This window comes from Muscardinus avellanarius, assembly GCF_963383645.1.
Source record: "Muscardinus avellanarius genome assembly, chromosome: 13".
Taxonomy (NCBI): domain Eukaryota; kingdom Metazoa; phylum Chordata; class Mammalia; order Rodentia; family Gliridae; genus Muscardinus; species Muscardinus avellanarius.
Window position 1 is genome coordinate 90697485 of NC_137799.1, and position 576716 is coordinate 91274200.

Genomic DNA, 576716 nt, shown 5'->3' on the forward strand with positions numbered 1-576716 from the left:
ATGCAGATCCAGACCATAGCATTTTGTCCTCTAGCATTAAATTTATGAAGGGATCCTACCTATCTTGCAGAGATTCCTAAAGTCAGCAATATTGCCCTGGCTAGAGGGAGAATGGGGTGTGAGGGTGTGGTAGTAGCCTCAGGTTCAGGGAGGTATTGAATACAAATAAGAAGCCAGTGGGAGTGCTCAGAGAGCACTGAGTAATCTTTTTTTTTTTTCTAAACAAAGGGTGGTAAGCTAATAAGTTTGGGAATTTACCGATAGAGCAATGTAGCAAAAAGAACTTAGAGATGTGTTTTGTTTGGCTCCATTGAAAATCTTTTAACTTTTTTCATTTTTTCATATTTTATTTTATTTATATGTGGAACATACTGAAAATGGTATACATTTAGATTGTGCTTGGTGCCCTCTCCCTCCCACCCCCGTTCCCCTTTCTCCTCTCCCAACAATGAGTGTCCAGGTTAACCATAATATATTCATACTTTTACACATATTAGGGTATAGCTTCTCCATTAATCAACCTCAGGCTTCTTCCTCTCCTCTCCTTCCATTCTAGCTTTGGTGAGGTTTCCCCTCCATTATCTGGAGTCCCTCTGGCATCCCCAATACTTCCTAGTTTGGGCATATTAGAGAAAACATATGTCCCTTCTCTTTCTGTGCTTGGCTGATCTCACTTAACATAATGTTCTCCAGATCTTTCCACCTTCTTGAGAATGTTGTTTATTCTTCTTTATAGCTGAATAGAATTCCATTGTGTGTATTTCACATAATTTTGCATATCCATTCATCGGTACAATCACAATTCACCAATAAAATGGAGACCTAGACTGGTTCCATATTTTGGCTATTACAAATTATGGTGCCATGAACATAGGTATGCCAATGTTACTGTAGTTCTCTGATTTCAACTTTGCTGAGAATTGGTTTGGCTATTCTGGGTCTTTATTTCTCCATATAAAATTCATAACTGATTTTTCTAGGTCTATGAAGAATATTGTTGGTATTTTAATGGAAATTGCATTAAATCTATAGATCACTTTTGGCAGAATGGCCATTTTGATAATATTTGTTCTGCCTATCCATGAGCAAGGGAGATCTTTCCATCTGCCACAGTCTTCTTGAATTTCTTTCTTTAATGTTTTGTAGTTTTCTCTGTAGAGATATTTTACATTTTTGTCTAGGTTTATTCCTAAGTATTTTATTGGTTTTGAGGTTATAGTAAATGGAATCATTTTATTTCTTTCGTTGTGGATTCATTGTTGGCATAAAGAAAAGCAATTGATTTCTTTAGGTTGATTTTGTATCCTGCAACTTTGCTGAATTGGTTACTCAGCTCCAGAAGACTTTTGGTTGAGTTCATTGGGTCTTCTTGATAAAGAATCATGTCCTCTACAAATAAGAATATTTTAAAATCCTTTCTCCCTATTTGAATTCCTTTGATTTCCTTCTTTTGTCTTATTGCTCTCGAGGACTGTATTGAAAAGGAGAGGTGATAATGGGCATCCTTGTCTTGTGCCTGATTTTAAAGGGAATTCTTGCAGTTTTTTCCATTCAATATGATGTTGGCTTTGGGTTTATTGTATATTGCCTTAATGATGTTGAAATACGTTCCTTCTATTCCAATTTTCTGCAGTGCTTTTAACATAAATGGTGTTAGATTTTATCAAATGCTTTTTCAGCATCTATTGATATAATCATGTGGTTTTTGTTCTTAGTTTTATTTATGTGGTGAATAATGTGTATTGATTTGTGTATGTTGAACCAGCCTTGCTTTTCTGGGATGAAACCAACTTGGTCATGATGTACAATTCTCTTGATATGGTTTTGAATATGTATAGCTAGTATTTTGTTTTGACTTTTTGCATCTATGTTAATCAAGGATATTGGTCTGTAATTTTCCTTTCTTGAGGTATCTTTATTTGGTTTGGGGATTAATGTGATACTGGCCACGTAGAAGGAATTTGGGAGAATTCCATTTCTTTCAATTTCCCAGAACATGTTGTGAAGTACTGGTATTAGTTCTTCACTGAAGGTTTTGTAGAATTCAGCTGAAAACCTATCAGGAGCTGGGCTGTCCTTTTATGGCAGAATTTTGATTGCTGTTTCTATTTCTTTTCTTGCTATTGGTTGGTTTAGGCTTGCTACGTCCACCTGGTTCAATTTAGGTAGGTTATATGTGCTTAGAAGTCTATCGATTTCTTCCATGTTTTCCAGTCTGTTGGAGTATAAATTCTCAAAATAGTTTCTGATAATCCTTTGAATTTCCCCACTCTCTATGGTGATGTCTTCTTTTTCATTTCTGATTTTAATAATTTGAGTTGATTCTCTCTTTCTTTTGATTAGGTTGGCCAGGGGTTTGTCAATCCTATTAATCTTTTCAAAGAACCAGCTTTTGTTTTGTTGATTCTTTGAATTGTTTTTTTTTTGTTCTCTATTTTATTGATTTCTTCTTTGATTTTAATAATTTCCTATCTTCTGTTGGCTTTGGGATTAGACTGTTGCAGCCTTTCTAGGCCCTTGAGTTGTGTCATTAGGTTGTTTACTCGTCAACTTTCTGTTCTTATGTGGGCACTCAATGCTCTGAACTTTCTTTTTAACACTACCTTCAAAGTGTCTCATAGATTTTGGTAAGTTGTTTCTCTATTTCACTTATTTCCTGAAATTTCTTTATTTCTCCCCTAATTTCTGCTCTTACCCATTCATCATTCAATAGTGTATCATTCAATCTTTATTTATTTATTTATTTATTTATTTATTTACTTATTTATTTTGGTGGTACTGGGGTTTCTGGAAGCCCTTCTACCTCCGGGCTACACTCCCAGACCTATTTTTATACATTTTTTTTTACTTGGAAACAGGGTGTCTTAAGCCAGTGCACGTGGCTGGCTTTGAACCTGTGCGATCCTCCTGTCTCCGCCTCCCAAGCGCGGGGATTATAAGTGTGCGCCACCATACCCGGCCAATCTCCATGAATTTAAATAGTTTCTTTTTAGCCGGGTGTGGTGGCACATGCTTGTAATCTCTGTGCTAGGGAGGTGGAGACAGGAGGATTGCACAGGTTTGAAGCCAGCCGCGCTGACTTAAGAGACTCTGTTTCCAAATAAAAATATAAAATAGGTCTGGGAGTGTAGCCCGGAGGTAGAAGGCCTTCCAGGAACCCCAGTACCATAAAGAGAGAGAGAGAGAGAGAGAGAGAGAGAGAGAGAGAGAGAGAGAGAGAGAGAGAGAGATCCTGTTTCCAAATAAAAATATAAAATAGGTCTGGGAGTGTAGCCCGGAGGTAGAAGGCCTTCCAGGAACCCCAGTACCATAAAGAGAGAGAGAGAGAGAGAGAGAGAGAGAGAGAGAGAGAGAGAGAGAGAGAGAGAGAGATCCTGTTTCCAAATAAAAATATAAAATAGGTCTGGGAGTGTAGCCCGGAGGTAGAAGGCCTTCCAGGAACCCCAGTACCATAAAAAAAAAAAAGAGAGAGAGACCTTTTTTCCAAATAAAAATATAAAAAATAGGTCTGGGAGTATAGCCCAGAGGTAGAAGGGCTTCCAGGAACCCCAGTACCACAAAAATAAAGAAATAAAATAAATAAACAAACAAATAAATAAATAAAGTAAACAAATTAAATAGTTTCTTTTTGGTTACCTGTTGTTGATTTCTACTTTCATTCCATTATGGTCTGAAAATATGCAGGGAATTATATTATATCCTTTGAATTTGCTGGTGCTTGCTTTGTGGGCGCACATGATTACTGCTGGGTCTGGGGTGTACACTGGGCACACAGGGTTACCGCCGGTTCCAGGGACACACACTGTGCATACACGGTTACTACTGGGTCCTGCGGCACACACTGGGCATGTGCTGAGTTCCACAGCTCCTCTGGGCACATTCAGATACCTGGCTGCCTTGGTCTGGAGGACTCACTGTGCTACTGCAGGTGCCGCCTTTGGTGAGCACATGGGCTTCTGGCTCAGGTGCCACTCGCAGCTTAAGTTGTTAGAGCTCTATGTCCATTTTCAAACTCTTGGGTTATTTTGCTGCATTGGTGTCAGTCAGGGCCGGGAATCATGGTTTCGGGCTGCGTCTGCAGCAGGTCCATCGTGTGCTTGAGCTTTTTTTTTTTTTTTATTTATAGTGGATCTTGTAGTTCAGAGTTACTGGATTCCTTCTGCCGAGGTTGCTGGATCTGTTTTGGTTCACGAAATATATTTAGTTTGTTAAGATGCTGCCATCTCAGTAGTTGGACTTTATTTATTTCAGCCCCTGAAAAGTGCTGTGTCCCGCAGTCGCCATTTTGAATCCTACCTGAAAATTGTTTTAAAATAGAATTGACCATTGCCAGGTGTGGTGGCGCACGCTTGTAATCCCAGTGCTTGGAGGCTGAGACAGGAGGATTGCACAGGTTCGAAGTTCAGCCTCAGCTACTTAGTGAGGCTCTCAGCAACTTAATGAGACCCTGTTTCCAAATAAAATACAAAATAGGTCTGGGAGGATAGCCCGGAGGTAAAAAGTCCTTGGGTTCCACCCCCATTACCACCAAAAAAAAAAAAAAAAAAAAAAAGAATAGAATTGACTATTAAAATTAGAGGACTGCATGCAAGAGCTCTGGATTTTTAACTTTTATTACATGATAAAAATCAGGTAGAATTGAGTTGAGGTTCCTCAATATTTACAAATGGTTAGTGTTTTACTGACATCAAGGTAAAGTATGAGTTGCTATTTGTCACTGCTGTATCATTAAGGGCAAATGCTAGCTGCTATAACAAATAAACTCTGAGATCACAGTGATCCAGTGTCTAATAATTAGGCGTATATATTACTTACTTATATAACAGTCAGACAGGATGATCTTTGGAAAGTGGATAGCCTTCCTCCACCCAATCCTTCAGGGATAAGGTTCTTTCTATCTCTTGGCACAGCTGTTTGTGCCCTGGAGTCCTACAAAGGCAGCTGGTGGATGGGAAAAAGAGAGTAGAAAAGGGTCAACTTTTTAACTGCCATGGCTTGGAAGTACCACACATTACTTTTGTTCACATTCTATTGAAAAAAAAAAAAAACAAAACTAATTGATGGTCCTACTTAGTTTCAAGGGAGCTAGAAAAAAGTTTCCAGGCAGCCATTTTCTGGTAACTACTATAATAGGAAAAGGGGCCTGGATTTTAGTGGGCAATTCGTCACTTCTGCTACAATAATCTTTTCTCTGCTACTTTTTTCGTAGTTTATGGTTCACCCATGATTTTTCTTACACTGGCTGATCTCATTGAAACTAGTCAGTTCTTCTAAGCCCTTATTTCTGTGTCCCCTGGGCTGCACTTAGCGCATTGCTTTAGAATGCAACTTAATGAACATAAAGGGTCCTGGTTGGGATGCTCTGATAAATTTATACTGGTTCCTTGTCACTATGTTTGTATATTCCCTACTTCAATTTTTCTATCTGCTTCCTCCTAGTTAGATACTGTTAGATATTTTAGTTTCTGATTTCCTTTTCAAAGCTTCACAAAACAAAACACTCAAGCACCTTGTTAGGCTCATGGATTCTGTGGATCAGGAATCTGGCCAAGTGTATCAGAGAGGGCTTCACTCTGCTCCTGGGTGGCTGTGAACTCAGCCAGGGGCCTAAAATTTTAAAAATTTAAAAATTTAAAATTTTTAGGGGGACCTAAAATGGCCAGAAGATGGAATGGTCTGAAGGCTTCTTCAAGTACACAGTGAAGGCTGGGCAGTTGAGCTGTCAATTAGGATGCGCCAATGGCCTCCTACTTTGGTTTGATCTTCTTCACAGCAACCATAGGATAGTCTGACTTCTCACATGGTGGCTCAGAACTCCTAGAACAGGGATGTTAGTAAACAGTGCAGAAGCTCCATAACCTTTTAGCACCTAGCACCAGAAGTTGTATGGTGTCATTTGAGTTGTATGCTATTGATCAAAACAGGTGTCAGCCTATCTTGACCCAAGAGGAGAGGTTCTAGATATCACCTCTTTTTAAGTTTAAATTTTATTATTATTTTTTATGGTACTGGGGTTGAACTCAGGGACATTCTGCCTCTGCCATTTTACTTTTTGTTTTGAAACATGTAGTTTTTTGGCTGACCTTGAATCTGTAATCGTCCTGTTTCAGCCTCTCAAATACTGAAATTACAGTCATGTGCCACCACACCTGGTTGACACCGCCTATTGATGGGAAAAATTTCAAAAGCCTTAGGGCCCTATTTTAAAGAGTATATAGACTATCAAATTAATTGGCATTATTGTGTACAAAGCAAAAATCGGGCCATTCAGCTAAAGGAGTAAAATTTTATCCAAAGCTCAAAATACTTTTAACTTGTACTTTCTTTAATCATCTCTCACCAGCCTAAGGAATTAAACTGAAGAAGGAAGATTCTAACTGCTCAAAAGTGTGAAATACACAACATATCCCAGGTAATCCTTTTTTAAAAATTTTTTGCAGTCCTGGGGATTAAACCAGGGGATATTCTACCTCCGAGCTACACCCAGCCCTATTTTCTTATTCTTTATTTTGAAACAGGGTCTTACTAAGTTGCGGAGGGCCTCACTAAGTTGTTGAGGGTGGGTGTGAACCCACGATCCTCCTGTCTCAGTCTCCCAAGTATTGAGATTATAAGCGTGCAGCACCATGCTGGGCTCCAGGTCATCCCTTTAAAAGTTTAGATTTCTTCTTTGATTTTTAATGCATTAGACTTTGAGGCAATATGGAGCCCCCTGGAGTCAGACATGTGGCTTACGCTCATAAGAGATTCCAAAAATGTGTCCAGGCTTCCACCCGACTGAAAACCAATCAGTGCATCTCAAATAAGATTTGTAAAACAAAATTACGGGATACTCTTGGGTTTATGCCAGGAAAGTCTTTTCTGGGGTTCACAGAATTCTGGGTATCTACAATCTTGGATAAGAACATATATCATGGTATTTATTTTCTAATATCTAAGTGAAATACAGAGTCTCTCTCTCTCTCTCTCTCTCTCTCTCTCTCTCTCTCTCTCTCTCTCTCTCTCTTACTGGGGGTTGAACCCAGAGGTATTCTACTCATAGATACCAGCCCTTTAAAAAAATTTTTTTTGGTTTGGAAATAGGGTGTCATTAGGTTGTTGAGAGTCTCACTATGTTGCTGAGTCTGATTTCAAACCTGCAATCATCCTGTTTCAGCCTCCCAGGTATTGAGATTACTGACATGCACCACTATGCCTGGCTATATAATTTGTGTGTGTGTATGTGTGTGGTACTGGGGATTGAACCCAGAAGCATTCTACCTCTAAGCTATATCCCCAGCCCTATTTTTTAGTTTTATTTTGAAACGGGGTCTTGCTTGGTTGATGAGAGTCTCACAACTTGCTGAGGCTGGCCTGGAACCTGCAATCCCTCAGTCTCAGCCTCCCAAGTACTGGAATTACGGACCTGTGCTGCCCCATTTAGCTTGTATTACTCTTTATAGTTGTTGACTACCCAAAACACGGAAGGAGGTGAGTTGTTTTCATTATTTGATAACGTTTTGCAAAACTGGATAGGTAAAGAGTGAACTAGTAGCTCTGTACAAGATGGTGCAGTTTGCTTTTCCTGGGCTTCCCAGGGATTCTGTGGTTAAGAATTTGGGTGAGGCTCAGGGAGGGGCACAGTGAGTCTCTGCACAGACACAGGAGTGAGTGGTGTCAGCGCTGGCGAGACTTTTCATCTGGAAGTTTAAGGGTCCTGCTTTGTGGACAGGGTCAGGTAGTGGAAAGACAATTCTTACAAAACTATCATTTGTGTCGGGAGGAGTAGGTGATACAGGCACGGTGCCCAGAGGATGCAAAAGGAACTCAGTGTTGGCTAGTCATCTTATGTCTGTTCCTCAGTCACCTGATTACCAGCTTGGGGAGTTTAATTCTTGACCTAGTGAGTATGCACACAGTTAACACATACTACATACGCAATAAGCCTCCACTACAACAGGGGCCTCCTGTTTTGTTTTTATTTTTTATTTTTTTGGTGGTACTGGGGTTCCTGGAAGCCCTTCTACCTCCGGGCTATACTCCCAGACCTATTTTTTTTTAATGTTTTTATTTGGAAACAGGGTTTCTTAAGCCAGTGCGGCTGGCTTGGAAGCTGCACGATCCTCCTGTCTCTGCCTCCTAAGCACTGGCATTGCATGCGTGCGCCACCACACCTGGCTCTGTTTTTTTTTTTTTTTTACATATAATGAAAATAATGCATTATATTATAAAATTCAAACCACACGAGATTTCAGCTAAAAAATAATGGCTTCCTTGATCTTTCTCCTTTTAAAAGACTCTTCTGATCATTTTTAAAAAATGCTTCTTATACTACATTTAGCTTCACAATTTGAATAAAATGCTTATACCTCTATTTCCTGACCTAGTAACTTTAGATAAGATCTCATGGTCCTCCAATAAAAATGCTTTTATCTAAAGTAACCCAAATTACCTAACAACATAATTGAATTGCTCTTCCTTTTTTTTTTTTTCCGGTACTGGATATTGAACCCAGGTTCAATACAGCACAAAGAGTGAATACAGCACAATAAAATATTTTGAGAAAGACTATGTTTACATAATTTTTGTTATATATATTGTTATAGTTGTTTTATTAGTTTTTATTGTTATACTCTGAGCCCAATATATAAATTAAACGTTATATAGAAGAAACCTGGTTTAGGAAGGATTTAGTGTTCTCCATAGCTTCAGGCCTCTACTAGGCATCTTGGAATACATTCTCTGGGGATAAGGGGTTAACTATTAAGTAGAGCAGAGCACACAGGCAGCCCATTCTAGTCTGTGATATGACTACTGTATTGTTCTGTCTTGTTAAGCACAAAATCAGATTCTCTTGTCTTATGCTTTATAAACCTCCTATGGCCTAATATTCCTAGTAGTAAACACTATATGGTAATAGTTAAAATAAAATGTAAATTAATCTCCCCACTTTTCCCAGAAGCACTGCTCATCCCCCAAAGAACCACTATTAGCAGCTCAGTGGGTTATTTTTCCACTCATTTTTCTATAACTTAACTTGATTGGCTCATATATTCTGTATTTTTCCAATTGACTTGCCTTTAGACTTTAATATCTTCCCATACCAGTATATAAAAATCTACTGTTTTTAAAATAGCTGTATAAAATTTCTTTGAATGGATATACCATAATATACTTAATCACTTCCCTAATTGGGGTTGTTTCCACTTTTTATTATACAACAGTCAGCAGCTTCTTATTCATACTCTTTGGGCATAGGTATGCTTTTCTCTAGGATAAGTTGATGGCAATGAAATTATTGCAGATGTAGGCACATTTAAAATTGTGATAACTCTTGCCAAACTACTTCCCATCCTATGTGCAAAAGGCTTCAAATTGTATACTTTCACACTGAATGAAAATGTTTGTTTCTTTATATCACTTTCAGTCTTGGAGTCATTAATATTTTGGCCAGGCTAATGGACAAAAATTAATGTCTCGTTCATATGCATTTATTTTATTGCTAATAAAGTTTATCATCTTTTTATTGACATTTCACCATCTGTTGACATTTGTAATTCTGAAAATTGCCTCTTCATAGATTTTGCTCATTTAAGGATTGGGATTTAGGCTTCTCATAAATTTGCAGGAAAATTAGATATTTTGGATAATAATCCTTCATCTAGTACATTGTGCATTCTTTCCTCCAACACATTGCTTATCTTTCAGTTTTATTTGTGGTGTTCTTTTTCATATGGAATTTAAAATTTCACGTCCTCAAATCTGTCAGTCTAGCACAGGATATTTCAGTTAGCATTTCAAACCCAGCATATCTAAAGATGTATTTCCCGTTGTCCCTCCAACTACCTTCTATTTTTGACCATTCACCCATTCCTTTATCCAATGAATTTTGTAATGCCTAGAGGACCCTTGAGTTTTGTTTTTAATTACAAGGGCGATTGGCAAACTTGATGGCCAATGATTCTGTAATTTTCAAAACAAGCAATAGAAGTCTAAAGAGATAGTTTTAAATACAGAATCATTCTCTCCACTTAGCAGCAGAAAACAATAGATTGTTAAGGCCATGTCTCTGTGAGTTTCTGCCCTGAAAATCATTACAAATAACTCCATGTGTTGGGTTGTCAAGCTTTATTTGGTCCTCTTCCCAATGCTAATCTCCAAAACAGAGCACTTTTTGACTCACAGAAACTCCCTGTGGGGAGAATAGTGTAACCTTTTAAATGTACCCCAGGGCAGATGTGCCCTTACTGTAGTGAAGATGGTTGCTGAATTCTCCCCATGCTGGAGTGAGATTTGGGAAACTGACTTAGGAGAAGCTATCAATTTGAAAAATGAGTTGTTTTTCCTTCCTTTTTGAGATCCCTAAAAATGCGTTCTTACTCTTCTATGACTCCTCCATTGGTCCTGTAAAGGAAGACGCATGTTGCTTTATGTTTCTTCTCTGCTTCTCCCAGAATTCCAGGGCTCTTTGGGGGGCCTCACACTAACTGCCTTTCACTGGGCACTTTATGACATGGAGCCTGGGTTGACTCAAACCTGTGAATTTCCCTCCATGAAAACTTAGGATGTCATAGAGTTCCCCAGCTGATTTCATAAATCTGGTGTCACATTGTAAATCAAACAGCTGCGGAGTGGTCTGGACATCTGCTTGGTCCTGTTACTCTCCTTATGTAGAAAGAAAATGAGCTCTAAAGAGGTCAGCAAGATGTGTAGATTGCTAGTAAGTGCCTGTGTTATTCTTCCCAAGCGCACCCCCCAAATTCTTTAACCTTGCCTACATACTTGTCGTAGCTAATGCTGCCTACAGGAAAAGGTGTTGGGAAAGCAACTAAATAAGGAATAAGTAATATCCTGGAGTTTACTGGGGTCTCTATTCCTCTTTAGCATTTAAAGATGTTGGGAGCAGAGACAGAAAATAGCTAATGGGTGCAAGAGAAGAACTGGTATCAATAACTACCAGTTGGGCATGAGAGGCCATTTTCTTTGTTAATGACTACCTGTTTCTCTTAGGCTAGGAAATTCTGGGTTGACAAACGCCCATCCATTTCCTGGCCCTAGCCAAATTTTAGTAACTTATCACCAGGGTTTATTTCTGGTGCATGTGGGTCAGAGTGGACTTCTAGGTAATTAATTGATGCCCGTGCTGGAAAAAGGGGACAAATTGCCAGAGTGTTGGCCTTAACACATACTGGCTGGTTCCATAATTGACATATTTCACTTTTTAAAAATTTCCAATGGCCATAACTAGCCATATGGCCCCATTCACTACAAGTGAGTTCAGAAACATGGAAGAGAATATTTGATAAGTAGGAAAAACTCTGACACCCTGAGCTGTATTTGAGGCAGGCACAGTGAACACTGGAGTCTTCCTTGTAGTACTAGTTCTTAATTGTTGACTTAGAAACTGTTCCTTTCTCACTTCCCCTTCTATTACCAACATCCAAAAGAATGTGCTAAAATGAAACCTTAAAAAAAGGTAAAAAGGCAATATGACTTAAAAGGGGACTACGTAAAAGAAGAATTATGGGCTATCTATAGCTAATATAGGTAGTATAGTATAGGATTCTTAATTGATGTTCCCAACCAAGTTTATCCCCAGCCTCCTACAGATTCTAGTGCAGACCGCTTCGTCAGAGGCTCAAACACACCCTCACTATACTCCCCTTCTGACTACACAGGAAATCTTTAGGGAGACTAGCTAAATATATAGATTCCTACATTCCACCATCTACTCAAGCCCGAGTCTCCTCAGGTAGGATTGTGTTTGAAGAGCACCAGAGGATTACAAGGAAATATGACACCTGAGAGAAATAAAGGATACTTTCATTGACTGTCCAGGAATATTTGCACATTTCAAAAGGGCAGCTGAAAGAAGGAAGAGTTTCACACAAAGGAAGGATTTACTAAAAGTTGAAATTGAAACACTTAATGGGTCTAAATATGTTTGCTTACTCAGGTATTTGGTTATGTAAAGTTGACATGTTCATGTCTATATATACATATACATATTATATATATTTCTAACATATGTGTGTATATACATATTCTCTCTCTCCATACATATATACACATATATACATATATATATATATATATATTTTTTTTTTTTTTTTTGGTGGTACTGGGGTTCCTGGAAGCCCTTCTACCTTAGGGCTACACTCCCCAACCTATTTTATATTTTTAGTTGGAAACAGGGTCTTTAAGCCAGCGTGGCTGGCTTCGAACCTGCGCGATCCATATATATATATTCTAACACACGCATATGTTCAAATATGGTTTTTGTTGGTTTTTTAAGTCTCTTTCAGACATTTTAGAGTATCCTAATATTGTATGTGCTGGATCTCCCTCATGGGGGATACTTTCCTATTATGGCTTTTCATTTTTAGTAGTGAGTCATCTTCAGTGGTTTTTTTTTCCCCCATGAGAGTTTCTGGTCTCTTGAATGTCGAAGCATTCATACAGAGAAGCTTTTGCTTGGTTGTACTAGGTATCCAATGAGTGAATAGAAATGATTTTTCTAGCCTTTTGGCATCATGGTACCATGCAAAGAATTCCCAATTTACACATTATAGTCAGTCCTCTGCTTCCCGTTATGGTCAGTCCTCTGGTTCCATCAGTTTTGCATCTGTGAATTCAATCAACTGTGCATAAAAATATTTAGAAAAGTTGTGTCCATCTTGAACATGTACAGACATTTTTATTTCCACTATTTCCTTAACAGTATTTACATAATGCCTATTTACATAACTTATATCATATTAGATACTATAAGTAACCCAGGGATGATTTGAAGTATAGGGGAAGATATATGTAGGTTATATGCAAACGCCATGCCATTTTATACAAGGGATTGAGCACCCAGGTTTTGGTATCTAAGGGGAATCCTGGAACCAACCCCCCTACGGAACTGAGGGATGGCTGTACAGACATGCAGTTTTATTTCTGTTTTGGGTAGAGATATATTTCCTTGACATGTGTTAGGTCCAACTAGAGCATATTCTTCTAGTCTACCATTTTTGAGGCCAATAGCCTTTCCAGAGTTTGGCTGGAGGCCACATAACTTGTTCCTTTAGGGGTATCAACATTTCTCGGTCTGATCTGATATCTCCAATCTCTTTTTTCTAATATCCATGGCATCATCTCTGAGTTCTAACTCTGTAGCTTTTATTATTTTTTATTTTTTATTTTTTTGGTGGTACTGGGGATGGAAACCCTTCTACCTCTGGGCTACACTCACAGACCTATTTTTATATATATATTTTTTAATTTGGAAACAGGGTCTCTTAAGCCAGCAAGGCTGGCTTTGAACCTGCACGATCCTCCTGTTTCTGCCTCCCAAGAGCGGGGATGACAAGTGTGCCCCACCACGCCTGGCTGTAGCTTTTAATTTTACCTTTTACTTCCTGGTGCCGGGGGGGGAGCTGCAAGCCTTTATTTTGAATTCATCTTTGAATGTTTTAAAAATGGTTATGTCTTATCCACAATGCATTCAGAGCAGCTGAGAGAGAAGCATATATACTCTGGCTCTTCAGTCTACCATTTTCTCTGCAGTTTTAAAAAGGTGATTAGGAGGCAGTTTCTTTGCTTTGAGTTGTGTTCCTCTGCTTTGTACCACCACTGCTGTTTGGTTTGGCGAATTCCCTTTGCTCTTGAACAATCCTTGATGTTAAAAAAAAAAAAGGTCCTATTTCAAGCAGAAAACCAATCATTAATCATGCTGTCCCTGGACCTAACTTCACTTTCCCCATACCTTCTTATCACACTGGATGGTCATCAGCAACAGACAGCTTTGTCTTCTGCCCATAGGCGTTTGAGGCCAGCAATCAGATCTCATTAATCTTTTTATCTGCTGTGCTGGCACCATGCCTAGTGCATAGGATAGGACAGAAATCGTTCTCAATATTGGCTGTCACTGCCATTGGTGACAATGTCAGTGATGTGTGCTGCCACACCAAGGAGAACCTCACAAAATTCTGGTCCTGATATGTATGGCTAGAATGTCTTTGGTTTATTGGATTTTTAAGTGCTATTAATGGCTATTAACTAGCCTGTGTAGATTAACACCTGCTCCCTGCCTGGATGCACACACAGCCATTAGTGGCAGAGTGATCTCCCTGAGGGATCAAAATTAGAGAAAAATTGGGGGTGGGGCTTGCCTCCCTTTTCTCAGTGACAGCCTGGGGTCCCCAAGTACATGCTCAGAGGCCATCTGCTACAAGCTCTGGTTGCCCACCTGCCTCCCCTCCTCCTTGTCTTCTGTCTTTCTCCATCCTCTTTTATCATTAACTGAGAGAAGCAACCCTTACTTAACACACTAGTTAATAGCCATTTATAGCACTTAAATCATTCTGTGGTTAGCAGACCAGCCCGGAGAGGTCCTATCTGAGCAGTGGCTGGGGGATCAGCCGGCTTAAACTCTCCCCCAAGTTCTTAGCCTGGCTGACCCTATGTGGCAGAGGAAGAAGGAAAGCTTTTGTTGTTTTTCTGTGGGTGCCCACTTCTTATCAGCTGCCTTTTGCCAGGACATTTGGCATTCTGCTCAGAGGATCCTGGGGGTCCTCCCTCGTGACATGTGCTGACTATACGTGGATCACCCCTTGCATTACAGCAGGGTGTTAGGAGGCTCTTGGAAAGGCTAGCAAGGTAGACTCCATTTCTTTTTCCCCAAAAGGAGAGGCTATGGTGATGAAGATCAAGAGGATGGTAGGGGAAGGATGGATGCTCTGGGATGAATGTCCTCTTTGCTTTTTGAAAATAAACAGGGTGTCAAGTGTGGTGATGCACACCTGTAATCCCATTACTTGAAAGGCTAAGATGGGGGTATCTCAGGTTCTAGGCCAGCTATGACAACTTATCAAGACCCTCAGCTGTTTCAAAATAAAAAAAATAAGGGCTGGGTGTTTACCTTGGAAGTATAATGCCCCTGGGTTTAATACCCAGTACCAAAAAAATGAAGTGGAAGGAGGAGGAGGAGGAGGAGGAGGAGGAGGAGGAGGAGGAGGAGGAGGAGAAAGGAAGGAAGAAAGAAAGAAAGAAGAAAGAAAGAAAGAAAGAAAGAAGAAAGAAAGAAAGAAAGAAAGAAGAAAGAAAGAAAGAAAGAAAGAAAGAAAGAAAGAAAGAAAGAAAGAAAGAAGAGAAAACAAGAGAAACAGGTCTCTCCTCTAGATAATCCAGCTATGCGAAGCAAAACTACAGGAGCTTCTATGAGTAAATTAAAGTCTATGGACATGTTAGGAACAGGATATTTGCACAGTACAGCTGTATGGGAGGATTTGCAACTATTTGCACTGATAGTAAGGAATCTTATCAGCAGCCTTCAGGACCAGGTGATAAGACTGGACTTCACACCTTTTCATAGGTGTGATAGTATCTCTAGTGATGTGGCTCAGAAAAAACTCCTGCTTTGAAGCTGATATTTGGAAACAATATTTCTAATTTTTTGATGCTGAGTCTTGAAATGGTTTCCTAACTTGTAGTGTACTAGGACTATTAAAGAACTGTGCTTGGGAGAAATTATTGGCACATATGTGCTTCATTGTGGCTTTTTGTGTGTCACAAAAAAGACAGGGTATAAAGATAATAGATGTTTCATCATTTGCGGTGTATTTGGGGAACACCACATGTATTAACAGCACTAGCAACGTGCTGGATCCTTGCCAAGCTCTTCACATATGTTAGCACAGCTAATTCGACAGCCCCGTGAGGCAAATGCTAGCAGAAATTCATTCCAATCTTTAAATGAGGAAACTAAGTCATGGAGATTAATTTGTCCAAGGTTAAAAGGTGAGGTTGTACACAGTATACGGCAGTACTGGGACTGGAACCAGGGAGTGCTGTGGGAGTCCAGAGCCCAAGCTCTTAATTGTTACCTCAGGCCATCTGTTGACATTGAACACACACACACACATACACACACACACACACACACACGCACACACACGTACACATTGCACACACACACACACATGCACACACACACACACACTGCTGAGGAAACCTAAAAACATCAAGTTAACCATTCTTAGATATTTACTGCAGATCACTGTTTTTAATAGTTAATGACAGCAACTTGTATATGGATTTTGAGTAGTTAAGAATATTAAGAATAAGCCGGGTGTGGTGGCGCATGCTTGTAATCCCCGCGCTTGGGAGGCTGAGACAGGAGGATCACGCAGGTTCGAAGCCAGCCTCAGCTACTTAGTGAGGCTCTCAGCAACTTAGTGACACCCTGTTTCCAAATAAAAAATATTTTAAAAAATGGTTCTGGGAGTATATCCTGGAGGTAGAAAGCCTCTGGGTCCACCCCTAGTACCACCAAAAAAAAAAAAAAAAATATATATATATATATATATTAAGAATTATCCTCATTCTCTAAATTTAGGGTTGACACCACCTGTATGACTTAAAGTTTACAATTCTTGATATACATTATTTTTAATATTGGGATAATTTTTCCAGTGTTATTAAGAATGTCAAGTAGCTGGGCAAGTTGTCGCATACTTGTAATCTCAATACTTGGGAGGATGAAACAGGAGGATAGCAGCTTTGTGGCCAGCCTCAGCTATTTAGTGAGACCCTCTGCCACTCAGTGAGCCCTTATTTCAAAATAAAGAATAAAAAATAGGGCTGGTGGTATAAATTGGAGGTAGATGTCCTTGGGTTCAATCCCCAGTACTGGAAAAAAAAAAATAGAATGTCCAGTAAGCCAGGTGTGATGGCCCATACCTGTAACATCAGTATTTTTGAGGCTTGCAGTTTTGAGGCTACCCTCAGTAAGTTATAATGAAACTTATTTTTATTTTCAAAAAATAATAAAAATTAAAAGGGCTGGTAGTATATCTCAGAGGTAGAATACCCCTGGGTTCAATCCCAAGACTCCCAAACACCCCTCCATCTGTCAAGAAAGAGGAACATATCAAATGGCTGTATTTGGCTTAGGTAAGAAGCTGAGTATTATTTGCTCTGTGCCTGTGCCCGTTTCCCCACCAAATGCTGTCCTCTGTTGCGTGTGTGGTGCTGCTTCCCCACCTTCCAGTTCCATTTTCTTCTCCTTATATTGGCCTCATTTTCAGATTTCACATGAGGGCAAACTTCTCCATTCCATTACTTTTTTTTTTGTACTCTTTTTGGCGCATCACACCATTGCAAGGGACTTGAAAGCTGCTTCTCCTTAGGGTCATATAATCTATCTATTATGGTTTGGAGCTGGAATGTCCCACAATGGCTCGTAGTTGATGATGGTAGCGACATATCTGCATGCAGCAGTAGGTTGACTTTCCCACGGCTCCTCCCCACTCCCCAACCCTATCACTGTTCAGATTTAAATCCAACTGGAAAACTAAGGCTGTGGACTAGTGGGATTACATTGGATTTGATCTGATTGGCTTGGACGGAGTCCCGTGTCATTCCTTAAACCAACCGCCAGGGCCTGAAACAACTGGCTTCTCTTATTGGCCAGGTATAAGCCTTGTCCTGGATCCAGGGACAGAGCCATTATTTCTTGAAAGAGGGTATGGGAAGAATGGGGGAGGGATGTTTCCTTTGATGCAGAATCAGGATGCTTGCCCTTATTGGAGATCCATTTTAGGGGCCAGCCCAAGACAGAAACTCAATAAATGCTAGTGTCAGGCCTATTCTGGTATTCAGACTCATAGAATGCCTTTCAGTTACATACTTCTTCTCAGACTTATACACACTAGAATGGCACCTAAGAACTTTGTTTTCACAAGGTAATAGATATCATTCTTAGAATTGCAGGAAAGGACAGTCTTACCTTGCTTTTTATTCAATACTTCCTTCCACTCCTACTCTTTTTATTCCCCTAGTGATCTTAAAAGCTTTTCACATCCTTTCTTCTGATACAAAGGCCAGAGATAGAGTATAGATAATGGTTGTACCATATCTTATCAGGCAGTCTTCCAGCAAACCATCACCAAAGCCCCAGCATTAGAGAACAGGATGCAATGCAGCATTTGGAGGGGGTTTTTTATAGCAAGAAGAATTAGAACCAGGAAGCTACTTTCCCCCCTTTATTCTTACTATAAATAGTCAAGATTATCATTTGACGTTACCCATTTTTAATTCATTCAAGACGTGTTTATTAAAGCATCTACAATTTCCCTAGGGCTATCTAGGTACATGGACTTGAAAGCTGCTTCTCCTTAGGTTCATATAGTCTACCTATTATGGTTTGGAGCTGGAATGTCCCACAATGACTCGTGTGTTGAATGCTTGGTTCTCTGTGTAGCAATGTCCAGAAGTGGCACTTTCAGGGATGTCATTACATCCCTGAACAAGGGATCTGACCTTATCAGTGGATTATCAATTTGATAGCAGGTGGTAGAGATGTATTGAGGGGTATTGAGAGGTGGTTGAAATAGTAAGACATGAGATCTAGTTGAAGTAGTGGGTACTTGGCTTTGGGAGCTCTATTTTATACCCAGCCCTCCTCTCCTCACCTCCTGCTTCCTGGCTGCAATGAGCTGAGCAGCTTTCCTGACCATGGACTGAAATCTCTGAAACTGTGATTCCTCCTTTAAACTGTTTCTCTCACGTATTTTGGTCACATGAATGAAAAGTCGACTAACACACTATTCCCTTTATCTCTTCTCACCACCAGAAAACCTCATGTCTCAGCTGGGTCTTAACCAATCTGGAAGTCTTTCCACCAAATCTGTCTGTGCCTTCCTCATTGTACTTCCGAGGTCCCGCATTTTCAAGGGGGAGGCTGCAGGGTCTTCCTTTGAGTTAGGACGAGAGGCCAAGCTAGTTTTTTTTTTTTTATCTTTTGAAATTCTTCATGAGAATATTGTCAAAGAATGGGACATACACAGATATTAGAATCACGGAATCAGGTATAAACTTTAGCTCTGCCACTAACACTGAAGGCATGTGATTTTGGAAAAGCTGGTTATAATAAGTTCTTCATTGGACTTTCTAGAATGTAGTAAGGATTCAATGAGATACTGAAAGTAAAGTGTTTGGCACAGTCCCCCTGCACATTTATTTCCATCTTCCTTCCTCTTCCTCGCTTCCTTTTAGGTTTCCTCTTTTCTTCTCTTCTAACCCCACAATGAGAGTGACTGGTGATGGTCAAAGTATTTTCAGGTCCATGAGAGATCTAATTATTAGCCTATTTGCTTTATCAAGCTACACAATAATGAAAATAAATATTTATTTTTGTTTCCAAACCAATAAATGGCTTAACTTGGCACGCACCAAAAAATACTAGGAAGCCATATGTGATGGTTCCTTTCATGTGTCAACTTGGTTAATTTTCTAAATGCTAATATAGTTTTTCTATGAAAGTATTTAGTAGTGGTCTTTAAGTCAGACGTTAGGTAAAAAGAAAAAGGTCCATGAATGTGTGTGGGTATCATCCAGTCAGTTGAAGAGCTTTAAGGTTAAAACCAAGGTTTCTCTGAGGAAGAAGAAATTCCACCTGTGGACTATGTAGTGAGTTTCAGCATTATTTTCCAGCTTGCTAAGTCAGATTTTCCTGGTCAACTCACAATCATATAAACCAATTTCTCCCTTGCTCCTTACACACACACACACACACACACACACACACACACACACACACAAGTGAGTGTGTGTGTGCATATTTGTATAAAGTATATATAACTTTGTCTCCTCTTGGTTCAGTTTCTCTGGTAGAATCATAACTGATAAACTATAAAATGTCAAAGTGTAATCTCTAGTTAAAATGATGTTGACCATGCTGTCAGTTAGAATTTAAGTCAAAATAGAGGCAGAAGTCCATTTTCCTTTAGTATGTAAGTAATTTATACGATTGCACTGATGGAGTATTCATCTTAATAACACATTTTCACAGTAATGGCGCCACTTTTTGTGGGTCCCTGAAAAACAAAGTGTCACTGTATTTATACTGGAAATATACACTTGACAATACTTGAAACATAGCACCTTTCTACTGAGGAATTTAAACTCTTTCACACGCATTATCTCATGTGATGGTCATGAGGTAGGTGGCAAACATAATCAGTCCTACTTTATAGACTGAAATTGGGACACCACGAATGTGACTCGGCTCAAGAGCTATACAGAAACCCACTAGCAGATTAGCAACAACAACAACAGAAGGCTTTTGGCTAGTGTTCAGCCAATTCCAGTTGTGGTTCCCAAAAATATAGCACAAGAATCATGTGGGGGTCTTTAAGATGCAGATTCCCGGGCCCTGCCCTACACATACTGAAAGAGTTTGCCATGTCTGTGAGCTCCTAGGGTGGATCTTAGCAAATTGAAGCCTGAGAACCATCTCCTCAGGTTTAGATTTTCACCTGGTTTATACCTTAACTGTTTGGCTTCATGGCTTATATAAATCAAAAAATTACAAATAGAATAACTTTTTTTTTCTGAGTCAATTAGGAAAGATAAAAACTAAAAGAAAAATACTAGTTTATATTTTAAAAAATAGACTTTCAAATGCTTTTTATTATTTACAAAGAGCCATTTAAAGAAAGTGAAGATCTCTCTGAGTCACTGATGAGTAAATTCTGTACACTTCCTGGTCTCCATGTATTGGTATTTGTGCACTGCTTTGCCTTTAACGCTCCATCCTTGCCAGAGGACAGAGATGACATGTTCATATATAAACTTTTCTCTCCTGCTGCCTCCCAGGGGTTATCTGATTTTTTTAACCAAACAAATGCACATGATAGCTGTAAGCTAAGAGCATTTTTTGCTAGAGTAGCCCTGGAAGAAAATGCACAATAGCTCTTTATGCTGTCTCTAAGACCCAGGGAATGTCCAACAGTGAATTCACCTTGGCAAAATCATCCAATACACTGGCCAAACACATGAATTGGCAGTGACGCCAACACTGATTGAACCTGTAGCTTTAGTGTTCTTACCATTTGTCGATAGTTTCTTCCCTCAAAGTAAGGAGGTTTCTGTACAATGGTTCTTCATGGCAACAAAAGCTTACTTTCCTAGAAAAAGAGGAAAGGTTATATTTGAACATATTATATCCTCCATAGACTCTAGAACATTACTGTACACATTATCCATGTTGCTAGGAGGCTTTTATAGAAGTCAAAGCCCTCCAGATCTATAGGGGAGGAGCCATCTCTGTGGCTGGTGACTGGATCTATTCTATAGGTAGGTAATCATCGCCTTGCCCTCCAGATCTATAGGGGAGGAGCCATCTCTGTGGCTGGTGACTGGATCTATTCTATATGTAGGTAATCATCGCCTCTGCCCTCTGTATTGAATGCCACCCCTTCCCCAGCCCTTGGTTGGTATGCCTTTAAGATCATAAGGCAAATGAGGGAAAGAGGCTTGATAGAACATGGGGAATTCTCACCAATACAGGTGAAACCACACTTAGCAGTGAATGACTCATTAACCCTTGATATGTAATGGTACAAAATTATAAAAGTGGGCTCAATCATCAGAATTTTATTTTATACCCTTTCTCACCAAAGACCAAAATATACCATGTAAGTAAAATGAAATTTGAGTTTATGCTTTCAGAAGCATTTCAGTATGTAAACCCAAATTAAACAGTTGTGAAAGCTCTGTTGTAATAACAAAAAACTGAGAATGTGCATGCCCATTTGTGCAGAAATGTTTAAATTATGGACCATTCATACAATGGGACTCTATGTAGCTGATAATCTAATGAGATGTCTTTATGTATGTGCATATATAATAATACCTAGTATATGTTTAAGCAAAATGGAAAAAATGACAAATGGATTCTGTTTTCTACAACAATAACAATCAGACATTAACATAAACATATGAAGACAATTTGGAAAAACATACACCTCATGGTTACGAGGTTTGGGATCACAGGATATAGTCATTATTTTACTAGTCATTATGAATTCCTGTTATGTTTAGATTTCTCACAAAACACATAATTACATTCTTTTTAAAATTTTTCTTTTTTTTTTTTTTTTTACTTTTATTGGTGCATTGTAATTGTATAACGTAGTGAGATTCTAAGTGATACAGATAAATATACAAGCAGGCCTTGGTGTGTTTCCTGCTATCCACCCCTCCTCACACATAATTATTTCATCTATCATTTCTTCCTTTTCCTCTCCCTACCTCTCTCTCTATTCCTTTCTCAACCACCTAAAGTTCCCTTTGTTTCTTATTTTTCTCTAGCTTTTACATATGAGAGAAAACATTAAATCCTTGAATTTCTGAGATTGGCTGATCTCAACTTAGCATAATATTTTCTAATTCCATCCATTTTCCTGGAAATGAAATAATTTATTGTTTTTATGACTGAGTAAAATTCTATTGTGTATATATACCCCAGTTTGGTTATCCATTCATCTGATGACAGATATCTAGGTTGGTTCCACAACTGCTTTCTCAGAGCAAATTTTAAATGTTTAAAAAACGAAATGCTTAAAAAATGCTTTGGGGGGATTTTTCTGATAGAGCTAGGCTAGTCACAACACAAGTCTGATGAGGTTTGGATGAAAGATGTTCTCCTAGTTTGAGTTCTCATGGAAGCAAGGCTGGGACAGAGTTAGGGGTGCAGAAAGCTTATAGGGCTGTAACACCTGTGGACTAAAGGGGAAAAAGTAGGTCATACACTGGCAGGAACCTGCCAGCACCTGGGAAACCTTGGAGCCACAATGCCCAGTAAACAGGCTCCCCTCTGAGTTCTATCCTGAGCCCTTGTGTCCCTGGCTTGCTCAGTCCTTGTCTGGGGATCTCCCCAGAGAAGCAGGACCTGTGCAGGAAAGTTGAGGTGAGCCCCGAGTCAACACTAATGTGCTGTCAGCCCTGGGCTCCTCCATCCCACGGATAAGTCCTTTCTTGCATGGGAATCTGAGCTGAGCATGTCCACCTCTGCCACAGTGCCTTCACCACTCCCCACCCACAAGTGCAAGCATTTGTTTGTTTAAGACAAAGATGGTTTGAAGTGAACCCCCCAGGTTTTTCTAAGCCACTCTTTCTTCTATCCACAACACTTTTTTTTTTTTTTAGCATTTTACTTTCACTTCAAGTATAGGATGAAAATGTTTAAGAAGGGACATCATCCAGGTGCAGTGTTGCAACACCTATACTACTCCTTGGGAGACAGAGTTAGGGAGATCACAGGTTTTCAGTCAGCAGTGCATGGTAACTTGGAGAGATTCTACTTTAAAATAAAAAATAAAATAGGGTTAGGGGTGTAACTCAGAGGTAGAGCACCTCAGTCACACACACACACACACACACACACACACACACACACACACACGAAGTGACATGTGTCCAACTTAGAAAGGATAAAGGTATTAGACTATATAGGTATAGATCAGTTTACTTTTGTGAGCCTCTACAAATGATGTCTTAGAAGGTTGGGGGGAAAACATGAATGCCAAATACTTAACATAAATCCCTTTCCATTTATCCATTTTACCTCCCCACAACAGCCCTTGGAAGAAGTATTAGTACTCCATTTTGTAGATGATTAAATGAAGGTACAGGGTAGTTGGTTTATATTTTCTAAGTCACTCTGTAAGTGGTAGATTCAGGGTTCAAATCTATGGAATCTGACTTCAGAGTCCGTATTTTTATTTTTTATTTTTATTTTTTTGGTGGTACCTTCTACCTCCGGGCTATACTCCCAGACCTATTTTTATATTTTTATTTGGAAACAGGGTCTCTTAAACCAGAGTGGCTGGCTTCGAACCAGCGCGATCCTCCTGTCTCCAGTCTCCACCTCCCAAGCGCGGGGATTACCAGCGTGCGCCACCACCACGCTCCGCAAGAGTCCGTATTTTTAAAAACACAGTAAAATGGCTCCTTAATGGACTAAGTATGTTGACTGCAAGGTGTGGGTGACAGCATGAGTAGAGGAAAGAATACTGAGTAATTAGGTAAGAAGCATCTACGAAGGCGGGCAAAGACAGGAGGAGACCGAGGAGCAGGCTGGGGAGCACTCCGGATAAGGATTTGAAAAGTCACTCAGACCTCATTGAGGTAGACAAGGCAGCCATGATGGAGGTGGGGCTTGCTTGTTGAGGTAGGATCCCTGAGGTATGGGCCAGGAAAATGTTTTCCTGGCTGGATGCTGCAGCTTCCAGCTTCTCTTTCTCCTTCTACCAAGTGCTAATACAAGCTCTCATCCTATCTCTCAGCTCCTTACCATGACGCCCTACAGGCCTGCAGTTCCAGCTATGGCTCCCGCTTGGAAGATGGTATAACATGGACTGAAATCTCCAAAACTGTGAGCAAATTAATTCCTCTTCCTCCAAGTTTTGCATGTGAGGTGTTAGTGTCACAGCTGTGCAAATGGTGACTGAAACCAGGCCTCATCTGTGGATGGAATTGGGGCAGACTCAACATAAACTTAACCTTTGATAGCTTTCTAGGTAAGATTCTTCCCATGAATGGAAAGAATTTCAATTATCTGCCTCCAAAGGAAGCCTCTTCCCCTTGGAATATAAAAGGATGGTTATCATTTTGGAAGTTGCTGAGAAACCTCTCTTTCTGCCTGCTCCTGTATCCTGAGGAGTCCCTTGAACTCATAGCCAAGTCTGTGAGGTCATGTATTGTTTCCACACCTCTCCCCATTTCCCTTGGTCTTTGTTCTCTGGGTAAAAGAAATGTATAGGCTGCTAACTATTTTTTTTTTCAAAGGTGTGTCTTTTGTTTCCATTCCTGAGTGTTGTGGCAATAATTCTGTTTCAAAGAAAACTATTCAGGGTCTTATAATTGAAAATTTTGACATCCAGACTCTACATAGCATTGTTACTCCAGTTCTGAATAGTGTTCAGTAATATGGTCACTTATCTAGAAATAATTAAAAATTCAATGTACATGAGCACCTGAAAAGTCCTCCAAAGGTAAATGTCAGGAAGAGCGGTTTCCATGACAACATCTCTTTGTCTTCATTGATCTCTTGCTCCCATTTCCTAGTAGATAGACATCTGCTTTGAATAGTAACCTTCTTTAATAATTTAGGCAGACTTTGGAAAATGTGTTGGTCATCCTTCATAAGGAATTTTCCTGAATTGGAATTTTCCTGAATTCTGATGTGATGCTAAGTGTTACCTATCTGAGATAATCAAACTGCTTTTTTGCTGGAAAGCAAAATATCTCCCTCTTTTAGCTTTTCTCAAAGTTTTAAAGAGTAGGAGCTTATTTGCTGAAATGTTTATTTGATTCGGAGACAAGTGGATTTACAGTGTCAGAGCAGGCTCCACACAACAGAATATTTTCCCTTCTCACCATTTAGCCTATCAACTCATGACCTAACCTCTCATTAAAGTAATAGTAATAGTAGTAGTAGTAGTAGTAGTAGTAATAATAATAATAATAACAATAATAATAATAATAATAATAATAATAAATCTCATGGATTTCATTGAGTTTGGGTCAATATGTTAGGAAATTGATCAAATTTTTAGGGAGTTATAGATTTTTTGGTTGATTTCTTTTTCCTGTGGTACTGGGGATGGAATCCAGGGGCATTTTACCTCTGAGCTACACCTCCAGACACATTTTATTTTATTGTTTAATTTTGAAACAGTCTAACTAAGTTGCAGAAGACCTGGTTAAGTTGCTGAGGCTGGCCTTGAACCTGCAACCCTAATGTCTCAGCCTCCCAAGTAGTGGGATTACAGGTATGTGCCACCACACCTGCTTCATTTGGATGACCTTGATTTTAATATGAAACAGAAAGCAAGGAATAAGTTACATCATAATAACAAATCTCACACTGACTGCACCAGAAAAACAATTGCAGTATTAATGTATTGTAATTTTTCTGCCTGAATGGTGGTGTGAGATACAACCCAAAGCAATAAATATATGACAATAAGAAGAAGAAAAGAAAAGGAATGATCATTTGAATTTTGCCTTTGGTTCTGTTTATGTGATGAATCACATGGATTGATTTTTGTATGCTGAACCAGCCTTGCATCCCTAGGATGAAGCCTACCTGATCATAGTATATGATTTTCTTGATGTGGTTTTGAATGTGTGTTATATTCCCTCCCAATATCCTCCCCCTCCCTCCTTCTCCTGTTTGGCTTAGTGACTGACTTTGATATGTTTGTTAATGTACATCATGAACATTAGAGAATTTCCCTTTAACCCCCTCCCATTGATTGCCATTGATGACTGCCGTCTAGTTGGAGTTAGGTGAAGTTTCAGGTTAGTTTTGATTTGATTGTATGTTTATGTGGTTTCTCTGGATCTTCTTATAGTTGATTTCTAGTTTCATTTCATTATGGTATGAAAAGACACAGGGAAGTATGTAACATTTTTTGAATTTGCTAGTGCTCACTTTGTGGCCCAGGATGTGATCTATTCTGGAGAAGGTTCTGTGAACAGCTGAGAAAAATGTGGACTCTCATGTAGTTGGGTGGATTATTCTATAAGTGTCTAATGGGTCCATTTGGTTGATGGTATTCATTAGATCTGAGGCATATTTATTGACCTTTTGTTTAGAAGATTGTTCTAATGGTGTGAGAGGGTTGTTGAAGTCTCCAAGTATTGTTGTATTGGGATTTATGTCTGACTTAATGTCACAAAGTGTTTGTTTTATTAAAGTAGCTGCACCTATATTTGGTGCATAAATATTGACTATTGTTATTTCATCTTGCTGAATTGTTCCTTTTACTAGTAAAAATGACCTGCTTTGTCTCTTCTAATAAGCTTGGGCTTGAAATCTAACTTGTCTGATATCAGAGTTGCTACTCCTGCTTGTCTTCAAGTTCCATTGGCATGGATTACCTTGCTCCAGCCCTTAACCTTAAGTTTGTTACTATCTTTACATGATAAAGGCAATCTATGATAGGCCCACAGCCAACATCATACTAAATGGGGATAAACTAAGAATTTCCTCTAAAAATGGGAACAAGACAAGGATGTCCATTATCACCACTTCTCTTCAATATAGTACTTGAGACTCTAGCCAGAGCAATAAGGCAAGAAAAGGAAATCAAAGGAGTATAAATAGGAAAAGAAGAACTCAAACTTTCACTATTTGCAACAAACTCAACCAAAAGTCTTTTAAAACTGATCAACAAATTTAGCCAAGTGTGTAGATACAAAATCAATATTAAAAAATTGAAAGCTTTTTTGTACACCAACCATAAATCCACTGAAAAAGAAATCCAGAAAACACTTCCACTCAGGATATCCCACAAAAAATACTTAGGAATAAACTTAACCAAGAAGGTAAAAGACCTCTATATAAAACATTGAAAAAAAAATCAAAGAAGATCTTAGAAGATGGAAAGATCTTCCATGTTCATAGAAAGGCAGAATAAATATCATCAAAATGGCCATACTTCCAAAAGTGATCTACAGATTCAATGCAATACCCATTAAATTACCAAGGTCATTCCTCACAGACATAGAAAAATCAGTCCTTAAATTCATTTGGAACAACAAAGAACCCAGAATTGCCAAAGTAGTTCTCAGCAACAAAAATCTTGTAGGAAGAATCACAATACATGACTTTAAACTATACTACAAAGGCATAGTAATACAAATAGCATGGCACTGGCACAAAAACAGATATGTAGAGTAATGAAGCAGATCAGAAGTCTCAGAAACAAATCTACACATTTAAATAGAGCCAATTGGTTTTTTACAAAAGGCCAAAAACATACACTGAAAAAAAGATAGCCTGTTCAACAAATGATGTTGGCAAAACTGGTTAACTATATGCATAAAAATGGAAATAAATCTCACTTTCTCACCCTGCACAAGAATCAATTCAAAATGAATCAAATACTTAGAAATTAGACCAGAGACCTTGAGGCTCCTTGTAGAGGCATAGGTCCAATGCTTCAACACATAGGCACAGGTAAAAACCTTATCAATAAGACTCCAAAGGCACAAGAAACTAAAAGGTGAATCAATACGTGGGATTGTATTAAACTGAAGAGCTTCTGCATAGCAAAGGAGACTATCAAGAACCTCAACATAGAGTCAACAGAAAGGAAGATTTTTGCCAACTACTCCTTCCGTAGAGAACTAATATCTAGAATGTACAGAGAACTCAAGAAACTCAGCACTAAGAAAACAAATAACCCAATCAAAAATGGGCAAATAAATAGATACTTCATGAAAGAAGAAATTCAATAAATGCATGAAAAAATGCTCAATATCATTGGCAATCAGAGAGATGCAAATCAAAACTACCCTGAGGTTTCACCTAACTCCAACTAAAATGGCAATCATTCAAAACACAACAATAACAAATGCTGGGGAATATGCAGAGAAGTGGGAACTCTAAAATATTGTTGGTGGGACTGAACATTATTGCAACCACTTTGGAAAACTGTATGAGGGATCCTCAAAAGAATAGGAACAAACTTACCATATTACCCAGCAATACCACTTCTGGGTATCTACCCAAAAGAATGGAAACCAAACTGCCAAACAAATGCATGCATATCTATGTTCATAGCTGCACAATTCACCATAGCCAAACTATGGAACCAGCCAAGATGTCCATCAAAAGATGAATGGATTACAAAACTATGTACACAATGGAATTTTACTTAGCCATAATCAGCCATAAAGAAAAACACAATTATGTCATTTACAGGGAAATGGTTGGAACTGAAGAACATTATTCTAAGTGAGATTAGTCAGTCACAATAAATATGAAATAGAATGCTCTCCCTAATATGTGAAAGCTAGGGAGGAAATGGGTCATAGGAGAAACTCTAGACAAAGAAGGGGGCACTGTAGATGAGCAAATTAGGCAACCTGAAGGGATGGGAGGGGGAAGAGAGAAATTCTCTAATGTTCATGATGTACATTTACAAACATATGAGTCAGTCACTAAGCCGAACATGAGAAGGAGGGAGGGGGAAGGAATGGGGCATGAATTAGGTAAGGGCTAATTGGGTGATGTGTGTAGGTATGTCTCCACCGTCTTGTATCCCATTAATATGTATGAACTACAATGCACCAATAATAAATTTTAAAAAAGAAGAGAAAAAAAGAAGAGAGTAGAGGAGGAAAAGTAAGAGGGAAAGGAAGAGCTATAAAAGGAAGAATAAAAGATTTTCATTGTCCTATGAAAAATAATTTTATAACCATAGAACAAAATTCCTATAATGTGAACCCCAGTGAAGAAAATTTTCTTTGAACTGGCATGATACGTCTTTACACAGGCATCTCAAATAGAAAAATGTGCCTCAAAGGAATTTTGAAATGTATTGAAGCCGAGTGTGTTGGTAAATGTTTTTAATTCCAGTACTTGGGAGACTGAGACAGGAGGATCACAGGTTCACCTCTAGCCTAAGCTTCTTAGTAAGGCCCCCCACAACTTAGATCTTGTTTCAAAATAAAGAATAAAAAGTAGGGCTAGGGTGTAGCTTGGAGGTAGAATGCTCCTGGGTTTCCCATTCCTAGTACCACAAAAAAGAAGAAGAAATGTATTGAATATTTTACATTGGTCTGGAAAACTGAAGTGGTCATTTATACGTTATGCCTGACTGCAAAAGTTCAATTGCTTTGCAGTTTATTTCTGGGAAAGAAAGTAAGAAAAAGAAGAAAGTGTGACAGAAGAGTTTCTGCCTTGCTTGTGAATGTTGGACTAGACCTGTTCAGGGGGAGGCTGCTGACAGCACAGTTCACTGCTCTTCTTTCTCACCCTTTCCTGAGTGTCCTTTTTTCAGACAGAATAGCTGTTAGCTTGTTTCCTACAGAGTAACAGTAGAAGAAATAATATAGGGAGAAATTTCATGAAAATATGGAATATAAAAATTTAATTTGAATTAAAACCTGAAGGATAAAAATTTAACCTAAAACCTGAGCTAAGAGTGATAATTTACATTGATATGATTTTTTTAGATTATAAAAATGTACATTTTTTATGGATGATATGGAACAAAGGAAGAAAAGAGGTAGGGGAAATATTTTCTACTATTTAGGCACCTCTATTTATATGTTAGTCTATTATATTTTGTCTCTTGGGAATGGTTTATGTGTTTACTTATTTGTTTGACATAATATTGGCCATCATATATGTGTTTATAGTCTATATATATATTTTTTGTTAATGAGGTTTGAACCCAGATGCATTCTACTCCTGAGATACATCCCCAGCCCAGTTTATTTTTTATTTTGAAACAGTCTTACTAAGTTATCTAGGGCCTCACTAAATTGCAGAGGCTGACTTTGAACCTTTGATCCTCAGCCTCCCAAGCGCTGCGATTATAGGTGTGCACCAACACGCCCGGTTTATATTCTACATTTTAACCTTTACTCTATAGGAAAGATTTGTCAGCTGACAAGGACATCAGGTTGCTGTATTTTAGACTTTGATAACATAATTTTAAGTTGTCTCATAACAATATATCATGTGGCTGTGGTACATTTTGATCATCTAGCTTCCAATTTTGAAATTGAAGTCACTGCCAGTTTTCAAAAACTATGATTTGAAAAGAGAAGAGAAACCAGTCAGTAGTAGACAGAGATCAGGAGAGGGAGGGGAGGTAGGAGGGGTGGCATGGGAAATGAAACAGGCCAAATAACGTGTGAATATATCACGACGAATGTCACTATTATTTATAAGTATAATGCACCAATAAATTAAAAATTATAGGTGGACCCTATCTTACCATAAGGCTATTAAAGATGTAACCAAGTAAGTAGGGCTACCTTGAAGAAATTTCTCTTTTTTATGGTACTAGGGATTGGAGCCAGAGGCATTTTACCTCCTAGCTATACCCCCAGCCCATTAATTTTTAAAAAAAATTAAAACAGGGTCTTTCCAGTTGCTGAGAATCTGGTTAAGTTGCTGAGTTTGGTCTCAAACCTGTGATCTTTCTAGACAGTGAAAATACTATAGCTTCTGGTTACTCGATATCATATAAACACAGTAGTGGGCTACAAAGATACAAAGATAAAAAAGAATGAGTAAGACATTTTTGTCCTTGAATTCCAATAGTGTACATTTAAGCCAAAAATCATAATGCTGGAAATTAGAGCCAGAAGCGAAGCATGAACACTATGCGTAACACAACTCCTTGAAGAATGAGGAATGATTTATGCACAGTCATTGAGTAAGGAAGGAAATTCTTTGATACAGTGGAAGAAGCTGGGAAGATAGAAAGATGAATAGGCACTGGGGATTTATAACAAAGCATCTTTATGGAATGCCACAAACAAAAGATGATAGTAGCTAAGAGATAGGAGAAATAATTTCCATTGGAACATCATAAGGTTACCAAGTTAGAAATCTCACTGAGCTGATGCTCTAAGGATCCAGACTTGATAACTGGTAGCAGGAAGAGGAAGGAAAACAGAAGAGAAGAAAGGGCATACCACGTGGGCAGGACAGGCAGGGGCAAAGCTGGTGGGGGAGATCTGTGCTTGGGAAATTAGAAGTGTGCTTTGGCTAGAGTTTATGTGAGGGCAGTATGCATAGAAGTAAAGAACGCTATGGAGATGTTATTACTGGATCTTGGCAAGCCTAGAAGCCAGGTTTGGAAATGAGAAGCCAAGAATGACTTTAAATAGGTGAGCAGTAGACAAGAGAATCAGCAGAGAGATGGGAAGGAAAAAAGCCCAGCAAGTAAGTTAGCTCTTTGGGTGAGCTACTCTTGAAGTGATGAAGACTTAAAGTAATGACCTGATCCAGAAGTAAAGAGATAATTTCAAGAGCTATTTCAAATAATCAGTCAATAGGGATTGACAACTACTTAGATGTGTGTGTGTGTGGGGGGGAAATATCCAAGATTTTGAGCTTAGACATCTTTTTTTTTTTTTTTCTGGTACTGCAGATTGAACCCAGGGGCATTCTACCTCTAAACTATACCCCCATCCCTATTTTCTATTCTTTATTTTGAAACAGGGTCTCGCTAAGTTGCAGAGGGCCTCACTAAATAACTGAGGCTGGCTTGGGACCTGTGATCTTCCTGTCTCAGCCTCCCAAGAACTTGGACTGTAAGAGTGAGCCGCCACACCTGACAGTGCTTAGGTATCTTCAGTGAGTAGAGTATGATTGGGCAGAAAGTCAGCTTTCTGGAAAAGGTAAGTTTAGTTTGGCTGTGTTGGATTTGAGGTATAGATGAGACATTCATGTTCCACATAGGTCGGGGGAAAGCAAAATCTGGAGCTTAGAATGTCTTAAAAGTGCCTTATCAAAATTTCCCTGTTATATTTAGTTCATGGAACATTAATAAGGAAATAACAAATAAGGAAATAGCAAATTTTAAAAGAGTTAAATTAGAAAATAACAAATTTTAATAAGGAAACAACAAATTAATAAGGAAATAACAAACTTAATAAGGAAATAAATTAAAAAAAGAGTTTCAGATGGAGTCTTTATTGAACTTTTGATTGGCTACTAAATTCAGCATAAGGAGCTAATATCCAGAACACACAAACAACTCAATGCAGTAGCAAAATCTCACAATCTGATTTTAAAAATGGGCACTAGACCTAAGCAGATATTTCTCAAAAGAAGACATATAAAAGTGCTTCACATTAATAATTATCAGAGAAACACAAGCTCGAACCACCACGACATTTCATCTCACTCTAGCTAATGTGGCTATTATAAAAAAGATAAAAAAATAACAACTACTGGAAAGGATGTGGAGAAAAGGGAACCTGTATATGCTGTTGATGAACTGTAAGTTGTACAGCCATTATGGGGAAAAACATAGTGGTTCCTAAAATAATTAAATTATCATATGATCCAACGATCCTAATCCTGGGCAAATATACAAAGGAATAAAGTTGACCAGTAGAAGAGACATCTGCATGCACACGTTCACTGCAGCACTGTTCCCATTCACAGGCCATTCCACAGACTGACCAATGGATGTAGAAAACCTGGTCTACATATACAAAAGATAATTTCAAGAGCTATTTCAAATAATCAGTCAATAGGGATTGACAACTACTTAGATGTTGGGGGGGGAGGGGGAAATATCAAAGATTTTGAGCTTAGACATCTTTTTTTTTTTCTGGTACTGCAGATTGGACCCAGGGTCATTCCACCTCTAAACTATACTCCCATCCCTATTTTCTATTCTTTATTTTGAAACAGGGTCTCGCTAAGTTGCAGAGGGCCTCACTAAATAGCTGAGGCTGGCTTGGGACCTGTGATCTTCCTGTCTCAGCCTCCCAAGAACTGGGATTGTAAGAGTGAGCCGCCACACCTGACTGAGCTTAGGTATCTCCAGTAAGTAGAGGTATGATGCAGACACAGGAATGCACAGAATCCTGTCATTTGTGGCAACATGGATGGAACAAGAGGACATTCTCTTAAATGAAATAAATCAGGCTCAGAATATAAACATCTTATAGTCTCAACCACAGGTAGAATGTAGAAAGATGATGTGACGGAAATTGAAAATAAAATAGTGGTCATCAGGGGCTGAGGGAGAGGAGGAAGGGAGAGATGGGGAAGCATGGTCAGTGAGTGCTAAAGTATAGTTAAATAGGAATAAGTTAAGGAATAAGTTCTGGTGCTCTGTTTCCCAGTAGGGTAACTTTAAATGACTATAATGCACTGCATGTTTCAAAGAAATAACTAGAATAAAGATTTTTTGGAATGTTTTCATCACAAAGAAATCACAAATGTTTGAGGAGATAGATATGTTTACCCTGATTTGAACATTGTGTTATGATTTGAACACTGTTATTATGTATGCATGTGTTAAAAAAAACCCTCATAGTATACCATATATACATACAATTTTTATATGTCAATTAAGACACAAAATGAAAATCAATTGAAAGAACAAATTTAAAAAAATCTATAGATGTAAACTAGGAATTGGAGATCCTTCTACTCTTCCAAAAAGAAAATTCTGTTTAAAGTTTGTTCACTTATACGTTTATTTGAACCCTTTAGTAATGATTTTATCTCATAATGTATAAAAGTCGCTGAATGTTAACAAATCAAGTCTTAAGAGATAATTGTTTAGAAAATCACCCTGGGCACACATAATCTCATCTCAAGCCATCATGACGACTCCAGTGATGGAGGGAATCAGAACCAGAAGGGTTTGGTGGATTTGCAGATTACTGTCCAAGTGCTCAGCCCTTAAAGTTTCCAGTTGAACAAACATCCTCTGTAGAAGACCATTTTAAATATTCTATAATTTACACCTTGGCCTACTTTTGTTCTGATTTTAAGTGTTATGATCAAGGGCAATTCCACAGCCACCAGAGATGAAAAAAAATCTAGACTTTGTGTTTATATCTAGAGATCAAGGAGTCATAGTGGTTCCAGGAATCACTGTTAAAATTGAGAAATGAGTAGTTGTTTCAAAAGCTGAGATTTTCACTTGAAAACGATGCTGTGGAAAAGTCACTGCGATTTTAAATACTTGAATTTTTGTTTGCTTTTCAGATGATGGATATTTTTTATTTCTATCCAAATTCCTGACTTGTGAACTACTTTAAAATAATGTGACAATAAGGCAACCTATGTATATAATAAGTATTTAATATTTTATATATGATATATCAAATAGATATGACATAGAGACTGCTAAGAAAATAATCATGCCGATTTTTAAAATATTTTATATTCCAGGAAATTGAAATATAAACATTTAAACATCTACTGGAATATTTTTTCTGACATTTTGTTAGGAATTGTTGAAAACAGGAAGCTGGCTGTTAGAGTTAAAGATGGTGATGAGGCTGGCATATTGGGAATAGATATTTGGGCACTGGAGCTGTGGGCTAATTAAAGAAACGAAAACAACAACCACTGATGCAATCAAATCATTTTCTTGCTGGGAGCAGTCAGTGAGCAAAAAGGAGAGTAGATAGAAGCAAACAGAAGGTTCTAGAATGTTCTGGTGTATTCTGCATAAAGTCATCATGGATGGATATTGAGATAGCATTTAACACATATAATGTATTTATAAGATGATGAACTAAGATTACTGATCAAGAGGTAGATGTAAGTTCCCCCTTTTAGTAAATATCAATATTATGTCCGTCTGGGCAAGTATAATAGCCTTATATATGACACCGGAACCATTTCGTTTAGTGTGAGATGTTAAAGATTACTACTCCGCACGATTTCATAGTCTTTAATACCTTCACACTCTAGGTGACTTGTTTATTAACAACATACTGGATTCTCAAACCAATCAAACAGAATTTAGCCTTATCCCTCAAAACATTCAGTTTCTTAGAAATTTTTAGACTCGTAACTCAACCCTTGATCCAGTCATTTGATTGTATGTCATGAAATCTTGGTACAAGTGAAGGTTGAGATCATAGTGATGGAATAATATCATGCCCTGGTATTTGCTGTAGGTAAATTCGTTTTAAAGAAAGTCCTTTTCAGGAAGCACCTAACATGTTATATGCAATTTGAAAAACTGACTTTAGAAATTTATAAATTTTGATTCCAATTTTAAAAATACAGTGTTTAGGTCTTAAGGTCTTAAGCCCTATCGTGTTACTAACAGTTTAAGTATATTAAAGAATATATAAATGCTATTTTGTCACCTGTAACATTATAGAGTGTGCGTATGTGTGTGTATGTGTGTTACTAGGGTTTGAATCTGGGGGTGTCTGACCTCTGAGATTCATCCTCAGGCCTATTTTATTTTTTATTTTGAAACAGATGTCACTAAGTTGCTAAGGCTGGTCTTGAACCTGTGATCCACCTGTTTCAGCCTCCCAGCTACTGGAATTACAGCCATGCGCCACCATGCCACACACAGGCCTCATGATGGAAGTTCTAATGACCCTTCCCCTCTCTGTTCATAGAAAGAGTTGAGCTTAATAGAAACATCAAAAATGAAAGACAAATTAGATGGGGTTTGAGATGAATGGAGGGTCCAGAGCAGGTGAAAATCCCTTTTCTTTTAAAAATAATTATACTGGTGCATTGTAATTAGACAACATAGTGAGAGCCAAAGCAATACTTTTATACATGCACACATCACTTGGTGTGTTTCCTCCTGCATCCCACCCAGCTCCTCCTGCTCCCTCCCCATCCATGTTAGTGAAGTTGGTAATGTTGCCTTCATTTATGGACATAACATTATATGAGCCATCTCCTTCCTCAAGCCTCCTTTCCCCTTCCTCTCCTATTTCCCCATCTGCGGTCACTACTCTATTAGCCTCTCTCCTCTTTAATCCAAATACCTTTTCTTTCCTCTTTTCTTTCTAGTTTCTACGTATAAGAGAAAATGTACAGCTCTTTACATCTTTAGCAATCAAAGAAATGTGAACCAAAAATCAATTTTAAAAATGGATTAAATATTTGTGTGTGATGGCTCAAAAATGAGACGGGGCATTTTAATGACAAGGATTTCCGTGCAGTGTAGCACTGCACAGAAAGAGAGCAAAGGCTTCAGAATAGAAGGATTAAATTTTGGCTTCACCTTTCATTGCCTCTGTGATTTTTGACCAAGTTACTTCGAAGCCTCAGTTTGCAAAAGGAAACCTGAAAGATCTATTGGATAGGCCTCATGTGATGGTTGAAGGCTTGGCGTGAGCATCGGCTGAATGCTTTCTGTTATTTTACTGGTTTCATCCAGCATTGTTTCTGAGTGTCTGATGTGCACATTTCACTGAGCTTCTCCCCTTTGTTCATGCTTGAATTTCTGTGATCACAGCACTAAGCAAATGCCTTTGGATGTCCTTCTGAGTCTCAGAATGACCAGTTTCTCTAGTATAGAGTAAATAACTCTGTTAATGGTACTATTAGAGAGTCACTCGTTACCCAAAACCTTGGTTGTTTTATTCACTGTTGCTAAAATCTTCCTAATGTGTGTTAAGTCTCCTTCTGGCTCGACTTAACCTCCAGAGGAGCAAACACGAACAAACCTTGCATACGAGTTATCACTGTTCACTGTTGGATTCTGTAGGCACTGGAAATGGGGCAACGTGACCCAAGAACAAAAGTTGGCAGCTGATTTTGTGGCTACATCTCTGATAAAAGCTCGGATTTTGTTATTTTTCTCTTCTACCTAAAAAGGAACACTGAAAATGGTGACTATTTGGCTTCAATAAAGCTCTTTTGAACACGTTTTAGCGGCTTAGTTTGAAGAAGTAGCTTACACTTATTTCCAAGTTGCTTACTAATCTAGAACAAGACAGATTTCTATCTCAGAGATAAGATACATGGTGACACCATTAATAGACAGGCTGGCTCCAGAAAGCCTGTGCCAGAGATGGGTGGAGACAGTAACTGTTTATGAAAAATATTGCAGATAATCACAGGAGGATTTGCGGGGAGGTGCAGAAAAGAGGAACATTTTGGCAATGCTGGGTAGAAATAAGCGTGGATTGGAAAAAAGATCTGTTAACCATTTAGAGGGGTTTACTTCATATTTGAGGTATATTTATGCCGACTAGCTATTTAGAACCCATTGAGAGGCCAAATTTAGTCCAGGAAAGGGTGTGACCAAGAAAAAGATATGTTGCTAGGTCTTTTCTTCCTGTGACTTGACTGAATTTCTTGTTTGTAAGTTATGACAGTTTTTAAAGTGCTGTTTAAAAATTTGCTTAGAAAACTGTAAGTTCTGGAAGCTAAAGACAATCTATCCTCTAACTCATCTCTAGCTTCTTATAGAGGGGAGCAGTTGTGGGAGAGTTTTACTTTTTTTTTTTTTTTTGGTTCTCTTTGGTGAATTATTTCACCTTTAAAAAATGGAAGGGGAGAATTGAGGTCTGAATAATTTACAGTGAATAGCTATTCTATTACTCACAGTGAATAATTAACAGGACTATATCCATGGAACAAGAAAAGTAACTGGCTAAACATAAGAAATGACACCTCAAGAGCTGTGAGAGAAACCTTCAGTCTTCTAGAAACTTCAGGATCCTTCTGAGTGGCAGCAAGTTACCGTTTTCTAGTGCATCCTGAAAACAGACCTTCCACACAGAACCTTCTGTGTCCCACGCCCCACTTACTTTAATCCCATTTGCCTATCCAGTGTCCTCCGCAGTTGTTTAAGGGCTAAAACCCACTTTCATGAGAAGGTGAGCATGGCAGATATGTGTTAGATGCTCAGAAAACCCATGTCTTTTTTTCCAGGTCCTCACAAGCTATGTGGCCAGTACTAAAAGACATGGCCTTTGCCGCTCCAGGCATGGTGAAGAAAGCATTCCATGAATAAATTCCCTTTCCTCCCCACTCTCTGCAGTTAGATGATGCCAGAGAAAATTTGTGTTGAAGATAAAGACAGACATAGCATGGAAGAAACTGGATCTCTGAGTCACTGTGGGAGGAGGCTTATCCAATCAGGAATATGTGCTTTGTACTTTGTATCGTGAGAAGTGAACTTTTATTGTGGTAGGTCACTTGGAATTTGGGGTTGTTTCCTAATGCAGTTAGTTTATTCTGGCAAATATATTGAGCCACGCACGCCATTATTTTTTTGAACATTCATAATTCGTCAGTTCATCTTTAAGGCAGGTGAGTCATAGTTCACTTAACGTGAGGGATAGTTCTGAAACTCTGGGATTGTTAGAAATGACAAAGTCCCTTTTGTTCCTGGGCTGTTTGATTTCATTTTGTCTGAGGCTATTGGATTAGTCAGTAATTGTGAAAGTCACCTTATGAGGTTGCTTAAGCGCAAGCCATTTTAGAGGGAAGGAGATGAGCTAGCTAAGGTTTCCAGTTCAAGTACAGTGTTTTGTGCTTTGTCGCAATGCTGAAGTTTGTGAATTATAAAAAAATTTACAATAATTACAGACTCAGAGGAAATGGCAAATCAGCGTACAGGGAATTTTCATGGATTCTTTACCCTGGCTTCCATAGTGCTGCTGTCATTAAAGAACAATGTGAAAACCAGGAAAATGATATTGGTACAATCTGCGTAGTGATTTGGATTTTACCAATTAAGCATGCATTATTTGTGTCAATGTAGTTGTCTACAGTTTTATGTGTGTATTGCTTCCTGTAACAATTTTTATATATTTTTATTGGTGCATTGCAATTATGCATCATGATGAGGTTTAGAGTGATAGAAACATACATATACACACAGAAGGTGGTGCGTTCCCTCCAGAATTCCACCCTTTGTCCTCCCTATCCCAGAACATATTATTAAGATTGGTTAGTAATAACTTCACATGTGTACATAGCATTATTTGAACTGTTTCTTCAAATATCTTTGTCGCCTCCCCAAATCTCGTTCCACTATTCTATCGGTATTTCTCCTCATTTATCTGAAATCCCCTTTGCTTTCCAGTTTCTCTTTAACCTCCACCTTTGGCAGAAAACCTACAACCCTTGACTTTTTGAGACTAGATAATCTCGCCTAGCACAGTATTCGTTAGTTCTATCCATTTTCCTTTCAATGGCAGAATTTTGTTCTTCTCTATGGCTTAGTGAAATCCCATGTGTGCATAGAAGAGGGTATAGGCCCTGTAACTCTTAATCAAGATACAAAGCGTTGTCATCACCAGAAGACTTTCTCATGCTGTCTTCAGAGCCACACCTGCACGCTAACATTTTCTCTCCATCAGTATCTAACTCTTGGCAGCAAACGTCCCCTCTCCATTCCCATAATTTTGTGATGTTGGAATCAGCTAGTGTTTGACCTCTTGAGATTGACTTTTATCATTCAGCGTAAATCCTTTGAAATTTGAATTAGTCACAGTTCTTCAGAGAATCAGAATGAATATATAGGGAGATACAGAAAGAGATTTCTTGTGAAGGATTAGCTCACATTTTAATGGCTTCCGAGAAACCCCACAGTCTTCTGTCTATGAGCCCGAAGCCCAGGAAAGCTGGTGGTGTAGTCTAGTTCACACTTGGATCAGAGCAGTGGACAGTGAAAGTCCCAGTGATAATATGAAAGCCTCCAGATCAGGAGCACCAATGCCTAAGAGTTATTGTAAGTGAAAATGTTTTATGAATCTATTTTTTGTATAGTTTCTTGCCAGTGTACAAAAATGATATTAATTGCATGTTGATTTTGTACCCTGCTATATATTAAATTTGTTTTTAGTTTTAACTCTTTTTTGGAGTCTTTAAGAGTTTTCTTTATAGAAGTTTATATTAATAGGACACATTTACTTCCTTTCCAATTTGAATACCTTTTGTATATTTTTTGCCTAATTACTCTGAGTAGCACTTCCAGTATTATGGTGAGTAGAAGTGTCAAGAGTGGGCATCTTTATCTTGTTTCTGATCTAAGAGGAAAAGCTTTCATCTCTCACTGTAGAGTATGATGTTGGCTGTGAACTTTCATATATGATCTTTATTGTGTTGCTACATTTCTTCTATAGTAATTTATTGAGAGATTTTAATAATGAAAGAATGTTGAATTTTGTTAAATGCTTTTTTTTCACATGTATTGAGAGTCCAAAGTAGTTATTACTTCTCACTTCCTAGGTCCACTCAGCATAATGTCATTGACCAATGTGATATCTTATTGAAGGGAAAGCAATCAAAACTGTGGGATACAAAAGTCAGTGTACAAATGCCAGTAGTACTTTTATATACATCAAATGAACTGAGTATAAAAAGGAAATAAAACAGTCCTATTCACAACACACACACCTCAGAAATCAATTTATTAGATAAATGGGACTGTATCAAACTAAGAATCCTCTGCACAGAAAAAAGAAACAGTCAACAGAGTGAAGAGGAACCTTGAAGAATAGGAGGAAATAGTGGCAAACGATCCATCTGACAAAGAATACATATCCAGAATATGTAAAAACTCACATAACTCAATGGTAAAAACAACCCCAAGTAACCCAACTTAAAAATGGAGAAAAGACATGATTAAACATTTCTTAAAATAAGACATATGAACCAGCAATAGATAAATAAAAATGTTCAGTGATACTAATTGTCAGGGAAATGCAACTCAAAATCACAATATTATCTCATCCTAGTTAGTAAAGAAATTTTAAAGGAAAAAAAGAAAACCACACACGTACACACACGTACACAAACCAAAACCCAATAAATACCAGTAAGGATGCGGGGAAAGACAAACTCTTATATGCCATTCGTGGTGATGTAAATTTGTACAGCCATTATGGAAAGCAGTATGGAGGTTCCTCAGGAATGAAAATAGAACTAACTTTGACTTAGCGATTTTAAAACTGGGTTACACAGCCAAAGGGAATATACCTCTTCATTCAGAGAGAGACCTGCACATTCATCGTTACTACAGCGCTATTCATAATAACCAAAATACAGAATAAACTGAGATGGCCATTGATAGATGAACGGTTAAAAAAATAAAGTGGAATATATATATATATATATATATATATATATATATATATATATATATATACAATGAAATATTGTTCGGCCGTAAAAAGGATGAGACTCTGATGTGTATCACAACATATATGGATATGGAGGACACTATGTTAAGTGAGATAAACCTGGCACTGAAAGAAAAATGTCGCTTGTTCTCACTCATTTTTGGAAGCTAAAAATGTTAATTACAAAAAATAGGGAGTTTAGGATAGAGGTCACTAGAGAAGAAAAGGGGTAACGGGGAGGGAGGATAGAGAGAAGTTGGATAATGGGTACCAAAATACAGTTAGATGGAGGAATTAGCTCTATTCTTCTATGATGCAGTAGGATGACTAGTTTACAATAATTTTATTATACATTTCAAAATATTTGAGAAGATGGAAATGCCAATTACCCTGATTTGTTCACTATATATCCTATACATGTATTGAATTATAATATTGTACCCTGTAAGCAAGCACAGATATTATATGACACTTAAAAATGTAAAAAAAAATCATTGCAAACTAAATTATGACATAAGGCAGTAAAAGTGTATTGCTGGCATTGCCAGTTGAAAGAAAACTGCTTCTGGTGGGCTTTGTGGACAGGGTTGGAGTAAAGGGCATTCATTAGACTAATAGCTGCACATTCAGTACCAGAGGATTTATTGTAGTTAGGTATAGACTGGCCCCTTGAAGAACTTATGAACTGGTGTTTGGAGCTGATTGAGTTATGATGGTTGTAATCCCAGCAGTGGATAAACCCATTGTAATGGATGTATCTAGGTGGAGGCCTAGGCTGGTAGGGTGTGGCTGGGGATGGTGGGTCCCTGGGATTATATATGACTCCTCCACCCCCTCTTGCTTCTGGCCTCCATGATGTGAGGAGCCCAGCCCATGTGCTCTCCCTTTGCCCACCTCCTGCTGCCAAGCTCTGAGATCCGCTGTCCCCAGCCTCACATGGACTGAACCCCAGCAGCTCCAAGGAAAGTTGTGAGCTAATAAATCTTTCTTCCTTTAAGTTATGTCATCAAGTCTTTAGATTATGGCTGTGGGAATGCAGATGATTACTGGATACATCCATTTGCTTCAACTGTGAAATCACATCTGGTACCACGGCTGCAATTAGAGTCACCACCCGGTTAAGCTTATGATAATTTATGGTCATGCTCCGAGATTCAGCTGTCTTCTGTGCGGGCCACGTGCAGTTGAATGGGGATAGGATGGGTATTACTCTATCTGCATCTTCCGACTCCTTGGTGGTGGCACTAATCCTGGGAGATGCTCTTGGAATGTGGCATTGCTCTTGATTTGCTATTTTCCTAGGTGGAAGCAGCTCTAATGGCTTCTACTTGGCTTCTCCTCACGCTACAGTCAGGGGGTCAGCTTAGGGATTCTTCATTTCTACTTATATCTCTTCTAGTTTTGCATTCTAGAACTGGGGAAATAGCCAAAGGAAAGATTCAGGGGCCTGAACTCACTGTGAGATGGGCTTGAGCTAGGCCCATCCACTGCCTGATCTCTTTAAGTCCCTAGTCTGACCGTGGCTCACAGTGACATTTGGGTTGCCTGGAATTAGTTCCTGGTCATTTTCCAACATCCCGGAAGTGTACTATTCTGAGACTATGGCATAAGGAGAATCATATTGTAGTGGACCTTCTGAGATTGACTTTTGTCACTCATATTAATCCCCTTGAGATCCATCTGGGTTGGTAAATGTTTTTAATGGTTCATCTTTTTATATTGCTGAGTAGCATTCCATGGCATGGATATACCACAATTGTTTACTTTTTCACCCACTGAACAAATTAGAACTGTTCTTAATTTTGAGTTATTAACATTAAAGCTTCTATTAACATGCAGGTGCAGGTTTTTGTGTGAACATAGGCTTTAATTTTTCTGTAAAATAAATTCCCCAAATTGTAATGATTGCATTTTTACTTTTAGAGAAAACTGACAAACTCTATTATTCCAAAGTGACTGTCCTCAACAATGTATGAATGATCGATTTTTTCTGCATCCTTGTTAGCATTTGATATTAGCAGTATTTTTTATTTTCATCATTCTTAGAAATGTGCATTGATATCTCTATTGTGAGTTTAATTTTTTAATTGTTAATAATATTGAATTTTTTTGTGTTTGTTTTATATTTATATTTCCCTAAATTGAAATAACTGTTTGTGTTCAAACCCTTTTTCTAACTGTATTTTTTAAAATATGAGGTTTGAGTCTACATATAAGTTTTTTTTGGACTATGCTTTGTGAAAAGACATTTGTCTACACAGTAATTTGTTTCTTCACCCTTTTTTTTTTTTTTTTACCCAGTGGCATTCTCCTTTTGAGCTACCTCCTCACTCCTATTTTTTATTCTTTACTTTGAAACAGGGTCTTGCTGGGTTGTTTAGAATCCCACTAAATTGCATAGGCTGGCCTCAAATCTGCGCTCCTCCTGTCTCAGCCTCCCAAGTACTGGGATTACAGGTGTGTACCACCACACCCAGCTGATTTTTGTATTTTTCACCACCTTAAATTTTTCTTTTTGGATTGTGCTTCTTTCTTTCAATTGTTCCTGCCTTTCTCCTTTGCTCTTTCTTTCTCTGTTTCTCTATTTAAGCTCAATTTTAGCTTAGATTGAAAGTGTCACTGGAAGTGGCCTTCACTGGGTTTTCCTGGGTCCTGCGGGGTCTTGATCCCATAGGATTTGTGGATAATGTGAATCTCTGGAAGACAGTGCGTTGCTTGTGAGTGATTGGTTTTCAACCTAGAGCTGGTATTAGGTGCAAAGAATACTCATTTGGTACTGCCTTTGCATAAGTGCGTACTCTTTAGAGTTGGGCCACCGAGCCCAGTTATTAAATTGTAAAGATGGTATTTGAACTATAATTATTCTACATTATACTTGGAGTCACTGAAAAAAAAAGTTTGGCTTCCAGCGAAGGGATGACTCAAGACACTGTGGAGAGGGAAGGCCAAGAAAGAGCCATGCCAAAGGATGGGAAATGTGAGAAGCTTCTGGGGAAACCTAGGTCAGACATCAGACCTGAACTCCGAGGCTTCTCCCCGAGCCCAGGAGCCCCACGCCACATTTGATTTTAGAAGCAACAGTGAGGGCAATGATAACCGTCTTGAGCACAAGATGGCAGTCTTACATCTGCTTCCTTCCTTGGGGCTGTCTGGAGAAAAGTGATAGGAAACAGAGTGGAAACAAAGCTGCTTGTGTTGCTGAGAAATACTGAAAAATAAACAGTAATCAAGGAGAGTGATTAGTGAAGAGACGGGATTAAAAATAAATGCAAGTGATTTTGTGTTTGGTTTTGCTTTATTTTAAAAATTGGCTCCACTCATTATCTTGATTCTTGTGCTGAACACATGCAGGCTTGGGACTCACGTGTGTATGTAGGCTGAGGTCTAGAACAAAGACCTAGGAAAGAGAGGTGTGCAGAAGGAAGAAGACACTGTATGTCCTAGGGGAGAGGCAGACAGAGGGCCCAGGCACTACACTGGGAGAGTTGGGGAGAGGCAGACAGAGGGCCCAGGCACTACACTGGGAGAGTTGGGGAGAGGCAGACAGAGGGCCCAGGCACTACACTGGGAGAGTTGGGGAGAGGCAGACAGAGGGCCCAGGCACTACACTGGGAGAGTTGGGGAGAGGCAGACAGAGGGTCCAGGCACTACACTGGGAGAGTTGTGGGTCTGGCTCTGAGGGTGACCTCATTACAATGTTCTTACAAAGATCAGAAAATGGGAAAATTCCTTTTCTATGTAGAGATTGACACCAAACTCTAGCTGTGCGTAAACAGGGCTTCACTCTCAGGTGGACATTAAATAGAAACGTTAAAGAGGTGGGTCAAGCTCTCTCTTTTTCCTTCCCTCACTTATTGAAAACTACACTGCAACATCTTTGTTTTGCTTTTATATTTTGTTTTTGCAAAGAAAATCATATCCCTGGACCAAAGGAAGAGTAAAGGCTAACTTAACAAAAACTTTGTGGGGTTCTCTATTGAGCTACCCAATGTGGCCCAGGTGGTATGGAGGTAACCTGGTTCCTAAACCAGCTTTATAATTGTGTCAAAATATCAATGCAGAAGCAGCTGGCAAGCTGCCACTTCCAAGGTAAGATGAAATTATTCTGTGCCTGGCTGCTTTGCACGGTGACCATCTATAGGATGGTTCCTTTTATAGGCAGAGAGGTAGCTTCTCTGATGGTCATTGTTCCTTATACTGGAAAGGATTGGCCTCTTTCAGGTTCGCAGAACTGCTAGTAAGCCGCCATTGCATGACTTTCTCTGCTTAAAAATTAAATTATTTAAGGCAATGCAACCACTTGGGAAGCAACATACTTCACGTGAACAAAGTTTCAGGCCTTCAAAGACAATATCTAATTAGTAATCTAAGAGCCCTGTGACATAGCAATGTGATGACAGTACCCCCAGCTGTTAAATGTGGAATTAGACACACAGAACGACAGGTTGATCACGTAAGACAGGACTATGCTTTCGCTTCATAAGTAATCTTGTGATTTACTACCTTTCTTTTAATATAATGTGTTTGGTCATTTAAAGAACAGAGAGTTCAAAGGACAACAGAATCAGAACTAAAGGCGATGGCCGATAATGGCTTTGAGGTCACAAGGACACTGGGAGCAGTTATCATAATGTTTCTTCCCAATCCCCAAAGTTCTACCTGGCACATTTTTTACAAGTTTAATTTGAAGATAACTGATTTTATTTTTTCGTTTTGTTTTGGGGATCTGATAATATACTTCGATGGTTGGTAGAAATATACTAAAAATATAGAATTGGTTTTATTTACCCTTGGAGGTTGAATTATAATCTGAGGACAGATTTTACTCTTCTATTTATCTTACACGTAAATCTAAAAGGAAATATGAAGCAGGAGGACTTCTTCCATTTCGAGGACCTTCTCCTTAATGCACAAGAAACTTTGTCCCATGTATGGATATATTCCATGTGGTAGAGAAGATTTATTGAAACTTTTAAAGAGCAAAGGGGAAGATCAAATCTGTAGTTTCTATACTTAAAAAAAAGCCTTGCAGGATCTCTGGGGCATCCAGACAGCTAAGAGGTATTTTATTACCAGGCATGGGATCAGCCAATTGACAATTAAGGTCCTTATAAAAAAGAGAAAGAGAAACCTGCGGTGAAGGCACATGCCTGTAATCCCAGTACCTGGGAGGCTTAGGCAGGAGGAAGACAGGTTTATGGCCAACCTCAGCTACTTAGTGAGGCCCTCTGCAACTTAGTGAGACCCTGTTTCAAAATATAAAATAAAAAATAGGGCTGGAGGTTTAGCTCAAAGGTAGAATGTCCCTGGGTTCAATCTCTAGTACCACAAAAGGGGGTGGGGGGAGAGAGAGAGAGAGAGAAAGAGAGAGAACAATGACATAGGTAAAAAACAATAAAATCTCAAGAAGAATGTAGAATTCATTCTGTAGAACAATTAATTTTCTGTTTTATCTTTGCTGAGACAATTTTAGAATTGCAATTTTCATGTGGTCCTTGTCCCCATAAGGCCTTCTATTCATCATATTTAGAAGAGTTTTAAGTTCAGCTAAAGCCCAGGGATAACTAGAGTCCCCCAGGACACAGACAGAGGAAGAACAGAAGATCCACATGTGAAAATACTTGGAAAAGCTTCAAGGTCTGTCAGATGAAGGTTTTGGCAGGAATCATCAAACATCGTCCAGACGGGCTGAGGTGGCTTGGCCAAGGGTGGACACCAATCAGTACAAAAGAAGTAGCAAGAAAGCAGTGGCTGCATCTTCTTCAAGTCTAGTCGGGGGCAAGAAGCCAGCATCCACAGTTGGTGCTAATTTTCCTGAGAGGACAAAGAGAAGGTGCAGGCATGGCTGTCCCTTGGGAAGAATGTGTTCCTCCCACATAGCATTTGTCTCTAGCCTCCTTCCATTTACTCGTGCCGTCCTCCTGGCCATTTCTCTTGGATAACTCAAGTGTATCTCTAAGACTCACAGCTTCAGGCTCATTACCTCCAGGAAACTTTGCCTGAATCCCTGATGGAGCTCTGGGCTCCCCCTTTGTCTCTTGAATTCTCTCAAACATGCCTTCAGTATTATACCATGCAAATTATCTACTTTTTTAATGTGTCTTCCCATACAACTTCAAGTTCTTAGAAGACAGAAATCATATTTTAGTCTTGTTTATATTGCAAGTGTTTAACAATGTGTGTCAGTGGACTTGAAGAGAACTGCAGCTCTGAGACCTAAGCCTCCACATACTTCCCTGAAAGTCAGGGTCTGCGATTGGTGTTAGTAGCTTTCCAATGGCTAGTGGATGCTGATGGTTAGAAGGTAGTCTTGGAGTATCTTCAGTAAGTTCTAAGACCATTTAAAACATTCCCCTCACAAGTAAAAAAAAAAATCAAAATGTGTCTTATTGTTGGTATAATTATAGAAGTTATCTTTTTGATGTGGAACAATAAGTTTGTTGATGAAAGGTTAATTAGTTATGTAAACAGTTAAGGATCTGCATAGACGAATGTAAGAGAAATGGAGAAGGTTCTATAGCCATTGTACACTAGGGGTAGTTATGCCTTCATATCTTCCTCCTAAGTCCTAGAATGTCAGAGCTAAAAAGGAGCATTGAGGTTATGTAGCTCATTGCTTTACCTATTTTCATATAAAATATGATCCAGAAGTTAGTGGCTTAAAATAACAAAATATTGCCACAATAGTCACTGAGGGTTGATGAAAGCAAGGCCCATGTTTCAAGTGCAACTGTGCTCATTATTTTTTTCTAGTAGAGAAGAACGCTTTAGTTAGAGCCACCACTAGAAAGAATAAATCAAACTCGTTGTGTTCTCTACAGATTTTTATTTTTTAGAATAATGGTCAAAATTAGGAACTGTCCTTAGAAATGAAAATTAAGGCAGAGAAAGTTGTCACTCACAATGTTATTAATGTCACTATTAATAACATTGTACATCAAAGCATGTGTCTAGACTCCTCTTGAGAGAGCAGTGTGGCAGAATGACCTCTGAGTCTTTCCCCAAGGACAGAGAGAGAAGGGGTCATCTCTGAATTGTCACTAAATTGTTTTAACCTAAAGAAGATGTAGTCAGAAAAAAATCAAGACAGCGTCTTACTGGATTTGAGGTTCTAGTTGGGAAACTGTGGTAAACACTGCTAATTGCCTCCCTGCCCTTATGTCCACTCTCTCTTCTGTTCTTGAGAAATAGAACTTTAGATTTCAAATTTCCCAGAACACTTGGTTATACCCAGTTACTAATTATATTTGCTTTTACTTCCTCTGAACAAAAATTGTGGCCACTTGACTAAGTTTTTACCAGAGAACTGTATGTGAAAGTATACATCTTTCTTATTCTTCCCTTAGGAGGAAGTTACTGGCCCTTTGTTTCCTCTTCTTTTCTTTCTGCAGGCTGGAAAGTCAATGGTGACAGTGTAGAAGACAGACACTTAAACATGATGGAAGAGCCGGGCATGGTGGCGCATGCTTGTGATCCCAGCATTCGGGAGGCTGAGACCGGAGGATCTGGGTTCGTGGACAGCCTCAGCTATTTAGTGAGGCGCTTTGCAACTCAGTGAGAATAAATAAAGAATAAAAAATAGGGCTGGGGTGTAGCTTGATGGTAGAATGCCCCTGGGTTCCATCCCCAGTACTCCAAAACAAAATTGGCAGAGTAACAAGATAAAGGAGGCTGGGACTATGGGCAGTGCCTCAGAGCAGAGCCATAGATTGTTCGTGGAAGATGTATCCACTATGAACTGTCACATGAGAAATTTTATACTTTTTGAGCTACTAAATCTGGGGGGGGGGCTATTGTTACCTCAACTATTATGGAAATGGAAGGTCTTAGGTCTATAGTCTTCCAGCACAGGGGTTCCATATTTCTTCCAGGAGCCCTTTGGCCACTGAAATCTACTCACTGATATGGCTGTGCTCCTGGATATTGAAACTATCTAAATATGGCACGCAGAGAAGACTGTTGATATCATTGAATAGATTTAAAATATTTTTGAGCCTGCCGAGGGGTTAGGCCGGTGCTGGCCAGCGAGGCTAGCATCGGAGCCTGCCGTGAGGCAAGGCCGGTGCTGGGGCCTCCGAGGCCGGGATAAGAGCCCGCTGAGGGGTTAGGCTGGTGCCGGGGCCAGTGGCCGGCATTGGAGCCTTCCGTGAGGCAAGGCCGCTACGGAGGCCTCCAAGGCCAGGATCTGAGCCTGCCGAGGGGTTAGGCCGGTGCTGGGGCCAGCGAAGCTGGCATTGGAGCCTGCCGTGAGGCAAGGCTGCTACTGAGGCCTCCGAGGCCGGAGCGGAGCCTGCCGAGGTGTTAGACCGGGGCTGGGGCCAACGAGGCCTTCATCGGAGCCTGCCGTGAGGCAAGGCCGGTGCTGGGGCCTCCGAGGCCGGGATCGGAGCCTGCCAAGGGATTAGGCCAATGCTGGGGCCAACGGCTGGCATCAGAGCCTGCCGTGAGGCAAGGTCGCTACTGGGCCCTCCGAGGCTGGGATTGGAGCCTGCCGAGGGTTTAGGCCGGTGCTGGGACCAGCGAGGCTGGGATTGGAGAGTGCCGTGAGGCTAGGCCAGTGCTGGGGCCTCTGAGGGCGGGATCGGAGCCTGCCAAGGGGTTAGGCCGGTGCTGGGGCCAATGGATGGCATCGGAGCCTGCTGTGAGGCAAGGCCACTACTGAGGCCTCTAAGGCCGGAATCGGAGCCAGCTGAGGGGTTAGGCTGGTGTCGGGGCCAGTGAAACCACAATCGGAGCCAACCATGAGGCAAGGCCGCTGCTTGAGCCAGCGATGTCTGGATCAGTCCACCGGGTAGCCAGGTCACTACGGGGCTGTCAAGAGTGGGATCGGTACTTGCAACGCGGCATGCACGGAGAAATATCGCAGAAAATATAAATCAGATGCTTCCCCTAATCAGCAATAACTAGGAGGAAAGGGGCAACAGGAAGAGGTTGAGCTATAGAAAGGACCCTATAGTGAAGCAACTAATGTGACCAATCAGAGGGTATGTAATAGTGGAGGACAGAGCCTCTTTAAAACGCAGGAGGTTCATAAACATATGTATCAAAGTTAATCACCAAACCAGCATGGGATTGAGCGGGGGGTGGGGGGGGTGGGATGGGGGCTGGATGAGGGCTGATTGGATGATGTGTGCTTATATATCCTCTCAAGTCTTGTACTCCAATGTGATTGATATATGACTACAATGCACCAATTAAAAAATAAATAAATAAAAATAAAATATTTTTGAGGAAAGACCCTTTAATAGGATTACTCCAAGAAAGATATTGATTTGAGAGGGAAAGTGAGTCCTAAAATATAAAATTCTCACCACATAGCCACAAAAAAAGAAAAAAATGAGGCTCTGCTTAAGTACACTATGGATTTTGGTATGGAAGAAGATAAGAAGTAGAGTATATAGGCAAGATTCGGTACAACAGAGCAGGAAAACGTATGAAAATGACAGCAGAAGAACTGAAATCCAGAATGCGCTAAGGTTGTAAAAGAAAAACAAAGCAAACAATCCTTCAAAACAGAACAATAAAGAAGGACTATTTGAACCAGGCTTAGAGTTAGAAGAAAGGTATTGAAGAGACAACAGAATGAGGAAACAAGCCCAGGATTTAAGGGCAGATGGTGAGAAAGTAACAGATCACAGAGAAAAAGCAGCAGCGTTCACTTTTTATTCAGTGTTCCTCTCCAGAAGGGCAAATGACCTTCCCACAGGAAATAGTAGAGATAACGTGGCTACCAAGATGTTGACAGCATCATTCGGTGAGACCATGGAAGAGATGCCATGACTTTTTTAAGTGGTTACAGAGACGACAAAGGTCATTACTGGGCTTTCTTAGGTGCCTAAAGAGTGAGTGCTGGTAACATTTAGGGAAAGATGCACATGGAGGAAAAGAAAAGAAGAGAAAAATGGTCCCAAAAAAGGTAACGTGGGCTTCAGAATGTGGCTAAGTTACTGTTAATTCAGTTTCTTCAGACCACTTCCCATGTACCTACTCTGCTTTTCTCTTTCTGAGCTATCCTGCCCAATCTTTCCCCATCAGTGGAAAGAGTAATGGGTAAAAATGGGTCCAGTGGATTATGGTTGGGTTTTACATACCTACACTAAGAAGGAAAATTTTCTATCCAAGACAACCTAGAGCATCAAATGCTGAAAGGATAGAGTGGAGAGGAATCATTGGGAGAAGCTGACATTTAAATATCTGAGAAACACACCCTTGTACAAAAGTCAACTCAAGATGGATCACTGCCCTTGAAATTAGGCCAGAAACTTTGCAATTACTAAAATATAACATAGGACCAACTTTCTAGCACTGGTAGAGACTTCCTCAATAAGACACCTGAAGCTCAGAAAATAAAATGGAGAATTAATAAATGGGTTGGCATCAAATTATAAAACCGAACAACAAAGGAAATCATCAAGAGTCTGAAGGGAGAGCCTACAAAATGGAAGAAAATCTCCCCTGATAGAGGACTAATATCTAGAATATATAATAAACCCAAAACATTTACCACCAAAACAAAAACAAATACTGCAGTTAAAAATGGACAATTGAATGGAATAGAAGCTTATCTAAAGAAGAAATACAAATGGCCAACAAGTAAATGAAGGGAAATGCAGATAAAAATTACACTGAGATTCTACCTAACTCTGGTTAGAAATCATCAAGAATGAAGACAATAATAAGTTCTGGCAAGGATGTGGGGAAAGTCAGAATAAAGTAATGATACATATATATTCATGTATAGTTCACATGAATTCATAATAGTTAAATTATGAAACCAAACTAGGTGTCAGCCAGCAGATGAGTAGATAAAGAAAATACGGTATATATTCAAGATGAAATTTTACTTGTCATAGAAAAGAACACGGCTAAGTCATTTGCAGGAAAATGGATGGAACTAGAGATTGCTATGCTGAGATCAGTTGGTTTCAGAAAATGAAGAGTCGTATGTTTGCTCTTATCCGTGGAAGCTACAGAGAAAATAGGAAATAAAAAAGGACTTTAAATAAATGAGGAGAGAGACCAGTAGAATAGTGAAAGGGGATTTGGACAGGGAGATAGGGAGGACCAAGGGAGAATTGAGGAAGGAAAGAGTTCAAATAATATTTTGTCCAGATATGAAGGTATCCCTACCAACCTCACTAACGTGCACAAGAAGGCGGGGAGAGGGAAGAGGGGTGGGAAGTGGAGGCAAATACGTCAAATGGTCACACATCCATATTTGTCACTTTGTGATATATATAAGTATGTTTATGTCACTTTTTTTTTTTTTGGCGGTACTGAGGTTCCTGGAAGCCCTTCTACCTCCGGGCTACACTCCCAGAACTATTTTATAGTTTTTATTTGGAAACAGCCAGCGAGGTCTCTTAAGCTGGCTTCGAAGCAGCGCGATCCTCCTGTCTCTGCCTCCCAAGCGCAGGAATTACAAGTGTGGGCCATCACGCCCGGCTTCTTTATGTCACTTTGAATCCCACTCTGATATATAATTACAATGCACCAATAAAATTATAGACATAAATAAATACTCAAGAAAGTGTATAAGAATCAAAAGGGACTCAAAGAAGAAATGAAGATACAGGTAAAAAAGCTGAAACATGGGTGTAAGTTTGACATTAGGTTAGAACGAAAGAAGATCCGCTGTTGTCAATGCAGAGATGCTTAGCAGGTCTGTAGGTGGTCTGTCTGAAAACAGAGTTAATAAATGGGTTGGCATCAAATGAAAAACATAGTAAATGTGGTTATTATGTTGATGGAAGACTCAAGATTGTAAAAGATCATAAAGAAGACTCAAAAAACTCAGCAACCAGGATTATTGATTTAAATATAACAACAACGGCCAGGCGTGGTGGCGCACGCTTGTAATCCCCGCGCTTGGGAGGTGGAGACAGGAGGATCACGCAGGTTCGAAGCCAGCCTCATTGGCTTAAGAGACCCTGTTACCATATAAAAATATAAAATAGGTCTGGGAGTATAGCCCGGAAGTAGAAGGGTTTCCAAGAACCCCAGTACCACACATACAAAAATGGTAGCAACAATGCCATTTTCAGGAACAGTAAATAATGAATTGTAACTTTAAATAAATAAATAAACAAATAAATAAATAAATAAATATTTCCAGATTAAAAAGTAAAAACAGATAAATATTGAATAATATTTTATTTAACCTAACATACGCAAAATATTACCATTCCAACGCATAATCAATAATGAAGTAGTTTACACCTTTTTGTGTTAGATTTCTACAGTAAACATATATTTTATACTTGTAAAGCATCTCAAGTTGGACTGGCATCATTTTAAGCACTTTCTGGCTATAGGTGCTATCCGCTATTGTATTAGACAGCACAAGTCTAGAAGGACAATGTTCAAAAAGTGTGGACCTTGAGGATGGAAACCGTAATGGTATTTTATTACCAGTTGAAAAGAAAAATTAGGTAAAGGACCTGGAGGTGTTTATAAAGGATGTGAATACTGCACGTGAATGTTGAAAGGTCTGGAATATGAAGACAGAATTCTACTCCCTCTTCTCTTTTGCTGCTAAGATGTTATAACTGGGATGAACCGATGAACACGACTAAGGCCAAAGATCCAGGCTTACCATAAAATGGAACTTCCTAGCAATTAAAGATGTAAACAGATGGGATGAACTTTATTTTAACCAGTATGTATTGATCTCCATGCAAGATACTCCGTTGGATGTCAAGGTTACCATGACAAATAGGTATATCTCGGCGCTCGAATTGCTGATGATAGTTTTAAGACTAACTTGGACACAGTCTTTACAGTGCTTATTTGTGGTATTTTGATTAAGGAGAGTTGCTGGAAGTTTCTAAGCAGAGAATGTAAGTTGTGTCCTCTTAAACAGGGAATTCTTACTAGTGGCTCAGACATCGTGTTCTGCCTATGGATTTGAAACTTGTTTTTGAGTCACGGTAAGTATTTATCTATCTGTCCATATAACACAATCTAGCACAACCCACAATGACTGAAAAGTTTCATGAAACAATATTACCTTGACATGTGTGATGTACTTTCATGTTTTCTATGCTAGTTTTTTTTTTTATTAGAAATATTCGGATCACAACCCACTAAATTGACCCAGTAATGTGTCACTGCCACAGTTGGAAGAACATTTGATTACTTACCTGTAGAGGTCTGGCATGGTTGAACAATTAAGGACTTTTAAACGTTGTCCTTTTCATGGAGTATAGTTGTCAGTTGGATTAGGAGTGGGAATGCTTGACTGCTCCAAGAAATCTAGGCTGGGTAGCGCATAAAAAGCACACTTTGTTAATTGAGGAATAAGTAAACTCCTTTGTAAGAAAATAAGTTCTTTTGTGACAAAACAATAGTTATGATGACTCTTTTTTTTTTTTTTTGGTGGTACTGGGGTTCCTGGAAGCCCTTCTATCTCCGGGCTACACTCCCAGACCTATTTTTACATTTTTATTTGGAAACAGGGTCTCCTAAGCCAGCACGCACGGCTAGCTTCGAACCTGCGCGATCCTCCTGTCTCTGCCTCCCAAGCGCGGGGATTACAAGCGTGCGCCACCACGCCCGGCTTATGATGACTCTTAATAAACTAGTGACATGGACTCAGGTGTGGGTATTGATAAGGGCTTTAGAAAAAGAATCCAGAGTTGACCATGAAACCTAGGCAGATGAAGAGTTCACACTCAGATTTCAGATTTTCACTTATATGTGACCCTAATTTTCTGGGGCTTTGTCGCATTTTTCCACCTACTCTTCTTTGTAGGTGTTCATAAAAGTTCCAGAAGTACTGTTAACAAAGTGACCAAGAGTTAAAAGTGGAAGGTTTGGCTACAGAGAAGAAAGAAAGGGGGACAAGACCTCAGGTGTAGCTACCGTTCGGTTTGGCACGACAGAGCAGTGGGCAGTCCCCGGAGCATCTGGGCAGAGGTGGGGGACAGAGGGACCTTCCATCAGAGCTGGAGGGTTTAGAGCGGAGAACAGCTACGAACCCTCCAAACAAGAGAAGAGGCGGTTGAGGCGACAGTGAGCGGGTGTGGGGCTAATCAAATCAGCCTCTGGTTCCATTTCACCTGTGTTGAGAGTCCTCCATCCCTATTCCTGGACCTGAAATTCCTTTGGATTATGTCTTCTCCCCAGTGTCCTGGAGTAAAACATACGCTTGGGAAAGTGAAACGTCTCATGATGAACATTATCACACCATAATAACATTTATATACAGGAGGTTTAGGGAAGAAAGGGGGCAGAGAAATGAAGAATATAACCGTTGAAATAATACCATGTGTCTATATAAAATTACTAATTCCAATCTCAAAGACATGGACGAGAAAGGAGAGGGAGGAGGGAGGACTCCAAGAGCTGTGTATTTCCGATCCCTAGACATCTCAGTATGATGTAGAATCACGATACACCAAATAAAATTACATAATAAGAGAAAAAATAAATAAATAACAATATTATACCCATGCTTTTAAATTCAGTTCTTTCCACAAAAGGGAGGGAGTCTAGAAACGAGATAACAGGGCGTCCAAAGGGGAAAGAGACAACACACAGAAGGAACAGAGACAGATCTGGGGCAAGGAGGTTGCTGTTCCCAAAGAATCACAGGTTTTCCAGTATGTTTATCTTCCTCTTCTAGCAACGTCTCTGGACCCTCTAGGTCACCAGCGCTGTGATTGGCATAAAATAGGTCTCTGCCTTTCTCCATAGGCACACGTAGATAAAGCACACTCAGGGGTATTGGCTTTCTTTAGAGGATCATATTGCATATTGTTATTAAGTTGCATGAATGTATTGCGGAGCTATGTGTTCGCCTTTTGACACTGTAGTGAAATGCCTGAGATGATTAACTTATAAAATAAAATTGATTTGTAAAATATACAGGTATCTCGAAAACTGGATAATCCACTTAGTAGTCTGTGTAGCTTGTTTGTAGGTGCCATTGAGTTTTCTATAGCGGTCACGTTTTCCTTTTATACAATTTTATTCTTCTTTTCCAAGCTTGACGCTTTTCATTTTTCTTTTTGGCTTATTGTACTGACAAAATTTCTAGTACATTGCTGAAAAAAAAGTGATAAAAGTGATAGTGGAGCCAGGTGTGGTGGGCACGCTTGTAATCTCAGTACTTGGGAGACAAGTGGATCACAGGTTCGTGGCCAGCCTCAGCTACTTGTGAGGCCCTCTGCAACTTAGTGAGATGCTATTTCAAATAAAATAATACAACATAGGGCTGGGGGTGTAACTTGAAGGTAGAAGCTCCTGATTTCAATCTCCAGTACTGCAAAAAAAAAAAAAAAGAAAGAAACAAAGAAAGAAAGAAAAGAGAAAGTGGCTCCTCATATTCTTTATAACTTGGGGAAATTATCTGTTATTTACTCTGAGTATTAACTATTCTGTAGCTTAGAATTTTCTTCTTTTTTTTTTATAGATGGCGTTTGCTGATTGAGGATACTCCCTTCTGTTCCTAGTTTGCAGAAAGTTTTCAGAAATAGGTATTGGATTTGGCCAAATAACTTTTCTGTGTCCTTTGACAGAACTGTCTAATCTTAGGTTTTGATTTTATAATTATGAAACTTGCATTGAATGAGTTTTGAAAATTTAACCAGAATTACATTCCTGGATAAACCCCAGTTGGTCAACCCCACTTTGGATATGTGACATATTATTGGATTTAACTTAATGAAATATTGTTCAGAATTGTAGCATTTATACGCATAGGAAATAATGGCCTGCTGATTTCTTATGTCTTTATGTTATTTTGACAAGGAAATGCTGACTTCATAGAATGTGTTGGAAAGTTTCTGACCATTTCATTTTTCTGGAAGAATCTGGGTAGAATTGATGTGGTTTTCCTTTAATTGTTTTATAGAATTCATGAGCGGAGCTATTTGGGTCTACAGTATTCTTTGCAGGAAGCTTTTATCTATAAATTCAATTTCTACATTAGATCCAGAACTCTGGGCGATCTCTCTCTCCTATAGTGAGCCTTTCTAGCCTTTATCTCTCACGCAATACATCCATTTAAATTGTCCAACGTATTTGCATGAAGCTCTTAATAATAGACCCATATTATCGTGTTAATACTTATAAATCGTTTAGTGTTTGTCATTTGTCCCATTCCTGTTCTTGGTAATTTGTGTCTTTTCTCTTTCAATCCCCATCAGTGTGACTAGATGTTTATCAATTTTATTGATCTTTCTGAAGAACCATCTCTTGGTTTCCTATCATTTCCTATTACTTTTCTGCTGGTCTGTTTTATTTCCTCTCTTCTGCTTACTTTGTGCTTAATTTACCCATCTTTTCCAGGTTTCCTAAGATGGGAGCCGAGGTAACTGGTTAGAGACCTTTGTTATTTTCTAATATAGGCATGTCGTACTATAAAATTTCCCCTAAGCACTGGCGTAGTGGCATCCCACACATTTTGATTCACAGCGTTCTCAAATTCCTTTTTGATTTTTTCTTTGACCCCATTCCTGTGGGTCTTCCCAGCACTTCCCTCCCTGGCTTCCGGCAGTGTTCCCTATGGTCGGAGTGCATCAGCACGGTGCTGACCACTTGGAGGGAACGTCTGCAGGTCTCTGGGCTTCCCTTTCGGTGCCATACTCTTCTCCCTGACACTCTGTCCTGGGAGTCGCTCTCCTGATTTCCCTTGACCGTCAGCTTAGGGAGCTGGACTCTGCCTCTGTCCCCCTCGGAGCATGGCCTCTGCTGCCTTATGTCCACCTATGTCTTAGGAACCTCTTTTCATATATTTTGTTTGTGTTAGTTGTTTGAGTGAGAGGGTGAATCTGTTCCTTATTACTGCATCTTGGAAGCAGAAGTTGGCAGTATTTTGTTACTTTTTACAACCCAGTATTGGATGTAAAAATCAATTTATTGGGTTATTACAAGCATTAAAAATGAATGGCATAGAAGAGGAAATATTACTGTATTTCTTGTACTAAGGGTAAATATTTTTTGAGAAACATTTTTGAGAAACTTTTTTTTTGGTTATATGCATTTGTGAATGTGTGCGCTGGATTGGGATGTAAAAGGCATTTCCTACTATCTCATGGTTTTAGTATTTTGAGGAACACTGTTGTAGGTACGTCAAAGGCCAGGACAGGCAGGGGCTCGCACCATTACTCTCCATCCCCGCATCGAAGGGATCTGGTGAAAATGAGCTATTTCATGTTATCCACCTGAAAAATGTTCATTATCACCTGGTCTGGGAATCCCTTAAAACTGAGGTAGATGGACAGTCCCCTCTGTTAAAAAGTAGGTATTCTCCGTGTGTTCTATGGATGGCAGTGTTCAAAGAGGCCTTCCCTGGCCCAGTGCTGGAACAGATCTTGCTACTAAAGGCCGCAGAAAGTTAGGGTTTTTTTTTTTTTTTTTGGTGGTACTGGGTTTCCTGGAAGCCCTTCTACCTCTGGGCTACACTCCCAGACCTATTTTTACATTTTTATTTGGAAACAGGGTCTCCTAAGCCAGAGCGATCCTCCTGTCTCTGCCTCCCAAGTGCGGGAATTACAAGCGTGCGCCACCACGCCTGGCTCCAGACCTATTTTATATTTTTCTTTGGAAACAGGGTCTTCTTAAGCCAGAGCCGCTGCCTTCGAACCTGCGCGATCCTCCTGTCTCTGCCTCCCAAACGCGGGGAGTATAAGCGTGCGCCACCACGCCCGGCTGAAAGTTAGGTTTTAAGAAGTCCTGCGAGAACTCATGGAATCAGCAAGATTCAGGATTGTAGAGATGACTGTATACCATTATGATGTATGAATACATTGCACCAATAAAAAAAAAAAAGAATTGTAGAGATGAGAAGGAATGTGTCCAGGAGCAATTATCCAGAGGGACTAGCAGGGTGAAGGGTTAAGAAAGATTTCAATTTTAGTTTATTTTGTTTATTTCTTACACACCCATACACAACATGCATTTTCACACCTACTATATCCTTGAATGAAGTTTCCATGCTACCGAAAGAAATACAAACAGCAATAAATAGGATAAATAAGTGGCCTGATAAAAAGACAATCTACTATGGATAAAAATGTACAGCAGTGGGAAGGCCCGATCTAATTTTAGGTGGGAGATATTCAGTGGGATATATTTACAAGCTAAATGTGATAGCAGTATGTATCTGTTCTAATACAAATCTACAAATTTCCAGATAGAATTAGAATCTTCTGGTCTACAAAGCACTCCCCACCTGCTAGTGCGCTGCACTGACATTTTGCAGCCACTAGGGCAAAAGTCGCCTTTTCTGAGAAAAATGAGGTGGGGAAGGGGTAGAGAGAGGGGGGTAGTGATGCACACACCTCCTGCAGGGGCTTCTTCACTTCAAAACACTGGCAAGTCAGCGGAGTTTCACCGCGTGACCTGGACCAAGGCATTTTGGGCACCGGCTTCTCTTCCTGGGCGCATCCTCCCCAGCAGAGGATGCAGGAGGCGTGAACTTCAGGCTGACCCACAGGGCTGAGACCTGCTGGCCTTTTTATTTTTTATTTTTTTCCTTTCTGGGGCTTGCAGAGAGATTTCTGAGTGCTGTCGGAGGATTCTTGTGGTTACAGTCAGCGCCCAGAGTCTGTACAAAAGCCTCACTAGATGTCTTCCTTCTCCCCGATACTTAAGGCGTCGCGAGGATTGGAGCATTGGCCCTCACCGTTGGTGTCTCCATCCTTGCCATCCCCAGCCTCTGCGGGCACCAGGGTGGCCACCCTTAGGTTGTGAAGCAGACCCCAGCCCACCCCTCTCTCGGCCGCCGAGCAGCGCCCGCCTTCTCCCCCGCGTGGGGCGCCGCTGGTTGCGCATCTGGCGCCCGCGCGCGCCCCCGGCTGGGGGCCGGCGCCGGGCCTGGCGGTGGGCTGGGCTCCCGAGCTGCCGGGCGCTCTCTGCCCGCGCGGGGGCACCAGAGCCCTCGGAAGTGTCAGGCACTGCGGCGCAATTTCCCAGCTCTCTTTTAAATGACTGCGGAAAAACAGACTCTCCGAGCCCCAAATGGCAAGAAGGATTCTCAGCCCCGGCTCGCGAAAGCCCCGCGGCCATCACTTAACTGCGCCCCTAGAGCAGTTACGGCCGGTCACCCTCCCGATCGCCTCCCTTCGCCCCCAGTGAGACCCCGAGGCGCAGCCCAGGGCGCGCGGTGCCCGGGCAGCGCGGCGCAGGGCCCGCGTTGGCGCACACCCGCGCACACGCGAGCACGCGCGAGGCACGGCCGGGAGCAGGGGCTCGGCGGCCCCCGCGGGTGGGCATCGCGGGAGCGGAGCTGCGGCCGCGCCATGGCTGGTCCTGCCAGGCTCAAGGATGAGGGGAAGGGACGCGGCGCCGCAGCTCGGGCAGGCCGGGGACGCCGCCGCCCCGCGCGCTCCCTGCCCCTCACATGTCGCCTATTTCTCGGGCGTGTGATGGCAGAAAACGGCAGGAGAGAGACCCGCTCCTGGAGCGAGAGTGTGTTTGGGGACCCCTTGCCCTCGGCAAACGCATCGCAGGAAGACCCCCCCCCCGAGCCACCGAGCCCCAAATAGGTGGCCGGGAACTGGGGGTCGTGGTCCTTGCTTCCCAGCGCAGCACGCGCTTTGGTGTTTACAGCGTTTATTTATGGGGGGAGGGTTGGCTCGTCGCCCTTTTCGGGCAGGGTGGGGAAGGAGAGCGCGGCGGGGAGGGAGAGCGGAGGGAGGGTGCCTATAATAAGAATTAGCGCATTTTCCCGAGCTGAACCCAGCCGGGTTTCCATTTTTACAAGGGAGACGGCAATTGTGGGAGAGACCGCGGCGAGCTCGCGGGACCCGGGGGCGTCCGCGGAGGCGCGGTCCAGCTCCGAGCGCACACACGCACGCACGCACGCGCGTGTCTGGGGCCAGTGTGTGCGCGCGCGTGTGAACTCCCACGTGCCGCGGCTGTGCTCCCGGCCGTGGCCCGGCTCCGCGGCCGCCCCCTCCCGCCCGCCCCAGGCCCCCTCCCCGCGCGGGTGCTTTTGTCTGGAGGGCGCTCTGCGCGCGCGTGCGAGCGTGTGTGTTTTTGGATTTCAGACTAATTTTCTGGAGTTTCTGCCCCTGCCCTGCGTCAGCCCCCACGTCACTTCGCCAGCAGTAGCAGAGGCGGCGGCGGCGGCGGCTCCGGGAATCGGGCTGGATCGGGAGCCGGGGCTCCTTCGCCGGCCGCGCTCCCTGCGCTCGGTGCCCGCGGCAGCCGGAGCCGGAGCCGGAGCGGGCGCCGCCGGCGGGAGGCGCGGAGCCGGTGAGCAGCGCCCGGCGGGCGGCGGGGGCCGGGCCCGGGGGCGCCCTGCGCGGCCGCCGGCTCCCCAGGTGGGACGTGCCGCGCCACCTGCCCGGCGGCGGCGGCGGCGGCGGATTCTGCAGCATCATGGGGGGCCGGTCGCCGAGCCGTCGCGCGCGCCTCGGTGAAGGGTCCTTACCCGGCCTGGGCCATGGCATCCCGGCTCGGGGGCCCTTCCTGCACCTCGCCGGCCTGGCACGCGGGCCGGGCACCCTGGGGGCCCCCGCGGCGCCGGCGCCCCGGTGGGGCCAGGTGGCTCCCGGGCCGGAGCCTCCGGGCTGGGGCAGGCGGGGGTGCGGCGGGCGCCGAGGCAGCGAGTCCCCGTGCGCGCGCGGAGTCCGGGGTCCTGCGCGCAGGCTCACGCGTGTCTGTCTGTCCTCAGCCCCGAGGTGTGCACCGGATCCCCGCGCGCGTCCGGCGAGGAGTCTGCGCCCAGCGGGTCCCCGGAGCGCCGCGGCCGGTGCCATGCAGCGGCGGCCACGGAGGAGCGCGGAGCGGCGGCAGCGCCCCCTGTGAAGCGGCCCGCGATGCCCCGGCCGCTGTGAGCAGCGCCAGCCGCCGACTGCGTTCAGCCCGGGCGCGCTCAGCGGCTGGGCGCCCTGGACTCCGCGCCCGCGGCGGGCGGCGAGCCGCGCAGAGCGGAGAGCTGGGCGCAGGCCTCCCCGCGCGGGAGGAGGAGGCCGGCTGGTGCTGGTGCAGCGCACTCGGGCTGGCACTGGCGGCCAGGAATGTCGTCCTGGACGAGGTGGCATGGACCCGCCATGGCGCGGCCCTGGGGCTTCTGCTGGCTGCTCGTGGGCTTCTGCAGGGCCGCGCTCGCTTGCCCCGCGTCCTGCAAGTGTAGCGCCTCTCGGATTTGGTGCAACGACCCTTCTCCTGGCATCGTGGCCTTTCCAAGGTTGGAGCCTAACAGCGTGGACCCCGAGAACATCACCGAAATGTGAGTTTCTGGTCCTGCTTTCTCTCCTCCATCCCGGGGCTCCCGCCTGGCCTCCGGGCAGCAGGTCCTGGATGGGAACGCCGCCCCACGTGCGGGAGAAGTCAGGCAGCAGAGATGCGGGGATGGGCCATCTGTCAATTACCTGTCTGTTTCCCTGCCAGCGCAGGGAGCAATCATGAAGAAGTGAGGCTTTAAGTTTATTGTCAGTAACATAAGCACATGTATATTTTTCTTTGGGGAAGGAATTTCTTATGTATTTTATATTTCAGAGACTGTTGGGTGTGCAATAACTAAATATAACTTAGTTTCGGACATTTTCGGTTCGTAAAATGCTGTGTGTACGTTGTGTTAGGAAAAGTTCTAGTGACATTTACTAGAAAGGGGGTTAAAATAATTAGCTAGCAGAAAATCTGTGGAAGGAAGTAGGGGTCTCTCTGTCACCGCCTTTCTGTGAGGGTTGGCGTTAACCAGCTACCCTTTTCATTTCCTACATCAGTTTTGCCTGGGAGATTGCCTCCAGAGATGGCCTTGAGGCTGATCTGTAAGAGGAGAAGTTCTGAGTGTTGAAATGCACTCGCTCAGGAGAGAAAATGTGATCACGGGAAGCCTAAAAGCCTGGGCTGATTGAATTTGGACTTGACTTCCCAGAGATATAATTTTGAGACCATTTGGATTATAAATCTTAGTTGCCTACTGAATCATTTCCCGGGACCGGGCTGGATGTGTGGTACTCTGAGGAAGGCTGGTTTTAGCCTTGGACCTGTCTGTGTCCCTGGAAAGGCTGTAGCTTCTCCTGGCTTGCTTTCTGCTCTCCCCTTCGGGTGCCTTGTGACAAATACATTACCAGGCAAGAATTCACCAGCCCTGGCCATAGCATTCCTGGGGCACCCCGGTTGGAGGAGTTCTCATTTTACCATCCTAGGGACTTTGCCATTCCGCACACCTCATGAACATGTGGTTCCGTTCATCTGTGCGGAGGATTGTAAGGGAAAGTTTCTTTCGGTTTTCTTTACAGTTTCATACTGAGATAGGCAGCCCTGAAGTAGGGCTTGGGCTGTGGCCTTCCGGTTGGTGAGTGCGCATGCGCTCCTCCCTCCCCCAGAACACGCACAACCATGTTTCTGCCAACGTAGTTGATCGAGATAACCTGTTTTATAATGTAAGTAAGAGACCTTCCTAGGCTCTGTTGCCTGTTCTGCTGGTGATGCTCATGTCGTGAGGTGCGGACAGAAGGAAAGGGCAACAGAGCAGAGGGAATGTGGAGGCCTGGGAGAGCTCAGCTCAGATAGGCTGGGAGCAGCCAGCCTGGGGCTGCATCCAGGGTGCCAGCCTCTCAGGCTTTTTGGCGAGGAAGGGGGAGGGCGCTTAGGGCTCCAGCTGTGCGGCCTTGGGCTGGGCTGGTCCAGGCCTCTCACCAGGCTGGTCCTGTGGCCCCTTTCAGCATCCGTGTCTTTTCTCAGGAGGTGAGGTGTTAGTAGTCAGATGCAGGAGGCCCTGTGGAATTGAGACCCCTTCAGACTGTTTAAAGACCATGAGGAGTGCACTCATACCCTTACATATATGTTTCTATTTTCCTTTGTGATTCTTTTTAAAGTCTCCTAGACTAGGATAGTCCTATGATGGAAGAAATAAGATATGGCTGATGTTTTTCACCTTAGTATGTTTAAAGCCATCAGCAGAGGAGAAAGGAAATAAAACTATCTTTAAATTTTAAAAATTATTATTTCAAACCTTTGAGGTCTTAGCTGCCTGATGTATACATGAAGTCAACAGATTTTGGCCGAGCTCTCTGGTGTCTGTTCTCACGATTGCGATGGCTTCTTTTATGTCTGATGGCAGATTCCTCCCTTCAGGATTTTTAAAATGGATCCTTAAAATATTTACTGAAGCGTTTGCCACAGTTATTCATTGTATCTTGGCACTCCCAATTTCTACTCTGATGTTTTCCCCCTTCTGATTTGAAAACCCATTGGGATTGGAGGAGTCCAGAGGTGCAGGCCTTGAGTGTTCAGGATGGGGAATTAGTTAGGATCATGATTCAGGCTGGAGACGTGAGGCCCAGGAAGGGTATGTCTGTCCACGCTTGCTATGGCCACGTCCTGCCAGACCGCACCTCGGTGTCTTTATTTGAACATGTATCACACTGCTTGTTTGGAAAACACTTCATGTGATTATTTTGAATTCTGCCTTTTTGATCTCAAAATGACATCAGGGGAGGAGCTTGTTTCACTCTCTGCCTTATAGGAAACCATCTGTGCTCTTTATCTTACATATTAATATTTGCTTAAGCAGCTCTGAAATTCTTGGCCAGTGGATACCAGCTACAGTTGGAACCAAGTTAATACATTTTAAAACTTTGCTGTTAGATCCAGTGGTATTCCTAAAACAACCTAGCTTAAAGTTCTGGCCCATTGGTATATAGCTGAAGTTACATATTTCTCTTTTTAAGAACAAGAATAATATAAGAATAATATAAAGAAACAATTTACCATAGAATTTGAAAGTAGTTGCTGGGCGTGGTGGCGCACAGTTGTAATCCCTGCGCTTGGGAGGCGGAGACAGGAGGATCACACAGGTTCGAAGCTAGCTGCGCTGGTTTAAGAGACCCTGTTTCCACATAAAAAAGTATAAAAAATAGGTCTGGGAGTGTAGCCCGTGGGAGTGTAACCCGGAGGGAGAAGGACTTCCAGGAACCCCAGTACCACCAAAAAAAAAAAAAAGTAGCGTATCTTTCAGTATTTATACACTAAAACACTGTGCCTTTAGGTTTCAGAGGTGATCAATGGCAGGACACTTTAATACGATATGCATGGATTAATTTAAAGGTAGGAGCCAGGCCCTGGAGGCACACACTTGTAATCCCAGTACTTAGAAGGCTGAAACAGGAGGACTGCTGGTTCTCTGCCAGCCTCAGCTATTTAGTGAAGCTCTCTGCAACTTAGTGAGACTCTGTTTCAAAATTAAGAATAAAAAAATAGGGCTGGGGGTGTAGCTCAGAGGTAGAATGCCCCTGGGTTCAACCCCTAGTTCTGCTAAAAAAAAAAAAAAAAAAAAAAAAATTAAAGGTAGGGTTTTTTGTTGTTGTTTTGTTTTTGCATGGATATTTCAAGCCAAGCTGACAGTAGTTGTCCAAATCTGTTTTATTAAACACAGCATCTGTCTTATATTCTTTATCCACCAAGATGACGTGGTTAGATTTTTTTCTGCCTATAGATATGTATCAAGCTTGCCCAACCATCACATTGGTAAGTGGCAGCTCCTGTTACTTAGAAATGGTTATAACACAGCAGTGCTAACTCAGATGCAAACAGAATACTAATGTCACATGTAAGTGGCATACAAGAGTGAAGCCTGTTGTTGGAATTATGTAACTGGACATTGACGTCCCCCTTATATCACGGATTCAAGTTCATTACAAAGGACAAGTTGTCTCACCAAAGTGATGTAAGGGTTGGTTAAAATAAGTTGTGGATTTTTTTTTTTACCTTAGTTAAAATACATAACATAAAATTTGCTGTCTTAACCACTCTTTCAGTGCAGAGTTCAGGAGTGTTAAGTGTATCCACATTGCTATGGCAGGACATGCATTTTTATATTGCACTTTTTTTTGTGAAGACCAAGTTTTGGTGCACTTCTTGGGTGGTGTTTTCTGATTTGGGGGGTAATATTTGGAAACAAGTCCACAATTTTTTCTCCTAGCACAACATCAATAGAACTTGTGCTTCTATTGCCAGAGCATCTACGGGCAATTTATTGTTGGCCTGTTAAGCAGCATAAGGTTACACCATTAATACATCGATTCTGGCCCTTCCCCCTTAACAAGCTTTGCCATTGCAATTAATCGTACTTACAAACAAAACCTTGGCATTCACAAGGATTCAGTGAAAGACATCAGTTTTATTACTGATATTCGCTTCTCATCTCCTCCATTGGGAGTTCTAGATCTTTGCTTCTTCTGCACTTAAGAACCATGCATTTACATTTTGAGTGTGGTTACATAAGCCACACTGGACTTGTTAATAAATAAGGCAGTCTAATTTACATCATTCATTATTTAATACAACTCGCAGGCTGAGGCTGAAAACATGCCGCTTTCAGAGTGGGGGTATTTACGGGCTTCAGCTCAACACAAGCGTTGGACTCTCTACTTTCGTGCCTTCAGTCTCTGCTCCATGGAGATGTTTGTCACACCAGGCAAAACAATGGAAAAGCACCGTGACCTTTCCGACCCTACTCTCTCCCACCTCCCCCTTCCATCACCCATCACTGACTATCCAGGAAAATGTGTTTGATTTTTTTTTTTCTTCCCTGAAAAGTGATATTTCCTTATGGGAATTCAGAGCACCGGTGTTAAGAGCAGAGCCTGGGTTCTATGTTATTACAAGAAAGAAATGGCATTTGAGATGGTCACTGCTCCCTCGTGCAGAGTTTAGGTCTGTGTGAGATCCTTTGCTGTTTTTACCCCATAAAACCTCTTTTTGTGTCTGTTACAATATTCCCTTGTAAAGACGTTTTCTAAGCTGAAGAGTTGGCTGAACAGCTGAGAGTTGAGGTCTCTTTCTCCCTAGGAACGTCCTGTATGATCTCTTTGACTATATCTAGGTCGTAGAAGTATAAAACCTAGAGTTTTTGTTTAGCTATGGGAAGGGATTGAAGGGAATTGAATTTCTCTTCCTTTTTTATTTTTTTAGCAAATGTCCCTGGTTTTAACTCATTGCTCATCTTGCCTGTTAGGAAAAGAAACATTATCAAACTATTATTGAATATCATATGCCAGCATTTTGCTTCAGGCTAACTGACTTTACCCCTTCTCTTGAAAGCTTCTTGTGTGTTCAAAGAGTATCAGGTAGAATGTGGCATTGAATTTGCTGGCCCTTGGAGCAATGCCAAGATTTAGTCACTCTTGATAGCTACAGATCAATAGGAGGATTTGGGGGAGAGATATTTAAGCATGGAACATTTTTGACTTGCATGATATGTATGTCAGCGAGAGAAAGAAAAAAAAAAACCCCTGAACCTTGGCTTATTAATAGTTGATTGATCATTTTCATAATCTACTTGGTCAAGCTATTTTAAAACACAAATCTTATCCTCCAGTCCCACATGGTAGAGATCTGAGCCCTACAGTGACCTGATAATTTTAGCTCTACATTTGATTGTTGATTGATCTCCATTAAAGGTAAAGATCCCACATTATCAGGGTGCTTCTCACCACTAACTTTGCTTTCTGGAGTGTCCCAGAGACTGGGAAGTCATAAATATTGATCTGAGTAGATGGATGAGTAAATGATTCTGAAGTTATAAAAACCCTCCAAGAAAAGTAATGCACAGATACTAGGCTCCTTCTGCATACGCATATATAAAGAACATCACGGAAAACTGGAGTCAGAAGACTTGGGAGACGGCCCCAAAGTCACCAGTGCCTTGTTACCTGGTCTTGTAGTCAGCCCCTAATGCCTCTGGACCTTGACTTGTCAGATGTAAGCTGAGGGCCTTGGATTTGGTGCTCTGACAGCTTTTCCCTGGCTCCAGAGTTCCATAAAGCTCTAGCTGGGGGTAGTGAGCTGTGAAGGAAGGATGTGGTACATCGTGCTCAGAGTCAGGCAGTGTGAACCTGAAGGCATCTGTGTCAGAGTGTTGGGTGGGAATGTTTTCAAAGTCTCTTCTGAACTTTCCCAAACTGTGTGTGTGTGTGTGTGTGTGTGTGTGTGTGTGTGTGTGTGTGTTTTAAAGCAGGAGCTGTTAACAAGACTGGTGGCCTGTTAGTATTGGGCTAATGAGATCCAGGTCATAGGGTCAGTGTTCAAAAGGGACACTTTGAATCAGGACTACAGAGAGAGAAGGGGCTTTAGAAATGATCAGCTCAAATCTCTCCTTGCACAAACTGAGGGCAGTGTTGAGTTGCCTGAGGCCATGACTAATAAAGTCCCGGGACTAGACACTCTTTCTCTGAGCAACCAGATGAAGGCGCTGGCCTGTGCTTCGGTGCCTCTCTCTCTTCTTGGCCTTCCGGGTAAGGGTTTAACTCCAGCCCACCATTTGAAGTGTCAGCAACAGGAAGACAAATCTTCCTGTATGGGAGACAAATTCAATAAAAAGTACACGAGCTACCGAGCCCCAGGCAATGACCTTATCTTTGCATGTTTATTTATTTTTTTACTGTGTTGTTTTCCTAAAACACTTTCCCAAGGTTCCTCTTCTATAAGTAATCCATACACAAAATTTGGGCTGCAAAGCAGAGCCCTCTTGAGCTGGCAGCTGGGAGGGATGCTAACGTTGGGCCTGCTGGGCTGCCTTGGCGGGCTGGCCCTGGATGGGGGACAGAAGACAGAGCGAGGGAAGAAGATGGCTGCCCCTGGAGTGCTTCCCTTCTAGGAGTGGCTATGTAAGTGTGGGCATCCATAGCCCTCAGATAGAGCCCATTAGCTTTCGTAAAAAACCTGTGGCCACGGAGTCCTTATTCTTCCCTGACTTTGCTTTTGTCCCTGGCTCCCCTCGTGCCCAAGAGTGACAATGAACTTGACTGTCGAGCCAGCGAGCACTCTGCAGGATTGCTGGCCCACACCTGCGGTTCATTCAGTACCATGTGGTGTGGCTTTATGGGTAAGAACGCACTTGTGGGACCTCGCTCTGGGTTCACGTGGGCTTCTCCCCGGGGACTGAAAGGCACCCGTAGAGGCATTTGCTGACTGAGGTTTAAAACCTCACTCTGAAGGAGGTGGGGTGGCCTTGACAGACTCTGAGGGACTGTGAGGTTAATAATTAGCTTGCTGGGATCTCTGATCAAGCAGAGTATAATTAGGGATAGTGCCCTAGCTATGTTTTACTGAGGGTTCTGTTAGTACGAGGCTAATTGGTTGACCCAATTTGGGGATTTAAATAAATGTTCACAGATTAGACATCATGGTTGGGGGAAGGAGGTGCACTGGAGCTTCCTCTCATACTTTTTCTTTCCATCCTCTCCCCACTCACTTCCATCCACCTCCATTGGACTGTTGCACCCGTAAGAGATGCACAATTTGGGCACCTTTAGTAAGATTGCATCTTCTCATATGGAATTGAAGCTATTAACCACACACTATTTAGGGTTCTTTTTTTAATTGAAAATAAGAACTAATTACATTTTAGCACCTCATTCCTTCTCTTAATTTTCATATCCCAAGAACTGTCCAAACACGTACACACACACACACACACTTACACACACGTCACACATACATTCGGAACAATATTTGCGTGTGTCCCATGTGTCTATGAATATATAAATATATACAATAACATTTTACTCGGTGTGATCCTTTCCATCAACTATCATCTGATAGTTGAGAAGGTATCTTCTTAAACTATTCTTAATTTGTAATAGTTCTGGAGTTACTTTGGCCAGGAGTTGTATGAAAACGTTAGTATGTCAGTCTTGTTAGCCAACCTGGTTGGTCAGAGACCCAAATCTTCTGATTCTTTGATCAGTTTTAAACAAAAGTGAAAACTACAGTCTAAACCAAAATCTCTTGGAACTGGGGATTTAAACCTCTGAAATGTAGTACAAATTATTAGTTTTTAAAATTTTTTAAACAGGGTCTCGTCAAGTTGTTGAGGCTGACCTTGAACCTGCGATCCTCCTATCTCAGCCTTCCAAGTACTGGGATTACAAAGTGTGTGCCACCGCACCTGGCTTATAGTGAAATTTAAAAAGATAGGCCCTTCTGAACTCTAAACTCTAGCCAGAATAGTTTCCACTTCACGCCCTTCAGACCCTTCTTTCCAAATGGTAGAGGGGCCGGTGCCTGGCTCTCCAGCTCAGGCTCACAGTAGGACAGGTTGCTTTCTCTTCTTGGACTTGCCTTTCTCCTCTGTGTAAGCTGTGCACAGGGGTTGGACATGTTGGGTGAGAGAGACTGACATGATGGTTTCCTAATTCCCTGGCATGATAGGCTTAAAAAACCCAAAATACACAAGTACCTCTCAAAAACAAACTCACCCATAAGCATAAGCAGCACACTTTTTTTTTTTTTCGGTGTATATGTTACTTAGGACTGAGCCCAGGGGCATTCTATATCTGAGCTATACCCTCAGCCATATATATATATATATATTTTAAATTTCAAACAGGGTCTTATTAGAGTGAGAGTCTTCAATACTTGCTTAGTCTGTCCTTGAACTTGTGATTTTTCTATCTTAGCCTCCCAAGAATTGGAATTACAAGCATGTGCCACCACACCTGGCTGAGCACACTCTTTAATTTGTCATGAGACTGGATTAGCTACCAGGAGAGTAGGCTCTTATACGGGGGCAGGCCTCCCTTCTGTCTCCCTCTCACACATGCACCCCTATTTGGACACACCTACCTCCCCTTGGCATTACCACCAGGAAGCCCCCACTGGAAGACAAGCAGATGCCTGCACTGTGCTCCTGGCCCTGTAGAACAGTGAGCAAAGCAAACCTTTCTTTATAAAGTATCCAGCCTCGGGTCTTTTATTATAGCACTAGAAAATGGACTAAGCCATGCTTTATATCCACATTCCTGCTGTGTCAGGACCTGGGCTCCTGGCGAGCACTTGGCCCCAGCAGTATCCTTGGGTTGAATCTGGTTGGGACCAGTGTTTCCAAATCTTGGGTTGTGTGCTCTATTTAGGTGGATGACCTGTGGGTAAACTACCACTGCTTCTGCCGAACCTGGGTTGGATGGAATTTACGCAGACAGAGAGCCAACAGGTTCAGGAACCTGGAGTGACTGGGTGGGGAGACACGCCTGCTCCCTTTTCTGTTCTGGAAATCATCCTGCCTCAGCAGAGCCTGCTCCAGTGCTCCTGGTGGCTAGGCAGAGAATTCTGGCCTGGGGTTTGTTCCAAGTCCAGCTCTATAGTTCCCCTTCCTGCCCTTGTGAGTGGTAGCACTTTTGTTGTGTCCCACTAATAGAAATAAATTTTTATTTTTCCCTGGAAATAGTATTTTTTGTATTGGGGATTAAAACTGGGGCATTATACCTCCAAGCTATACCCGCAGCCCTTTTTTATTTTGAAACAAGGTCTCGCTGGGTTGTTGAGAGTCTCACTAAGTTGTCGAAGCTGGTCTGGACTCTGTCATCCTTCTCCACCTCCCAGGTACTGGTATTACAGGTGTGCTCCCCACGTGGCTCTGGAGATGGTTTTGTTATCATTGACTATCTACCTATACTTTAAGTGACTGCATCAGCCAATCCAGATGCTCAGGCAGAGTCAGAACACCCGCCACGGGTGCCTTTTAGCAGTTTTCAGCCCATGCCTGGTCTGCTGCTGTGACTGAAGCTCTGGGGAGTTTCTAACCCACCTGCCTCTCTGGTCCACCTTCAGGGAAAACTATAGCAAAGATGTCAGAGAGACCAAATCCTGCCGCTCTGCCCGCCATAGATTCTTTTCATCCTGGCTGGAAGACTTTGCCTCTTGCTTCTGGATTGTCATATGTGGCGGAGGCCATCTAACTCGAAGTTTACAAATATTAAGTTAGTACAAACGTTATGAGGATGCTGGGATGCTCAGACCTATAGAGTGCCCCGCTGAGGTGAGGAGGCCCTCAGGAGCCCGTGTGTGGGGGGTGAATTCACACCTGAAGAGGGAGGGCGTTGAAGAGTAGACTGGATGAGGGCATCTCCAGCCCTTATCTTCTGCAGTGGCCGTGACTTGACTGACTTTTATTATCGTCCCTCTGACTGGTCACTTTTGGTGTTTATGTGGCCACACCCACTCCAGTTGGGTTGCAGCAGGCAGCGGACCTTTCCCTTTGATTGAGATGGGGCCAGAAGTGGTTTAGCTCCTGCTGATCACCCCACCTCCATTCCAGACCTCACCTCTTACACTTTTCTCTATCAGCAACTTTTCTCCTCTCATCCATATCATCAATGTTTTTCCTCTATCATTTGACAGCAAAAACTGACCTTTAAGCAGGACCAGGTCTCCCTCATCTCAAAAAAACCTTCCTTTTGGGCTGTTCCACCAAGCCAGGCCTCGGAAGGCCGATCTGGGTCCTCCCTCACCTCCTCGTCCAGTCTCACTCAGATGCTTCTCCAAACTCACTCGGCCCATCCCCAAGGGCCTCCTTAGGCTTGCTCCTCTGTCCTCACTCCCTTGGGGCTTTGCTTCATGGCTTCCCTCTGCTCTACTCCTCTGTTAAAAGCTGACATCCTTTGAGTTTCTCTCCGGCAGCTGCTTCCATTCCCGGACTTTCCTGGGCTGCGCCGCCCCTTCCACGACTTCGTATGATAGCCTCACCCATATTCTCACAAGCTTTCAGGGATGATCTGGGGACACATATACCCAGCTGTCTACTGAGCCCCTGCCCCACTTGGATACTTGCTGGTGTGCGTGGGGCTTGAGCGTATGCACTGGACACGTACGAGCTAAACTCCTTACCATGGCCCCAAGCCAGTCCCCCTGCAGCATTTCCTATCTTAATAGATGGCACCAGGGTCTGCTCAGTAGCACAGGACAGAAATTTGCTTCCTTCCTCTCATTTTATATACTTTTATTTGTGCATTGTAATTACACGTCATATTGAAGTTCTGTGTGATTGATACGTACACACACACAACACCTGGTGTGTTTCTGAAAGCCATCCAGCTCCCTCCCCCTTCCTGTTCATAATATTGAAATGACCCAGCTCTATCTTTACAAAGGAAGGAAAGACAAGAATATTATAGTGATACAGGCATATACATTTTTAAAAATTCATTTTTGTGCTATTTAGGATTGAGCCTAGAGACAATCTACCTGCAAGCTACACCCCAGCCCTATTTTATTTTATTTTTAAAACAGGGTCTCGCTAGGTTGATGAGAGTCTCACTACTTGGTGTGTCTATCCTCAAACCTGTAGTCCTGTCTCAGCCTCCTGAGTACTGGGATTACAGAAGCGCACCACCCCACCCGGCTCATATCTATGTTTACAACCGTACAATTTACAATAGCTAAACCATGGAGCCAGCCTAGGTGTCCATCAACAGGTGAGTGGGTTATGAAATCTGTGGTGTGTGCACACAGTGAGATTTACTCAGCCATCAAGGAGAACACAGTTGCCATTTACAGGAAAAATGGATGGAAATCGAGAATATTACAGTAAGTGAGATCGGCCAGTCCCAGAAAATGAGGGGTTGTATGTTTTCTCTTGTATGTGGAAGCCAGAGAGATAAAGGGACTTTAGGTAAATGAGGAGAGATCATTGCAGAATCGAGGACGGGAGTTTGGGGAGAAAGATGTTGAGGGCAACACGGAGTTCTGATGACGCGATCAGTTCACAGTCCTACGTCCTCATGATGCGACCCCCTCTCATCCACCACGACATCATTTACTTATCACATTTTGCCAGCTCATTCTCATACGCGTTTCTTAAATGTGTCCACTTCTTTTTATCTCTGCTCCCCATTTGCTTTCTCTCTCCCGCTCTTTCTTCAAATATCAGCCTGGGTTTTCTCTGTCTCAGGCACTGTGCTCAGTACTTGGAATATGGTCAAAGGGTAGACCAGATGTCTCTCACCAAGCTCACAGTGTGGGAGGGGAACAGACGTCAAGTCAATGTGGACATGAACATAATCTATGGCACCATCACCTTTTGCCTGGAACGCTGCTGTGGCATCCAGTGGCCATCCCTGCCTCTCTACCCCCAAGCCAGGCCGTGACCAGCACTGTCTTAAGAGTGCTGATTCTGCTGGGCATAGTGGTGCATGCCTGAAATTCCAGTACTGCGAGGCCAAGACAGAAGGATAGAAGCTTCCAGGTGATTCTTAGCAACTTAGCGAAACCTTCAGCAACTTAGTGAGACTCTTCCCAAATAATATAAATAAATAAATACATAAAATAAGGCTGGGGTTGTAGCTCAGAAGTAGAATGCCCTGGGTTCAGTCTCCAGTATATATATAAAAAAGCTGATCTTATCATAGATGTCACTGCTTATAACTGCCTCGGGGCTCTCCATGTCTCTTAATGTACAAAGTTGTTTTTTGCACTGTTTTAAAATAAAACCAGATTGTCATTATATTGCAGTATAAAGAGGCATATCATTATTACTTGGACCAGAACACTCAGATCAGCATAGGAGTCTCTTTCTACACCAGCAGATCTATAAAGGAGAACAAATTAAAACTGGAAGCTTGCTTGGTGATCTTGGAATTAGAGCAAGGGCATTTAATTCTGCATTTAAAATGTTCAGTGGCATTAAGCTAAGCTTGCTGGAGGCATCCATCTCCGTAATGGGAGCACCCTCACAAAGGCAATGTGGGACTTGAAGTACTTTGGCCCAGACCTGTGTCCCTTGGATGGACAATCCTTCCTCTTTTCTTTATTCCCTGCCCAGCACCAATTCTGATGGACACATTCTTTCTTTGGCAAGGTTAGTTCCTTTAGCCAAGACTTCTCAAGCCTGAGGCCATTCCCATTCTTTAGAGTAAATTTTGCACATCTCTTCTCTGAATTGCATGAATTTTGTTGTGTCAAATTTTATTAATAATGAACTGGTTTTTGTGTGTGTGTGTGTGTGTGTGTGTGTGTGTGTGTTACTGTGGGTAGGACCCAGGGGCCTTCTACCTCAAGGCTACACCCTCAGAAATGTTTTATATTTTATTTGAAAACGGGGTGTCACTAAGTTGCTGAGAGCCTCAGTAAAGTTGCTGAGGCTGGCTTCGAACCTTCATTAATCCTGTCTCAGCCTCCCAGCTACTGGGATTACAAGCATATGCCACCATCCCCGGCTTAATAATGAACTTTTAAAAGAGTGACGTCTGAACACGAGGAGAGTACACACAGCCCAAAGGAGCGTCTCATAAAGAGTTAATTTCCCTCCCACCACATATTGAGGCCCTTCCATCCCTCAACCCCCTCCTTTCTCCAGGAGCAGTTGCGGGTTTTAGTTGGTCTTCTTCCAGAAATAGCCCACTTACATGCATCATTGTATATAGCTATTTCTTAAATACACAAATAAAAACAAGCTAAATCTACTCTGCTGTATCCTGGTAGTTTTTCACCGAATGTCATATCTAAACAATGTTTCTAGGTGAGCAAATGTTCACCAACCTTACTTTTTTTCACAGCCCTACAGTAATCTAATGCAACCCGTACTTTATTTAACTAGTCTCCTACTGAACATACTGGCCTGGAAGTTCTCCGGTAGACATATGATTTTTATAGGAAAAGTGCCCATCACTGTAAGGATACTTGGGAGACATTTGTGATGTTGATAAATATTGTCAAGTCGTCTTGCAAAGAGGTCCAGGCATTTTGTTTCCCGACCCAAAAAGCAGGAGAGTGCCTGCTTCTCTAAAACTAAGCCAATCCTACTCACGATCTACACTTTTTACCTTTGTCAGTTGGATTTCTGAGAAACAACTTATCAGATGTTTTGCAGTTTTGTAATTATGATTCAGATAAAAAATATTTTATATGTTTGTAAGTGATTTGGATTTCTTTCCTTCTCAGTAAACTATATTGTAATATCCCTTAGCCATTTTCTTTTACTGTAGGTTTATGGTGGTTTTAAAAATTAGATTAAAAATATCTTTTAAGAGTAGGGACATTTGGCCTTTGCCTATCATTTTCAATGTCTTGTGATATCAGTTATTGGTATGAAGCAAGTTACCTACATTTTCTTCTACTACTTTTACTATTTCATGTTTTTGCACTCTATTTCATCTGGATTTTTGAAACATCAGAGGTGATATAGCAACTGTTTCATTGTGTTTATCACGGTAGCCAATCATCCAGTTTGGTGTCTCAGCATATTGTAATTTCCTCCTTCTCCTCCCACTGGCACTCAGGATCAAAACCAAGGCCTCAGTCATGCTAGAAAGTGCTCTATACTAAACCACACCCCCAGTCAGAACTCAGACTTCACACGTGCAAAGCCGGTGCTTTACCATGAACCACATTCCTGGACCCCAGCCCTTAAAAATAAATATTAGTTTTGATAATGAGTCTTGCTAAGGTCTCAGACTGGTCTCAAATTTGTAATCCTTCTGCCTCAGCCTCCCGAGTCCCTGGATAACAGATATGCACCTCTGCACCTGGCTGCTGGCACATGGCTGGTCAACACCACTGATTACTTCACGTGACTTTGCCTGGCTAACTTGTTTGTATCAGTAGACCACCTTTGTATTTGAGCCTGTTTGGGGATGTCATCTCATTTTTTAGTTTTCCTGTTTACATGCCAGTATTGTACTTTTAATCTCCTAAAGTTTCATGTGGTTACGTTTTTCTACTTGAAGTATGGGTCTAATCATCAGCTCTTTCTTTAAGAATTTCAGGACTATTCTTGCATGATAATGTTCCCATAGGAATTTAAGGAACTGCTTGCCTAGTCCCCCCACATTATATTGATGTTTTAAATTAAGGTAGCATTACCAGAGGATCCAGACTTCTTAGCAAATCTGACAGGGCTTATGATCTCAAATTCAAAGCCATGGCTCTAGCCTTTTGGTGTCCTGACACAGCCACCGAGAGCTGCAGCTCCGAGCAGTGCTCACCGAGGCCTCGCACCCGCAGTCCTCCCAGCCCGGAGCCTCTTCCGTGCTTTCTGACTCTGGCTAGCTCCGATCTACTTCAGGCCTCAGCTCCCCTGTTGCCTTTTCTGCCTCTCGCATCTGGGCTCTGCTCCCTCCACTGTGTTCTTATGACAGCCGGGTGTTCTTCAATATCAGAGCAGGTCGCTGAGAATCCCAAGTGCACGCTGGTGTGCCTTGTGCACTCACCATTAGGATATAAACTGTCTGCAAGCTGGGGCCCTGTGATCTTGTGACTCCTCTTCTCCAGCATGTAGCCCAGTCTCTTTTCTCTGTTCTCTTCTCTACATGTGCAGGGTGCACATGTATGAGCACTCTCCCTACACGACTTCCATGGCCCTGCATGAGTCAGCCCTATGGAATTCCACGAAGAGTCGTGATAAATTGGTCTCTGGACCACCAATATGTAAATCTCTAGACATGACTGTCCTAAAGGCATCTGGTTAGGATGTTTATTTTTATAAATAACCTTTATAGAAATAAAATGCACATTGTTAGTTCATGCACAGAAAGAAATTGATTAATGGTGGAAAGAAAAAAGAGGCAGAGCCTTGATGAGGCGGGCTGATTATGAATCCAACAGGAAGGAGGGACGGAGGAGAGATGAAGGAGGAGGGCACATGGATGAAGACAGATGCGCAACAGGCCAGCGAGACAACAGAGATAAATCCGGGGAAAAAGAACCATCCCAGGGACATGTGATCTGTCACAAACAAATAGGTCTAATGAGAAAGATGGGTGCCTCTTCTGTCCCGTAATAGCTAATAATGGACAGCCTCGTGGATCAATTGCAGTTTTCCCTGCGATTGTGTTCATGGTGTTTCACATAAAAGCGATGCTGGAGTGAGATTTCAGCTGTGATTTACCCTTCTCGTAGTATGGATGGTAGAGGCTGTTCATTTTTCTCAAAAAAAACTGCAAACATCAGGAGAATAAAGAGATCGCATGCCGGGGCCAGTTTAATGGGCCGACTGATATATACGCTTTTGTGCCTTTGCAATCAAAACGCGTTGGGCGCATCCTATGAACATTTCCCCGGCTTCACGGTAATTAACACTATCAGGCATCTGAGCAATTCTGATAGTTGTTTGCAAAGCTGATCATAAAACAACTGATAGACATATGAGATTGGAAGGCTTTTAAAAATAGAGCCGGGGAGTCTATAGGTGAACAGATTGTGTTGAATAATCCAAAAAGATAATTCTCCCTTGAGATAAATAACATCCATTTATTTGTGTTTACGTGCTACAACATGTTCATAATATGCATACACATGAAAACGATTTAGGATCCACAAGTACTTTGAAAGTTAAGCGTTTAGACGGGAACGGGCATTATGGAGCGGACATGCCGTGTTTAACTCTGATGAGGAAAGTCTTGTTTTGGGTTGAGTCATGGGTTTGTGGTAAGCCGAGGTGACCCTCTGGGATTTAAGTTTTTAACCTTCTCACTTATCCATTCAGGGAGTTTTAGTTTCACCAAAAGAATACATTTTTCTGGAGCTGAACTTCTGGAGCCTGGAGGGTCTTAGCAAGCGTGTCCTTTCCCCAACCTCCCCTCAGGGCCTCTCGCTGCCCTCCAGTCAGCGCATCACATATATACGTGCTCAGTTCAGAGAGTCATGGCGACAAAGCCATCTTCCAGATAGCTAAAATGGAAAACAGGAATCACTGCTTCTATGTGCTCATGTTGATTGGTTGAGTCATTCATTCATTTATTTAGTCAGGAAACAGATGTTTTTGTTTTTGTGGTACTGGGGATTGAACCCAGGGACATTCTACCTCTGAACGACACCCCCAACCCTGTTTTTTAATTCTTTATTTTAAAACAGGATCTCACTATGTTGTGGAGGGCCTAAGTAGCTGAGGCTGGCTGCAAGCCCAGATCCTCTTGTCTCAGCCTCCTAAGTACTGGAATTACAAGTGTGCACCACCACGCCCAGCAGCAACAGACATGTTTTGAGCCTGTCTTCCCACCTGACACTTTTCTGTGTTCTGGGGTAGCAAGACTTAGGTCAGCTCTCATAATCTGTACCTTCCACGAGGTTGTTTCAAGGGGACAGAGAGGCCCAGGTGGATCACAATTCAAAGGACCCACAATTCAAAGGACCGCCCATTCAGGCATGCTGACAGTTCAGAGCGTACCTCTGCACACCAGCACCACCATGGGCAGCAAGCTTGGGCCTCACCTTGCTCCATGCCATTATGCCCATGGATGTGTGTGCACACCATGGTGTGGTTCACCCACAGGAGGATGGGCACAGAGAAAAGTCACGCACAGCCCCTGGGAGAAAACTCAGGGTCTTTGGGTAGAGAACTCTGGGAGCCCGGGTATCTGATCCAGAAGGGAGGGTGTGAGCTCCAGAAAGGAGCAGTCTGTCAGTTCTGCGATTCCTTCCTTGCCTCCCGTGGAGGGTCTTGCTGGGGGAGACAGACTGATGCCTTCACCCTGCCCCATCCCAGAGCCGAGGGCTAAGGGTCCCATGGACCGGTCCGGTCTGACTTCTGCCCTCTCAGTCTGGCCTCTGCGCCATTGTGGTTTTGAGCCATGATGATGCTCTGGAACTGGCTGAATCCAGGCTGCACATCCTGAGAGCATGTAGCAGCGTCTCCAGGCTCTCTAGATGGCTCCCCACTGAGGCGCCACTCTTCTCCCCAGAGGACTTGAAGCATGGTGGTCTGTGTTCCCAACATGGACAGCATGCGCTGGGTTCCTCCCCAGCGAGCTTGTGATAGCATCGTAGACAGATCCGGGCAAAGCCTAGATGTGCCCCAGCATATGATGGGATTCTGAGCATCCTCAGCCCGCCTTCACCTTGCCCTCTTCTCCACACAGACCTCATTATTGTTCCTGAAAGGTCTAAATGCAGTGCTTCTGCAGGCAGCTCATTATAGCTGCATACATTTTTTTTTCCTACTATAGCTAATCCCTGGAGGATCCTGGGATTGTGAAAACTATGTCTATACATCTTCCTCCCCTTCTTTTCTGAACTGAAAAGTAGTTGACAGGCATAGGTGGATTAAGAAATTCACTTTCCATATTTGTTGGGAGTCCGCCTAGAGGTGTGATCCCCGCGGTCAGACACGATCACAGGGTGGGTTAAGGGTTTCCCTAGGAAGTGGGGTTCCACTTCCGACTGGTCTAATTCCTCAAGTTTTCTCTATGTGTCTTGGTTTCTCACCTGGATCAGGAGGTACTGAGCCTTTCTCTTTGTATTTGTGTTTACGGACGTGAGCCGCTGATAACACTGCCCGGTGGGTACTTCGCAGTCTACCCTCAAGTATATTTTGAGGGAGGGCAGAGTTTGTAAGGCTGGGGAGAGCTGTTCAGCGCTAATGGTGCCATGGGCCAGAGGAAGATGCAGGGGGAAAGCTCCTTTTCTGCGCTGCCACGTGTACCCGAGGTGCTTAGTTTGTTGAGTGCTGACCTTTCCCGCGCTGAGCGATCATGAGTCAGCTTGAGCCAGCCTTACTCAGGTCAGAGGGTTTGTCCCGCAGTTTTGGTGTGTTCAATCGTTCTGGTCAGTTCCGTTTATCAGGTTGTTTAGCAGAGGTTCTTCTGGACCTTGGAGGTCATCAGTTTGTGATGGTTTCTCTTTCAATTGTGTTTCTTACACTTTAAGGCTTTTAGAAATATTTTTTTTCTTTTAAAAATTGTGGTAAAATGCACACAGCTTGAAATTTGTCACTTTTGCCATTTTTAATGCGCAGTTCAGTGGCCGTGTAACCACAGCTGCTATTCGGCCCCAGAACGCTTTCCATCCTGTAAAACTGAACCTGCACCCACGTCCTGGGACCTGCACCCCCTCCCCAGCAGCCATTTGGCCACTTTCTTTATGAATGTAGCTACCCTAGAGACCTCAGAAAGGTGTGTCTAATATATCCCTTGAATCAAAGGTTTCTGTAAGAGTTTTGTTTAGGATTTTTAGATGCATTCTCTCTTCCTTTCTGCAAAATAACTTATCTTTATTGTGGCCTTACAAACCACTAAGGCTTGCTATTCCTTCCCCCTGGCATTTTCGTAGTTTAACTCGAAAGGAAAGTAATCTCTAGCCTTTGATGAAAGTGACCTGAAGGTTCACACGGGAAGTAAAGATAAAATTGGAAGTCTCCCTTCTATTGTATTCTTTCCTTACACCCCCAGCTTGTAAATGTTGGCTGAAAACCCATGCCCAAATCAAAATAGACCTTTGCGGAGATCCTAAACTTTTACCACTGAATCATTCTTCTTTCTCAAGGTTACGCATGATGGTTTTTTTTCCTTCTGTGCCATGCTCCATCTATCCTGCAGCTGGAGCAGAAATACTATTTCCAAAACTTCTCTTTGTATGGAACGATTTGGCCTGACTGGAGGCCAAGAGTTTTCAAAACAGTATTCTGTTGTGATCTATGCTGACTTGAACGCTTCTCAGAATTCTTACCTCCCGGGCTAATCATTGGCAGTTCTTCCTAAGACTCATAAATAGAACGCTGGTTTGCTTGAGATAACGGGAAGGGGGAGAGATATGTATTTTTTAAAAGTTAATTTATGTGTTGGATTGGGGTTTCAAGAAGGTTTCATTTTTCTCATGAGCACTCATTCATTTTGGAATGTCAAGAGAAAATCATAGATGAAATTTTCTGTCTCTCTCTTCCTCTCAATTTTTGGTACTGGGGATTGAATCCAGGGGTGTTCTACCTCTGAGTTATATCCCCAACCCTTTTTAATTTCGAAACAGGGTCTCCGTAAGTTGCTGAGGCTGACTGCAAACCTACCGTCCTTCTGTCTCAGCCTCTCTGGTACTGGGACACCAGTGTGCCGCCGTGTCCGGCACTAACCCATTTCTAAAAAACAACCATGAGGTCCTTCTGTCATATTAGCCTCTTGTACATAATGGCCACTTAATTTTTTGAATAATATTAGAAGTGTGACAATCCATTTGTCACCAGCATTTGAATAACTAATAATAATCACTTTATGCCACAAGGTTAATAGGGTAAAAGTGAGAGGGAATAAGGACTAGAAAAAGCGATCAGAACTCCAGCTACCCCTCACGGTTGATGGAGTCGTTGTCACTGAGCCCAACATTTGTCCTCAGCTTCCTGGCAGTGAGAGAGAAGCTCATTATTAGGAAGGAGAATGCCTACTGATTCCGCAGGAACCCAGCTTCGTCTGGCACTCTGCACTGAAAGGAATTTTGTTTGCAGTGCACAGCTTTCATGAAAAAACCCGCAGAAGTAGATTCCATGTTCTTCTCCTTGAGAAAGCCAGTGAGAGCTGGGGAGTGACAAGGACATCGGTTCTGCAGGGATTCTGACATGGCCCCAGAACCTAAGCTCCCAGTGCCGTGATTAGATATGAGCAGGACCCCGGACCCGAGACTCCCGGCCCACATTCCCCCCGCTGAGCTGGGCTCCATGGAAGCTGGATGGCACATGAGCTGAGGTTTCCCTCTGACCAGAGCCTGGAAAATTTTAGTCCCGGTAGCTGGTTTAAGCCCAGATCCATTTTCTTTGTAAACCAGACAAGCAGATGGTGGGGCTGACATCTTTTTACAAAGAGCAAGCAGCCGGGCCTGCGTGCTCATCCAGGTGGAAGCCACCCTGCCTGAGTTGGAAGATGAGCTGCAGAGGTACCAGCCGGCAGATCCAGGCGTGCGGGAAGCAGCTCTGCGGCCACCCCGAGCCTGGGCAAGTGAGTGAGACCCCGGAGTTCCACTCCTCAAGCAGCAAAGATGCTTTTGGCCTAGAAGCCAGGAGCAGGTGTGGCCAGGCGGCTTCCCTGGCCATAGGGAAAACTGCAGGCTCCTGCGGTGCCTCCAGGCCTGCGAGGCAGGGTTCCTTCATGCGCCTGCCAGGGTGGATTAGTTGCAGAGTTCACCCCAAGTCACTGAATGAGCTCACTTAGGATTCTGGTGGTTTTGTGTATGTGTGTGTGTGTGTGGGGGGGGTCTGGGAATGAAACCCAGGGGCATTCTACCTCCAAGCAATACCCCCGGCCCTATTTTATATTCTTTATTTTGAAACAAGGTCTCACTAAGTTGCAGAGGGCCTCACTAAGTAGCTGAGGCTGGCCGTGAACCTGTGATCTTCCTGTCTTCAGTCTCCCAAGTACTGGGATTACAGGCGTGTTCACCACGCCCAGGGTCTTCTGGTGGCTTCTTATTGATGGATATTAGTTGATGCCTACGTCAAATGAATATAAAAAGAAATTGAAGTCACTTTCTGGGCAGTACTTCAGTACTGGGAACATTTGTGTTCTATGTCTCTTCATGGTTTAATATGGTAAAACCTCGTCACACTGTATGTATAGGTGCAGTTCTTCCCATCTGCTGTAGTAGATTTTTGTGACCTATCTCAAGACCCGAGATCAGCTGGGTGCAGAGGCTCATGCCTGTTGTCCCAGTACTTGGGAAATAGACGGGGATTGTAGGTTTGAGGCCAGTGTACAGTAACTTATTAAGACCCTGTTTCAGAGGTAGAATGTCCTAGCTTCAATTGCCAGTACCACCAAGAAAAAAAAAAAAAAAAGATCTGAGACCTAAAGAAACATAATGACATTTAGTAAACTATTTGGAACCCTCCTATCTCTCCACCCCAATTTTTTTGTCACCAAAAATACAACTTTTTCTCCTCCTGGGATTGTACTTATTATCGTATTAAGTATCAAAGTGCACTTGGCTAAGCCTGGGTCCATTTTCAACAGCAAAGAAGTTTCTAAAGGTTCTAGAACAATAAAAGACATCTTTTTTTGAAGTGAGGTCTTTTTCTTGTAGTTTCAGTGTCCTTTATTTGATGAGACTCGTGTTAGAAATCTCTCTCTCTCTTCTCAATTTAGGAGAATGGTTGGAGCTTGAAGTCTCAGAAGACTTGACAAGCAAGAATTAAATCTGGTACCATAAAATTTTTCCATCAGGCAGTTAGATACAAGGTCACTCAGGATGTGACCCATTGGAACTGTGCTTCAAGCCCCTGGGGGTCATGCTACTGAGCTACCATTGATGGTGGCCCGGAGAAAATGTTGCTTTAGTTTAATAGGTATCCTTCCCTTCCCTCCCTCCCTCCCTCTCTCCCTTCCTTCCTTCCTTCCTTCCTTCCTTCCTTCCTTCCTTCCTTCTTTTAAGATAATGTAGAAATTCAGACTTTTAAAATGTTAAATTTTCCAATTTTAAACTGTTAGTGACTAATAAAACACTCAAAAGAAAATAAATAAAACAGCTTGTGTTAACCAGATCCAGACCACAAGTTGCTTTCTCTGACTTCCAGCCAACCCGTGGATAAGATTTATCCAGGGCCTTCTTTGTAGGCTGGTGTTCAATCTTAAATCTGAATGGGAGGTAATACTAATCAGTCATGGAAATTGATGTGTTTTCTGCAGTTCTTTAGTATTTTTATAACTATTTTTTCTGCTCATGAATTCTATTATTCCTTGTTGGAAATCTTGTTTGTTAGAGAAGCTAAAGATAAGGCTATCTAAATTCTCAGAGGAAAATTCAGAGTGTAACTTTTTTCTTTATAGTGTTTTGTGAGTTTTTCTTATAATTTTGTATTAAAGAGGCCTGAGACATTATGTAATCCAAATTTCCTATCCCACAGAAGTGGGCACTGAAGGCCCAGTGAGATTCAGCTGACAGTCTAGGTAGTAACCAGGTGGGCCTTGAACTTCATCCCCTGCTCATTTTAAATAATAATTAGCATCAATCAAGGCCTTAATATTTGGATTATTTTTCTCATTTTCCCAACAACTGCAAGAGGCAGTTACTCTCATTATCCCATTTTACAGACGCCCTGATTGAAGCCTAAGCCCTACAACCAGTAAGAGGTGAAGCTAGTTGCACATACTTATCCCTCCTACTGTGCTGCTTATTATTTTCCAGGGACTGGAATCCTTAAATTCTCAGGGCACTTGGGTTCTAGGCAGCTGCATTGCTCAGAGCTTGGCGTTGTGTAAGAGTCTGAAGACGGCTTCTTATCTCCAGTTACAGCTCCATGTGGCTAGAATACAGGAGATAATCCTTAAAAGTGGCCTCGCTCCTTTCTATTAATGACTGCTTTTAGGCTACGCTTATTTGTGGAGATTCATTATGTAGAAACTCTAGAATTCGTTATTGAGGCTGCCGGATACACAAGCCCACACTCCTAGCAATTTCGTAGAGTGGCCATGAGCTCAGACTTCAGATAGGAGCAAATCTGGATCCGATCTTGTTTTGGCAGCTGTGTGACCTTGGGGAGGTGATCTGGCACAGGGAGCCTCAGTTCCCTCTTCTGAGAAATGGAAGCAATTGTAGCACTCTCCTGCCGGTATGTTGTGTTATGACACCATCCTTGGGTGGCCCGTGCCTACCACCCAGTTCGTACTCCAAGAGAAGGCGGTCACTGTCCTACTTCTAAGTTCATGGCCCAGGGAGCCTGGCGTGCTGATGCTTGACAGCATACACTAGTAGGCACTTGAATTCACATTTCAAACAAGATTGCTTGGTATTCTTTACCTGTGTGTCCCCACACTCTCAGGAAGGAAGCCATAGTTAGAGAGAATCATAGATGGACTTTCGGAACTCTCAGCTTTTCTTGCTGGAAAACTGAAGCTGTCTAACTTTGGACCCAGGGAACAAGGGCATTTTTAAAGAGATACTCTATTTCCTCTGAAGGCAGTTTTATGGCGGAGAGCATCCTATCAGAGTTGAAGTGCAGTGGTTTAAGCTTGGGGAGGTCTCACAGTCAGGGCATTTGAGTGGGATTTACTTCTATCAACTCTCTATTTGGTGGTAGGAGTGGGGACTGGCTGGGATACAGGGAGCAATTCCATTTTGAAGAGTCACCACTGGAAATATTCACTGATGTTTCCATTTTGTTTTGTTTTTGTTTGCTTGCTTGTTTGGTTTTGTCAGCATTGAGAATACAATTTAAGTTTTTTTTTTTTTTACAACACAAGAGTTATTTTTTTTAACCATCTATTGAAATTCTTATCGGAACCTCTGTTTACCTGGAAGGTTGTTCCCCCCCCCCATTTCACTTTGATGTATTGCTGAAGCACAGTTCAGGTAATAAGTCTAAGCTAAAGAGAAATTTTACTTTTGAGTATTACCTCTGTTAAACTAATATACACGAAGAAATGGGGCATTACAAACCACTCTTTTTTGCGTGGGAAGATTACCTAGAGGAATTATTTGATAGCTTGTTAAAGCAAATGTGAACTTTTAAAAAATGTATTGAGGACCCTTTCCAGGAAGCCAGTAGTTAAAAAATGTTTCTGTGAATTTTTTCTAAAATTACTTCCTTTCTTTTCCAAAGAGCCATCTTTTTGTTAAGCCCAAGGAGAGGAAATTCTTTACCCTCATGGAAATGTCTTAGTAAAAGTCTTGAATGTCACATTGAGACCAGAGAAGCTTTGGGGACAATATAGAACAAGATACAAGTGGTATGGACTTTGCTTATATTTGCATTCTTTATCTGTCAACCCCCTTGATCGCAATGGATTTCCCAAAGGATTGAGAAGGCCTTTGATGACCTTCTCAATCCTTCATATGCATATATATTTATATACGAATCATTTATATACACACACATACACACTTTTTGTGTTTGCGTATGTGTGTATATATATGTGTGTGATTTTTTTAAAAATGATATTTTAGCCGGGCATGGTGGCACACGCTTGTAATCTCAGTGCTTGGGAGGTTGAGACAGGAGGATCGCACAGGTTCAAAGCCAGCCTCAGCTACTGAGTGAGGCTTTCAGCAATTTAGTGAGACCCTGTTTCCAAATAAAATATAAAATAGTTCTGGGAATCCGGGCATGGTGGCGCACGCTTGTAATCCCAGCATTCGGGAGACTGAGACTGGAGGATGGCGGTTCGAGGACAGCCTCACTTACTTAAGCCCTCTGCAACTTAGTGAGACTCTGTTTCAAAATAAAGAATAAAAAATAGGGCAGCGGGTGTAGCTCAGAGGTCGAATGCCTCTGGGTTCCATCCACAGTCCTGCAAAACAAACAAACAAACAAACAAACAAATAAATAAATAAAATAAAATAGGTCTGGGAGTATAGACCGGAGGTAGAAGGCCATTGGATTTCATCCCCAGGACCACACACACAAAAAAAATTATATTTTGTTCTTTCTATTATGCCCTTGTGGCAAAGGTGCTTGATCTCTGCCAGGAATTTTTTCTTCTCCTTCCTTCCTTCCTTCCTTCCTTCCTTCCTTCCTTCCTTCCTTCCTTCCTGTGGTACTGGGGATTGAATCAGGGGCCTTCTACCTCTGAGCTGCACCTGCAGTCCTTTTTATTTTTTGTGTTGAAACAGGGTCTCACTCAGTTGCAGCAGGCCTCACTGAGTTGCTGAGGCTGGCCTTGAACCTGCAATCCTCCTTTCTCAGCCTCTCAAATACTGTTATTATAGGTGTGCATCATACCTCCCTGCAGAATCTTTTCTTTTTTAAAATATATTTTTGGTGCATTATAATTATACATCATAACAAATTTCAAAGTGATGTGAACATACATACACGTACCTCCTCTTTTTTGGCTTAGCAAATACTGTGGCAATGACCCCTGGAAGCCATTTCTGATCTTACATTCCCAAGGCTGGTGCATTCTGTGGCCAATGAATGTTCACCTGTCAAGAGTAATTAGTTTTTATCATTAAGAAACAAATAAGAGGCCAGCTTGAATCTGCTGTATGCCTGTCATCTAAAGTCACTTTTCGGTTGCACAAGTTTGGATTTCAAAATTGGCTATCTCCCTCGGTCATTTCTTCCTTGTTTCCTACACGAATACGTGAAGTTGTGTTTTCTGGTCACGGCCTTCAGTCAGTGTTATGATATTTCTTGCGTGCACGTGTGTGCATAGATGTTTGTTTTTTTCCAGTGGGATTCTAGAAACTAGAGGATCTGTATCTCTATTTGTGTGTAAGCATTCCATGGGCTCTGGGTCTGGGCTGGAAACTAGAGATAAATTGGGACCAGTTGTACCCCTCCGTTTGAGAAGTTAACAGACCAGTTGGGGTGTTGGATAACATTTTATTAAAAAACAACGCTGTGGGAAGAAAGAGTGCATCCCTTCTCTCTATCACAGACGTAAGAAGTGCTCTGAGTCCTAAAAAGAGGCTTGCCAACTGTTGGAATAAAATGTTCTGATTGGCCGACATGTTCAGATGTTACCTACCAATCTTGTAAGCAATATTTCAGGTCATGTAGAGTCTCGGGACATACTAGCTGAGCGCATTGAGACACCCTTAGCCTGTGGGGTCCAGCTGCAAGGGCAGTAGATCATAGTCTTGGGGTATAGTAAAAGCAGTCCTCTTACTATGATCCTAGCTGGAGTCCTCCATATGGCCTTGAGAAAGGAGAGATCAGTACAGAGGGCCTCGAAGCCAACAGTGATTGCTCACAGAGTACTGATGGATGGGAGAAGGGCCAGCGGTCCTTGGGAATCTAGCAGGTGCGTGCAATACCTAAGGAGTGTCAAATTTAAAAAAGATCCCAACCCACCAAGCTTTCTTGTCATGATTTAAAGCCTGCTAACTTGCCTAATAGAATGAAATCAACCTCTACAAGTTAGTAGGGCAGACACTTAGCTTTCTGTGAAGAATAAATCTTTGGTGACCTGTGAGATTTGTGTGAGGCAATGCAGGAAGGAGGGGGCCATTCTGAAAACCGCTGGGGCCTGAGCTTCTAGAAGCTTGGGCCTGGGTCACAGGAGCCAGGGGTTGTCATGGAGAGAAAGCTCCTGAGGAAGCCCTGGCCAAATGCAGGCCTTTCTTGCTGTTTCCTAGGAGACTGAAATCTTTCTGGAGACTTGTGTATTAAGCAGAGGCCTCGGCTCCATTTCAGCATGGCAGGCGTGCTAGGATGGCTTTCTGGGGGAAAGCCTGCTGCCTGAGGGATGGCTGAACTGGGAGAGGCAGAAGGCTGGGTGCTGCCAGCATCCCCTGGGGGCGTTGGGAGCCACCAGTAGGGGGCAGTGCAGCATGCACCTTCCTCTTGCTTCTGCCTTGAGGCTCTGGGGCTGGGGCTGGATGCTCTTCTCTCTCTTCCCTTGTAGAGGAGTCACAGACTCAGGAACTTGAACTCAGGAGTGTTTGTCTGTGGATGGCTTTCCGGAAGCCATTTCACTTGTATGGCTGTGTCCATTTCTCTTTACATTTTCTCCTCCCTCCTCTTCCTTTCTCCTTCTCTCTCCTTTCCTCCTCCTCCTCCTCCTCCTCCTCCTACCTTTTCTCTTTTTTCTTCATAAATTCAAAATATGCAAAAGTGCATATTTAAATGATGCAGTGAGTTTGTGTACTTTCTTATATCCAGAAATGTTGCTTTAACATTTTGCCTTTTCTCTTGCAAATCTTTTCTCTTTTAATAAAAAGTCAGGTTAACAACTTAACAAAGCTGATTGTTAAAGGTTTAAGTTTGTTTTTAATCCCAGACCTGTTCTCCTTTCCTGAGATGACCTTTTTTGTAATCTTCTTTTAATCCTTTATGTGGACTTGACTGTGAATTTTGTGTGGTTTTTGGGTTTTGTGTGTTTTTAAACGTTCGCATAAATTTTTTATGGTATAAGTGTAGGTTGGTATGCAATTTTCCTTCTCTTCTAACATGGAGACTCTTTCTGCTCAAATAAATAGATTTGATTCTATTTAATCTATTTGATGCTGGCAGCACCCCATGTCTTCCTGCTCAAATAAATAGATTTGATTCTATTTAATTAATTTAAATCTATTTAATTTAAAAAATAAGGTATTGAACATACCTTATTTTTAAAAATTTTCTCTTTTTGTTGGACTGATACTTGAATTAGTTTTGGATTTTGACTAGTCCACCGACTGTCTTACAGTGAATATCCTTGCATCTGTCCTCTTGTGTTCATATGTGAGAATTTTTTTATCCATTTATTGTTGCATTGTAATTATCCATTATAGTGAGGTTCTAAGTCACACCAACAAAGGTGCACACAGGTGTTGGTGTGTTTCCTTCAGGTCCCGCCCCACTATCCACCCCTCTACGTGCATAGCAGTGAGCTCGGTGGAGATACCGTCATACACCGGCAAGCACAGTTGACCATGTGTGAGTTCCCCCTTCACCCCGCCTCCCTCCCCAGCCCCTTCCACTCTCCTACTCTTTTCTCTCCTCACTTGGCTGAAGTCATTTTTGCTTCCTATTTTATTGTTGCTGTTGTACCTTCCACATATGGGAGACCTTTGACTTTCTGAGACTGGCTGGTCTCGCTTAGCATAATATTTTCTAGTTCTATCCATTTTCCTGCCAATGACGTTTCTGTTCTTTATGACTGAGTAAAATTCCATTGTGTATATATACACCACATTTTCATTATCCGTTCATCTGTTGATGGACACCAAGGTTGGGTCCATAATTTGGCTATTATAAATTGGGCTGCTATAAACATATATGCGCGTACCACTCCAGCCTTCTAGCTCGAATTCTTTTGGAAAGAATGTGTGAGAATTTCTCTCTGGGGATACCGAGGAGTGAAATCTCCGGGCCACGGAGGGTGCCAGCAAAGTGCTCTTCAAAGTGGCTGTCCACATCTCCCGTCCCTTCACCAATGGAAGAGAAACATCCTGCCTTGCGTTTCCAGATTCATTGATGGGGTGTGTCCATACAGGGCCTAAGGAGATGCAGCCTCCCTCGGCCTGAGCGGCCTACAGCCTAAGGCAGAACTTTAAGTAAAGTGATTCAGCAGAAAATGGGCTAAAACACTTCCGGGAAGATGGTGACCGAGAAAAGCGGGGCTTAAGAGCCCCGCTAACAACAAATCTCCATTACCACAAAATCAGCGCCTTTCATAGCCAGAAAACACCATCACCAGTGAAACAAAAAATCACCAGGCTCCAGAGAGAAAGCGGACAGAGAACAGAGCCACAGAGGAGATACACCGGCCTCACGCCCGAGGAAACGGCAGACGCGGCAGCAGCACCATACTGCCGGCGGCACTGGCGAATTCACGGGACGGCTACAGCAAGCCGAGGAGAGCCACTGCAGAACAGCCAGGCAGGATTTCTCCGCGCAGAGAGCATCTAAAGCTCCCAGTGGCCAAGCTCAGCACACACTGCAGGGATTCAGAGTGGAAATCAAAACCAAGAAGAAAAACACCAGCCCCACAGCCGAGGGTGTAGCAGCGGCGCCATATTGCCATCGGCGGCAGCAGCACCGAATTCAGCGAGGCCAGTACAGCTACATCTGCGTACTCAAGAACAGTGAGTCAAATTGCGGGCCACAGAGGAGAAATCCCAGTACTGTACTCCCTGGGTTTTGACCCAGCGGGGGAGGGGCAGTGGCAGAGATATCACACCATAGGAGAATGTGCAACCTGGCATCCCCCACAGTCTAAAGCAGCCTCTATCGACTCTCTGGGTCTGAGGCTCTGTGATAAAACCCAGTAAAGGAGTAGTGGGGTCTGAGATACTACTGACTCGAGCTCCAGAACACCTTAAGTGAAGTCATAGTGACCCAAGGGAAGAACCCAGAGAAGGCACAAACATCCGAAATCATGGGAAAGAGGAATAATACTGGAGCAATAAATGCCCACAACCCCACAACATCAGAACTCGATAAAACTGAAAATCAGAGATTTCTAGAAGATCAAATCAGGAAAATAACTGTAGAAATAATAGAGGTGCTTCGAAAAGAACTCAGAGAGAGCCAAAAAGAGATAAAGGATGCAATTAATGAAGTAAAGGCCTCAATTCAAAGCACAAACAACCGATTAGACCACATAGAGAACAGAATCTCGCTCTTAGAAGATGAGCAATCCAAAAATGAACGCATAGTTTCTAATCTAGAAAAAAATATCCAACAGCAGGAATCTGACATTGAAGAAATATGGGCCCATTTTAAGAGAGCTAACCTAAGAATAATTGGAATAGAGGAGGGAAAAGAAAGTGAAACCAAAGGGATCAACAATCTCTTCAAGGAAGTAATAGCAGAAAATTTTCCAGACATAGAGCAAGAGGTCGATACACAGGTCCAAGAAACTTATAGAACTCCCTTTAGACAGGATCGGAGAAGAGGATCCCCACGCCACATAATTGTCAAAATGACCAATGTGGAAGCCAAGCAGAGAATCTTAAAGGCAACAAAAGCAAAGGGCCAAGTGACATTCAGAGGCAAACCAATTAGAATCACTCCAGACTTCCCAAACCAAGTTATAAGAGCCAGAAGGGCTTGGAGTAACATATTCCAAACTCTGAAAGAAAACAACTTCCAGCCAAAAATTTCCTACCCAGCAAAACTTTCTATCAAATTAGATGGAGAAATAAGAAGCTTCCATGACAAACAGAAACTGAAGGAATTTATGTCTTCAAAACCAGCACTAGAGAAAATACTCAAAGAGATTAACTACAAAGAAGAAATAGGTAACACACTCCAGAACTAGAGAAACAAGATTTTCCATCCAACAGACAACTAAGATTGGTTATCTGTGGAGATTCATTATTTATTTTAGTCTTTTACCTATCTCTAAATGGTATTGTTTGCCTTTATTGTTGTTAATTTTTAGGATTTCTAGTTGGAATATTAATATACCTTCAGATATAGCAATTGAAAATATTTTATCCCATTCTATTAGTAACTGTTAACTCTGTTTACATTGTCTTTGGATATACAATATTTTTTTATTTTTTAGGGAGTTTGTATACTCTTCTGTTGCCTGTGCCATTGAAATCATAACCAAGAAATCACTGCCAATTTCAATGTTGTGAGGTTTTATGACCCAGATTTTCTCCTAAAAGTTTATAGTCTTAAGATTTATATTTAGGTCTATTATCTATTTTGAGTTAATATTTGTATATGGGATTAGGTAAGGGTCCAATTTTATTCTTTTCCATGTAATTATTATTTTTTAACAATATTTAGTTAAAAGATTAATATTTCCACCACCAAATGTTCGTGGAAACCTTGTCAAAAATAACTTGACAATATAGGGAAGAATTTAGCTCTAGGCTTTTATTTAACTCCAATGGTTTATATATCTGCCTTTAGAATAGTACTACACTGTTTCAATTATTGTAGCTTTATATGGTTTGAAATCAGAAAATATATATCTTCTAGCTTTGTTCTTTTTCAAGATCGTTTTGGGTACCTAGAGTCCATATTCCATATTAGGATAGATTTTTTTCTGAAAAATAAATATATTAATATATGATAGTTTCACCTAAAAAATAGAAAAAAAATATTCTCTGGTAAGAAAGAAAGCAAAAAGAAATATTGAAATGTTATCTTTCAGTCATCAAAAGCTTGGTATCAGACAAATGAAACTGTTATGTGAGATTATCATTTTTAATTTTAGATAAATTGCCATAATACTAGATGTCAACTACTAAGCCAAGCATGGGAGGGAGGGATAGGGAGAGAATGGGGTGGGGATTGGGTGGGGGCTAACTGGGAAAAGTGTGCATGTATGTCTACAAAAGTATGTATCCTACTATGATGTATGAATACAGTGCACCAATAAAAAAAAAAAAAAGAAAAAGAAAATGGGCTAAAGATGGCGCCTGGAGGAAGCTACGAAGGCGTGTTTCCCCCATTCCTTATGGGTGGGGAGACTGAGCGGTTTTTCCCTTTCTACCTTAAAAGGAGCTTTCTGCACACATGAATGGCTCATGTATTGGCCTGGGATTGGCTGTAAACTACGTGCTAGTGATCTTTATCCCGGATAGGCTAGGCTATTTCTCATGGGAATTCCCCTCATGGCTTGGTGCTATATATATGATTGCTTGGAGAGAAATAAATGAGATCTTGCTTGACATATCGCCCGGCTCCGTGTGGTGATGGGGCCGTCGGTACTCATCATCTCTCCAAGCCCCGTCGCTGTTGGGCTGGATTCCCAACAATTCAGGAATTTTTTTCCTCCCCAGTAGAAGAGTATTCTATATGACAATTTCCCACAAATTTACATGGTTCTGTTTTTTGTTTTGCTTTTGGTGGTACTAAAAATTGAACCTAGGGTTACTCTACCACTGATGTACATCCCTAGCCCTTTTTCTTTTTATTTTGAAACAAGGTCTCCCTAAGTTGCTGAGGCTGACCTCGAACCCGTGATCCTCCTGTCTCAGTCTTCCAAGTACCGAAACTACACGTGTGCTCACAGCTTCTAGCTCATATGTATTTTTTAATGTTTTTTTTTTTTTGGCAAAATCTTCCATCTGGTTGTAGAACCATTGTGCTTTTCTTAATGTCTAGCTTCTTTTCATCTTATGAATATTGTAAGTTTATCACTGACTGAATTTATCTTCTTCTTTGCTTGCGTGTTGAGGACCACAAAGTTAAGAATTAAAATGTTGGCCCTTTTGTAATAAGTGTATGCATTTTAAACCTAACCCTGACCCCACTGATATCTCCACACTTGCATTTTTGCTTCTATGTATCTTTGCTAGCTCATTGTATTTTAATACAACTGAGAAGTTTATCAATTAATTTTGTACAATGGTTGTCAAGAAGGTACCTGTGGAGTGTCAGGTACTTGTCAAAAGCATGGGGGATATTGAGATAATCAGGTGAAGAGAGATGCAGAGCTCCCAGGTGACTTCAGAGCAAGGGCAGCCACCATGCTAACTCACTGGGCCAAGGGGACAAGTGTATCCAGACGCCCCGATGGTGACCCCAAAGGAAACCTTGCCCGCGTTTCTACCTTTTTTGCTTTATTTTGTGTGAAATGAGTGTTACAATTACTTAGGGCTCTCTGGAATACAGTGCAAAGTGTGAGAGAATTTAGAAGACTGAGGTCACTGTGGTCCCTACTGAAATACTAGTGCAATGAAAAGTCTTGGAAAAATGTCTCTAACGTGTGATGATTTTGAAACGTTTCATGAAAACTTGATGTTGAAAGTCAAGCCCTCAGTTCAAGTCTTGAAATATTCCCTTCTGTGTCTGGTGGAAGGAGAGAAGGAACTTGCCTGTTACTTATTTTATTGACTTCCTTCTTACACACTTAGGAAGTTCGAGGATCTAAGTGTCAGGGAGAAGCAAGAGCTTTGAGAGGGAGGTGCCCTTCTATCTTGCAGGCTGAATTTTATATAACAAGGGGCAATGTTTGCGTGGGTCCTTGAAAACCTTTTTCTCCTTGGTGTGATTTGTACTCTTAGAGAATTTACCTGTTTTAATTTTTTTTAATTCTTGCCTTACATCTTGTTATAATCCTCCAGTCCCCTCATTTGGTAGAAGGGGCCTGTAGATGTTGTGTATTCTCTCTCACTGTTGATGTATTTTTTCATTTTAGCTCACTGTTAACAGCAGGGCTACATATTTATTTTCAATGTCTTAGTTAAAATATGTCATAAATCCTAAATATTTTTAAAAAGAAAAGAGAAAATTTATTTTACTATAGCTTTCTGTATTTCCTGTGTAACTTCCAGTATTATCTGTATTTTTGGCTGGCCATCCATCCATCCATCCTTCCATCCATCCATCCATCCATCCATCCATCCATCTTTCCTTCCTTCCTTTGAGTTCCTGCCATATGCAAAGGACTGAGCTAGGTGCTATGGTGAATATTAAAAATTATAAAGCACCTCTATCTTCAAAGAGATTATGGCCTAAGAAAAGCGAATAGGAATACATACTTAAATAACTGTAGTACAAAGTAAAGTACAGGAAATTATTGGATCTTAGCTTTAATAGGTTGTATAATTTTACATTTGTACTCTAAAGAACTTTATCGACGGCAAGTGGCAGAAATCCAGCTCTTAGGTTAGTGACATCTAGATTTAGATGGATCCAGAGACTCGAGTGGTATTTTCAGGATTTTGTCTATGCACTTCTTTAACTGTCTTTCCTATGTGCTGATTTGATTTGATTTTCTGCCATTCAGCATTTCAAAAGGTGTTAAAATTATTTAGGGCTCTCTGGAATGCAGTGAAAATTGTGAGATAGTTGACAAGAGTGAGGTGGCTGTGGTCCTTGTTGAAAACTCCCTTAGGAAAAACCTCCGGCTGCATCATTCTTCAGCCATGATCCCAGAGAATGAGGGGTACTCTCTCCCAGCATTCACTGGTTTAGCCCCAGGGGAGATTCTCACTGTTGACCTGAGGTCACATGCACACACGTACCCGCGCACACCTCTCTGACCACCCAGAGTCATAGTCCACGCTTATGTTTGAGTATTTGAGGTGTGGGGAGGAGAGGTAAGCTCTCCCAGAGAATTCTCTAGGACCAAGCAGGGCTTGTGAACTATGGTTCCTCAAAGGAAAAATGGGTATTGGTGCTGACAAAGGCAGAAAGAGTGGGTGCTGGGCCAGGAAAAGAGAGAGGGATAGAGGGGAGAGAAAGTGCATTTCAGTGTCTTTGGAGGTAAGAGGAGGAAGTAATTGTGTTCTTGGAGTATGAAGAAAGATGTGACTTTTTCTGCATTTTGATGATACTTATAATGGCATCCCTGTGGCTGCCATCATAAGAGGAGGGATCCCAGTTGAGAGATAGTAGATTACTTTCCAAGAGTTTTTCACCTCTTTGAATAGAGTATGGTAATACTGAAACTGTTAGACGAAAGAGTGATAAAAGATGTGATGGAAGAAGGGGTCATTGACCATGAAACCTGGCCAATCATAGTTTCTTATCCATCATATCATACTCCATTTTTCTCTTCTTGCTCTCTTAAGAAAAATAAAAGGGCAGCCAGGTGTGACAGCACATGCCTGTAATCCCAGTACTTGGGAGGCTGAGATGGAAGGATCACAGGTTTGAGGACAGCCTAACTTGAGGCCCCCAGCAACTCAGTGAGACCCTGTTTTAAAATAAGATATAAATTAGGACTGGGGTGTAGCTCAGAGATAGAATGTTCCTGCATTCAATACCCAGTACTGAGGAAAAAAAAAAAAGAAAAAGAAAATAAGAAGAAGACAGTGATGACGACAAGGAAGAATGATAGGGTGAGGGTGGTGCAGAGGGTCCCCTTGGCTCCTTGATGAGGTTGGATGGAAGTCTCCGCCGGCCACACTGTTGCCTACATTCTGAATAACCAACATCTCCTCTCTGCTTTGTTGCAGTTTCATTGCAAACCAGAAAAGACTAGAAATCATCAACGAAGACGACGTGGAAGCGTACTTGGGGCTGAGAAACCTGTGAGTACTCGTCGCTGTGTGCATTAGCTCAGGGATTTTCCTTGTGCTCTGCTGCGGTCAGGCAAGCCTTTGCTGGTGAGTTCTAATACGTGTGCAATTATGTATTTTTCATAGGACAATTGTGGATTCCGGATTAAAATTTGTGGCTTACAAAGCGTTTCTGAAAAACAGCAACCTGCAACACGTGTAAGTAGATATTGATTCCTTCTCTTCCCAGGACCCAATTTATTCAGTATTTCCCCCCTTCTGTTTATGTTCCTTCTTTTCAGACTCTAAACCTCCATTTTGTAAAGTTAGTATAGCTGTGATAATGACTTGGAAACATTAGCTTTGATTGTGTCTGATTTCTGAATGGTTTCAGAGGGGTACTTAGAACAGCCTCTTTATCCCCTTTAATGAATTTCTGGGCCGTTTCCATCTTGGACAGAGCAATAGGCCAACAGCAAGGAGTCTCATGTGAAAACTGTGTCCTTGTACAGAGTCCTTGATTCTTTTCCTTAGAATCAAGACGTGCACCCCGGAAGACATCAAGCTAGTGGGACTGAAAGGCGGTGACTAGGCTTTGGCCTATTTTTAGGGAACTAAAAAAAAAAAATCATTAAGACTCCTCTTCCAGCCCTGTAGGTTCTCTTTTGAACCTTCATTTTCTCAACCCTATGTGTCATGGATTGATGGAAGCGGAAAAAAGTCAACCATGGGGTATGCGAAAGGTTCAGACAGTGACGAACAGCAGGAAACCGTTCTCCCAAGTCATGTTGACACTTTTGTCCACTGAAGTCAAATGCAACTATGGAAAATCGGATAAACACTGTTTGCTGCTAAATCCTCCAGATGATGGTGTTTAAGGCAGGAAGGTGTGGGCTTCCTGAGAGGCTTCACCATTAAACAGGTCACCCAAGTGAAGAATGTCTACACATCCCTATGCTCAGACTGGTGTCCCCCAGCCTGCTGCATTCTCAGTGGGAGCATCTAGGGGAGCCTATGGACACTGGCTCTTTTTGGCTGACCAGGGCCTCTTTGCAATGGTGTCTTACATGTCTTATAGTCTCCAGCTACCCGTAAGGCTCTTACCTGTGTTATCTCACTCAATTTTTTTTACTGACTTACAAAGAGGTTCTTTTTTGTTCCAACTTCCTGGGCAGAATCAGTCTGAGGAAGTTCTCACATTTGCCCAGGTGGACGAGTTATTACTTGAGGGCTAACCCATCTCCATGTTGTTATGATAAGAGTACAGGAAATAAAATTAGTGCCACCCATGTAATGAGAGAATCGGCCCTTCTTATAACATTTGTTCTCTTTCTTTTCTTGGGGAGAACATTTTCCTGACTGATTTCCAGGTCAGTTATAGAAATTCTCCCAGAACAGATTGCTCGGATACTCAGTGGAGATTTGTTATCACGGAAAATCTTAGTTTCATCAAGCCAATGTCCTGGCTTCATATTTTATAGATGGCATTAATGATGAAGTCCCTTCAAAAATACAGTCTGAAGAGTTAGGATATAAAACATTCTGCAAAAACATGATAAAACTCTAAGGAACTTTATTAACACATTTCATTTGAACGCTTTTTTGGCATCAGCTCTGTAGTTGGTCTGCCTGTACAAATCTGATGTCTGCGTAGGCTTTGATAGCATAAACAAGAGAGAAGCTGGATGAAAGAGAAAGGCAGGATGCTCTAATGCAATCACTTCAAGGTTATTAATGACCTTAGTGGTTTAGTTCTGTATTTTCATTAGAGCTGACCTTAGACCCGAATTATCCAACAACCACATTTACTGGCTGTTTAATCACATCACTTTTCTTGATGTTGTGATTTGAACAGTGGGCTCTGGTTAATTGTTGTTTTATTAATAGGCCATGTGTACTGTTTTCACGTTAGAGTAGAATAATTTGGACAATGCTTTAGGTACAGTACATCGCTTACATAAAGCCAAATGTCTGACCTTGTTCCCCAAGGTTGGGGGGTCACTCAGGAACTTAGCTAGACCCTGTTTCAAATTAAAAAATCAAACAGGATTAGGGTATAGCTCAGAGGTAGAATGCCTCTGGGACCAATAGTTGGGAAGCTAGGCACTGATCAAACTCCAAAAACCCTGTTGTTATTTTTAGCCATTTTCAGGTAGTGAGAGGGAGTGAAGAAATGGAAGCTTGTGATATTCACATGATGAAAGAGGTTCTTATTCCCCCAGATATGAAATTAAATCCCAACGTGAAATTAAATTCCCAATACAAAATTAAATCTCCAATACAAAATTAAATCAAGTAGCTTGTTTTTGAGTGAGGCAGGGAGGGAGGAAGGAATCAGGTCGAGTGTTTGCTTTTCTGGACCTTGGTCTCAACTTCTGCTGATGGCTGAGGACTCTGGGCACTGGCTTGTTGTTCTGTGGTTTCTCACAGGTGAATCGCACCCTCACCTCAGTTACCAACATGGTGGGGTGTGAGAGAGTCAATAAGGAAATGTGTCTTAAAAGCTGTTTCTACCTTTGGGGAATACTGATTATTTTTTTAAGTGTCCCCAACAATGTGAAAATGTGTACATGACCAGTCTACTTCACACTGTGTTTTAGGGAAATCGAAATGGGATCTCCTCTCCATTTCCCACTCCTACCCCCACTCTGTCCACAGTAGCATCACGTGGCGACTGCTCAGAGCCCCAGTGACTGCTCACTGCGTGCGTTTCTTGGTGCCTTTGATTTCTGCCCAGCCCCTAAGAACCCAGGGACTGTGAGAAAAGCCAGTATTTGTATTTTCCAAGGAGCTTTGCAGAGGTGCTAATTAGCTCCTTAGCGCAAAGTTCTACAATCAAACAGTAAGAGGATTGTTGATTCTTTTCCCCTTCCTCCTTCCTCCTTTTGGCTTTTGGCCCCAATAATAAGTACGGTTCATAAAACTCATCTTGTTCTTTGGCCCTAACCCGGCTCTGCACTGTGCTGCTGGCAGCGGGACAGAGGCAGCTGCTCCCAACGTGGGAGGCTTGCTAGTCGGCGGGGACAACCTGCACAAGTTCATCTTTTCATTTCTTCCTTCTTTCTTTCTTTCTTTTTTTATTTGTGGAGGGGAGGATCCTGTTCTTTCTCTCATCAGAGGATGGGGATTTCTGATTCAGAAGAAAACATATTCATGTCTTATGGACTGTGGGAAAGGCAGGCAGATCGACTTTGCAATGTAATACACTCCAACAAAACCCATTCTTAATTCATTTTCCAAAAGAAAAGATTTATGTGGGCACATTTTACAACTTCCCAGTGGATTGTATTTTCATGTGGGTGAGCTTTCTACACTCAGTGTGAAGAGAGAGGACGCGAGTTTAGCAGCAAGGAAGGTATCCTAGTGTAGGTAGGGGTTGGGATGAGTGGAAATCTCCGTGGCAATTCCAACAGGAGCGGACACACGCTTCTGAATAATGAGAGAGCCAAGTGGCACACTCGTTATTCACCAGCCCACCAGCTTTAGTGCCTGGGCTCTGATCCCTTCCTGAAAAGGCTGCTTGGACACACCGGGGTCCTTCTAAGGATGATTTCACCAGGCTGACACAACAGACTGGCCTCAGGTAAGGGGCCAGGACCACTGTCCCCTCAGATCTTACATTGTCTCCAATGCTCAGGCCAGCACTTGCTTTTCTCAGCAAGGAGAAGGCTGGTCTCAAAGACTCCTGGGCTTCCTCGGGTGGGTGCAGGCCTTGGCTGTTTTTGTGAAAGCTCATGTTTGTTTTACAATCAAGTACTCATTAAACACATGTCTAGAGGCCTAAGTGTCAAACACACTTTAAATAAATTCAAGGAGTAAACTGATTCACGATGTGAATCAACTGCTGGGACTGTGGCTTGGAATTCTTCTTTGGCACTGATCATTAGAGACTCCCATCCATGGGGTCTACAGGTGTGGAACACGCTAAGAAATTCAGTATTATGTTTTAGCCACGAATATGCCGTCTTGTCATTGTCTGGTTGGCCCTGATCTCAACATGGTATGTTGCTGTACTAGTTTGATTTAAAGTCTGATGTGTTCCTTGTTTTCTGATTTTTTGCCGTTCTCATCATGGGCTTGTTCACTCATCTAGGCGATATGTCGTATGTCTCAGCAGAATTTATCATTCAGTATGTGTGTTCTTTCCTAGTGACAGCTTATATCTGGCTAAATTCTATTAGAGCTCTCTGCCATGTGACCTCAAAATATCATGATGCTGTTCAGATTTTTGTACTGGGGATTGAACTCAGGGGCATTCTACCTTCGAGGTATACCCCCAGACCTTTCATACTTTCTACTTTGAAAAATAATCTAAGTTGCTGAGGGCCTCTTAAGTTGCTAAGGCTGGACTTGAACCTTTGATCCTCCTGTCTCAGCTTCCCAAGTGCTGGGATTATAGGCAGGTGCCACTGCACCTGGCTGATGTTTAGTTTTAAAGAATTGTGTTTCCCTCGTGAGCTTATAGTTTTAAACTTTATTTTATTCTCTATGTCTTCCTATTGTTTAAGAAGTCGGGATATCTATATAGTATATAAGTCGACTCTGAGTCAGCAAATGAAAAATAAGTTTTGAGGTAGAAAAAACAGAGATTTCAAATAGGCAATAAACTTATTTCTCCTTTCCCAATAAGCAAAAGGTACAGGAGAAGCAGGGAGAAAACCAAAGCTTTTTCTCCAGGTGGAAGAGGTGATTGGGTCTAAATAAGGCTTGTACTAGGACCAAATAAAATTATATTTTGAAAACAAAAACATTTATTTGTATACATTTTTCCTAGGATTTAATATTTAAATTCACACTTAGTGTTTTTGATTTCTTTCAGCAATTTCACCCGAAATAAACTGACGAGTTTGTCCAGGAAACATTTCCGTCATCTCGACTTGTCTGAGCTGTAAGTAATGATTTTGTATGGCATTTGGGGGAAAGTTTTCAAAGAAAGGGATAATTAAGTATTTTTTTAAGTGAGTGAAGTTGCAAGTCTGTTTATATAAAAATTGTTGAAAAATGATTTTACAAGCTTTGGCCTCTTGTTCTTTTATTTCCTTATGAAAACATAATTCAGTAATGAAAATGGAAATCTTAGTGGTAATATATCATTATGATGAGCTTCAATGTTGTTTTTGCATAAGTATTTTCCAGTGGAAGTGAAAAGATCAAGGTGTCTTGCATTGAATGGCTATATATATCTCATGGTATATTTGGGTCCTGTTAGAGCCACGCTCTAAAGTCAAAAAACGCATCCAAGAGGAAACGACAGTCCAGGCGTGGTGGCCCATGCCTGTAATCCCAGTACCTGGGAGGCTGAGACAGGAGGATCTCAGGTTTGAGGCCAGCCACAGAAACTTAGCAACACTCTCAGAAACATGGTGAGACCCTGTTTCAAAACAAAACAAAACAATAACGACAACAACAAAAGGGCTGGAGTTGTAGCTCAAAAATGTCCCTGGCTTCAGTTTAATCCCCAGTAAAACACACACACACACACACACACACACACACACACACACACACGAAATGACAGTGGGAGCCCCCATCCATTAGTGCCAGCATGGCTGCACCCCTCCGTGCCCAGCCATCACTGTGAGATGTCCTTCAAGCCTGTCTCCGTATTTAATATTTATCCTAACATCCTAATTTCCTCTGCTGTAAAGTGATAGGAAAAACATTGAAACGTGTGGATGACTAAAAGCCAGCAGTTCCAAGTGTGCTCAGGGCTCGGCTTTATCACGGTGGAGCAAACGCCACTTCCGTGGTGAGGTGGGCACAGGCCTTGGGATGCAGTGTGCGCCTGGGAGGACGTGGCCTTTGGAGGGCAGGAGCTGGCTTTTGCTTACACTGTGCATTGCTTGAATCGCGGAGTCTTTTTATAAAACTCCATCCCTCCTCACAAGGAAATTGTGCAGATCAGAAGATGTGCTAGTGGAGAGATAACCCGTTAATTGACACGAACGTCGGCTCTATGGTGAGAGTCTTGGCAGTTGGCGATTATTTGAAAGAAACTGAATTCAGGGTGTTCGTTTTCAAAAACATATTCTTAACTGATGCATAATAATTATACATATTTATTGGGTATGGTATGCTATGTATACAATAAATAATGGCTGAATCAGAGTAATAAGCGCATTCATCGCCTCACACACTTGTCATTTCTTTGTGTCCAGAACATTTGAAATCCTTGCTTGAAGCTGTTTTGAAATACATATTACTGTTGACCAAATTGCCCTGCGGTGACACTAGAACTTATTCCTTCTATCTGACAGTAGTTATGTATCCAGTCACCAACCTGTCTTTACCACCCTTCGCCACCACCCTTTCAGCCTCTGGAAACAAACCTTCCTCCCTCCCTCTTTCCCTCCCTCCCTCCTTCCTTTCTTTCTTCACTGTACTAGGGATGGAACCCATGGCATTCTACCTCCAAGCCACATCCCCAGCCCTGTTTTATTTTTATTTTGAAACAGGATCGCACTAAGTTGCTGAGACTGGCTTTGATACTTTGATTCTCCTGTCTCAGCCTCCCAAGTGCTGGGATTACAGGCGTGCACCACTGCACCCAAATCGACACTCATTTTCTACACAGAATACAGATGAGGCAAACAAAAGGAAAATGTCAGTCAGGCACTCGGTAAAAATGTTGGCTACTGCAGCATAACAATTTCTGGATGGATTTACAATTAGAGTTTTGCATTCAAATTTCTGTCTCAGTATTCTCCCTGCAGCGTGTTTAATCGCTTCACTCGACAAGTGCTATTTGTGTACGTAGCTAGCAGAATGACTAGGCCACGGGCTATCTGGGGAAAAGTTTCTGTGTCAGATACTTTGTTCTCCAGTGGCAGAGGTAGAGGCATCAACAAATCCTTGGAAAGCCCTCTAAAGATCACTGCGAGAGAACTTTCAGAGTGTGCCGAAGGAAGATTTTTCATGTACTCAGAACTCTAGGAGGGCACCGTGGATCGCTGAGGTTTACCTGCTCGTGGGTCTCCTCTACATTGCATTTCCCCTCTTGTAGCATCAAATCCTGTTTAGGTGTTGGAGGGATATTTGGAAATATCAAGCAGACACAAATTAAACCAGTCTACCACGACCACATCTTCCCCAAAGAAACTCCCAGAAAAGTCTCCAGGGATCCCTGAGTTTCTTAGAACCCAACTAGAAAACCACAGGAGCTAACGATGTTGCAAAGCCCCGGCCTCACGGAAATCTTAAGTATTGTGGTTAAAGCCAGGCAGAGTTTATGTAACGATTTTAAATGGCCTCATTTAAAGGCTCATTACCATAAATGGAATTCATCTTAAATGGGCCACTGAGTATTATAAATAAGAATTTAAAGATTTTTTTCCCCTGTGGTTTATATTTTCCTCTCGGCCACTTCCTCTTTCAACTCTAGCAGACCACAAGGGTCCAGCCGGCGTGGCTGAGGTCCGAACGGTGGCGGCCTGCCCTTTGCAGACCCTCTCACAGTAGCCCAAGAAACTCAGGCTGGAGCTCAGTTGCCTTGCCTTCGGACTCCCTGACCTGTGCGTGTGTTTGTGCACACGCATGTGTGTGCACACTGGTGTGCGTGCAAACACGGAGGATACCAATAGCTTTTAGCTTCTCTCTCACTCAGCTTTCTTGTATGAATGGAATGGACTCCGGTTCCACAATGCAGAAAGTTAGGAGGGCCAACCTCCTGGAGGTATATACCTCAGTCTTAAATTTCTACTCATAATCCCATTTTTTTTTGTGGAGGGGTGGTACTGGGGGTGGAACCCAGAAGCTTTCTACCTCCGGGCTATACTCCCAGACCTTTTTTATATTTTATTTGGAAACAGGGTCTCACTAAGTTGCTGAGAGCCTCACTCAGTAGCTGAGGCTGGCTTCGAACCCGTGTGATCCTCCTGTCTCAGCCTCCCAAGCGTGGGGATTACAAGCGTGCGCCACCACGCCCGGCTTCATAATCCCATTTTAAATTGAGATAAAATTATTCTGCTCACCACTGAAGCTTGTCAACAAACTTCAAATGGCAATATTGAAATATCTGTAGTCTAATCAGAAATAAGTATATTAGGGCTCCTGAAAACTTACTCTTAGTATATTTATTTGAGTTCTACTTTTTTTGTTGTTGTTGTTACAAGGAATTGAGCCTAAGTGGGTTCTACCACCGAGCTACACCCCAGACCTTTTTATTTGAATTTTGAAACAGGATCTCACTAAAGTTACCACACAGTGGTTTCAAACCTGCGATCCTCCTGTCTCAGCCTCCCAAGTACTAAGGTTGCAGGTGTGTGTCATCACGCCGGGCTACTTAAGCTCCTCCTAATGACTATGGGAGAGCCATAGTCAGTTTGTTATTGTACCTGATCTTCCCTGTGTGATGAGGGATGCTTTCCTTCCTAGTTTTAGCTGTTTCTGTCCGTATCTTGTTTTCCCCATTAATCTGCAAGGTTCGACATCACTTTGCATTCTGTAGCCTCACTGTGTCGCTTGAACTTAATAGCAGCTTAGTAATTATTAGATAAATGAATGAATAATAAGTACTGTCATGCTAGGAAAGTCAGTATGACTTCCTAAGGTTGCTGGCTAGAAAAGAATTCATAATATTTTAACATTTCATCAACACTAGTGTAGCTAAGACTTAAAAAGAAGCCTGATCGGGTTTCATTTTTATTCCATGTAGGATCCTGGTGGGCAATCCATTTACATGCTCCTGTGACATTATGTGGATCAAGACTCTCCAAGAGACTAAATCCAGCCCAGAAACTCAGGATCTGTACTGCCTAAATGAAAGCAGCAAGAATATTCCCCTGGCAAACCTGCAGATACCCAATTGTGGTAATTTATTTTTAAATCAATGACTTCTAGTTGCTATTAATTATTCTCATTGCTTTGGTGTGGTGGAGTCTGGGAGATTACCACTACCCAGATTTTATATAGTGTGCTATTGGTGTCTCCAGTGAATCAGACAAGAGTTGTGTGCAGAGTGGAGAAGTCAGCTGGGAGCAACTCTACTGGATATGCTTTGCAAGTAGAATATTGATTCCAAGTGGCTGGCTTTAACGTGCACAGAGAAACAAGCACATGGTTGATTCCTTTGATTTTTCACTTGTTTATCCAGCCGTCTATCCATCCATCCATTCATCCATCCATCCATCCATCCACCCATCCATCCATCCACATATACACACAAAAATCTGCTAAGAGTGTGACCTTTTCCTGGTCACATATACACATGACTGGCACCCCAGCCTCAGGAGGGAAAGAGCTCAGGATGACGGGGATGTGCGGTGGCACAGGTAGTGTGACCCTATCCAGGTGTCTGTGGCTCTGGATGCAGTGCCCTCTGTCTGCCCTTATGCCTGCCTGCTGGCCCCCACCTTTGGATCAGGATCTCCTTTATCCTTGCCCTCATCTCTTTGCTCAGCATTTTCACCTCCAGAATGTAAAAGGGCACTGTCTGGCCTTGTGAGAGCTGCTGTGTTACCAGGAAGGAAAATTAGTGTTCTGGTTAGGATTTTGCTCTTCTGTGACACACCTTCCTGGTGCCTGCATAGGCCTATAATTCCTCCACTGAAATTTTAATCAATAAGCAATTCAGTTTGATCTGGCCAGGTGGCTGGCAACAGGGCGGGGAGCCTGTGTCATCTGGCTCTTGTGCACAGGATCTGCACACTACCCACACTCAGCCCCTGCTCTGTTTTCCAAAGAGCCTATTTGAGGTCCATTTTTATTTAAGAAAAATATAGCTGCTACTTTCTCCTAATGCGAATGTAATCAAAATAAAGGCCAGTGTTGTTTCTTACCCCAAGAGCCTTGGAGGCTAGCACGTGCCTCCCTCGATGCTCTGTCACACGCAGAGCCCTTGATCTCAAGTGGGGGAGTCGATCTTAGTGCCCTTTTCAACTTCCTTTGCTCCCCTCTGTTTTTCTAGTTAACACTTTAAAATAAACCCAACTTTGATAAGAAAGCAACTGTCCTCTGCTCTGGTATAAATTTGCACCGCTGAGAGAAATTGCCTAGAGGGACAAGAAGTTTATTGTTGAGTCATTGGCCTGTGGCTAGCTCCCAATGGCCATGGCTGCGGAGACCACACTGGTCCAGTAATGCAGAGGAGAAGGGCGCAGGCATCAGCTCCTGCTCGGAGCCCACACATGGCCTCTTAATACATGTTGACTTTGTCCTTGCCTGAAACCAATTCTCCGTCCATGGCCATTGTGATATGGGTAGAAGAAGTGTAGGGAGGAAACTGATACCCATTTTCTTAACTCGTTAAAGTTCAATAATTGTTACATTTTTTTCCTTACAAATTTTCTCCATAAATTTTGGGTATGAAACAGAGATTTTCAATCTACTGTCAGGAGGGCAGAGGTTGGATTGATCAGTAAGTATCGAATGGTTCAATTCACAAAAATATTCAGAAGTTATCTCAATGTCAATGATGCTTTTTAAAAAGCCACATTAGAAGAACGTGTCAGGGGAATTAACATTTTCTACCACTTTGGCATTTTTAAATTGCCTTGTTCTTTCCCTTCTAGCTTTTTTCTTTCAAAGTGATTTTACTTATTTATAATTGTACAAAAATGATATATTTTGTTGTGAAAGTGGTTTCCTATGTTACAAGTGAAGCCTGTGTCTTCCTTGCTCATGACCATTTCAGATCAGTAGTCAGAGATCTATTGTGTTCTTTATAACCACTGTGTGGTACTCATGGTAGAATATATACATACACACACACACACACACACACACACACACACACACATATACATATATATACATATATATACACACATCATATTACATATATCATGTAATGTGTAATAATACTATTATGTAATATATTATATATTACTGTATATAACACATTATAACATATTTTGCAAATGTGAGAATATGTGAAAATTTTGTTTTAAGCTAGGAAGGAAGAGAGAACAGCAGAGCTCCAAGCAGGGTCCCTAGAGAGGATATCATAATATATCCTAATTCCATTGAATTTCCCAGATTTGAGGGCATTTTGGTTATTTTCTATTTTTTGTTACTATTATGTTTTCACAAGGATCATTATTCAGATTCTTTCTACGTAAAGTTTTTTTAGATTACATACTAAGAAGCAGGACTTTTATTTTTTATCAGAGATTCCCAAACTTACTGGCTTATCACTTTTTCTTTAGAAAATAAAATTATTCGGCATCCCCTGGGTTCTTCCCCACCCTCTTTTTGTTTTATTCAGCACCCCCCATTCCATTGCACTGGAGTCTACTGAGGCTATTACTGCCCTCTGGGACATTCCAGCATCCCCCTGGGGGATCGGTATCCTAGACCTTGGGAATCTGGGTTTATATTGTTTGTAATTAAAAATTGGCTGCATCCATTGATAACCACCGTACCAAGTTACACCTTTATATCAGCACACATTTTAGTTTTGTCTTTCTAAAACATGCTGTCATTTTTGCTTTTTCATTTGTGTTTCTTGATTGCTACTGTGTGCCTTCTGTGTTCATTGAGCTGAGTTCGTGCTCAGGGAATTGCCTCTTCATATCCCTTGCGTATTTTCGTATAGTGTTCTTCCTTGTCTTTATTTTCAGTGTTAATATTCTTTCTTTTTTCTTATTTGAAAGTTATAAATGACATTACTCGTTAAAAATACATACAAGCCCCAAATCTGTACAAGACATATTTAAAAATATATTTTCTGTATGTGTCTAGAGAGATAATGCCCCAAAGAAAGGCAGAGCGACACTGACTTTGGGGTCCTGCTTCCCTCTGTCCATCACCCAGCTCGTTCTCATCTGGGGTTTCGTTATTAGATCGTCGCCTGATCCTCCTGAAGATTCCCTATTTCTTTGTGGATCATTGATTTTTGGGTCCCGTGACTTCCTCTCAGAATTTTTCCTTTTGTTGGCTTATTTCTTTTAATATTTCTTTCATTGAAATTGAAAAAATAAAAACTCCCAGGTTTTGCCTGGTGGGAAATCAGCCTGCATTTTTTTCTCCTCCGTCGAATCACCTGAGTAAAAATTGTAGGCTCAAAGCTCTTAGAACTTTGCAGATATCGTGCCATGTCCTTTCTGCACGTAGTGTCGCTGAGGTTAGTCAATGCTTGCACCTTGCTAGGTCACACATGCCTTTTTTTTTTCCCCTCTTGAAGCACCCAGGATTTTCTCCTTATTCATGTTATAATCTCACCACGGTGTAATATAATGTTGTTTGCTTGTTTAGTTAAATTCTGCTTGGCATGAAGGGTGCCCTTGGGATATGAAGGTTCATGGCTTCAGTTCTGTAATTTTTTTACATATTTGCTTTGCGTATTCTTTCCATTTGCCTTCTCTCAGTGAATTCTGGCCGGATGAATATTTACACCCCTGGCTCATCCTCTGTCCTTCTCGGCCTTTCTTTAATAATTTCTGTTTGCTTGTCCTTTTGCGCTTGCATTATGAGAGGACTGGTTTGTTCTCTACTTGACTCTTAGCTGTTTCTCCCACTTCTGGGTTTTTCCTTTCAGCCACTGATTTTCACTTTTTACAGTTGCTGGTGATTTTTTTTTTTAATGGCTGGGTCTCACCTTTATCTCTGCTTGTCCCCACCAGCACTTAGTATAACTAACAGGTTTTTCCTGCCAAGTTCCCACACTGCTTGTGCCCTCTGGAGGAAGCCATTGGTGTAGTTGAATGCCACACCCAAGGTGGAGCCTAGGGCTGCACCTGGGGAAGGGAATTTCTCCTCTTCTTCCCTCCCTCCCTTCCTTCCTTGAGATTGAACCCAAGTGCATTCTACTTCTGAGCTGTACCCCCAGCCATATTTCAGTTTTTATTTTGAAATAGGGTCTTGCTACATTGCTGAGGGGGGCCTCACTAAGTGGCCAAGGCTGGCCTGGAACCTGCATCTTCCTGTCTCAGCCTGGCCTGCCCTGCAGTTGTCCCCTCTAGTTTTGGCTGCACCAGAGCCTCAGTATTTTGTGCAGTGCAGACTCATGTTCACGTGGGACTCTCCTGCTTTTCCTTAGTCCCGATCTCCTGCTTTCTCTGCTGTAGGGTGCCACGTATTTTCTCGTCCATCAATAGTATGCTTTTCCAGTTACAACATGGTTCTGTATTTTAGAAAATATTTTATACATTTTTTTTTTAGAGATTTGGAAGGAGAAGGAGAAAGCTTCAGTGTAGAATTTAGTCATGAATAAATTTTCTTCATGATTGTTTCCCAATTTTGGTTGTTCAAAGACGGGTTAGATGGTTGAACAGAAAATCACACTAGAATGTTGGATTTAAAACTTTCTCTGAGACTCCATGTTGAAGAGATCAGAGGATGGCATTCGAAAATCTTTAAATGAGATAATGAGATATCTTATTTTGTTTAAATTTGGTTCATGGTCACATGGCTTTTTCTTTTAGTTTTTTTTTTTTTTTTTTTGAAGCACATGCGTTGTATTTACAACCTTTGCCCCAGAGTCACGGAGTCCATCTTTTTTTCCACATTTGTTTTTTGCATGAAACATTTAGATGACTCCGATTGGCTGAGAGTATGTTCTTGTGTGTTTCCTCACTGTAACCAATGCTTTACCAGTGGTAGTCATTGTATTTAGTTGCAATTGATACTGCTTCATTTGAATAAAAGAAACAGCTATTGGGATTTTCTTCCTTTGTAAGAGGGCTTTCTGTTCACTATTTCCCCTTTCACACTTCACTATGGAGGTGTAAATCCTCTACATTTTGTATGCATGCACCGATGCCCTGAATGGGGCCTGATGTAATGACTAAACATAATTGGTGTTTGAACCATATTTGCCAAAGATGATAAATGCATGGATCATATTATATTAATGACCACGTTGATTGAACCAAGTTTTTCAGAATGATGCGAATGTTTCACTTAGTTAAAAATAAATATATTATTCCAGAGCTGGGCGTGGTGGCACAGGCTTGTAATCCCAGCATTTGGAAGGCTGAGACAGGAGGATCACGGTTTGCGGACAGCCTTAGCTATTTAGTGAAGCTTTCCACAACTCAGTGAGACCCTGTTTCAAAATTAAGAATAAATAATAGGGCGGGGGTGTAGCTCAGAGGTAGAATGCCCCTGGGTTCCATTCCCAGTACCGCAAAAAAAAAAAAATAAAAAATAAAAAAAAATAAATAAAATAAAATAAAAAAATATATTTTTCTATCCAAATTATCCCATATTTTAGCATTTTGTACTTTCCTTTGACATTTTTGTTCTCATCGCATTTTGAGAAAGCCTTGTTTCATAAGTCCTTAGAGATGAAGGGAACGTGGTGTGCGCGGCCAGGACTTGACTGCGTTGGGAATGCCTGTCGCAGTCAAAATACCTCACGATATTTTTTAACAGTCCTCACCTGTTGTGAACGATTGTAAATTTATTTGTCCTATGAAACTAGTTGCGGTCTGTTTCTCTACCAGACCTTTTTAAGCCTTAAAAAAAGGTCTTTATTGATTGCAAGACAAAAGAAAAACCACGTTCATATGCAGTTTCTCCACTAATTGGAATAGGACACGCTAGGAGCAAAGGACCAAAGTGCTCCCAGTGCCGAGGAGCAGTCCTCCTGCAGCTGTGCTGAGTCAGCGTCCCCTCTGCCTGCTACTTCTTTTAGCGGTTTTACTGAACTTACTGTCAGCTAGTACTTTTTAAATTTTTCTGCTCAATCCCTGTACACTCGGTTGGTCTTCGGCAGTTAGTCTTGCAGTATCAGCTTTTCAATCAGCTTCCCTGGCTGAATGGGATTATTAAGGGGCAGTGAACTTTCTACTTTAGCTTTTGAAATACCATCGTTACAATTGAAACCTTATCTGGAAGAGAGGTTCTTCAGGAAGTGTTAATAGTGGATGAAATGCTCTAAGTAGATGGTGAACACATTGACGAAAGGTAGTGTTCCTGTGGGTCATATGAACTCAGTCCCTCAACTCATTTCACTAGTAACTAGTTACCATCGAGAATGATAGCCCCACAGTGGATAGAAGGGGCGATTCATTTGATGGTTGAAGAACTGTGCAGTCACTACATAAAACAACCTTAATGGTCCCACGGCCTGCAATCAGACCTACTTTTCGTTTCTTGGTTATTTATAGTGGCAGTTACAATCGTCCACCCTTTCAACCTTTAGACTTTTTAGTGAAAAGACTCCTTAAGACATATCAACAAAAGATGATCTCGAATATCAGTCTGCAGGTACCTGGGAAGAGAGGCCTTGTTCCTTGCATTAAATTGATATGAACGATTTGTTTGTAAGATTTACTTTTCCGCTGGGCACAGTGGGGCGCGCCTGTAAGCCCAGTACTTGGGAGGCTGAGACAGGAGGATTGCAGGTACGAGGCCAACCTCAGTAATTTAGTGAGATCCTGTTTGCAAATACAAAATAAAAAGTTCTGGGGGCAGTAGCTCAGAGGGAGAATACCCCAGGGTTCAATCCATAGTACAGAAAAATAAAGTTGAGATTTGCTGTTGGGTTTGGCCACAGTTTGTAGGGCACTGTCTGGCGTTTCTGTACATACTTCTTTTTTTTTTTTTTTTCCTTAAATCAGGAAAATAGGCTGGTAGTAATTCTCCTTTGTTAGCAATCACAGATGAGAAGGAAATGTTATTCTGCTGCTGTATGTAGAAGTTAGGCTGGCATAGCATCTTAACCGCATTGATTTTTTTATTTAGTTTTTTCTTTCTGATGAACATAAAGTCTACTTTAGGGTACTCTTTGCCTTACATTTGATGGGAGATAAGTTTTACCTCCTAAAATATAGCAAACACACAGTGGATCATTCCTTTTCTTTATCTTTCTAGAATGCCAAGTGAAGCTGCTTTTTCCAAATCAGTCAGCTGCTGTTTAAACCTTTGTGTTTAGAAGTTATATGGTAGCTGTCACTGTTATGACATGGCTCACATAAGCTTAGAAGCGCAATTTTCAATTTGAGCTTGCAAAGTCATTTTGCTAATTTTCTGTCATTTTCGCAACCAGGTGTAAAGCAGTCTCTTCTAAATAGGTCAGATGCATTCTGGCTTCATTCCTGGTTGTGGGATATATCTGTTATGGAGACAAAGAAATTGGAAGATATGCCACAAAGACAGACGGGTAGAGGGAGAAAGTACAGACTTTTAATATTCTGCCCAGAGAGAATCGACAAAGAGGTCAAGTGTTTATTTATTTTAAATTATTTATATATGCACAGATAGAAGTGGGAGGAGAGAAGGGAGAGCAGAAAAAATAGTAATTTACTTGAATATTTTTATGGAGTGAGCAGAGTCCAGAGTTACTGAAACAAGTCAAAGAACACAATCTAGGCTTTTTAATGACTACAGAAAGATAAAACCCCAACTCGACCCCTTTAGTTAATAATCCCAGATGACTAGAGATTTAATTCAATTATTATTATTATTATTATTTTTGGTGGTACTGGGGTTCCTGGAAGCCCTTCTACCTCCGGGCTACACTCCCAGACCTATTTTTACATTTTTATTTGGAAACAGGGTCTCCTAAGCCAGTGCGCGCAGCTGGCTTCGAACCTGCGCGATCCTCCTGTCTCTGCCTCCCAAGTGCGGGGATTACAAGTGTGCGCCACCACGCCCGGCTAATCTAATTATTTAAAAACAAGAACATCCAACCCAGGCGTGGTGGCGCACGTTTGTAATCCCAGCATTCAGGAGGCTGAGACAGGAGGATCGCGGTTCACAGACAGCCTCAGCTACTACTTATTGAGGTCCTCTGCAACTCAGTGAGACCCTGTTTCAAAATAAAGAATGAAAAATAGGACTGGGGGTGTAGCTCGGAGGTAGAATGCCCCTGGGTTCCATCCCCAGTACTGCAAAGAAAAAGAAAGAAAGAAAGAAAGAAAGAAAGAAAGAAAGAAAGAAAGAAAGAAAGAAAGAAAGAAAGAAAGAAAATAAAAAGAAAATAAGAAGGAGAACATCCAGATGGTACACATCTGTAATCCCAGTATTTGGGAGGCTGAGACTGAAAAGACAGATTCAAGGCCAGGCTCAGCAATTTACTGAGACTCTCAGCATCCTAGGAAGATCCTGTTTGGAAATAAAGAAGTAAAAAGGGCTGGGAGTCTAGAAACCCCTGGGTTCATTTTCTAGTATCCCCAAATTATAAACTTAAGCAAACATATCAACCACTAAGCCACACATGGGAAGGAGGGATGGGGAGGGACTGGGGTGAGAATTGGGTAAGGGCTAATTGTGTGGTGTGTGCATGTATGTCTTCACCATCTTTTATCCCATTAAGATGCATAACTACAATGTACCGATAAAAAAATTAAAAAAATAATTAAATTAAAAAACAAAAAATAAAAATAAGAGGGAGGGCATGCATACTTTGAACCAAAGCATCTGGTCCATGTGCTCAGCTCTTAGGGGTGGGAGCAGAGGCATGGAAAACGCCAGCCAGGAGGCAGCCACAGAAGTGTTGTTTAGGGCCAGGGCCAGGCACATATGGGCAGGCCAGCACAGACACACTCACCAGTTTGTGATGTTGGTAAGCTTTAACTTCTTCACCTACTCAGTAGGATCTTTAGGATGACTTATAAGATAATACATGGAAAATATTTAAGATAGAGTCTAGCATATATTATTACATACCCAATAGATATGAGCTCTTAATGTTGTGGCAACCATCAGAATGGGTAGTTAGCTTTACATGTATTTTGGATCTATATTTAAATATGTGCAGGTATTTTGTTAAGTTGCTTCAAAGGGAAATAACAATGCCTGGACAAGATATCACAACCCAAACGAATTCAATGTGCTCAAATCAGCTGGAGCTGCTAATATGCTGACGTCCATCCTGAACATCCAGGCTCCTAAGGGACGCGCTTTCCTCTCCCTCCCCCTCCTCCCTTCCCCTCCTCTTTTTCTGTCTCCTCCCCCTTCCTTCTTCCCTTCCCTTTCCTCCCTCTCTCCTTCCCTTCCTTCCTGGATTTTTTTTTCTCCAGGAGTATCTCCAGGAATTAAATTTCCTCAGAACATACTTTAGGGAAAGTTTGCTGGACCAGATAATTAGGCCCCCGTTAGTGTTAAGAATAAAAGGTGTAAAAACAGAAGCCTAGTAACCGATTGTCCAACACTCATTGTCTAAATTCTTGCTACTCAAACTGTGATCTGTGGCATGCGGAATGTGTTAGAAATACAAACTCTCTGGCTCCAGCCCAGACCTATTGGAGAAGAAACTACATTTTTAACAGGATATCCTGGTGATTCATACGCACAATTAAAATTTGGGAAGCACTTGAAGCCTACTTGCTTGGAAGCCTAATACTTTTCTGCTAAGGTCTACAGATGAGTAGGTCCTTATCTACATCAAGACAGCTGGCAGGGAGGTATCTGTCTGCCTGGGAAGCTGGTCATCTCTTATGTCCAGGGAGGTTTCCCATTGTGCCAGGAAGATGCTGTGATGCTTAGAACCAGGAGCCCATTATGGTAGCGCTGGCAGCTGTTGGAAGCATTGCTGGCTTTGCTCTGTGCTCGTGTTGATTTCAAATCTTATTAAGCAAGGAAGTAGTGCCTGGCAAGTGGTTTATCCCGCCTTGGCTATTCATGTTTCCCAATTCTTTTTTATTGTGCTAATTAAACCTCAAGTGATATTTCAAGTACAGATTGTTTTTTCCACGACTGAATCTTCGGCCAGCATATTAATGCTGTAGCATTAACGTGAGTCAGATGCTTACTCATTTGTGGAAGACTTTACATTTTAAAGATCTAGACTTGGCCGAATTCGCACAGATTCCTTTGGAAACTGCTCTGACAGGGTGCTACAATCTCTCTATAAATAAAGAAGACTCGTTCTTTCTTCATAAAATAGACACATAATTATTTTGTACATTAAACAAATTTCCTAGGAAATGGATGTGCAGTGGTCAGGCTTCAAATGAATGCATGCGTTCCGTAGTGGTGAAGACCCCGGGCTTTGGGTTCAAGTTTCAGCTTTAAATGTACTTAGGCAAAAAATAAACAAATAAATAAATAAATGTACTTAGGCAACTTCGGGAGATGTATTTGACTTTTTCAAAATTTATGTACTTCACTCAGTGAGTAAGTCAAACTGCTTAGCTTCAAGACTGGTTGCAAGGATTCAATAAAACAGTAAGTCCTAGACAAGAGAATCTGGTTTGCTGAATGCCCAGTAAATGCTAATGTTACTACTACTGTTAAGTATTTTTAGTGCTGTTAATCATATCAACTAAGCTTGAAGAGTAATACTGTGTTCATTTTAAGGGGAAAAATTGATTATGAAAGCATTTCCTACTGCTATCAATTATTTAAAATTTTCTCAAAATTTCTGAAATATTCGATGTTTTTATAAAAAGGGCAGGAAATGTCTTTTATGTGGTACTGGGGACTGAACTCAGGGACATTCTACCTTCGATCTACATCCCCAGACCCATTTTATTTTTTATTTTGGAATAAGGTCTCTCTGAGTTGCTGAGTGCTGTGCTAAGTTACTGAGGCTGGCCTCAAACCTGTGATTCTTCTGTCTCAGCTCCCCAAGTGCTGGAATTGCAGGCATGTGCCACCATGCCTGGCTAAGATGTGTCTTTAAACTCCATTGGTGGTATCTGGGGAGTAGAGGGGGTGAGACCTTGAAAAAAAGCTTGGGCCCATGGTCTCTCCAGAGTCAGTAGAGAAATCTGTAAGTCCAAAGAAAATGGGAAAGAGTCAAGTAAAAAAAAAAAAAAATGCAAAGATTATAGGCCAGAGAGCAGAAGAATGGGTCCTAAGTGACTTAAAGCCAGTGAGTGCTGGCTACCAAGTTGGCAAGGGAGAAAGCATAGGAGAATCTTGATTTGCATTGTAGAATTACTCAAGCCTCAGGGAGCAAGACAGATCATTGGCTAAAGGTTAAGAAACAGTTGAAGATACTCTGTTAGGTTCAGGTGGCTACACCCTTTCTTCTTCAGAAAACTGGTTGTTTAATTCTCTGAAGAGAATGAAATAAAGATTCTGAGGAATTCTAGGTAGAAAACAGAAAGGGCCCATAGAGAAAATAATAGATTTAAATATTGATTTTCGATATTATAAGCCTTCTTTCTCATCCGAAGTTACTTACTCTTTCTCGTTGGAAGTAATTCTTCCAGTGAACTAAATAATTAGATAGCATATCTTTCAAAATAGTTTAATGATATTGAAATCAGGTTGTATCCAGAAAAGAGGCCAAAAATATTGCATAGAGTGAAGCTGACGGTTAATAAACAGCGCATTGTGGAGGATGTTTGAGCAGCCAAGGATCAGTAAGTATTTGAAAAAACTAAAATACAATTGAAAAACCCCAAACAGAAGAAACAAACAAAGAATTTGCAAGAAACAAAGTTGGAATGGGCAGAAGAAAAATTCAAAAGAAATTATCATAAATATCTCAGAGGTCAAGCTGGGTGTGGTGGCCCAGCTTCGGCAACTTAGTAAAACCCTGAGAAACCTAGAGAGATCCTGTTTCAAAACAAACAACAATAATAAGTAAGTAAGTAAATAAATAAATAAATAAATAAATAAATAAATAAATAAAAAGGGCTAGGATGTAACTCAGAGGTAGAATGCCCTGGGTTCAGCTGCAAGCCCAAAGGGGGAAAAAAATTAGAGATCAGAGGAACTATTGCATACATGAAAAACAAACAAGCAAACAAACAAATAAACCTGTGAAAAAGTAGAATTTTCAGGAAAGAAAAAAATCCCTGGAAACTAAAAGGCCTATCTGAAGAACTCACCCTCCAAATACAAGAAATAAACACAAAGAGGCAAAACAGGAAATAAAGGATTCAGAATTAGATGGGCTATTTGGAAGAACCAACATCCAAATAATAGGAGTCTTAAGTGATGAGAAACTGTGACATTTAAAAATCTTTCCTAAAGCCGGGTGTGGTGGCGCACGCTTATAATCCTTGCGCTTGGGAGGCTGAGACAGGAGGACAGCACAGGTTTGAAGCCAGCCTCAGTTACTTAGGGAGGCTCTCAGCAACTTAGTGAGACCCTGTTTCAAAAATAATGAATACAAAATAGGGCTGGGGGATGTAGCTTGGAGATAGAATAACCCTGGATTCTATCCCCAGTACTGAAAAAATAAAATAAAATAAAAATAAGCTTTATTTTCTCATCTAGATGATGTCACCTCATAGCACGGGGAAAGATGAGAAGACAGGGCTACACTGAGTCTGGTGTGGGCATATTGGGAAGGCTAGTATTTTGTGTGAAAGCTCCTCCTGTTCTATAGCAGGTGACCAGTAGATAACATGAAAATAGAAAAACCAAGAAGCTGCCGGGCGTGATGGCGCATGCTTGTAATCCCCGTGCTTGGGAGGCGGAGACAGGAGGATCGCGCAGGTTCGAAGCCAGCCGCGCTGGCTTAGGTGACCCTGTTTCCAAATAAAATAATAAAATAGGTCTGGGAGTGTAGCCTGGAGATAGACGGGCTTCCAGGAATCCCAGTTCCACCAAAAAAAAAAAAAAAAAAAAAAGAAAAAAGAAAAAAGAAAAAGAAAAATAAAGAAAAAAAAAAGTAAAACCAAGAAGCAGCATCATAATGATAGTTAATGAGGTGGAGATCAGCACCAAAGGAAGACATTCAAAGAGATGTAATGGGTGCCTCCAAGAATAGAAAATAGTATCATCTGGTGAGGTGGGACTACTATTCTGCATATAGTCATCTGAATGTTTTTTTGTAAGAAGCATTATAGTCTAGACTCTTCAAAAACTACCTATGGTTTGATTCTTGAAAAATAAAAAATATGTTTTAAAGAAGTAACCCACATCATATCATTCAGTTCAACGATACTTGATGTGCTTCTGAATAAATTGGAAAGATTGTCACAGAAGTTGTGAATAAATGCACTGAGAGAGAGAGAAAAAAGTTCCTTGTCCTTGTCCACACCATTACTTTGGGCCCGATTTAGGGTCTGCGGTTCATTTCTATTTATTGTACTCTCTTTTGTCCATTGTCTGTGCTTCTGGCCCTGTTTAGCTCTGAGTATGGGCCTTCTTTTGAAACTCTGGGAAAGATATGACATGACTCTCTGCTGAATACTTACCGGAAGGAGGAGTTCCAAAGAGGTCTCACTGGCTCCTGAAAGCCAGATCTAGTTGGACTATCCCTTCTCAGTAGTGGAGATCCTATGAGATCTGAACTGTACCAACGTCGTTGTATCCTGATTTCAGTAATAAGAACATGACTTTGCCAGTAAGGACTGCATCATGAAGAATGGTTGATGCATAGCGGTAGAGATGGTGGATCAGATTATCGCCCAGTGGGTGGGGTCATTGCAGTTTAACAGCTGTCCAAGGTGAATTGACCTTCTGAACACCAGGTTGCTTCTGAGTTAATAATCTGTGACAGTCCTGTGTGACCTGGTTATGAGTGAATACAGTCCCAGGAAATTTCTGATATCAAGGAATGGATTGGTTTGACTGGCAGAACCTGTCATATTGTCACTTCCTCCAAGACCTGTATTCATGTAAAAAAATGCTATTTTTTCTGTGTAGTTTAAAATAGTGCATGTACTTAGTAGGTGTGATACTTTGATGCTGTGATAACAACACTGATTAAAAACACACCTAACACCTACCTTTTGAAATACAAGAGTATAAAATAATGTTGCACCAAAATGTTAAAATTTATGAAGTTCAGAATTTCATCTGATAGCAAATACATTTTTAGGGTTTTTTTAAAGTTATTTTCATTATAGCAAGAGTTTATATATTTTATCATATTATAACTAGAATGACCAATTATACTTATAATATTTAACATTGATTATATAGCCTCAAGAAATTCTACTGCTGGGATAATTCAAGATTCATCTTTAAAAAATTCTTTGAAACTACATTTTCTAGCCTTACCTTTTTATTTATTTTTTGCTGCTACATTGTAGTCATACATTTTTAATGGAGTACAAGATGTGGAGGCATACATGCACACATCACTCATTTAGCCCTTCCCCAACTCCCACCCCATTTTTTCCCCTCTCTCCTTTTCATCTTTGACTCGGTGATTGATATGTTTGTGAATGTACAACATGTACATTAAGGAATTTCTTTTTTCACCCTCTCATCCCCCTCAGTTAGGTCTCCTTATGTGCTCATCTGTGGTTTATCCTTCTTCATCTAGAGTCCCTCCTATGACCCATTTTCTCCCGAGCTTCCACATATTAGGCAGAGCATCTGATTCCTTACTTTTTGTGACTGACTAATCTCTCTTAGAATAATGTTTTTCAGTTCCATCCATTTCCCTGCAAATGACATAATTTGGTTCTTTTTTATGGCTCAGTAAAATTCCATTGTGTACATATCCCATAGTTTTGTAATCCATTTATCTGTTGATGGACATCTTGTGTGGGTCCATAGTTTGGCAATTGTGAATTATGTGGCTATAAACATAGATATGCATGCATTAGTTTTGTAGTTTGGTTTCCAGTCTTTTGGGTAGATATCCAGGAGTGGTAATTGCTGGATAATGTGGTAGGTTCATTCCCGTTCTTTTTAGGATCCGCCATACTGTTTTCCAAAATGGTTGCACAAATTTGCAATCTCATCAACAATGTATTAGGGTTCCTACTTCTCCACATCCTCACCAGCATTTGTTGTTTGTGTTTTTAATGATTGTCACTCTGATTGGGGGTAGGGGAAATCTCAGAGTATTTACCCTTTGCAATTCTATATCTCATTGTGGATTAGATTTATAACAATATTGATTAGTGTACAAAACAAATTTATGCAAAAAATATGAATGCATCTTACCCTTTTGGGGGTTGGACCCAGATAGTTTTTTTTAATCTCTGAGCTATACCTCCTATTCTGTTTTATTTTTTATTTGGAAATAGGGTCTTACTAATTTGCTAAGACTGGCTTTGAACCTATATCCTTCTGTCTGCCTCCCAAGTACTGAGATTACAGGCATGCACCACCACAGCCAGCATCCTATTGTATTTTTTACTAAAAAAAAAAAAAGGGAAATAGTGGAAATGGGGAAAGTAAATGAGATAAATTGTTGTCCCCCAGGTACAGTGCTTACTTATGTGCCCCCTAAAAAGGATTAGTAATTGAAAAACAAAAAAGAACAGGAAGAAACATAGTTCTACAAACTAGTGTTTTTTTTTTTTTTTTTTTTTTTTGCGGGTCTGGTGATGGAACCCAGGGGCATTCGACCTCCGAGCTACACCCCCTGCCCTATTTTTTATTCTTTATTTTGAAACCGGGTCTCACTGAGTTGCAGAGGACCTCACTAAGTAGCTGAGGCTGTCCGCGAACCACGATCCTCCGGGTCTCAGTCTCCCGAATGCTGGGATTATAAGCGTGGACCACCACGCTCAACTTACGAGTGGTTTGTTAAAAAGGGTTTTCTATAATAATATTTTCAAGAAATGCGATAATTCATTTTCAAATCTTGTTACTCCACATATTTTTGTCCAAATTACATTTATAAGGCTTATCAACTCAACATTTTGCAGTCTTAGAAAGTCAATGATGTATTTTAAACTGTACAGAGTTCTCAGTTTATTGCTATTATTATCCTTACTTTATTTTTGCAGAACTAGAAATTGAAGCCAGAAGCATTTTACCTCTGAGCTACATCCCCAGACCTATTTTTAATTATATTTTATTTATTGATTTTTTTTGTGGTACTAGGGATTGAAGCCAGGGACATTCTACCTCCGGTACCCCCCTAGCCCTAATTTTTACTCTTTATTTTGAAACAGGCTTCCACCAAGTAGCTGAGGCTGGCCCTGAACCTGTGGTCCTCCTGTCTCAGCCTCTCGAATACTGGGATTACAAGAGTGTGCCACCGTGTCTGACTATTGCTATTATTTTGATACTGAATTTAACTGCTCGTGTATGTTTCTGTTTGTTTTTCTTGTTCTTCAGGATTGCCGTCCGCAAACTTGGCTGCACCTAACCTCACAGTGGAGGAAGGAAAGTCCATCACATTGTCTTGTATTGTGGCAGGGGATCCACTTCCTAATTTGTACTGGGATGTTGGAAATCTGGTTTCCAAACATATGGTAAGGTTTGGATTTTGCCACCTTCTGACCACGAGAATGTTTTGAAATCTGAGATTGTATTAAATCTAGTAATGATGAGCTAATATTTTATAGCCTACATGGAGACATTTATAATAAATTGTTGATGTCCATTTACTCGCCATTTTTTCTTAAAAAGCAAAGGTGAAGCAGACTTGCATTTTAGTTATATTGATTGGGGATCTTTGATCTTTATATTCCTAGTGAGATCATTATGAGCACGGAGTGTCCCTGTCCTTGGGTTATTTTCCTCAGGAAGATAGGAATTCAGGAATTAGGGCAACTTCATGCATTCAACAATTGAAACCCAGAGAAATAGGATAAATCGAATAAGTTTTCTTCACCTTATCCCAATTTGGGCAGAAAACCTTTTCGTGTGTGTGTGTGTGTGTGTGTGTGTGTGTGTGTGTGTTGTTTTTATTTTATTTAATTTTCTTCTAGTTAGGGGCAGATGTTGTCATTTTGAGACCCATCCTAATCAATATTGTTTTTGTCTGTTAACTCATTTGTAGAATGAAACAAGCCACAGCAGACAGGGCTCCTTAAGGATAACTAACATTTCATCCGATGACAGTGGAAAGCAAATCTCCTGTGTGGCAGAAAATCTTGTAGGAGAAGATCAAGATACCGTCAACCTCACTGTGCATTGTACGTAAGCAGACCAGCATGTGTTTTTAATAGCAAATGATTGTGGCCGTTCCTGCGTGTGTTTCGGGGGCGCTCTGGGTGCTTCTTAAGTTTCTTTAAGAAGTCTGTGGCGGTGTTTCCTTCATACCTAGCTGAGGGATGCTGTCGGCCTCTTTCCCATGTTCTGCCTTCCGTATCTGGCTTGGGCATCGTCTTTCATGGAGCCTTTTCAGTCTCGAGCTTCTTGCCTCAAATCTCCCATTGTCTTCTTCTCATAGCACATACTTGGAGCAGATTAACTTCTTGGTAATATTTTAGTTTAAATTCTGATGTGCTAGTTTCTCAAAACTTATTCCTCAATGAAAGCCACATGAAGCTTTAAAGTAGGGAGACTTAAGCCATTTGCTGGCTGTTCACAAACATGTAATCATATCACTGATAAGATAAACCCTCATAGGTTTGACATCAGTTTTCTGGGAGGAAGGTGGGAAGAGTCCTGTCTAATACTGTAAATTAATATAATCTGCAAAAACTTTTATGATTATTGTTTTAGATTTGTGCAGAAGGAAGCTAAGGTACAAGATAGCAGTGCTTCTTAGACATATACCTTCTTCTCTAGAATCATATCTCCTGTAAAACATACCTAAAATGTCTAGATTGTGGCACTCAGTATGAATGTGTATTCAGAGAGAATCACATAGACACTGACCCATCATTGCAAATTCTGAACTGCAAAGTATAAATGAATGAGGATTTACTTTGTGCAGATGAGGGCTTGGAAGAGAAAAAACATGTTTATACATGTGTGTGAGTATGTATTCACATGTGTGGACACATGGCCATAGTTGGTATCAGTGTACTGGCTCACAGTCACTCGTAACACACACTCAGTGTGTCATCATCGTAGTAATGAAGTTCCAACCACAATCCTTTGACACTCTCAGTACCACCACCATGCCCACAGAGGGTGGGATGTACAGTTCCTCATCATTTTGACCTAGTCAGAATCCTGAAGTCAATAGTATCCCCAAATATATGTAACCAGCTTGCAATTTTATGTTCTTAAACCAGCACCTCACCAAAAACTCATTTGAGCTTGGTGGAAAGAATAAGTGGGCCCTGGGCACAGGGGTGAGGGTTGGTGGGGGAGGTGAGTGTGCCCTTACTTAGTGGATATAAACCCAATTGTGTTTAAATTGAATTTTTATAGAGGGATTCATATATGAAAAGTTATTTTGTGGTGGTGCACGCTTGTAATCCCAGCATTTAGGAAGCTGAAACAAGAAGATTGGGGTTTGCAGACAGCCTCAACTACTTAGTAAGGCCCTTTGCAATTCAATGACACCTTGTTTCAAAATAAAAAATAAAAAAAAGTAGGGGTAGGGGTGTAGCTCGAAGGTAGAATGCCTCTGGGTTCTACTCCCAGTACTACAAAAAAGGAAAAAAAATTGTTATTTTGTTTTCCAAAAACTATTATTTTATGTGCTGAGGATTAAACCCAGGGGCATTCTGCCTCTGAGCTACATTATTAGCCCTGTTTTATTTTTTATTTTGAAACAGGGTCTAAGTAGCCAAGGATGGCCATGAACCTGTGATCCAAGTACTGGGATTACAAGTGTGTGCCACCATGCCTGGCCTTCCAAAGACTATTTTAAGAAGGCTGTGAGAAATATGTGTTAAAGCAAACAATTAAATTTTGCAAATTTGAATTTTTATAATTTTTCATTTTTTAAAGTAAGGGACCCTGTTGCAATCCACATTGGCACAGTTCAGTAACTCCACAATGTACTCAGTTGAGGGAAATTTTACGTGAACTGGAAAATCCTTCTGTAGATTATGAAAGTGAACTGAACTTTTTCTTTTCAGCTTTACTTCATGGGTGGTATTATGGGAGGATTTACCTTAAAGCAAATGGGTAATGTCAGATTATCTGCCTTTTGTTTAAAGATCCTTGGACTTGAGTTCTTTCTCAGTTTAGGTGAATAAGTGATTATTATATTCTGAAGACTTGATCTTATCTGTCAAAGGCTAGATAAAGAGTAGGAGGAGTTGGTGATAAAGACTTTCTGTATTTTTTAATGTTTTTATTGATACATCATAGTTGTATGTTGTAGTGAGATTCAAAGTACTATGAGAACATAACATATCCACACTACACCTCCGAGTGCATAAAACTGATATAATTATTTCAGTGGCTGCATTCAGAGTATTTGTGTCTTAGTAGGCTGTGATAACTAATTTCCCCCCCTTTTGTGAGATGACATGTACAGTTAAGAAATGACCTTCATAAAGGCTACTGGATTAGCATAAGGAGATGTGAATTCTTGTCCAAAATCTACTTCCCCCAGTAACCTTGACCAATTTATTTAATCCCATTTGTTGGATTTTGGTTTCTTCATTTAAAAACAATGCTATTAGATTACAAAGTTTGTTTCCAGTCCTTGAATTATTAAAATCTAACCAGATTAAGATGGACAATGATGAACTATTTTAAAATACTTTAACTCAGCTTAATACTTAAATAAGTATTCTGTTTGCAGATACTATTTGATAATGTTCATTTCCTCAAAGCATAATATGCTATGTGCCTAAAGTGGAAATAATCTCTAGTCTGTTTTTTAGGCCTGAATTAGAGCTCAGACACTGAAAGGCTCAAAATTTTGCCATCTAAAATCTTAGCAAAAATGGATTATTCTCTAATTTGATGCTTTGAAAAAGGAACTTCTATTGACAAGCAGTGAAAAATTATCAAGTCTTTGCATTATAATAATCAATCAGCACCAATGGTAACATTCGTTGCTTTGATCTGTTTGATTTGGCTTAGAAAAGCTTTGTGAGATTAGGGCTTCATATAAAATATCCGAAGTAATTTTTGTTGTCATTCGGGTTATTTAGGGAAAGTACTACAAAATAGTGTCCCTCGTTATGTTTGGTGATGAATCTACATGATTTCAAAGCATTTGTATCAAAGAAGATACCAAATGAGCTCTTCCCACTCAAGATCTCTCCGATCTGTTGGGAGTTGGTTCTCATGTGCTCTGACTGTCTTTGGGAAATGACTGTGATGTACAGGTTTTAAGTGGAGCAGTGCAAGAAGTGTCTCTGAAGCTCCTCTGTAGGGAGTTTTAAATCAGCCTTGATGAGAATACACAGTAGTGATGGATTCTGGGGGTAATGGTGATGTTTTTATGAAACCAAAAAATGATTGTGTTTTCTTACTGAAACACAGAAAGCTGGAGATGTGGAGAATGTTGAACTTTCTGATGCTATTAACTCTCTCTTTTTCAATTTAGTTGCACCAACTATCACATTTCTCGAATCTCCAACCTCAGACCACCACTGGTGCATTCCATTCACTGTGAAAGGAAACCCCAAACCAGCGCTTCAGTGGTTCCATAATGGGGCGATACTGAATGAATCCAAATACATCTGTACTAAAATACACGTAACCAATCATACGGAATACCACGGCTGCCTGCAGCTGGACAATCCGACTCACATGAACAACGGGGACTACACTCTGATAGCCAAGAATGAGTACGGGAAGGATGAGAGACAGATTTCTGCTCACTTCATGGGCCGTCCTGGACTTGAATATGGTAAGTAACTGAAGCTTTGGCATGTGGGGGTGTAATAAGGTGTATCACTCAACTTTTGATAGAACCTTCGTACAGTGAAACTATCTATAAACTTAGTGGTTTAAAACTGCCACTGTTTAGTCCTGGGCATGGGTCTGCAAGTCAGTTGGACTGGCTTTCTTCTACCTGTATAAATTCTCAGGTGCAGATGAGGAAATCGTAGCTACCCAGGTGAGGTGCTTCTTGTGGCAATGCAGAGTCTTAATTGGGCAGGTGGAAATGTGCAGGGCTATGTTTGGGGCTGGCACACTGCCTTTTTAGCCTGTGTTACATGGCATCGGCCAATGCCATTAATGGAGTCAAAGCCAAGTCAAGGGGCAGAGACTCTAAAAGGTGATGGGAAAATAACTTTGAAAAGCAATCTGATATATAGAGGATGACCAATGAGTGTGTTTGGGAAGTTCGTGAGAAAAGAGTTATTATTATTAGTGTTTTTGTTGCTTTAAGTTTTTAATGGGACTTCACACCTACAATAGCAAAACCATGAGCAGATGAACTGTGTTTGGTTAGGCTCAGGACGTGTTTATCCATTTGGAATGTAGAACCCTGCATTCTCATCCATGGATCAGAACTCAATATCCTGGCCTGTTTTACTTACCTGGGCTGAGTTTTATTGGGCTCTGAATTGTCCTCTCGGGAGTGGAACGGCACCTATCTGACCAGTGGTTTGGGTTGAGGGATGGATTGTTAGCATCAGCGGTTCTCTCTGTGCCCAGCAAAGGCGTTTCAGTGTGAGCCCCAGAGATGGTGGGACAATGGCCATTACCTGCTCCAGATACTGCTCTTCAGCTTTTCTTGACACGTGCTTGATCTTGTTGTCCAAGTGCTTGCCACCATTGTGTGGGGGGTGAGGTCTGCACTTGCATGCTAGAAGCTATACATGGATAGAACTCTTCACCATAACTGCTGTTAGAATCACACCAAGAGGGAAGAGAAAGTAGGAAGATGGAGATTGGAAATCAAGGGGCTGTTTGGGTACCCGATCTCTCTGTGGCTCATGGGGTGGTACCATGGACAAAGTTGATCAATGGAAAGTCATCTCTACCAAATAGTAAAAAAGAATGCAATCATTTTTATTACAGAAGGACTTCTGTTTACTCTGCTATTTACTACACATCTTTTTTAAATGCACAGGCTTCCTCAGTGTGTCCAAGTGTGATGTGAATTATGTAAGCTTGATTTACAAACAGCCCCTGCAGGAGCTCATAAAGCAAGAGATGTTTGGATGCAACACCCAGACACCCCCAGTACTTGGAGTCATTCCTATTAAATCTTCTTCCTTGTTGCGAGTCTAGCTGTCTGACTGTGTTTGCTGTGGTAAATCTCCAGTGTCTGTGTTTCTTCTTGCATGCGTGTGGGGTCAACAGCTTTGGGATTCTTTCTGGACACTCCAATTTGGGACAAGAGCTTTTTGTTGGTTTTTAAGCTTTTTATTTGTGAGCAATTTTAGGTTTAAGAGAAGTGACAAAGATAGTACAGAGAATTTCCAGAGACACCGGCCCCCGTACACACATCCAGTTTTCCCCATTGCTAACATCTTCCACCACAGAGACATGTTTGTCAGAATGAAGACACCGCCACTGGTCCATTCCTAGTTACTAAACTTCAGCCTTCATTTGAGTTTCACCAACACTTTTTGAAAATGTTGGGGGTGAAACTTGATTTGAGGTGAAGTTCTGGAGCTTAAAAGCTATCAGAAGCAGGTCTGTATTTTTTGATATCTGCGCAGCGGAAAGCCAGAAGCTTCCATTTTTGATGGGGATTTGATGTATTTTCTCCTGAACATTCCTCTGTGGCACTAATATTTGGAAGAGCAGAACTCCTCTCATCCCTATTGCCTCATCTTTATCCTTTGTTTCTGTTAGTTTTAACTGCGCTAGTGATGGGAAATAATTGTTTTTTGGCATCTGAAATACTTGAAATCTCTCAAATTACTTTGTGAACAAGAAATAGTTATTTAGAAAAAGGAAAAATTAAGATAAATTTCATAAAGTCACTCTCTTTTTTCCTCTTATTGTTCACTTACTCAGTTTTATTAGGTCCTTAAAATAAAAATGTCTGCTTTTAGGAAAGACTGTTTCTTTTCTCTCTACTTAACTATTTATTCAAGGACCAGTTATCAAGACGTAATAAATGAGAGTGGAGATGACGGAGACTTGGCCTAGGGTGATGTTGGATATAGATGGCCCTCGTGGGCCATAAACCAGGGTGACCAATTATAGATTGACTTCACTTGGCTTGTGGCATGTAATTTTTGTGGGGTTTTATGAGATTCATAGCCAAAGCATTCAGATGATGACCTTTCTTAGAATTGCTTCCTTTCCCTCTTAACCCCTTTACAACTAAAGAAAAATAAACAAAGAACACACACACACGCACACACACACACACACACACACACACACACACACACACACTCATTCTCCTAATGGCACATTCCACGGCAAGGGCAAGAGGTCAAGCGCAGCCTTCTACCCCATCAGTATTTCTTCCATCCTCATTTAGTAATTGATGAGGAAGTTTTGTTCCCACAAACCTGTTTGATAAGAAGCTTCCTCTACCTTTATCCCCAGTATTTTTTTATGACATTCCTTTTTTTTTGTAATTTATCTCTGCATTGTACTTAGACCTTGTGCTAAAAGCATACATGCTCATAGCCCTTTGATATTTCTCTCCACACCCACCCGTTCCTCATGCCCTCCTGCCTCCACACTCTGGTCAGTGAGATGGTCATAATACAGTCACATGTTCCCATAGTAGTATTTGAACTGTTGCCCTCCCGGCCCTCCCACTTGTCCGCCCTTTCTCTCACCCCTCACTCCTTTCAACTGCTCTATAGATCTGTCTTTGCATTATTTAAAGTCCCTCATGTTTCCTATTTTCATTCTAGCTTCCAGAATGGAGAGAAAACATATCCTCTTGACTTCCTGAGACTGACTAATTTCTCTTAGCACTTACATTTCTTTTTCTTTTTCTTTTCTTTGTGAGGGGCATACTAGGGATTGAACCCAGGGGCAATCTACCTCTGAGCTACACACATACACACACACACACACACACACACACACACACACACACATCATTCTTTATTTAGAAACAGGGTCTTAATAAGTTGCAGAGGGCCCCACTAAGTTGCTGAGGCTGGCTATGAATCTGTAATCCTCCCATCTCACCCTCCCAAGTACTGGGATTACAAGCGTGGATCACTATGCCTGGCTCTACACAAGCAATTTTTTTAATGACATCACAAGTTTTCTGTCTTGCAAGGACACAGATAGCCTCACTCACCATGAAACCAGTTGCCTTTTCACACAGAGACAGAAAAATTAACATGGCAGCCCTGGCATCCATGAGAACATGTGCTCCTCTTAGGTTAGAACTGAGACTCCCAGTGCTGACCATTTTGCTTAGGCATGCAAACTGACAAGAGGATGAGGAGTATTCAAAGAAATCAAAGATGATTAAACACAAATAAATGAAGAGTGCCTTCAACAAAAATTGATGAACCTGGAGGAAGATGGATGTCGCAGACTCTATCGGATGCTGCTTGCCCCACAGTCCGCCACAGATGTAGCTGCTTCAGGCAGCTACTGAAAAATTGTCTTCTTGCGCGAAAATGATGCAGAGTCAGATACCAAAATTTAGAGAAAATTATATCTAATAATTGTAATAATATGTAGGGTGGTTGGGGAGGAGTTAGAGGACAATTCTCCTGAATCTTCCACAATCAGTATTGATTTTATAGAAATTTTAAACAAGGCATCATAAAAGTTAATCAAACACAGAAACTAGCAGTTGTCACAGAACAAGATAGGAAAGGTTCCTGAAAGTCATGTGACAAGCTTAGAGGAAGGAAGGAGGGGTTAAACATTAGTAGGTGGAGAAGACATCAGAGACTACACCAGTCTCTTAGAATTTGTCCACTTGGGGACAAATCCAACCCAGCCAATACTATGTATTCATCTTGGGCCGGTCCAAGATGTTAATCTCAGTGTGTGGTTCTAAGATAGCTCTCAACAGATGGACTGATTGGATTAATGACAGTCAAATTGTCTTCACTGCTGGGCACAGTATGGACGGCAGGTGCTGTAGTCCACCTGGCAGCAGGTTGAGACAGCTGGACCCATAGCCAACATCGGCCCAGCATCGGCTCAGGGCTGCCAATCACAGAACATGAGGCTGTGAGACAGGCATTAAAGGGAGAGGCCTGGAAAACAAGGGTCCCCAAAGAAAGTCTTTTAAAGATGCTGGAAGCGTGCAGACTCCAGTTGTGAGGACCCACCCATGGTGCTACTGTGGAAGAGTAGGGTTGTCTGGTCTTTAGGTGTCTGCAGGATCCAAGGCCTTCCATATCTGTTAGTTACTAAAACCCTGGCTAGTCACTGAGAGAGAGAAAGAGGACATTTCCAGAGTTCAGACACTGCATCAAAACTTTGGATCCTACTCTGAAGAGTGGAACTGAGGTCTGGTTAGTTTGGGGGAGTGTTTAAAGCATAAAATGCAATTTTCAGCTTCTACATGACATCTAGGCTATGGATAAACACTGTAGTATTTATCCTCCTAGCACACCGGAGAGTACCTCTTGTAATAATCACATTAGTTTTATTTTATATTTGCTTTTCATTGTCTCTATAAAACTGATTCACTTCCTTGGCTCCCAGCATAGTGGCTTCCTACCCCTGTTGTATATTAGAATTGGCTGAGACTTTTTGTTATTATTTTGCTTTATTTCACGTTTGTTCATATCCCTGAGGCCGACCTTTAGCAATTCTGACTCAGTGGTTCCCAGATTTGACTTTGGCAGTTTTTATTCTTGAAGATACTCAACAAGTAACCAAGGATGAAGGTTGCTACTCTGGAGAATTCTAAGCCACATGAGATTTTTCTGCTCATGACTGAGTAGTAGATTATCCTTTGGTTATTTTAGGCTGTAGATGGAATCTCCGGTAAGAAATAGTATGTCCCATCAGAGCTAGAAATCAAAACTCTGATTTCATGGCCAGTTTCTTCTTCTCTAAGTTCAGGCTGGAAGAATGGGGTGGGGGGCTGGAGTCGGATGTGGTTTCAGTCCCTCTGCTGCCCAGGTGGGGGTAGAGGGAGGGATGACAGAGAAGTCTGTTTGCTGGTGTCTTTGTGCTCTGTGGACCTGGGGATATTCAATGCTGTGACTTGACTTTTTTCCCTGTAAACCTTTGTGGTTCTTGAAGAGTCTTCTCTCTGTATTTTCCATGGCATGAGCAAAGAGACTGTCTAAGAAGTGGACCCAGGTCCGGCTGGCAGAAGTAGCTCCTTCCTTTGGGAAGGGACTTTGTGCTGCTGGGGTCCCTTTGCCACTCCAGGTGGCCCTGTTGGCAGGACTTGGTGACTTCCCACCCAGGCTTTCTCCCATATGGTCCATGGGGGTACTCAAGATCTGTTTTCTTGACACCTCTGGGTGTTCAGACCAAATCAAATGCTAACTGCATTCCATGTGTATGGGCTGCCTTAGCCTTCCCTGGCAGGAGTTAGACCTGGGCTTCTCTGAACTTCCACCTGCAGAGAACATAGATACATAGATACAGATCTTGAATTGGTCTGTGAAAGCCCTCTGGTTGGGGGAAGCATGACAACACTTCAAATAAATTTCTTTACAATTTTATTCTTATTATTTCCTCCTGGGGGCCATTTAAAGGTAAATTTTCTTCTTCTTCTTCTTCTTCTTCTTCTTCTTCTTCTTCTTCTTCTTCTTCTTCTTCTTCTTCTTCTTCTTCTTCTTCTTCTTCTTCTCCTTTTCCTTCTCCTTCTCCTTCTCCTTCTCCTTCTCCTTCCCCTTCTTCTTCTCCTTCTTCTTTATTTTTTTTTTTTGGTGGTACTGGGGTTCCTGGAAGCCCTTCTACCTCTAGGCTACACTCCCACAGGCTACACTCCCAGACCTATTTTTTTAACTTTTTTATGTGGAAACAGGGTCTCTTAAGCCAGCGAGGCTGGCTCCGAACCAGTGCGATCCTCCTGTCTCCATCTCCCAAGCATGGGGATTATAAGCGTGCACCACCACGTCCAGCAAATCAATATTCTGAAGGCTGTATGTGTTAGCTTTTCGTCACTGTGACCAAAATACCTGACAAGAACAACTAGGAGAAGGAAAGATTTGTTATGGCTCATGGGTTCAGTTCACAATGGGCTGCTCCAAGGCAGAAATATCATGGCAGAGGGCATGGCAGAGGAAATATTCTAAGATAATGGCAACCAGTAAAGAGAGAGAGGAGAGAGGAGAGAGGAGAGAGGAGAGAGGAGAGAGGAGAGAGAGAGAGAGAGAGAGAGAGAGAGAGAGAGAGAGAGAGAAGGAAAGAGAGAGGGTCTTGGGAGAGAGATAGCAAGGCTAGAATCCTCAGTCACTCCACCAGTGACCTACTTCCTTTGGCCATGCCCCACCTGCCTGTGGTTTTTCAACATCTATCAGTAAATTCATATGCATTATTAATCCATCAAGTGGATTATCATTGATGAGGTCATAGCTGTCGTACTCCAGTCTTTTCACCTCTGAACGTTGCTGTATTGCCCAACACATGAGCTCTGGGGGACATTCTTGACCCAAACCATAGCAAAATGGCTCCAATTCTTTGTGCATTCTGCTTCTGAGAGCCACAGCCACTTTGATGTCAGTTACTGAGGCAGGAAGGGTCTGCTTTTCCATCTTACTGTACTGGAACCTGGGGATTTTGAACAGTGTATTAGCTCTCTTTGGAGGTCTGAGAAACAGGATACTTGGCTTCTGTCTATAATAAGTAAAGTTCAAGGCAACTTGGGTCCTACATCTTAGGAGGTGGCAAGAGTGAGGTATAGGACTGGGGGAATAAAACACAGTCCCTCCTTCCAGTAAAGGGAAGCACTCCAACCACCCAGAAAGTTATAAGAGGTCGAGAGACACTGGGTCCTTCACTCCTGACCCTGCTTCTCTTGTGGTTGCCTTTTTCCTGGCTGGAAGAGATCAGCTTTGAATTCTCAGGGATGTTCCTGCCCCAGTATTAGGCAGGACCCAGATGAATATGTGTAGGAATTGTAAGCAAGGAGCATGAAGGGACTCCCTTTGCATTCTTTCTTTTTTGTGGAAACCACTGCGCAGAGAATATTAAGTGGAATAGGAGGGATCTCTAAGAGTTCTACTTTTAATTACATAAGCTGATGTCACTTGCTGCCAATTCCAGTCACTTACTCAGACCTGAGGTTGAACTTGGTGTCTTAGGTGTAGTTAGCCTTTGCTTTCTTCTAAGGGAAACTTTGGCATGGTGGGAAGGATTTGGGTTCTGGATGCAAATCTGATTCCATTTCAGATCTGAGCCATCCTCCATGACCTATGTGGCTTTGAGCAATTTGCTCAATACCTTAGAGTGTGGTTTTCTTGTGCTATAAAATGTAAGGTTCTAGCACCTACTTGGAAGGTCACTGTGTAGTTGAGCACAGCACCTGACCCACGACAGGCAGGCACTGGCCTTCCCCAGGTAGGCACTGAGGCTGTAGTAAAGAAGCTTCATTTTCTCACCTCCCTTTGCCCCATTAGGGAGACAGCTTTCGCCCAGAAGTACTTTTATTACAACACTGGCTTTGTTCTTTACACAGAAGTGTGGGCTTGCCAAGACTTTGCCATTTAATTCTTTGAGCATTCTAGGCTTGGTATTTTAAGGAGAAAACCAACTCAAAGTTTAGTCTTTAGAAGGAGTGGATGAGCAGAATCTCTTTTTGGTATCTGGGCTCTTTCTCCTCCTGATGTCCCTATGGAACATGGTCTAGAGGTATGTCACTGGGGGCAAATCAGTCTCCTCCTACAAGGAACAATATTTTCAGCTGTGGCTGCAGATAACCCATACTCAGTGTTTGGGTATCTAGCTATTGCTTTATTGAATAATTTTTACTCTTTATGCCTCCTGGGATTTTTTGATTCCAGTAAAACTTCTCAGCAAGCTGTAAACCAGAGCTGTGCAGACTTTAATTTATATGCAGAACTCCTAGGGACCCTGTTCAAATACTGTGAGTCAGTGACTCTGGAAAAAGGCCTAAGATGCTACATGTCTAGGGAGCTTCCTGGTGCTCTTGGTCCACGGACCACACTTTGAGTAGGGAGGACGGCTCCCTGATGCCCTGAAGGACATTGGGGGAGTGACTGGAGGGGCTGCTCAAGCATTCGTCAAGATTATTTCACTGACTTTCAAATAATGATAAAATTAGTATAATAATAAAATAGTTATCAAATAATGATAAAAATGTGGACTAGATGGTACATAGGGATGCCCTCTAGTTGGGTTTGGCAAAGAGAAGTATGAATTCAATACATGGCCTATGGAATCATAGGAGAGTGTATAAAAAGTAGAGACAGTGATTGTAAACACACACGCGCGCGCGCGCGCACACACACACACACACACACACACACACACACACACACACACACAGAGCAGGGGTCATCTAAGGATTCTCCAAAGATTCTGATGTATCCTATTTAGCTTACAGGCCAAAAATAAAGACTTGCCTAAGATGAAATTGATCCTTCTTGTGAATGCCATTGGAATTCAAGCCTATGTGTAGAAAAGTCCCTTCGTGAGCAGGCAAATGGGCGTGGAGACTGAGTGGAGATTAGAAGGGCAGAAATTAACGGCAGAGTGATCATTTTACACTTTCGTTGCAGGAAGAAACCTGAGGCCTTCACTATCATCTTCTGATCAGAGAGCAAAAATTCCCAGAGTTTTGAGGGTCAGGTATTTTTTAAGTGTGAGCTTGCTGATTGGGCGTAGATTGTCCTTCCAAAGCCGTGCCCCCAGGGATTTGATACTTGAGGCCTGTAGTGAGCCCAGTGGCACTGGGTAATACAGCACCCTTGTTGTGAGGCTGACCATTTGTTCTTCAGGCTGTGTGTGAAGACCATCTCTGGCCACTCATTCAGGAAGCACATCATAGCTTGGGGACACTCGTTCACACAGGCAGTGGGAATGAGTGACTTATACCTCCTAACTCGGGTGCTATTGTCTCCTATGCGAAATGCATGTCAGGAACACACTATAAATATTGGAAACGTTTTTCCCAAAGCTTCTTCTGTGCCATTTTATCAAAAGTTTCATGATGTGTGGATGAATTAGAGCTCTCTGCATCTCTCTAAGAATGCCCCCAAACTGGTAGATTTATATTAATAAATTAATTAATTTAGTACTAAAGATGGAACCCAGGGACATCCTATCTTGGAGCTAAACCCCTCACCCTTCTAATTTTATTTTTTTTAATTTTTGAAACTGGGTCTCAGTGTGTTGCCCAGGAATTGGGAATCTCCTGTCTCAGCCTCCTGAGTGCTGAGATTACAGGCGTGGGTTTATGATCCTCCTGTTTCAGCCTCCCAAGGACTGGGATTACAGGCATGGACCACCATGCCTGATACAGATTTAGATTTGGTCTTACTTAGACCATAGAGCATAGAAACAAGATATTCTACTCAATATACACACCAAGATGTTATACCAGACATGGTGGCACATACCTGTAACCCCAGTACTTGGGAGTTGGAGACAGGGGGATCATGGGTTTCAGGCCAGCCTCAGCAACTTAGTGAGACCCTTAGCAACTTAGCAAGACTCTGTTTCAAAACAGCAACAACAACAAAAACAATAAAAGATGGGGGTATAGCTCAGAGGTAGAATGCCCCTGTATTTAATTCCTAATACTAGGGGGGAAAAAAAAGCAAAGAAAAGGAAAATAAAATTTAAGTCTGTAAATATCTTCTTCCATCACCATACTTATTTCTTAGACTGGTTTTTGGAACCTTTGTGTGTGTTTGTGTTACTGGAAATTGAACCTAGAGGCATTCTACCTCTGAGCTTACACCCCCAGCCCTACTTTTTATTTTATATATTTTGTGTGTGTGTGGTACTGAAGATGAAACCCAGGGGCATCCTACCTCTGAGATACAGCCCTGTCCTATTGTTTTTATTCTTTATTTTGAAACAGGATCTCACTGAGTTGCAAAGGGCCTCACTAAGTAGTAGCTGAGGCTATCTGCGAACCATGATCCTCCTGTCTCAGACTCCTGAATGCTGGGATTACAAGCATGTGCCACCACACCCGGCTTACTTTTTAATCTTCATTTTGAAACAGAGTCTGAATAAGTTGCTGAGGGCCTCAAAGTAGCTGAGGCTGGCCGCAAACTTGTGATCCTCCCGTCTTAGCCTCCCAAGTACTGAGATCACAAGTGTGTGCCAGCACACCCAACTGGGCCCTAATTCTTGTTCTGGGAGTTAAAGGGTAGAAAGTTCTACTTACTTCTCTTCCTTAAATAATGGAGAAATGTATGGTTTGTCCTTAGACACATAATAATCATGATAATTAAGACTTATACTTAAATAGCTCTTTCTATCTCAAGAGGACTTCTCTTAATTAATTATACTTCCAGAGCTCCTGAGGAGTTGCCAAAGCTCATGTTATTATCCTCGCCTGTCCTATGGAAGATTTCTTTGTGATAGAAAAAGGTGATGAGATTCTCTGCACTGCATAGGAGACCAGTGTTTCAGGCAGAAGCGAAACCCAGACATCTGAATCCCCCATGTTTTTGAGCCCTGAGTTCATCCTACTGTTCAGAAAGCGAAGACAGGCTGGCCATCAAAGGCTGACCACTGTGCAGTAGGAAGTGCCCTCGTCCAACAGGGACAGCTCGTCTGAAGAGAAAAGACACTTTTGCTGTTGCTCTACCATGTGGAATTCTTTGAAATATTTTTCAAGATCACACTAAACAGAGACTGTAAACAGAATTGGAAGAAAGTCTTTTCCTTTTTTATTTTTCCCTTTTTAAGGGCCTTAGAAGGCAACTAAAGGCTTAAAGAAGAAACAGATGTGCATTGCTGGCCACTGTTATTTTTATCTTCCTGGCAGAATGCAAAATGACTGGTACAGGCAGGTGACCTCTCTCTTCACCATTGATATTTTTAGCCTCTGAGAGGTGTTTCCTCCAACTGGACACTCTCATTGATAACAAGTCCTAATGACTTACTCAGGAAGATTTGCAGAGTCCTGAGGTTTGCTCATGAGCTCTAATTGAGATTGGAAGCTAGAGCTGAAAAGATTCTCACATTTAGTTATTTAACATGGAATTAAGAGGATGGTGCAGTGTTAGGGTTTGACACTGTTGAGAAAAGATCGAAAGGGGTTTTATCTTTCATGTTGGGGGGCCGCAGTGCCCTGAGGACTCTTCTGTTGAAGGTGCACACACCACCTTTCATTCCGGAGCCTTGGCCATGGTGCATCCAGGCCTATGACGGGGTCAAATCGTCCTTTGCATTTGGGGCGTCCTGTGCTGCACTGTGGACCTGTTACTATCACCCCCTAATTTCTGACAACATTCCTCAGGTCAATAACAAAGATAAAGTGCCTGTGGCACCTCACGATGCTTGTCAGACACTTTGCAAATTATAATTTGGTCATCAGAGGAGCTGACCTTGGCACTTGGTCTTCACCTTCTTTGAGTTGTGAAACAGCTGAAGTGTTTACTTGAGTGAGTGGTGGAGGGATAAACAGCCTGCCATTTTTTTGAAACACCAGTGGGTTGGATGGAGTGTCCAGACTTCCATGTTTTATTCCAGAGCTTCCCAACATGAAGCTTTAGGACTCGATGCTGCCTGTTACAGCCTGATTCTGATATTTCTTATTTGATGAGCATTACTAGGGTAGTATTCAAGGAAACAGAATAGCTGTCCTTTTCCTCTTTTCTTCCTGTTTTATCTTCTTCTTTCTTCTCCCTACCCCCTTTTCCTCCTCTTCCTCTTCCTCCTCCTCCTCCTCCTCCTCTTCCTTCTCCCCTCCTCCTCTTCCTCCTTCTCCTCCTCCTCCTCCTCCTCCTCCTCCTCCTCCTCCCCTCCTCCTCTTCCTTCTTCTCCTCCTCCTCCTGTACTACTACTACCACCACCATCTGGGACCACAGAACCCAGGGGCCCGCTACCACTGAACTACATCCCCAGCTCTTTTTAACTTTTGTTTGTTTTTGAGACAGTCTCACCAAGTTGCTCAGCCTGGCCTTCAACTTTTCAATCCTCCTGCCTCAGCCTCCCAAGCAGGTGGAAGTACAGTATACACCACTGTCCCAGCATGATGCTTTTCAGATAGTCCTTGCATAGCTTGACTCCACGGGATGCTACTTATTTGCTATTCATTCATTCATTCATTCATTCATTCATTCATTCATTCAATTTGTTGGATTCCCCCCTCATATCCAGCGTTTGTCTTGCCTCATTTACTCTGAATATCCCCAACAAAGGTCCCTAACTTTTGCATATCATGGCATGTGATATTTGAACTAAGTGAAAGCAATCAGTTAGAGAGTAGACTTAAAAGTGGCTGGATATTTTACAAAACTGGCCATCATCAGAAGTCTAAAAAGGAAGTGGTAATTTTTTCACATCTGCATTTACCACTGTGATGTGACCTTTGTGTTTTATGAGCTGCAGAACTGTGCATCCTCTCATGTGCCGGGCTTCATAAACCTCTGTCCACCGAGTGAGTAGGTTCTCATTACATGGAATGCAGTGAACTAAACCCATTACTGTTCCTCCTACATTGTCTTCCTACAGGTTTCATAATTTCGCACTGAACTTGCTTAATACTGGCAACAAAACTAAAGTGATAGTCCTTGTCATACATTAAGGAAAATGAAGCCAGGAAAGAAATGGTGCTTTTGAGAAAGTTCTGATGTGGCCTGGTCACTACACTGGTGACCTTGGGAGGAAAGGCCTGCACTGAGAGGAATCCCAAGTTTGGAGAATGAGCTGTTTTCCAGACTATGGGCTTTCCTATTTATTTGTGATCATACCCCAGATCCTGTTTTCCTCTAGTCCACATCTACTGCATTGACTTGTTTGATGTTTCTGGATCTTCCCAGGGGCTTATGTGGGTGGTGTGTTTGGGTGTCCCCTTCTGTCATGCAGCATATTAAGCCTTTTTGTCATTCATAATCACTGAGGCCATTTAAAAAGCGTGGCTGAGATAAAACTGGATCCGAGTCCTCACTTATTTTAAATTTTATAGAATTGTATATCTAAAAGAAATGGTGACTGCATCTACCCCTCACATGTGAGAGCAAATCAGGGTGACCATCTCCTGCCAATCTTAGAATGGAAGTCCCACGTCCAGGAGAAGCTCCCAGTCCTGGACAAATCAAACGAACGTGGCCAGGACCACCCTGGTTTTAAAATGTAAAGTCCAGGTGATCAGGGTTGGCTGGTCACCCTCGTATGGATTAAGGCTTGCATGCTTATATCTAAAGATGTAAACCAGCTGATGATTGTATAATAAGATAGCTTCGAATCCTCCTACCTGACGAATATATGTATATAATGATCTGGAACGATGGGTTCAGAGTTGGAATTCTCAGACTCTTGGAGTCTTGTGCAGGAATATAATGGCGACTCCAGCGGTTTAATCGGAGGCTTTACAGCTGTGTGTGTGGACAGCCCAGCTCCCCTGTTCTGGCCCTGCTCTCCGCACTTCCTTGGCTTACAGGGTGTTCTGCATGATGCTGGTGTGACCATATTGGATTGACTGATGGAGGGAAAAAGCAGAGCCAGCTTAGGGGGAGTGAAGAGAATTCCAGGTACCTGGTGCCTGCAGTGAGGCATGGCTGCTGGAGGGCATGCACCCTCGTAGACACAGACTGTGTGCTGAGGGGCAGAGTGAGATCCTCTATAGTAATGGGCAAGTCAGCAGAGTGAAGCATGACTGGCTCTCGTGGGGCTACAGAACCTTTGCTTCAGCAGGGGCAGCAAGTCCCTGTGGCGATGGGGACACCATTTGGTCTAGGGCCATAGCCAAGGGAAAGGACTTTGGTGGATTGGTGGGCACCCTGCGAATGATGTCAGGATGGCCCACCTGTGCTGTCTTGTGCATCTACTCATCAGATAACCCATCGACCTGCATGGTGGCCTGAAAGTTCCTTTACAGGGTTCATATCAGCTACAAATTCATTCCTTCCTTCCTTCCTTCCTTCCTTCCTTCCTCCCTCCCTCCCTCCCTCCCTCCCTCTCTTCCTCCCTCCCTTCCTTCCTTCCCTCCCTCCCCTCCTTTCTTTTCTTTCCTTCCTTCCTTCCTTCTTTCCTTCCTTCCTTCCTTCCTTCCTTCCTTCTTTCCTTCCTTCCTTCCTTCCTTCTTCCCTCCCTCCCTCCCCTCCTTCTTTCTCTCTCTCTTTCTTTCTCTCTCTTTCTCTCTTTCTCTCTCTCTTTCTTTCTCTCCCTTTCTTTCTTTCTTTCTTTCTTTTTTCTTTCTTTCTTTCTTCTTTCTTTCTTTCCTGTCTTTCATACTGGGAATTGCAGTTATGGTGGATGTTCTATCTCTGAGATACACCTCTCTCCCTATTTTTATATTTTTATTTTGAAAGAGATTCTTCCTAAGTTTCTGATGATTTCACCAGGTTGCTGAGCCTGTTCTCAAACCTGCAATCCTCCTGTCTCAGCTCCAAGTACTGAGATTACAGGTGTGGGTTCCACACCTGGCTACAGTTTTAATAGCTACAAACAATGTAGTTTTGATTTGCATTTCTCTAGTGAATTTTGACATAGTACAACACAAAGCTACTTTGAAATGCTATTGGGATAATACCACTCCTCCCAGTAGAATTCAAATGTGTGGGAACCAATGTCCTGGCGTGACCTGACGGGGTGCAGTCACGGGGGCAGCCCAGGGTGTGCACTGCACAATTTCAGATGGTGCAATTTGCATGGACTACACAAGCGTTGCCCTCGAGTTGTGCAAAGCGTGCACTGCACAGAAATGGAAGTGCATAGATATCCGTCGATTTCCCCCCCCCCTGGTAAAATGGATATCATTCTAGTCAAAATGTATTAAAATTCTAATCTGAACACTGGGGCCACTTTTCCTTGGTTCTTCATGTAGACTAACCTTGATTATTCACTGGGGATTTCATGAGCAGAAAATTGGCTCATTTCCCTTTATTTTAATGGCATTTTTCTGCTAAGCCTTCTGAAACAAAATGAAAACCAAGTGAGCTTTATGTTCTGCAAGTTTTACTGTTTTGAGATTCACTTAAATGTTATAACAAAATTTAATTTCATTTCTGAGTTGGCATTCATGGAGAGGCCCAGTTAGCTGTGGTCAGAAATAGCAGGTGCTTTGTTCATCGACTCTTGTTGATACTGAGTTTAACATTTTAAAAATGTTTTTGGCAGCTGGGTGTGGTGGTGATGCCTGTAATCTTAGTATTTGGGAGGCTGAGACAAGAGGATTGCAGGGTTGAAGCCAGCCTCAACAACTTAGTGAAGCTCTCAGCAACTTAGCAAGACCCTGTTTCCAAACAAAAAATAAAATAGGTCTAGGATGTAGCCCAGAGATAGAAGGCCTCTGGGTTCCAAGCTCAGCAACCCCCCCCCACACACACACATTGTTTCTAGCAAGTTCCATGGGAATACTTTAAAGAGGAATATTGTAATCATCCTGGTGACTGCAGAGCCATCCACACTTTAGATTGATATGTTTTTACATTTCTCTCTGATATAACATTTATTTATAACCTCCTATACATTTATGTATAAGAGAGAATGTACTTTCAGTAGTGAAAGGCCATTTTTTTTTTCTGTGCTGTGTTAGGACAAGAAGGTTGTTTTTTCATACTTGTAATTCCTCTGAAGCCTAGGAGAATAACAAAATTGTGCTTTAAATATCATTTTTCATGGTGTAATAATATGTTCATGAATGTAAGTGACACTACTACGTATAACTTGACAAGTAACCCCCAAGCCATCACAAAATAACAAGAGGGCTATGGGAATTACCTGTCTCTGTAATAAAAACATCAACATTGCAATTAACCTGGTCAGCTGCATAATAGAAACAGTCTAAAGTTCCCAGGGATCTGGGAAGTTTTCTGGGAGTGATTCGTGATTTGGCATTATCATTTTCTCTTTTGGAGGGATGGTGATTGAAGGACCATGGAAGGGGGATCCTGAAACAAGAAACAAACCTAGAGTTTCAGGATGGATGTGACTTATAAAATATTGTATTCAATAATAAAACTTTCCATACATATTTAGCATATTTGAGTTGGCATAGGTTAGTAATTCTTTTTACTCCATAATGCATACTTAACAAATGTTTGCTGTGTTTGTTTTGTAGATGCAAGCCCAGATTATACGGATGGCCTGTATGACGGTAGCTATCATGATTTCTTCACTTGGTATTTTTTTCAAAATGTATGCTTATAATGAAATAAACCAACTAAAGAAGACCTCGAAGCTCAGTTAAATACACACTTTAAGCATTACACGGGCCAAAATTACATCTTCAGAAATCATTCGATATTGATGGCCATTCTCCCCTGATATTTTTCAGTGCCTGTAAATAGCTCATTCTCTCTTATGCTGTGTTCTTGGAAACAGCAAATCCATTCTGCTGTAACAGACACTTTGTTTCCATAATTGGGAACTAATTACCTGTTTAAAAGCCATGGCTCCCAAGAAAAGGGAGTCATATCAGTTTCGCACCATGACAGTAAACCCAATTCAAAATTGTTTCTTGTATATTGAGGAAGTTTGGCTCTGAAACAGGAACTTCAAAGCGAGGGATTGCTTTAGGGACGGTTCTGCCTGCAACTCAACTGTGTTACCAGGGACCCAAGTTTTTACGTCCTCACACCCCTGGTCCAGATGCCAGGTTCGCTGAAAGCTGATTCCCCCTAGAAGTTGAAGATGCAGAGAAACCTTTGCCTTTCACGTGGCCAGAGGAAAGAGGAGAGTCTCCGATGGTGTCCTAGAAGAAAGAACCTTCCACTTCCTACCTGGCTCAAGATCCATCGAGCCTCTGTGCATTTTTGTTCTCACTGATAAGAGAGATGGGTGAACTCAACATTTTTTTTTTTTTTTTGGTACTGGGGATTGAACCCAGAGACATTCCATTTCCAAGCTATACCCCCCCACACCTTTTATACTTTGAAACAGGTCCTCACTAAGTTCCTGAGGGCCTCGCCAAGTTTCTGAGGCTGACATCAAGCCTGTGATCCTCTTTCTCAGCCTCACGTGTACTAGGATTACAGGCATGCACCACCAAAGGCTGGCATGGCTCAAACTTTGACAAACTAGACCACCCTGCAGTTTCGGTCTGCCTCCCTGGAGGTGGACAGGTTAAAACCTTAAACAGCATAGAGCACTTACAGGGCTGTGAAAGGGAGAATCCAAGAGTCCATGATAGTAGCTGTTGACTCAGCATCTCATCCCTACTATGCTCACTGAGTAGGTAATCCAAGGATATTTTGCTAGGTGTGAAAGTGATGGAAAGCTACCATTAACAGAGACCAAACCACCTTTGTGATCAGGAGGCCACTATGCTTGGAGAAGGGACAGGCCACGTTTAAACATCTGGCTTAAAATTTTGAATGATTTAAAATTTAATTGGTAAAAAGTTACATGTATGTGTTTCTTCTAAAAAAATTCTGTTCTTTAATTTTATATTTAAACATGCACATAATATTTAGTTTCCTTCTAGAAAGTCCTTCTCCGTTTGTATGCTTATTCTGTGTGTATTTACCTGAGCTAATTTTAATGAGGGATTATGTTGTCTTTACCTTCTTATCTATGTTGAGCTATATTTCCTCTAAGCTGTGGGTTGGTTGATATGGAATATGTAATTAGCATATTTTTTCTTTTATTTTGCCTGATATGATTTAAAGAAAGAATATCTCAAATTGTGCCAAAAAGGATTATGCTTGAATCATGATTTCACATTTTGAGATTATCTTTGGAATTTATTTCTGTTCAGTTACTTCAAGACTTTAAAAATATCATCTTTCCATTGACATCAGCTCTTGCTTTGAGTCTTTGGGCCAAAATGTTATGATATTAAATTATAGATACAAAATTTAATGGCTTAAATTTTAGATGAGTGGCTATCATATGAAGTGAAGGAAAACAAATTCTATTTGTTCATGTTTGAAATCAGTAAATTTTAAGATACTCAAAATGAAAGTAGCAAGAATGTGACTTTTGGCATTATGAGGAAAACAGAAAGCAGAGGACATGTGCTTTTCCTATGACTTTTTATTCATATTCGAAGGGACATTCTGCTAATAAAAGTGTAATTTAAATTGTTTTCCCTGAGTTCATCTAAAAACGTATAACTGGAGTGCAAGTCATGAGGTAGCTAGTTGAGAGAAACTGAAGCCAAGCGCCTATTAAGAATTAAACTACAGACATTTATAAACACCATCATCTGCAGTAGGTTTATCAGGCACTTTCTGTGATAGTTTGCATATGACATTTTTTTAATAAAAACTTGAATTACCTACAAAAAATTCAGTCATTTGTTTCCAGCCTGATCCATGTAGTCAGAAATTGACACAGAAGATGGCGATGGCTTTGGAGGCTTGGTGAAATGAGCACATACCCTTACAATTCTAAGGACTGAGCTGGTTCATCTCTTAATAATCCTGAAATTGAAATATTGGTGATTCAGAGCTCTTTCAAAAAGTCTCTTTGTGGGCCCAACTTCTGTGTTGATGGTTGTATCATGTTCCATCTTAAGCAATTGCTTTACTCAAATAAGATGCACCTGCCAGAAACCAGGGCTGCTCATCTGACATCTGGGTTGATGTCTAGATTTCGTCCCTTTCTTTCCCAGAGGGCTTAGAAGAGTCATTTCCCACTCCTCACCTGGTGGTCAGGCTAAGTCTCTGAAGATTCTTTCACATCTCCAAAACTATGACTCTTAGATGATTATTTCCCCTTCACATTTGTTTTAAAGATGCTGTCAATAAAGGAATGTATGTGCAAAAGGAAAGCCTAAACCAGGTTTAGAATTTGCCCAAGAAAAGAGTGATGTAAAGATCTGGGATGAGTAACACGCTCATCCTGCATCCCGAATCTACAGTAGTTAGAAGGCAGGAGCAGGGGCGCGGTCCTCCACAGCCAGGCTGTTGGTGGTTTGGAGTGTCTGTGACTTGCCTTCCTTTGTTCTGGACCTTTCTGTGGCCTCATCTGTGTTGGCAGCCTAATGACAACTCCATGTTCCTTCTCTTTCCCCTTTCTCCAATATAAGATTGGACGCCACCGAATGACATCGGGGACAACATGAACAGAAGTTCCGAAATCCCTCCCACAAACGACCCCAGCAAAACTGATCAGGAGCGCCTCTCGGTGAGTGGGCTAACTAGAGGTTTTCTTGTCCAGTCTGAGCATTTGGGAGGTTCATATTTCACAGGAATGCAGCTGCTTCCATAGGACCTTGTTCTTGTTCAGGATGTAAACAGGACACTAAAAGTTGGGAGAGAAGCCGGGTGTGGTGGCCACACGCCTGTGATACTAGTACTTGGGAGGGTGAGACGGGAGGATGGCAGTTTGAGGACAGTCTTAGCAATGTAGTGAGACCCTGTTTCAAAATACAAAATTAACAAAGAATTGGAGGTGTATTTCAGAGGAAGAATACCCCTGAGTTAAATTCCCAATACCAAAAAGAAGAAAAAAAAAAAGATCTTAACCACAACTGCAAAGCACAAACTCATTAGGTAAGCTGGAAGGCAGTGGTTTCTGTTAGAAAAAATTGATCCACAAATTAGCCTTGTAGGGATTGTGCTAGGCTGGTGAGGCAGCTAAGTCAGAACTCAGGCGTGTACCAGGGAGTTGTCTGGGAGAGCCTTACCTCACTAGCGCACCAGAGAAGATGATCACAACTTTGCTCCACCTTGGCCAGGTGACTGGCATCACTCCTTTCTGTGCTTTGTGACTTATTTAATGCTGTCCCCATTTCTCATCAGAGACTGCCACCGTGCAAGGATTAGCCATGTGTTTATTTACCTGCCTTCCTTGTCAAGCACACATTTTGATGAGATGATAGCACAAATAAATAACATTTTATATCTGGATTGACCAGTTTAAATTCCAAGATTGGAGCTGGGCATAGTGGTACATGTCTGTAATCCCAGTACTTGGGAGGTTGAGACAGGAGGATTGCAGGTTTATGTCCGGCCTCGGCAACTTATCATGGCCGTCTGCAATATAGTGAGACTGTTTTAAAATAAAATATGAAATAGGGCTGGTAGTGTAGCTATGAGGTAGAATACCCCTAGGTTCAACCCCCAGTACCACAAAAACACAGAAAATAAAGTTGTGAGGTGTGAGTTTGGGCTATTTATTGAAATTTTTTCTAAATTTTAGTTTTATTGCTATCATCATTATTATCAACATCATTATTATTAGAACTGACAATAACATATTATCTATTATAGTAGACTTTGTTCTGAGCCTATTATCTACATTAATTATTTGAGGATTTACAACAACCTGTGAGAGAATTATTACATTTCCCATTTTACACATGAGGATTATGAGATACAGACAGGATAAGTAATTCTAAAGTTATGCCTCTAATAAGTAGTAAATGTAAATTTTATACTCAGGAAGAACCCTTGTTCTTAAAATTATCCACTCTCTGTGCCTCTTGCTCTGGGGCGGGTATATCAGGATAAGCTATGCTGCTGTAACAGAAATCCCCAAATCTATGGCTTAAAGCCACAAAGGATCCTTTCATACTTTACTAAAGGTAGTGAAGCCTTGTCCTGATTCTAGGACTGGGTTTATAAGGTGATGCTTTTTAGAGAGTTTGCGTTTAGTAAGGCAGGAAGAAAAAGAGCTGTAGAGCAGTGTAGGGTAGAGCTTCTCGACCCTGACGCTAACGATGCGTTTGGGCATGAGTAACTCTTCGTCTGGAGACGCTGACCTGGCCACTGCAGGGCATTTAGCAGCATCCTTGGCTTCTTCCCATTAGATGCTAGGGCACTTGCTGCCCTCCATCCTGTTGCGACAACCCAGAATTTCCAAATGTCCCCCAGGTGGCAACATTATTCCTGTTGAGAACCACTGTCCTAGAATAAGTTCTCTGACCAACAGTGAATTTCTCTACCCTGCAGTGACTCGAGTGTCAACTAGTCATGCACACCCACCTCACCGCAGCAAGTTAGGAAGTGCGTTTTATGGAGGGCACAGGGGTGGATGCTGGGGATATTGGGTGAGCAGTCTAATGACTGCCACGGGGGGGGCACTATTTGAGGATTATGCATATTTAATGAAGCAATGAAGTTTAAGTGTGTAAGTCATTGTGGACAAGTAAGACAGTTCAGAGCAGAAGCTGGCAAAACGTCTAAATCCAGATGCCCATCCAGTTTTGTAAATAAAGCTTTATTGGAGCATGGGTATGTCCATTTGTTTCCAAATCTTCTATCTTCTACACCAACAGAGCAGAGTAGTTGTGATGGAGACTGTGGCAGACAGAGCCTACACATTTACTATCTGACCTATTGCTGCAAAAGATTGCCAACTCCTTCAGAATTCTGTTTTTAGAAACAAGACCTCAGGCTGAACCAAACTGAAAGGCACCGCACAGTGCTGCTCACATCTCTGTGTCTAGAGTGTTAAGATGTACTTGGAGTGGTGTGGTGATCATAAGAACTCCAGGTACAGTGGTAGCAGTCAAAACCGAATTTCCACTTGTAACTGTCATCCCCAACTCAGAGTTGTGGCAGGCTTCTACATTCTCTATTTATGTAATCCATATCTTGCTGTTCCATATTTATACCTTTATTGGTGTCTTATAATTATACGTCATAGTGAGGATCAAAGTGAAATGACCATATATGTACCCAGCACTTGGTGGGATTTCCTCAGGATCCTGCCCCTCTCGGCCCCCTACCATCCATGTAAGTGAGATTGGGGTGATACCTTTTTAAACTTAAAACAACTCACCCTTTTATTCCAACCTATACCATCTATGTGGAAAAATTCACTCATCAGAAGCACAGTTTCAGGAGCTTTCACAAGCAGGACACACCCACAAGTGCCCTCCCAGGGTCTCCAACTCCCAAGAGCAACAATACTGACCTAAAAATATTTTTATTGCGGAAAACTTTCAAGCATGCCAAAAAACTAGAGAGAATAGCAGAACTAACTCCACTGTGACCTTCACCAGCCTCAAGAGTTATTGGTATTTTGCCATTATGGTTCATGAACTCTCTCACATTTTCCTTCTTTCTGGATGGATGGAGATGATAGATGATAGATAGATAGATAGATAGATAGATAGATAATACATGATAGATAGATAGATAGATAGATAGATCTATAGACAGAGATACAACTCTTTCTATGCCACATTCAGCAGAGACCCATTTTTATAAGCTTTGCCTTACATTTTCTCATTTGTAGACATGATCACAGGACCCTTGTATTTTCTCACAGGGTGTGAGGATTAAGTGCATTGATATACCTAAAGCTGTGATCAGAGCAAATAGGAAGCACTGAACAGAGACTGTCATCATCATTATCATGAAGTTGTAGGAAACTAATTAATTAGCAAGTTTGTTCCTGATCTCTTCCTCTCCCTAGGTCTACGCTGTGGTAGTGATTGCATCTGTGGTGGGGTTTTGTCTGGTGGTGATGCTGTTTCTGCTTAAGCTGGCAAGACACTCCAAGTTTGGCATGAAAGGTAAGAAGGGTTGTGTTTATTTTACTTCTAATATGGAATCATTTTTGGCTTATGACTAATGCTAATTACCTCTAAAGAAGGAAGTGGCTAGTTTTATGATGAGTAGATTTTAAGGCTGAAAAGTAATAGCAACAAGTATATGATACTACGAATCAGAGACAGAGAAAATAATGTTGATTAATCAGCACTGCCAACTTTCCCATGAGGACAGTTTTCCCAGAAGACGTGGGACTGGCTTCTTGAGTATCAGGTGGTGAATAATGAGATAGGCTTATAAACAGTGCTGGATGTTTCCTTTCGTGAGACACAGTGACAACAGAATGGTTCGGGGAAGTGTACTTTGTGCAGTTTGATAAGCAGATCTGCAGTGGTATGCTTTTGGTCTTTTTATTGCGTTTCCTGATTCTCATTTATTGAAATTTAAGCAAGTCCTTTGGAATTAAAATAAGAACAATATTGGTGGTGGTACACTGAAGCTTGTGCATGAATGGCTTTTTTTTAAGTGGAAAAATCTGAGTGTTGTACTTAAAAATTAGTGGCTATATTGCTTAGGAATAGATAGTCTCCTTTAGAGATTAGAAAATTAATTTTGGGGGGGTGAGTGTGCATTTACATCTATTCTAGTTAAATAGAAAGTGAAGAGTTTTAATGATTTAAAAGTGTTTGCTCTGGAGTGTAAACTTATACGTTGGCTAATAAGCTATTGTCCTATTTTGTGTGGTCTCATAGCTAGACACTCTTTATAAGGGTCTGAGTGGGAAGGCTGTGAAGAGGTTTAGGGCCATCTGGCTGTGTTGGAGAGCGAGTCTGGTCTATTTGGAATTACTACCACTGTTGCCTGAGAGCTGCCAGCACACGACGGGCTGTGGGGCAGATACTAACCACCTTCCCTTCTCTTGCTTTGTCTAAAACTAAGATCCTTAAATCAGAAGTGAATAGGAGGAGTAGTGGTAACTTGTGCCATGAAATAAGAATGACCATGAAAACCCCAAACCTTCTCCGGACTCCCCTTTTACCTGCTGACCGTTGACATTTCTTTAGGAAGAGAAAAGATCCTTTATTTTCTAATTATCAGTGAGGCTTGGGAGAGAGACTACACCATGGTGATTTGAATCCTTTGGGCAACCCTGGGTCTCTAACAACTGGGCACCAGAAACTCTTGCAGGATTTGTGGAAACCTGTATCTCTTGGCTTTACCTAGAGTTTCTGACTTGGGAAGGTCTGGATGGATCTGAGAGCTGGCATTTCTAGCAGCTTCTAGGGGATGTCGGTACTGCTATAGCTCACGACTTCCCTGAGTGCCCTTTTTCTGTGTCACAGGCTCAGGCCTCTCGCCGAGCTCGGCGCAGTGTGCAGCAGGCCTGTGCCCCCAGCTCACCCACTGCTTCCCCGACCCTGGGGGCCCCGTGTCTCAGCTGCCCCCTGGGCTGGACTTGCCTCTGTTCTCTTTGTGATACCTACCCACCAGCCATCTCTGCTTCTTTTCTGCAGCAGGTGCTTTCTTTCCTAAGGGGCACTTGGACTTCACGTCCCTGAGCATAGATTTTGCTGGAGAGAATCAAGTTCTAGCAGAACAGAATTTTCTTTTTGAAGGGTTTCGTGTATGATCTTTCATTCCATGGGCTGCAGAGAGAGTATATATCCAGGTCCTTCTGGGAGCTCATTAAGAGTTTGGGAATCCTTGGAGCAAGATTGCACAGCCTCTCCCCACACTGATTTTAGGAATACAACTGAGGGAACCTCTGACTTCTTCTAGTGCAGCTATGGAAAAGAAGAAAGACATTTTGTTTCAGAAAAGTGTATTTTATATTGAAAACCTGTTGTTAAGACTGAGACAGTGTTTTATTTGGATAATTTTGAGTGATTATCAGTCAAGGCACCTACATTTTCTGAGCATAACTGGAGGGTATCCTTAATGAGTTGGAAGAAAGAGCTTGCTTGTTTAATCTTAACACAGAGCCAATCAGTGACTTCCTCTGGGCACTGACTACTATATTATATATTTTTCTCCCTTACTCCTAAACATAAATAAAATCATTTTCAGAAATTTTGTCTAAGACTCATGTTCCTGTCTAGGATGGCTTATTATGCTCTTCTTAGCCACACATCACTCTGTGGCATGAAATGAACAACCAGGGCCTGATTTGAGATTCTGGTTTTACAAATCGTATGCTGAGTTGATAATCTTCGGGGATCTAGAAATTAAGATGTGGCCCATGCATTGAGTATAAATGAAACTGCATAGAAAGTGGTCTTTAAAAATTAATGTGACTTAATGTACTTTAAATGCTATTAGAGCAAGGAAAATGCATGTCTTAAAAAGGGCAGAATATGTAAAAACACTATTATACTTCCTGAAATAACTAGGCAATATGTTAGTCATGACTTCTGAGTAACAACAGAATAAATTGCCTAGCCTTGGCCAGAAGGACAAACACAGTGAAAGGCCAGTGGCCAGTGTGCAGATGAGCTGTTCCACATGTTCTTGCTCTTAGAAGCATCTTGGGGGAGGTTCTGGCCCCGCCATTATTCCCATAGAACAGGCTGCCACAGAGGATGGCTGCCACCCCCCTTAGGTACTCACAGCTTTTGACCCATTCCTAGCTGTATTGGTCTGTTTTCCATTGCTATACCAAAATACCTGAAGGGGGATGATTTATAAAATAAAGATGTATCTAGCTCACGAGTTCAGAGGCTGAAAGGCTAAACAGCATGGTGTTGTCAAAGGAGAAGGGTTAATACTATGAAGGTACAGAAGAATTCCCAGTAGAGGAGAGAAGGGAGCACAGATCAGGGCCTCTGGGGTCTTTGGCTTCTATGGCAGAAAAGAATTTTGGCAAGGGCTAATCAGAGACATACACAGGTATTTATTTAGGAAAGCAATAAATACACATTCAAGGGAGAATGCGGGACATCTTCAGAGTGAGAGAAAGACACATTTGTGGATCCATGGCTCTTCTTTTAGAGGAAACTTCGTGAGGGGGAGGTAGAAGGAGTTTCCTGAGGATGACATCAGTTTAGTAACTGGTATTTATGAGATGACGGAGGGTGTTCTGGTTATCTTTGGGGTCCTGGCTGGGCTTCCACCATCTTAACTGGTATCTCTTTTTTTTGCTTCTGGTACTGGGGGTAGAACCCAGGGCTTTTCTGCCTTTGGGCTATACTCCCAGAACTATTTTATATATATATATATATTTAAATTTGGAAACAAGGTCTCACTAAGTTACTGAGAGCCTCACTAAGTAGCTGAGGCTGGCTTCGAACCTGCACGATCCTCCTGTCTTAGCCTCCAAGTACTGGAATTACAAGCGTGCACCACCATGCCTGGTTAACTGGTTTCTCTTTTACTTAAACTATTTAGGGAGGCTAACAGCATCCAAGGAGATGGAGGAGAGTCAACAGTGCTCAGGGTGACTGGCAAATTTCTCAGACATCTGGGGCTAACTGGTCTGGTTGGAGCAGGGGGATGACAGGCTAGGCTGAAGAGGAAGGGTGTTGGGGAATTAAAGTTACATTTCCCTGTTCTTCCTGTATGTCTCCTATCAACATATCTCCTTTATTTCTTTTATGTTGCCTCAGTGCCAGCTCTGGTGAGGGCCCTAATGGCTGTATGACACCTTGGTGAGAGCCTGTGAGAAAGGGAGCGTTCACAGGGTTAAACAGAAGCCAAGGAACAGAGAGGGCTGGCCTTACCCTGTAAACCAGCGCTCTCCCAGCTAGCTCTGCAAGGCCAGCAGCACCCAGATGACCCAGCCCCCTTCCGCTGGGTGCCACCCTGCTGCCCTGGGGACCAACGTCCCAACGTATGGAACACTTGGGGAACAAATCGCCTCTGACCCATATAGTACTAGCATCGCGTGCCTTGTCTTGAGTGTGGACTGTTTCAGCCTATGGGTGAAGTCTTGAGATTATGGATGGGCCCAGGGTAACACAGACCAAAAACCTCCTAAGGTCACACTAAAGCTAGATGCAGGGTAGTTCAAGCTTCAGGTACTTTCTAAGAACTCAGACTTTCTTGATGAGATGGCTTCTGTGGGAAGGTGGTTGCTGTATTTCAAAACAGCAATTGGAATCTGGATCGGAAGATATAGCCAATGAACTGCGATGCTCTCTTTGGAGATTGGTCCCCAGATTGTAAGCTTCTGTCTGGAATTATTTTTTCCTGTCGATTCATCATAAACAAGATATTGATGCTGATGGTGCTGTCCAGCCCGGGTAGCAAAGACTATGAGCTCCCTGGAGACGGCATTATTATTTCTCTCTTCATCTTTATTTACCCAGTGCCTTGCCCAGAGTTGGCACTCTGTAAATATTAAGTGACAGAATGATTAGAGGCAAATTTTAGCTTCAGCCGTTTTAGTCTGCTAACTGGAAAATAGTTAATATTTGGAGGATGGCCAACCTAAGTGGTTGTAGGGATGCTCTGGAATGTCTCTCAGTTTTTAAAATGGATAACACACCACTTGGTTCTTGGTTTCAGGTGTTGAATCCAAGGGCTTCTACCTCTGAGCTACACCCTTAGTCCTTTTTAATCTTCTTCTTTTTTAAGTTTTGAAGCAGGGTCTCTTTAGGTTTCTAAGGGTGTCACTAAATTTCTGAGGCTAGCCTTGAACCTGCCATCCCCTGTCTTAGCCTCCCAAGTACTGGGGTTACAGGTGTGTACTCTCACACCCGGCTGCCCCATCCTCTTTATTTTCTATGACTCAAAATAGTGAATGGTCACAAGAGGCCGTTTTGTCTAGGTCTTATCTAAGGGTATGTAGGTTTTTAGCCACTATTTTAAATAATAGTGCTATTTAAGTTTGGAAGGCTCACTTTAGCTTTCTGTTTTGCATATGAATATCCTCAGTTTCTATATTTCTACCTTTGGAGATATAATTTTGGAAGATGTATCTTGGTCCAGTTCTGAAACAAGATGGCAGTTATCTCGCTGTGACCCAAGATTTATCTTTTGCTTTAGTTTATTCTAGTGTTTTAAACTTCTTGTTGCTAGTGTCCAATAGGCTACTGGCCTTGTTTCAATAAAGATGTCAATTCAATAAATAGAACTGATCTCTATCCATCTTCCCTTTACAGCGTCCTGTTGATTTTGAACTGTATTACCATAATTGTCTAAGCCCCAAATAAAGCCTCTTTTGTCAGTGCGATATGTACAGAGATTATTCATCTTTGTATTTAACATGGATGCATGACATATATAGCAAATCTATCTAAATCTATGCACGTATCAATACTTCTATTAAGCAAGCGCATAATTTCATCCCTTTCTTTTCAGGCCGTAGCTCTGGTTTATTTCGATTTTACTTTCCAATCCAGTGATAAAAGGTTTGAAGAATTTTCAAGAATTTCATTGCCAAAGAATAGGCAACCCAGCCTTGGAGGCTTCCACTTGTGTTGCAACCGAGCCTTGTGTTTAGCTCTCGAATTGCCTGCTGGCTCCCTCTTCACTGGAGATGTCGAATGCATATGAAGGGGAAATGGAGGCATCCAGGGCCCTAAGAGCTGCCAAGTCTTCAGAGAGTGCTCAGTGCTGGGAGCCCTGCCGGGGACACTGATGGTGTACAGAGTTGGAAAACATTCAAGGGGGCCGGCAGGAGGAGGGGCTTGCTGTTTAGCACGCCGGTACAGAAAAGTTTTGGCTATCAGCTTTGTGTTATTTGCATTTCCTCCAAGTACTGAAGCAATCCTTTATCTTTCTGGAGTAAAGTATCTATGTGGCCCTAAGAAATCCCTGTAGAAGAAACTAGAAGGAAAGGCTTTTCTCTTACTGTCCTTACAGCCTGCCCAGATTTCCTGTGCAGCCTCCTACCCTTGCACATAAAACTCCCTGTACACGTCCATTCCTGCTGTTTGAGCTTTAGAGGTTACCACTTAATAAATACTGAAAGTCCATACTGCCTAAGGATGAGGGTCCAGGTTTTCCAAAGTCCAGGCTCCAAGTCCACTATTTCTGCTCTTAAAAATGATCTGGATGCCTTTCAACAGCCACCAAAAATCTGGTTATTTAAAAATAGTCCTAAACATAGTGGGGCCAAAGCGAAGGAGGTCGAAGGCTAAAGCCTTTTATATGAGCTGAAAACAGCTCTGGAAAGTTTAGGAGGTTGAGTGTAACAGCTCTTTGGATCAGCTTTTAAAAGAGGGAAAAATGTGACTTTTTCCCAGTAGTTTTTATATAGTATTTATTTTTTATATAGTATTTATTTTTCTGGCTTTCGCCAGAAGTACCGTGTTAGAAACATCTGTAATGACAAACGGCTTTCCTATCCCCCCACTTATTTTATAGATAACAATCACATTGAAAAGTTATAACACTAGCAAATGCATTCTGATTTTTCAAATTTCATGCAGTTTAGAAATACATGACGTTAAAAATAGAAGTTCTCTATCGACCTCTTTCCCCACTACTATTTCTACTTCTGGATTTAACTTTCTTTAACCATCCAGAATGAGTATATTATGTAAATGATCAAATCTATAGCTTCATTTATTATGTAGATCATCAAACATGTAGCTTAATTTATTTTATTCCATCAGGAACTTTTATAATACCAGTCTTATTCCGCATCTTCTTCTAAGGTAACAGTTTGCCTTAGAGATCTTTCTGTATTTGTACTCTGGGAATCTACTATCTTCTATTCAGTGGAATTTCCAATCATCCTGGCTTATGTCTCTTATGAACTGTTTGACTTTGAGCAAATATCGTCTCCTGTCTCAGTGTTTCTTTCGGAAACATATCAATTTGTTTGTGAGATTTCCTCTAACTGCAACAAAATGCCTGAAATAATCAACTTAAAGGGAGATAAGGTCTCTTTTGGCCAACAGTTTTAGAGGTTTCAGACCCTAATTGGTTGATCCCATTACTTTGGGTAGTGCTGGCTCATCATGCCAGGAGCGTGTGGTAGAGCAAAAATATTCACCTTATGGCCATAGGGTGAGAGAAAAATCAAGAGTAAGGGAGTGAGGCCCATCATTCCCTTCAAGGGCATGCTCCCAATTACCTAACTTCCTTCCACAGGCCCCGTCTCTTAAAGTGTCTATCACCTTCCATTAGCGGCAAACTGGGAACTAATTCTCTCACACATGGGCCTTTGAGGGAGTCTCTAGATTGAAAGTCTAGCAGGCAACCTCTTAGGGTTGTTAGGAAGACAAGCTGAGTTGATGTCTGTGAAGCACTTTCAAGCATTCTTAGCATTTAGTAATTACTATATAAAAACTACTGTTATTATTATTATTATTATTAATGATGAATTGTGATGTATTTGGCACATTTGAACATTTAGCTTTTTACCAAGTTTTCAGAAAAACGTCCCAATATGGAGATAGTTACTTGAAATGAATGGCTGAGAGGAAAAGTGTGTATATCTTAAATGTGGATAGATTGTCTCGTACAAATGCTTTTCTGGTGTATTCTTCCAGTAACAGTATATGAAGGTACTGTTTTGTTTATTATTCTCATTGATAATGGACATTATCAATCTTTTATAATTTGCCAGTTTTAGTTAAAACCAGGTGTGGTAGTTTCAAAGCCAGGTGTGGTGGTGTGGTACACTCTTGTAATCCCAGTACTTGGGAGACTGAGACAGGAGGATCACAGGTTCAAGGCCAGCTCTGGAAACTTAGCAAGGCCATCTCCAACTTGAAAATAAGAAATAAAATGGGTTGAGGCTATAGCTTAGAGGTAGAATGTCCTTGGGTTCAATCAACAACACTACACGTGCGCGCACACACACACACACACACACACACACACACACACGATGACAATGCTTGCTTATTAACAAAGCTGAATATTTTCATCATGTGAAGAATAAGAAAAATGTTACTTTAATTATTGATTTATAGATGTAAAATACTTTCATGTTAGTTTTTGTTGGTTATATATTGTTCATATTTTCTTCTAGCCTTTGACTTTTGAATAGTGTCTGTGGCAGACAAAAATATAAAACTTTTTATGGAGGCAAATCTTTCCCTCTTTTTCACTGAGATATTTTCTGCTCTAAGGCTATAAACACACTTTTTAAAAGTTTTTTTTCACTTGTTTTGTTTATTCTGTGTGTTTTAAAAACTTAGCTCTTTTATCCTTTGTGATAAATATAATGAGGAACCTTAAGGAAAATTTAGTGTGATATTTTCAGAGAGAACAACAGGATTATTGTAACTTTCTGGAATCAGAAAGCCACTAACACAACAAAAAATATTTTAAAAGACCTCACAATTACCTCATTTTTGGAAAGTAAGTGAGGAGCTTTGTTAGCTCTTTCTCCCACTATGGGAAGATGAACCTTACAAAACAGTATCCAAGAAAATAAATTCTCACATGAAATTTTTATTTTGCTGCCTCCATGAAGCTTGAAATTAAACTCAATGTGTATCTTAAGACTAACTCTTAGTAGAGAACAAAAGTTGTCCATACTAATCGGTCGTTGGAAATTGCAGAAAAGATGTTCCGTTGGAAGAGTTGAGTAATTTAACAAACTGAAAATATATTTAAGGAAAAGAATTAGTCCAAATTTTTCTTTCCTGTTGTTTGGAGGTATTATTTAGAGCTTTCCCCATATTGTGAGGAAAAAACCTACTTTTCAAAGTCTCAGACTTCTTTTAATGCCAACATTTGGATAATGTCCATTTCAGAGCAAAATATATATTTTTGTAACATCTTGAAAAAGTACGTAGAATGTTTAAGAATTGGCCAGCACAGGGCCAGACAGGAAGCAAAATTATCATCTTTACTTCATTTATTCATTGTAAGGAAACTTAATTCTTCAGACATTTTTTAAATTTTAATTTTGTAATTGACATACAATAATTGTATATGTTTATGGAGTATAGTACAACATTTTAATACATTAATACAGTGTATAACGATCGTATCGAGATGATTGGCATGTCTGTTGCCTCAAATATTTACCATGTGTGTGGTGTGCATGTGTGTGTTTGGAATGTTTTAAAATCCTACTAGATATGTTGAAATATGTGAAATTATCAATGCCAATCTCAATATTGTGTATGGAAAACACATACACATTTATTGGTGCATGATTACAACGCACCAATAAAAGTATATTTAAAAATTAAAATACATGATTAACTGCTGTCAACCACAGTTACCTTCCTCTTTCCATCTTCTCTTTCTCTACCCTTCCTAGCCTCTGATGAACACTATTCTGTTCTTTGATTCTACAATATTAATTTATTTAGCTTCTACATGTATGTAAGAGCATGTGGTATTTGGCTATTCGTGTGCCTGACTTACTACATTTAACACAATGTCTTCCAGGACCCTAATTTTTAACTGCCTGTGTTACCTGATCTGTTCCCATAAGCCTATTGTGATTCTAGGGAGAGGTTGTATTTGTCTGTAATATAGAAAGCTCATGAAATATTGTTCAGGGACTTTCCACACTACTAGTTACACTACCAGGTAAAAAGTTTTGACCAAATAGATTTTAAACATAAAAGTGAGAAAAGAAATCTCTCTTCTTGGGCTTTACTTAGATTCTGTGAATTCACTTTTACTTCCTCATATGGATCATAGCCTACTTTAAAAAGGGCTTTCAAAATCTGAAAATTAACCAGGCATGGTGGCACAGGCCTGTAATCTCAGTACTTGGGAGGCTGAGACAGGAGGATCGTGGGTTCACGGCCATCCTCAGCAATGGAGTGTGACTCTTCAGCAAACTAGGAAGACCTGTTTGAAAACAGAGAGAAAAGGGCTTGGGGCGTAACTAAGAGGTAGAAGGCTGAGTTCAATCCCCAGTAAAACACACACACACACACACACACACACACACACACACACACACACTTTTTTAAAAAATCTAAAACTTTACTGTTTTTCTTCCTTCTCCACATCCTCTTTTACCTTTCTTTCTACCATTTTTTCTTGCTTTTCTGTGCTTCTTAATCTTAATATTCTTTCCTGTCTTATGTTTTTTTCCCCCTCATTTTTAGCTCATTCTCCTTTTGGTGGACAAGCTTTTCAGAATTTATGAAGAAGAAAGATAATAAGTTGGCTTAAATTCTAACATATGCTTTGACTTTATCTTACTTTATTTTGGACAAGAATACTGAATACTATGGGAGTAAGTTTAGCTGCGAATCAGCACAGTCGTCTCGTGGTAGTTGGGGAGATCGCCTGTTGGATCGATGCACATCCTTTGTGTTTGTACGCTGTTAACTCTTAAATTGTCAACCTTAGGAACACATAGGGTTACAATATTGTGAACTTATGAGTCAGATTACCTTGCATTCAAATCCTGAGCTTTCTGCATACTAACTATAATTTGGGGCATATTTTAAAAATCTAAATCTGCAGGTCGTGGTGGCACAGGCTTGTAATCCCTGCACTTGAGAGGCAGAGACAGGAGGATGGCGCAGGTTCCAAGCCAGCCTGGCTGGCTTAAGAGACCCCGTTTCCAATAAAAATATAAAAAATAGGTGTTTGGGAGTGTAGCCCAGAGGTAGAAGGGTTTCCAGGAACCCCAGTACCACCAAAAAAAAAAAATCTAAATCTTAATTTCACTTTTGTAAAATGAAGGATAATATTCTTCTTTCTAGTGACTGTATGAATTAAATTAGTGCTTAATTTAGTGCTTGGCTCTTTGCACTAATTTCATAAGAAATTATTATTTCTTTGTATTAGATTATTTCTTAATATTATGTTGTTGCAATATATCAGTAAGGAAAAGGATATGAGAGATTCCTGTCTGGTGTTATACTGACTCTGAATTGCAGTGTGTACAAGAGCTTTAAGGCTTATTGATAGAACTTATTAAAATTATAGTCACAGAGTATCTTTATGGATAACATTGAATATTCTTGGATATAGTTTCAAACTTGTGATCATTTTGATATTACCTTTATGTTATTATCAGTATAGTCATGTGTAATGTATATAAATTACTGAAACATACATTTAAGCCCTTTGGTTTTTAAAGACATTATGAATAAATTCTTAATTCTTTTGTCCTTTGAACAATTCATTTGCTTAAATTATTTTTTGAGGTACTGGGGATGGAACTCAGGGACATTCTACCTCTGAGCTACACCCCCAGCCTATTTTTTATTCTTTATTTTGAAGCAAGTTCTCACCAAGTTGCAGAGGGCCTCACTAAGTAGCTGAGGATCACAAACTGAGATCCTCCTGTCTCAGCCTCCCAAGTACTGGATGTCACCACATCCGGCTTTGTTTTGGGTTTTATGAGAAACCTGTTTTGTTGGCTAATTTGCATGTATGCTTTAGCAGTTTCTTTTGATAGGGATCTTAAATATCCATCAGTTTGAATCTAGAAACATGAGATCATAGAAAGTTCTAATAGGATTTCCTTTTGCATAGAGGAGGTTATAACTTCTGAAATTATTTCTTGTATGCAAAAGCAGACTTTCAAGTTGATGTTTTTACAGCCTGCTAGAGAGGAAAAGAGGGATTCTGGAGAAATTAAATTCTTCCTTATGCAACAGATCACCATCCGTGTGATTGTAACCACTGGCCAAGAGGCTGCATTTCCTGTGGGAGAAACTGGGCTTGGACAGGAGAATGGCAGTGGAAGACCCGTGCTTTTATAAAGGCATCTGCAAAAGTAGAAACACATTGGCTTCCTCCTAGATCATCTGGAAGCATTAGTGGTCGGAGGAAAGAGAGGAAGAGAGGGATGGTGCTCCAGTGACCTGATCTCATTTGAACTCTGTAAGCCTTTAGCAAGATGCCAGGAATGAAAGTAACCTCAGCCCCAGCTGATGGTGGTTCAAAGGAGGAAGGGAGGAAGGTGGGGAGGGAGGGAAGGAGGGATGAAGGAAAAGAGGGAGGGAGGGAGGAAGGAAGACTTGAGTTCAGGGCCAGAGTGGGTGGGGGGAGAGAATGCGGAGAATGGCACAAAGTTTCTATTTGCAGTTATGCTTATCGACCTCTGTAGTCGTGGCAAGGCGGAGTAGAGTCCACCACCCAGCCAAGCCTTTCTCATACTTACTTCCTGGGTCGTCTGTAAAAGAAAATTTTATAAAGACCAGAAACAACATTGCAAGCGTCATCTGAGGGTCCTCTCCAGCTTCAGTATCTACAGTCCTATCATAAAACCGTTCGGTATAATCACAGCTGGACCCATCTGATGATATTATTTTGGTGTGTAATGATACCGTCTTTATTAGTATTACTTTGGCATGCAATGACAGAATCTGCTTTTCCCTCCACTGTGGAATCTCTATCTCTTCACATATGAAATTCCCATTCTCTATGGAGGACGCTATTCCTGGATAGTTTTCAACTTGTGTTCATCTTCAGAAGCTCTCCAGAAGGCCCGAAGTTATCAGTAGGAGCCACTTCTCATTTAATTGACAATGTTCCCAGTGACTCTGTTTAGTGTTAACTTGCATGACCTATGAGTCCTGGCAGCAGCACCATTGACATCCCAGTCTGAAGGCAAAGCGGGGCAGCCCCGCCTTTGCTAGCTGGAACGCCATGGGTTTCTGGGGGGAGTCCAATAGCGGGGCAGTTTTCTGACTTGTTAGTCTGACGTTCCAGAATGGCTTTGTCATTTTGTTTGAAGTAAATCCTTGGGATTTTAGATCTCTGCATATGGAAATGCCATGCATTCCATAGCCCCAAATAAACAATTTCTAAATGATTTGCATGCAGCCTTTCCTCTTTGAGTGTGGGCAATTGCAGGATGATTTTATTTTATTTTTTAAATTTATTTTTATTGGTGCATTATAATCATACATCACATTGGGATATAAGACTTGAGAGGATATACAAGCACACATCATCCAATTAGCCCTCATCCAGTCCCCATCCCATTTTCTCCCCCTCCCTCGATCCCATGCTTGTTTGGTGATTAACTTTGATACATATGTTTATGTACCTCCTTGCAGGGTGATTTTAGAGGTGCACATATATGCATATCCCATAGTGATTTATCTTCACACTATCTTGTGCCTCCTGTGATACTGCGGCAGCGGGTGGGGAAATCAGTACTATGTCTAGGATGGGATTGTGAATGTATCTCAGGCAAAAGGCCAGAGGAAATGTGGCTTTATTTTCTATCATTTTAAAAAAATGTCTATTGTTAGCCTTTTTTTTTTTTTTTTTGCACTGGATAGCAGAAAATTAATCTCCTCCCATTCCAGGCAAGCACAGGCAATTGAAGGTAGTATGGGAAGGCCAACATTTTTCTGGCTACTCAGGGTCTGTCTCTCACTTTGCTTTCCATTTCCTCTGGTGGCATTTTTGTTTCTAACAGTGGTGGAGTGTGCACTTCAGAGTGACGGAGGGCCACGGTGGCATTTCTGCTGCTAGTGATTGCCTTCTTCCCACTCTCCATGGCCACCAGCACATGCAAGTCAAGGTGGACTACCTTATGTCCCCTTCTCACGCCTCTGGGAGGATGTCCTTGTGCAGCTTTGGGGACAGAGGAAATGTTAGAGGCCAGACCCAGCCCTCTCTGTAAACACACTGTGACGCTCTCCCCACTTCAATGCTCTCTTGCCTTTCAGGCTTGGGATTACTTTGACTTTTTGACCATGTTTTCAGGTCTTCCCAGAAAGCTGGACTTGGGATTCTTCTTTTGAATCTCTCGCCTTTTCCTGAGGCTCCGTGTCTTCCATATTTGAGCACAACCTTAAGGACACCACTCTTCCTGCCTGAGTCTGACTTTTTATCTCCCCTCTGATTTTCTTTCTTTTTTTTTTTTTTCCTGTGGGGACAGAAGGAATATGAAAAGTGGTTTTGCCTGAATTCTTCTTCTTTTGAATGATCCTCGTCACACATGTGGATCTCTTTTTTTTTCTCACACTTTTGATTATAACATTTTCAGCATGAATAAAACTGGAAAGGATCTTAACAATGAGCAGCCATATACCCAGCACCTAGACTCAACCTACGGCTAGCAGCATTTTGTTGTTGGAGATTAGTTCACCGCATGCCCTTCACTCTGCATTTTTCCAGGATATTATTTTCCCTAAAACAAAAATATCTCCTAAAAGGACACCATACCATTATCATTATAGTGAAGAAAATTTTTAAAATTCGGTAATATTACTTTATCTTCAAATTTTTCCAGTTATTCAAAAAGGCCTTTGATAGCTACTTATGTTTCAGAACAATATTAACTCAAAGTTTGGGTGACATCAACTTTGTAAAGAGACCAGATAGTTCTCCTGTAAAATGTCCCTCATTCTGGCCTTGTCTTCTTGTGATATTTATTGTTTAAGTTGTCATTTATCTCCTGTATTTCTGGAAAACTAGAGTTCACTTTTAAAACCTTGATCAGATTCAAATAAAATGGTTTGGAAAGAAGAGCATAAAAAAAAAAGGTGCACTTCATATTGGATCCCATTTGGAGGCCCCTAGGATCAGGTTGAGACATTACCAATGCAATTGGGCCACATTTTTCCTTTTTTGGTACTGGGAACTGAACACAGGGACATTCTATTTTCTGGCTACATTTATTTTTTATTTTGAAACAGAGTCTTGCTAAGTTGCTCAGGATGCTTAGCATGTCACTGAGGCTGTCCTTGAATTTGTGATCCTCCTGTCTTAGCCTCCCAAGTACTGGGATTACAGGTGTGTGCTACCACACTTGGCACAAGTGGGCTCCTTTTTTTTTTTTTTTTTTTGGTGGTACTGGGGTTCCTGGAAGCCCTTCTACCTCCAGGCTACACTCCCAGACCTATTTTTTTATATATTTTTATTTGGAAACAGGGTCTCTTAAGCCAGCGTGGCTGGCTTCGAACCTGTGCGATCCTCCTGTCTCTGCCTCCCAAGCGCGGGGACCACAAGTGTGCGCCCCCACGCCCGGCTAAGTGGGCTACTTTTTAAAGATGATGACCATCAGATCTTTTCTTGGTTAGTGCAAGTTTCTCTTTGGGATTGCTAGGACACTTTATAAGGTGATATTTGACATCCAGTAAATCTTCTTCTTTCAAAACTTGAACATAATGGACTTAACATCAGGTTGGATCCTTTCTATAGGTTAAATTCTAAGGGTTGGAGGATGTCGTTTATCTAATATAATCATTCCTTCTTCATATTGATTTTCTTCTGCTAGAAAAGAAGGGCATTCTAACACTGACCAAGGATTTCAATCCTGTCATTTGCATTCTGTTTTGATAACCCTTCCTTGAGGAAACTGGTGCGTGGTCTCTAGCTGTCTCCATTGGAAGAAAGCTGGGGAACAGGAAAGAGTTGTAGTTACAGTGTTACATGATCTTATTTTATCAAAACATTATAATATACCTAAATGCTCCCAGGATTCCCACTGCATGTTGTGGTTGGTAGAATTAAAGATGGCAGGATCTATTAGAAAGCTAAGGAATTGATGCAAGGTCTTTATTTCATAAATGAGAAAACTGGGGCCTAGAAATCATAGGCAGCATGCTTAAAGTTGCCTGGATTTGTGGGTAGGGCAAAACTCATGACAGTGTGTGGAAAGTGCTTACTTAAGTGTGGGCAACACTGATGTCAATAACAATGGCTGGGGTATAGCTCAGAGGCGGAGTGCCCACGGGTTCAATCTCCAGTACCAAAAAGGATAAAAGGTGGTGGTGGGAATAAAACCCAAGCCTAGAGTTATGTCTTAATTTGATCTTAGACTCTTTTTCATAGCCAGTCTGTTTTTATGTTTTTCGTTTTAATCCAATCCCATTTACTCTAAGACTTGGGCTGTTACATTATATTGTTAATTTCATGGCTGATAAAATTTGAGTGAAATTCCCCGTTTTTGAGATCTCAGTTTCTTTATTTTTTTATTTTTATTTTTATATTTTGCGGGTCTGGGGATGGAACCCAGGGGCATTCAACTTCCAAGCTACACCCCCAGGACTATTTTTTATTCTTTATTTTGAAACCGGGTCTCACTGAGTTGCAGAGGGCCTCACTAAGTAGCTGAGGCTGTCCACGAATCACGATCCTCCAGGTCTCAGCCTCCCAAATGCTGGGATTACAAGCGTGCGCCACCACGCCTGGCTCTCGGTTTCTATTGAGAGAAAGGTGGCCACTGAAAACTCATATGAAGTCTTTTCAAAATGAGCAACGGAATGGTGGGAATTCTTCTAGTTGTTTTCATCTAGTTTAAAGGTTAAGTAGAAAGCCTGGTCTTTTCATGGTGTTTCTTTTGGATGGAAAGATCAGGCTAAAAGTAAGGGTTTAAGGCTGGAAAGATTTTAAGGCCATGCACATCCAGAGAGGAAAACAATTGCTAATAGCATGCTGGCGTCTTGGTCTGAATTGATCTTTCTAGAATCACCATTGGTGGTGGTGATGGGGGGAGGTTTCCAATTATCCTATGACCAGATCTCTTTAAATATCTTTTTCTGTCTCTATGCTTAACCATCATTTGGGGCTGGGGTTGGGGCTGGCATTCCGTGGTAGAGTATCTGCGTAGCATGCTTCAGGTGCTGGGTTCAATTCCCAACACTGCTCCCCTAAAAAAAAAAAAAAGAAGAAGGAAAAAAATCAATGTGTGTGTAACCACCTTATCTTCTTTATAAAATATTTGATTGACTGTCACCTTTGGGGATGTTCTATACTATTCCCCCCTATTTCCTTATACTACTAATCTCTCTCTTCTGGTCCTGGGTGGTATAGAACAGCATCCTCTGCACCCCCCCCCCATAAGACCAGGGAATTTGTTCTTCCCAAGACTTCATTACTACATGATCAAAGTTCATCACGTAGAACTTTCCTCTTTATGAACTGGATGGAAACATGCATTTATTCTAGTGTGTTTTCTTACCCATCACCTAGTATATTTATAGATAAATAAATTCAAGGAAACTAACTCAGATATTGACAGCAATATATCTTTATCTCTATGTAGATATAGATAACATATTTGAAAAGACACATCTTTCATGTATAGTCCTGTGTACTAAAAATCTAAATATAGAAAACAATGGCCACAGTCCTGGATAGTCCCATATATTTGCATGGGTTCTTGAAAAGAAATAATATTAGTTTGGTTTGGTTTCCTAGTTCTCTTTCTATCTCATATCTTATACTGCATATTATAATAAGTCTTAACAATTCCAAAGGTTTTTACCTATAAAATAATGCATGAGGAAACAGCAAAGATTATAATCAGAGTCTAAATTTTCAGAATTCAAATATAGCGTAGTTACATACAAGTGCCAAGTCTAAGTATCTTTGTCCTGTCCTATCATTTTGGCACTGATTTTAGCAAGTGCTTCACTTTGAAACTCTGGGTCAATGTAGAACTTTGTAACTGTAGTGGTCAGTGGGCATTTTGTTTGAGGAGGACATTCAGGCATTCTTTGGCCTAAGTCCTTCCTCCTTCATAGATATTTTCCACTCATCTCCTGAGCTCCTGCAGAGTTCTTAGAGTCCCCGAAATGCGAATATCCCTTGAACATTGTGGCAGCCATTGTGACTACTTACCATTTATTTATTTAAAATTGGAACTCATATCTATGTGCAAAAACTTGAGGTGCCCATTCATCATCAGTGTCAGCTCTCTGTTAGGCCTCTCAGAAAATTTTCATAACTTTAAAAATGTACCTGGTTATATAATAGTTGTAGATATCAAAGAAAACCAAAGTTGGATAGTAGGTAAAGCATTAAAAACAGATTTTATTGCAATAAGAGAAAAGAAACGTCAGTATAGAATAACAGGGGTCAATTCTGAATAGAGAATGAACAAGTGGAAATCATATTCAGGGCGCAGTGTGGAGTCAGTGAATGGAAAATTCTTAAGAGGAAGGGCCAAGGGAAAGGGGGATTCTTGGTGAAGGCAGGCCAGGGTGATCAGACATTTCCCGGGCCGAGAGGGGGAATCTGACTAGATATGAAGGTGATTATGTATGGAGAATATGGGAACTGTGCCAAACAGAATTCTCATGGAAATTATACACCGCAGATGAACATGGAGGGCTAAAAGTCCTGCCTGTAAAAGATCTCAAGGGAGCCTGAGTGCAGTTTGATTAATTGGAAATCTTTGTCATGGGGAATACGCCACCATTCCAGTTCTGGTCTTCCAGATGGGTTAACATTGACTCCTTTAAATTATAGATTTCCAAATTAAAGACATTATTGAAAAAAATTTAAAGTGTTGCGTGAAACCATTCAGGATCCTAACAAATTAATTGCATGTGTTACTTTTTAAAATTCTGATATTTTATGTTTTGTAGTTATTTATAATAGTATACCATTTAGTTCTCAGGTGACCCCATGGCCCAGTCCACTACCCAATTTACTGTCTCCATAGTCTCTGAATGATCACCTGAAGTATTAAAATAAGCATTCCCTTCTACAGATAAGGATATAGACATAATAAATTATGTTTTTATAATCACAAGAATGTACTTGAATAAAGCAGAGTCTTGAATTTCTAGACTGCGGATCCGCATTAACCAGATGCATAGATGCTAGAACTCGAATAGCATCCCAGCGTCTCTGAGCGGTATGGCTGGCTCCATGAACATGCATACGTGAAAGACCAAAGGGCTTACTGCTGCCAGTTTTCCCCTTGGAATCGGAGGAGCTGGCCATGGCCCTTTCCAATCACTTCAGTCTGAGCAGGGCGTGTGCCCTCTGTTAGCAGATGGTACGACTTTCTCCCGCTGAAAACTACAACCAAAATAAGTCGAAGAGCTTTTTTTTTCTCTTTTTTATGCCTGAAGGCAAATTTTTAAATTGACTTTTTAGACTCCTAGGAGATACTGACTTCAAACAGGGGGGGGAAATGAACTGATTTACAGTCAGATGTTCACCACTGGGACACGAGCAGACCCCATGGACCTAAAGGAGGCATCGACGTAGACACAGACACAGACATGTTTCCGTGACGTTCGCTGATCCATGTTGCAGATGTTGTCAGCACTGCTCGCTCAGCTGCCCTCACCCGCCCGCCACTCTGGTGCGCTCCCTCTGGCTTCTGTCTACATTTGCTCCTACAGGTTAGCACAGGGCCAGCCTGGAGCTGGTGGAGCTCCTACCCCACCCCACAGTACAGGTGTGCTTACACACACACAACCCCTTTTCTTGACGCCTCGCCAGTCTTCTGCCAATGAGCGTGAAGGAGAAACTTCACTCCCTTTGGGGGCTGGTCAGCCTCCTGTTATAATTTATAGGCTGTCTGCAGCATCTTTGGGCAATTTACACACTGTCTCTCCCTGCAGATAGGCTGAGGCTGAATCTTCACCCTAGTTGCAGCCTTTCTTGGCTGCTTCTCCCTCCCCCTGCCCCTTCCTCCCCTGAGAGGCCTTCCTTAAAAACATTGCTTTGCCATGGACACTCCTCTTGGGTTCTACTTTGGAGGCCCAGACCTAGGACAGTACCAGAGCTTTAAAGGATTAAATGTGTCGTTTGATGCTTTTTAATAAAAATTAGGGCTAGGGGTGTAGCTCGGGGGTAGAATGTCCCTGGGTTCCATTCCTAACACTCAAAAAACAACAACAACAAAAAAAGCCAAGCTTGGTGGGCCGATTATAATTTCATTACTTGGGGGGCTGAGAAAACAGGATCTGGGTTTGCAGCCAGCCTCAGTTACTTAGTGAGGCCCTTCACAACTTAGTGAGACCCTGTTTCAAAATAAAGAATAAAAAATAGGGCTCGGGGTATAACTCAAAGGTAGAATGTCCCTGGGTTCCATTCCCAGTACCACATACACACACACAAAAAGATAAAAAGATAAATAAATAAATAAATAAATAAATAAATAAATAAGCCGGTTGTGGTGGCACACGCTTGTAATCCCAGCATTTGGGAGGCTGAGACCGGAGGACTGCAAATTGTGGACAGCCTCAACTATTTAGTGAGGCCTTCTGCAACTTAGTGAAACCCTGTTTCAAGTTAAAGAATAAAAAATAGGGCAAGGAATGTAGCTCAGAGGTCGAATGCCCCTGGGTTCCATCCCTAGACTCGCAAAATGAATGAATGAATGAATGAATGAATGAATGAATGAATGAATAAAGTTGCCAGTTCAGTGGAACAGGCTTGTAATCCAGTCCCTGGGAGGCTGAGATAGGAGGGTTGCAGGTTTGAGGCCTGTAACCCAGTTTCAAAAAAAATTTTTTTTTAAATGGATAGAGGTAGAGTTCGGAGGTTGAATGCCCCTAGGTTCAATCTCAAGTAACAAGAAGTGACACAAAATAAAAATCTAAAACTTGCGATATAAATTAGAATTACCATCTAGTGGGGGGGCACTAATGTGCTGGATCCTTGACTAATTTTTCTAATAATCTTGCTTTTTAAGGATAAATGAACTGAAGCTCATGAAAATGTGTTGCTGTGCCCAAGCCACAGAGCTTGTAGTTGGTAGAACCTCAGATGAGTCCACATCAGTTGGCTTTAGCGCTCTCAACTTTCTTGGAGTATTACAAAAATCTAATTTTAGAACTATCAAAAAGGCATTTCAGCCAGGCGTGGTGGCACACGCTTGTAATCCCAGCTTGTGGGAGGCTGAGACAGGGGGATTGTGGTTCTGGGACAGCCTCAGCTACTTAGTTAGGCCCTCTGCAACTCAGTGAGACCCTGTTTCAAAATAAAGAATAAAAAATAGGGCTGGGGGTGTAGCTTGATGGTAGAATGCCCCTGGGTTCCATCCTCAGTAACACACACACACACACACACACACACACACACACACACACAGGCATTTCAGCATCAAAGTTTATGACTTACTAAAACTGGGGGAAACTATCTCTTTACCAAACATAAAATACATTATAGAATATCAAATGTAATTTCCCACAATCAGGGTGATTGAAAATAATTTCTCATAAGTGTATCACTTTGTTGTAAACAGAGAAATCTCTGTCCAATTTTTGACAGAATCTGAGTGTTCCATAGACACAAAATTACTGGGAAAGCGACAGCAGGATGGACACTGGACATCAGGAAGGAGGCCGGGGCCGGGAGTGGAAGAGCCTCTCGCCGTCTTCCCATGAGGTGGCCACGCTCAGTCCTGGTCTGTTCTGCATCGTCCTGCTGTTAGGAAAATGATTTCCTCGGCCCCTACAGGACCACGGTGTCCTTCCAGCCCTATCTCATAGGCGTTTCCAGTCAGTTCCATAAAGAAGTCCTTAGAGAAATAATGAAAAGATAGTGGCCATCCATCAGACTTCCACCCAGGCTCTGTACCAGGTCCTGATTGGTACAAGGGTGGAATTCAGCGAGAATATCTTCAAGCCCTAGTATGGAGATGTCATCAGCATCTATCACAGACCATAAGCTATTCTCTCTCTTTGGAGAGAAAGAGATCTCTTCCTTGATCTCTTTGGTTATTTCTTACTTACCTGTTCTAAGATAACTCAGGCATCGCCTCCTCCAGGAATCCTTTTCTGATCCCCACAAGATAGGCCAAGTTCCTTTTTAGTAGATTTGTATTACTGTAAGCAATCTTCTAGAAATAATTTATTACCTATTGGGCCAAAAGCATAAGTTTGCCTGTTAATCTTTCCACAAGCCTAAAAGTACCTAGAGATCAATGATTCTGTTTTGTCACCCATCTGTCCCCAGTACTTGGCATGGCGCAAGGCAGAGGGTTAAGCTCAGTAAACGTTTTGTGGACTGAACTGTGAAGCCACAGAAGATTTCCTTTCATTTTGGTAAATGTGATTTGTTCCTGTGAAGTGCTTCAAAAACATGCAGGTGGCTGGAGTAGAAGAACTGGGGGGTAGTGGAGACTGGTCACGTCTGGGGTCAGAGAGTCTGGAGGAGAGGAGTGAACACATGCACTGGGCGGGGAGAGGCCTGGCAACAGACATCATGTGGAAACCGCTGGGATCTAGTGGACGAGGGCACAGCCATGATGGAGAGCTGGGAAGGGAACAGCCTCCTGAAATGACAAAGAGTCCAATGAGGGAATTTGCCTGTCCACCTTCCTCCCTCCTCCTCCTCCTCCTCCTCCTCCTCCTCCTCCTCCTCCTCCTCCTCCTCCTCCACAGGAGCCACGATAGAGTATCAGGAACATGGACTAAGCTCCATGCTCTGCTGTCTTCTGTCTCTGTGACTTAATTTCTCTGACTTTCATTTTTTTATCTGTGAAATGGGCATATCAGCACAGACTTCAGAGATGACTTCTCAGGACAACCTAAAGGCTAATAAGATAGTAGCCAGCACATATTAGAGTTTAATAAGGCTCATCTCGTAGGGGTAGGGTTCAGGCAATAGAAAGTTTGTAGCCGTGGATATACATTAATATATATGTTCCTGCAGTGAGCATGTTACTGAAAGTGTGCCAGACATGGAGAATCAATGTGTATATCATTACATATATGTTGTGCCTCTTAAAGTTTATAGTTTATAAAGTAGGACTGATAGCTTTGCTGATGGTACAGTGGTAGGTACAAAACGGGGAAATGAGTTACCATTGTAGAGAAGCCAGGAAATCCTTCCCAGAAGAATCTCCCTCAACTGGGTTTTTAAAGCATGAATAGGAGTTTACCACATAGGTGAGGTGGAGAAGGAAGCAGCTACCGCCAAACATGGAGGTTTATGTTGGGGTAATTTGGTTATCAATGGAGTATAAGATGCAAGGGGGAAGTGACAGAAGATGAGGATGGGGAGAGAGAGAAGGGCCAGGGTAGAAGGGCCTTCCCACCATGCTGGAAAGTTGGGAATATAATCCTCGTACATAGATAAGCTGCTGAATTAGAAATTAATACAGAGAACTTGTGTGGAGAGGGTTAGAATATCTGAGGTGGAGAGTGATCCTATGTTGATTTCTTTTTTTAAGATTTAAATGAGTTTATTAAAAAGATTGAAATACAGAAGACCGTTACAGCCCCCATGCCATTCAGGAGTGAATTCATCTGTTCATTTCTTTTTAACTTTTTAGATTTCATCCTCAGTTTGCTACTAAAGTTGGAGATGATTAATAAGGCTGTCCATCTGAGTAATAATAACATCGCTAGTTTTTAAAAATATGGTTCCATGACCTTGATGTTGTTTTAATGAACTGTAAATCCTTGCACACTCATGCTTGTTAAATAGCTAATGTGGAATCCGTTCGTCCCTTCAGGAAATATTCATGGAGCGCTTGCTTTAGGCCAGTCTGAGCGCTCTAGGCCACCGTGCTAGAGACCCAGAGGACAGACAGAGTCCTAGCATTTGCAACCCCCTGTACTGCGGCGTGTGAGGACGGGAAGAGGGGAGGAGGTCCAGGAGCCTCTGTTAAGGACGAGGTCTCCCACTTGGCTCCATGAGGAGAGCCAGAACACAGGTCCTTACTTAGAACCATGAAACCTCATCGCTTCTCCATTACTCACTGTAAGCATCTTAGGTCCATTTGATAACAGACTCTCCTCCCCCTCCATGAAACGGCAGAGTAAAAACTACATCTACCACCACCACCTATTGGGTATATTCACAGTCACTTGTAGGGAATGAAAGTCCGCACCCTGTCAATATTCCTTAGCTGGGACTTGATCAGAGGGTTTATGTTATCTGTTTTCTCTTCTAGAAACCAGGGCATTGAATTTGAGAATGACAGCATACCTTAGCTCAAAACAAAAACAAAAACAAAAACATGTAGCTCTCTCCTTTTTCTTGAGTACCTCCTCTGCGAGGTTGTTTAGTGCTGAGAGCTTGGGGCATGGACCTCTCCACTCCTCAGCACGCCTCTGTGAGATGGGCATCGTCATTGCTATTTTTTTAGCCGGGGACACTGAGACCCTGGAGAGTGTGCCGCTCACCCAAGGTCACGCTCCTTCTAGGTGGCCAAACTCAAATCGGCCCTCTCCGCTGTGTGTTTCTGCTGCCAGCTCTGCCCTGGCTTTATTTCTTCCTTTGTTTATTCTCCCATTACCTTTGCTTTTCTTTTCTTTTTTGGTGGTGCTAGAGATTAAACCCAGGGTCATTTTACCTCTGATCTATTTTGCTCATTCTATTCCAGCCCTGTGTTATTTGTTGTTTTCAAGCAGGGCTTCACTAAACTGCTGAGGTTGGTCTCAAACCTGCAGTCATCGAGTTCAGCCTCTGATGTATTGGGGTTGCAGGCATGGGCCACTGCATCTGGCTCCTATGAACTTTTCTATCTTAATATTTCTTTTTTTGTTGTTGCTGTACTGGAGATGGAACCCAGGGGCATTCTGCCTCCGAGCTATACCCTCAGCCCTATTTTTTATTCTTTATTTTGAAACAGGGTCTCACTGAGTTGCAAAGAGCCTCACTGAGTAGCTGAGGCTGGCCGGGATGGCCGCAAACCACGATCCTCCCGTCTCAGCCTCTCGAATGCTGGGATTACAAGCATGCGCCAAGACGTCTGGCTTTAATATTTCTTTTCTCCCTCTCATTTACTGGGCAAATGTCAATTGCTGGGACTGGCCACAAGCAAGCACAGACAGGCTGGTGGAAGGGAGACACAGGTGCGTGTGGATGGGCCTGGACACATGTTGAACTCTGACACATAGATAAATAAACCTAACTCTCTCTTGAGAGCGAGTGGCTTTGTTTGCAAAAAATGTCGCTGTTGCAGACACACCTCAGGGGGTGTGGGCTCACATCACTTCTAAATCTGAACAGGCACAGGGGGATCTCTGTGCCTTGCGCCACGTGTGTTTTTCCCGCTCACTCCTATCAGGGCACCATGCGGTAGATGTCCTTGATCTTTTCTGTACATGAAGAAACTAAGAGCTCAGAAAGATTATGTGACTTGCTTCAGGCCACAAGGCTTTTCTCAGTGAACCAGATTGTGGATAAGACAATTTGACTCCAGCATCCAATATCTTAGCTTTTTCTCAAAGCAAATTCCTCAAAACACCCAGGGTGGGGAGGGGCCGGGCTCTGTGTTCCAGTCTGGAACAGGCAGCGTTTCAAGGGCCTCCTCGAGAGCCCCATCTTGCATGGGCTTGTTAACAGCGCACAGGAGCCTCCTGAGGACCTAACACTCAGGGGTTCCCAAGCATATTTGCCCACAGAAATCTCTTTGAGGAAAAAAAAAAACACAGGTGGGATTCGAACCCACCTTGCTGTCTCTTCATCTGTCTTTTTTTGTAGAGAAGCAATGAAGAAAGGGGGTAGGAAGAGAAAGAAAGGGGAGGAGGGGGCAGGAGACCATGAAGAGCAGAGGACTAAAGGCTCTATTCAGATATTTCTCAGTAAGACTCTCTCATACCCTTTCCACCCTTCTTTGACTCCTGAGCCTTCTCTCTCCTGTGATTTTCTGTTTTATACTTTATTTGGTGCGTTTTAATCATACATCGTAGTGAGATTCAGAGTGATATGCACACAGCCCTTGCTGCGCTCCCCTCTGCACCCACCCAGCCCCCTGTGCTTGTTGGTGAGGTGGGAGTGATGCCATCCCGCGTGGACATAACCTTATTTGAATCGTTTTCTTCCTTGGTCCTCTTTGTCTCTCCGCACCGCCCTCCCCCAGTCCCCTTCCACTGTTTTACTGGTCTTTCTGTACATTATTTAAAGACGCTTCTGTTTTCTATTTTCTCTCAAGCTTTCATATATGAGAGAAAATCTATGACCCTTGACTTAGCGAGACTGGCTGATCTCCCACAGCTTAATATTTTCTAGTCCCATCCATTTCCCTGCAAATGGCATAATTTTGTTCTTTATGGCCTAGGAGAATTCCATTGTGTGTATATGCCACGTTCTCCATCCATTCATCTGCTGATGGACACCTAGATTGGTTTGTAATTTCATTATTAATATGGATATACATGTATCACTGTAATATTCTAACTAATCCTTTTGGAAAGATACCAAGGAATGGTATAACCAGGTCATATGGTGGTCCCATTCCGAATTTTTTTTTTTTTTTGCAGTACTGGGGATGGAATTGAGGAGTATTCTACCCCTGAGCTACCCCAAAGCCCTATTTTTTATTCTTTATTTTGAAACAGGGTCTCACTAAATTGCAGAGGGCCTCACTAAGTAGCTGGGGCTGTCCGAGAACCATGATCCTCTGGTGTCAGCCTCCTGAATGCTGGGATCACAAGCATGAGCTGCCATGCCTGGTCCATTCCTATATTCTGAGGAACCTCTGTACTTACCTCCACAATGGTTACACTAATTTACAATCCCACCAACAGTGTATAAGAGTTCCTATTACCCACATCCTCACCAGCATTTATCATTGTATTCTTGATGATTGCCATTCTTACTAGAGAGAGAGAAAATCTCAGTGTAGTTTTGATGTGTATCTCCTGTGATTTTTGAATTGGTGCACAAACATTTTCTCAGGCTCATAAGATGAAATGGCAGGGTTAGTTTCTTTGGGCCCATGGTGGTCTTAGAAATGGTCGGCGAGGCTGAGAGAGGCAGCCCGTGCAGGTAGCCGATCCACGGCACCATGACCTGAGGGCAGGAAAGTGGCCCAGGACCTGCCTCTGCGAAGCACCTGCTCCTTCCTCTCGCTGCCCAGAGAGGACCGAATGTGCTTCCTGCAGTTCTCACAGAAGGGAGGAGGCAGTGTGGGGTAACAGCTCCAGCCCCTCTACTTTTTGCCTGGTGTCTTCCCCCAGCACATTTTTATAGCCGTATGACCACCTATTATTTTCTTTTGTCCAGATATGCCTAGCCCATATGCATTAGCTTAGACAGAAATATCATTCTTGGCAATGTACATCATAGTGATTTTAATTTTCCCCGTGTATTGCCTGCTACAGTCCACAGACTCTAGGCATAACCTAAGCAGGGTTTCTCTTACCTGTTTCCTTTGCTCCTGGTTCTTTGAATGGGGTGTACATATTTTAGAATAAAAAATTCACAACGAATGCTGTAATGATATTTTCCTTATGCAGATGGTTCCTCACTTAAGACAGTCTGAATTAGGATTTTTCCTCTTTATGGTGGTACAAAGTTGATATGCATTCAACAGGAATCATAGTTGGAGTTTTGAATTTGGATATTTTCCTGGGCTGGTGATGTGCAGTCTGGCCTTCTCTCATGATGCTGGGAAGCAGCAACGAGGCAGCTTCCAGTCAGTCTAAGATGGTGAGGGAAACAGCAGATCCCCCATGGTATACTGTGTTACTCTCCTATGGTGGTCAGCAGCTTAGGCGCAGTAAATGCATTTCCAGCCTGCAAAGGATGGGGTTAATGGGATGTAACCCCATTGTAAGTTAAGGAGCACTGGTACGATTAAATGCATTTGTAATCAAATACTTGGGAGTCCCTTTAGTATTTTTTTCCTAGACCAATAAAGGCACTCTGTGACTTATATGAACTTTCTGAGTGGCTAGAGATATTTTTAGTAAAACTTTTAGAGTTTATGCAAATTCCAGAGTTCATATGCATACATTTTATATTTAGTTGCTATTAGATCCTTGCTATCAAAGTGTGGTCCTTAGATGAGCATCACTGACATCAGTTAGTAACCTACTAAAAATACAGAACCTGGGGTCTCATCCCAGGACTCCCTAATCCCAATCTGCATTTTGGTGAAATTCCCAGCAATTTATATGTTCTTGAAAGTTTGAGAAGCACTGTTCTAGAGAATAATTCAGGCTGTTTTTCATATTATTACTTTCAATTTTGCTTAGTTTCACATGCCTATCTTCCACAGAGTGCACCATCTTAGAAGCTGATTGTGGGATGTCTTATACACAGTTGCCCAGGAGAGCTATAAAGCACCTCTGAGGCCCACAGTTGGTCTTTAATAGATAAATAGGTATGTAGGTAGGTAGGTGTAGATGTAGTATAGATGTAGATTGGTTTTTCAAAAACTTCATAGATAACAGGTGTCAATAACTCTGAAAGGTCTGAGATCGTACCCTACTTGCAAGCCAAGAAGATAATCTGCCATAGTTGATGGCAGAAGACACCGGATTCTTGGGTCAGAGGTGAAGGACTTTGCTACTCATTGCAAGCATGCGGCTTGAGCAAAATCTTTGTGTCAAAACTCTTGGCCCCAAATCCCTCAGCATGATGCAGGGGACTCAGATGGAAGCCTGCAAATACTCTGGTTTGTGTTTTACACAAACAACATCTATGCCTGCTTTTCCTCCCAGAAACACCATATCTTCTAATGCTATTCCATATACAAACATCCTTGAAAATAATCTAGAGCAAAGAGCAGTGAGTGTCTACTGTTTGTCAGTTATATAGGAATGCTAGGGACCCATGAAAAACGGACTCTCTGTAATAGGTATTAGAATATCTTTATCAGTAGGTTATAGGGCCAACATATATATTTAAAATATATGGGTTATATTTCCTGATATCTGGATTGTTCTAGGGGTGGTTTCTATCATGTTAGAAAGACTCCAGGAGGAAAATAACTTCCAGTGTGGGCATTTGTCTGAGCCCCTACACGAAGAAAGAAGCACGGGAAGCTGAGCACCATAAATGGAGAGGTCACTTGTGGATCTTCTTAAGTAATAGCACTCAAGTGCTGATCCTGCTCCTATCCTTAGGCTTGAGAGATGGAGACAAAACTCAGAGAGTACTGAAGAGACTCTACGAGGTGTTTAAAGGATTGGCAGATGGTAGGAGGAGGAAAGGCAGAAGTAGATTGGGACTAATAATAACTTTCTACTATTTGTTGTCCATAACTGGATTGTTTGGCAAAGTAGCTTATTTTCCTTTGCTCTGAGTGTCCAAGTAGAGGTAAAGCTTCCAGGACTATTCTAGAAGAGATTTCTTCTCTGACTTCTAGAGTTTTTTCAACTCTCAAAGAGTAAGAGAATTTGTAGAAGGGCAGTTTCGTAAATCATGTAACAGTACCATGTTGAGAAAATGGTTAGCAACTAGAGCTCAAGGGGCAGAAAGGGCTGTAATATTATATATATATCTGCAGATTTCTGGGGTATAAATATTCCTGCTATGACTGGTTTTAAGCTACCAACATGAAGTCAGTCTGTTTAAAAAGTCCTGAAAATTTAGCACGCCAGTAAGGACTGACCCCAGCAAGTCACTGCAAAACAGTCATACTTTGCAAGTTTCTAACAGTGAAGGTAGTTTGTGAAAAAGATTTGCTTGCAGAAACTTCTGTTTTCAAGATCTTTTAAGGTATTCTATACTTTTTGGCCTGGGGACTTTATAGCTAGTTGTACCTGAAGGCAGAGCGATAGCCTCCTTAAATAATCTTTTGAGTTTCATGTCAATAGTGCAATTTGAATATTTTCTAAAGTGTCTCCTTATATTGTCAATATAACCATCCTGGCAATTTGTTCTCTTTAAATCAATTTGCCAACTACTAGCTCGGCATATTTCTCGGCTATGGAATGTCCTGTAGGTGTGCTCTGTCGCTGATATTTTTAGAAGAGTGGGAGGCGGTTCAGTCTTCCATCGACCACTGAGGATTCTTTATAATGGGCGATCCGTAGCATCATAGAGAATCGTACCTTCATTAGCGGCACAGCTGCAGGAGGAGTCGGCCCAGGAGTGGGCGCGGCGAATCCCCTCTGCACTGACGAGGCTTTACGTCCCTTTAGGAGACCTACCTCGGAATTCCCCTTGGGCTCAGTTTGACTACAGAGTTTTCTGAAGTCCCACTCTGGTCTGCTCTATTGCGGTGTTGACAAAAACTTTAAAATATGTTTTATTTCGAGTCTCACAACCAAAATTTCAATGAAAGAAACCAGACAAAAAGCGTATTTGCCATATGATTCCATTCATTTAAATTGAATATAATCAGGAAAAAATTTGTGTGTGGTTGTAAAGTCCAGGTAGGAGCAGTCTTTATAGAAGAGAGACGCCCCTCATGGCTGGCAGGGGCGTCATGTTCTATTAAACCTGGATGTTCTATTTCTTTTATATATATACTTTTATTTGTGCACTGCAATTAGACAGCTCAGTGAGGTTCAGTGTGATACAAACATCCACGCACACAGCTCTTGGGGCGTTCCCTCCGCATCCCAACCTGCTCCCCTCTTCCTCCCTCCTCATACGCACGGTGAGGTTGGCAGTGCTACCTTCATACATGGACGTAACGTGACCTGAACGGTTTCCTCCCTCAGTCCTCCTTGGTCCCCACTGCACCTCCCTCTCCCGGTCCCCTTCGCCCATTCTACTGGTCTTTCTCCACATTATTTAAAGTCCCATGTGTTTCATCTTTTCTTTCTAGCCTCCATATATGATAGAAAACATGTGATCTTTGACTTTTCTGAGCCTGGCTGATCTCCTGTAACTTAATGTTTTCTAGTTCCACCCATTTTTCTGCAAATGACCTGATTTTGTTCTTCTTTATAGCTGAGGAGAATTCCATTGTGTGCATGTATATATGTCGCAGTTCCTTTATCCACTTATCTAGCCACAGACACCGAGTTGCTCCCATACTTTGGCTGTTGTGCATTGGGCCGCTCCAAACACGGAGATGCACGCATCGCCATAGTATTCTGACTTTAATTCCTTTGGAGAGGTGCCCAGGAACGTTTTCTCAGAGAATGTGAGAGTGAGCCCAGGGGCTGCAGTTTCAGTGACGCTCACAATGAGTAAGTCGCCGTCTGGCCTCAACTGCCCAGCTCACCAGGTGGGCTTTGCCTCCCCAGGCATCCTCCAACGCCCGGTCTCCATGCCTCTGCTTCTCTCCCCTCCAGATGGTCCAGGGATGAGTTGGAAGGAGCGAACTCACCGATTGCCTCAGCCCGCCTCGGGGGAGCGCTCTTTTCTTGGCCTCTGGTGGTCGCTCGCAGCCTGTCTCTTCTCCCTCCAGCTTTCACCAGGAGGGACCTTGACTCTAATGCAGATTCGAGTGCCTTCTTTCCTTTCCCTTGGGTAACATCGATTGGGAGGCTTCAATTACTTATTTATCAGGTTTATAAAATGCTCGTCTTGCCAAGGTCTCTGGGCACATGGACAAGAGTAAAAATATTAACGAGTTATAATAATAACAGTTACAAGCCCTCCAAACCTAGATGTGCGTTCTGAAGGCTCTACATCGATTCCTTTGGAAGCCTGGTGACGTTGATGTAGAGTTTCCATTACAACCTGATTTTTTTCTTTTTATAAACACATATCCGGGGGTGGAGTGAGGGGAGGGTTTTCTCCTGTTTAAAGCAAATGCATTAAGGAACAAAGAGACAGAACACATAGATTTGCTCTTTAAGCTAAGGACAAATTTAAAAGACAACTTGTGGGTTTGTGGCAGAGCTCAGTTTCTACCCGGGCTCTTGGACCCATCTTCCAGTTTCTTGGTGAAGACTAAATAGAAGTGAATCTTGAAAAAGGCTTTGTATTGTCTGTTCCCAATTTTTGTCTAGACACACAGAGACAAATTTGTTTCAAAATTTTCTCATAGCTGGGCATGGTGGCACACGTCTATAATCTCAGTATTTGGGAGGCTGGGACTAGAGGATCACAGGTTCGAGGACAGCCTCTGCAAGTAGTATGACTCTCATCAAACTAGTGAGACCTCATTTCAGAAATAAAAATGAGCCGGACATGGTGGCACACGCAATCTAGCATTTGGGAGGCTGAGACAGGAGGATCGCTGTTTGCAGACAGCCTCAGCTTCTACTTAGCGAGGCCCTGTGCAACTCAGTGGGACCATGCTTCAAAATAAAGAATAAACAATAGGGCTGAGTGTGTAGCTCAGAGGTAGAATGCCCTTGAGTTCCATCCCCAGTACCACAAAAAAGAAAAATAATAAAAATAAAAATGTAAGGCTGTGGGTGTAGCACGGGGGTAGAATGCCCCTGGGTTCAATCACTGAATTTATTTATTTTTTTTTAAAAAAAGCTCTTTTGTTCAGTCTGGGGCAGGATCTCAGGATCTTCTAAGGAAGATGTACTGTACTCTGCCCTGTGGTGGCCGCCTCTTCTTTTTTCCCATTATGGGATGGACACAGTCAGGGTGACTTGTGTCAGTGGCCCATAATATCACTTCTCGACTATTGAAGACCATAAAGTGAGATGTTTCATGAGACAGGGAAAGAGTACGTATTTGAAGAACTTTTCTCAAGAGCATTGGAGTTGATCTCCTCTCTGGAGAAGCTTCCTTCTCTTTCCGTCTGCTCTGATAAGAGAAATGCTGGAAATGCCCTGAAGAAACCAGGATACTTACCACCACCAATACAACTGGTGGTAGCCCGCTCCACTGGCAGGGCGGGGGCATTCCTGGCAGCGCTTTTGTGATTAGAAAAGAAGGCATTATAGACAGGACCCCATGCTAGTGTTTCTTTTTAAAAATCTAGTTATAACTTAAAATGCTAGCTGTTAGGGAAACTCTTGGCCTAAGTTTTTGTTAGAGTCCCACTAGTATAAGAGAAGAAAAGAAAAAGGAGGAGGAGAAGGAGGAGGAGGAAGAGGAAGAGGAAGAGGAGGAGGAAGAGGAAGAGGAAGAGGAGGAGGAGGAGGAAGAGGAGGAGGAAGATGAAGAGGAGGAGGAGGAGGAAGATGAAGAGGAGGAGGAGGAGGAAGATGAAGAGGAGGAGGAGGATGAGGAGAAGGAGGAGGAGGAGGAGGAAGAGGAGGAGGAGGAGGAGGAGGAGGAGGAGGAGGAGGCAGCTTGAGCTTTTCCCTTAAAAAAAAAAGTTGTCAAACTACCGCAGATGGGTCAATATGGCTCATTCTTTGTTTCTGCAAGCACAGTTTTGTCAGGACACAGTCCCTCTCGTTTGTCTATGGGCTGTATGCCTTACTTTCTGGACCTCTGTAGAAAAGTTTTCCTGGTCCCTGCCTTAAAAGAGCAAGCAAGCAGCATTCCAAGGAAACACAGAATGGCCATGCAGATCTCTACTTCTCTGTTAGTGGTTGCAGAGATGGAGAACTTGCTTGGTTCAGCTTCTGGCTCTTTTATTTTATTTTTATTTTTATTTTTTGGTGCTGGGTATTGAGCCCAGGGAATTTTACCTCCTAACTATACCCCCAGCCCTTTTAATTTTGGTTTTGTTTTGCTTTTGTTGTAATGGGGACATTATACCTCTGAGCTACATCCCCCGCCCTATTTTATTTTGAATCAGAGTCTCACAAGTTGCAGAGGGCCTCGTTTTGGGTTGCTGAGGCTAGCCTTGAACCTGCAATCATCCTGTCTCCACCTCCCAAGTCCTGGGATTACAGGTGTGCAATACCACACTCTACTAGCCCTAAGTTCTCACTAAGTTACTGAGACTGGCCTCAAACCTGAAATCCTCCTGCCCCAGACTTCCAAGTACTGGGATCATAGGTGTATGTCGCTATACCCAGCTAGCTTCTCTCTTTTAGTTAGGTCAGTCTCCAAAACATCTTAGGTCGATGCATAAGCAGAGAGGAAGGAACAGATATGTCTAGCATTAGAAAATTCAAGGTTCAGTTACCTGTGAAATTTTAATAATCTGTGATTCCACTCGCAATTTATACACTAAATTGGGAACTGTGTTAAAAGAGAGACATCTTGGGAGCGAGCTACCCTGCCATCAGGGTGGGGTGCTGATCTCCACTGCTCAATGGTCCTTATTGGTCTATTGATTTTTAGCCGAGACCTAGTTAGTAAATGGTTATACATACAAACAGAGCCTATTATCCTTACATCTTTTCTCTTCTATTTTCTACTTTAAGAAATGAGAATTTTTCTGGCTTGACTGGGCCCAGTGGTAATTTCAGTGATGTGGCAGACTTTGTGTGATATGTTCTTGGAAAGTAAACAACAAAAAGAGATGTAGCTCTGAGGCCGAGTCCCTCAGGAATTCTGTATCCGAGTCTTTTTGTTGTTGTTTGTTTAAACATTATTTTTTATGAAAGACTTTGTTATAGCGTTATTTTATAAAGAATCATAATTCATTGTGTGCACACGTAAATGTGCAGTCTCTGTGTGTTTCTTTTGTCTTTTCTTATTCTCTTCATCACTTTTCCCAAAGAAGGCCAGTCCTGCTTCTCTCTTCTAGTGTCCAAACCTTATATGTGCAACATAACTGTGTAGTCTCTCAGAAGAAAGGGCTACAATCTTTGAGGAACAGGCATTTTTTTTCAAAGAATGATCTCTGTTTTTATGGAAGTCTTAGTGCTCTTTTTTGGTATTAGGGATTGAACCCAGGGACATTCTACCTTTGGGCTGCAATCCCAGTCCTTTTAATATTTTATTTCAAAACAGGGTCTTGCTAAATTGCTGATCTTTTCATCAAGTTGCTTGAAGTCCTAGTACTTTTGAAAGGAGGAAGGCCCTTAAGAGAACACCAGTGATACCTCCTGACCTAACACCCATAAAGTTAATCCCTAATTATAGCCATAAGCATTCTTTGTGGATACTTCTTTTTTCTTCCTCTCCTCCTCCTCCTCCTCCTCTTCCTCCTCCTCCTCCTCTTCCTCTTCTTCCTCCTCCTTCCTTCCTTCCTTTCCTCCTCCTCCTCCTCCTCCTCCTCCTCCTCCTCCTCCTCCTCCTCCTCCTCCTCCTCCTTCCTTTCTTTTCAGAATGGAGATGGAACCCAGGGCCATTGTTGTACCATACCACTGAGCTACACCCCCTGCCCTATTTTTTAATCTTTTTAAATTTTTTGAAATAGAGTCTCATTGAGTTGTGAAGGGCCTTGCGAAGTAGCTGAGGCCATCCATGAACCGCGATCCTCCAGTCTCAGCCTCCCGAATGCTGGAATTACAAGCATGCACCACCACACCTGGCTTTTTTATCTTTTGAAACAGAGTCTCACTGAGTTGTGAAGGGCCTCGCTAAGTAGCTGAGGCTGTCCACGAACCCCAATCCTCAGGTCTGGGATTACAAGCATGCTCCACCACACCCGGCTTGTGGATACCTCTGAAGAGTAGCTCATTCTCTAATGTACCGTACCACTTAGAACATCAAATAAATGCAAATAAAAGGCACATTTCCAGATTAATAAACAAAATGTGTATTTTTGTCATTTCAGTGACATTCTTTCTCCCATACCTTGAACTTAGGCAAAGAATTAAAATGTTTCTTTTCAATGAGTTGAATGCCCCCTGGTGGAAACAGGCAAATATTTGTGCTGGTTGGGGGGGGGGGCTACAAAAGCTAGAGCAAATATAACAAATAAAATGATGAGACAATGTGAGGATCTCATTGATGGGGCTTAAGGGAGTGTCTTTATTTTCTAAGCGCATACTCTATTTAAATGGAGCGAGTAGAAGATAACACAAGTTGTGAGGGTCAAAAGAGCAACAAGGAGCTAACTCTGCTTTATTACAGCAGTTCCTCCAGCTTCTTTCCCATCAACTTGGGAATTTCCTGGCTAGTAAAGTCATTTATAGCAAGGCTATTTGTAATGATTTTTTTAATGGAGGACTTTTAGATAATGCCTTGGAGGGTTTTTGAGAACTAAATAGTTGAATACGAGAGAACTGCTTAAAGGATTGCGAGGTGGCCTCGTAGGAAACCAGCAAGGGGAGGGAGGAGCAGGTTCTGGGACTGACGCTTCACCAAATGACACCTTGATGCCGTTTGTCTCATTAGCTGGCGCACGGTTCATCTTTGATTTAACAGGGGAGGGGTACCAAGCCAGGCGCGTGGGCTTGCCGGCACCCTCGTTTTCCTAGGAAGTTTTATTTGGGACATTTCTGAACATGGCTGAGGACCTGATCTCAGAAAGCCGTTTCTGAGAAAGCAGAGAGAGGGCGAAGCAGGAGCTGCACGTGTGGCTGCGGCGCTCGGTGGGAGCCGATGGTGAGGGAAGCGGGGCTGTTGTCGGCGTCTCCGACCCTCTCTCGAGTCACATCGAGTCTTGCTGTGGTTTTTTGTGTCTGCATTCTTCCCACTTGGATGGATCTGAAAAAAAAAAATCAAGGACCATTCTGTATTAAAGATGATGTTCTGCATACTTAATGAGCTGAATCACCCTTCCAGTTTGGGTATGGCTCATTTCCACTAAGCGGTGGCTGTGGATGACAAATGCCATGCGCTTGTCAGATCACTAAACGCCACATTTTCCCAGGCAGTGACGTCCATTTACCTCAGCACTGCTAAGGGACTGTATAGTTCAGACCAAAGTTATCTTTGCAACATGCAAATCCTCTTAACTTCCTGTGAATAGGGTAGGAGTTGAGTCCTTAAGACATTCTTCAATAATTAAGACAAGTGTCTTTGATAAAATTAACACTCAATCTTGTATCGGCCATCAATTTATGTCTTAAAGTGGCTACATTATGGGGCTTAACTTCCCTGGGCATCAGACATTTCATCAGATATGAAAGGCCAAGGGAAACCATTGAAGACTGCTGAAGATTCTGGTAGATTTTCAAGAACTCACTCCTGAAGTAAAAAGTTCAAGGCTGATGCTGTAGACATTTTCCTACGTCCTTCACCCACCGATATGAGAGACTCCTGAAGTCTAACGTGGCAAGTACAGCTGGTCACATTTCCTCTCCTAGATGTGACACTGGGTAGCTGAAGCAGGGACACTTTAGTCTGTCCAGGGACTGACCTCCCCTCTTGATAGTAGTCTAAATCACAGTATGTTTTTGTCGAAATGGTCACAGGCCCTAACCAGCATCACCCAGTGTTGTCACGTAGCAGTACTTATTTAGCGTGGCTCTGCATAATTCTCAATCATTCATCTGAGTCAAATTCACAACCAGAGCTTGACTATTATACTAGCATTCCTTTCTCCATGTATTTCTAAACATTATATTGTATTAGGCCTTGATTTAGATGTTCCCAACACCCAGAAGCATATGCTCTAGTGAGAAAATATGGAATCAGTGAACACTTTGCAGAGAACCTTAAAATGGTCCTCAGAGATAAGCACTGAAGGAGACTGTCCAGTGTGAGAGTTTGGGAGAAAGAAGAGGAAAGGATTCCAGGCAAGAATTTCATGCCAGAGACACAAAAGTGTGAGCAAATTTGTGGCATCATTTGCAAAATTGGGGTTTGATTGGAAAAAAAGGACAGAAGGACATTGGGGGCTGATCTGGAGGAAAGCCAGGGAGTCAACAGTGGAGGCTCTCAGGTCCAGTGTGAACGGAGCTGATCATCCTATGTGTGTGTTGTAGAAACAGCCCTTGGCAGCAGCGCACAGGGTAGGCTGGAGGGTTGGGGAGATCGACTGCTGGTGGAAATGCCAGCAGGTTTGACCAGATTTAAATCCTTCATTTTATATGGTAGGATTAAAATTTTGTTCCACACTTTAAGGACAAGTGAGTGAGTTCTGCTGATGTTGTGAGCAAAGGCACCATGGTTGAAGGAAGCTGTGTGGTTTCCTGTGAGAGAAAGGCACAGGCAGAGTCAGGTGGGTCTGAGTTCAAATCCTGGTGCCCTTGGTTAAGAGCTGTGTGGCCCCAGGGAGTTTCCTCCTCTATGGGACAAAGTGCTAATACTTGGTCACGGTGTTGTGGAAGCAGTGGGAGTTTGTGCCTGAGACATGCTTAGAGTTTGATAGCTGCTCTTTGAAAATATGTGTAGATTGGGATATGTATGAAGAGTGAGAAAGACAGAGAGGGGGGAAAGAGAGAGAAGAGAAAGAGAGAGAGGAGAGAGAGAGAGAGAGAGAGAGAGAGAGAGAGAGAGAGAGAGAGAGAGAACCTTCATTCAAACATATATTTTCTGCATGCCTACTTAAAACCATGTATATTTTGGCTATTACTAATTGTGCTGCTATGAACATGGGTATGCATATGTTACTGTAATTCTCTGATTTCAAAGCCTTTGGAAAGATACCCAGGAGTGGTATAGCCAGATCCTACGGTGGATCCATCCCAGGTTTCTAAGGAATCTCCACACAGATCTCCATAGTGGCTGAACTCATTTGCACTCCCACCAACAGTGTAAAAGAGTTCCTCTTTCCCCACATCCTCACCAGCATTTGTTGTTATTTGATTTCTTTATGCTTGCCTCTCTGATTGGGGTTAGATGGAATCTCAGCGTAGTTTTAGTTTACATCTCCCTAATGGCTAATGATGCAAAATTATGGAAAATACACACAATGGAATTCTACTCAGCTATGAAGAAGAACAAAATCATGGCACAGAAAGAGAAGGGACATATGTTTTCTCTAATTTTCCCAAAGTAGGGACTATTAGGAATACCAGAGGGACTGCAGGTAATGGAGGGGAAACCTCAGCAAAGCTAGAATGGAAGGGTGGGAGAGGAAGAAGGCTGAGGTTGTTTAATGGAGGAGCTACATCTGAATATGTGTAAAGGTATGAATATAGCATGGTTAACCTGGCCACTCATTGTTGGGGGTGAGCGCTAGTGAGGAGAGGGCAGCAAGCACAGTCTGAACGTATGTCATTTTCAATATGATTCACATAAAAATAAAAATAAATAAATAAAACCCCATGTATATACTGATGCATATTCATAAAATGCTTCTTCAGTGGTGCTCCTATGCAAATGCCAACTAAGAATTCTGCTCCTTTTAGCGACATCTCCTGAGGGGGTGAAGGCAGAGGCTGTTTAATAATTAATATTCATCAACTAACTGGTGCCCACCTCTGATGACAAAAGTATCTAATATCCAATATAAATCAGAACACTAGAAAACCATTCTATGAGTTATTAGCATTTTCATTTAGATCGATAGAGAAAAATAAGCCCTTGGGAGTTTATATATATCTATAGTGAATATTTTTTTCCTTCTCACGACTTAGTTTCCTTGCGAACTGGAACATTTATAAAATGATTTTGGTGAGCCCATTTAGGCAGTAGGATCCATTTTCCTTAGGAGGTTGGAGAAATGCAGAGAGTAACCAGAAAGTCATAAATCCTATTTAATTCAAGTTCGTGCATTTCATGAGAGAAGGCCCCTTCTTTATCCTCTCATTGAATTTCCCCGGAGACCTATAAACAGATGATGTTAGCGGCAATTTAAAAATGCAAATCATATCACAGAAGGTCTATAAAGGATTATCCCCCATTTCCCGCAACCCCCCTTAAACAACAGGAATAGTAAATCCCAAACCAACATTATGCCGCATAGGGCAAACCCAACCATTCTTTGAAATAAGTCAGCTGTTTTATCAGTACAGTTATCATTATCATGCACACTGGTTAGGAAACTGAGGACCTGTATTCAAAATCTGCTGAGTATATTTACAGAGTCATAAGATGTTGGTGCAGATCCTGTTCTGTGTGTGCTTGGAGAGAGAAGCGTGATTATGAGGCTAAGTGGCAGCCTTTGTAGCCTGCGGAAGAGCCAACAGAACTCATTTTCCATGGATGGCTGTGGTGGCTCAGAGAAAAAGACAGCTCACGCTGTCAAGTTGCCTTCACAGACAAATTAGTTTCAAGTTGAGCCTTCGAAATACTGGCCATGGAACCTTCTAGTTAAAGAAGTTCCTAATTACATGGTGTATGGCGTAAGATTTTTAATTGTGTATTGTGTCTTTTCTTTTTCTTGTGAGACGTTTATTCGTCATTCAATAACTTAAGCCACATTAAAAATGTTCTTGGAAGGCATGGAGTTGTCGGGCTGTTCTTGAAACATCAATTTGGAGAGTCAGGAATAGCCATTCACCGCAGACAAAGGATGAACTGAAATCTCTTTCATTCCCAGCCAAGTCTGTGACTTGCACACAGTGCCATGCTAGCAGCGCCTCTCCCCAGGCAGTGTGCACCAGGATTTATTGCAACGTTAGTGTGAAAAGAACTGAAAATTCTTTTAGAAACATGACCTGGGAATCCCAGACATCGCGCATGCCTTTGCTCAAAACCACAGCGGGCTCAGCCACAGCTTGAGCCTCCGGTTCCTTCCCTGGACCCTGTCCGCCCTCTCTCACCCAAGTCTCACATTTCTAGGGTCCCCTGGGATGTATCGAGTGGACAAAATCGATGTGCTCCCTACATCAGCCACCACAGCGATCATAATTTATCAATGGAACGTGTATTTTGTTCCAAGTGTTTTGTGTGTATTATCTCAACGCCCTCAAGAAACTCACGAGTTAGGTAAAGTCTTTTAATCTTTGTGCTGCAAAGACAGAATAGTATAGATTGCGTAAAATATAAATAATGGATTTGATTTGGCTCCTGGCTCTGGAGGTCGGGAAGTCTGAGATGGCGGCTGCATGTAGTGCAGGCCCCGTGTAGCACCCTAACATGGCAGAAGTCATCCCGTGTTGAGAGCAAGGGAGCTTGTCAGCTTGGGTCTCTAGCCCTCCTCTGGAGGCCTCACCACCGGTGCGGGCCCCGCCATCCTGGCCTCATCTAACTCAAATGACCTCCCGAAGGCCTCATCTCCCAAAACCCAAATCAGAAGAATAGGGGAACTACTTTTCCAACACACAGACTTTTGAGTGAAGGAACTTGACGGGGTCGCACCTGTATATGTGATAAGTGGCAGCAGCAGGAGGGATTCTGGGAAGACTTCAGCTACAAGTTTTCGGTGATCTTTGGGAAAATCATTTCTTTTAATTTTCCTTCTCTCTTTCTTTTGCTACTTGGATCCATCTGTCTCTACTTCTGGTTTCATTTTTTTTTTCTCTCAAAATAGGATACGCTGTTTCCTTTTCATCTTCGTAAACTAATCTTTTAATATTTTTAGCCTAACGATGCTTAACCAGAACAAACAGAAACTCTATGGAAAGAGAGGTGTTATCTCAAAAACGAAAAAGGAACAAGAGAGAAAGTCTTGTCTCTGAGAAAGACATTCTGTTGCACGTGTTTGAGTTATGGGCTTCTAGCTCCCAGCGCTCATCATACATATATGATTGAAAACACACCCTTTGCTTTAAGAAGCTGTGGGAATGTAAGTGGGAAAGGGGCGGTTTTACCACAAGAATCACGAGCAAGTGTTCTTAAAAATCATATCTAGAACCAACTGTCCATTTTCATCATAAGAGTTGATTTCTCATTGTCCTTGAAACAAGAGAGACGAAACAATAGTACTTCTATGTTTGTTAGAAGCAGGAAATTACAATATCCAAGACAGTGCATATTAAATATGACCAGCTGCCAAATAATCTCATATGTGATAATATAGACCCCTGAACGAGGTCCGTTTGGGAGACTGCAGACCCCAAGAATGTGGGTCCTAGGACTAGTTAGTCCCTGGCTTTTCAACCATCTGCAAAATGAGGATTCTGGGAAGTGATTTCTCAGGTGTTTGGGACACTGGGTCATGGTGAAATGATGCTGCCCAAGTTGTATTGACTGTGTGGATGGGCATGTCTGTGTGTATATTTCTTCCTTATTTCATCTTCTCAACTGCAAGGAGTTAGGAAAACACTACATCTTCAATTCCAGTGGCTGCCTTAAGAGCTCTGGGACCTCTAGTGAATTTATTAACCACTCAAAGACTTTTGTTTGTTTTTTACAAAAATAGTGATAATGGTAGCTTCTACCTTATAGAGTTGTGGTAGAGGATCAAATAAGAGAAAATCTGTAGATTCCTTAGTACCACTGGCTGCTCAGTACACGGAGAGGCTAGAATTCTAGCCCACTAGCAGAGACTCCAGCCGTGGGGCCAGACTTCTGAGGTGTGAATGCTTGCTGCAGAGCACTTCCCAACCGTGTGACCTTGGCTGTGTCGCTTGCCTTTCCTGGCCTCAGTCTCCTCACCTCTGAAATGGGAAAGTCACAATAACTATTTACAGGACTCGTATGAGGATCAACTGATTAATGAATGTAAAACACGTACACAAGAGCTTGGCATATGGGCACCACCATATGTTAGAAACCATTACTGTACATCAGAACATTCAACAAATACATTTTGATTACTATTCTTATTTTAATATTTTAATATCACAATTATTATTTAGCTTATAGACCTAAAATAAGTAATTTATGGAGACCAGTAATAACAGACTGAATGGTGCAAACATGAGGATGGAGTTTTTGAAAGTTAGGAAAGTGAGAATGAAATATAAAAATGTAAATTTTGCAGATGCAGGTTAAATTCATTGAGCCAGTCTGTTGTTTTTCCATGTGGGATGGAGTCTCTGTTCTGTATGCTGGGGGTATGAAGAGGACACAGTCACCTTGAGAAGTACCCTTCGTATTGATAAAAGTGAGTGGTAGAGAGCGAGGTGGCGTGGCGTGGCCCAGTGCCTGTTCCAGGGGCTCACATGGGGGCTCCTCTAGCCCAGCGACACAGGGCTGGTTACAAGTGGAAGAGGCCACTTGAGCATGGCTGCTTAAGGTCAGAGCGACCAGGTGGGAGGTGTGGCTGGGGACTCTGTGCAGAGGTTTGAGCATGCTGGAGGAGGTCCAGGTAGAGCGTTTTGCAGGACCAGTGTCTACCATGATGGACAGAGGATGCATGTAGAGGAAGGACAGATGGCAGAGTGGGTGAGGGCTGGCCTGGGGAGGATCATCAGGGCATCAGCTACCATGAGGTGGTGCATGGCTCAGCCCCTCCCAGGCCAGGTGGCTGTCTCTCAGGTGACAACCAGGGAATTGGAACACAGTCCGGAGATCAGATCAGAAAGCTACCTGCCTAGAGGAGAGAGCCTGGAGTCTGAACGGGGGGCTAGAGACAGGGGAACAGAGGCTTTTGGAGACAACCATGACCCTGGCAGAGGAGGTGAAGAAATTGCCAGACTGCAGATGGTTTTGAAAGGTTTTAATACAGTGTCAGGAAATCAAGGAAGCTGAGATTGTAGAGCCTGAGTGCTCCCAGAGCCAAAGGCTGCAGCGTGGTCTGCTGGATAAGAGATGGAGCAAAAGCCATTTGCAAATGGCTTTGGGAGGTCTTTGTGATAAGAGTATATCAGAGAAAAGGCAGAGAGGAGAGGTCAGACCCAAGCTGAAGAAGTGTTAGGTTTCAGTGAGGCAGGAAGCGAGGGGTCCACCTCACCAGAAATGGTGATATGAAGAGGAACACAGAGCAGTGTCTCCAGGGTGCGGCCTGGGGAGATATTCCCAAGCAGACCATTTCCAACCTGAGCAGACGGGGAAGTGGCTGAGTTGTTGGGGAACAGCCAGAGATCTCAGTGGGGTACATCAAATTAATGGTATCTGTGCCGGGTCTTGATAGCCTGAGCTGAGCACCACCCGTTGTCCTAAAGAGCAAGGAGGCAGCTGCCTGGCAGACTCAGCTCTCAGGGCATTCCCCAGCACCCACCCAATGAAGATGCGGAGTTGCAGGGTTTGGTCCAGAGATAGAAAAAAAAAGGGGGGGGTGCTAGATTTGGTCACATGCCACCATGCCACCTACTGGAGCTTCCTTGGAAAACTGAGGCCAGGGGTGAACCATGGGCTTTTCAAGGTCAATCTGGAGCTAGTGAAGACTTTAATCTGGGAGGAGTGGAGTTTCCTGGTTCTGCAACATTTCTCTGTATGCATCCCTGTCTTCCTACCTCTTTTCCCTCAGCCCCTGCCAGCAGCCCTGGCTGCCCCTCTGGTCACAGAGACTGCCAGCCACACCCATCTCAACCCTTAGCTTTCTTACCTCTTTCTGCCTTCCTACCCACACATCTTTCCCTTTTCCTCCTCAGGGCGGCGCTAGGTGTTTAGTAACTCAAATGCCTAAAGGCTCTGGTGGCAATGTGTCTAGTGACTGGGACACTCCATCCTTCCCGGGTAGTACTCTAGCATGTTATGAAAACCTCTTCTTGTCACCGTTGCATTCAAATGGTCCACTGGTCGTCCTGTCCTCATTCCAAGATCCCTGGTGTTGGTGATGAGGAGAGAGGATTTAAGACAGGGTATTTTTAATAGAGGTTTCTCTCCTCAGCTCATAGACAGAACCTAAGTGGTTCACATGCCAATCTCAATATTCTATCAGAGAAACTTTCACTCATAGGAATGAAGTCAAATGAACTTGTAGTTAGAAACAATCAACGTGACTAAAATAGTTTCTTTGTTATCACCTTTGTAATGTACTTCCAAGATATTTTTGTCATCAACCCATAGAAGAGGGGAAAACTATACACCTTTCCAAGGCAATTATTCAGTCAATTGTGGATGAAGTTTTCTCTGGATATCCCAAGCAGTTTGTATAGGACAAAGAACATTGAGCCTCCCTGAATTTTTTGACAGGGAACATTGTGCTGTTTCCCACCAAGATATAAGGGTACAGATTCCTGGCTTGAGCGAGGGCCGAGATTGTTGAATGGGGGAACATAAAAGGAATCTATTAATGATTTAGGAGACTGCTTACTTTCCTTACCTCTGAAACAAAGAAACAGAGCTTGATCAATACGCTCAAGGTCACCCTTGGCATTTGCTGTGTCAGCTGGTCTGTTTTGGAGTTTGAAAACCATCCCTGCATCCAGCCTCATAGGTCTGATTACATGTGGTTGCAGGGAGATGTGGCTTTGAGTGTGAAGCCGATTGGATATTGAAGGAGGAGGTGTATCTGTATGTTTTGAGGAGCTGGAAGGAAATCTACAGCAAAGTGTTAGAGTGTCTGAAGACTAATTTAGCCTAAAATAGAATCCAGGGAATGGAGAGAAGACCCCCCTTCACCCCGTGATTGCCATCTACGTCAATAAGGTCATTATTATTATAAAACTGAATTCCAGCTGTAATGTGGATCATAATGAACATTCATCAATGTGAGTCTGCTTTAATTACCTCCATGGCCTATTTTAGTTATTTCTTTCATTCCAAACATGGCATATGCCCCTGAGGACTTGTCTAATAATGTCACATCAGATTCTGTTAGTTTATTTTTGTGTTTGTTGGCAAAGTTGAGTGTTTGAGAATAAAGACTCTAGAATTCACCAATACCATAGACCTGTAAGGGTTTTTTTTTTCTTTCTATCTCTTACACTGGCCGTAATGAGTGTAATATTCTCTTGGTACTTTATGAAAGGGATGATCGGTCACACCATACAGCATTCAAAACGGTGACCCAGAGATGAAAGGGGTCCTGTCCTGTGGTGCCAACTCTTTCTTTTAGTCATTAGAACACTTAGAGCAGATTATCTAAATCAGCTTTGGTAATTAACTGCCTCTGCCTTCGTATTATATTTGTTTGTATCTCAATCAACCCAAACTGAAAGATGAAAAGAAGGAGGCGGAGGAGGAGGAGAAGGAGGAGAGAAGGAAGAGGAAGAGAAAGAAGAAGGAGGAGGAGGAGAAGAAAAGAAAACTGACTACTTTCTTTGCAGGATCCATAGCGGGACTTGGTTTCACACAGAGCCAAAGGCTGTCAGGGCCCACAGTGACAATTGTAATCTCCAGAGACTTCTCCCAGATGTAGGCACTCGAGGACCAGACACTCTGAGAGGTTCCAGAGAACACATGTGGTTTCCAGCCAAAATACCAACCCAAATACTTTAAAATATTTTCTTTACCTTGGTATTTCCTCTCTCTATATTGCCCATAGAGTGATGTTTCACTATTTATTTAGAGAAAATGCAAGTAGATTGCACTCTCTGATTCTCAATCCTATGAGGCAGGGTGTTGGCATTAGAATCTCATAATTTAGTGAGAAAGGCTGTTCTTAAAATGATCTCTGGATCTGAAAGACGTTGTCTACAACTCAACTCAAGCTCGAAAGATGTCTAGACTTCTTCAGCAGATGTAGCCACTGGGAGCGTGGGGCAACAACAAAGACGGTTTAGTTTCGTATGGGAATTTGTTTCTGTTAAGCTTGTCAAGGAGCAGACAGGCATTTGAGGGGAAGTCTCTTTATCCTCTGATTCCCCAGCCTAGGGAGAGAAAGTATTTCTACTTGCAATTCCCATCACAGAATGCAAAAGAGAAAATCTGACTGTTCTTTGATCCAATGTTGCTGAATTACCCTCCTAGTTTTGAGTGTGAACCACTGCAGCGATTCCACTGTGGAAATGTTCTGAGCAGACTTAATTACAGCTGTTTAATGAGGCAGATCCCAGTTTTCAGTGGATCATGACCCTTCATACATTAAAAGGAGAAGGACAGCCCACAATTTCATTCAACTGACATTTGGTTACTATGCTTCAAACAAGTTTTGGATATACTAAGCTGATACTAAAATGGACTCTGTCCTGTTCATAAAATGGTGGTGGTAAAATTAAAAGCATCTCTGTTTCCATTTACTAACTTCTAGGTGCTAGTTTCAGTTCGTTAAGGGAAATTTTAGTAAAATATATTGTTAAATTTCTCTGGAGGTTGCTGAGTGAAAAAAGTCCTGGTCTTCACTATTACTCAAATTCAGATTAAAAGTCCCATCTCTGCCACCTGCTATTGTTCTCAGACAATAGTGGCAACAGCAATATTAATGATGCATACTGTTTACAGAGCCATTATGTGTTTATGCCATAGGAAATCCTCATTCTTCTAGGCTAAGACAGTGGTTAAATGTAGGCATTTCATCTACTTTAGCCTAATACATATGCTGACACATTGCATTAAGAGCTTTAGAGATATTATCTCACTTGATCCTTTCAACGCAGTTTTAAGGAGGGTATAATTATCACCATTTTAGCAAATGAGAACATCAAGCTTTACACAGCCTAAGAAAGTTGCCCAGTGTCACCAATTAGTAAAATGAATATCTAAACTCTGAGCTCTTTTATGACCCCAATGTTCTATAGCCTTGCTGTAAAATAGGAATTATTATATACCCCCCCCCCCAATACACACACACTCCAGGCTCCTCCTCTGTAGCCAGGAAGAGCAGAAGCTTCCTGAGAATCGAGATGACAAATGTCGCATGCTTCCCCTGGTGTCCAGTGCGTAGTGGACACTCAGGGACGGGTACCTGTCACCACTACCAGTATTGTCATCGCCACCAGGGTCTAGCAAACATTTAGAAAACTACAGCAAACATTTAGAAAACTACTTGTAAATAAACTCTCATGCACTGCAGGCCAGGCCTGCGGGGGTGCCCAGGACCCAAGAGGCTGGCTACCAAGTGCCACTCACTGGCTGCTGCCATCCCTCTGCCCCTCGCTCCAGGGTAGATGGCCCCATGCCAGGCAGTGCCAGATCCTACCGATGACTACGCCACATGCTGTGCTACTCACAAGGCTGGGAAGTTGCAGATTTGATTGCGCCCCCCATAAAAGAAGCACAGAGCTGAGAAGGGGTGAGACATGGTTTATCCCAGCTGCAGCGGGCTAAAATAGGAGGCTGAGCCTCCAGTACCCAGCGGTGGCCGACTGTCTACACGAGAACTCCACATGCAGACCTCCCCATGAACCTCCGCTTATGCACTTGCCTATCTGCACATCCTGGGTCCTCATGACCGCGCATCCACATGCTGGACTGTCTCAGCTTATATACGAAATCAGAACAAACGTGGCAATTAGCAGGGCAGAGAGTTTCATAAGACAATATGGCGTCCTCAAGCAGTTTTTGTACAACAGTGGCTTTTGCCAGAAGGCGGCCAGGAATCCTAACTCACTTCACGTTTGGACTGCCCCCACGCACCACCCCAGCGGGGTTTGTAGACTGCTTACTTCCGGTTGTGTGCAGCGTACATGCAGCAAGATCATGTGGGAATGTGGTGCGTGCGTGTGTGTGTGTGCATGTGTGTGTGTATGTGTGTGTGTGTGTGTGTGTGTGTGTGTGTGTGTGTGTGTGAGTGATATTGGTGATAGACCCTCATCTCTGTTCAGACTGTAGAGGCTGGAGCCCAACACTCACACATGCATTTTTCCCACTTTGCTATTTTCAAAACAAAAGATAAATTGGTAGAAAATACCATATTGAGAGCAGAGGTGTCTGTGACAAATTGGCTTAATTAAAAACAACCCCCCAGTCACCCAGATGGGGGCAGGGGGAGGGAATCAATTCAGTCATAGAGTCCTAAGCAGAGGAGTCTATTGACTGCTGTAGGCTTGGCCTTAATTGCAGAGTATGAGTCATAACCAAAGTAGTACTCTGTCTGTACTACTCACTGAGAGCCTGTGCTCTTTTTTTGTGTGTATGTGATGCTGGGATGGAACCCAGGGGCATTCTACCTCTGAGCTACACCCCCAGCCCTATTTCTTATTCTTTACTTTGAAATAGGAACTCACTAAGTTGCAGAGGGCCTCACTGAGTAACTGAGGATGGCCGCGAACCCGGCCATCTTAGCCTCCCAAGTAGATTACAAGCGTGTGCGACCAAGCCTGGCTTTTCATAGGGTAGAGGTGGGTGGTGAGCGCAGCCTGCAGGGATCCTTCCCACCTGTGTTCAAGAGATACCTGCCTGCTTGGAGCCATTGATCTTCCCTATGAATTAGCTTCCCTAGCTGAAAGCACGGATGGTAACTGTGTGGAGTGTAGTTTTGATTTTCTTCCTGAAGAGATTTTAATGTGCAGACTGCATGAAAGCATATCCCACTCAGACTGAGATGTTTTAGGGAAACATGGAAGAAAACATTTCCGTTTTGTTCTACTTCAGAGAGAGGGAAGAATGATTAACCTTAACTCCCGGCTCGCAGAGATGATGCTAGAACAGGAGTACACATCTAAGTTGTAGATCTGAGTTGTAAATAAAGTTTTATTGAATACATCCATGTCCATTTGCTTCCTGTCTATGGAAGCAGCAGGATGGAGTGGTTGAGGTAAAGCCTGTGTCAAATGCACAGGGATCCTTCTTACCTGATGTGCTGACGTCATCATGCAAAAAGGAATACTTTAGACAACTCGGTTGACTCTGTATGAATTCAAGCCACTTTCTTGTTATATCTAGGGCTGCAAGTTAGTTAGGGAGGTTTGGGGTTCCGGATATTGATGTGTGTATATCTATCAGGAGGCTAAAAGTATCTGTATCTAGGAATATTTGAGCCTTCACTTATGGGTACAAACCACATGTTCAGAGAGAGGGAAACATTTTATCTATGAACATATCGATTATAAGTAGCCGAGCATGGTGGCACACGCTTGTAATCCAAGAATCTGGGAGGCTGAGACAGGAGGATTGCGGTTCAAGGAAAGCCTCAGTTCCTTAGCGAGGCCCTGTGCAATTCAGTGATACCCTGTTTTAAAATAAAGAATAAAAAATAGAGCTGGGGGCGTAGCTCGGGTTCCATCCCCAGTACTGGAAAAAAAAAAAAAAATAGAAGGAGATTAGGGAGAAGCCGACTAGAAATGGCTGAGTCATTGCTTCAAAATGGGAGCATCTTGTCCATTGCCGTTGGTCCTTTTGCTTATGTGGACAGGGACAAAGGTTGCTGTTGCCCTCTATTTTCCCTTCTGGGAGGGAAAGAGAGAAATAGAAATAAGAGATAGATGAGAAAGACGGGGCGTGTAGGTTAAAAAGTCAATTCAGATATGTGAACATAGAAAAATAATGTCCTCAGTATAAGGTAGCAACCTGGAGTTGGATAGAGCTGGGTTTCACTGGCTGTTTGAGAATGGGGATATTACTCATCTCGTCCAAAGTATTCTCATCTCCAATGTGGAGATAAAATACGCTTTAAGTGAGCATATGATATAGAGAAAAACACAATCTTATCAAATCTGTGATTGGGGAAAATATTAAAACTCCTCTCCAGTCCAGGATATAGAAACCTTTACAGTCTTTATTTTCCTGCTTGTGAATTATATTTCTCTCCTGAGATCTCAGCTCTGCCCATGGCAGAGTGCTTTATGTAGCTGCTTTCCGGTAAGCTTGGTCAAAACTGTGCACTCTGGAGACTGGAGGCCCAGGCCAGGCCAGGCACCTGCCCTCCCTGAGGCAGGACGGGAGGGCCTGCCAGGTGGCTGCCGTCCCTGATGCCTGCTGCAACGGAGGCCGTTGTGCCACCTGCCTGCCATTTGGTGAGCGCCTCTACCCTGGTGGCCTGCACTGCTGACACCATCAGGCCCAGCCCCAGCCCCAGGACCAGGCCACCGGGCCATTCTGCGCCCCTTTGTCTCCATGGCTCGTATTTGCACCCGGGGACTGTCCCAGACACCTGTATGCCCTTGTAGGACACATGGGCACGTGTGGATGCTCTTGCTCATCACTCCAGGATCCTGGGAGCCCCAGAAGGCCCTGTGATGTCCCCCGACATGCAAATGCAGGTTGACAGAGCGGTCCTCCTGTCCCTGGCACTGAGGAGACGGCACAGGCCGCCACGCTTCCTAGAGCTCTTGATGGGAGGGAGGTGACCGGGCCCTCAACTCTCAGGTCCTCAGGTGTCGAGAGGGCTGTGTTGGGCTCACTCAACCCCGAGTTTGGCCTGAGGGTTTGGGCCGGCCACCATGTCTTCTCCTTGGTGACCCAGTTAATGGCCCAGTTAATGTGGTGACTTTTCTCTGCTTCGTGCTCTTCTTCTTAGCCCCCCAAAGCTTTTTTTTTTTTTAAATCTCCTTGTACAACTGAGTGCAGCTCCCCTCTCTCAGCCACTTCTGCGACCCTTCAGGGGAGGCTCGGTGCTGCCCGCGGATCCCGGGGGCACAGAGATAGTTGCATTTAGTGGCTTTTTGCCCTCCCCACCCAGGAAAATATCACTGTAACATGGACCACTGCAAGAGTTCCAGGTGCCACGTGATGTCACCACAGTGTCACTTGGAAGCTGGTTACTTTTAGTAGTAGCTAAAGCTCTTTTTTAATAGATTAGATAGATAGATAGATAGATAGATAGATAGATAGATAGATAGATGGATAGACATGGCTGCATTGCAATTATCCATCATAGTGAGATTCAAAGTGAAGCATGAACACAGCTTTTCCCCCTGAACCCTGCCCTGCTCTCCTTTCCCCAGACACGTTAGTAAAATTGGTAACAAAATGGTCCTGTCTGGAGCAACCTTATTTGAAGTGTTCCCTTCCTCCAGCTTCGTTTTTCTCTCCTTCAGTCGCCTTCGCTAGTCTATTGGTTTCTTCATCGTCACGTCCCATTTGTTTTCTATCTTCTACTTCTGAGAGAGAACACACACCCTTTGACTTTCTGATTTCACTTAGCACGCTATTCTCTAGTTCTCTTTCCCTGTAAATGACATACTTTTGTTTTTCTTTATGGCTGAATAAAACCCCATTGTGTTTATATGCCACATTCCCTTTATCCATGCGTCTGTTGATGGGCAGCTGGGCTGGTGCCATAACTAGGCTGTTAGATTGTGCCGTTATTATGAACATGGGTATACATGCATCACCATAATTCTTTTGGAAAGATGCCCAGGAGTGGAATAACTGGTCATAGGGTAGCTCCATTTTTTATCTTTCCATAGTGGTTATACTAATTTACAATCCCACCAACAGTATATAAGAGTTCCTATTTCCCCACACCCTCACCAGCATTTACTATTTTTGTATTCTTGAAGATTGCCACTCCAATGGGAGTTAGATGGAGTCTCGGGGTAGTTTTCTTTTGCATTTTCCTCATTACTAATAATGCTGAACAATTTTCATAGATTTTTTAGCTATTTATTTTATTTTATTTTATTGGTGGTACTGAGGTTCCTGGAAGCCCTTCTAACTCGGGGCTACACTCCCAGGCTATTTTATGTTTTTATTTGGAAACAGAGTCTCTTAAGCCAGCGCAGCTGGCTTCGAACCTGCATAATCCTCCTGTCTCCACCTCCCAAGTCCGGGGATTACAAGCGTGCGCCACCACGCCCGGCAAGATTTGTCAGCTATTTGCATATCTTCTTTTGAGAAATGTCTATTGCATTCCCTTCAATATCCCATTTTTAATTTTTTTTTATAGTAGCTAGTTCTTTAGTTCATAGTCAATCATTCTTGTTCATGCGCTCTTTTTCTCTCTCTTAGGAAAATAAGCCCAAGTTTTCATGAATTATGATTTTAGGCTTACATTAGCTGCAACAACAAACAAAACAACCACTTGAATGGAACTTTTTTTTTTCACACTGGAATCCACGAGGGTGGCTTATTGGTGCCAGCAGGGACACTCTGGCTTTTGCACCTTCTGTTCTGCTATCTTAATAGGCAGGCCCCCTGCTCATGTTAGGACTTAGTGGTTTCAAGGAGGTTAACTTGCTCCAGACCTCACATCTACACTCCAACCAGAAAAAGGAAGGATAATGAGGCTTCTCTTTAAATTCAAGAAGAGAAGACTTTTCTTCCTGGACTTCTAGCTGTATCTCAATGGCCAGGAGTATGTCAGTGCCCACCTTTAACTTCAAGGAATGCTGGGAAATCAACTACATTGGCTCTTCTTCCTCAAGGGTAGAAGAAAGCAAAGGAAAATGGGATTGTGAATGAATTTTGAATGGCCAACCTATAATGTTTGCCAAGGATCAGATAGGGATCGTCAGAGAGCAATACAACTATTTTGAAAGATATTAACTTATAATGTCATACGATTAGAATTTAGTAAGTCTGCCTAGAAGTCCAAGAGCACTTGCTGATTAATACCACTCATCTAGTGAGTTCATTGTCTGTGAAGAGAGGAGTTTTCAAATCAATTGATAATTGGAAGTAAGATGAAATGGTGCAATTGTATTTTGTCATGTTAGGAAACAAACTTTTTCAGCACTTAAGAAGAAATCTCATGAAAACAATTGATGAATTACATAATTTTAAATTCTTTGTTTCTTTTGGGTAAGGCTGAATTACCCCCTACTTGCCAAAATGTGCTAGAAATGTTTTATTGGCTTAATTTTGATTCCTTTATGTATATGAAGATAATAAAACTCCATTTCTTTAAACGCATTTTATAACTTAATGTTTTCATAAATTCACACTGGCTTTTTTTCAAGTGTAGAATAAATTAGATTCTATCGCATATTGATCACCTTCTAAGTATTTTGAAATAGCATAAATGCTCACTTAAGGGAGAGCTGAAGGTGGGTAAAGACAAAGGACCAAGGCATCAGGCCTGTGGGCAGATTTCTCCAGGTCAGTAAAGTACAAGCCCACAGGCCAAATTCAAGCTGCCGTCCATTTTTTATACATTTCAGTTCTATTGAGCACGCCAGGCTGTTCCTTACATGTAATCTATGGCTATTTCCATGCTAGGATGGCAGTGGTATTTATGGCAGACTGGATGGCCTTGCAGAGGTGAAAATTCTTTATTCTCTTCCCCTTATATCCCCTTATAGTAAGTGTGCCAACCTCTTCATTACCAATCATAGGTGATTGCATACGAGCTGGACGCAGTGGCCGGGTTCCTCTTCCTTTCCCTGTGGAAAATACCTTAATGTTTCAGTAAAAAAATTTTAAAATCCTTTTAAAATAAATAAATTAAAACATGTGAATAATTTAGTAGTACTGTGTTAAGGACTCCTGGCTGGATAGAAGCAGTCTTAGGTTGTCCCAAATGCTGTACCAAAATGTACAGAGTGGCTTCTAAATGGCAGACATGTACTTTCCGTAGGAAACTAGGAGGTTTAAGATAAAAGTATCTGCAGATTCAGCGCCAGTTGAGGGCTGGCTTCCTGATCATAGATGGTGCCTTCTCCTGCCCTCACTTGCTAGAAGGAGTAAATGAGGTCCCTCCGGCCTCTTTGATAAGGACATTAGTCCCATTCATGAGAGATCCACTTTAATGACCTGTAACCAAATACCCTACCTATGAATACCATCACCTGGGAGACCAGGTTTCAATATATGGATTTTGAGGGGACATAAATGATCATCTCATAGTATTAGACCATAGTTTACTTCCCATCAGAACAACTGTTTCAACTTCTACCTGGAACTCAACCTGTCATGAATAATACTCTGACATCTATTCCGGCACAAAATCTGTAGCTAGCACAGCCGTGGGGGTCCTGAGTCTCACCCTCGTTGGCCCTATGGCCTTGAGCAAGTTACTCCAGCTCTCAGAAACTTATCTCCCTCAACTGGTTAGAGAGAATGGGCTATAGGGTCTCTACATTTCCTTTTTTACCAAAGTTCTCTGATTCAGCCATTCTTTTGCTGTACCATCTTAGCCCTGAATTGTCTTTTTCATTTGGTACACATATTGATCAGTGTTCAAACAAACTAGCCCCATACCATTAATCATTTGCAAGTCTTTATGAACATAAAACATTAGCTATTCAGGTACCAAAGCCAAGACTCAAGAGTCTGCAGATAATGAAAATGGTTAATATTTGCTAATCATTCATTGTATGCTAGAAACTCTTCTGCACACAGTGTGCTCATGAACACATTTAATCTGCATAGGAGTCCAAATTTAATATTATTAATATCATAATTATCTTCATCTTACACATGAGGAAACAAAGCACCCTGTCCAGGATTACATTTTCTAGCTTCAGAATCATAGTCTATTTTTAACAAAATACCCGAGACCAGATACCTTACGGAGTAAAGATTTCTTTAGCTCATGATGCTGGAGGCCAGGAAGGCCAAGAGCTTGGCATCTGATAAAGGCCTACTGATGCATTATATCATGGTGAAAGGCATTGCATGATGAGACAGAGCAAGCACGCCAGCTCGAGTCTCTCTTCTTCTAGAGCCACTAATGCCACTACTTTGGAGCCGCGGAAGCCTGTGCTCTTCACCACTCCCTCCTCATCCTTTCTCTTAGAGTCAGACTTCTACACAGTAGCTGTTCTCCATCTTCACAGCCACCAAGAGGGGAAGGACACAAGGATGGGAGGTGTGGGTTGTCATTCCTAGAAACGAAGGATACTGCTGAAAATGATAACAAGACTTCTCTCAATTTACTAAGACTCTGGGCCACAAAGATTCTTCTAGGAGGTTCATTTCCTCAGCCGCCTCCTCTCCCAAGTCAGATAGAGAAATGCTTTTAGGATGATAGTTGTGGCAGTACAAATTGGAAACTGGGTCATGTTTGTGAAGCCATGCTCCTTTGCCAGTACCATTTTCGGATTCTTTCTGAGAATTAAAAAACAAACAAGCAAACAAATGATGTGGAACAATCTGGGGCAGATGGTTATTTCAGCTCTAGGTGAGTTTTTGTCATTAGATTCTGGGAAATGGAAACTATTGCTTTAGATAATCATCTGTTATTTTAGCAAACTGCCAGCTAGGAACCGTTGTAGCTATGATGGTTTGGAATGCGGATCTTTTCCCCCTAGGGATTATTACATACACCATTTCTATTTGAATTCTGTGAAACTTTAGAATGTCCAAAATAAAGGGACATTTTGATTCTACAGTTCTTTGCTGTGAGAATGCTCTTAGGCATAGAGGAATCTGTACTCCATGCCACGCTATGGAGAATAGGAAATCTAATGGTTTGGTTGGGGTTGGAGAGGTGAGCTGAAATTATGCTTATAGAACAAGTGAGCCGTCTCCTCAAGGTTTAGCTTCCCCTGGAAAATAGGGCAATAAACAGCTAAACCATGGTGTTCATTACCAGTGTAAGTCCCTAATTAATTTATTTTATGTTAATTAAGTTTATAATTATATAGTAAAACATTTACTTTCTCCCTCAAGAAATTGACTGAATCTTCTGAAGGGGCTTTGTGACTGTAATTTAGGTGCAATTAGCCAGTTAAATTTAGTTAGGGTTTGGTTCATTTAGCTGCTGCTGGAAGATGCTAGATAGGCAGAAATAAGCACTATTTTGGAAGCAAGTCTGGATAGAGATGCCACGTTCTTGGAGATGCGCTCCTCATCTTTGGGCAGGTACTTCAGGCGTCTAGGACACATGGTAAGGAAGACCTGTCAAGATGTAGTTTCATGGTTATCATTTGTATCTTTTTCTCCATTGTAGAAATGTAGAGTTCTCTGCAATGGGAAAAAGACAAAATCCTTTTTGCAAAATATTTCTTTGTGGTCCTGGAATTGGGAATGAAGCCATAGAATGGTCCTTAGATATTTTCCACCATGGATGTGAAACCCCTGGCCTTCACCAGCATTCACATGCAGAATGATCTCGTAGCCAGTGGTCGCCATTTGGGCATGCAAAACCGTCTCACTGACACTGGAGAAAGGTTATGTGGCCATCCCGAGTTTCCCCATCGGTGGCTTTGCACAGCTTCCCCCACAGTGACCCCAGCGATGCCAACTCTGTTTGGGCCTCCCTTTCCAGAAGGGTGAAGTTGAAACTTTTAAGCAATGTTTCCTTCTTTGACGTTTTACTTCCTTGCTCATGACACAGAATCTATTTAGGCCTATGGTTTAAAATACAGTTGGAAGGAATTATTTGTAATGGCTGCTGAGCAGACTGTGGGCAGGGCTGAGATTCCAGTTCCTGACTGGGAATGGGAAGCCACCAGCACTGAATAAAAACGATTCTAGTAGGAAGCCAGAGAATATGCTGGTATCACCCCGGCGGCTGGTGGAGGAAGGCTTCACCCACTTTAAAGTGTTCTTGCTTCTAAAGCATTGATTTCTTGGTGGCTCAATAGAGGTCCTTTCTTTAGAAAGGAAAGTCAATATTTTTTCTGTCCAAAATGCTAAGCTGAATTACATGAGATAATATTAAAAGATATTTGGGTGTCACGTCCTCATGGTAGTTTTTTACTGTGTGGTTAATGAGTGAGATATATAATTAAGCAAAATAGGATCACTTTCCCCTTCCACCTGTGCTTTCAGCCATCAAATGGAAGCACCACCCTTCTTTACACTTCATAATAGGCAGAATAATTCCTCCTTCCCAAAAGAAGTATGTGAGATATCACTCGGATGTAATTGAAAAGGTGTAACTAACTAAATTTTATAAGTCATCTTATTTCTCTGCCTTATATTGTTTTCAGATATGGTATATCTTCACTTCTGAGTGAAAATTACCTTTGATTGTTTTTTTGTCCCTAGTTCTCTTATAATAGAATAAAAACAAAAACAAATAAAAACCAGTAAGACAGATGGGGGGGGCACCAATAAATAAAGTATATCTTAAAGTACACTTTGAAAGAGAAAACCAACTCAATAAATTAAAATGGTGTTATCAGCATATACTCCAGTACTTTCAGTCCACAGGAGAAAATAGAGGGAGACATACATAGAGGGAAGTAAGAGAGAAAGAGAAGGGGAAGAGGAGGAAAGGAGATGGGGTGAGGGCAGGGAGAAAGAATGGGATTTAGATTCTCGAGCACCCAGAAAAACAAAAGAGAAAAACATTTGGTTACACTGTCCTGGAACAAGCAAGCATTTGCCATGGCCTATTCCGATCATGTGAGCTTTCAGAATATAGGTTTTATTTGGTTTAAAGTTATGTTGTACGTTTGTCAGATTCCTTGAAATCTCAAGGTCAAAGTCATGTGTAACTTGTGGGCTAGCAGTTTATCATCCTCAACATTTCTTTGTAAATTATATGTTCATGATTAGGTATGGGCCTCTATTTGGCAAAAGAGGTCATTACAATTGTATTTATTAAAATCAATAGGGTTTGGAGTTTTTAGTGCCTGGTGGTTTTTCTAAATATTAATAGCTACAATGCTATCAGCTACCCTGTGTTGAGACATTTGCATATGACACGAATAGTAGTAAGTACTAGTATTAGTTTTAGTCGTCAAAACATAGATTTTTCCCATTATTTACTCTCAAGTTGGCTAATGGAGGTTCAGAGCCGTCCTCCGAATTGGCCAGCATTACAGAGCCCAGGAAGGAAAGAGGCAGGATCCACATGCCAGTCGGTCTGGTTTTAGGCTATTTTTTGCTGTCAAGCAGATACCAGGTAGTTTTCTTTCAAGAATCACTGAAGGAATGAATGCTTTAACGTGCAATCGCCAAGGAAGATAAATACGCGGGGTGACTACTTATTAAAACTCAAATTCTAATAGTAGCTATAAGTAAAGCTCTTGGGTCTTGTCTACAAATGATGGATGGCAAATGGCCATAATTGTGAGGAATGAAAGAAAACGCATTTATAATCCAGTCCTTCTCGCTGCACACATGTAATTAGACACTGTCCTTTCATCTATGTGACATTTAAAAATTGTTACTGCTTTCACATAAGGCCAGTGCATTTGTCCGTCACATTTTTCAGGACAACCCAAGTGTCATGTACATGGCAATTTCTGTTTAAGACTCTGTGCGCACACAGGGTTACAAGGTAAACAGCGTCTCCCTTTTAATCATGCCGACTTACCAAACAGCTGGGTGTAAGTTTCAGAAAACATTCCTGAAAAGAAAGCCAGATGTTTGGGATACATTAAATGCTCATTAAAAAAAAAGTGTTCAAAATGTACTGTTCTCCCCCCATGTCTTGGATATAGTTGATTTGGGATGTGCTTGACATAATTCTTAACTAAGCTCTTATATTTGATAGGCCAAGGCTGCCATCCATATACTTCATTTAAAAAGAAAATAAACTGTGAAATCTGGTGTGTGTGTGTGTACAAATGCATGATCTTTAAAATACAGAGTTTTCTCCATCTGTAAATTGCGCCTGAAGACTGGTGCCTGAAGTCCTCTCTGATGAGGGAGAGTCCTCCCTGTCTTTCAGAGCGGGATGATGCCCCGTGAATCCACGGGGGCCGGCACACATGCAGACACTCCGAGAGGCTGTGGAGTGATATTAGAGACAGTGGGTGGGGTCACAGAGCACAATGGGCTCCTTCCAAAATGAGCTCTTTGAGCAAATAAAAGGTCACAGACAGCAGAGGCTCCTGGAACTGCGGGTTAATTTAAGTCAAGTCGGGAGCGTTGGCTGCTTCAGTCTAAATGCTTATAAGGCTGTGACCCTGGGATTAGCTTTCTGCTTTTTAAGTTTCCTGCTGAAAGTCTGTGCCCGGGGAAAGTAAGCTGTCTGGTAATGAGGCTTTTTGAAATGACTCACCTGCTATGCATAGGGAGTGCACATAGCAATGCTTGGTGTCAGGAGCCCGAGAGTTCCACCTGACGCAGAAACACTTGCAGAGCACGGATCTTGTTCTCGGTGGCATGAATGCATGGGCACACAGCCTGATGCCCAGTTCGGGGGCATGCCCTTCTAAATCTTGCTGGGGAAGGATCGCTGAGACTAAAGTCAGAGATGTCCTTCCAGTGTCCATTGCAGCTTTGCGATTTCTATGTAGGGACAAGTGTCAAGTGGCGTCCCCATAGACAGACAGAGAGCAGGATGGTCACCATTCCAATCAACCTAGGGTGTCTACGGAGGGACACACAAGTCCAGGAGACTCCAACAAATGTCCCATGCTCATTTCAGATGCCCTGGGGAAGAGGAACTTTTCAATTCTTGGTCTAGCTAGGGAATGGCTGAGGTGATGGGGGTCCTGCCAGTGTTGCTAAGTGGAACTGACACCAGAGGAAAAAAAGATCATTGCTTTAGTTTGGATCTGGATTGTTCCCAAAGGCTCATGTGTTGAGGTCTCGGTCCCCAGGGCAGCACTCTGGAGAAGTCATTGGAAGTAACTGGAAGTGAGGGCTCCGACTTCATCAGTGGGTTGAGCCATGATGGATTCATAATTGAATGGATTATTGGAAGAGAGTGGACACTCCAGGGGGTGGGACCTACTTGAAGGGAGTGGATCCCTGGGGACGTGTTCTTGGGAACTATGTCTTGTTCTCTCTCTTCCTCTCTCTCTCTCCCTCCCTCCTTCCCTTCCTCCTTTCCTGACTCATGATCTTCAGATGCTCTGAGAGGTTGTGGAGTGATACTAAAGAGAGTGTGATGGGACAACAGAGCATCATGGGCTCCTCTCCAAATGAGCTCTTTGAGCAAATACAAAGGTCACTGACAGCAGAGGCTTGTCCCCATGAGATGAGCGGCTTTGCCCTGACACACCCTCCCCACCAGGATGTTCTGCCTCACCATGGCCCAGAAACAGTAGAGCCCAATGGCCATGGACTGAAACCTCTGAGACTGAGCCAAAATAAACCTTTTTTTCCCTCTAAGTTGACATTCTCAGGAATTTTGTTACAGTGGTGGAATGCTAACACATGCATGTTTGGGTGAAGGATCTCCTTTCCCCATAAGCTTCTGTCTCTGAATTTGAGCATATCCATTTCTCTGGATAACAGGCTCAGAAAAGGGTTTTGAAGCCCAGAAGCATCCTGCTGTCTGGGCACCCTTCCCTCCACACTCTCAGGAAATGCCTCCAACACCATGGAAGCAGGTCTGAGGCCCACCTTGGTCTGGGGTCCTTGGCAGTGGTGGCTAACGCCCTTGCTTGTGGGGTTGAGCACCAGAAGGCTCTGTGGCAGCAGTGTGTGGGGAGAAGGAGACCACACAAACCAGTCTCCTCCACGATCCTTAGTTCAGTTCTCAGAAGAAGGACTTTGACAGTCCAGCTCATAGGAGGGCAGTCTACCTTCCAAGATGTCTTTGGCCAGAAGATCAAAGACCTTACTCTGTATCCTGCTCTCCTCGGACAATTTGGGTAGTTTGTGTTTATTATAGTCAGTGCATGAGGATTATCAGTCCCCATTGTCATTGTCTTTGCATTCTGGAGTCCTCGGTTCTCGGCTAAGTCTTCATCATCTTCTCTTAGCTCACTATCTGGAGGTAAGATTTTAAGGCATCTTTCTATTCAAGTAAGGGTACACCCTCTCCTTGCTTCACTGAAACCACTGATGGATCTGACTTCGGGGCTTTGCAACACTAGGCAGGGACAGTGTCTACATAAAGCTCCCCTAGCTGTTACATTTTTAGCAAGAATCATAAATGCTACAGGTATTTCGAATTTGCTTTCTGAAGCATTGCTTGGAGTACCTACCTAATGAAAAGTGTTGATCCATGATTGATTTTATTTTTACCTGTTCTCTTCCTTCTGGGATCAGTTCCAGTTTGCACCAGAATTGATATTTTCTTTTTGGGACCTCATTATCTCTTTTTACTATTCATTAATCCTGGCCACTCTCTCTTCACGCTCAAGGTCTCTGAAGTGCATCAATAGCAACTGCTTTTGCCTTTACACATCCTCCTCCCTTTCTTCTCGCCATCTCTCGATTTTCTTCTTTACCATAGTAATCATCACCCCCAGAAAGACACTGTCTGCTTTGTGTTCAGCTCCTATCATTTGCACATTTTATACATTATTTTCATTTCTAGAAATTTATTATCAAATCCATTTCAGTCTGCGGCCCATGAGTTTAGCAACTTGCATTGTATATGTTTGAGGTTTTACGTAGGTGTGGGTTGACTGGGTAATAGGGTTTATATCATTCACCTCCTGTTTTGTCGCTGTGAGCTCTAGAACTCAGATTTCATATGCCATGAAAATCACTGGCTAGAGCATGTTGGTAAAAATAAACATAGTCCCAAATCTCTGGTGGCAGGAACAAGTTCATATAGTCAGCCTCCTCTATCCCCGCATTCCAAGTCTGTGGATTCGATCAACTGTGGACCAATAATATTCAGGAGAAATTTGCATCTATACAGAACATGTACAGACTTTTTCTAGTCATATTTTGTAAACAATACTATATAACAATTATTAACATAGCATTTGCTTTGTATTGGGTATTATAAGTAATTTAGAAATGATTTAAAGTATACAGAAAGATACACATAGGTCATGTGCAAATACCATGTTATTTAATATGAAGCACTTGAACATCTGAGGATTCTGGTATCTGAAGAAGCTCCTAGAGCCAGCCTCTCTTGACTATCAAGGGATAACTACACATACTTATTGAAATAAGCCAGGAGTCTGGATGTACACCACAGAGCAACAGATTGATTTGGGTGTCTTGGCCTGCTGTCTGTGAGGCCTTCTGAGTGTGACTGTCCCTCAGACCATGAACTCCATCTTTTCTTTTTCCCTACTCCACCAAACCATTTTTCGGGATTCTGCAAATCGGAGCTGGCATCTGCCCGTGGGTGTGCTGCCCACCCCATGTGCTGTCTGGTCGAGCGCTTGGGTACCTGTCGTCAGGCCCGGCTAACTGGAGCACATCTTCCTTGAATCCCTGAACATAAGTTGTGCAATAACTTTGGCTTTCCGTACACCTCCCGGTTTTGCCAGGAACTTTGTGTTTTCTACTTCAGTTCCCAGCTCGTCACTAAATTTCATTTGGTAAAATCAGACCAGAGTTCTTCCTTTAAAAGTCTTGCTGACCATCCTCAGCCGTGTGATTTTTAATTTTTTATCTTCAGCTAATACATAGGCAACCATTTCTTTCCTGGCTTCCCTCCCACACCCACTGTAATTTTGATCAGTGTAAGAATTAAGATCAACCAAGTCTAGCACCCCTTCCTCGGGAGCTTAGAATTCTCCAGGCGCTCACTAGGAGACCACCAGTCTATCGACATAGCCTTCCACGTACTTAAGAGCAAAACGTGATTTTGCACCTGCAGTTTTGGAGTGACTGCACTACCCCTACTAGCTGTGAGAAGCGGCAGGTTCTACTTACTTCTCCTCCATCTCAGCCCAGTTGCCGAGCGCACCAGCGTTCTCCAGTGAAGCTCCGAGTGTGGCCACTCGGCGGCGAAGCTCAGAGCGCCTTCGGTCTCTGGGACGTGCGAGGCAGTGTTGGGCAGATGGACAGGTGTGCTCACTCTGCCCTCCTGGGGGATGCAGGCAAGTCAAAAATAAATAAATCAAGTTTTAAAAGGGTCTGAAAGAAGGCTCTCATTCCATGGGTGGAAGTGAATGCCGTACAGGTTACAGGAGGATGTACTAAGTGCTCACCGGAAGTGGCCTGCGTGCGGACCTTAAGGTCAGCCAAGGGCCCAGAACGTGAGCTCGCTTGGTTGAAAGAGGTGTCAGGAGAAGATGCGCGTCTCAGTCTGCATCCTCGCCGCCGTGAGCTAAAGGCCTGGCACATGCATAGAGGAGGAAAGGTTTGTTGGGCTCGTGTTTCACAAGTTTCTGTCCCTAGGGCCGGCTCCGAGGTATAAATGGCAGCAGAGGCAGCAGAGAAGGTGGGGGGAGGACCGCTGCTCCCACATCACTGAGGGAGGAAACAGAGAGAGCAAGGGAGGGGCAGGGACATAGAGCATCCCAAGGCCACAGCGCCTGGGACCTAACTCCTCCAGCCGCACCCGGGCCTAGGTTACCACCCAGGACGTTCCCATCCCATCCACCATGGGTTGGCCGAGTCACCTATAAAACAGAAAAAAAAAAAAAAAGCAACCACAGTAAGGGTTCGTTATGGCCACGACCAACAGATACTAAGTGCTCTACAAATGTCAAATTAGGACATTTGATGTTTACGCCGAGCTTCCGGAATACAGCAGAATTGTACCTGGCTCCGATCTAACTTTGTGATGGAAAAAGCTGTTGAGCCCACTGTGTTCTAGACACTTATTTTTGTTATAAGCACACCGGGGTTTATTATTTGATGTGACTTAGTCCATGTTTTTCAGAAGGCTCGGGCAGCGTCCCTTTGCCTTCCAGAGAAGGGAAATGGCTGCCTTGAGGTCCCAGCCACCACACTGCCCCTTAAGCGGCACCAGGCCTTGCAGAAACCCAAGTTGACAGTTTTCTACTTGAACTCTCCCAATGACGAATGTGATCAGATTGGCTTTTTTAGATAGCAGCTGTATCTTTCCTGCGTTCCTTTTGCTTCCCTGGGACTCAGCAGTTTTCCTTTTTGCTCCAGATAAATTGCTGTTAATTTAAATGTGCTTCGGATCCTTGCCATTTTATGCCTGATTGCTTCTGAGTAATAGGAGGAAAATGTGTGCACGTTTGAATGTAAATAAATCTAAATAGATTGTGAGCCAATGGTGCAAAAGCCGAGCGCCTCGCTGACCTTCAAACCCCCTCCTGAGTCCTTCCCTTTGAAGAGGCCATTGAGTGGATCCTAAATCAGCAAAGGGGGCGGGATGTGCGGGCACATACGTTCTTCTTCCTTCTGGCTTTCCACTTGGCATCTTATTTCTCAGGCAGCCCCTACTTTATCTCCTTCCCATTAGCTCTGCTAAGTCTGCACCGTGCTAACAAGTTTCTCCAAAGTTTTTTTTTTTGATAAAGGGAACATATCTCACCGTAGCTACCATGTACCATCGGAATGCTGCGAATATTTCAGAATGTCACGTTGTCAAAATATCTATATTTCAGGCTCATAAGCTAGACAGCTCGTTTGGCTGCTAAACCCACAAGATGTTCAGCCATTTGTTGTGGTCTAAAAACTTTCCCCCTTACTAGCAGAAAATAATCATCTATTGTTTTATATCACGTTCTCTCTTGAGTTTTTAATAACACGAGAAGACAGAAGTCATGGAACCCTAATAGGCACATTAGACTCTGAATTTTACTATTACTGGTTTAGAAATATGAAGCATCTGATATGTTTCCTTATAAAAGAGTCAACTCTTTAAGTCAAACTAATTTTTCAGTACGTAGTAGGATTTCTGTAGCCTGTCGGCAGTCCTGAAGGTCAAGGGTATCCACAGGAGACGGGCTTGCCTCGTGGGTGGGGAAGGGATGGCTCTCTGAATACACACCTTACACGTCGCTCACATTGGTAACAGATGGGCTTCACTCACCGGGAAGGTATCCTGTGTGCTTTTGTTACGTGTTGCTTCACTTATTTTCATGTTATGAGTGAGAAGCTGAGTTCTGTTCTATGGGGAAGGATGTATCACAAAAGAATAGCTTAAGAGGAGCACTTGACTCTTTTCCAGTACTGGGGATTGAACCCAGGGCTCCACACATGTGAGGCAAGCACCCTTCCACCAAGCTACTTCCTGGACCTGTGTGTGTGTGTGTGTGTGTGTGTGTGTGTGTGTGTACTGAGGATTGAACCCAAGGGTACTCTCCCACTGAACTACATTCCTAGCTCTTTTTATTTTTATTTAGAAACAGGGTCTAGATTCTCCTGTCTCAGCCTTCTGAGTACTGGGATTACAGGTGTGCACCACTGCTCCTAGCAAATATTTTTTCTCTTTCTTTATTAAGATATATTATTATTGGTGCACTGTGGTTGAATATAATATAGTTCTGAGTTACGAAAAAAAAAACACATGCATACCGAGTCTGGCTAATTGGCCAAGATTGGCCTTGAATTTGGGATTTTCATGCCTCACCCTACTGAGTAGCTGGGATTACAGGCATGGGCCACAGTGCCCAGCTCCTTAAATGGGGGCAAATGCAGGGGCAGTGTGAATGCATGGCAGTCCAATAGAGCTGACCTCTAGAAAAGTGAAACTGATTCACAGCCAGGAACATTTAGGAGTCTGGAGTGACTTGGGGGAGGAAAATGACAAAGGAAGGTCGGCCCCCTGCTGCACACACTCTGGGGTCAGTAAAATTCTTGGGGACCCTGTGCCATAAACACCTGGGAAACAAGGCTTTGTACTAGCAGCTTAATCCGTCTGTTATTTCATGAAAAATCCAGTGTCCTTCCAAATTGAATGTGCAGGGGAGCTACTTCGTTGAATCAACAAACCTTTTTATTTGGGGATAATGTCTTCTCTGTGGATCACCTAGTTTCTCCAGTTTTTATTGGCAACCTTGATATCCTTACATTAATCCTATTGTTTCCATGGGAAGGAATTTGAGACCCACCCTCTTAAGACCTCAAGGAGTTCAGCTTGTCAATTTGGCATGCTGGCCCTTACCTGCCGTGGTGCACTCTGAAACCAGCTCCACTTCTGTTTGCCTGGAGGCAGAACTTTTAAAAAGAGATGAGAGCCAGATAAGAAGGAAAATTCACCAGCACCATGAGCACTTCCTAAACTCGCAGGGCTTGTAGGTGTTTAACTCTATCAGGGATCTTGGCGTCTGTACTGTGCTCTTTTTCTGAGACTTAGGAGGGCAGGAGAGAGGAGTGCCTTGGAAATTAAGTTCCATAGAGACTCCGAGCATCGTTGTAATGATGATACAGACTGGTGGTGGTAATTACAGCTCTGGAGACAGATGACACCAGCACTTGGCAGACCATACACCAGGTTGAAGAAGATTGAGAATCTGGAGGGTTGAGTACAGAGGAGCCTTCCAAGGCTGAGCTTGAAAATGTCTTGGGGGTTCCCGGTCGATGCCATCTCTTTTGTCACTTGGGAATCTGATGAAGATTCATGCATATCACACACAGAAGTGTATGCACTAGAACCTTCTCTGCTCCTGCTGGGTTTTCATAGGCAGATTTGGAGAGAGTGTGTTCTGCTTGGCTGCCTCCTGCGCTGTGGCGTGGCTGGGTGGCTACAGAATAAGACTTTCTGGGCCAGACTCAGAGCTCTGTCACCCAGTAGTTCTAGGGCATGACAAGCCGCCTTGCTCTGGACCTCAGTTCTCTCTCCTGGAAGGAGGGGATGGTAGCAGAACCTGTCTCACAGGGGTTATTGTGAGACAGTATTGGCACGGTACTGAGAAGAGAGCTGGGCACAAAAGAGATTGTTACCTATCAGGTAAATCATGTACTCGCCTCTCTCCATCTGGGAGACAGTGGAATATCTGAGGTCCAGAAACTCCATATTCTCTTTTTTTTATATATTATCTGTTAAGTGTTTATTGCTTGGTCCATGTTCAATATATGCTCTCAAAATTAACTAATGGCATAATATATAGAAATATATTATTATGCACATATAGTTATAAGTCTTATATTGTGTATGTAATATATTTATGTCATATACAATATGCCACAAGTTGTATGCTATATATGCTATGTAATAGTATAGCTATATATGTGTCATATATATTATATGGTACTTACCTAAGTTTAGGCAATATTAGAATTTCTGAAAAAAAATTCTAGATCTTTGTGTTTTCCAGTATTTCATCAATTAAAGTCAGCTAGTTCTCTAGTCCAGTTGCTGAGTAACTGATTAGTTTGTTTGTTTGTTTATTTATTTATTTATTTATTTATTTATTTATTGTAGTAATGGGGATGGAACCCAGGGGCATTCTACTTCCGAATTCTACGCCCCCAAGCCCTATTTTTTTAGTCTTCTTTATTTTTGAAACAAGTTCTCACTGAGTTGCAGAAGGTCTCATGAAGTCTTTGAGACTGGTCACGAACCTTTGAGACTGGTGCACGTTTATTTATTTATTGCAGTAATGGGGATGGAACCCAGGGGCATTCTACTTCCGAATTCTACGCCCCCAAGCCCTATTTTTTTAGTCTTCTTTATTTTTGAAACAAGTTCTCACTGAGTTGCAGAAGGTCTCATGAAGTCTTTGAGACTGGTCACGAACCTTTGAGACTGGTGCACGTTTATTTATTTATTGCAGTAATGGGGATGGAACCCAGGGGCATTCTACTTCCGAATTCTACGCCCCCAGCCCTATTTTTTTAGTCTTCTTTATTTTTGAAACAAGGTCTCACTGAGTTGCAGAAGGTCTCATGAAGTCTTTGAGACTGGTCACGAACCTGTGATCCTTCTGTCTTCACCTCCCATATGATAAGCGTATGCAACTATGCCCAGCCTGATCAGTTCTTTTAGAAATATCTTAATGAATTTAGGCAGGGACAGAAGACATAGGTATTTGTTGTGGCATTTAATCCCCTCCAAATAAACAAATATATGGAAATCTTCAGGGATCATCTGTACTGTAATACCGATTTTTCCTCCGTAAAGCTGCTACCATCTGATGTAGTCGTGGGTGGAGCTGTATCCAGAAATCCTTTGCACTGCTCCTGTTTCCCACAGCACAGGAAATCGGTTTTAAGTTTAGAATGAAATTGCTCAAAAATGAGATGCACGTTTTCTCCCAATTTCTGTTCTGTTATTGTATATTGCTTTGTGTTTTAAAGTGTGTATTCCATGTTGTCTTACTTTTTTGAATTTATTTATCGTGTTCTTTTAAAAGTGATCGTACTTGTATGCTGATTTCCATTGATTTTTTCTTTTGAGCATGACATGTTTTATTTTGTGTTTCTTTTAGGTTTTGTTTTGTTTCATAAGATCCCACTGGATGGGTAGCTGAAATAAAGGAAAAGACAGAGAAAGGGGCTGTGGTGCGTGTTGGTTGATGCTGTCCTGTCCGCTGGACTCGGGGGCTGCTGGTGGCTTATCCCGGGAAGTCTGCTTACCTTGGGGTTTTCGCGTAGGAATGGGCAGTACATGGAGACGTGCTGTACCACGCCTGCTTGTGTTGTGAGCTGTGCTGGGGGAACACCGAGGCAGAGGCTGCTCTCAGGCGGCTACGCAGCCACTCAAGAAAACATCTCAAAGTAATCCTTCCCTTCTGTCCTTATAGTAGCTCTCATGCAGGATCCAAGTGAAATTCCATTGGAGTGTTCTCTTCTGAAAAGTGTGCTATTTGTCCCTACTGGAAATATATCCATTTTAATTGCTTCTGTTTATTAAAGGTAAATTTGCAAATTAAAAAAAAAATATATATATATATAAAAGTTAGTGACTGATACAGGTGCACACTAAGACGTCTAATCTACTTTTAACACATAGATTCTCATCGTGTGTTGCTGTTCTCCGTCAGTACTCAATTCCATACATTTGACTTTTCCATCGACAGCAAAAAGAGTTAAGGGCATGTACACCATCGCTTTGGGGTCTTTGTGGTATTGTTGAAAGAGTCTTTTCTTCGCTGGCAATAAAGATCCAGACTTTTCACTTGGGTCTTGGAATGGCACAACGCTAAGGATCGCTTTCAAGTTCATCAGCCCACAAGAAACGAAGAAGAAAAAGAAGAAGAAAGGACAGCAGCGGCAGAAGCAGCTGGTCAGAACTACAGATTTAGGTTAGGCTTAGTCAGTTTCAAGATAAACAAGAGTGGAATATCTGCATAGGTGAAATGAAAGCCTTGCCCCTTTTCATTTGCCCTGCTCGTGAACCACCTGCTTTTAGAAGTCTGCCTAGTGGGAAGGCCACAGCATTTCCTGCTGTTTGCATTACAGAACTGCAGCTTTTCTATTTTGAAAAGGCCTGCAAGCAAAATGGTCGGCCTGCTGTGAACAGGAGAGGATATTCTAAGAAGGGGAGTGCCCCTGCAACACACTGCCTTACTGCTGGGAAGCCCAGCAGCCGAGAGGCAGCAGGTCGGTCACTAATGAATATGTGTTTTATCCTGTCCTTTGCTGCACTAAGGCTGCAGATTGCGACACCCCCCATGGGCAGCTGCTCCCTTCACTTTGCCAGGGCAGCGGCCTTCTCTGTCCACACCAGGCCAGGCGTATCCTTGTATCCTTGTCTCTCTCCTCCTCACTCCTTTCTTTGGGGAGCACTTCATGGCCGGGCCAGGAGTATTTCCTTTCAAAACACAATGAGCCCTGTGCACATGGACACCGTGACTGAACTGGAAGCTTATTAACCTTACACATTTTTTAAGTAGTTGCTCGAGTTCAGTTTTAAGGATTTATAGGTTTTTCTGCCATTCCTCCATGTTTGGAAACTCTGACTCCTGTGTAACCAAGGCCTTCATCTCAATAAACCCAAACCCTTTTAGCCACCTCTTGGTATAAAAAGAATATCTATGATGAATATTTTATACTATGTCGTTTACATTAGCCACTGAGCAGGTTATTGCTTGGTGCAGACACTTCCCAGTGTCCCATGGATTGAAGCTCTTGTGTTGGCTGTTCCACGCCTACACCTGGAAGAGGGAAAGTCTCTCCAAAGCTGTTTCCCACAAGTTTTTTATCCACATCCATTTGAGGGTAAGGATGGTGAGCCCTCTGTGTAGGGAGGTCTGAATATCCTCTAAATTCCTATTTTCTTGCTCTCCACTAAGTGACAGTTTCTGTCACTACAGAGATTTCCATCTTCCCCAAAGGTGTTGATTTACAGAGGGGGCAGCTAATAGCAGAAAGCCTGACCCCTGAAAGGAAAAATGAAATTCAAACTGTGAGCCAGGCAGGGGCTCAGGATGGCAGGGGTTCTTAAATACCCATCATCTGGTACAAAGAGAAAGTTTTATCTCTTATGTTATTCCTTGGAGCCATAAAAAAGGCAATAGATTATTTAAGGATGATTTTTATAAGCTGTCCAGACCCAAAAGGAAAAAAGAAAGAATATTTTTAGTCAATAGGTAGAAGGATTGCCGAGTAGATTTTGGTTTTATAACAGAGAGAAGTGGACAGATAAGGCAATTTAAAATATCAAAGATGAGCTGACATCTCCTAAGGAGAAAAATGAGAACAGCAGGTGATGGGAAGATTGTTTCATATGGTTCTTGCCTTCTTTGCTTTGCTTTTTCTAATCCCTGAAGACTACAATCAGTAACACAGCTTCTCTAGTCTGCCCTCCCTCCTTTCATCCTTTGCTTTTTATGTCCTCCAGAAGAAAGTTGCTTTTTAGAGCTTCCTAATGGCCTGCATTGTGTGTCTGTAGCATGAGAAAGGGAGAGGCGGCATCTCTGCTGAAATCAGGCCCGTCTCTCCAGTGAGGACCTGGCACCTCAGTGCACAAAGTGGTCCGAGTGGCCAGAGTCTGCCCAGCCAGCCACGCCTGTAGGAGCCAGGGCCTGGTTTCCATATCTTGGGCTTCTTAAGAGAAACATGAAACCTGGATTTTTTTTTTTTTATGTGAAAGAGCCCTATTTTTATTTTTAAAACATTATGTAGGCTAACAAAACATGTCTGTGGGCTGCCACTGGATTACTTCTGTCTTAAAGCACAATCGCGCTCTACCTCTGTATCCTCTGTTCCCCTTGTCAACTTACTCCTCTGGCTTTCTGACCCCACTACCAACTGGGCTTTAGCAACCCAGCGTCAGCAGCATGCATCCTACCTTGGCCCCTCTCCTGACTCCCACCCCGCTGGTTCTCTCTCCTTGCTGGGAATTCTTAGTTCTGTCCTGCCACTCTCGGATGGCTCCTATCTGATTAAGTCCTTCCTCCAGTTTTGTCTATGTGAATTTCTTTTTCACTAGCATCCACATCTCCTGGACCATTCGGGTACCACGGGTTCAGATTGGTACACCCATATCCATGGGGTCCACAATGGCCACCCATGGTGTCCTTAATGACCCAGGGCAGCTCTAGGTAACTGGCAGTCCTGGTCCTATATGATGTATAGCCACTGCTAACCGGGGTCCCCCTGAGACCCTCTTAGGCAGCTGAGATAAACTAAGAAACGCCCAAATCATCACAGGAGACAGCAATTCTAACTGATGACAACCAAAATCCAAACAGTACAAGGCCAAGGGTCATCTCTCAGCTGGATAAAATGAGCCCTGAAATATGTCAGAAAGAATCAGAGGAGAGGTTTCTGCTCCCGGCCTCCCACCTACTTTTGTCCTACCAAATTTCCCTCCTAAAAGACCTAGGTGCGGTGACACATGCCTGTGTTCCCAGTACTTGGGAGTCTGAGAGAGGTGGATTGCAGGTTCAAGGCCAGGCTCATCAACTTAGCTAGACCCTGTTTCAAAATAAATAAAAAGGGCTGGCGATACAGCCTGGCAATAGAATGCCCCAAGATTCAACTCTTAGTACCAAAAAGGAAAGAAATAAATCACAAGGTCAAGTACTGAGCCTCAGCTGGACACTGCAACACACAAACAGGGGTCTCCTCTCTCTCTCTTCTAGTAGTTCTGAAGTAGACTCCAAATGTGAGGCTGGAAACAGACAGAGATCACCCTTATTCAGTGGTTTGCAGAGTTGGTAAGTTATGGGTACCAGGCAGGGGTTCAATTTTATGTAGATGTGAGAGAGAATAGGAAAAGAGGCACTTGTGCTCTCTCTCTCTCTCTCTCTCTCTCGCTCCCTCGCTCCCTCGCTCCCTCGCTCCCTCCCTCTCTCTCCTCTTCTCTCTCCTCTTCTCTTCAAATCCCTTTTTTCCTCCTCCCTCTAAGACATTCTACATGGACCCCAGGACAAACTAAACATTTTTTCCCTCTGGCTTTGCAAGTTGCTTTGCATGATTATAATATACTCAACTCCCCCCACCCTGATGAAAATGGAATGAAAACACTTACTGGCACCTGTACTAACTCCGCCCTCACTGTTTCGGAGGGTGGGTGACTCACACCTCCACTTGCTCTGCTGTCTGCTGTCTGCTGTCTAGATGTCCGCCCTTGGTTTTGATCTAATTCCATCACACTACAATAGAAACCCATCTCATACTGTTTTGTCTAGACTCTAGTTTCAGAGCAGGAGTTGGACGGGAAAAACATGATTCCCTACGATATAGGTCTCAGGGGTTTGTTGCTTGCAGCCGTGTGGGCTGTGCATGTGTGGAGCCTCCTGGGGTGTGTAACTGCAGATATTTCAATGAAGCTTGTATAGAAGTGGCTATTTAGTGCATTCTGTTTTGTGCATAACCCAAGGCACTTGTGGACCTTGTCAAGTTCATCGAAGGGCACCCCGGAAGGGTAAGGACCCTCTTGAATTCAACTGGCTGTGGGGTGCTACCAGACTGAACTAGGTTGGCCCAACTCCCAGCCCAAAAAGTAACATACAGGAGAACTGTCAGAGAAGGCAGCTTCCTCCTGAGGACAGCCCACTTCCTGCTTTGAGTCTTCAGGGACATAGGAGCCTCCCAGGCATCTGACTTTATCAGTCACTGAAGGTCTCCCTTGGGCAGGGGTCACTAGTGAACATCCAGGCCCAAGCCTCGCCCCGCAACTCACTAGCTACCTTCAGAGTCTTTCTTCTCGTGTAGGGGGTGGGGAAGAGAAACAAAGAAAAGAGCCAGGATATTTTCACCACCTTTATTTGAGACAGTCTCCATGTGAATTGATCATAAGCAAATGTAAGTAGCCAGAGATCCCCAAGAAAGACAAATCCTAGAGTCCCCTGTGTCCTGGTCAGGTCCATTTGTTATAATCCAGAAGCAGCCCATATTTCATTCTTATGCCTTTTTTTCCCCCCTATAAGGTTCCAGGTTTTTAAGTCCTATTTTCTACATTTCCTGTAAATAATGGATAATCATTTTTTAAAATTTATTTTTAAGTGCTGTTTTAACAATGTGGATAGACTATAAATGTACTTGCTGAATTCATTCATTTTTTTAACAAGCCAATAAAGTTTTATAATTCATCTCCATGTGTCTCTCATTGTCTGGAGATCCTGTATCTTTCCCCACTCTTCCTCAAATACATACCATCACCCCTATGTCGTTGGTGCCACTTGAGACCAAAGGTGTTAGAGGGAAAAGTATGGGAAATGTTAGCGAGACTTTGAGGGGTCCCAAACCCACTCTAGGCTAAAATTTTTTATCAATGTGAATTATATATTTACAGCTTACTGATTCTTGAACTAGAAATGTTTTGATTAGCTAAAAGGTTTTTAGGGGTAAAATTTTTCCCCCAAAACAACAACAACAAAATAAAAGCTTAAAGGAATTTTTTATAAAACTCTAAACATGTAGGAATACTAAATATTTTAAAAACCTGGAATAACCCAGGTTTTAGCAAGAAGGAACACTCTGGGCTCTGTCCCTCTATGTTAAGTGACTTTGGGGGTCCAGTAAGCATAATGACTTGTATGTTTATGAGAGAGAGAGAGAGAGAGAGAGAGAGAGAGAGAGAGAGAGAGAGAGAGAGAGAGAGAGAGAGAGAGAGAGAGAGAGAGAGAGAGAGAGAGAGAGGAGGAGGAGGAGGAAGGAAGACAGTAGCTATAGAGATAAGACATGGTGGGGTCACACTTGGTCATACTTGTTCACATGGGCTCACACTCCATGTCCCTTTTGTCCCCCCACCCTGTCCCATCAAACTTTCCCTTCCTCATTTTCACATTGACGGTAAGACAGAAAAGTTGGACTTGTAGAGCCCCATCCCTGGCTCATTTGAGCCTCTGCCACCTTCGGAGGGAGGGGTTTTGCTCCAAATTGAATAACTTACAGATTGGAAAAAAGGCTCTGATGTGACCTGATGCTGCAGGAAGCCAAGCACACGCCCCTCTCACAGCAGCCTGGTGTTCAGTGTTGGTGACTTGTGTTTTTCTCTACATGCCTTTCTAAACTTGCTGAATCGAGACCAGGTTTCACCTGACCTTCGGGAGTTGAATGGTCATTAGAGGTGTCCGGCGTCGATCGTAGACGATGCAGGTTTGAAGCTCAGCTATGCTCACACACAGTGTGACTTTGGAAAAGTCATGAGATGTTACTAGTCACGGCACCCACCCCCTGGGCCCTGATAGGGTTCAATGAGACGGCTCGGGTGAGGCCCTTAGCGCATTTCCCAGCACGTGGAAGTACTTGGTTGCTAGGAATGCTTTGAGGGAGACTTGGTGCTCATTATCGTTGGGCGTGCCCCGCTGAGTGCTCCAGAATCACACTTACTTGCACTGATTAGTCGTATGCTGATTGTGTGAGTGCAAACACTGGAGACCAAATGGAAAGACGCCCCTGGCTGGCTTGTTCTGAGTGAGCCTGCACTGGAAACGCCACCTTGAGTCTTTCTCCAGAAAGATCTCTCCACCCTGGCTATTCTTGAACATTTATTCTACCTGAAATTTGATTTTGATCCCAAGATCGGATTTGTTTGGGCCTGTATATAAGAGTTCAGTGACTTTGAATGATGCTCTGGAATTTGAACATTTTGAAAGAAATCGCTTTGAACAAATTGTCCCAAAGCCATTTTCTTATTCTTGCTTCATTAAGTCAGAGCTATTGATTACTTACCACAGAATCTTCATCAACTTTAATTTTGGAGTTAGCTATTTAAAAATCTCTGGCTAAGAATATAAATAAAGAACAAATTGGCCAAGTGATTATCTGAAAGCAAGAATTTGTTTCAAGTTCCCTCAAGCCACAGGAACAAGTGTTTACAAGCAATGAGTTACAGGTGACTAGATTATTCTTTCCTGCTTTCTGCAGTTGTTTCTGGCACTTTTGCTAGTAGACCACGCCTGATGGGCCTCTTTGAAACTACTTCACAATTGAAGCAATAAAATTTTATTCCTTTGCAAATACTTTTTAATCTGGGAATTTTTCCGTATCATCAAACCATTTTAAGTAAGTGGCATTGACATTTTATCAGCACTTAATTTAAGGTACTTTGCTATCACTACCACCTTTTCTAAGCATGTTAAAATGAGATCTGGGCTGGGACAGTTCAGTGATAGAACACTTTCCCAGCCCTGGGTTCCATCCCTAGCACTGAAAAAAATAAAAAATAAATAAAAGTCAAAAGAAGCAGCTGGGCGTGGTGGTGCACGCTTGTAATCCCAGCATTTGGGATGTTGAGACAGGAGGATCACGGATTGCAGACAGCCTCAGCTACTTAGTGAGGTCTTTTGCAACTCAGTGAGACCCTGATTCAAAATAAAGAATAAAAAAAGAGGGTTGGGGGTGTAGCCTGAAGGTAGAATGCCCCTGGGTTCCACTCCCAGTACTAAAAAAAAAAAAAAAAAAAAAAAGCAAACAGAGAAACTGACAATTAACCACAGCGTCTAAGAAGATAGTGATAGTTAAGGGACATGACATCTTACTGTGTCCCAAGATAGTGATAGTTAAGGGACATGACATCTTACTATCTCCCAAGCCCTATTTTGCATGCTTTATGATTCCCCCAATAATCGCACAGATGCAAATACTGTCCACATTTAAAGATTAAAAAACCGAGGAACAGAGCTAGCCAGGGACTTGCCCCAGGTTACCTGGCTACCTAGTACCAACACCAAGATTGAATTCAGGCAGTCTGGCTCCAAAACTGGGGCTCTTCCTCTCTCCCCTGACCCGGATGCTGAGCCCAGCGGCAGGCCTCAGGACAGTATGGCAGGAGGTGGCCACTCTCAGGGTCAGGAACACCCCTGGTGACGAGGCCTTCTGGCACTGACAGTCCAGCCAAAGTTATTCTCATGGTGGCGTGAAACCACAAGGCAGCTGGGGAGGCGCCTGCTCCCCTGGTCCCAGTATGCTCTCAGATAGTTGTGCCACCAAGAAATCCTTTGCAGATCTTGACTTGCAAGTATGTGGCATGGTAGAGAAATTGGCTCCTGTTTGGCATTTTACCCTTCGAAAACAGGTTGCACCATGTATGCCTTCAGTGCTAATTAGCTCCTGAAAACCCAGAGCAGGTTTGATTGGAGAGATGAATTTGCTGGTTTTGACTGTCCTCCAGTGAACTTTCCATCACTCTTGATTTTTGGTACTTCCCAGTCCTTTGGGGTAGTCCTTACTGTCCAACGAGGAATCTCAAGGGAAACCAGCTTAGCGCAGGTGGAGAGGGCATGGAGGGAAGGGATGCTTGAGGACACATCCTTGGACAGGATCCAGACGGCAGCTAAAGTGACAGAGGATGCCTGGCTGCTCCTTGCAGAGCGCCTCTGAGCTGCTGGATCACGTAGCCCATTCCTGTCCCTGTATGTCCTGTCTGTCAGCCACCAATTGAGAGAGAGACTGCCAAGGGCATATGCTAATTTTCCAGCCACTTGGTCAAGTCCATCTCACATGCTACAAGACCTCAGGGCCTGTGTTTTCTGACTTAAAAATCTCTGGCTGACCATAAACTAGTGAAGAGTAAGTCCTCTCCCTCTCCCTCCCAATATTTTTATTTTGTTTCCAAGGAAAGGAGGAGAAACATTTTTTATGTTTATTTTCTACACTTTCATCTCTTTTCAATAATTCTCATGATACTGTCATGGTCTTACTGGATCGTTAAATAAAAATGTAGGTCACGCCATTGGCTTGGAAGGATTGTAATTCAGCCTCAGGTAAGTTAAAGCAACTTCACCTCAAGCCCCTTGGGTCAGGGTGGGAAGTAGAGTTGCCGACACTATTTCACCCTTTGGGGGGGAGTTCTAGGTTTTTCCATAAACTCAAAGGCAGCTTCTGAAGAAACTCCCTGGGCTGGGCTTGTTTTTCTGCTTGCATTTTCTCCAGGTTCCTAGACTTGGAAAAGATGGGTTGCTTCTCTATACCCTTTCTTCGATTGCTGTTGTACCCAGTGCCATGTTTCATTCCATGCAGCAGTGCACTGCCTTCTCAGGGTGTCTGATTAGCAGGGTGGGCCAGCAGGTTTGGGTGGAAGGGGGTGGTCAGGGTCCATCTGGCACCTTCTGTGTGTGGGGTGGGGCACCAGCTCCAGCAGGGATCAGCCGTTGGAATCTGGAGTTCTGCCGGACAGCTCCTTCTTCATGGCACCAGTAACACCATTTTCCCCATCTGTCCCTTCCCCCTCGGAGGTGGTAAAGGCTTCCCACTGCTGTCACGCACAGGGCCCCATAATTCCTGTTGGTCCCTTTAACTCTCTCTCACCTCTGGAAGCAGTGCCTACAACGTGTCTCTTCATTTACACCAGCTGGAGGAGTTCTTTTTCCTTGACAAAACCCTGACAGAGACATATGCTAACTCCTTAAACCTATTATCTCGTTTTATCTTGTGTTGCATCTATTCAAAGTGCAGCAAATATTTATTAGGGTAGATTATATGTCAGACAGGGAGCTGGGCTCTGGGGGAGATCCCAGTTAACCAAGCAGATGCCATCTCTGGCCTTGTGGGCTGTCGTCCAATGGAACAGCTATAATGTTGTTACCCTAATTTACACTTAAATAAACAACAGTTTGGAAGGTTAAGTAAAATGTCCAAGAATATACAGATTCCTGCTTCTGGCCCTGTTTCTCTGAGGTCAATGATTTTCCTTTGCCCCGCGTGGGTTTCTACAGCCACAGGTTCTGAGACAGCCAGAAGACGTCTGCTCGCCATTTCAGTGCTTATAAGTTTTCTTGACCTTTAAAAATCTGGTATAAAGTTATCCTACCCTTTTAACTATTTTATTTTTTTCCATTTTTGATTTATTTTACTTGCCCTTTAATTTCTACTGAACACAAATACTGCTTAAGTGCTTTGTCCCTTTAATTTTTTGCACGTTAATATTTTAAAATTGCTGGGCGTGGTGGCGCACGCTTGTAATCCCTGCACTTGGGAGGTGGAGACAGGAGGATCGCGCAGGTTCGAAGCCAGCCTCTCTGGCTTAGGAGACCCTGTTTCCAAATAAAAATATAAAAATGGGTCTGGGAGTATATCCCGGAGGTAGAAGGGTTTCCAGGAATCCCAGTGCCACCAAAAAAAAATTAAAATTGGTTTGTTAATATGACGAGAAAGGGAGAGAGAGAGAGAGAGAGAGAGAGAGAGAGAGAGAGAGACTGATTAAATACCAGTAACAGCGCAGTAATTCACCCATGCTCACACACACACACACACACACACACACTCATTCACACATGTAATTTTGCACACTTTCACACTTGTTTGCCCAGATGGGAGTTCAATCCCCAGGCATGTATCATTTATGCCATTATCCCCTCCCCCAGTGCAGACTGTTCAGAATGCTCCCAGGCCCTTTTGGAAAACTTTCCATGGTAAGTGTTTTGCTTTTTGTTTTTACTCTCTTATAAATAGCAAGAAGTTTTGCTGAGAAGAAATGATTACAAATCCCAAAAGGTTGGTGTTCTGTTCTGAGCTCCAAGATGTAAGGATTGAGTGGATTTCAAACTTGGCAAAATCTCTGACTTGGCAAATACTTCCATCCTTATTTATGACAGCTTGGAAACTTCATTTTCCAGGGTTTATAAATGATGCTGCTGATTTTGACTCCCTTTTCTATTTTGCTGTGAATTATGAAATAACCAGCCTGAAGATTTTCTTTTAATGTTAGCTCTCTTAACAGAGAGAGAGAGAGAGAGAGAGAGAGAGAGAGAGAGAGAGAGAGAGAGAAGAGGAGAGATAGGATAAGAGTATTACTGTTATTGTGTTGTTTTCCTGTTACTGTGTTGTTCTTTTTTTTTTTCCTGATTGGGAGGTGTATCTCACATATTTTATACAGAAAGTATATGTTACTTTTTCTGCCTTTCAAAAAAGAAGAAAATCTGGAAATGTTGAGGTTTGGGGTATGGAGAGTGATAATCTTGTGATTGTCATGCAGTCACAAAGGATTTCTTGGCCAGAAGTAAGTCCAATTCCCCAAATGGCAATTTATTTTTTTATTTTTATTTTATTTACTTATTTATTTTGGTGGTACTGGGGTTCCTGGAAGCCCTTCTCCCTCCGGGCTACACTCCCAGACCTTTTATTTTTATTATTTATTTGGAAACAGGGTCTCTTAAGCCAACGAGGCTGACTACGAACCTGCACGATCCTCCTGTCTCCGCCTCCCAAGCGTGGGGATTAAAGCGTGTGCCGCCATACCCAGCCCAAATGGCAATTTAATAGTGGGATTCCAGAACAAGAAAGGTTAAAAACAGAAAGTCACCGAGAGTTTTTCCTAGTGGTGTTCGTAAGTGTTGCACCTGTTCTGCTCCTCTGTGCTCCTCTGTATTCTTAGTAGAAAAGTATCCAAATGGAGGGACAACTAAGAAGTTGTCTTATTCCTCTCCTCCCCCCATCATTCTTTTCCATTTTCTCTTTCTCTTAATTTTATACTCCCAGTCAACCTTTATTTATTTATTTATTCATTTTATTTTTGTGGGTTTTTTTTGTTTGTTTTGTTTTTTGGTGGTACTAGAGATGGAACACTTCTACCTTTGGGCTACACTCCCAGACCTATTTATATTTTTATTTGGAAACAGGGCCTCTTAAGCCAGCGTGGCTGCCTTCAAACCTGCACGATCCTCCTGTCTCTGCCTCCCAAGCGCGAGGATTACAAGCGTGCGCCACCACGCCCAGCAAACTTTATGTTTTCTTCATGAGAGCTTTTCAATTCTTTTCTTTGAATTTGTACAATCACACAGAAATTGGGAGTCTCCGTTTATGAGATAGAATAGACAGATTTTTGCTGAATATAAATAAAAACAATTTTCAAGTGCGGAATGTGTCCTTTCAGAAGCAGATTCCTAAGATGGAATTAATCTGCAAAGACTTTTATCAAGAGAAACTGTTGGGTGAGGGAAAATAAGGACAAAGCTGAAGAAGGCTGTGAGAACACGGAACTGAAATGCATGAAAGGGGGAAGGAGGTTAGGGCCGGCACCCCGGACTGCCATTCACGCTAAGATAGTTTTCAAAGAGCCACTGGGGAGTCTGAGTAAAATTGCCCATCAGAAGAGATCCTTGCCTCCCAAAGTGGTCCTGCCATAGTACCTCTCTCAGTAACACACTGGAGCAGCCCACGGGGAGCTCAGCCTCTGAGAAGATGAGGGGGTAGATTTCAGAGCACAGCAGTCAGGGCCCTTGGTCAATTATGTTCGCTGTGGCTGAAGGTCCTTAGGGTACATTCTAATGGCTCCCTATGATCCGTCCTATTTCTGTCAGCATTTTCATTGCTGTAATCCAAAACAACTGACCATATAAATTAAGAGGAAGAAAAATTTATTTGCTCACAGTTTGGGAGATTTCTAAGGCTTAGCTCATGCTGGGTCTGCAGAGCTCAGGGCATGGCAGTCAGAAGTGGAGAGAGGGAGAGAGAAAAAGCCCTTGCTCTCACATCATGGAGGCCAGAAGCAAGAGAGGCAGGCAAGGGGATTCGAAGTCACAAGCACAGTTCCTAACGCCACACCCTAGGGACCCCGCTTCTCCAGCCACACCCCCCCTGCCTAGGTTACCACCCAGCAAATCCACTACAATGAATATTTCCATTGATGAGATTGCAACCCTCATAACTTAATTATATTAACTCTGAACATTAACATATGAGCTCTTCAGGGGAGAGATTCTACATCTAGACATAACACTGTCTTATCTGAGCTCCATCGAATAGATGAGCTGGCAGAGTCTAATCCTCATTCTCTGTAAAGCATGCTCATTTATCTGCGTAGCACCCTGCACACCCCTGGTAAGATAGCTGGGTACCAGTGCTCAAGGAACCTCTGCTTCCTTAATGACCTACTGCCTGTTCCAGCAGTTAAAAGGGCTTCAACTCTAATCATTCCTGGGGGGGGAAAAGTACACAAAATGGCAAGTTAAGGTTTTGAATTATTTAAAATGTCACTTTTTTGAGCTGTAGCCATTCTTTGGTTTATGGTAACATACAACAAAATTTGAAACTAAACCTCTTTTTATTTTTGTCACCTACACACTAAAACCACGAGTGATTCCATTTCATTTCATCTCGTGTTCCCCGTCAAATGAATTTCCCATCATGGCAGCTCTCATTATCGATTCATATTCTTTCAGAAGAGTGTTTATGGAAGCGCACATCAATACCTTGCCAGGCATGAGGAAAGAGCTGGAGTGAAACGGAGCGATACATCCTCTTACACAATTTTTCTCCCCTGTGCTCCAGCAGCCCTCAATTTGGATTGCTTTCAAGAGGAATGATGCCTAATTCAGATCCGACAAACTTTATTGAATACTTTCTATGTGCTGGACCGCAGGTTGCAGGCTCGAATGACTTCAGAGATTGGACATGTCATGAGCACGAGGAGTTGGTTCGTAAAGACTGGCTCCATGCGTGGGGCAGAGCTATGCCTTGGCCAGGACCATGTTACTGAAGAAATGCAGGCTCTGGGGAGCCCACTGTTTTGATTTTTGAAAAACAAGGGCAGACCTGGGGTTTTGTGTGAAATTTCTCAGTTTTTAAATGTTGGCAAGGTCCACAACATTTTTTCTAGTCTCTGTGAGCCATGCCAAATTTTGCCTGTTGTGACCCTTTTGCTGGACCTTCTGTGGGTAGAAGATTTCAGGCATGGTTCCTTCCCAACAGCCTTAAGCTGAGGCCTTTCTTAGGTCAGGCTTTCTGGAAGCAGACCCAGGATGGGGATTCAGAGGCCAGTGATTTATTATGGGTGTGCCTATGGGAGGAATGGGGGAAGCAGAACAGAGAAGGGAGAGCTAAGCAGGAGTGTGGTTTGAAAAGCACTCAGGGGAGAGGCTTCAGCCTGACACTCAGGGGCCCCTGGAGTGCCGGCTGCTCTTCTGAATTTCCCACTGTGAGATCAGGGAGCTGGGTTTCCATTTTCAATGCTCCTGTCAATCATTGGCTGCAGGTCACTGCAAGCAAACAGGAGCTCCAACAACTCCAGGGCCGTCCCCAGAAGAGATGCACAGGCCAAGGGCAGAGAGCTGGACAGCAGGAATATGCAACTGAAGGGGCCCACGGTCTATGGCCAGAAGGTTGTGGTTTTCCTAAATTTGCAGGGTTATGGTATAGCTCTAGCATGTCCTCTGAAGAGCTCAGTTACTGGCACTACAAAAGTGTTTGGAGGTAGAATAATTGAGTCATGTTCTAATATGATCAGTGAATAAATCCACTGATTAATTAACTTGAATGGACTTACTGGGTGGTAGTGTAGACAGGTGAGACACTGCTGGAGGAGGTGGCTCCAAGGGGTGTGGTCTTGGGGGCTATATGTGTCCACGTCCCTCTTCCTCTCTCTGCTCTGGCCTCTGTGATGTGAGAGCAGGATTTGCCTGTGCATGTGCAACATAGGGTCGGGCCCTATGGACTGAAACTTCTGGAACTGTGAGCCGCAAAAAAACGTCTCTCTGTCTAAGTTTTGTGTGCCAGCTATTTGGATTAGTGAGGGTGCTGACCGAAAAGCACAGGTAATACGAATTGCAGGTGTAGCTAAAATCAGTGCCCTGGCCTCTGGATGCCTCATCCAGCACTTGCTAATGTTTGCCCCTTTGTGATGAAATTGACTTGCAGAATTCAGCATTCTTGGACCCAGGATGCTTGGTATGTTGGCCACAAACAACCTTTTCTTTTTCTCTGGGCCATAAGAAAGGATGACATGGTTATCTGGAGATGGTAGGGGAATCCCTGTAGGAATTAGAAAAGGGCTTTGGAGCCAGCAACACCCTAGACGATCAGCTCTGAAGGGGCTCCTGAGGGAGCCTGCTGTGGCTCCCACTTCTAAGTTGTTTTTCTCTGAGTTTGGAGACTTCTTTCTGAGATTCAGGCAGGGTTTCTGGGTTCCCTCTACCCCAGTGTTGAATACTGTGCTTATGAGACATGATTGTCCTGGTGCTAGTGAGGGACATAGACTAATGGCTTATTAATGCAAGACTAATCTTGCATCCGAGCATTCCAGAATGCTAATTTTTTGAAGAGTTTAAATCTCGTCAGTATTTAATTTAAAGATTGACTCTCTACATGTCACTCCTTGAAGAAGTGGGGGGAAAAGGCAGACATCTTGCAATGTGGATATCTCTGGACTTGGCGGGTCTCTGAGGCACAAAAGATCAGAGTCTAAGTGAATTTATCACATCTTTCTGGATGGCGTTTGCCCTGTGCCCTCTGATGTGGTTAGCTCATCCATTCATCCCTCAGGATGAGCCAAGACAGCTTCTTCTCCCTCGCCTCTTGAATGCTGTCCTGAAACAAGTTGATTTTTCCTCCCCAGTATCCCTCAAACCTGCCCCATTCTCTACCCCCCTTCTTGGTCTTCCTCCAGGCTCTCTGGACTTCAGAAGGGTCTTCTCATCTCCTTGATATGTTTTTCCTCACAGAGTTCCCCATCGTCTTTCCGAGACACAGACTTGAGTATTCACAACCGTTGACAACTCACACAGCTAAGTACAGCAAACCCAACCTCAAGAGGACACTCCAAAGCAGGACATGTCACTCCGCCATCGCGCGCCTCAAACCACGCCTCGGTCCACTCCCCAGGCGCCCGCTCAGCAGCCTATACCAAACACGTGACCTTGGGCTCGGGCCTTAGCGCTCCAAATCTGATGTCTCCTCCATAAAATGAGATGGCGGACACCCCACCTTTGTGGGGTTGTGGGGTCGTTGCTGAGTGCTAGCAGTGATGATAATGGTCAGTTCTTAGCAACTGACTGATGGCTAACGATCACCCTCGCCATTGTTGCTATCCACCTTTAAAGGCCCAGTTGGGTCCTCGCGTCCCTGCCTCCCAGCAGCGGCCACAGAATTCTCCACGGAGTATGAAGCCTTCTTCCCTCTTCTGCATGGCTCCTGGGCTGCATTTGAACACCTCAGCTCCTCTGCTTCTGCATTCATCTCAGTGGCCACAGCACTGGCCCATCCTTTAAGGGGTTCTCCGTGTGCTTCCAAAGAAGCAGATGAAGTATTTGTGATCCTCACTGGAGTCCATCTGCTGAGATGTGAGAATGTCGTTCATGGGTGGAAGTGGAGGCTTGACAGAGATAAGGAAATTCTGAGGTTAGAGGTAAGCATGATCCATGGAGTTTTAGGATCCTGAATGAAGCTGAATGTTTCCCATGAACAGCCCGAGCAAGGCTTTCTGGTAGACTTTGCTGGCACGTAGACCAGGAATAGATTCATGGATTCCTTCCCTAGACCCGCAGTGACAAATCAGGATGGACCTAATCACTTTAAACAGCAGAAATTTCTTCTCTTACAGCTGGAGAGGCCAGAAGTTTGAGTGTGAAGAGTTGGTGGGCTTGGTTCTTGCTGGAAGGCTGAGGGTTTCCCTGAGTTTCTGGTAGCTGCTGGAGACTGCTGGCAGTCCCTGTCTTGTGAACATGGCTCCCCACTCTCTGCCTCTGTCTTCACATCCCCTTTAACTCTGTGACCCCTTGCCCTTGCCTCCTCTTTTAAGAATAATTGCCATAGTATAGGGACCACTCAAATCGTGTCTTAAAATTTTTAGTCCTCCTCCTCCTCCTCCTCCTCCTCCTCCTCCTCCTCCTCCTCCTCCTCCTCCTCCTTCTTCTTCTTCTTCTTCTTCTTCTTCTTTTTATCTTTTGGTAGTACTGGGGTTCCTGGAAGCCCTTCTACCTCTGGGCTAGACTCCCAAACCTATTTTTATACTTTAAAAAAAAAATTGGAAACAGGGTCTCTTAAGCCAGCGAGGCTGCCTTCGAACCTGCACGATCCTCCTGTCTCCGCCTCCAAAGCGCAGGGATTACAAGTGTGCGCCAGCACGCCCGGCCTCTCACTTTTTTTACAACTAAGATCACGGCCACAAGTCCCAGGGTTAAGATGGGGAATATTTTGGAGGCCGCTACTCAGTCCCCTGCACTTGAGACTCAAGCTTAGTTGAGGGGTTGGAGGCACAAAGGATTGCACCTGGTGCTGGCACCAAGAGACAGTTGAGTCATGTGGCCCAGGCGGCAGACTTACTCTTTAACCTGTCTCGGTTTGTTGTTCTTTAAAATATGGATACTGATTTCTACCCCATGGATTGTGAAGATAAAATGTATGTATCTAGATCCACCACATATTGTCTATAGCAATTCTGTGTTTGTTGAATGAATAAACAAATGTGTGCCCAGAAGCCTGCCAGAAGTGCTAGCTTTGCTGTCGGTACTGCAAGGGCCGTGGCAAGCCCTTTTTATGTAGCTTGTTGCCTACAGGGCAAATAATAATGTTGAGAAACTTTAAAGGAAGCTCGTTTTCTTAGACTATCCTTAAAAGCCCGAAAAGGATATTATAGCACTATCTTTCTCTTCAGTGGTCTACGTATGTGGCCACGGGATTCTGTGAGGGTTTCATACCAAGAGGCAACATAGAGTGTCCCAACCAAAGAAAACCTCTTAGCACAGAGCAAAGCAGGCCAACCTTATGCCTTCAGGGACCAGCCAGGTAACAGCCAGGGGAGGGGCTGTATCATGTAAAGGGGGCAGTCGCTGCTCACCCACCATTCATTCATCCACCCATTCATTCAACCCTGCACCGTCGCAAGGACACAGGGTTGACAAGAGTAGGTCCTGTCTTCACGAAGCGTGTATTTTCTGAGCTCAGTTCCAGCTTCAGTTGCTTGGTGGGAATCCAGGCCTATTGCTGTAGAATCATCTGCTTTTTAAAGAGAAACAGCCAGAGTTTTATCTCCTGATTTTTAAATGTTGGCAGACAATGTACAATTTTTTAAAAGAATATCGAAGGTCAGACAAAACTTGTGTGTTAACTCAATTTGGCCTGCACACTGCCAATCTGTGGCCCTTGGGGTGGAATCTCATGACCTTTACCTTGAGAAACATTTTTCCGATACCTGGTTTTAAGCCAGCTCTCATTTTGCCCTGATCTCACTGGAAGCTGCTAATGGTCCCTGCTGTCCAGGTCTTCCTGGGTCTAATGATTCTCAGGTCTCCATCCTTGTCTTTTCAGATGAGCTAACCTCAGTCTACTGGTTTTTCCTTCCAATTCCACCCCCCAAGCCTTTGATTACTTTTTCCTTTTCTCTGGAGCTCCCAGCAAGGCTCTCAGCACTGAGCTCCTCCCCTCCGCCTGTCTTGTCTGGAGACAGTCTGACCCAAACTCTCACCTGGACTGCTAATGGATTAAAGCCCGCTTTCTGCCTCTGCCACCCCAATTTTCACAGCCACTGAGCTGCAGTGACTCCCAGCCTAAGGTGTGATATTAATTTCTCTCCAAGGGACATGGTTTTAATAGATTTTTTAATTAGCATTTTGTAAAATTGGAGCTGTCATGCTTTATGGTGGACGGATATAAATGTCTATAATTATATTTTGGGTACTACATCTGGGGAATAGTCTAGAAATGTTTGTTTTAACCCCTTCCTAAAACCTTCTGATTTATGGGTGGGCCTCTCTACACGCACTTTGAGCAGGCCCTGTTGTCATGACAACATAGAACATCATTTGTCAAAGAGGTATAACTTCATTCTTTGTCAAGGCTAAGAATTTATCTTTTAGGACTTACTCTTATGACAGAGAAATTTTGCATTTCCATAGATACGCCACTTTTCCTTAATTCCACGTGTCTTTAGGGAGATTCAGGCTTCAGGTGAAGGTGTTTTAGAGAATAAGGTATGTTCCCAGTTTTCACTCCTCACAGATGAATTCTTCTGTCCATTCCAAAGAGAATTCAAGTGGACTCATTAGTACCAAAAAAAAGTACCATATGTACTTAGATACATATTTTTGTTTCTTTTCGAAAATAGAAATGAACTTATTATTGGCTGATTTGGGGGGGGGACTAATAAAGTTCAAAGCAAGGGCAGAATTAAAATGCCTATAAACCCCTCCTAAATGTTGAAGAAGAATGAACTATGTGGTTATTATATTTACCTCTGTGACCTGTGATTCGTAGATTGTTCAAAGGCGGCAGCTTCCTAGATTTGCCAACAGAAGGAGGACTATTTTAAAGGATTGTCTGTTTCTTTTTCAAAGAGAGGTCAGAAGTTGTGTCTTTATATGGAATGTTCTAACTTGAAAATATTGAAACTAGGAATGGTGGCGCACACCTGTAATCTCAGCACCTGGGAGGCAAGAGACAGGAGGATCATAAGTTTGAACAACTTAGCAAGACCCTGTTTCCAAATAAGAAATAAAAAGGGCTGAAGGTGTATGTAGCTTAGGGGTAGAATGACCCATGTTCAGTCTCTGGTACAAAAACAAATAAAACATAAAATATTAACAGATCATATGAAGAGTTTGTTTTTACATAAGGCCAACAGTCAAACAACACACAGACGAGAGCAGGTTTGGCTCTGTGGACTCCCAGACATGGTTTCTGCCCTTGGGGATACTGCTCACCAGTTTGGGGTGTCTTTGTGGCTCTACATGGGATGGGTGAATCACGTTTCTTACTCCCCAGCTCTTCTCAGTAGCTGGCTTGCTAAATGTTCTTTTTGCTGGCCTCACCAGAGGTAGCAATCCGCCCCTCTGCATGCTGGGTAGCTGTCTGGCTGGGGGCTGTGTGAGGGAAGTCGCAGCGGGGCACGCCTCAGACCACAGGCCCCTCCCTGACAGTCAGGATAGCTGGCAGGGCCATGGATGCCTTCTGGCTCTGCGCAGGGATTTATGGGGCTCACTTTTTGTCTTTGATGGATGAGGTAGCTTAATCCTCTTCACTAAGCCCCTTATTTTTCCTTTGTATTGGAAACTTGTGGATGGTTGCTGCCTTTCTAAAAGACATAGGAAGGATAGCTTTCCCCTTACTGGATTTCAGAATGTTCTTTTTCTCATCAAGTTTTAATTTTAAGAATTTATTATTATCATCATCATTTTTTATTGTGTGGTACATAAGGCTGAACTCTACCTTTGAACTATACCGCAGGCCTTTTTATTGTTTTTATTTTCAAACAGGATCTTGCTAAGTTGCTGAATCTGCGACTGTTCTGTCTTAGCCTCCCAAGTGCTGGGATTACAAATGTGTGCCACGGCATCTGGCTTTCTCGTCTATCGGTGGGAGACACTAGTAATTCTTGGGACTATACCATTATAAACATCTGGGACAAAGCTGCCCTGTGGCTGCCAGTGCTCCAGAATGGTAGTGGTCTAGGGAACACCCAGTCCTCCTCATGCTGGACGCCCATCACCGGGCTGGCAGTTAGTTGCGCCGTATGGCACTCCTGCAGAACTGTTCTGGATGTTGAAACGTTGGCCTGGCAAGAGTATCACCCTCAGGGCCTTGTGCTGCTCTCCACCTTCCCGCCCTTTCCCATGATGCCTTGCAAGCTCTCTTGGCACACGTCTTCCCAGAATCCTTCCCAGTTCTTTTGACAGGAAGGTCCATGCCTATAATCCAATACTTGGGAGACTGAAAGGAGGATTGTAAGCTTCAGCCTAGCCTCAGAAATGTAGCAAGATCCTGTTTCAAAACAAAAAATAAAAAGGGATAAGGTTGTAGCTCCATGATAGAACACCCCTGGATTCAATCTCTAGTACCACAAAAACATTTTCGTGGCTCTACAATATTTTGACCTGTAGAAAAAAAAAACATAGGTATTTAATAATTTGTATTTCACATTTAAATAATTTCTAATTTTATTATTAAAATTAACAACACAATGATCATCTTTATGTATAAATCTTTGTCCACATTTCTAATATTTTCCCCTTAAGACTGACTTCCAGACATAAAATTTCTAAGTCATGAGGTTCTCATTTTTTGCAGCCTCTTATAACAGTAACAGATTACTTTTCAAAAATAATAATAAATCGACCAATTTATATTCATTTAAAAATGCCCATCTTGGCCCCCCAGTTAGTATTGTTTTAACTCTTTTCCCAAATCCTTGCTGATATTTAGGGGTGTGTGTGTGTGTGTGTGTGTGTGTGTGTGTTCACTGGGGAAAAGGCAGGAGCAGGGTGCCTGGTCTTTTCAGGCCACGTTGGGTTGGAGGTTCCGAGGGAGGCACTCCGCATGCCCAGGCAGTAATCAAGTGCGTTGCACGTGCCAGCACCTTTCCTCTCCCCGGCTCTACTGTGAGGTAGACCCAACTCTTTCTCATTTTCCAGAGAAGGAAGCTGAAGCCCAAGGAGGCTAAGTGACAGGGAGCCAGGAAGTGTCACAGCAGAATTCAAGTAGGGCCTTCGGCCTCTCGGCCGCTCTTGGGGTTAACCACTCCTAAGGAAGAGGCTTTGGGGTTGAGGCCACAGGATGGAGAACAGAAAGTGTGGCCGCACATGCGATCGATCGCCCGTGTAAGTGAACTCAAGAGCTCCTCATAGCTCCCGTTGCGATGCGAAGTAGGTGTAGGTCTCTGACTCAAGGCAAGATATATTAGTTCAAAGAGAAAGGTTGTTCACCTTAAGAGAACATAGAATTTTAATTACTCTTCATGTTAAAAACCAATGAACTCCAAGAAAAGCCAAAAGTTGCATTTGTTACTGTGTTCAGAAAACAGTTGTTTTAGAAATATAAAGACTTGTTAAGCTGGGAGTGGTGGTGCATACCTATAATCCCAGTACTTGGGAGGCTGAGACAGGAGGATCACAGGTTTGAGGACAGCCTCAGCACTGTAGCGAGACTAAAAGCAACTGAGTGAAACCTTGTTTCAAAACAAAACAAAAAATAAATAAATAAGCCGGTCCTGGTGGTCCTGGTGGCGTACCCTTGTAATCCCAGCATTTGGGAGGCTGAGACCAGAGGATCGCGGTTTGCGGACAGCCTCAGCTACTTAATGTGGCCCTCTGCAACTCAGTGAGACCCAGTTTCAAAATAAAGAATAAAAAAAAAATAGGGCAGGGGGTGTAGCTCAGAGGTCGAATGCCCTTGGGTTCCATCCCCAGACCCACAAAAATAATAATAAATAAATAAATAAATAAATAAATAAATAAATATGGAAAGGGCTGGCAGTGTAACTCTGAGGCAGAAGGTCGGTGGGTTCAATCTCTAGTACCAAAAAGAAAGAAAGGAAAAAGGAAGGCAGGAAGGCAGGAAGGCAAAAATTGTGCTAAGATTTTCCCTTTACCCAAACCTTCAGAGGTTGGAATTCCACGAACTTTAATATTCTTGAATTTTTGTCACCTGTTTCTCTCCACTTTGCTGACGGTGGTTCTCCCTGATTCTTGATCCGGAAAGGCTTGTGATGCTATATTAACAATCACTACTGAGTTCAATGTAGAAGCATCTAACACCCACACAGGGAGGTGCAGAGATGCCACATACCTCCAAGAGTTTACATTCCCACGGGGAATTTTGAGCTTATAAGGGCAACATAACATAAGGTGTAGAGAAAGATAAATATCTCTAAAGATGTTTCAAGGACCAAGGGGAGTTTTGTGAGCAGGGACGATACTCCTGGCTGTGAAGATCGAGAGAAGGATTCCTGGTGAAGCTGAGATGCTGGTCACAGAAGGATGGATAGATGGATACAAGAAAATGTGGAAGAGGGACGACCTGGTGGCAGGGACAGGATGGGGCTGTGTGAGAGCAGAGGTGTGATAGGACATTGCTCGTAGCTGCACTCAGTCCATGGCTCCAGCCAGTCTTTAACCAGAGCAGAAAACTCCAAATAATCAGTTATCAGGGTGAACGGGCTTCAGACACACAAAAGGGCTTGCCTTGTCTATTATTTCACTGCTTTAAAATGTCTTGATAAGGCCGGGCGTGGTGGCGCACGCTTGTAATCCCAGGTTGTAATGACAGGTTCGAAGCCAGCCACACGTGCTGGCTTAGGAGACCCTGTTTCCAAATAAAAATGTAAAAATAGGTCTGGGAGTGTAGCCCGGAGGTAGAAGGGCTTCCAGGAACCCCGGTACCACCAAAAACAAAAACGTCTTGATAAGATAAGAGCTTTATTGTAGCACCCCTAAAATGATGGGAAAAGGATTCAGGGAGAATTAGCCTAAGTTTTGGTTTTCTTATTCAATTTCTTATTCAACTAATAACACCCACGATCATCTCAGAACTAGAATGGAGCTAGGGCCTGCAATAGAACCACCTACTTACAGGGGCATCTTCTTGGGCTTCACTTGGTGGGTGTGGGTGGCAGGTTAGGAGGGATGGAGGAACTTGCCTATTTAAGGGTTCCTGCAGGGTTCTAATGCACACTGAAGTGTGACCATCATCGTCTGTGCAGTGGTCTTCAGCTCAAACTGAATGTTGAAATTGTCTAGATAGATTTAAAAAAATACTTATCCCTGGCACCCATACGAGAAAGCTGCATTCGAGTATCTGGGTGTGGGGTCTTGGTACAGAATCTTTTAAAAACACCCATGTGATTCTAAGGGGCAGCTTGGCTCTGGGAATAACTGGCTTTAGATATGACTAACCTAGTACTTTTAATGCTTTAGATGAGAAGAAAGGAAAAAAGAAAGGAGGGGAGGGAGGAAAGTGAACGGAACACTTCTGTAGATATTAAAGTGGACGTTCAACTCATTCATATGCTTGTATTTTGGGGCTATGTGTATGTGGTATACACACATGCATGTGTACACACACACACACACACACACACACACACACACACACAATTTGAGGCTTTATATAAAGTGACATTCCCAGATAAATCAAATCATATAACTTACATCTTTAGTTCTTACCTGGAGTACTGTAGCCGGGCGTGGTGGCGCACGCTTGTACTCCCCGCGCTTGGGAGGCAGAGACAGGAGGATCGCGCTGGTTCGAAGCCAGCATTCCCTGGCTTAAGATACCCTGTTTCCAAATAAAAATATAAAAAATAGGTCTGGGAGTGTAGCCTGGAGGTAGAAGGGTTTCCAGGAACCCCAGTACCACCACCAAAAAAAAAAAAAAAAAAAAAATTCACCTGTACAGATTATATTTGAAGTTCATTAAATAAAAAATTGGGGGGGGGGGGATAAAGGACCTTGGCATTCTGTTTTCCCTGCTCCCTGGTTCATTCTAGTGGCAGCGGAGCTGGGGACAGCAAGACAGTGCCAGAATCAGAAGGGCACAGAGGTGCCTGGGGGCTTAGTGCAGCTCATAATTACCACGGCCACTGGGTGCTTTACTGTCACCTACTGACAGGTCTATCTGAGCTGGGAGAGCTCATTTTGTGAACCTAAGTACAAAGGCAGGACTTATCAAGAATCCACCCATCGGGTTTCCAGATTTAACAAGTAAATGCAGGACTGCCAGCTAAACTTAAATTTCAGGTAAATAAATATATGTTTAGCATAATTATAGCTCATGCGATATTTGGGACATTCTCACATACGATTGTTACTTCTGTCTGAAATTCAAATTTGACTGAGAGTCCTAGATTTCTTCTACCTATAAAGGAGGTTAAATTAAGTAGAAAGTAACTTAAATAGCACGTTTCCAGCTCTACAGCCGCTAACGGGTCTGCAGGCTTACTGTGCCCTGGAGCCTGTCCCAAGCTCCCAAATGTTAGCGCGTCTTCCTTGGGCCTCTGTTGCAGAGGAAGAAAGAACCTTATATCCTCCCCCACGACAACTACTCCATGGCAGACTTTTTCCCCTTGACGATCAAGGTCAACTCTCAGCCCAGCGCTTCTTGGAAGCCTTGGGTTGTCCGACTCACTTTCCATTTCTAATCCAAGGGATGCATTGCAAGTCGAGCCAGTCTAACAGTTGACTTCATCTTTCCTGGCTCAGGTTATTAGCTCTGCCCACGTGTTGAGCCTTCTGGGACTTAGAAAGCCCATCAATTACAGGCAGTAAAGGCAAGTACAGCCTTCTGCACAAACCATTCCTTCCCATATCCAGGGCCACTTCCATGGGCCTGAAACCTGTGCTTAAAAACCTGATGGCTTCGTTTAATGTTCTACTGTCCAGATTTGAAAATCCCTCGTATTTTGTGAAGAATAGGTTTGCATTCCATTTAGCATTGGGTACTGAAAATGATGTGCCTGGTCCAACTCATACTGCAAAACAAGGCAAAATAGACCAGGACCTTCGTGCCCATAATGTGTTTGGCATTCTGTGGAATGGGTCTGGCCTTGGTCTTCTCTCTTGGGTAAGTGGTTTTCCTTTGGCAGGAAAACCCAAGACAACTACTTACTCATTCCTCCCATTTCAGGGATGCCTGTCTTAACAAAGGCTTCCATAAGCCAAACCCAGGCATTTTATCTGAGAGCCCGAATTAACTTACATAACTCTTTAAGTGCAGCTATTTTTTAAAGTGGCATTTAGTAGCTGTCCCCATTCATCAATCAGCAATTATTGAGCACCTGGCCCTGCGCGAGTCACCTTTCCTCTCTTGCCCTGTAATCATTATCAATCATCATTGCATACATATCCAGTGTTCATCTGTGCATGACCCTGCGCTGCAATACGGTGTGTGCTCAGCCATATTCTGCCAGCGAAACTAGCCCTGACTCTGAAAGGCAGTCATTGTTGCCTTTGGGATAGATTGTGTCTCCACATCAAAGAAGGGAGTGTCCATCAGGTGCTAGAGCCGCGGGTGAGTTCTACTGGCATCTGCCCCTAGGAGATTCAGACAGAGATAATAATCCAGAGATGGCCCCTTGGGTTGGCAGAAAATCAAAGCTGCCCCTTCCAGCTTTGTTACAGTCACTGTTGTAAAATCATACAGTCGGCCCTCAAAATTACTGCTGCGGATAGCTGTGCAGGGAATGGTGGGACAGGGCTGACCCGGGGAAACTACCAGCTGGAAATTATTCTGAAATCAAAAGTAGTCTGAAAATTAAACGTGTGAAAGCAATGTCAGGCATCGCTCTTCTTATTTATGGACCCCAGAGCTTGCTTGAGGCCATTTCAGCGTCTCCCCTGCAACACCAGTGAATCCTAATCTAATATAAACACAACAAAACAATTCACAAGATGAAACAGCTCCAGAACCATAAGGCGGCTCTCTCGGTTGAAGTGTAACGCAGGATCCAGTGGCACGGCCCAGGCCTTGTGCCAAGGTAGCGCCCACTGCATCCCCGGCCCTTCTTTGAACAGGCATCTTAGGGAAACAGAGCTCCTTATCATTGGAGCAGATGCTATGGTTCTGTTCTTTGCCAAGATATCTTGAGTCAGCCTGCCAGTGGAGGTAAAATGTGCTGGCTATTTTGAGCATTTTTATTAATGAGGCAGTTACTTTTCAGATATCGATATATGAGGTAGACAATCCCCTCCAGGTATACGGAAATGCAAGTCAAGGTCAGACTTCCTTGGGGTCTGCCTTGTTTATGTGTCCCAGTTTGTTAGAAAATGATGGCCTATGTCGATGCTTTTATCTGAAAGAAGTAGCCCTACAGGGAACAGAAATAATCTTGGATGGAGGAGGATGCTCTTGAATTGAACTAAATTGAGTGGAATGATTATCAAGAACCCACCAGGTACTTGGAGCATGTGTGTTGTAGGGAGGAAATCAATGCCCTCAAAGGACTTGCGTTCTAATTGAGAGAACAAATGTATTACCTAGGAGACACACTAGAATGTGATGTCATTCTTCTCTAGCACAATCAGGATCATACTTTCTTATCCCAAACTGCTGGAACCAGATAGCTGGGTCTGGGGGATTTGGAGACTAGAAATAGACTATGTGGCTTATATACTTATGTATATAAGTATAAAGTTTATGTGGAAATAAACTGTTCCCTTCAGCAGGGGCCTGGGGATTTTTTTTGTTTGTTCTCCTGCTCCTTGATATTTCTGCAGTGAAACTGAAGGCTGATCATGTTAACTGGAATAAGTAGTCTAATAACCTCACTGAACTCCAAGTCAGATTTCACTGCCTAGTGATTTTAATTTAGGATTTTCTTATGCTTCAGATTTCAAAGTACAGATAGTGGGTGAGGAACCACAGTGGGGTTTGATTTAGTATCATCTCACCTAAGATTGTATTGGAATGTCCTGTAACAAAAATTCCATGAGGACAGTATTATTTCCAAATAACCAGAACAATGCCTGGCCCAGAGTAGGCATTCGATAAATATTTGGTAAGCCAATAAAGCAACGATGAGAAATGGTAAGCATCCAGGAGCGTCCTTCGGAGCCTGTTAGCTAGGTGTTGCTCTTTCTACTGCTATTCTGATTTTAGAGATCACAAAAACTGTTTCTGAGAGAAGTTAAATGAACATTGAAGGCAATAGAGCTGAGATGGAGACGAAGGGGCCTGGCTGTGGTAGCTCTAAGCCCATTTGGATGTCAGGCTTCCTGGAGTCAAACCCTTCTCTGTACCTCCATTTCTTCGTGTGTAAAATTGGGATACTACTAAGACTTGCCTTAGAGCGTTGTTCACAGATGCCAGCAAAGTGCTGCACCTAGTCCTCCCTCAGGGAATATGAGCTAAGTCCGAGGCTTTGGGGGAAGCAAAGAATTTCATCTGAAGGGATCAGAAGAATTTTAGATATACAAAGATAAAACTTTAGATAACCTAGTATACAACCAGTAATAAAAGAATAATTCTGCAATAGTATGAGAGGTACTAAGAATCCAGTGACCAATTCTAAGTCAGTCTCTCTCTCTCTCTCTCTCTCTCTCTCTCTCTCTCTCTCTCTCTCACACACACACACACACACACACACACACACACATCCATTTGGTTGTTGCTATTTGAATTGGGTATTGATAAAAAATAAATCACTTTTCTTGTATTGTAGCACTAAGAATAGTAGACTGCCTCCTTTATATGGTAAAGATGCTTCATCTTATACCAATGGTCGCTGTCATACTTAGTTGTTAAATTAGAGAAATTTTCTCATTAAAATCTGAAGCAATACCTAGGTATGATAAAGCTTGCTCATTATCACAGCATTTGGGAGATTGAAACAGAATTCCAGGTTCAAGACCAGCCTCAGCAACTTAGTCAGACCCTGTTTTAAAATAAAAAATAAAATAGGGCTGGTGGTGTATCTCAGATGTAGAATGTCCTTGAGCTCAGTCCCCAGTACCAAAAATATAAATAAATAAATTTTAAAAATCCGAAGGAACACAAGAATGACTACATCATTGCTATTATATGATCATGTTCTAGAAAGTTCCATAAAATGGATACCATAATAGGATAACTTGAATATGAGCTTAGCTTTTCTATGGAATTGGCAAAGACATTAGTATTTGTAGATATGATGATTGTTTCTTGCAAACTTAATAAATCTAAAGGCTTTATAATTTAGCTGAATATAAAACAATACACATTTTTCTAGCTCACTCATGTGTTGGTAATGTTGGACAATATAATGAAAAATACTACTCAGATTAAGAAAACACAATAATAATAACAATGACTACCACACATCTGGAAGAATATAGAGCCACAGACGGAGAGAAGGGGCTGCTTACAGAGCTGTTATTCTTCACATAAGATATATTAGCAACAACAACAGCAAAAATCTTAAATGTTCAACAGAGTCAAGTGACTAATTAATTCAATGATGCTGGAATTGCAAAAAAAAAAAAAAAACAACCAAAAAAACAAAAAAACCCAAAAAGATCCCCAATGGAATATCAAGTAAAGCATGTTCAATATTAAACTACATCTATTATACATATTCCATACGCGTGATATTTCCAAACTGATTTTTACATAGTAAAGTGTTATATAACTGATAATTATGTTATAATTATTATATGTTAATAATTATGGGATATGAGGTTATAGGTGATGCTTTTTCTTTTTAATATTTTCTGTATTTTTAAAAGCTTTCTACACAACAGAGGCACACTAAGAATAACTGAAATCCTGTACAGAAACCTTGCCCATTGCTCTCATGATGCCTGTCTATAATATTTGAATTCAGCTTCTGGAGTAGAGGAAATGCCAAGATGTAGAGGAAGGCCTGCAGAGCTGAAAGCATCCATTTCATTAATTCTTTGAAAAATAAATGACCTCACTTCCTCTGTGACATTGGTGATGAAAACACACATCTGTCCTGATTTGGAAATCTGCTGTATATTATTTCTTGCTCTCCACTTGTGGTTTGGTGGTCAACCTAATGGGTATTTTTGTCAGGTGATTCTTGTGTCTGGAACACTGAGGTTTTTCTCATCTGCTTATCTAATAGTTTCTCACCAAAAGAGCCAAAATATGCTTTTTAAAAACCTGAAACAATACAAACCACAGAAGAGCATCAGTTTTGACCCTGACTTTTAACTGGCCCGTATGGTAGCCCATTTGCCTTGGTAAACACAATATTGACCAAGTGCGGCAAGACCCTCTGTGTCTTCACAAACCAATCACATAATAGTTGTGCATTAAATGTTTTGAGAGACGGTAGACATGAGAATTGAAACCGAGACTTCAAACTCGGGGACCCACAGTCTCCTTTCACTGTGACCCCCCCATTCCCCCTAGTGGGTTTCAGCACATTTTATTTCATTTTTATGTGGTACTGGGAATGAAACCCAGGGGCATTCTACCTCTGAGCTATACCCTCAGCCCTATTTTATTCTTTTATTTTGACACATGGTCTCACTAAGTGGCAGAGGGCCTCACTAAGTTGCTGAGACTGGCCATGAACCTGCGATCCTCCCGTTTCCGCCTCCCAAGTACTGGGATTACAAATGTCTGCCACCAGGCCTGGCTTGGGTTTCAACACATTTTGGTTCTCATCTGAAGACCAAATCTCCTGAGGGGTCATTCCTACTTTATAAGGCCCAGAGCAGGGACCCTTTTCTTGCGATGGTAGGAATGCAGCGCTTGCTCTGTGCTGAGCCCCATGTTGAAGTGGCTGGGGGTTCCTATGGGTGATGTGGAGCTGAACTGAGAGCCTCTGGCAGGCCTGGGGACGCTGCCAGCTCCTCAAGTGTGCCTGTGAAATGCAGACAAATTGCTGCTCTTTATTAGAGATATGGATGACGGACCTTGGGAGGCTCTGAAACTATAGGGTTTTGGGTTTCTTGGCTACTTTCTCTTCAGCTCACCTTGCAGAAATAAGATGTTATTAAGGGTGTGTTTCTCTGCCAAAAATCTTCCCTTCCTCCTTCTAACCCTCATTTTCTCTCTCCCTCCCTTCCTTTTTAAAGTCCTTAGAAATAAAATAAGATCTCCTTATTGATTTTTTTCTTTTTCTTTCTTTTTATTTTTTGCTGGTTAGAAAAAATTCCTAGCCCGGTGTTGTGGCTTGTAATCCCAGCATTCAGGAGGCTAAGACTGGAGGATCGCGGTTCGAGGACAGCCTCAGCTACTTAGTGAGGCCCTCCGCAAGTCAGTGAGACCCTGTTTCAAAATAAAGAATAAAATATAGGTCGGGGGGCGGACTATTTGATACCAACAGTCCATTGGCTTTCTCAGACCACAGACATTGATGCTTTTCAAAAATGTTATTTTTTTACCCCACTCTCATTTAGTCTGCCTTGAATTCTGTAATCACGGGTTATAATCACTTTCTTAGAAAAAATCAGTGTGTCCAGAGAAGGGAGCCACATCACTGTGTCCCACCACTTGCTTCTGGCCGCACCTCTGCCTTCTTTGTGGTACTGTTTTTGCCTGGGAAAGCCCTGCAGGACATCTCCCAGGGATTGCCTCCTCCCTCCCCTGCAGATCACCTTTCCTTCTGTTCTGGATGGTTCCCATCAGTGGCAAACACCTAGGTCATATTCCTCCTAAGCAGATTCCTTCTGACCTCACAAAGTTCCTGTCCCACCCTCTTTCCTCCTCGCTTCCTACAGCTGTCTGCAGCAAAGGGTGACTTATCCTTTCTTCAACTCCTCCCCTTCCCCTTTCTCTTTAGTTTATTCTGATCAGGCTTTCATTCCAAAGCATCACCAGAGCATTACTTTTAAGCCATACACCCATGGTCGCTCCCAGTTCTCACCCTCTTCAGCTGTAGGAAGCATCTGATCAACCATTTAGCCTCTGGCTTCTGTCGACACTCCTTCACCTGGCTTCTGGGCTGTTCCTTTCTCTCTTCGCCTCCTTCTTCGGTGTCTGAGCCTCTCCTCTCCTAGCTGCATTCTATCTTTGGGGCATTTTAGTTAGTCTTATGGATGCATAAGTCTATGTCCAGACATCTAGTCTCTGGCAGAGACCTCTCTTCTCAGTTCCAGATGCTCTAAAACTACACGTGAATGCCAAGTGGACATCTTGCATTCAGCATGGCCAAGACAGAGCCCTGAGCTGTCCCAGGGTCTGATACATTTCAATAAATGGAGAGTTAGGCTGCAAATCTCGAGTCCTACAGACGCTCTCTTCACTCCTTCACCGGACCCTTCATCATCTCTGCCTTCGAAATGTATCTGGAACCAACCGCTTTGCAGCACTCCACAGCTGCTGGCCTGGTCCAAGCTTCCCTCCTTCACTCCTAGATTATCCGTCCACATTGGCCAAGCCCTCTCTGGGTGTAAACCCTCCCTGCAGCCTTGTACTTATAGTTATTTCTTTCTAGAATGTTCTCATCTTCTTTAGGGCATTGTTCAAATATTATCTTCTCTGGACGCCTTCTCCGACTATGGGGTTCAAAGTGCCATCCTTGTACCTACAGGGCCATGGTCCTGTCTCTCTTCTTTCCCTACTTCCCTTCAAACATTTGCCACCACCCGACAGGCTACTGATTTCCTATGTTGTTGTTGTTGGTTGTCTGTGTCCCCCACCAAACACAAGCTTCAATGATGACAGGGATTTTCCCATTTTCCTCACTTGTCCTAAAATATTTCATTGTGATAAATATATGTTGGATAAATGAATTAAAGGATGAATGTCCCAGGTTGAACCTGGGACTATATGATGAGAACCATTCTGCTCGCTGAGAAAATGTTATGGCTCAGATGTTTCTATATGTGCAGATATGTTGCATCTCATAGACAAAACATTCAAGCATCAGGCAGGGTTATTTATCCTTTTTCCAGAAATCTGATGACACAACCAATGTGGGTGACTCTGGAATCCCTCCTAATTCCCTGTTTTCACTTACAGCCAGGCTTGCATGCCAAGGCAGCTCTTAAGCCCAGGAAATGACTACTAATCTTGGTCTGGGAGCTGGGCATACTTTGGGGTGCCACTCTGTTCCATGTGAAGAGGCCCCAGATCCCTTCAGCAGCAATTACTGTTTAACCTGTCCTCTCCTGATCCCAGTCTTAGCCCCTCTGCAAATCATGCTCCCCACAACCGCCGAGATTATCTCACAAAACAGATGTTCACATTAGCAGAGGTTGAGTGCTGTGTAAGAATGCCACCCTAGCTCTGGGTGGCCCAATGAGATCAGCTCTGAGACCAGAGGAAGGCCTTGGCCAATGCTGTAGATCCACAGTAGGATTTTACCGCCATGCTGGGCCAATCAATATCTGACTGAGTTCCTGGGGCTTGGGTCTCTGATTCGGCTCTTTCTGTCCCTGCTTAGCCACCAGCAATGCTCTTCCCTGGTCACACACGGACTCTCCAGGGATGACCTGCATGGCCATGGGAACCTCCACTCTCACTGAGTCCCCATCTTCAGTGAAGGTTGGGATTTCTTCGGCATGAAAATCGGAACCTCACTGCATTCACAGATCAGTCACACTACGTTGCGATACTGTTGCTCAGAGTAGTCACACTATGTCCCTATACTGTTGATTAGTTCTTTGGGCTGAGTTGGGGAAATCTACACCAAGGTGAAGAGTTCTAGACCCACTTCTGCAGGAATTTAATGATGCAGCAAAGGCTTAAGAGATTATGAACATCCAGTCTTTCAGAAGTTTGTGAAATGCCAGAAACGTCTGCATGGGGAGAGGAACAAGGGAGGTATGTTCTTGGAAGACCCCCCTCGTCCTTTCCCACAGTCCACTAATTGGTGTCATCCAAGAGCAAGAACAACTTGTTTCCTTTGTTTTATCTACTCTCCGTGACAATCTGAATGCCACTGAATTCTTCTGCCCCTGGGTTCCTTCTCATAGAAATGGGGTATTGTGATGGAATCTACTTGGTGATATTATGGTAAGGTCCTAATAATAAGATGCTTGATGCATAGAAAGAAGTTGGGGGATGCTCGTCCTTCCTCTAGTACTGCACGCAGTGTGTTTCAATCTCAGCGCTTTAATGAATTGCTTCCCTGGCTCTACAGTGGATAATTAGGTCTGCAGGTGCTCAGGAAGCCTTTTGAGTAGATAAGAAATGACAGCTGCATTTCTAGACCTCTTTGAGTAGCCTCCTCTCCTACTGCAGGATTCATCCATTCCCTAGAAGATCCTCTGGGCTGCAGACCTTTCTAGTCTCTGGCTTAAAGGTGGCTTCTGTTGCCCTTCACTCCCCAGAACTCAACTGATAGACTGGGCAGCTGCCCAGTTGAATAGTGCTTAGTATTAATGGATGTGATGGTTTCATTCTCTCTGCCAGAGACAACTGAATTTTCCCCAGAGCAGGAAGGAGAACAGAGAAGCTCTAGTTCTCTGAAGGCAGAGCTAGATTTCAAAGGTATGGCCCTCCAGTGGCTGGCTATGTGCAGCCTGGTCTTGACCAGAGTGGACCCACCCCAGGGAGCATGAGCCAGAGTAAGGGGAGAAGGCTGTAAGCTACGCACTGTGTACAAGTAAACAGTTGAAAGGCTAGTGGCTTCTCGTGGCGTATATATTAGAATTAAGGATGTAGAGAAGGCGATCATTGTAATGCCCATACTAGGCTAGGGCTGTATCTGTGATCTGCAGAGATCTCAGATGAAAGAGCATAGAGGTTAGACGGGTATAAAGTGGTCAGGGGAGACCTCCAGAAAGAAGTGACCCTCGAGGAACAAAGGATGAATGGATAAACTAGGAAAATGATTGACATCGGCAATACAGAGACAGGGCACAGCCACTGCTCATCAGCACCACAGTTGCTGGGGATAGATGGAGGCTGACAGAGCAAGTGGAGGCCAAGACCTAGGTGAGGGGTTGGGGCTCTGAGGCCACGATGTGGAGCCACAGATCTACTGTAGGTAAGGATGAGGGGAAGAAGAGGATTCCAATAGCATTTTAGAAAGTTCTTTCCAGTTGCAGCTGGAAGATGGTCCAGAGGGAGGTAGAGGTAAGAGGGAGGCAGGGCGTAGAATAGGTCCCAGCAGCAGAGGAGTGTGAGCTGGAGATGCCTGGCCCAAAGTAGCGGCTTCTTCCTTTTCAGTCAGCATCACCTCATGAGTGGGTCACTGTTTGAAATAAAATGATGGTCTCTAAGTTCATAAACATGTTATGGACTTCTCCCATATTCAATATCTGTCAGAGAAAGGACGGAAGGAGAGAGGGGACAAACGAACCCCTAGTTCACCTTTCATGTTTCCTGATGTTTCTGGGGAAGTCATTTACACGCTTGGTCTTTCTCTGCCTGTTCGCTACAAACACCTGACATTTCTAAGCTGTTGCGGTCAGATGCTATCAAGAACAGAACACAAATGACTGTGGCATTATTTGTTTCTGCTCATTGCAGAAAGGAAAAATCTCCTCAATGTGGTTCTCATCAATTCTTGATTTGCAGAATCCCAAGGAAAAATCATAAATATGAGGAGAAGAAGTGATATCATTTCAGACAATTCCCAATGTAACTGCTGGCTTTATTCTTGCTAACTTCCAAATCTGAGATGCTTGGTTTCCCAGAACCAAGCTTCCAAGCCCCCAGATTCTTGCTGAACAGCGGTTTAGTTGTCTGGGTCAGCAGTTACACCTGATATGAACACTTACTTCTTTGAAAGTACAGCTTCTCATGTTGTCATAATTTCAGAGATGATCTAAGAAATCAGCCCTCATGAACATCTTCCTCTCCATGGGATTGATAGAATAGTTTCTCCCAGAAAAAGCTGTATTTCTAAATCACTCAAAAAGAAACAAGTAAAAATTTAATTTTAAGCCAAACATGTTTCTCCCATTGCAGTCAGTTCACTCTTCATGTTTCTTTATTTCCCCCACCAGCACCCTTCACTCTAGTGTGTTAAGGAAGGAAGGAGTATTTTATTGCCAAAGTCTTCACAACATGGAAGCCTACAAGCAGTTATAAAGATGGGGCTTCAATGATCTATATTAAAAATGATAAATCATTTTTTCCAGCCTTCTATAACATTTCATTTTCTCTGGATCTTTACCTCCTTCTGACTCATGTACCTGGGCTGATTAATGCCCCATCTCCCCTGTTACACTTTAATCCAGTGCTGTGTTTCATTTGCCTGTCAATAGTGATAGCCAATAAATTAATCATTCGGCCACACAAGCCCAGGCCTGTGAGCACACAGCCTGCTGCTGCTGGCATAAAACTGCCCATCAAAAGGCAGGCAGCTCTGAGCCTTCATTTATCTAGTACCCTCAAGACTCACATCGTTCCCAGCAATTGGAGCTGCAAACGCTCATTTCTTCCTAGGCCTGGGCTGGGAAAGCGAGAGAAGGCTAATTAATGCATTCACGGGATCCTACTGAATCAGCAAGCCCCTTAAAGGCACAACAGACACAAACAGGCAGCTGCATCTCATTGGGATTCAAAACAACAACAAAAGAGCTAGTTAAATATTTGAATAGCTGAAGTATATGTCTATTCATCCCCATGGAAATCACTAAAATAGGCTGTCCTTCCATCTCCAGAGGAGTCAAAGTCACTGAAATCCCAATGCCTCTCATCCCATCAAACATGCCTTTGAAGGGCAGGACGTTGACATCTCCATAACAGGGCCGATTCAACATTAGTGGTAATAAAACTTGGGCGCATGAAAAGTCTCTAGAATATGGTACCCATTCACTCTGGCCTCTGGGGATGCAGAAGTAATTCTCTGGAAATAAGACTGCTGTTGCCCCATCTTTGTGTTAGTTTGGTATCATACAGTTGCAAATGGTTTGAACAAGAGCAAGCATTTATTGTTTCACACATATATATCATCAAGTGGTAAATACCAAGCTTGGAACGTGATTGGACCTAAGGTCCAAACACGGGACCTGGAGCTGTCTTTTGGCTCTCTTCTATTGGGTTGGCTCAGTTCGGAGCAAACTTTCCTCTCATGGTTGCAGAAAAGATGACTTCCATCCACTGAGAGTCCTGCATCCTCTAGTTGCCCATCTGGCAGAAAAGAGAGCACCCCTTACACCAACCTTGGTGCACACATTCCAGGCTTTGTTGTAATCAGGCCAACTTTAGTCATAGGCCGGATCAAAACAAAGTTCTTGCATTACTGCAGGCGGGGAATGGACTTAGGCTGATTTGTTATTTATGCTTGAGCCACTGGTTCCACTTTGAATCACACTGGCTGCTTGGCTATAGGGTGGATAACCAAATGAAAGTGATTATTAGTGGAGGAGGAGGAGGAGGAGGAGGAGGAGGAGGAGGAGGAGGAGGAGGAGGAGGAGGAGAAATAAGAGGAAGAGGAGGAAAATGAGGAGGAGGAAGAAAGAAGGTAGAAAAGGAGGAAGAGAAGGAAGAAGAGGAGGAAGAGGATGAGGAAGAAAGAATAAGGAAGAGGAGAAGAAAGAGGAGGAGGAAGAGAAGAAGGAAGAGGAGGAGGAGGAAGAGGAAGAGGAGGAAAAAGAGAAGGAAGAAGAGGAAGAGGAGGAGGAGGAAGAGGAGAAGGAGAAAGAAGGAGGAGGAGACAGAGGAGGAGGCAGAGGAGGAGGAGGGGGAAGAGGAAGACGTGGCTACAAGTGGCAAGCAAAACAACAATGAATACATTTAAAAAAAAAAACAAACTTTACTAGTCTGTTTAAGCTGTCACAACAAACTACTATAGGCGACTGGCTTAAACCACAGACATCTGAGGCCCTCTTTCTGATTTGCAAGCTCCGACGTTCTTTTTATAAGGATAACAGCCCTAATGGATTAGGATCTCATCACAAAGCCCCTATTTACCTCACTTCCTTCCTTAAAGGCTTCACCAGGCTTAGGGCTTCAACATATGAATTTTGTGTGTACAGAATTCAGTCCATAATTCAAACAAAAGTGATAATCCCTAGCTATGCGACTCTTATTTAATTCAGTTTGTATGAGATTTTATCTACTGGGAGGCTAGTTGTTTTCATGGTATCTGAAAATAAGTGTTATGAGGTAGCTTCTAATGTTCGTAGTGAAGAATACCTAGTTATCCATTCAATCATGTGGCATCTACTTAATGATAAATTTAGGGACTAAGAAGTTTACTGGAGATGGACATTTAGTTATGATGCGAGGACTGTGAAAATATAGACAGTTGGTAGACAAGCGGCTTCATGGCTTTTGGAACTCATCTGCGGTTCTACCTTTAAATGAGAAGTTAGGATCCGTGTAAGAGAGCCAGAGATCTGAGATGTAAAATGACACCCCTGACATCTAGAAGAGTTGTGATGGGGCGCAGCGTCATTGCCCATATCTTCTATCAGAGCTGGTTAAGAGTAGTCTTTGATTATTAAAAACTCAAAATTTTCCTCAAATAATAAATTTGCATAGTTGGTAGATTCCACCCCATCATTCCAAAGATGATTCCTGAAGAGCAGTGCTAAAAATGTGGCAAACAGAGGCAGTAAGTTTGGAGTAAAGGCCTGGCCTTCTAAGGGAATCCCCTTAGAAGTGTTTGATTTTCATTATGAATTGCAATGGATTTTAAAAGATTTCTTGCATCGCCTAACTATAAACAATTATTTGTAACCTATTTATACACACAAGTACATATGCTTTAGAGAGTATACATGAGGACAAGTGCTTTCTTTTTCTATTTTTTCTGTCCTTTTCTCTTTCTTTCTTTCTTTCTCTTTTCTTTTCTTTTCTTTTTTTTTTTGTGGCACTGGTGATAGAACCCAGGGCCATTCTACCTCTGAGCTACACCCCCAGCCCTATTTTTTAGTCTGTTTAAATTTTAAAACAGGGTCTCATTGAGTTGCAAAGGGCCTTGCTAAGTAGCTGAGGCTGTCTGCGAACTCCTATCCTCCAGTCTCAGCCTCCAAAATGCTGGGATTATGAGCGTGAGCCACCACACCTGGCTACAAGTGCTTTCTCAAGCATATATGTTAAAATGTTTTGCAAGATACATGCTCTATATTTTTATAGATGGGAAAGCCTTTTAATAAGATCCGTTTGGAACTTCACTATTGCAGAAACAACTAAAACAGAAAAATTGATTTCTCTTCTGGCTATATAATATGGATCATCAAGAAAGTTCTATGCATTTTAGACATTCGGAAACCCAGAACCTTACAATGCTGCTGTCTGAACATGAGTCTTCATGGTTCGCTGGGGCAGAATGTAGAAGTGTAAAACTCACAACTGACTATTAAATTTTCTGCCGAGGAGTGACATATCATTTCTGCTCATTTTCAGAGGCAAAAGCAAGGAAGGTGGACTGGTGGGTGGGGAGGGGAGGGGTTCAGTTCTTTGCTGGACCAGGAAGAACAGATGAGCAGACCAATAAATATCTAACCCAACCCAGGCCCCTGTTATGTCAAGTTTGGATTTTAATTGAAGAAGTAGTCAAAGATGAAGAGTCAGAACTCACCTATTTATTCATCGTTATTCAATCAGCTCTTTATGGAGCACTGAAATTTAACCAAGCACTGTATTCGACACTAGAAGTCCTATGGGAAGATAAGATAGAAATATTTGTTGCTCATAAGAAGTTTACAGTTTGGGGGAAAGTTATAACAAGTGGGTAATTAAAATTCAAAGTGAGGCCAACTCTGACAGGGAAAGAACCGGGTATCTTGGAAATATTGAGACTAATAGACGACAGTGATGAGCGTTCCTGCTGTTGTCTGTCCTGTGCTTTACAGCTTGGCCACTACTATTTTGTGGGCATCTGATGCCTTATTTTTAAAACCTTTCGATCAGACTTTGTGACATTTATTGGTACCTACAATGTGGATGGTACCCTTGACACCATGAAAACTGTTATGAAGTCCACAGAAGAGGGCACAAAAGTGAATAAGACACATTTCTTAAAACATAGATTCCTCTAATAGAAGGAATAAGATTGCAGAAATAATTAATACAATGGACAATGTAGCATATTTATTCCAAAAGACAAGTAGCCAAAAGTCAGTGGAAATGTTTTTAATTTCAGAATGCTTCATGACAGAATATCTTTTAAAGTAAATTATGTTAAACAAATGGGTTTAATGATCAAAGATGAAGTTTGAGGAATCCATTTTAGGTAGAAAAAACATTAGTTATAGAAACACTGGATTTGGAAGCTCTGAGTAGGCAGGGAATGTGATCATCGATTAGTTTTCCCTCTCATTACGTACCCAGGATTCAGCATACTGTCTGGTATCTATCAGATAGTCAATGAGTAGTTTTTGAGGGAATTAATGAATAAATAGGAAAATTCAAGGCAAGTTTATTTAAAGAATGCAAATTGGAATCGGGGGTGTCATAGGTGGCAAACTTGGGGTCAGGCCATGTGAGCAGCCATGATTTCGAGTGCTCTTGACATTTCCGGATTTTTGCCCTTTACAAAGCTTCAAAGACGCATCCACTCACAAGACCTACAGCAGCTCCGCCAGGGGGCAGGGAAGTAATTATACCTCCCATTAAGGAGAGGAGAGGCTGCCCTGCCGAGGCCAACCCAGCCTTTGTGGCGAGTCTATCAGAAAATGGTAAATCTAAGACTTTCACTGAGGTATGGAGTCCAAACCCTTTCTCTTGTTTTTACATTTCATTGGTTTTCTGTTTGGGGGGTGAAAAGCCTCTTTTGCTATTTGGAAGCAGCAGAAATGACTATCAGATGATGTCTATTTCTTGAGAAGTGTAAGATAAACTGAGACATAGAGGGCCCGGCAGGTCAGCATTTCTTTTTAACAGGGACAAAAGGTTTTCGGATAAATTCCATCCCCACTAGCCTCTAACTGAGGCTGGATTTCCTCAATCTTGTTATTACTGACAGGTTGGGCCCTAAAGTCTTTACTATAGGGGACTCTTCTGGGCATTGTTGGCAGCGTGGCAGCTCCCTGGCCCCCACCCATTAGCTCATAGTACACACCCTCGACTTCACCCCACCCTGCAGCAAACCCATGGCTCCAGACCTTGCCAATTTCCCCTTGGAGACAAAATCACCCCTGTTTGAGAAATATTGACTTAGGCAGTCAATTTTGATTAGTTTCCAGAAAAGCAGTGGGCCTTGAAAGAACACATTGGGCACTTAGTAAGAAAACATTAAGTTCAAAATGCAGTTTTGTGTGATGGGTTTGGGTTTCTTCCACTAGCAGCAGCATTCAGCCACCTCTAGTGATTCCAAGCAGAATGGCCCCCAGTTCAGTTGTTTGGCCAGCAGTGCATTTTAAACAATGGGTTCTCATTGTGTTCTATTTATGGTTATTTTATTCAATTATTTTTATTCAGCACCCAGCTTTATAAGTGTGTATAATCCTATTATGTTCTATTCCATTATGGGAGCTTCCAAGTAGAAGAGCACACAGTAATAAAATTAAATAAACATCTTGGCTATTGTGTTAGCCTCACACATTTCCTGACTTGGCTGGATTTAAGACAGTATCGGGTGGACAGGGGGATGGGAAGAGAAACCAGATCACTGAAAAGAAGAGGAAGATATGGGGGGGGGGTGTGACATGAAGCAGGTCACTGCGTCCCTAGGCTAGGGGGAAGAATTTGGATATGGTTGAAAGGAAAAATATTTTGTAGTGAGAATCAGAGCTGGAAAACTAACCACCCTGCTTCTTCCAACAAAATTCCACAATACCATTAAAAAACAAACCGGCAAAGTAATCCTGCAAGGTCTTGGCTTCAGCTACAGCAAATGTTGGTCAAGAGGAACCAGAAAAAATAAATTTCTGTGTTATATAAACAATACAAATAAAGTAATACAATACAAATAGGAATATGACCAAAAATAAATAGCAGGTGTCCCAAAGACATCTCCAGATACGTTTAATGGGCAACAGGTTTATGCCATGAACAGCAAAGAGCGTGGCCTTTCCTTGCTTGGACTCTCTCAGTGACTGGGCACCGCGGACAGGTCTGAGCAAGTCCTCCAGGTCTGAGTCATTGTTTAGGTTCGCCATGGAAACCAAAGCCCAAGGGAATCTGACATAAAGCATTTGCCAGACTCTGTGGACTTGTCACACTCTTGTAAGGCCGCTAGCATCACTTCTAAGTCTCAGAATCAGCCAATTTCCTTTCCAAAGACTTGCTCTGAGTACTAACCAGCAGTGCTCCGCAGAGAGAGGGGCATTTGGAGCAGGCATCCGGCAGGCAGTGATCCATCCAGCATCAAGACAGAGTTAACAGGGAAATTTTCTGTGTGTGCATCCACACATCACCTGCCTTCCCTCAGGGAGCTCGTGACAGCTGAGAAAATGTTTACAGAGCATTTTGAGCCCTCATTGGGGTACACAGTAGAAAGGAAAAGCTTTGATATGATGTTCTCACTTCTGTCAACTTTTGTTACTAACCAGAGGTTGACCCTGCTTTGCTCTAAGTCCCAAGCTTGGAAAGTAATTAGTAAAGATCTCGGTTCCATTTTTACCCACCCACGGAAGACCATGCCTGCTTTTGTTGAAGAAAGTTTCCCAGAATTTACAATAGGTTTTAAAGACCCAACAGTATATGCAGATTATTGTGAGCAACCAAGAGGTCATCCCCCTGATTTGGGGGCGCTATTCCAGATGTTCAAATCGAAAGAGAAATAGTTGACATTTCTCTCTCCAAATTAATGTTTGAAATCTGGGACCAGGATATCTTGATATGTTTAAAGCAAGTCTAGCTTCACTCTTTTCTACCCGAGGCTTCTGAGCTTTAAGTCTTTGGGATTTAAGACTTTTATTATGATTTTTAAAAAGATATCAATAGAAGCTGATTAATTTTCCTAATTAACGTAGCATCTAATGTCTAGTAAGTTTTCTGTCATATAGCAAGTATTCAGCAAGTATATGCAAGTACCATTTTTTAAGAATTGCTTTCACAGAGAACAGGCCTTTTCTCTTAAAAGAAAGAAATAATAACCCCAAAGTATCTGAGTATTATTTAGCTGGAGAAAAATCTAGGTCAGTTGAGTGAATGCTTTTCCTTAAATTGCACATGATCTCACATTCCCAAAATACCAGGCTCAGGACAGCTATATAAGGCAATGTGTCCGTATATTCTCAGTCATAGGCACCTAATCTTCAGTTCTATTGACTGGCAGAGCTTGAATTGGCCTTAAGTGTAATTTTTCAAACTCTGTCTTTATGAAGGAGGAAACAGAGTCTGCAAGGGGGTAGATGACTCACTCAAGGTCATGCTGTTCATTTCTTGTGTGGAGAGAGTTCCATCTTCAGACAGCTACCCCAGGGTCTCTATTCTGCACTATTCTCAGGACCCTGGATCCAAAGTATTGCTCACCTTTAAATACTGTCATCCCCCAGTAGCCACTGGGAATTGGCCCTAGGACCACACAGGTGTACGGAAATTCTTGGCTGCACAAGTCCTTCATGTAAAATAGCATGGGATTTGCACATCACCTGTGCACATCCTCCCATATGCTTGAGGTCGTCTCTAGATTACTACATACTTGACTGCAATACAGATGCTATGTAGATAATTGCTACACCATGTTGTCCAGGGACCAACACAAGAAAAATGTCTGTCTCCAGGGAGGTTCCATTGGAGAGCCACAGATGTATCAGGAGGGTAGCAAGCATGTATGCAAAATATCATAGTTTTATGTTGAGTGTATAATTTACATATTGGCATTTTCATTGTATTTCTTTTTGGTCCTAAGGATTGAACCTAGGGACATTCTACCTCTGAGCTACATCCTTAGGCTGTTTACTTTTTTATTTTGAAACAGGCTCTTTTAAAGTTGCTGAGGTTTGCTCAAAATTGTGATCTTCCTAGCTCAGCCTCCCAAGTACTGGAATTATGGGCATGGACCACCATGCCCAGCTTCATTGCATTGTTTTTTTGGCACCGTGTGTTGAACTATTCTACCTCCATGCTACACTCCCAGCCATTTATTTTTTATTTATTTTTATTTTGAGACAGGGTTTTGCAAAGTTGCTGAGCTAAATTGCTGAGGCTAGTCTCAAACCTGGAATCATCCTGTCTCAGCCTCCCAAGTACTGGGATTACAGGCATGTGCCACCATGTCCAGCTTCCTTGCACTTTTTACACTTTATATTGATATGATTCTAAAAAGCTGTTCTTCTTATTCATTCCAAATGTATTTTTGAGAGTCTTTCCTAAGCACTGGCAATAGCAGTGAACTGTACACACAGGATCTCGCAACAAATGCTGTGGGTGTCCCACCCACATTCTCTCAGCTCACACCACCCCCTACAGTAGGTTGAGCATTCCATGCTCATACATTGTAAGATATCTTGCAGATGAAACGAAGTCTAAACACAAAATGTATTTGTTTCCTATATACCTTATACACATAGCTAGGAGATTTTGTACTTAATATCCTTTGGTGTGCCCACATTTTCACTCTAATTTTTTGGCATGACATCAGGTATGCCATTCCTTCCCTATGTCATGTGAGCACTTAAAAAGTTTCATATTTTGGAGATGTCAAAGTTCCTATTTTTGGATTAAGGATGCTCAAGTTGTACTTGCTCACAGTGTCCCCCGCAGACCCTCGTACTCGGCATAAGCCCTCAGCCAATGCCAGATGGTAGTTGGAGACGTGACCCAGCTTCCTCACATCTGGGATGGGGCACGCTGAGGGGCATGCTGTATTATCACTCCCCGTTCTCCAGGGCTTTGGGCTTCAGTTGTTCACAGCATGAGCCACTGGAGAATGCATGCCCTCCCTGTCTCACTTATGTACACGTCTTCTCTTTCATCCTGGGATTCCACTTAATAAACCACTTTCCTTTGAATCCTTGGGGGAGCCAAAGACTTCCTGGAGCTCAAATTCAAGTAAAGGACAATCAACACTAACTCAAATAAGTGAGATGTTCTGAGAAGGATGAGTGTGATTAGTGAGGGGAGAGGGGCTCAAAGAGACCTTGATGAGTGGAGAGGTTGAGTGAGCTGTTCAACCTGAAACCTGAAGGAGGAGAATGGACATGACAGCGCTGTAGAAGATGGTTCAGGAAAGAGGCGAGGAAAATGTATGGTAATCGGGAACAAGAAAGAAATCACTGGGGCTGCTTCAGAGAAGCCAGGCAGTGGGAGGGGGGCGGTCGGTTCAGCAAGTCATGCAGGACCCCATAGTGATTATCAGTTTATACAAAAATGCAACTGGAAACCTCTAAAGGATTTTAAGAGGGAAATGCAATAATCAGATTTATACTTGAACATGATTACTCTGTGGGAAAAAGACAGGAGGAGGGAGGCAAGAATTGAAGACGGGGAGGACAAGTCAGAAGCAACTGGGAGAGTCTAGGTGAGAGAGGGTGGGTGTTTCTTAGCACCCACGTTCACACTGTTGACAGGGAATAGAACTAAACAGAATATAAACACGACTACTTATGCACTTAAATCTCTGTCTCTACAAGCACTTTTATGAATTGTCATTGTTCCTAGCATTTTGGAGTGAAGAATCTTTTGAAAAATCTGATGACATCTGTGTACTTTATCTCCAGGAAAAAAAAAAAAAGTACTTTTATGAGTTGGGTGTGGTGGAGCACACTTGTAATACCAGTATTCGGGAAGCTTAGATGGAGGAACGCAGGTTTGTGGCCACCCTCAGCTATTTAGTGAGGACCTCTGAGACTTAGTGAGATCCTGTTTCAAAATGAAGAATAAGAAAATAGGGCTGGGGATGTAGCTCGAAGGTAGGACACCCCTGGGTTTAATCCCCTGTACCCCCCCCCCACACACACACAATGCTCATGTGGGTAGAAACACAATTTTAAATTTGTGATTGAGTGGGAGGGGGGCTCAAGAAGTCATGAAGTCAATTAATAAAAACTCAAGGATATATATATATATATATATATATATATATATATATATATATATATATTCCTTATCTACATATATTAGCTAGGCCAGGTTCCCTAACACAGTAAATAAGTCCTGAAGTGGATAATGGTCGATGGAGGAAAATTGGGCAAAAAATGTCTCGGCATCATTGGCCTTCTGAAATAGTAACTCTGAGATCAGTTCTACTCTGTCCACATCACATACCATACTGGGAGAATTTATTGTTGCTTGAAATAGCCATATTTCATCTTCAAGTCAAATCTTCCAAGTTTGTCCAGGTGTGTCCTCATTCTGGCCAGGTGAAGGGCACGAGCAGGGGTAGCACACTGGGAAGTCGCGATGGGCCAGGCCTGGAGTGGTACCTCTTGCTCTACTCACCCTCTATTGGCTAGAATTGAGGTGTATGGCTGCAAATACATCCAAGGGAGACTGAGGAATGTAGTCCAGCTGTGGGCCAGGAACAAAAGAAACAAAGATTTCAGGGAAGTAGCTGGCAGTTTACCCACCATTTCTATACTTGTCTTTATTATGTGGGGACCCCTTAATGTTATTTTTTTTAAAGACCAGTGGAATTAAGCCACATTGAAAGCAAAGGGAGGAAGCCAGGTGAAGCCTGTCAGAGGAAGTCCCTTTCATGTTGTAATTTCCAGAAGCACATTAATTCAAAGCGAGCCCTCTACTGGGGCTGGAGAGACAGGATTTTCATTTACCAAGGGTTATGTCTTTAAGTAAAAAATTAAGATTACACTGAAGTAGAAACCTGGCCCCAAACCACACTGTTCTATGCCCCAAGAAACTGTAATTAATTTGAAGCTATTATTCACTCTGATTATTGCCAGTGAAGTGATCTTTTGCCTTCTTTCTCCACCACTCTAACGAGCCATCCTCCCAGTTCTCTGAAGTAACGATCAGCCCAAGCACCACTTGGAGTGTCTGCTCTGGATTCAGCCCTGGTCCACACTCCCCTGCTGTCCTCTAGGGAGCAGAAGTGGCTGTGAGAAGTTGGAGCACTTCTGTTAGCACACCTTATTCTCACATTTGCTTCCATCATGATGCTAGAGACATTTTGTGGGGGATGGAGGGGATTCATCTTACCTCATCAGATACTGAGGGCACAGCAAGTTTTAATTGCTTCAGCATTAAAAGGAACAAAGCTCTCTCTCTCTCTCTCTCTCTCTCTCTCTCTCTCTCTCTCTCTCTCTAACACACACACACACACACACACACACACACACACACACACACACACACATTGTAAAGTGATGTTTCTGAAACTTAAAAAAATATAAATTCCAGAACTGCATTCTCTTGAGATGAGAACCCTTGGAAATATCATGTTTAATGATTGTGTGATTCCGCAACTCCAGGGACGGTCAGGTTTCTTCCATTTTGCCCATTTCTGGCCGCTTCCTCTGATTCTCTTGCTTGCATCATAAATATTCCTTTTCAACTCCCTGAACTCTAACTGTTTCCTTTGAGAGACATTTGAAAAGTAATCTCTTTTGCTATTTATTGTATTTAGCTTCATTTCCATCTTAGAGTTGTGTGTGTGTGTGTGTGTGTGTGTGTGTGTGTGTGTATATATATATTTCATCTACATTCCTCGTCTCTGATCAGGAAAAATGTTGTTTTTTGTGGAATGGGATGAATTTAATTGAGCAACTTTAAAATTTAGAGCACTTGTTGGTCTAAATTCCAAAAAGGAAGGGACTCTTTAAGCTCACTGCAACTATATTTGTTTCTGAAGGAGCCCTTTTTTTTTTTTTGCTGTGAATAAAGTGTCTCTTATTAAACAGAAAATAAAAGAAAGTTTGGCAGGACTCTACTCCCCTGGGGAAGACATCAGAAGAAATTGTGTGTGTGTGTGTGTGTGTGTGTGTGTGTGTCCTTGTGTGAAATTTTTGCTGATGAAATTTAGCATTAAGGTGTTAAGACGACTGCTCTGATCTATCAAGAAAGAGCTGCTGAATGCCTGGCAGCTTCTAGGAGAGAAGTATCCGTTTGACCTTTCTATATCCAATCTGCTAAATTTTCCAAATGCTCTGAGATAGAGTTCAGAAAATTGTATTCTCTTCTACATATAATTATGCTACCTCTAAAGAGAACTTAAAAATACTTCAACAATTTATGAAAAATTTTTATCAAAAGTTTTTCTCAGTCAGGTGCTTCTTTATGTTTGTAAAATAGGGTATTGTATTTCCAAAATAAGAAATTGAATCCAGGCATGGTGGCGCACGCTTGTAATCACAGCGTTCTGGAGGCTGAGACAATTACAGTTCACAGACAGCCTCAGCTACTACTTAGTGAGACCCTTTGCAACTCAGTGAGACCCTGTTTCAAAAATAAATAATAGGGCTAGTGGCATGACTGGAAGGTAGAATGTCCCTGGGTTCCATCCCTAGTACCAAAAAAAAAAAAAAAAAAAAAGAAATTGGAATCCACTTTCACCCTCCAATTCACCCTTGTACTCTAGAATTTGGATAAATACATTTGGGGCTCTAAGTTTGTGGCCTGAGCTCCAGCCCATAATGCTAAACTTACGTGTCTCTGTGTTCACCAGCTTTCCATCACTATAACAAAATGCCAGAGCAAATTAGCTTATAAAAAAAAGATGGCACATTAAGGCAGAAGTACCCGGCAGAGAAATTCAGCTCACCACATACCAGAGAGGGAGGCGGGCTAGGTCCCTTAATCATTCCAAGGGCCCAGCCCTAGTGACCTAAAGACCTCCTACTAGGCCCCACTGCTTACGGGTTCTACCACCTTCCAGTAGCACCTAGGGGTACAGGGCCTTTGAGAAACATTTAGAGTCCAAACTCTAGCAGTCCCCTCATATTTTCTCCACGTATACATCTTGAGATTTATGTTTCAAACCAGTGCTCTTAGTTTGATTCCTAAACCTGTTTTTCTTTAAGTTCCTTGGGGTCTCTACGGCCAGGATCACCACTGCCTCCCCTGACACCACCAGACTTTGCTCCTGATTCTGCCTCAACTTGCAGTGAATCCAGCGCTATGATCTTCCTCCCCATGCCTGCCAGAGGGCTCTTCTTCACTGCCCATGTCCCCAAAACCTGCATTTCTCTTAAAACCTTGTAACCAATGTCTTGACCTTTTTTTTTCTTTTTTTTTTCTCCTGTAATCCTCATTCTACCCTGAAGCCAAAATAATGTTTCTAAAACAAATCTTTATTTTCTGGCCTGAGATTTGGAAGATTTTTGTTTTGTTTGAGCCTCATCACAATAAAAAATTTGCTTTTGTTACTGAGGATTGGTACTGAATGAACCCAGAGCCATTGTACCTCTGAGCTACACACCCAGTCGTTTTTATCTTTTATTTTAAAACAAGGTCTCACTAAGTTGGCCAAGCTGGCTTTGAATCTGTGATCCTCCTGTTTCAGCCTCCCAAGTACTGGAGTTACAGAGCTGGGCCACCACACCCAGCACCACGATTTTTGCTCTAAAATCCAAACTCTTGACCTGACTCTTGCTATTTTTCTGTTTTTCCCCCCTTATAGTGACATCACCCCCTTGACCCATTACTATATTCCACATTAGTCGTAATTATCCTACTCATAGTGAATACACATGTTCCTCAACTTACAATGAAGTTATGTCCAGATAAGCCCACTGTCAATTGAACTTAATATTCCTAAGCTACTGAACATCCCAGCCTAGCCCAGCCTAACCTCAAAAACAATTCTTATGTTAGCCTACAGTTGGGAAAAATCATAAAACACAAAGCCTGTTTTATACTAAAGTGTTCAATGTCTCATTTAAGTTATTGAGGACATGATGGGATGTGAAAACAGGAAGTGAAATATCCAGAAAGTGCCGGCTGCACGGTAGAGCACCATTCGTATATATTCTCATGCTGGCTGGGCTGACCAGGAGCTGCGCACGGCTCACCGCCTTTGCCCTGCATCTCTACTGAGCGTCTCACAGCACAGGTCTACCCTGGGAAAAGATTCAACTTCAAAACTTAAAGCACAGTGTCTCCTGAGTGTGTCTCCCCTTCATATCACTGTCAAGTCAAAAACTGAGATTGACCCATCATCATGACAAAAGACCTGTGTACTCTTTCGTCTGCTATTTCCCCATCCTTGGTTAATTCTAATCTGTTCTCCAGACGTCAGAGGACTCTCTCTGAGCCCCGCCTCTCCTCTAGGATAGAATAGATGCTCTGAGCGCCCACACACCCTGGACCCACACGCGGGATGGCTCGTCCTCCCCTGGAGGCCCCGGAGGCAGGCTCCGCAGCTCACCTCTTTCTGATTTCTCTGCTCTGCCTGTTGAAAAAACAAATGAGGATGAGGAACCATTTATGGTATTTTTTCATATGTAAAACTGAACTCTAATTGTGGTGTTTGGGGCTACTTTGGAGCTTTGGAAAGGCAAGCAAGAAAGACTGAGGAAAAACAACTGGGTCTGTCCTCAGAAGACTGGGTGTCTGCTCAGTCCCTACAAGCTGGGAACTTGTCAAGTGTGTGCACCGCCCTGTGTTTCAGTTCCTGGTCAAAAAGCACAGGCTGACTTATTATCCAAACAAGGTGTGGCTAAGGACCAAGGGAGACTTGTCTGGGGCGGGTGGGGCACTGAGTGGATGGGTGGCTGCCTAAGAGAGAGGAGTCTCAGACTTTTCTCATCTGCGGTTGTCTTTATCCCACTGGGGCAAAACGCCAGCCTGGGCAACGTGGAGTGTGAGGGTTCCATGGGGCACAGATGGGAGGAGAGGGCTTGCCAGGCCTCTGCTCAGTTAGGTGGACCCTAACTGGACAGGAGGAGGAGATGATTCACCTTTAGCTTTCTCTTTGGGCGGGACTCAAAAATATAGTTTCTCTTAAGAACTGCTGGTGACAGTGAGACCTGCTGCAACATGAAAGCCACGTTTACAATCTCCATCCCTTTCAACAAGCAATTCCACTTCTAGGATTTATCCTATTGGAAGAATGTTTGAGAAGGGGAGGCACTTTAGCTGTGTAGGATGTTTACTGCAGTTGTGTTTATTTTAGTGGATGATTGAAAAATAATCTGAAATATGCCACCACTGAGGGATTGCTATTGGACTTTGGTGGATTCTCTGTAAAATGGAAATGTAACTAAAAAAAAATGTACCTAAATTCCAAGTGTGGTGGTGTACACTTGCGATCTCAGTATTTAAGAGGTTGAAACATCAAGATTATAGCTTTGAGGCCGGCCTCAGCAACTTAGTGAGATGCTATTTCAAAAATTACCCCTGGGCTTAATCACCAGTACAAAAAGTATTTTCTTAAAAAAGTTCCATTGATTTAAAAAAAAAAAATAAGGTAAATTAGGCAAATACAAAAAACAAAAGTTACCAGTGGGAAACGTACCCTGTTTTGAATGGGGTTCATCATTACGTCTTCAGGCAGGACACTGCCTGGCTAGACTCAGCTGCGGTCAAGGAAGCTCACTGGCTTCTGTGCAAAGGGTCTTTATTTGGTTTTGGATGGAGGCCAGGCCTTCATCTGGTCTTCTAAAACCTGGAAGGAAGCTTGAAGAGGAACATCAATCAGTCAGAAGCACAATTCCACTTTGAGATTGGAGGGCTGAAGTTGTAGGATACCCGGAAAGCAAAGTCTAAACTTAGCCTCAAAAGAAAAACAGTAACAATAATTACTACAGTGACTTAGCAAGATGTCTTGAGTGTGCAAGCGGTTGTTTCACTTAAATTGGTCCTTCTCCTAGCTAGCCTATTATCCTGGCTGCCTGTAAAACTCAGCGCAGAGCCTAAGTGCTCTGCAGAGTCACTGATTTGGGCTCCGTTCTCTTTATCTGCTTTATATCCAGGGACTTCCCTGTTGTGCAAATTTCACTTTGAACCCAGTGGAAATTACCTAGAAGGGGACTTTTGGGCCCACAGAATAGATATTTCACTGGCCTTTACTGCCTGGAGCCCCTCCCAGTATGTGGGGGACTTTTCTTACGTGGGCCTAGAGGAGTCTGCTGTGTACGCTGCCCACCGTCACACGGCAAACCAATAGCGGGAATACACACAGAATTCAGACCCCTTTTTCCCTCCTGCAAACTCATCCAGCTCATGTGTCAGCTGTCCCATGGATCTCTCCTTCCTTCTCTGCTGCCTGTCTGAGCTGCAAAAAGAATCTGTTAGATGAGCAAATAAGGTGACCTATCTGTGGGGATGGGAGGGGGATGAGGGAAATTCTCTAAAGCATATGATGTACTTTAGCAAACATATCAAAATCATTCACTAAGCCAAGCATGAGAAGGAGGGAAGGGGAAGGAATGGAGCGGGAACTGGGTAAGGGCTAATCGGGTGATGTGTGCATGTATGCCTCCACCATCTTTTATCCCATTGGAATGTATGACTACAAGCCGGGCTAGGTGGCGCACGTTGTAATCCCAGTACTTGGGAGGCTGAGACAGGAGAATCGCACAGTTTCGAAGCTGCCTCAGCTACTTAGTGAGGCTCTCAGCAACTTAGTGAGACCCTGTTTCCAAATAAAATACAAAATTGGTCTGGGAGTATAGTCCAGAGGTAAAAAGCCCCTGTGTTCCACCCCAGTACCACCGGAAAAAAAATGTATGACTACAATGCACCAATAAAAATAAAAAGATAATTTTATTTCACACTATTTTTCCACATTGCTGTGGTTCAGAGCCATCCGTTATGCACTTGTCAAATACATTGTGTGTCTTCACCCACAGCTTCCCTGTTGGGTGATTTAATACTAGGCAACAGTCTCCACTTAGGGGGAAGAAAGAAAGTGAAGAGGAAAGAAACCAGCTCAGTGCTGAAGCTGAGTTTGGGCCATTTGTTTTCTGGAAGGCAGGCTGCTGTCTCTTATCTGATTTGAACTTCTAGGTTCTCAGGATGAGAAATAAATTTTTTCCCAAGTCTCTGGAGGGTGGGCTTTCAGGAGTTTGGGAGAAAGTCTTGACGTGTCGGTCCCTAGTGGGCTTTCATGTTGGTTTGTTTTAATTCTGGGTGGGGAGGGTTCTAGAGGTATCTGGCTCAGGACAGTGCTGACCGCCTCCGGTTTATACTTCTCTTTCGAAGTTTATTTTATGTCTTGTTGTGGTTTTCAGATTTCTCATGGTTTGGATTGGGGAAAGTAAAATCAAGACAAGGTGTTGGTAAGTAGTTATTCCTTCTTTGGATAAGTCACAAGTCTGTGCTGTTTAATTCAGATGAAATGACTTGGACACCTTTATATTCATTGGCCCTTGACTCATTTTCTGTGCTTCTGGTTTCTGCATTGTTGGAGAAGGAGGTCTAGAGTTTTTCTAGAACAGACATGACTTTTGCTAAGTGAGTCCAATGAGTGGTTTTTGTGTTGTGGGGCGGTGTCCCCTGCCATCCTAGTTCTATGTAGGGATGCATTTGTAAAGGGCACACACGCGACACAAGTCCACAACTCCACACAGCACAGAGTTGGCTGAAAAAACCCAGCATCCGTGTTTGGCTCTAAACCCTTTCCATTGGCCAAGATATAAGAGAATTCTGAATCGACAAATCAGCTGTTCATTTATGACCATTTCTCTTTCCAAAACAGACTTTAAAGTCCAGACGCTGTGATTTGTGCTTGATTGCATTCTATTCTGTGCATTCAGACCGCGTGCTGACAATGGAGGACAGGGTCTGTAGCGGATAGCGTGAATACAGATGATGCAGATCATCATTAGGACTGAAGTCAGGTGTGATCTCCCGGGACCTCCAAACTGCTCCGTGTTTTCTATGGGTACAGAGACAATGAATGGAAATTGCATCCATGGCATAAAAGATAGACTGTTTGATACGATTCATGTGGCTTTCCAAGATCAGACAATCGTGGACAAAGTCTGTTGATTTGGTATTATTTTGGTAGCAAGGTTGGTTATAGGTAACATTGCAAAGCTGGGAAAGTGTACAGGTATGAGGGAGCCACCCAGTTTTGAGCCATCCACCCTATACTTTGTGCTCATCCTGTCCATATTAGGAAGGCTGTTTTATTTTCCTTTCTCAATCTGACATTGGATCTCATTCTGTTAAACACCCGCAATCAGTGTCTGTCCACTGACACACGAATGACCAGTGGGCTGAGCTCAGTTTGAGGCAAACTTGGCCAGACGGGGTCTGAAAGGGGGCGGAGATTGCACTGAGCCTCACTAACCCCATGAATTCCAAGGCAAAAAAGCTTCTAGAAAGCCAGCAAGGGGAAATAGAGATGGTACAGCCTTGGAACCTCAAGCTTTACCATCTCAGGACCTCTAGGCAGCACCCCGTGGCAGAATTGAGACCCAGCCAGGCACACTGGTCCCTTGAAGACACTGGAGGATGATCCTGCCTGGGCAGTCTATAAAGCTGCCCTTTGTAGGGCGTTGTGTCCCGTGTGTTGTGTGTGTGGAGAAAGCGGGTAATAAATTCTCACAGCAGTGCTGTGGCACAGTGACTTCCTTGCTGGCCACATGAACAGCTTTTCAAGCTAATCCACACTGCAGAAGAGTGTGCAGAAAGCCTCAGGAAGAAGGCTTCGTGCCTTTTAGATCATGTCAGAGAGTATTCATTAAAATGCCCAAGCTCCAGGCAATCTGGGGTTGTTATATTTTTTTAATTTTTCAGTATTGGACATTGAATCCAGGGGTATTCAACCTTCAAGCCACAGCCCCCAGTCCTATTTTTTTCTGCCGTATTTTTTATTCTTTATTTTGAAACAGGGTCCCACTAAGTTGTGGAGGGCCTCACTAAGTAGCTGAGGCTGGCCGCGAACCACAACCCCAGGGTCTCAGCCTCCTGAATGCTGGGATTATAAGCATGCGCCACCACTCCCAGCTTTGTTTATTTTAAAACAGTGTCTCACTAAGTTGCTCAGGGCCTGGCTAAATTGCTGAGGGCGGCCTTGAACCTTCAGCATCCTCTGGTCTTAGCCTCTCCAGTACTGGGAGTATAGGCATGAGCCACCACGCCTGGTTTCTATTGTTCTTCAGGCATGGTGAAGCCAACAGTTTGAGAGACTATGGCCACTGAAAAGATAGTTCCCAAGCAGGGTCACACCACACCACAGGGTGTTCACGGGGAAACCTTGGGGTCCCTCAGGAGGCAGAGGGAGAAAACAGGAGTAAAAGCCCTTATTGTGGCTTCCATGGGAAAGAAGGGATGAGGCAGAGAAAGTAGATTTAGGATTGGCTAGTTGGAGCAATTTCAGCACTCTGGGGCGGAAGGCCTGTCCTGAGTTTCGTGGTACCCACCTGGCCCTGGGCTGATGAGGGCAGCTAGGCAGCAGCCTGGACCGTAAGGGCCAGGTGAGGGAGGTGACGGGGTGTAGACTCTGCGTTTGTTGGTTTATATGTGAGATGTGTGCACTTGCAAGCAAAGTATTTAATATCTCCAGTAAGTGGCTAACCCTGGGGCAGACACTTTCTCCAGTGTAAGCAGGACCCCAGCTAGCAAAGTATAGAATACAAAAAATAAAAAGGCATAGTTAATACATTTGCTGGGAGTGAACACTCCTCCCCTCACCTTGAGGGCACTGCTGATATTGAAAGAAAAAAACACTGTCCCTGCTGACCTTTCCCTATTTGTATCACTGGAAATGAAGTCTAAATTAGGCTTAGAAATGTCTCAACAGTCAAATGTGTAGGACATGTTACCAAGTGGCTCTGATAAAAGGAAAAATTAAAGCTTCTTTGCACCTAAGATATATTAAAATAAAAATGGGCTAAAATATTTCCAGGCATAACTCCTATTTTTCAGCTCAGTAATGAGAACTATCTACCCCAAATTCTGCACATAATATAGCCAGCAATTTAAAACTTTATATTAATATTGTAATACATTTTTTAGGTCCTATATGCATTTCTTGTAACAAGCTGTGATGTGCCTCTGACTCTTCTGTCTTTTTCTTGGTGTCTGCTCAAATACATGCACAGACACACAAAGACATATCCCGTGATACGCACAGACAGGCTGCTGTCAAATTGTATAGACATCCATTGTCCCCGTGGAGAGCTTTGCCCCCTCCCAACTTTGCTGCGCCCTGCATTTCATTATTTCAAAATATTCATAGAAAAACGGGCTTAATTCCTGCAGCTTTACCAGCCACATCAGTCTTCTGGATCTGGGCACATCAATAACGAAGGAAGCAGTGCTTGAATTAATATTCCACTTGATGAATTGTTGAGGTTTGGGTCGCTCCGATTTGTCAACAGTGAATTTCTGCGAAGTGAAAGGGCTTTTGAAAAATTATCTTTGATACTGGATACCACTTCTGTGTGTGATTCCCCCCCTTTCCCAAACAAGAACCTGTTTGCTTGCCATCTATTTTAGGAAGGTCAGAGGTTTAACTGGAGAAATTTGGGGGAAGAATGGAGTTGACGGTCCACTGAATAGTGGGCAGGTGAGTCCAAGCCTGAGTTCCTGGAAAGAGCTCAAGACTGTCTTCTGTGTATTAACCTCCCCCAAAGGACTGAATGCTGCTGTATTGATCACAGCCTGACCTGGGCCAGGGGAGGGTCAGAGAAGAAATCAGCTGGGGTCCATGTATTTCTAATCATGGCTGGTGCTCCTGAAGGAAATATAGCTGGTCTTCTGACAGCATGTACGATTTTGCAAAAATGCCGACTCTCGCATTTTTGGAGGTAAAGGTGGACTTGGAATCTGTTGAGAAATGTGCTCCCTTGACTGGCGGCTCCGGCAGTAGCATGCTTTGGTAACCTCAGGGGAGGGAACAGCTGCTCTGGGGACTGAGCCAGGGAATCAGTGGCAGGAAGGTTTTTATTGACAACACGCAGAAACATTAGCATAATGCGCCTCCATTTTCCATTGCTGGCTAGAATTTTCATGATCTAAGGCTGTCAGGAAGCAGGTCATAAAACAGGGATGGTTGGGGATATTAGAAAGAACTTGTTTTTTGGGCTGTTCTTGGCAGGATTTCCGCTTTTTGCTAACACAGGTGAGCGAGGCGCAAGATAGCACCACCGGTGGGCTGGCCTTGGCTTCGAGAGTTCTGCACCTTCTGAATTGGCTGTGTGAGGACTTGTTTGCGGAATTAAGCCAGAGTATATCATTAAAGGCAACTTAATGCACATCCCATTGAGAGAATGTTTTAAAAATTACCTATAATAGCAGTTGGCTTCCTCCTGCATAGTTTGTTTAAGACACAGCTAGCTGGGGAATATCAATTGTTATCTCTACACACTGTGATAATCCCCTACAAAGGTTGGGGGAAAGCAATGGCTCTTGGAGATTATGGGATGGGTTATCATTATGTCACCTAGGAGAGTCGAAATTGTTATCAGAGTCCCTGCCAAGATGTTTGTTTTTGGAATCGCTATGCTTTTCACTGAAGCAATCAAGTGTGAAGGAAAGGTGGGGACTGAAATGCTCATGGGGCCACAGTGGAGCTAGGTCCTTGTACAGAAATTGCTACTTCAGACTTTCCCTTTCCTCTCAGGCCTTGTGCCCTGGCTGGGTACTTGACTCTGCCTTTCCACTCCCCTTTTTCCTTTCTTCTATATCTTTGTGGTTTCCCACCTTTTTCTTGGTTTATGCCAGTAGTCATGGCTACTGACCTTCTTCCATGGAACCCTGCACTCATTCAGTATACGTTAGGTATATCTAAGATGTTTTGTCTACTTCCTGCCCCTGGAGTTTCTATCCTGAGTAACCATATCTACTTCAAAGCATTGTCATTAATACTTATCTTTGTAAGTCTGTTTTGGTTGCAAGCAATATAAGTTTGTTGGTCAGTAGACACATCCTTCAGACAAGATACGGTAGGCTGTATGTGTGGGCATGTACATTTTGAGGTGTTGGACTAAAAACTTTAAGTCATATTAAAAATGTTGTTTCCAGGAGTGGTAATGTACACCTGTAATCCCAGTACTTGGGAGGCTAAGCTAAGAGAATTGCAGGTTCGAAACCAGCTTCAGCAACTTAGTGAGACTCTCAACAACTTAGCAATACTGTTTCCAAGTAAAAAATAGAATAGGGTTAGGGTTGTATCCTACAGGTAGAAGGCCCTTGGATTCCATCCTCAGTACCACAGAGAAAAAAGAAAGAAAGAATCTATTATTACTGCTTTAATATAAAGGCATTCAATTAATACCCATAAATGATATTGAAGCAAAGGGCAGACAACTTTATCATGAAACTGACCCATTACTATGATGAGAATATTTTGTAGATGGAATTGGTGCAGATACTCACAGAATAGAGCAAAATAGGGAAGACAGGGTTAGCACAGTAAAATATAGTTATAACCCTCCAGTTAAAGTTCACTTAGAATTGCTTAGTAGTAATTCACGCTCACGAAGCACATTCAGACTTACACTATATTTTCATCTGGGTTGTCTCAAAAGAAACCAAGCCGATACTACTCTGCACATTTTCCAAATGTAAGTATCTATAGAGGTACAAAGAAAGTAGGTGCTTTGTCCAGAGTGCAGAGGTGGGAAGCTCAGATCTTGTAATTATCAGCATCATTTTCAGTGCCCTGTGAAATGGGAAACCCCACTTCACACTGGGAGTTTCAGGGACAGAGTATTCTAAAGGTGTTCATGGGACAGAAAGAAAATCTGCTTACTCAATTAGGAAGAAGGAAACGAAGAAATTGGAACTCTTATACATTGCTGGTGGGAATTCAGAACGGCATAGCTGTTTGGAAAACAACTTGTAAACAAAGTGTTACACACAAAGCTACCACATGATCAACCCATTACGCTCAGGAGACAGAAGAACATGTGTCCATACAAAAGCCTGTACATAAATGTTCATAGCTGCATTATTCCTAATGGCCAAATAGTTCAAATAAGCCAAACATCTTTCAGTGGATGCACGGATAGATAAACAAATTTAGCAGATCCATTCAACGTAGCATTATTGAGCAATAAAAAGGAAGTACTTACACATTCCACAATTTGGATGAACCTTTAAAACATTATGCTAAGTGAAAGAAGCCATTTTCAAAATGTCATACATTGCATTAGTCCATTTTGGTGAAGTGTCGGAATAAGTAAATTCACGGAGATGGAGATTAAATTTGTGCAGTCCTATAACTGGGAGCAGGGAAAATGGGGGATGTGTGCTAATTGGGGTAAAAATGTCCTAAAGTGAGATTGTACTGATGACTGCACAGCTCTGCAAATGGAACCAAATCCCATTGAATTGTGCACTTGAAATGGGTGAATTTAATGCATATGAATTATAGCTCCATTTAAGCCATTAAGTTATAGAAAAATATCTATTTTTTTCCACCTCCAGGCCCAGCTTCGGTTATCAGCAATGATGACGACTCTGCCAGCCCCCTCCACCACATCTCCAATGGAAGTAACACTCCATCCTCTTCTGAGGGTGGCCCCGATGCTGTCATTATTGGAATGACCAAGATCCCGGTCATTGAAAATCCCCAGTACTTTGGCATCACCAATAGTCAGCTCAAGCCAGACACATGTAAGTACAGCTATTCATACTTACTGGCTCATTTTCTGCATCGCTCTATCAAGAAATGTGTTTATCAGAACTCCTGACAAGGCCAACTGGAGGGCGGGTGAAATGTCTGAGGGTCCTGGTAGCCTTTGGCCTGCAGACTAGATCCTTCAGTGTGCTGCTTACAGAATTCTCAGGGAATGTCTCCTGCTGGGATGGGAATTGTGGGCAGATACTATCTTCTCTTGGGATCCATTTCCCCAAACCATTTGTCAACATGAAGTTGGAATCAAGGCATGCTTATCTTGAGAAAGATAGAGACAGAAACCAGAAGTATCATTAGAGTACATATGCATTAGTTATAGATGACAGGTAATTGATGTAATTTAAATCTGGTTTATTGAAAGTAATTAAAATAGGCACTTGAGGTAGTTGGAAAGATGCTGTGTTGCACACAGGTGGTATCAATTTGGGTAGTTGTGTATTCTTTAATGAGTACTAGTTCCCAGCATGAGGCCTCATGGTGGTGCCACAATGGCAAAGAGACATCGCAGCAGATGCTGTGCATGTGAAGCAGACTGGCCTTTCCTTTTCAGAACTCCATTAACCCATTATCCTCCACTAGCAAGCTTGGGGTTTATCTCAGAGCTTCTCAGCCTATCCTCTGAGCCATTGCTCAAGTACAAAATAGGAAGCAGAAGTTTAAGGACACCCAAAAATAAAACCACAGTGGGCACATGGCCTTCTGCCATTGGAACTCAAGGTCTTCCTTCATATATGAGTAAGAGGATGGATAGGACAACCGGTGGCCCCGACCTTAGGGGTTCGCTGGTACTGTTGAGTGGGAAACTTGTGTCTATTTGCATGTTCTTATTCTGTCTCAAATGTTATTCTCCTGCCCCATCTCAGAAGTAAGGAAGGAGTATTGCAAAGGTAGGCTTCAGGGATTGACTTTCTTCTTAAAACCCTTGTGAGATGAAAGGGCTTAGCAATGTATATCAGATCTGTTTGTATGTCAGGAAACATCTATAATTTCTTCCTATTCCATGTCTATCCCAAGTATGTTTAAGTAAGACTGGCCTTGAGGTTAAGTGTTAAAAAGGACAATACTATAAGCTTATAATGTGTGATGCTGGGTTTCACCATAGATTTTAGCTGAATTTATAATATGACAAGAAAAATAGAAAAATATGGGTAAATGATATTTAGCTCCTTGAACTAGAAAGTACTATTTGAAAGCAAAGTGTTATTAGACCTAATGGTCATTATGGTATGAACCGATGAATGAAGGCTTTGCTTAAAATGAAGCATTCTTTGGTGAGGTAAGCATTCTTCTAGGTCCAGGCTATGTGATGTACTTCAACTAGCTCAAGCCCACATACTAATCAAGGCTGACTAAAATCAACATACCTTCACAAAGTATCCTTTCCTTTTCAATGAAGTATAATCAAAGCAGTATAATCAAGTAGCTACAATCAGGCCAACATGTCCACTAGAGAAAGTGAGCACATGAGCCACAAAGCAGAGTAAGTAACGGACGAGAAGCCCTGGGAGGAAGGGGCCAGATGACTGCTGAGTCTGCGGTTCCACCACAGGTGCTTTCCCCCTTAGAAGCCCTAAAAGGAAGTTTTCAAAGGCCATCTCCTTCATCGAGAGTCTGGAGATTTGGGTAAACATTCTGGTTATTGTAGGAGGCCTCCGTTTTCTGGCTCAGTCACTCTCTATCACCCCACCTGGAAAGAACTGAAAGAGACTCGAGGAGACGTGCAGCTCCCCTCAGCCTCGGGCCTCTCTCCAAAGCGCAGACCACTGAGTCTCCAGGTGACCATTCTTTCTTCCTTATAATCTCTCACTTAGTCCTTGAACCAGCCATCCTTTCTCAGCTTAGTATTCTCAACCACTGTTTACTTTATTATCAGAAAAGAATTTGCTTTTTGCAGGCACTAAGCTACATACACTCTTAGATGATTTAAAAACGCATGCAAACACACATGCTCTGTGAATCCTTTTTTTTGAAAAAATGGGATAAGAAATTTACCTTTACTCTTCCCTTTACCTTTTCATAATGCCATTCTTTACTCCGTCCTTTTTGAAATTTAACTTCCATATATCTGTTACCTGTGTTCAGTATTGAGTATGGCCACGCTAGTGCACGTGTTCCCATAGTTTTACTTAGGTTAGACTGTAAGATCCTGAGGAGCAGTGACTTCATCTTTTGAATGATTCCTTTATAGGATGGGGCACACTCAGTCTTTAATGTTGGCCAGATATTGACCAGATGTGGCTATCTATTACTGAAATATTAATTACTAGCAGAATGTCATAAGTAAGGATAACTTATGGCCATTTTCATTGCCTTTCTTCCTATCAAACTTCTACAGTGTAGTTTATTATGCATACTTTAAAAAAGCAATGTTCAGTTTGAACAGATTTGGTTAACAGATTTATCAGAAATAAGCTTTGAACAAAAAAATCCTTTCTGTGGATATACTACTTATAGTTATTCAGAAATTAAAACATTTTAAGATGCAGAGATCATACAGAGGGATCTGTTGCTATAGGTCCATGAATTTTTGAGAGTTTGGCTTTCAATAAGACGATTCTCATGTAATATTTTAATAAACTCACTTCTATTTTAATAACTCAAAAGAAGTACTCTCCTAAGTAGTTGCATAGATGGTATCTGAAAATGTTTAAGAAGATCTCAGAGACAGTTTAGAACTTTTCTCATGTGCTTTAAGAAAAATATCATGTGGACGATACAGCAACTCTGCCCTCCTAATCTATAAGGGTCTTGGGCCACAAACTAGAAATATTTACTTCTCTTTCTCAAACCTATATGCAATCAAATATGTTTGCTTTAGAATATATGCCTTACTTTATAGAGGATGACCTTTGTCTCATGTCGCTACATTTTAATAATCTAATCTAGTGAATTTCAATTTGCTAAATAATTGTTGATTGCCAATAATATTGTCATAATTCTAGTAAATAGAGAGTCAGTCATAATGATGGCTTGTTTTTGCCCTCCGGGAATCTCACTGGGGACTTCCAGTAGTTAAATCATCCAGTAGATAATCACAGTGCAATGTGAAAGGCACTAAGATAGGATACTTTCTTGAAAACCCTACATCCCAATTACTTACCGGGATCTGGGAACCAATATGAGAAAGAGACTAGGTCAGAAAAATGATATAGAGACCGAAGGCCATGCTGGACCATGAGCCTAGCTTTATCAAATGCTCCAAAATTTCCCAGGGAGAACAGGTATTTATCATTTATTTGAAATGTCCAAGGTTTTAAACAGTAGGTGGGATAAATAAAATACATCACTGTGCATCCGATTTGGTCCACTATCTACTACCTGTTTCTACCTGCTTGTACTCTGAGTTAGACCTTAAAGACTGATTAATATAAACACTATTTTATCGATGATCAGAAGAGGCTTTGCCCAAGTGATGCAGCCTCACTGTGTGCACAGCTTTTCCTTAAAGAAGAAACAAGCAAAATAACACAATCAAAACAGATTTCTTTAAGCGACGCCTAAATTGCTTAAGTAAAGGATGATTATAGATTATATCCCCTGAAGTACATTTTCACTCTCAGGAGTCATGTGGCAGTTTTCAGTGACCCAGTCCAGAGGTGGTTTGCAGAATTTTAGAGCAATCTGAACAGAACTGAACTGCTCCCGAGCACTTTCCAATAGCAAGTCTGTCTACTTTATTGCAGGGCCCAGAGGTTCCCCCAAGACCGCCTGATAATAATTTGGTATTTGGAGGCTCCTGTGTCACTGCAGGAAGGCTAAATCCATGCCTGATGGAGGAGAAGAGTTCTATGGTTATCTACAAATTCTGGCCAGACAACACCTTGACGTCACTCCTTAGCTTCCATAACCTAGCCAAGCAAGAAGTTGCCTTCCCAAGACAAAGCAGTGTGCTCTAATGACTAAGCCCTCAAAGTGCTATGCCACTTTAACTGTAGACCCATCTCCTCGATCAATCAGGATGGCAAGATGGAGCTGATGAGCTCAGCAACATAAAGTCTGGAATTGGTCCTTAATTCAACTAGTCTGTTTAGACCTGTCTGAACACCACATCGTCTTACAGCATGGGGTGGTTTCCCAGTATGATTTGCAAAGTTGGCTCAAGGGTAGCTGTGCTGCTATCCTCTCCTTGACTGCCAAGAGAGTTTTTGACAGGGAGCAATGGAAACATACCTTCTGAGCTGAAAGACAGACAAACAAACCTATTAACCAGCAAAACTTCCAAAGCATCCATCTTGGCTTGACTCTTGAAGGGTGGAACTGCACTGTAACACGTAGACTCATTGTCATTCCTGAAACTGTGTCTTTTCTAGAGCAGCCTTGTAAATTAGGTAGGGTCAATGAGAATCATCTCGAAATATGTGCGTGTATGTGTTTGTCTTCACAGAGCATGCCCTCCACACACACCTAGGGCTAGTAATTACCTGTGGCAGATGCATATAAAAAGTTTTGATCCCCCCCTTTGATTACATTTCCAACAAAATGGACATTTACTGATTTCCTCCAGAGTGTGCCATATTTCTCCAGGTAGCGTGTGTGTGTGTGTGTGTGTGTGTGTGCGCGCGCGCGCGTTCCCACTGGTCACATGCTTATTAGGCCATTATGTAGATAAGCACAGATTCACAGACCAGCTAGGACTGAGGAAGTAAGATGTTAAAAGAGCGCAAATGTTTGAACAGTAATTGAAAATATCATACTGGGTTCCCATCCTGCTCCTCTTAACTGCCAAGTCCACTTCGCCATTGTGTTACCAACAAAGGGAGGGAACGGAGGTGACATTTTTCAGAGAGCTGCAGAGGTTTTGAACATATTTGCAATATCACTTTGAATACAGGGGAGCAAAAATTTTGAATTACATCCAGGACCCCAGGAGTTCATTAGATCAAAGGATGAGGGCCCTGAGAGTCACCCAAGGTTATCTTCAAACCTCGGTGCAATCCCATGACTGTGGTCCATTTTTGTGGCCAGGGATAGGATACATGAACAGGTAGAAACAGTTCTTTAGCACTTTCTCTTGTCCTTTGCCTCTGAGTTTGGTCTTTCAAAAATATATTTTCTTCTAAGCATTTAATTGGCCAAATAATAGCTGCTTTGGGAACTGTTTGTATGCCTTTGAAAGCCATGGCCTGCACTTTAAAAATAAGCTAAGCCTATTCTGCCCAGCGTGAGCACCTGGGCAGAGAGAATGCAGTTATTTTAGGATCCTTAGAAATTGCTTCGTTTATGGCACACTGGGTTGACAACTTGTCCCATGGGGGCTGTCATGGTGCATTGCTGGCATTCCGCAAGTCCCAATACAATTCTCTCTCCCTCTTGGTGCCACAGTCTCCCATAGCTAGCTACAACAACTTGATATTATATTCCCTTTGAACTCCAAAGGAGATGGTAAGAAGCTATCAAAGAATGCTTTCAAAAGCAACTTGCATTCCCTAGAAGAAAAGACATGAATACATGCTGCATAATTACACTTAAAATGTAAGCCATGTTATAAACTCCACTGAGATCAAGATTGTTAGCAAACCAGTTTTAAGCACATTCAAAACCAAGTAAAATTGTGTCTTTAACATTTGACCATTGGGTGATATTACTTGTTATCACAAAAGAAATAACACTCGGTTATGGGATACCTAGACCTCTTAGAGAAAATGCTCCAATTCTATACTTGAGAGGGAAAAAGACATATAGTTATGGGTCTGGTGCAGGGAGATATCCCGAAGGCCATTTACTTCCACACTGTTGGTCAACCATAATAGAATAACATACTCTACACACACCAGACATTTTAGTCCCGTTTTACCAACTCATCGCTGATGTCCTGGAAGCATCCTAGCAGATGAGGATCCTAGTGTGTTTATTCTGGATGTTTCTCAAGGCCCAGCCCAACTGGGGTGCTTGCATCAGCAGGCTGCATCTAATCAAGCTGCGCCCCAACTTGGTTTCTGGTTGGTCACTTACTCTTGCGAGTGCCAGCAAATTGTGCATCAGAACCAGCTCAGCAAACACAAATGTAGGCAGAGGAGCTGCCTGTCACCCAAATGCTTTGAATGATGGAGAGCACCCTGCAGTTAAGGGGAGGGGGCCTTACTGGAGATTTTCTTGCATGTGATAGTCAACCCTTCATGACAACTATTTTTACAAAGCGTAGTTTCCTCCCCATGAAGCACAGGTTTTCTCTGTCTTTACTGATTCTGCCAGCCCCAAATCATATCCCGCAGGGGTTGTGCTTCTAGGATTACATGTCATGCCAGCCCTCTTTCCTAAGGTACAGTAATGCCACCTGTCATGCCCAGTGGGGTTGTAGTTGTTTTTTTGTGGAGATCATTTGGGGTTTCTTTTTCTTGGCCACTTTTAGCATTCAGATAAGAAGAATTCATAACATACAATAGACGAGAAATATTGGGAAGATAACTATTTCTTAGTGCTGATTACCATCACCATGTATACAGAGGTGATTTTACTCTGCTGGTTCCCTATCTAGGAGCAACATCCACCTTTTGAGACAGAGACAGAGACCCACGAGAGAGCTGAATCTGCCTTGCCCTCTGTGTGGGGCTACTCCCTACAGTGGAAAGAATGCTGTGTGTTTCTGCTGCTGGTGAATCCTTAGCTCCCCACATGCAGAGGGAAATTTAAAGACCGTTACATGTGGCCAACAAGGGAATCTAAGCATCAGGGTGATTGCCCATCCTTGCTTTTCCAGGACTGCGGCAGTTCCTATAGTGAAACAAAATCAGTTTTATACCAGGAGAATTCTAGGCAAACCGACAATAGTCTGGTAACCTGAGCTGGTGTAGCTTGATGATTTGAGCTAATAAAACAGAATTAAGTCTCAATCACTCCAAATACTATCAGATGCCCTCAAATAAGATTTTTTAAAAATAAGAATAAACAAGTTAAAATATAAAACTTAGAACTATTCCTTCTAAGATGAAATAAAAAAATCATCTGTAATTCCAATAGTTTGAGATAACTTCTGTATAATTAAAATATACAGCTTTTTAGTCTATGGATGTCCTATTGATATCTTGTAGTATAAAGTCAAACTGTACGTGTCCTTGTCTTTACTTGTATTGTGCTTTGTTCATATTTCTATAATAGTGGTTTGCCTCTGATGGATTGTTCTGCAATCTCCATAGGAAATACAATAAACATATCATTTCCAGTTTCATATTTCACATTTGCTTTGTGGGTCAGAGGTTTTAAGGCAGTGCTGCGGTACTGATCATGGCTGGCCAAATCAGGTCTGGTTTGGAGGAGCCCTGGACTCTAGAGAAACTCAGATCTCACACGTAAGCATCGCAGAAAAGATGAGGCCTGTTTGTGGGCTGGAATGTCTCAGGAAATGAGAGACCTCCACGTTCTGACAAGGCAGGTCTATAGCGCCAGCTTCGGGTCAACATGGTACTTGACTCCAAGTGCAGTGTGTGGCTCAGCTGAAGTGATTCTGATTAGCTAACTTCTCTCAGTTCCTGCTGGGTCTTAAAGGGCCAGGCTGGGTGCATGTGAGGCCTCCCCATCTTTCAGGATGCTTTCCTTCCGCTCAGCATTCCCAGGCTGTGTAAGGGCCGCTGGCAAGCTGGACTCACCCTTTGAGCCTTTAGCCTTATCTAAATTTTCTGAACTAGTTAGCTGCTCAGAGACCCTCACCCACTGTCCCAGATTTTGTTTTTTTAATCAGGAAAGGCTTCCTCTTTTACTGTTTCAGGACTAGAGTGGGGTTCTGGCAAGGGGACTTCTATTGATAGCACTGCACAAAGTAGTATGTCAATGTTGTACTCTGCAGAGTAATACTAAGATGGACAGATTCCAAAAATGAATTCAGAAAAAATAGATTTATCTGATTTGTAAGAGATTAGATCCGTGTGATTCTGACCCAAAGGTAGGAAAGAATTCTAGAAAGGAAACAATAACCTAGGCCTGGCTTCCGTATTTCTTTTATTGGTTGCTATATGTGCTATATTATTCTTATCAGTTACTGTGTGTGGGTAGATGTCAACATTCTTGTTATCCTGTTGCTTTTATTTAGCACATTTATTTAACCATGCCATTGACCTCCCGGGTGCATTAGAGTGGAACCCAAGCTCATTATTAGATAATGATGGCATTTAGACTGAGTGCCATATTCCTAACGTTCCAATAAAGTGGTTGATACAGAAGGACAGGATAAAGCTCTGCACTATGTAATTATATCAAAATAGCTAGTCTCCACTTTAGGGAATGTCTTTACCAGAGATTACATGATATGTCTGTTGGTGAAATGAGCAGAGACAGCATCGTGGAGCGGGCAGCCGAATTGCCTTCCTATGAGAACGATGGGCTTTTAGATCCATTTATACTTCCATGCCCAGTGCTTAGCCCCACCTGAACCCTCACTCCCAAAGAGCTCATTTTTGTAGTCTGGCCTTCAGTCGGTTGCCAAAGAACAGAGGGACACTAACTGGTTACGCAGGGCCATATTCTTACCTTCTGTCAGGAAAAAGTACCCCAGTCATGTTTTCTCTGTTTCTATGAGTATAGATTTCTTTACCCTTCCCATTCTTTCCTCCTTTGTTCTGTGTCTTAGTGTTCAGGACTATGACACAAATGACCAAGTTTCTTCGCAGTTCCTCATTCCATCAATGTCATTTCCTGATGTCCCAGAGAGACAACTGTGGCCATGTATAGCTGCCTGAGCCTTATTTAAAGTGGGGTGTTCTTTTCTTCCAAAAGAGAGCATGCTTAGGGTGTTTCTACCTCTTTAAAGAGACTTTGTTCTGCGTGGATGATAAAATCTCTCTATTTACATGTGAGGGTTTATTTGTTCTAATTTCCTGGAATCGTACCTTGTCGTTCATCAGTAGATACTGGATTTGTCAAAAGACAATGCTCATGTTATTAGTAAAATATGAGTGATGATTAGTTAAGATTTATGAACTCCTGGACTTTGAGGAGGGAGGCAATGGCCAACTATCAAAGAAAATAAGGTTACCACTCACTTCCTGAAACATGCTTCTCCTCTGGGCTTATGTCTCCTCTGCTGTTTCTTACATGTTATACTCCACATTTTAAATTAGAGTGGCTCTCAGCTTGATTTGGGTGTACTAATGGATATATTGGGATAGCTCCTGGTATTAACATCCCTGTATGTGTGTTTTTACATTCTCCTTGAGAAGATCCATGTTATTGAGAACCTGTGTGCCTCCTTTTGCCCCAGCGTGAGGAAGAAAGAGCTTTGGTATGTGGGGAAGGGCCTCTTGGGCTGGAGTAGTAGTTCAGATGGTCGTAATACCGGTCTGTCCACTTTTGGAGAGAAAGGACTCTGGATAAGTGGGGATTGACAGATGGTCCTCAAGGAGACCCTTCTGCTAGTGGACATCAAATGTGGGTGGTACTGTGTTTCTCTCTGTAAGATCTTGATGCATCCCAGCAGGCCAAGGAGACTTTCCCTCCCTGGGCAGTCACTGTGGCTTTCTGGAGCTGGTCTCTGCGCTCTGGGGCCATACCATGCTAGCTTACATGGTACGGGATAGGGAAGGGGTACTGTTGATCACCAAATGTCCCTTAACTTTAGTTTTCTTTCTCATATTTGAAGCAAGAGGGTGGACCCTAAACATGACTTGTATATTTTTTTTACCTTGTGCTGAAACTCAAAAACTGGTCCATGTATATGTACAAGCACTTAATGGAACTTGGAATTTTTTTTATCATATAGACATGTTCATGCAAGTGAGACCTGTTGTTCTGGAATTTGTAATGTAGTTGGTCATTCAGAGTCAAACACATATGCCAATAAAGACACAAGTGTTAGATCTGTCTGTGGTCTCCATTGCCTGATTTTTCACTTACTAATAATGGTTCTCACATAGACTTGAGACTACAATTCAGTGTTGAGATTTCTCAGTGCACCTTAACAATCCCCAGAAGTTGCCCCCACTGGTTGGATTAGCAATTGCCACACAGCCCCTCTAGATTTCTTACAGGCCCTCTCCCCTTCCTGTAGGTAAGAGCAGCATGCAGGCAGGAGAATGTAACTTGAAACACAAAATTTAAAGGGGTGCCAAAAAACCTCAACATGTACATACCACACAATAATTTTATATGTAATATTAAAAAATAAATTATTGAAAATAAAAATATTTAAAGAAAGACAGTATGATCTCAATAGGGCTGGGAAGGAAGGTGAGCGAGGTGAGTCCTATATTTTAGCATCAGATTTTACCCCTACAATTCTTATTTTTAATCATGGATATTTGCATTCATATGTTTTTAAATATTGCATTAATTAATTGCAGTGACTGAATTTTGGGTGTTTCCTTACATTTGGCCCTGGATTCACAGCTCCTTCTGGCCTGGATCTCGTGTAAACGTCTGGCTTTTGCAAAGCTCAGCTCTGTATACAGGAACAGCTCAGCTGATTATCTGTTGGTCTTCTCCCATTCCTGTTCCTGACCTAATTGTTCATCTGCCCCTGGAGATACATTCCCTGGCTCCCTTTTGTGCAGCTGGCCTCAGCATCTCCAGTGTTACCCATCCTGTGATGTCTACGGAAAGGTCCAAGCGCTAGGCACAGTTGTCTTCCCATTGTGTGTGTGTGTGTGTGTGTGTGTGTGTGTGTGTGTGTGTTAAAGAGGTGACTCTCCTAAGTAAGGAAATCAACATACATGGCTGAGAGACATGTATATATACACATGTGTTTTCTCCTTCCTCTCTCTCTCTCTCTCTCTCTCTCTCTCTCTCTCTCTCTCTCTCTCTCTCTCTCTTTCTCTCTCTCCCTTAAAGAATACAGGAGAACTTCTAAGTAAATTTGAGAAATAATTATTATCTAGGGGGTAAATAATGGATAAATGGATAATTTTCTAGTTAAACTCTTTTAAAAATGTATTAGAGATGGCTTTATTTCCCTACATTTGGCTTCATGTTACTTTTGCTAAATTAAGGATGCAACATTTGAGACTTAAAATACTCTATTTTCACTCTGCCGTTCCTTAATGCCATGAGCCCTTTTTGTAATGTCTACATCCACTATTTTTAAACGCGTATGTAATGCCTTTTATATGCTAGACCACAAGGGTTATATTTTTCATTAAAAAAGTCTTTATCACTGCAGCAGGACAGACATTATCAGTCTGTTCTGCAGATGAAAAAACTGGGGTTCAGAAAGGTTAGAAGGAAAAGAGAAGGAATCCAAATTATACACCTAACACACGAGAGAGCTTCCACTCCAGGCTGCTTAGAAGGCAGATCTTTTTGCAAGACTGGAGCTGCTGCTCAGCTTGTCCAAAAGGAATCCCTAACACTTTTCTGACTCTGCCAGATTGGAGTGTGGTGTCCGTGTTGCACCTTACATGCGGGTTTATGGAGGAATGCGCTTCTGTGCTCCTCCTCAAGCCTGGAGCCTGGGGGATGCCCACATGAGAGGTAATAAACTTAACACCAGAGGAAAAAAGGCACAATCTGAGTCCAGGCCCCAGACCTCCCAATAGTGCAGAGGTTGACACAGCCTCACGAGAGTGGAGGAAATGCTTTCTCTCTAAGTGGGCTCTTTTCTCACCAGAAATACTAAGTCATCATGAATAATAAACTCTTATTGCTAACTAAAATAATATAAAATCCCCTTCCCTTGTTTGTCAAACCCACTCTCAAAAGTTTGCTTTTTATTTTTTGTGGCATTAGGGATTGAACCCAGAATTATTCTACCTCTGAGCTATAACCCCAGTCCTCTTTTTATATTTATTTTGAAAAAGAATCTCACTAGGTTGATGAGAGTCTCACTACTTGCTGAGACTGTCCTCGAACTTGCCATCCTCCTGTCTCAGCCTCCCAAGTACTGGGACTATAAATGTGTGCCAAGCCGGGCATGGTGGCGCACGCTTGTAATCCCTGCGCTTGGGAGGCTGAGACGGGAGGATCACAGGTTCGAAGCCAGCCTCAGTTACTTAGTGAGACTCTCAGAAACTTAGTGAGACCCTGTTTCCAAATAAATATAAACTAGATCTGGGAGTATAGATCAGAGTTAGAAAAGCCTCTAGGTTCTACCCCAGTACCACAAACAAACAAACAAACAAACAAACAAACAAAGTGTGTGCCACCATACCTTGCAAAAGTTTGCTTTTTTTTTTTTAGTTCTGAAAAGCCCTAGAAAAAGCATCCCATATTATAGAGCTAAAATTTTTTATTTTTGGTACTAGGGCTTGAACGCAGAGATATTCTACCTCTTAATTACATTCCCAAATCATCATTATTATTATTATTATTATTATTATTATTATTATTATTATTATTATATAGGGGCTTGTCCTTGTCCCAGTACTTGGGAGGCTGAGACAGAAGAATATCCCAGATTCATGGCCAGCCTCAGCTACTTAGTGAGGCCCTCTGCAACTTAGTGAGACCCAGTTTCACAATAAAGAATAATAAATAGGGCTGGGGTATAGCTTGGAGGTAGAATGTCTCTGGGTTCCATCTCTAGTACAGCGAAAACAAAAACAAACAAAAAAAGTGACAAAAAACAGGGTCTTGTTAAGTTGCTAAGGCTGGCCTCCAAATGTAACTCTACAGCCTCAGCCTCCCAAATCCTGGGATTGCAGGCATGTGTCACAGGCCCGGCTTTGGACTCTCTTTTGGAGTGACTTCACTCCTCTGAGACCAGTACATCCCATGTCCTCGGTGAGCAAGATGTCCCTCTGTCTATGATGGTGCACTCTGGAGCACACCGAAATACACAGGTTCACTGAGTTTCCCTGGGCAACACTGTGAGGGCTCTGTCATTCACGGCACCTGTCTGGGTCACCCTGCTCCAGGAAGGCCAGAGGAACAACGAGGTGAATGCCTTCCCACTATTTTTCTGTGGGAGCCTTTCTTATGAGTATCTCGGAGGACAGACAAACTCTTCCCTGGCTCATCTTTATAACCCGTCCTTTCATTTTTTCATGGAAAGGTCTATGTTTTCTAACTGCCTCACTGGAAGGGGTCAAAATGTGTATAGCTTTTTGGGGAATCTTTTTAAAAACATGATTTGGCATTGATAAGTGACATTCTTTCATGCATGTATCTAGACCCTTCTTAGAGCCAGAGGATATCAAGGAGCTGATATTTTTCAGCATCCGCCTGGTGACAGGCACAGATGCTTACTCAGTTTTGTACATGTGACCGATACCTCAAATGATTCCCTGGATAAAGTAATATGCGCTCTCCCCAAGTGTCACATAGCGAGTCTTTATTAGGCCTTGTAAGTGCTGATGACTGAGAATGGCTAACCAAAGCAGTGATTCTTTTCTGACCCAATGTTTACTCTCTTAATTATCTTAATAACTTAGAGAAGACTGGAGTTTGGGATCTGGATAATTCAATTGCAATCTCAAGTCCATTGAGACAAATAATAGCTCAATCAATATATTGTTTACTAGAGATTTCTAAGCCTCCTGGACCCCCAAGCGTGGGCCAGTACCAAGCTGCAAGGGCTTGGGCAGCCCTTGGGGTCCAGGAGGCACAGCGGAGAGCGGCTTGGAGAGACTAATTGGAATGAGACTTCAGAGAAAAGGAGTTGAAATATTTCCAAAGAGAAAACTGGATGAGTCCTCTGCTTCCCCTGGGTGGGGGCTCTGTGTGGTTTTGCATGTATCTAGACACATTTGCCAGTATGGAAAAAATTCCCATTGAGATGAAATAAAACAAATCTCTGACTAATAAGACACTCTGGGACCTTTAACAATAAAGTTACAGGATGGGGAGGGGGCAGGAGGGGTGGAGATAAGAGTTCAGATCGGGCTCGGTGTACATAGTCATGCATCTCTGTCGGATGATGAATGTGTAATCAGGAAGTCACGTCTTACCGGGAATTCAGTGGCAGTAGTCACTGCATGCTACTGAAAATTGCAGATGGAAGTAAATACTTATTGACAATTTTGTAATTTCCTAATCATGGACTGTTCAATGAACAAACACGTGCTTAGGCATCTTTGGCTCCTAGCACATGGGAGCTGTGTCACAGCCAGGTGGTGCACAACTGGAAGAACAATGAGTGCATGATTTTCTCTGCTACCTGTCATCTCACGTAGCTCTGGTGAGGGGAAGGATCTGTCCTGACTTTATCGTGCTTCAGGCATACTTAAGAAATTCAATTTGCCCATGATATTTGGAAGAAGGGATTCGCCTTTCCATTCCAGTTGCATGCCATCTACCCCCGTGTCTATGTCTGTTCACTCCCTGTTGAGTTTAAAACTATTTTGCCCATTCTTTCTCTTCCCCTTACGAAGTCATTTTACATTATGAGAATTCTCCTGCCTGGTTTTGTAAATCTCAGGAATGCTAAAGCTTTATGTTTCATTTTATGAAAGAAAAATCTCTCAAAGGGCTCATGTTGAAGTTCTAAGGCCGACTTTTGTCTGGGGAAGGATTGGCAACAAGAGAAATAAAGAAGGTTCTATAAGGAGTCCCCAAAAGAAGAAAGATGTATTGACAAAAAGCATAATAACTTTGGAAAAATTCAAACAGAGTGTGCCCTCATTGTCTCAAAATCAGTAGTTACGGAAAGGATTTGAAATTCAGAGTCTAAGAAGGAGCCGAGTGGAAAGATGAGTGGGGAGCTTGTTATCAAAGGAAATTTGAGGTAAAGGGTCCTATGTTTTCTCCTGTGTGGGGGAGCTAGAGAGACAAGGGGGACGTTAGATACATGAGGAGAGAGATCAGTAGAATGGTGGAAGGGGATTGGAGGAAGGAGGTGAAGAGGGCAAAGGGAAACCTGACGGAAACAGTTCAAAGAATGCTATTTTCGTTTATGTGAAGTTATCAATACCGACTTCAATTATCCGTACAGGGAGCGGGAGGGAGGGGAGACCTGGAGGGAAACCGACCGAGTGTTGTGTGCATGGAACCTTCTACCACTAGGAACCTCATAACGATGCACAATTGCAATGTACCAATAAAAGTATATTAAAAAATTTAAAAGGTTCCAGACACAGGGAAAGGGTTTAGAGATTAATCCCCTTTAGATGTATCACATGACAGCCTCGACTCCCCGGATTTGTGCTGGATAATCTAGCATTTAAACACTCACTGGGAAGCTAATAACTTGATTCCTTAATGCCAACAACACAACCAAACTTAAATTGTATCACTAACATAAAAACTATTATTTATTATGCTTTTAAATGTAGGCAAGCTACCATACAATGTACTTTATATAGATTGGTCTCATATAATTTACTCAATAGCTCTATGCAATAGGCATTATTTGTTGGTTTGGTGTCACAGAAGAAGAAAATCAGCACAAAGAATGTAAACAACTTGCCCAAGGACTTGAAGCTGATGGACAAAAGGGTCATGGTTTGAACCTGAGTGGTTTGACTCGAGTCTGGCTAGGGCCCGTCCCTCTCTCTCTCTCTCTCTCTCTCTCTCTCTCTCTCTCTCTCTCTCTCTCTCTCTCTCTCTCTCTCTCTCTCTCTCTCTCTGTGTGTCTAGCCAGCCCACCAGCCTTCCTTCATACTGCCCCCAACACACAACACTAACTCCAAGTTAGCTTCAAGGCAGTTTACATCGGAGATTTAGCTAAATTAACCAATGGAAGGATGCTTCTGAAACTTTTGTTTTGTTTTTCCTATAGTTTAAATCCTGACATTTTTCCTCGTGTGGTGGCGCGTGCTTGTAATCCCAGCATTCTGGAGGCTGAGACAAGAAGATCACAGTTTGAGGCCAGCCTCAGCTACTTAGTGAGGCCCTTTACAACTCTGTGAGACCCTGTTTCAAAATAAAGAATTAAAAATAGGGCTGCGGGTGTACCTAGGAGGTAGAATACCCCTGGGTCCCATCCCCATCACCACAAAAAATAAATAAAATTTAAAAATCCTGACATTTCTAAACAGCAAGTGACATCATGGTAGAAAATGATCCCAAAGTAAAGGCCGGTGTCTCAGGCCTTCCCTTTTGATAGAGAGCCACCCAATGGCAGCGATGTGGCCGTGGGAGGTGATGATAAAAGGTCACCTTGCAGCTTTTTGAGGGAGGCTTTGCTCATCTTATTTCTTTTAAATACTCAGTAAAGCTGGGATTCAGCACAGTTGGAGAGGACCAGCATCTATTTACCTTTAAGCCCATCTTCTAGCTGGCCAGTCAGCTGGTGATATAGATCAGAAAGCTTAAGTTTTGGGACCTGTCCATTATTGTGTGTCCCCGACTTGTTCATTCATGTGTTCCTTCATGTGTAACAGCAATTAGAGATTCTTGCTAAGAATCAGATCTTTGAACCCCATCAATATCTACCAAGTTTGAGTGGCTAAAGGTTAAGAATCTGCCAGATGATTCCATGGCATGTTAAGAGCCTGTAGAGCTCTGCTCCAGGCCACAAGGACTGCAGAAGTTTCCTTCTGTAAAAACTATGCAGCTGGGTGAGATGAGGGGGCATCGCCCTGAGACAAGCCTGTTTTCCAGTTGCCGGTGAGCTTTTCCTGGTGTTCCTTTTTGCTGGTTTGTTGGGGTGCGCTCTTAGTATTCCATTAAACTCTTACAGGTTTTATTTATCTATTTTTAATCGGTGCATTATAATCATATATCTTAATGTTAAGTGTACACGATGGCAAAGGCATACATGCACACATCATTCATTTAGCCCTTCCCCAATTCCCACCCCATTCCCTCCCCCTCCCTCCTTCTCACGTTTGGCTTGGTGATTGATTTTGTTATGTTTGTGAATGTACGTCATGAATTGACAAACTATGGAATCAGCCAAGATGTCCATCAACAGGTGAATGCATTACAAAACCGTGGGTTATGTATACAATAAAATTTTACTCACCCATAAAGAAGAAAAAAATCGAGTTATTTGCAGGGAAATGGATGGAACTGGAGGACATTATGCCAAGTGAGATTAGTCAGTCTCAAAAAGTAAAAAATAGGATGTTCTCCTTAATATGTGGAAGCTAGGGGGAAAAAATGGTCATAGGAGTCACTGTAGAAGAAGAAGGAGAAACCACCGAGGAGCAAAGGAGGAGACCTAACTGAAGGGGAGGGAGGGAAGAGGAGAATTTCCAAATGCGCATAATTTATATTCACAAACATATCAGACCCTTATAGGTTTTAAAACATGTAAATATCTCACTCATGTTGGTGGGCACATAGCAACCGTAATTTGGAGGAAGGCACAGAGGTTGAAAAGGTATTTAAAGAGATATTCTTGTCATTCTACGCACAAGTGTAATGTCCCAGTGAGGAAACAGTTTTCCTTTTTAAACAATCAACATGGAAGTGGACTTCAGAACTTGATCCATTTATGAGTAAAGAATTTCCTATATACTAACAATATAACTGATAAAACATAACAGACGAGAGGAATCTCTACTTATTTATTTTTTGCTAACAATTCATAAAATTTCGAAAGTGCAAAATCTCCTAAGGCCTACTATTTGAAGAGGGAAAAATCTGGTAGAAACCTGTGAAATTCTGTAATACTCAAAATCGACAAAAGACAAGAAATGCCCAATCTGGGTCAGGTTGGGCTTAATTCTTTATCTACTACTAAATTAAAATGATTGTAAATTGCAATTTTATCAAAGTTTATTCAACAAGTCAAGTTCACTAACTCAGTTGATTTTCCTAGAGAAAATATGCCATAATATAATATAAAGTTATCAGAATGTTAGTTATTTTGTAGCTTAGATTTCATAGTATAAGAAATTATTGAGATGTTATTTCATCCCTCCCCGCAAATTCTTCAATTTCTTTTGGAATTTCAACTTACGTGATTTGATCTATGCAAAATAATGTAAGAGAAGATAACGGGATTTAGAGAAATGGTCGAATCATCATGTTCCAATAAAACGTGTTCAAATTACATTTCACTACATAATGAATTCTGCTTCAACTTATTCTGACATAAATAAAACTGGGTAAGAGAAACCAAAAGTAAATCAAATAAATTAATAAAACTACCAGAGCTGCTTCAATTTTGTCCTCAGACAGTGTCTGCTTATTTATATAACAAAGCCTGCTCTTATAAATTAAAACCCTAGCACAGAGGATCTATCACTGGATAAAATAAAAAAAAAATTAGGAAAAAGTTACAAAACTCCTGGACCTGATTAAGATGCCTTCTAATTTCAAAATTCCAATAGTCCTTTTAGAAAATAAAAAGGTTAACTTGAAACCTAGGAGAGTGAGCCTCAACTTCCAACTAGAGATTAAACAACAACAACAACAAAACAAAAACAAAAAAAGATGGGAGATACAGACATGCATGCAATACTGATGATTAGCTGTTCTTCATATTTTCCTAATTATACACATTTTCTGAACATGAGGAGATTTTTGCATTTTGTCTAGACGAAGGCTCTGTCTCCACTAGCATAATATATCACTGTGTTTGGAAGTCTTGTGCAAAATTGATTTACATCTCTGTGGACACTTGTAGAGTTCATTATCTTGCAATGTAACCACTGGAAAAATGCAATTTTCAGTGTTTAATAAAAATGTGGCCTTTTCCTAATGCTTATGATGCTTGGGCCATTTGTTAGGCACTATTTATCACAGACGCTAATTATACTGTGTGTCGTGCCAGTAAGGGTGATTTTAGATAGTTCCTTTATTTAATATCTATCAGTGCTCTTAGGATGTTTTGTAACCACACTATTTTTTGTGTTTCTTGTAATCAGTGTTTCTTCTCTAAATGTTAAGAGATAAAATCCCTAATCTAAAAGTAGAACCTGCAGGATAGAACTGGCTCTGGTCAAGAGGCAAAAGAACTGATGGAACAGTCCACCTCTTTGCTCCCAAGTTAGGGCTACAGAAAGAAGTAGTGCACCGGCCACCCTCAAAAGTATGTTCTGGGCTATCTAGTGCTTTTGGAGTCTCTGGAAGAGAGATGAGGTCCCTTCAAGCTACTTCTGCAATTCGCGATCTGAGTCTATACAAGATTATCTAACATGACTTTACTAATTGGAGACTTGAAAGACCAGAAACCTTTATCCTGAGGATCCTTTGAAAATGAGGTTCAAATGACAAACTGCCTAAAGAATCAAGTGCAAAATCATGGAGACAAGACTCTAAAATATGTTTTCCAGAAACTAAAGCAGCATTTTGAAAAACGGCTATGAAACAAGCATAGTTTCAGCACCCCTAATCTTTATATTAAAGGCACCATTTAGATATGAACCACACCTGTTGTTCTTGGTGCTATAACAAAGCACATGTGAAATGAACTTGAGGCAGGATAAAAGTCATCCCTCCCTTTTTTGCTTATACTAATCTAGGTGAGCATTCTATCCAGCGTGTGGGAAAACCTCAAACTGAAAAGGAAACAGACGTGATATGCGCAAGTTAGAAGAAAATGGTATAGACAGAAACTATTTCTCATGGATTCATTGACATCTAACCTTCAAAAATGGTTTTCTACCTCAGTCATAAAGAACTCTGGGCTCCATTACCATCACATGTCCTCTGATGGATGAATTAGCAGAAAGAAAAAAAAAAACTTCAGATACTTCACAACACCTGTAGATGCAAAATTGGATTTTAGCTCTGTGGGCAGCCTGCATACTTTTGTAGATATGTGTGACTGTGATGAAAAGTTTGTTGTGGACTCAACTAGAACAGTTGCTTCCACATGAAGACATTCCTTAGAAAGAAAACATACACGGTTGACTTTCTGAGGCTACCTGATCTTACTTAGCATACTGTCTCGAGTTCCTCCATTTTCCTGCAAAGGATATAATTTCATTCTTCCTTATGGTTCTTCTTTATGAATGAGTAAAACTCCATTGTACTTATATGCTGTGTTTTCTTTACCCATTCATCACATTGATGGACACGTGGGTTGGTTTTATATTTTGGCTATTGTAAATTATACTGCTATAAACATGTACTGAAGTAGTATTTTAACTTTAATTATTTTGTAACTATAACAAGGATTATTATATCTGGTTCATATGGTGGCTCTACTCCTGGTCTTTTGAAAGAAAAGGGACTTCATGAAAATGAGGAGTGAGACCAGTAGAATAGTAGGAGAGTATTGAAAAAGTGAGAAGTGGAGAAGAAAAAGGAGGCTTGAGGAAGGAAACGGACCAAATAACATGTCCAGATATGAAGGCATCACTAACCGACTTCCTAGCATGTGTTGGGCGGGCAGAAGGGTAGGATGGGGTTAGGAGGGAATCACATTACCACATGATGTGTGCATATAGGTATGCACTACTTTGAGTCTCACTGCAATGTGTAATTATATTGCACCAATGTAAGAAAAAAGTGAGAAAAGGAAAAAGAAAGCTATGGCTTTCTGTGACATTGAAGATATATCCCTATATTTTTCTTTGAAGGCAAAATTTCAGTTTAGGCTGAAAACCATCAGAGTGTGCTTCCAACACTCGAGGAGCTTTTGACTGTCTGCCTCTTTTATGTCCAGCATTTGATGGTTTGGAGAAATTCAGTTGCTACCTGAGCATTGCCTAGGCTTGGGTGCCTCCATAATAATCACCCGAACTTGACGCCACTGCAGGTCCATGGAGTCCCCACTTGGACCTGGTACCTCAAACTGCTTTACGCAGCCTTTCCCTTACAATGCGTGCACATTCTACTTTTTTGTTATGTCACTTCAGAGCAGAATCTGGGGCCTGTCCCTAGAATCTTTATGCCAAATGTCTTTCCCTACATCCATGGGATGAAGAGATTCTTTTCTGTCTCTTTACTCCACCATCTCCCGTCGCCTCTCTTTCTCTCTCAACATTTTCTCTTTGGCTTGACCCCTAGCCAGCTGAAAATCGGTTTTCACTTCCAAATATTGCTTAGCTTGTGTTTTCTGGACCAATGAGGACTTTTTACTGGGTGAGATTAAAAAGTAGACAGAGGGAGCCAGGAAGCAGATGTCTCTTGGGTGGTTTGTGTCTTTGAGAGTTGGAATTTGAAATGTCTGTATGAAAGGAACAGTGAATGGGTGTAATTAGTCAGGCTGATGAAGGAGTGAAACCTGGTAAGCAATTTTTCTTGACTGGCTTAATGAAAAGCATTAGCTATCAGTTTCTGCTGAAACTCGCTGAGGGTAAAACAAGTGTGGGGTTGGAACAAAAGATAAGATTCAGCGTGGGTTTGGACTCTGTTCCCAAGAATAAATTCTGCTTGGGCGGAAGGTATGTGGTTCATCCAAAAAGAAAAAAAAAAAAATCAATGACTTGTGATGCTTCTTTTTGCATTTTATTTCAGGGGAATGTATAGTATTTTTGGAAATGTAAAGGGTTCTTGAAAAGACGAAAACTGGTATTTTGTAATCAAGTGTGAGTATGTGGCTGCTTTTCTTCTCATCCCCTCAAGCCAGGCACTCTCTCTAGGTCAGTTTTCAGGGTCAAGGAATCTTTCTGGTAGGCATAAGGTCACCTCCCGTCAGTCTACGCTCTCCCTGATGGTGTGAATCTGGCCTCGGGCCTGGAGACCTACTCACCTCTAAGTGACTAGTTAAGCAGCCCCTGCAGGAGAAGTTTTTCTGCTTTCTGAGAAATTAAAAAAGTGATATGTTAGCATTATTTATGACAGCTAGTTAAGGGCTTGATGGAAATGATGTGAGTTTCAAGAAAGAAAACAATTTGACACCCAAACACATAACATGGCAGCCTTACCGGAGTGTGGATGTAAGCTATCTGTGCTTTTCATGCAGCAACATGAAATATATCAACGATGAGTTCAAATCCGGAGAGTGGTCTGCGGTGCTGTTTCCTTTTCTGAGTATCGCCATGTAGTTTCTCTAGGGATTTCAGATAACCATCCATGTTAGATTGCTTCAAGTCAGTGGGACAATGTGCCTTAGGTCATCAACTTCTAAAGAGGAAAGGTCTACTTCTGCTCATGGTTTTAGAGGTTTCAGTCCATGGACACTTGGCCCCATTGCTTTGGGGCCTTTGGTGAAGCAGAACACCAAGGAGGAGGCCCATGGCAGAGGAACGGGGCTAAGCTCCCAATGCTCTTCAAGGGCACTTCCCATGACCTAACTTCCTTCCTCTAGGCCCGCCTCCTCCAGGTTCCCTCATCCCCCAATAGGGCCATGAGCTGGGGACCACGCCTTCATCACATGAGTCTCTAGGGACACTTACGATCTAAATCATAATATCCAATGGAAGAGCGACATCCACTCTCAGCTTTCTTTTGTTACATAGTTTTTATTTTTCTGGCTTTATTATTTTTTTAAGGAAAAAATCTCTTAAACGGAAAAGTAGAGAAGGGCTGAGTCTACCTTTATTTCTTAAGGGAAAGATTATTTATTAGCATTAGTTGAGTTTACAGATTATTTTCCTGATGTTACGTGGACAAAAGGGATACATAATCTTGTCTTCTGTTCCATTTGATTAAAGTTTAAATAACAGGCTGAGCGTGGTGGCACACACTTGTAATCCCAGCATTCGGGAGGCTGGGACCAGAGGATTTCAGTTTGCAGATAGTCTCAGGCACTTAGTGAGACCCTCTGCAACTTAGTGAGACCCCGTTTCAAAATAAAGAATAAAAATTAGGGCAGGGATGTAGCTCGGAGGTCGAATGCCCCTGGGTTCTATCCCCAGACCCGCAAAAAAATAAAAAAGATAAAATAGCCTCAGCTACTACTTAGTGAGGCCCTTTGCTCAGTGAGACCCTGTTTCAAAATAAAGAATAATCTCACTTAGCATAATGTCCTCCAGTTCCATCCATTTCCCTGAAAATGATGTAAATGAGTTTTTTTTAATGGCTGAGTAAAAGTCCATTGTGTATATATCCCACAGTTTTGTAATCCACTCATCTGTTGATGGACATCTTGGCTGGTTCTATAGTTTAGCTATGGTGAACTGTCATAGGAGGAACTCTAGATGAAAAAGGAGATCCTATAGAGGAGCAAACAAGACAACCTAAAGGAGGAGAAAGGAGGGGGGAAGAGGAAAATCTCTAAAACACACAATGTACTTAAGCATATCGAAGTCAACCACTAAGCCGAGCAAGGGAAGGAGGGACGGGGAGGGAATGGGGTGGGAATTGGGTAGGGGTTAAATCAGTGATGTGTGCGTGTATTACACACAAATTCTTTACCCCAATATGATGTATGAATATAATGCACTAATAAATTATTTTTTTGTGTGGTACTGGGGTTCCTGGAAGCCCTTCTACCTCCGGGCTACACTCCCAGACCTATTTTAGGTTTTTGAAACAGGGTCTCTTACGCCAGCGCGGCTGGCTTCGAACCTGCGCGATCCTCCTGTCTCCGCCTCCCAAGCGCAGGGATTACAAGCATGCGCCACCACGCCCGGCTAATAAATAAAATTTTAAAAAAGAATAAAAAATAAGGCTGGGGATGTAGCTTGGAGGTAGAATGCCCATGGGTTTAATTCCCAGTACCAAAAAAAAGTTTAAATAAATGTTACAAGGAATGGCAAACTCTATTTTTAAGGTACATAGTTTTTTGACAAACCAAAGACTAAAACAGAAAACAAAATGAATACAGCCTCATAAGTTCTCACGTAGTTAATAATGCAAAAAATAGTCAGCCGGGACCAAGAATGCAGAAGAAAATGTAATTCTTAATGTCCTCATGTGAGAAATGTGCATTGAAAGAAATAAAGAGAAAGGAGAGATATTTTTTGTTGTTGAGACCATGTGGTAAGGGTTTCCACATACATCTCAGTGAAACTTCACCTTCAGGTAATTTCTCATGGATAAGCCACTTGGAATGTTTAAGAAATTGACTCGCAGCCCAGGTAGAAAGTTGCAGTTCTGAAACTCAAACCCAGGATCCCCAGCCTCAAAGCCACTGGAGAACTTCTGCCTGCTCACAGGTGCCTGCTACTCACCCTATGCAAATCCCCAGGAGCTGGGTCCTGGTCTTAGGGTCCTCCACACACCATGAATTTCACTGGCCCAAGCACCCACTTAAACCGCAAATGACAGAAGGATCGAGTCCTTATTAGGATAATTCAGAGGTGATAAAATCTGCTTTGGTTTAAATTTCTGAGACTCTCAGCCTTCACCTATTGGATAATTACCTTACTGACAGATTTCCTCATTTGTTATTATTGGCAGAAATGAGTCATTTTGTGTGTATATGTCTATTGCTATATTTTTACCTCAGGTTTTCATAACCGTTAGGCAAATGCTTTACAACTGAGATACGGCTCTAGCCACATTTTAAAAGCATCTCTTTTATAACATTTTAAAACTTTGTCTATAATTCTAAAATATTCTCGATGCTTTTAGCAGAACTCAAAACTCTTTTTTTTTTTTTTTGTATTTTAGGTTTGGATCTAGCTTTAACACATGTGGTATATGCCGAGGGTCTCATTTTCTCAGCCATCACTAGTGTATTAGGACATTTTCTGTCGCCACTAGCACGATCCCGCAGACTGGGCAAATGGTCAAGAAAGGCAGGTTCAAGGGCTCACATCTGGTGGTGGCCCTCCTCTAGGCAGAGGCCTGAGGTGGCCCAGAGCATCCCGCGGCAAGAAACAGAGTGCTCCTGTGGATGTCTGCGTGCCTGGCTGCTCTCCCTCCTCTCACAAAGCCACCAGTGTTTACTCTAATCACTGTCTGTTCTTAATCATCTCCTACAGCCTCACCTTTCCTACAGCCTCACCTTTACACACCATGGCAGATTAAGTCTCTCTCTCTCTCTCTCTCTCTCTCTCTCTCTCTCTCTCTCTCTCTCTCTCTCCTAGGCCCAGAGACATTCTATCTCCAAGCCATCTCCCAGCCCTTTTTATGTTTTGCTTTGAAACAGAGTCTCTCTGTCTAACTAGGTTGCTGAGAGTCCCACTAAGTTGTTAGGCTGGCCTCGAATCTGCTATCCTCCTAAATATTGGGATTACAGATTGCACCCAGATTGTTTCTCCCATCTTAATGCTTCACAAGGGGGTTTAAATTTCAGGATGAGTTGGGTTCGAAGGACAAACCGTGCTAAAACCACAGCTAGCAGGATTCAATTTTAGGGAAAACCTGTCATTGTAGTACAATTCTTATTGGCAGCATGGAGACAGTAGCTCAGCAAGAGCTGGGCTTAATTCTAGTCTCCCAACTTCTACTCCTGTGCAGCCGGCCTTGGACAAGTCACATAATATCATCAAGCCTCCATTTTGACTCTGATTGTGATATTCGCAACCTTATAAAAATTGTAATGACAGTCTTTGGAGCAAATATTAAGGGGCAGCTACTGTGCTTAGCACTTTGCCTCTATCACTGAGGAATGGAGATGCTGACAGCCAGCTTCTCTGGATCTTCTGCATCCTCTGTGGTCCCCAACGCACACGGTATACCTAGTGTAATACCTGGCATGCTGTGGTCTATGGCCGTCAGCCCTGGGTTCCTGTCCCCACTCACCGTAGGCCGCACCAGGTCACCAACCCCTCAGGACCCTTACTGAAGTCTTCAGTGGAATGTGAGGGTGCTGGGCACTTAGGGCTCTGTGGGCACTGCTGGTCAGTGCGATGACCGTGACCCTTTCCTCATTCAAGGGACAGGGACTGAGCCAGGCCTGGCCTATTTATTATGTTGCATTCAGATATCTCCCCTGGCTCAGGGGTCCTGAGGGTCTTGCTATGAAGGAACCATTTGATGAACTACTGGGGTGAGAGTCCATTTCTTAGCTGTAGCTTTAGTGTGTTGGTTGAGAGTAGAGTAGACAGATCACACTTGTCTGAGTTTCTCTTGCCCTCTGGGATCAGTTGTAGCTGGACATTTGAATGTAGTCTCTTGGTTACAGAATAAAGAGAAAATTATGAATTGGAGAGAAAATTAATAAATGGACCTAGAGGAGAGTGTCAGAAGTAAACGATATTCCTCCTTCCATACTGTTTCAAATTATCCTGTTAGCAGTCACCTGGGTATGGACAGGCATGATTAAAAAGTATTTTTCTCTCTCATCATCTAGGAAAAACTTAGGATATGAAGTTCCTTTTATGTCTTATATGACAGCTAGGAAATATACCTGCATGTAGGAGATTATTGTCCTGTGGATTATATTCTTTTTTTTTTTTTTTGGTCGTACTGGGGGTGGAACCCAGAGGCCTTCTACCTCTGGGCTATACTCCCAGACCTTTTTTATGTTTTATTTGGAAACAGGGTCTCACTAAGTTGCTGAGAGCCTCACTAAGTAGCCGATGCTGGCTTTGAACCTGTGAGATCCTCCTGTCTCAGCCTCCCAAGCACGGGGATTATAAGCGTGCGCCACCACGCCCGGCCTGTGAATTATATTCTAAGGAAATGCTTCTTAGTTATCTCCACTGAAGTATTCAGACTGGTAGACAGGTCTAAAATATGCCTCCTTCAATTGTAAAGTGTCTTTAAAGTCACAAGTTTACCTTAAACATGTGCCTTGGTTCTCTATTCTGTATAAGAGACCACTTCCTAAGCTGGTGGCTTAGCATAAGAGCATTTTATGACTTCTCACAGTGCGAGGGGCTGACCTGGCAGTATTCTATTCTACATATATGGTGTCAGTGCGGACATTGTTTTATTCAGTTTTTCTCATCATTATGACCAAGATGTCCAACCAGAACAATTTAGAGAAAAGATTTATTTAGGCTCACGATTTCAGAGATTCAGTCCATAGTTGGCTGGCAGTGAGACATGGCAGAGGGACACTACCCTAATGTCCTAGTGGCCAGAGGCAGAGAGAGAGAGAGAGAGAGAGAGAGAGAGAGAGACAGACAGACAGACAGACAGACAGACAGAGACAGAGAGAAAGAGGCCAGAGATAGATCCAGTCTCTAAGGCAAGACAATGCACTTAGGGACCCTCCTCCTCCTGCTTCTGAACCTGGCTGCATTGCTTAACACATGAGTTTTGGGGACATTTAAAATCCAAACCATGGCATGCCCTAGGAAGACCCATAGTGGTCTCTAGTGCATGACAAGTGATCAATGGTTGCTTTCTGAGAATTTAGCCGGGACAGTCAACCAAAGGCCTCAGTTCTACATGGGGAGAAGCCCACACTCACTCTTGTGCATTCTATTATCATGGAGAATGCGAGGTGGCCAATCATCAAATTCAGACTAAGGAGATTGCACCAGGGCATGAAGACCGGGGGCAGAGTTCACAGGAGACCACCAAAGTAATAGACTGCATGGAAATTTTGCAGTCTGGTTTAGAATAGACTAAGTACTTAAATAAAATTAATTCTTATGGAAGTTATAATGATATTTGTTCTATGGTTTTGCTTAACCGTGGCACATTACCATCAGTGCTGCTTGAGAAGAGAGTTCTGGGATTTTTTCCTTTTCTCAACTCTCAGGTTGGGTCTTAGGGCCCAGAAGGGCTGATCTTGGAGAAGAGAAGGATGCAATTTTCGTTAATACATGTGTTTATCTAACTTAGTATGCATCTATCTTTGACTGAATCCCAAAGCTAAATATACATGATTTTTTATTGATATTACTGTCTGTGTTCTTGTCTTTTAGAGTACAGAATCAAAAATTACAAGTTAGGACTATAGGAATATGGAGAGGACACCATTTTATTAAGATATCTAAGGAAGTAACTTAATTTATTCAGCCCAGCCTATATATTTTGTTAAAAAATGAATTTTTTCACTCCCATGTGTTGCACTAAAACCATTTTTAAAAGAGGTGAACGTAGACCAGTGGGATGGCAAGATGGATATAGTCTGGATTGTTGTGGAGGATGGTTTTAGTAATCCAGTCTGATTCATTTCCTTGATGGTGGGGGAGTTTTTCACTATAAGAAGTAAGAGGGGTACTTTGAAATAGCACAGCAGCCGGAAAACAAATCAGATATCTAAATGTATCTGCCCCTGTTTCAGGTCAAAGTCTGCAAATTATCCAAAGGATATTTTTCTTGCTCAAGTTATCAGAGCTCTGCTGCCAAACAGGATTGTGTATTACAGTTCTCTAGTGCCCAGAGAGAGAAGCTCTGGACAGTGGAATCCACACAGGGAGAGGGACGGAGACAGTGTGCACTGCCCTGGTTAGCGTTAGCTCTGCCTCCCACATCCTAAACTTCCTGTGTGAGCAATTCCATCTGGCACATCCCCGAAACTAACACTGCAACTCCGAAATCTGACTTCCAAAAGAATTTAATTTCTTCTTCTCGCTCTCCGTATTTTGTATTTTATTAACAAATAGTTTCAAATATACATAAAATTGAAAGAATTGTTCAGTGAACACCCATACACTTATCTAGATTCTACAATTAAGATCTGTTAGCCTGGCATTGAGGTGCACACCTGTAATCCCAGTGCTTGGGAGGCTGAGACAGGAGAATGGCAGATTTGAGACCAGCATCACTGCTAACTTATCAAGACCCTGTTACAAAATAAAAAAATAAATAGGGTGGGAAGTGTAGCTCAGAGGTAGAAAGCCCCTAGGTTCAATCCACAACACTACACATACAAGGAAGGAAGAAAGGAAGGAAGAAAAGAAAGAAGGAAGGAAGAAATAAAGGGAGAGAAGCTATCAGTTTTTTAGTATATCTACCTGTGATGATGATGATGATGATGGTGATGATGATTTTGTGGTACTGAGGATTGAACCCAGAGACACTCTACTTCCAAGCTACATTCCCAGCCCTATTTTTTATTCTTTATTTTGAAATAAGTTGCGGAGGGCCCAAGTATCTGAGGCTGTCAGCTACTTAGTGAGGCCGCATAGCCCTGTCTTAGTCTCCCAAGTACTGGGATTACAAGGGTGTACCATCGTGCGTGGCTTTCATTCTGTTCTTATAATAATTTCAAAATAAGCCAAAGACAGGTATAGAGTTCAGCGTTTACGGTCTTCCCTCCCTTCTTTCTTTTCTTTTTGTTTCTTTCCCATTTCCCCCTTCCTTCTTCCATATTCCCCTCCTCCCTTCCTCCTCTTTCTCTTTTGGAGATAAAAGTGCTCTGCAATGAAATACACTAGCCTTAACTCTACTATCCCATGAGTTTTGACGTGTGCAGGCTCCTTCGTAACTGAGAACCCAGACCCCTGTTAAGATCCAGAGCCTTACTGCACCGCTGTGCCTGACAGTCAGTTCTTGAACCTCCCTTTACCAGAGACAGTCACTGTTCTGCTTCTGGTCAGCCACAGCTTCATCTGGCCAGCTCCAGAGCGTCACGTGTATGGAATCGCACAGAACACACTCTGTGTAGAACTGCTTCCTTAATACATTGGAAGCATCTTAAGCTACAGAAATGTACTTCATTAGGTTTGCCCTTTTCCTGTCTTGTAGAACAAGAGCTGTTGCTCCGGGAGTCAGTGCTGATGGCTCATCAGCTTTGGAACTGTTGACCCTGTGTCTTGATTCCAGTGTCCCCAGAGGCCCGTGGCGGCTTCTCATTGACCACATGTCTGTGGACGTGTGGGTCGGCACACGACAGAGCTGGGCACACCCATGCAACACCAAGGATCCCAGGCTCTGTGTTTATTAACAGGTCTGCCTTTGTGTCTGTGAGTCAGACTCTCCACTATTGATAGTATTCTGATTGTTTCGTGAGACAAAGGAGGAAATACTTTGCCTCGCAGCAGGAGTGTCATCCAGAGGGGAGAATGGCGCCGGTCACAGGCACAGCATGAAAGTTCTTGACCAACCCAGTAGGCACTGCCCCTCTGTCTCCAGCACAGGGGAGCTGGAGTTATTTCAAAGAGGTTTTCCTGAGCCCACAGAGCTCTTTGGTTGATGAGAAAAAGGATACCCTACTTTCCAAGATGTTTTATATTCAAGGGATAAAGAGAGGGCGATATGGATGCACTGTGCCTCTATAACCAAGTGCTGCAAAGAGATAAGATTACACAGTGGAATCTGGAGGGCAGAGCTGTGCATTAGAGTGTTCCCACGTCTGGGCAGCCTAGGTGAGACTTGGAGAAAGGAAAAGTCTAACAGGTGCCCAGCCACTACACGCACTGGTCGAACTCCACTTCCCAAGAGGTCTTAATAGTTCACATTGCATACCATGTTCATCTAAGAAAGCTTGCATGCATTCCAAGTGTGAGCTGGTTCTCTTTGTTTTGCATATCAGATCCTTTAATTTCATGGGACTGAGTTTGCATAGCCAGACCAGCAGCAATCACTTATCTGCATTAGCAGATTATTTTATTTAGCTTTGTATGTTAATACACATCCATCAGCTGCTGAGCTAAGGCAGAGTTAGGCAGTTTTTTAGTTAGCTAATTGCAGTTTACCTATCCCAACTTTCTGTCCTATCTCATTACATAGACAAATCAGATTCTACTCAGCCCCAAGCAGGAAAATCTGCCCTCCCTTAAATACTCAGTTTCATGATCCTCAAGGCTAGCCAAGAGCAAGAGACTTTGAATTTTGCAGCCTAAAAATACTGTGGTCATGTAAAATTATCCAAGCACTAGTTCATCTACAAAGAGCTCACTGGGAAGCCTAATTTACAAATATATCTAAACATGAGTGATGACAGATATCAAATTAATAAGTGGCCATATGTATCTCCAAACAGCAGATAACCATCAGTCATCTGGAATATTGTCTATGATGACTACAAAACCCCATGCAGAACGGGGACACATTCATAAGGCTTTTCCTCTAATTAGCTCCAGACAAAGCTTAACAGATAGGAGGAGATTGGACAGGCATCAGAGAAGATAAGACATAGGCAATTTGGCTCAGCTGGAATAAAATCACAGGAAAATATAGAGGTCTATGATTCAAGCTTATCCAACTAGTAATGGGAAAAGAATCTAAACCTTAGATAATAGGGCAACTGGAGACAATAACCTACACAACTTACCATATTCAGGACAAAGAGGAGGAAGCAGAGGGTGGGGAAAGAGCAGGATATTGACAATAAGAGAAACAAAAGGATGGGAGGCGCCTAGGAGTTTGTATTCTTTTATTTTAAGTCTTTTTCTAATATCTTTTAAACTAAAGGCATACTTTGCAACTTCAAGCCCCAACTTTTCAGCGGTTATTTAGCTATGAAGATTTCTGCTTTCTCTGCATCTGGAGATGCTGTCTGGATGTGACTTTAGAAGTAGGAAGATCTGGAAGTTTCTGGCACATTTATTGTTACCTATCTGGTTCCGAGCAGCGGTCTTTGATGGAAGTCTTTTAACGTTGTTTTTCCTTGAGATGATCCTCCCTAAGCATCGCTCCTCCCCTACTGTAGCTCGTCCTGGCAGCCAGATAACAGAGTCCTAGGAGAGGAACAAGGAATTTTCTCTGCATTTCTCTGGAGCCTGCGGCCAGGCACCTAGAGCCGAGATTAAGAAACTGGAAGCCAGAAAGACAGAGAGAGGTTCTCTGTGGGGCCTCCTTGGCTTCTGGTAAAGGTTTATGGCTTTTAAACCAATGCTTATTGTCTCTTTAAATGTTAAAGAGGGAAGTCCTCTTGAACCCCTGATGGCATTCAATTATAGTCATGATTATAAAATGTCTCAGATCTTTGGGGAATGTGAGAAAATCAATTGAGTGTTGTCAGAGAGGGAGCAGAGTCTTTAAGGTTTGCCTTTGCTGGGTTTATTCCCTTCTCCCATCTCACTCTAGTAGTTGAATTTTATAGGACAAGAAGTTGCTTTTTGCTTGGAGGGGGCTGGAGGAATTATCACCTAACAATGAAGGACAAATGAGTGGGCTCAAGATTCATTACATGTTGGGGTTTTTAGTGTGATGGACATTCATTCATCTATATTGTAGAAGACGATGTTAATTTCTAAGTAACATTTTTCTAGGATGTCTCTCTCTCTCTCTCTCTCTCCCCCCCCCATGCATATGCTTTTGTTGTTGCTCTGTTCAAGTGGATTCTTTAGGAAATGAGCCAATCTTTTAATTTTCTCTTTCTGAACAAGGCAACTTTGGTTGTGCAAGTGGCTACGCTTCTTTAAAAAATGCTAGGGCTGCTTCAAATGCGTCGGACAATTTTTTCCTTGAGGGGTCAAGTGCAGGTGTACACTCACTCAGCAGTTATTCACTGTGCCTTGTTCATGTGCAGAAAGGAAAGAGCCACAAGGGGAGGGCCTTTTGTCTCCTTTACCTGCTGCTGGCTTCCCAGGGCTAAAACACTGCCACTCGCAGAGGTGCAGAGGTGCTCAGGAGCACCCGGATGGGTGGAGTGGAGTGAGAAGAATCAGAAGCTCATTTCTTTGTCCTCAAGGCTTTAACAGAGTTGTAATGAGTTGTGAAAAATCGCAGATTGGAAAGAAAGAATTTCACGATGTTGGGACCTTGTGGTGTGTCTCTAAAGTGATTTAGTATCCTGCAATATTCTGGGACATCTCGCTACTTTACACATCTCTGAAATTAAATTGGAAAAATATAAATGCATGGGAAGGGTCTGCTTATTTAAAAAAAAGAGAACCTCACATTCAGGAACCAGACAGCAGGAAGCCTTAGAAGCTGGCTGGGGTCCAGGCCTGGGTATAGGGATGGAAAGAACAAATATAAACAGCAGATAAAATGGCTTTCTATTTGAAAGAAAACAAACAAACAAAAACCAAAAAGAAATTTCACAAAGTGCCTTATTTCCTTCTGTGACTTGTAACTATACTTTAGCACCCAAGACCTCCTACCTTTTATTTTAAAACAAGGGTTTCAACTTGGATAGTAAGACATTTTAAAACCCCCAACACAACCACAGAACATCTCAGAGAGCAAGATTCTCCTTCTTCTGGCTCCTTCTAGGCATCACTACTGGTAAGAAGGTTGGTGAATGTGAACTCTCTGGCCTTAAGGCCCAGAGAGGCGTGAGGACTTTTCCTGGCTAGACAGCTGGCAAGATGGACTTTGTGAGGTCCCCTTCACTGTGCTGTGACACTGCTTATACTTGGTTCTGACTCCTGCTCTGAGGCCTGTAGCACCAGTCGCTTGCCTGGTTTGGCACAGGGTTCTCTTGGGTGCTAACATCTCTTGTTGGGTTCCTGGACAAAAATGATGTGAGTCTGAAGATGGTGCCTGAACCCAGGTGGGATCAGATGCAGAGAGTGTGGGAGCAGGTTCTCCTGCCACACCCTCACAGACGGCTTCCTCAAAGCTGTCCCACTTGATGGGTCATATGTCATTTGTCACTATGATGGCCCGAGTGTTGGTAAATCACACCTGGCACCTGCCACTCAGGATTCTGCGAAAACGATGCCGACTTTTCTTTATCCATTTGTCTGTTGACAGGCACCTGGATCGGTTGCATAATGCACTGGCTTCCTGTTTATTTTCTCTGAGTTTCTTTCTTATATCTTCTTTTAGATTATTCCTCAATCTAATCATCAAACTTCTGAATTCTTCCTCTGGAAATGTGGTGCATACACACACTGAAATCCTACCCAGCCCTAACAAAGAACAAAATCATGTGATTTGCAGGAAAATGGGTGGAACCAGTGAATATTATATTAGGTGAGATCAGCCAGTCTCACAAAGTCAAAGATTATTTGTTTTTTTCCCCCATGTGGAAGCAAGAGAGAAAATAGAAAATATAGGAGACTTTAAATAATGTGGAGAGAGACCTGAGCGTTAACGGGAAGGGCTGGGGAAGGAAGTTAGGGAGGGAAAGAGGAGAACTGAGGAATGAAAGAGTTCAAATAATACTATGGCGATATGTGAAGGGGTAGCTACCACGTTGGCTGATGTGTGGGGAGGAAGGAGGGGATAGCAGGAAGGATGTGGAAAGAGAGGCATCAAGAGCTGCATGCATGTGTTTTTATCATGCTGAACCTCTCTATGATGTATACTTGCAGTGCACTAATATAATAGCTTTAAAAAACTGAAAAGGCCTGTGAGCAAAAGACTAAGGGCTCTGTAAAGCCATGGGCTGTCCCTGCCTTCGTCGTCATGGCAACCGCTGCCTGCCTGGTGTGGGCAGGAGGCCAGACCCACTGTCTTGTGCACGGTGCTCCCTTGACTTGCAAGAGACCTGAAGGCAGAGGAGCTTGGGGGATAAGATGAAGATGAAAAGCCCTGTCTGCTACTGTGGATCCATTCCATGATATCCATGATTGGCTTTGCAAAGCATCTCTATGAGAGAGATACCTCTCCAAGGATAGTGCTACAATTTCTGAAGCCTAGTGGGAAATGACTGCCGGTGATGAGATTCGCTACAGCCACGTACAGCGGCTTGGGAGCGCCTGGCTTCTGTGCTGTCAGAAGTCTCTGCTCCCCTTCTCGGAACTGATGTTCCTTACTGCCACCAGTGTTTCAGAAGAATGTCTCCATTTCAGGCGTTGTTTGTGGTTTCCCAGCGTTGCTCTAATCCTGAGTGTGCCTGTGGCTGGCTACAATGCACTTAAGTGAGGTAGCTCCGTTTGCACAAGCAGACTGTTTTTACAGTGAACACAGTCTGACTCGAAGAATCACACTGTGGCTTAAATGTTACTGAGGAATGAGGATTTTTTAAAAAGTATTTTCAGCTTATTTCTACTCAAAGTCTTGCTTTACCAAAATACTTGTCTACAGGGACGACAAAGTCGGAGGCAATCTAGATGCGCCCCTTTTAATCTGAGCCCTGAAATATGTAGGATGCTGAGAATGATGATTCTCAAACCTGAGCCTTTTCTGGCTCCATTAGAAGGATGGCAGCCCGTGTGTTCACTTTGTTATACTGAAAACATCAAACATGTTTACAGACAACCAGAAGTAGAGACTCGCTTCAGAAAATTCTGAGATAGAGAAGATTTGATTCTCTGATATAATAATAAAAATAACTACCCATCAAAATCTGAATATGTATGGCATTTAGTTAAACTTGAACATTGGTAGCCTATGCCTGAAATCTCTGGTACTATACACAGAAGACCCCAGACCTAGTAGTGACGGGTTTAAAATATGTACCTTCAATCTCAATAGGGCTTTGAACAACTCTGCTATGTCACCAACATAACACAACATTATTACTTTTTTTTTTATCTCTCTTCTCTCTGGAAAGTCAAAAGGTACCTGCCCTCCAGCCAGTCGTACCCTTTCCAAAGCCTGGGTTCCCGTCCCTGCAACTGTCCCTTTGAAGGCCTCAGTACAATGTCGTTTGAGTAATAGATTTGAATGTAGGTCAGGAATTTGAACCAGGCAGGTTTAGAAAGTATCGTGTCATATAACTCTATATGTTTTACTTTAGGAGTTCATATTTTTTTTCTTTTTTCTTTTGGTACTGAGGTTTGAATCCAGGGGCATCCTGTCTGTCTCTGAGTTATACCCAAGTCCTTTCTGTTTTTTTATTTTTAAACAAGATCCTGCTAAGTTGCTAAGGGTCTCACTAAGTTGAAGTTGACCACAGACCTGTAATCCTCCTGTCTCAACCTCTCAAGTGCTAAGATCACAGGTGCGACCTATCACGACTGGCAGGATTGCATTTCTCATTCCCATTGTTCACGCTGAGGTCACTGAATTAAGATGAGAGAGGGAAAGGAAGAGTTAGAGGCAGGGAGAGAAACACAAAAGAAAAATGAGAACATGCCTTCAAGTGAACAATGTAGCACAATAGAGCTCCGAAGACCAGGGTTAGAGTTCCCAGTGGTTGGGCACTTGGCTCCTTGAATTCTGAATTCCTTGGTCTGTGGAAAAAAATAGTCTTTCACCATCTAAGTTTTAGGGCCATTTCAAAAATTCAAGGAGAGACTAGATCTAACAATACCTATCAGGGTGTTATAAGAGGAGAATGTGCCATGTTAAATGACCAACTAATTTTTTTTGGTTTCTCACGCAAAAGGGACATCTCCCTGGTCCATCTTCCTTAGGAAACACGGCACTAAAGGAACTCATTTTCTTGTTGGAAATCAGACAAGATTTCTTGGCATTGAGGGAAGAAAGTGCTTGCTTTCATAGAACCATGATCACACAAGAGCCTTAAGGTTGGTCAGGGCTTTTAAGATCATGAAATTCCACTCTTCATCAGAAAGACATCCAGAGGGGAAGTGGCTGGTCCAGGGCTTGGTAGGTAATAAGAAGCAATGCAACTGGAGATCTATCTACCTCTTTCTTCTACTTGTCTCTGTTCCTGCCCTTTTTCTCTACCCAGTCCTTCCCAGGGGTCGGGTGCATTTAGGATCTTGTGTGCTCCTGTGGTGCTTGTGAGGTTGATGCAGTGAGAAAACGATAGCCTTACAGTTTTCACCTGTAATTCTGGAAACTTCATGAAAAATCCTGAGACCCTGTGGAAAACCGAGGGGCTGACTTCCAGGCTTTCCTCCTTCTCTCTGGCATCTTTACCTCCAGAGGCTATAACAGTCATAATGATTCCAAGAGAACCTACAGGTTCACACACTCTGGGAAGGCTCCAAAGTGATACTTAAAATATGTTTTCAGTTCCAAGTCTGAATGTAAGTTGCCAAATTTTTCATACCTGGATTATTCATGTCACCTTTTTCAAACCACTGATGAGGAAAAGGAAGCCTTCTGAGATGACAGGGACGGCCTAAAGAAAGCCAGCACCCAAAGGCCTCATGTGTTGATTCCTTTCAAGTTTCTTTTCTGAGTCTTCAATTAAAAATGTTTCAGTGGCCCAAGTCATCTATAAGTTTGATTTAAAAAACTTTTTTTCAAGCATCAGGAAGCCGCATACTGATAAGAGACCAGTGAGGAGGTAGCAGGAAGTAAGGAGCTTGGTCTTGCTGGTGAATGAACTGCATACAGCTGGCTCACGCTTGACCTGGAAGAATGACAAAGGGAGACATTGTCAGTAGAATGGTATTTTCCAAAGGAAAATGCATAATTACAGGTTGCCTATTTGATCAAGTTTGTCCCTGGCAAATAACTCACAGGAAGGACTCCAAAACTGAAGAAATAAATATAAATTACTGTGGCTCTGTTATAACTTTAAACATTTAAACAGTGTTCTTAAATCTCATAAAATAAACATAAAGACATCATATGTATAATTACATGAAAACCCTCAAATTATTATGAAGAACATATGGATTTTCATCTGTCTTTTTATTTAAAAATATTTTTTGTGCTTCTGGGGATTGAACTCAGAGGTGCTGTTCTGTGTGTGCTACACACACACACATACACACACACACACACACACACACACAGAAATTTTTATTTTTGAAGCAGAGCCTAACTAAGTTATCATTTGATGGCCTCAAACCTATGTTCTTCCTTTCACAGACTCCCAAATACTGGTATTATGGGCATGTACTACCACACAAATCCCCCTCTTTCTCTCTTTCTCTCTTTCTCTCTTTCTCTCTTTCTTTCTTTCTTTCTTTCTTTCTTTCTTTCTTTCTTTCTTTCTTTCTTTCTTTCTTGTTTTCTTCCTTTCAACTTTCTTTTTCTCACTCCCTCTCTGTTTCCTCTCTTGTTTTCTTTCAGTGTGTGTGTGTGTGTGTGTGTGTGTGTGTGTGTGTGTGTGTGAAAGAAAGAAACCAGGGGTGTTCTACCTCTAAGCTATACTCCCAGACCTATTGTATTTTATTTATTATGTATGTATGTATGTATGTATGTATGTATGTATGTATGTATTTTGGTGGTATTGGGGTTCCTGGAAACCCTTCTACCGCTGGGCTACACTCCCAGACATGTTTTTATACTTTTTTATTTGGAAACAGGGTCTCTTAAGCCAGCACAGCTGGCTTCGAACCTGTGCAATCCTCCTGTCTCCCTTTCCCAGGCACTGGGATTACAAGCGTGCGCTACTATGCCTGGCTTTTATTTTTATTTTGAAACAGGATCTCACTAAGTTGCCGAGGGTCTGGCTAAGTTGCTGGTACTCTTGGCCTGCAATCCCCCTAGGTTTTTACTTATATCTATGCATTTTCTAAAATAGTATGGATGTGACTGTCTTAAGTACGTAATGGCTCTGGGAGCCAGCTAGGGTCAGGATCTAATCTCCTCTTTTCCTCTTCTGGCTTCCTCTCAATGGAGCTGGGATGCAAAACGCTATGGTCAGAAATCTCACCTTCATATCATGTCTAAACCATAACTACCACTGCTCAAAATGCCCAGAAACTCACTAGACCCACTCTTGTGTTGATGTACAGATGTGTGTTATTTTAGAAAAGTTCCTTTAGTAGTATTTGAATTTTCAGATTGCCATCAGTTTTATAATTGTTCTTGTTTGAAGGATCGTTGTCTTTTTTCTTAATAGTGAAAAAGCAGGAGACTTCAAAAACAGCCTGTGTTCTTTGAACAGCTCCAAAGGTCCCTGTGCAGGCCTGGGAAGCGGAGTAAGCCTGCATACTGTATTCACTTTGCAGTAGTTTGGCTGAAGGATGGAGGTGAAATCTTCAGGACTGGGAGTAGAATTCAGGATGTTTTTGTATGCTCTGCTTTTTGTTTTGGGGGGAGAAATCTTAAGGTTTCATAAATAATGAATATGCATTGTTTTCCTAAATTAATAAATACATCTTCAGGTTATCATTAGGGAAAAGGAAGCAGGCAGGTCATGCATAGAACTAGTGATAGGAAGGTAAGGAGAGCATCGATCGCTCCAGCCGACTCTTGCCCTCAACCTGTGCGGTCCTGGTCTCAGAATCCTGTTCCCTCCTTGCTGTGTCTCTGAGGCCTCCCTCAAGAATATGGAGACAGCCTGGCTTCTGCTGTTGGAGAAATCTAGGTTCAGAACTCAACTCCTCTATTATAAAGTTTGGGATTAGAGCCAAGTTAATGGCGTCTTGTTATTTCTCCTGTAAAATGGGTGCATTAGTACATGAAATCTAAACACTAACTATTAGCATGGTTAAGTCACTAGCACGATTCCACATGTTTACAAATGAGCTCAACAATTTTTCATTTCATTCCCCACCCCATCCCGCCTCATCACCAGCACTATTAATTTCAAAATGAGAGAATTTTTTTTTTCAATTCTACCATATTGCCCAGCTGTAAAACTGTTCATGTGGCAATTTCCATTTAAATTACTTAAAATTTCACAATTACAATTTCAGTTTCTTGTTTCAATGAAAATCTGCAGTAGGCTGGCCAGGACATTTTCATCGTTGCAGAAAGGTCTAGTGTTGACTCTCTTTCCATGGTAGATGTACAATACTGACCAATGAAACGTAAGCCAAGGCCGCTGGATAAAGTCTTCTCCAAAGACATCCAGCACTGCAGGGTTGATGCTGTGACCGCAAGGTGACTTTGACGATGGATGCCGTAGGAATGGAGTGGAGAAATGATTTTGAGCTGATCATTTAGAGACTCTACAACTTATCACTTCTCACATTTTTATCATATTTCTTCTCTCCCAATCTAAATGCTATGCTAATCCTAAAACTAAGATATTTATTAGCTCTCCCTTAAATTGGTCAAAGTCTTTAATCCCAATACATTGTAATTTTTCATGAGAAATGAGGCCAGAGAGGAGAAATTGTATATTGTTAATAGGGAGGAAAATCCTCCCTTCTCTTTCCTGAACCTATCATACTCTTTCTTATCTAGCCTCTATTTTTTCCTCCTTTTTCTATTTTCCTGTTTATTTTTTTTCTTTACCTTTCCTTCAATCCCCCAGTTATACCAAAGATATGCACCAGACCCTGGGAGCAAGTGGTCTTTTTATTGGGCGGGGTGAGGGGGTCTTTCACTGGGGAACCTACAGATCCCTATTTGGAATACTTTTCTAAGCAGAGGTGTCGATGATTACAGAGCAGCTGTTTCAGGCTGTTCGAAATTAGTGAATCAAAATGAATAGTACCTACAATGCCAAAGGGAAGAAGTGAGGAGGAGAAGTCTCAGAGGTATTGCAAAAAGGCTTAATTACGGAGATGCCCTCACTCCTAAACACCCTCTTCTCTGGCCTCTCTTTTTTAATCAAAGGTTCTTATAGATTACTTTTTCCTATGCTGTATGCTAGGCACATGATGTTCTGAAGTGAAAATTCATGAATTCTAATCCTCATCAGTAAATTGGCTTCCTGCCTAACCTTGGGCAGAGGACACACCGTGTCTTTAATGTGTTCCTCTAGGAATCACTACAATGCTGTAAAAGGTTTAATTATTAATGGCATTTGCAGAGAACTCGCCTAGCCAACCTTAATTTGTAACTCCAGCCAACCTTAATTTTTAATCTTTATAAATACCTTTGAATTTTAATAAGGCATTTTCTCAGCAAGACATTTATTTCTCAAACGTGTCTTCTAATTTATGGTTTCTTCACGTCTTTGCTTTATCTCCCTTTCCTACATCCACTGTGGATGGCTTCTTCTACAACTCCCCAACAAAAATATCTTTTTATAACGACTATAGTTTTTAAAAACGTAGTTGAGAAAGCTAATTACGATTGGAAGCTAATTACTAAGAAAGACATTTGAATTTTCAGTGAATGCTTCATTGACACTCTGTTTCTCCTTTGATGTCATAGATTAAAAATTTAGTGATATAATTTCAAATAATAAGGTATATGAACATACAGGACTTTTATTTTATTACATGTGTTCATTGATCACAGTTGCTTTTTTAAAATTTACATTACTCCTAAAGTAACAATCTTATAAGTCATGGTTAGAGTATGATTTAAGTCCTAGAAATGGGATTCATGTCAAATTTGTTTCCCTCAAAGTCAAATCTCTAACTTTGTAATGAAAATATTGGAAAGTAATTCTTTTATGATTCAGGTATTTAAAGAAAATAGAAAACATTTCTATTTTAGTTTATGAATCTCAGACTTTTTTTCTCCAAACCCAGGGGTATTCTACCTCTGACCTACATCCCTAGCCCTAACTTATTTCATGTTTTGCATATTTTGACATGGCATCACTAAGTTGTTGAGGGTCTCACTAAATTGCTGAGGCTGTCCTAGAACCTATGAACCTCTTATTTCAGCTTCCCAAGTACTGGGATTACAGGTGTGTACAACTATCCCCAGATATACCAATACCTTCCTTATGCTTGTCAACCATAAAAAACGTCACAGCATCACAGATTGATTTTCTTTCCTTAGTAAAAGAAAAACAGAAAGGTGGTTGGTGAGATGGTGCTGATTTGAGTGTGTGACCATGAGACGAGAGGTGGACACGGGGCTGGAGGTGATGTGCACAGGTACAGTTAACAGAGCTTTGCATTCCAGAAAGTTCAATATGAGAGGGAAAGGGAGATGGATTTTAAACCACGCTAAAAGGTTCCTCTGAAGGGCATGAAATAAGGTGGTGGAGATATTGAGGGGAGGGAAGCCACATATGGTGGGGTGTCAGAGGAGTGTGTGTGTGTGTGTGTGTGTGTGTGTGTGTGTCTGTGTGTGTGTGTGTCTGTGTGTGTGTCTGTCTGTCTGTCTGTGTGAAAGAGAGAGAGAGAGAAAGAGAAAGAGAAAGAGAGAGAGAGAGAGTACTAGTTTTTGAGACCAATAAAAACTAGGACCATACAAGGAAATGATATGGGCACAAAAGTAGGGCTTTAAAAGTGCAAGGTATAATTAAAGAATGATAAAAATCCTGCTTTACCTGGAGGATAGAAGGCAGGACAATCACAGGAGATGAGAAAGGAGAATATCTTTCTACCAATGATCTCACAAAACAGTACTCATTAAGGCTCATGAGTGAATCAGAAGCAGTCATTTTTTTGGAAATTAAAATAAAATTGAATTAAGTAAAATAAAAAAGCACATCACCCTTTTGAGAATAAATACGCCTGATGAAATTGTAGGTGTATACAGCCTCATGTGCACTAGATTGCAATGTGAAAAATACTTCTTAATTTGTCTTTTAGTCACAGTCAGGGGATAATATTGTCTGTGTGGAGCCTTAGAATAATTAACTGGGGACCACGAGATGGGTGGATTCTACTCGGGAGAACATCGTATTAATATATATTAAAAAGGGGGAAGAGTCTTGACACAGTAGCAACAGCAAATTGAATGAATGAAGTCAGACATGGGGGAACCACAGAGATCTGGTCAGTGATCGGACGTGTCTTTTGAGGACTACAGAGAATTCAACGTTGCTTTTGTTTCTGTCTGGGTATGTGAGTGAATATTGAGAGAAAGACAAAAGACACACATGGTGGATTGGGCTTGGGGCGGCCAAAGGTGAATTCTGTTTCCAGTGCTTTGCATTCAGGGAGCTGAAGAGACATTTAAGGCAAAATGTCTTCAAGAAAGCTGGAATCGGGAAGGTGGAGCTCAGAAGGGCTGTGAGCAAAGGGAGATGTGTAGGCTGCAAAATGTGTAGTTGTAATTTAAGACAATGGGAAGAGGCAGAAAGAGAACATCAATCCTTAAATTTTAGGTTTGGTGATGCCTAGAATTCAGGATTGCAAGAAGAGAGGAAAGATAAAGAAACAGGAAACTAGTCTCACCAAATGAAAAAAAAGCAGAGCAACTCTGAGGATTTGGTGATAGAGCCCCACGACACAGTCAGAAAAGATGGTGACAGAGAAAGAGCACACTTGTGAGGCGGAGGCCCCAGTGACCTCGGGGGGCAGTTTCTGCAGAGAACCAGTGGGCAGCTGCGGCTGGGGTGCAAACGTGGCTACGTGGTCTGGCAGTGAGGCCAACGTGATGCATGTGGGGGACAGAGGACAGAGAAGCCAAGAAGAAAGGTCTTGATTTGATTCTTCCACAGTCCTGCCCAAGCCCTGCATTGATGCTCTGGCCATATTTAGTGAGTTTTCCATCAAAATGGACCCATGTCTGTCTGTCTGTCTGTCTGTCTCTGAACTCTAAGCTAGTGTGAGTCCAGATAAGCCACGTAACTCTTAGGCCCATGAAGACTGAAGGAATTCTGGGACTAGACGGGCAGCCACAAGCAGGTTAGAGAAGTTCTCTGCTAGAAGTGCCCTGTGTTGCCCGTGGAATCCCATGTGGGCCTCTTACTCTCGTCTCAGGAGTAGGCTGTTTCCTATGAATGCTTTTCTCCACACAGCTTGCCTTTTTTTGTGTGTGTGGTACTGGGGTTCCTGGAAATCCTTCTACCTCCGGGCTACACTCCCAGACCTATTTTTACATTTTTTTTTGGAAACAGGGTCTCCTAAGCCAACGCGCGCGGCTGGCTTCGAACCTGCGCGATCCTCCCGTCTCCGCCTCCCAAGCGCGGGGATTACAAGCGTGCGCCACCACGGCCGGCGTCCAGCTTGCCTTTTGAATGATTTTTTTTTAACCATTTTTCTTTTGTAAATGTAATTTTTAAAAGGATTTTTTTTTTATTTTGAAAGGAAAACTATATCCAATTAGGTAATTTAAAAATCTAGTATGTATTTGGGAAAATTCAAAGCATTTATATATAGTTTAGTGAGGTTAAGTGTGCCTGTGGCAGTTACAGGGTATATATAAAATTCCTATTTCTTGGACTGAAATTTGTGAGTCACCTTTGAACCACAAAACTGTATTCATCACCACTGACCATTAGTATTGTGATGCTATTTATAAACTTGACACCTACCACTTTGTTTTTAGCTGACAGGACTGCTTCTAACACTGATTTCCACTAGACCATTTTATATGAAGGGTGCAGAATTGTGGTAGAGGGTCTTCATCTTACGTGAATAACGTGTTTCATTTGGATAATTTACATAGCTATTCTTACAGCAACATAATATTTTCAGATAATACACTTAAAAACAAGTTGCCTTTGGAATTCTGGTAAAAGTATAGATTCTTTGTTTCGCTATTATTATCAAGAGCAGCAATAAACAAATAGAACTGTACTCTCTGAGTTAGTTTACTTCTCTTTCAATGTGAAATGGAAAACAGCATAGATATTTTCATACCTGCCTGGTAAAAATCCCCAAAGCTAATCCCAAATGTTACCTAATTCTTCTCAGCTTGGTAGGTAAAAGTCATACCGAATACCAGGAAATGAAAACAATGTGTTTCTGTCCATAAAGTGATAGATTTTGCCTGCTTGTCTTTGGAGGCATTATTTTTTAAATAAGAAAGTATGATGATTGTTTTGCTTTTCCCCCAAGAAGCTTGATTTGATAGATATATAAGGTAGTTATAGACCCCCAGCATCTTGTCCCTCCTTGCTTAATGATTTCCTCTCTTAAATGCATGTGAATATATTCAAATGCCTTGTCCGAGTTCACAAGCCCTGAATTTCCAGGCTCTTACATAAAAGCCAGTCCACCCCTGTTGGCAGTTCCTGTCTCCTTTGTGGGTTGCGCAGCCAGACCAGGGGACGTGACCTGGAGATGTCTTCTAGAAGCCTTTCCTGCTTGGGGGATGCTAAGCTGTGTTTACCACTGACAAGGAAGCAAATGCTCTTTTAAGATATCAGAGCACAAAAAGCTAAAGTTATTCTAACACTGGCTACCAGAAAAGAGCAGCAGCCTCCCTCTAGCTCGGCCTTTCAAATAAAATAATGCATTTTGTTGGTAGGAGAGTGTGTGGAGCCACATCTACCTCTGGATTTGTATGACAGCCTTCGACAGATTCTCAACACACAGCTAATGAACAAATGACTCAGCAAACAGGAAAACTGAGGTCAAGCACTTTGGAAGCAAACCATATCAGAGAAGAAATGACTCCTATGGTCCTTTGAATAGGAAAAGGGAAAGTGCTTTCTGCCTCTTCAGACTTTATAACTTTTTTACAATACGCATCTATTGCTTTTGTAATCAGACAAAAACAAAGGGGGAAAAAGCAAATTCACAAAACACTAGTTTAAAAAACAAGAGATCTAATTGCTTTTTTAAGGATGGCATTACTTTACTCCATGACACATTCCTTTAATGTTCTCCTCATTTGCAGCAAGCAGTGTTTGAACAGCGTACGATCCACATACTCACGCGTTGCTGATAAAAACATTAAGTCAACAAACATTTACTGAGCACTTATTACCTAGCAGGGTGCTGGCTAGGCACTGTGGGCGATTTATGGATAAATAATACATGAGCCAGGCCCTCGAGGAGTACACTTATGACGCAGGTGGGACCAAGTCCATAATTGTTGATAATGAATGGTAGTATTTAGTGGAAAACTGTTTCTTACAAGCAAGTAACGTCCTTTGTCCATATTAAAAAAATGCAGTGGCACAAGGCACATCTCTTGCAATTTTTAATTAAACTTTTACTCAACGTAGTTCCAGATCCATCTGCAATTGTAAGAGATAATACAAGATTGCATGTACCTTTTCCTCAATTTTCTGAAATGGTACATTATCTCTACATATCGTACTATATGCGTTATATTGTACAACAGTACAATAGCGCAATGAGGCCACTAACGCTGAGACAAAGCGCAGAACGTTTCTACCACAAGGGCCCCTCACGTTGTCCTTTTATAGCCAGACTCACAGCTCCCACAGATTCTCCTCTCCCCTCTAAACCCCTTGGCAACCACTAACTTATTTCCTATTTCTATAAATTTGTTGTTTCAAGAATGTTACAGATATGAAATAATACAGAATATAACTTCTTTTTATCTCTGCGGTACTGGGGATGGAACCCAGGGGCATTCTACCTCTGAGCTATACCCCCAGTCCTATTATTTATTCTTTATTTTGAAACAGGGTCTCACTGAGTTGAAAAGGGCCTCGCTAAGTAACTGAAGCTGACCATGAACCATGATCCTTTATTCTCAGCCTCCCAGATGCTGGGATTACAAATGTACGCCAGCAGGCCCGGCCAGGATGTAACTTTTGTTGTTGTTGTTGTTGTTGTTGTTGTTGTTACTCAGAATAGTTCTCTAGAAGTCCATCCAGGTTGTTGTGTGTTTTGAGAACATGTTCTTCTTGCTAAGCAACATTCTATAGTAGTTATAATTAAGAGTTTGTTTAATTATTCACCTACTGAGGGGCATCTGAGTTGTTTACAGTTTGGGGCTTATATCTGGGGGAACATAAGTTTCTATTTCTCTGGGATAAGTATTCAGGAGTACAATTGCTGGGCAGGTCAGAGGTAAGGATTTAGTTCCATCTTTCTACAAATGGATAGCCAGTTCTCCCAGCACCATTTGTTAAAAAGGCTGTCTTTTCTCCAGCGTGTGAGTTTGGACCCTTTGTCAAAGATCAGTTGATTATAGGTGTGTGGGTTTGATTCTGTATCTTCTATTCTGTTCCACTGGTCAGTATGCCTGTTATTGTGCCAGTACCATGCTGTTTTTACTATTACTGCTCTATAGTATAATTTGAAGTCAGGGATTGTGATGCCTCCTGCCTGGTTCTTATTACTAAGAATTGCTTTGGCTATTCTGGGTCTTTTCTTTCTCCATATAAAATTCATGACTGATTTTTCTAGGTCTATAAAGAATGTCATTGGCATTTTGATAGGAATTGCATTGAATCTATAGATTACTTTTGGCAGAATGGCCATTTTGATGATATTTATTCTGTCTATCCATGAACAAGGGAGATCTTTCCATCTTCCAAGGTCTTCTTCAATTTCTTTTTTTTTTTTTTAATGTTTTATAGTTTTCATTGTAGAGGTCTTTTACATCTTTGGTTAGGTTTATCCTAGGTATTTTATTGGTTTTGAGGTTATTGTGAGTGGGATTGTTTTCTTTATTTCTTTCATTATGGAGTAATAGTTGACATACAAAAAAGCAACTGATTTCTTTAGGTTGATTTTGTGTTCTGCAACTTTGCTGAATTGGGTAATCAGCTCCAGGAGTCTTTTGGTTGAGTTCTTTGGGTCTTCCAGATAAAGGATCATGTCATCTGCAAACAAGGATAATTTTGATTCCTCTTTTCCTATTTGAATTCCTTTGATATCCTTCTCTTGTCTTATTGCCATGGCAAGAATCTCAAGGAGTATATTGAAAAGAAGTGGTGATAGTGGGTCTTGTTCCTGATTTTAGAGGAAATTCTTGCTTTTGGATCCACTTTATGAGTGTTTGCACCCCTCTCTCGCCTCTGACAGCTTTGTGTTTAGGTGCCAGGGCATTGGTGTCACTGTTAATGAGTTCTGTGTAAGCCCTCTGGCCCTGGGCTCTGAACTCTCTGGCCCTGGCTCTTCCATCCCAGGCCTTGTCCTCTGTGCCTTCCCACCCTGGGCCTGTGCCTCCCTACCTGAACCAGCTAAGGCTATCCAGTGTAGTTTTGGAACAACTCCCGTGACCCCGGCAGGCACCATGTATTGAGCACTATGAGCCCTTCCTGTGTCTCTGGAGGTTCCAACTGCACTACTGCTGGGATGGATGGGCCGCCAGGTCCCAGTCCGCCAGGGTCCCATGGCTGCTCTGGGTGGTGCTCTGGGCTGAGTCAGGAGAACTAGTTACCTTGCTGTCCTGTGACCGGGTCTTTGGAGGGCACAGTGTGCTGCTGCGGGTGCTGCCTCTGGTGAGCGCATGGGCGTTTGGATCTTTTTCTGTGTCCCTGAAGTGTGGTGCTAGTCGCCTAAAATGTTGGAGCTCTGCGGCTGCTTTCTGCACTTCAAGTTCTTGGAATTTTTGTTGGGATTTCTCAGGGCTGCAGTGCTAGAGACACAGTTAGGGCCAGTGGCCCAAGATGGTACACGCTTCATACTAGGTCAGTAGCGTGCTTGGGTTTTCTGCAGTGGATCTTACATTCAGAGCACTGAATTTCTCTCCAGAGCAGTGGATTTCCCTCCACAGTGAGTCACTTTTGTTTTTGTTCGTGAATATCTTCCGTTGCTTTGTTTATTTACAAATAAACTTTCTCAGTAGTTGAACTTCTTGATAGTTGTTGATAAGTGTTGTGAAGTGTCTATTCATTTCAGTTGCCCATTTCTTGGCTGGGTTATTTGTTTTGCTAGTGTGGAGTCTTTTGAGCTCTTTGTATATTCTGGATATTAACCCTCTATCAGAGTGGTGGCTGGTAAAGATCTCCCATTCTGTAGGCTTCCTCTTTAGGTTCTTGTTGGTTGCCTTCTCGATAGTTGAACTTTATTTGTTCCAACTAGTGAGATGTGCTGCGTCCTGAAGTCATCATTTTCTTTCTCTCCTTTACTTAGTTTTTTGAAAGTTCGTATTATGAATGAATGTTGAAAATTGCCAAATACTTTTTCTGCAGTATTGATAAGATTATTGTTTTTTAAATTTAGTCTTTTACTATGATGGGTTTCATTCACTGATTTTTGGATATTGAGCCAACCTTTAATATCTGTCAAAGTATCTCATACTTTTTATATATTCTCTGTGCTAATGTTTTGTAAGAGTTTTTGCATTAATATTCACAAGGGATGTTTGTTTTCTGTTTTATTTTGTGCTGTCTTCTGGCATTAACATCAAGTTAATACCAACTTTATAGATGAATTTATTAGTACTCCATCCTCTTCTATATTATGGGATAGATGATGTTGAATTTGCATTAAATATAGATATTTGATAGAACTTACCAGTAAAAATTTTTTGGAATTCCAAATTTCCTTTTTAAAAATCATTTTATTTTTATTCATGCATTATAACTATATAAAATAGTGGGATTCATTATTACATATCTGTACATGCACATAGTATAATATGGTTCATTTGGGGACTTAATTACTAATTGAATTTTCTTAAAATAAAAACTTTCTTCAAAGTATCTATTTCAAACTAGTAGTTTGTATGCTGTAGTTCTTGCTTTTAAAAATGGTCCATTTTATCCAAGTTATGGAATTTATGTGTAGAATTGTTTATAGGATTATATTGTTATCCTTTTCATGCTATCCTGTTTTATTCATAATACCAGTGATTTGGGTGTTCTTATTCTCTTTGCCAATATTGCTAGAAGCTTGCCAATATTTCTAATTTTTTATACCAGCTTTTTGTTTGCTGTTTTTCTCTGATTTTTTTATTTTCACTTTGATTGATTCTTCTGTCATCTTTTATATTTCTTTGCTTTTTGTATTGATTTTATGTAAATGTATTTTACATTTCTCTTTTCCTAATTCCTTGTGGTGTAAACTTAGATTACTGGTTTGTTATTTTTCTTCCTCCCAAGGTAGGCATTTAGTGCCACAAATGTTCCTCTTAGCCTTGTTTTACCTGTGTCCTATACATTTTAATATGTTGTGTTTGTTAAAATTTTGTGGCCGGGTGTGGTGGCACACGCTTGTAATCCCCGCGCTTGGGAGGCAGAGACAGGAGGATCGCACAGGTTCGAAGCCAGCTGCGCGTGCTGGCTTAAGAGACCCTGTTTCCAAATAAAAATGTTAAAATAGGTCTGGGAGTGTAGCCCGGAGGTAGAAGGGCTTCCAGGAACCCCAGTACCACCAAAAAAAAAAAAAAATTTGTGTATGTTGTTTGTTAAAATTTTCTCTAAGATTTATTCTTTGGTCCATGGACTGTTAAGAAATGTGCTGTTTCATTTACAAGTATTTAAAAATTTTTCTATTGTCATTCTCTTATGAGTTCTGTTTTTATTCCATTGTGATCAGAGAACGCACCCTATGCGGTTTCAGCTTATTTAAACGTTTTGTCATTTATTTTATGTTCTAGTAGGTTATGTTTTAAGCACATGTTCTATATGCATGTAGATAGAATGTGCACTCTATGTTATTGAATGCCAAATATCAATTAGATCCTGTTACTTAATGAAAGTTTTCATTTCTACTACATCTTTGATTTTTCTGTGTAATGTATTTTTTGTGTATGTGGTATGGGGGTTGAAACCCAGAGGTCTTCTACCTCTCAGCTACCTCCCCAGCCCTATTTTATTTTTATTTGGAAACAAGTTCTTGCTAAGTTTATGAGAGCCTCACTAAGATGTTGAGGCTGGCTTTGAATCAGCAATTCTCCTATCTCAGCCTCCTAAATACGGAGATTAAAAGTATGCACCACCATGCCCAGCTTTCATAGTTTTATTAATTATTTACATTAAGTCCTCAACTATAATTTTTTCAGTTATAGCAGAGTTTTTTTCTTATATATTCTTCACTTCTCTTGTTGATATATTCGCACTTATCTTTGCTATGTATTTTTGGTGTACTTACCTTCTTATCATTTTAAAATATTTTTAATATACCTCTCTCTGGTTATTGTGTTTTCTGATACTGATACATTAATACAGCTGCTTCTGTTTTATTTTATTTATTTATTTATTTATTTATTTATTTATATATTTATTTATTTATTTATTGCTGGTCTGGGGATAGAACTCAGGGGCATTCTACCTCTGAGGTACACCCTGAGCCCTATTTTTTAGTCTTTAATTTGAAAGAGGGTCTCACTGAGTTACAAAGGGCCTCACTAAATAGTAGCTGAGGCTGTCCGTGAACTATGATCATCCTGTCTAAGCCACTTGATGCTGGGATTATAAGCATGTGTCAACATGCCTGACTTTCTTTTGACTAATTTTTAAATAAATCTTCTACTATATATTTTCAATTTATCTTTTTGTTATATTTGAAGTGAATGTTTTGTGTATAACATATAGTTGTGTTATATTCTTAATCCATTTATTTATTTTTAATTGGTTATTTATTTTCTATTTTACTGTTTAACTGGTATATTTAGATAATTCTGTTTAAGATAATTATTAATATTGGGGAATAAGTCTACCATTTTATTTTTGTGTTCTATTTTATTGTTATTTTCTTTATTTTTTTTTTCTTTCTGCCTTCTTCTACATTACTAGAATGAATTTAGATTTATTAGATTTTTATTTAGTGTTTTAGAGTACAACTTTTTGTAAACATTTTTTTGGTACTGAGGAATGATGACATGGACATTCTACCTCTGAGCTATACCCCCAATCTTACTTTTTTTAAATTTTGAAACAGGGTCTTAGATTCTGAGGGCCTTGCTAAGTTGCTAAGGCTGGCATTGAACCTGTAATTTTCCTGTCAAAGTCTCTCAAATCCTGGGATTACAGTTGTATGCCACCATGCCTGGCTTGCATACTTTTGTTGTGATTGCTTTGGGTATATTATACATATGTAACTTATCACAGTACAGTAGTTTTGACATCTTGCCAGCTTAAATGAAGCAGAGAAACCATACTCTTCTACTTCTCTTTGTTTTTCCTTTCCTTTTCTATATATAATATAGTCATCCTAAGTATTTCTTCTACAGATGACGCCAGATCAGGTAGAAGTAAGTCCAAGTTCTCCACTCACTCAGCCTCGGCCGACAGGTGAAGGGGCATCTCCTACTGCTGCCTGGTGGGGCAAGGAGTTCCTGGTCCCCACTAGGCCACTGCTCGTGCCTTCTTCGTGGGAAGGATGAGACTGCCTCCTTATTTCTTGCTGTGTGACTTCGGCTGATGCTACAGTGTGTGGGTGGGCAGGCGGCCTCACTACTGCTGAGTGATGGTCATGACTCCCGACGTACCTCCTCGGGCAGCATGTGTTATCTCAGGGTGGAGAGGAGACTCCAGACTCCCTGCAGTGTGTCCATGAGGACTTGGAGGGACTTGTTACTGCCCCTGGCTATCAGAGCCTTCATTCCCTACTTGCCTCTCCAACATCACTTGAGCCAGTAGTTGGGCAGCTTATTATAGCTTCTTGAGGATGGAAGTCTAGACCCCCTACTCAGCTTCTGCTGATAGGGTGTGGTAGGGCCACGGTTCTCCTAAGGTGGTTAGTTGGAGTGAGAGGTTATTACCTGAGCTTTCTGTCTTGCTAGGCAATCCCTGTTTTGCTGCTTTGAAGGAGCAAGCAGACTGTTTGAGGAGACTCTTTTTTTCTGTACTCATTGGCATTTGTAGGTTTTTGGCTGGTATTTTGCTGGCTGCTTCTTCACTAATTCAGAGATCTATAAGGCAAAGAGAAAATCCAAGGGACTCGACTCGGCACCGTGTCTTTCCACGGTCTCTAGGCAGCTGGCCTTCTTTCCTCTTCTTACTTATTATGTTCCATTATTATACATCCCACAGGGTCTTTAGTTGTACTCAGTGGGAAACAGTCTACTCCACATCTTGAAAGCGGAAGTCACATCTCTTGCATTTTAACCTCTCACCGTTTATCCTAAGAGGTTGAGCTTTGGAAGACAAATAAAACTACTCAAGTGTAAAATTCTTGGGGTGTGTGTGTGTGCATGTGTGTGTGTGTGTGTGTGTGTGTGTGTGTGTGTGTTTTGTGTGTATTTGTTTTCCTACTTGACATTACGTTTCTTCCAAATCATTGGTGACATGCCTTACTCAAGACAAGGGAGATGGTTATGAATGGGGCATTTGAGTCTGAGGTGACAAGATGAATACAGTAGCTTAGACTTAGGAGATGGGGTGTTGAGTTGGAAGGTTCAGAATCGGGGAGACACCTGACTAAAGTTTGGTATTTGGGATCTCTTGGTTCCAGCAGCAACGTGCAGTGCTCCAGAGGAGCTGTCCAAGGAGCTCCAGTCTCGGTGGACTGTGGTGGCGGGAAAGGTTTAGCAAAGAGCTAAACAGTGACTGTATCCTCAGAAGGGCAGTGTCCCACCCAGATCCTGACAACTTGGGAGACAAAGCGGAACCACTTCAAGAAGGAACCCAGAGCAACTGTGGCTATGCTTCAAGTTAGTTTTCCACTCAGAACAGAAGCAAGATGTTGCTTAGGAAACTGAAGAATACTGATCATCATAAAAGGCTAGTCCTCAGCTACTCAGTGAGACCCGGTTTCAAAATAAAGAATAAAAAATAGGGCAAGTGTTGTGGCCCAGAGATCGAATGCCCCTGAGTCCCATCCCCAGACCTGTAAAAAAAAAAAAAAAAAAGGCTAGTCAAGGTCATCATAAACACCAGTGCTCCTCAACAGAGTGTCCAATCCTGATACTAATTGATCATGGCACTGTTACCCACCAAATTCCCAATCTTTCCAACAAAACATTCTATTCAGGCCTTACCAATTGATGGGAGGAGGCAGATGTGAAGACACCTGTCTTTCAGTTCAGGCCAAGATTTATTCCAGGTAAAAAACAAGACATTAGATCCAGAGCAGTGTGGTAGACACCTGAACCCAACCAAGAGAAGGTCTGAAATCTGTCCCCATCTTGCCTTCCTTAATCAGAACTGGTGTAGCTGACTTTTGGGATACAACAACAGAGATTAGTTGAGGACCAAGTATGAGAGAGAGAGAGAGAGAGAGAGAGAGGGAGAGAGAGAGAGAGAGAGAGAGAGAGAGAGAGAGACGGACAGATAGAATGAATGAATGAATCTGCAATAATAAGATTCAAGGCTTAACTGGTCTATTTCGTTAATGCCTGAAGATTCCGAGTCAACCTGCTTGCAAGCTTGATTTCAGGGGAGAGATGGGAGTGATTTATGGTGACATCTATTAAGCGTTTATAGAACATAATACATGTGTTCTTGCTCCTACCATAAAATTAATTGTTGCTAATTAGTTAGGGCTGCCAGCTCACTTGGGTGTGAGAGTCTGTCACACTCCCTTCTCCTGGTCCTGTTAATTAGCCTTCAGGAGTCTCCTGCCATCCCAGTGTCCTGTCACTTTCCTCCCACTGCACACTTCCTGTTTAAACAAGCAGGTCTGCAGCTTGGCTTTGGTTGGCTCTAGGTGGGAGTTTAATATTAAGGGTCATAGAAGTCCTCATGGTAAGTCTAATGATGTCATGCACAATAAGCCACCTTTTGCATACTATCATCCATTATTATATAAGTTCCCTTGACCTAAAATAAGCACCCCTTTTATTGAGAACTCCTTCTTTTCACAGAATACTGAGTTCTCATAAAATAACATAACTGCGCTTTCATGGGCTTGGCTTCAGCTGTCATTTCTGGGCTGCTGAAGCCTGGAATGGAGATTTTTCCCTGTTGAAATGATAGCCTATAACCATGTGCAGCAAAAGGAGCACCGGTCTGGACAGCTCACGAGTGGCAAGCCAGCTGGCTGGCATGGAACATCAGGTCTCAGGGAGATGCTGGAGAAGCTGCAGATATCAAGACACGATTAGGATTGTCCACAGCCCTTGCAGCCCTCACAGGGACTCCTACTCTGATGCCTAAGGAATACTGTTTCTATAACTGCTGCTGCCATGTCTATGGCAAAAGGAAGGCCTTCTCTTGGATCTTGACAAGAGCAGGTAGCCTGCTTCGTCCAACCAGCATAAATCTAAGTTTGGCAGCTGCACACAGCCATCATCACATGGAATGGCAAAGAAAGGGCTTTTTCCTAAACACAGCGCCACGCCCAATGGAGCGCGTTCTCTCCTCTGCTCAGAGCACCAGCAAAACAGGCACTGGAGTGAATCTTGATTTAAATTCATTTACGGCCGGGCATGGTGGCACATGCTTGTAATCCCAGCACTTGGGAGGCTGAGACAGGAGGATCACACAGGTTTGAAGCCAGCCTCAGCTACTTAATGAGGCTCTAAGAAACTTAGTGAGACTCTGTTTTCAAATAAAGTATGAAATAGATCTGGGAGTATTGCCTGGAAGTGGAAAAGCCCCTGGGTTTCACCTCCAGTACCACTAAAAAAAAAAAAAAAAATTACTAAAAAGGAGACCTGGAGCTATAGTTCCAGTGTGACCAAGTCTACTAGCCAGCTTGCCAAGCAAAAGAAAGATACCAATTTTAGCCATTAAAAGTTTTGCTTTAGGGCAGGGCTTCAGACAATAGGTGCTGGAAAGGTAACACCAAGCATAAGGATGTCAGGTAGGCTAAAATGGAGGTATCAAGATCTAGGTTCTTCGTCTGTTTTAGTTATCTGTTGCTATAACAAAGTACCCGAGGACAGGAAATATGTAAAAAATTGAGGTTGTTTTGCTGTATAATAATGTGGCAGAAGGCACCTCAGGACAACATGGAATTGACCCAAGTGTGCCGGTCTGGGTCTCTCTTCTTCTTATAAAGCCTCTTAAATGCCATTATGGATGCTCCACCCTCATGATCTCATCTAACACTAAAGACCCTGTTTCTAAATACCATCAGGATATATACATATATCTATGAATTTCTGGAAATACACTCAAGCCATAGCCCCATCCAGCACTGCTGTCCTCAGTCCTCACCTATGTCCCTCTGCCCCTCTTCTCCTCCTCTCTTCCTCCTCTCCTCTCCTCTCCTCTCCTCCTCCTCCTCCTCCCCCTCCTCCTCCTCCTCCTCCTCCTCCTCCTCCTCCTCCTTCTCCTCCTCCTCCTTCTCTTCCTTCTTCTCCTCCATTCCACACTTGGAGCTTCTTTGATCCCCATCTCCACCTGCATCTCCTGGAACTGACATGGGCTCAGTGCAAGGTGATGACATCTTCTGCCCTTAAGTGGGGATTAGCATAGCATGGACCCACAGCTGCTGCATGGAGATGGTCCGAAGCTGATCCAAACAGTGATTATTCATGCGTGCCATCCTTTTACTTTGGAGAAATCTTCTTGGATTTATGACAAATTTATGTGGTGTTTAACGAACTCTTTGCTTTGGCAACTCTGGATCGCTTAATTTTTGCCACATGGTTAAGGGGAAATATGCTTGAGAAAGCTATTTGTGTTTCTGGGAGTCATGTGGAGTAGAGAAGGTGAGTCAATAATCCATTTTTTTCTGATTATCAAGTAACTTTGCCATTAGGATTTATAGCTTCCCTTTCATTTTCCTTGCTAACACTAAAATCCAGAATTTCATAACCATCTTTTATTAATATGCCAACCTTCCAGCTACTGTCTCTGCTACTGGGCAGTTTCATTTAATAGACTGTACATATTGCTTCTAGACATTATACTACTTATGAAACGCCCCTCCTTTGTTCAGGAATCTTCAGTAGCTCTCATCTACTTGCACAGTGCAATCTAGACCTCTCATTTAACCTCTGAGCTCTCTACGACCTGGTCCCATTTACCTGTATAAATGTATATTGAAGCTTATGTCACACTTTTCATTAGCAGAACAATCCTAGTCCCAACACCTTTGCCTGGTGCCTTTATAGCTTCTCACCTTCAAGAACTCTTCACTGCTACCACCTATTCAAGTAAATATATATTCATACCTCAGCCTACACCTTTTCAATTCATGAAGCCTCTCCAACAGTTGCCGTCCACACCAATTTCTTTCTGGAGTTCGTAATATTCTAGTAGGTAAATGACTGAGGCTATATTTTTACTCGCAACTTATGTTGATCTTAGTATTTTAAGTTTTGTCTCTAGATGGAGATTTTTACTTTCTTGAGACTTGATCTCCAGAATGCCTACTCTGCCACTCTAACATAAAGAACACTGAACTTGGAATCCAAAGGCCGGGTGAAGTCCAGCTCTATGACTGTCAGGCTGTGCAGTCCTGATGAGTCCTGGACCCCTGATAACTCCGTTTCCTCAGCTGTAAAATGGAACTCAGGATAATCTCACAGTCTGCTTCATAGTTCTCTTAATGCTCAAATAAAATAGCACGAGCTTTAAAGTGCTCTGAGAACAGAGCGCTCCAACTATTACCCTAGGTTGTCTATAATATTTAACATTAAATTGAACCAATAAAATGTATCTGTGAGGCACTGTGTAATCTTGAGTGCCAATAGCAGTGGTCACACCGTATGGCATTTATACCACATTTCATTGTTTAGAATGCTTTTTATTTAGAATACCATTTTGTTCTTAGTGGCACCCCATGAGGTGGTGCGGGTCAGGTATTTTTATTCCCATTTTCAGCAGGAGGAAAGAAATCAAAGGGGACAGACACATTAAGTGAATGGCCCTAAGTCATGCAGTTAGTTGACGGCCAGGATTGAACTGAGGCTTCCGTTCTGCCTCTTAATCCTGGCCCCTAAATTGTGCTCACTTTTTGTTCTCCACTTCCTCCACCACCTGCTCAGCCTTTGCCCTTAGGACATTTCCCCCGCCTCCATAGTTTTGGTTTTGTTTTGTTTTTTTTTTTTTTTTTTCTGATGGTACTGGGATTTAACCTCAAATATATATTCCAGCTCTTATTTTTTTATATTTTGAAACAGGGTTTTGCTAGGTTGCTGAGTCTTGCTAAATTGCTCAGGCTGATTGTGGACCTGCAATCCTCCTGTCTCAGCCTCCCAAGTACTAGGATTACAGGCATGCTCCACTAGGCCCAGCTGGTTTTCACTTTTCCTCTCTTACTTCATTGGTTCTTGCATAGCTAAGCTGCTTCCACTTGGGCTGGGCAGGACCTCATTCCTGGCATTTTGTTATCGTTGTATGTACATCCATACGGCAGGACAAAATATAAAGAATACTTTACTGCTTTTTGAAAACATCGTCATGTATTACTTAATGATAAGTATACATTCTGAGAAATGCATCATTAGGTGGGTTCATCACTGTGCAAACATTGCAGTGAGCACATACGCATACTTAGATAGTATAGGTCAATCAAACCATGTAGCCTCCTGATAGAACATTACACCTGTTATTTGAAACCTAAGCCAGAGATCAAGACTGGAGGTAAACCGGAGGTGTATGGGACCAATGAAGTAAGGATAAATAGATTAGTAGATATATAAACCAGTGACAAAATCATTTATTCTCCTGGTCAAGTACTAGGTACTGTATGTACTTGTATGTGCTATTCTTTATACAACTGGCAGAGTGATAGGTTTGTTTATACTATCATTGCTGTAAACACACAAATAATGTATTGTGCTATATAACATGATGTCGACTCTGATGTGGGTAGGCAATAGAATTTTTCAGCTCCATTCTGATCTAACAGGATCACTGTTTTACTATGGTCCACCATTGTCCAAGACTTCATTGTATGCCATATGACTGTGCTCTTGGCCTACTGACATATTCTTAGGAGTGTGCATGTGGGGAGGGAGGTCCTGGATTAGTGCAGTGACTGGAGTCCAGTGTGTGGCCCTTACTATCTCTGCAGACGGCCTGACCCTCCCGAGAAGTCACATTCTCCCTCACAGCTGGTCTACCCAGTCTTCTGGTAGCGTGGCGACCTGTTTATTGAACAGGATAAAACATAGCATGCCAGACTGGAGGTAGGAGCACACACCCCCAATACAGTCATCTTTTCCCACTCCTTGCTTGTGATGCAATTGTTATGCTTGCTGACTCCAACAGGAGACATTCCAGGAGCCACAAAACAGGGAAGTCCCCCTCCAGGCAGACCCCTTCATAGCACACTAGCAGCTGAACCCTCCTCCAGCACGTTTTAAGTATTAAACATGGCAACCACATGCCATTCTGCTTCCCCAGTTCAGTGTGATGTATAATTTAACAGTGCCTCATTCTTGAATGAACTTCTTCAGTAAAATCTACTCAGAATATGTGATTCCATTGCAATACTTTAGACCACGACAACCCCAGATGTGAGTAACCCCCAAAGCCCAGTGGTAGAGTACTTCTCTCCTTTCTGAAGTGATGCAATCAGATAAATATGACTTAGTTGTACACATTTTCTCATTGCCCTCCCAAAGTGGAATTTGTAGCACAAATTGTACAACTGTAGCTGCCAGCAGCACACAGAATAAGTCCTTATCATAAGACAGAGGAAAGGAACCCAAGCACCAGGCTTTCCACATTATAAATCCAATTCTTAACTGCCTTCAGCACCAGCGCCTTTTGACATGAGTTCATGTCCAAGGCTCTGCAGCTCATCAATGACAAAGGTGTAAGTAGGCGAGAGAAAATGAAAGTAATTCCGATAGCTGCAGAGAAAGGGTGGCTAGCCTCTTAGGAACAAGTTGTAGTGATATTGTATTGACTTCATACAGCCTTTACTTCCCTATATCATTGCATTTGGTTAACAAATATTAAGAATGAAAAGAATCAGCGTCTCATTAAATAGTGCTGTATCGAGATCAAGAGCATGGGTTTGCAGTCCTTGCTTGGCTCTGGGAACTTAGCACTTGCACTGAGGCTCGCTGTCCTCATTTATAAAACGAAGAGGTTGTTTGTCATCAGGTCCCCTGTTCGAGCTCTTAGAGAGCATTTAACTGCTGTGAAGAATTCAAGCAGCATTTGCTTAGAAAGGAATCAAAGGCAATGGAAGTTCAGGTCGGGGAGGTGAGCAGGTGAGCCTGTCTATTTGCTTCCTGTCCCTCACAGTAAGTGTGGGCTCAGTGGATATCGTAATGGATGAGATTTCCCAGCGGATTTCAAGTCGAGAGATGGGGCCTCGTTACCATGCTGATATTCAGAACATGGTGGAGGAATCTTAAGCTGTAAGGAGGCTGTAAGGGAGCCTGCTCTGGACGGGGCTACCCTGTTTGGTGGAACCTGGAGGAGCCCGAGCGTGGCAGGGGCAGCAAAGGGAAGGAGTGAGGCAGGATGGCTGAGTCAGTGGTATGTGTCCTGCCTCCGGTCTGGCAGAGCATCATGTAGCTCATTATCCTCAGGCCAAAATAATGAATAAGTAATCTGAAATACCTCTCTGCATAAATTTTCGTCGAGGTTGTAGGCTTGAAGAATGGGTGTGGGGGCTTTGGAATATTCTTTTTTCTTTAGTTTGGCATGTTTATATTCCACTCTCTGCCTACTTGTTCCAAACTAAGACCTACCTATCTACGTGTTTGTCAATGGTACAATTCCTCGTCAGACTCCACGCAGGCAGTTTCCCCTTCAGGAAACAGAAATCCTGACATAAGGACAGGAGAATCCCACATCGACACATTATATAATCTGTAATTCTTAAATTCAAACAGCATTTGAGATCAACTGTGCCTCTGAGGACAATAAGCACCTGAGAGAAAAGATCCAGAGAAAAACCGACCTTGAAGAGAACAAGGAATTGAGGAACAGAAGGGAATTCCAAAGGGAAAAGTGTATGGTCTGATTTGAGATGTTATACACCTAAAATGAAGATAGCTTGTTGTGAAAGAGGAATTACGAGGGAACAAGAACAAGCTCATGGCTATTAGACATGACGGCTGAAATAAAGGTTTCAACCACAGCTTTAGGAGAGAGTCAAGAAATTTTCCCAGAATAAAGAGCATAAAGACTTAGAGAATGCTGGGGAAGAAAAAAATAAAAGGATACCAATTTGTGAGCAGTGACATAGGATGGTTAAGATTTCCAGATAATGATGAGAACACAGAAAATGATAGAGAATACATTGCTTAAAAGAGGATTAAATGATTTCCCAGAACGATAATGTAGTTCTGAACTACATTATATTAGACTACAATGCACTATAGACTATACTTCATTTTATAAATGTAAAAGACATATCCTAGACCTCACCTTATAAAGCCACTAAGTTTTGGGGCATGACAGTGTATGCCTGTAATTTCAGTACCTGGGAAGCTGAGACAGGAGGATCACAGGTTCAAGGCTGGCCTCAGAGACTTAGTGAGGCTCTCAGAAACCTAAAGAGACTTTGTTTTAAAAGAAAAAATAATTGCCGGGCGTGGTGGCGCACGCTTGTAATCCCCGCGCTTGGGAGGCGGAGACAGGAGGATCGCGCAGGTTTGAAGCCAGCCACGCTGGCTTAAGAGACCCCGTTTCCAAATAAAATATAAAATAGGTCTGGGAGTGTAGCCCGGAGGTAGAAGGGTTTCCAGGAACCCCAGTTCCACCAAAAAAAAAAAAGAGAGAGAAAAAGAAAAAATAATTAAAGGTTTAGGGATACATCTTTGAGGTAGAATACCTCTGGTTTCAATCTCTAGTACCACATACACAAATTAAATTTGAAAATAATAACAATAGTAATAATAATTATTATAATAATAATAACAATAAGCCACTAAATGCCAGCAGGAGAAATGAAAACAACCTACCTACTTGAGTTAGATGCTAGGAAAATCTTAATGTTAGAAAAACATTTTGAGTTCAATGGTAGGGACACAGTCCTTTAAGTGGCCTGAAGTTCTCTGTGTGACATTATACACACGGGAAGGAAAAAGTCTTCTTGGCACCCACCACAGCCTTATGGAGTACAGCATTAAACTACTCAATTGATAGAAATTTTGTTTATTGCTTGCCATTTTTTAGTATTCAGACACATAATTTTATCGTATTATAAACTGAAGGTAAATGTTAACCCTTTGACAAGGCTACAGGAAAAGTAAAGCTACAGAATGAGGAAAGTAAGCGGAGCCTAGAGAACACGGAGGTAGAAACATGTTCTCATGTGCAGAAGAGAATCGAGACACTGGCTGGAATAAAGATGTAAGTGTTATAGATAATCTCAAGAAGTCTCAGCTGTTGGGATGAGGTGGAAGATGGTAGACTAAAATCCTGTTATTATCCTGTTATGTCATAGAAAACCAATAAGTGTTTTAAACTGGGAAAGCAGGAACGGAAGGTATAAGCATGTTAATTATAATCCCCGTCTTTGTCTAGAGGTTCTCCTATGGGCTAAAGGAGTGATGTGTCCATGTATGCCTCTAAAACTTGTACCTCATTAAGATGGCTGACTACAATTCACCAATAAAAATAAAATGTATCATATGTTGTTAAAATTACAAGATTTTAAATTGGTAACCATCCTTAACACTAAGTTACCATAGCACCCAAACAGGGAGAGTGATGTTGCTTCCTGGGCTCATCAGGATGCTTGAATAGCATAATTAAGCACAACGCTTAATGCAATGCCCAGCACAGCTGATTACAATGGATGATGATTTACTTTCCCTTCTTCATATTCATTCCGGAATCTTCCTCAGCACCAAAAATAGGTGTTCTTTTTTTCTGTTGTTGTTGTTTTTACCTAGATGCTTAAATAGTCAAAGAGGGTGCAGGGTAAAAAATATTTATCTGAAAGATCCTGGAAATATTATAAAAAAATCCTTTAATGACATTACCTTTTAAAATATGAGTCCTTACATAAGCATATTAAAAGAAACTATCACAGGGCGTGACTTGGCTGCTCAATATATTAACTAAACAGACAGCTTTCCAGAGGTGGGAAACATTGGGATACCTCCAGAAATCTTGTGTGTGACCCTCTATCGTTCAGACACTGGCCATGTATTCTTGGTTGTGATCCACCAGGTATCTGCCTTCCTGAGAAACGGGGCCTGGGGAGCTGGCATGGAGTTCCTGACCTAACAGAATGTTCGCTGGCTTCTCATTGCTCATTAAACCGAACACTCTAACCTGATGCTCTGACGTTGGCTCCGGTGACTCCACAGCCTTTTGTTAGGTGCCCAGACATACGTCATGTAGCACTTCACCATTCTTTATCACATTCTGGTTGCACGTATATAATGATCACACATATATAATTTATCTGACCTATTTCTTTCCCATCACTAGAATGAGAACACAAAGAATATATCCGATGTATTTATGTCAAAGTAAACTGTTTAGTAAGTCCTAGAAGCCAGGCATGGTGCACGCCTGTAATCCCAGCACTTGGGAGGCTGAGACAGGAGGATCATGTTTTGCGGCCAGCCTTGGCTGCTTAGTGAGGCCCTTTGCAACTTTGTGAGATTCTGTTTCAAAAATAAAGAACAAAATAGGGCTGGGGGTGTAGCTTGGAGTTAGAATGACCCTGGGTTTCATCTTTAGTATCACACACACACACAAAAAAAAAAACCCAAGTCCTAGAAGGACCACTGTTGTGCTTTCTGAAATATCCTCCCCAAAAAACAAAAGATTTCTTCCACAGTGGGAACATTCCTTTAGAGGCACACGGCAGTAAAGACCAACTAGACTGCAGAAGTCAGTCAGAAAACGTCCATGCGCTCTCAAAGGAAGAAAAATGTCTTGCGGGAGGGTACAGGAATTGAAGAACTCAATGGTAAATCAGACACCAATGCGGAGCCCACAAAGGGAGATGAGGGCATACAGCTAAGAAGAGGGTACAGATAAGGGTGTTGAAGGCATGTTTCTGAGCCTCAGGAGCAGGAAGAATTTGGGGGTTCAGGGACACCAAGTCAGGGGAGCAGGCAGATAAGACCGTCTGCCAGGATTCTGTACAATCACTCCGCATAATGATTATTGAAAATACAAACACTGCCAGGGCTGACTGACAAGTATTGTTCCGGCAGGGAGAGCTGTCAGGGCAAATCAATCCAACTGCACCACATGCCAGTGTGTGGAACAGATATAATTTTGGCTGTTAGGGGATGTCAAAGCGAAGGATGTACCGTCTGTGTATTTTGAAGTGTGGTGCTCCTTTCAGTCTAACAGCTTGAAAGATTTCTGGGGCTCTCCCCCCTTGGCTGTTATCTCAAGAAATTGTGGGAACTTAACTTCAAATAACTCTATTGCTTTGTCTGCTATAGTGTTCAGGTTAAATGAAGCCCGACTCTCTTCATGCCTAGATCTACTCTGTTCTGGTTCAGAGTGTTAGAATTCGGTCTAGTGGTGACAGAGTCATTTGCTGCCATTGGGTGGTGTATGAAGCAGCCAAGTAGGTGCCTGGCCACCTCCTAGGATAGTAAAATCACTTGCAAGAGTCTGTCCTCTATGAGGCTGCAAGGCTTAGCTTGAAATCAGCTTTGTAATCAGTTTGGGGACCTGTGATCATCTGCTTGCTCCTTCCCTGGCTGGTGCTGGAATGAGTCAAGGACAAGGCCCTCAGAAGGTGGTGTCCTCAACGTCTCTCTTCTGTTTTAGTTTTCTACATCCCCACACCACTGTATTCTCTGTACCTGATCAACCTAGAAATCTTCCATACCTCTTATCTTTCTCCCTTCATCCATGTCTTTCCTTTCTTTTATGATGCCCCCTTAATTTCTCACCCTGTGTTATTCCTCTTAACTTGCAATCGATCTCAAAACCTCCCAAGCTCCCACCCTTCAGAGTCACCATGCTGTCTCTAGATTGACCTGTCTGTTCCTGCCCCTCCCAGCTCCAAAACTTGCCATAGCAGCGCCTCCATTCTCCCCTCTGCTCTACACTCCTCCCTGCACAGCATCTGTCTTCCTCTCTCCTCAGCATCTCGACCCCAATTCATCCATTTCTGTTTCTTGTTCTTCCTCATAGTTCTTGGTGACAGGCTCTTCTCCCTCGGGCCTCAGGACTTGGTCTCAGATTTCCTGGTCATGGACAGCACCTCAAAGGGCAATCAATGGTGCTGAGCCATGTCCTCCTGATGGACGAGGGGCAGGAGAGAAAGGATGGATGGTTGACGGGATGGAGTTCACCCTCCACTCAGCAGGAGCTTCCTCGCCTCTGGTTTTCCTGTAGCCAGAGCAATCTTTGTAATTATTTCTCTTTTTCACTTCTAGCCCATGCTCTGAGCTCTTCTATTGTCCCATAGGACTCATCTATACATTATATTATAACATATATATGATATATGATACCTATATATGTATATATTATATTTTTAAATTACATAAAATAAAGAATCATGGACTCACAGTTTGTGAAATATATGTGCTAGAGCAGACCTAAGATGACTTTTATCCCAAATAAATTATGCAAAAATGAAGCCAGGAGTGGTGGCGCACACTTATAATCCCAGCATTCGGGAGGCTGAGACCGGAGGATCATGGTTCGCCAACAGCCTCAGCTACTTAGTGAGGCTGCCTGCAACTTAGTGAGACCCTGTTTCAAAATAAAGAATAAAAAATAGGGCAGGGGGTGTAGCTCAGAGGTCAAATGCCCCTGGGTTCCGTCCCCAGACCAGAAAAAAAAAAAAGAGAAAAAGCAATTAAAAAATTGTTTGTTCAAGAGTCCCTCTTTATTAGTGCCAGAACTTGTCTAAAGGACAAGTGTAAGACCCTCCGCCATCTAGCCCCATCCTCCTTTTACAAGAGCCTGCTACTCTTCAGGAAAAGTCAAGAGCAATCACTCTTTCTTGAATGCACTTTAGATTCCTTTCCTCCCTCCCTTCCTTCCTTCCTTCCTTCCTTCCTTCCACTGGAGTTTGAACCTAGGGGCATTTTACCTCCAAGCTACACTTCTAGCTCTTTTTATTTTGAAACCAGATCCCACTAGTTGATGAAGGTCTTGATAATTTGCTGAGGTTGACCTTGAGTCTGCAGTCCTGTCTCAGTCTTCCAAGTACTGGGATTAAGGGTGTGTGCCAATGTATCGTGCTATACTTTGGATTTTTCTTCCTCCTCACCTTTGCTCTTTCTCTTCCCCCTACCCTTTCTCCGCCATTCTTTTCTGTTGTTCAATAACTCACCTATTTTTACATGTTCATGTTATTACTTATTCATAAAATAGGTTTGATTGCCTAATATGTTCTAGGCCCAGCAGTTGGTTCAGGGAAATTACGTCCATTCATCAACTTCATGCCCAAAGTGCTTTGAGTAAGCCCACAGGCATTCATTTTTTTTTGCCACGATGATCTTAAGAGCGGTGGACTCCCCGCGCGATGCTCCGGCTGAGGGTGGCTTTTGTGTTATATGTTTGTCTCCTTTTGAGCTCTGCCATGAGAAATGTACTTAAGAAACTCACTGCCTACTCTAGGGACATTGTTGAGTCTGTTGATCATTGCACCAATTTCCTGTGTAAAATCCCTTTGATTTATTCCTTTGAAAATTTACTGCCACGAGGACCCTGACTTCTGAAAAAGAAGGGCTATACGTTGACTTAGGGTAGCCTAAATTTTGCAAGTGATTATGTTTGCCTTCCGGCCTCTCCAACTAGGAAGCTTAGATTCAGATTATGGTTTACATCTACTACCCATTCAGGATGCTGGTGTCTATAAGTTGTGTTTCTACTTAATGGCTCCTCTCAGCTTACACCTGACTTCAGTTGCTATTTAAGTTCGTGGCTTTTTTCTTTGATTATCAAGTACCTTAAATGTTCTGTGAGTGTAAGGAAAACGGCATGGTGAGTATATGGACATGTGTTTCTCTGCTCCTTTAAGATGGAGGTTCCTTGAGGACAGGAATTACCTTACCTCTCCCTGGTCTAGGTCCTAGAAAAAAATGCCCAGGTACAGGGGCATTGAATCCAGGGACATTCTACCTCTGAGCTATACGCCCAGGATAATTTTTAATTTTGAAACAGGATCTCCCTAGGTTGTGGAGGGTCTCACTAAGTTTCTGAGGCTGGCTTTGAAGCTGCAATCCTCCTGTCTCAGTCTCCCAAATACTGGGATTAAAAGTATGTGCCTCCATGCTCAGCTCCCAGACATTTTTCAATAGGCGCCTAATAATGATTTGTTGAACTAAACTGATAAAAAATAAACCCATGATTTTCTACATAAAGTAAAACTCATTTACTTCCTCTTTCGCTTTGTTTTTTTATAAGAAAGCGGAGGGTAGGCAGAATGCTGTGGTGGAAAGATTCAAGTCCTGCCTACTGTTAATTGTAAAATCTAGAATAACTTATTTGGCTCATCTGACCCTCTTCTTATTTCTTTAGTTTGGGAATTTGGATAATAATACCTGACCAGATCACGTTGAAGATGGATAACTTGCAAATCTCTCAGCACATTCTCTGGCCCATAATAGCGATCAACACATGTTAGGGGCTCTCATCTCTCTCCGTTTTTTTTTTCTCTCCTTATTTCACTGGAAATAGTACTTGCAAAGGATAAGTAAGTTGATTGCTCTATGACCACATGTAAGTCAATTAACTGTGGTGTCATCTGTAAAATAAATGTGGCTATTGACCTCATTCACGGGGTATTAAAATTAATTGATGGTAATGCACATCAGGATTTTTTTTCCTGAAAAGTGCTTGAGAATAGCTCGATATTATTACATGCCCCATTTCATCATTAGTATTATTTATGAATATTTCTTGTCTTGGTGTGTTTTATGTCTGTGGTCATAATAATATTTATTTTCAATTTAATATTAACTTACATCTTAATAAAAATGTAGATGGAATTGAAAGCCATAGTTTTCATCTTTCACTCAAATTTATTTTGTAAAATGGGTTGATTTTACCCAGTTCGATACACTGACCATACATTAAGATATTAATGAGTAATTTTTAATTGTTCTTTTACTCAAGTTCAAATACTTTTAAAGGATTTACCATTCTGCTTTCCACACTGATATTTTGTCTACTGGCCACTTTCACATGAAATTCTCTGCTATGAGATGTTTGATCCAGTGTAGAAGGTTAACATAAATGTCTTAAGTATTTCTAGTGGAAAAGATATCCACTAAGTGAAATGACTGTTTTCACTTTAATGATAGGACACCCTGGCATCAGCCCTAGTTGGTCACTTGAATTACAGAGTGCAAGGGCTCCTCTTCCCACAGGCTGGGGACCTGAGAGCTAGCTGGTCACCTGTTGGCTGTGTGGCCCTGGGAAAGTCACTTCACCATGCTGAGCCCTAGCCTCTGAACGGTCACACGAAAGGGAATCAGTTTCAGTGACCTTCAAGTTCCCCTGTCATACTGTCGGTTTTGAGAGATGGAACTACTGAGGCAGCTCTGTATTTAAGACCTTCAGGGAGCTAAAGATGTCAGAAACTCCTGATACAGAACACTGTTTTCTAGGGTCTTTGTCTTTTAACACAAAACTTTAAAATACCTTTCTTTGACAATTACACATCATTTACTACTTGGTATGAATTTGAGTCCATGTGCTAAGCAGGATGTCCACTGGACCAAGGGCTTCTGGGAAACCTTGTTACTGAGGATGTAAGAAAGACACACTTTCTATTTGAACCCTTAAGTGGGTACAGTTATATTTATTTATATTTTTATTAGCGATAATGGCTATAGATATGTTTTAATACTTCATCTATTGTCTGAATTTATATAAATTTTTTACTTCTAGGGTGATTCTGTACTAGAATGTGATTTAAACAATCTGAAGGCACAAGCATCTCTATCAACTACTGTGGTTACTTTGTGACACAAGGCATCTTTCAGTGATTGTGATGTGACACTAATACAAAACTGGAAATTGCTTCCATTCTAGTGCTTGTAAGACAAATGATCAAGGGTACCACATTTACACTCTGGGAAATTTCATTAATAATGAAGATTCCAGACATTATGCATCCCACATGCGTCTGGTGGTACATTTCCCATAGTTCTTACTGAAACCTCTTTTTGTGTGTGCCCGAGAGGGGAGGTGCAGTAAATGTCAAAGAGAGCTTTTTTCAATAAAATACATTTAAATTAACTATTGTTGGGCATTTTCCTTCAAATATCAGAAGCCATTTACAGGAGAGTTCAGGATTTCTCTTATTTATTATACTTACTTATGTTGAGTGTGAAGTAACTGGTTTATTCAAGTTCCCAAAGAGAAGAACAGGGCACTGAGGGATCTCAGAGAACAGCTGCATGGAAGAGTTTTATCTATTTTCAGTGGATCCTTCGACTCACCTCACACAAGCTCTTTTGTGTGGAGTGAATCACAGTGATCATGGGGTCCTGTAATACAGTGTTATTCAAAGTGCTATTCCACCATGAGGGAAGGAACTTGCCCACAGTGGACATCGGTGCGTTGCGTGCTTAAGTAGTGGAGCCTGACTCAGGAAAAGTCAGCTTATTGCTCCACAAACAACCAAACCCAAACTCCTAATGCCTCTTGGCTTTGCCTATTGAAGGACACAGGGCTGTACTTAGGCAAATTCCCGTGTCTCTCTGATTGTCCTATTTCATCATTAGTAGTACTTATGACTATTTGTCTTGAATATTTGGTCTTGTCTGAGGCCCTGAGATGGAAGACACAGGAAGGGTACAGAGGCCAGTACGAGGAGATTTAGGGAGTGCAGACTGATGGCTCCCCCACACAGATGCTCTGGGATAGCTCACACTCCAGCAGGAGGGAGAGGAATAATGGTGCCGAACATGCCCAGGATAAGGAGTAGGGATGGCCTTCATCTAGGAAGGCCACTGGGGAAGGCATGGATGCCCTGGGGACCCATTAATGGTTTTATCTGAGTCAGAGAGGTGGAGGAAAGTTTAACAAGAGTTATGGATCTGAGGAGCTTCGAGGATGGCAAGCAGTGAAGCCAAAGGGCACCAAGAGGGGCGAGGCCAAGGGCTGAAGGCTGGCTGGGGCATGTGAGAGCACTGCTGGTGAGAGGCTGGATAAGGCAGGACTTCCACGGTGTTTAGAGAAACAGGAAACGAGGCAGGTTGGGCTAAGTCCTGTGCGCTTGTGCGGGGGAATGGGAAGCCGCTCTTAGCACACCGATGTGGAAGCTTCGGACTGGATGTGCTCCCGATTCCTGACGTCTTAGAGAATGAGCAACCTGATCACTTACATACTTCACAGGCTTGTGACCAGTTAACTGGACTCACATAATGAAAGACTATTTATGCTTATCATTACGCCTTTTTAGAAATAGTTATATAGCACCATGTGTATGCAAAGCCCTGCTTGTGTTCCTAAATGGCTTCTAGTGTTATAACAGAGAAATGCATTCTGCGTAGAGGGAAAAGATATTGTTCAGACAATCTGTGCCCCAAACCATAACAAAGCAAATAAATGCAAGTAGCCTATTTCCTAATAAAGGATGAATATTCTGCTTCCGAGGTTAAGATGAGAAAACTGGGCTCATCAATTGTGATTTTGAAAATGATGAAGTTAATTGTGGCTTTAAAATTGTATTTACCATCAGCTTTTTCTCCCACTTAGAACACTTGAAAATGTGTAAATCATGTGCAAAAACATTAAATACTTGCCTTGGTCTGGGTATACTGTGAAGTAAATCAAGGGGCAATTAAATTCCCAGTGAACATGTGACAACCAGGGAGTTAAATATTAGATTTAAATAGGACAGCTAATTCTCTGCAGAAATTACATTTGTGTCTTTATATGGGCACTCCACCTAATGAACACATTTCTCTCCTCTTAAATTCAGGCATTGCTACTGGAGCATGAGAAATTAATATACGTTCTTATATTCATTAATATCGTTGCTCATAAAAAGATCTTTTGATTTTTATCACCCTGAGTTCCCAGAGGCTCATAAAGGCACTCATGGATCAAAAGCCCATAAATTATCAGAGGAAAATCCCATTAAAGCAAAATTTTAATCACTGTTTGAACTTTATTTAAAGTTGGACCTAAAGAAACTGTGTGGGATATCCATCAACAGAATGGATAAATATATGGCAGTATAATTCTTCCATATAATATCATTAAGTAGTAGAGGGTAAAGAAGTAAGTACTACTTCATCCACAGTGTAACTCAACCTTAAGGATATTGTTCAGTGAAATATTCCAAATATGGAAGAGGTCATGTAGTATGATTCCATTGATATAGGTTCAAAGACAGGTAGAGCTGCACAATCTCTTGTTGGGGATATAGAATTGGTAGCAAAATTATGAAGGAAATCATTGACACAAAATTCAAGTTAGTAGTTATTCCTAGGAGATAAGTTGGGAAACAGATACAATGCTTTTATGGTACTAAAACTTGAGTATCTCTAATCCTTAAGTTCAAGAACCCAAATGCTCCAAAATCCAAAAGTGTTTGAGCACCAGCATAAAACCACAAGAGGAAAATTTCTCACCCGACCTCGGGTGACTGGTTGTAGTCAGAATGCAGGCACGCTACAAGCACTGCGTGAAATTACCATCGGTTATATGTATACGAAGTACATGAAACGTAAAAGAATTTTGTGTTCAAACTTGGATCCACTCCTCAAGATAGTGCATTATCTATACCTACAATTGGATATAGAAAAGGGTAAATGGAGCCAAGATTTCTGGTTATTTCTAGCACAAAGATTTTGGTTATTTCTTGTCTAAACAAAAGAAGTCACTGAGGCTCAACCATCATCAACAAAATTAAAAAAAAAAAAAACCTGAGATCTAAAATACTTCTGGTCTCAAGCATTTCAAATAAGGGATACCACAACTATAATTACACTGTTTCCTAAATGGGTAGGCTCATGGGTACTCATTATTATTTAAACTGCAGAGTTGTGTTTTATATTGTCTTTTGTTTTTTAATGCATTTTGCAATTAAGAAAAAAAACTTTTAAATAAAGGTTATCAAAATACAGCACACAAACTACTGCTTTGTGCTTAGCACCTAAGGCATTGATTAGGGGCCAGGTTAGATATGACCCGCTGTGAACTTCAGGGAGCTTACAGATGTGGAATCTTTGGGGAATAAATTACAATGCAATGAATGCCAAATGGTCCTGGAAAGCTCCCTGATTAAGTGAGAACCTGGGTTGAGCTTTGAGGATTGAACTACACAGAGGGGACGCAGGGAGGCATTTGTACTTGGTACTCTATTCCTGATATGCTTCAAATTTCTTCTCATGATTAACATAATTTACAATTTAAGAGACACTTGTGATAGCAAAGAAAAAAAATGGACTCTGAAGTCAGATTTGTGTTCAAATCCAGCTCTTCCATTCCCTAGATAAGAATCCTTGAGTCCTACAGATTGTTTCCTATTTATACTGTGCAGACAGAAAGACTTCATAGGCTTGTGAAAATAAGCTAAGAATATAATTGGCCTCTCATTCCATGCTCTAGAAGGTGTCACACTTTTTAAATACAATTGTCCCTGAGTATGTTTGGGAAATTGGTTCTAGGACACCCTCTCTAAAATGAAAATCTGAAGGTGCTCAACTCCGTATATGAAGTGGCATCATATTTGTATATAACCTAGGCACATCCTTCTAAATTCTTTAACTCACTTCTATACTATTTATACCTAATACAATACAGTTGTCATACTGTATAATTTAATAGTAGTAAGAAAAATGTCTGTACATGTTCAGTGTAAATGCAATTAGTTTTTCAAATATTTTCTATTCATACTTGGTTTAATCTACAGCTGTGGAACTGACAGAGACAGAGGACCAACAGTATTACCATTCAGTGACAGTTTACAGCAGCCTGGTGCCTGGGATCAGGGAATGACCATGTCAAGGAGGTCAGCATTTGAGTTGCTGAGCACGAGCCTGCACCATTTTGCCCAACAGAGCCTCCTTTTGGACTTCTTCTTAGCTCTGTCCTGTGTATTGCCTTATTTGGGATTCCACCTCTCTGTCACTGGGCTTCTACAGGCCTATGACTGCCTCCTGCCTTGTCTCCACAAAGGCAAGTGGATGTATGACTTTGGCCAGCTCTGCTCTAGACAATAGGGAAACAGTTTCTCTTTCCCAGATTCGTCTATTTTGTCTCTTCTTAGCTATGGAGAGCCAGGATTAGGACGTGATCTTAGAAAGGGGTTAAGGAAGCTAGGTGTTAGCACAGAGTTTGCTTATTTCTTGTTTAAGTAAAAGAAATCACTGATGTTCATCCATGGTTTGCCCACCTTATTAGAAGCCAAAGCCTTAATTAGCAGTGCACAGATCTCACATTAACCCTCGGTGTCTACTGAGCCTTTCTGCCTTGGGCGCTCAACTACTTCTAAAGAATGAGGGATATCTGGGCGCCTCTCTTCCTCAACGGACATGTGATCAACAAACACGTGCAAAGCGTCTGGCTTATACAATGCTTGCTAGTCGTGCTAATTTCCTCCTCATTTCCCTGCCTTTTCAGTCCTTAAAGCTCGCTAATAGCATTTTACAGCCAATCACTAGATCTCTAATTTCACCACCAATAAAAGTTGAGTTCTGGGCATAAGCCCTCAAGATATCCTGCCAGCCATCTGGGGCGTGCTACGTAGAGGGACAATGCCCTTCCCCATTGGTTCACTCTGCAGAGTAGAGAACTTGGACCTGTGGGTTCAGGGCACAGCCTCTGGATCCCCGCCTCTGCCCCCACCTCAGCGTACTTCAATTCCAATGTATATTCTGTCTTTGTTTTACAGTTGTTCAGCACATCAAGCGACATAACATTGTTCTGAAAAGGGAGCTAGGCGAAGGAGCCTTTGGAAAAGTTTTCCTAGCTGAATGCTATAACCTCTGTCCTGAGCAGGATAAGATCTTGGTGGCAGTGAAGGTAAGAGAACATTCCAGAATGTGTACCTGTCTTTGATCACACTGATGTGTGAGTGTTTTGCTCTATTACATTTTAGTGGCCAGCTCAGGAGTGAGTTGTATCTACATTGGTGGAAGTGTTCAAATTCCTTTACCTATAACGGGTCGTTGGAAGGAGATTTGGGCCACATTCAACTGTCGGAGTTGCTGCTCAGGAAAAGCCATCCAGTCCATAGGCCTGGGTGCTCAGAGCTACCCTTCCAGGTCCATTCCAGAAAAGTTTTGACTGGTGGTCAGTGAAGCCAAGCAGAATCCAAAAGTTAACTCTTGGGGACTCGGGTTTTTCTTCTCAGATTGCTTGCTGCTGTGCCAAACTCAGCTGGATTGGTTGCGTGTTAGAGATTCTGGAAAGAGAACTTTGACTTTACTTCCCCTCTTAGCCCTTGTTCCACCAATTTATATTATACTATACCTTGTTCCTCCAAAATGGTTGCAAAGCCACAGGGTTTTATGCAGTGCAGGCTTGATTCCATCAAGGGTGAATGTCATTTCTTTTGGATTCTATCAACCAGGCAGGCATGGGGCTTTACTCTAGCAAAGAAGTCTGGAAGTCCCTTATTCTAGTCATGTCCTCCAACACTCAAAAAGGAGACCTGATCTTCTACAAGATAAACAATATTATTGAAAGGGATAAGATTTCCACTGAGCTTTCTAAAACACAAAGATGAACAAAAATAGCACAAAAAACTTTAGCAGATCTTTTATGTATGCACTGTCAAGATTTTCTTTAAAACTCGCCAAGTATTGGGTACTGTGTATGTCAAGCACTAAAAAGAGGAACACATTTATAAATGAATTGAGTGCCAAATGAATATGGCTAATACAATAAAACTTATTTTTTTTACCTAATTTGAAATGGTTGAGCTTTTGGTTGTGTTATATTCCTGCCAAACAGGGAACATGTGTATGAATGACATTTTTTATGAGTTATAACCAGAGAAAGTTTTCATTTCTCCAAAATCAAGTGCATATTTTACCATGGGTATACCTTGCATTAGAAAACTATTCATTTGATTTTCTTGTCATTGAAAGAAACTAACAGGGGTGGCATGATACTCTTAAGCTTCCAGAGGAGGATCCTAAGAGTTACACCTTTCAGTGAATTAAGAACAAACTTTTCCAGGGGTGACAAATATATTCAATAAATATCATCTACCCAAGCCAGGGAAATTAGTGAGGAGATTGAGAAAGGGTGAAATGGAGAAGTAAGTCTCTAGAGAGAAGTAAGACTCTAGAGAGATGTGAGGTCAAATGGATAGAAGGTGTCAAAATAATAAGAGTCCTGCCATGAACCTGGAGATGTTTAATTCCTGCTTTGCTATTGCTTTCTTTTTTCTTTCATTTACCCCAAAATTTTTGTTGTCATCATTTTTTAGTACAAAATGTTCATAACATTTTACAGTATGAGAGCTGCAGTCTTTGCTTTCTTATTTTATTTTCCCCCCATTTTGGATAAATGGGACCAAAGATGGTATCTCTATTTTTATAAATGCATAGACTGATCAAATGTTAGAGCTGGAAGAATTTCAGAGAGCATCTAATCCTCCTTGTCTAGCTGTGTATATAGACAAGGAAGCATGTTCTGGGCCCATGTTTTACACCGCCCTGTGGGGGCAAGCCAGGAAGCTAAGTCAAGCCTTCCAGCCCCAAATTCATTTCCTGGTGTCACAAGTGGTACTTGGAGTGTTAGAACATCCTCCAAGCTTAGAGGATGCTAGATAACAGCATAGGAAACCTGGGAGACCCTCAACTAGATATAGAAATAAATTTCCAGATTCCTCGGTGGGTATAACCTTTGATCTTTGTGCCATTCCTTATATTGTGTCTACTTCTCTGTACTTTTTTGCAATGCCCTTAAGGAGACAGTACCACATGGCTACATCTGGGACATCCCTCAACCCATGTATTCCATTTCCTTCTGAACACATGCTGAAACAAGACTTAAGGGTCTGGGCTGCTAATAATGAAGGGCTATCCGGTGATGACATTGTTTAGTCCCTGGGACCTGGCACCTGGGCTGGCCTCAAGAGAAGACCATTTGCCTTTCCACTTTGCTGCCCACAAATGGTTCTGTTTCCCATTGCCTTTGTCAGTGAAGCTCCTCTCTGGCTTAAATTCCATTTATCACCCTCAGCCCACCTTAAACTAGATACAAGTCCTATACTTCACATGCCTTCTGTCTTTGCCAATTATTTTAAAAATTAATAATCTAGGATGAGTGCTTGCTCTTTAATCAACACTGCTGTAAAAAAAAAAATAGCATTCAACCTTTCATCCAAGTCTGCCTTCTTCTCTTTGCTAGTCACCTCCTTGTTGAAATTCAAATGAAATTGTCCTCTCCAATAGGAGGACAAAGAGCCTGCAAGTTAAAATTCACTGACTTCATGGTCACAAACCTAAGGAGTCTCTTCTCAATGACCTTGAGTATGAATGTTGAAATCAGAGATTTTGATTAGCTAGAATGATTTCAAGCTTCGGACAGGGTGCCCATTTTGACTCTAAAATTCAGAGGCTACAGTCACTTAAGGGACAAGTTGGATCTTTCATGAGCTCCAGGGTGAACTGGGTCAAAATAACCCGCCAGACCTTTCACAGAGCTGCCTCTCCCCAGCCTGATGTGCTCATTTTTAGGGCTTCAGGCCTACTGAAAGTATATTCAAAGACTAAATGATCCTGGGAGGAAAATGTCTATGGTTCAGCCCTGACCACAAAAAAAGGGGGATTTTTTTTTTTTTTAAAGAAATGAAACAAATTGAACACAGCTTCCAGGACTGCACAGCCTCTCACCTCTGTAGAGTAGCTGCCGGAGCTGCTCCTCTTCTATTGGAGGCATTTGGGGAAGTTTGACAGCCGTTCTGCTGTTGCCTAGCAACCCTCGCAGCATTGATTATGCATGCTAAGAAATAGCAGCTATTGTCCTTTTTCCTTCTCAAGATGAAGCTGACTTTGGTTTGAAATCCAAGGCTTTACGTTCAGATTGACAGATGTCAGATTCCTGTAAATTCTGGTGTTGAGTCTCCGGAGTGATTTAAGAGCTTGTGGGAGCCACTGGAAGCAGTTTCAGATAGAAGTGGTTCTCAGACACGTGCAGACATTCCAAGGTGCACAGGGCTGAGCATGGTTCTCCCAGGCCTTGCTTGTGTGAATTCAACCAGATTGCCCTTTTCTTGATATTTTTGGATGACCTTTGTTTTTTACTGAAACGGATTTGCCGACCATTTTTCCCCTTTACGCTGAATTACAGTCGAAGAGCCAGAGAGAGGATGAGAAGCAGAGAAACCACTCTTTGATCAAGCCGAGTTACTTTACCTTTAAGTAACTCAATCGCCAAGGAAACGCTTCATGGCAGTTTCCCTGCATTAACTGTGGGTGCATTAGCTATTTTTGGCTCCATCCAATCCGCATTTCAATAGGGACAATTCCTAGGATGTTTCCTTGTACTAGGAATGCAAGCTGATTTTTTTGTTGTTGTTCTGTTCTTCAAATATATCCACAAGTCTGCTTTGTAGGATTCATGGTGTCTCCTCACTAATTTCAGGTGTATTTTTGAAAATATAGAATGCTGAATATGAGACTTTAGAAGTCAGTGTATAAGCCAGGCCTCATATTTTATAGATGAGAAAACAGAAACCCAGAGAAATTGAGTGAGTTCCTTAACGTGTAAGTTAAAGGTGTCAGAGGTACTGCACAGAAAGAAGATGCGACGAAGTAGGAAATGGTGCAGATATGTTCTTTGTGATCCAACTTAGAAATTTTGTTTTTCATTTTTTTTCTGAATTCCTTCTTGCTAATGGAGTATATAGTGGTGTTTTTCTCCACAAAGGGGTTTAGAAATTAATTGATGTACTCTCTAGAATATTACCAGGAGGCAGGCCCAAAATAGCATCTGACATATTGTTGCCATTCCCATGTCGGATGGCCCACGGTCCAGCCAACTTCTACCTGCCCTCAGCTCTCTGTCCAGCTTGTCTCTTTGGAAGACTTGCCTGTGCCTGCACCCAGCTGAATCAGACCTCTCTGATACCTGTCATGTGCCATGAAAGCACCTATGCTTGTCTTTTATAGAATATATATATATATAGATAGATAGATAGATAGATATAGATATAGATATTGAATGTCTGTTTCCTCTACCATATTCTTCAGGGCGGGAACCATACTTTTAGTACATTACCTAATGTTTAGTAGCATGAAATAAATGCTTGTTGGATGCTGAAGGGATGTATGGTAGAGAATGGATGAGAGGTTCCCAATGCTCATGCAAAAGCAAGAGCTGGCCTCTGTAGTCTTGTCTCAAGTTGTGAAACTGTACTCTCTGGCCAAGGGAATGGAATATTCTTATTACCCTGGGTCATGTGTGGACATGTGTGTGTGTGTGTGTGTGTGAACACACACACACACACACACACACACACACACACACACCACATATCTAAAAATGAAAGATAAAAGATGAGGTGAGGTCTAACCAACACACGTGAACTAAAAGTGAGGAAGTATTGGTTTTCTGGAAGAATATTAGAGATGCTATTGCCAAAATAAGGGGGAAATACATCTGTCAGGAAGGAAGTAAAGAAGGAAGAAGGGGAGGTGGGGAAAGAGGAAGGAAGGAAGGAAGGAAGGAAGGAAGGAAGGAAGGAGGGAAGGAAGGAAGGACAAACTCAATGAGAACTCCAGAATAGTTATACCTTACTGTGACTGCAGCAGTTGGAATCTAAAAGTTCACTGAGCATCTGAGTGACTGTCTCTTCCTTATCTTCTCAGTAGCCAGGGATTCTCCAGTAGACTTCCCTGTTACTGTGTTAATGTTATACAGCTGTCTCCTGCCTCTGCTGCTCCTTAACATTTGACTGTTGCTTCCACACCAACTACTGCTTATACTGTCTTTATGTCTCACATTCTGGTTCCTCAAGAAGGGAAAATCCTAGGCCCAATTATTCTCATTGGCCATCTACTCTGCCACTCAGTTTTCATGCCAGGCCACCTGCCTGCAGTCCAATCATCTGAGGTGGTCGTGTGGTACCAAAGGTACCACCTTTCAGAAAGGAAGCAACCAGGGTCACTTGTCTCAGAACATGTATTGGGATCAGAATAAAAACTCATTCAACCTTTACCCAAAACAGTAAAAACAAACAAACAAACAAGTCACAGAAGAGAAAGACTATCAAGAATCCATCACCTCCCCTGCTGTGCCCAGGCAAGATTATTTCTAGGACATAAATATAGTTTCTCTCTCTCTCTCTCTCTCTCTCTCTCTCTCTCTCTCTCTCTCTCTCTCTCTCTTTCTCTCTCTCTCTCCTTCCTTTCTTTCCTTTCTTCCTTCCTTCCTTCCATCTTTTCCCTTCTTTCTTTCTCTCCTTCTCTCTTTCTTCCTTTCCTTCCTTCTTTCTTTCTCTTTCCTTCTTTGTGACAGTCGTCACCTCAGTCCTCACAGCTCAGTGTGTCATGGAGTCCCTCTCCATTCCTTCCTCCTCCCATGTTTCTTTTTCTCTCTTCCATTTTCCTGATGTGAGAATTTCTTATTCTTATAAAATGGAAATTGATGAAAGACCAGTGTGTTTAAAAAGATATTTGTCAATATGCCCCTCAAATATAGTTTGTGTAGCTAAACAGGGCATAATGGCTATCGATTCTGTCTTTATAAGGCTCTAGGAACAGGAATCATAGAACCTTTAATGCTTTTTGTTAGAAGGTTTAATCATCTTTGTTGTTCAGACATTGCTTAATAGATTTCTATCCTTCTGTGGTTTAGGTACATTCTTTTATGGTGTGTGTGTGTGTGTTTGTGTGTGTGTGTGTGTGTGTGTGTGTGTGTGTTCACATGCATGTGAAAGGTAGAGAGTATGGCATTCCTTGTGGGAATCCCCCATGCACTTGAATTAGGCAGGCCCCAGTTACTAAGCAGCTACATTAATATCCTTTCCCAGTAATTTCAAATTTTAATCAAGGATCTGGTTTTTGTCTCCTTAATTACTTAGGTGATCCTTATTTCTGGCTTATCTCCAGTTTATCCACATCTTATCAGAGAAGCTAAAACCAGTAGAAAAAAAAATTTCACTGTTATTTTTTGTGTGTGTTTTTATGTTTGTTAGTTTGTTTGGGGTACTAAGGATTGAACCCAGGGAGCATTCTACCTCTGAGCTACACCCCCAACTCTATTATAGTTTTTTCTTTGAAACAGGGTCTTGCTAGGTTGTGAGTCTCACTAAATTTCTAAGGCTGGTCTCAAACCTGTGACCCTCCTGTCTCAGCTCCTCAAGCATTGGAATAACATATGTGTACTACCGTACTTGACAGAAACTTTCACTTTAACTGCAAATGAATTTCGGCCATAGCAGTGATAACACCAAATCCTAGCACCTAGATGACCAGGGCTCTGGTCACTTTAGTGAGACGTCATCTGGCACCAAGTGGAGCTGGAGGATTCACTTCACACCACTGGAACATGTCTGTGGGACATGCGCATTTACTGTAATGTGAGGGACTACCCCACGATCAAGTCAGGGTCTGCCCCAAACCAAACCACCAATTACACTGTATCTAGTAAAATTGTGTTGGACAGTTTTACATTGCGTTGTACATTAGTCATAGTAGGGGTCGTCTTCTTTTTTGTTGTTTTTGTAGCGGTGCATTGTAGTATACATTTTAGAGAGGTTTCAGGTGATATTCACATACAAACACATGGTACTTGGTGTTTCTCTCCAGTTCTCACCCTACCACCCACCACTCTCAAAGAGTTAGCGAGATTGGTAGTGATTCCTTCCTATATATAAAGAGCACTATTTGAACTTTGTGCCTCATCAAATCTCCTTTCCCACCTGCTTTCCTCCATTCTCCTTCCATTATTCTACTGGTCTCACATTTATCTAACGCCCCTTTTCTTTCCCATTTTCTCTCTAGCTTCCATATGTTAGAGAAACATGAGTCTTGATTTTCTGTGCCTGGCTGATCTCACTGGGCGTAATATTCTCTAGCTCAATCCATTTTTCTTTATGGTTGAGTAGAGCTACATTATATATAGACCACATTTTTTTTATCCACTTATCTATTGACAGTTTGGTTCCACAATTTGGCTATTGAGAATTATGCTGCTATCAACAGATAGAGATGTAGTGCTATATTATTCTGACTTTAATTCTTTTGGAAAGATACTGAGCAGTGGTACAGCTGGGTCATAGGGTTGTCGTATTCCTAGCATTTGGAGAAATCTCCATGTTGATATCCATAGTGATTGTGCTAGTTTGCAGTCCTACCAACGGTGTGTAAGCGTACCTACTTCCCCACATTCTCACCAGCATTTATTATTGCTTGTATTCTTAATAATTGCTATTCTAACTACTTGGGATCTCAATGTAGTTTTGATTCTGATTTACTCTTTCAATCCAATATGCCTCTAATATCACAAGTAGTGTGAATTAGTTTCCTATCTTCCAAAGAAAATGTTTTCTAATCTGGAACTTGATGTAATAGGCAAGCATAAACCATCGATTTTAGTTCCCAAATTATTGCAAGTATTTTAAAGTATATCAGTTAGAACCCAACCTCATGTTTCTTTGGCTGATCAACTTGATAGATCTGAGCCCTAGAAACCAGCATGACTGTGAACATAAAGATAGCAGCAATCAGCACCCTGGCTATGAACTTGTATTTGAGGCCATCACTTGATACATAATTAAAGTCCTTGCACAAGCTGACTACATGCAGTAAACTAAGTTGACACACACACTCTGCCTTGGCTTCTGCCATGGGGAGGGCACCGTTTGAGTGGGTGTGATTGTTTATATTGTCATATAATTATTTAGTTTTTATATTTCTAGAGATTTGGGAGCACTGCCTATTGCACTCTTTGGTAGTGTCTAAGATTTTATTCCTATCAAGTTCTTTTTCCTCTGTGTCTATTAAAAATAGACTCAGTGTTAGTCAGATTTTCATTGCTGTGACAAAAATATAAACAAATTAAGGGAAGAAAAGTTTATTTTGGGTCATAGTTTCAGAGGTCTCAGTCCATGGTCAGTTGCTTCATTGCTCTGGGCCTGAGGTGAGGCAGGACAGAATGGTGGAAGAGTATGGTGGGAGAAAACTCATATCATGGCTTCCAGGAAGCAGAGAGCCAGACAGACAGACAGTCAGACAGACAGAAGAAAGGGTCCAAGGACAGAAAATACCCTTCCAGAGCACATCCATGGTGACTTACTTCCTCCAATTCCACCCCCCTGCCTACAGTTTCCACTAACTCCCAGGAGTCCATTCAGGATGAATCCACAGCTGGATTAATCCAGTGGTGTGATCAGAGTCCTCATGACCCAACCTCTTGCCCAAACCCCACCTCTGAACATTGCTGCACTGGGGACGAAGTCTCCAGCACAGCATACTTTGCAGGACATTATAGATCTAACCATAATATTTCCAAGGTCATTTGTATAAGAATTTGATAGACTCTTTCTCTACCTTTTCTTAGGGAAGAACCTGTGAGTTAGAAAAATTATGACCAATGGAATACTATAGAAATGTTGTCAGATTTCCAAGACACAGACTGACCCATTACTAGCCTTCATAAATGGCTTTTGTAGAACAGTGCTATCCAATAGAAGGATACTATGAGCCACAAATGCAAACTGTACTCATGATTTTGAATTTCCAAGTGTGCGCATTAAAAACTAAAAGGAAACAGATGAAGCATATTTTATTAATATAGTTTAATTCAACATATCTATAATATTACCATCTAAACACTATTAATATACAAATATTAATGAGATATTTTAAATAATTTTGTTCATACCAAGTTTCCAAAATCTGGTGTGTATTTTTCAACTAAAGCACATCTAAATTTGGAATAACCACATGGCAATGATAATTAGAGACATGTGGCTGTTGGATACCATATTGGATAATACATGTCTAGAAGATATCAAAACAGTAAAGATTCCCCATTAACAACAGATCTAAACTGAATGACCCTGACCCAGCGGGTCACTGGTCACATATTCTCATGAATCTTGGTTGCTTGGTTGGAGAAGTGTGTTTGTTTCCTATTATACTTCTAATGCTATAGTGGGCATTGAGCATAAGGAGTTCTTACCATGATAGTATTTTCAATATTATCTTTCTATACTACCTTCATCATTATTATGTATTATCTTCAATGTATTATATTCATTTTCCACCTTAACAGAGACTGTTTCTATGATCTCTAAAATGTATGTGAGAAGAATATGAGATCAGTAATTTTAAAAGGTCACCATTTCTGTTTTATCTTGTCTCTCCTTAGATCACCTATACTCTGAAGGGCATGATCATTTGTTTTGTCTTACAATATCCTATCAGGCCAATATTTCAGATCAGCCCTGTTGCCTCTCTAGATGGCTTCCCACTAGCATTAATATTTTGCCCTTATATTTCACTTGATTTTTGATCTTCCTTTTTCCCCTTTGCTTACATTTCACCTTCACTCGTGTCTGAGTTCTCTGCTGAAGTCTCTTTCATGCTAGTTCATGATCCCAGCTCTGAATCGATACATACTCTGGACATCTTGGTATAGCTCTGGATGCGTCTCTCCCTAGAGTATGTGTTCAGAAAGGACGGCAGCTTTGGAGTGCCAGGAAATGTACTTGGAGTAAGAAAGGTGGATGGCAGGTGTAAGATGATAGTGGTGTTTATGATGGGGCAAACAGGGCTGTCGAAGTGAAGCTGAAGTGGAAGGGGGCTGTCAGGGAGGGAAGCTCACCCCTGTATCATGGCCTCAGTGCTCTGCCAAGGGACTCCGGGAACCAGCCAAGCCTCACATAATTGAGTAACATGACAATCAGCCCTGGTACTGAAACAGAGATGATTTTTATAAATAGGGTCGATAGCAGGATTTTCCAGTTTCTGATTGCTGCCTGGCTTTGGTTCTACCCTTAGAAAAAGCTCCCTTAGAGTGCCAAATTCAGAAGACGATTTTGCCCAAGTCGTTACTGCCATATTTTCTAAATCTCTTAAAATAGAATTGAATCATAATTTAGAAAAAGGACCCAACATGCAAAAATGGATGGGCATAGAGGATGAGGCCAGGTTTGTGAGATGCATTTACCCCTATGAATAGTAAAATCTCTCCTCAATCCAAAAACTTTGCTGAAGCACAACTTTTCACACTGCACAAAGTGGGCTCCTTTCCATACTGCTTGCTTTGGGAGCATGGGCATATTAGATGCTTGTTTTTTCAGGTTAGTGCTCCCAAAAAGAAAAGCCTGCCTTCTCTCTCCTCTCTCCCCTTTCCCACCAACCTAACATGCTTGAATCAACATTACATAGCTAAAACTTGAGCAGAAATGAGAAATACTACACCCAGAATTTGTCCATGCCTTGTGATAATGATCTGAAAGGACCAGCACCTTTTCCAACTCACTGACAATGACAGGCTGAAACCTTAGAAATAAACCTCAGAGCAATCTCTGAATAAAGAGATGGGCCCTCTGGGGTATCAATGCAGGCCAAGGGATGGACATCAACATGTAGCTTGATGGTTCCAGGAGCTCAGGATGCCATCTAGGAAGAGGTGTTGGCCCCCACAGCACCACCACCTTCAGGCCTCTCATGGCCCCTGTGCTTATCAAGTATCCATTAGCCTTTGTGTACCCTTATGTGAGCAAATTGATTGCAGGCTTGGTTTCAAATTCAAATTATACAAATATCCTTCTCTATCTAGGACCATGGGAGGCATCCCAACTTACAGTAAGTACTCCCACCCACCCATTCACATCTCCTTCTGAGGTCCCAGGAAGTGGTAATATTGTTACCCTTATGCTACAGGAGAGTAAAACAGAGTTCAGAGAGGCCCAAGGGCAGAGCCAGGATTCAAAATCTAGACACATCATTGTGAGGATTTTTACTTTGGCTGGAAGAAGAGCGCAGAGGTGTGGGACCAGCTCTCCAAAAGAGTGCGCCAGGCGATCCTCTCGGCCTTGAAGTGGGTTCTTCAACTACTTCCTTTGCCTCGTGCCCCCTTCATTTGCACTGCTTATCTAGATATGTGTTCTGCTTTTTCAAAGTACCATTTACTTTTTCCTCCTTTCCCATGCCCTTTTTGTCTCTTCAGTGGATAGACCTTGTGTGTTCAGGGTTCTTACAGTTGCTCGGCACTGGGTTAGGCAGCCAGCAAAAACAAAACAAAACAAAAAACAAAACAAAAAAAAAAACTGGACAGAACACCCTTCCACTGTCAGAGGCAATAGGAGAGAGAGATACTCACCATAAACCATAATGCCAGTCATGTGCAAGGAATACTAGGTGCTTGTTCCTTGATACTAGGGAAAGGACCTGGAAGATGTCGACTTCCATCTTCCAGCCCTTCCAAAACCATCTCCTTGCCTCATCTGCTATTTTGCTCTTGAAAAGTTCAACAAAACAAGAGAGTGGGTGGAGATCAAAACAGCCAAAAATCAGCCAGAAGTGTTCCCTTGGATAAAACCAAGCTAAACAAAATCATCAAGATAAGCATGTCACCCCTCCTGGTCTCACAGGGACTCAGAGTTCAGTCTGGATTCAGCCAAACCAACTAAATCTAGGAGGCAGAGGGGAGGGGACATAAGTTCAGTTTCTGTATTTAAGGGAGCAGAGACGCGGGACCATGTCACTATCCACTGCTCATTTTGTTATTAAATGTGATGATGCTCCATCAAAGCTCTAGAGGTTCTCTGAGCACTTGAGGGTCCAGGTCTGCTTACTTTCCCAAGCAGAGCCAGTGGCACTTGTAGAGACACTTCTCAGAAACCACATGCTAAAGTGAGAACAGTGAATGATAATTCCAGAATTTGGCTGAGGAAGCCACTGCCTGTGGCTTAATGGAAATGATAGCCATGATTTTGTCTTTTTGGGTCGCATCACCTCTGAGAGGAGAACATTGAGTCCTGCTAAATTAAGCAGTTAAGGAAATTGCTATGTTCTGTGATGATGGCAGCCTACCTTGCTTTGTGTTCCTGTATTTCCTCCACTTTCTTCATATTTTCTTGTGGTTGACTTGAGGCAGGCCCTGGGTACCCTCTGAAGTTGTGTGTAGGGAGTAACCCCAGGCATGGTAGTTTGCACACTGAAAACTCATCCTTACAATATGTGAGTGGGATTGAAAATTAGTACCACCCTTATGGAGATCAGTATGGAGGATCCTCAAAAAACTAGAAATGGAACCACCACAAGACCCAACTATACCATCCCTCAGTATCTTCCAAAAGAATTAAAGTCAAAATAATATAGTGATACATTTGTATCTATGTTTATAGCAGCACAATGCAAAATAGCCAAATTATGGCACCAAACTAAGTGTCTGTCAACAGATGAATGGTAAAAGAAAAATATGGTAGATGTACATTGTTAGGGCTTAGGTTTGGAGTGTCCCCACAGGTCTCATGTGTTCACAGCACGGTCTCTGGTTCAGCAAGGTTCAGAGATGGGGCATTCCTGGGAGAGGTGGCTCATTGGAGGCAGGGCTTTGGGGACATTCAACATCCCCAGCCCCCTCCTCTTGCTTTTTCTGTTTCTGGCTACCATGATTTGAGGGTTATATTTCTCCACTTCATGCTCAGTGCTGGTAAATTGTAGACTAAAGCTTTTGAAACCACGAGCCACCATAAACCTATCCTCCTCTCTGAGTTGTACTTCTCAGATGCTTTCATCCCAGCAGTGAAATAGCTGGCTAAAACATACGTAATTTTCTTTCCTTTAGGTATCCATATTTCAGGTTTGGTATCAAAGTAATGCTGGCTTTATAGTATGAGTTTGGGAGCATTCCATCTCTTTCTAGTTCCTGGAATAATTCAAGGAACATTGGTTTAGTTACTCCTTAAAGGTCTTACAGAATTCAGCTGGAGATCTGTCTGGTCCTGGGCTTGTTTGTTGGAAGGCTTTTTATTACTGCTTCAATCTTTTCACTTGTTTTTGGTCTCTCTAGGTTTTTTATATTCTCTTGGTTTAATTTAAATAGATTGGGTATATCCAGAAAGTTGTCAATTTTTCCTAGGGTTTCCAGTTTATTGGAATATAAGTTTTCAAAATAGTTCCTAATTATCCTCTGGATTTTCATGCTGTCTGTGGTGATTACCTCCTTGTTCATCTCTGATTTTATTAAGTTGAACCACTTTTTTGGTTAGGTTGGCTAAGACTTATTTATCTTCTCAAAATCCAGCTTTTTGTTTTATTGATCTTTCATAGTTTTATTCTCCATTTCTTTAATTTATGTTCTTATTTTAATTATTTCTTGCCTTCTATTGGCTTTGGTTTAGTTTGTTTCTATTTTTAGGGCATTGAGATGCATCTTTAGATTGTTTACTTATATATTTCTTTTTTAATATGGGTACTCAGTGTTATAAAATTTTGACTTAAAACTCAAAAAATTACTGGAAAGTTATTTTCATTTGATTCTAAATTTAAAAATTTATCTCCTCATTTATTATATGATATTGTCTTCATTCAAAAGTATATTGTTTAATCTCCATGAATTTACATAATTCCTTCAGATCTTCCTACTGTTGATTTCTACTTTCAGCCCATTACTATCTTAAAAGATGCAAGGAAATACATCATTTTTTATAATTTGCTAATTCTTTGTTCTTGGCCTAGAATATGGTCTATTTCGGAGAAAGTTCCATAAGAGCTAAGAATAATGTAAGTTCATCTGCTATTGGAAGAAATATTCCGTAAAAAAAATTGTCTGTTAAATCCACGATTTACAGTGATTTTTAGGTCTAACAAGCCTTTACATATCTTTTGTCTGGAAGGTCTATCTAATGTTGATAGAGGTGTGTTGAAATTTCTAGGCATTGGGTTCTACCTGAGTCTTAATTCCAAGTAGTGGCCCTCTCAGGACAGCTCTGTGGGTTTATCCTATAGGGCAGGTGAGGCTTCTGTTGAGTTTATATCTCACTTTCACCCTCTGCTCAATCTTTTAGGCATGTTATTGAAGCTGAGAACATGTTCTAATAAATGTCTCACCTGCTAATCTCCACTTCAGACCTCTCCCAGGGAACTTAGCCTGTGGCATATCCCTATCTTTATAGATGATCCAGGTCAGTGCCATCACAGGAGGGAGAGCAAACTTAAGACCAGTCCCCTGGAAAATGGCCAGCAGGACCTGGCAGTGTTCTTAGACACAGGACATAGCACTGAGCTTTATAGTTCATACAAATTTGATGGATGGTGGTGCTTGTATTCTATCCCCATGCCAAATTTAAGTAAACATAAAGGGTCACATTTGCCATCTAATCTTGAAAATGACTTATTGCAGTTTTTATGCAGAAAGGGTTCATGCACTCACTTGCCACTTCTACCAGAAGTATTCCTCGGGCCTTCTTTCTCCTTGCCCCTGAGTTTGAAGCAGTCTCTCCCTTTCTCCCTCTCTCCCTCTTTTTGTCTGTCTGTCTGTCTCTCTCTCTCTCTTTCTCTCCCTCTCTCTCCTGCTCTCTCTCTTTCTCCCTCTTTCCCTCCCTCTACCTCTCCCTCTCCCTCTCTCCCTCCCTCTTTCCCTTTCTCTCTCCCTCTCTCTCCCTCCCTCCCTCTTTCTCTCTCCTCTTTTGATCTTGGCATTTGGTTTCCCTGGCCTTCATCATTCATTCACGAACATCTGTGGAATAAAGTCTACCATGTTCCCAGTGCTGGCAATGCAGACATGGAGATACAGAGATAGAAAGAGCTTCGAGTCTATACCAGAGGCAAGCAAGTCAACACAATTAGGATGTGCTGTGGTCCCTGATATGATAGAGGTAACTATGAGCTACCTCTAGGAGAGGCACAGCTTAGTCTAGGAGAAGGGGGGCAGACATGAGAGGAATGAAGTGATTAGGTAACACTTTCCAGGTGGTGGTGTCTGATCCCAGTCTAGATGTTAATATGGCATATTAGTTTCCTGTGGCTGCTGAAACAAATTACTACAAAATCAGTGACTTGAATCAACACAGATTATTTCTCTTTCAGTTTGAGTGGCCAGATGTTCAAAGTCAGCTTTACTAAATTAAAGTCATATGGTCGACAGGCTGGTCCCCTCTGGAAGTTCTAGGGTAGAATCCATAGAATCCATTTATTTTTCTATCCCAGCTTTTCAAAGCCAACAGTACCCCTTGGCTTGTGGGCTCTTCCTCCACCTTCAAACCAAACAGCATAGCATCTTTTCTCCCCTCTAATTTCTCTTTCAGTCTTCACATCTTCTTTGTCTTTGAATTTGTAGGAATCCTTATTTGCTACTGGGATCACCCAGCTTATCCAAGTTAATCACTTCACGTTAAAATTGTTAACCTAATCAGACCTGCAGAGTCCCGTTTTACTGTGGAAGGGGACATTTTCACAGGTTCTGGGGTTTAGGGTGTTGACACTTTGGGGGCGGGGCATCATTCAACCTCTGACACCAGTGACCATGACCAAGAGAGCATTCCAAGTGAAGGAAAGAACTGGCTGTTGTCACTGGGCAGCCACAGATATTTTGTAAATACCTGTGGAAGCATGGGTTTCTAAAGAGGAATGCCAAGGGATTAAGCTGAGCAGAGATGCGGGGCAGCCAGTTGAGTTAGGGTTCTGATTCAAGCTTGGTTTATAATCATTTATGTAAGCACCTTATCTTCCTATTGGTCCATAAGTGCCTGGGAGCAAATGCCTTCCTCTGTCACTATAGCACTGGCTCTATGATGGCCCTTGATAAGGCTCAGTGCACATGAGTGACATTAAAAATGCCAGCTTTGCTAGGACTCCATGTGTGGTGGCAGAGTGGTCTGATCAGAGGTCTAAAGATGCCTGGACCTGGGTGCTGTGCTGCGGAACAGCTTCCTCTTGCAGTGTGACTGGTCTTCTTGAGGGGTGGGGACATTTCTTGAGCTGATGACATGTATATCACAGGCTGGAGACAGCTTTGGATTATCACATAAAGGCTGAAATATGACCCTTGCTGAAGCTGGAAGACAGGCCCACAAAGGCTCATCTTTCTAATGAATCTCATAAGAGCATATTTTAAAGATTATCTGAGCAGAGGTGAACTGCAAATAACATCATAGGAAGCTCAGCAGGAACTGAAAGGGAAGAGAGACCACAGTAATCAATGAGCCCAAAACGGGATTAAAAATTACGGAAACTAAGATGAGCTTCTCTCTGGAACTTGAGGAAAGAACACCTGTAATGGTGTTTCATAAACTGTAGAGCTCATGCACATATTATTTCCCAACAATTAGTTTATTTTCCATTCTCTTGTATAATAAGGTAAATGCACTTCTAGAATCCTTAGGATCCACTGATACAGCTGCTGCTTGAAGAACCTTCCCTTTGATGCCCTCGGCTTAACGGGTGTTGCTGTCTCCCCTTTCCTTCTCCTCCACCCAGACGCTGAAGGACGCTAGTGACAACGCACGCAAAGACTTCCACCGCGAGGCCGAGCTGCTCACCAACCTCCAGCATGAGCACATTGTCAAGTTCTACGGCGTCTGCGTGGAGGGAGACCCGCTCATCATGGTCTTTGAGTACATGAAGCACGGGGACCTCAACAAGTTCCTGAGGTATGGCGAGGGGCAGAAGGAGCTGGGCTTGGAGAAGGAACAGGACTTTAGAATACAACCTTAAGGCGGGACTTCCCTTAAGGCAAGGGCGGGACTTCCGGGGAAAGTTGAAGGGGCCTTCCTTTGGAACAATCTTGCCTTGTAACCACACCAGCCCATGCCAGAGAAAGCAACAGAGAACAAAGACGGTGACTTTGTTTTTCCCTTCAACTGTAAGTAATAATGCCAGTGATTCAACATGACCCAACTAGCATTTATTGAATATATGTTATATTAAAGGTATGTTATATGTGAATTGGAGATGGACCTCAGTTATTGTAAGAATTTGCCGGGTGCATACAAGAACATTATTCAAGGACAAGCAAACAGTAAGATTTAAGGTACATGGGTGTCTTACCTGTGGCCAGGTAAGAGCGAGGAGCATGGGCTTCCCAGACTGCGGAATAAACCAGGAGAAAGAAAGTCAAAATATAACTGGAGGAGTTAAGACCAGAAGAGCTTTGTTTGGACTTTATTCTGTGGACGCAAAGAACAAGCAGGAATTCTGTAATGATCTATAATGGAAAAAAGAAACCAATGGCAAAATATTTTTTTATTTTTGTTTTTGTTTTATATAAGGTTGGGAACTGAACCCAGGGGCATTCTACCTCTGACCTATACCCCCAGCTCTTTTTATTTTTAAGCAGGGTCTTGCTAGGTTGCTGAGAATCTCACTACTTGCTGAGGCTGTCCCCAGAGTTGTGATGCTCCTGTCTCAGCCTTTCAAGTGCTAGGGTTACAAATGTGGGCCACCATGTCCATTCAAGGCAAAAGTTCTAAAAGGAAGGAAGTAGAATTACATTTGATGGGGCCATTGAAACCCTGCGGTCATGACTGTTGTTGCCAAGACTCCGAGATCAAGAAAACATGGGCAGCTTTAAGGTCAGGGATTTTGTGAGGAAAGTAAATCAAGGAAGGATAAGAAGCTGTGTACAAAAGGGAGCAGGTGCTGCGTTATTAACCAGGATTAGTGTCACTTGGGTTTCTAGCACTGGCCTAGTTGAGTTCAGTGGCGGCTTCTCAAGGAGTCCGCATCCTCCAGAGGTGGGAGGCAGAGGCAGGAGACAGAGAAAGAGGGACAGCGCAGAGTGTGCAGAGCCTGGGGCAAGGGAAGGGAAAGTCGCTTGGGGAAAGCGAGGCTAACTCACGCGGCACAGGTCTCGGCAGAGTGAGCCCTGAGGAGACACAGTGGCGAGATGGTGTGAGCAGGCTTTTGGCCACCTGCTGGCTGGGTCGCCTCAGTCAAGTCTCACAGGTGTCCCCATGAGGGTCTTGAACTGGCCCAGTCGGCAGGAGGACGGCAATAGAGTAAGTATAGAAAGCTCTTAGCCAGGAGCAAACAGGGAGTGGTCAGTAAGGAGATGCCTGATTCCACTAGTGGCCATTTCTACTGTCACACCAGCTGCTCAGTAAGAGAAATCGGAAGAGACGAGTCTGAGAAATGCAGGAAGTCGGCAATCACTCTGGTAGGACCCTCAGGAAATGTTCTTATGCTGTGTCTGCCTAGGAAGACGCAAGAGTGCAGTGAGACCCATCGCCATTGGTTGGTGAAGGAAAGCAAGTGGTTCCTTCTTTTACATTGACTAGGGGCACGCACGGAGGGGGAATTTGTAAGATCGTGGACCTAAAGGGTCAGAGGCCCCGCTAGTAACAGCCGGGAGACACGGGCTGTCCAGAAAGGACCACTCAGTGCTGGGGCCTCATAAATGGAGATCTCTGATCCACTTCTCTCAGGAACCTCTGCCCTTGGGGGTCTGAGTTAAGTCTCCATGCCCTGTCTGACTCTGATGTCTATTTTCATTAAAATATGGCTGGTTCTCATCTTGAAAGAGCAGCCAAGGTACTGCCTGTGATATCATGGTAGATGGGATAACACAGGAGAAACAAAAGGTATTGGAGGCAGACGGGCCACCTGCCCCTGTTGGCCTCAGTTTCCTTACCTGTAAAAGGGGTATAATATGTGTCACAAGGATAAGTGTGAGGATTGTCTTGAGGCAAGGTCATCAATAACTGCCGTCCAGCAACTCACTGTCTCAGCCCTACTTTCCTCTGTGTTTCCTCCGTTCAGAAATCCTTGGGGGTGTGATGACATACCTTTTGTGTGCTGGCAACACGCAGGCCTCTCTCTTGTCCTCCCATTTCCCAGGGTGCTGCAGGGAGGAGTTTGTACAGAAAACCAGTCCCAGCTAGCTTCACACATCTGCTGGAAGCTTCTGACAGGGTTCAGTCTAAGGGACCAGTAATCACCCTGAGAAGTGTGGAAGGGAGGGCACTGTTATTTTAGAGGCATCGTCCCATGGCTGGTGCCCCTGGATCTTTTACCACCTGTAGTCTCGTGGGGACGTGTGAGGTGTAGAGTTTGGTTCTCCTTGGCCGCGATGGGTCTCCATTTTCTGCTTTCCCCGTGGGTGGGATTAGGAGTATGTGGCCAATGCTAGGAATTCAGAGACAACCCCGGTGCTTTCTCCTACGTCAACACAATTTTAGTGTAGTTGATGAGACACAGGATGGAGGTAGATTTGCGATTTGTCTCATCAGATCTCACTAGCAAAGAGAAAAAAAGTTGGTTTGGGTTGCCTTGGGCTACTTCTCTCTTCCAAAAATGGTGCCTTCCAAAGAGGGACCCATAATGAATCTCCATGTATTCACCTGGAGGCAACTGGTGCCTCTCTGTGCTCAGGGCCCATGTGCATTAGCAGCAACTCCATGCTTTCACTTCCTGGCTCTGTGAGCCACTCCCCTGCCTCCCCCAAGCCTCCCAAAGGAGCAGGCCCTTGGCTCTTCCTGGGCATTCTGCACAAGGGGTAAAGCAGTTGAAAGAATCTGCTCAACTCTGGAAACAACCTGCTCACTTCCCCTAAGCCAGGGTGCCTGGAGTGCATTTTCACCTCTGGAAATATGTTCCCCTGGAAGAGAGGGAATACATTTCTATTTCCCAGACTCCAGGAGAACCTGGCCAGGGAAAGTGGAGGCTGCTGAGCTCACTTTCTTGGCATTCCTCTTATGAAAGTGTTCAGAGGACTCCCTGGCCTCCTTTTACAGAAGGACTTTCTGCTCAAAGAAATTCATTCAGGGGCTTCCTCCATAAGAGAACCCTATTCACACCCAGAAGCAAGCAGGAAAATGAGTTTCCAGCAAAAGGGAGACACACTTACCCCCTGTGCTAATATGGAGCGCGCCAGGCTTCGTGGGGCCACTGGGGAAGGCTGGAGGACAGGGCTCTCGGAGGTGGCCTTCTACAAGCCTGCGGACCTTCATCTACCCTAAGGATCAGGATCACGCTCAGCTGTTGAGACTGGCCTCAGGCATGTGATCCTCAGCTGTGCTAGAGTTACAGGCATCCAACACCATGCTGGGCTAGAGAAAGCCTTTTTATTTGCAAAGCCTTTCGCATGAAAGGCCACCAAGTACTTTACAAACACAATCTCAATTCCTCTTCACAGGGATGCTTTTAGGAAAGTGCAGATTAGAGATCCTATCTTCATTTTATGAAATGAAGAAACAGACCCAGAAAGGTTATGTAACCCACTTGAGGTCACATAGCTACTTTGTTAGGAGTGGATTTAAATTCAGTTCTGATACCCGGTTTGGCCTTTGTACTTACTACCAGACTTCTCACCTGCAGGGAGAGATTTGGAGCCGAAGAAAGCCCCAAGCAATTCCTCATTGTTTTTACTCAGTACAATAAGAGGCAGTTGGGAGCTCTGGTTTGGGAAGAGGGGAGTGTGTTGAGACTTGCCTTGTCTAAAAATAGGAAGCCTTTCTCTCAGGAATGGAAAGATCCCACTATTTAGACAGAAGGGACTCAGAGATAACCTAGCATAATATCCCTTTGTATTTTGGACCAGTGACAGGGTTGCAGATTAGAGAAGTCAAAGGCTTCTCAGGTCATTTGTAAATCAAAGAAAGGGAGAGTCTCTTGTGTGCTAGAGCTGAGGTGGAAGGGGAAACCAGGCTGAACAGTTCATGGTGGGGGGACTGGATGTGGCAGGAAAAACTGTGAGCATATTTTTTCTTGGCTAATTCTGGCTTTCTCACTTTCAAACACTCCTATAGCTCTGGAACTCTGCAGATGACACCATTGGCTTTACATTTTACTTAAAGCCTTCTATATTTATTTCAAATATTTCAAAATGTCTCCCAGAGAGCCTTTCCTTCTTTATTTTCCTTTGCAAGGGAGGAGCCTTTGAGCACACCAGGGCAGAGCTCAGCACTGCAAACCAGGCCTTAATTCCTTGCCCTACAGCGCCCCCTCAGGCCATCAGGGGAGGTGCTGCCTGTCTTGGCTCAGGGCAGGAGCGCAGATCTGGGACTGCCCATTGCTAATGGCAACATGGAAGCACACGCCACTGTCTAGATGCCCTAAGTCATTCCATAGCTGGAGAAAAGCCAGGTGTATAAGACAGGAGAAAAGAAGATTAAAAATACTATCATTCTACCCTACCGCATAGTATAAAGAATCAAACTTTTCTTAGTCCAAGAATCAATGTGTCCTGATTCAAGAGCTCCCCTGTGCGCTGCCCACAGCTGGGGCACTGTTGAGCCAGAAGCCAGCAGGGGTGTAAGCAAAGGTAGCTTTCCCTGGGGATGAATGTGCAGGCTGGGAGCCCCTGGGGCTATGCTGCGTTAGGCATGAGAAAGTCCAGGGCAGCCTCAAGACGCCGTGGTGCCCACTCACCAGGTGGACTGAGGAGATACCAACTGCCCGGCTCTGGCAGGTGGGGAGTTCCGAGGTGGGGGTCCCCTGGCTGGGCTCTGGGGTGCTCTGTGCAGACTGCTTGTGGAGAGGGGCGGGCGTCCATCTGTCTGCAGTAGGACAGCTGACTTCTCCCAGCAGTCTGGTTTTGCTAGAGTCACCTCGGCCTCTCGGGGATCAGAGGCTCTGGCCAGCGCCCGACCCCCGCTGGGTTCCAGAACCCCTAAATGTAAAGCCCTCTGTGTGTGGCGGAGACGGGAACCGTTCCAGCCCGCTTGGTCCCGGGCACTCCACGCCCTGGGGAAGCGAAGCACCCACCTGGGTCTCCCCCTGGTGCTAAGGGCGCGTCCCGACTGTTCTCCGCAGGGCACACGGACCCGACGCGGTGCTCATGGCCGAGGGCACCCCGCCCGCCGAGCTGACCCAGTCGCAGATGCTGCACATTGCTCAGCAGATCGCCGCGGGCATGGTCTACCTGGCATCCCAGCACTTCGTGCACCGCGACCTGGCCACCCGGAACTGCCTGGTCGGGGAGAACCTGCTGGTGAAGATCGGGGACTTCGGGATGTCCCGGGACGTGTACAGCACCGACTACTACAGGGTGAGTGGCCGCGCGACCTGTCCGGAGAAGTCCCTCTGGGTTGGCTTGCTTGGGCTGCCTGAACAAAATACCCAGAAATTTCTCTCTGGAGCCTGGCTTGCAAGAGCAAGGTGGTCGCAGGTCTGGTTCCTTCTGAGGCGTTTTCCCTTGTACGCAGATACTGTGTCCTCACATCCTATTACGATCCTTATTTATTTATGTATTTATTTATATGTAGGTATATGAGCCCATGATGGCTCTTCTTAGGTCCAGGTCTCTTCTTGTAAGGACAGCGTCAGACTGGAATAAGGCCAATCATGTCTTTAAAGTCGTCTTCCCAGATATGCTTAACATTTTGTGATACAGCAGGCAAGGTCTTGAACATATGAATCAGGGGCCAGGTGCACAATGCAGGCCCTCCTGACACTCCTTGTCTTTCCAGACAGCATTGGGCTTCTCCAAGAGGAAAGTCCTGCACAAGAGCTTCCAGGGAAGCCTGAGAACTTAGGCAGAGTATTCCTACAGACCACAAGGTTAAAGGATTTGAGGGTTAGCTTTGATTCTGTGAACTTTTCTCTGGGGCCTTGACTGGAAGTTTGAACTAAGATGAATTAGTTGACGGGAATGATAGTAGCATAGCCAGCGGCCTCACCTCTGGCTGCTCCTAGCTCCACGCAGCCGCCATCCAGGTGACTGAGGGGGGAGTTACCGGCGGTGGGTCAAGGCGGCTGGGTCCTGACTATGTTAGGCTTGTTTACTGAGCTGCTGGAATTCAGGTATGAGAGAAAAGGGCCATTTCTGGAGCCCTCCATGGGGGGTTGGAGAGCTGTTCCACGACCTCAGAACCTTCAGGAGATTTTCTTGTTCTTGTTGCTTGAACTTCCAGGAGAGAGGAAGGAGACTAACAGTGAGCAGGATGCTGTAGACATACAAGACATAGATGCTGTCTTGCTCCAAAGGGCAGGGTGGTGAAGACGAAGCTTCCCTCACTTAGCTCTGCTCTGGTAATTCACTTTGGAGGAGTGCCTTCTGGGTGTGCTTCCTCCGCCATGCCTGCAGCCTCACTGATCTCCAGGGCTCTGCATTTTAGCAGAGCCAACTTTGCTACTAGCTTTGTATTCTTCTTTGAAGAGTTTTGGGCCATTTCCTCATTTGTAGCCTTGACCAACACCACTTACGCTTTGTGTAGCAAGAAGGATTAGAGACCAAATTGACAAATTGACACCCAGAATTCTCTTGAATGTATTTTCAGGGGATATGAGCACGGTCTTAATTTCAAATGTTCAAAATGGAGGCTGAAAGCCTCTGTCTTGAGTCTTGAAATGATTAGCTTATCCCAGATACCTAAAACTTGGAAGATATTTTTACTCCCCAATAAATGCATGTGCTTTATTAGTTGATTCTGCTTCTTTGGGAGAGGTAGGTATGGGGTATTTCTCAGTCTCAGGACACAAAGAAACACATGGCTGCATCTCTGGGGAAGAACTTTGTTAAGCTTTATGAGTATCTAAGGGAGAAACATGTGGCCCAATCAACAACTCTCTCCTTAGCAGTAAGTTAATAAAGGTTTCAAAGTGTTTGGAAGAAAGTACTCCATAAATGTTTCAATCTCACTATTGCTCAAATAAATAAAGATATACTTTAGCTTCAAAACCAGGACTGAACTAAGTATAACCCAATATCCTCCTCTGTAAGAATTTCTATAAAAATAATTCAGAAAACAAATACAGAAAGTTTCAACAATAAAAAGATAAATCACCAAAAAGCACATGAAAATATGCTTAATCTCATTAGTCATTGGGAAATGTAAAGAAAATCTACAGTAAGATCTCACTTCATCCCCACTGGGCTGAATGTAATGAAAAGATAGAAATTAACAAGGATTGGTGAGGACATGGAGAAATTGAAACCCTCATGGCTTGCTGATGGGAACATAAAATGATGCGACTGCTTTGGGAAAGAGTCTGGTGGTTCTTCAAAAGGTTCAGCATGGAGACATCATGTAACACAGCAATCTACTCCTAGGTATGTGACCAAGATAATTCAAATTATATGCAAAGGCACAAGATGTTAAAAGGAGAATGAATACCTGGGATTGCATTAAACTGAAGAGCTTCTGTACAGCAAAGGAAACTATCAAGAACCTCAACAGAGAGCTAATGGAATCGGAAAAAAATTTTGCCAATTCTTCCTCCAATAGAGGACTAATATCTAGAATATACAGGGAACTCAAGAAACTCAATGATAAGAAAACAGATAACCCAATTTAAAGAATGGGCAAGTGAGCTAAATAGATACCTCACAAAAGAAGAAATTCAAATGGCCAATAAATGTAAGAAAAAATGCTCAATATCATTAGCAATCAGAAAAATGCAAATCTGCCAGGCGTGGTGGCACACGCTTGTAATCTCTACACTTGGGAGGCGGAGACAGGAGGATCGCGCAGGTTCGAAGCCAGCTACGCTGGCTTAAGAGACCCTGTTTCCAAATTTAAAAAAAAGTATAAAAATAGGTCTGGGAGTGTAGCCCGGAGGTAGAAGGGTTTCCAGGAACCCCAGTACCACCAAAGGAAAAAAAGAAAGATGCAAATCAAAATTACCCTGAGATTTCACCTAAATCCAAATAGAATGGCAATCATTCAAAACACAAACAAGAACAAATGCTGGTAAGAATGTGGAGAGGTGGGAACTCTAGTACGTTGTTGGTGGGATTGCAAATTAATGCAGCCACTTTGGAAAACAGTATGGAAGATCTTCAGAAGAACAGAAATGAATCTACCTTGGGTTCAGCAATGCCACTTCTGGGTATCTACCTAAAAGACTGGAAACCAAACTACCAAAATAATGCATGTGTATCTATGGTCATAGCTGCACAATTCACCATAGCCAAACTATGGAACCAGCCAAGATGTCCATCAACAGATGATTGGATTACAAAACTATGGGATATGTACACAATGGAATTTACTCAGCCATAAAGAGCAAAATCATGTCATTTTCAGGACATGGATAGAACTGGAGAACATTATGCTAAGAGAGATTAGTCAAATACAAAACAAAAAAAATTGGATGCTCTTCCTAATATCTGGAAGTTAGGGAGAGAAAGGGTCATAGGAGGGACTGTAGATGAAGGAGGAGAAATCATAGATTAGCAAATTAAGCGACCTGAGGGGGATGGAGGAAGAGGGAATTTTTTTTTCTTTTGGTGGTACTGGGGTTCCTGGAAGCCCTTCTACCTCCGGGCTACACTCCCAGACCTATTTTTACATTTTTATTGGGAAACAGGGTCTCCTAAACCAGCGTGTGCGGCTGGCTTCGAACCTGCGCGATCTTCCTGTTTCTGCCTCCCAAGCACGGGCATTACAAGCCTGCGCCACCATGCCCGGCTGGAAATTTTCTTAATGTACATAACATACATTCATAAACATATCAAAGTCAATCATGAGGAGGGAGGGGGAGGGAATGGGTGGGAATTGGGGAAGGGCTGAATGAGTTAAGAGGTCTGACAACACACCAGTAAAAAATTAAAAAGAAAAACTATTATATGCTCACACCAAAATTTGTGCACACATATTCACTGAAGCATTATTCTTAATCACCAAAGGGCACAAACAACTTGTGTCCAAAGTGTGGCAATTCATGGAATGAAATATTCAACTATAAAAAGGAATAACATACGGATTCATCCTGCGGCATGGGTAAACCTTCAAAACAGTATGCTAGGTGAAAATGTCCAGAATAGGAAAATCTTAGAGAAACAAGAAGTTCATTAGTCTCCCAGGGGCTAGAGGAAAGGGAGATTGAGGAGTGACTGGTATTCGGTGCCAAATTTCTTTTTGGAGTGACAGAAATGTTCCAGAACTACACAGTAGTGAGGGTTGTGCAACAGTGTGGGTATAAACCACAGAATAAAACCCTGCAGTGTGCGCTGTAAAAAGGTAAATATGGCGTGTGAATTATAATCTCAAAAAAGAAATGAGTCCTACAAAGAAAATACCAGTAAAAAGTGTTCACTGGGAACATCAGGAGTTAATCTTGGTCATTTACATATTATTAAAGCACTGACCTTTGTGACCCACCATGACTTTATTTTATTTTTTATTTTTTAATTTTACTGCTAATATACATCATAGTGAAATTTGGAGTGACAGAATCATACATGTCCACAGCTCTTGGTCTGCTTCCTGTCACATCCTCCCCTCCTCCCTTCCTCCCCATCCATGTTCATGAAATTGGTAGTAATACCTTCATATATTTTATTATAATTCATTAAAAAGAAAACCCTCCACTTAGGAGACGAGATCTTGAAGTACTTCCTGCCGAATTGATGGGAGGAAATAATGATTCCAGCTCCCTTATTTGTTCACTGTTCCTGGAACCATTCTGGTCATTAAGAGATGGGCTTCACGTGTCACATTTATTTCATCTTCCCTGCCCCGTGCTCCTTACTCAGTCATACTTGCAGAGTTTTTAACATTGTGTTTTCCTGTTTGCTTGGTTTGCCCCACTCAGCTTGAGGAGAAAGAAGCAGCCTTGCATTGGCCTCTGTTTCAGGTGGGGATGGGAGGAGGGGGAGGCCGGGGAAGCAGGGAAAGGCAGATCTGAGACCCAAGAATCCATAGCAACCTAGGAAAACAAAGAAATTGTGGATTTTTTTTTTTTTTTGCCATCTCCAAGACTTTTCCATGACGCTCCACCTTTCCATTTCAGGGGCATGTTGAGAGGGATATTTTTGCTTTTTGAAATAGCATATTAGTGGGGCCCATTCTGTTGAGTTCATCAAGGGAACAAGCAGAAGGTATTGCTCAGTTATGTAAGAGAGCTCCGGTGTCTGTGGTGATTGTGTCAGAGCACTCTTGCTTTCACTGGAGTTGTTCCCTGATTGAATCATTTGGCAGGGTATCCCTACAGCCATCCTCACGGTGGTGTCTCTTCACCCTCTGTCCCCCATCGCTGGATCGTGTGATCACCTCTAGGTTCAGGTTTCTTCCTCTCATCTCTGGAACCCAACTCCAAGGAGAGGAGCTACTGTAGCTGATATGGGCTGCCACCACCAGGGTCAAAAATTCTTTCTGCAACAATGATCGGGGCTCATGGCAGCCTGTTATCTTGTATGGAAGCGTGGTGATCAGGACGGAGTCGGCTTGATTGGGAAGTAACATGTCCCTCAGCTTTACAGAAGAACTCGTCCCACTCAAAGCCTGAGCCTTCTGCTCCTGTGCACGGCCTTGTGGCGTGCACGGCCTTGTGGCGTGGCCAGGGCTCTGTGCGATCCTTTGGGGGAGCTGGTGGGAGCTGTTCCCCCACTGTGAGGGAGCTGGCCCCACCAGGTTGTGGCAGCCTTGGGGCTTCCAATCAGTCGCATCTGAGCTAATCATACCCTCCAGAGAAAGGGAGAAATCATAATGCTACAATTGCACAGAAACCGGCCTGACATGGCGGGTCCAAAATTACTCTAGCATTGATGTTCTCTGAATTGTTTTAATTAGCAGCTCTGCAGTACCAGTCTTCTCATTTTGTTTCTCATTCCTCCCCTCCACTGGCAAAAAAAAATGATACTTAGGAAAGATCTGGACCAGAGTCCTGTCACATTCTGCCTGTATGTGGCTGTCATTGTACCACTGTGGATCCACTGAAAAGTCATTTTTTTTAATGTGCTCTTTGGTGGTTTCCAGTGTTGGAGTCTTAGTGTGTTTAAGAGGAACAAGAGCTGGTGATGAGTACCCAAACTTCTGAAACCCTAGCTCTCAAGTCTTACTCTAGCTCAGGCTTTAACTTGATGTTGAGGTTATAAGAAATCCTATCTTTTACTTCATCTTCCATTTAAGAAAATCAGAACAGGTTTATAGTAGACATTTAAAGACGCAAACGAATATAAAATGGCTAATCAAGGCCATGGTCAGAATCCAAAGTGTTAAAATCCTATCAAGAATGAAATTTAAAAAGTCCTTGTTGGGTGCTCAATACCAGTTTATAATCTGAAGGAGTAAAGAAAACGGGGTGCGTTAAAAACCAACTGATATAATAAACAGCCACAAAACTGATTTGAGCTCAACACCTCGTCAACCTCAGGCTGCCCACCCTGGAGTGAGGAAATTGGTGAACTAGAAAAAGGTGTCTTGACCACACGAGGAAGGAGAAAGTTTAGATAATTTACAAACTGGACAAGCAGATTTAAGAAAAAAAATCAAGAATTCACTCTCATCCCTTGGTCTTTTAAGGACTATTTTTATGTAATGTGAACATTTCTAGAGAGGTTGGTAGACAGACAGATGGACTCATCCTTGTAATGTTGCAGTGCCCTGAGTGAGGCGCATCCTGAGGGGAAGTCAGTGTCACGGCCTCCCTCCCTTAGTACAGGCAGAGTAATTGCTCACAAACCTCTGCTCTCACTGATTCATACACACAGGCCTTACGGTGTAGAGCATCTTGCCTCATATCTAGCTCATATCTGTGTCTCTTTTTACTAGTATGAGTGAAGACGGAGGACAAGTCTTACACATCCTTGTGTCTATACAAACTGGCACACTGCATGACACATGCTAGGTGGTTAGGAAATGATTGTTGAGTAAAATATCCATTAGGACAAGCTCCTTTTGGTGCTGGTTATTGAACCCAGAGAGGAGCTATTGCTGAACCACACACCCCCAGCCTTTGGAATTTTTTGTGTTCTTATTTTTGAAACAGGATTATGCTAAGTTACTGCATTCTGGCCTGAAACTTGGGATCCTCTGGTCTCAGCCTCCCTTCCCAAGTAATAGGATTGCAGGCCTGGGTCACTGTGCCTGGCTAAAAAATACCTATTTGAGTGTAGTTTTCAGCCATGCGGATCATTCCGGAAGATGCTCAGATTCACATTTGCGTCTGGCTCTGAAGCTAAGAGCTCTGACTTCAGGAAGTGTATCTAGGCATTTAGAGACATCCTAATCTCAGACAGTTCCATTGTAGTAAAAAGTCCAGGGCTAAAATTCACTTCCACTTATTGCTATAGGAAGTATACCATGTCAAGAACACTTGAAACCAGACACGATGTGCATTTTAAGGAACAAGTCAATCCCTTCCTGAAATAGAGGTGCCCTTGTGTTATTAATGCTCATTTGCACATATCATTTCCTGGTTTTCTCTGTCACTAATATAGTACTTAGACCCTTAACATGAACTAGTACAGACCTTGTTTGAGCTCTTTTGATTAAAGTGGCCTCAGAACCATAAGAGGTTGTTTATTTTATGAAATCATCTTCAATCCATGCCTCAACACTTAAGCACAGTTCAGAGGAACCTGTCTGCCAGGGAGAAATCAGAACATCGAGTTCAGACTAATTCTATATTAAACTAGATTTGCATAAATTGTTTCAAGATTCTAAATTGGTTTAATTTTTATTCATGCTTTCCTAAGAATTTTTTACATATGCTTTGGAGCTGCGACAGGGCGAGTGTGAGAGTCCTCTTATTCATTCATTTATTCAGCATGTATTTATGAAACAACTACTGTGTGCCAGATGCTATGGTAGATACAGAAGGCATCCAGATATAAAAGAAAAAAAAGCACATGCAATCCTGTTGGACACTGCAATACAGTGGATACATGATGCAAGAGAGATATCTACTGGGAACCCCAAAGAGGAAGACTCCAGCCTACTTTGGGAAATCAGAGTATGTTTCAAAGGCATAGCATTCAAGCTGGTGTTTAAGATGACATAAACTCTAAATTATTGTATCGGCAAGGAGTCCCTGTGTGAGGATGGGAAGGGAGGCATGTGATGTATCATCTAAAGAGAGATGGCAGGGCAAGCATCCCAGTGTGTGGTCAAAGAATGGAGACTCCTTCACCATAAGTTTGAGGCTCTTAAAGCAAATATCAGATTCCACAAGGGCCTATTTGCCATGCTAAAGACCTTGGACTTCACCCTTCTGGCTGCCACTGGCAGATTTTCCTGCAGGGAATGACATAGGAGATTGCATTCAGATATGTCATCTGATATATGATAAAACATTCTCCCAGCAGCAACCCAACCCATAGCTCTTTGACTTACCTAGAGCAATGTCTCTCAAACTGCATCCCTGAGCTGCCAGTGCCGTGCTTCAGGACAAGAGAATGCTGGTGACAGGCAAGCGGTCTTCTTCCTTGCCGCGGAACTCCTTTTAACAAGAGCTGCAGAAAGTCTCGAGGCCAGTATGGAAGAGCGGGTGTAGAGATGCGCTGCCCAGGTCCTCTCTCCCACACATTTCCCCTTCTACTATCCTACTAGCTATTCTCCTCTTTCACGTAAAGTCCTTCTTGTTTCCTCTTTTCTCTCTAATTTCCACATATGCAACTGGATGATCCCGCTTAGCCTAATAGTCCCTAGTTCTATCCATTTTCCTGAAATGACATGATTTTGTTCTTCTTTATGGCTGAGTAGCATTCTATTATATGTATGTAACAGATTTTTATCATCCATTCACTTGTGGGTGGACACCTAGGTTGGTTCCATAACTGGACTATTGTGAATTGTGCTGCTGTGACACGGATATGCTTGTATCACTACAGCAGTCCAAGGAGCGGTACAGCTGAATCAAATGGTGGTTCCGCTCCTAGTCTTCTGAGGAGCCTCCATACTGATCTCCATAGTGGCTGTACTCATTTGCATTCCCACCAACAGTGTATAATAGATCTTATTTCCCCACATCCTCACCAGCATTTATTATTGTTTGGATTCTTGTTGATTGACATTTTAATTACAGTGAGAATCTCAGTGTAGTGTTGACTTGCATTTCCGTGATTGCTAATGACGGTGAACATTTTTTCATGTATTTATTGGCTATTTGTGTTTCTTTTTTTGAGAAGTGTCTGTTCAGTTTAGTTGCCCATTTTTAATGGGTTGTGTTTTGTATTAAGTTTTAAAGTTCTCCATTCTAGTTATTAGTCCTCTCTCAGAAAAGTAGCCGGCAAAGGTATAATCTTTCCAAGAGCATCCCCTCTTTGAAGACTTCATTTTATATCTCAGCCTCCAGAAGTAGGTTGATACTAAGGGCTGAGCTCACTTGACCGAGATCGATAATTTGTAACCAAGAACCTAGAAAAAACTGGGATTTGATTACCAGGAAGACGGAAATGAATGGCTTTGGGGTAAGCCAGAAAATAATCTGTCATGCTGACCTTATGCATCATGAGAGCCTTAATTTCTTTATTTTCAATGAGTTTTTGCCTTTGAAAGTTTTTTTTTTTAGAAAAACAAATTGAAATGACACGTAATCACTGGTAAAAAGAAAGTGCCGGATCTCTCAGTGAGCAATGTTCACTCCTGTAGATGTAATGCTTTTTCCCCCACTCTGGCTTCTTTTAAGATTCTCTTTGCCATTCTTGGGCAGTTTGATTATGATATGCCTTGTGAGACTTTCATTCATATTTCCTGTGCTTGCACTCATTGGATGTCTTGACTCTCGAGGCCTTACGGGTCTCATTGGTTTAGAGACACCGGGGACTGTTATTTGTCCAACGTTTCTTCTGTTTTTCGCACAAAGCAGCTCCAGCTTCACTTACTGAGCCACTCGCTATTTTTACGTGGCCTATCGAGCTTCTTTCATAATTTTGGATTCTCTTTTCGCTGTTTCGTTTTGAGGTATCTATTGTTATGTCTTCAATTTCAGTAATCCTTCTTCCTTCCTAATTTTCCCATTACGCCTATTTGGCTGTTTACTTCACCTTTTGCATTTTTATTTTTAAAAGTTCAATATGAGTCTTTTCTTATTATCCCCGTGTCTAGTTAACTTTGTAAGCATCTGAAGTACAGCTACAATGAGTATTTCAGTGTATTTGTCAGTAATTCTAACATCTGTATCAATCCTGAATCAATTTTTAATTGATGGAGTTTTCTCTTCATTATGGGTCATGTTTACTATTTCTACATGTGCCTGGTAATTTTGGATTGGATGTCAGACATTGTGTCAATTTTATCTTATTGAATATTGAATATTCTTGCACACACACACACATACACACACACACACACACAATTTTATACTGGGGATTTAACACTGAGTTATTCCACCTCTGAGCTACATGTCCAGTCAGTCCTTATTTTTTATTTTGAAACAGAGTCCTGCTAAATTACTGAGGCTGGTCTTGAACCTGAATACTCCTGTCTCAGCCTCCCAAGTTACAGGTGTGTGCCACAGTGCCTAGATTGGTATTCCTATAAATATTTTAAGGTTTGTTTTGGAATCCAGTTTGGTCCCTTTGTGCGATGCTGTTGATTATTTGGCAGTACCAGAGCAATGCGGACTTAAGGGCTATTGATAAACTCCTGTTGAGGCATGAGCCGACTGTGTACTCCACCCCAACCCCACCAGTCATGCAGCATCCATGAGAGACCTGTGGGAGCACGCAGGTCCTTCGGGTAGTTTCTCCAGCCATGGATCGTGTCTTCACATGTACTCTCTGATCTGTTTGTATTCAGCTCGGCATTCAAGGAGCACCCTCTGTAGGTGTTCAGAGGTTCCTCTGGGTACAGTTCTACCTTTGTGGTATTCTCTCCTTTCAGCTCTAGCCACCTTGAACTCCCTAGAATTCCAAACCTATCTTAAACCTAGGGATCTACCTGGATTCCTCTCTCTGTCTTTTTCAATGGATTAATATGAAGCAACCACAAGCTGGGTGTGATAGTGAATGCCTCTAGTCTCAGTACTTGGGAGGCTGAGACAGGAAGATTACAGGTTTGAGGCTAGCCTCAACACTGTAGCAAGGTCCTCAGCAACTTAATGAGGCCCTATTTCAAAACATAAAATAAATTTTAAAAAGCTAAAAGGTATGTAGCTCAGAGGTAGAATGTCCCTGGGTTCAATCCCACAATATACGTGTGTGTGTGTGTGTGTGTGTGTGTGTGTGTGTGTGTGCCCAGTCCCCAGTACAATAGACATGTATATATATACTTTATCATATTTGCTTCTTATTTCTCAGGAATCACTATCTTTCATTACCTTTATCTAGTGTCATGAAACAGTTCTTATATTCAGCCATTTTTTCAGTTGTTTCACATGAGAAAACACATCTCGTCTCTGTTATTTAATTTTTCCTAGAAGCAGAAATCAGTTGCCATCTCTCTTGGAGATGAATATGTCATTTCAAAAATCTATCAGTGAGCTACTTATAATCTGCAGTAAAGGAAAACAAGTTCTTTCGTCTCTTTAAAATAGCTACTTCCTGTGAAGGTTTTTCCTCCTTTTAATTAAATAGCTTGCATTTACATAATACTTCTACAATTAAAGTTTTTCTGCCTACACAGATTATCACTTAAGTAGGAGAGTAGATGTTTTTCTATCTCCAGTGAGTATTGAAAAGAGGGAATTAGCCTCGCCTACTTGTCACCTCTGAGAGATTCCCTAGGCTCAGAATATGAATGGTTCAACCAGCATTGCAACAATAATGTCTGGGCAGAAAATAAATAATACCCCAGATTTTTCAAATTCTCCCACAGTTTTTGCTCTCTGGTCAGAGGTCAGGGTTGGACGGATGAAATGGCTGGATAAATCCAAGATGGCGCTCTATAAACTGTTCTTGTCCATGCTTCCTCAGAGTGTATATACTGAATAAGGTGTATTTCTTGTCCTTAAAGAAATTTCACATTTTCTGGGGAGAAGATGCAAAAATAAATCACTTTGATATCAGACACTGAGCTTCATGTGGTAGAGAACAGGGAGAAATTGATTCGTGAGATGAGTTGAGGGGAACTCTAGAAAGTTTATGGAAATAATTTGAGTTTGTCCTGAGCCTTAAAGAGAGAGTTACAGGAATGGTTATGAATGTTTGTACTCTCGGTACTTGGGAGGCTCTGACAGGAGGATTGAAGGTTTAAGGTGAGCATCAGTAAGTTAGTGAGGCCCTTGGCAACTTAGAAAGACCCTATTTCAAAATAAAAATAAAAAAAGACTGGGAGTGTAGCTCAGAAATAAAATACCCCTGGGTTCAATCCCCACTATCAAAAATAAGTAAATAAAATAATAAATAAAGGAAGAAAGCAAGCATCCGAAGCAGGTGGGGTATGGCTAAGCATGCAGACTGTTGCATGTAACAAGTTATAATCAAGACAAGCTGTCCTGATAACCAGTGCTGAGTGGGAGACTGCAGATGTTCTCATTTGAAACCCCAAATGCCTCATGCAGTGCTAGGCAGTTTCTGATTCCCACTGATCATGGCAGTTGCCTGAATGGAGACTCCAACAATGGTTGTATAATAATCTTGGAAGTCAGTCAAAACAAAAGAGGCTGTCCAATGTCCTGGAATGTTCAGGATGGAAATCACGCCCAAGGCCAACCATGACTTGACTTCATCTCTTGACTTTCCACAACCCTATTAACATTCTGTCCTCAAACCTCTGGTTGGTCTGTTTGTCCACCCACAAGGAACTCTAAGACCCCAAGAGGTTGTTACCACAGCCTAACAAACTGGATTCTCAGGAAGACATTGAAACAGGCAGTGTGCCTTGCGCAGGGCTGCCACAGCTCTCCTTGATCACACCTGTGACCTGATGATTAAACCTAGGCTTAAACAGAGCCCGAGGAGTTGTTCCCCTGCCCAGGAAAACAAATCCTAAACTGGGGGCCACTAGGAGAACTATCGGAGTTGCTCATGCAATCTGACCGTGAGAACATTTCTCAAGTGCTTCTCATGCTAATGGAGGCGTAGCAATATTGTCTTACCTGGTCTATAAAATTCTCTATATAGGCCTCCACGTTTCACTACACATCTGACTGCCTTGAAGTGTTTTGGCTTCTTATTGTTGTTTGTTTTGTTGTTTTTCAAAATCTTGATTCCTGGACCTTATCACCTTATCCTCCATATCCTGACTTAGCATCTCAGGGTCATTCTGTCTCTGAGCTACACCCTCAGTCCCTTTTTTATTTTGAAACAAGTTTTCTCTAGGTTGCTAAGTGTCTCTTTAAGTTGTATTTATTTATTTATTTATTTATTTATTTATTTATTTATTTATTTATTTTGGTGGTACTGGGGATGGAACCCAGGGGCCTTCTACCTCCAGGCTATGCTCTCAGACCTATTTTATATTTTATTTGGAAACAGGGTCTCAAGCCAGCTCCGGCTGGCTTCGAATCTGTGCGATCCTCCTGTCTCTGCAAGTGTGCACCACCACGCCTGGCTGGAAATTTATTATTTTTAATAAGTTTCTTAGGCAAGACTCATGTGTGGTCAAAGGTAAGAACCAGCCGGGCGTGGTGGCACATGCTTGTGATCTCAGCATTCAGGAGGCTGATACAGGGCATCGCGGTTCACGGTCAGCCTCAGCTACTTAGTAAGGCCCTTTGCAACTCAGTGAGACCCTGTTTCCAAATAAAGAATAAAAAATAGGGCAGGGAGTGTAACTCGGATGTAAAATGCCCCTGGGTTCCATCCCCAGTACCACACACACAAAAATTAAAAAGTAAGAACCATTATATTGGTCCTGCTCAGGAACATCTAAAGAAAGTAACTAAGGACATTACATGGTCTTATCCCTATTTTAGATTCAAAAGGTAACTTTATAACCAATTTTATTATCAGCTTCCAAGATAGGATAGATAGTTGCTATTAGGAATTCTCTCCAAAATATGATCTTTTGTTTTTCTTATGAATATATTATAATAATTGATGGATTTTCAGGACTTAAAATGGGAAAGCTCCTTTGAATTTTAATCACCAGCATTCAGTCATATTATCATCTCTTTTTTCAGTTAATGATATATATTACGCATGTGATGACATATGCAAAAAAATTTCAAAAAGTTTTTCAGTGCATCTTTAATTGTTGAGCAGATAAGATAGTATAATGGGGGAGGGACTTCCCTGAGGCATAGAAGAGTGTGGCTGCCCAGATTCACTGAACCCTGGCATTTTGAGTGATCCCAGGATCTACCTCTCATGATCAGATGGATAATGAAATGCTCTTCGAGGATCTCCTCTCTCATCCTAGGAGGTGAACTTGGCCCTTTCTCTGGGCTCCTATTGCCTGTGATAGCATGAGGAAAGAGAGACAAGGATACACAGCAGGTTGAAAGTGACGCCTCTTGCCTCTGGAGAAGCCAACATCAGAATAGCAGCCCCTCCTGCCAGGCGCCAGCGCTGGTCTAGGCAGACCCCTGCTGGCCTCCTCTGTCACTACATGGTTGTACATCTGAGTGGGCGACTGGTGGGGGCCTTGTGCAGGAGAAGCAAGAAAAGGCTTGTGAAAAGAATCAAACAGCTTGTCAAGGTATCCTTGTGGGTGTCTGTATTGAAGTGTCACAGTATGAAGGCTTTTTATTAGCAGCTATTTTAGAATTCTAGCACTGAAATGGGACAGCTTCTTCCCTTACATGGCATTTCCAGGCTGGCTTCCTCCCTCACAGCCCTCTCATAAGGGGGCGGAGAACATGACGCTGGGATCCTTTGACGGCGGAGCCTGGTTCTGTGGCCCACGTCCTCAGCCCTGGAGATAATTTGGTTCATTCACATGTTGCTGATGACGGAGATACGGGAGCGGAGGATGAGGAGTGGAGACTCCTGCCTCGCCTTTGTGTATTGTACGCAGACATTGCTGGGTTTTGAAAGGGTGTGAAGGGATGGATGCCCCAGGTCGAGGGCACAGAAGGAGCCTTCACTGAAAGGGGGATCGTAGGGGAGTGGAGTCCTTTACCAGCGTGCATTCCTGCAGCTTCTGTTCAGCAGGTGCTCAAATTCTTCCCAGCTCTTTTCTGGCAAGTAGTGAATTTGTTTTGGGAAAATGTGTTAAACTTCATCGTAGGAGATAGTTTTGAACTAAAAAGACTCCTGTTAATGCTGCACAGGGTCGATGTTGGGTCTGGTAAAGAAAACTAACATGTTTGGCCTCCTTTTCTATCTCAGTTTGACATGTAGCCGTCTTGACCCTCTGTTAATCATGAAGATGAGGAAACTGGTATCTGGAGGTGAAAGCACTCTTCTGAGGAGCTGTGGCTTTTTCTGGAGGCAGAGCTGGCATCTGAACCCCTGTTCTCCAAGGAAAAATCCAGGCTCTTTCTGCTCTGAAACCTTCCTGATGCTTTTTGCATAGTCCAGGCGTCTCTTGACTTGTGCCTGGGGGGTGGAAAAGGTTTTGCCTGGTGTTTTATCAGAGCTCCACCCTTTGTGATCTTAAACACAGGCTTCATCTTAAACAGAAGCTGACTATGTAGAACAAAGTTATATTTTGTTGTTGGTCAGGGGAGGAAATGGGATATTTGATATTCAGAACCAAATAGTCTGTCCTCTTTGCTTTAAAGATAGAACCCAGACCTTTCATCCAACCTGGTAGCTCTCTAGTTTTGGGTGCTAAATTGCCATATCTGACTCATATGACCGGCAGCAGAGGGACCTGGATCTAGCCTTGCCTTCAATGTGCATCCAGAGTGCAGCAAACTTGATCAACTTTTATGAATCTTAATATTCCTAGCAGTAAAGTGCTAAAGAAGGACGTTCTGCCCGCTACTGAGTTCTACCATGAAGCCCACATGGAAAGTGCATCCTTCTAGATAAGTATAAGTTAGCTTTTGCATCCTCATGACCCGGCTTTTGCGTGCCCGGCAAGAACAAGTTTAAGAAGGAAGCGTCTATTATGGTCCATGGTTTCAGAGGTTCAGTCCTTGTTCTCCAAGGCAGTAACATTATGGTGGCAGGGTATGGCAGAGGAAAATGACTCCTGGCAGCCAGGAAGTAGAGAGGAAGAGGAAGAGACCCAGGGCAGATAGAGCCCCCACGGCCACACCCGCACTGACCCACCTCACCCTCTGGCTCTACTGCCTGTAATTACCACCCAATAAGTCTATTCAAATGATTAATCTATCATTAGATTATCCACTGATGAGATTAGAGCCCTGATTCAATTCTCTCACCTTTATAGGTACTGTTGTCTTGCCAACCCATGGCTTTTCTGGGGAATGCCTTGTATCCAAACATAGCAAGGGCTAAGTTATTGTTACTATTAGTATTTTCATTGGTGAACAGATCAAAGCAGAAACCCGCAGTTACAGAATCCCTCTGCCTTCCATGTTTGAAGGAATGTTCTCTCAGGTAAACATCCTGAATCAGAGATGGGTTCTCAGGAATGTGAGCACCATCTCAAATATAAAGAGTGATTCTAAGGTTCTGCTGCCAGGCCACACACGCTACTCATCACTCTTCCTTCTCTTCCTGTCTTTATGGCGCACGTCCTACTGGTATTCCGCAAGCGCTATTCAGAAACCCTGGAGGACTTGCCCAGGTCCCTGGCTTCCTGCTGATCTGTATTCTGTGTTTCTTCCACTATGTCCTTCAAGGCAACTTTAGCTGCTACTACTGAAAGCATATTTTAACCCTGTTTGATATGCTTCCTCTTTCTCTTTGTGGTTGGTTCAAAACCCTCATCACTTATTTACCTTTTGTTAGCTACTCTGAGTCATATCTATTTGCCTGAGCATGAAACACTTGTGACAAAGGGAAGCCATAGTCATGTAAGCCACACAGGTTGCAGAATTGGACTTGGATAGCATAGGATAGAGCTCTTCCCTTTAACAGTGGGGAAGACTAGGAACTCCTACCCCTGGGGAGGTTTTAAAATGAATAAAATAATATATATATACAGTTGCAAATGACTAGAGCCACATTGCAACACTTATAAAATAGTGAAAATGTGATGTAGTAACACATGTGGGTTTGTTAAAACATGAAATCATGAGATTTTGTTTCAGGTCTAATAACTACCATAATTTAAAAGTGGTGAACATAAAAGATGTTTTGAGATAACTACAATAATGTGACATGAAGATATTTGATTTCTATGGATAACAGCATCATAGATTCTGCAGATATTATTGAGATTTGTTGCCTACATTAATATTGAAGTAAACACTAAATTTTTGTTAGAAATTCATGAAAAATTAGATACAATCTAAATTTACAGAATCCCTATGAGTCAAACCCATGTAGAATCTGTGCATCACAGGTAAAGGACCCTTACTTTAGAACACTGCAGAACAGGGTAGGCAATTGAAAGCTCAACTAACTGAGAACCTTCTAGAGCATCAGAAGCATGGAGGTGGGGATAGGATAGTAGCAAAAAGAACCTAGACTCCGAAGCCAGACTTCCGCTTACTATGTGACCTTGAGCAAGCTACCTAACGAGTAATACTTTCTTAAAGAGATGCGATAAGAATTTAGTATACCATAAGCAGTACCTACCTCATAGTGGGCACTTTACATGTCAGCTGTCACTCTTATAATTATGCCTGAACATATAAGACATCACAGGAATCAAGAGCATTTGAGAGAACCAGCAGTGGGCAGGGCAGTGTGAGGCAAGACACATACATGCTGGTGTTTAATCCGCTGTGAGTTCAGCCCACATCTCTCCACCTCTCCAGGGGACTGGAAGGGGCTTTGCCAAGAGCCTTACTGAAGTCAGTACACTTCTGCCCATGGCCATCCCTCACCCTGTCCAGCGAGTTTACTTGCAAGGTACTTGATGGTCACTTGCCATGAATACATATATTTTCATGCTTTTATTATGCTGCAATTATATGTTATAGTGAAGTTCAATGTGATACAAACATACATGTACAGAACTCTTGGTGTACTTCTCTTCCTCCCGTACCACTGACCCCTGGCCGCTCCCTGCACATGCTAGTGCAACTTGCAGCTATACCTTTATATATTGCCATAGCGTTAATTGGGCCACGTTCTTCCTCAGGCTTCCTCTTCCATTCCCCATGCTCCTCCTCCCTCCCCTGGTCCAGCTTCCATCATTCTACTGGTGTCTCTCCACATTATTTAAAATCCCTTATGTTCCCTATTTTCTCTCTAGTTTCCACATGTAAGAGACAACATACAACCTTTGACTTTCTTATCTCATTTCACATAATATTCTCTAGTTTTGTTCATTTATATGCAAATGGGTATGCATGTATCATTACTCTGACTATTATTCTTTTGAAAAGATGATGAGTCTTATAGCTGGGTCGTATGGTGGTTTCATTCCTAGTGTTTTGAGGAATCTCCATGCCGATGTCCTTAGGCGCTGTAGCAATTTCAACTAACAGTGGAAAAGAGTTCCTACTTCCCCACATTCTCACCGGAATTTGTTACTGTGTGTGTTCTTGATGGTTGCCAATCAAATTGGAGTTGAAATGCATGCTTGCTCCTGGTCATTCCTGCCTTCTTTTTAAGAGCCCTGAAGCCATCTTTACAGTTCCTATTAAATCAATCTGGAGCCAAGGTCAAGTTTATGGAATCCTATTTATTTACTCTCTTCTGTAAATCATGTCAGTCTCTGTTCATCTCTTCCATCATGTTCACTTTATCCTTTTTTCCTCTCATATTGTCTGCACGAATACTAAATTCATGGTGGTAAAGAAAATAGGCTGGGGCATTATGTAGGTATGGCTGGAGACATAGATACTTTTATTTATTTTTTTTTAAAGAGAAAACACAGCTGGGTGTGGTGGTGCACATTTGTAATCCCAGCATTCAGGAGGCAGAGACCTGAGGATCACGGTTCATGGACAGCATCAGCTACTTAGCAAGGCCCTTCACAACTCAGTGAGACCCTGTTTCAAAAAATAAAAAGACAAAAGACATAGGGTTGGGTGCAGCTCAGAGGGAAAATGCCCCAGAGAGAGAGGGAGGGAGGGAGGGAGGGAGGGAGGGAGAGAGAGAGAGAGAGAGAGAGAGAGAGAGAGAGAGAGAGAGAAAGAGAAGCAAGTGACATTCATATGAAAAGTTAAGTATAAGAAGAACAATAAAATGACTTAAAGCATTAAGGAGATTTGGAGGCTAAAAATCTGAGGCAAAGAATTATGAAGGGTATGACATGTGAGTGACACTTTCACATACATATACTATTCTTTCTTTCTTTTCTTTCCTTTTTTTTTCTTTTTATTTGGTATTGGGAATTGAACCCAGAAGCGTTTCACCTCTGAGTTTTTTAATATTTTTATGTTGAAAGAAGATCCTGCTAAGTTGCAAAAGCTAGATCTGAACCTACAATTCTCCTGTCTCAGCCTCCCAAGCACAGGGATGTTGTGTGTCTTCATGCCAGGCTTCACAAATAACATGACTGGAGAAATGTCAGGGATTACTGGGCAGGTACTACTTCATGATAGAATAGGGGAGAAGACATAAACAGAACAAAAGACAAAAATCACATAATCGTTTCAATAGATGCTGAAAAAGCATCGACAAAATCCAACACCCATTTATGCTAAAAGCACTGCAGAGAATTAGAATGGAAGGAACATACCTCAACATCATAATGGCAATATACAATAGGCCCACAGTCAACATCATATTAAATGGAAAAAAGTTTGAAAATTCCCCCTTCAAACAAGAATTAGACAAGGATGTCCATTATCACAAATTCTTTTCAATATGGTACTTGAGACTCTAGCTAAAGCAATAATAGAAGAAAAGGAAATCAAGGGAGTACAAATAGGAAAAGAACTAAAACTATCACTATTTGCAGATGGCATGATACTATGATTAGAAGACCCAGCAAACTCAGTCAAGAAGCTTACAGAATTGATCAACAAATTTAGCAAAGTGTCTGGATACAAAATCAATCTTAAAAAATCAAAAGCTTTCCTGTTATACCAACCATAAATCCACTGAAAAAGAAATCTAGAGAAAACTTACACTTAGGATATTCCACAAAAATGTACATAGAAATAAACCTAACCAAGGTGGTAAAAGACCTCTACAAAGAAAATTATAGGACATTGAAAAAAGACATCAAAGAAGACCCCAGAAGATGAAAAGATAATCCATGTTGTTGGATATGCAGAATAAATATAATCAAAATGGCCATTCTTTCAAAAGTGACCTATAGATTCAATGCAATACACATTAAATTACCAATGCCATTCTTCACAGACATAGAAAAATCAGTCCTTAAATGTATTTGGAACAACAACAACAATAATAAAAAAAAACCAGAAAAACTAAAGTAGTTCTTAGCAATAAAACCATGAAGGAGGCATAATAATATCTGACTTCAAACTATACTACAAAGCCATAGTAATAAAAACAGCATGATGGTGGCACAAAAACAAATATATAGACCAATAGAGAAGAATAGAAGACTCAGAAACAAATTTCCACATGTAAAGCCAATTGAGTTTTTCAAAGGAGCCAAAAATATATACTGGAAAAGATATAGACTCTTCAACAAGTGTTGGAAAAAAATGGCTATCCATATGCAGAAAAATGAAAATAAACCCCATTTTCTCACCCTGCACAAGGGTCAATTCAAGATGGACCAAAGACTTAGAAATCAGACCACAGATTTTGCAGCTCCTTGAAGAGAGCATAGGTCCAAAACTGCAACACATAGGCACAGTTGAACACTTTCTCAACAAGACCCCAAATGCATAAGAAACTAAAAGGCAGATCGATACATGGGATTGCATTACACTGAAGAGCTTCTGTACAGCAAAGGAAATTATCAAGAACCTCAACAGAGAGCCGACAGAATGGGAGAAAAATTTTGCCAACTATGCCTCCGATAGAGGACTAAAATATAGAATATACAGAGAACTCAAGAAACTCAGCATTAAGAAAACAACCCAAACATAAAATGGACAAGTGAACTAAATAGACACTTCACAAAAGAAGAAATTCAAGTGGCCAATAAATGTAAGAAAAAATGCTCAATATCATTAGCAAATAGAGAGATGCAAATCAAAACTACCCTCAGATTTCACCTAACTCCAATTAGAATGACAATCATTCAAAACACAAATTCTGGTGAGGAAGTGAAGAAGTGGGAACTCTAACACATTGTTGGTGGGATTGCAAATTAGTGCAACCATTTTGGAAGACAGCATGGAGGATTCTCAGAAGAATGGAAATGATTCTACCATATGATGGAGCAATATCACTTCTGGGTCTCTACCCAAAAGAATAGAAACTGAAATGCCAAACTAATGCATGCATAGCTATATTCATAGCCACACAATTCACCATTGCCAAACTATGGAACCAGCCATCATGTCCATCAACAGATGAATGGATTACAAAACTGTGGGATATGCACACAATGAAATTTTACTCAGCCATAAAGAAGAACAAAATTACATCATTTGCAGGGAAATGGATTGAACTGGAGAACATTATACTAAATGAGATTATTCAGTCACAAAAAGTAAGAAATTAGATGTTCCCCCTAATATGCAGAAGCCAGGGGAAAAATGGTTCATAGGGGGAATTCTAGATGAAGGAGGAGAAAGCATAGATGACAAAATAGTGACGTAACTAAGGGAGATGAGAGGGAGGAAGAGGAAAACTCCCCGATGTGCATGGTATACATTCACAAGCATCAAAGTCAATCACTAAACCAAACATGAGCGGGAGGGAGGGAGGGGGGAATGTGAATTGGGGAAGGGCTGATTGAGTGATGTGTATACATATGCCTCTATTATCTTGTACAAATTAAGATGTATGACTCCAGTGCACCAATAAAAAATAAACTAATTAAATAAATAAAAATATTCAGTAGGCATTTATATTTTAAAAAGGGCATTTAAATCCTTTATATCACTGGAAATTATAACTAGTTTGTTTATAACTCTTTTGTATTGGGTAGGAAGGATGGCCATCTATATTATGGAAGTTCAGGATCAGATTATTTGGGCTTCAGAGCCTTCAGTTCATAGGGCCAGCTCCAAAGCATAAATGTCAGTGGCCAGGGGGGCAGGAAGCATAGAGGCACCCTGTTCCAATATCATGGAGTCTGGAAGTTGCTCCCATGTTATGGAGTTCAGAAGATGCTCTCACATCGTGAAGGCCAGAGTCACCCTCACATCATGGAGACTGGAAGCCGTTATCACATCATGGAGCATGGACGTTGTTCTCACATCATGGAGGATGGAAATTGTTCTCACATCAGTGAGACTAAGTTATCCTCCCATCAGTGAGACTGGAAGCTTTTCTCACATCATGGAGGCCAGAAGTCACTCTTGTATCAGGGACAATGGAAGTTCATCACACTTCATGACGTACATGCTCTTAAAACAAGGTTGAGATTTCAATGCTAGGAGGAATTTTACTGTATTCATTTCATCTTTTCTAGATTTCAGTTCATTCTTCAGAGTGGAACAGACAGAATCAAGATATGTAATGTACTCAACAAATCTTGTTGAACATGAGCACCCTCCCTGTTGGGCATTAGGGAGAAAAAGTGAACAAAATACACAAATCTTAGCCTCCTGGAACTAAGGATCCAGAAGAATTGCCAGATATTAACCAAGTATCCAACACGTGTATCACATGAGAACAATAGTAAGTGGCACGGGACACACATCCTGAGGGCGATAAGAACCTGTAACAAGGGGTTTTGACCTGGTATAAGGGCTCTGGGAGGACTGAGAAAAGCATCTCATAGCTGAGTCTTGTAGGTTGGACTAACTAGGTCACAAGATGTGGAAAGTTGCCTCTAGGGAGAGGAAACAATGGGCAAGAAGCCCCTGTGGCAGAATAAGCATAGCATGGTGAAGCTGAAAGATGGGGAATGTGCTGGAACAAACGTGGGGCGCACAATCCAGCTGGAGAAGGAGAGAGTCATGCTGCCACCTTGTCAGTGTGCTAAGGATTTTGTATTATCATAAAAGCAATGGGATTCCAGTAAGAACTCTAAGAAAGATGTTTTGGCATTTCTGGGGAGCCATACTAGACAAGCTCAGGAGGGAGACAATGATTTGGTGGACAAGGGTGATAGCAGTGGAGAGAGAGCAAAGTAAAGGGATTTTTGAGATATATAGGAGGCAAAATTTCAGGATCTAGAGATGAATCTTATATTTAAAGGCAAAACAGAGAAAACTGCAATGATGTGAAATAGATTTATGACCAATATAATGAACAGGTGTCATATGATTTGATGACCCGGCTTTTCATTAGGCTGAGTGGAGACCAGAAATTCAGTTGGATGCATGTGAGATTTAAGGGAAATTTAAGATGTCTATATCTCAAAGGTGTCTCTAAGGGAGCTGGGTATATTGGAGCAAGAGGAGACCTTTATGGGGCACAGTTGCCATGTTCTGTTACACAGATGAAGGCTCTGGTTCCAGAGGCCAGAACCAGGACTATTTCATGAATAGATTTGGTACAATGTAGAAAGGAATTGCCTAAGAATAAGAGCTGTGATCCGGGCTGCTGTGCCAAGAGATTCCTTTCTTGTCACTAGAAGGAAGTGTTCTGTAGAAAAGGTTTGGGATTTTTCTAATTGTCTTCCCTGGAACATGGTGATTTTGTGAAAGAGGTTCAGTGATTGGATCTCTAAAAAGTTGATTTCAATTTCATATGTTATGTGTATGAGAATTATTAATGCAGCTACTGATATTAAGTGCCTTATGAGCAATAAAAATTCAATGAAAACCAACATGCTCAGATGTGTTTTATATACAATTTTAACATATCGGGCAATATCAATAGTTGAATATGCTTTTGTAGTTTAGCTTTAGAATGCATGAATGTCACCAATTTGATGTTCTCAGAGATAAATTCGTCCTAACACAATGCACTATCATTTTATTTAGTTTTGGAGATTCTATTTTTAAGATTGTATATTATTTAGATAGCTTCTAAATACCCTTGTAATTCAAAGCTCCCATGAGTTTTATTCTAATGGTTAAATAAGCTACCTTATCCTCATTTTCTGTAAACATTCTATAAGCAAAACAGAAAATGTATGCCCAGATCTTGGTGCTCTGTGCACAGGGAGTCATGAAACACTCCTTTAAGGGGTTCCAGAATCAGCAATGGTTCCAGCTCTCCTCTCCAATAAGCCCTCATTCACGCTCTCCTTGCTTCTTTCAAACTTGCCAGACCTTGTCAGAGCTTTCAAAGGCGTTGATTATATGTGCATGGACTGCTCTAAACAGTGTGAAGCTTAGTTTTTCATTATGTTTATAACATAAGTATCTAAGTAGCTCAAGGACCATGTCCAACAGTTTCGCTGTAGCCCAGGAAAGACAATGCCCAAATGTTCATGGCTTTGAAGCACAACTGGCTGTGAATAATGAAGTGGCGGCAGATAAGAGGAAAAGAGGGAAATGGTAAGCAGAGAGGACATCCCAGAGGACCTTTGAGTTAAAATTTTAGCAGATAACTGCTTTACTATTCTGCAAGCTCTCAGTAGAACTCACCAGTTTATCCACAGAGGGGACATTCACCCAGGGGCACATTTGGCCAAAACAGCCTCTCCTAGCTTCCCATCCAGTCTGGAGCAGCTGTGTGTCTCATATACTTACACTAAAATGCAGGAGAAATGAACAGGATCATACAGGCTATTTCTTCCTCTTTCTTTCTGTGCCAGGTTCCTCATTCTCCAAAGCATCTATCTCAAAAGCCTTCCAAATAAAAACCAAAGTTGACCTGCTATCAGTCCTAATACTCTTATGATTAATAAGGTTAACCACCTGGCTTACAGACCCCCAAAGTGTGGTCAATAGTGATTTCTGTACAATAGGTACCACCCAGGTGACCACCACGTGTTCTGAGCAGACATGCCCCTCCCCAGGCTTCAGTGTGTGGTCCTTAATGGTTCCATGAGGACAGTGCTTGTGAAGTCAGATGGCTCCTAAAGTCCTTTCACCTCTCCAATTCTAAGTTCTATTTCCAGCCCAATTGAATTAAATTAAAAAATCTCTTCCTCACAGAGAAGGCTTAAGATCAATTACGGGAGAGTTTACAAAGCTACCAAAAAATGAAACAACAACACGAAATAAACAAAGGAAGACAGAAAATAAAATAAAACTATAGTTGCAATTCTTCGTCAAAGGTAAAGCTTTGTTTAATAATATCTTTTAAAAGTTGCTTCTTAAACTGGGCATGGTGGCACACACTTGTAATCCCAGCATTTGGGAGACTAAAATAGAAGGATTGCAGGTTCGAGGACAGCCTCAGCATGTAGTGAAACTTTCATTAACCAAGTGAGACTCTGTTTCCAAAATAAATATAAAAATAGGACTGGGAGTGTAGTTCAGAGGTAGAAGGACCCTGGGCTCAATACCCAGTGCCACACACACAAAAATAGTTGTTTCTTTGTCTTTTTCTGGTGACCAATCCCCATGAATCATTCAGAATTTTCTGTGGGATGCATTTTCTCTCTTGGTCTTCTAAGTAAGAGGATTAGGTAGTATTATTTTATTCAGTCTTTCCCCTCTCAGAGAAATAACCTCATATGAGTCAAGGAAGATTATTTGTTTATTATCAAGACTTTCATGGATTTTTGTTTTTATTCTGGATGTTCGTGGACATGGAAATACCTAACATGACAAGTGAAAGAAGAGGTGTCTAGAACTCGATTACATCTTTTCAATGATGGATATATTTGCTATGGTATTATAGATTAGTATTATCTGTATATAGCCGGAGATTCTCCTTATGACAAATGCCCATGAAAAAAGTGGTGAATGAACCAAAGTAAACACAGATATGAGATGTTCTTCATTAAATAATACTCAAGGGAGCATGACTTGTGCTACTTGGAAGTATTCAAAGTTAAATATCACAATGCAATTTTCAAAGTTTTCAGTTTTATAGATAATTATATAGAGCTACAGAAGATTAAAAGTCTTGCCCAGTGCAGAACTACATAGCCTGAGTTTTCTCTACCACTTAGAAGCATAACAGAAGGATTCCAATCTTATTACTCTCCACATCTCAGTTATCTTTTATTATCCCAGCACAGAGACTGAGGAGGACAGTGGAGGAGTTGTTTGGGGGTAGAATTCTATTAGTTTCAAATATTGATTTTTTTTCTCCATTTACCAAACCAGTTTGGTTTTCTAAATGGTGTTAAGGACAGTCTCCCTTCCTTGATTCCCACCTCCTGTAGACCAGCTAAGAATGACCAAGTGGATCTTTGTGTCTCCCGCTCCTCGAATGTGCCTGCTATCTACAGCCTCCTCTGAGCAGGCTCTAGGAGCTCCCTGGCAGTTTGGGAGTTAAGGGCAGCAGGCCTGGACATCCCCTGGGTGTGGCATGTGTCCAGGAAAGAGAACTACAAAAGGAAAGAAGAGTGTGGGAAAGAAATGCCCACTTATGAGATCAGGGTGTTCTTAGCCCAGTCCTGGTGCTGCCTGGGGCTACGGCTTGGTGATGCCAGGAGGCACTTATTGCCCCAGGCAGCTCAGGGAGCACCTTGGAAGGGAACAGGTCCCCGGAGGGAGCAACCACAGGGCCGAGGGCAAAGAATGACCACCCAGGGGGAGCTTCCAGAGAAAGGAAGTTTCCTTTGAGGAGTGGTCAACAAGACATCTCCACCCCCACACTCTTGAGAAGTGAAGCTTTTTTCTTCTTCTTCTTTTCCAAAATGCAAATAGCTTGTGTCCTTGGACTAAGGGAGATGTGTTGCTAGGCAATCACTTCTAAACAAGCACCCCTTGCCCCTTTTCTTCTGACCCCTAGAACAATGAAGACTTTTCAGCAAATGGAACCAAGATGGAGAAAAAAAAAACGAGGCAAAAATAAAAATGTAATCAGAGACTACACAAAATCTGGTTCAGAGTCCAGAAAGAAAAATGTAATGTTACTAGGCTTTGCTCTGGGCAGATGGAAGGGGGAACCGTTCTCAGCATCACATTGGCATTGACATCACAACACGAGGGCCACCATCCAGGCTTATCCCTTGTGCAGTGACAGGTGACCCTAAGGCTGTGACATTATTCCCAGTTAATTATGAGCTCTTGGGTCTCGGTATTTTTGTTGGTGCATTGAGGTTTGGAATTACCATCAACATTTTAAAATCATCTCTTTAGCAATTTCCAGGCTTTATAAGATATTGTCAGTCTCGTTAGGAAATATTCAGCATACTGGAATTGTGTGATAGAAATGGATTTGAATAAAGGTCTATTGATAGAGATGTAGATCAGTTTTAGGGAAAACCGAGAGATAGTGTAGGACCCTTTGCTGCCTCGGTCTGAAGGAACAAGAGGACCCAGAAAGGGTAGACACAGGAGAGGGCCACCTGACCAGAGCTGTGCCTTTTGGTGGAAGGCTGGAGCCAGTATGTGCTGACTACATACCCAGATCCCCTCCTGAGGACACTGTGGGAAGCCAGAGAACAAGGGGACTGACCCAAATATATTAGCTGAGGCTGCTGTAACAAAATACCACTGACTGGGTGTTTCAATTTTGTATGTTCATGTGTATTAAAATTATTAGTGCACATTATAAAATTTGGCTTAAACACCCAAAATTTATTTTCTCACAGTACTGGGTCTGTGAGTTCAGGCACAGTTGGTTTCTGGTGAGAGCTCTCCTCCTGGCTGGCTGGTGGCATCATCTCACCGAGTCCCCATACGTCAGGGAGAGGACTCTGGTGTCTTCTCTCTTTTCAGGACACCAACACCACTTGATCAGGGCTCTGCCCTCTGGCCTCCTGTAATCTTAGTCACCACCTTAACGGCTCTATGTTCTATGCAGTCACACAGGGAGTTGACTAACATATGAATTTGGTGTGAATATAAATCCACAGTATCAAGTAACTATGTAATAACTCTGAAAGGCCTCAGCGTTAGAAGCTTAAGAGAATCAGACTATCTCCTTGGGAAACCTACTCTAAGAATTTAATTTATACATTTGTGCATGGCCTCATGTTATCCTTACTTCTTGGTAGAGCCAACTAAAACACTGAGAGATCAGGTGACTTGTCCCGAAAATAACCATAAAGGACCCATGCTGGCCAACCTGCTTTGACAGAAGTATTAAGGCCACAGATTTCAAAAGAGCTATACTCATGCCAGAGAACTCTGCTATCAATCAGCAGGGTTTCCTTGGCTTTTGTCCATTTGAAATGTTTTCATGATAGAAGTAATGCTATAAAAACAGTTTTGAAATTTGAGAGGAAAATTAAATAATCCCTGAACCCCAATGATCTCATATTTGCGTATCTGTACACATTATTCCCTATAGGGTTTTTTGTGTGTATATAAATGTGGATATAATTACATGTAGGCGGGTGTACATATACACATATGTATATATATAGTAGAGTCTCATTATTTACGGTAGATATGTTCTGTAAAGTTACTGCAAACACTGAATCAGCAAATACCAAACCACTAGTAGACATTTAGAATTATTTCCTATATGTACTGGTCACAACATTTTCATCAGCTGATCAACTTAAAACCTCATTTTATATATGTTTTTACTTAGAGAAATCTTACTCAATATAAGACGTCCCCAGCTTATGATAGATTTACTTACAGTTTTTAAGCCTTACAGTGGTATAAAAGTGATACTTAAATTTTTGAATTTGGTTCTTTTTCTCAACTAGAGTTACACAGTACAATCCTTGCAGGATGTTGGACAATGGCTGTCAGCCACTATTGCACAGCTAAGTTAGGATATTCAGTAAGTTATCAGTAAGTTAGGTAAATAGATTGCATTTCAAAATTACAGTATTTTAAACTTATGTTAAGTTCACTGGGACACAACCCAATTTTAAGTCAAGGAGCATCTGTATACCGTTGATTTATTAACATTGAACTCATAAAGTCATGCCTGAGCAAAATTCACTTGATACACATATTTTCTCCATAAGGTACATCACCGTCTTCTTGGACGTAAGAATGTAAGGCAGCACTTCAGCACTATGTTTGGAGACCACAATAAACAGCAAAATCACTCATAAAAAACCCACAAAAATGCAAAAGAAAAAAAGTGGAGCTAAGCCTCCTTCAAAATGGATGCTTATCTATAGTATGAAAGCCAAAACAGACAATTTCACCAGTTCTTACCTCACTAGAAATGTGCAAGTCAGACAAGTCAAAGTTTTGACTGCCTAACCATGAACAACTGGATGAGCACCATGATTATTTATTTGGGGATCACAGGTACATTTTAGGGAGTAGATAAGTGAACTTTCTTCAAGCCTGAGTTATATGAGCTCAATACTAATGAATCAACAAGTAGGTAAATTTTCAAAGACAAAATTCATGAATGATGAAGATCTATTGCAGATTACTCCATATACATATATAGGTGCACACACTTAAACTTGCCATTTTTTATTGTTTTTGTGCCTGTTTCTTTTTTTTTTTTTTGCATTCTTTATTTTGAAACAGGATCTCACTGAGTTGCAGAGGGCCTCACCAAGTAGCCGAGGCTATCCGTGAACCGTGATCGTCCTGACTCAGCCTCCCAAAAGCTGGGATTACAAGCATGTTATTGTTGGCTTCCTCCTGTATATTCATCAGATCAAATGCAAGTGCAGGCATTACAAACGCTTTAAAGAGCAGTGACAGTAAACAGTAGAGTCACTGCAGTTCTTAAAGATTCTGAGCAGGACCTTACTTCCTTGGCATAGAAATCCCTTTGACTAAACTATCCATACACAACAGAGTCTTAGGAAAAGGAGATTGAAAATTCACTTATCTGTCCTTGCAAGGGCATTTGCAGAAATAGCCAGACCCCTTGTTAATATATTATTTTTATTTTGATAAACCACACACACAGGAAATAGCTAAGCAGACACCAACCAATCTCTTGACACTACTTCACCATGTGAGTGTGCCTTTTCTATGATGGAAATGAAATTAAGTTATCCTTTCTGAAATGTTTGGATTTATATCTCTATTTGAAGGACATTTGGTTATCAGGCTTATGACATTACTAACATTTATTGAGCTTTATTTAGGACAAAACCTTCTGAGCACTTTGCAGGCATAACTTGTGAAATCTGTCCAATAACTCCAATGGGCTTGGCCTCCATTGTAAGGATAATGTTGACAGGCAGGATTTGAGTCTGTGTGGTTTTCGTTGCACAGCCTAAGATATGAACCAAACCTCTGTCAAAAAAAAATAACCGCTACTCGCCTGTTCTTTCAGCTACACCACTGGCTTATAAAAAGCAAGAGCTAACTATCTTTGTGTTCATTGTTGATGTAAATATGGAAGATGTTATTGTTGTTTCTAATCTACTCTATGAATCAGTTCAACATAATTTGAGATAAGGTTCCAGGTTTTAAGCCCCAAGATTCATTTGCACAGAAGTACTGCTCTTGGCACCACTGATGTGGACTGTTAATTCAGCTAACATTTATTAATGCCTTGTGTTACAGTCAGTAAGAAATGGCATCTTAAATGGACCATAGTTCAGCTAACAAATGGTACTATTAGGAGCTCCATGGTTTGGGGGATTTTTGTTTGTTTGTTTGTTGTTTGCTGTAGTTTCATAGATGAATTATAGGGCCAGAAAGGGTGGGAAAGAGGAGGGAATGAGGAGAGGATGTAGGCGGCTGCTAGGAAGACTCAGAGGGACTGGTTTCCAGGACTCTTTGAATTTAGGATGAGCAGATCTTTGCAGCTGGAGCTTTAATTACAGAGATGCTCTCTATGTTCTCTGTAGAACAACCTCCCAGAGTTTAAAAGGTGGCTGTTGTCTGCGAGGCATGGGCACATTAAATTATAGTTATTATCTGGCAACTATTTGAAGGTCAGAGATGACAATCCTTTGACAAACAACCCCAAGCCCATCCAAGTTGTGAAGTGTCCAAGCCTTCCTCTATTGAGACTTCTGAAAGCAATCCACTAATCACAATCAAAACCATGTGTGTCACCCTACGATATCACAAAGTTTTATGATGGTTTATGCATCTCCTTTGATGATAAGTATAATTCCTTTAGATATAGTGAAATTATTTGACAAAGTTATTGGAGAGAGCAAGCAAAAGAGGTCTAGAGAAAGAGAAGGGATCAGAAGAGCGGTCTTATACTCACACCAGGGAACCCCACACATATATCCAAAAACATACAAAGATACCCTTTAGATTAGATCGTCTTCTAATTGGAATTGGAACACAGCTGACCTTACATGAAATAGATAGTCCATTATCTGGGTCTTTTTCAGATAAGAGGGAGAGAAAGTACATTTTCTCCTATAAATGGGATCATATATTTCATATCATATCTTTTTATTTGAAAAAATATGAGCATTTAAGATCCAAATTGACCCCATTTTAGACTAATGTCCTACTAAAAGGGCATTGCTGCAGTTTTATGTTAATTGAGCTTGAGGAATTAAATTAGTTGTGTTCTCAGTAATCCCTGGTCCAGAATTCGTTTGAATGGATGAAAAAGAATTGACCCAGTGACTACCTTGAGAGGACTCAAGTGCATGGATTGTGATTCAGTTCTATAAAAAATAAAGGGAGTTGGAGCCCATCCCCATTTTATGTGCTTTTATTGATTTATTATAGTCTCACATCATAATCTAAACCACACTGACAATGACCTACAGCACTCGGTGCCTCTCCCAGCCTCCATTTCTCTCCCTCCCAATACAGAGCACCAAGACTGACGTTGGTATATTCACATGAATACACACAGTCAATAGCAGTATTTCCATCAATGAACCTCAGTCTTCCTCCTCCCCTACACTTAGACCTCCTCCCTGGCTCCAGTGAGGTTCTCCTCCATCATCTGGAGTTCCTTCTGTATCCCAATTACTCCCTATCCAGCACATATTAGAGAAAACACATGACCCCTCACTTTCTGTGATTGGCTAATTTCACTTAACATAATGTTCTCAGGTCCCTCCATCTTCTTGCAAATGACATTATTTTTTTCTTTACGAAAAATACATGCAATGGAATTCTACTCATTTTTTTTTAAGTTGGGAAAATGAGAAATATTCTTTACTCAATGCAGAAAGGGGATTACCAGCCCTTGAAGACAGTAGAGAATAAATATTTTCTTCCTTCTGTCACCAAGAACTTCTTCCTTTTCTTTCTTTACATCTTCTGGCAAGTCTCACAAAGTATTACAAGCTCAGTGATTCATTTTTGAGGAATCAAGGGTAGTAAAGCATTAAAAGTGAAAAATTACTAACACCAAGTTGGACTGTTTAAAAGTTATTTTTCTGAGGAGAAATATACTAACTAACACTAACTAATCACTAACTAACACTAAATACACTAACACTAACTAATCAAGGGAACACATGAGCAGACTTAACTGATTTTGATCTTTCTTTTTACATCTTTTCTTCTTGACTGTTTAGCTTAGCACTGCTAAATTCTCTTTACAGTGGAGAAAATATAAAATGCTTATTTTTATAACAATAATTTTAACATTGGAACTCTTGAATTCTTATTGTATTTTCTTTATAATTTGGGTCTATTTGTAGATAAATATATTAGCTAATATCATGTATGGTTGCCTATCCCCCCAAATCGTGAATTTCTAATTCAAGTCCTTGAATGCCACAATTACTTCCTGAAAATCATCATCAATGTACTTATCACCCAGCAATCAAAGTCTTAGTTAGACTTTGAGAATATGTGAGGATATGGATTTGCACCACAAATGGCTTCCATCCGAGGAGAGGTTTCAACTGAGTTTAAATGCTAGATGCTCTTGTGGCTTGGATGTTTTTGTAGGGTGCTACCAGAAGCTTTACCCACATCATGAAGGATATTCGGAAGTGGACAGATTGAGAGAAGATATAAGCACATCTCACCAGGAAGCACAATGACAGAGAGCAGAGTGGGTTTGGGGACAGAACCCATGACTCAGTGAGCAGAACCCAGGGCTTCTTTAGTAAGAAAGACATCTAGAAGGTGTGACATCCTTGAATGTTTGTCTAAGAAATCAAGGTGAGAGCATTAGAGTTCTTAAGGAATGGGAGCTGAACGAGTAGGAGTCAAGCTCATCCTGGGAATTTAACCTATAAACTCAGTCTCATTCACACACAAGCACATACTCACGTTTCCCTAGACTGGGACAACTCTGAAATTATGTTTGAGAAACACTGCACTAGAAGGTCTTGGAAGGTTTTGTAGTGGGGTCTAGATGTATTGAGGGTGTCTTACAGAGATCAACTCTACAACTCTGTGCATGCTTAAAGGGTTAACAGGAAATCCTTAGTGAGCCTGAGCCCTTAAAATAGGGAAGCTGAGTGATCATGATGATGGCAGCTCACTGATCATACCGCATGAAGCTCAGGGCAGCAGCGGGCGCACTGTACACCTGCACAGCAGGCAGCGCTGCCCCTGGAGGCGTGCCACTATGCCAGCCCACAGGCCAAAAAGCCACAGGGCTGAGGGTGCTAGGAGTGGCTCATCTGATTGCATCAAATGGCATAAGATGACAAATACCTTTGATACAAGCTGGAAGTCCTGATTTAAATGTGATATTTGGATCTACATAGGATCCTGGTTTCCTTGGAGCTGGAATACAGGAAACTTCATCTTCCAAATGCAAATACCTAGGATCAGAGAACACAGACTCCTCGACTACTTAACAGCAAACCACCAAGCTACCCCAAAGAAAGCAGCGGTGCAACTGAGACAATAGAATGAAACCTTCTTCTAAGTCCGTATTCACCCACCCCATTCTACCCCACTCCACAGGCCACTGTTTTGTTGTTGATTTTATGTATTTTGCTTGAGGTTCTAAATATTTCACAACACTCCTCAGAAAAATGTTTTTGCATATTCCAGTTTGTAGCCAATCCCAAATGATGATCTTTCAATCCCTCCAATCATCTACTTCTCATTCATTCTTCCATATCTTCATATATGGAAGAAGGAATATATGAGATATATATTTCTTTATATATTTATCTTTATAACTTGGGTCTATATGTAGTTAAAGATATTAGCCTAGCCCCTCGAATGCTGCAATTACTTTCCAAAAATCATCATCAGTGCATTTATCAGCCAGCAATCAAGAAAGTCTTATGTAGTTTATATATCATAAACAAATATTCATGGGATGTCTATTCTGTTCCAAGTAATGTACTTTTCACTCCCATAATGCACATGAGCAAATGTCTCAAAATAATAAGACATTTAGAAATGTCAGCCTTGACATACAGCCTTAGTCATTAAATCAATCCACATGTACGTGATAATCAATTGTAGCATGCCTAAAACTGCAGTTGGTTAAACTTCTTTTCAGGAACTGCTAAACAACATATGTAATTTCTTACCTACTAGGTAAATCATGCAGAATTTATCTACAGCTGAGAAATTGTCTTGAGTACTGTTCTGTGGCAATAACAGGCTACTGTGAATTGAGTAATTTATAAAAAAGAGAAATTCGTTTCTCACTGTTCTGCAGACCAGAATCTAACGTCAAGGAGCCAGCATCTGGCCAGGGCCTTTGTGCTACGCCATCCCATGGAGGAAGGCGAGCAAGTGGGACAGAACGAGAGAAGGAGAGAGGGCCAGGCCTACTTCTATAACAAAACCTACTCTCATAAAAACAAGCCCCATTTTGTGAGAATATTGACCTACTGATGGGGGCAGAACCTTCCTGCTATAGTGCCTTCTTGACGGTACCATCTCTTAGCACTACTGCACTGAAGAGCAAGTTTCCAGCATATGCCAGGCAAGGTGACACCTGATTGTAAACTTGTAATCTCAAGATTATGTAATCTCGAGTATGTGGGAAGCTGAGACGGGAGGATCCCAAGTTGAAGGCCAACCTCAGAAACTTAATGAGATCCACAGCCACATAACAAGACCCTGTTTCAAAAGAAAAAGTAAAAACAGGGCTGAGGGTATAGCTTAGCAACAGAAAAACACCCTTGGGTTCAGTTCCCAGTATAAAACACACACACACACACACACACACACACACACACACACACACAGAGTTTCCAACATATGAACTTTGGTGGACACATTTAAACTGTAGCAGAAGTTATTTGGCCCGGTATTCCTCATTCTCTAAAAGCGATAGAGCAGAACCACTTTATTAACCTCCTAACTCCTTGTCCAGCACTTTTTCCTAGCTCCTTAAGTCATTGCTGTGAAAACATTTTCTTTGCAGTCGTCTTTGAAAGAAAAGGCATTTTTCTTCCCAAATAAATTGTCTCACTGCTCAAAAATATTTTTGAAGATTAATGTTTGTAATCTCCTGAGAGAGTCTCCAGACCCGGGAAACCTTATGCCCTTGTACCCACAGAATGTACAATATTGGCACCTAAACTTCTCGAGTGCAGAGTGCATTGCTAATAGCAAGGATGACATCGCGATGTTGGTGGCACCTAGGCTGAGGGTTTTGTGCCTGTGGTTCCCTACTTGGGCAGCACAGGCTTTATCTGCATACTGCCAGGCTCCAGCAAGATGATGTATGCCAAGTGCTTTGGGAACTCAAGTCATCTGCAAATGGAAGGACCTATTATCTCCAGGAGCCTCTAAAGGAAGGCTAGGCGAATATTCATCAGGATATCCCCAGCTGGCAAAGTCTGTTCCATAAATATTTGTTGAAAAGGAATGAATAAAAGGTTTGTCAGATGTCACATGGAGAGCCAGGGCTTCAGAGTCAAGTATGTCACCAAGTCTTTGTGTCAAAAATGACATCAGAGAGAGAAAGGTGAATGTGACATTGTTGTGTATCTTATTTAACACGAACAAATAAGGCTTTTCTCTGTACCGATTGCTCCATCTGAAAACCAATCGCCTCCTGTTCTGTGTGGCTTTGTGTTCATTCTGCAAGCCTGGGCACTCTCTCGCTCTCAGGCTTTCCTGACTTGGATCTTAAGTGAGCTCCTAGCTCTGGCTTATTTCTGGGAGTTGTCAGGCGCAGATAAAGCCTGGTGGAATTTGCCCAGTCCTTTGAGTGAAGAGAACTGTCAGAAACACTGTGGCCCGCCTTTAGAAACTCTCCCACATTGGTCCCAAAGAGAACATTTGTGTGTGTGTTTGCTTTGGTTTTGAGAGCCAAACACCCCTTTGACATTACGTGCGCCAACTACTTAACACTGGGCTGTTTCCGAAAGGATGCATGAGCTCATGACGCAAAGAACACTGGCTTGTTTTAGAAACGGGAAGAAAAGGAGCTGAACAGGAGGTTTAAAGAACAGAGCGGATTGAATGAAAGTATATAAGAGAGGAAAATACGGAGGGGCACCCCAGAAGTACAGAGGCTCACTCCCAATGCCTATGGCCGTTTTGTCCTATTAAAGAGGATATAGGCATTCTGAGTGCCTTTGGCTGGCATCTCTCCCCATCAGAGCCTCAAAAAAGTCTTGGGTTGCAAGGGTGGGGAGACTAATTCCAAGCAAACTGGCCTGCAAATATACCTGGATGGATTCTCCACTCTCTTAAAGCAATTTAAAAGGAAAGCACAAGTATTATATTGAGTATATTTTCTGTCTTTTCCATGGAAGTATAATTGTGTTTCAAATATGATTTTTCTAGCAGAGGAAAAGCCGTAACCAAATGCCCTCGGTGGCAAAGTTCACGCTTTGATCAAAGTGCATTCAATCCCTGGAATATATTCGCTGAGTATGTAGGTAGCCTCCTATAAGGGACAAGGACATTGGGATACCGAGGTTTCTGTGCTGGGCACCCATGGTTCTAATGGAAGAACATTAGCGTATGTAGATGAAGACACACCAGGCTGCACCCTGGCTCCTCTTACCCAGGTCCCGGCTGTGCAGGTTTGTGTTTCTGTGTTTTGTGTATCCCAGGTAGGCCCTCCACCAGGAAGCTCCTCATCTCCAATGTCATTCTCAATATCCTTTTCCCTCCCTCTTCCTCCCCCTGGAGTTTGTTTTTGGAAGTTCCACCATGGAATTTTTCTCCCCACATCTCTATGGGTGAGTTTTCCAGGCTTTGGAAGGCTCTGTTGCCATGGCAGCTAGCCTCCTCTGCTTGGAGCCAGGAAGAGAGGATTGTGAGATAGGAGGGAGAGGATGGAGAGTCATTAATGTCAGCTGATTAGCATGCGGCGCCAGAGCCCCCTGTAGGACTTCACTCCTTGCAGTAGGAGCATCCAGCTGCTCAAGTCCCTGCTGGCTGGGTACGATGCAGCAGGAGACCTCTCACCTCCGAGCAGGCACCTGTGTGGAAGCACCTGCTGGAAGGAGGCCTACTCAGCCCCAGCCCGGTCCTGGCACCACCTCCCTCAGACACCAGCTCCTCCTGGGACTCCTCTCTTTTGTCTCTGGCCACCTTGGAAACAAAGCTTCATGGACGTATCCCGGTTTGGAAAGATCTGAAATGTGAAAGAGTGGAAGGAATTGGAAACCTTCACGGTTTCGTCTATTTAATTATTTTCTGGTGGTTGACCATCCTTCAGTTGTAATGAGGGGAAATATAACACCTGTCCTGTGATGCTCTTGGCTGCTTGATACGTGAAGGCAGACAAAGTGGTAAAAGTGACCAACCTTTCATATGCACTGCTGACTACTTGAATGGCCCACATAGAATCTGTTTCCTGAAAATCAGGGCTACACAAGAGGGCGGGACTCCCAAGGGGCAATGGAAACATTAAGAAGCCAGAATTCTGTGTTCCAGGAGGGACCTTGCTATGTGGTATAGTGAGCGATGTGAGATTCCCTGGAGCTTACAGATCCATGTCTGCATCTGTGAAATGGGCTCATGAGTCACATCTTACTCCATCCAGTCTCATAGCTGAAAGGCACTGAGAATTCTGAGAGCTCCATTAGGGAATGTAATCACTGCAAATGTAACTGATACTGTGAAATGTTTGGGGTTCTACTGCAGGATCTCTTTTCTTTAAAATCTTCCCTAAAAATCTGTCCTAAAGGAAGAGTCATAATGTGCGAATATATAATGATACTTTCTCCTGACACTGCCAGGAGCAGATGCCTCAATGCTTACGCCACTGAGGGCTCCTGACTCCCAGCTCTTGTGACCTCTGATGCTGGTGCCCACTGCCAGACATAGATCTTTATCCTCAGTTTCCCTTTCCCTGGATTCTCTGCCCAGATCCTGTGAACATGGGAATTTCCTCCAGGTGCCACCCATCCCAGCACCTGCCTCATGCCTGTCATGGGGGAGAAGGTGACACATGTTCCCTGTCTACACTGCCTCTAGCCCGCATTCTTCTCGCTGCCCAGCCTGCTCTGGCTTGACCTCTGGCCCCATTGCTCCACTACAGCATCTCTCCCTGTAATCGCCTGAGTGAGGCACTCGTGGCTAATGGTGATGTGCTGGGCCCATTCTCTGTGCTCAGTTTCACCATGGACCATCCCACGCAGGATTTTACCTTGGGTGGAGGAAGCTGGACGATGGGGCAGGAACCTCTCTGAACTCTGCTGGCAAGTACTTATGAATCTATAATTAGTTCTGAGTAAGAAGATGTTGTTCTTTTAATTGTGTAGCTGTCTCAGTAGAACCTCAGCGAAAGAGCATCTCTGGAGAGCAACCAGTGGGCAGTCCCAGCACTCTCACAATTGGCAGTTGTCAGCCACTTGTTGCTTGAGAAGTTCTGGCTTCCTTGGTCCTGCACCACCTGTCTGCATCTCTTGCCATCCTTTCTTAGTCTCCTCCACAGGTAAAGGCCTGGACCTTCAGCGTTGGGATCCCTCCCTGGGGCAAGCGTTGGTCCCAGCCTGGCCCCACTGTTCTTTTCCTGGCTATCTTCTCCACCACCTCTCAGTGAACATTGCTACAGAGAAGAGTCATAAGCAAACACCTCCTGTCTAGGCCACCCCCGTGGTGCAAGTTCCCCGCAGACACCACAGAGGCCCCTCCCTGTCCACGCAGTCAGCCCTCTCCCTGCTCCCATCGCCGGCAGCACACTCCAGACCCTGAGTGTTTTCCAACTCAGTGAAGAACCATCAGCTCCCAGGTTCAGCAAGATACGATATCCTCCCTCCACTCTTATCGGGAGGATCCTTCTCTGGCCAGCAATCTCTCCCCTGTTCCCATTGACATCCCATTGGGATTGTCTTTGTAAAATGCAAATATGGCCCTGCCACTCTCTTGGGTCAACATCTTTAATGAGTTCCCATGGCTTTTAGGGAAAAAAATGGAAATCTTTTCTGGCCTGCACAGTCCTGTATGTTCTGGTTCACATCCCCGACCTCATCCTCTGCAGCCCTGCTCATGCTGGCCATGCTGACTTCCTCAAGCTCCTCAAGCAGGAGTCGCTTCCTTCTGCCACTGGGCCTTTGCACATATTGCTAGTATGATTTTCCTCCTCTCTCCACCCTGCTGTTTCTTATTTGTTACTTGCTGCTCACATGTCATCCCACATGAAGCCTATCACCAGCCATTGTGCTCTGAGAAAATCCTCTGTTATAAGCCTTTATATAAAATTAACATTATTCCATAGCACTGGTTGCAAAATTTGAAATGTTTTCACCTATGCTGGTAAATAACCACCACCCGAGGCCACTTCCTTCAGCCGCTAAAATCACCCTCAGGATAACTGGAGCCTTCGGGCACCAAACCTATGTATTAGGTTCTGATTAGTTGGTACCTGTTAAGTATTTTCATTATTTCTTCTATTTTTATGTGTGCTGTATTTATTCTGTATAGCATTTACTGCACTTGTGACTTTATAATTATTTTGAGAATTTTAAATCACTATTTACCCCAAACTGAATTCTAAGAATGCGAAGACATAGACCACCGGTGTGTGCCCTATATCTAACACAGAGTGGACATCTAAAAAATATGTTTGATAAATGAAAAATTGAGATGAATGAACAGACCTTTCTCAGGTGTCATCTACTTGACCCCTCAGTCCCATAAAGGGGAAGGTATGAGCTCCTCGGAGCTCAGCGTACGGCTGAGACAGAGCCCAAACCCTGCCTGGGCGGCCTCCCCTAGCCAGCACCCCTCCCCCACGTCTCCTCATGAGCTCCCGCAGGAGACACACTTCAGAAGCACTGTCCACACATCACTGCAGTGCTGCTGGGCTCCTTAGTGTTCTGTATCCTCCAGCCTGTCACCCTGACCCAGTTTCAGACTTTGAAATTCAAGTATCGCTGACAGAATCTAGGCTGCGTATGGCTCCCCTCCCCACCCGTTCTCTAAATAAAAGATGAAATCAGAATGGCCATGTATATGCTGTCTCAAAATAGTGCTTTATTTAGAGAGAGAAGGTGTTAGTTATTACTGGCATTTAACATTTGTCGAGCGAACAAAATCTGCTGAACATTGAAGAGAACATGGAATTAAAGAGCTCCTACCCAATGTGCGTTGTGGCCTAAATTAGACCCACACAAGTCACTAATGCGCAGAAAAGATGGCTCTGGATAGAGTCCTGTCGCAAGGCATAAAACATGCTCCAGCAAGAGGGGGAGGATTTTCTCTGAGAGAAAGGGATATTGTGGTCAGGGCTCAGAAGTAACCCTTAGACCGTTTTAAAAATAGCAAAGCAAGCTAAAAACCCTATACGAGTCCTTAGAAACAGAAACATCTTGGAAAAAAAATAGATTTTCTTTCTTGCAGAGCCTTCCCTAAGAAAAATGCAGTCCCTAAATTCCTACTGAGACAGAGCCAGTTCTGGGTTTGCTGTCAGCTTGTGGATCTGAAAGCATTGCTTTGTAAAGAGCTACATTTCCAGGAACGATGACTACAGACTGCCCCCCTCCAAAGAAAGCCCCATAGCAGCATTGGTAGAGTATTAGAAAAGAATACTCTATTCCTCACGTGTATTTTGCTTTACAAGAAGTGAACTATGGATCTAACTGTGATCAATCAGGCCCTGTGGAATACCAGTTGTGCAAGCCAATGGCACATGCATCTGACTTCAATGAGTTTTGAACTGAATCCAAAGTACCTAGATAATTTCTGCAAATTGGAGCCAATTCTGGCCTGAGAGTTAAGGGGCTGCCCACTTTGGTTCTGCCACATGTGAGCAAGTCGTGGATTCTCTCTGAGCCCCTATTTCTTTATCTGAGCTTTGGGCATCTGATTGTCCAGCTTGCTGGGTTGTTGTGAGAACTAATGCTAATGTCTAAAAAACTCAGTATGTAGCCTGGGACCTGTGTTGGCCAAGTTTCCAGCACTGGGACATACCACCTTTATCTAGACAACTAAACAGAAACTCTAGAACAGGTTTTAATTTAGAGCTACAATTGAGACTCTAAAGATCTTTTAATTCACTGGACCACATCCATTTGTCTGAAGGTCATTAGTCTTTAGTAGAGGACAAGAAACACATGGAGCTTTGAGATCCTGTGATAAGTCAACAGTCTCTTTCTAGCCTTTCCAAAATTACAATCCTAGAAAAATAAGGAAGAGATATGTTTGAAATGGACATCTATCTGATTGGCCACAAGACCCAGATATAACAAGACTCTTAAAATTGACTTAACAAAGAACACTTTTGATTTTGTCAAAATCATAGTCTTTCAATTTGAGCATTATTGTGAACATATGAGACTGATGTACACGGGCCATAAAAATGTCAAAAGAGTGGATATATCTAGCATAAAATAGGAACCTCAGGAAAAAGCCTTTCTAAAGATGTAACCCCTTCCCATTAATGTGAGTGACGAAGTCTTTTAAAATTTACAATGTGGCATAAAAGGCGCCGCTGTGAAATGCTAGGAAGTGACCTCCATTATTTATTTATTTATTTTTTTTTACTCAGCCACACTTATAAAAGAAAGGTTGATGGTGTCTCACCCAAGACATACTAGGCATGGATTCCCAAAGTCAGCAAGACTGCCTCCTGGGGGCATGCTGGACCAGTCTAAGGGGATGGTAGTAGCCTCAGATTCACCTGGGGATGTTGAATAAAAATTGGGGGGCAGTGGAAGCATCCAGGGAGGGAGCTCTAAGTATTTTTTTTCTGAAAAGGGGACGATAAGCCTGGAAGTTTGGGGATCTCTGAAAGCAAGGGAGAATTCTGCCCCAGGTGTCTGTGGGCTGGGGGAAGAACACAGATGCCCAGGGCAAGTCATTTTGAAGCTCAGATTCTGCAGGCTGAAAGTGGAGCTACTTGCAATGCCTGTCTCTGGACACCACCTAAGAGGAGAGAGACACTAAACCAAGCCAAACTCATTGCCTGTCGCTGGCTTTTGGAGTGTGTAGAGAGAGTGAGTGTGTGTGTGTGTGTGTGTGTGTGTGTGTGAGAGAGAGAGAGAGAGAGAGAGAGAGAGAGAGAGAGAGAGAGAGAGAGAAACACCACTGCTGACACTCTATAGCCATGCTGGCTCCATGATCTAGTTCTTTTGGTCTTTAATCCCCTCCCTTCCTGGCAGATTCACGGCCCGGTTCTACCCATGTGCAGAATTACCTGGGCATTTGCTTGCATTCAGCGAGACGATACGCAGCACCTGTCTGCATCCTTGTCTCTAGCTGGCCAGGGAGGAGAGAAAGCCCAGGTACCTTCTCTGCAGCCTTTGCTCTCCTACGAGGAATCCATCCAGGGCACCAGGACCCAGACACTCTCTGGAAAATTCTTCCACCTGCCACTATAATTCTCATTTTTTAGAATTTGACACAAGATGATTCCATCAAAGAAAGAGAAGCTTTGCTACTGGAAGGACTTCATTTATAGATGATATAGTACGGCCTATGATGTGGGTCTTCAGTCCAGACTCAGAGAGCATCATCTCAGAGAAGCACCAGTATGTGGAAGTTTGTTCCTAGGGACCCTATACCCCCAAGGGTCTCTTGTTTAGAACCCCTAGCAGCCTTCTTCCCTCCTGTCTAGGGAAGCTCTTCTCTGTTGACTTCTGACCTCCAGGTTCCCAGGAGTGTACCTTCTGCTTATTCTTTCTGGAGTGCCTCCTGGGACCTCTTTCCTTGGCTCAGATAACTCTGTGACTATTTATATGCATAGGAAGGCCAAGTTAAACTCACCACACCAGCCCATGAAACCCATTTTAGCCTCATGTTGACCACCTTCCCTCTGAACACTTTTCTGGTTGACCAAGGCTGACATTTTCTCTTTTACCTTGGAGACTTGTGTCACAGATAAGGCCTTTCTTCCTTTGTACCATCTATTCAGGGGCTAATGTCTCTAAAAGAAAAGTGTTATAAGGAACATCATATTCAAATAAATATCTCAAACTATGACACTGCCAACATATTGGGCTAAAAGCACAGGCCATTATAATTAAAGACACTTCTGACTAATGTTCAATTCTCCTGTGTTTTATTGGATTTTATGGCACCACTATGCTACACCCACACTCCCAATTTCCTTGTGATCCTTTATGAAACGTTTAGCTCTTAAAGCTCAGAATTAAAACTACAAAAAGTCCTTTTTATAAGAAAAAAGGTCATATATGGGATGAAATGTTATGTTCATTCCATGGTAAAATAATTTCTTTTTAGTGAGAATGGTCCTACCCCAACTCACCTTTCCCAGGGTCTCCATTTCCAGGGTTTCTGAGCATCGTAGTTTCCTATTGAGAGAGGGTGGACCATTCCAGGCCTGTTACCCACCTTCCCGCCTTCTCTGCTGGTTTCCTGGGGGCCACATTTTTGTGCTCATCAATTAGGTGCTCCATTTCCACAGAACATTCTCCACGGGCCAATGAAAACACAGAGAGGACAGAACAGGGCTGGTCTCTTGCATTTCTAAATGGTGGGGAGAGAAACTCTTGCATTTGACTAGAGGAGCCTGAGCCAGAGAACTTCCACCTCTGCCATAGCCCATGCCTTCATCACAACACTTCAAAAACAAAAAAGACACTTCGAGAGAAATTTCAGGTTCACAGCAAAATTGAAAGGTGGAGTGTTCCCATGACTCCCTGTCCCCCACATGTGCAGTCTCCAGCACTATCGACATCCTACAGCAGATGAGTGGTACATGTTGTTTCAACTGAGGGACCTTCGCTGATGAGTCCTGGCCACCCAGAGTCCATGGTTTACATTACACTTCTCTCTTGGTGTTGCACATTCTGTGGGCTTTTACAAATGTACAGTGATATGTGTTTACCAGCATAGGGTCATACAGAAAGTCTTCATTGCCCTCAAAATCACCCTAAAATGATCTTTGCCACACTCATTCATCTCTCCCTCTGCCTAACTCTCACAAACCACTTCCAGTACCTGAGTCTCCCCACTCCCTCCTCTAGTGCTAGTTCCTGACTGCTCAGGGGATGGAAGGTGGATGAAGGATGAAGGATAAAGGCAGACACCTTGTTCCTTCTCAGTGGTCTTCTTCTCTTTTGGTGTAGCTGTTTCCCGGCTAACACCTTTGTGGGTCACTCTCGGGTGGCTAGAGGATAAACAAGAAGTCTCAGATATACAAATAGATACTTTCAACAATCCTCACCCATTCCTAAGAAATTCATACTTGCTTGGTCTTACTAATGATGGGCCAGAGGCTTGGCAGATGTCCCTTCCAGCTCCGCTGTCTTCTCTGTTCCCGCCCCATCTCCCTTGCAATGCACACACACATGCACACACATGCACATACACATGTACACATACATCTATTGCCTAAGCAGAAGCCCAAAAGAAAAATGAAGCCAAACTATTCTTTTCTCTACTTTTTTTTTTTACTGGGGATTGAACCCAGGGGCATTCTACCTCTGAGATATGCCTCAAGCCCTATTTTGTCCTTTTTTAAGAGAGGGTATTGTTAAGTGACTAAAGGTCTCACTAGTTGTTGAGGCTGCCCTCAGGCCTACAATCCACCTGCCTCAGCCTCCCCAGTACTGGGATTACAGATGTGTGCCATCATGCCTGGCTCCAGCCTCTCTCTCTCTTAAAGCACCACCAGTCTTTATGAGGATTTTTCTTGAAGTCTCTTGATTTAACATTGGGGGTGGGGGAGCAGAGAAAGTGAAAAGAGAAGGGAATTCCTTCTCCTTCAAAACATTCTACCAAAAGATCAATGGCCCCATTTCTTTTGCTCCTTTCCTCCCCTGAACCCTCACAATTCTTTCCCCCACACACACTGAGAGAGGAGAAGGAGCCAGAGCAGTAGACGATTTTAGGCCAGTGCTATTATGGTACCAAGAAGAATGTGGGGTACACAGAACTCCTTTTCTGTCATCAAAAGGTTCAACTTTTAAGTGGGGGGGGGATGGTGCTGGAAAAGCCCCTGAGTGTTCTGTTTAGAGAGCCTCAAAGTGAACAAAGATGGGGCTTCGCCACTGCCCTTGTCTGAGCAAGCTTTGTCTCAGTCAGCATCCTCACCACTGTGATCTAAAGGCTGGACACACAAATAGAGGAGGAAAGGTTTGTTGGGCTCACAGCTTCAGAGATGTTTGTCCATAGGACCAGTCCAAAGCATAAATAGCAGCGGAGGCAGCAGAGAAGGTAGAGGGAGGGATGCAGGTCTCACATCATGGAGGACAGAAGCAGAGAGAGCACGGGAGGGGGAAAGGGACACATATCATCCCAAAGCCACACCCCCTGGGACCTAACTCCACTAGCTACACCATCCCTGCCTAGGTTACCTAGGTTACCACCCAATAAATCCACTCAAGTCAGTAACGTATCAGTGAATTCACCCACTGACTAGATGAGAACACTCATGATTCAGTTATCCCCCCCCCCCCCCGGACATGCTTGCATTGCCAGTACATAGGCTTTTCCAGGGGATATCCTATATCCACACCATGTTAAGTGGTTGGTGACCTGGTGGCTGTTCATGTCAAGAAGTTGACTGCATCTAACTTGAGATGCTCCATCTATATTTTCCCTCACCTTTTCTTGACCTGCCTGGGGGACCCGTGCCGGGCGCTGTTCTCCCGATTACATGCTGCCTCACGTGGTAGATGGTTTTGAGGCCACTCCTCCGCCTGTTTCCCTCCAGCTAAATTAACACTTACCCCCCATCGCCCATCTCCCACTTCTGCTGCAGAAGACACAGGTGATATAAATGCAAAGCAAGCCTGGTTGTAATTCCTGGAGACCTCAAGAGGATAACGCTCAGGATGAGGCCAGTTCTGATTGGCTGAGTTTTCATTAGTGGGGACCATGAAACCCCTGGCCCGTGAAGGCTCGCGGTTCGTGCCGGGTGTGGGCTCAGCTGTGTGGACATGTAGCGCTTCCCAGGTGCTATTAATGTCTCTCTGCGGTGTCTTACTTTATAAAGCTCATTCTTGTTCCTCTTGGGCTGCACCTAATTTTCCCTCCAGGGTTAACCACTTTTCCCACTTTAAAATAATGGTGCAGCTTTAGTGATTTAATTTAGAGAGGGTATGAAGTGACCGCTGAAGAGTTCAGCAAATGGATAAAAGCCTTTTACAAATTCCCCAATAAATAAACACTCCTATATTCTGAAAGCTCTACCAAATTCAGCACTGGCCAGCTGACTATACAGTTCTTTCTACTTCTTGCTATTTGACTGCCCAGGTCTCATGTTGTATTCCAGCCCAATGGTGACCTGGACAGGCAAAGGTCAGGCCTGACTCCTGAGACAAGAGCATAGTCACAGAGCCAGCCACTCCTGTGAGGCAGCCATAGTCCCACCATGGACAAGAGAGTGACCTTTTTTGAGGGAGGAATGAACCCAGGAGCATTATACCTCTGAGCTATGCCCCAGCCCTGTTTTATTTTGAAACAGGGTTTTACTAGCTTGCTGAGGACATAGTTGCTGTGGTTGGCCTCCAACCTGCAATCCTCCTGTCTCAGCTTCTCAAGTGCCGGGATTACAGACTCAGGCTCCCTGAGTCTGACCTTCTGTCTTGACTTTAAAGGTCTCAAAGGTTAAGGGAGTAGTTTCTGGGCTGGACCAGGGTGTCTTTTTATGTTCCTTGCAGCAGCAGGCCAAGCAGGCAAGGCTAAGACAGGCAAGCTTGGGAGCATGCTGGCTGAGCTGGAGCCTGGAGCCCCACTTGGGGATCAAGCCAGCTCAGAGGACTGGCTGGGAATGCAGGCCAGAGCCGACCAGGACAAAGTTTGAAGCCTGGACTGCAGGCATCAGAATGCCCCTCTGCCTGGCATGCCCTCTGTGTTTAACTCCTGTGGCTTCCCTCTAGAGTTCAGAAAAGCCTCTGGCCCACCAGGAGCTGTACTAAGATGAAACAAGAGAAGCCCTTTTTCTGCATTTGTGAGGTCATTTCATGGGACGCAGAGTGTTTCTGGGGGCCAGCGTGGAGGAAGCAGTCATGATCAAAAAGAGAGGAAAACAGATGAGAGAAGGAGGGGCGAGGAGCCCTGTCAGATGGTTGTCGGTGCCCACCCAGCAGCCTCCCCGGTTGCTGCCTCAGCATTCTAGACCGGCTCCCCATCAGGAAGTCGTGGCCTTCTTTTTCTCTTTCTCTCATCCCTCTGCTGTCCTCTCTTGTTTCTCTTGCTCTTTACCGCATCTTTTTACCCCTTCCTCCCTTCCTCCTTTTCTTCTTTCTTCCCTCTCTTCTCTGACAATTAACTATTACAAAAGCCCATTTGTCCTTCATCTGAAACTAAGAAGCCACCTTTTAAAGAAGGACCCTAGTCAGTTCATGAGGAATTGGTTTTGGAGATTATAGTGATGGGGGACCCTCACGAGATTATTGTCAGGCCGGCCCTGGTAGCACAGTCTTATAATCCCAGTACTTTGGAGGCCGAGACAGGAGGATCAAAGATTCGTGGACAGCCTTAGCTGCTATGTGGGGACCTCTGCAACTTAATTTGACCCTGTTTCAAAATGAAAAATAAAAAAAAAATAGGGCTGGGGGTGTAGCACAGAGGTACAATGCCCCTGGGTTCAATCCTCAGTAACACACACACACACACATTACTGTCTCTAGAGGGACTGTGGCTCACTGGAAAAATCCTCTCATCTATCCATTTCAACAACTATTTAATTACCTACTGTGTGCTTCGTACAATTCCTAGTGCTAGAGATATGCCAACAAACAACATCATCAAAATCATGGAGCTTATTCCAGTGGAAGGAGACAGAAAAGATAAACAAAAATGAAGAATAATTTAAGCTTGTTCTAAATGCATTAAAAAAGAAAGATAAAATCAGTGTGGCCAGGGCTTGGTGAGTAAGGAGAAGGGTAGCTGGTGAGGACCCAGAGGTGAGCGGCCCCTGGGGGTGGTAACTTAGGAGTGCTACTGAAACATTTAGATTTTATTTCAAGTACAGAGGAAGCCAGTGAAGAATTGTGAGCAGGAGAGAGATAAGATACAATTTACTTTTTTAAAAAAAGAATACTCCAGTTGCTATTTGGAGAGAATGGATTACAGGACACAGAGCCAGGCATGGTGGCACATACCTATAATCCCCAGAACTTGATGGAGGATGAGATAGGAAGATAGCAGGTTTAGGGCCAGCCTCTGCAACTTAGTGAAATCTTATTTCAAAATAAAGAATAAAAAGGGCCAGGGATGTAGCTTAGAGGAAGAACGCTTCTGAGTTCAATACCCAGTAGCAAACCATCAAAAAACAGGAAAGCAGGCATTCCGGTTGGCCAGCTCGTTCGGGATTGTGGTGTGACAGCTTACTACTCCAGGTGGGCACAATGGGAGGTTGGTGCATTTGAGGGTGTTTAGCACTTATGTCTGGAAGAACCTGATGATGGCTTGGATACTGGCATAAGGGGAAATAATGGATCAATGATGACTCTATGAATTGCACAGAAATAGCAGCACTCTGTGGTGATGGAGGTCCTATTAAGGGAATGGGAATGAGAGAGGGAAAAACAGGGTCTCTCAAGAGATGAAATTTAATAACTTTTAATCTTTGGGTAAACGGAGCTTAAACACACACTGGAAAACATAGGGGGGAAATCCCAATGTTCTGAAAGTTAGGAATCACCTCTACCTCTTCCTATAGTTTTTAGTCAATTTGCAGTAGCTTGTTGGCTTTGTATATCTTCAGTAAGTATAAATGTAGAACATTTCTCTGGAGTGTTTTTGTCTCTATCTCTTAAGACAAATTCAAGGCTAAAGAGAATTATCATCCCCGAGTCTCTGCTCAGAGAATGGACACTGGTGCTGAAAGGCCTTTATGTGTTTCATAAAAGCTATTTTTGTAAATGGATTCAAGTAGATGTTTGCTGAATAAATATGATATCCTAAATGCCAATGATCTGAACCCAGATAGAATTTTTGGTGTAAGCCACGTGTGACTGCGAAGCAGAGATCTTGAGAAGAGGTCCACTGGAAATTGGTCATAGGGGTTGACTGTGAAATTGAGGAGTGGGAGGAGGATGCAGAAAGAATCATCATGGAGGACTTTAGGGTTATGAAGTCTTTTCTTTCTTGGGATATCACCAGGAAAGCTTTCTTCCTCAAAGGCAACTCAAATTGTCTTGGAAGTCAAAAGGTCGCCTCATCAGTGAAGCAACGACAGAACTAGTGGAATATTGAGGATGTAATCAGGAAAAAGCAGACAATGTGGAGAGAGTCTCCTACCCATGCACCAACCAAGAGCAACACGTGGAGACCATCAGTGTAAATCCTACAGCTAAAGTCATGGTCGAGACCCCAAACTCTAAGAAACACGGGAATACAACTGTGCTACTGAACGGGTTAATAGTGATGGGGTTTCTCCACAGCTCCTTTCTCTCTTCTGGTTAGAGGAGACCCACACAATCAGATCCACTTTGTTTCCCAGAAGAAAGCATCAGTTATCAAAGCAGTGCATTTTCATTGCTGAACTCTCTAGATTAGATCCAAGAACAGGAAACAAGTGGCCAGGGATGGCTTTAACTGGCTTGCATAGCTGGTCATGCCTCCAGGTGGACTTGGGAAAGTAATGCAAAATGAAAGACAAAGCTGACAGATGTGAAATGTTTCCCCCACCATCTTGGATCTTAATTCTGACTGTGATCTTAGGTTTCTATGAGTTAGTGTCTCCACTCGTGAATCACAATGACAGATAGCTCACTGTATATGTTATTGTTCCAAAACCTCATAAAATTCAATAGCTTAGCTTTAAAATACTGTCTGGATGATAATGTCTAAATGTACCAAATTATTTAGGCATACGGGGTGAGCACCACCTGTCTAAAAATCTGAATTTAGAATCGCCCTCAAGTCCAAAACTGTTTCGGTACTGACATGATACCATAAGTCAAAAATTCCACACCATTAAACTTTGTTTCACATGCAAAATTATTAAAGATATTGTATAAAATATTGTCTAAACATTTTTATCTTTTAGTGATTTTTAATGCTTTTTTGGTGCATGATAGTCTCACATCATAATGTAAATCATGTTGACAATGACATACATGCACACAGCACTTGGTTCCCTCCTCCATTTTCCTCCCTCCCAGTACCAAGTACCCAGATTGACACTGGTGTATTCACATGTATACACATACCTGATGGTAGTATTTCCATTAATGAACCTTAGTCTTCCTCCTCCCCTACCCTTCCTTTATGGCTCCACAGAGGTTTCTCCTCCATTATCTGGAGTCCCTCTGGGATTCCAATTACTCTCCAGCCCGAGCATATTAGAGAAAACATATGACCTGTCATTTTCTGTGCTTGACTAATCTTGCCTGACATAATGTTATCTGGGTAGTTCCATCTTCTTGCAAAAGATGTAATTAACTTTGTTCTTCTTTATTGCTGAGTAGAATTCCGTTGTGTGTATTTCCCCTAATTTTGTAATCCGCTCATCTATTGATAAACACCCTGGTTGGTTCCATAGTTTGGCTATTGTGAACTCTGCTGCTCTGAACATGGGTATGCATATGTTACTGTAGTTCTTTGGTTTCAACCCCTTTGGAAAGATACCCAGTAGCGGTATAGCCAGATCATATGGTAGATTCATTCATTAATTCATTTGCATAAATATTTTACAAATCAATATCAATGAATGTTTAATATTGATTCGTATTTTACACACATCAGTATCACATAAATTCATGTGTGCATGGAACATAATGAATTCTGAATCCTGCTGCAGATTTTTTTGCTATTATTCCAAGGTTACTGGCTGAATGTTTCATTTTGCTTAGTACCAGCCATAGGGTTATCCTAGAAGGGGGCATCTCTTTGGAACTTAGCCTGGGGAGAAGCTCAGAGATTTGACGTAGGCATACATTTTTTATTCCTTTTCATACACAATGGAGAGATTACAAGACCCTAAGTGATTTGTTTGCTACCAATTAGTGGCCAGTGTAGAACAGGAAGTGGGTCTGAGGACTCCAAAGCCCACGCTCTCTGCTTCCAGTGCTTCTGAAAGGGAGGCTGGGCAATATCTGGACACAGATGGTGATTCCGGACTAGAGACCCAAGGAACCACAAAATAAACACAGCCCATGGTTCTAAAACATTCATTTTAACAAATGACTTCAAGACAAAACAATACTTTTTATAATACATCATGAAATCTAATGCAACAATTATATCAAAGGTTAAAGGTGAAATGCAAGATTTTTAAAATGCCACACTTGCCATAAATATCTAGGCTACCCTCAGACATGATCCTAGCTACTCCCCACCCCTTCAGCCTTTTACTTCATTCTGCAGTATTGGGGTGCTTCTGTGGAAAGGTTTGAGAAGGACAGGGCTACACCACACTGGGTTTCTGTAACATCAAGCTTCCTCTACCCACCACTGTGCACAGAAAAGCTGCTGGTTAGAAACTGAGCTCTGGTTCCAAAATTGGAAAACACATTCTTTTTGCAATATGTGCACTTTTTATTGGTATATTTTGTCTGTAGGGGTAGCTAAGGAAGTACAAAAAAGAATTGGTAAATGAGGCCACTTCTTTAGCACAGAGCAGGGTACATAGAGCAGCTGGTCAGTAGTTGAGTTACTTGTATTATTTCTTACGTCTCGCAATCAGCAGTCATAAGAATCCATGATGTTCTTTATAACTGTAATCACAGCTACTATGTGTATATTATAGGGAGAGCAGAAAAAAACCACAGTGAAGCCAAACTGGCACTTAGAGCCACCTTTCCTAGAGAAGGTACTTCTCCTGTTACTGTTCTATCTCATGGACATGGACTTACTTCTGAATGAGAGTGAACTTCCCAACTTTGAAAGAAAGAAGACTTTATTTGTTTTTAACTGACTGATGCATTAAGTCCTCATCTCAGGTTAATGGTGGAATGTAGATTCTGAAGGGTCTTGAGCGTTAACGAGCTGGCTGAGGTTAATGGTGGCGCAGCTGATCCACCCACTGGACCTGGTGCAGTAATGATCCCAACAATCACAGCAGAATTGGAGGGGATATTTCTAATACAGCGAAGTCTTTGTTGTTAATATTGTTGTTTTCTTTTATCTGTTCTTTTGGCATATCACCTTTTTATCCCTTTTCAAAAGCTACCTGGAATGTAATTCTGTCAGAATTATTTCCATTGGAGCAATTAATTTCACATTTGGATTTTGGTACTAAACCAACATTATGTAATCATCGTAACATAGACAATGATGTGACTATGCATTACTCCTGCTTTCCTGGCTGCCTGTTCTCAGCACTCCGTCAGTCCCTATGGCTTCTCACCATGGAAGTGTGTGGGGCTTTTGTCCCAAAATCTGAAAGTCAGATGGCCTCTTGGGTTAAACACTATAATGCTCAGGAGACCATTAAGAGCGCAGTAAAATGGAACACTTACAATGGCAATTTAACGAGATGCATATTATAGAAATGTACAGCTTCTTGTTTCTGTGTAATATACAATCACAAGGCAGGCAACGTGGGGTATAGTACTTTCTATAGGCTTTGTCCTTCTATGAGTGCATTTGGGAATGCCCTGTTAAGGGTGATAAAAGTTGCCAGGCAGACAAGCAATCAGCAGAGAGGGGAGAGCAGGTTGTGTATTTCTGTGTGGGGGCCACTGGAAATGGAACCCAGGGGCCTTCTACCTCCAGGCTATACTCCCAAGATCTATTTTATGTTTTATTTGGACACAGGGTTTCACTAAGCTGTTGCTGAGAGCCTCACTAAGCTGCTGAGGCTGGCTTCAAACCTGTCATCCTCCTGTCTCAGCCTCCCAAGTTCAGGGATTACAAGTATATGCCACCATGCCTGACTCAGGTTGTGTCTTTCTAATTTCACTTTATTCTTAAGATGAAGGATTCATGTTTCTAGACCCAATTGTGATTCTTCAGTATCTGTGTGATTACAGTTTATGCTTTAGTGAGAAAATATATACTTCTGATTAGAGCCAATTGCAAGAGAATATGAAACTGCAATCACTTCTTTTTTTTTTTTTTTTTTTTTTTGGTGGTACTGGGATTCCTGGAAATTCTTCTACCTCTGGGCTACACTCTCAGACACCTATTTTTTATATTTTTATTTGGAAACAGGATCTCTTAAGCCAGCAAGGCTGGCTTTGAACCTGCACAATCCTCCTGTCTATGCCTCCCAAGCGTGGGGATTACAAGTGTGCACCACCATGTCCAGCCTTGCAATCACTTCTAAGACTGAGGGTCTTGGACTCTTTAGATTGTATAGAGTGCATAACGTGTAGGTGTATTAGTCAGCAGAGATGAAAGGCCTGCAAAAAACAACTTAGAAGAAGAAAGAGTTATTTTGGCTCATGGTTTAAGAAGTTTCAATACATGGTCAGCTGGATCTGTTGCTCTGGGCCTGAGTTGAGGCAGGAAATCATGATGGAAGAATGTGACATAGGAAGGCTGCTCAGCTCATGGCAGCTGAGAAGGATAAAGAGAGGAAAAAGGAGGGAGAGGAAAAGGAAGAAAGCATGAGAGAGAAGAGAAGCAGAGGAAGAGAGAGCAAAGAGCCCAGAGACCTACTTCCTCCAACTGAGCCCCACCTCCTAACAGTTCCCACCGCCCCCCAGTGAGTGGATGTATCCACTGATGAGGTCAGCGCCCTCATGATCCAATCATGCTCCAAACAGTCACTATGACAGCGCTACTTTCAAGCCCTCAACACTTGAGCCTTTGGGGGACATTCCAGGTCCAAACCCTGACATTAGGCCTTCCCTTAGTCATAGAACAATGGGACTGAGAAAGGAGGTAACTGAGCAGATGTGGAGTCACTCCACCTCGGGAGTTCCCAAGTCTCCTCACTCTCCCTAAGCAACCCTCAGGGAAAACGGAAACAAGGGAGGACAGAATTGCCCCTAAGGATTGCATTGGAAATTAACTGAGTTTGAGGGCTGCAGCCGGACATTGGCAGCTTTCAGCCATTTGCTGAACTGTAGAATTAGTTGGTAATAGGGAAACCATCAAAAGTTTCCCAAGGAGGATCGAGGCCAGTGGGGTCAGACCTTCACTTAGGGTCATGAAAATCTGACAAAAGACCACAGACTCAGATTCTGAGCTAGAATTCTCTCTCTTCTCACATTCGGTTGTGTTCTATCTCCCCTGGGCCACACTAGAATTAGAAGCACTGGCAGGAGAGGATGATGGGCAGTCTGTTTTCCTTCAAAATTCTTGTCTGGAAGCCTGTATTAATCAGCTTTCTATCATTATAACAAATGTCTGAAGTCATATTACAAAGTTAAAAGTATATTTTTAAGCTCACAATTTTGGAGGTTTCAATTTTGGAGTATACTTTTTATTTCACACTCATTTTGGGAAGAAAGAGGAGAAAGGGACCAAGATTCCACAAGAGAATATCCCTAATGATCTAAAGACCTCACACTAGACTCCAGCTCTTAAAGTCTCCACAATATCCCATGGTCACCACCCAGGGGAGCAAGTCTTTACCACATGGACCTTTGAAAGACATTCTAGGTCAAAACTCTAGCAAAGCCCTAATCTTAGTGTGATTTTATTAGAAGATGTAATTCTAAGAAAATATTAAGATTAAAGGAGGTGATGAGAGTGGAGTTTCTTTTGATAGGATTTGTGTCCTTTTAGGAGGGGACTCCAGAGGGTTCACTCTGTCTCTCTTCCTGGATACACCATGAGAAGAGAATGTGTGAGAACACAGCAAGGAGCATCTGTCTAGGAGCCAGGAAGAGAGCCCCAGAAAGTGGACCAGGGACTGCTGGCCTCAGAACTATGAGAACATTAATTGCTGCTGTTTAAGCAACCTAGGCTGTGGTAGCAGACTAAAGCAGAGAACCTTTCCCATCCTTGCATTTGACTCCGAGCCATACTTGAGATAAACTGCAAAGAATGCCAAGCATTTGAAAGCTGAGTCCTGGTGTAGACTCTGCCACTTCCTGGCTATGTGGTCTTGGGTTGGTCACTTCACCTCCTGGGCCTGGAGAGTCTCTGCTTAAATTAGGATAAAAGCAGAATAAACGGAGAATTAAATATTTAGAGGATCAGCAGCTAATATTTATTGCATATCTCCTATGTGCCAGGAGTTGTTCTAAGAACTTTATATAAGTCAGATCCATTGAAATATAATATTCATACAGAGGATTTTACCTTTTTTACTGAAAAGTTCTATTAATTCTGGAAAACAATAACTTCATTGCCACCACAATCAAGATGTAGAACATTTCCATTACCATCTAAATCTCCCCTGCTCTATTAAAGGAGAAGTTCTCATTGATAACAATGGGAAGAAAGAGAGAAAGAGGAAGGGACTGAGGTCCCACAGGAAATGTTTCCAGTGATCTAAAGACCGCCCATTAGGCTCCGTCTCTTAAAGGCTCTACAGTCTTCTAATTGTGCCACCTGGCACACTCCCATGCCTGGGCCTCCCTAGTTTAGCCAGACATGGTGGCACATGCTCTTAATCTCAGTACTTGGCAGACTGAGACAGGAGGATGGCAGGTTTGAGGACAGCCTCAGGAACTTAGCAAGACCCTCTGCAACTTAGCAAGACCCTGTTTCAAAATAAAATGAGGCTGGTGGTGTAGCTCAAAGGCAGAATGCCCTGAGTTAAATCTCCAGTGATATAGACAGACAGATACACACACACACACACACACACACACACACACACATACACATTGCCTCATATATAAACTTTTGATCTGATTTCTATGAGCTTTTCTAATATCAACTCATTTAATCTTTAAAACAATATTTTGAGGGAATTTGATTATTATAGAGTAAATAGATGTGGAAATGCTATAAGAAAGAAAAATGCTGCACAAACATGAAGTACTGTTATAATTTGCATTGTTTATATTATCATTATTATTATTGGTAAAGCATAGAGAAAAATCAATCTCTAATAGAAATCGTGTATTAAATTCGGCTTATCTGTTTATCCAGAATCTAAATGTTGGAAGACAGTGATGCCAGATCTGTTATCTTTCCCTTTAACATAGATGACAGTTTTCTTTTAGCACAATAGAGATTTAGTTATGAGAGACAGTATTTGAAAAGAAAACATTATTAGCAAAAAATGCTCAGACTTCAAGTTACTAAGTCATTACATTTATGTGTAGGACCAGGTTGTTATTATAAATGGGAAAAGACATTGAAGAATTTGCTAGGCTATAAATATCAGCAAATGGGGAATATTAATTATCTATTTCTAAAAGGATGACCAAGATAGCACCGGTATTTCTCCTGGATCACCCCAAGATGTGCTCATTCTGGAGTGAGAGGCAAGGCAGAAAGACTCGGTTTCTTCCGAGGAAGTAGCTATCGCCATGGGAACATGCATGCATAATTTCTGCCTTCCCCGATGTGGTCTCGGAGCATCCACAAGCTGAGCACAGTGGTTCCAGATTCTTCTCCAAGGGGAACATTTGTGGACATTGTTTCTCTCATCTCTTTTTAACCTCCTATTACAAATGCAACATGCAATAAATAAGTAAATAAGGTCTACCCTTTCCTTAAAGTTTACAGCTTTCATGAATTTTTAAGGAACAGATCAGGAGAAATTGCTGAACTGAAGCAATCAGATAGGGTGTGAGGAGGAGGTCTAGGAGCCCCTTCAATATTTAATGGGGCCAAAAGCCTCTGACAAGTAATCGTCTCTTAATGGGGCTTGCCCTTTGGCCTGAGCTTGCGAAGGGAGTAAAATGTTTGGCTTCCAAACAAGTTATCACTCACTCTCAGTAAACACCACAAGCTGAAAGCAGCCTCCCGGGCATCGTTGGTCTTTGCCAGTGAGTTGAGAAGGTCCCAGGTTAACATTAATCGCTTTAAAATCGAATGTGGTTTCAGAGCCAGCTTGGTTGCTGGTGTTGGGTCTGTAGAAAGGCTCCTGCCTACATAGCAGAGAGGCTGTGGAGGGTGAATTGTGGGAGAAGCATGGTCATGAGTAGGAGAGTGAACTGGAGGTAAACCAGGCAAGACTAAATGCAGCGTTTGAACTGGAACCGGACAAGTGAGATCTGAGAGGAGATTGGAAGAAAGAGGAAAGTAGGAATGGACTAGGAAGAAGAAGACTGGGACAAATAGATGCAGTTGGAGGAGAGAGGATGACAAGGGAGCATTTTATGAGGGCCTCAACGGAAGGGGGAGAGATGAACTTGCCCCTTCCTCTTTTATCTCCCAGTTCACCTGGAAAGTGAGCTGTACCTTCCTTATTAACATGGACCAGTGACAAAGATGCTCTGAGTATTTATCATGAATAAAAAATCAACAAAAACAAATGTGAGGAAGAACCTAGGTCGTCAACACGAAGAATGGTGAAACAGACAGCTGCCCTTAATACTCTTGGTCACCAATTCATATTTACGCTTTCTCAGCAAGTTTCTTAATTTCACTAAATCCTGGTTTTCCCGGTAGAAAAAGAAATCACATGTTAAGCCACTGGAAATTTTTCACAAGTTATAACCTAGTGAACACAGAGTTTGCACTCTGAATTTCCTGGGTAAGAAATAAATTCTGTTGCACTGATAGACATGCCCACTTTGACTTAAAAATAATGAAGGCATTGACTAATTTGAGGCAGTTTCACCACCGGCCGTTAGTATTTTCTCCAGATTTTATTATCTTGAAATGGTTTTCAACAGGTAGATTTAAAGGATACTCGGGCCCAGATATTTTAACTATATCATAGTTGTTATTTTTTATTTTGAACAAGATTATACTCTTTAAGGGTTTTATATCAAATCTCACTATCAGATTTATGAGCTATCATGAAACAAACACTAAAAGCTAAAAAAATTTATTGTCTTGATATGCTTTAAAATCAGAATTAGTCACTTTTCTCAGCTTAATTTATTTTAGGCACTATGGAATTTCTCTTTGGCCTAAGGCCTCAGACATTGTTTTGATTAACTTTAATGGTTTACCCAAGTTACAATGATTAGCAACTTTAATGGTTGAGTCCTTTTTCAATTCTCTGTGATTTGACTTCCTTCTTTAGTTTCTTTCCTTCTTCAGCCTCAGAAGAAATGAGACACCAGTTACCATCACAAGATCAATATTCCTACTTAGTACACACAAGACCAAGACTTCATAAGAAGTCTTCCTAGATTTCATTGCCAAATTGAAGAGTCCTAGCCCTGCACTGTGGACAATCCCTGTACAGATGGAATACCAAGGAATGGGGTTTCTTATGCAACCTCAAGAGCCCTTATACTCCCAGTAGTTTTGGTTACATTTTACAAGATTATGAGTTTCATTAAGAGGTTCTTAATTCTTCTCTCTTTTTTTTCTTTTTTTTTTTTTTTTGGCAGTACTGGGGATGGAACTCAGGGGCAGTCTACCTCTGAGCTACACCCCCAGCCCTACTTTTTATTCTTTATTTTGAAACAGGGTTTTACTAAGTTGCAAAGAGCTTCACTAAGTAGTTGAGGCTGTCCCTGAACCACAATCCTCCTGTCTCGGCCTCCCAAATGCTGGGATTACAAGCACCAGCCACCACACCTGGCTGGTTCCAATATCTTATAGCATCAAATAGGTGAGGCTGTTTCCACCATCTAATCTTTCATTTAGTCAAGAGTTTAGAGAAATGATTGCAATGTGGGTCGGGTGGTAATTAAGACTGATCTTTTTGAAAAAAATACATTGAGAATGTGTCACCCAGTGATCACCTTTGTAAGAAACCCACTTCAAGATGTAGTCTGCTGTCCAGTGAACCCCCTTATTCCCTACTAAACATAACTGAATTAGCATCCATCCTTCTCAGGCAGGTGATCTGTCTGCAGGAGAGAGTGTCTTCCCTTTTTCCAGGGATAGATGCATGAAGGCAGTAGAATAGTCACTGAATATGGGATAGGGAGTGTCCCTGAAATGGTAGAATTTTAACTCTCCTTAGAAGATCTTTGAGGATGAGGAGAAAGATAAGATCAAACCTTTCAAGAGGCATAGGAAGGTTTTCCGTGGGTGGGGAACCATAATCAGGCTTTCTCGCTGAATGCAGCACCTGTGTGGGAGACCAGAGAAGCCGGAAGACCAGAATGACCCATACAAATAAGTAGATGTTCATTGGAGAGGGGCTTTGGGTAAGGCTTAGGGCAAGCTACTTATACTCTCTGAGCATTAGAAATATTATTTGTACTATGTGGGCAAGTTAGTGTCTATTTCAGAGGTTAGCTCTTATGTGCAAGTGAGATAATTGAATGGAAATGGAAGTTTTTGTAAAAGGTGAGAGGCTGTGTGTTGATGATAACTGCAGTGGCAAAGTGAAGGTGGGTGATCACATGACCATAGTGTTTCGTGCTACAAGTAACCAAGAGCTGCTCTGACTACCCACGATACATAAGAAGATAAATGAGAAGACCCAAGGGAACTTGTCCAAGCTGGTTAGTAGCACATTAGGAGCTCGAAATCTAGTCTCTTGTGTTGAAAAGTAAAAATTGCAAGTCCAAGTCAACTTCCCAGCTAACTGGATTTCTCGTTTTGCACAAGTTCAGTGGGCTCGTTTGGTGAGGACCGCATAGTCTGTTCTGGTTGGCCACCAGAGAGCCCCCACAGTGCCACCACTTCTTGGGGGAGCAAGGGCAGAAATTCTGACCCACAGTGTCATACTTAGAATCCCATTGCATCTCACAAATATTTAAGCAAGGGTGTGAGGGCACGTTGCCAAGTACCACAATATGAAACAAGTGTCTCATTGTATCTGTTGCCTCCAGGGTTATGGTATTGTGTGGCTCAAAAGCCATCACATCACATGTCTGTGCCAAGAGTATGATCGTAATTTGTAACAATGGTGACCTGGGAGGGGAGATCTATTCTTATGACGTGCTCCAAAATCCCAAGGAAATGTTGCTAAGAAATGTTGGGAAATGTTCTAAATGGGCATAGAAAACATGTGAACCTTGTCTGAACTTTGATTAGCTTCTCCCACCACTCACCCGTGTGACACCAGAACAAGGAAAGCATTATTTATAACAGCATGTGTGAACTCCCAGAAGAGATTCTTGAAAGAATTAAAGTGAAAAATCTGTCCCAAAGAGACTGCAAGCAGAAAATGAATGATCAGATGGAGAAACATGTAGATCAAGAGTGTGCGTGCGTGTGTGTGTGTGTGTGTGTGTGTGTGTGTGTGTTTCTGTTCTTTAAAAAAAGCAATTTTTCCTTTGGCCATTAACAATACATGACAGAGTTCAGGGTATGTTGTGGGCTACAATCAAAGGAGAAACATGGTCACTGCCAAATGAGGAGTACAGGAAAGGAAAGACACATGGTCACATGTGCTGATTCTTCCCCTTAATTCAGGAAATAAGAGTAAAGTTTCCAGAAAAGAGACAACACTTTGAAAGCATTTGGCACAGTAAGATTTATAAAGCACTTTCATAAATGTCTACTTGAATATTTACCTCATGACCTTTGTTGCCCACAATTTATAGTTGGAGAAACTAGAACACAGTAAGGTTTGGCAACTAGTCAAGGTTACCCAAGTAGGAAATAGCTGGGTGTACTATTGAAACCCGGAGTTTCTGGTATCATGAGTGGGTGTTACATTGCACTGCTGTGGTAGACAGATGCTCAAATAAATATGGAGAACCTGGCATCTTGCTAGATTAACACACCCAAAAATCTGTTTTTAGCTGTGTGGTTCTAGGAGACTATATAAGTTGCTTTCTCTCCCAAAAATGTATGTTCATCTTGGTCTAATTCATTAAGTTATAGTTAAGTTCATTCTTTCCTGTTGAACTCCTTCAGTACTTCAATAAATTCTAAGCATTTTGAAACTACAAGAAGTAAAGGAAGTTATATAGTATATTTGACACTTTTGACCTAGGAAATTTGAGGGAGAACTAACTCTTAACATTTTGAGGGACTGGTATCCAAAATTCAGCACACAGGATATAGTATTCTACCTAGTCCTTCTGCCCGCCATGGACCAACAGTCCATCACATCAAGTATCTCTTGATCACAATATTTCCATAAGAAATTATGTCTATTTCACCAAAAACCCGACCCTTAGTCCATGCTAAATCCGCATGGAAATGCTCTACCAAGACCCAAACTTTTTAACAAAGATTAGCACACATTTCTATTGGTTTCAAAAATATGTGTTGTCCAGATAACATCTGTTATTTCACGAGTGTTTAAATATCACAATTTGGAGGAAAGAGCCAAAAGACAAAGTCACAGCATTCGTTTTGAGGCGCCACTTCTCCAAGTCACTTTGCTGGCTGGGGGTCTATTTTAAGTGACAACAGAACACACAGATGAGCTAGTTACTCGACTGCAGTTAGCTTTGATGTAAAACATGATATGAGCTCTTCTTTATAAGGAAGGAAAAAGGGTAAAATAGGCAAAGAAACAATAAGATCCAAAGGGATAGGGGCTATTCTTTCTTTTGATTCTGTCCCATCCTGTTTGTACATAGTAGTCATAGAGTGCAATGTCCTGTTTTGGGCCCTCGTGGTCCCCAGTAGATGCTTGCTATGTGGGTGCAATGATCTTCAGGAACATCTAGACCCTAGTCCTAGAAATACTATGTGTCAGACATGTCACCTTGGACAAGGTTTCATAACTGCTGACTAAACATCTGTAGACTAAAGGAGCCACGATGAGTTCTCCACACTTCTTGGTGTGTTCATGAAACTTGGTGGATCAGTAGATAGATGTTTTGTTAACTCTATAGAGCTATCTAAGTATGGTTCAGAAAACGACAAGGAGACATCTGTATTACAGAGGTTAACACTCTGATAATAAGTGTGCCAAAGGGCCCAGCCTTTCCTGGAATGTAGAAAGAGGGTAGATATAGCCAGCCCTGCAGAGTGGCCAGTCCAGCCCCTACACAGACTCAGAGCAGTTCTCTCCTTGCCACTGCTGCATGGTGGGCCAGGAACTGGTGGGATCATTCCACCTTTGTACCACACGTCCTTCTGAGTCACTGGAAATGTCAAGTTCTCCATATATATATTAGCAGCTTTCCTTTTCCAATACTGGGCATATAGATGGAGCTATGAACAGAAAATATCTGTATATGACACAGAATGTACCCTATTTACCACCAACATCCTTTCTGGTTGGTGGGTCCTTGTGCTGTGCTCATTGTAGCTTGAATTATTAGTAACCCTAAAAGAAAACATTACCACCATCTTCATACGTAACAGGCAGGTTCATGAGAGACATATGTGCCCATTTAACACTGAATTCCTGTCACTTCTTGGGGAACAAAGGGCAAGGGAATTTCACGCTGATTAGAGCTAACTTGGCCTTTATGAGCTTTGTGTTTCTTAAAAGGTAAGCAGTAAAGATATGGGACGCCTTAACTCTCAGCCACCAAGCTATGTTTTTCTTGGTTATTTGGACTCATTGTATAGAGAAGAACGGGAGAATGGGGTGAGAGGACTCCTCCTTCCACTCCTGTGATTTATCTGATGGTCAGAGCATTATTCAAAATCACCAAACATCTTTAACATCTCCGCCCCTTCAGCTTCTTGGGTCCAGGATGGAAGAGCATGTTCTAGGTACTGTTATTTCATTCCCTTCTTGCAAAAAGTCACAACATCATAGTGAAGTTCAGCATAACACGAACATGCATTCACACAGCACTTGGTATGTTCCCGCAAATCCCACCCTGTTCTTCCCCCTCTTAACACATATGAGATTGGTAGTGATAACTTCATAAATGGGCATAGCATTATTTAAACTGTTTTCTTTATCACCTTTTCTGTTTATCCTTCTTATTTTCCTCTTTTAATCCCCTTCCATTATTCTACTAATCTTTCTCCTCATTTATCTAAAGTTTCTTTTCTTGAGGTGGTACTGGGGTTCCTGGAAACCCTTCTACCTCCAGGCTACGCTCCCAGACCTATTTTTATACTTTTTTAAAATTTGGAAACAGGGTCTCTTAAGCCAGCATGGCTGGCTTTGAACCTGCGTGATCCTCCTGTCTCTGCCTCCCAAGTGCGGGGATTACAAGCGTGCGCCACCACGCCCGGCTAATGTTTCTTTTATTTATTTTCTCTCTAGCTCCTACATAAGAGAAAACAAGTAACACTTGACTTTCTGTAACTAAATGATTTCACTTAGCATAATATTCTAAAGTTCAATCAATTTTCCTGCAAATGACATCATTTTGTTTTTCTTTATGATGGAGTAAAGTTCTATTGTATGTACAATATTTTCATTATCCATTCATCTGTTAATGGAGAAAATCTTTGCCAGCAATTCCTATGTTATAGGACTAATATAAAAATATATAAAGAGCTAAAAAAAAACTAGCACTAAAAGAACAAATAACTCAGTCAAAAAATGGACCACTGAACTCAAGAAACACTTCTCAAAAGAAGAACTACGAATGGCCAGTTAATATATAAAAAATGCTCAATGTCATTAGTAATCAGGGAAATACAAATCAAAATTGTGCTGAGATTCCATCTAACTCCAGTTAGAATGGCAACCATCAATACTACAAACAATAATAAATGCTGCTTAGGATATGGAGAAATAGGAACTCTATTTTTTAATTTTTTTATTGGTGCATTAGAGTCGTAAATCTTAATGGAGTACAAGATGGTAGAGGGATATGTGCACACATCACCCAATTAGCCCTTACCCAATCCCCACCCCATTCCTCTCCCCCTCCTTCTCTGTTTGGCTTAGTGATTGACTTTGATATGTTTGTTAATGTGTATCATGTATATTAGAGAATTTACCTCTTCCCCCCTTCTACCCTCCTCAGTTAGGTCGCCTTATTTGCTCGTCTATAGTATCTCCTTCTTTGTCTGAAGTTTCTCCTGTGACCCATTGTCTCCCTAGCTTCTGAATATTAGGGAGAGCATCCGATTTCTTATTTCTCATTACTGACTAATCTCACTTAGCATAATGTTCTCCAGTTCCATACATTTCCCTATAAATTACATAATTTTGTTCTTCTTTATAGCTGGGTAAAATTCCTTTGTGTACATATCCTATAGTTTTGTAATCCATTGATGGACTGCTGATGGACATCTTGGCCAGTTCCATAGCTTTGCAATAGTGAATTTTGCAGCCATTAACATAGATACACATGCATTAGTTTAGTAGTTTGGTTTTCATTCTAATGGGTAGATACCCAGAAGTGGTATTTCTGGGTCATATGGTAAGTTCATTCCCATTCTTTTGAGGTTCCTCCATATAGTTTTTCTTTTCTTTTTTTTTTTTCTTTTTTTTTGTGGTACTAGGAATGGAACCCAGGGGCTTTCTACCCCCAGGATACACTCCCACACCTATTTTGTATGTTATTTGGAAACAGGCCTCACTGAATTGCTGAGAGCCTTACTAAGTAGCTGAGGCTGGCTTTGAACCTGCACGATCCCCGTCTCAGCCTCCCAAGCGCTGGGATTACAAGCATGTGCCACCACACCCGGCTCCATACTGTTTTCCAAAGTAGTTGCACTAATTTGCAATCCCACCAACAATGTTTTAGAGTTCCCACTTCTCCACATCCTCACCAGCATCTGTTGTTGTTTGTGTTTTGAATGATTGCCATTCTAGTTGGAGTTAGGTGAAATCTCAGGGTAGTTTTGATTTGCATCTCTCTGATTACCAATGATGTTGAGCATTTTTTCATGCTTTTATTAGATTTGAATTTCTTCTTTTGTGGGGTGTCTATTTAGTTCACTTGCCTATATTTTGATTGGGTTATTTGACTCAAGAAATAGGAACTCGTATTCACTGTTAGTGAAACTGCAAATTGCTACTGCCACTATGGAAATCAGGTTTCTCAAAACACTAAGAATGGAACCACCATTTGACCCAACTATCCTACTCGTTAGTATCTTTCCAAAATAGCCGTAACACTACAGTGATACATACATATTTTTATAGCAGTGTAATTTACAGTAGCCAAATTATGGAGCCAATCTAGGTACCCATCAATACAAATAGTTATTGAAAATGAAAACTGAGCAGAAACTCTACTCTTTATTAGTCTAAGAAATTAGTGGCTAGGAGTTGTCGGTGAGGTCTGATTCTTGCTGTAGCATTAGCCCCCCACTTGTGTCCTGTCAATGTATCAATGTGTCCTGTCGTTGGGCAGTGCTGAGGATACAGAGTGAGTGTTGGGACCCACAGACTACAGGCTACTCTGCAGGAATCAGTTCATGGCTTTATAATCAGGCAGCCTTGATGTGCTACCAACCTGGAAATGTAGTTCTTCACTTTTCTTGATGCATTAGGAAATCACAAACAAGTCTTCTTTGTCAAACAAGTTTCTCTTTGCTTGTGGTATTGCTGTTACTAGCTAATGGTGTCTCAGCCTTTTTATTTTTACTAAAATGGTGCTTTTAATGCATATATTTATTGCTATAAAAAGGTGACACAGCAGCACCTTGTAATAAAGAAGACTCCTGAGCTAGGAATCCAAAGACTTATGCTCTTTGTGTTCACGAGCAATCAGCAATCTCAGTTGGCTTTTCTGTAAAATGGGAATAGTAACTTCAGTCTTAGCCACTGGTGGGTCATGGAAAGGAGGTTTCAATCAGTACTGTCCACACATAATGCCTAGATGTGAAAGGAGCCCTGGCCCCAACCAGAGATGCAGGGACCCTTATTTGTTATCCTGAACAAAGTTATCTCAATTCTCCTTCCTTCCTTCCATTCTTCCTTTCTCCCTTCCTTCCTGTGCATGGTAGCCTAGAACTTTACCACTGAGCTACACTACCCAGCCCTCAAAGTTATCTTTCTAAATAGAATATTGAACCATCCTTTTACCAGATGGACATCAACCTAATCATCATCTCTGTTCCTATCTGGCTTTAAGAGAGAAAGAGTTGCAAATAATATGAAAAGAGTTTGACCATTCTTTTGACTATGTGTCTGTTGCCAGAGATAAAGAAGTTGCATACCCCTGTGTGTTTATAGACAACTAAAATTAATAAGCACAACTAGGGAGAGACAAGGCAGCCTCTCCCAGCTCCTTTCCACATGTGGCTCTGACTGATGCTTTTTGTCCATTCCATTCCTACCAGGTCGGTGGCCACACGATGCTGCCCATTCGCTGGATGCCTCCAGAGAGCATCATGTACAGGAAGTTCACCACAGAGAGTGATGTCTGGAGCCTGGGGGTCGTGTTGTGGGAGATCTTCACCTATGGCAAACAGCCCTGGTACCAGCTGTCAAACAATGAGGTGAGAAATGGGTCGGGGAGAGACACTCCAGGGCTGAAGTCCTACAGGCATCTCTGGGATGGGGGTCCTCTCTGGGGGCAAGAAGTCAAGGCATGATGTGATGTGTCTTTGTTGAGGACAGCAGTACTTCTGATATAGCCCGCCATGTTCAATTTCATGGTCAAAGTATAGTCATTTCTGACTTTAGAAGAATTTTTGATGAAGAAAAGTACAATGTTGTTGATTAATCTTTGCTCTTCTAATGACAGGACTAAGCAATTACTTTGTGCTGTTCATTTAATAAACTAATAGCAGATGTAGCATTCTGGCTCCTTTAGAGTCCAAGAAGGGTTTCTGGTACTGTTTCAATGTATTTGCAGTTTTTTTCTTTTCTTTTCACACATTTCACTAGAACCTTAACTGCTAGTGAAAAGCTTAAATATTTTTTCCCTATTCTAATCCTTTTGCAAATGTAGTCATTCTTTGAGATCTATGAAGGATGAGCTTCAGAAGCTCTCATGGACACCCAAATTTATTTTTTTCTTAAAATGATGTTATTTTCATATTTTATTTTATGTATATGTGGAACATATTGAAAATGGTATACATTTAGACTGTGCTTGGTGCCCTTCCCCTGGTCTCCTTTCCTCCTCCCAATAATGAGTGTCCAGGTTGACCATGCTATATTCATACTTTTACACATATTTGGATGTGGCTCCTCCATTAATCAACCTCAGCCTTCTTCCTCTCCTACTCTTCCATTCTTGGTTGCTGAGATTTAGAACACACAAATCCCTTATATAAAATGACACAGTATTTGCACATAACCTATGCGTATCTTACCATATACTTTAAGCTATTCCTAGGTTACTTATAATGCCTAGTGTAACACAAATGCTATGTAAATAGTTGTCATACCATATTGTTTAAGAAATAATGACAAGAAAATGTCTGAACATGCTCACTAGAGATGGAATTTCTTTTTCCAATATTTTCCCTCTGTTACCAGAGGATTGAAACTAGGGGCATTCTACCTCCAAGCTATATCCCCAGGATTTTAATAAAAGTCTTACTAAGGTTGCTGAGGGTGTCCCTAAGTTTCTCAGGCTAACCTTGAACCTATGAACCTTGAACCTGTCTTTGCCTTCTACATACTATGAACCTTGAACCTGTCTATGCCTTCTACATACTGGGATTACAGGTGTGTACCACCACACTCAGCTTTCAAAATAATTTTATTCTGTGATTGGTTGATCCACAGATAGGCAAACCCGACTGTATGCCTGTGTTTGAAGCACAGCATTCTTTTCAAGCTGCTCATATCTCTTTCAGATCCATGCCTGTCTTTTTAATCCAATTTCACTCCCCAGTATGCTTGCTCAGTTTAGGAGCCTGGGGTTCCCTGTCAGTCAGCACCACAACACAGGAGTCATTCAGATTCCATCTCAGGCCAATAAAAACAAAAACACATGGAACTTTCCATGCGAGTTTAGAAGCATTCCATGGCAGTAATCTCTCCACCAGTCTCATGAAATCAGAGTCATTTGAAAAATCTATATAAACTGGTCTAGTTTAGCACAATGTAAAACAACCTATAGCAATTGCTCTCTTCCTTCTAAATGAAACTTTATCTTTCTTTTCATTTTTTTTTTCAAATCCTCTCTCACTAAAGTTTAGAGAGGGTACAGTGAGACAGCATAGGGAGAAGTTGGGTATTGGGTTTCATGAGACAGTTACACAGCAGGAATAAATTCTAATGGTATGTTATGACCCACTGTTGTAATATAGCATGGTAGGATAATAGTCCACCACCCTTATTATATATTTTATAAAAAATAAGAGATTTGTTCAAAGCAGAACAGTTTATAAGAGAACAACAATTAGCAATATCAAACATTCTTCAGTAGAGGCTGTTAGAGACACATGGTGGGAGAATCTTCAGCCATTAATATTAAGGAGATAATTTCACGACAAACTCAGAGAGGAATTCAGAGGCTCCCAACACAGAAATAACAGTGAAGGATATGAAAATATTGCATACGTGCATCAAATTAGCACAGGCTACTCCATAAGCAGGTGTGATCATTATATGTGATTTTTGTTAAGTTGCAAAGAGAAAAGGATAGCACACCTCCATCCCCTCTTCACACTGCCATTTATTTTATTTTATTTTATTTTTTCATTTTCTTCTTGCACTGATGTTGCTTTCTCTCCTGTCTGCCCCTGCCTTTGGTCTTGTCCAGGTGATTGAATGTATCACTCAGGGCCGGGTTCTACAGCGACCTCGCACCTGCCCGCAGGAGGTGTATGAGCTGATGCTGGGGTGCTGGCAGCGAGAACCCCACATGAGGAAGAACATCAAGGGCATCCACACCCTCCTTCAGAACTTGGCCAAGGCGTCTCCGGTCTACCTGGATATTCTAGGCTAGGGCCCTTTCCCCAGACAGACCCTTCCCGACGCACTCCTCAGATGGGCCAAGAGGACAAGCACCTTGGAACTGCCGCTGGGTGCCCTGGCTCTGCTGTCCTGCGCGCTGACAGTATCAACAAGACACTGAGCTGCTTTCAGATGGGAGCACTTCTCCATCCACAGAGACAGTAGCGTCTTCTTTTTGGCGTTCTCTCTTTCCATTTTCCTCGGTTTGTTCTTTTCTTTTGCCTTTCCTCTTTCATTTTTCTTCATTTTCTTTTGGTCTTTCCTGCTTCACAGTCCTCCCCTTCTCTTTTTAATCCAATCTGGCTTCTGCATTACAATGAACTCTGCATAGACAAAGGCCTTAACAAACCTAATTTGTTATATCTGCAGACACTCCAGTTCGCCCACCACAACGACCAATGCCTTGTTGTATTCCTGCCTTTGATGTGGATGAAAAAAGGGAAAACAAATATCTGACTTAAACTTTGTCACTTCTGCTGTACAGACATCGAGAGTTCCTATGGATTCACTTCTATTTATTTATTATTATTATTATTATTATTACTCTTCTTATTGTTTATGGATGGCTTCAGCCTGGATACAAAAAGGAAAACTTGTGTTCGAGTGAGAAAAATTTTTATCTGTGGGGGTCAAAACAGGAGAAAAAGAAGATTTACTCTAAATCACCGCAGTATGGGAGAAACAGAGATGACCACTGGGATCGGCTAGCATCAGTCCTACTTAGGAAAAACCCAGCACCTGTCAGCTGGGGAGAATGTGTTCACCACCTTCCCCCGAGGACCTTTCTGAGGAGTACAAAGACTGCTGAACTCTGTGCCATGGGTCAACCTTTTTCTGTCACCAGAAACACTAATGTGCTAGTGCGTGGTACAGAGAAAAGATGGCTTCCATAGGACACAGGATGGCGCCCTATATGCTCAGACACAGTCTTGGTTGGCATGGTGATAGCACTGGTGTGTTTCTCAAGTGTTATCTACGGAGCTTTCCTCAAGTTCATTTGCAAAGAGATGGACTCTGGTTCAGAGATTATTTCAGGGTCAGGCAGGAAAGCCAAGGACTTGGACAAGACAGGACAAGCTCTCCATTTGGAGGCAAGTTTCTCTTATATTGAACTTTTCACATAGTACCTCCCTTTGACCCCTGCCCTCCACCCGTCCTTTTAACTGTGCAAGCAAAATTGTGCATGGTCTTCGTCGATTAATACCTTGTGTGCAGAAACTACCGCTCCAGACGTCGTGCCCCTGGTAGGTAGAGCAGATCCATAAAAGGTATCATTAAGGGAGGCTAATGGTGTTCATTAGCTGAGAATAAATGCCACTGCATTGTACGGTTGGTGGTGATGGGTTTTACCCAGTATGGACCCTACAGCCTGGATATTTTCATCCAGGTTGAATCCACAGGACCGTGAGATGGGCAGAACCTATCCCCAAGGGAAAGGAGACCTCACCTGGGGACATCACATGCATCTATGTTCAGTGTACACAGGCCAAGTGTCTTGCTCTGGGCCCTGGTTGGGAGAGTGATTTCATTCCAGATGTATTCTATTGTCAGTATGCTGTTTTGTTTTATTCACTCCATTAAAACAGTAAAAATAAAAACAAAATATTGGCACGGTGTGACTTTGGGAGACTGCACCCAGACCGAGCTTCAGAGGTACACATCTAGGCAGTCATTCGCTGGTTTTGAGAAAAGAGAGTGTAAATTTAAATCAGAATTTACAGTCGTTTGGATAGTCAGTGATACCAAGGGAGGAAAATATTTCTGTTCCTCAAGAAAACATGCTACCCTCTGTGAGGGAAATTTTGCTAAACTTGACATCTCTCTAATGTGAGCCAGATTGAAAGGGAGTGATTTCAATTCATCTTCGGTCATTTTCTTTAGTTTTTGTTTCTGAAGGTGCAAGAGTTTTGTTTAGGTTTCACTTGTGCCCGCTAATTACCAGGGCACCTTGTTTTCCACCATAGGCTTTGAAAAATAGTGCTCAAGAACTAAGAGTGTAAATTGACAGAAAACTAAAGGAGATCCAGAAGCATCCGTGATCAAGTGAGGGGCTGAACACCACAAACCTTCCAGTCCCTTTGGACTCCACGCTGGGAGTTGAGTTGTGTGTTCTCTTTGTCAGTGAAAACCCCTCCAGAATACACATAATAATATAATGAAAGCCATATCTCATGATATATGCGCATGTGTATGTCATCTTAAGGAGCCATGGTACCGCCAAACACTGCAGAGCTCTGTGAAGCAGTGAGGAAGGGCAGGTCTAGACCAACTCTTCCAGGTGCCATCAGCGATGGCCTGTGGATCTATGCAGGTGTGTCTCACTGTGCACCTGGCCATCTGCTCTGGAGGAAAAGCTGCAAGCTGTTGAATTTAGCAGAGAGCAAAGGAGATGGTACTTAAAGGGCTCCAATTCAAGGAGAGCTGCATAGTTTTGGAGCAAAGATTGTTTAAAGCAGATAAGAAGATGGGAACATTCCATTCCAGTTTTGTTTTTTCCTCTGAAGGAAAACAAAGCAAAAAATAAATAAAAAATAAAAATCTTATACCTTCTGACAAGTCCCTCAAGGTCTTGAAACAAAAGGTTCTATGCAAGTGCAAAGTTTTATAGTTATTTATACTGCTTATTATTATTATTATTATTATTATTATTATTATTATTCCCTTGTTGTCTCGAGCGTATGTGCTGGTTTCAGACATGTCTTACATTGAAAGAGTATCAGACTGATTTTAAACGAGTTGAGGTATTCTTAAAATAGTCACCTACTCACCGCTGTTGCTCTACCCACCATTTCTCATGGTGTTCTAGAAAAGCATTCTAGAACATTCTAAAATGTAATGATCACCAAATACGACCTGCCATCAAATGCATTAGAAATCACAAAGGAGAGACAAACCTAAGACTCTGACCCAGACCCAGTCTGACAGTCAATTCCCTCGATAAAGAATTTAATAGTTTTCTATGCACTTTGTGCATGTGTTCGCAAATTGTGCCTACTTTTTTATAGGTGGGGAAATTGAAACTCACAGGGGTTCAGAGGCATGCTAAAGTCCACTGTCTCGTTTCTGACACCAGTAGGCCTTCATCCAAGTAATCGGACTTTTATAAGTTTCTGATTCTGTTCACTAGAGATGCGAATACAGTCCGGGAGAGTGAGCACGCTAGTGAGTCCATGAACAGGGTGCAAAGTGAGATAACAAGAGGAAACACGTGAGGTGGGAAGCAGCTGAGACGCTGTGACGTGTGACCACGCTCAGTCTTTGTACGCTGAACCAATGTCATAGTCGGGCTTCTTTAGAAAATACTTTGAACTCTGCTATCAAGAATTATATCCGAGCTCATATTATACATGCGTTCACATCAGTGCTACCTGTGGAATTTTCATGTATTTATATATGTGTTATAAATACTTGATTTATACATATACAAATGCACATACCCAGTGTGTTTGTGTGTTTATGTATAAATATATAGGCACATGGTAATATAGATAATTATAAGTAGGGTGCAGTATGAATAATTTGCTTAAAATCTGCTAAATAACCAAAACTTTTTAATGTCATGTTGCAGTTAGGGCTTCCAGTCTTCATGTGGGTAGGACGACCTTGCGCTTTTCAGTTCAGTGCGGCTCTGCATGGGTGGGAGACATAGCGAAGACATTGTGCTTCCCTAAACAAATGAATCAAAGCCATCCCTACACTGAATCCTTTCTCTGGCTCCTTGCAAAGGAAAATGCAGGTTGAAATAGATCTCCAGGAAAGGAAAATCGATTTCTTTCTTTTCTTTTTTTGTCTTTTTGCACATTTGTATTATACTGACCTTGTCCTAGTATGACTCTGACATCTGTGTTCAGAGTCCGAGTATTCTAGATGTAAATCAGAATGTCAAGAGGCCGCTGTCATGAAGGCCAATGGTGAGGAGTCCAACTCTTAGGAACTCCCACATCTGGGTGTGAAGGTGCCAACCAGTGGTGTTGTACCAACCTTGGAAAACTAAGGAGACAACAGGATTCCCTGGTCAAGAGTGGACTTCTTTAACCTTGCTTTTTGCAAATCGGACAGGCTATAATACGGATAGCATTAGGTTGTACCTAATTTTTGCAGTGACTGCATACACATACACCCTTCATTCTCTCGCTCCCCCATTCTTCTCCGCCTTATTTTTTCTCCCCATTTGAGGACTTTATTTTCAGTGTTGACCTTTGGTTTAGCCATATCACTGTTACAGGAATTCTCATGAGAGGAATGGCTAGTGTGTCTCAACTTGCCCAAATGTCTAAGTTAACAATTAACGCCAATTCTTCACAATGTAGAACTGGAATGTAGAGACTCAGGTTGTGGTAGCTTGTACATGAATTTCAAATGCTATTCTAAAGAACTGGGGGTGGGAGGGATTTATGGCTTTACGTGACAGTAGAGGAAGGGTATTTTCTTATTGTCAGGGCTGGAATACTCAACACTGCTCAAGGCAAGGGTTCTTAAATATCCTTAGTGTTTTTGCATCCTTTTTCCTTTGACATACGTTTATTTATTTATTTATTTATTTATTTATTTATTTATTTATTTATTTATACAAGTTTGCTCCATTCATCACAAACACAAAGCAAAGCAAAAAAGTATACATATATATGTATACATATATGTATATGCACATATACATATATGCACATGTGTATATATGTTGCAGGAAAAACACTGTGAATCTCACAACCACCAAGCAACTATTTTGCCATCTTAACAAACGTCTCAGGAGACGAAACAGGAATAGGTGGGAATGTCATTTTTCTGTCTATGCATTCTAGGCCCAGGTTTGTGTTTCTCTCTTTGGTCTGTGCATTAATAGAAATGATCCTGAATGAGAGCTGGGTGAATGTTCAACATAGCAGAGTCAGCACAGAATAAGGAGAGGAAGCATACTCACTGCTCGTAGGCATGTGTTTGAACGGGGTGAGGGGAGGATAGAGGGCAGAGAAAAGGAAATGCAATGTAAAGGCCTCTACCTTGCAGCGTGTGTATCTTACTGTTGCTTAAAAAATGTATAAAAGAGCTGGAAATGTTTTAAATACAAGGTCTTTGAATTAAATGTGGACTTTAAATGTGGAATTTTTCATATGTAATCCCTTGACAAATGACCAAATCATGGTGAAATACTGCTCTGCATCCCTTGACCATTACTCTGACTTACAGATCTGCCTGGAGATGTGTACGCTTCTCATTCTGTTTCTGTATATGGAAAGATGTTTGTATATATCCGGGCCACAAACACACTCATTCCAATATCTCTCTGCAGATATATTTCCCCTTCAATGGTGACCTGGTATTTGGAACTCTATCTTTCCATTTTGTTTCTTTTTCTTTAAATGTGATGTCTCTGTGCCAATACTAACTGGTTCTTGTTTTGCGATCTGTTTCGAGGTCCACTGCTTTACTGAGACCCACTGCATCTTGGCTGATTTCAAAGTGACACCTGAATACAGTGTTTAAAAAAAAAAGTTTGTTTGTAAATCATGTGACCAGCTTCTCTCAACCTGACATGGAAAGTCTCTTGTACTACAGTGTATTTAATAAAAATGATGTCTTACAATAAATAACATCCTCCAAAAGAGACTAAAAGTGACATGCTTACTTTTAAAAAATGTACAGAATTTCCACAAAATATGTTGTGCTGTTTGACATGTAAGGATGTATTTTTAATGTGGTTGCTGCAGGTGTCTGCTGTGTTCATTGGTTGAAGACAGCGAGAGTAAGTGCCCTTGGGCACAAGTTCCCTGGCTGATCTCTCCACAAATACGGCACTTTCAATTTACATTTTGGAGCTAAAATATCATTGTTCTTTGCTTTAATTCATTCAATGATATAATGTTCTATCAGCATGGCCCAATATGGTAGTCTCTAGCCACATGTGGCCCTGGGCACTTGAATTTGGAATAATATTTAATTTCAATTAATTTACACTTAAATAGTCACATGTGGCTGGTGACAGCCATGTTGGCCAGTACAGAGCAAAAATAAATAATTGCCATGGTTTCTAAACAATCAGACATACGATCATTTCTCTAGAGAGAAATGCTGTGTTCTGTGGCTCCCTAGGTCTGGGATGGTTCTCAGGATCTGAAGGAGCCCAGAGTAGAAGGAAGCATCCACCCTCTGTTTCTCAGTGTGTCACAGCCCCATTTCCCAGTGCCTGGCCTCTCCTCCTCACTGCTCTGCAAGGCACATTATCATTTGGACGACATTTTTGGCATAGGCTGCAGGAACATAAGGTTTGGCTGTATACTGTCCAAAACCCAAAATTCTCAAACCTGCCTCTTGAATACTTCCTCTTGATGGTACAGATATATTTTCCTTGAGTTAAAAAAAAATACATGACCAGCTGGGCATGGTGGTGCACGCTTGTAATCCTAGCATTTGGGAGGCTGAGACGGGAGGATTGTGGTTTGCAAACAGCCTCAGCTACTTAGTGAGGCTCTCTGCAACTTAGTGAGACCCTGTTTCAAAATAAAGAATAAAAAATAGGGCAGGGGGTGTAGCTTAGAGGTTGAATGCCCCTGGTTTCCATCCCCAGACCCATAAAAAATACATGACCAGATGAAAACTCTGCAAAAATTTAGGGGGCATTCAAAGCAGTATAGGGGGCAAAATAACCTGTCTAAAATCCCAAACAGGATTATGTGTTCCTGTGGGCCAACCCCTAATGGCTAGCTGCCTCCCAGTAGATCTCACCCTACAAGTTCCACTACCTCCTAGTACACCATGGGCTGGGACACTGCCTTCAACACGAGGTCTTTCAGAGGACAGTCCAGATCCAGACTATAACACAAGATAAGTTCCTATATCAGGATCCTTAACTTACATTTTTTTACCATACAAGTTAAAATTCAGAAGTTCTGATGATTAGGATATGAACAGACATTTTGGGGGACCACTTCTTACTCTTCTATAACACAAAACTCTTATATCTATCCTAGGAAATAGACATTATTTTACTCCAGCTTATAGATAAGAAAATTGAAGCACTGGGAGTTTATTTTCATTATTATTATCATTAATTTTCTTTTGGTGGTACTGGGGTTCCTGGAAACCCTTCTACCTCTGGGCTACACTCCCAGACATGTGTGTGTGTGTGTGTGTGTGTGTGTGTGTGTACACACACACACACACATATATATATACGTATATATATATACTCATATATACATGTATATATATATATATATATATATATATATATATAATTTTTTTTTTGAAACAGGGTCTCTTAAGCCAGCGAGGCTGGCTTTGAACCAGCGCGATCCTCCTATCTCCGCCTCCCACGTGTGGGGATTACAAGCGTGCGCCACCACGCCCGGCCTGCACTAAGAGTTTAAAAACAAGCCGGGCGTGGTGGCGCACGCTTGTAATCCCCGCGCTTGGGAGGCTGAGACAGGAGGATTGCGCGGGTTCGAAGCCAGCCTCAGCTACTTAGTGAGGCTCTCAGAAACTTAGTGAGACCCTGTTTTCAAATAAAATATAAAAAAGGTCTGGGAGTATAACCCAGAGGCAGAAAGCCTCTGAGTTCCACCCCAGTACCACACAAAAAATAAAATAAAATAAAAAAATAAATAAAATAAATAAAAACAAGCCGGGCATAATGGTTTGTGCTTGTAATCCCAGTACTTGAGAGGATAAGACAAGAAGATTTCAAGTCCGTGGCCAGCCTTAGCCAATTAGTGAGGCTCTGTTTCAGTATGAAAGAGTAAAATAGGGCTGAGGGTGTAGCTTAGAGGTTGAATATCTCTGAGTTCCATTTCCAACATCACACACACACACACACACACACACACACACACACACACAAGCCAAAATGTCAAAAGAAGTTGATCAATAAATAGTGCTTACTATATTATTGCTAGTGATATACTAAAATACTAACTTAATACTTAAACTCTATGAGACCAAAAGAAAAGGGCCCATCTCCGGTCAATAGGCAGAAATGCAGGTGCTGGTTCATAGAGAAGCCCTCCAGGTAGGGTCTGGGGTGGCCATGTGATTCAGAGTTTCTGGATATGGGTTCCAGGTTCCTCGGAGACAGATAAGGAGCAGTTCAGTGACCCAGCTCTTTAGGAATGAGATTATCAGCAGGAACTAAGGCCAAGATTCAAGCTTTAAGGAGACCATACATTCTACAGCCAATTAAACTGGGATATTTAGCCATTAGGGACAAGGTAAGAAGCTAGCCACTAAGATGAAGCCCAAATCAAGCCAGCAATGCCAGTGGTCTTTGGGCTGCTTTCCTGAGATCCTATTTTTCCCAATTCCACCCAGTCACTCATTGGTCAGGTTGGATATGACCCTGCAGGTGGACGGAGCTTCTCAAAATGGGATTCAAGGAGTAGAAAAAGGGTGCTGCTAGAAATGGGATGTATGGCCAGCTCTCCTGAGCAAGATCTCTGCATATTGGTTCTACTTGTCCAGTGTCAGGTTTTGTGGTAGCCTCCCATTGTTAGAGCTACAAGGGGCCTGAAAGTCTCTCCCCATTTATCACCCACAGGCGATGTTTTATAATACAAGCAAGGTTCAGGCCAAATTCTTCCAAAAAGGTAATAATTTATTATCAAGATCACACACCAACTCAGGCATGGTGGCATGCCCCTGTAATCTCAGTTTTGGGGGGCTGAGACAGGAAGATTGAAAGTTTGAGGAGTGCCTCAGCAAATTAGTCAGACCCTCTTTCAAAATAGAAAATAAAAAAGGGTCGGAGGTGTATCTTGAAGGCAGAATGGCCATAGGTTCAATCCCAAGTTCCAAAAATTCAAATGTAAAAGTGACGTGCATGCTGCCTATACCAGGAACTTCTTCTACCTGCCCTTGTGTGGAAATCACACTCCGAAGCAGGTCTGATGATGGGCCAATGCCAGGGCAAGCCTGCGTCTGTTCTGATCCGGGACAGGCGGGAGAGTGGAGGGCCCCAAGAGCTTTGGTGCCTGAAAGCTGCACTCTGGCTTTAGAGGGCTGGGCTGACTCATTCTGCTGCCCCCTTCTGCTGTACAATATCACTGCCCCTCATGTGGAAGTAATGGTGGCCTGGAAGAGTAAAGCCAATCTATCTCTCTTTCCTGGGGTAACCCGTGGCTTCTAAGGCTTATTGAAACCTAGAGAATATGAGAAGGGGCCCTGATATACTCTCCATCATGATCCAGAAGCTCTGAAGCCTCAGTTGGAAGTCTAGTGCCTAGGACAGTACCTTCCCTGGCCCACCACTGTCATCCTCCAAACCCCACCACTTCCTGGGCACTTGGAGAAAGTGACCCGCCAGTCCCTTCCCCAGGAATCCACACCCACCGATATATCACTGGACTTGGGGAAATATCTGTTCTCAGCTTGTTTGTTTTTCTCAACTGAATCATCCCTTTGAAGACAAAGTGAGATCATTATACTAATAATGAAAGTGAGGATCTGAAACATACAGAAACCGTGTCTATTTTCCCTTCCTGCATGCTATTTTGCTTTCTTGGGAGCTATTAATTGTTTTTTGTTTGTTTGCTTAGTTTTCAAATTATTATTAATTCAAATCCTCTTGGCTATTTACCTTGATCTTCTCTCAATACACTTAAAGCATCAGGTATTGTATCCATTGTATCTGCCTGGACAGTATTTCTATAGCCTTCTTATCTGATCCAATCTGGACTGGTCACCTCTAAATCGAGTACACGGCTATCATTTGGTGACCTTTCTTCTCCAGACTGCAAGTGAGCAAGCTTTTATTGTACCCTCAGACTTAATTGGCAGGTTGGCTGAATATTGAGGATTAGGTTGGAAATTTCCTTCAGACTTCGGAAATATGGATGGATTGGCTGATAACTTCCAGCATGGTTGGTGAGAGGTCTAAAATCTCCTGATGCTTGATTTATTTTTATGAGATCATTTTTTTCTTTCTGGAATTTCTTGGTTCATCTTTTCCACCTTAATATTCTGAAAGTTTAAAGTATTTTAGTTAGGGTTATTTTTTTTTTTCATTGAGCTAAATACTTAAAGGAGTCCTTTCCATCTAAAAATATTTTTTTTCAGTTCTGGTAAATTTTTAAAATTATTTTGTTGATTTATTCTGTTTTTTTTAATCTTGTATTTAAATATCAAATGTCTTGGACTGGACCTATCATTTTTTTCTTTTTTCTTCCATGTCCTAGGAGATTTTGTAAAAAAATTATATTTTGAGTTCAGTTATTCTCATTTTCCCTTGAATAACTTTCATTAAAAGAGACTGACTTTTTTGTTTAGTTTATAAAATAATTAAAATTTTCTGCAATGATCTACAATGTCACAAAGGATGTTACTCTTGAAAACATCTGACTGTCTTCACATATTATATTTCTCTTGTCTCATCTGCACTTCAATAGTTTTTATCCCTCAAAGATTTTGCTAGCTGGGCATGGCACTGCATGGTTGTAATCCCAGTACGTGGGGTTGGGGACTGATAAAGGAGGATTGCAGGTTCAATGACAGCCTGAGAAAATAGTAAGACTCTCATTAACCTAGAGAGACCCTGTTTCAAAATTTAAAAATAAAATAAAACAAAATAGAGCTAGGGATGTAGCTTGAAAGCAAAATGTCCCTGGATTTAACCCCAGTGTAAAACAAAAAGCAAAGATTTTGCTAATTATGTTTCTCTTTCCAGAAATATTTTTATTCCAACTTTTCAACTAACTGGTCTTTCTTCCTTCATATTTCAGATTTCATGATATAATTTTCTTAAAGGTATTTGGAAAAGATTCTTATTCTTCTCATACTTTTGAATAATGGTATAGCTGAAAATGGAACCCCAAGTTGACAATCATTTTCCTCCAGCCTTTACAAATATTAATTACATTTTTTAGCATCTTGTATTAGTTATCAAAAGCTTCTGTCAATATGATTTCCATTCCTTTTAAGGTCATCTGCCATTTTCTTCTAGCAGCACATAAACTTTTTCTTTGTCTTTCGTATTACTCAGTTTTATTACGTGTCTCAATGTATGTACATTTTAATATTTCTTTGTAAAAGAAATATTTTGAGATGCCTTAAATTTAATTACAGGGGCCATAGTTTGGGAGGAAAGAGAGATGGGTGAGAAGAATCAGTTAAAAAGCTACAAGCCGCCAGGCATGGTGGTGCACGCTTGTAATCCCAGCATTCGGGAGGCTGAGACCGGAGGATCGCGATTCGCGGACAGCCTCAGCTTCTTAGTGAGTGAGGCTCTCTGCAACTTAGTGAGACCCTATTTCAAAATAAAGGAAAAAAATAGGGCTGGGGGTGTAGCTCAGAGGTCGAATTCCCCTGGGTTCCATCCCCAGACTCGCAAAAAAAAAAAAAAAAAAAAAATTTACAAGCCATAAAAAACCATTTCACATTCCTAAGTGTATGTTAAAACTTGAATTCAAAAAGAAATCGAAGAAGATCTTAGAAGATGGAAAGATCTTCCATGTTCATGGATTGGCAGAATAAATATCATTAAAATGGCCATCCTCCCAAAAGTGATCTACAGATTCAATGCAATGCCCATTAAACTACCAAGATTAGCATGGCTTTTTGATTGCTCAAGCCATATCACTTCTTCCCCCTAGAACTTCCAGTGATGGGGGTCCTCGTGCCGCTCTGCCTGTGTTACCCCTTGTTATCGGTCTTTGCACCATTACGGATATTCCTTCCAGGAGGACTTTCAGATCTCTTCTTCACTCTTGAATTGTGTCTACTCTACAGCTTAATTCACTGACTTTGTCTCTTATTTCACTTACTTTCTTGTTCATCCTTGGAATTTCCATTCGATTCTTGCAAAATTGCCTTTTCTGCCCCTTGGGTTCTTTTAGTAAATTTGCCCAGTTTTCGTCTTTTCATAACATTGTGTCGGTTTGTTTCGTACCTATATCTCTTTGGACATTTTATTTATTTACTTTCGTCACTAAGTTGCTGAGGCTGATCTCAAATCTGAAATCTTCCTGTCTCAGTCTCCCAAGTACTGGGATTACAGGTGTATGCCACCATGTTTGGCCTCTTTGAAGATTTTAAGCACATTTAGTATAAAACATCTGTCAGCTTTCTCTATCCTCACTAGTTCGGTGTTACAGTAAGTTAGTGGTGGCCCCCAAAGATATTGCACAACCTAATCCCTGGAAATGGGGAGAGTTTTTTATATTAAAAGGAAAATATTGCCAAGTTCTAGGAAAGAGGTGATTGTGAATCTTGAGGAATTTTATCCTGAATTATCAAATAGATCCTAAATGAAATCACATGTTTTCATATGACAGAAATGCAGGAGTAGTTTTGAGATACACAGAAGAAAAATTATGTGAAAACTGAAGCAGGGTTGGATTGATGGGAACACAAGCCAATGGATACCTGGATTTGATGGAAGACAGAAGAGGTAAGGAATGAATTCTCCCTTGAAGCCTTCAGAGGTGTATGGTTCTTCCAATGCCTTGACTTCAGACTTCTGTGGTTCCTAAACTTCCCAGTTTGTGGTAATTTATTATAGCCATCACCGAAAACTGATAAGCCATGAATTTTCCAGTCCATTAGATTCTAAAATCTCCTAAGTCTTTCCTTTGTGTCACGTAGTTTCTGTTCTGTTAGAGAAACTTTCCATAAGAATTATTTTTCAGAAGTCTTGTCTACATCCGGAATTGTATCACATGAGTTATTCCCATACCATAGTTTAACATTTTTCCTTCTCAGGGATTTGTAGGTTTGAATTGTTCCAGGTCTGGTTTTGCATTGTATTGACCCAGAACCACACAACACAGAGCCCTGTAATTTTGACTTGCATCTCTGCATGGTGCAATTTGGGTTTTCTCATCTTTTGTGGATGATTGTACTTCCACCCATAGCCCAAGGGGCCATTCTTCTTAAGTTCCTAAACAGGTGAGTGTAATCAGTAAAATCCATCTTCACCGATAGAATACTGTGGCTTTATATAAAGATCCCACTCCTGATATCTAATCCATTAGGTACTATAAGTTCAGCCAAAAACCTGTTTATCTACTTTTAATATCCTTGGGAGTCTCAAGGATTTTCCTCTAAGACTATAATTTGGCTTTCCATTTCATTTGGCAAATAATGATGTTTTTCTTTTTTTAAATTTTCATTATATTATATCAAACATATCTATGTGCTCAAAACAACACATTAGTATAAATAGTACAAAATAGTAAAAACTAGTACAAATAGTAAAAGACCTCCAAGTCTTTTACTTTTCCTGGAAATCTCAAAGATTTTTTCCTTAAAGTGAGGATTTCCCTCACATTGTCTTATTTTTCTGGCAAAATTATTAGAAAAGTTCTTTTCCAATGTGGATTAGGAACTTTTAAAGATAAATAAAGCAAAGCTTTATTTTGGAAGAATTAGTTTCTATTTGTCTGGGGTGAGCCAAGATATATATATATATATATATATATATATATATATATATATATATATAATTTTTGCAATATCTTCAGGTGTTTCCAATGTGCAGCTAGCGTAAAGAAATGTGTTAGCAGATGATAGAACTTGGCCCCAGAATCCCAAACATTCCAATAGGAACACGTTGTGCTGGACATAGTCCTTGTTTTCATGAGAATGTTGTGCTTTTTACTTATTGACTTTTTCACTGACTATTTTCCTACAACTAGAGAATAAGCTTTATGCAGGTAGATATTTTAGTGCCTTTGGTCAATGCCTGAGATGGCTCCTGACACACATGTGGTACTCAACGTTTGGAACAAGTGAATGGATGGATGAATGCTAAGGGACTTGAAATATGAGGTCAGGAAGCTAGAGGGGTCGTTTTGGTAGACTAATGCTTCCAATATGCTTGGGAACAGGGGGTGGGGCCTTAGGCAAGCTGTTCTCAAAACACCTTAGATTTCTCTCTTGTAAACTATAGTAGAAAGTTGTTTTTCTTCTCTCTCTCTCTCTCTCTCTTTCTCCCTCTAAATTCAAGAGCTAACCTGTGTTTTGAAACCATAAAGAAAGTGTAAACAGAGCCATTTTTCTCTCTGACTCAGTTTGGGAATCCTGGGCGAGCCTGTGGAGGAAATAAGGTCACCATGAATAAAAGTGAGAATGAGAAGTCTTATTTTCAAATGAACAATTGAGTCATCAGGATGGTTTCCCTTCAAAAACAAACAAAAATTTGTATCGTTAGAATTAAAAGCATAAGAGTTCCTTGGAGCACACCCCCTTCCATAATCGATGGAAATAAGGCAATTATGGCCACATAAAAATAAAAATAATACTGTGGCATCTTTGAAATGATGAATTTTGTTCGATTCAGCCTGAAAAGAGGGCTATTCTATAGGGCACTTTCAAAAAGCATTTTCAGATAGCTAATGCTCCCTCGGTCTGGAAACCTAAGATTTTTTTTTGGGGGGGGGATAAATAGTGGCCTTCTAGTTGTGCATTAACTAAAGCTTGACACATGGTCTGGTGGGTGGTAGAGGGGTGAATGTGGGTCAGAAAGGCTCCTCGGCATCTCCTGCAGCTTCACATATTTGTAAGACTGGAAAGGCACCAGAGGGCAATGCTTTAGCTATCCTTGCTGGGGGTCCAGCCCTAAGAGATAAAACTTATTTGAGCACTTCCCCCAACTCACTCCCAGTTCATTTGTATTTTGAAAAGTAGCCTTAGCAAGTACTTTCTGGTGCCAGACCAGCCTCTGCCTCCTTGGAACTGGTGCCCATGGGCTCAGATCTCCCAGAGTATACAAAATAACTCTTATTCATTATTACTTGGCATCTCCTTTTGACTCCCTTGTGCTCTTCCTCCCACATCCATTCCCCACTGAAAACTCTGGAAGGCTTGCCAAATACCCAGAAGAAAGGCCATGGAGCCACTCTCTGCCTGGTGAAGCCTGTGCCAAGCCCCTTGTTCCCCGGTTACTTTTTAGTCACATCCACCCATTTTTCCCCCCTCACCTGTTCTCCAGGCTTCATCTCATTCTTGGCAAAAGGGGAAAATAACTTTTTAAAGCAGGTTATGTCTCCTATTCTCCAGGAAAAGTAATCTATCAGTGGTGTCAGCCAACAAATAGGACTTCTCGCAGCCCTGGATCTGAGGTCCTTCCAAAACTTCCCGTCACACTAAAAAAATTAAGTAAAATAAGAGAGTCTAGGTGTCCTGTGTGATACCTGGCTTTACCCTCCCTGATGAAAGGGAAGAGCGGAAGGGATTGCTTATTCACCTGCTCAGTCAGGGTGGGGGGGTATTTGCTAACCTAAAGATAGACTTAATTTGGTTTTGGGATTTTTTTTGTTGTTGTTGTTTTTTCCCCAAGGAACATCTGCTGATACAATGATTAGACACTAGCATTCATTAACACAGGAAGTAAAGTGTCTGAGGTTTGTGTCACTGGGAGTGTTCAAGAACAAAAATGACAGACACTCGTGGGAGTGACTCGGAGCATTTTTCACACTGTGCAGAGAAGGTTCAGCCTAGGGGAGTGTGTACTATTCAGAGGAGGTAGTCATTGAGAATGCGGTTTTGTGCAGTAATAGGGGTCACTTACCCCAGAACTGTGGGCACGGGGTGGATGATGAAGGACATTGACCATGTGTACGCGCCACGTGAATAAATGCCTAACGAGGGGCCAGTGGCAGCAGCAACTCAAAAAATACTTACTGAATAAATGAATAAATTTCTCAGGCACACAGTGTAAAGAATGCAGTACATTCTGTGCACTCTTTCTCTGTCCCGAAGTGCATTTACATATATTATGTCATTTTCCTTCCTAAGTTCTTAGGGCTAGGGCACAGGGCTCCCCTGTCTCCCCATTTTGCATATAAGGTCATGGTCCCACGAGTTAGCGACAGAGTTGGAACTAGAAGGCAAGTTTCCTAATACTTATTAGGATCCCTGAACGCTCACCATCTTTAAAGAAAGCTAATCAATTTTTAATTCTCATTTATAATATCAGAATAGAGCATTTGCATATCCTGAATGCCATGCCTACTTCCACCCTCCTCCCTTGGTTAAAAAAAAAAATGTGATTCTATTAAATACTGGATTTTAAAACACTTTTAAGTATTGTCTGACAAAGGTGGCCAATAATGTAAAAGTTAGTTACTCCATTTCCCAGTCTACTCTTCAAGATTTCCGGTGATAGGTATTTGAACAGATGTTTGAAAATGTGCAAAATGCAGGAATCAGTATGATTTTTGTGCTAATTAAAAGATCTGAGTGTGACCATACACACACACACACACACACACACACACACACACACACACACATAGGACATGATCCCTTGGTTGTGGGAAAAGGTGGATGAGATGTGGGGCTCCACGGAATTCAGAGATTCGGAGTATATCTTGGGGATGTTCCAGCTTAACCCTGTCAGGCACACTGGGGGAAATGCAGGCACTGGAGGGTTTGGAAGACTTAGGTAGCTGTAAGAGGCAAGGCTAGTGTTCACCCTCAGGTTCGCTCACTTCCAGAAACCCTACAGCTGTGGGCCTCAAATGCAATTCTCACTAGCTCCTGCAGCTGAAGCAACCATTTTCGCGGTGGGTGCCTGTGTGCGCATGCACGCACGCACGCCTGTGTGTTATGTCTGTTATGCCCCTGTGCATGTCCAATTTTCTGATCCGCTCCCTCTCCCACAAAGCAAGACTCAACGCCTATAATTAAGTACTATCGAGGATGTACATTTACGTTTTAACTATCTACAAAATAAAATTAAAATCTTTCCCCAGCCTTCCTGCATCTGGAGAGTAAGAATGAAAAACCAAACTACATTGCTCCCTAATTTTTGGTTATCCCCACCAAATTCCGGACTTCTCTCAGGAACCCAGTCCCAAATAAGAGGGCTGCACAGTGGGAATGGATCTGGGAAAGCTGAACGAAAGCTCCCTGTTTTCTAACACCGGAGTGCGTCCCAACCGCCTCTGAGCTTTAGCGATGACTCTCGGAACCGCTGCCCCCAAGGGACACAGCCCGCCCCCTCATCGTCCTACCTACTGGCTCCGCATCCCTCTCACGTCTTTTAAAAAGAGATATTTTGGGAAGCAACACACGCACATCCAGACACCAATTACTCAATCTCCCAGCAAGTATGGAGATGATGGAAGTATAGCCCTTCGGTTTCCTAGCAACAGCGTGGGGGAGGCTGCGCAGGAGCTGGTTGCCCAGCACCGCCCTGCGTAGAAGGCTTTTGCGCATTTCACTTTTGTTGTCTTTGAGGCCCTGTTCTAAAACCGGCTCTGTATTCTTGGGGGGATTTTAGGCACTTGAGTTATTCTTTTAAAAGATCTCTGCTGACATCCACAGGTCCTATAATTAACATCTCAACCCCTCACAGGCCGGAAGTGTTCCATCACCCCTAAAAATACAGAGCTGCCTCAGTCTTTCTCCAGCTGTTTATCAGGATTGTCTGGAGGTCCATCCTGTCCCCTACTTCCTCCACGCTGCCCCCCTGCCAATACACATATTCACCCCAGATGTGGGTGTGGATGTTCATGTTCAAGCACTCCTTTCTCTTTCTATTTTAATTTCTTTGCAAGTTGTAAACGCTACCTTCTGGGGTTGGGGGATCACAATGATTACAGTCTCTGGACATCTTCGCTTGCTTTTTAACCCCCAAAGCCTCCCTAGCTATAGTTCATCTGCACATCTTTTGTTCCAAGGGTCCCTAATATCCAACTCTTTCCTTCTCCCCCACAACAAACGTGTCATTAACAAGGGGAATAATTGACAAGCTGGAGTAAGAATTGATAAATGAGGAAGGGAGGCAGGAGTTAGCATGACCACTCACCCCTCTAACCAGAAATGCCCAGGATGCCAAGAGAGAAGGCTGTGGAGTAGAAAGACAGCTGTTTCAAGAGTTAATGGCAGAGGCAGATCTGAGGGGAGAGAAACAGAAATAGGACCAGAGAGAGATGTGGGATTTCCATTATAATCAAAGAAAAGCAAACGAGTGAAGTTGAGAAGAGCCATGTTTGCTCTAAATCTAGGACCCACGTCTGTTTCTTCTGAGCCAGAGGTCCCTTAGCCTTTGAGAGATCAAGGCTTTTGCTGAGTCTTAGGAGTAAAGAAGAGCAAATGGGAACGGCAAGGACTGAAATGCTCTGGAGGGGGGGAGAGTGCGATGTCAAGAATTAGGAGGGGGTACAGAGTGCTTTATTGCAGGAGCATTGATTGAAAAACCAGGAGGGGGCAGTAGGCCTGCCTTAAGGTTACAACCTCCTTTCAAATACTGGGTCCAAGAAATGATAGCTAAAATGAGAAGCTGTGATTTCTAGATGATCTTCCAAATTTTATTTCATTCAAGTCAAAGATTATTACTCCAGTGAACAGAGTCATCCTTCCATATCCCCCTACTTTCTGTTATTTAGTTTCCTCTTCCTGGGGCAGAAGCTTACAGAGTGGCATGTTTCCATCAACCCTCCATTTGGCTGGGTCCCAGAGCTTGTCACATAGGGCCCTGCAATGTTGTTGCTTTTGAGAATAAAGATGGGGTAAAGATGGACAAGGCAGAGGAGTGTCTGATCTCCTCTGGTCCTTATAGACTACGTCCCGGGGGGTGAGAAATTGAGGAGAATTAGTAAGACTGTTTCTAAGCAAAAGGACGTCCGATGGGAAAAGAACTTCCTTCTAGTGTCTGCAGTCCCTAGAGGCATGAACTACAGAAAGCCAGTGTAACTCAGCTGCCTACGCTCCATGGCCTGCTGAGATCTGCTAGTTCTACAGAGAAGGGTGCATCAGTTACAATCCCTGTTTGACTTCCCCTGAGCACTGGCTTCAGGAAGTTAGAGCTGAAGCTATCCAAGGACATTTGGTAGGGAGATAGAATCCCAGCCTAGAGAAGCTACTAGGTTATGGGCAGAGGCAGGGCTCTGTCTCACATCTAGGGACCCGAGGCACGTGATGTAGAGTCACTGAATCACTGAAGGCTAAAAGCCAGCTTCTGCTTCACCTAAAGACTAAAACAGTACAAGAGGCAGAACCACAGATGTTGTTTAAGGGAGCTGAGAGACTATGAAAATAGACTTCTTTCTGCTACTTTGATGAGCAACAGCTCTCTGTCCAATAAATCCCATTCATTGCCTCTTTGGACTTCCCAACTTCATGGAGAAATATGCCCAGGAGTAAAGCATGATCCTCCAGTTGTTATTTCTGAGCTTACCGAGGTTGTTTCTTTGTTTTGTCACGTCTCTGACGTTCTGCGTGTTCAAGTTCTGCTCTGACACAGGCCTTTGTCAGGAGCCCAGTTACCATGGCAGTGCCTCCAAAATAGAATGAGCCCAACACACATCAATAGACAGTACAATAAAGAGAATAAGTACTACTTACAATACATTATTCGGTTTCTCCTGGGTAGTAATTTGTGCAGAGAGTTGAAAATAACTGCATCTCCCCCTTCATTTAATTAAAGGAAAACAATTCCACAAATCAGAAATGCACAGTGTTTATATCAGAGTGAAATTCAAGTTTCTGGGTGATTAAGAGGCCAGGATTATAGGCAAATTAGCTAGGGAAAAGCCAGTGTATTAAAGCTGGGCCATTCAAATAATTTATCTGAAGTTCTCTCTCATACAACATATCTCACAGCTTGGGTTGGTTTGAGATACCAACTAAGTGTGAATGAAGAAGAGCACCTGAGAAACATAACATTTTTTCCTCAATAATAGGGTGAACATTACTCTCTGCTTTTTAAAAGATACTTTTATTGGTGCATTGAAATTATACTTCACGATGAGGCTCAGAAGATAGGAGCACACATGCACACCACACTCTGTATTTACTTTCTACTCATAACCATCCTGAGTTTCTCTTGTGGTCCCATAACACCCTCACAGGTATGCTTTGGGTCATAAATTACATTGGCACCCTAATTATAGAAAATCACAGGTCCTGGGAGGTTGGTAGGGGACCCCTCTGAGCACTTTCTAAAGCCCATTCTGAGAAAGAAGTTACGGTAATGGTAGATGTTTCATTCAGTATTGCATGGTCTGGAAATTTTGGGGTCAACACGTAACTCAGCTCCTCTGCTTTCCTGGGTTCTCACTGAGGGGCCCTTACCTTAGAGTAAGCAGCTTGATGTCCAAGAGAATCAAATTCTTTGGAATCTAACAGGCCCGGGTTCTGGAGACAACATTGCTTCTTATCCTACGAAAGTCTCTTTGAGTTGGCCTTATACATTACATATTAAGTGTGGAGACAGCACTCTCTACTTCGGTTGATTTGAACAATGTGGTATAGGTCAAGTTCCTAATGAAGTCTGGTCTATGGTAGGAATTGGTTGCTAGTGTTCATTTCTTTGTTTTTTTCCTGCCACAGCTATAGCTAGTATAGTAACTATGGTATAATGAACAATCATGGATTTGGAGTCAGTTAGAACAATAAGAAACAGAACCCTGGACAAGCTAATTATTCTCTAAGACTCCCTGCCCTAACTCTTGGAAGTAGACTTTATCCAAACCATCTTGCAATATATTATGAGGAATAACAGAAATGACAAGTGCAGGCCATAGATCCTGGCACTTCATGTTTACTTGTCACAGGCTAAGTTCTCTGGGAAACAGATGCTATGATGGGGGAAGGAACACAGGAGGCTTATTAAGAAATGTACTGGGATCAACACCTGTGGAAGGAAAGAAAAGAAAGTCGGATTGGACCAAGGAAGGAATTAAACTGAAATACCGAGCTAATGGCAATCCATTGACATGACTTTATCTGGGTGGAAATCTAGGTGAGTAGGGTGTTACTAGAGAAGGTGGGTCCCTGGGCCGTAGGGAGTGTGCTTGTGCCTTTTGACCTCCTTTTTTGGTTGCTCTCTCTGCTCCGGGCCTCTGTGATATGCAGCACAGAGTTTGTGTGTTCTCTTTCTCTCTGCTTCTCAACACCTTTCCCTGAGCTTCAGATCCTGGGCTCACACGTACTGAACCCAGAATCTCCAAGAAACTGTGAGCAAGTCAATATTCCTTTTTCTACATTGTATGGTCAAAGCTTTTTTAGAAAATCATAGTGATGGTTGTTGACTGAGACAGGTTGGCACAAGACACCCAAAGTGACCATATGGTAACCACAATGTATAGTATATTAGGGATTGTATTGTATTTTCCTGGTTTTGAAAGTGTTCTTATTTGGAAGGCCTTCACAGCCTAATATATCAGGTGACAGGGAGTACAGGCTCCCAAACTATGTCATTGCAAGTGATGCTGATTGGAGACCCTCTTATTTTATTTGGTTCCCAGGCTCCTGTCTTTTTCTTCTTGTAGACATAGAATCGTGTAACAGTATTTAAATTAAAGGATATACTACAGTATAAAAGATAACATCCCTATCATAATATAAAATAAGTTGTAAAATATTACTGATATTTTCACTAAGATTTTCCTGAGCAATTCCAGTACTTTCCCAGGCCAGCTGCATCTGTGTGGTCCGTCAGATGTTAAGTGAATTTCATGATTCACAGTTGTTGTTGGGTGTTGGTATTTTTAGGATGCTGGATTAGTGAGTTATTAGACTTTAGAATTTTTTTTTTTGGAAAGTGGTGATGGCTGGTGATCTCTAGGTAAAAAAAATTAGGCATCATTCACATCAGGGGAGTATAACTAATTTCCTCAGGATGAATCTCTAGCCCTTCCAGGGATAAAGGGATTCCATGTAGCCGCCTTGACACTCAGTGGCCATTTTGACTCATTGCAGGTGGCGTCATGCAAGGATGCGTCACAGGCCCTCTTCACTGGCAGGTGGGACATTTGGTAGTGGAGACAGATAGGTTGTGCTGATGGTCCAGGCATAGCCTCCATCCCTGCTGCTGTGGCCATTTCACTCCGGTTCTCTTTGTTCCATAACTGAGCGGCTGCGGTCAGTGGATCAAAAAGTTTTGACTATTTAGTTCAGTGCCTCTTCTGGGAAAGATGCTCTCAGAAGGGCCTGACATGTCAGACCACTCATGAATATATTGGCTCTCCTTTGTTCAACTTCATGCTTATAGGATAATTCCGAAGGTGGCACCGAAATTTCTTATACATCTCAGACAGTTTCTCCTATTAGAATCATTTTACATTAGTATGGTGTCTTTGTTACAGTCAACAAATCAGTGTTGTTATGTTGTAATTAAGCAAAGGCGCTACTACATCCAGCTCTCTTTGATTTCCCCCCAGTGTTCTTTTCTGATGCACGATCCTATCCAGGATATCATATAACATTTAATACACATGTCTCCTCAGGCTCTTGGGATTGTGAGAGTGACTCAGACTTTCCGTGTTTTTGCTAACTTTTACAGCTTCGAGGAGTTGCACGTCATCAGGGGAACTGCTCTTCAGATGGGATTCTTCTGGAGATTTTGTCCTGATTCAAATTGGATAATTTGCTTTGGGTAAGAAGATCACGAAGGCTAAGGGCCATTCACATGCCACTTTAAAAGGATGCATTCCATCAAAATGACTTAGAACTGTTGGCATTAGTTTTGATCACCCAGCTTGAGGTGGACTTTCTCAGATTTCTCTACTATATATTCTTCCTTTAATTTCTTCTCTTTCCATAGTCTCTATCTCCTTGAGGGTGGCATTTATCTAAAAAATTATTCAGCATTTTTCTCTTTTCTATTGTTTATTCAATTATTTATCAGTATAAACCAATAGATATTTATTTTATACCCTGGCTAATAACCCAATAGTGCTTTATTTATCTTGAAGCTTATGCATATCATTCTAGCTCTGGTCCTATGAATGTCTTTCAGTAGCATCAAGGTTCCTGTCGCACACTCTCATCATTCTGGGGTTTTGTTTGTTAGCTTGAGCACGCCCTGTCTGTCAGTCACTACCGATGCTCTGGGTCATCTTGACTATTTCTTCCCCTGGTCCTAGCATCATCCATCCATCCCTCCAAGGAGCCTTGATTCTTTTTATTGGAAAATAACATTAGGAACCAACACTGAGCAGTAGATGTGCTTGCAGCAATCAGAGTCTTATTGCTTGCTATATATAGAGAGAATATATGCAGAAAGAATATTTATCTACACATACATATAGAGAGTATATCAACTATATATGTATACTAACCTGTGTACATGCACATATCTATAAATATCTTTGTATATAACTCTCTGAATCTATATTAAGACAAACATGACTTTATGCTGATGTCTCTAACTCCAATCTGTTACCATCTGAAACATTATAGTCTTCTCTTACTTTTCTGTAACCTCTCACTAACTTGAGAAGTCTGGCTTCACTGAGCCGCACTTCACTGTTCAACTCCAGCATACATGCATCGTGGCTGTGGAATTGTTAGCCTCCTGTCCTCATAGAAAACAACTTTATCAACAGTGCTATGAAGATTCTTTCAGCCTTTGCTTTTTCAGACTCCACTCATTTCCTCAGTCACTTGGGTCAGCACTTGATTCCTTGAAACCCATTCTTCTTTATTCTCTGTGTTACACTAAATCTGGGCCTTAGAAACATTTTTCCATCTGTCAGCTGACATATTAAGCCCTGTCAGTAGAGGACACTGCAGTGACATTGGAGGGATAGATGCTAAAAGAGAAAAGGGCTCTTTTTCTGGTCCCAGTGCATGCTTCCCTGCTTGTTCCCACAACAGTGTGGCAGCCAGAGGCAAGCAGGTTGCCCAGTGAAACTCACCTCCCAGAAAGTTGTACCAAGAGGGCAGCCTCACTAACACTGCAGTACAGTCACACAGATCTTCTTTCCGAAGGCGTCCTGTGCTGGGTTTGATGCTTTATTGATACGGGCTTGAAATTCTTCATAATTTTATGTTTAGTCCATATAAGTAAGGGTTGTGGGACCATGGAGCGTGTAAGGAAGCCAAGATGATGCTGTATACACAGGCTCAAACTGCAGGTGGAGCACAGAGTCGACCTACTAGGACACACAGGGATTTTTGGAGTAGTCAGGGACGCTGTAGACCCCCAGAGTGTGGCCTGGGCTGGGATAGCAGCAATAGCAGCAGAAGCAGCCATGGTGGCGTCACAGCCCTGGAAGGGCAAGACGACTGCCCCCAATTACAATGCTGGGAGTTGTGTGAGAGTGGAGCTCACGTACTATCCCTAGAGTTTGTCCAGTGGCTTCAGCACAAAGATGAACTCTCTGAACTGAACACCAGGACAGGTGTTTCCTATGCTCAGACAGTAAATGTCTTTGGTAAATCGTGTTTCTATTAATAAAGCATACTCATGAACATTTAAAAACATGTTGGGGAGTTATTGGAATCCTTTAAAAGAGCTTATAATCTCTGGTTTTGAGACCCCAAAACATTGGAAAGCAAATATCTATAGGCCTACAGTAGAAATAAAATTCAAAGATCATTGCATTTAGTGGAATAAAATCATATTTTATATGAACTTTCCAGGGAAGCAATTATTCTTAAGAAAGGCAATTTTTAAATTAATTTTTCTTATACTTGGAAATGAAATATATAACAGGTATTTTGAATTACACGCAAATTTTGAAGTCACTCTAGTTTCTTGTACAAACTCCACAAATTACAGCAAATGTCAGAGGGAGTATTAAAATGTCATTCATAAATTTACACTTAAAAATAAAAACAAGCAAAAATTATTTACCTAGAGAGTTAAATCTTTTGAGAAAAATTTATAATCACACTCTAGAGGTACTAAAATTTATATTCTAAAATAATTTGTCAGAAATTTATCCTGATGTTGTCACAGTCTGTAATATACACTTACCAAATCCATTACCAGTTGCATCAGCAGAAAGATCTACCTCAAATATAAGAATTATTTATGGCTTTACATTGCCAAGAGCAATTTTTAATGCATTTAATTTTAACACTGAAAATAAAATTGCTGAGTTTTTATGGATTTGCAGAAAAGGGAGTCAGAAAAATCCCATGACCAAGCAAGATATCACATTAAGGAAGTATTATTCATTAAATTATATAAAATTATGACACCAGGAATATTAAATTGTAATTTATGAGTTTATCATAATTTATTTATTATTATTATTGCTTTTATGTTGTATAAGATAAAAATCTTTGTATTTTTATTATTTGTATTATTGTTTTGGCTATTTTCATTCCCTGCTATTTAAACAAGAGGTTCCGCATCTTTGTTTTTTACCTGGCTATGAGACCATGGAACATGCGTGTAAGCCAAGATGGTGCTAGTTAAGGGGCTGTCCCAGTCCTAGGTGCCCAGTGGATGGCTTCCAAGAGTGTTTCATCAGCACCTCCACAGACAGCTTCCTGCTTATCAGTCGCAGGCTTCAGCCCCTCGGTCAACTTTCCTTCTCGTCCAGTAGAGCACAGCCATATCTCTCCCTTAGTTCTGAAGAGGCATATTTTCCATTTGTTCCCTCTGTCTGTTACTTCTGTATTCTTTAGAGCTCTTAGTACTTAATGCCTCTAGTAGTTATTCTCTTGCTACTTGTTATTGCTTTTTAAAACTTGAATGACCTCTGCTCACATGATTGTGTAGTTTCTATCTCCAGATCATACTCTGGTATGTTGATGGCAAATCCTTGGGCTTTATGGCCACTCCCACAAGTACATACCATGTGCTTCTGTCTTAGAAGTAATAACCCCAGAGGCAGAATGCTACAACCACACACCCTCGAGAACATGGGACAAATGGCTGGGCAAAGAGGGTGCTCAGATTGGAGCCTGCCAAGGGGTGAGGCCGGCGACGGACACAGCAAAGCTGGGATTGGAGCCTGTCGTGAGACAAGGCCAGTGCTAGAGCCTCTGAGGCCTGGATTGGAACATCCCGAGGGGTTAGACTGGTACTGGGGCCAGTGAGGCCGGGATCAGAGCCTGCCGTAAGGCAAGGCTGGTGCTGGGGCCTCCGAGGCCGGGATCAGAACCTGCCGAGGGGTTAGGCCATTGCCGGTCCCAGCGGCTGGCGTCGGAGCCTTCCATGAGGCAAGGCCGCTACTAAGGCTTCAGAGGCCAGGATTGGAGCCTGCCGAGGGGTTAGGCCGGTGCTGGGGCCAGCGGCCGGCATCGGAGCCTTCCATGAGGCAAGGCCACTACTGAGGCCTCCGAGGCCGGGATCTGAGCCTGCTGAGGGGTTAGGCTGCTGCTGGGGCCAGTGAGACCAATTTCAGAGCTTGCCATGAGGCAAGGCTGGTGCTGGGGCCTCCGAGGCCAGGATTGGAGCCTGCTGAGGGGTTAGGCCGGTGCTGCCAGTGAGGCCGGGATCGGACTCTGCCGTGAGGCAAGGTCGGTGCTGGGGCCTTCAAGGCCAGGATCGGAGCCTGCTGAAGGGTTAGGCCGGTGCCGGGGCCAGCAAGGCTGGGATCAGAGCCTGCCGTGAGGCAAAGCCGGTGCTGGGGCCTCCGAGGCCGGGATCGGAGCCTGCCGAGGGGTTAGGCCGGTGCTGAGGCCAGCGAGGCCGGGATCAGAGCCTGCCGAGGGGTTAGGCCAGTGCTGGGGCCAGCGGCCAGCATCGGAGCCTTCTTTGAGGCAAGGCCGCTAATGAGGCCTCCGAGGTCGGGATCGGAGCCTGCCAAGGGGTTAGGCTGGTGCCAGGGCCAGCGAGGCCGGATTGGAGCCTGCCATGAGGCAAGGCCGGTGTTGGGGCCACCGAGGCCGGGATCGGAGCCTGCCGAGTGGTTAGGCCGATGTCGGGTCCAGCGGCCAGCATCGGAGCCTGCCGTGAGGCAAGGCCAGTGCAGGGACCTCTGAAGCTGGGATCGGAGCCTGCCAAGAGGTTAGGCCGGTGCCTGGGCCAGCGGCCGGCATCGGAGCCTTCCGTGAGGCAAGGCCACTACTGAGGCCTCCGAGGTCGGGATCGGAGCCTGCCAAGGGGTTAGGCCGGTGCTGAGGCCAGCGAGGATGTGATTGGAGCCTGCCATGAGGCAAGGCCGGCGCTGGGGTCTCCAAGGCCGGGACCAGAACCTGCTGAGGGGTTAGGACGGTGCCGAGGCCAGTGAGGCCAGGATTGGAACCTGCCATGAGGCAAAGCCATTATGGGGCCTCCGAGGCCAGGAGAGGAGTCAGTTGAGGGGTTAGGCCGGTGCCAGGGTCAGTGAGGCTAGGCCGGTGCTGTGGCCACAGAGGCCAGGATTGGAGCCAGCCGAGGGTTTAGGTCGGTGTGGGGGCCAGCAAGGCCAGAATCGAGGCCTCCCATGAGGCAAGGCCACTGCTTGAGCCAGTGAGGTCTGGATCAGTCCAGTGGGTAGCCAGACCACTACTGGGGCCATCAAGAGTGGGATCAGTACTTGCAACGCAGCATGCACAAAGAAATATCACAGAAAATAAAAATCAGATGCTTCCCCTAATCAGCAATAACTAGGAGGAAAGGGGCAACCGGAAGGGGTCGAGCTATAGAAAGGGCCCTATATTGAAGCAATTAAGGTGACCAATCAGAGGGTAATGAATAGGGGAGGATGGAGCTTCTTTAAAATGCAGGAGGTACATAAACAAATGTATCAAAGTTAATCACCAAACAAGCATGGGATCAGGGAGGGGGAGGGAATGGGATGGGGAGCTGATTGGATGATGTGTGCTTGTATATCCTTTCAAGTCTTGTATTCCAATGTGATGTATGATTACACTGCACCAACAAAAATAAATTAAATTAAAAAAAAGAAACCAAATAAGAAGATGCTAAAATATTGATTTACATCTATGATACCACCTTACGAGCTCTGGAAACCGGAATAACACTCAATAAATGAATACAATTTACCATATTGCTCAGTTCATGGGCAGATCTTTTATAATAAAATAATGATAAGAATGGCAAAAAAAAAAAAAAACTTGAATGTCCTCTGCTCACATAATTGTGTAGTTTCTATCTCCAGATCATACTCTGGTATGTTGATGGCAAATGCTTGGGCTTTATGGCCACTCCCACAAGTACATATCATGTGCTTCTATCTTAGAAGTAATAACCCCAGAGACAAAATGCTACAACCATGCACCCTCGAGAACGTGGGACAAATGGCTGGGCGAAGAGGGTGCTCAGATTGGAGCCTGCCGAGGAGTGACAATGGCGATGGACACAGCAAAGCTGGGATTGGAGCCTGTTGTGAGACAAGGCTGGTGCTGGAGCCTCCAAGGCCGGGATTGGAACCTGCCGAGGGGTTAGACCGGTACTGGGGCCAGTGAGGCCGGGATCAGAGCCTGCCGTGAGGCAAGGCCAGTGCTAGGGCCTCCGAGGCCAGGATCAGAGCCTGCCGAGGGGTTAGGCCATTGCTGGTGTCAGAAGCTGGCGTCAGAACCTTCCATGAGGCAAGGCCGCTACTGAGGCCTCTGAGGCCGGGATTAGAGCCTTCTGAGGGGTTAGGCCGGTGCTGGGGCCAGCGGCCGGCACTGGAGCCTTTCATGAGGCAAGGCCACTACTGAGGCCTCCGAGGCCAGGATTGGAGCTTGCTGAGGGGTTAGGCTGGTGCTGGGGCCAGTGAGACCGGATCGGAGCTTGCAGTGAGGCAAGGCCAGTGCTGGGGCCTCTGAGGCCAGGATTGGAGCCTGCTGAGGGGTTAGGCCAGTGCTGCCAGTGAGGCTGGGATCGGAGTCTGCCATGAGGCAAGGCCAGTGCTGGGGCCTTCGAGGCCGGGAATGGAGCCTGCCGAGGGGTTAGGCCAGTGCTGGGGCCAGCGAGGCCAGGATCGGAGCCTGCCGTGAGGCAAGGCCAGTGCTGGGGCCTCCAAGGCCGGGATCAGAGCCTGCCGAAGGGTTAGGCTGGTTCTGGGGCCAGCACCTGGCATCAGAGCCTTCTTTGAGGCAAGGCCGCTAATGGGCCTCCGAGGCCAGGATCGGAGCCTGCCAAGTGGTTAGGTCGATGCCGGGGCCAGCGGCCAGCATCGGAGCCTGCCGTGAGGAAAGGCCAGTGCAGGGGCCTCCGAGGCTGGGATTGGAGCCTGCCGAGAGGTTAGGCCGGTGCCAGGTCCAGCGGCTGGCATCGGAGCCTTCCGTGAGGCAAGACCGCTACTGAGGCCTCCGAGGCTGGGATCGGAGCCTGCCGAGGGGTTAGGCCAGTGCTGAGGCCAGCAAGGCCATGATTGGAGCCTGCCGTGAGGCAAGACCCGCGCTGGGGCCTCCGAGGCCAGGACCAGAACCTGCCGAGGGGTTAGGCCAGTGCTGAGGCCAGGGAGGCCGGGATTGGAACCTGCCATGAGGCAAGGCCAGTATGGGGCCTCCGAGGCCAGAAGAGGAGTCAGTTGAGGGGTTAGGCCGGTGCCAGGGTCAGTGAGGCTGGGACGGAGCCTGCCTTGAGGCTAGGCCGGTGCTGTGGCCACTGAGGCCAGGATCAGAGCCAGCCAAGGGGTTAGGTTGGTGTGGGGGCCAGCAAGGCCAGAATTGAGGCCTCCCATGAGGCAAGGCCACTGCTTGAGCCAATGAGGTCTGGATCAGTCCAGTGGGTAGCCAGACCACTACTGGGGCCATCAAGAGTGGGATCAGTACTTGCAACGCGGCATGCACAAAGAAATATCACAGAAAATAAAAATCAGATGCTTCCCCTAATCAGCAATAACTAGGAGGAAAGGGGCAACAGGAAGAGGTCAAGCTATAGAAAGGGCCCTATATTGAAGCAATTAAGGTGACCAATCAGAGGGTAATGAATAGGGGAGGATGGAGCTTCTTTAAAATGCAGGAGGGACACTTCCGGGAAGATGGTGACTGAGAAAAGCGGGGCTTAAGAGCCCCGCTAACAACAAATCTCCATTACTACAAAATCAGCGCCTTTCAAAGCCAGAAAACAACATCACCAGGAAAACAAAAAAAATCACCAGGCTCCAGAGAGAAAGTGGACTGAGAACAGAGCCACAGAGGAGATCCTCACGCCCGAGGACGCGGCTTCACGCCCGAGGACGCGGCAGCAGCCATACTGCCGGCGGCACCGGCGAGTTCACGGGACGGCCACAACAAGCCGAGGGGAGCCGCTGCGGAACAGCCAGGCGGGATTTCTCGGCGCAGGAAGCATCTAAAGCTCGCAGTGGCTGAGCTCAGCACACGCTGCAGGGATTCAGAGTGGAAATCAAAACCAAGAAAAAAAAACGCCAGCCCCACAGCCGAGGGCGTAGCAGCGGCGCCATATTGCTACCGGCGGCAGCAGCAGAGAATTCACCGAATCCAGTACAGCTACATCTGCTTACTCAAGAACAGTGAGTCAAATTGCGGGCTCCAGAGGAGAAATCCCAGTACTGTAATCACTGGGACTTGACCCAGCGGGAGAGGGGCGGTGGCAGTGATATCACACCATAGGAGAACGTGCAACCAGGCACCCCCCACAGTCTAAAGCAGCCTCTATCGACTCTCTGGGTCGGAGACTCTGTGATACAACCCAGTAAAGGAGTAGTGGGGTCTGAGATACTACAGACTCGAGATCCAGAGCACCTTAAGTGAAGTCATAGTGACCCAAGGGAAGAACCCAGAGAAGGCACAAACATCCGAAATCATGGGAAAGAGGAATAATACTGGAGCAATCAATGCTCACAACCCCACAACATCAGAACCCGATAAAACAGAAAATCAGAGATTTCTAGAAGATCAAATCAGGAAAATAACTGTAGAAATAATAGAGGTGCTTCGAAAAGAACTCAGAGAGAGCCAAAAAGAGATAAAGGATGCAATTAATGAAGTAAAGGCCTCAATTCAAAGCACAAACAACCGATTAGAACACATGGAGAACAGAATCTTGCTCTTAGAAGATGATCATTCCAAAAATGAACACATAGTTTCTAATCTAGAAAAAAATATCCGACAGCAGGAATCTGATATTGAAGAAATATGGGCCCATTTTAAGAGAGCTAACCTAAGAATAATTGGAATAGAGGAGGGAAAAGAAAGTGAAACCAAAGGGATCAACAATCTCTTCAAGGAAGTAATAGCAGAAAATTTTCCAGACATAGAACAAGAGGTCGATATGCAGGTCCAGGAAACTTATAGAACTCCCTTTAGACAGGATCGGAGAAGAGGATCCCCACGCCACATAATTGTCAAAATGACCAATGTGGAAGCCAAGCAGAGAATCTTAAAGGCAACAAAAGCAAAGGGCCAAGTGACATTCAGAGGCAAACCAATTAGAATCACTCCAGACTTCCCAAACCAAGTCATGAGAGCCAGAAGGGCTTGGAGTAACATATTCCAAACTCTGAAAGAAAACAACTTCCAGCCAAAAATTTCCTACCCAGCAAAACTTTCTATCAAATTAGATGGAGAAATAAGAAGCTTCCATGACAAACAGAAACTGAAGGAATTTATGTCTCCAAAACCAGCACTAGAGAAAATACTTAAAGAGATTAACTACAAAGAAGAAATAGATAACACACATTAGAACTAGAGAAACAAGATTTTCCATCCAACAGACAACTAAGATTGGTTATCTGTGGAGATTCATTATTAAAATAAGTTAGTCTTTTACCTATCTCTAAAGGGTATTGTTTGCCTTTATTGTTTGTTAATTTTTAGGATTTCTAGTTGGAATATTAATATACCTTCAGATATAGCATTTTGAAATATTTTATCCCATTCTATTAGTAACTGTTAACTCTGTTTACATTGTCTTTGGATATACAATATGTTTTTTTTTTTTTAGGGAGTTTGTATACTCTTCTGTTGCCTGTGCCATTGAAATCATAACCAAGAAATCACTGCCAATTTCAATGTTGTGAGGTTTTATAACCCAGATTTTCTCCTAAAAGTTTATAGTCTTAAGATTTATATTTAGGTCTTTTATCTATTTTGAGTTAATATTTGTATATGGGATTAGGTAAGGGTCCAATTTTATTCTTTTCCATGTAATTATTATTTTTCAATAATATTTAGTTAAAAGATTATTATTCCCACCACCAAATGTTCGTGGAAACCTTGTCAAAAATAACTTGACAATATAGGGAAGAATTTAGCTCTAGGCTTTTATTTAACTCCAATGGTTTATATATCTGCCTTTAGAATATTACTACACTGTTTCAATTATTGTAGCTTTATATGGCTTGAAATCAGAAAATATACATCTTCTAGCTTTGTTCTTTTTCAAGATCGTTGTGGGTACCTAGAGTCCATATTCCATATTAGGATAGTTTTTTCTGAAAAATAAATATATAAATATATGATAATTTCACCTAAAAAATAGAAAAAAAATATTCTCTGGTAAGAAAGAAAGCAAAAAGAAATATTGAAATGTTATCTTTAGGTCATCAAAAGCTTGGTATCAGACAAATGAAACTGTTATGTGAGATTATCATTTGTAATTTTTGATAAATTGCTGTAATACTAGATGTCAATCACTAAGCCAAGCATGGGAGGGAGGGATGGGGAGAGAATGGGGTGGGGATCGGGTGGGGGCTGACTGGGCAATGTGTGCATGTATGTCTACAAAAGTATGTATCCCACTATGATGTATGAATACAGTGCACCAATTAAAAAAATAAAAAAATAAAATAAAAATAAATAAATAAATAAATAAAATAAAATGCAGGAGGTACATAAACAAATGTATCAAAGTTAATCACCAAACAAGCATGGGATCAGGGAGGGGGAGGGAATGGGATGGGGAGCTGATTGGATGATGTGTGCTTGTATATCCTCTCAAGTCTTGTATTCCAATGTGATGTATGATTACAATGCACCAACAAAAATAAATTAAATTAAAAAAAAGAAACCAAATAAGAAGATGCTAAAATATTGACTTACATCTATGATACCACCTTACGAGCTCTGGAAACCGGAATAACACTCAATAAATGAATACAGTTTACCATATTGCTCAGTTCATGGGCAGATCTTTTATAATAAAATAATGATAAGAATGGCAAAATAAAAACCTTGAATGTCCTCTGCTCACATAATTGTGTAGTTTCTATCTCCAGATCATACTCTGATATGTTGATGGCAAATCCTTGGGCTTTATGGCCACTCCCACAAGTACATACCATGTGCTTCTATCTTAGACCTTTTCATGCTTAGTTTTCCAACCTTCTTCCTTTCTGGCCCTTGACTAAGAACTTCAAGTCATTTTCTACTTGCCAAGAGTCTGGGCATTTTCCAGCTTTCAGCAACTTTTCTTTCCATGATATGTGAATGACCAGGGTTACCCCAGAAAGAATTTTATCTCCCTTCTGTCTTTCAGCACCACCCATAGGTGAGGCCGTAGTTCATCTGTCATCCATTTTTGAGTGGTACCCATGTCCTGAGCCATGAGTTGTTGAAGCACACTCAGCTTTGCCTCCTTCCTCAGTGGTCACAGCCCAGATGGCCAGAGGCATGTGCTGGTGCTGTGGTAACGATCTGAGTGGTAAGAACTTTCTGCACATAAGTCTTTTTTGTGTCTTCCAACTGGCGTGCTTAGCCTGAAGTGTACCCCTTCCATCTTATGATGGAACATTCCCTGGCTTCCCTGGCCGTATGAGCCAGTGGGTTTAGCAGAGCTCAGGGCATATTAGGCAGGTCCAGAAGCGCGGTCATTTGGTGCCTCCTGAGTAGATTCTCCATTCCTACTGGATGTCAGCAGCATTTCAGAAGTTGATTTTTAGAGGCTATATTATTCTCTGCTGCAGATAATGCACTTTTTCTAGAAAATAAATGTCTGTGTTATAATTCTTCCTTTGAGATTTGCCAGAGAATTCACATGGCCTCTCTCTTTTTAGAACTTTTCCTCTAATGCAATAAGGTGTCTCAAGATTTATGGCCCAAATATCAGAGCTGTTTGCACCATACTATAGAACTGCTTCAAAGCCTTTTCCTTATATGGGTATTAAGGCTTGCTGCCTTTCAGGTCACCCAGTGTGACAAACAGAGCCTAGAGTGGCCCCCATAACCACATTTCTATAATCTCTTTTCTTGTATATGAAAAAGACCTGTGACTTCTTCTAAAACCAATAGATTATGGGCAGTGTGAAGGGCTATCACTCCTTACCATTTACCCTTGATATTTTTAACGGTTCAATTTGAGATGTGTCTTTTCCATCTATTTATCCCATGAAAATGCCCTGTTTCTTTAACTATCTCTTTAACTCACTACAGGTGAGTTACCATCACCCTTCTAACTTTGACATTCACTATTACAGTTCTTTCCTGAGGCCTTCTGACAGTTAATATGCCCACTTGGCCTCCATTATTTTAGAGTCGCACTATCCCAATTGCTGTCCATGAGCCTACTTCTATTTTGACCTGACCTGCTTGTGCCTCTCTTTGAAACTGGGCTATGCTGAAGAGTCAGCCCTAGGCCTGTTTGTTAGCTTCTCTGTCCCTGTCCATCCTCACGATCTTCCTGTAAAATGCCAGGGACATCTTGTGGTTATCAGTTAAGCATGCAATTGGAAACTAATGCGGTCAGCTTTTTCTTACCTTCTCCCAGAACTTTAGTTTAACAATGGGCAACAAAACACGTTATCTTGTTCATACTTTCCTCTAATTTTTCAAAGTCTTCATAGAACTTACCAGATAATGCTAACCAAATTCCTCATTAATGAAATTAAGTAATTAATTTGTTTATTTTAGCACTGGGGACTAAACTCAAGGGCATTCTATCTTGAAACTACACCCCCACCCTTTTTATTTTAATTTTTGTTTTAAGACATGGTCTCCTGAAGTTGCTGAGGCTGGCCACGAACCTTAGATCCTCCTGTCTCAGCCTCCCAATTACTGGGATTATAGAAATGTGTCACTATGCCCAGCTCTCATCGGTAAAATTTTAAACCACTTGCTGACCACCCTGTGCCAGAAATTATATGAACTCCTACTATTGCCAGTCATGAGCCTTTATTGTTAATGAGAAATACAGTGATCCAGCTCCAAAATTCACATTAACACCTGTCTTCCAAGTCCATTCTTACTGCCAACTGTCATAGAGATTATTGTGAACGAAAGTTATTAGGGAAATTAGCTGTAGATATTTATTGAGGTCAGTACCAGGGGGAAGGGAAGATGAAGGAGCAATATTGATCCGAGGGAGAGGGGAAGCTGCCCGCAGGCCCAGCCTCAGACAGCCCTAAGGGACTATGAAGCTACACTCACTCTTCAGGGTTGTCTTGCAATTGCCAAACCTCTATACTGCCACCAAATTAGTATTGATCAGTTAGAGACATGGGCCACCACAGGGAGGAATATGACTTTGGTTGACCACCTGTCATTTGTGCTTCCAGATTCCAGACTCTTCCTACATGAGGGGCAAACATGCTTTCTCTGGAGAAGTACTAGGGAAAGGTATTGCTGTGTCCATTACAGTGATTAAGGAATTTAATTTCTCTTTTGCTTTATAAATAAAATTATATGTAACGTGATAAATATGCACAGCTCCTATTTGACACTCAAAAATTCTGAACAACTGGGAAAATAGACTATTATCTTGAAAGCCTGTAGAATCCGAGGGCTACCTCATGCACAGGTAAATTAGGGTCTTTGTTCTGTTTTGAGTGATGCAGAGAATCTTGTTTTCTTAAAATCTTGATGTGTGTGCATAGTTATACCACTCTTAATCTCACTGTTAGACATAATTACGAGGAACCAATAAAAGTATATTTTAAAAATCTCTATTCCAACTACAACCATTATTTTTCCCATTTTCTTGTTTTCTATACTCTTAAGAAAGGGGAACATTTGAGTAGCTATAAAATATTGTGCATATAGTAACCAAAGATAAAAGTCTCCAACCCAAAATTCCATATGCCAACAGCCATTTTTCCCAGAAAAGCAATCCTAAAAGATAAAATAGCAGACAGATTAGGATTCTTAAAATCTTTTGTTAAAAATTGTCAAAGGATAGCCGGGCACTTGTAATCCCCGCGCTTGGGAGGCAGAGACAGGAGGATCCTGCAGGTTCGAAGCCAGCCATGCTGACTTAAGAGACCCTGTTTCCAAATTTAAAAAAGTATAAAAATAGGTCTGGGAGTGTATCCCGGAGGTAGAAGGGTTTCCAGGAAACCCCAGTACCACCAAAAAAAAAAAAAAATATGTCAAAGGACAACTTAGAGTGTAAGATAATTAAAGTGTCCCAGGTTAGGGCTAAGTGATGGATGGGGGGGGGGGGGTGTCAAAATTTGTTCCCTGAACCAAGAAAAATGATGATATGCAGAATGGAGATGCTGAGGCATCCTTCACGTGTGCTTATTCACATCCATGACTATGTGCTCTGGCCAACTCCATGTCATTTCTTATCTAATAGGACACTGTCAACCTTCAGAAAGCAGTGGAGACACTGAGAAGAAATGATTTTACTCCTGCTCCCTCCTGCTACAAAAACTCGCCCAGATCTCATTAGTTGATGTGTTTGTTTTGTGTGTCCTGCTCCAGTTTAATAACCATTTTTGTTTCTAATTAGCCAGTTCAGGTCTCCAAAAATAGGGAGGTGAGTAAAAATAGAGACTTGGGATCCAGGCTGCCCTGCACATTGACTTCCAGCAGCCTGTCAAAAATTCTTTGACTTGAAGAAGCTAGCCAGTGCCTGAGAGGTATAGAGGCCTGCTTTTAGAGAGACAGAGATGGCCAAGAATTTGATCCCCTCTTTATCTCCAGCCCTAGGGTGGGCAGGTATGAGAAACACCTGTCACCTTGAGGCATCAGAAGTGTAAGCCAGCAGAGCAGGACAGATGGCAGAATCACAGGTGTGATGAGGAGAATCAGGTATGGGGAGGCCATGTCCCCCTTTTCATTTACTTCTTTTGTAAATTGTAAGCTTTTAACACATACACTTTCCCCAGGATTCTTATTTCTGTGGTTAGTTCTTCACACGCCATTATAGTTTGCTCATAGATACGGTAAATGGCTGCAGAAGGTCGACCAGATGGCTTGATGACTTCATTTACTCTCTCTCTCTCTCTCTCTCTCTCTCTCTCTCTCTCTCTCTCTCTCTCTCTCTCTGTCTCTCTCTCTCGGAAAACAGTGGAAAGAAATCCCAGCTACTCATTCTCTTGCAGGCAGGGGTGTGCATTGATCACTTCTGAAAATAAAAAGATGAACATGCTTATTATGTGCCTGGCCGCTCTGGGGAATCTAAAGACACTTTCTTCTCCACTTTTTTTTTAGAACATAAGGAATTAATTGTACACCTTGCTGAGGGTGGGGGCAAGGTACATTGTATATTCCAAGTATCCAGGTCTTTCTTTAGGATTAGACTATGTAGCTGACACAGAGAAAATACTTTCAAGATGTTGTAGAGAAGAAAATCCCTCAAGACTTCAACTCTTTAGAATTTAATATTACTCAGCACCTGCATGGTTTCATATCTCTGTGGGGGTAAAGGTGTCTATTGTTTCACAGAGACCATAACCCAGACATCTTCTCCCACTCCATAATCAAACACAAGTTCCCCTGGAAGATATAGAAATAAAGTAAGGGAGAAGATATAAGATCACTTCCTGAGGTTTGCGAAGTATTTCCCAATATGAGTGCTGAAGAATGAGTCTTCCCTTGGAGATTTGCAGGCACAATCTGAGAGGCAGATGTGTAGCTCTGTAGTTTTCCTTCATACTGGATTTCAGTGTAAGTCCAGCACACAGACTGGCTTCCTCTGCGGGTGCAGAGGTACCTGACAATGAATGGGGAGGGACCAATGAGAAGAATGAACAGGACCTCTGCAGCCACACCCAGGTTTCTTTACTTAGTTGTGTGCTCATTTGTTCTGAGCCTCATTTGCCCCTCTGTATAATGGATTTGGAAATATCTATTTCAAAATACTGTTGTGATTATTAAATAAGAATGATGGGCAATAAATTCTCTGTGCAAAGGAGACATTTAAGCCTCCATAAGGTTAATTCGATGGGGCAGCACCCCATACCCCAACACTTTCCACAGTGCTCGGTGTGTACTTGATGGTAAAAAAATATATTTGGGGGATATATAAATCCTACTAATTCTTTCCCATCTCCCATTATAGTCATTTGTGAACTAGCTAGAATGCCTCTTTCCATGCCAAGCAAAGATTGTATTGCCTTGACCAGGAAAAGCCTTTCCAAGGCCTTAGTTTTCCGTTCATGCATTCTATACTATGCTTTTAGAAACATAAATAAAAAACAACTACTTTAGAGAATAATTTAGGGGGAAAATCTGGGGAAGTTGAATATGGAATGAATACCTTGAGACCCAGCAATTCGCTTTCCTAGGTATATATCCACCCAGATATACCTCTGCATATAAGTTTACTGTTAGTCAACTTTCCATTAACCATAAGAAATACCTCAGATAAGTCACCTTATGAAGAGAAATGGTTTATTTTGGCTCACAATTTTGGAAGTCTCAATCCATGACTAATTGGCCTTCAAATTTGGGGCCTCTGGTGGGGTACTCACAGCAGAGAAAGCTATTTGCCTCATGGCTGAGAATTAAAAGGGAGACAGAGGAAGATACCAGTGTCTCAGAGTCACCTTCAATGTCATGGCTCTAGTGACCTCAAACCTCCCATGAGGCTCTACCTCTTAAAGGTTTCACCTTCTCCCAGTAGAATCACAGATCCATTTAATACATAGGCTTTAAGGGACATTCTGGATAAAAAATATAGCAGGTGCATATACAAAATATTCATGTTTATAATAGCAAACAATTAAGAATTTAGAAAAACAACAAAGTAACTGGAGAACAAATATATTTCCCATATGGCATCTTATAAGAAAATTAGAAAAAATAAATGTATATGACATTATATATAACTCTCATGTAATTTTTTTTTGGAAGGGGTACTAAAAATTGAACTCAGAGGCATTCTACCTCTGAGCTACAACCCCAGCCCAATCTTATTTTTAGTTTTTGCAACTAGGGTCTCACTAGGTTGATGAGTCTCATAGTTGCTGAGGCTGTACTTGAACCTGCAATCCTCCTCTCAGTCTCCCACATACTGGAATTACAGGCTTGTACCACACATCCAGCTCATGTAAGTAATTTTGAACACAAAGATGCCATTTGAAAAAGATACACGTAGACTATATTTTGAATGTATAAATATGGTTTAAAACATGCACAGTTCTATATGTTGCTTAGGGGCACACATGTATGTAATTGAATTATAACAAAATTCATGAAAGAATAAATACTATATTCAGAATACTTGTTACTTCTGAGGTGAGAACGGGGGTTGAAATTCAGCTTGACAATATAGCAAATTTCACAAAGAAAAGAACTTGGCACTTTGGTATGTTACAAAGGTGGTGGGCATAAGGATGTTTGCTGAATACTTTTTGTATATCCTAAAAACATGAAAAATTTTATATAAAAAGAATCCTGAAGCTCTTTTCTTCTCTACTAAAAATTAGGGGAATCCTATACAACCCAGTTCTCCATTCTAAAGATAAAAAACCAAAAGTCCCAGAGAAGCAAAGTGATTTGCCTAAGGGAATATAATAAAGTGCTGAAAGATTATCTAATCTGGTATTAGAACCCAGATTTTCCAGGTCCTGGGCCAAAGATTATTATGCTCATCTTTCTAATTACATTTGAATCAGTGAGAGCTGGGCCTCTGAAGGGTTCAGACTTGCATACAAGAGGGACAGGGAAAAGGCTCAGTGCAGCCAGGCAGAAAGAATCCTCTGGAGCAGTTCCTTCAACAATTTCTGTAAAGGATCTGAGTTCCCTGCATTGGAAAAATTATGAAGATCCCTAGGAAAGGCCATGAGAACTTGCTACATTTTCACACCTGATCCTACGAAGCTAGGACCACAAGTGGCACATCTGCGTTTCAATTGTAAGACATCCGGATTTATAGGAAACTTTAAGGGTTTATTCTTGAAATTCAAGACAGGATAATTCATAATTAAAGACCGAAGATTCCTTGGAAATAACATTATGGCAACAAGTTTATAAATAAACAAATCAAGCCCCTTTGAGTGTGTTGTGTGTGTGGGTGTGTGGTCCTGGGAACTGAATCCAAGCTACACCCTTAGCCCTATTTTCTTTTTATTTTGAGACAGGGTTTCACAAGTTGATGAGAATCTCATTACTTACTGAAGCTGTCCTTGAACCTGTGATCCTCCTGTTTCAGTCTGCCAAATATTGGGATTACAGGAGTACACCACCATGCCCAGCTCAAGTATCTTTTCTTATAGTCCAAAATAAGACAAAAAATCCACCCTAAGTAAAGGAAATAGCAATGAATTCCACCTTACATGCCTCACATTAATACTCAGTTATGCTATGAAATGAGCTTTTAAATTCTCCCTCCTACTAAGTTTCAGAGCAGATGTGTTAGGTTCAGTTTGCTTTATTACTGACAATAAGACCATTAGTGTCTGTTCCTCTTTTCATACATTCTGAGGCCTTTTTAAATTTTTTACCCTCATCTTTTTCATGCACACCTATCTGCCTTATGTCTACCCTAGAGGCAGAGTAACGGAATTGCTTGAGATGGAAGAAGTCGGAGTCTTCTCTGTTGAGCCAGTCCTGCCCTCTGCCTTGAGGACTTGCTCAACCCCCTTCCTTAGTCCAAGAGTTAGTAGCTGTTTCTCAGTCATGGCACCATCATGCCACGGCACCTCAGAACTGGACATCATCTCTGACCCAGCCCCAAACCCCGCTTCATCTTCTAACCACAGTGAGAATTTAGCCCAAGCCTAGCTAGCACACTTGGCTGCATTTTCCCTCATCTCTCCTCCCACTGTTGTCTAAAATCCATACAATGTCTGGACTTGATCTTTTGAAAACCTCTGTCTCTGTTTTCCATGACTTCCTTTAACAAATGCCCTCAGATTGGAGTCTCTCAGAAAACTTTTCTGGAAAAGTTCCATTTCTATTAGAATTTTTCTCAAGAAAATTTTCACAAGTAGGGTTTGGTTGCTGCATCTGCTTCTCAGCCCACAACATTTCTACCAAGCTACCCCACACCTCCCAGGGCATTTCCATCAGCATCGTCACTGCTGACCTAAAGGCCTGACACACGCAGCCTAGAGGGGGAAGGGTATATTAGAGCTCACGGCTTCAGCCCATAGGGCCAGCTTCAAGGCTCAAGTGGTGGCAACAATGACAGGGTGCACTGCCAGGAGCAGAAAGAATGAGAGAAAGCCTTAGAGAACTCATGGACATATATAGCTCCCAAAGCCACAACCCTAATGACCAACTCCCAACCATTCAAATTATTAATCCATCAATGGATTTACCCACCCAAGAGATTAGAAACCCCGTGGTTTAATTATTTCACCTCCAAACATTTTTGTCTTGCTAATACATAAGCTTTTCCAGGGGGCATTCTTTATCCACACCATAACAGAGAGCTGCCACGTGCTTGTGTCTGATGATACAGTAGATGGGGGAGCCCTGGGGGCTATTTTACAGCTCGGGTGAAATCACACCTTCTCACGCTCTTGCTCATGTTGGGCTCAGGCCCTTGCTAATCATGCTAATCATGAGCCGATGCTTCTTGTTTCCCCCGCTGATCATTGGGAAGAGCAAGTGGTATAAGGAAGGAGGGAGGATGAGTGAGCCATGACTGTTGGGGAAGGCCCCTGTGCTCCACAGGCAGGTGGGGAGAATGGAAGGGCAGGGCCTCCGGTACTGGGAGCAGCACTGGCAGTTCAGAAAGAGGAGGCCTTTACAAAAAGGAGAACAGCTGAGGAAAGAGTACTCAGGTCTGAGCGTTCTGTTGGCAGTGTCCACAATCATGAAACTCACCTCTGTGGTAGAGCAAGGGGAGACTAGCCAGGAGCAAGACAGATGACAATCCAGAAGGCCATCTGGATGAGGGTTTTATGTTAGCAAGAGGCTTCAACATTCCTTTTGATATTAAATTTTGATGAAACCCTACAAAACGTCCCAAAGAAGCAGAAAAAGAATTGCAAAAAGCCGGGCATGGTGGCGCACGCTTGTAATCCCCACGCTTGGGAGGCGGAGACAGGAGGATCGCACAGGTTTGAAGCCAGCCTCACTGGCTTAAGAGACCCTGTTTCCGAATAAAAAGTATAAAATAGGTCTGGGAGTGTATCCTGGAGGTAGAAGGGCTTCCAGAAACCCTTCTATCACCAAAAATAAAATAAAATAAAATGAAAGGAAACATCACCAAAATAAGAAAAAAAAAAAAAAAAGAATTGCAAAAAGGTATTCATTCTACAATTCTTATCTTGGGTCTTGTTCCCAGACCTCGTTTCTCTTTTTGTAATAAATGAATGCCTTTAGTAAAAGCTTAATTTTTTTGTGAGTAGCACAACTACTTTGTCAAATTAAAATTTTCACTTGTAAAATCTAACCTGTCAAAGCCACCTCAATTTTTATGGCCCTATATTACAATTTATTCATTAGTTGTGTGCCTTGCTGAGACACACATAGTTTGCATGTTTACAGTATGTTTCAATTTTATTGACATGCATCTATGTTTTATTGGTGCCCAGGTTTATTTCTAGCTGTCAGAATGACTGATCAGCTGGTGGAGAGGCACAAGGAAAGTTGATATCTTTTGAGTTTGTCTTTTTAGCTCTGAATTTTCCCAAAGAGATGATGCTAATCTTTGGAGGGCAAGCGTCTTCTATACAGGAAAAGACTGCAGTATCAAAAGATCCATAATTTGGTAAATTTATGTTTCCTACCCTCTAATCATTTGCAGATTGAGGAGGAGAATGCAGTCACTTACAGAGAATAAACTCACGTAAGAAACACACTTCTCACATATATGCAGACTTATTTTTAGTTTTATTTAAAAAGGGATCCCACCCATACATTTGCTCACAAGACTGTCACCGGTGGCTCTCCACACTGCCCTGGAGGATCCAGACCCACAAATAGCTCCTGCCACTTTTGTCACCTGTAGCAGGTAGGTGTGAATGAAATCAGACATCACTGGTATGAAGGTTCCCAGGGGGGCTTTAAAATAAATAAGAAAAATTTCCAGAAGAAGAAAACCACGGTTATTATTTTGGTTATTAACACAATTATCCCAGTGAGTGGGGACAGGGCGATGGCATGGTAAGTTTATCCACTTTGTTTCTAAATGGGTTAACACCGTTTGAAAATATGTCAGGAAAGCTATCAAAACTTCTTTGGCTTCAGGTTGTTGATCCCGAAATGCAGAACAAATATGGACTAATGAGGACAAGAGGCATTTCAGAGAATCGCTGAAATGCTGTAAAAGCCTGAAAAACTATCTTAAAAAAGTGAAGTTTTGTGACATCCAAGTTCAGAAAATTATTAGAAATAAAGACTAACAAAGAGAAGATCTGATGATCCAGCTTATAGAGAGGGTGTGTGTGTGTGTGTGTGTGTGTGAGAGAGAGAGAGAGAGAGAGAGAGAGAGAGAGAGAGAGAGAGAGGGAAAGAAAGAAAGAAAGAGGGAAAGATACTGCAGGTAGAGAGGTATGTGTGTGTATGAGAGAGAGAAAGACACCGTAGATAGTGTGTGTGTGTGTGTGTGTGTGTGTGAGAGAGAGAGAGAGAGAGAGAGAGAGAGAGAGAGAGAGAGAGAGAGAAAGAGGGAGAGACACTGCAGGTAGAGAGGGTATGTGTGTGTATGAGAAAGAGAGACACTGTAGATTGTGTGTGTGTGTGTGTGTGTGTGTGTGTGTGTGTGTGTAAGAGAGAGACAGAGAGAGATTCCTTGGATTTCTTGGGATGAGGAATGCACAATACGCACAATTCTGATGATATGAAAACATATTTGAGGTTTTAAGGGCATAGAAATATTAAATAATATTAAATTTCATAGCAAACACAATTCCATTTGCAATTCCCATCCTACACTTTGATTTCCTAAAGGAGGATCACTCCGCGCAGAGCTATTAGCTGATCAACACTTTCCTAACCCTTGCTCATCTCCCTTAAGGGGGAGAGAGAGAATAAGTCTTGGGCTGGGAACCATCAGCAAGCAGTATCCAGCCAGAAATCGATAACTTGTACTGTTACCTTTGAATTAATGTTTACTGGTAGCTTTTATTTGTGGAACGAGTCTTGTTTTTATTCATCTGGTGATATGAATTTTCCTGTAGAGATTATACTTATTTTAGTGAAAATGAGAGAATTCATGTAAAAAAAAAAGCATGCACAGAACAGTATATGCAATTCAAGATATGGCGAATTTCGAGCCTGTTATATGAATGACAGATGTTTTGGAAGCACTGTGTTAACACATAAACTATTCATATACCACAGTTCTTTAAATATTTGTTCTTTAAAGTAGGTCAAACATGTCCCTTGTTTATACTATTACTTTCTTTTCATGTTAGTTCTTCATAGATGCTTTTAAAAAATCATTTCTCCCAATGCTGGAGCTTTTTTTTTTTTTTTCACTTTCCCAATTACTTGAGCCAAATTTAATGAGATTTTATGGTAAAAGAAACCTAACATTGAGTATTAGTTCCAAAAAGAGTGGTGTTCCCTCAGGAAATCAGTAAATTGTTTTATGACTAACAAAGTTAGACGAGGGTACTTGTTTGGAATGCTCCAGGGGTCCTCTATATCTAGTGCCATTGATGGGGAATAAAGACCATTATGTTCACATTCCATCCCTCTCTTTAATCAGGTTTTCTTTTTCTGTGGCTGTTTCTGCTTTTGAATAAATAGAAATGGAAGGAGAAATAAACAAGGTGGCTGAATGTGGAGGTGATGTGTGGAGGGTGTTGGGAAGTAGATGGATGGGCCAAAATAAAAGCAGACGACTAAAATTAAAGTGGAGGGAATATTAGGAGACAAAGGCTCGTATAGTAGGCCCATTGCAAGAGACTGGGAAAAAAAAGGCGTATCCGTTGGAAACAGGCAGATGTGAGTTAAATTGCTGGCTTCACAACTCACTAGCCACAAGCCTCAATTTCCCCATTAGTGTAATGGGGTAATTAAACCTCACTCCTCATCTGGAAAAAGGCAGGAGTGGGGAAGAAAGGGTAAGGGGAATCAGTCAGGATATGGCTCTGGGTGGTGATTGAAACAGTATCCTGCTTACTAAAAGAACATAGAAGTCCTAGTTTTCAACCAGAGCAATTAGGGCCTATAGAAGTTGTCCTTATATAGATCCAATTGCATCTGCCATCAGACAGAAATATTTTCAGAGGACAGCTGTAGCACAGCATAATTGTTTTTCAGTAAAAAACCCACAAATGACATTTTTCAAGACTCTCTCAAATATTATATGGAAATACTGGGTATTATATCTAAAAGCACAACCATTGTACTTTTTGCCTACAAAGATGTGGATACAGGTCTCCCTTGCGGATGGTGGAATCCAGGCCTCTTTGGACCTACCCGTGGGATTCTAGAACCAAAGTATCCAGGTCCTGTTCCTGCTCAGTGGTGTTGGAGAATGAAGATGCTGGCCAAATTGCCCACCCCGAAGCCAGGGGTCATATTTTCAACATAAAAATTTGTACTCTGGCAACAAATGATTAGCTCTAATCCTCCTTAATTTCTTACAGATCCCAAGCTAACCTAATTTGCATGTCTGTCATAAGGGGCTGACATTATGAGAAAAATCTGGCCCCAGCATGTTAGAGAATGTGGTATAAGCAATGTCATCTTCACTCAGCTGGGACACTCCCCGAAGTCTGAAAACTAGTGAAGGAGAGCAAGCACCAGAGGAGGACAGGCCTCAGTGGAGCACATGGGTGTTTGCTTGGGGTCTGTACACACATGCAGGCAGCCAGTTTATAAAGAAGAAGCACAAGCAGATAAAGCCCAGACCAGCACAACAGGATTCTCACACTCATTCTGGAAATGTAAGCAAGAAAGGGCTGGGGAATTTCAGATGAGTTCAGTGTGTCTAATATACTAGCTAACCAAAAAAGCCAGGCAGGCGTCCCTGCTCAACAGTGAAATGGGTTAGGCAGACCTAGATGGTGGGAGACAGTCCCACATGGCAGCCTTGCTTTGTTGTTGTTGTTGAAATACTAGTATCAGCATATGACATGTGTAAAGGAAACTAGTCCAGGACCAGGAATTTCATCCATGCACACCAAGAAGATAGTCCCTTCCCTAAGACTATTATAGCCCAAATTGTCTTGCCACTTTCATGCCACTAATAGCAACAAGTCTTACAGCAGGCTGCATCTGGAGGTCACCAATTTTGTGAAAATAATGTAGGAAACAGTATATTCTAGTTGTGAAGGTTTATGTAACAGAAAAGCAAACCGATCAGTATTTGATTCAGTGAGGGTATTACTGGATGATGTCCCAAGGGGCCCAGCAGGGGATGCTTCAAGGAAGAAGCAGAGATGTTAGGAGTCTACTGAACAAGTCCATTTGATTTCAAGGGCAACTCTAGAAGATGGGCCTCTGGGTCTCTGTTCTCTACCTTCAGGTTCCCCAAATTCCATGGATAGAACTGGCCATGTTTGAAAGGTGTGAAAGGTTTCAAAGGAATTCTCTAGAATTCCTTTGAGAAAGGTCATGCTTTGGGCCTGTGATATTAATTTTATGACTCTAAGAGAGACATAAAACACAAATTAAAGAGAAAGATTTTGATCCCTCAGAATATGCTTAAATTTTCATTTCAAGAAAGAACAAGCGTATGGGTAGATGTGTGTGCGTGTGTGTGTGCGTGTGTGTGTGTGTGTGCGTGTGTGTGTGTGTTAATGTTTCTCAATACTCAATAAGACTTTAACATTCCATTGACAATATAGTGAAAGGGAGAGTTTTTCTCGCTGGCTATTGGCACATTATAGGAGGTGATAATCAACGGGGCTTTTTAAAAGAGGCTAGTGCCTCTGGAAGATTTTGTGACTCCTGAAAAAAGTTAAAAATCAAAGAAATGTCCAAACTGTGCCATATTTTAAATGTTTACATTAAAGAATGTAATACTCTAACAAATCATAAGAATTGATGGAGCTAATCAGAGTGTTAAGGGACTTAGAAACACTACTAGGTCATAGTTTAGGATAGGCAGTATGGTCTGATGATAGGAGTAAAAACAAAATTTTTGAAGAATTAAAAAAAACTTTAAAAATTCAATTTGACACAGTATATAATGAACATGTGCTAAAGTTTAATCTGACTCATTAATGAGGAAACAGAAAGATACAAGGTCAAAAGAAGACTATAAAAATGGGTATTTTTAGCTGGGTGTGGTGATGCACACTTGTAATACCCGCGCTTGGGAGGTGGAGACAGGTGAATCACACAGGTTCGAAGCCAGCCGTGCTGGCTTAAGAGACCCTGTTTCCAAATAAAAAAAAAAGTATAAGAATAGGTCTGGGAGTGTAGCCAGGAGGTAGAAGGGTTTCCAGCAACCCCAGTGCCTCCAAAAAAATTTTGGTATTTTTTATAGTTGGTGAACAATATAAGAATACAAATATAAGTTTGCTCATTTTGATACTGAATGATAAATGTGCCACAGGGCAAGGAAATTATAATCTCTGGCTTATCTCATTTTAGAATCAGAAGAGAAATTCATGGCACCTTGTTGGTTTCCCAGAATTGTAAATATCTGGACTCCAATCAATTGTGCAGACTATCTTACATTTCCCCCAGAGAGCAGGTGACCGGCAGAAGTCTGTTAGACAAAGCTTTGGCTTGATATGACACACAGTCATACTTTTTCTCAATTTTAAGTTGGGGATAATTTTTCTGAACAGGAAATGCATTTAGAGATTTATGGTAGACATCTTCTACTTTCAGTTCTATCCGTACATCTTTGGGATGGTTGTCATTTGTGCCAAGCACCACTGGCAGTGTCCTAAGTTTTTGACCTTCAGCTTCAGAAATACTAGTGAGCTATACCAAGCTCCAAATTAAAAAGAAATATTCTTGCACAATTGCGGTGAATATTGAAGATTCATGAGGCAGATTCTCATGTTGGAAAGTGCCGCTGCGTTTTCCTGCTTGGATGAGAGGGACTCACTCGTCAGAGAAAGCTCTTGAAAAGGTGAGAAGAGACGGTGTAACGTGAAGGAGAGCTTTTGTAGGCAGTAGCACTTGAGGAGTGAAATTCAGGGAGGAGAAGCAGAAACGGATTGGAAACTTCATATAATAGAAGAGACTGTCTCAGAACATATTATATTTAGAAACTGGAATTCTGTAAGTATGACCCCAAAACACTATCTATCAAAAATTCAATTCCCCTCCCTAGCGAGTCCCATTAAGGGCTTATTTAGGAGTATTCTTTTATGTTTGAAATCTATATGTAATACTTACTCTTTTGTGGTGTTCTATTACTCTGTAAAACCTAGGCTAGCATGATTTATTTTCAAAAATAATTCTAAATTCCCTTTTTAAACAGAGCAGGAAAATTGCAGGGGAAAGTTACAAACAAGACATTGAAAATATGTAAATTTTCACTCCAAATCAATGATGACTCTCCTAACTCAGCATCAGTTCTAAAAATATCTAGACAATCCAGAAATTGATGTGACCCTACTATTTTGAGATCTCGTTTAGCACAAACAGAAGTGCCCAAAATAACTAAGATTCGCCATCTGCATTTTTTTTTTTTATCTGCCTTGTCAACAGTACTTGGGGGCCTTAACCCGGGAGGCGTGAGGTATTTCAGTGGTATTTATAATGGTACCAGGTTCTATTTTTCAGTTCCATTTCTACTCGGTCATATTTTGAGGTGATCCTGAGATTTTAATTCAACAGTTTTGAATAATTACTATACGTGTTCCTCTGAGCTTTCTCTTCTACTTTTTGCAAGATGGGGACCCAGTTTTATTCACATCCATACCTCCGGCACACATTCAAGTGGATGCTACATACATGGCAGACACACAGTAAAGGCATGTGGCTTCACTGTGTGGAATTAAACAGTCTGCCTCCCTGGGGAGAATGTTACACTCAGGTTTTCCACTCAGAGTCCTGGGATGTCATGATACAGGACATTTCTTGGGAACTGGGCCATTATCTTCTCCTTCTACACTGAAAACTGAAGAGGGAAATTAATTATAGAGAATTATGCAGAAAATGCTCATTGGTACCTGTAGTGAGCTGGACAATGACCCTCAAAGGTATCCAGCTCTCCATCCCTGAACCCTGTAAATGTTACCTTTTGGGCAGAAACATCTTTGTACATGTGATTAAATAAAGTGTCTTGAGATGGGGAGATGATCCTAGAGTATCTGAGGAGGGCTTAAAGCCAATCACAAGAGTCCTTCTAAGAGAAAAGGGGGTACACACAGAGAAGAAGACAGTAGAAAGCGAGCTGAAGATGCTGAAGATTCTGGCCTTGGCAGCAGGAGGGATGTGGCCAGAGCCGAGGAGCACTGCAGCCACCAGAGGCTGGAAGAGGCAGAGCCGGCTCTGCTGAAGTCTCCTTCCTGGCCTTGATTTCAACCCAGAGTGCTGACGTTGAATCTCTGGCATCCACAACTGTGGTGAGAACAAATTCATGTTGTTTGAAGACATCAGTTTGCGATTATTTGTCATGGGGACAGCAGGGAATGAATGCACTCCCTCTCCTTGCCTGTCCTGTCTCTGCATCCTCCTCTCTGCTACCTCACAGAAATGTGTGATGGAAAGGCCACTAGGTCTAAAGTCAGAACCCTGGCATCACATGCCCACTTTTTTTGGTTGTTGTTCTTGGGATTGAACCCAGCTACACTCTCTCAGCTGTACCTCTAGCTCTACCCTTTTTTAAAACTTTTGAAACAAGGTGTCACTAATTTGCTGAGGTCTTCAGTAAATTGCTGATGCTGTCCTAGAATCTGTGGTCCTCCTGTCTTGGCCTCCCAAATACTGAGATTACAGACTTGCACCATACCTGCCTTCATATGCCCATTCTTTATGTAATAACCATGCACTCAGCCAGGAGTTCAAGTTACCTGAATCACACTTGGCCTGAGGGCCGGTGAGTCACAGCATCCATCATCTTTGCCTTGGAGGAACTCCCCCAGCAGAGTGAGTGAGACAGGCAGGTAAGCCCAGGAGCACATCCCCAGGCAAAGTGGTGAGACAGAAAGAAGCAGGGCTCTGGGGCCCATGGATTCAGAATCCCTTCACCCAGATGGGACAGAGGCAGGGAATCGTGACAGGAGGCCTTTCCAGAGGAGGTGACGAGGTTTCCCAAGTTGAGTAATAATATTTAAAATGATAGCTGACATTAAGCCTGCTCCCCAGAACTGCGTCAGGACTGCTGGCTCCAAAGAAGCAGGGCTCATGCAGAATACATTGTCCTGTATTCAGAGGCAGGTGACAGCAGCCTTCCCCCTGACAGTGCCAAGCACTTTATACAAAGGAGTTCAAGCTGGGAGCAGGCATGCCTGTAATTTCAGCACCTGGGAGGCTGAGACAGGAGGACCACAATTTGGAGACTAGGAGGAAAGGGGCAACAGGAAGAGGTTGAGCTATAGAAAGGGCCCTATAGTGAAGCAACTTATGTGACCAATCAGAGGGTATGTAATACTGGAGGACGGAGCCTCTTTAAAACGCAGGAGGTACATAAACAAATGTATCAAAGTAAATCACCAAAAAAGCATGGGATGGAGGGAGGGGGAGGGAATGGGATGGGGGCTGGAGGAGGGCTAATTGGATGATGTGTGCTTGTATATCCTCTCAAGACTTGTACTCCAATGTGATTGATATATGACTACAATGCACCAATTTAAAAAATAAATTAATAAAAAAATTGTACTGAGGACTGAAATCCGGGGTGTTCTATCTCTGAGCTAGATCCCTAGCTCTTTTTTATTTTTATTTTGCAACAGGGACTTGCTAGATTGCTGAGGCTGGCTTTGAACCTGTGATCCTCCTGCTTCAACCTCCCAAGTAATGGGATTATAAGCATGTGCCACCTTGCCCAGCTCATTGCATCCTTAAGCAGTAGAATCATACCTCTTCTTATCCTATTTATAAGTGCTCCACTCTTGTTTCCTAGCTATGTCCTGATGGGTTTACCTCCAAATACCACCATATTGGACACTAAAGCTTCAACCTATGAACCTGGGGGAACACAGGCATTTGAATCATAGCATCTTTCCTTACCCAGTTTGGTACTAACATTAGTAAACAAAACAAAATTTGTGCTTCTCCAGCCTCCCTGGTTGTCTGCAAACCCCCTTATCTGTCAACATTTTATGAAGTTTTCAGAGAGAGGGTCCTAGATGTTGGTTCTGGTCATCATATAGCCACTGCCTCTATCCCTGAACTCAGCCTGCACCCTTCATAGTGCCTGCTTAGGTGGAAAATCAGAAACCACAGTACCCAGACACCAATTATAAAATTGGGGGAGCCGGGCATGGTGGTGCACTCTTGTAATCCCAGCATTTAGGAGGCTGAGACAGGCGAATCTTGGTTCGTGGACAGCCTCAGCTACTTACTGAGGCCCTCTACAACTCAGTGAGACCCTGTTTCAAAATAAAGAATAAAAAATAGGGCTGGGGGTGTAGCTCGGAGGTAGAATGCCCCTGGGTTCCATCTCTAGTACAGCAAAAAACAAAAACAAAAGCAAAAAAACTGGGGCAAGAAGGGAAGGTCTTAGGAGTGCATTAGAGATCTGCAGACCGACTCTATCTTCGCACGTTGGTTCTGTTTGACGATTAGATCTCGGCCCACCCAATGTGTGACAGTAAACCAGGGATGCGGGCTTCAGTAGTGGCTTTCCCAAATCATCACCAAGTTGGAGGAGACCCAGAGTCGGTATGCAATTTTTCCTTCTACAAAAGTACAGAGAAAGTACTAACTATACAATTAAAACAAGATGTAGTAGAATCTTGGAGGAGCTTCTGAAATTGTTCTCTGTGTGACTATGCATTTGAAGACTCATTTACATTTTCACACAAAAGTGAAGCACTTTTGTGAGGGTAGTACCACACAGCTGAGACGTGCTGTCAAGAGGAGTTTGAGGAGTTCAAAAAAAAACCTTTTGTGGTTAAGATGCTTGAGATATGTATCAATATACAAAATAATTGTGTCCTGTAAAGTACACAAGAATGTGTTGTTGGGATCCCAGTACTTGGAGGCCGAGCAAAGAGGACTGCGGGTTTGAGACCAGCCTCAGAAACCTAGCATGACCCAAAGTCGGGCGTGGTGGTGCATACTTGTAATCCCAGTACTTGGGAGGCTGAGACAGGAAGGTCGTAGGTTTGAGGACAGCCTCAACAACATAGTGAGACTCTCAGCGACCTAGTGAGACCCTGTTTCAAGCTAAAATATAAAATAGGGCTAGAGATGTGGCGCAGAGGTAGAACTCTTCTGGATTCAATTCCTAATACCACACAAACACACAAAAAGAAACCTAACATGACCCTTTAAAAAAAATGGGTGAAAGTTGGGAGTATAGCTCAGTGGTAGAAGAACTCTGGGATCAATTCCCAGTATAAAAAAAAAAGAAAACAAAAGAATGTACCACACAGTGTCCGGTATATAGCAGATGGTTAATAAATGCTTTCTACTATTGACAAATTGTTACCATTTTAGAAAATAGTGTGAAGGATCCTCAGAAGAATGGGAATGAATCTACCATATGACCCTACTATATCTCTCTTAGAAATCTACCCAAAAGAATTGAAACCTGACTACCACAGTAATACATGCATATATTTATAATGTGGAATATATTGAAAAATGGCATACATTTAGATTGTGCTTCATGTCCTCTCCTCCCCCATACCCCTTCCCCCTCCCAATAATGAGCGTCCAGGTTAACCATGCTATATTTATACTATTACACATATTCAGATGTAGCTCCTCCATTGGAAAACCTCAGCTTTCTTCCTCTCCTATCCTTCCATTCTAGCTTTGCTGAGATTTCCCCTCCATCATCTGGAGTCCCTCTGGTATTACCACTACTCCCTAGCTTGGGCATATTAGAGAAAACGTATGTCCCTTCTCTTTCTGTGCTTGGCTGATCTCACTTAACATAATGTTCTCAAGTTCCTTCCATCTTCTTGCAAATGCTACTATTTTCTTCTTCTTTATAGCTGAATAGAATTCCTTTGTGTGCATTTCCCATAATTTTGAATCCATTCATCTGCTGATGGAGATCTAGGTTGGTTCCATATTTTGGCTATTATAAACTCTGCTGCTATGAACATGGGTATGCGTATGTTAATGTAGTTCTCTGATTTCAACCCCTTTGGAAAGATACCCAGGAGTGGTATGAGGATTACAAGCATGCGCCACCACCCCTGGACTATTCCCAGTTTTCTAAGGAATCTCCACACTGATCTCCATTGTGGCTGAACTAGTTTGTACTCCCACCAACAGTGTAAAAGAGTTCCTCTTTCCCCACATCCTCACCAACATTTGTTGTTGTTTGATTTCTTTATGCTTGCTGCTCTGATTGGGGTTACATAGAATCTCAGCTTAGTTTTCACTTGCATCTCCCTGATGGCAAGTGATGTTGAACATCTTTTCAGTATTTATTCAGTATCTATTGGCCAAAAGAAGAGATACATCTATTCTTTTGTGAAGTGTCTATTCAGTTCAGCTGCCCATTTCTTGATTGGGTTGTTCGTTTTGCTAGTGTAGAGTCTTTTGAGCTCTGTATATTCTGGACCTATATATTAGCACCTATCAGAGTGGTGCCTGGTAAAGATCTCCCATTCTGTAGGCTTTCTCTTTAGGTTATTGATGTTTTCTTTTGATAAGAAGAAACTTTTTTTTTGGTGGTAGTGGGGTTCCTGGAAACCTTGCTACATCTGGGCTACACTCCCAGACCTATTTTATATTGTTTTTATTTGGAAACAGGGTCTCTTAAGCCAGCGAGGCTAACTTCGAACCTGTGCTATACTCCTGTCTCCTCCTCTCGACCTCTTCCTGTTGCCCCTTTCCTCCTAGTTATTGCTGATTAAGAGAAGCGTCTGATTTATATTTTCTGCGATATTTCTCTGTGCATGCTGCGTTGCAAGTACCGATCCCACTCTTGAAGGCCCCAGTAGTGGGCTGGCTACTCAGTGGACTGACACAGACCTCGCTGGCTCAAGCAGCGGCCTTGCCTCATGGGAGGCCCCGGTTCTAGTCTCGCTGGCCCCTACACCGGCCTAACCACTCAGCTGGCTTCGGTCCCGGCCTTGGAGGCCACAGGAGTGGCCTTGCCTCACGGCAGGCTCCGATACTGGCCATTGGCCCCTGCACCGGCCTAACCCCTTGGCAGGATTCCAATCCCAGCGTCGGAGGCCCCAGCACCGGCCTAGCCTCACGGCAGGCTCCTATGCCGGCCTCGCTGGCCCCAGCACCAGCCTAACCCCTCGGCAGGCTCTTATCCTGGCCTCGGAGGCTCCAGTACCAGCCTTGCCTCATGACAGGCTCCGGTGCCGGCCTTGCTGGCCCCAGCACCGGCCTAACCCCTCGGCAGGCTCTTATCCTGACCTTGGAGGCCCCAGTACCGGCCTTGCCTCAAGGTAGGCTCCGATCCCGGCCTCGGAAGCCTCAGCACCGGCCTTGCCTCATGGCAGGCTCCGATGCCGGCCTCACTGGCCCCAGCTCTGGCCTAACCCCTCGGCAGGCTCCAATCCCAGCCTCAGAGGCCCCAGTACCAGCCTTGCCTCATGGCAGGCTCCAGTGCCGGCCTCGCTGGCCCCAGCACCGGCCTAACCCCTGGCAGGCTCCAATCCTGGCCTTAGAGGCCCCAGCACTGGCCATGCCTCATGGCAGGCTCCGATGCCGGCCTTGCTGGCCCCAGCACTGGCCTAACCCCTCGGCAGGCTCTTATCCTGGCCTCAGAGGCCCCAGTACCGGACTTGCCTCAATGCAGGCTCCAATCCCAGCCTCGGAGGCCCCAGCACCAGCCTTGCCTCACGGCAGGCTCCGATGCGGGCCTCGCTGGCCGCAGCACCGGCCTAACCCCTCGTCAGGCTCTTATCCTGGCCTCAGAGGCCCCAGTACCGGCCTTGCCTCAAGGCAGGCTCCAATCCCGGCCTCGGAGGCCCCAGCACCAGCCTTGCCACACGGCAGGCTCCTATGCCGGCCTCACTGGCTCCAGCTCCAATCTAACCCCTCGGCAGGCTCCAATCCCTGCCTCAGAGGCCCCAGTACCGGCCTTGCCTCAAGGCAGGCTCCAATCCCGGCCTCGGAGGCCCCAGCACCAGCCTTGCCACACGGCAGGCTCCTATGCCGGCCTCACTGGCTCCAGCTCCAATCTAACCCCTCGGCAGGCTCCAATCCCTGCCTCAGAGGCCCCAGTACCGGCCTTGCCTCATGGCAGGCTCCGATGCCGGCCTCGCTGGCCCCAGCACCGGCCTAACCCCTCAGCAGGCTCTTATCCCAGCCTCGGAGGCCCCAGCACCGGCCTTGCCTCACGGCAGGCTCCAATGCCAACCTCGCTGGCCCCAGCACCGGCCTAACCCCTCGGCAGGCTCTGATCCCGGCCTCGAAGGCCCCAGTACCAGCCTTGCCTCATGGCAGGTTCCGATGCCGGCCTCGCTGGCCCCAGCACCAGCCTAACCCCTCGTCAGGCTCTTATCCTGGCCTCTGAGGCCCCAGTACTGGCCTTGCCTCAAGGCAGGCTCCAATCCCGGCCTCGGAGGCCCCAGCACCAGCCTTGCCTCACGGCAGGCTCCTATGCCGGCCTCACTGGCCCCAGCACCGGTCTAACCCCTCTGCAGGCTCCAATCCAGGCCTTGGAGGCCCCAGTACCGGCCTTGCCTCATGGCATGCTCCGGTGCCAGCCTTGCTGGCCCCAGCACTTGCCTAACCCCTCAGCAGGCTCCGGTCCCATCCTCGGAGGCCCCAGTACCGGCCTTGCCTCAAGGCAGGCTCCGATGCCGGCCTCACTGGCCCCAGCACCGGCCTAACCCCTCGGCAGGCTCCAGTCCCATCCTCGGAGGCCGCAGTACCGGCCTTGCCTCACGGCAGGCTCCGATGCTGGCCTCGCTGGCCCCAGCACCGGCCTAACCCCTCAGCAGGTTTCGATCACTGTCTCTGTGGTTATTATTTCAAAGGTTCCAGGTGTAATGTATCAGATGTCTGCCTCCCCTGAGTACTGGCCACTGCCATTGCCACTGCCTCCACCATTTCAAATCCTTCACAGGCTCTTTTTCCACTCTGAATGTTATCCAGTGTTCCTAAGCATGCGTGATGGTAGCATTTGACATTTGGTGTAATTTCTCCAAAAAAATAAGGTTGGTAGGATCCGGTTTCTGCTTCTCCTGAATACAAGTCTCTACCACCATCGCGAAGAACTCTTTCAACACCGCATTTCTCCTTGGTCTCCGCTAAACTCTCTCCTTATATGTGATGTCTGAGATTCTTAACAATATAGAGAAATAGCAGTCCTCCTTCACGGGGAATTTTTCCATAAGTTCCAGTGCATTTAGATAAGTTTTGTCTGCATCTCCAGTGTCCTGGCATCCATAACGGCTTTCTTACCTCCTCTCCGATATTTTTCTTTTTCTTTTTCTGTTCTTTTTTTTTTTTTTTTTAATAAGTGAAGACAGTATATGTGGTTTGAGGAGGTAGTGGGATCAGGCACTCACTCAGTAGCACTGTAACCCGGTCGGTTTCCCCATGGGTCCAGAGTGATCTGCACTACTCCACCTGGGGCCCAGGGTCCCGTGACCCAGGACCGGCTGGCGTGCTCCGCATGACCCCTGCCCGGAACCCAGGATACTGAGCCTGGTTTCTCCAGGGGTCTGGCGTGTTAAGCGCAGTTCGGCCCAGGGCCTAGAGTCCCGCGACCTGGGCCCCGGCAGGTGTGCCCCACGCGTGACCCCTGCCCGGAACCCAGCGTCTTACTGGGCCCGGTTTCTCCAGGGGTCTGGCGTGCTACGCGCAGTTCAGCCCGGGGCCCAGAGTCCCGCGACCTGGGCCCCGGCTGGCGTCTCAGTACAAATTTTAAAAAATAAAAATATGCAATAAAAAGATCGTTGACACAAACCAGGAATAAAGTTCTTACCAGACACTCTATCAGTGTCCGAATCCCGGACTTAAAGCCTCCAGAACTGTGAGAAATAAATGTCTGTGGTTTCTGTCTCCCAGCTGTGCTATTCTGTTATAGAATTTCTGTCTACGGCAGGAGGTGACCATACAGCATTAGACTTATCAGTCATAGAATGTACTGCCTTCCTTCTCTAGAACAGAAGAAAAAACTTTAGGAAATGGCCAAGGAAGGAATCACAGATCCTTCAACATACCTCCCTACAGCAAGCTTCAGAGAATGGGAGCTTCTCCCCTATCGGCTTTGATACCTTAGCAGACTTTTGATATCACAGGCAAGTTCTTAGGGCTGCAAATACTAACAGCCTAAGAATGAGACCCTTTAATTCCTTCTTCAAAAACGTGAGAGATGGGGTCCAGGATGGTCATTTAAGCCTCAAACTCACAAGCTCAGGTCTGCAAGTCAGCTGCAGGAATTGAGCATCTGAAGCCCGATCATGTCCATGGATCGCCGTGTTTATCCTCTTAGCCTACCATCTTGTAGTTACTGTGAAAACAAGGACAACCCAGAAGGAAAAGTAAAGAAACCTGCAGCAAACTCAGCACTCCTTTTTTTCTTTAAAAAGGTTCAGTCAGTGGGTATCATTTTGTGCCTTCTGAGCAGAACCAGCCTGGTGGGCTCTGCAAAAGAGAAAACCATGAAGAGACTAAGCATAATTAACCATTAGAATTCATTAGTGAAAACTATCAGGATGCTTTGCTAATTCTGCAGATTTAAAATTAGCCTTTATTTCTAGAAATAGACACACAGGGGAGGTTTTTGCTGGTAAGGCGCTTTGGAAAATCTAGAAGCCTCCCTTTGCCTTCAAACTGAGTCCAGGCACGTTCTGTCTGAGCCTTGATTTCTCCAGAGTGGTGAGCAACCCCACCCTGGTCCCAGTCTCTTGATATTTTTTTTTCAGAAAGAACTTAAAAAAGGAAAGACTCCTAACATTCTAATATTTATTTCTATATTTGTTATTTGTTTATTAATTTATTTATTTATTCGGTTAACAAATACAGGCTGAGTACATTCTAGGTATTAGGGACTACACAGGTGCTGGGAATGGACATGTAAGTTAGGTGGACAAAACTCTGCTCTCAGAAAGTTATGTTCTAGAATGGGAGGGTCAACAAACATTTTCTGTAGATGGCTAGATAATAGATATTTCAGGCTCTGCAGATCGATGGTCTCTGTTGCAGATACTCCACTCTGCTGTAGCAACAAAGTCCCCGGGAACCACATGCACACCAAGGGGAATCTCTGTCTCAGCATCATGTTATGTCCAACATGGGTGGGGCTGGACTGGCCTCCGGGCTGTGGTCGGCTGGCCCCTCTGGACCCTCCCATTGGGTGTCCCTGTTTTCTGGCTCTAGCATCCTGCCTCCATGTGTGCTGCACTCATGTTGCCAACTCTTTGGCTGCTACTGTTTGATACTGAATGTGTCTCATAGGCTCACGTGTTAACTGCTTGACTCCAGGGGGCGCTACTGGGGAGTGCTGTGGACCATAGGAGGAGGGACCTAACAGAAAGTCCTCGGGTCCCTGAGGTGTGCCCCTGAATGAGGGCCATGGGAGACAGCTCTTCCTCTTCCTCTTTAGCTTCCTGGCTATGAGGCATGTAGTTTTCTCTGCCATAGGCTCCCTACCATCACCCTCTGCATTCCCACCAGATGCCCAAATGCAATGGGTTTGTCCAATCTTATTTGGGATTCTCCAAAACCAGGAGCCAAAAGAAACCTTTCCCTTTATTAGTTTATTTTCTCAGGTATTTTGTTATAAGGTCAGAAAGCTAACACTGGCCCTGCTTTTCAGGGAGCAGGCCTGCTCTTGGCTGTCAGATTTTATTATTGCCGTCAGATTTCATTATTCTTTTCCCACTGGCTGCCTCGATGTCTATGCATCCAGGGGCTAGGAATCCCAGGGGAATCTGCCCATGTGTGATTAGGTGCTGGATTCTCAGTCACAGCCTCTGCCCATCCTTATAAACATTGTGTCAGGGTGTCTACATATCTCCTCCTCATGCTGGAGGAAGCACTATCCCAAATGGCTATGTGCTGCTGTTTGTTTGCCTGTCAGTTTGAGCTTTCTCCTAGGACTCCAGATTGTTCAGGGACCACTAAAGGCTTGCTCTGCACAGTCAACCATTTTAATTTCTGCATCTCTAGACTAGACCCCATCTATCTAATCAAGTGCACTGCAATGAATCTGCAAGACCTTGACCATATCCAGAAGATTAGCATATACAGGAGACTGTAAAGTTGCTTTACAATCAAGGGAGAAGCAGCGAGGAGAGAAGTGTGTGCCCGTGAAGGGCTGTGTGTGGTATTAGTGTGGTGAGAGAAAGCAGCACTAGATATACTAAAATGCAACACAAATGCAACCAGGTGGGGAGCATGTCGTGGTCTTGACGGCTGGCACCAGGTTTCCACTCAGGAATAGCGTTGTCTTTATTGCTAAGATTCTGGGCAGGGGTAAAAGTGACCTCTCTCTTTCCTTCTGCTGGGCAGTTTCTAAAGTCCCTCTTGCATCCGGTTACTCCCTAGCTTCTGCATATGAGAAAAAAAAACAAATGACCTTTCACTTTCTGTGCCTGGCTAACCTCACTTAACATAATGTTCTCCAGGTCCATCCATTTTTCTGCAAATGGCATAACTATCTTCTTTATTGCTGAGTAGAATTCCATCGTGTGTGTATTCAATAATTGTGTAATGCATTCATCTTTTGATGGAGACCTGGGTTAATTCCATAGTTTGGCTATTGTGAATTGTGCTGATATAAGTGTGGATATGCATATATTATTGTAATATTCTGATTTCAGCTCCTTTGGAAAGGTTCTCGGGAGTGGTATAGCTGAATCGAATGGTAGATTCATTCCCCATTTTCTGAGGGCTCTCCACATTGATCTCCATAGTGGCTGCACTAATTTGCAATCACACCAACAGTATATACTACCTCCTATTTCCCCACATCCTTACCAGCATTTATTGTTGTTTGACTTCTAACTGGGGTTAGATGGAATCTCAGTGCAATAAATATGTTTTAAATGAATCAAAGAAAGCTTTGTGAACCTTTTAGTTTGCAAAAAAATAAAGATTAAAAATATGACATAGTGAGAAATAATTTGTTACATCTATTAAAATGAAAGAAATGGATTTGTTTTTATTATGTAATAATTTAACAGATTATTCCTCCATTTAACAACTAGTTATTATCTGCCTACTACGTGTCATGCATAGTTTAGGCCTTGACCTGGGGATACAGAAAGTGAATGGGACAAAGTCCCTCTTCTTATGCAGCCTATATTGAAGGGATGCAGGAAGAGGAGTTTTCCCCAGCATGAGAGTTTAGTTGGGAAGACTTTCTCTCCTAATGAGGATGAGGTGTGAAATAAGATATTGACAATATTAGTGTATGGAACCTATTAGAAATAAGAAAGTAGGATATTAGAATTAAGGTAGGACCCTTGTAGAAGTAAGAGAGTAGAATATAGAATTGAAATATAGAAGTAAGGTAAGATTGGAAACAGAATTAAGATCTGTGAGCCCAGATGCCCGAAGGCCCATCCAGCTTGTCGGACAAGGTCTCTGTCCCTTTCGCGCCCAATATCTCTGAGCTAGATCAACCCTCTCCCTCCCAGCCTCCAGAACAAGACAATACTAACTTGCCCTCCAGGCAGATTCCTCAGCACAGAGGTCAGCCTGGCCTAGCCAAGGTGAGGGGGAAAGGCAGCCCCTCCTCGGACTGGGATTTTCCAGTCCAGGTTTGGAGAGGTCCTCCTCTATCCCCCCAACCCTGGGGTGCCAGGGCCAGGGCCAGGACCTGAGCCCAGACCCTCTGGAGGGATCTGGGTGCCAAGGCTTGTGTGGGCAATGGCAGGGATACCGAGTATTCCTAGCTCACAGGAACAGAGTTCAGACCCCGGCTAAAGGGCAAGTCTGAGGGGTCAGGAAGAGAAGGGCAAAAGGAAAGGGCCAGGCGGGTCTAGGACAGCAGGCCTAGCCCAGGGAGTGGAGCAGGCTGCGGGTCAGGACAGCCTGGCCTCGCCCTTCCACTACTCCTCTGACGGCACAAGGCAGGGACCCCTGTGGTCCACCATGGGCCACTGCCTCAGACCTGACCCCTGATTTCTGTCCAGGCTTCCCTGGTACTGTTAAGAATGGCTTTAGAGAATTAAGACATTGAGATTTAGGAACGTTCAGCAGGTCCCCCACAGGTCCCCGAGGGAAGGCCCCAGCGTGCACGGCCCTGTGCGGGGACAGAGCGGTTCCCGACCGGGCCCAGGGTGGCCGCAGGGCAGTATGTTGGGAATACACAGGAGGCCACATGTGGGCCTTCCTCGCCCGCTCTCATTGTAACTTGTAAGTCCTGGTCTGTCTTTAATAACTGCCTGCTCAAGTTCTGACTTCAGTACAACTGCTTATGTATATGTTCAACATTTGTTAGGTAGTAGTCTTTCTCGTTTCAAACTTGCTTAGTGTTTAAAGAATATTAGAACTTGCTTTTTAGGAAAAGTAGTTCTTCCTAAATTACAAGCCTATACCTGCCTGGAAACATCTGCATTCCACACAATTGGCCAGAGGTGCTCCTAGCGAAGAAGCACATACCATAAGGGAGATAAGCAGTCTCTGGCGGGCTCAGACTCTGGGCGGGCTCCGACTTCTGGCAGGCTCAACATTATTGGTTGTACTTGTTTGCCCTTGTATCTGATTGGTTGTATTCTAAGGCTGGTGGGCTCTGGTGGGCTCTGGTGGGTGTATCCACTCCCTCCTGGGGCTATAAAGCCAGACCCCGAAGTGAGCCCTGGGTCGAATTCCGACCCGCTTTCCTTGCTGTCTACTGAGGTTAATGCTAGCTCGGCCAGAGTAGTCTTGCTCTGGTAGCCACTGGGCAATTCCTCGATTGACAGTCAAGCTAGTGGAGGAATTTCGACCACTGGCTAGCCAGTAAAGAGCTGCAGCACAATAAAACTCTGCCTGTGTATTACATCCTTGGTGTGTTCTTCGTTATTTGGGTAAGAGGGGGCGCATCTCAGACCCTAACAATATTATGGTGTGTGTGTGTGTGTGTGTGTGTGTGTGTGTGTGTGTGTGGTGTGTGTGTGTGTGTATGTGTGTAAGAACGATGCTAAAAAGAGAAAGCCTAATACATCAGTAAACAAAATCATGAAATCATTATCCTATAAAAAGAAACATAAAAATGACAGTTCATAGTCTTTGAGAGCTTTCTATTCTAAATGTTTTGTGTATTCAACTCAAGTAATCCTTACAAAAGTCCTAGAGCATAAATACTTTGATTTCCATCTTTATTCTAAAGACATGGAGATTGAATTATAGAGAATTTATATGATTTGCTCCAAATAACAGTGGTAGCGAGTGATAGATGCCGAATTTGAACCCAGCCAATCTGCCTCCAGAACCCATATTTTTTTTTTTGGTGGTACTGGGGTTCCTGGACCTCCAGGCTACACTCCCAGACCTATTTTATATTTTTTATTTATTTGGAAACAGGGTCTCCTAAGCCAGCGCGCATGGCTGGCTTCGAACCTGCACGATCCTCCTGTCTCTGCCTCCCAAGCGCAGGGATTACAAGCGTGCGCCACCACGCCCGGCGAGAACCCATATTTTTTAACCAGTGATTAAATGAGCTCTTAATCACTAAAAATACATGGAAAGACACTGGGTTTCATTTAAACTTTTATAGCAATTAAGATAACAGTGGAATGTCATTCTCAATTACCAAGTGGGTAATGATAAAGTATAATGTTTAGGAAGAAATTGGGGAAAAGAATCTCCTAACTGTTGTCGGGAGTAGGTATTAGTGAAGGCTTGCAGGGGGCTGCTTGTCAGGATAGTGAGCTGAAATTCATGTATCACTTAGTAGTTCTTCAGTGATTTAAGGATTAAAAACTTAGTGCTTATATTTATACATAAGGAGATAATTTTTATTCGTAAGATAAGAATACTTAATTCAAATATATTTCATTGAAAGGGATAATATGCTGCTATTAAAAAGGGGCCAGATTTGTATGTTGTGAGGTGGAAAGATCTTTTTCATTACATTACTACGTTTAAAAATAAGTGAGAATAAAAACTAGGGAACATTTGGGAGGCTGAGAGCAGAGGATCGCGGTTCGCGGACAGCCTCAGCTACTTAGTGAGGCTCTCGGCAACTTAGTGAGACCCTGTTTCAAAATAAAGAATAAAACACAGGGCAGGGTGTGGTGTAGCTAGGAGGTCAAATGCCCCCTGGGTTCCATCCCCATACATGCAAAAAGAAAAAAAAAAAAACTAGGGAAAAGGCTTGCACTTGCATACCAAGTTGCGCACGTGCACGCATACATGCACACACACATGAAATAGACAAAAAATTCTTTATAATAGTTCTTTTGAGTTGGGATCTTAAAATGAAGAAAGACCCTTTTCACTGTATAATGGCTCCTTTAAAACAAAATCACACACATAGTATGTGATTTTGTTTTAAAATGTGCATAGTCTTTTACTTGAAAAGTACTGCTTGAAGTTAAAAAATAATATCCCAAATACACAGAGGCTAATTGAGTACTAACATAACCCGTGTTCCCATGAAAGCCACACTGGAGAGTGGATGCCCTTGGTGTGCACAGGTGACCCTTACAACTGGAGATCCCTGGTCCCACCCTAACTGGGAGGGAACTTATGACCCAAGCCTTCAAGTCAATTTCACAATATCATGACTAACACAACACTCCTCAGGCTTAACTAGACAGCCGAGAAAGAAGAAAGAAAGAAAGAAAGAAAGAAAGAAAGAAAGAAAGAAAGAAAGAAAGAAAGAAAGAGAAAGAAAGGAAGGAAGGAGGGAGGGAAAAGAAAGGAGGAAGAAAGGAAAGAAAAGAAGAAAGGAAAGAAAAGAAAAGAAAGAAAAGAAAAAAGAAAAGAAAGTTAAAAATGCTATACACGAAGGTGTCACTAGCAATCTCACTAACATGTTGGGGAGAGAAGGGGGGGGAGCAGAATGAGATCCAGAGAGAAACACACCAAATGATGTGTGCGTGTATGTTTGTATCACTTCAAACCCCACTATGATGTTTAATTACAGTGCACTGGTAAAAAAAAAATAGAGACAAAAAGGCAGAATAAAAAATAAACACGTGAAAACAAACTATTCTTGGCCTTCCAGCTATAGAAAAAACAAGCCGCAGGGCAGAACTGGACCAGAGTATGGTTTTGCTGGCATCTGCTCCACTCCAGTCAAGCGGGCAGTGACTCCGTGGAAAGGAGAGATGGAGCTGGAGGCCTCTCCCTGCACCCTGCCACTGCGGTGCCTGCCAGCATATGAATACTGTTTCTTGTGACAGACAATGCCCCGGTGTATGCTGTCACTGTGCACCTACCTGCTATCTCCCTGGTGTGAAAGTGGAATTTTAACTCAGAGTGAGACCTCTTCTTTCTCCTCTCTCCTCCTCTCCTCCTCTCCTCTTTCATTTCCCTTCCTCCCTCTTTTCCCTCCCTCTCCCTCTCTCTTTAATTGGTTAATAGTGAGGATTGAGCCCAGGGGCATTCTTCCTCCAAGCTTCAATCTCCATAACTTATTTTTTTTTTATTTAGAAACAAGTGCGAGTGTCTCACTACCTTGCTTAGGCTGGCCTCACGCCTGTGGTCCTCCTGTCTCAGCCTCCCACATACTTAGATTATAGGCACACACTGCCATTTCTGGTGTAATCGTGTATTAAAAGTTCTCCAGCTGTGTACCTAGAACTGCTCTTTGAAAACGTCTATTTTTACAAAAGTGCCCCTCTAGCTGCTCTCTCTGGCACCCTTTCTTCCCCCCGCAGGCCTGAACCTCACCTCCATCAGGCCTGAACCTCACCTCCATCAGATCTGAACCTCACCTCCACACGCACATCCTGTATCTGTTTTCTGGGTGGTTTCATCTCTGTGGCGAGGCACGGTCTAGGTGCACTCGTTGACTATCTCTAACAGTCCGTTTGCCCTGGGACAACAGCCTCTCCCTGGGTCTACAAGGCCCCTAAATGCCAAAACATCAAGAACACGGAATATATAAAACAACATAAAACAACATAGTCAATATATTGGGCCCTGTGATGAGTAACACCAGATAGACTAATGTAGAATCTAAAAAACACAGAGAACAAGCATTTACTCTGTGGGCTGGACATACAATGATGGCATATGATGTCATTCTGTAGCATTGTGCAGTGTGACATATAACATGTGACTGTATGTAATATGATAGTGTGGTAGGTAGCATGTACCTGTGTCACGTGATGTGGGATGGTGTATGATAACAGTGTGCAGTAGTGTGTGTGTAACATGTAATGGCATGTGGTAGCGTTTGTGCTAGCACATGTGGACTGATGTGCACTATAAGATAGAATGTGATAGGAGTGTGTGACAGTGTGTGCTGCCGGCTACACTGTGGTTTGTGACTTAGTGGCAGGCGGCACGGTAGTGTGCTGTGTGGCAGTCTGTACCGGATGCCAGTGAGGCCTGGTAACACATGTGTAGCATGTGATAGTAATGCAGTGGTGGTATGTGATGTGACTTGTTTCCTTGTGTAGCATGTGACATGTGGTACATGATGGCGTGTGATATGACTGTGGCCGTATTCTAGAAAGATCCCCCCAGCAGCGTGAACCCTGTGAAATGGAGAGGGGGCTGTCTGGGCGATGTGCTGGTGCAGGTGAGTGTGTTAAGCAGGCGGCAGCAGGATCTGGACAGGGTAGATGTGCGGCAGGGCAGCAGTGTCTGCCACCTGGGTGTCCTGCAGGCAGCTCAAGCCCAGCAAGTCTGAACCAAAGTGATTACCCCCCCTGCAAACCCACCCTTCCTCCGGCTTCCTCCCGGTGTGTGGTGGCGCAGCCCAGCTGCCCAAACAGGAAGCGCTGAGTCATCCAGCCCTGTCTTCTCCCACTCGCCATCCAGTCTTCTGGGTCACCGGGAGCTGTCACTGTCCAGAGACTTTGATTTCCAGACCCGCTCCTATTTCCTCGGGTGGCCTTGGGATGACAGGGCCCAGGAGCTGAGGACACCCCAAGGGGGAGAGGAGGAAGTCCAGGGCATCCCTCAGGGTCACGTCAGAGACAGGAGAAGGAGGAGGAGGCACTGGCACAGGTAGAAAGGAGAAGCGGGATCAGAAGCCAAGGACAGTGTAGAGGAGGCGGGTTCCAAGAGCCAAGCCCCTCAGGGTATGAGGAGGCTCTGGCCAGGGAAACAGCCAGGCCCGCGGTTAGAGCTGCCACTCACCGAGCCTGGGCAGAGCCAGGGACTAGCATGGTCCACAAATGCTGGGCGCAGGAGGCAAAGCCATAAATATACGCAAATCTCCTCTTTGGTATTCTGCAGAGTAGAAAAGTACAGGGTGAGTTATTATCAAATTCCAGGAGGTAGAAAGTGTACCAGTATTGGGAAGAGGTTTCCAAAAATATATTAATGTACCAGTATTGGGGAAAGATTTCCAATTTAAAAAAATATATCTTTGTTAGTAAAGAAAGCCAGGGGCTTCAGGGAAAAGGACCTTTTTACATTTCTAAATCCCAGATCCCAGATAAGCAACTTAACACATCTTGGGAGTGTAACAGAAGGTGTGGGGGTCTGTGACTGAGGCAGGGCTGACCCCCCCCTATCCCAGAGGAGGTGGATCTGGCTGGGTTGGAGACAGGAATACCTGGGTTAGAGACAGGGCATCATATCTACATATCAAAGGACCTGCCTGCAGCCTTGGTCAGAATAAGAACACTGGGGCATACAAGGATTTTTGGTGGGGCATTCACTCGAACCACCCCAACCCATTCTTGAATGGCATGGGGCTGTAACTATCTTCTGTATTTCTATCTTTTTAATAAATTTCTTTAAATCTTCAGCAAGAGTCCGGGCTATTGTATACTTATCCTTAGCTCAGGACAAGAACCCGCGGTTTTTCTGGTTTTGTGTTTTGTTGTGGTTTGAGGGAAATTGTTTCCGGGACCCTAACAGGGGCCCCCGGGGACAGTTTCCCCAAACTGTAACAGAAAGCAAAATCCATGACTCAAAGTATGACAGCAGGTAGACGTGTATTTTTTTCAGTTGACAAACACAGTTGTGGAAAATAAATGTAATTTCCTTTGTTTTCCTACAACTAAGTTTGTCTTGAGGTGTTTTTGTTTTGTTTTGTTTTGCCTAAAAGCTTAATCTAAAATATTCCATGTAAAGTGTTGTAGTCACTTTTGAAAACAATATGGTGGTTTCTAAAAAATTAAAAACAGAATTGCCATATCATCCAGGAATCCCACATCTGGGTGGAACCAGGAGCTACCAAGAGACCAGATCCCTAAAGATTGAGGGAGAATGATGATGGCTAGGGGCTAGAGGCAGGATGGAATTTGGAAGTTATGGGTGTTGCAGGGGTGAAATGTGCGTGGTGTGTGCGTGGGGAGAAGTAATCCCCCCCCCCCACCACACAAACAGACAAACAGAAAAACCGTGGATTCTTGTCCTAAGCTAAGAATAATATTCATCGCTTGGACAGCTGCTGAAGATATAAAGAAGTTTATTAAAAAGATAGAAATATAGAGATAGTTACAGCCCTGTGCCGGAGCGGGGCACAGGGGGGCAATTCAAATGAAAATTCCCAAGAACTCCAGTTTACTGAGTGTTTTATCCCGACCAAGTCCACGGCAGGTTCTTTGATTTTGGAGATAATGCTACCCCTTATCTCCAGCCCTGGCTCTGCTTCTGCTATCTCTGCAGCCGGATTTGGGGCCCGGAGGGGGAGGCATTTCTGTCTCCAGACACAGGCTTTTACCTTTTGTCTTATCCCCCAAAATGTGTGAAATTGTTCTTAGGAATATAAAGACATTTTTTTCCTGGCTCCAGCCTTCCTTCCTTTACAAATGGAAATTACAAGTCTCTTCTTCCTGTTAGCTAACCCTGGCTTTCTTAGTAAAGAAGATATATTTTAAAATTGGAAATCTTTCCCAATACTGATACATTAATAAATTTTAAAACCTCTTCCCAATACTAGTACAATGGGCACAATGCTTTCAGTTTTGCAAGTAAACACAGTTCTGTGGTGTGCTATTTGGAGCATATACACACTTAGTGCCACTGAACCATATACTTAAAAAAATTAAAATGGTATGTTACCACATTCTTTTAAAAGGTAAGAAATGAAAAAATAATTTAAAACTAAAAAAACTTAAGCAAAACTATTCTGAAGAAACTATCATTGAATATTTTTATCAACTCTTTTTTTTTTTTGCTTAAGCACAGGCAAAAAGGATTTTTCTTGCTTGTCTTGATGGTTCATTTAAGCATCTTGGAATAGCAAAGGGGGACAGGTGGAGCCCTTGCCTGGTCTGTGTTCATCTGTACAGGGGAATCACCCAAGAGCTGGTTACCCTCCAGACTCAGAGCCCCCAAAGGTGCCCAACTAGAGTAGAGGGTCCTTACCAGTTTTTACTACAGATAGGACTCACTGCTTGTAATGAGGAAGATTGCCCCCAACTCAGACAGTATTTTATTGACTCTAGAGCTGTTTCCAATACTGAGCTCCTGCAAACAGTTACTATTTCCATGAACATCCTCATACATGTTGATGTGGAATATGTTGCCATTTCTGCTGGACATATACTGAAAGTGGAATCACAGACACACGCAAAACAGTGATAGTTTGGTCACTGATGGAACACATGTACAATCATGACCCTGTAAGATTATAGTAGAGCTCAAAATAATTCTTTTCCCCTTGTATTCTTGCTATACCTTTTCTATGTTATAGTTGAAAATGCCCCCAGTCTTCATGTGGTAGACCAGGCAGCCATGTTGGAGGCGGGACTTGTTTGCTAGGGAAGGGACCCTGGGTGCAAGGCCAGGGCCAGTGTGTGTGTCCCAGGCCACTGAGCTGCATCATGTCTCTCTGACCCTTCAGCTCTTTGCGCCCCTGCTTGGAAACTGTACAAAAAGGACTATGACCTTTGAAAATTTCACAACTACAAGCAAATACATCTTCCTTCCTTTAAGTTTGCCTACCAGCTATCTGGGTCATAGCAGTGGGAATTTCAACTGAAACAGTTGCCTGTAGATTATAGTGGTGTAACATGCTAATCAGGTTTATAGCCTAGGAGCAATCGGCTATACCATATAGCCTAGGTCCGTAGTGGGCTATACCATCTGGATTTGCATAAAAACACTCTGTCCTGTTTGAAAAATGGTGAAATTGCCTAATCACACATTTCTCAGAACATATTCCTGCCGTTAAGCCACCGGTGGCTGCATCCGGTTATAGGATACGCATGTGTTCATATTTAGCAGATACTGTCAGTTTTACAACACATTTACCCCAAATTTACAAACTCAGCAGCACTGTGATGGATGAGAGACGTGGTTGCTCCAACCAGCACTTGTGGTTTGGTTGTTGTCATTCTGGTGGGTATGTTGAGATAATGTCCTGGGGTTTTACTTTTGTATCTCCCTGATGACAAAGTTGAGAACTTTTTAATATATTTATAGTTTGGATGTATATCTTCTTCTGTAAGAATCTATCAAAGCCTTTTCTTTTTTTGAGTTTTCTTGCCCTTTTTATTGATTAGTAGGGCATCTATAGAAATATATAAAGATACATAAGATATTAAAAATATAAATATCTATTATGCACATGAACCACTTGTTGAATATAGTAAAACACACATTTTACTCCACTCCATGGTTTTGCCTTTTATTTCATTAATAATATATTTTGTAAACAAAAATTAATATTACCAGTGTGGTCCAACTCATTGGATTTTTTTCATTTAGAACCAGTGCTGTTAGTGTTATGTTTAGAAACCTTTGCCTATACTCATGCAGTGATTTTTCTAAAAGTTTCCTTTTAAACTGCTTATATTTTCATCTGCAGTACATCTGGAATTGGTTATTGTGCATGGGGTGAAATAGAAGTCAATATTTGGGTTTTTTATGTGAATATTCAGCTGAACCAATACTACTTGTTGAAAAGACCATTCTTTCCTAAGCACATTGTAATATTATTGTCATAAATCCTGCTAGTATAAGTGGTTGTGTATGTGGCCTCTATGGATTCTCTCCTCTGTCACACTGGTGGCCCGTCCATCCTCATGTGAACATGATATTCATTCATATTCATTCTCTCTCTCTCTCTCTCTCTCTCTCTCTCTCTCTCTCTCTCTCTCTCTTTGTAGGTCTGGGGATGGAACCCAGAGGCATTCGACCTCCGAGCGACACCCCCTGCCCTATATTTTGTTCTTTATTTTGAAACCCGGTCTCATTGAGTTGCAGAGGGCCTCACTAATTAGCTGAGGCTGTCCGCGAACCGCCATCCTCAGGTCTCAGCCTCCGAATGCTGGGATTACAAGCTGCGCCATCAAGCCCAGCTTCATACTCTCTTAATTACATAGTTTTATGATGGTCCTCAGTATCTGGCTTTGTTAGTCTTCAAGAGTACCTTGACTGTTATTATCCTTTGCATTTCCATATTCATTTGGAAGTCAACCTTTACATTTGCATGCATAAGCACATGGGCGGGTGCACGCATGCGCGCGCACATGCGCACACGTACACACACGCACCTGCTCCCAATGGGATTTTTATTAGGATTGTATGGAATCTGTCTACAAACTTGCAGTGAAGTGGCATGTTCATAATATTGAATCAGCTAATCCATGAACCTGGCATATCATTCCATTCATTAGGTCATCTTCAGTTTCCCTTAATAATAGCTTAGTTGATAGGATAGAAATCTTCAAAAATTTTATTACATGGTCTCCTAAGAATTCTGATGCTTTTATAATTCTTTATTTCATAATCTTTGTTTTTCATCTTGCTAAATACAAGTATTGATTTTAAGAGTGTACAGATGTTATCATTTTAATGTTCTCTTTAAACCTAGCAGAGTAGAGCTAGTGACTTTTTCAAATATTTGCCTTGTCTGTAGCCAGGTATTTGCACATAATTTTGGATATTTTTGTCTATATACTCATAATAGCTTCAAAAATATTTTTTTCCAATCCCTAAGTATATTGTTTAGTTTTCTTGCCTTATTGTACGTGCTAAGATACCCATTGTAAACTAAATAATAGACACTGTGAAGCACCTTTGTTTAATTCCTAGTCTCAGGGGTAAAAGTTTTCATATTTTATTATTATTTTTTAAATTATTTTTTACTGTAAGATTCTATAGGAAATGTTTTCAAATTAAAGAAACATTCCTCTATTTCTGGTTTACCCATAAGTTTTATATCCCGATTTTCTTCACTGTTTAATTTTTCTTGGTAAGAAATTTTTTAAAATGCTCTTCCATTTTGTATGAGTTAATATGATGAATTATATTGCTTGACTTTTTTAACTCTAAGCCCTCTTACTTATTAATTTGATTTGTGAGTATTTCAATATTTTCATGTATATGTTTGTGAGAGACACTGATCTATAATATTTCTTTTCTTAGTATACTGGCTAAGGTTTTTGATCAAAAGTAAGCTGTCTTCTGAAAACAAATTTGGATAAACTATTTTCCTTACTCATAGAGCTCCGATGAGGTTGGCACTGTTTCTTCCTTAAATAATTAAAAATGTTCAATGATGAAGGCATCTTTGCCTGAAGTTTTTCTTCTGAAAAGAATATATTAAACTTATTTAATAAATAAAATGTATTTTGATTTTCTTCTTCTTGGATCAGGTTTGATCACTCTTGTTTTTTGAGTAATTTGCCCATTGCACTCAAACTTCTTGGACTAAAACTGTAGTATTTTATGTTTTGTAGTTTTAAATACTTATTTATTTATTTTTGGTATTGGGATTTGAACTCCAGGACATTCTACCTCTGAGCTACACCTTCAACCCTATTTTACTTTTTTGTTTGTAAACAGGGTCTCACTAAGTTGCAGAGGGCCTCACTAAATTGCTAAAGCCGGCTGTGAACCTGTGATCCTTCTCTCTCAGCCTCCAAAGTACTGAGATTACAGACCTGTACCACCATGCCCAGCTCTTATAATCTTTCAGATACCTGTAGGATGAATATTGATGTCCTCATTTTATTACGATTAATAATAATTTCTTTTCCTTTTTAAACCTCATTAGTATTCCTAGGAGTTTATCAATTTCATCAGTATTTTCAAAAAAACATCTTGGGTACTCTTGATTTTCTTTATTAAGTATTTAATATTCATTACATTATTCCTTACTTCCTTCAATTTAGTTTGAGTTTCTTTTGCAATTCTTTCCCTGGTCTCTGGAAATAGAGAATCCTACATTATTTATTTCAAAGCTTTATATATTTGTTATTTTTTAGAAAATTTGGTAAATATTTTGCCGGGCATAGTGGCACACGCTTGTAATCCCTGCGCTTGGGAGGCTGAGACAGGAGGATCGCACGGGTTCGAAGCCAGCCTCAGCTACTTGTGAGGCTCTCGGCAACTTAGTGAGACCCTGTTTCCAAATAAAATATAAAAAAGGTCTGGGAGTATAGCTCAGAGGTAGAAAGCCTCTGGGTTCCACCCCCAGTACCACCAAAAAAAAAAAAAAAATTTGGTAAATATTTCAAAACCCAAATATATTTTGTTAGTTCAGGTCCAATATTCTCTATGTATCAGTTAGGTTATATTTGTTAGTTGTGTTAAGATCTTCTATATCATTATTAATATTTTCTATTTTGTTAGCTGTTGAAAGAAGTTTGTTAAAGCCTCTTAGCATGATTGTAGGATTGTGACTGTGTTCACTGTGTCCATTTTCTTTCATATACTTTGAAGCCATGCGTTTGGATACTTACAGATTTAGAATTGTCTTCCAGGTGGATGACATATTTATCACTGTGAGATAACTTGCTTTATCTCTAGAAATGATTCTTGCCTTAAATTTTACATTGTCTGATGTTAACATAACCAGACTACCTTTCTTTTGGTTGCTATTTGTTTTATTTATGTGTGTGTGTGTGTGTGTGTGTGTGTGTGTGTGTGTGTGTGCGGTACTGGAGATAGAACCCAGGGGCACTGCACCTCCAGGAAAAAAACAGCCTTAGTTTTTAGTATTTTTTATTTTTTATTTATTTTATTTTATTATTATTATTTTTTGTAGTACTGGGGATGGAACTCAGGGGCATTCTACCTCTGAGCTACACCCACAGTCCTATTTTTAGTCTTTTTATTTTTTATTTTTTGTGAATTTATTTGATTTTATTTTAATTTTTAAATTTTTATGTGAATCACACTGAAAATGGCATACATTCAGACTATGCCTGGTGTCCTCTTCCCCCCACCACCTCCTCTTTCCCCCTTCCAACAATGGGTGACCAGGTTAACCATGCTATATTCATACCTTTACACATATTCAAATGCAGCTCCTCCATTAATCAACCTCAGCCTTCTTCCTCTCCTACACTTTCATTCTAGCTTTGCGGAGGTTTCCCTCTATTATCTGGAGTCCCTCTGGTATTCCTAATTCTCTAGTTTGGACATATTAGAGAAAACATATGTCCCTTCTCTTTCTGTGGTTGGTTAATCTCATTGAACATAATGTTCTCCAGGTCTTTCCATCTTCTTGCAAATGTCATGAGTTTGTTCTTCTCTATGGCTAAATAGAATTCCATTGTGTGGATTTCCCATAATTTTGCAATCCATTCATCTGTTGATGGACACCTAGGTTGTTTCCATATATTGGCTGTTACAAATTGTGCTGCTTTGAACATGGGTATGTATATGTTACTGTGGTTCTCTGATTTCAACCCCTCTGGAAAGATACCCAGGAGTGGTAAAGCCGGATCCATTCCCATTTTTCTAAGGAATCTACGCTGATTTCCTTTGTGGCTGAACTAGTTTGCACTCCCACCAACAGTGTAAAAGAGTTCCTCTTTCCCCCCCCCATCCTCGCCAGCATTTGTTATTATTTGATTTCTTTATGCTTGTCACTCTGTTTGGGGATAGATGGAATCTGAACAGTTTTTATTTGCATCTCCATGATGGCTAGTGATGTTGAATATCTTTTCGTGGATCTATTGGCCATTTGTATCTCTTCTTTTGTAAAGTGTCTATTCAGTTCAGTTGCCCATTTCTTGATTGGGTTATTTGTTTTGCTAGTGTAGAGTCTTTTGAGCTCCTTGTATATTCTGGATATTAGCCCTCTATCAGAGTGGTGGCTGGTAAAATCTTCTCCCATTCTGTAGACTTTCTCTTTAGGTTCTTGATGGTTACCTTTGATGAGCAGAAACTTTTCAGTTTGATGCCATCCCACGTGTTAATTCTTGCTTTAATTCCCTGCACTTTGGAGGTCTTGTTGAGAAACTTACAAGGATGCCCACTAGCACCACTCCTTTTTAATATAGTCCTGGAGACTCTTGCCACAGCAATAAGACAAGAGAAGGAAATCAAAGGAATTGCAATAGGAAGAGAGTAATTAAAACTATCCTTTTTTCCAGATGACATGATCCTTTATCTAGAAGGCCTAAAGAACTCAACCAAAAGACTACTGGAGCTGATTAAACAATTCAGCAAAATTGCATGATGCAAAATCATTCTAAAAAATCAGTTGCTTTTCTATATACCAACAATGAATCCACAATAAAAGAAATAAAGAAAACAATTCCATTCACTATAACCTCAAAACCAATAAAATACCTAGCAATAAATCTAACCAAAGACATAAAAGACCTCTAAAATTAAAACTATGAAACATTAAAGAAAAAAATTGAAAAAGACCTTGGAAGATGGAAAGATCTCCCTTGCTCATGGATAGGCAGAATAAATATCATCAAAATGGCCATTCTGCCAAAAGTGATCTATAGATTCAATGTAATTACCATCAAAATACCAACAACATTCTTCAGAGACAAAGGGTCCAAACTCATATGCTGGAGAAAAGACAGTCTTTTCAACAAATGGTGCTGGGAGAACTGGCTATCCATTTGTAGAAAGATGGAACTAAATCCTTACCTTTCAAAGTGCATAGAAATCAATTCAAGATGGATCAACAACTAAGAAATTCAACCAGAGACTGTGAAGTTACTAGAGGAGGGCATAGGCTCAACACTCCAACATATAGGCACAGGCAGTAACTTTTTAAATTTTTGAATAGGGTCTCACTAAATCGAGAAAGACCTCGCAAAGGAACTGAGGCTGTTTGGAACAATGATCCTCCAGTCTCTGCCTGCAGAATGCTGGGATTACAAGAGTGAGCCACCACATCCGGCCTGGTTGGTATTTGAATGGTGTAATTTTAAATGTCATCTTATTTATGTTTAAGATGTATGTTTTGTAAGTGGCATTTAAATGGTTGTTATTTTTTTATTCAGTTTGGTGACCTGAGACTTTACTGGAATATTTAGTCCATTTTCACTTAATATAAGTACAAATGTACTTGAGTTTATAGCTATCATCTTATTCTTGATTTTTCCCTGTGCATTTATTTATTGATTTTCTGTGTTCTTTTGTATTGATAAAATATATTTTCTTTATTGTCATTTAGTTTTACATTTCTTTTCTACATTTCTTTTAAGTATTATTCCAGCCAGATATGGTAGCACATACCTGTAATTCCAGTACTTGGGAGACCAAGACAGCAGAATTTCAGGTTTGAGGTCAGCAATGTGTGGTAACTCATTGAGACCCTGGACCCTGTTTCAAAATAAAAAATAAAATAGGATTGGAGATATAGATCAAAGGTATAATGACCTTGGGTTCAATCCTCAATATCATAAAAAGTAAAAATAAAGTATCAATCCACAGAAAAACAAATAGTTTGTTGATACCTAATACTTCTTGCTAACTTATTCATATTATTATCTTTGCCACCCTTCTGATAGTGTTTTAAGTACATTTTTCTCTTATCAGTTTTATGTTATTATCATGAATTTGATTCTAAATATTTTTGATCACAGAAAGATATTGCTACTAACAATGAACATATTCAGTACATAGATAATTTTTAAAAATAGTTTTCCAACTGCAGTTGGTTGGATCTGCAGATGTTGAACCGTTGAATACAAAGGGCTAACTAGATCACTGGTGAAGCTCATTTAAATCCTCTAATATCTAGCCAGGTGTGGTGGCACATTTTTGTAATCCCAGTCCTTGGGAGGCTGAGACAGGAGAATCACACAGATTCGAAGCCAGCCTCAGCTACTTAGTGAGGCTCTCTGCAACTTAGTGACATCCTGTCTCCCAATAAAATAGAAAATAGGTCTAGAAGTGTAGCCTGAAGGTATAAAGCCTCTGGGTGTCATCCCCAGCACCACAATAAATAAATAAATAAATAAATAAATAAATAAAGCCTCTAATTTCTTGAGCATATTAATCATAATCCTCTTAAGGTACTTTACTACTAATTCCAACATTTCAATTACCCAGATATTTCTTTCTAAGTCCTCTTCTGTTCACTCCTACATATTTTATTAATTTATTTTTTTCTTACTTTGCAATTAGGAGTTTTATTTATTTATTTTTGTGTGTTACTAGGGATGGAAGCCGGGGCATTCTACCTTCAAGATATACCCTCACTCCTATTTTTTTATCTTTTATTTTTTGAAACAGGGTCTCACTAAGTAGTGGAGGGCCTCACTAAGTAGCTGAGGCTGTCCTCGAACTGCGATCCTCCTGTCTTTGCCTCTCAAAAGCTGGGATTACAAGCATGTGCCACCACACCCAGTTTAAATTGGATCTAAGGGACTCACTAAATTGCTGAGGTCTGCCTCAAATCTGCACTCATCCTGTCTCAGCTTCCCAAATACTAGGATTACAGGTATGTAACACTGCACATAGCAGTTTTTCTTCTTTTTAATAGTCTATTTTATCTTTATTGTTCATAAAGAGTAAAATCTATTTGTATGTTCTCATTCACCAATTATATACCCATCTGGTGCGGAGTTTTTTCTCAGTTACTGTACTTTTAGTTTGATGAACACAGCAGGAGGGCTGGGCAGGTGTACTCAGCTTCCTAAAGAGAGGCCCTGACACCTGCAAAAGTGGGCTGTGCCTCCTGGCTCCAGGAGGCTTTGCAGGGTGGGAGTCAGCTTCAGTGACTCCAATCCAGTGAAAGCTGGAGGACACTATCTTATCTTTCAGTGTTTGTTTGTTTGTGGTACTGGGGATAAAACCCAGGGGCATTCTACCTCTGAGCTACACCCCCACCCCTATTTTTTAATTCTTTTTTTTTTAAACAGTATCTCACTGAGTTGCAAAAGGCCTCACTAAGTAACTGAGGCTATCTTCAAACCACAATCCTCTAGTCTTAGCCTCCCAAAATGCTGGGATTACAAGCATGTGCCACCACACCTGGGTCACAGTGGGGTTATAAATAAGATTAATCCTCTGTCTGGCTTCTTTGATACCAGGGAGAAGAAAGTGGAGAGTTTAATCACCTTGCTTTGTACCAAAGGGTAAGAGCAGAATCTCAGCTTCCTACTAACCTGAGGAGGAGGAGGAGGAAGAAGAGGAAGAGGAAGAGGAGGAAGAGGAAGCAGAATGCCATCCATTCTGCCTTTTCTGAGCTCTTTGGCCTTGCTGACAGAGGGCACCAGCGGACTTCCTGCTCCCTGTAGAGCCATGCTGGGTGTAGGGTGGAGACTTAGCCCTCTACTGGGTCCCACTCATAGGGTGTGTAGGGGAAGGCTAGGTGTGCTGACTACCCTTGTTTTACACAACCTGTTTCACCTTCTTTTGCCTTGATGAAATGAAGATAAGCCACTGAACCCTTGCCAACACTGCAGAGAGGATGCCAAAACCACTGGAAAACAAGTTACCACAGAGTGGGGAACCAGGGATTCTCGCACACACTGTTGGTGGGATTGCAAATTAGCACAACCACCAAGGGGATCGGTGAGGCGCTTACTCAAAACCCAGCTACACCACTCCCCACTACCTTTCCAAAGTCAGAACACTGAAGTAATTCATGCATGTCCATGTTTAGAGCAGCACAATTCACAACAGCCAAATCATGGACCATCCTAGGTGTCCATCAACAGATGAATAGGTAATGAAAGATTGTATATACACGCAATGAAAATTGTACTCAGCCATAAAAAAGAACAAAATTATCACTTGTAGGAAAATGGATGGGGCTAGAGAATATTACGTTAAGTGAGATCAGCCAGTCTCAGCAAGCCAAGGGTTATATGTATTTTATCATATGTAGAAGCTAGAGAAAAATAGGAAACGAAAAGGACTTCAGATAAGGAGGAGAGAGACCAGTAGAACAGTGGAGGGGGCCGGGGAAGGATCTGGGGAGGGGGAGTAGGACTGAAGGAAAATACAGCTCAAATCATGCCACGCGCTCATTTGGAGACAAGGGAGAGCAGGGGATGGGGGGAATCTGAGGGGAAACACACTAAGTGATGTGTGCATGTATGTTCCTCTCACTTTTAACCTCCCTATGATGTAAACTTACAATGTACCAAGAAAAGTATAAAAGAAAAGACCCCAGTGACTTTTCTGTCACATCCCCTTGCTGGAAGGTGGGAGCAGAGGCCTGTCTCCACTGGAGCCCCTGGCACTAGCCTGACCAGGGATCTGGAGTTGCTGCTGCCTGAAGGTCAGCTCCCACTCAGCAATCATATCACCACTGTATCCTCCTCTGAGGGAGGAATGCACATCAGCTCCTCGTGCTCAGCCCTGCAGGCATGCCCGGGGGTGGGGGGATCTGAGCATGATGCCCTGCTTTGATAAAGGGTGAGGTTCTTGCAAGATAGATTTCCTGCACAATCTCATTGAAATCTGGGAGAGAAGCAGAGTGTCCTTAAATGGGGGATGGGCCTGTGGCTGGTGGAGCTTGGTCCTGCCTGCACCTGCTGGGGGCGGTGGTTGGGTTGAGACTTATGCAGCATCTTTTCAGGGACACATGGGAAGCAATAAGGTAACCCAGGACATTCACCATCATCTTGTTTCTCAAATCCTAAGGACTATGACAGTTTTATGCTCCCCACCTTCCAGAGGCTTTGTACCCTTGACCACTGCATAACACCCCTGGTTTTTAGATGTGATGTGGAGGATATGGGGGAATGGGTTATTATATGTTGGAAAAACTCCAATTATCATGTCGTTCAACTTTCCTTTGGGTAGATTCATCATGCAGCTTTTTAAATTTGATTTTTATTATCTTTTTATCTGGACTTTTTACTAAGACTTAATCATTGAATGGTAAAAGTGAAGTTATTTTTATAATTGTTATAACGGTTTTTTTTTCCAGCAGGATCTGACTGTTGAGGAATATTGAAAAATCAGTCCTGTTGTGTGTGTTGAGGGGGCTCGAGTTGCAGTGGTGTCATTTCTGTGGTGTAGACTCCACCATCATAGTTGATTTCAACATTATCCTATCACTGTAAGCAAGGAGCTCTCAGAAGCCCTGGCTCTTGGACAGCTCTGGCTGTGCTTTATTTTTTTGACTTTTTTATTTCTCTGTTCCAGGAAAAAAAAACTTTCTAAAATGATGTTCCATAATTATGGTATAAAGTTGCAAACTTCCTGTTGTAACAATGTGTTGAAAAGGTTTGTGTTTTGAGCAGCTGCCTCCCCAGGCCAAGAAAAGACTTGCATTTGTTGGGGGTGAAACTTTAATAAACTGCTTGGAACAGAGGATTAGAACCTGGAGTCATGCTTGAATAGCAATAGCCATCAATTGTGGCTGCACCAGAGAAGCAGGAGGATCAACCAGGGCCAACATTTTCATTGTTTTGTTGAGGCAATTCGGAGCTGACAGCCAGAGCTCAACTCTTTTGGACAGACCTCTTATGAGGGTCAGGGGAGGACAAAGAACAAGAACCTCCACATCACATCTAAAAAGCAGGGGCATTATGCAATGGTCAAGAGTACAAGCCTCCGAAAGGTGGGGAGTAGAAAACTGCTTGTTTTTGATGGAAAGTAATCAATGGGGGAAAACAGCATTAAGGAATTTCTCTTAAGATTTGCGTACAGGATACAAATACTCATTTCTGTTTCCCTATAGGGCTTTCAGCCATATTTACCCATGCGGGTGGCACGTATCTTTTATTTATTTGGTGAGGGATGAGAAATAGTGGTGCTTCATGGTAGGGACCTTGTGGATAAGAAGGCTGATTCATAGGAGCGATGCATAGCTTCGGTGCTATTACTGGATTTTCTGATTTTTAAAACCTTATCTTTTGTGCATTTTATTATATCTTAAGGAATTTTATTAATGGTCTGTGCCACAGTCCTTCATCTGAAGATTTATTGCATTACCTGGAGACAGTTCTACATCAGTGCTTTTAGTTCTGATCAGTATAACATCTTTGCAAAGACATTCTTTTGACTTTGTCTTCAAAAATGTGTCTCCCTCCACCTTTATGGAAGCCATGATCTTCTGCATGTTTCTTTGTGGTACCCTCCTGTCAGGCCTGTCTGCTACCACGCTGGACAAATTATAATTGAATCCCTGCATAGAAGCCAGAGTGAATCTATTAAACACAGATCGGATCATAATTCAATGGTTCTCTGTATCTTCAGATTCCATATCGGTGAATTTAACTAGCTGCTGATCAAAAAGATATCAGAAAAAAAAGAAAAGAAATGCCATGTCTTTGCTCCAGCTGTACAAGTGCTGGTTGTCATTTCCCCTTAAGCAATACCATGTAACTGAGGCAGAATATGGTCCAGTTTCACGTCAATGTTTTCTGGTTTTAATATGAAGTAGCTTATTTGCAGGATAGCCCTCTTAGTACCACCTGCTTCCTTTAAAGCTTGTGAAGAGTTCTCCACAGCCTCTGCAGGAATGGACTCCACACACAGGAGCAGATTACTGTACTGAATGCAGAGCTGAAGGCCAGGAACAGGGTCAGATGAGATAGAAGCAGAAATCCTGGTCAGTGCACAACAGACACCACTGTCCTGGGCGAGCTTCTTGTCAGATTATATAATCTCCACTCCTCATGTCCTAGAGGAACCAGTCCCAGACTGTTGCTTATGCCCTGTCTCCCTTGTATTTGACTGATAAAATCTCCTTCGGATTCCATGCTTAGCTCTTCATGATTCCTACCTCTAATTTTCTAAAGAGCCCAATGCTTAGCTGGTAACACTAAGAAAAAGCTGACTGGTAACACTTCTACTGTGTACATGACATTTACATTGTATTGGGTATTATAAGTAATCTAGAGATTTAAGGTACGCAGGAGGATGTGCATGGGTTATATGAGAACACTCCGCCATTCTAAAACAAGAGACTTGACCAATCATGGGTTTTGGTATCTGCAGGAGTTCTGGAACGTATTCCCAGCAGCAACTGAGAAAGAATTACGCTTCTCTGCTCAAAATACTCCTGCATTATTTCATTTTATTTGAGCACAAATAAAAATCTCTGCACAGTTTATAAGGCTGCCTCTTCCATCTTATTTCCTGACAATTTTCAGTTTACAATGTTTCAAAAGCAACACATTTAGCAGGGCCTCTGCCTGGCCTTTTGCTTTTTCCTCTGCATAACACCCTCTACCTCTGTCCACAGATACCCACAGGGCTCAGTTCACTATGCAGTAGAACCTCAAGTCCTTGTGCGGAGACCTCCTGTCAGTGAAGCTCGTCTTGTTACTTCATTTCAAATGCAGCCCATCCCTCAGCATCCTGGTCCCTTAGAAGGCTTTTGTTATTTTTTAGACTTCCTATTGGCTTCTAGTTTATGAGATTATTCTCTGATTTATTAGACTTACTTGTCTGCGCTTCCAAATTGAGTATCATCTCCAAGTTTCAGAGATGTTTTAAAATTCTTCCCAATTTTTCTTATTTTGGTAAAATACACATAAAATAAATTTACCTTTCTAACCATTTTCTCTCTCTTTTATTTTGGTACTGGTAATTGAACCCAGGGGCATCCAAATGACCACATCCCAAGTTCTTTTGATTATTTTTGTTATTTTGAAAAAGGTCTCACTAAGTTGTGGAGGCTACACTTGAACCTGAAAGCCTCCTGTCTTGTCCTCCCAAGTACAGGAAGGCACCATCCAGCCCATCCTAGCCATTTTCAAATGTGCAGTTCTCTGGTATCAAGTGTATTTATACTGTTGTGAACCATTGCTAACCACTCCAGAGCTCTTTTTAGTTTTATAAAATTTAAACTCTATTTTTTTTAAGTAATAACTTCTTGTTACCTCTCTCTCCCTAGACCCTGGCAACCACTATTCTCCTGGTTTCCAGTGAATTCTCAATGTCCCCTGATCCAGTGTCGGGCACGCACAGAGATCATTAAGCTATTGCTGAGTGTATGTACAAGCATTAAAAGAGGGCGATGGATGGTGTGAAGGAAGAGGATGAAGACAAGCCCAGGTTTGCATGCTCTGGCCTTCGGTGAGCAGTAGCTTTGGACTCTTCCTTGAGACTTTCCCAGAGAAGAGCCTTGACCACCACCACCCACACTGCACATGGGGCTCATGGAGGCAGAGCCAGGGCCTCGAGCTGCTCCGGCGTCTGCTCAGGATTCTGAGCTGAGCAGTGCCTACCTTGTCCACCACAGCTTTGACTATTCAAGCCTGAGTAATTATAGTTTGATGAAAAACACCGAGCTTTCCTCCTCACCCACGCCTGACCCCCAGCTAATGGAACAGCCTTGCTTTGGCCATGAGAACATAAAGAGCCTAGCAGGAAGGAAGGGGAGGAGAGAAGAGGAGGAAAGAAGGGAATTACGCATTTTTACCTTTCTCAAAGACGCCTGGAAGAGCAAACTACGCATCCTCTCTGCTCCTACCCCTTCTCTTGATTCAAGGAAACAGCTACAAAGAATGTCAACCTGACCTTAGATGAACCCACTTTTTAATAATTGGCTCAGTATTATTTTAAACAGTATATTACCTCCTCATTACAAAATGAATTTTGTCCTCTATAGATGTCTTAATAGACATGATTCATAATTTCAAAATAATCATAGAATTTGATATCATTATGTGGGTATCAAGAAAAGACTACCTCTTGGAAAGCAGTGTAGGAGTTATGATAAAGCACTCAAAACCCCATGTTTAATTTTCATTATCAATGAGTATCTTCCTGTGCCTCGCCATTTTTGTCTGTCAGGTGCTGTAGGGACAGATGGACAGTGCCATCTAGAGCCGTGGAGAGTGCAGACAGATGCCCAGATCTGATGATTCTGAGGCGAGGTCAGTGGGTGAAGATCATGAGTGAGATTCCTGAGATTGTCTCTTAATTCCAGTTAATTCCAGTTCCATGTTCAGCCCCATCAAATAAGAACTGCCTTGTCTCTGCAGTTATGAGAATATACATTCTAGGGGCGGAGGTGCTGGCTGAGTGTGCATGTCCTGGACAGCTCCTTTCCCATTGGCCCTAAGCAGCCTGCTGCCCTCTTCTCGCTGGCACCTGTAGCTAATAAGACAAAATGGTTCTGTGACTTCATGTGTTTCAGCCCACTGCTTCCTCTGTGTCTCCGCTGACTGCTATACCCAAGCCTAATTCTTCTTCCAGTCGGGGACCCCAGAGAGTGGCTATCTTAGATTATAGAAACTCTCAAATGTAAAGAAACCTGTAGATCAGAGAAAACTCAACAGTATGCAGGTCCATACATTTTTGCTGCTGCCGTTGCCAGAGCGCTGTGGACCAGGAACTACTCTGTGGCTCTAGCTTCTGGGAGCCTGGGGTCTACAATGGCCTTTTCCTTTGAGGTTCCTTGTTCCTACACCCCAAAGCACACTCTGCTTGGCTTCTTCCAGAGCCAACTCCATGGCTGTCCTCCAGGCGTCATCGAGTGCTGCTCAAACTATCCATGCATTCCAAAGAAGAAGCCAGTGCCAGTACATGAATCTGAAAGCTGCTTTCTTCATGGACAGTCTTTTTGTAAATTTCTTAGTGAGGTAACGGGCTTGCATTCTCTTCCTCCTTTGTCTTGTGAGCAGGAACCACACTGCTCAAGAGAAGTGGCACTGGCTGAAGCCACTGAGGCCTCCCAGGGAGCAGGCACTGTCAGGTACAGTGGGTCTCTCTGCTGTTTTCTCTGTCATAACAAACACTGGAGAGAGCACAGGAGAGTTTCTTGCCCCCAGATGATGCTGTTAGCAGCACAAAGTATACCCTTTTCTTTTTAATCATAAGGGAATAATTTTTCTCCACTTAGCCATCAGTTTTGCCCTTTGAAGTCCAATCTTGTGCAAAGTCCAATTTGCACAGAATTATCCTCTAGGAAACGTTCTAATCACTCACAGGGCTTGCCTGTTTCCAATGCGGAGCTGCTTGGTCCCTGAAATGGATTACATACATTTATTTGGTGCACTTACTAGAGGAAAACTTTTTAAAAATTAATTAAAAGCCAGATTAATATGATTCTTAGCAGAAGCAAGAGCCAGCTTTCCTGTGTTACTTTTTCCTGGGGGCAGGGAAGGAGTATGCCTGAGAATGTTTTTAAGATTGGAGCATTTCTTCTAAGTGAAAAGCAGGACCCTTTGGTTTACTTGGTAAGTTTGTGAAAGTCTCACGACAGTAAGCTGTCAGGGAGCCTCAGCACATCTGCCAAAACCAGGACATTTTTGGGTACAGATGAAACCAGAGATGAAAATGGCAATGAGTTAATAAAAAGGGATGCAGTTGAGAATTTCCAGGGTTCATAGCACTGTACTGGGCACATACATATGAAAGAAGAGATTAAATTCATTACCAGAATTAGAAATAATGAGAAAAAATAAATTCCAGAAGAGAAAAATTAAACCACCAAAATGAGACTGAAACTATATAAATGCCAAAAATATTTTTTCCTTCAAACGCTGAATATAAACATGTTGACTTCTCTAGGAAGCATTTATTTTAGACTGTTGGGAAACAGAAAAGCAAAGCTTAAAAAAATCAGGGGGCATGTGTTAGAAATAAGGCCATCTAATAGCAAACATTTTTTTGAGTTATGATTAAATAGCTCTGTGCTCCCAAATGTTTTATTAAAGTCTCCATCATTAATTAAAACTTAAAATGTAGCAGGAATGGGTCAAAGTAGACCATGTGCATTTTACTGGTCCCTATAGGAATCTGGGAAGACCATATCCCTTTGTGCTCCTGGCTGGTTCTCACTCACTCCAAACCAGGATTCTCTTGCTTTTCAGTCTGCCTGGTCCATGATGTTTACATGGTGTCTGCTGTCCCTCCAGGGACAACAGGTAATGAGCCTAAAAGATAAAATGTCTATCTAATAAGTGCCCAGAGATTGACAGACTGGATAAGATGGCATGTTCTAATAATATGTATAAGGAACTTACTCCAAATACTAGAAAGGTTGAAAATAAAGGGATGGAAAAAAGATGTTCCATGCAAGCATTAACTATTTTTGCAAGGCAGGAATGCCTTTATGGACATCAGATAAAATAGACTTGGAGTAAAAAATTACTGAGGAAAAAGAGGGATATGAGTGCTGTGGTTTGTATGCCCTCCAAAAAATCAGTTGTTGAAAACTTAATCTTCTTTGTAACAGTGTTGGGAAGGGGAGAGAAATGGGAAGTGTTTTGTCATGAAGGCTTCACCTTAAGTGGATCAATGCCAATTCTAAAAGGCCTGATGCTAGGAGATTGACCCCTCACTTTATGTCTCTCTCCCTTTACTCTCCTGCAATGGCATGATAAAACAAGAAGACTCTGGCCTTCAGGTGGGATCCTCAAACTACTTCTCATCTTCTAGAACCATAAGAAAGAAATCTTTACGCTTTATAAATTTTCCAGCCTCAGGTATTTTATTATAGCAAACCAAAATGAACTAAGAAAATTACATAATGATAAGAGATGTATCAGAAAGACCAGAAGATCATTACACACATTCCAAGAGTTTCAAAATATGTGAAATAAAGATGAATAGAGATTAAAAAAGAAATAGAAAAAAATCTATAATTACATTTGGGAACTGCACCCAACTCTCAGCAGTTTATAAACTTATTACACAAACTCAGTGAGAATATAAAGGAACTGAAAGCGAATAACCAACATGCTCCAGTTAACATATGCACAGCACACCAAGCAACATCAACAAAATACACATTTTTTTCCAAACTCTCATAAAAAATTCACAGTAAATCCAAGGTAGAACTTATCTTTGGGTATTCAAGGGAAAGAGAGAAAGAATTAAAAAAAGAGGAAGAAAGAACAAAGAAGGAAAAGAAAAAAGAGAGAAGATAAGGAGGAAGCAAAGGAAGGAAAACAAACACATCAATATAAAAGTTTAAATAATAGGATGTTCTTTGAATGTACTTGAATTAAAGTATCTATCAATGACAAACAAGAAAATCTACAAATACTTGGAAATTAAATGGTACAATTCTTTTTTTTTTTATTGGTGCACTGTATTCATACATCATAGTGGGATACAAACTTTTGTAGACATACATGCACACATCGCCCAGTCAGCCCCCACCCGATCCCCACCCCATTCTCTCCCCATCCCTCCCTCCCATGCTTGGCTTAGTGGTTGACATCTAGTATTATAGCAATTTATCCAGAATTAAAAATGATAATCTCACATAGCAGTTTCATTTGTCTGATACCAAGCTTTTGATGACTTAAAGATAACTTTTCAATATTTCTTTTTGCTTTCTTTCTTACCAGAGAATATTTTTTTTCTATTTTTTAGGTGAAACTATCATATATTTATATATTTATTTTTCAGAAAAAAATCTATCCTAATATGGAATATGGATTCTAGATACCCAAACGATCTTGAAAAAGAACAAAGCTAGAAGATATATATTTTCTGATTTCAAACCATATAAAGCTACATTAATTGAAACAGTGTTGTACTGTTCTAAAGGCAGATATATAAACCATTGGAGTTAAATACAAGCCTAGAGCTAAATTCTTCCCTATATTGTCAAGTTATTTTTGACAAGGTTTCCACGAACATTTGGTGGTAGAAATAATAATCTTTTAACTAAATATTGTTGAAAAATAATAATTACATGGAAAAGAATAAAATTGGACCCTTACCTAATCCCATATACAAATATTAACTCAAAATAGATAAAAGACCTAAATATAAATCTTAAGACTATAAACTTTTAGAAGAAAATCTGTGTCATAAAACCTCACAACATTGAAATTGGCAGTGATTTCTTGGATATGACTTCAATGGCACAGGCAACAGAAGAGTATACAAACTCCCTAAAAAATATAAAAATATTGTATATCCAAAGACAATGTAAACAGAGTTAAAAGTTACTGATAGAATTGGATAAAATATATTAATATTCCAACTAGAAATCCTAAAAATTAACAACAATAAAGGCAAACAATACAATTTAGAGATAGGTATAAGACTAACATAAATAATGAATCTCCACAAATAACTAATCTTAGTTGTCTGTTGGATGGAAAATCTTGTTTCTCTGGTTCTTGTGTGTGTTACCTATTTCTTCTTTGTAGTTAATCTCTTTGAGTATTTTCTCTAGTGCTGGTTTTGAAGACATAAATTCCTTCAGTTTCTGTTTGTCATGGAAGCTTCTTATTTTTCCATCTAATTTGATAGAAAGTTTTGCTGGGTAGAAAATTTTTGGCTGGAAGTTGTTTTCTTTCAGAGTTTGCAATATGTTACTCCAAGCCCTTCTGGCTCTCATGACTTGGTTTGGGAAGTCTGGAGTGATTCTAATTGGTTTGCCTCTGAATGTCACCTGGTCCTTTGTTTTTGTTGCCTTTAAGATTCTCTGCTTGGCTTCCACATTGGTCATTTTGACAATTATGTGGCATGGGGATCCTCTTCTCTGATCCTGTCTAAAGGGAGTTCTATAAGTTTCCTGGACCTGTGTATCAACCTCTTGCTCTATGTTTGGAAAATTTTCTGCTATTACTTCCTTGAAGAGATTGTTGATCCCTTTGGTTTCACTTTCTTTTCCCTCCTCTATTCCAATTATTCTTAGGTTAGCTCTCTTAAAATGGGCCTATATTTCTTCAATGTCAGATTCCTGCTGTCGGAAATTTTTTTCTAGATTAGAAACTATGCGTTCATTTTTGGAATGATCATCTTCTAAGAGCGAGATTCTGTTCTCCATGTGGTCTAATCGGTTGTTTGTGCTTTGAATTGAGGCCTTTACTTCATTAATTGCATCCTTTATCTCTTTTTGGCTCTCTCTGAGTTCTTTTCGAAGCACCTCTATTATTTCTACAGTTATTTTTCTGATTTGATCTTCTAGAAATCTCTGATTTTCTGTTTTATCGGGTTCTGATGTTGTGGGGTTGTGGGCATTCATTGCTCCAGCGTTATTCCTCTTTCCCATGATTTTGGAAGTTTGTGCCTTCTCTGCGTTCTTCCCTTGGGTCACTATGACTTCACTTAAGGTGCTCTGGATCTCGAGTCTGTAGTATCTCAGACCCCACTACTCCTTTACTGGGTTGTATCACAGAGTCTCCGACCCAGGGAGTCGATAGAGGCTGCTTTAAACTGTGGGGGGGTGCCAGGTTGCACGTTCTTGTATGGTGTGATATACTGCCACCGCCACTCCCACACTGGGTCAAGTCCCAGGGAGTACAGTACTGGGATTTCTCCTCTGTGGCCCGCAATTTGACTCACTGTTCTTGAGTTCGCAGATGTAGCTGTACTGGATTCGGTGAATTCGCTGCTGCTGCCACCAGTGGCAATATGGCGCCGCTGCTACGCCCTTGGCCGTGAAGCTGGCCCACTTCTTCTTGGTTTTGAGTTCCACTCTGAGTCCCTGCAGCATGTGCTGAGCTCAGCCACTGGGAGCTTTAGATGCTCCCTGCGCTGAAAAATCCTGCCTGGCTGTTCCGCAGCGGCTCACCTCGGCTTGCTGTAGCCGTCTGGTGAACTCGCCGCTGCCGCTGGCAGTATGGCGCTGGTGCCGCGTCCTTGGGCGTGAGGCCAGTGTATCTCCTCTGTGGCTCTTAGCTCTGTTCTCAGTCATCTTTCTCTCTGGAGCCTGGTGATTTTTTTGTTTCTCTGGTGATGGTGTTTTCTGGCTATGAAAGGCGCTGATTTTGTGGTAATGGAGATTGGTTGTTAGCGGGGCTCTTAAGCCCCGCTTTTCTCAGTCGCCATCTTCCCGGAAGTCCGGCACAATTCTTAATAACATAGGTCAAAGAGTAAATCGCAAAAAATAAAAATTTGTTTTAAATAAAAATGAAAATTTGATGAGTAAAAATTTGTGACATACAGCTAAAGCAACATTGAAATTGAAATTTGTATAACTAAATGCTTAGATTAGAAAAGAGAAACTGTCTTAGGCTTAAGTTTCTAACCGCTCCTTCCCCCAAAATAGAAAAAGAATATAAAAATCAACCGAAGTGTGAGCACAAGAAAATAAATAATAAAGATATGAGTAGAAATTTTAAAAAATGAAAACTGGAAAGAATAAAAAGTCAATGAAACAAATAGCCAGTTCTTCAAAAAAGCCAATAAAACTTATAACTTCTGGAAACATATAAAGAGAAGACACACATTCTCAGGAATGAAATGGGAAATTGATACAGACGTTGCAGCCACTAAAATGATAGCAATGAAATACCATGCCAATTTTTATACTCATAAAATCAACAATTGAGAAAAATGGACCAATACTTTGAAAATCCAGGTTGAATAGATAATAGAATATCCAAGTTATCAGACAAGATAAAAGCAAGATTTTGTATATATTTCTATGACCACTACAAACAAAACAAAACAAAACTCTAGGCTAGCATCCGCCACTGGAGAATTCTACTTAACATTTCATGAAAAATTTGCACTAATTTTCTCTTTCAGAAAACACAAAAGAAGGAAACATTCTCCAATAATTTTTTTTGGTTTGCATTACTCAGATGCCAAAACCAGAGAAAGACATTAGAAGGGGATGGGGGGTAGAGCAGCAAGAGAAAGAGACAGAGAGATAGGGAGCGTTTGGGTTTGGAGTGTCCTCCAGCAGCTCATGTGTTAGACAATGCAGTGATGTTCAGCGGTAAAGATTATGAGCCCTCATCTGTGGATTAATCCATTTGATAGAACAATAATTTGAGTGGACTTAAAGCGAGGTAGAGAAAATGATAGGTAGGTAGGACACAGTTGGAAGAAGTAAGGCTTGCATGTTAGCTCCCACCAGAATCACCCATTAGGTTCTGCTTATAACATTTCAAATCTTCTTTAAATTTTTTGTGCTTTTCATCAGTGCACTATAGCCTCATAATGCAAATCATGTTGACAATGACATACACACACATGATCTTGGTACTCCCCCTCCCCATTTCTCTCCCTCCCAATACAGATGTGTATACACCTACATGTATACACATAGTCTATGGTAGTACTACTGATCCTAAGTCTTCCCCATCCGTACCCTTATATCTCCTTCCTGGATCCCCTGAGGTTTTTCCTTATCATCTGGAGCCTCTCTTGTATCCCAATTACTCCTTGTCCTGCACATATTAAAGAAAACATATGACCCTTCACTCTCTGTGATTGGCTAATCTCACGTAACATAAAGTTCTCTAGGTACTTTCATTTTCTCACAAATTATGTAATTTTATTTTTCCTTATTGCTGAGTAAAATTCCACTGTGTGTATATCTCATTATTTTGTAATCCATTTATCTGTTGATGGGCACCTAGGTTGGTCCCATAGTTTGGCTATTGTGAAGTGTGCTGCTCTGAACATGGGTATGTATATATTACTGTAATTCTCTGCTTTCAGTCCTTTTGGAAAGCTATCCAACAGTGGTACGGCTGGATCATATGGTGGATCCATTCCCAGTTTTCTAAGGAATATCCACACTGATCTCCATAGCAGCTGTACTAGTTTGCAATCTCACCAACAGTGTAGAAGAGTGACTATTTCCCCACAGTCTCACCAACATTTACTGTTATTTTTATGATTGACATTCTGATCAGGGTTAGATGGAATTTCAGTGTAGTTTGGATTTGCATCCCCCTGATTGCTAATGATGTTGAACAGTTTTTCATGTATCTATTGGCCATTTGTATCTCCTCTATTGTGAAATGTCTTTAATTCAGTTGCCCATTTCTTGATTGGGTTATTTATTTTGGTAGTGTAAAGTTTAAGTTCTTTGTATATTCTAGATATTAGATCTCTGTCAAAGGGAGAGGTGGTAAAGATCTCCCATCCTGTAGGCTTTCTCTTTAGACTTGATCATTTCCTTTGATGAGCAGAAGCTTTTTAGTTAGATGCCATCCCACTTATTAATTCTTATTTGAATTTCCTGATCTTTGGAGGTCTTGTTGAGGAAGTTACTACTTGTGCCTATATGTTGGAGTGGTGAACCTATGCTTTCCTTAGCTGACTCTGGTCTAATTTCCAGGTCTTTGATCCATCTCGACTTGATTTCTGTGTAGGGTGAAAGGTAAAGATTTAGTTCCATTTTTCTACAAATAGATAGCCAGTTTTCCAGTACCATTTACTAGAAAGGCTGTCTTTTCTCCAGTGTATTTATTTGGCCCCTTTGTCGAAGATCAGTTGGCTATTCAAATCTTTTCCAACCTGCAGCTCCAAACATTTCAAATACCTCTCACAAATCAGTTCCAAAGTTTTTCAAACAACATGGTCAGGTTAGTCTCCACACAACCTCATCTTTCTAGTACTAAGTTCTGTTTTAGTCAGCTTTTAAATTTCTATGATTAAATACCTGACAAGCACAAGTGAGAAGAAGAATGAGTTATTTGATTCAAATTTTCAGAGGTTTCATAAGTTTCAGAGGTCGTCCCATGGTCAGCCAGTTCTTGGCTCCACAAGGCAGGGCTTTAGGGCATGGTAGAAAAGGAAAAAGCTACGATAGGCTCATGGTGGTGGGCAGCAGGAAGAGAGAGAAGACAATCAGGGGAAGATACAATCCCTGGTTATAATCCAGACTCTTCAGCCATGCACTGCCTTCAAATCTGACTGCTTTGGCCTATGAGGTTTTGAGGACAGTTTAAATACAAACCATTAACACTTAGACACAAAAATCCTGAAGAAAATATTACCAAATCAAACTCAACATTTTGGAAATTAATTATACAAGTATGACCAATCCACATATGCAAAGCTAGCTCAACATTTGAAAGTTAATGAATATACTCTATCATATCAGCAAGTTAAGATAAAAAATCATTTAATTTAGAAAAGGCATTCACAAAATCCAAGACCCATCCATGATGAATATCTCTCAGCAAATCAGAATAGAAGGAACATCTCCAGCTTAATAACAAACACCTATAAAACAAATCTATAATATTATTCTGAATGTATTTGTCTAAGATTGGGAACAAGCCAAGAATGTTTTCTCTAAACACAATTGTTCAAAATAATACTGGAAGTTCTAGCAATGAGACTAAAATAAAGAAAGTAAAATGCATGCAGATAATAAAGGAAAAGTAAAACTGTCTCTATTATAGATGGCATTATTATTTTCAAGAGAATTTCAAGAAATCTATCTTCCAAAATTCTAATAAATGGGTATAGATCAATATACAAAAAACAGTTTTGATTTCCTAAAAGTGAAAAAGAGAAACTAAAGTAAAAATTTAAAACTGTTGCATTTCCAAAACAAAACAATTATATATAGCATGTACCTGTGAAACTATACAGGATCTATAGACTAAAACTCTAAAATACTAATAAAAGAAATCCAAGAAGACCTAAATAATTGGAGAGACATACCATGTTCTTGGATTGGCAAATCTGACATGCTGAAATGTGAATTCTTCCCTAAATTTGTCTATAAGTTTAACAACACACACAGAGAACCCAAAAATATGCTAGACAAAGACCCAAAAATATGCTTGACTGACTGTTGACAAAATACAAAAGTTATTAAAAAGTGGAAAGAGAGAGGTAGCCCTTTTCACAAAGTGTCCTGGAGAAATTTTACTTAATAGGAAAAAAATCAATATATAAATCTTAAAACCATTTATTATTATTATTATTTGTGTGTGTGTGTGTGTGTGTTACTAGGGATGGATATAACCCAGGGGTCATCTACCTCTGGACTATATCCTTAGCCCAATTTTATTTTTTATTTGGAAACAGTTCCTCACTTATTTGTTGAGGGCCTCACTAAGTTGCTGAAGGTGGCTTCAAACCTGTGATCCTTCTATCTCAGCCTCCCAAATACTAGGATTATAGGTATGTACCACCACGTCTGGCTAACAATATTTTTTTAAATCTCAAGATATATCTTTAACTTAGGTATAAAATATAAATCTATTAAACTTTTAGTGGGGGGAAATCCTATATCCTAGGACTAGGCAGAGAGTTTCTATGTTCGACATCAAAAGCCTGATCCATAAAAAGAAAAAAATAGATAACTCAATCCTCTCTGAAATTTAAAGCTTTTTCTCTGTCAAAGATCATCTTAACAGGACAAAAAGACAAACCCAGAGAGAAAATATTTGCAAACCATGTATCCAACAAATAACTTTATTGCAGAATTTAAAAGGAGAATTTATTTACAAAAGACATATTTAGAGTGCATAAAGAATTCTTAGGTAGATCAGTTGAAGAGCCCTTGTTTAACATATATGAGGCCCTGGGAGCAACCTTGCCACAGCAAAAGAGAGAGAGAAAGAATGGGGAGCCACGAGGAGATTAAAAAATAAAGGCATTTAAACTAAAATGACAAACAGGTGATAGACACATGAAAAAATGTTCAACATATGCACTGGGCGTGGTGGGCACGCTTGTAATCCCCAAGCTTGGGAGGCGGAGACAGGAGGATCGATCGCGCAGGTTCGAAGCCAGCCGTGCTGGCTTAAGAGACCCTGTTTCCAAATAAAATATAAAAATAGGTCTGAGAGAATAGCCCGGAGGTAGAAGGGCTTCCAGGAACCCCAGTACCACCGAAAAATAAATAAATAAATAAATAAATAAATAAACGGTTCACTATATTAGCCATTAAGGAATTGCAAATTAAAATCACAATGAAATGTAACAGCATACATATATAGTAAATAAATAAAATAATTGTAGCACCAAATACTGATGAAGATTCAGAGAAACTACATCCTACATTGCTGAACACTCATACATTGCTGATAAGTGAAATGTTGAAAATAGGGGTTCTGGAGATATAAGGGGTTTGGGGAGATTGTGAAGGAGGCAAGCAGCCAGCGAGGTATCAGAAAATCTGCTTTTAATTGGAGGAATCAAAGAACTCAGCATCTCAGCACCTTCTGGATTTGGAGCTGGTCGGGGGAAGGAACCCATGAGCCACCCTCCTAGAGAGTTGTGCCGCATAGTCCAATAAGCCGGCTGAGTCACCCACTTGGCTGGTCGGAAGTCGTTCTTTTTAAGCCGATACTTTGGGGGGTGGGACTAAGTGTGGGAGTGCTGATTCTATCAACACAACATCTGTATCTTGTGGAGCAGACTCTGCCTCCAGGGTTCCGCCTCCTGCCTTCACTGCGAGATCACGTGGGGGAGGGGAGGGACCCAACTTATCATCCAGGCCTTTTGGTGATAATGGACAGAGACCAAGTCTTAAGCTACTTCTGGCTGTCAGGGGGTGTCATAGTGGGGCCCCTTGGCCGGGAGAGTTTGGGTCCTCTAGAAGTGGGCAGGTGGGAGTCTGGCTGTAGTGGGAGTTAGAGGTTACCCTGGACAGCTTGGTGTTGTGCATTCAAGAAGACTTTAACAGATGAGGAGCTATTAAAAGAAAAGGCAAATCGTGAGAGTGGGTCCCAGGTTGGGCAAGAGCCCACCAGCTACTGGCTTTTGCCCAGAAGGGAAGGAGCCCAGTAGCTACTGGCCCTTGGAGCCCTACGAGGTATGAGTAGATTGTCACTAGATTTATTAATATGATAGCAGCATTTTTCCTAAGAAAGACACATGCCACTCTTCTCAGCAGTGAGTGGGTTTGGGTCAGTCTGGTCAAATAAAACATGATATTGGGTCAGGAGCATCAGTAATGGATTTTAGAGAGTTTAATACTTATGGCTGTCTGGCATCCAGAGAGGGAGAGCACCGTACTATGTAAACAAGTGGACCTGCTAAAATAAAAACATTAAAGAGAATTCTGCCGAGAAAAACAAAGCTTAGCAGGCCCCAACATTGTACCAGATAATTTGTCATGAAGCTGATGTAGCTGGGCCCTTTTTAGACTTGGCCTCAGCTTCAGGCAGAGCAATTTTGTCCTGTAAAAGAGGGCCTGTAGTGCGTGAGCAGGAGAGCTTGCCGTCAATTCCCTGTACCGAGATCAGAAAAGGAAAAACTAGGACCTGAAAGGATGAAAGGACTGAGCAGGCAACCAAAAAGGAGACTGGCTTACCCGCTACCTGGAGAGTTACCCTGGGCAGGCAATGAGGATGGAGGTTGAGGGGTCCAGGAGCCATCAGTCTTCATCCAGGCCGAGTAGGGCCAGTGGCGGGGCTTTACCGCTTTTCCAAGGGCACTCACTTTTCCAGTGTCCCTCCTGGGAACACGCCGGGCATGGTATGGTTGGTGGATGAGGCCTTGCCCCGTTTGACATAGGCTCCTGGAGGTAGTTGTCGTTGCTGTCCTCCACCCTTAGGTGGCGCTCATCATCCCGAGGGCTGAGCCTCCTCCGCTGGCCACAGGGCAACTACCAGGGATCTGCCTTTTGGCAGAGTCAGAGTGTACACTTGAGGTCCGCCTGTTCCTCTCTGGAATTAAAAACTTTAAGTGCCATGTTCACCAAATCTTGGATAGGACTTTGAGGACCATCCTCAGCCTTTCTTAATTTTTTCAAAAAGCCTCCTGAGTTGGTTCCTTAAGGGAGGAAGGCAGGGGGAACAGGGCGGGTTAGAGTGGGAGGCTGTCCTGGGATAGGATGGTGACCAGGTGGTAGGATGGTGACCAGGCCGTGAGGAGAGAACCTGTGTATCAGTACCTTCGGGGTTTGGGGTGACTCAGCCGGCCAATCGGACTACGTGGCATGACTCCCCAGGAGGGTGGCTCCTGGGTCCCTTCCCCCGACCAGCTGACCTTGTTCCAAACCCTGAAGGTGATGAGATGCCGAGTTCTTTTATTCCTTCAATTAAAAGCAGATTTTCTGATACCTCGCTGGCTTCTTGCCTCCTTCGCAATCTCCCTGAACCCTTTATCTCCCCAGGATCCGTATTTTCAACATTTCAATAACAATGTGAATGGTACAGATATTCTGGGAAACTGTTCCGTAGTTTTTTAAAACTGGAAACTGATTTAGCATATGATTCACGATTATACTCTGGGTCACTTATTTCAGTTAAGTTAAAGCTTATATTCATACAAGAACGTATATATGCATGGTCATAGTATATTTTCGCATAATATACACCTGGAAATGACCCAAATGTTCTTTATTTTGTGAATGGGTAAACAAAGTGATACATTCACACCACAAAATACTAGTAAGGAATAAAAAGGAACAAACTGCTATTACAACTCAATTGTCATACAAAACTCAGGGCAGGTGAAAATAACAATCATAAATTTACATACTATATGTTTTTACTTCCAATGTTCTAGAAAAAAAATTATAGTGATGGAGAACAGATTAGTTAACTATTAGAGATTAAACATAAGTGGGGGGCGATAAAGAGCTAATAAAAAGAGACCTTATGGTGATGGTACAATTCTGTCCCTTCATTTTTACATGATCCACACATGAAAATCTACACGTGGTAAAGCTGGGTAAGACTATAAACACTTCAGAGTTATAAGATGTTTATAATGGGTAAAATGGAGTGATTTAAGTGGATTGTACCACTGTCAGCTTCCTGGTTTTATATAATACTGCACTTATATGGTACATTACCATGGGGGATGGCTGAGAGAAGGGTTCGCTGGATGTCCCTGTACATTTCTATGCAACTTCTTACAATTCTGTAACTATTTTAAAGTTTAAAAATACATAAGTGGACAGGCAATGTATACCAGATAGTTATGATCCTTCAAGTAAATTACATATATATATATATATATATATATATATATACTATTTAAAGAAGCTGAAAATTCGAGTCACAAAACTAAGAAGGGCACTTTGTTATACTAAAAGGACATTTTAAAACAATACCATAAGATTGTGTCTAAATTCCAAATAACATAGTCAGGTTTTATACATTTAAAAACTCCAAAGACAGCATGAGTAAGAAAACCAAACAGGTAGTTTGAACTGCAATTCGCCTTTTTTAGTGGAATTACAAACAAACAAACAAAATAAGTACGATAACTATTTTGCCATCTTTAAAATTCTGTAGTCTGAAAACAGAGATAAAACTTGCTTTTTTGGGCCCACAGTATAGACTTCAAAATTGCTTATATAAATTAACACAGTAAAATTTTAATATACTTCTAAATGCTAAGTAGTATAGGTGTTACTTTTATCATAGTGCAATAAAACTAAAAATTAACAGCAATTTTATGAAACAAAAATTATTTTTCTCCTGGAAATTACAATAACCTCTCATGGATCAAAAGGGGAATGCCAACAAAAATGTTTTCTAATTCAAATATCATTTGTAGCTGGGCTTGGTGGTGCACACTTGTAATTCCAGCATTCAGGAGACTGAAACCAGAGGATCACAGTTTGCGGACATCCTCAGCTACTTAGTGAGGCCCTCTGCAACTTAGTGAGACACTGTTTCAAATAAAGAATAAAAAGTAGGGCAGGGGGTGTAGCTCAGAGGTCAAATGCCCCTGGGTTTCATCCCCAAACCTGAAAAAAAAAAAACCAAATACCATTTGTAAGAATAATTAGATATAGCTAAGTCAGAAAGTACTTCATAACCTCAAGTAATAGCATCAGTAGACAAGAATGAAACTATTTGACTCAAAAAATGAGCCAAAAGAAAATAAAAGGAAGAATTAATAAAGGTAAAAGAAGAAATAGTACATTTGAAAATATAAAAATATTAAAATTTATAAATTTTTTATTGCTACTCCTTTACCAAAATCAATAGGACTAAGTCATGAAATAATTTAATAGGAAAAAAGTATGATTACACAAAACGGAAAGAGGGAATATTAGCTATGAAAGCTATGGTGTTAAGAAAAATCCTAAAATACTATTATTCAACTCTACACAATATATCAAAACCTGTGTAAGTAGACTAACTCTAGTAATACATTTTTAACAAAATTTACCTCATAAGAAACCAAAAATCTCAACATTTTCATTTCCATAAAAAAGATGAGCTATATCCAGATGGTATCCCAGGAAATCAGCCAAACCTATAAAGATCAGATAATTTAGATCTGATCATAGAAAAATAAAGCTTAAATTTCTTGTTATAAAGTAAGCACGATACATATATCAAAATTAACAAGATTGAGCAAATATCAATGAAGAAACTCCAAAAAATATTTACCAAACAGAAGTGAATAACACAATAAAAGAATCCGGTATGAAGTCTACTTCAAAATTTTAAAAGCAATTTAAGATTAATTACATTCAGGACATTAAAACACAAATAAAAAATTGATAAAAGTATCCTGAAGCTATGTCACCAATAAAATGCAAATCTTTATAATATAAAAAGATATCCTAGAAGTAGAGACAAAACACAAATAAATGGAAATATGTGCCAAAAACATCAAATATTTTAAAAGGAAAGAAAAATGGATACAACAGATAATCCACCACATTTCAGATGGAAATATCATTTGTGTTAGTTTCACTCAGTGGTGAGATGGAAATGGTGATGTTCTCCAGTACAGAGCCAGCCAACAAGAAGGAGCATAGGAGGTGTTGAGACTGAATGTATTGTGGAAATTCCAGAAGAGTAGAAGAACTGTAGAAATACTAGGAGGGGACAGCGCAAGGAACAGAAAGTGGAAGGTGGAGGTGACTGGGGTATTTAGGCAAGCACGGAGAGCTGGAAATGACAGAACTTTTGAAGGAAAGGCTCTAGGGTTCATTTGAATGAAGAATCTTTCCTCTTAAGCACCTTTATGAAAAAATTGCTTGCTGTCTTAGTTTGTTTTCTATTTCTGCAAAAGAATACCCAAGACTGAGTAATTTTTAATAAAGGGGAGGTTAATTTGGGCTGTGGTTCAGGCAGGTCAAGAGCGTGGAGCCGCACCTGTGGGACCTCAGAGCAGAAGGGCTGTGGGTACTTGAGAAGAGAGGAGGGGACAGACGGGATTGGGCCCTGTCGGTCACTCCCTCTCAAGTAATTGGTCCAGTCTCATGAGAGCTAGAACTCACTTCTTTGAGATGACCGTAATTCATTAATTCATTCATGAGGGTCTACCCCGTGGCCCAAACACCTCCTACTGGGCTCCACCTCCCAACACCACTGCCTCCAGGAGCTATGAGTTGTTCTGATGGGGATAAACCACATGCAAACTAGGGTATTTGCCAGGACTTCTACTGCCTCCTTTTGGTGTAGGAACAGAAAGCAGTCTTCAATAATTTCTCCCTGCGTGATCTAGTTTAGATACAGAATGTCCCCTGAAAAATATCAGGGACTGGCAATGTCAAAATGTTCAGAGGTGAAGTAGTTAAATCAAGAGGGTTCTAAAGTCGTCAGTGGAAAATTCTCTGATGAATTAATAACTTTAATTGGGTGGTAATATGGGCACGTAGGCATGGCTGGAGAACGTGTGTCATCAGGTGATCTTGGGGACTGCCATGTCCACGGGGCCTTCCTCTCCCTCTCTCTGCTTCTGGCCTCCATAACGTGAGAGCGGTGTCCCTCCCTGCACCCGGCCACTGCTGCTGCTTATGCTTTGGAACCGGCCCTGCGGACTAAAATCCCAGAAATGGTGACAGGAGGATCGCACAGTTTCGAAGTCAGCCGCACTGGCTTAAGAGACCCTGTTTCCAAATTTAAAAAATATAAAATAGATCTGGGAGTGTAGCCCTAAGGTAGAAGGGCTTCCAGGAACCCCAGTACCACACACATAAAAATTTTCCTCCTCTACACTGTGCATGGCAGGCATGTAGATCACAGCAGTGAGGAGGCTGATTGAGGCACAGAGAAAGGTGAAACGTGGCTTAAATCAAAGGTTGAAAGGCTGACTGATGTGGTGGCACAGGCTTGTAATTCCAGCATTCAGGAGGTGGAGACCAGAGGATCGCAGTTCAAGGACAGCCTCAGCTACTTAGTGAGGCCTTTGCAACTCTGTGAGACCCTGTTTAAAAATAAAAAAACCAAAAAATAGGGCTTGGGTAGAATGCCCCTGGGTTCCATCCCTTGTACCGCAACATACAAACACACACACAAACAAACAGCACTAGCCCACTCCATTAATGGCGTCTTCGGGCTTGCAAGGCTTAAAGTATGCCGGTCTGCAAATTCTATTTATGGGTGTGCCTCCAAGTAAAATTTGAAGGTCAGAACTTTTCCTGCTTCTAAGTTCCCTATCTGATTTCAGGAAAGTGTTTACAAATGCCCAGTCTCAACTGGGAGAAAGCACTCCCAGGTAAAATGGAAACAGTTATTAGGGGGTTTCAAACAAGCAAAAGAGGAATTTTAAAGAATTGCCAAAACCTAATATTAAAGTCTAATGGAAGTTCCTCTGGTTATAGATTCGGGCTGAGCAGCCTGCAGCTGGGTGCTCTGGCTCCGACAGCTGAGTAAGTCAAGGACTTCCAACAGCAGAGCCAACGTTCATGACGCTGTCTCCTGAGCATAAGAAGCCATATCCTCAAGACCGTATCTGTGTGATTTCACTTGGTTGGGGTTCAGGAAGAGGCAAATTAATCAATATCATTATAACACAGGGTATAGGTTACCTTAGGGAGGAACGGGGTGCACAGGGCTCTTCCCGGGGTACATATGCTGATGGGCTCGCTTTGACGTTTTATTTTCTGTACGTTTGTGACTTATACACTTTTCTCTATTTAGACTTGAATAAAAAGACTTTAAAACCACTTTGAGATATTTTTTCATTGGATCATCAATTATCTAAAGTATTAAGTAGCATATATTGTTAGGCTAATGGGAAATGGAGATTCTTAGACATTTCTGGTCAAAGAATAAATTGGTACGACACCTACGCAGGGTGATTTTGTAGAGTAGCCGGTGGTACAACAATTTTAGTTCTGGGAATTTATCCTAAGACCACACTTTCACACACCTGAAATGCTATGTCTGTGAGGTTACATTTCAGCATGGCATATATTAGCAAAGAATTGGAAACGACTGGATTTTCTTCCGCGGGAAACAAGATAAAAATCATGGTTCGTCTAAATATCGTACCATTGTGCAGGTTTTAAGAAAGACTAAGGGAGCTATTATGTACTGATAACAAAAACTCTTCAAGATGCATTTTAAGTAAAAAGACAAACCACTGAAATATACATAGTTTGTTCCATTTGCATTAAAAAGCAGTATTCTGCTCAGCCATAAAGAAGATCAAAATTATGCCATTTGCAGAAAAATGTATAAAACGGGAGAATATTATGCTAAATGAGATTAGTCAGTCACAAAAAGGGAAAGGTCAGATGTTTTCCTTCATATGTGGAAGCTAGAGAGAAACTGGGTCACAGGAGTGACTCCAGACAAGGGAGGAGAAACTCTAGTGGAGGGAAGGAGGACCTACGGGAGGGAGGGAGCGGCCAGGTGGGAGGAGACTCAGTAACGGAAACACTTCAGTGGCCATGATGTACATCACAAATTTTCAACGCTAATTACAATGTTGTGCACAGGGAGGGTGGGGGTGGGGTGGGAGTTGGAGGAGGGCTCACTCTGCGATCGTAAGCTTCTGTAACTGTGCACTTCATCAGGACGTATTATTATAATGCCCCAATGAAAAAATATACCAAAAAGCAGCATGTATAACTAATACATATCTGTGTTCAATTGTATAAGCATAATGTTTGCAGAAAGAATAAGTAACTAATAACAGTCACTGGCTGGGATAAAAAAAATAAGCAGAGGGAGACATACATATACTTATTATACCTTTTAGTACTTTTGATGATGGAGACATGAATGATTTGCCCATTCCAATAAACAAATAACATTTTAAAAGATTAGGAGGGGAGGAAAATGGAAAATAAAAATTATGTCACATGCAAGGCCCTGAGCTGAAACTCATACCTGGGTCTTTCCGATGCCATTTAAGACAGCCACCTCAAAGAGCTAGAACTGTTAAGACCGGCCTGGATGAGGGACAGGCTGAACTCTGCCGGCAGAAGACAGGGAGGTGAGTGTGGAGGAGAGGGAAGTGTTGTTATCTTTGGAAACCTTTGCTGTCAAGACATTTTACTTGCCAGGTGAGCACTAAAAGACAGGAAACCTTGTCTTGTTGAGAAAGCAGGGGCTCACCTTGGCCACCAGGATTCAGAGTCATGCGTCTGACTCTTCCAGCCACTCGTGAGCAGCTCCCCAGCTCCCCACTTCAGAGCTGAGTTTGAAATCTAGAAGCCATTTTCCAGCACAGCTTCTCTATCTTTTCCTTCTCACCTTCCCCTGCAATTCACAGCTCAGTACTCTGCAAACTACTCTCCATCAGATGGCAGAAAAGAATTGCTTGCTTGGCACCTGACCTTCAAAAGCCCCCTGTATACACTTTCTGATCTGCTCTTCAAACCCTGTGATTCTGGATCCCCTGGTTCATAGCTCAGTCTTTCTATTAAAGTATGGGCCCTTTAGTTTTTTTTTCTTAAGAATATAAATGTGAATTAAACCTATGTCCATGCATTCAATGATGTCTTGAGTTCTCATTCACGACTCCATGGTAACAAAGACTCTTGGCCTGGCCATGTTTTCATCCAGCTTCAGAACCTCCTCTTAGACCCGTCTGCTCACTTCCTTGTCAAATCTAGTTTTAGCAAAGAACCCTAAGTCACTTTAGCAAGAACCCTGATCATGGTGGTTGTCTGATTCGGATCCTCATTATCTACCACACCTGAGATGCGGTCTCTTTCCCTTGGTATTTCTTTAGTAAGAAATCTTAATTCTGTTGAGCCAGAATCCAGTCTCTCTCTCTCTCTCTCTCTCTCTCTCTCTCTCTCTCTCTCTCTCTCTCTCTCTCTCTCTCTCTCTCCCACTCTCCCACTGCAGTGGCCTCTCTACATAAAATCCTTTCTGGCCTTTAACCATTGTTATTGAATAGTTTTTGTTTTTTTTTTTTTTAAATAGGAGATGATTTCTGTTTTTCAATTAACCAGTCTCACATCATCCTCTGACAGGTGAAGCTTGAGTAGCAAGCTTCCTTATTCCTTAAAAGCCTCCAAGGGTGATCTGTGAATCAGTATTGCCTGGAAGTTGGTTAGAAATGCAAATTCTCTGGCCCCACCTCAGACCTTCTGAATTAAAATCTGCATTTTTAACAGCATATGCAAGGGGTTTGCATGCACACATGTCACAGTCTGAGAAGCCTACCCTAAGGAGATATTTTTGTAAGCTTAAAAGACCCCTTTAAAGGAAAAAAAGGCCAGGGAGCAGAGGAGAAGGAAGACTGATCAACTGATCGTGCATCTATTTCTGTGAAATGCTCCTGGCTCTCAGAAACATGTGCTGTACCTCGATGCCTTGACTTGCTGGGAATGGAAGGTGAGCAGTGGGAAACCGCTCACAAGGCCTCCATATGGGGTGTTATGGAGAAAGTATGACTGAGCTGATCCAAGGAGGCTGGCAGGAATTCAACTTGTCAAAACTGCACCAAATGGAGATCGAGATTGCCCATGAGGGCACAGCTGAAAGAAAATATGTTTCCTTTAAAAAAAGAAATTTCCAGGTATCCAGGTAAAGCCACTTGGAGATGGAAACTCTGAGTTATGTAATGATGTTACCAACAGAAAGGGCAAATTAAAAAACCATTTCACATTTTCTCCTTACAGCCTCCTGGAGGTAGGAAAAGCTGACTGAGCATTTCTAAGAATATGATTTTATTCATCTGAAACTTATTCTGGGTGTTGGACTAGGCAAAGAGAGCCTGACCCAGGAACCTTCTGTCAGAGGATTAAAGTACAGATGGAGCAGAAGAGGAGATGCTCTCTGATGGAATTAGTGGTTGAGAGAATGAGAAAAAAGTCAGTGATGGAAATATACCAGGCCACCTCCCCTTCTTACATGTTCAGAATGGAAGGGGTGAAACCATTTCAAACTGAAAAATGTTTTGTGGGATTACACAATAGTACATCCACTCTTAAAAAAAAAAATGGAGACAACAGCTCAAAGAAAATAAAAATTAGCCATAATCCCATTTCCCTCACTTCTATTTCTGTTTTTTTCCTGTGGTTTTAGTAACCATTTTTCTGACATTTCAGAATATGAGGCTGCAAATATGAGAAAATTCAGATAGTTTAGGATTAAATTGGAAGAAAAGTTTTTCTTAACTCTTATTCTCCCCGTCCCACCCCCTACCCTGACAGAGCTATAAAAAGGCCCTTCCCTATGTATTTGCATTCTTAAATATACATATACAAACATTGCCTGGGGTAGTTTACACTACATATGTGTACTCACTGCTCTCATATTGTTCTGCATCCTGCTTTTAACCATATGCTTTGAAGAGTTTTCCATACTGGCACGGAGAGAGCTATCAGCACTTACACGTCTACATATTATTCCACCAAGTGAATAAATCGCAGTTTATTTAGTCATTTTTCTACTGATGGGTAGTCTAATTATCCCTCCTCCTCAGTACTATGATTGAGAGCAATGCTATGCATGGGCACGCCTCTGTACACACATGCGAATATTTGTGTAGGATAAATCCCTTGAAGAAGAATTCCTCATCTAGTCTCTGCATTTGAATTTTTGGCAATGCCTTCCAACTTGCCCTCCAGTCTATGTCAATTTGTAATCCTCTCAAATTTCCCACATTCTTTCCTTGTATGGGTATTGCCAGTCTTATGGGTATGGATATCATCTTATCAGTTGTATTACTTGCTGTATTACAAATGAGGTTGTGAGCATTTTGGTGTCGGTGAACTAAAACTATCCAAAGCACTTTATTTTTAGTGGATTATTTCTTTGTGTGAATTTGTAAGAGCTTTTATATGTTACAAATGATTTTGTCCAGGTAGTTTACCTCAATAGTATTTCCACCACCAAAAAACAAAATTCATCTAACTTGGCAGAACCACAGTCAATTGGAGGTTAGAATGAACCATACTTGAAAGTCTGTTTTATTCACGAGTGGAGACTTAAGTAAATGAGCTTCAAATGAGAGAAATGGACGGTTTCAACCATGACCAATACAAAAGGGCATCTATATCTGGCCATTAGTGTTCATAGGACTAGTTTGTCAGCTTGTTTCTTGGCACAACTTTTCTTTTTATGAAATCAAATACTTTTACTGCACAGCACCCAGATTCCATGGTATGGTCTATATTAAGGACAGGAGAATGGAGCTTTTATATAGAAATATTACTTCTTTGTTTTATTCTAACTCCTATCTCAAAGACAATTAGAAAGAGCTCAAAGAACTGTTTAAAATAAAATTGAATTTCAAAAGAGATGGGGAATTTTAAAAGAGAGAATAGGGCTACTTTAATATTCTAAAATAAATGCCCAAATTTAATATAACAGCTAGAAGTTAATCACAAAGTTTTTTTTTCTGTTTTTGAGCTAACATAAAGAGGGAAAAAATGATCAGAGAAAGATTTCCATTATTTCTACAATCTAAAGATACCAGTGATTCAAATAAGCATAGTTTTGTAAGCATAGAAGCCTCATAAAATAAATACTGTGGAATAGGAAGAAAATCGTCTTGAAAGTAAATTCCCTAGAGAAGTTCCTGCTGTGCTTTTCCCCTTAGTACCAAAGTTGGAACAACAGAAACATTGAGTAGAACATTAAAATTAAACCACAAAAGTATGTTTGGTATTTTCCACAGTACAATGCTAACAACAATAAGCTGGGCACAGTGACATATTTCTGTAATCCCAGTAGTTGGGAATTTGAGAAAGGAGGATCTCAGGTTCAAGGCCAGCCTCAGCAACTTAGTAAGACCCTCAGTAACTCAGCAAGACTCTGTTGCAAAAATTAAAGGGGGCCGGGCATGGTGGCGCACGCTTGTAATCCCTGCGCCTGGGAAGCTGAGACAGGAGGATCAGGCAGGTTCAAAGCCAGTCTCAGCTTCTTAGTGAGTCTCTCAGGAACTTAGTGAGACACTGTTTCCAAATAAAGTATAAAATAGGTCTGGGAGTATAGCCTGGAGGTAGAAAGCCTCTAGGCTCCACTCCAGTACCAAAATAAATAAATAAATAAATAAAATTTAAAAGGGCTGAAGGTATAGCTTGGAAGTAGAATACTCCAGTTTCAATCCCCAGCGCACACAAAAAATGCTAACAATAATAAACAACAGGGAGATAGAGGCAGACTTACATACCTCACCTAAAGCTGAACATATATTACACATGAGAGTATGGCTATGTAAATTAATGGTTTAGAATGATTTGGAGGGAAAAAATGTATGGGACACAAACACTCTTCATAGGATTACTTTCAATGACATTTGAGTCTCTTTTCAAAGATAATTTGCAACTTTCTGGATCACTTTTGTTTGCATAGAAGCACAGATGTGAAAAGGAATCCTTGGTACAGGTGGACAATGAAAAATACAGGAGCTGTCATAGGCTGTGGTTTATCAATGGAGTTTTTTTGTTCAGAAATGGAGATATAATTTGCTAAAGCAGAAATATATATATATATATATATATATATATATATATATATACACACACACACACATATGGGGGGGGAGAGAGAGAGAGAGAGAGAGAGAGAGAGAGAGAGAGAGAGAGAGAGAGAGAGAAATGGTGGTTTGGGGTCCTTATTCTCTGCATCTATCGAGGATGGTTAGTGAGCTGGCTGGTCAGCTCTTATCTCCTGGACTGTGGGCCACAATCTGAAGAATGGCACTTCTGAAGGATGGCCAATGGCAGTGGATGAGGGAGAGGCACTGTCTTCTCTCTTCTCTTCTACTTGGGGACCAGAAGTGAACTTGCTTCATTCATCAGGCATGCCTGGAGCCATTGGAAAGCTATGATATGCCAGAGGGCCAGGCGGGACCAGCTCAGAGCTAGGCACAGAGAGGGAACTACCTGGCTCCATAATGGTAAGGAAGGATAAGATAAGGAACTTAGGTGAGGGCTTTGAGAAGCTACCTGCAAGTCAGACCTTGGGTTTTGCTTTATATTGAGGTAAAAAAAAAAACCCTCTAATTCAGTGGATCTCAAAGTGGAGTCCCCACAGTAGCAGCAGCAATATCATCTGGAAACTTGGGAAAAAATGTAAATTCTCAGGCCTAGTTCCAGATCTGCTATGTAAGAAACGTTGGGGCAGGTCTAATAAGCTTCCAGGTGATTCTGATTCATGTTTTTTCCTGTCAGTATCTCACTATTAAAAATCGAAAACACCTGATACCAACAACTTGAAGACAGATTCATTTGCTTACAGTTCTAGAGATTGCAGAGGTTCAGTCCACATTAGGCCAGGTTACATCTGCAAAGCTCAGGGCATAACGGTGGGAAGCTGACAGAGAAGAAAATAAGGAGGCCTGAAGCAAGAGGGAAGAGGAAGGGAGGGAAGAGGGAATATATAAAGTCCTCAAGGCCATACCTCCAGGGACCCCTTCTTAGCAACCAAGCCCTGCCTGCAATATGGCTGCCTTATCTCCATGAAGTCTAGGAGGTTATTCTAGCAATGCTCAACTTAGACAGCCTGCAGATCTAACTCACAGAAGCAAAAGTCACTTTCCAATGACCCATTAGTTTCACCCACCATTTTCATCAATATGGGGTCAGTTAACAATAACATTACTTTGCCCTCTATCTGGAGATTGTCACCCTGTAGATCCATCTGCTTCATGGGTATATTCCACAGAACGGTGCATGCTCTAGAAGCACTGTTTGGGGAATTGTGCCCCCGCAGCTATAATATTATTTAATAAGACCCTTATTTTACTTCGTTTCCCCCAAATTCATAAATTATCTCCATTTAAAGGAGTCAAGCTGTTGTATTTATAGCCCAAGGAAACTAGCCACAGCAAAGCTCTAAAAAAAATCTGCAGTTTGCATCAGTAAATGGTAAAAAAATGTAAAGGCTCATATGTTGCTGGGGAAAAAAGAGAGAAAGAAAAGGGCAGAAAACGTCTCAAAATGAGATGTTTGATTTATTCAAGCTTGTAAATATAGAAATCCAGACTGCATGTTAAACTCAAAATAGTAACACTGCTCCCATCTAGCCAGGAATGAAGAAAGCATTTAGATGCACACTGTACCTGTGTGGTGGAATCATGAGAACACTTTCTGGCAGGTACCTGGACCTGGTGTTTGCATTTGGAGAATTCTGTGGCCAGGTTCTCACTGTACCATGGTTGACTGAACAGTTTGCCTCTGGTGTTAAGGGTCTGGCTATGGCTAAATCTGTAACATTAAAGCTAGTGTACAGGGAGCAACTACAAAAAGCTTCCATCTTAGTGCCCCCAGTTGAGAGAGTGACTGGTTACCTAATTATTTTTTACACAGTGACAAGGTGAGTAGTCGATTGAGTAAGGAAGTCACAGACAGTGAAATTCTGGTTCTGTATTGCTTGCTTGTGGTTTATTTGATTCTATCATGCAATTTTCAGTGCTGTTAAAAGAATACCAAGGACATAGCAATGGATTTAATAAGATGTTGATGGTGTACGTAGGTTAGTGCCTAACGGGATCATGCATCAGGGAAAAGTGCATGGCGTCTTCACTCACGTCATTACAGGACTCCGGTCGGATGGAGAAGTAGCCAGGAGACTTACTTCAGATGCATTCAACAGCTGCTCTTCAGCTCAAGGCTTTCCAGCTCTTATCCTGGAAGGATGGATCAGAACTGAACCTCTTACAGCTAAGGATAAAAGGGAGAATGCCTTATCAGGCCTAAACTAGTCCAAGGCACATTATCACCAGTGAGCACATGCCATTAACAAAGCCAACTTGTTATTAAAATGTAAAATGGAAACCATGCGAGTATTCCATAAGGGCAATCAAAGCCCCATATCTACGCTTCCCAAATCTCAAGTTAAATGGTCTCTTCATTCCATTGCCAAGCTTTGTTCAATGCCATCTATATCTAATTGTTTTTTGAAACACCATTTTGGTCTATCTAAATTACCTATACGTACAAGGGAACTCGTAGGAATTTCTGTACAACACATTCCCATTTTCATTCCTTTGCCCTGTGCTATGAATAAAACAAATTGGAGTTTTAAAAGTTATCACAAAACATGACTTCTTCCAGATTTGTTTTTGGTATTGAGGATTGAATCCAGGGGCATTCTATCTGCGAGCTACATTCTCAGCCCTTTTTATTATTTATTTCGAAACAGAGTTTCTTGAAGTTCCTGAGGATGGTCTTGAACCTGTGATTCTCTGGTCTCAGCCCAAATTTGTCTTTTGATCTTTGCATTCAAGAGTTCTCAAAGTGGATTTGATGTGTTGGGTGTCTATATTCTCAAAACCAAGTGATTAATTGTCAAGTCTCTGTTTTGCTTTGTGCTGTGTATACAGAAGATAAGAAATGGCATCAGAAAAGAATAATGTGGAGAAGGAAAAGAAAAGATTAAAAGGAAGCACAAGAGGAAAAGTGGGTGGAAATAGACTGGTAAGGAAAGAAAAGGAGAGAAAAGAAGAAAGGTAGAGAGGTGTCAAGAGATCTTGAAACATATTTCAAGAGTACATAAGGAATACAAATGGTTCTTAATTCATAGTCCCATTTCAAAAAACCCATCAGTTACTTAACTTTTACTTTATTTTGATTCCGAGGTGAAAACACATGGAGTGCATTCAGTTCTGAGTCTAGAACCCAAATGCTGAACTGAAGATCATGCCACACCATACATACTCCCCAAAGTAGCTGAAGAGTCCAGTGCAGAGTGGAGGATGCCTAAAGGAACAGGAATTCTTGTTAGTGGTGTCACCAGATTGAAGAGGGCTCGACATGACGGTAATGTTATAAAGCCTTTGAATCATGATGAAGGGTTTGCACTTGGCTTTGCCAGTCAGTTCTCATTATGCACAGTAATTGTTTTCTGGAGACTGGCACAAACACAGAATTGGCTAAAACTTAACTATTGCTCCTAGAAGCAACTTGCTTTCAGGAAACCCACAGACATAATATTTTCAACTTATAAATGTATTATCTTGGTTTATCTGTTTTTTTTAAAGATAACCTTTATATGTGTATATATAAATATACACACATACATGCATGTATATATACATATATATAATTGGGACATTATAATTATATACCATAGTAAGATTCAAAGTAACACAAACATGCCCACACACAGCACTTGGTGTGTTTCCCTCTAGATCTCCTACCCCACACCTTACTTTACATACATGTTAGTGAGATTGACAATGATACCTTCATATATAGATATATTTGAGCCATTTTCTTCATGAAGCCTCCCTTCCCCCTTTCTCTCTCTCTGTCCCATCCCCTCCATTATCTTCCTGGTGACCTACACGTACCTGAAGCCCCTTTTCCCCCTCTCTCTCCCTGTCCCATCCCCTCCATTATCCTCCTGGTCCCCCCACTTATCTAAAGCCCCTTTTGTGTCCTATTTTCTTTCTAGCTTCCACATATGAGAAAGAAACTTTCTGAGACTGGTTGATCTCACCTGTCACAGTGTTCTCTTCTTTCGGAGTAAAACCTCATCATGTGTATATACCACATTTTCTCGTACATGCTTCTGTTGACAGACATCTCGGTTGGTTCCAGAAGTTGATGTGTACATATGTGTCATTCATTAGCACTAAGCTTCTGTCTAATGGCACCATGGATATACAAAGCTTATGTACCTCATATACTTCCTCGGTAAGGCATATCATAGTCTTGTATGTATGAACACTGGAAAAAACCATAGTATGGTGTTTGGGGGTCATTTTGAACATGAAAATGTAAATAAAAATACAAAATATGTGAACAAATTGTAAAAAAAAAAATCCACTCTTTGTAGCACCAGAGAGGAAAGAGAGCAGTTGGGAACATGTACACTTGGCAGCTCACTCTTTGCACTTTGTACATGTCTTCTTGGCAGAAGTGCCAGGAGTATTGCTTTGGAGTTAGAGACAACTTTTAATCAGTAAGTAAATTAACCAACATGGGAGTCCCAATTAATGTGGACCAACTATATTTAGTTCCTCGTTTGATTTTGTCAAAACGCTTGAACTTTCATTCTGCTCTGGTTTTTCGACTGATAAGTCTACTTGTTCTTCACTTTCTTTATATAAGGAGAAAATTATTCCTGCCCATTATCTAGAACAACTGTGTTTCAGTTCTTATCTTCTTTTTTTCTTTTTATTGTGTATGAGGTTTTTATTATGAAACAACTGCACTCTCCCTTTTTGGAAGTGGGAAGATGAGCAGGTACACTCAGATATGAGAGATTGTTTCTCGGTTGCAAAGTATAAAACACATTATAATCCTGCTGTTGCACCGTGCTATTTTCTTTTTAGTTGGTGTGTATTAATTATACAGAATAGTGGGTTTCATTGTGGCATATTCACACATGCATATAACATAATTTGATCAATTTTACTCCCCAATTTGCCTTCTTTATCTTAAGTAAAACAAAATAAGGTAAAATAAATCATCAACAGTACTAAACATTTAAAAGAATTGGAAAGCAACAAAACTGAAGGACAGCCAGCTTAAAATTGAACCAGAGTTGTATTTTATAGTGCCTTCACATTTTATCTCAATATCTTGACCACTTTTGTACTGAGCATTCTATGACTGCTAGAAGAGGTTAAGAGACATATATATGGCAAGATTGATAACAAGAACTAAGACAAAGACCTCAGTTGATGCTTTCAGATAATAAACTTCTCACACGTCCCATGAATAGAATTAAAAGACAAAGCATGGCCATGGGGAAGCTTTAATTGTAAAAATGGAAGTATTGGTCGCCCCTGCGACCGCGGCCGCTGAAAACAACATGTATTTCTCGGAGAATCCCTGGATACCAGTCTTTGGATTAATATCTGCTTGGGACAACTCAGAGAAACATTTCCAGCCGTAAATTCCTATCTAGAAACCAGGAGCAAGAGTAGATAATGGCAGAATTGGAAGCAGGATGACAAGGAGGCGCACGACATGCAAAAAAAGTGATTTTTGGAAGAGCACCCCAGAAGAGTTTGGAGAGAAGACCACTTCGGCTACGTATGCTGGGGACTCCTAACAACAGACCTTGTAAGAAAAAACGATCTGGGCTTGGTGGAGGTTGCTGAGCAATGCCTGGCAGGAAACAGGCAAACCGGGCAGCCCAGCGCAAGGTGGGAAGTAGAGTCCAGCATCCCCGGTAGCCCAGCGCATAGCATCCCGGACAACCCAGCCCCCAGTGTCCCGGACAGCCCAGCGCACAGTGGGAAGTCGAGCCTGGCGTCCCTGGTAGCCCAACTCACGGGGTCCTGGGCAGCCTAGTGCACGGTGTCCAGGCAACCCAGTGCACGGTGAGAAGTTGAGCCCAGCGTCCAGGGCAGCTCAGCCTTCGGCGTCCAGGACAGCCCAGCGCCGTGTCTGGGGCAGCTCGGTGCCACGGGGGTGGGGTGTGTGTGGGGGGGGAGCAGAGACCCCCCCCCCATGGCCTGAGAAGCCCAGGGCCTCTGTACTGTGCTGGGGCCATTGGTGCGCTCCTAACAGCAGTTCCTGCTTGGTACAGTGAGATTGTGGGCCTCCGCTCTTAGAAAGGAGATAAAATTCATTGCTGCTAAGTGCTTGATCCCACAACCGCTTCAAAACACACATGCCATTTTCTTGTATTTAAAAAAATATATATATTTATTAGAGAGGGGTTGAGATGGTGGCGGCAGCAGCCAGGATTCGGGAGAAGCAGACAAATCCTATCCAATTCACATGGAACTTTTGGGAAAAAAATCCCCGTGAAGGAGGACCACTCCCTGTTCACATCCCTAAGAATTGTGAACATTATCTGTAAGAAAGGAGACCAGTGTAGAACTAGGAGGAAGGCAGTGGCAGCGGTGACCGCAAGGCTGGTGCTGGGGCCTCCAAGGCCGGGATCAGAGCCTGCCGAGGGGTGTGGCCGGTGCTGGGGCCTCTGAGGCCAGGATTGGAGCCCACCAAAGGGTAAGGCCGGTGCCGGGGCCAGTGAGGTCGGGATCGGAGCCTGCCGTGAGGCAAGGCCAGTGCTGGGGCCTCTGAGGGCGGGATCAGAGCCTGCTGAGGGGTGAGACTAGTGTTGGGGCCAGCGAGGCCAGGATCGGAGCCTGCCATGAGGCAAGGCAAGTGCTGGGGCCTCTGAGGGCGGGATCAGAGCCTGCCAAGGGGTGAGGCCAGGGTCGGGGCCAGCAAGGCTGGGATAGGAACCTGCCTAAAGACAAGGCTGGTGCAGGGGCCTCTGAGGCCAGGATTAAAGCCTGCCATGCTGGAGCCAGCGAGGGTAGGAACAGAAACTGCCGGGTGACCAGGCTGGTGCCGGGGCCTTCGCGAGTGGGATCAGAACTTGCAGTGTGGCATTTACAGAGAAATATCAAAGAAAAATAAAAAATCAGATGCTCTCTCTAATATGCAAAAACTAGGAAGAAATGGGTAATAGGAGGGAATCTAGAGGAAGAAAGGGCCCTATGGAGGAGCAATTAAGGTGACCAATCAGAGGGGATGGGAAGGGGGAAGATGGAATCTCATTAAAATATAAGATGTACGTAAACAAATATATCAGTGTTAAATACTAAATCAAGCATGGGATTGAGGGAGTGGGAAGGAATGGGATGGTGATTGGACAAAGATGATGTGTGCTTGTATATCCTCACAAGTCTTGTATTCCATTGTGATGTTTGATTACAATGCACCAATAAAAATTTATAAAAATTAAAATAAAATAAAAACTCCATTAAAATAAATAATAAATAAAGCCAAGAATATCTGGGCTCAAAAAAATAAAAATAAAAGTATTTTTTATTTATTTATTTATTTATTTATTTATTTTTTATTTTTGGTGGTACTGGGGTTCCTGGAAGCCCTTCTTCCTCCGGGCTACACTCCCAGACCTATTTTATATTTTTGAAACAAGGTCTCTTACGCCAGCACGGCTGGCTTCGAACCTGCGCGATCCTCCTGTCTCCGCCTCCCAAACGCGGGGATTACAAGCGTGCGCCACCACGCCCGGCGTTAAAAGTATTTTTTAGACTTAATTACAAATAACATATCAGATAGTCTCACAATCTTAGAGTAATAACAGTCTCACAAGACAAAGTGTAAGACAATATAGAATGCTATTGAGAGACATATGACAATGCATTTAGGAAAAATTATTCTCATCCTGGTTATAAAATAGATTGTCAGTAACAATGTAGAAAAAAATCTCCTGAGGTCATTGTAAAATGTATTCTGAAGAAGGTGAAATAGTAAATGGTGAATGGGCTGCACTGGAAATCAATGTCTCTGATTACAGGGCATCTGAGAAACTCCAGTTCATCTGGTCCAGTAAACAAGTTGGGCTGAGCTTACTACATTTGATTTTCCAGGAAAATATAAAAATTCTTATTTATATAAGAGATATCCATGGCATGAACAATTGGTGCTTACCCCCCAAAATCAGTAATACCTTTACAGATATCTCTCTCTCTTTCTCTCTTCCTGACTAGGTTGTGTCACATACTTCTATATTCCATGGTCAATTTTCTCCAGGATGTCCCAGCTGAATTTAGATTATAGGTATGACATATTTTCCCTTCTGAAATCTAGACCAACCATTAAGGTATGTGGCAAAGACTGAATGTGCCCTGATAACCTTTCTTGCCTTCTATGCTTCTTTTGTACTAGACTTTAAACCCACACATGAATTTTCAGAATAAAAGCTAATTTCCAAGCTACCTTATTGATCTGAGTGGTCCTATGACTAAGTGTTGACCATTTGGAGGTGAGTAGAAGTCATGTGTGTCATCTTAGGGTTGTGTCAATCTGCTCTTGCACTTTAATAAGTGTGTGTGTGGTTATCTCTTGCCCCATTTTCTTTTTCTTACCAGTTACAAGCAGACACTGTGAAGAACCATATTGGACCACATGGTTAAGAAGGGGACATAGCATCTGTCTGGCACTGTGTGGCTGCTGTATGAGTCTTAGACTGTTTTTGCTTGACTGAGAAAAAAAATAAACTTTTAGCCAGGTGCAGTGGCACACACCTATAATTATAGTATTTGGGAGGCTGAAAAGAGGATCACAGGTTTGAGGCTAGCCTCAGCACTGGGCAAGACTCTTTCAAAATAAAAAAGTAAAAATGGATGAGTGTGTAGCTCAGAGGTAGAATGCCCCTGGGTTCAATTATTGGTAATAAATAAAGTAAAATTTGTATAAGCTACTGGTGGATCTTAAAGCATTCATATTGCATCCCAGAAGCCAGGCGTGGTGGCACACACTCGTAATCCCCGCGCTTGGGAGGCTGAGACAGGAGGATCACACAGGTTTGAAGCCAGCCTCAGCTACTGAGTGAGGCTCTCAGCAACTTAGTGAGACCTGTTTCCAAATAAAATATAAACTAGGTCTGGGAGTATAGCCTGGAGGTAGAAAGCCTCTGGGTTCCACCCCGAGTACCACAAAAAAAAAAAAAAACAACATATTGCATCCCAGATAATCAAACACTTAGATGCAAGTCTGCAGCTGTAACTCCTATCAACACTCTTGGAGAGTAGAGCTGAAAGGGCCTGGGAAGTGGCATGACATGACCTTGAGGGGCATGAACTTTGGCCTCAGATAGAACTGATGCTGGATTTTGTTTGGCCACTTCCTGGCTCTGTCTCCATGGCCAAGGTAGTTAATATTTCCGAGTTTAGTTGCCTTTGTTTTAAAAAATGAGTAAGAATAATACATCATTGAGTTGTTGTAATGGTTAAATAGGCCACTGTTCATAAAGTTCATGGCACCTAATAAATATCCAAGAAATGGTTCTTGCTATTTTTCAGGAATCAGACAACCTAAGGAAGTAGCGAGATTGGAGGCGAGTGGGAGGGGCTCATCTTCCTGCCTTATTACTGCAACCTTGGTGATTTGTACTATGAGGCAGCCAGAGCTGCTAAGTTTACAGGCCCAGGCCAACCTGTGAACTCCTAATCACACCCAGTTGTTCTCTGCTCCCTCCGGGTTTCTGTAGATCATGGACAAAAACATCATCCTGTGACTGACAGACATTTGGATTTTCTGTGCTGTGTTCAATCATGAACTTAATCACAATCTCACCCGCTTTATCTGTGTGGAGTGGAGCTTCCTTCTCCTGCCTTGGGCTGCAGGTAGGAGAAGATGTGGAAGGATCTGAAGATCTTTCCTCTGAGGAAAGATGTGCTGTAACCCCTCCAAGCTCTGGTTAATACTGGCATATCTAATGCTGTGCTGAACGCCAGAGTTCACTGGAAGTGTCTGAACCCAGCTGCACACCCAGATGTGCACATTGACCAGATGCCAAACCATTCTGAAGGCTTGAGCAATGTGCAGCTCCAGGCCCCGAGGGCTGCAGCCCAGGCTCGGGATGCCATTCTAGGGAGTGAACCGCTAGGAAGATGGGGCATGAGTTCATTATAAAACAAACCCTTCTCTCCTGGTTTCTGTTTTGACAGGTGACAGCTCCACCTGGCTTGTGTTCCACCTGTCTTCCAAGGTGGCAGACCCAGCTCAGGATTGTGGCAGGCTACCATCACTTAAACCACAATTGTCCAGAAGAACACAGGTGAGTGGATGCATTTCCCATCTACTTCTTCCCTTTGGTATTCAGTAAGAGGGAAATAGCTTGGATCAAATGTCCTTCAGACTCAGCTCAGTTGCTCTGTCTAGACCATCTGCATCTCCATCCTTCCTTTAGCCCCCACACACTCCTTTCCCTCATCTCTTGGTAGGGATACCTTCCATCTCTTTCCAAAACCTCAGACACATTCCCGACTTAGCAAGGTAGCACCTAGAGAATTGATACCGACACATTCCACCAGACAACTCAAGTTCAGTTACTATCACAGTGATCAGCAGGCCCTGGTAAGCTGGTCTGGGAACCCAACTTCAGAACACAATGTTGAACCTGTGAAAAGAGAAACCCATCCTGGGTTCTCTTACAAACTGGGAGATAATCTTAAGGAACATGCTTGTGACGTGTTTAAGACTGCCTGCATATGAAAACTGGTAAACATGGAGGCCAGCTTGGGAAAATAGAGTGAGGCACGTCCAAAACCTCAAGTGAGGAAAGGTTAGACAGTGAAGCCATCGAGTCAAAGCTTCAGTTTAAGTTTATTTCCTAAAACGATTCCCCCTCTGCTGTGTAATAAGCAAAGCAGTGAGCAATAGAGCCTCTTCTTTCAGGATGCAAACCCAGAGACAAGACTGCTGCATCAGGAGGCGGAGAAGTGGAGAGCTGATGAAGGCAACAGTTCTCATGATGCCGTGTCCATGCAGGAAGGTATGACTGCCGATCTCACTGACAGGTGTGTGCGTGGGGGAGTGCAGTGGGATCCAGGGAGAAGTAAGCCACGTACCGTACACATGTGTGTTCCTGCCGCTTTGCCTCTCACTGTGACACATAACTACAGTGCAGCAGTAAAAGTGTATTTTTTAAAAAAGACGAGCAGCCAGCTCTGGGTTCTGCACTCCCAGCTCCTTGTCTGCCTGGGGCGCTTCATTTTATGTAGCTGCTCAGTACTGAAGGGAAGAAAGTCTCATTTTAAGTAAATAGTGACATTCATTGTGGTTTTGGATAATGATCAATGGCATCTCAAGTCCAGCTCTCTCCAAAGAAAAAGCACAAGGAACTAAAATCTTGAGAAGAGACAAACTTGACAGCAATCACAGGCACAGAGCTTCATGGAGTGCCTGTTTGGGCAAAGCTCTGTGTGCCTCCCACATTTGGCCTCCAGGAGAGTTCTTGTTCTGGCATCTCTATCGCACAGGGGCAGACACACATGCGGTGGTCTCATTCCCCAATGTTCTTTGGCAAGAGCGGTACAAAATCTTAGGGTGAATTCTTTATGCATAAGTTCGGTTTAAGTAACTATTCAGGGAGCCAAGGCCATTCTCACCAAGCCCTCGGCCAGCACGTGACCACTAGTACTAGAATAAATGAGGGTACAAAGAGAGGTTGGAGATGAGTCTCAGGCTTCCTGAGCAGAAGCCGTGGTGCTTGCTGACGCAGCGCCTTGCTTCATTCCTGAATCCTCAGCCTCTCCCCCAACAGCCTCTCAGAGTTCCTCATCCCTATATTTTCCAAAACTCTTCTAGTTTTTCTGGTTTTCCTAAATATCTAAGAAATACTTCCAAGAAAGCTGACTGCCTATAATATGAGCAGGAGGGAGGGAGACCGGTTCACCAGGTGATCTAAAAGGCACAACAAGGTCTTCCTTTCAAACCACACCAGCACATTTAATTTTTGGTATAAATGAAGGATCTGAAGTAGAAACAAACATGTGGTTTACAAGTTTTCCCATGCAGCGGCATCTGCATTAGGAGATGCGCCACACAGCATGTTACTTTTTAAAATGTCTATTTTAAGCCAAGTGTGGTGGCGCATGCCTGTCATCCCAGTACTTGGGAGGCTGAGATAAGAGGATTGTAGGTTCAAGACCAGCCTCAGCAATTTAGTGAGACCATGTTTCAAAATTAAAAGAAAGAAAATAGGGCCAGGTTATGGCTCAGAAATAGAATGCTCCTGGGTTCAATCCTCATATCATAAAAATATAAAATATTCACCATAAGGCTCAAATCATTAGTCATTAATACTTTATTAATAGGCTATTAACAAATGACCTATCTACTATGAACAATATAGGAAAGTTAAAGAAAGACCATCAGCTTGAAGCATCGTTCTTTGAAAATGATCTTAATTTGGACAAAAACCTATCTGCAAACACTGGAGTCATCAGTCCCTGGTGGGATCTTGAATGCCCCTTAGAGTTCCAATAAGTGGTGCTAAGAGTCACAGCCACATTTCAAAATAAACAAAGGTTCTTGCCAGACTCCTGGATGCCCCTGACAGACAGGGAAGGGGACCTTATAGAAAGGTGAGAGAGGGTATTCTGCTGGGGTGTTGAATGAAGTTTCCCCACCAGTCCGAGTCTCTGGGAGGAAATTTCAAAGTCAAGGTGTCTTAGTCAACATTCTTACTGTTTTATCCCAGTAAACCCAACACCCAATTTAAAAGAAGGAAGATTTATTTGCTCATGGTTGCCTTAGAGAGTTTGGGTTCAGTTCACATTTAAGTTACAACCTATCAAGCAAGGATTCACTGAGTACCTCTTGTTACAAAGACACTGTGTCATAAAATATGGGAATTTTGTTTTAATCAATACCAGTATCCTAATCTTTAAAAGCTTATAATCTTGTAGGAAAGATAAGGTACCTACGTTTTTTTTTACACTGATAGAAAGTGAGATTAGGTGATTAGTGTTGTTTGGTGTTCAGTCAAGTCCCAGTCCTAGGGTATTTAGGCAGAGGCTGGATGGCAAAGGTGTACATCGGGTGAATTAACATCACTAATAGAAATTAGAATCTTTACCCAACACACACACAGATATTACTGGTCACACCTATGCCACATCCTTTCTTAACCTCTGAGCCTCAGAAGCAGATTTGGCCTGCTTATATAAAAGAACCTCAATCAGCTTTGGCATGTACTTAAAAGAGCCAAACCCAGAAACTTCCATGTGACTTTAAATGATTTGTATAAATATGGCACAAAAATGGCCCACTGGGGGGTGCAGATTATGGTTATTGAGCATATAGAGTCCCAAAAATGAAAGATAGTCACACATGGGTTTGGAGGAAGTACTAAATCCGTACTCTAATTTCAAAAATTTTAATCTATCTGCCACTTTGGCTCTGTACTGTGTATCTCTTTACACACAGGTGTATACACAGACATGCACTTTACACAGGTGTATACACAACATGCACTTTACACAGGTGTATACACAGACATGTACTGTTTTTCTTGAAGTGTCCTACATTGAAACATCAATGCCATTGGATTTATCCATTTTGACCACCTGCCTACCGCTGCTTCAGTCCTCCTGTTCATGATCTGGTAAAGGACAAAGACTTCTGGTTCTGGATTGGTTTTCAGTGAATTGTGGTGGGTAGAAACTAGCAATTGATGCTGGAACAAAAGACTTCTTGGGAAGAAGTTTAAGGCGCATTGCTATTCCAATATCCACTTTCCTCAAATAAATTTCTGATGCTATAAGTTATATCCCCGAAGGATAGCTTTGCCTGCAGGTGGGATTACTTAAGAGGCAAAATGAAACATGGGTACAGAAAACACAAACATTCAAGTTTGGTTGTAGGCTATGTGTAGACTCTCCAAATATTATCTTAGAAAATAAAAATAATTGTTCTAAATTATGTCTCTATATATTTACATTTTGTTCTTGTTTTTGTTTTGTCATAAAATTTGAATTGAGGAATAATGTTACTTAGCAAAAGATATTTATCAAGGATATTTAAAAAGTATCTAAATAAACAAACAATCCAGTGAGAAAACCCGTAATTTAAGTAGACAAAAGAAACCGCAATTTACATTTCACATACTCCTTCCAGTCTTTTTGCTATACATGTTTTATGTAATTGAGACCATATTGTACGTTTGTTTTTAGATGCTATGTTTTGCACTTGGTAAATTGCATAAGAAAATTTCCAGAATATTATTTTTTTACATATTAGAGAGTACAAAAGACTCCTACTTGGAATGAAGGGCTGGGTGGCTTTAAAAGGGGTTTAATGGCCTTCATTTCACAAAAATTGCCACAGGAGGTGGCAAAGAATTAAGGTGAATCCAAATATGGACAGATCTAGAGCTCCAGCTACAGTCATGGGGCTGAGGATAAAGGTGTGGACATGAGCTGTCTCTTTTCGAAAGAACCCACATTTGAAGCTCATCGAACTAAAATTTTACAAAGAGCTAGAATGCACTAGACTTAAATAACCTCTTTATTGTATAAACAAGTAAAAGACTTTCACAAGCCCCATGGAGAGGAAATATGTGGAAGACTCACAGTTTTTGACACCGTTCTTTAACTTGAATCTCCTGGCCATTTCCTCTACGTTCCTTCTCCCACATCCTACAGTGGGACAGAAGTAGGGGCAGGGTAGGTGTTCAGTACTTATTCAACCTGTGCCACTGTGGTGATGCTCAGATGGCTAATGAATATAAAATGGCAAAGGTTGTAAAATGGCAAAAGAAGAGTGAGAGTTCATTGAGGATGATGATGATGATGATGGTGATGATGATGATGATGTTTTTACTACCTTCCAAGTATAAAAATGAACATGAATACCCATGCATAATTTATTTATTCATTCAGAAAATATTGGTGAGCTGGGTTTGGTGGAGTATGTCTGTGATCCTAGTACTTGGGAGGCTGAGACAGGAGGATTTCAGGTTTGAGATGAGCCTCAGAAACTTAGTGAGATCCTGTTTCAAAATAACAAATAGAAAGGGCTAGGGGTAAACTTTTCTTCCATTCTGTTGGCTCTCTGTTGAGGTTTGTGATAGCTCTCTTGTCTTAACAGAAGCTCTTCAATTTAATGCAATACCATGTATTGATCTGCCTTTTAGTTTCTTGTGCCTTTGGGGTCTTGTTGAGAAAGTTTTTACCTGTGGCAATGTGTTATAGTGTTGGACCTATGCCTTCTTCAAGGAGCTTCAAGGTCTCTGGTCTAATTTTTTCAAGTCTTTGATCCATCTTGAATTGACTCTTACACTGTTTTGCAGGTTGAGAAAGTAGGTTTCTTTCCTTTTTTTTTTTTTTTTTTGCATACGGTTAACCAGTTTTGTCAACATTATTTGTTGAAAAGGCTATCTTTTTTTCTAGTATATGTTTTGACCACTTTGTCAAAATTCAATTGGCCATAAGTATGCAGATTTGTTTCTGAGTCTTCTATTCTGCTCCATTGGTCTATGTAACTGTTTTTGTGCCAGTACCATGCTGTTTTTACTACTATGACTTGGTAGTATAGTTTAAAGTCAGGTATTGTGATGCCGCCTGCATGATTTTTTGTTGCTGAGAACTATTTTGGCTATTCTGGGTTTTTGTTGTTCCAAATGAATTTGAGGACTGATTTTTCTATGTGTCTGAGAAATGGGCTTGGCAATTTAATGGGTATTGTGTTAAATCTGTAGATCACTTTTGGAAGAATGGCCATTTTGATGATATTCTGCCTATCTAAGAATTTGGAAGATCTTTCTATCTCCTAGAGTCTTTCTGTATTTTTTTCAGTATTTTATAATTTTCTTGTTAGAGGTCTTTTACCTCCTTGGTTAGGTTTATTCCTAAATATTTTTTGTAGGATATCCTGAGTGGAAGTGTCTTCTGGATTTCTTTTTCAGTGGACTTATGGTTGGCATACAGGAAAGCTTCTGAATATTTAAGATTGATTTTGTATCCAGACATTTTGCTGAATTTGTTGATCAGTTCCATAAGCCATTTGGTTGAGTGTTTTGAGTCTTCTTAGTATCATGACATCTGCAAATAGTGATATTTTTAGTTCTTTTTTTCCTATTGTACTCCTTTGATTTTCCTTTATTGTCTTATTGCTTTGGCTAGAGTCTCAAGTACTATATTGAAAAGAAATGGTGATAGTGAACATCCATGCCTTGTTCCTATTTTTAGGGGATATTTTCTGTTTTTCCCCACTTAATATGATGCTGGATATGCATATATTGCACGTTGCTTTTATGATGTTGAGGTATGTTCCTTCTATTTTGATTCTCCAGTGCTTTTAGTATAAATGGGTATCGCATTTGCCAATGTTCTTTCAGCATCTATTGAAATGATCATGTGATTTTTGTCTCTGGTTCTGTTTATGTGATGAATTACATGGGTTAATAGAGGACTAGAATCTAGAATATACAGAGAACTCAAGAAACTCAGCACTAAGAAAACAAATAACCCCATCAAAAAATGGGTAAGTGAACTAAATGGACACTTCAGAAAAGAAGAAATTCAAAGGGCCAGTAAATGTATTAAAAAAGTGCTCAACATCATTAGCAATCAGAGAGATGCAAATCAAAACTACCCTGAGATTTCACCTAACTCCAACTAGAATGTCAATCATTCACAACAAACAACGACAAATGCTGGTGAGGATGTGCAGAAGTAGAAACTCTCATATGTTGATGGTGGGATTGCAAATTGGTGCCACCACTTTGAAAAACAGTATGGAGAATCTTCAGAAGAATGGAAACAAACCCACCATTTGATCCAGCAATACCACTTCTGGGTATCTACCCAAGAATGAAAACCAAACTACCAAACTAATGCATGTGTATCTATGTTCACAAAGTATTGCATGTGTATCTATGTTCGCAAAATGCACAAATTGCCAAACTATGGAACTATCCAATATGTCCATCAACAGATGAATGGATTACAAAACTATGGGATATGTATACAATGGAATTTTATTCAGGGATAAAGAAGAACAAAATTACAAAATTACTGTAATCCCAGTACTTGGTAAGCTGAGACAGGAAGATTATAGGATTGAAGCCATCTTCCGCAACCCAGTAAGGACCTCAGCAACTTAGCACAATCTTGTTCTCAGTTTAAAGAAGAGTAGTTCAGAGGTTGAATGCCTCTGTGTTCAATCCACAGTACCAAAAAAGGTGTAGTTCAGAGGTTGAATGTCTCTGTGTTCAATCCACAGTACCAAAAAAGGAGGATAGAAAATAAGGAAAAGAAGAAAGAAAAAGAGAAAGAGGAGGAAGAGGAGAGGAAGAAGAGGAGGAAGAGGAGAGGAAGAAGAAAGAAGAAGAAGAAGAAGAAGAAGAAGAAGAAGAAGAAGAAGAAGAGGAGGAGGAGGAGGAGGAGGAGGAGGAGGAGGAGGAGGAGGAGGAGGAGGAAGAGGAGGAGGAGGCGGCGGCGGCCTAAAGGAAGAGACAAGGAGGAAGAGACCTAAAGGTGATCTTTACCTGTCCCCTCACATACACATACATACATACACACTAAGATCAGGGAGGCCAGCCAGGAGGCAAAGGCAAGAAGTGGTGATTTGTCTGTCATACATTGTTTCAGGACTGTACCTTGGGACTTCTGTTGAATTTTTTGAAACTCATTTTCAAGGAAAGATATCTTCCATTCCTAGCAATTAGCAGAGTCCAGGATATCTTTAATAAATGGAAAATTCTGGTGTTATTTTAACAGTAAATCCTTTTGGTTTTCACTCAAGGAAAAGATTCTTGTGTAACTTCATGGCTCCAATATTTCAAGAAAAATATCTTTAGGTGTCCTCTTTTTTTTTTTTTTTTTTTTTTGGTGAGAGCCAGTACGTCTGCACAAGGCAATGATGCAATTGTCTTTAAAAGACCTTAGTTCTATGTGAAGAGATCTCTGATCTCCAATATGGCCATTAGTTACCTCATCACTATCTCAAGTGGATAAACAAGATATTGGCCTTTCTTGAAAAGTCAATGTAGAAAACTTGAGATAACATAAGAAAAGAGATTCTTGAATTTCTACTCGAGTAGGGAAATGAGAACATTGCACATTTTTGGTCGTTTTAGTTATTATAATTCCTCACTTTGAATTATAACAATAATAATGGGAATATATTAATAAATTGTGCCAATAGGTTTTTGGAATGAAATACAATGGGCATTTATGAATGAGGCGTAACCTTTCTTGAAATGCATGTTCCCTAGCTGGGTTTGGGAAAACAGACATAATATATTCCCTACAGCTATGAAGCTTTGGAGAACTCAAAGCCTTTATAAACAGGAGAGTAAATTATTTTTGGAAGGAGTTTGGTGTGGGTTCAGAAAACAGAAGGCAGGAGGTGAGGCTATTTGGAGACATCTGCTTCCTAGGTTCATCATCTGATGGGATTAAGATCCCTGCCTAAACAAAAGTCAAGGGGAAGACCTGGGTGGAGAACTCAGTCAGATCTTGGATCAAATCCCAGCCTCACCACTTATTAGGAATGTGACCGTGGGCAAGTTATTCAGCCTCTTTAGGTCTCTGAGCCACTCACTCTTTCCTCATTAATTGCAGATTATGTTACCTGCCTTCAAGCACCAGTGTATGAGGTTTAAATAACATACATTTGGCAGCCAGCCTGTAGTAGACACCTAATGAATGTTCACTTCCCATTTCTAGGTATTCCGTGTACTAATAAACAACATCGATAATATCAATGTAATTGGAAGGAGGAAACAAAGCAAGAAACTTGTCCTAAGCAGTGGGAAGGCATTTCTGTAAACTACTTCTGAAATCTGGCAGAGTCTGGGACAGAAGAAACTCTTGCCTACCTTAAATAACCATCCTTTCATTTTTTATTTTTTTGGTGGTACTGGGGTTCCTGGAAGCCCTCCTACCTCCAGTCTACACTCCCAGACCTATTTTATGCTTTCTATTTGGAAACAGGGTCTCCTAAGCCAGTGCAGCCGACTTCGAACCTGCGCGATCCTCCTATCTCCACCTCCCAAGCGTGGGGATTACAAGCCTGAGCCATGAACATAATTTATGTTCATGCTTTATTATGGTTTGGGTTTGAAATGTCCTCCCAAAAGCTCATGTGTTTAGAGCATGTCCCGATGCAGCAATATTCAGAGGTGAAATAACTAAATCAAGATTGGAATCTTATCTGTCAATAAATCCACTAAAGGATTGATAATTTGGATTTATTTGCTGGGTAATAACTTGGGCAGGTGGAGCTTGGTTGCAGGCGGCAGGTCGCTGGGGGTGTGACCTTGGGACTCTATCTTTCCCTGGCCCCTACCTGTCTCTATCTCTGCTTCAGGCTGACATTGAGCTGAACTCAGCTTCCTCCACTTCATCATGCCCCCATGACATCTGCCTTGGAGCTGACTGACGATGGACTGTGCCTCTGAAACTATGAACCAAATAAACTTTCCCTCTCTTGTTTTTGTCAGCTTTTTTGGTCACAGTGATGGAAACATGGACCAAAACAATGCTTTTTGCCTCGTGGTTTGTTTTCAATGGTATACATGATTTGGTGACATGGAGGTTTATGGACAGCACCCTGATTAGCCAGGAAAGTGCTATATCAATTATTAATTTCTTATATGGTTCCAGGGATTAAAGCCAAGGTTTCCTGCATGCTAAGCACATGCTCTACCACTGAGCTATACTGTCAGCCTGTGTCCCTTTGTATGTAATGGTAAAATATGGGTAACTGAGCGGAATAGAATAAGATTTACTTTTCAAAACATCTCAGGATATTATTGGCTATACACAGGATGCCCTGCAAATTAATGTGAGGTAGGAAATAATGAGATGAACTGTCACATGAAGAATTTATGTTTTGGATACAGTTAGCAAGATGGGGGAAGTCTGTCCAGGAAAAAATGAGACCTCAAATGATAGTGACAAGCCGGGCGTGGTGGCGCATGCTTGTAATCCCAGCATTCAAGAGGCTGAGACTGGAGGATCGTGGTTCATGGACAGCCTCAGCTACTTAGTGAGGCTCTCTGCAACTTAGTGAGACCCTGTTTCAAAATAAAGAATAAAAAATATGGCAGGGGATGTAGCTTGGAGGTCAAATGCCTCTGGGTTCCATCCCCAGACCCGCAAAAAAAAATGATAGTGACAAAGTGAGACAGAAGACAGCCTGGCCACAGACAAACTGCCTCTAGGAAGAGAACTTTGTCCTGAGAGTGATGTCTCTTATCCAAGGCGAAGGACTTGCTTATGCCAGGCTATGTGGTAGCTCCTGTTATTCCAAATGTTCTATAAATTTTATTACATATTACAGATATCTTAGTAGCATGCTGAAGGAATAAAGGCTTGGGGTGTTTTCCAATGTGAGATGAAAGGAAATCTAAAATACGTCACAAAGCTGAATGTTGTGTGCACATACCAAGAGACCAACTCTCCCCAGAAATCTTCTGGGATGCTGGAAGAAATGTCATCTGGAGGGCAGGATGGGGACTTGTGTCATCTTATTTATATGCTAAGATACATGGCCACCAAAGAATCTGGAGACACTTGAATGAAGAACTCTGGAGTCTATTTGAATAGAGGGTTTTTTTGTTGTTGTTTTCTTAAGAACACTTGGTCAAAACAATAAAATCACTTGCAAGTGCTTTTTCTGTTCATTTGCCTGTGAATATACAATATACTATGCTCCACTGCAAAAGTCCATGGTGCTAATTCAGAGGCTTCAGCATCCAGAAGGCAGCATGGATCCGTTTCTTGACCCAGGAGCTTTGGAGAGCTGAGATGAAGGAAGGAGAGACTCTGTACATGGCCCAGGCAAAGGGCAGGTTGTCTGTGCTGTTATGTGCAGAGTACAGGTCTGAGAAGCAGTAATCGCCCAGCAGATATGTTCTTCCATGCCCAGGCTACTTGCTGAGGTCCAGCTCCAGAACTGCCTTCAATTCCAAGTAAACATTTTCAGCCCAGGTGCTAATCTCCTTCCCTCAGTTCCCTCTATCATATTCCAGAAAAGTGTTTCAGTAGAAATGTCAGTTATCCAATTGGGGAAGTGTCATAGGCAACAGGTAAGATGTCCTTAACAGCTCTAGAACAAGGGAAGGAGGCGTCTCCAAGAACTTCCAGGTCCACCTTGAGGTAAATGTGTGTTTCACTAGTCTTGGACCCCACCTCTGTCTACTAGAACCTAAATTGTAGGTGTTTTGTCATCAATAGCTCAATAAAAGATGAACTACTTAAAACACTGCTCACATAAAGAAAGATAGTCACCCATTAAGTGTTAACCATCATCAGAGTCTGTACTTCATAGATTCTTGTTTAAAACTTCTCTGGCACACATATGAGGCATAGGTGTCAGGAATATTTTTAAAGTTCTTTTTGGCTCCTGCTCATCACTAACATACAAATTTCTGTGAAGGCACTACCATATTTTGCTCAAATGCCATATCCTTCTGTTTCCAGAAAAAAATTTTTAAAAAGATATCAACCAAGCGGCAGATTTTATTTGGGCCTCTTTGGCAGAGAAATAAAAAAGAAAAGAGCTTAGAAATATATTTCTTTGCTCATAGTGGGACAGAGGACTGATTCCTTAATAAAACATATGTGCTACTAAGCCCTGCCTGGAAACAAAGAATGATATAAACAAGCCATGACTTACGGTTTTGAGATCCAGTAAATTATATTTATGGTTGTGCATTTGTCAAGATAAATCGCGAATGGTAATCCAATAAGCAGATAATAAAATGCACTGATGTAGGGCCGAAGTCAGACTTACTTATGGGGACAACCTTTCACATTTGTGGTCCTGGAAGGCCTCATCAAATGTCTTAGGACAGGGATGATGGCCAGGTCAGGGGCAGGAATCAGGCAGAGAGTGCAACAGAAAGCCACTTTTGTGTGTCGCCCTTCAATAATGACAGAACTTTTACTGTTTTCTAGTTTTGTTATGTATAAAGTCTGCTTTTTATAAGAAGAAATATGCAGCCATATAGAACAAAGGAATATTTCTGCCTCTAAGGATATTTTAGAAAAGAAAAACTAGGGCAAGAAGCTGCATTCTTTGGAGGAATACTGTACCTAGGCAGGAGAATATGCACTAAACACATTTGCAAACTCTAGACTAAAATAGAAATCCTAGCAATTGTCAAGCTCCTAAATTTTGCCGGGGACTGATTCTCACGAACTCCTTTAGATCGGCATCTGTTGTGTTGTGACTGAGCATGTGGGAATAGATACAGCTCCAAGCCCCTTTCCCTAGGAGCCTGTTCTCCAGGTGGCCTCTGCAGTCTTTCTCTGCTAGAATTTTATGGACATAGTAAGGTGGTGGGGGGGGGGATTTCAATCATCAAGTCTTTCAGTCACAGGCAACATAAACAGTCCTGATGGAAGTAATGAAAAATGTGCCATCAAGTACAGTGTGATCTCTGGATATATGTTGGGCCTGTGGGTAAGGAACAAATATATTTAGGTCTTCTCATATCTGATGATAAACTAAAATGCCCACTTTCACTGTGGAAAGCATCACTGTGTGTGCCTCGCATGAAGAGGCCCACATCATGGCAAGCCGAGGCGGGCTCACCACTCAAGCTCCCGCTTGTGCCCTTGTGCCCAGAGAAGTGGAGGGCTGAGAACCGCAGGGTCTCGGGGACCCGAAATCCATAGCTCCAATAGCCACATGGTCTTCTACAAAGACCACCCAAGGAAACCCATGACAGTCTCTGACTTCTCAAATTTCTCTTGCATAGACTGAATTATGTTTCAGGAGAATAACTTTAAAATGTAGACTATAATACTAGCAGATTCGGTTTAGTTGGCAGAGGCCATCCAGGGCAAGTAGAAACACTTTGTGCTCACTACAAAAACTACTTGTATTCAAATTCTTGCTCAGGTACAAGAATCAAATCACACTTGTGATTTTTCACAAGTTGTGTAAATTCTTTGAGCTTAAGAGTCTTCATCTGAAAAATACAGGATATAATGCCCATATGGCATAGTGGTTTTTTTTTTTTTTTGGTGTGTGTGTGTGTGTGTGTTACTGGGGATGGAACCCAGGGGCATTATACCTCCAAGTTATAACCTCAGCCCTATTTTTTTAGTCTTTTTATTTTTAAAATAGGGTCTCCTGAATTGCGAAGGGCCTCGCTAAGTAGCTGAGGCTATCTGCCAACTGTGATTCTCTGGTCTCTGCCTCCCAAATGCTAGGATTGCAAGTGTGCACCACCACCCCCAGAAACGTGGTGGTTTTAATGAAACTGTTTTTAAAAAACTATATGTGTCAAAGACTCTATATATAAGCCAGGCGTGGTGGCACACGCTTGTAATCCCCGCGCTTGGGAGGCAGAGACAGGAGGATTGCGCAGGCTTAAGAAGCCGGCTGCACTGGCTTAAGAGACCCTGTTTCCAAATAAAAAGTATAAAATAGGTCTGGGAGTGTAGTCCGGAGATAGAAGGGTTTCCAGGAACCCCAGTACCACACACAAAAAAAACCCTCCATATATAGAACACACTCACCTAACAGTAGCTATAAATAACTCTAATGTAATTGGACTGTAAATGTTGGAATAGACGGTAATTATTCTGTGCCTATAATTTTCCTAAAATGTTATTTAAGGCTCAATTTGATGGACTTTATCTAAGTAATACCTTATAAATATCTACTACTACAGTTCACAAGGTATTTTTATGTTTTCTATCTAATATAATTGTCACAACTGTCAGAAATTTTAGTTTTATTACTATACTTAGAGAGGCTAAATAAATTGCTCATGGTGACAAAGTCAGTAAATTGCCCATTATTTGTATCGATATTACCAGGTTCATTGTTTTATGTATCACTAGAATACTGCTTAAATTCATAGACATACTAATTCTTTCATAAAAGAAACTCTTGTACCTCTATGGCCCCGAGCGAGGTGCTGAGAGTGTAGCAGTAAGAAAAAGGCGCACACACGCTGGTTTCAAGGACTTTCTATTCCTGCAGGGCATACAGCCATTAAACGAATATGCTGGAAAACGAACAACTCAGCTAAAAACTGGGCAGAAGATCCAAACAGACACCTCACCAAAGAAGATATTCTGTTGGCAAGTATGTATATCAAAATTTGCACTGCATCTTATATTGTTAGGGAATTGCAAAGTAAAATGAGATATCACATATACCTATTAAAATGGCCAAAATCCAGAACAGAGACAACACCAAATGCTGGTAAGGATTTGAACCATCAGGAACTCATTCATTGTTGGAATGCAAAATGGCACAGTTTTTAAAGAAACCACCAACTAAACATACTCTTAACATACAACCTAGCAATCATGCTTCTTGGTATTTACCTGAAGGTGTTGAAAACGTATGTCCACACAAAACTCTACACATGGATGTTTCTGGCAGTTTTATTCATAACTGCCAAGACTTGGAAGCAACTAAGATGTCCTTCAGTAGGTGAATGGGTAAATAAACTATGGTATATCCAAACAACGGAACAAAGCCAAAATGAAAGATCTACATACCTTATGGTTCAAACTCTGTGACATTCTGAGAAAGGTAAGACTATGGATATGGTAAAAAAGATCCGTGGTTCCCAAAGATGAAGAGACAGTATGGAATGTCCTAAGGGCGGTGAAACTATTCTTTATGATACTATCATAGTAGACATGTGTTATTACATATTTATCCAAACCCATACAACACACAGCAGGGAATCCTAAATGTAAACTCTGGAGTTCAGGAGATGATGTGTTGACATCGGTTCATTAACTGCAGCAAATGTTCCATTGTGGTAGGAGACGTGATGGAGAGGCTGTACATGGAGGTGGGGCCCGACTCTACAGGATCTCTCTGTACCTTCCGGTGTCAATCTCAAACTGCTCTCAAAAGTAAAATTAGTTTAAAAAGCAAAACTATGCTGGTGGTGAAAAATGTGTTGTAGGAGATTGTGCAGGGAGCTTAGCAGTCTTTAGGGAGAGTTGGAGGTGCAGTTCCCAGTTAGTGGTCTTGGAGCTGACATCTGGCAGTATTATTTGTACTAAGTGTCATAACTTGTGAACCGATCCAGTCATAAGGACAACACCACCTTGATAAAGGACAATAAATGAAATTCACACAGAGCTTTCATTATACCTGGTGACTATGACCATTGTGGGAAGTGTGCCTCAGATCTGGTGAAAGGAAACATGGGGGCCAAAGATCTCCATTGCCATAACGACATAAATGCAAAGAGCCCATGTTAAAGGTCCCAATAAGGAAGAATAGCCAGGATTTTGTAAATAGCTGTTCATGAGAGTTGACATCTGTTGTTCATTTTTTGACTCTAGATTTGAAGAAAAGCAGGATAATTGGAAATACTTCTATGTTTATGGAAAATATTGAGTAGTAGAGCTTTTAGTGTTTCTTACATGGTGATCCATTACTCTCAGAATTTAGTACACACCTGATTTGTCCACTTAAAGAATGGACACGACAGTTGGCCAATATCTACACTTAATAATTTCAAACTATGGAAGATCAAAGACAGGATTTTGCTCAAACAAGGAGAAAGGAACTCTCCTATTAAGGAAAGGACAGCTTTTCAAACTTGGGAAGAAAATTTTTTTAAGTGTATTAAGAAAGAGGCAGAGCCAGGCCTGGTGATGCACACGTAAAATCCCAGTATGTGGGAAGCTTAGACAGGAGGAGGATCACAGGTCCAAGATCAGCCTCAGCAATTCAGAGAGATTATCAGCCACCCAGCGAAACCCTGTTCCAAAATAAAAAGTGTTGGAAGTGTAGCCCAGAGATAGGATGTCCTTGATCAGTACCACAAAGAAAAAGAGAAAATGGAAAATATTCAGTAGATGACTGGAACTGTACTGCCTACCTCAGAGGAGAAATAGCAGAAAAATAAAAATAAATTCAGCTACCAACATAGAATAATGTTTCAAAGTAAGGGTGCTGCTATCAAACAGACGAGTTGAAGTCCCAGTTCTATTATTGATTACATATAAAATTTTAGGCACGTTTCTGAATCTCCCTCCAATCCAATTTCTCATCTGTAAAGTGTAAACAATACACTGATGTACAAACAATTATTACTAAAACCTGTAGCATAAATCAACCATTGGATAAGTATTAGTTGTTTCTGTTTAAAATGGGCTGAGACGCTCTCTCCACATAACCAGTTAGTTCCCTAAATAGCAATTCTGTTAATCCTTAATTCCTGTGGGATTGCAAAGGATTAAAGAAATGCTAGGAGGGAGTCAGAACCCCTTGGTGAGCTGCCAGACAGCTGATAGTTCAGAGACAAATGTTCGCAGAGTGGTGGTGTCTAAAGCAACAGCAGTAGCAAGCACCAGTTTGGTCCCAAGAGTACCAGAGAACTTGTATAGTTTAGATATTCTAATGCCTTAATTCTTTTGCTTATTAGCCCTTGCCGCAGGGTGGGTGGCAGAGCCTTGGAAGCATCTGAAGAGCTGGCCAGCACACCTGTCCCGCTCACCTGGTTGGTTGCACAAGCCCATCTGGGTTGTCATCCAATCCCCTTTAGAAAGCTCATGCCACAGCTGTGCTCCATGGTTACTGCAATGCCTGAAGATGCTCTGCTCTGAGTTCAAGAGGGGTAGACCACAGTTTTTTGTTGTTCACTGTGAGACCTCAGCCAGGTACTTAAGCAGTCTTATCTTCCAATCTTTCATTTGGAAAAACCGAGCTAAGGATTATGTTTTCATCAGGACCCCAGCAGGAATCAGGTAGCCCATTCGAGCCAGGTCATAGGGAAAATTTCAATAAAGGTATTAGTCACAAGATGTGAGCAAGACCTGGGGGAGCCAGCAAGCACTGGTAGCTCGGTCCCTGGACTCACAAGGAGATCAATAAATTTTAGGGGCTGCAGAAAGGGACTCACCCAGAAAGAGAGCCCAGGAAGGAATGCTTGGCTGACACTCCACAGAAATAAACCCAAGAGTAAAGGCTGACCTCCTGTGGATTCTAAATTACGAGGAAGCCCTTGAACAGGAGCCTGTGATGTCCTTCGCAGAGGCGAATAGCAATGGAAAGGAGGGATGTCCGTGGAGGGTGGGAAAGGGTAGAGAAGATGCCCAATGCAGGCACCGCCAAGAAAGGGTTAACATCAGCATAAGATGTCAGGCTGTAAAACACCTGTCAGCACCTGACACAGAGGTAAGAGACCAGGGAACACTCAGGCCCCCTCCCAGCCCTCACCGAGACACCACAATCCCACAGCCACGTACCTGTCCCATGCTCAACAGAGAATTCAGCACACCCACTTGCACCATTACACACAGCTCGCTCTCTGTGTTGGGCTTTCTACTTTTGTGATTTTGTGTTTTATTTAAGGGCTTAAGTGTTTATTCACTTTTCCTTCCTTAGTTCTATTTTTTTTTTACTTAAAACATCTTTGCAAATGTTTTACTTTTTTCTTCTTCTTTTTTAATATTATAGCAATTTATCCAAAATTAATGATGATAATCTCACATAACAGATTCATTTGTCTGATATCAAACTTTTGATACTTGGAAACCTTGTCAAAAATAACTTGACCATACATGGAAGAATTTGTTGCTAGGCTTTTTATTTTACTCCACTGGCTTATATATCTGCCTTAGTTCTATTTTTAGCAACCAAACTTTAGCCTGCCCTTCCCAACCTTTATCCAGTGTGTCAGATACTTTCTGAACCAAATTTATAAATAATTTCTAATCATTTATTTTCCTGGTTTCAGAAATACATTTGTCATCATCTAATTTTGGTGATTACACAGGGTTAAATATACACAACTGTAATGCCAGTACTTGGGAGACTGAGACAGGAGGATTGCAGATTCAAGAGCAAAGCCTAGTAACTTAGCAACACTGTTTCAAAATAAGAAATGAAATAGATCCCAGGGTATAGCTTAGAGATAGAATGCCCCTAGGTTCCATCCCCAGTGCCACAAAATAACAAATAAATGAATAAATAAATTAATTGATTGATTGATTCAATTGAAATAAAGAATGGAAAATCCAGGAGCCATAGCTCCAACAAGATTTGCAAACCCAGATGGCCTCAAGAGCTTTATCTTTGGAAGGAGATGTTTCTTAGTTTACAGAGAGGCTCTTGTTAGCCAGAGCAACAATAAACCTCTGCTCTCTGGTCAGCCCCTTCATTAAATTATTCTTAAAGGCAACCAATAAAAGGTGCCAATCATTCTACTTAACTATGTGGCTAACCATTTATTATCACTCAGAGCACATACTTCTGGAATGGTAGATGGGGTCTCAAAGATCTGGGCTCAATTAGCCCTATGCTACTGCTGTGCCTGGTCTCATGGGTCAATGAATGATGATCAGAACGATCAGAACGCACAGAAATGAGCTCTCTGCGCCCTCCCTGCCTTACCTCCTCCTCCCCTGTGGTTCAACACTACCAAAAATACTTCCTGGAAACATTTTTATACAAGAAACAAGCAAGCAAACAAACTTTTGTTTGAAGTGCTCCTTTCCAAGAGGCTAGACCTTGGTTGCTTGCAGAAATCTCGGGAAGAAAACTTGCTGCGCGTTCTGTCGGGTCACTTTTTAGCCCTATTTAACAGGAGGAGATTTCTGGCCTGGCTAAGTGCTGCAATTACATTAGAAATTTAGGTCATCCTTACAATTATGCTCAGATATGATTGGAAGAATGTCTCAGGGGCCAAGAGATGTTTTGGTCAAAAGCATATTTCAAAATGCAGGTGAAAGGCCCAGCTCTGGTCTCCCATTTAGCTAAATCTGTGCACACGCCAGGATGAGGTATTTTGTGAGCTAAAGTAACAACAGCGACGGTGTTTGATCTGAGCGCACCCTAACGTCCTTCTTTTTGCCTAAAAGTAAACTGAAGGGCACAGGTCTATTAGCATAATCTCCTCCTGGTGTACATGCCTGTGTGTGTTTTATCAGCATTAGCTGCTAATCCCAGCGAGAGCCTGGGGATGTTGGCAGCCTGCCCGTGCCTGTCATTCCAGGTGAATCTACTGAGACTTGCACATTTCAGTCACTGTTGCAGAGCCAGAGAAAGGGTGGGAAAGGGTTTCCCTTCCTAAACAGTGGGAATCAAAGCTTGATCCCAGGGCTATCAATAATCCTTTCAGCTGGTATTCCAAGGCCTCCATCTTGGATGTGGTCAGCCCCCTAAGGGTTCCTTCCTTGGAAGCTTGGTCCCCTTTGTGGCTGTGTTGGGAGATGCTGTGAAACCTTGAGAGGTGGGGTGGGCGTGGTAGGAAGTGATTAGGCCTTTGAGAGTGTGGCCCTAGGGAGGGGTTGAAATAGCTCTCCAGTGGGACCCTGGTGAGTTGAAGAGAGACAGTTGTTACAAAAAAGCAAATGTGAGCCTAGAATCCTCCTCTGACCTCCTGTCTCCCCTAGAGAGCTCTCCCTCTTGCGCATATTTCTGCCACTGGGAAGCGTGAGGTTTGCTCCAGAGCTGAGCTGACAGGGGCACCATGTCCTTAAGCCTCCAAAACTGTGAGTTAAATCAACCTCTTTTCTAAATGAAGTACTCAGTTTCAGGTCATCTGTCCTTCTGGAAATATAAGGAAAGTTCCTTATTTAGCTAGTGTGTGTGTGTGTGTGTGTGTGTGTGTGTGTGTGTGTGTGTTTGCCTGCGCATGCATGCGCATGTTTGCATGCACATACCTGTTTAGTGTTTAATCACATACATTTAAAAATCAATTTTACTGATATATCATTTACATACAACTAATGCCACTTATTGAAAATGTACAATTTGATGAGCTTTGAGAGACGTATACACCAACCAAACCACCACCGAAATCAACACATGGCAGAGTCCCACATTCCAAAAACCTCCTCTTGACCCTCTGCACCTGAGGAGGAAAGGGCTCCCTCTCCCGGCTCTGGGCCCCTCACTCTCCAGTCTCCAGCAGCACAGACTTCTGTTTTTGAAATTCCAGTCCCCAGCAGGATTGTCCAGTTCCCCCATGGTAGATCCTGCAGGGCACGTCTTTCCCAGATCTCCACAAAGGCAGGGTTGGCAGGAGACCCAGACAACATAGCACTAACCATATTAATTTTAATTGATTTAAACTTACATGTAAATATTCACATGTGGCTACTGGCTATGTACCGTGCAGCACAGGTCTAGCTTTTGCTGAAAGTTTCTTTCAGAATCGCTGCATTCTAGGGTCGTGTGGATACTTTCCATCACAGTCAGATTAATTTCATGGGCTGCACGCTCCTCAGGGGCAGATTCTTGACTCCTTAGGAATTTTAGCTGTTTCTTTTTCTAATCAAGAAAGAAAAAGCAAACTCTGCATCCAAATAAATCAGTAGGCCACCCCGTGTCAGATTTTAGTAAGAATGCACAAGTAATAGAAAGTCTTGATTCTTTCTGAGCTTTGTATTTAAGCTTCAAAGCTTGGGAATCATAGGCTGGGTGAATTTCCTCTTTGGGTCCTCCCCTCCATGTCATGGAGAGCAACCCTCTTGGTTTATCTGAGTCCTGGTTTTCTTTTCTGCAAGACAAAAATCATAAGCTCTTCTTTATGAACTTGAACACATCCCAGTCCTTTCTAAATGAAAGCATTGCCCTCACTTCCCCGGTAAATTGAACGGTGCCAATAAACACTTATGTCCCATGAGGTTTCATTGTCATCCAAACACTTTGCAATGCAGAGTTTTACACAAACTGTGAAGTGCTGTCTGTCCTGTTCATTGAGTTAAAATGGATAGAAAGAGGCCACCAACCATGGCCTCTGAAGTAAAAATACATACCAGTCTTGATAATCTTTATCTTGAGGAATGCTAAGAACCAGCCACATCTTCTGGCAACCGAGAGGTACAAAGGCTTGACTGAAGCCTGTAGTGGGACATACTCCTTCTCTTGTAGAAGCCCAGGACAGGGGCTCTGCTCCTTGACCTCATGGTAGGTTAGAGCCATGCCTACCCTAAAGTTTTCCCCCAGATGCTGGAGCAGGAGGCTGCTGGTACTTCCCAAAGAATGGTTAGACAGAGCAGAAAGATGGCAGAGAATGGCAGGTGAGCACTGAGTGCCAGCTACCAGCCAGTGCTGCTCGAAAATCTTCTTAATGTTACTACTGTATCAATTAAATGGTTTAATCGTTTCTGGTACAAGTCTCCATGAGACTTGTACCAGAAACTATTAAACCATTTAATCTTCACAGGAAATGGCATTACTGGCTCCATTTTGTAGACAATGAATTGAGGGCTTAAAGAAAGGAAATGACTTATCTGAGGTCACGCTCCTGGCTGGGATTTGTACTCGTGTTGCTGGCATGAGCCCTGGGCCACTATGCCCTTACATGCTTTGCCATGTCGTCACAGAAACTCAATAAAGTGAATGTCACTGCTTCTCTTGGGAGATAAAGTAACATTTATCAGATTTCCAGATCTGGAATTCTAGTAGTAGAACCAGGATTTGTGCTCAGAGTTGTTGTTTTTTAATTCCATATGCAGGATCTTAATTTATTTTCTGCTGCTGTAATGGAATGTTTGAGACTGGGTCATTTATAATCATAGAAATGTATTTGGCTCTTGGTTCTGAAGGCTGGAAAGTCCAAAACACACCACCAGCATCCAGCGAGGGCCTTCGTGCTGGGTCATGCCATGGCCGAGGCAGAAGTGGAAAGACATGGCAAAAACAAGAGGGTGAGAAGGGGCCAGACTCACTTTTACAAAAACCCACTCCTGCGGCAACTCACCCGCTCCCACGATAACACCGTGATGATTTTATGATGACCCAGTTGCCTTTCACCAGACCCTCATCTCCCAACACGGTGACACTGGACATGAAGTCTCCAACATATGAACTTTGGGGGACACACCGAAACCAAGCACAGGACTCCCTCCATCTTATTACACAGAAATAGCAAAGACGGTAGCTAATGTCACTGAGCACCTGCCATATACCAGGAAGCATCTTGTGCATTTTACATGTAGTAACTCATTTTACCCTCATTATAAAAAAATATATATCTTCGCAGTATCATTCTCACTTGCAGACAATGAACTGAAGCATGGGTTTGTTAAGTACTTTCTAAACAAGTAAGTGGAGACGCTGAGATTCGTACCTGTGCAGTGTGGCCCCAGATCCACTTTTCAGTTGGCGTGGCATAGGAAACTCCTACGTCAGGACCTCTCTCCCACAGGCAGATAGCCCTTGGGACTACTCTAATACACCTGGGCAGTCAAAAGCCACAGGTGAAATGAACATCTGAAAACAGGCACAGGAAAAGGACAATTCCAGGACAGAGCTGAGTGAAGAGCAGCAAGGCAGTTCACCGTGAAGGATTCTCACGGTTCATTATGGTCCAGAAAATCACTTCGCTTTAATTCCAACATGCGACAAAATTGGCCTTGCTCAACCCACAGTGGAAATCACCCAAGTCTGGAATTGACATGAGAAGTTGATTTATTCTCATTGTTTGTTACAGCAATTCAGTGCAATTTATTTAGGACTACTGTCTCTCACTCAGAGGGAAATTCATAACACAAACACATTAATCTTGGGAGACAGTATCTTGGATACCAGCGGTTTGGATAATTAGATTGTTACTCTCAGCATGCACGGTCTGTTCATAAGCAACAAAGAAGCTTATCAGATTCTAATAACCCTTAGTGCACATTATACAAACTACTGCACACAAAGACATTCACCATTTGCAAAGAAAATTCCATAACCTGGGCTCCTCATTGCCATGTAGAAGTCAGATGTATATTTTCCTTTCATAACCAAAAGGCCATTTCTTTTATCAGCAGCCAGGTTTGGACATTTTTATTGATTCTCTAAAAGCTCTTTATTGAGGAAAATCTGAAATTAAAATCCAGGAGTGGCATGACCTTGAAATCTATAGAGTGGAATCAAAGTCAAGACCCATCAAATAAATTGGGTAAGTTTCTACTGATTCATGTAAGTTGAACCCTTCAGACATGTAATGACATTTAACCAAAGGTGTCTTTAATGGACATCTCTGAGTTTAGAGATCTCCAAATGCCTCAGATAAGGATGGACCAGATGTTGAGGAGGACTTGGTGGAAATATGCAAGCTTAGATCATCATCCTAGTTTGATGTGATGGATCCCCTGGGATTGGTAGCCATCCTGCTGCATCCCCTGATAAGCTCAAGATGTCTTGCCAATCCACACGGTCAAGCTCTAATGGGTATAAAAATCACCAGAAGTCCACAAACAGCTGCTGCGATCCAAATATCTTAGGAATGATACTCCTTTCTCTGGTACATCTGCCTGCAACCCGAATCCCACATTGCTGAGCTCCAGACCACCTTTGATTTTATCATTCTAACAAATGATAAAATCACTTGCAAAATCATTGGCAAACATCTGCTGTTGGCTAGGATTTTAATCAATTCAGACTTCTGGTTCTTGTGAGTTATTTTCATTACCATTTTCTTTACCACCATAGATAAATCCTATGTCTGACCTTGGGTAGTACTCAGGAGAGTGAAAAATTCTATATTTCTTTGGCCAAACATCATTTTTACCCAGCCGAGTGACTTTTCGTACAATGTCGTGTGTACGACATTTCCCCACGAACCAGGAAAGCCTAGGAAATCCCATTGCCCCATAAAGCCATGTGGGTAAGACTCCAGGCCTCCACCCAGCCTCATTCAGAGTTTCATTTCTAACTGAATTGCCCTGCATTGTGTTTGAACAAAAGAATACTGATGGTGAAATGAAATGCTGGACAACACTGACTGGAGGGAAATGGCAAGAACTGGGGGTGTTCAAATTGTTCCTCAAGGTCATCCCGAGCAGGTCACCCTCAGGCTCAGCTCTTTCTCCTTGTCTGCATCCATCTGTGAAGTCATCTAAAGATCTCATCTTTAGTCTCTCTTCTCATCATATAGGATAAAATGTATTCTTATTGTTTTTAGAACCCACCTCACATTTCTCTGCCTTTATGACTTAGTTTAAGTCATTTCCAAGCCCAGAAGGCTCTTTCTCCACCAAAATAATCCCTAAGAGAAGATTTCTCTTCTGGGCTCATTCAGCATAATGGACATACATCCTTGCTCTGAGCGTGGGGCACACATATGGCAAACACTGATTCTCAGTCTGCTGTTGGCTAGGATTTTAATCAGTTCTTGGATCTCCTTTTCCTAACCTCTAAGAAGGCTGTGATATTTAACTCACAAGTTTGCTGTAAGAGTTATGAGAGATGATGTCTATGAGCCTCAAGTAGACCCTTCACTTTATAGATATTTTAACCCATATGTGTCCAGCTATCTTCCCTTTTGACTTTGAACTGCAACAGGGCAAGGAATAGACCTCATAGAAGTTTAAAATATATAACTATTATTTATTGAGTATTATGTGCAAGATGCAGGCTGTAGTATTCTACATGTCCTATCTCATTCAATCCTCACCAGAAACCCATGAGATACATCCCATTGATAGCATCATTTTGAAAACAAGAACACCAAGGTGCTCAAAGGTTATAAAACTTGCCCAAGAGTATGCAGACAACACAGTTGGAACTCAACCCCATTTGGATGGCTCCTGAAACCACACACTTAGGCCTAAGTATATTCCCTTCAGTTATTATTTATTGTTGGTTATGATTGGAGGTTCAAGTCAAGGTGATACTTTTTTCTAAGGTTTTTTTCAGCTCACAATGGTCTCTCCTTCCTCTGGACTCCTACTTGCACTGACAATCTCTCTCATTAACTGGCTAATCATCATCACATTTGAATGCCTTGTGTGCCTCCCACCCAGCTCACCACCACGTTGTGAGCTCCTGGCTTGTGAATAGGAACAGTTAAAGAAATACCTATCAACTGGATACTGGTGGGCATGGCAGCCGTTTATTATAGAATTTCTAAGTCTATAGTCTATGGTCAGGGTGAAAACAGTAGCATTTATTCACTCATTCTTTTATTCAACTATTATAACACCTACAGTATCTCAGACCAGCCAGGAAAGTTATGGATTCTGAAGTTGGCAAAAAGTTGTGATTGCTAGATGTTCTCTGTGGCATCTCTTCCCGGGAGTTTTCTCTGCC

General features: G+C 42.1%; 1 protein-coding gene across 1 annotated transcript; it reads left to right on the forward strand.

Moving 5' to 3' along the window:
- Positions 1-62132: 62132 nt before the first annotated feature.
- NTRK2 (neurotrophic receptor tyrosine kinase 2) lies at positions 62133-436058 on the forward strand (the record flags this gene model as incomplete). Its single annotated transcript, XM_080709003.1, has 22 exons — positions 62133-62344; positions 96826-96900; positions 97015-97086; positions 101687-101755; positions 105521-105675; positions 121684-121820; positions 122351-122486; positions 125759-126064; positions 127238-127322; positions 127554-127658; positions 137290-137479; positions 139218-139319; positions 142229-142289; positions 145142-145239; positions 148480-148579; positions 267392-267439; positions 273543-273731; positions 345783-345913; positions 362284-362456; positions 367558-367792; positions 433492-433650; positions 435873-436058. The coding sequence occupies 22 exons, from the start codon at positions 62133-62135 to the stop codon at positions 436056-436058; spliced, it is 3024 nt and encodes a 1007-aa protein (XP_080565129.1).
- Between the last annotated feature and the right edge of the window lie 140658 nt (positions 436059-576716).